The sequence below is a fragment of the Lissotriton helveticus genome, chromosome 8 (assembly GCF_964261635.1).
Source record: "Lissotriton helveticus chromosome 8, aLisHel1.1, whole genome shotgun sequence".
NCBI classification, from domain to species: domain Eukaryota; kingdom Metazoa; phylum Chordata; class Amphibia; order Caudata; family Salamandridae; genus Lissotriton; species Lissotriton helveticus.
The window spans coordinates 1253434831-1254011546 of NC_136069.1; the positions used below are offsets into that span (position 1 = coordinate 1253434831).

The following is a 576716-nucleotide window of genomic DNA, read 5'->3' on the forward strand; positions in this document are numbered from 1 at the left end:
CCACACACCCTACTATGCACAACAGTCATCTGAGAGAGAAAGTTTTTAAAGGACGGGCAGTTCGTCCACACGCCCTACTATGCACACCCTTCATAAGAGAGAGAGGTCTCAAAGGAGAGAACAATCCATGCACACACTCTATTTGCTCACACCTGTCATTTGAGAGAGAGATCTAAAAAGGAGACCCCAGTCCATCGACATACTATACTATGCACACCTGTCATTTGAAAGAGAGGTCTCAAAGGAGAGGCCAGTCCCTCCCCACTGACTACTACACATACCCATCATCTGAGAGAGCGGTCTCGTAGGAGAGACAAGTGGCTCCCCATACACCCAACTATGCACATCCATCATCTGAACGTGAGGTCTCAAAGGAGATGGCAGTCAATCCACACACCCTACTACGTACTCCCATCATTACAAGGAGATGTGTCAGCAGAACGGCCTGTCCATCCCCACACCCGCCTATGAACACCTGTCATCTGAGAGAGAGGTTTCAAACACACATTCTCTTAGACACACCAGTCATTTGAGAGATAGAGCTGTAAGGAGATGCCAGTCCAACCACATACCCTATTATGCATACCTGTCATTTGAGAGAGGTCTCATAGGAGAGGCCAGTGGTTCCCCATAAACCCTACTATGCGAGAGAGAGGTCTCCAAGGAGAGGCCTGTCCATCCACACACCCTACAATGAACACCTGTCATCTGAGAGAGAGGTCTCAAAGGAGAGGGCAGTCAATCGTCACACCCTAATTTGCACACCTATTATTACAAAGAGAGGTGTCAGCAGAGAGGCCAATCCTGCGACACACGCTACTATGCACACCCTTCATCTGAGGGAGAGGTCTAAAAGGAGAGGCTATTCGATCCCCACATCCTACTATGTACACCTGTCATATGAGAGAGTGGTTTGAAAGGAGAGGGCAGTCCCTCCCCACACCTTACTACGCACACCCATCATCTGGGAGAGGGACCTTGAAGGAGATGCCAGTCCATCCACACACCCTACTATGAATATCTGTCATCTGAGAGAGAACTATGAAAGGAGAGGGCAGTCGCTTCTCACACCGTTGTGTGGAACCCCATTATATAGGAGAGGGTTCTCTATAGAGAGGCTAGTCCCTTCTTGTTAGGCCTGACAGCCTTAGGGTGGTCTTCCACAGACCTTGTGCCGGCTTACCAGTTACCTCCACTTTTTGCTGCATTCCTTTTCATTGCCTTAGGACCCTGAGCATGTTCTTCTCCCCTAAACATGGTTTTGTTGACTTATTCACAATTGGTATATTTAATTTATCTGTAAAACCCCAGTAGAGTGCACTACCTGTGCCCAGGGCCTGTAGATTAAATGCTACTAGTGGGCATGCAGACTGTTTGTGCCACCCACACAGATAGCACTTTAAACATGTCTCAGGCCTGCCACTGTAGCGTCTGGCTGCAATTTACAACGCCATTTTAATTTGGCATTTAATACCCCTTGCCAAGCCTTAAAATCCTCTTTTGTTACGTATAAGCCACCCCAAAGCAGACCCTAGGTAGCCCACGGGGCAGGGTGCTGTGTAATTGAAAAGTAGGACATGGACATTTATGTTTTGCATGTCCTAGTAGCACCTACATTTGTTTTTACTACTGGGAGACCTACCCCTTTTATAGGCTAACATTGGGAAAACTGTATTATACTTTTAAGCTGCAATTGAGAATAAGTAGCTCTGACGCCTACAAAAACGCCACCCGCACACACCACCAACTGATCCGGACTGCCAAGAAAGCTGCACTTAAAGACCGTCTAGACAACAACGCCCACAACAGCAAGGAATTATTCAACATCGTCAAAGAATTTACCAACCCCTCAGCCAACTCCAACGACATCACTCCCTCTCAAACCCTCTGCGACTCCCTAGCCTCGTTCTTCCACAACAAAATTGCAGACATCCACAACAGCTTCGACAACCAACACGAAGACCAACCCACCCAACCTTCTGCCGTACCCTCACCCCCCTTGAACTTCCTTACTGACTGGAACCCAATCTCCACTGAGGACACCATCCGCCTGATGAACTCCATCCACTCAGGATCCCCCACAGACCCATGCCCTCACCATATCTTCAAAAAAACTGACTCCATCATAGCACCACACCTCCGAGACGTCATCAACTGCTCCCTCAACTCTGCCACCTTCCCGGAAAGCTGGAAACACGCCGAACTCAGCGCCCTTCTGAAAAAACCCACAGCTGACCCCACCGAACTCAAAAACTACCGCCCCATCTCGCTCCTACCATTCCCGGCCAAAGTCATCGAGAAAGCCGTCAACAGCCAGCTCGCCGCCTTCCTCGAAACCAACAAATCCCTCGACTCCTCACAGTCCGGCTTCCGAGCAAAACACAGCACTGAGACTGCACTCATCGCAGCAACAGACGACATTCGAACCCTACTGGACAATGGAGACACAGTCGCCCTCATCCTCCTTGACCTCTCTGCAACCTTCGACACAGTCTGTCATAACACCCTCCTACAACGCCTCAGAAACATCGGAATCCAAGGAAAAGCACTGGATTGGATCACCTCGTTCCTTACCGGAAGAACTCAGAGAGTCCGCCTTCCACCATTCAAGTCAGAAGCCACTGAAGTCATTTGCGGCGTGCCACAAGGATCTTCACTCAGCCCCACTCTCTTCAACGTATACATGAGCCCCCTCGCGACCATCGCACGCCAACACAACCTCAACATCATCTCCTACGCTGATGACACTCAACTGATCCTCTCACTCACCAAAGACCCGAACACCGCCAAAACCAACCTACATGAAGGAATGAAAGAAGTAGCCGAGTGGATGAAGCACAGCCGTCTGAAACTGAACTCAGACAAAACAGAAGTCCTTATCTTAGGCACCTCCCCTTCCGCCTGGGATGACTCTTGGTGGCCAGAGGCCCTTGGAAAAGCACCCATCCCGACGGACCACGCACGGAACCTGGGCATCATCCTGGACTCCTCACTCTCGATGAACAGACAAGTCAACGCCGTTTCATCATCGTGCTTCAACATTCTTCGCATGCTCAAAAAAACATTTCGCTGGATCCCCACCGAAACTAGAAAAACGGTCACCCACGCACTGGTCACGAGCCGCCTGGACTACGGTAACACCCTATACGCCGGTACCACCGCAAAACTTCAGAAAAAACTCCAACGCATCCAGAACGCTTCAGCCAGACTCATACTAGACATCCCGCGTAAAGACCACATTTCTAGTCACCTGAAAAACCTCCACTGGCTCCCCGTCAATAAGAGAATAACATTCCGCCTCTTAACCCACGCACACAAGGCACTTTACGAACTCGGACCCGAATGCCTCAACAGACGACTTTCCTTCTACACCCCCTCCCGCCAGCTACGCTCCTCCAACCAAGCCCTTGCTGCCGTACCCCGCATCAACAAAACCACCATGGGAGGAAGATCCTTCTCCTACCTGGCAGCTAAAACCTGGAACTCACTCCCCACTCACCTTCGCCTCACTTAGAACCACCTAGCATTCAGAAAGCAACTTAAAACTTGGATATTCGACAAGTAATTCCCCACCCTTCCTCAAGCGCCTTGAGACCCTATGGGTATGTAGCGCGCTATATAAATTATTTGACTTGACTTGACATGTTTAATATCATTGTAATGGTAATGATAAATCCTCTTTGCTGGCAAAGTTTTATTTAACATTACTATTTTTGAAATGCCACTTTTAGAAACGTGGTGTTTCTCTGCTCTTAAAGCTCTGTATGCCTGCAGCATGTCTACCACACACGTTTGGGGTGTGTAACAGCTGAACTTTGGGCATTCCATCTAGACAGCCACACACAAAGGAAGGGTATGTGTGACTGAGGGTCTATTTGCATCCCGATGGCTCATCCTGAGCAGGATGAGAGGGAGGAGTTGACACTTACACCTGAATGGGTAGTGTCCTATCCCCACACAAAGGGTTGATTACCCCCTGTATGGAGTATGGAGCAAGGACTGGGAAGGGGGGCCTCTATGCACTTCAAAGCCCCTCTTTGAAGTCACCGCCACTTCAAATGCACAACTGGGTTTTAGTACTGGGTCTTTGACCCCACTAAATAAGACACTTCTGGACCTGTCGATAAACTCTGCCAGGAAGAAGGACTTGCTGTTACAGAGACTGTCATTCTGCTGGACTGCTGCTCTGGAAGAACTGCTTTTCTGCTGTGTTGTGCTGCACTACTGCCCTCTGCCCTACTGAGGAGGCTGGACTTTTTCTTGAACCCAAAGTGATCCCCAGGAGCATGCTGTCTTGCCTCCCGTTTTGAGACTCAGGGATATCATAGCCTCACTCCTGCTCCTGTGCCTCGTCCATTGGAAGTGGATCCAGGTGCTTGCTCCAGTGGAACTGACACATCCTGTGCTGCATGAAGCAGAATCAACACATCAATGCTGTTGCAGGAAAAGACCAGCATTGCACACAGAACCAGCGCATCGCAGCAGCTGCAGTGTGAGAAGATTGATGTATACCCTCGACTTGGTGGAGAAACCCAGCACATCGCCATTGTTTATTAGAGAAAATCAGGACATCACCTCAACTGAAGCCAAGTGATGCGTCAAAGTTTAAAAATTCATATCTCCAGGTCTACTTATTGGATTTTTGTTGTTTTGGTGTTGTTTTATTTATTCAAATTAAGTCTGCTTTTCTAAATTGGTTTGGGGGTTTTCTTGTGCTGTGTTTCTACTTTATTACTGTTTGAGTACTGTGTAAATACTATACACATTGCCACTAAGTTAAGCCTGTCTGCTCTATGCCACAGCTACCAAGGATTTGACCTCACATTAATTTAGTTACTTTGGTGGTTCACCCTGATAAGGGCTGTGATTATTATTTGAAGTCGGTTTTTTTCACCCCTTCAACTAATACCACAGTTTCTTAAATATATTGATTCTACTACTTCACATCACAAGGCAAGTTTTATGGGTGAAAAAAACAGTAGATATGGTTAAGTAATACAAAAATAATATACTCACAATGACCATGTAGTTTACTGAATATAATCGTAGTTGATATTATTGGTCTCAAGATAGTGTCATATAACTGCAGTTGGTCTTCCTTGCTCCAGAACCACAACTTAAGCCCTGGTTCAGGGTCTTGTAAAAATAACCCATTGCTGCAGTCATACAGTTATTTTAGTAAGTGCAGCAACAGGTCACTGGCAACAACCACGATGACTGTAAGTACAAAGCTGGAGAAAATGCCAGTCTATACATGCCAGTACTAGTACTACCCGCTAACCATCACACTTGTTTATAAATGTGACAATTTAGACTATTCCAGGCCATCCAAAGCTGTAAGAATGGAGAGGACACACATACTGGTATTATTATTTGTTTTATATAAAATTGTTGTTACACAGTCTGGTAATGTGCTGTGACAGAGAAGGCCACCAAGTTGTGTTGTGGATTGTCATAAATAAGTGTCAGTGTTAATAAATAAGTGCCAGTGGTTAGCAAACACGGGCACAAATTGACAATTTTGCTTCACCCAATTATTTCAAAGTACTTTATTGTGTACTTTAGTTTATATAAAGATGGACCTCCTCCCTAGTTTGATGGAAGAGGGCTGTTATTTTCACGTGTGCCCAATTTACATTCCTGACGAAGACCCTCATATTGTCTTTTGGGGCTGAAACATCATCGATTTGAGTAGTTTAGTGCTGTGGACCACTTATCAGTATTTTCAGCAGTATATTGGGATATATTGAATTCTTCAGTCCATACACCTGGCATTCTATGGATCGATCTGACAAAACTGAGAATCCTGCTGGGTGCATTTTTCACATTCAGAATTGACATCTTCACATTGTAATCACCTGAAGACTGCACCATCCCTATTCTTTGTGACACTCGTGCATGTAAATGCATTTAATTGCACAAATTGAATGAATGCTTGACCCCATACATAAAACAGGCAAGCAAACTAATATATTATTGCATGTATGTTTTTTAAATATTACTTGTGACACATGAAAAATGTGCCATGCCAATCATGTAATTCTTCTTTAATAGTGAATAATCCTACAGATAGCCTAGCATTATTTAAAAATAATTTTAAATAATTGGAAATTCTCCATAATCTATTCATATGGAACTCCTTTTTTCCTATGATTTAATTACTCATATTTTCTTTGTATACAGGTTAGCACCATGACATGGGCAGCATTTAATGCAATGCTATTCATGTGTGATCACCGAAAGTTGCAGCCTTACTCATGGCCTAACTTGCTTGATATCCATTAGTTTGTCATGATTTAGTTCACACGTATAAGTCACTGAGTGCTATGATCCTGTTACATGAGGATTATATAGTGTGCATCAGAGCCCAAAGCAGCCCTGACAAATGTTATCAGACCACCCCCCATACTGTGTACAGAGAGTGACTGCAGCTTGCGAACATTACCCTTGCAAAGGGGGTTAGGGGGTCTCCAAAACTGACACCACCACTTCCGGTGACAGAAACTGAAAATCGGCCCAGAGGGGACCCAGCCTCCCAGGGGTTTGCCCGCTTGCCCGGCCGGCCAGTCTAGCCGTGGTGTGCATAGTCATATGCTAAATCGAATGAACATGCAGCCTGATTCATGTACGGGCCGTTTTGCGTGTCCCTAATAGCGATAAATAGCGACTCGCTATTGAGGAAACGCAAAACGGCATTCATGTACTTTTCGGGGAAAAAATAGCGACTCGCACGCGGGCGCTAAAGCCGTTAGCGACCGACAAAAAACGCAGAAAAATCGCTTTTTCCGGCTACCTGCGATCGGGATAGCGACTCGCAATCCCGATCGCACGGGATAGCGACTCGCAATCCCGATCGCACAGGATAGCGACTCGCAATCCCGTGCGATCGGGAATGCGAGTCGGAATCTCGCGGGATCGGGAAAACGGGAAGACGCATTACGAGCACCGTGATGACATCACAACCAGGAAGCAGCCAAATCCCACCCCCAAACAACACAGTGACGCTATCAGTCGAGTGTTGAAGACCGAAAGCTGCCGCTAAACCGCCGTTAGCGACTCACAACCCCGCCGAAATAGCGACCGACATGTCGGACGAACCCCAGCCAGGCCCCAGCAACAGCGCTGGCCGCAAGCGCAAACTGAAATTCTCCGAACAGGAGCTGGAGAACCTCATCGAAGGGGTGGTGGCCAACCACGACCAGCTGTTTGGTGCCAACTCCCGGAGGGTCCCAGAGCAGGAGAAGAGGAGGATATGGGTGGGGATTGCCTCCAGTGTGAACTCTGTGGGCGTTGCGGACAGGTCTCTGGAGGAGCTTAAAAAGCGGTGGTACGACCTCCGGGGGCGTGCCAAGGAGAGGGTGGCGGAGCGCCTTGGTGAGGCATCAGGCACCGGAGGTGGTGGACCGACTGTCCCACCCAACACCCCCCTGGAGGACCAGGTAGAGGACACCTTGGAGAGGGAGGCGTGTGTTGGCGTGACCCCTCTGGACTCCTCCCGCCCCACCCAAGACACCCAAGGTAAGTGGCATGCGACTGCGACCCTGTCCCCTATGACCGCCCCTGACCAAATAGGCTCACTCATTGGCCCTTAGTCATGCCTATGTTGTGCATCAGGAAATGCCCTGAAGCATTGTGGGAGACGTAGTATGTCCACAATGTAGTAGTACCACAATGCGCCCAGAAAGGTTCCAAAGTGCGCAAATACACAGCCACCCAGGGAATGACACCCAGCATGCATGTAACATCTGCACGTCTGACAGTCACATGCACCTAATGAGTATCCACTTACCCTCACAGGTGCGGGTGACAGCAGTGACAGTGAGAGGCTGCTGATCGATGAGGAGGCCCAGGAGGAGGAATCCCTACCTGATACACAGCCACCAGCCCCTGCAGCAGCGACAACACCAGCAGCCAGGCCCCCCGCCTCTGCTGCTACAACACCTGCAGGCCCACCGTCTGCCAAGGCCAGGCCCCCCGCCTCTGCTGCTTCAACACCTGCAGGCCCACCGTCTGCCAAGGCCAGGCCCCCCGCCTCTGCTGCTACAACACCTGCAGGCCCACCGTCTGCCAAGGCCAGGCCCCCCGCCTCTGCTGCTTCAACACCTGCAGGCCCACCGTCTGCCAGAGCCAGGCACCCCACCAATGTGCCTCCAGTGGCTGCCGCACCTGCAACACCAGCTGCTACAACACCTGCAGCACGTCCAATAAGATCTGGGCCAGCCACATCCGCTACACAGCGGCCCAACAGCAGGCGGGGCAATGGGCATCTCCATGCCTGCATGAGCATGGAGCGGCGCATGCTCCGCATACACCAGCGGCAGTCCCAGCAGCAAGGAGCAATCCAGCTCCAGCTTCATAAGATAGGCCGCAATGTGGCTGGAGACGGGGAGAGGATGGACCGCATGACGGCGGCCATGGACCGCATGACGGCGGCTATGGAAGACAACACTGCAGCGCTGGTGAAGCAACGCAGTGTTGCAAGCAGGCGCCACCACCAGTTGCTGAGCCGGCTGTCCACCTATAGCCGCTCCAATTATGTCTCGGCAAATGCCACCACCCTGCTTGCGCGGCGCTCGTTGACCCAGCAGCACCAACTGGTCCAGTGCTGCGAGGATATTACCCTGGTGCTGGAGCATTTGACCACCGCCGTCACCGCACTGCACGCACCTGTGCTACCGGCAATTGTGGGGGGTGATGATGCTAGTGAGGGTGCCTCCAGTGTCAGCAGCCACTCTGCCACGCCGGCCCCCCCACCTAGGCGCAGCACAAGGGCTACGCCTGCTCCAGCTGCCCAGGATGAGGAAGAGCCTCACAGGCGCCTGGGGATTGTGCGCCGGAGGCACCAATGACATTGTGTCAGGGACACAGGCGCAGGCTGAACTTAAGCCTGCCATGGACCGTCTCATGCAGTATGCATGAATACTGCATTTTGTAAATAGTTGTTACCAAGACCCTTTTTTTTTGTGATTATAACAAATACATTTATTTTGGTGCACACATACGCCTTGTGTAATCATTACAGTTTGCATGCAATTATGATATGTGGGGTGGGGGAAGGGGGTGGGCTAGAAATTGTTAGCTGTGATGTGGTTGCGACGTCTGTGGCCTTCAGCTGGGTTCTCCCCGCGTGCATGGTGCGCATGTGCTGGTGGCCGGTCGTCCCCCTCAGATTCACTGCCTGAGATGTCAACTGGTATCCGGCGCTTGGTTGCAATGTTATGAAGCATTGCACAGACAGCCACAATGCGGCAGCACGCTGCAGGACTGTAATACATGGCCCCACCTGTCTTGTGCAGTATACGGAACCTGCTCTTGAGCAGGCCAAATGTCCTTTCAATACAGTTCCTTGTCCGGATGTGCGCAACATTGTAGCGGCGTTGCTGAGGTGTGGCAGGGTTGAGGTAAGGGGTCAGGAGGTATTCCCGTAGGGCGTAGCCACTGTCACCTGTATGAGAGGAGCAGATGTTGATTGCCTGTGCAGCGCAGTTACTTCATAGCAATGTGACATTGTCGACAAAGTGTACTTACCAAGTAGGTGTCCTTCCCCAAACTCTCCCCTGATCAGTCGTGTGTGGAGTCCGCTGTGCCTGAAGATGAAGGAGTCATGGGTACTCCCTGGGTACTGGGCCACAATGTCAGTGATGATGGTCTTGACATTGCAGACCATCTGTATGTTGAGGGAGTGGTACGACTTCCTGTTGCGGTACATATACTCCGTGCCAGCTGGTGGGCAGATGGCGACGTGGGTACAGTCTATGCAGCCAAGGACACGGGGAAAATGGGCAACATTATAAAATTGTAGTTTTGTGAGGTCCAAATCCTGTTGGCTCGTGGGAAATGTGATGTGCCGGTGGAGCTGGGTGAGCATGGCGTCAACAAAAGTGTGGAGGCAGCGTGACATGGTGGGCTGGGATATCCCCCCAGCAGCGGCTACTATGCCCTGGAAACTGCCGGATGCCAGGAGGTGCAGGCTGCACAATACCTGCACATGTGTGGGCACAGAATTGTTTCGCCTTGTTGGGTGCTGCATGATGGGGTCGAGTTCTTGTATCAGCCAGGTGATCATTTCCCCATTCAGCCTGTATTTAGCATAAATCTGTTCTCTGGTTTGCCCCAGCAAGGTGACCCGCTGCCGGTAAATCCTTGCCTGCCTCATGCGTCTCCTCCGTGCTGCTCGCTGTAGCCTTCGCCGCCTCACCACCATGTACATCCCAGGCATTGTGGAACGCCTATTGCTGCTGCTGAATGTCCTTATGTGTGATTGGTCAGGCCTGGACCTGTTGGTGATTGGCTAACAGTTTTTCTAATTTTGGTTAATCATGGCTTTTATGGTTACCACCTGCTTTGAGTTGTCCTTAAATTGCGCCGCGCAAATGTGCGATTTAGCGCTTTTTCGCTAATGTATTTCTTTCATGAATGCCGATTGAGACAATATTGCGTTTCGCTATTCAATTCGCAGATTCCGTGGTTGGTCGCTATTTCATTATCGCTAATGCTCGACTTCCCGGAGTCTGCGACTTTTACAGCGTTATCGCTATTCCGCTCGCTATTATTTTTTAGCGATTTCGCTATTTCGTACTTGAATGCCGATTCCGTGTTTTGCACCCGCAATTGCGTTTTCGCAGCCATTGCGGGCGCTATTTCGCTTCATGAATCAGGCTGTTGGTTTGCTAAATATTTATTTAAAGCCACGTGATGGTGTAAGGCTATAAGACACACAACGAGTTTTGTGGAACAGCTTTTGTTTATCTAAGTGCCAGGAAAGTGTCTAATTAGCTCAGGAGAAGTTGCCAAAATGGGCGTGCGGGAAAACATTTCACTGTCATAGGCAATATTGTGCTAGCAGAAGGGCCTTGTGTCACAATCTTCTCCTTTGACAGACAATTACACAAAATGATTATAATTAGCTAGGAACTCCCTCAACAAAGATGTTGGGGGTTGGAGGTAGACAAAAAAATCCTCGGTTACAACTGTAGGCAGATAGTTTGGCACGGTATTTAGTATTACTTTCACTATTTTTAACTTTTTTTATCTGTTGATGTAAATTTGGTGTTAGTAAAAAATGTAGATACTTAACGATTCCCTCAGTGGATTCGTCTGCTGTCTAAATGATGTCATATGCTTCACTCTCGTCCCCTCCACCAACTGAAATGCAAATGGCATCGAGCAGAAAAATATTCACTTACTATAATTTTAGTTTTCAGTGTTTTTTTTAAAATGAGTAATGCTCAACATGTCAGTCTCTGAATTACAAAAACAAGCATTACCATCAATTTATTAACCGAAATCAATCAGCGCTTGTTTATATTGAATACATCAAGCTTTCATGTAGATATTAACAAGTATGAATTATAGCGTACATAAAAAAATAAATCAAGAGACTGAAAAGAAAATAAGAACGTATTAAATTAGCCACTTGCAATAAAAAGAAGGGCAGAAAGCATTCATTTGAATAAAGGACAATTTGATATGACAAATGGAGGGACTGACGCCTGCTTCTGCCAGATCATGTGGGGTTGTTACAGCAATGCAATGCGCTTTCATTAAATACATCTTACTCAGAATCTTCCTCTTTTCTCTCCGCTCAACCTTATAACAAACAAATTGCATGTGAAGTTCCTTCAACATGTAAGTAGCTGAAAAATGTATACTTGCAGATAGTTTATTTAATATTTTTCTTTATGTAGCGGTCATACAGAGCTTACATTGGAGTCTGTTTGGGTGGGGGTGCGACGTTGTCCTTTAGGACCCCTTACGCAGCAGTACTCAATTGAAGGTAAGTTAAAATAGTTCACTTTCTAGGCGCTCCCTAAATTGCGACTAATTGGGTTTGGATTTCCGACTTCTTTTGCAGGAGTGGCCTGTACAGATAAGAGAGTTGGGGTGGGGCATGGCCGGGGCTAGGTGGGGCGGGGGGGGTCGTTGACATACAACGAGATAGGGAAAATAAAATAAACAAATAAATAAAACCACTTACCTTGCGCTCACTGCATCGTCAACTCAACAATATGGCGAACGCAAGGTAAGTGGTTTTATTTACCTATTATCTTTTCCCTATCCCGTTGTATGTTGACTCCCCTCCTGCTGACGCCCTGCCCCGCCACTCATACCTGTACCGGCCACACTTGTTCTTTTGAAGGCGTTCAAAAGTTTTGATTCGCCCCATATTGCCTGCTGTTTCACGATCTAGGAGCCATTTGAACGCTGGTGAAAGATCAATCCATGAATCCATAATTTGCCAGGTCCAGTGTTGGAGATGTGTGCTACTTCTGAGGCAGAGATGGTGTTTACAACAGCCTAACATTAAGGCCAAATGATGAACTTTTTTTTAAATTCAAATATGAAGACATTATCTTTCTGTAAGATAAATGAATGAATGGCACTCACAGCTTGCACAATTCAAGATTACTCTTCCAATACAATTAGACACTTCCATTATTTGGTGCCAGTGAATCGAGCCAAGCTGATAGCTTCATTGCATCCCCTGTTGAAATAGGGCAAGGTGTCAAAAGATTCCTAAAGTACACTTTGATGAAGGCTGATGAATCCTACTGTCAGCCTTGATTGATACTGTAACCTTGATAGGATTTGAGGTGTCAAATATTAATTACTTTTACATACTAGGTTGGTTGTGGTGCATGGGGCCATCCCTTAATGGCTACATATATACTTATGTCATGCGGTATAAAATTACTGGATATTTTCCTAGACCTCACATATGTTAAAGGTGTGCCTCACAGGCAGCTCCAAGTTCTGCTCTCCTAACTTAAAATGACCAGTGACCAGTAAACCCTGAAATTAATGAGGCTTCAATAGAACCTTCTGGGCCAAAATTCTCGAATCTGGAATCAGATATCAATTATCTCTTGCAGGTAAGTATTAATGAGTGTCATGCATTTTCTATTCATTTTCACCAAGGGGCATTACTCCCTTAATTTCACCTCTCAGTTGAAGAGAGATTTAAGAATAGAAATATGCAGTGGTATAGCAAGGATGCATTTGACCCTAATGTGATCACAGAGAATTGACACCATCCCTTGGTTTACTAGTAAAGACAGACATAATTCCGGAGCAGAAGGACATTCGTGCCCCATAGGTCTGAAGCTGCTGCCTCATCCGCACTGTCGATAGCTATGCCCCTGAAATGATGCCGCCCTCAACCAAGTGCCTCACTCAGATTCAAAGGAGATCATAATAAAGGGATTAAGTGGGATAAGAGTTCATTGGTGGAGCCTGAGACATCTAATTAGGTATCAACATAAACTGGCAGACTCCCCTTCTGTCCACAGGACATCCTCTGAGCACTGTGACTGCGAACTCCAAGAAGCTTTGGGCATTACTTAGGTATGAAAATCCATTCTAGTTCAAGGTGGCAGCCAATTTGGAAAGAGTCCTCTTGGTGGCAGCAGAGCTATAGCAACTTTCTGTCCAGTTTGCCATATTTTTTAATTCAACTGCTATCCTCAAGTTTTAGTGGAGACAGTTGCTATTCATAAGAACACTAGTATTTAGCAATATTTAGGGTCATTGCAAAAAATATTTCCAAAGTTACTTTCAAGGAGCTTGAAATAGGACAGAAATGAGACTTAGCCCCGTGCTTGTCTCGGACGGCACCCGGCCGGCCGACGTCACAGTGGACGTGTGCAGAGGATGGCAGGCGGCCGTCTGAACCCCACCCACTCATTATTTCACCAGCACCGCGGCGGAATTTGCGCCGCGGTCAAATGGTTAAAGGGTCATTGATCAATCTCATGTTCTACTGGGGGAACTAAAGTCCTTGTAAAAATGTTATAGTACTTGAAATATTAGCAACATTTATGAATTCTGCATTGTGTAAAATGTGTGAAATTCACAAAAGTTTACAAGGTACAATTTGCATTCTTTTTGTATGCAGGTATGAGCAGAAAATACCTTTTTCCAAGAGACTTTCTGCTTAAATCAGTCTCCTGTCAAAATTGTGAATGACTATGTGATGTTGGCCCTTTTCTGAAAATTTATGTGACATACCGGCAAGCCACATTTTGTCTAATTTCATGGAACGATTTTTGGAATATCATGAGAGCCTGTGCAAGAAAATATCTGATTTGGCATACCCTGAAACCGAATTCCCTCTTTGTATTGCAATCACTTTCCCTTTGGGGCCATGATCTATTTGTGTGCATCACATTTTAGTATCATACAAGGATATTGTTATTGGAATATCGTCTGAAATAAATACAATTTCCTAAATATTTACAAAAATATTACCTCTTTGAGGTTAACAATATAATATCTACACTCAATGCGGTGATATTTTTGTGATATTTTTGTAAACAATATTTAGAACACAATCCTCATATGAGACAAACTCTCTACATGCCATACTCTGACATCCCATCTTGAATTCCATTGAGTCATACACCTGCTTTCCTTCATAACCTTTAAAGTTTTAAAGAGACCTAATCTGGTTCGTCCTCCCTCTATTGGCTCCCCCTAGTTGTGTCTTACCAGTACCTAAGACCGGGAGACTCCTTTTAGGAGCAGGTGTTTTGTCCCTTAATGAAACTATTAATTCATTGAAAGCTAAGATAAAAACCTAGTTGGATGAGGGTAGAATGACCTATTAATATGTTAATCCGTGTCAGTCCATCTCTATAACTTTCAGAAAAAGGTTTCAGAGAAATCATGATGGCCAATTGAATACAAAATCACATCTTATATACCTTTCCTTGAAATGGACAGCTCAATCACATCTTTACAGTTGACAACTTTTCAATGAAAACTTTATTTATCATCAATGAAATGTTCCCCTTCATTCTTAATATGATTTGAAGTTTTCTAAAATGATTTTATTTTCTAAGAAATATGCTCAAGCCGTACTACTTTTTTTCTCTACGCTTACCCTTTGACCTAGCCCAAAGCCTAACTGTAATCTAACCTCTGCTTTGCTCAAAGCTAGGCCCAAATGTCATGTTAACTCTAAACATCACCTTGACAACCTAGCATTCATCAGAGCACTCCACTTGATGCTTAGCCATTAGCTTCCGTTAGTACCAGCCTTATCTTAACCATGGCAGTTTACCTACCCGGCATCTTTACCCTAACTCTAAACATGAATATAGCTGTAGTGGTTGCATGTTTCTTTAATGAGCAATGGAATTGTACTATGTATATATTACTAACCCAATTTGTTTTGCAGGTTTTACTTAAAAGAGTTATATGTTCCACTACTCGCGTTGTAGAAATATCAGGAAAGGCAGAAGCACTAATGGGAACAGGTCATTTTTACTTGCGGCAGAAGTCTCGTGAAGCATCAGTTTAATATTGGGCCACTTTGTAAACTGTGTTTGAAAGAAGTTCCTTATGAATATATAATTCGTACCCATTTTACATGAGACATTCTTCAGTTAGTGGTTGCTTTCATTTCTCAACGAATACTAGAATTGTTTGGTATATTTGGTTTTCCTTTATATGAAAACATTATTCACGAAGTGGTTTGTTCAAATTTATATGAAAATATTATTCACTAAGTGGTTTATTCGAATTTCAATTGTTGCTTCACGAAGACATCGAGCAGGAAGTAATGTTTCAAATAACTGTCTAGTTAGTGTGCTAGACATCAGTCACGAAGGAGTCATTTCTAATAACTAACCAGTTTTCTTTCAGGTATTTGTTTTCTGTAAAACAATCAATTATGTCTCTGACTGCTAAGTGTTTAGAATGTGGTTTCATTGGTCACTTGTCATGGGTTTGTAATCGCAAGTCCAAACAAAAACCGAAAAGCAAGATAGCTTGCGTTCAAGAAGATAGTGATAACAATTTATCTTCATTGGAGAATGAGTCTCATGTTAACCTTATAAACAGAAAAGATGTTGTAGTGAACATTACAGGTTCTTCTTCATCTAAACCTTTGTGCCTAGTTTCAGTGGGAGGTATTGTCATCCAGGTTGCTGCGGATTCGGGGTCCCCTTACACAATTGTTTCACAAGATGTTTGGAGGGATCAGCTTGTTGACAAATTAGGTCCTTGGTTAGAAACCAATGACGTTTCCGCTGAAAGTTACACTGGAAATTACATTGATTTCTTAGGTTTTAGAACCTTAATTTTTCGCTTTAAAGAAAGAAAAGCAATTGGAAAACTGTATGTGGCAAGAGTTGGTCCATCTGTCTTAGGGTGGAAGGACCAAAAATCCCTAGATATCATTCTGAATCCCAACAGCAAGGAAAAAGTCTTGTTTTCCTATGAGTTTGAGGATACAAAGAAGTGGGCACTTAAGGAACTTCCTGAGGTATTTTCGGAGCGTATGGGAACACTGAAGGGTTTTACTCATAGAATTCATTTGATTGGCCTTTCTAAACAAGTTTGGCAGAAGGAATACCATGATGACACAATTTTGCATGCAGTCAAGGATAAAATCGGTAATGGATGGTCAAATGAAGCTAAGGTTGATCCAAAATTGAGGCCATTTTGGGAGGTGCGAGACGATTTGAGTGTGGAAATGGATTTTGTTTGCAAGGGAGGAAGGATTGTACCTCCTTCAAGCATAAGAGACAAGATTATTGATGTAGGTCATGAAGGGCACCCAGGAATCTCTCGTACCAAGAGAAACATAAAGGTCTTGTATTGGTGGCCGAAGATTGACATTGATATAGAGAGAAGAATTTGTGAATGTTTCAGTTGTGAAAGTGCAGACATAACCCAGAAGACCTTAAATCCTCCGTGGTCGTTAGTGAAGAAATGTGAAATTGCTCTAAGCTACAATGATTTAACTTCTGACTGGGTAGTTGAGCATACCAGAAACAGGTCTTTACGGGACAAGTTATGGGTTAATTGTTTTAGAGACTCCATTACCTTTGTTGAAAAGACAGGATTATCTAATCCGTGTTCCAAAGCTATGTTATCGCAAGGTAACAAGACGTCAGGAGAAGCGGTAAGAAAAGGGGTAGAAGAGGGAACGGAATATAGGAGTCTTGGAACCGATATGTTTGAGGAAGTGAAAACTGATTTCCATGTTAGAAGAAGATTTAGGAGTAGTGGGGAAGGGGAGTTTAGCAACTTAATTTGTATTAGATGTGGTGATTATGCTCATGCAGTTTCCTTTGAAAAATGTCCTGCTAGTTCTACCAAGTGCTGGGAGTGCGGATTGAGTGGACACTTTTCGCGAATGTGCAACAGAAAGAACAAGAAAATAGTAAACAAAAAAGAGGTGCATATTCGGCATAAGGGTGATTTTTCTACATCAAGTTGGGACAAAGTGAATTTAGGTGCCTCTAATTTCTCATCATTTAATCCATTTTGTGATATTTCTTTGGGTGGAATTATATTACGATTGACGGTAGATTCGGGTTCACCATTTACTGTGGTGCCACTAGAGATGTGGAAAAGTCACTTTGTGGACAAAATAGGAGGGTGGTTAGTAACCGATGATGTTAATGCCGAATGTTTTACAGGAGGGAGTGTTAATGCCGAAAGTTTTACAGGAGGGAGCGTTGATATTCTAGGGTTTAGAACCCTTGTGTTTCGTTGTAAGGGAAAGCGTGCTAAGGGAAAATTGTATGTTGCAAGAAATGGTCCACCGGTATTAGGGTGGAAAGACCTAAAGTTATTGAACATCAGCCGCTGAAATTTCTCAGAGGTTAAGGTCGAATTTATCTTCAAATATTCTGGTGATGGGCATGGATACATTCGGCTATATATTCCTTTAAGGGAAGTTTTGTCTGTTTCTCGTGGTTTGGTTGCTTTCTTTGCCGCTTTAGGGAATTATCCAGGAACCAAAGCATATTTAGTGTGTTGAAATTTTCCAGGAACCAAAGCATATTTAGTGTGTTGAAGCAGTATTTGAAGATACTATGCTTGTTTGAACTTTTATGCAGATGTTATATATTATGTATAGTTTCTAGCAAATGTCTGTAAAAAAAAAAAAGAAGGCCTAAGCATCGCATAGGTTATGAAGAATACTGTTCTTAGCTTAAATTGTATAGCTAGAGTAGAGGCTAATTTTGATTCAGAAGTTATGGAATATAATGGTAGAGAGTTATAATGATTATTTGTTCTTGTTTTCAAAATTTAAGGAAGGGGATGTGCAAGGTTTTGCAGTTAGCCTGGTCTATGTATCCTTTCTTTTAGTTTGGTCTATATATCCTTTCTTTTAGTTCCACGCATGTTTCAGAAGACAAACTCAAGCAGTTCAGCGTTTGTAAATATTTATTGTTTATTTGTTTTATCTAGTTTTATAAAGAAGGGGGATGTGTAGTGGTTGCATGTTTCTTTAATGAGCAATGGAATTGTACTATGTAATAGAACCTTGTTGGGAAAGTATTCTGGGATTGTAGAATGTCATCTGTCATATGACTGTTACCTGTATGATCTGCTGCATGCACTTTTACCTCCTGAAGTACGAGACAATAAATACTTAATTCAACTACCTGGATGTCGTCTTATTGGTGAAGAGGTCACTACAATAGCATATTTTTAATCAACGCCCTGAAAATAACCTTCACTTTATTACCCTACGTTCCAATAAATATATTTGTTAGATTTTTCAAAGCACCTACTTTGTTAATGAAATATGTTAATTAACCTGTGGTTTCTCTCAAGTGCACAGTGATGAAATGACAGGCGACTCCTGAATAAAACACACAGGTTTGTGGTCGGCAAAGGGGGTGTCTAGGACAGCGGTTTACAAAAACTTTGCAACGATAGGAGGAACATCATTCTGTTCATGTGACCCTACCACCAGATATGGCTTAGACCCCAGTGGTGATTTGCGCTATATAAAAATAAAATAACATAACATAACATACTCAAGATAACAGCATCAGCAGATACATTTTTAGACCAAATAGTTTAAAATATTTACAGCAGTAGCAGCCACAATGTTTTACCCAAATATTTTAAGCTGAGTAGAACTTAAATTGACAATTTGAGAATAACTTTTGTTTAAACCCTTATCATTTTTAATCTCTATGTTACTAAGGCTTCTGAAAGTACTGCCTAAACATCTTATTTGCTATGTGGAAATTACAACAACAAGAAGGGCTTGAACTGCATGTGTTCTTAGATTGAGATAACCAACATTTAGACACTATTGGCATTTACTTCTGCAGCCACTTGCTTTCTCTGTAACTGTAATTTTACTTTCATTTCTTATCTGAGTCAAAGCTGAATTTGCATTCACTATAATAAATCAAAAATTTGCATTTATAAATCTTTCAACTGAATAAATGCATTCTGGTATTGCCTTGTTTCACATTATTTCGAATTATTACACATGTTAATGTTTTGAATAAAAAGTAGCAAAAACCTATCCAACACCTTAATGATCGAAAATTGTGAAAGGTGGGATGGTGGCTTTAGCTGAATGGTCAACAGTCTCGCTAGATCATACAATTTATTGTTATGTAAAAGCTGACAGAAAGTATAATTAAGATGAAACAAGTGTTGCTGAATTCTACTTGTTATTAAGGGCTACAGCATATTCTAGTATGTTGCTCAGCATAGCATGCAATATTTCCCTCCAATGCCGAAACCCACATGCAAAATGAACTTAATTTCCTTAGATCATTTTTCATCCTGCATATTTTTTTTCTGCCCTTTTCATTAGTGTGGGTGATTTATTTTGTATTGAGTTTAGCAGTGAGTTGAAAAATATTTTGCCATTTTCCAATAGTTGCAAATAAAGTACTTTTAAAGAGCAACATAAATGTAACAGTGAGAAACTTTACCAAAACAGTTTAAACAATATACATAAAAATATTTATACAAATATACATAATCATGCTTCAGTAGTTGTTTGGAATGGGATTCATGGTTGGCGGAGGTGTGCACTCAAGCCAGGCAGGAACAACCACTCTAGTCAAGGTAAGCTAGATACACACTAAAAGATAACCTGTGCTCATCCTCTGGCAGTATTTGTGAAGCGCACACACAGAGAGTAACACAATGAATACACCACAAAAAGACTCCACTTACTTGAGTTCACAAGAGGCTGCTACAAATACAAAGTTCAGGCCAGCCACGATAGAGAGCTGGCCTGCTACAAGATCCACGCAGGACCCACTGAGAAAGTACCTTGGATGGAACAAAGCATTGATGCTGAGGGCACGGTGCATCAAATGTTTTCATGCAGCCAGGTTACTGCATTGTCGTCGAGCTTCATAAAATTCGGGTCACACCAGCTGTAGAACTGCGTTGGCCGATAGCCTCTGCATCGATGGGCCATGCATTGGCTCCAACCAACTCAGTGGTGACAATATGTCGGTGTTGTAGCAAAACAGCTGTAGAACCAACTTCTGAGGCCCAGAGCTTGGAGAAGGCCCCTCAGACAAGGGTAGGACTGAAGGCATAGTCAAGCAGCACCAGCAGAATTGCTGGAAGTCTTTGGTGTCCTTGAGACTTTAAAAAACAAGAGGCAAGCCAACAAACCCTTGGACTTCACTTGGAGGGAAGGCAGAGCCCAGCTCTTCTTCAGCAGAATCAAGGAGCAGCAGACAGCGGAGAAACAATCAGAAAATCAGTCCTTCCATAAAACCTGTGTAGTTGAGTCCTTTAAGCAGCATAGCGGTCCTTCAGTTCAGAGGTTCAGTTAAAGATCCAGAAGTGTCTGATTTGACGTTGTCAAATGCCAAGGACATATACCCTATAGTACCTTTGATGTAGGGGGTGATTTCAAAGCAGCTCTTTGAAGGGCACAACGATCCCTTTCAACCCAACCCTGTATGCCAGTCTATTTGTGGAGGGTAATCAGTCCTTTGTGTGGGGTCAGGCCTCTCACCTTTGAAGTGTAAGTGTCAGCCTCTCCTATTACTCCCTCCCCAGGAAGGCCCATCAGAATGCTGATGAGTGCTCAGAATGCAGATGAGCCTCATCTTCCTGTGTTTGTGTGTGTCTAGAGGGAGGGCACAAAGTGTTGCTGTCACCCAGCCCAGACGTGTATTGGAAACAGGCTGGAAAGCACACAGAGTTATAAGCACAGAGAAATTTTACCACTTTCTAAAAGTGGCATTTCTAAAACATTAATGTAAATTCCAAATATATGAAACATGAAAAAGCTACTCTTCTCTGATCAGGAATAACAGCGTAATAGTGTGTTAAGGAATTCCCAGTGCTAGCCTATGAGAGGAGTAGGCCTCACAGTTGTGAAAAATGAAATAGGCTGTTTGTCGCTACCAGGACATGCAAACCATATCAGTACATTTCCTACCTTTCATTTACGCAGCACTTTGCCCTTCGAGCTACCTAAGGCCTACCTTAGAGGTGAGAGGTGTGATAATGGGGAAGTTTTAAGCTTGACACTTAGTTTTAAATGTCAAGTCGAAGTGGCAGTAAGCTGCATAGACACAGGCACTGCAGTGGCAGGCCTGAGACAGGTTTGAAAGGCTACTTCTGTGGGTGGCACAATCAGTGATGCAGGCCCTCTGTATATGGTATACCACTTTACAAGGAATATACAAGTAAATCAAATATGCCAAAAGGGTGTAAACCAAATGTACCATGTTTAGAGGAGACAGCACATGCACTTCAACACTGGTCAGCAGTGGTAAAGTGCCCAGAGTCCTAAAGCCACCAAAACGGTCAGAAGAAGAGGAGTAAGAAAGCTAGAGGTGACCCTTCAGAGAGGGTCATTTTCCAACAGGGGGCTAGATGAAGCACATTTTTGCTCAAGATAGCTACGAGATTGATAGTGTATTAAAATGATTTTTCAGTGATAGCTAACATATGTTAAAGTAAAACAATCTTGTTCTGTTGTTAGAATGATTATGCTACATAAAAGGTTGAGTATATTCAATACCATTCAATAATAATAATGTTATCTATAGTGTAGGGGTAACTCTCCACAATACATGGTATGATTGTTTTAGATGGGGCAACCCATACGGACAAGCCATTGCAAGGTAAGCGAGCTACCAAGTATAAAGAACTAAAAATCTGAAATGTGCCATCGAATCGTAACCTGATCATTTATCATACCCTGCCTGGATTAAAGAGATGCCCTGTCTACTGGTGTCTCGAAATCGACCTAGCAGCTCTTGCTAAACACAAAAAGAAAAGCACACCAGGTCTCACCATTCTCTAATGGCCTCCCATAGAGACCAGCTGCTTATTGAAAATCGCCTACATTACTTAAAATGCCTGAATCTTATCTCCGAGAATATAAGAGATTCAGGAGGAAGTGCATCTTAAAACAGCGCGTTTCAGAAACAGAAGGGTCATTGAGAAACCATGTGGTGATGTGGGGAATCGCCATCGCAAACCCAACGACCATTGTTTGAAATCTATGAGAACATATAACAAGAAACTTTATATCTAAAATATCATATTTATAGGGATCTTAAAGGGCCATCCTATGAGTGATGTCAAGGTAGATCTTTAAACTCCATCAGACGTTACCAAAGCAGCATTCTAGAATGCTTTGTGTTGGTGATTGATTTTTAGTGATGCAGAACTAGGTAAAGAGGATGTTTGTTTTCATTACTGTATGACTTGTTTATTAGGAGTGGCTTCATTGATGCATTTACTTTTTGTGCTCAACATCCTAGTTCTCAATCCTCAGTCACTTTTCTATTTTTTAAGCTTTTAATAACTTCTCTACTCACTTCCTTCTTTCTGTTTCCCATTCAAATATTTAATCATCAGCTTCACTTTTTCATTCAGCAGATACGTTTTTTTGGTTCTGTTATAACCTCTGCTCTGCATTTGCTCCAAGCGTGAAACATCTCAATTTATTTCAAATCCGTGTAATCTGGGCAGTTTTAATCTTCTCGAACAAGCCCTTTCATCCCCAGCATGTCATTAAACTCTGATTCATCCTTGCAGCCTGCATATTGCACTGTTCTCACTTTTTTATTATTGTCTCACCTTCAAAGGGAAGAGTAACTAACACTCCCTCGACACCCTCTACCTCGCCATTTTTCGGCCGCGCCTCATCTTCTAGACACATAAAAGTGGCAGATTTCAAAGGAAATTGCAAGGTCACAACCGAAAGATCCTGGTGTAGATATATTCAGCTTCCTAGCGTGAGATCTGGCAATTGTTCACAGTTCAATTTAAACTCCCTGCTTGCACTAAGCTTGCTCGATCTGGTCGCATCCCTTTAAGCTCAAACGTGGAGATGTAAAGTGAATTTACCCTTCGTTTGGAAGACTGAGCATAGAGCAAAAACATAACTGTCAATTTTAGGAGTATTTGATACAGCTTACAGAGTCAAACATTTCAAAGCAGCCACACACGATTTAAGTTGATGTTTATCACACCCAATGATATTGCTTCCTGGATAATCATTGTGTGTAAAAAATGAAATGAAACATTGACACTGAACAAGAAAATAGCACATGAAACCATGCCTTTTTGTATTTTTGTCTGCGGAGATTAGTACTGATAAGGCAAAATATTGTTTACAGTGTTTGAGGTAAGTGGTAAAAAATATGTTTGACAAATTAGGTAATCGCCCCATACCGCTGAAAAAAAAATCTTGTTGAAAAACAAAATTGTCAATTTAGTCTTTCAGCAGCAGGCCTCTTACTGCTTGACAATGTGACCAATGCCTCATGTTCGTGTTTTTTGAAAATACAGCACAGCTATAAATGTGAAGCCATTGTATGTTTTCTTGATTAATATAGTGTTTTATTGAAAATCCTACTTGGGCTGCACTGGCAGCCATTTTTGTCTGTGGCTATCATAACAGTACATAATGCAATGATTATAGATGCAGTGAGAACACTACCTCATCCACCAGTCATTGACTACCAAGGATTTCTGTTTCCCTTGGTCAATATTGCTAATGTTAACTGGTCCCTTTCATTGTTTCAGCCTGAAAAAGGATCTAATTACAACCATTTCGAGGGTCATGGGAAACACATGCCTATTGCACTCAAATCACTCGTAATGATACTAGTAAAAGGGAGGGGCAGAGAAGGGTGGAGTCTAGAAAAGGTTTATTTCAGTCTAGTAAAATATTTTTAATTGGTGCTAGCTGTAGGTAAAGCCCCTGACGGCTTAGACCTCCTTTACCACACCATAGAAACAAAGGAAACTCCTAATTGCTCCTTCTTACCATGGGTATCAGTTTGTCGCTCTGAAGAAGGCTCTTCAGCATCTAGAACGACACATCAAAATTGTCATTTAAGACACACGGCAGAGAGCATATGTCCCCTGTGAATAGGCAACTTAACTGATTGCCAATTCAGCAATGAGTTAGGTTTAAGAGTCTTAGGCGCTCATTATAATTTAAGGGCTGAATTAGATGGATCACTGACATAATATCGAATTCACAAATATAGAATTACCAAAATATCGAAGGAAAAATATAGAATGCAAAAATATCGAATTCCTATATACAAACAGGTAAGAACAAAAATATCGAATCAAAAATATAGTTTTAAAAAATATAGTTAGTAAAAATATCGATTTTTTTCAAATGTCTTAAAAGTAATTTAAAATTAATGAAATATTAAATATAACATTTACTATTACCACTCCAGAGAGTGCAACAGTAGGGAAAGCGTTGGATAGCGTAGGGGTAAAAATTACTTTTCCCACTCCAGAGAGTGCAACAGTAGGGAAAGCGTTGGGTAGCGTAGGGGTAAAAATTACTATTCCCACTCCAGAGAGTACAACAGTAGGGAAAGCGTTGGATAGCGCAGGGGTAAAAATTACTATTCGATATTAAATTACTTACCTTCCCTTCAATATTGTTCACACCTATATTCTGTCCAGTCGATATTTTGTCTATTCTATATTTTGACTTCGATATTTTGGTAATTCTATATTTTGAATTCTATATTTTGTCTTTTTACCATGTAGATAGAGTTTAAACAGGGGTTGGAATTATGAGCTGTGTGAAAATTAGCACACCCTTTCAGTTTTCCCTGATAAACTCCAGCTGATCAAACCTGCCGGAGTGTATTAGGGGTAAAAGCCCACAAAAAAACAAAACATACAGAATATATCTCTACGTTATGCATCATTCTAAAAGTTCAAATCGTGGAACAGGAAATATTTGCCACATGTGGGAAATATCTCAACCGTGGGGAGTGGTATTTACCAAGTGGAGTAAATACCCCACAACATCCATCCAACTTGGTTAAAAGGGCCTTATTATTGTATCCACTTCTCTATCAACACATTCCAAGAATATGAAACCGCATGAATAACTATGCTTCACAAGCCTCCTCCTCATGATAGTGTGCTCAAGTCTGAAGACCCAGGCTGGAACCTGGGCTTTGAAATGCAAGCTGCTCAGACATGCATACGTCTCCCAAGTCATATAAGTACATTAAATGACCATTGCAATTCCAGAAGTTCCCTTATATCTTGGCTTTTTACATAATCTTTTAGGCACTGTAACTACAGGTCAACTCGAACCAGGAATTCCTCAGGTGCATTTGTACCATTGGTTCACACCCAATTGTTTCAAACCAGACTGAGGAAGAAACTGGTGATTCCTTGATTCTATAAGTCCCTCCCACTGTAGCAACGACTTCCTTTGGCCAAAAAGGAACTGCTATCTGACACATCAACACTCAAAGGCAGGCAAGAGCAGGAGCTTTCAACTCTGTGGATCCCAAGATAACTGTCATAGGATTAAATTCCCGTATTTCTCCATAGCAAATATTCACCATCAATCCATTAGTTACTGGCTATAAATTCGGGTTTTTTCAAGAAATATTTTGCCTTTCTAAGTCTGTGCTTTTACTCCTCCCTTCAGTAACTGCACAAAATGGGATTGCTTATAAACAGTTTGGTCTTAGAGTATGTTTTTCATGCATTTATTTTAAATGCTATTTAAATGCTAACGATTTCTGTAAATGCTGTTTGTGTCTAAGTATAAGCAGTGATATTGGCCTTAATCATACAAATGTATTTTAGTCGATATTTTTTCCACAATACCTTCTTACATAATTTCCCAAAAAATAAAAGGATTGAAAAACTGCAAAGTAAACAATCAATTTGATATGATTATTTACCAAACTGTCAAAATACACGCAGTTTCAGGATTTACATCATCATTTTGAGAAGCAGAAGGGCCATTACACAAGAGCATGGAAATGAACATTTCAACAGTTTTCACTTCTGCACCATATTGCATAGGAAAAATACAAATGATCAGTTTTTCAAACGTCGACATCAACAATATTGATGTTTTATGAAATGGACAGAAAGTTGTGATATATGCTCAGTGCACAATTATCGATGGGATTAATCCTGCTAAGTATGTCTCTGCACTTTTAGGGGCCGATTAGGATGGCGGTGAATCCGCATCCTCCGGGCCGGCGGAAGCCACCGCCTGTCTGGAGGATGCGGATTCACCGCCGCGGACATTGGTAATACCCACCGCCACATTAGGATGGCGGTGGGATCAGCAGTGGATGGCAAGTCCGTCCGCCGCTGATCCGCGGTGTATGCAGGCACATATGGTGGCGGTGTCTGCAAGACACCGCCAGCCATATTAGGATGCAGGCTGAAACATGCTTTTCCACGGCAGCTTTTCCGCCGTGGAAAAGCATGTGGTCTTTTGTGTTTGGGGGCCAGTTGCGGGCCCCCAGGGTGTCGGGGGGTGGGGGGGTGCACATGGGGGGAACCTATGGTACCCCCCAGCATTTACATGCACAAAGCGGCAGGCACCGCGCGGTGCCTGCCGCTTTGTGCATGTAAATGCAAAGAATGCATTTTTAAACTTGCGGCGAGTGCTGCTTCAAGCAGCACCTGCCGCAAGGTTAAAGATACGGGATGTGACCGCCAGGGTGGCGGTCACATGTTAATTGGTATGGAGGGACCGCCGCTGCCCCTGCGGACAGTCCCTCCACCTCGGGGGTGGCGGACGGACGCAGGTCCGTTGCCATCCTAATAGGCCTCTTAATTGGAAAAGTCAGCACAGAGCGTGTTCTCATCAGTGCTACTGTGGGCATATGTGATAAACTTTGGTGCTTTAGGAGAGAGCACATCCAGGGTCTGAGTAATATCACATATATATTTAGATTGAACAATTGTGTTTTCATTAGTTATATTTGGCAACTTTACATAAGATTGGGCCTCTGATTTATTTATATGATCTAGTTCTTCATTGCTCTCTGTACTCTTCTTTGCTTTTTGTATCTATTATAGAAATAAAATATTTGGAGCAAAAAAAAGTTTGTCATATGTGCAATTATTGTTATGAATATCTCCTCTACTTTCAATAATAAATACATTGATAAACAATCACTACAAAAGTCATTTCTTTGGGGTTAAGTTTGCAGAACAGAAACACAACAAAAAAGACAATTCTGTTTTCCACTATTTCTGCAGCTTGTGTGTAGTTAATGAGGCACAGATTTTGCTCCAGCCAAATAAATATATTGTAAAATAATTAAACAAGGCAAAAAGGATCACATTCAGATATCTGCTTATTAAAAATAAAGAGCCCTTATTTTGTATCGAGCTTAATCTTGTTGCCCTTATTATACATACACCCAGCGAACAGCGGTGCAAAAGAAGTTTGCTTCATTTTTGGCTTGCTACAAATATTTCAATGTAATGCGGTCTAGATTATAATCCATTTTCTCAGTTCTCCATCAGGCAACCAGCGAACTAGGAGCATAACCGAATTGCTCTATTTTGTCATCAGTACAAAAATGTACTAATCTGGCCCCTTGTCACGCAGATAGCTGGGCTAGCACTATTGAATGAAACAGATGTTCAGTAAATCATGTTTCCCAATAATCACAAAATTGGATCAAACGTTAACAGACTGTCAGTAAAAGCAAAGTGGCCAGATAAAATAAAACATTTGTTAGTGATAATATATGGGTGCTGTTTGCTTTTGTATTTGCAGCCCTCATCATTGGGACAAAACTCTGTTGTAACTGGTGATGCTTGGGTGCTTCTTTAACTATTGAATATTTTTAAATTACAGATTTGCGTCACATTTATTGTGCCTGAGAATCACCAGGAAAGGAAGTTGTCATTCGTTAGATTATAAATATGAAAAGATATTCACTGAGAAAACCAAAGGTCAGGTCATAGGGACAAGCCCGTCATTATTCACAAATTATTCGGGGCAGTAGGTTTACACATTTGGATTTCATTTAATTTCTCAAAAACTACTGAGGGGATTTACACCAAATAACTGAAAGTGAGATCTGCAAACCAAAAGGGACATTTGTGCCAAATTATGTGTAATTCTGTCCACCTTTATACTTTGTAATTGCAGCCACGGCCCGTGGAGGGAGTTGCGGTTGGGTAGAAAGGTGGGGCGGGGGGTGCTAAAAACCGGAATATGGATAATTGGAGGTAAGTTAACAATTTAATAAATGAAACGAATTTTGTAGCGTGCCCTGCATTGCAAAATGCGATGCAGGGCGCGGTACGAAATTCATTTTATTAATTACATTGTTTACTTACCTCCAATTATCCATATTCCGGTTTTTAGCACCCCCACCCTGCCCCTCCCCCGCCCCGCCTTTCTGCCCCACCGCAACTCCCTCCACGGGCCGCGGCTGTGTAACTGTGTTAGGGTTACCCAGAGATAGGTACTCATCAGATTTTTGTCCCTTAAAAGCTTTTCACCCGTTTGACAAATGTCTGTATCTGCACCCGTTATATTGTTGGAGGACTGAAAGTTTTGGGTCGTTTGGTCAAGGGGTTGCAAGCACAAAAGGGGAGTCCCAAAACACTTGAAATCCAATGCATTTTACATATACATTTGTATTTTATGTAGTGCAAAAATAGTTGGTGGGATTTGGATGAAATTCCGTTGGATTGAAGATTTTGGTGTGCAGGTTATACATTTTGTGGTTGCGTCTGAAAAGGGTCAGTAACTTTAGAGTAATTAGCATTTTAAATTTAGCGGCATCTGTTAGCATGGTACTACAATGGTACAAAGCAATGGCAAGTCATTTTCTGTTTGGATAATGACTTTTTACAAAAACTGCAGCCAGCCATGTTGTTTAAGGCCACTTTGATGGTGTTCTAGCTTAGGGCCTTAAATATAGGTAAGCGATAGGTTTGATAGGTTAGGTTTGATTAGGTTCGAGAAGTTTATCCTACCTAGAACCACATGATTTTAGTTGTAATAAGTAGGGACATAGGAAACAGTCAGAACAATGCAGGCAGAGCCACACGCTTCCCAAAAATACAAGTACTACCTCCTTTGCCTTAACCACGCATATGCCTTAACCACACGTGGTTAAGGTCATGTGCGGTCTAGCTGCTGGAATGTGCGGTAGCAGGAAGGATCAGGAGAGGACATGGTGAGGTAAGTGGGGCTGAGGAAGATCTTAGGGCTCAGAGGAGAGGGTTGGTTTTTAGGTGGGAGAGGTAGTTTTAAGTCTGAGGGCAAGGGCTTGGGTGGGCGTTTTAGGGCTTAGGGCGGGGAGCAGGGAACAGGATACTTTTTAGGGCTGGGTAGAGAAATAAAAATCTGACCAAGCAATAAATACCATAAAAATCATCCAAGGAAACTTGTGTTAGTTCTAGTAATGCAGACATTACTAATTTATCCCTGCAAATCACCACAATGAATAATTTTTCAACTCCTCTGCTTTGATCAGAAAGCTTCTAGGGGAGCAGCTCACAGTTAACGCTACCTAGATTGCACTCAGCACACACCAAATGAAGACCAAGCATGGGGGTTTAGAAATACAATCACATCAGACCTGAAGTTTTTCTCCCCCCATTGCACAACCTCTACCATAAACTCTTATCCATGTTTAGGTAGTACATGCGCATTCCATTATTTGAAAGAACCTACTGCCCTCAGATGTAGCATCACAGCAGTCTGTTGGGCAATGCTGATTAAAAAAACAAATTAACATTTTAGTTATATAACTGGAACTGTGCATGGATGTTTAAAGAGCAACCCCCTTTATACTGGTGTTTAATTCAGAGGATTGTCCATCTTACGATACCTTAGTATATGGAGCATAAATAGATGCTAGGATATGGAATGCACCAATAGCATGTTTGCTTTAGCCCAAAGGCCTTCAAATAATATTGGATTAGCACTACCTTGTAACATTAACTAAATAAATGGAAATACACTTAATAGTTAAATAACTAGAAAAATACGAAAAGGTTGTCACTTTGGTCCTGTTTTTTTAGTAAAATTTTGAATGTTGAGATTTTTTAGACATGTTACACGATAGATATATGCTGTGATTGACATGGTTGGTTGCGTAAGCACAGGTGGAATGGTATCTGTTTTTTTAGGGACCTGAATTACCTTCGATATATGAAATTAGTGGGGTGAAATTTGTCAGACCTAATGTACATACAGAAGTCATATGTATTGTAAATACTTACTCTTCCTGATCTCAGACAGTGGGGTGTGGTTCAGAGTAACTGATGTGTTACAGCAGTCTGGGGAATTAAAGCTGTGCATCCGAGCACCACTGAGACATCAACTTGTCTACTATTTCACTTTAATCCTTCATTCATAATTTGAGATTGCTTTTATAAAGGAAGCATATTTATTATTTATTCAATTGGTAGACATTCCAAAAAATATACCAATGATCACTTTTTAAATCAATTTTACACTAAGGGTCCCAGGCAAATACATCAACTTTTTTGAAGCAACACATGATTGTATACTACCCAGTGGATTTCTGGCCAAGACATTCTCAGGGGGAAATTATTCAACTGTAAATTGAAGCAGAAAAATACCAAAATTATAAAACATTATTGGACCTAAAGTAAGACTCAGAGATGTACTAATACTATCACCTACTAGTTACCAAACTGAGCATTATGCGACATTCCAAACAAGTTGGATGTTTTGGACTCCCCAGACTGCACTTCCAGGTACTGCATAATTACAGATAGGGGTAATGGGCTAAAGGCAAACTACAACTGTCCAACTTCTTTTCTACGATATTTAGCAACAAAGAACACATTAAATAGGGTGTGCTATAACAAGAAGGAGGTCCTAATTTCCTGCTTTATGACAGAGTAGCAGATGGACATTCAGCATGTGTAGGAGAGACTGATGGAGAAACATTACTGTCGATGAAAATACAGTTGTTTTATTTTCAATTTTTTAATTATTTGTGGTTTTTACATAACATAGATTTTGCAGAGGGCAGCGGACTGTTTTAAACTTAACGTATTAGGGCAATAGCATATAACACATTAGCTCTTTACCTATAATATGTTAGAGAACAACGTGATAGAAGATAGCATTTGTTTGATCACATACGACATGCTGAAAAGATTAAGTGGATAGGTATTATTTGGTGAAGTACACTTGGAAGGGTTGTTTTTTAAGAACTTTATGGCATTCCAGTTGAGCTGGATTTAATCTGAAGGGGTGAGGAAAAAAGATCCATAGTCTTGAAGCAAGGCATTAAAAGGCATGTTTAGATGTGTTTTTTCCTATTTGGGATCATTTCCCTCTCATAGTTGGGTGCTAAGGGCAATGAGGTATTGCCTAAAAAGGGGTAGCGGGGTAAACCCTACCTTTATTTAGACCAGCCTTTTCCAGGGAAGATATTGCCATTGGTGATCGAATTTAATATTAGGCCTAATTGGCTGGAGCAATCCACTTGTTCCCCTTCTGGAAGTAACAGATTTTTGTCCACAGTCTTCTCCTGCACAGACTTTTCTTTCTTCTTTTTATATAAAAATATGTATGAAGATGGCTTCCATTTGGACAGTCCCTAACTCAAGGTACCACACCCCTCCCATCACTATGCTACAAGGCAAAGGCAGGGTTACCTCCAATCAGATCCCAATACTTCCGCCTCCACTCATGCCACCACCTCACCAAACTTCCACCGTATAAGAATCGAGCGTCATATTCAATGTCTGAGTTTTTGGGAGAAGCATCATTAAAAATGATTCAGACTTAATAATGAACGATAGCAGATGTCTTCTTGGAATCCACAATTATTCAAGCTGATAGACCAATAAAACGACTTAAAGGTTTTAGAAAAGACTCTTTGTACATAAAATAAATAACTTCCATAGCAAAAGAATCCAAACCTAAACATTGAAGAGGCACCTATGCCCCTCTGGCACGAACCTACTAATTACACACAAATCCAGTTCTAAGAAAAGAGGGCATGCCTGAGGATATTTACTAGGGTAACAAATGTTTACAAAATACCAGGACTTGCAATTTAGATGGAGCAAACAATAAAATCCACTTGTTATCCTTCATTTAGTGGGCAAAACTTGTAATAGCAATAACTATCACAAACAATAAATTCCAAATACCCGGGTGTTGGATTTTCTCGTGTGCAATAAATAACGCAAACGTAAAGGGGGCACGAGTAATGAGGCCCTCAGGGAATGCTCTCACTCTACTGAAGAAAGACCTCGCAAGGATGAAATAAGTAGGTGAGTGCTGTCTTTATAGAATGCTCCCAAACCATTCCTTATCCTGCAGTAGCACTCAAACGTCTATCAGGATTTTCTTCCAGCGGGAGGCAACTTCATTCAGTAACATTTGTAGTCAATTCCATGATGACAGCAGAAATAAATATCTATGGAGCTGATTCATGGGGGAAGATTTTCAAGAAATACACACAACCCAATGCAGCACCCAAAGAGGTTGCACTGCATTTTGTGAGAGGGAGGGAGCAGGACAGCGACATAGCTTCAGAGATATGGCACTCTCCTCCACTCTACTCAGCGCCGGCGCTGATTTCAGCTATTGAGCGCCATGCACATACCTTAGCGCCATAGCCTTAGGGGGTGTTAGTGAGTCTAGCATATGACCAATGGGAGATTTTAAACATTGCTAGCTCCTTTGTTGCAGCTGTCAGACTAAGGGAAAAACGTCTCCCTATGCTATCCAGTGTGTATTTGTAAAGGCTATTTTATTATTCATTTTTAAACACTTGCCTTTTTATACTGATTTATTTACAGTATGACGCCCTGTTTTAACTGTTTTATTTACAGTCTAGATTTTTAACCTCATGAATTCTAATTTATAGCCTCCAGAACTGTATTTTGTCGCCCTCATCCTTGATGATTTAGATATGATATTTTATTGTGTGTTATATGTGACTTATGTATCGTTTTTTTATGGTACTTTTATTGTTTTTAATAACCGATTAAGGTGGTTTGATGATGATGATGATGATGATGAGTCTAGCATATGTTTTGCACGGGAAGGGTAACCTCCCTGTGCAAAATACCATGCCTAAACAAGTTTAAAAGCATTTTCCACATTGTGTGTATACTGCACAGAGCAGCACGAATGCATAGTCAGAAAAGAAAGGAGAAACAAAAACATTTCTCCTGTTTGCGCCTCCTTTGAAGTGGTGTAAAACCCTGTCTACAATTCTTTGTGGATAGGGTTTTGCATCAAAGGCATACATAGTTGCATAGTAACACCCATGTACCACCCATGCAATGCCCACTGGCGCTAAGCATTGCAACGCAGTGCGTTGTGCTGATTTGCGCTACATTTAGGGTACTTTGCACTGGAAAGTAAATTCCCCAAAAATCATTTTGTGCTGGTCAGCAATACATTTACGAGGCTAGCCCAGCAAAAAATGTTTGAAAATCTACCTCAGACATAACTCCTTCATGAGATGGCTATCCTGTGTGCCTTCTTTCAATGACACCTATAATAAGGTGGATAGGATATTCATCACGTCTGTTAAGGAGTAACCCATTAATTAAACTCCAAATCAGGACTTTTACTGAATGCATATGCGTATAAATATATATGTTAAACTAAATATACCAAACGCGAGGCGTCTGCTCCAAATAAAGAGAGTTTTGCATTAAAAAAAGTATGTTAGAAGATAGAATATGTGACTGTCAAGAGAGTTGTAAAAACACATTTGGGCATACGCTGTAATGCCTAAAGCTAAAACAATATTGTTGAAACAGTTACTTTTGTTTGCAGAAATGTGTAATTTAATTAGAGTGTAATGCAATTTAATTACAAGAAAATGATTTAAAAGTTAATCAAGCTGTAACCTCATTAAGCCTATACCAGAAAACATAATTGTTTACGTGCAAAAAATGGACTTTAGCCAACTTTTATGAAATCAGGCTTTGCAGTAAGTATGCTCGTGTAATTAAAATTAATTTTAGTTATTGTAATATTGTAGCTATGATTTTGAAAGGAAGTTGTAAGTAGAAAATGAATAGTTAAAATATGGTCATTTATGTCAAAATGTTTTTAATTATTATATCACAAGTTTTGACTGAATAATAATAAATTGATGACAAAAAAATGACTCAATAATAGTGAGGACGAATAGTTATTTCCAGAGGCACTGGGAAGGGTCATAGTTAAAAAGCATGTTCACCGTGTGGATTTGACTCTTGGGAGTTGTCCATTTACATATTGTTAGTAGTCATGCACAGCACTGCCCCCCACCTTTCTCAAATTGTATTACATCATTGTGCCTTGGAATATAAGATGGTTTATCATTATCGTAAATGGCTACTCAGTGATGCATGCTGCTCACTGAAAAATGAATGTTTAAATTATGAAGTTCAAAACCTCAACACGCATAGATATCACACTCAAAAGCAAACTTTGTCTGGCGGGCTACATAGTTTGCAAAGAAGAAACACACAACTTCTCTGCATCCCACTGTTCAAGTACACTGCATTGATCTTTCTTGGGCATTGCCCTTAGAATATGGAAGGCCCTGCCTTTCCATTTCAGAAATGCACCAATCTATATGATGCAGAGTTTTGTGTTCTCAGAAAATGTCCCAATAAAAATATATTTTTTTAAATGTCCCTTCTTTCCTGTGTTGAAAATATTTCTAATAAAATAAGATCCTTAAGAAAACAAATCACCCTTTCAGCTCATTATTAATATTCTCCCATTTATGGTTTTTCTTTTATAAGCAAATTCCAGATACCAACGTCTCACACTCTAAGCATCCCCCTTTTTGCCCTCTAATCCACTCCTCATATTTACCAAGTTATCTCTTTTCCATATACCTTTGCTTCTGGTACTGCTCATTTGGTTCTCTCTCATGCTTTCTCCATACCCCCAGCACTTTTGTACCATAGAAGACTAATTTCAATACCCTCTCTTTGGATCCCTCATGATGCTTAAATGTATTTCAGTTCCATCTCATTATAGTCGTCTTCAATTGTTAGTTACCTGAACCCTATAAAATCATTGTATGTGCAAATGTACTTCTACACTGTACTCCTTTGCTGTAGTGATTAGTTTATGTCTACTTCTGATTTTTTGAGTGGCTTAGTGTTACTGAACATGTTAATGTCATTAGCCCCCACTAGGCATCTTTCATGATGTATAAATATAAACCATCTTGACCCATCTATAGGTCCTTCGTAAAGCCTTTTTCTCACAGCAAAACACAGTGTTTTTATGCCACTTCTCTTTAATTATATATCCTCTTCAAGTTGTTATCCTTTCCGTTTTAATAGAATTCATGGTTTAACATATGATACAGCATTACATACTCAAGTGGGGTTTATTACTTGTTTATGAACAACTGTGAATTCCTGAACTCTCCGATTGATTAGCCTGCCCTGCTGGTGTGGTACCTCGTGATAATATTGACATGTATATTTCTTTTTTGAAGAATATTCAAAACCAACCTGCTTTTGAATAAGGGCCTTGTGTAGAGTTTTGTGTACAGGGTACTCCGCCCCCAAAGAAATGATTACCCTGCTGACAAACCCTTGCCCCTCCTGCCACATTTATAGATGGGCAGGCCTTAAGTATTCCATCTAGAGAGCCCCCATTGCGTCCATTGATGGAATGCTTCATCTAACAGCCCAACTGAGTATGGACTGACAGAGGAGGGACATTCCGCTGCACGCCCTATATATGTGGACAGGGTAATTTTTTGTTCTTGTCTGTCGTGACCATGAAAACCCTGGAGGCGAGGGTTAGGAAAAAGCTATAATGAGCCGCACACTCAGGGAGAAAACTCCATTAGCTTTATAGTGTATTATTATTATTTCTTAATAATTAATTGTTTATTAATTATTTATTTATTTGTTAACTCCTTTAATTTCATTAGCATTTTTTGTTGTTTTTGAAAAGCAAAAAAAAAAAGTCACGCAATTGATAGACGGCTGTCAACACCAACAGCAGCTGTCCACTGAACGTTTAGTACATTGAAAGCAACCACCATTCCCGTCAATGTACTTTCTAAATTTGGTGAGCCGTAGTCCGTGAGGGTAGCAGAGGCAATGTCCTCCCCAACCTTCAAGGACTGTGCTCCAGCAGGTAAACCAGAGGTCAGGCCCCAAATGCTATTTGATGCGCTGTGCAGCACTCTGAAAGCTGGCTGGCTGGGTGCAGTTTGCAATATATAAAAAACACTTACAATTCATAAATAATAAGAATGTATGAATAATACAAGTTTTTTTTCCAACATTTCCCAGATAATTTTTTTAGAGCCATCACTTTTGTCAGCACTGAATATCTAATGGGCATTGAGTTCGCAAACAGAGCGGCAGCCTTCTGTGATTTTGGGGGTGGGGACAGAACCTTAGTCTAGGCTCTGCTTCTGTGATAGCCATCTCCATAATTGAATCAACCATGCACATAACTGAATAAAAGGAAAATGGGTCCAGATACCGATGCCAAAAATGTACATCTTCATTTTCACGGACAGTAAAGCAATAAAGAACAAAAGAGGACACACTTAGCTCAGCATTTCAAAGCAAAATGCGAGCTGGACTGAAAAGATGACATATTGTCGGAAACAACATCTCCATGTACAGGATACAACGCAAAGCTACTTTCATCGGTGTCCTAAAAAAAGTCTACATTAACAATCCAAGTTTGAAAAAAAAACACTTAAGTATTGACATTTGGAACTTAAAGGAACAGGTAATGGACCTTTCAAACAGGAAGCAGAGTTAAAGAAAGCATCCAAAACCATTGTGAAAGCATATTTGTAGAGGTTCACCTGTGTTCGACTTGAAAGTGTTTAGAAACTCATAAGCATTTGCATTTGATTACGGCAGTTTACAGTTCCTATGTTGTGATGTTTACGTCTGTACAGTAACATTTAATACAGGTGCCTCCATGGGAGATGCAGAGTACTCTCAAAATGTTCAGAAAATTTTAATTCATAGCAGATGAACGGAAATCGATTCCACAATTATCGTGTGATCAAAAATCAATAATTTAATTTTAAACTATGGGACTCCACTCGCATTCTATTCCCATTACATTTCATTTCGACTCAATTAGACCGCTGCTCAAAAAGTACACAGTACACATGGCAGAATACCCCCTCAAAATAAATGAGTCTATTTTACGCCCGGAGTCCAGACAAAACCCAACGTTTAAATAATTCTCACATAGGTGGTCACATGCCTCACAGTCTCACGCATATGGCGTGTTATTAAAGACACTCTACAGAATACTGCAAATCCATTTGTAGTGCATTCGGTTTGTTTGAAATTCATGCAGACAAAAGACTCTGGCACAGCATATTGTAACAAACTGCAAAGAACAACCATACATTACTTCTCATCAAAATATCTGCATTTCTGTCAAAATCAATCCTTCAGTAAACACATCTGTCTATACAATATAATGTCTACACGAAGACCCGGGTGGAAGACATAAATATGGATCATTGTAATAAACTGCAAACACATTGTAAGAAACTGCAAAGAACAACCATACATTACCTCTCAGTAAAATATCAGCATTTTTGTCAAAATCAATACTACAGTAAACACATCAGTCTATACAATATTATGTCTACACGAAGACACAGGTGGAAGACCTAAATGTGGATCATTGTAATAAACTGCAAACACACTGTAATAAACTGCAACGAAACAACCATACATTACCTCTCAGTAAAATATCAGCATTTCTGTCAAAATCAATCCTAAAGTAAACACATCTGTCTATACAATATAAATTATATTATATAATGTATACACGAAGACCAGGTGGAATATTTAAATGGGATCAATGTAACAAAATGCACAACACATTGTAATAAACTGCAAAGAACAACAATGCATTACCTCTAAGAAAAATATCAGCATTTCTGTCAAAATCAATCCTAAAGTAAACACATCTGTTTATACAATATAAATTATATTGTATAATGTCTACACGAAGACCAGGTGGAATACTTAAATGTGGATCATTGTAATAAACTGCACAACACATTGTAATAAACTGCAAAGAACAACCATGCATTGCTCCTCAGCAAAATATCAACATTTCTGTCAAAATCAATCCCAAAGGAATCAGACCTGGCTATGCAATATAATGTCTACTCGAAGATCGAGGTGGAATACTTAAACATGGATCATTACAGCACATCATGGAAAAAACACTACCCTAAACGCAGACATGCCATCAAATTGCACACTTATCCAATATGTCACTTTTGAGAAAGCAAATCTAATGCTATCTATGGATATCACCAGCAGGGTGTCTATCAACAACACATCAATAGAAGAAGTAGATAGACAAGCTGTAAACATCCTCACAGAATGCCATCAGATGCCAAAAAACATACACAGGGCACATTTCATTTCCCAATCATCAGCTGGGAAATTAGCACTGGTGCTGAAATCATTAAAAAACAATCCGCAGTCACTTACCATGTTTATGGAGGACACTGGTCCGATGCTGTTTACGTATATGTCAACGTCAATGACGGTCGGCTTAACTGTGAAAAAAAGCACAAAAATAAACTTTAAATGCAACTTTCAGGCACAGTCTATAACATTCTCCAGAAGTAGAAATAACAGGTAGATAACTTTTTAATGCTTGTGCTTTATTGCCCTCTCGTAGAAGTGCTATTAATTGCCATTATTGGCCGAGGGCGAGGATGAGTAATGATCTGAAAGGACTATTAACAGCTGCTCACTTCCCCTCCAGGCTGTGAGGATATTAGCGCCAATTTGATCTATCTCTCTTCTTCTTCACATGCAGGGATGCTGTTCCTTGTCGCTTCATTTTCCTGCTCCACAGTTTCCTTGAATATAGAAGGCATGCCATTTGTATTCAATACCTGCTTTCTAAGACTTCTGATTGGCTGAGCTAATAGCAGCATTTTAAATTGGGTGCTTATAAAGAGAACCACTATGATTGTGCTGGAAAATGGCTGGGTAATCTCCCCTTAGAAATACTAATACCCAGTGGCGGGTCCTCGAGGGAGTGCTGCAGGGCGGTGGGGCGGGGGAGGGGCAGTAAACTCTGGAATGTGGCCGAACAGAGATGAGTAAATAAATAAAACTAATTACCGCCGATTTCGCGTTGCAGCGCACGCAATGTAATTCATTGTATTTATTTATTTATATACACACTCCGTTCGCCGAATTCCGGAGATTACTACCCCCCAGCCTGCCCCTCCCCCGCCCCGCCTCACCACCGCGCAGCACTCCCTCGTGGAGCCGCCACTGCTAATACCTTAGGCAGCAGTAACTCCACGGACTGGAATTACTCCTGATTAAAACTTTTTAGGGAAAACATGCGTTTCTGAATCAATTTTCACATGTTTTGATCAGTAGTTCATGCAAACAGTTTACCTACTTTCAGAAATGTTCATGTGAGAAAAATTGCTACCCACAGTGTTCTTTTGTGACCTGTAATCTCCATGGGGGAGGTAACACTCATGAAATTCCTTGTAGAAAAATTTTCAGAAAAGTTTTTTCTTCCAAGTTAGTTCAGTTTGTTATAGATTATACCCAATATTTTAATGAAATGGAAGTCAGAAAATTATCAACAGCACATATCTCGTACATACATTCGGAAATACACATTAGTGTTGAAAATTCAAAGACTTTGGAGTGTTTCTGCTACTTTTGGCTCAGGCTTTTTCCTGAGGGCACACGCAAAAGCTGCATGCATGCATGTTCACATAAGGGTATAAGAACTGTTTTGTTGAGACGAGTCCACTCACATACACAGAATAATATATTGTTTCTATGTAATTAAAACATAAATTTATTAGACAAGACGGTCAAGCGTTTTCAAACACAAATGCAGGAAGCACTGTCCTGAGGTAACTAGTTTTATGAAATTTGCATACTTTGAGAGAAATGAAGCAGACAATTGTCAAAAAGTCACAGGTTAAAATCAAGCAACGCCAAGTTGCAGTATCTGAGATGTGCAAAAATCACAAAGATACCATTTCCAGTAATTTGTTAAGATTGAAAAATATATTTGTGTGAAAATTGTAAAAGTTGTTGGGGCATATTCTCGAGAACGTGTGATAACCATTGCAAAAGTAACAACGCAACTCTCAACATCACAGACTATCGCTGGAAAATTAAGTCATGTTAAATAAGTATTCACAACTTGGCGGTACCATGCGATAGTCTCCAGATAACGCGTCAAATGACTGTGTTAAAATCAACACCACGCCACAAAAATGCAAAACACGAACAGAAAAAACGTGCGATGAGGCCACTCGCGATACAAAAAGCTGCGAAAACCAGCGGCAGGCCTGCAAATCCCATGTGTCTGGTGGGAAAATGCACTATAAAAGCTGCAAACACAATACACCAAAAACAATCCAAAGTGCGTAGCAACATGGATGCGCCCTGACCGAGTGCAGAGGCCAATACGAACCTCACAAGCCCCACAGACCACCAGCAAGGAACAACAGGGTCGGGGAATGCCAAGGAGAAGAGGGAGAGGAAGATGGGGTGCAGTCCGCAGGAAAACCAGATCAGCGTCACGGAGGTGACAGAACACTACCATCAACATACTCACAATTAGACTACCATGAATGCAGTGAGAGTGTCGAGGAGGCCAACTGAGGAGGCCAAGAGGCGCTGGCATGATATGAAAATCTGAACCAGGCACAAAGCCACTGCCAATAGGAAGGCAACAACGACGACAGGGGGTGGGAGTCCTGCGCCACAGGAGGAGATGGAGGAAATGGAGGCCACAGTCATCAGTGTGGAGACGGTGCAAGGAGTCGGAAATACGGACATAGCTCGGGGGGACCTGACGCAACATCAACAGTGTGAGTAACGACCAAGGACTGGGGGGACGGGGAGAGATGGGCACCATGGCACACATGCACAATGATGTGTAGGAGACTGCACACTCAAAATGACCCTGGATCATGTCCCTGATCCTCATGGTACACTGCAGCACACAGACATAGCAGTAACAGCACATCCACATTGACAGCAATGTGGTACAATGTGCAACCCCGACACTGCAGAACAGAGGACACAATTGGCTCTGCACACATGCAGAAACAGGCCTACTACATCTGACAGAACTGGAAACTGTGAAATGGAAATGTACGCGTACAACCTCACATTCGTCATGTAGTCCAAATGTCCACTATCTCGCATCTAAATCCAGCACCTCCAAAATAGTCACAATGTCCATTGTCATACAGTCTGCATGTAAACAAAAACAAAGCACCAACATACATGTCAGCACAATGTCAACATGTATCTCCCCTTCATATTGCAGCGGGACACACAACACCTCCAGCGGAGCAGAGAAGACCACTCATCAGTGATGCGGGAGAGGGAAATCACACCTTCGACACCGACGCCCTACAACAGCCCATGGGCATCCCACACAATCCACCATCAGGACCAGGGCAGCCAAGCTACATAGAGGAGAGCACAACCTCTGCAACAGGCCACAGAGCAGGAAGCCCCCGCAAGCACTGCTGGGTCCCAACATTTCACCGACCCACACAAGGCTTCCCAATGCCAGGTGTCAGAACGACAAGGAGGTAGCCGAACATTTCCGGGTGGGGTCAAAAGCCATGGAAGCTGAACGAGATCACATAGATGGGTGTCTAATACCCTTCAGGGACCACCTACACCCCGCAAAGGAAACACACACTGCCAAAGAGACACATGCAGATGCACATTCCCAGTACCGAACCACGCCCAGCGGCACGCAAATATCCAAATATCAGTCACACACCCACGTTGGCTCTGCGTACGATGGCCCAGTCCTCTCCTCTTACGTATTGAGTGGGTGATGACAAAGCTACATGTCCAAGGTGACATGTCTGCGTCCACTGTACACAGCACAATGAAATGTCATAGGGCCCAGGGCCCTCATACATACAAGACCACAGGGACACACGCAGATAGTATGTGGAACTGGCTATGGGCATATGCGCCCGGCCCCTTTATTGGCAGTGCCACATGTACAGTGATGCCTGTGCTGGATGTGTGTGTGAGGTGAATGTAAGCCAGCCGCACTGAGTGGTTGGTGCGGGCAACAACTTGAACAGTGCACACCATTGAAACGGAAACAGAAAACAACAGCAATACAGACTCAACTGCTGAGCAACATGGAGGGAGCCGGAGCAAGTACAGAGGTCACCTAACATTCAAACAGAAGTGTCAGTGAGTTTCAGTGCACTGAGGTTGGGGTACTAGAGCTGAGTGCGCTCATGTGAAGAAAATCTCTAGGATTGTGTCCCTTTGGGATAGTCCTGATGCAGATGCAGTGGGGTGTGTTAGACCTGCATCATCTTCCTCATCAAGGTCCCCGGTCTCCCACGCTGCCTGAGGTGACATTTCTGCGCAACCTCTCCACAGCACAAAACTCAATCAGTAACAGTCCATGGGTTGCGGTGCACTGAGTCAGTGGCACCTGAAGTGATGAGCAGGGTATCAGGCAGATTATAGCATCCACGACAGGTGTGAGCAACTCCGTCCGTCTGCCAGTACCACTGTTTCGACTCTGGCAGATGGTGGTTGGAGGTGGTCCTGACGATGGTGGCATGTGCCTCCTGCGGTGATGCCACATCCGGGCCGGTCAGGACTCGATTGGATGTGTGAGCCCTGGTGGACCACAGTTGAGGCCGTGGGCAGTGGACAGCGCAGGGCCACAGACACATGGCGTTGACGACCCCAAGGCCATCGTCTCAGAGCCATAAAATATTAAATCAAACAGGGTCCCTGACTTGAGCTGCACAGAGTTAGTGGCCCTGGATGCACAGCGGGCGGCACTGGCACACCCGCCATGTGACGGTGACTTGCGGTCCACTGAGGTAGGGACACGCAGACTGAGTGGGTCCTTGAGGATGTCCACGGGGACTGTGGCGGAGGATCACAGGGGACAGTGGAAGGTGTCCTCCAGGGAATGATGCAGAGGGCAGTTGCCACCTGGAAGCAGAAAATGGAGGGGTGAAATGCTACAGCCTCGTTGCCACCACCAATTCAGTACCAGCTACATGAGGATGAAAACTACCCCCAGTCCATAGAATCAGACGCCACCAAAGTTCGACCAGAGAGTGTCCATGAATGTTAGGGAACAGACTTAGTGGCACTGGGGCTGAGAGGGTATGCAATCTGCGAGGATGCTGGTACACTGATATAAACTCCGCCATTGCTAAATCAAGACTCTGTGACCTACTGGACCACAGTGTAGGCCAGAGGCAGCGGTCAGCAGTGGCGCACAGTCACATGTCGTAGGCTCACGATGCACAGAGTTAGTGACACCAGGGCAGTTATTGGAAGTGTTTGATCACCTCCATAACGATGATCCTTTTTTCCTCCCAACTGCAACGCGTCATCCTATTATGTCTCTACTTGCGTGCAATTATATGTACTCTGCCTTTGAAAAATCGATGCTCAGTTCCAGTTGTGTGACCTACTCGAGCGCAGTGTTGGCCGAGGGCAGTAGTCCACGTGGGCCTACATGCACAAGTGGTTGTGATGCTATACACAGACTTGGTGTCACCACATCAAAGGGAGTATAGTGACAGAAACTCAGCCATAATTAATGTTCTCTGCCATGGTGTAATCAAGACTCTTTTCCAAATGTGTGACCAACTTCTCTGCTATGTCTGTTGGTAGAGAACGTCAATGAGAAAGGAGTAGTGCGGGCCTGTGTTGCGGAGGCCGTGATGGTTTGAGGAGGCTGCAAGGTTGCGGGCCTCGACCTTGGAGCTTGCACTGGCATGCGGTGGGCCCGCTTTGACACACCCGGGGTCGACAGGTGGGCATTGAAGCCTGGGTGCGCAGGGACGGTCAGGGCTGGTTCGGGGACAAGTATCCTGGGGTGCAGCAGGTGCACAGGATCACAGGCAACACCGCTCATGGCATCAACCTTGTGGCAGGGTGAGAGGCGCCATCCTGGCAGAGATGTTGGGCATTCCAGAAGAGGACCACACCCAGAGTTACATGCAATTTATTCTCACCCCTACACTGGCCTGGTGTACGCCGGGCCAGCCCATTCTGCTCACGCTTACAGGGGGGAACATAACAAGCTAGATTTCTGTGTTCTTCCCCACTGGCTGGGGTGACATGGTTGTGGCCACTGTCCACTACACTCCAAACACCAGTAGTGTGTGTCGACATGGATATGTGTGCGGTCTGCATACTACTGTCTGGCCCTCACATCCACGCCACACTTGGCATTGTGCACATTCTTATTCATTGGTCACTGGCCTCCTTCGCACATGCCTGGTCCGCACCTATTCCCACATTCTGCTATCGTGTGGCTGAGGTGCCATGCCGTTGATGGCTGATATACATGGCTGGCCCAGGTTCTCACAGTAAGTTGTGCTGTTGTGTCTGGTGGGAGTGCATGTTGTTCAGCATGTTGTATGTGAGCTTGTGACGTGTTCATTTCCAGTGTTGTGAGTTGCATGATTGTGGAGTTGAGGTGTGTGGTGTGTTTATTTGGTATTTGCCAATGAGCAGTGCATTTCCGTGGATGCCATCCTGGAAGCGCAGGTTGATGATGGACTTTTGGAAGGTGTAGGGATCATGCACACTGCCTGGGTGGTTGGTGACGACGTTGGTGGAGATTCCCCTGTGGTCCAATATTACCTGGACATTGGTGGGATACGTGCAATTGCTGTTGCGCTTATTGTGTGCAGTGTTGCCAGGGGCACAAGTAGGACATGTGTGCAGTCAATTGCCCCCTGACACGTGTGGGAAGCCAGCTGTGGCATAGACGCCTTGCTTGGTCTCCGGCTGTTCCTGCGCAGTGTGGGGGAAGTATAGATAGTGGGGTACCAAGCTGATGGTGTCATCCATGACCATTGTGAGGGACTTGGAATGGGCTGGCTGTGCGACTCCTCCGTCTCATGCAGTTGTTGGTTGGAGGGTACCAGAGGCCGACAAGTTCAGGACGGCCACAAGCTTTGTCTGAGGTGGGATGTTGGTTGTCGGCTGTGTTGGTACCGTCACCCTGTGGACAATGGTGGTCAGGATGCAGAGGATTGTTGTTCCTTTGTGCATGTAGTGGGCAATGACATTCTCTGGTGTTGGATCTGTGAGGTTGGTGCATTTTCTGAGGGCTGCAGTGTTTGTCTGCGCTGCCTCAGTGTTGGTCCGGGGAGGCCTGGGTGTGGTGGCGATGGGCGTTGTGGCCTTCTTTGGGCTCCGCACTGCATGATCGTTAGCTCCATGGCATCTGTTGCCCTTCAGGAGTGGCTCTGGCCTGGGCTCCCTTTTGTGGTGCAGGCTGTCGTCCGACTTTACACCAGGTCAAAGCAGGTGTTAATTTCCTGCTGCTAACGTGCCTTATCACCTGTTTTGGGATCTTATCCCCGATCTAGCTGGTGGTTGAGAATTTTGCGTAGTGGTTTTGTCGCAGTTTTTTGCAGGGGAATGCCTACTCTGCATCTCTTTGCGATAGTTGGAGAGGTCATCTACGGCAATGTGTTTTGCGGCTGCTATTGCAGTTAAACTGGTGATTTGGGCTGTTAACACCAGCTTGTGAATGGGGCGATAAATTTATCGCCACTTTACTGTGATATTAACTCACCGATAAGTCCTTGAGAATATGCCCCGTTGTTTTTTAAAGTCAATGAATAAGAGAAGTAAAGATCACCAACCCTATTGAAATCTTTTTGTAGCTGGCACACTGATATACCTACAAATATACTCATCAAAATACATTTTCTATTGCAGTGTCTTAACACCTCCAACCACTCATGCACATCTGGGTACACAGATGACTAAATCCAAAGACAAATAAACTATGACAGTCACATAACTACATTCAGCAAACACAATGCACATGCAGATTGTGCGAAATCCAGGTTGAGAGATACAGAGGAAATCAGAAGGTACTAGACTCCAGTTATGTCAACTCAGTTCATTCGCTTCTGGTGTGTTGAATGTTTCATACGGCAGACACTCATACTGGGAGCAAGCAGACCATTTAAGACGTTTCTCTCAGTTTAGTGTGGTAGAGCAGTCCTGGGCTGACTCGTGAAGGTGAACTCAACAAAACAACAAATAAAACCCAATATATCATTGACCAGCCAGTGCGTTCTCTTGTTAAAAGGAAATGTGTTTTAATGCAAACAGAACTAAATACTATGCAAATACTTACAAATAGTTACAAAATAGAGGGTAGAAAAAAACAAAGGAAACCCCACTCAAATGAGGCTCATAATATTAAACCCTGGCCTATTGTCTTTGGCACACACACTTAGTGTAATTTGTTACATTCATTACAGACCAGCCAAGTGTGGATATAATAAACAGAGATTGCTTTTGTCCTTCATTGAAAGAGAGCCAGATAAATTTACTTTGAAGGTGTGCATGAACAATCAAAATGATTGGGGCACCAAAGTTTGGAGATCAGATTATCAATTCATTAAACAATTGGGTAACCAAAATATTATAATGGCAATTCACCTTTCACCATCACAAAGACAGTTATTTTGTCTTTAGCAACATTTCAAGAAAACATTACACATGAATGAATTTTTCAGTGAACAGTCATAGTTAGGCTTTTACAACAGGTTGTGGTTATGTTATTAGAAGGTTGCCTAGTCACCTCTTAGAAACTTAACCACAGGGGCACTAACTCTCTCAGGACATCATACCAGCTTCACTACTATGAGCATCTTCAATTTAGATCTGCCTTCTCCTGGAGTTACCACTTTCTCCCAGGAGACCGATAGCTTTCTTCTTGCACATAGGAACATTCGGAGACACACAGTGCCCCTGACACCAACCAAACATTGTAGGGTCTCTCTGTCTCAAAGGCCAAAAGGCAACTTTTTCAATGGCCATGTGGTCAATGTGGTGCCCTTTAGCCTCAAATGCTTCCCTTTACTGAGGGTTGATAGATAATTTCCTTTTCTGTATACAAATCCTCTCAGTCCTTGTGGGACACCCAGTGCACTCCAGGGAGGATCTATGGCGTTGACACAGCATTCTGATGTCTTTCTCTCTCCCTCTCCATTTGGTACTCTGTCCATAGTACCACACATTGAAAATGCTGCCTTCCACTTTTCCCGCACACTGTCTCCATAACGTGATGAGCAATGAGAAGTGACTGTAGTTCTCACCCAGTGCCAGAAGTCCCTTGCTCCACAGGGCCAGAAGTTCCACAAGTGCAGATGTCACTAGTGCAATTTCATACCTTTAAGAAATGGATGGTTTTGGAACATAGCACAGTTGCACTTCTGATACCCTAGGGAACCAATCTGCTAAGTTCTGCCAGGGGACGTTTACAATCCTGCTTGGGATTTTGCAAGTAAAGGAGGTCGCCCAGATCATGGGCAATCACTGCATTGCTGATCCTTCTTTTTGCAGGAATTCGGGCCCCATTGAGCGATTTTCACGGGGCTTTCCATGCTTTGTTCCTACTGAATAAATCCAGCTCTGGTGGTATCTTGCCCTGGGGTAATATGGGCAGCAGCACCCCATAGCCCTCCACAGTAAATCAATCTCCCTGCCTGCATTCCCCAAGCAGACATGCCTTCAGCCCATTGCAGTCTCTCGCAGGAGGTCTCTGTGTATTCAGCATGTAGCATTAATTCCTGGGGTTATCTATAAGATGCAGAAATCCACCCTCTTCAGTTCCAGAAGAAAGGTGAGGAGCTTGAGCCTCTAACCCTTGAGTCTGCAAAAGTGCAGCATCATTAATTCATTGTCGTGCCTTCTACACTGAATATAGGGGATCTCCGGTATGGCTGATTTATCACTGTCTCCTGCTCTTTTTCTTCTCAACTTTTCTTTCCTCACTCCCGTCTTCTCCGGGAGTGAGGACGCGAGCCTCGCAAAACGAAGGTAGACCACGATTGAACAGATGTGGCTACAAGATATCGAATGAGGTTGTCTCATCCCATGACATCCTTCGATTCACAAATCAGCACCCTGTGGGACCATCACGAGTAGAAAGTTGGACCTACAGCACAAACTGAACACCATACTGCCCCACTGAGAGAAACTCGCACTGCCTTAAAGTACAACCCAATTGTGGCCTGCTATAAACACCTGGATGTGACTGGATTCAAATTTCGCACTAGACAAGAGTAACATGCTGCCAAAAAAAAAGTAAGAACATTCTGGAAAAAGCAAACACTCATAGGGAATGCAAGATTAAACAAAGTATGTGAAATTGTAAGCAGGAACAACATGGTTACCTTAACGCTTTTACACTCATTAATCAGAAATCAGTGAGTTTTTTTTCCTGAAAGGTTATGGGCAGGGAGGGACTGGTTTTAATTTCCATTGCTCATATCTTTGCAAAACGTAAGCAGAATGGTTTAAAAACACCACATACATGAACACAGAGCCGGGGTACACATTTGGTTTTCCAATTCACTCATCAGTCAGGCATTGCAGTACCTCCAGGATTGATGCACTTCCCCACCAGGGGAAAAGAATGCTGTACAAATAAAGACAAGAAAATAAAAGCAGCGCTTCACTGGCAAACACTGTCAAGTGATGCTGATGAGTTTGAATGTGCATAACATCAATCTGGCCACTTTGCGACCACCCTTTCTTGCTTTATTTAGTTATTTATTTATTTTTCATATTTTGAACCTTTTATTCCTGAGGCTGCACTTTGGAATAGAAAAATTTCAAAAAACACGAAATTTCCAGCAAAAAGTTTTTTTTCTTTTTTGGATCCATTTCACAGGGGAACAAATAAACGAAAGGAGGAAAGAGAGGTACCTAACCATTTCTTGAAGCCACGGTTCTCAGTAGGTGAGGAGGAATAAGACAGAAAGAAAGAGGGAGGAGGGAGAAGGAGGGTTGCAGTTGCCAGCAGCAGACCAGAAGTGGGCACTGTCCAAGCCTTCTCAGGGCAAGAAGGAAGAGGCAGAGTTCTTTTCCTTCTCTACCCACCCGTCCATCCCTGAACGGCCACGAATGCCGAGCCTTATCTACAGGCCTTAGCTATTTCTGACTCCCAGGAATGCATGTTCAAAATAAAAAATTAGGTGGACAGAATCTATTGGATTAAAGAAGTAGGGGCACGCTGTGCCCTGCTGATCCTGCACAATTCAACCACTGCTTGTAACTTCACCTGAGTATTGCGTGGGAGTCGATGGGGTTGTCTCTGCTTTTGTAGTTGCTGAGGTTCAGTGTTTCCATATGCAAGCTAATCTGTGATCTATTTTGCATTGTTGCCGATGCGGCAAAGGAAGGCCTATCTTCCCTAGTATACAATTAAATGAAACAAATTTTGTTTTTCACACTTTTAATCCGTTCTTGCTTGAAATACTGCCCAAAAAGAAATATTCAGTATTTTTTAGCTGAATTTTAGAGTCAAGTGATTTTCAATCAATGGACATTTCAGGGCAATGTCAGTTTCTAAGTAACTTCAGGACAAACGTGCAAGGTCATTCTTTAATACAATGTGCATTTGTGCTTTTGCAGGATCTGGTTGGGAATGTGCTAACATGAGAATGAAAGACCCTTAAACTGATACTAGTGACCTAGAGGAATTGATTTGTTTTAATGACAGGAAACGCAGATTCTCAGTGCAGGTGGCCACAGAGGTATGCCCTAGGGGAAACCAATTATGGTGCTCACAATCACTGGATACACTTATTCCTCACTCAGGGAAACTAGACCTGGATTCATGTGTGGTAAATGGATGGGCGGGGGGCATTGCTCTCAAATGTGGTGTGGGTGGCTGGAGTTTGGGGGTCTGTATAAGAGCCAGTTAAAAGGTGAGAGGTGGGAGAGAGTGGTCAAGCAAGACCTGACATCACCAGCAGCTCTAGGTTCAGCTCTGGTTCCAGCATCTCCAGACCCAGGAATATTAGGACTGGTATTTGCAGACCTAGTTATTCTGGACCCAGGGACATCGGATAAGCTGTCATTGTCAGAGCCGTATCACTTGGGACCCATAAAGGACATTGTCATCAAACGTATTACTTATAGTAAAAAGAGAGAAAGTAAGCTGGAGGTTAATTAGGAAGGCTGATAACATTGATTTATATTTTATTACTTTAGTTTTACTTAAATTCTGCTGTAACTAAATAAAAAATTTCCATTGAGAAAAAAATAACATTTTCAAAAGGAAAGGGTTAGCATCACTGAGGGAAGGTGCAAATGTGAGCACTCTTTACAGAAACACTAATATGAAGTAATGTATGCGGAAATTGGGTAGGAGCTTTACAGCAATAATACCCTTTGGGACTAATTATTAAAGTTGAATTCCTAGAAATAGAATATTACAAACGATATTTGTTTAGTCATTGCAATTTGTTGATAATGAGCAATTTGTTGATAATGAGCGCGACAGGGGCCACAACAGTTTGCTTGGGGAATTAAGGCAGGCACCATTCCAACCATAGAGAGCTGGAGTCAGTTAGACCGCAGATGGCCAGATTAAAAAAAGAGTCACATTGTAGAATCAGCATCCCTCTATCCAGCAGCAACAAAGACCAGGTTGAACGCTTCAAAGCAATGCGCCAACCCTTTTATGTTTTCATAGCTGGGAGGTAGTTGAAACTTGACTAACATGGTGTTTATTCTGTGCTCTCTCTTTATTTTAGACATTGTGGGGTATATATATGAAAAAATCACGTAATGCAGCAAGTCACCTTTGCTGCACTGCCCTGCATATTAGGGAAAGTGCAGGAATGCACCGTATTTAACATAATGTGGTGCCTTCCTTTCTTTTCCCTGTACTGGTGGACAATGCACTCCCTCACGCCAACACAGGCAACCTTGCACCATTTCAAGGGTGCCTCCATTGAAAGCAGGATTTTTTTTATCCAGAAAGGGACACCTTCCTGCACAAAAACAATCCCCTGAACCATTTAGCTTTTGCTCTGTGTGCTGCAGAAGACAGCACACATGGAAAGAGGAAGTAACAAGGAGAAATAAAGACATTTCTCCTTGTTATGCCTCATCTGGGAGGAATAGCATTTTGACGCATTCCCAGCTCTACCAGTAATGTTAAATCTGGAACTGCGGCAAATTCCACGGGTGGATGCGTGGGAACACCCACGCTCCACCCATGGAAAGCCTCCCTGAGGTGGCCTTGCGTGGCTTGATAAATCTAATTTAAGATTTGTGTCTCTCTTGCGCCCCGTTGCATGGCTCAAGAGCAACATAACTCTTTAATAAGTATGACCCTGTATTTTTTCATTCATTTTCTTAGTTGGAAGATATCTAGGCTTGTGCTATATTTTTCTTTGCAAAATCAAGTTTGCTGATTTTGTTTCTAGTATTGTTAAAGCTATAAAACCCTTAGAAAGGTTGTGAAGTTGTGAAAGGTAATTGAAGTTGACAAAGGAAAATCTTCGCTGGTTTTCACATCCCTACTGATGTCACAGTTGTTAGTATGACATAAAAAATGGATTACAATAATAAACATATTCCGCAAGCAAATTAATATTTTATCACCATGTATCACAATCCTACAATATCTTTTTACAAGAGCCAAAACATATGAAGTTTCAGAATATTGACCTTGATGTAGTTTGGCGTTTCCAACTTTCCTTTTGTCTATGCCAAAACATTTTTTTCTGTACGTGTCTTGGGTAAACTTTTTCATAGAGCTGGCACAAAAGTCAAGCGCGTAAATTATTCCCAATTAAACTCACTTACTGAATCTGAATAATTGGATGTACGTAATATTCTGAAATTCCAGAGTTCTACTGGAAAACTCGCCCCAATAGATTTTCAAAACCTTCGTTTATTTCTGGTAGTTCCATCAGAAATAGCAAACTACGAGTGAAAAAAACATAAAACAAAAAAACGACATCTTTGCACGTCTTTTTGTAATCCAGCACCATCATTTATCACAGTGATTACAAGACCATTTTATTTGTGGGACTCACTATTACTGAACAACATATGAAAAATGTCTAACAACATTGTAATTTAGTTGTTCTTTATATAGTACTTTCGGAATAACATAGGTTTGCTCAGTACTCGACCCTTTCTTTCTAGCTTCAGTGACACTGGGTCAGGGAGACCTTGTCACTTGAAGTGGCAGAACCAAGATTGGCCCTGCTGACATTGGGGTAATGAACTAGTGATGCTGATATTGGAGAACACAGAAGAGTACACAGTAAGCAGGGGGACATGGAGACATGGGCATGGTCTCTTAGGAAGGGTAGCATGGGCCCTGTGTGGGGAAGCATGTTTAAAGTCTGCACTATGCTCAATTTGCATCCTTAGTTAAGTGGAATCCTTTACTTTGATGCCGCTTTACATAGTTTGTGCCTCTTCAACAGCTCTGGCTGAGATACATAAATGTCTTAAAGTTATTGTGAAGAATTGTGAATAAATAACAATGAAAGTTCCAAAAGATATTATCCTGTTAAAAGGAGATTTGTAGACCCAAACGAGTGCTTCAACAAACGAGGAGACTTAACCAGAAACAGAGACTACTTTTGCTAATCACCCTTACTTAGACAAAATAATTCACTCGAAAACGTGGGAAGAGGCTTTTAATACTATTTTCTAAAATAATACTTTTGATAGTGGATTAGTTATGCCTTTTAGGTATTCATGTACACTAGTGTAACGTAAAACCAAGTAGTCCCCCTGTAGGATTGTGATATGGGGCCCCTGAGACTCCCATTTCTTACATATAGCAATATCCCCTGAAGGGCGCTGCCTCCCCTGTATCACAGGGGTTGCAAAAGCAAGTGTTACTCCCCCAGTCATAAGTAGAGTATTTCTCATTTAGGTGTGAATCTTCAAATACTTCCACATTGTCAGAAATTTCAGGCTTAAATACTATTGAGAAAATGACCAATGAGCTCAGATTTAAACATTTCTAGGTAAATAGGATAAGGGTAGTTGTGAGTTCAAAGGATATGAAAAATCAATGCACTGGGAGCAACAGACAATTCCAGCAGTATATACTTAATCCTAATAGCTACAGAGAAACTGAAACTCTCAAATTAGTCTATATCGCCAGTTTTTTGGGAGGCGTTCAGCATGAATAACTTTGGGCCTAAGTACGGAAACAGAATTCCTACAACACAATATAGGTAATGATATTTGTTTGCTCGCGTAGTTTACTGATAATGTGCTGAATAGACCTAAGCCATTAAGAGATAAAAAAAATCCATTTGAAACAGAGAATGGGAGCGCAGTAAACAATCAAAGATTAGACGCATGATTAAAGCCTCCGGGAATGCAAACATCAGGGGCCAGATGTAGGTAATTCTTATTTACCACTTCTTAAATACCGAATTTTACCGATTCGGTATTTAAGAAGTGGTAAATATGAAGGGGGGAGATGTAGGTATTTCCAGATGTAGAAATACTGAATCGTTAAGATTCAGTATTTACCGAATCTGGAAATACCGAATCGGTATTTCCTATTGATTCCTATGGGCTGTGAAGCCAATAGGAATCAATGGGCAATACCGATTCTGTAATTACAGAATCGGTAAATACCGATTTTAGCAAGGGTGCAGGGGTTGTCACTTTGACACCCTCTGGCACCCCAAAAATTGACATATGCGCCATGTGGCACACAGACATGCCCTAAGGGCATGTCTGTCTGTCACATGGCTAGGTGTGCATGCACACCTGAATTCGGTATTTTAACACCCAATTGGATTGGGTGTTAAAATACCGAATTTGTAGGGTCTTTGGGACTCTGAAGAGTCCCACCTACATATGGATTTACAGAATCGGTATATTTACCGATTCGGTAAAATACCGAAGTGGTAAATTTACCGATTCGGTAAATATACCGATTCTGTAAATTCAGAACCACCTACATCTCAAAAGCCAAATACCGGTCGGTAACGGCCGAATTCGGCCGTTACCGACCGGTATTTGGCTACCTACATCTGGCCCTAGATGAATTAGGGCCAGATGTAGGAAGGCAAATACCGGTCGGTAACGGCCGATTTCGGCCGTTACCGACCGGTATTTGGAGTTTGGGCTGTAGGGGCATGTTAAAATACAGATTCGGTAATTTTACTGAATCGGTAAAATACCGAATCGGTATAATTATTACCGAATCTGTATTTTGACATGTAGGTAGCACTGTAATCAGTGCTACAGGGGTTTAAGAATTCTTAATTTACCACCAACTAGTAGTTGGTGGTAAATTATGAAAACCCTTTAAAAAGCATTAGCCTTATGTCTGTGACAAACATTGAAACTGTTTAGAGACACATGGCAACAGAGACAGTGAGAAATAGCAACTAAAGACCTGAGTTAGATCTCGGCAGAGGGGTTGCTCCGTCAGTCACAGCGGTTATGGATAGCCTGTCCGTCGAATTATAAATCCCATAGAATGTATGGGTTTGATATTTAGGCAGATGGGATATCCGTCACCATTGTGACAGAGTAACAGGCACGGCCAGCACAGGTAACAGCAGCGTGCGGGGACGGGGACGGGTGTATGGGAAGTGGACAGTTGACGAGATAGGGAAACCAGTCCGCAGAGATCTAAATCAGGCCCATGTCCAGCAAGCATTGAGGGTAAAGCACAGAGACACAAACTGAGGCACAAAGACACAGGCTGGTAGATGCAGACATCAAAGGAAGGAGGCAGACACTATGGGTGGTATGGAAACAAAGGAAAGAAATTAACTACATGGAAGGGGACAGGGTTTAGTAATACAGAGTTCTTTTATATATATTTATCCCCAGGTTATTAGATAGACAAATGGTTACAGTCACTGTAAAATAGTATTTTCTACTGCCCTCTTTGGACCCTTAGTGATTTAAGAGTTGAGATATTTAAATGGATTTTATATTTCAAATGCATTATATTCATTAGTATGCTTTTTTTAATGTTTGGAATGTGGGAATCATGGCATATTTTTGCAGATATAGGTTTCGTTTTTAAATAATGAAGATATATGTACTTTTTTACAGTGGATATGTTGTAAATTAAGTTATATTGACTGACTGACAGACACTAGGGGACTGATTATGATCTTGGCAGACAGGATTACTCCGTCTCAAATGGGACGGATATCTCGTCCACTTGATTACAATTCCATTATTACCTATGGAACTTGTAATACAGCGGATGGGATATTCGTCATGCTTGTGACAGAGTATCCCATCTGCCAAGATTGTAATCAGGCCCTAGATCAGGAAAGCAAGCATACTGGTATTGTAAACTTGAAGCCGAGGAAAGAAGAGCTTGCTAGTAGACAGAAGTCAGATATACTAGAGTTTGAATTCCCTAAGGGTCACAACTGGTATCCGTAGAACCCAAGTGCATTTAGCGAATTCCACAATACAGACTCTATGTGGGCAGACATCAGAGAATATTACAGACACACCACTGGTGGCCGGGGAGATGAAGGAAAGTGTAGCCACAGAGGAATACAGAACGTTACTTCTGAGGGAAGGTGGGAAGAAAAAGAAAACAATGATCTTCCAGGTCAGTAAGAATGAGGAAGATTTAAATATCAATCACAGGATTAGACCTTGCGAGTTTGTATTGTATTGTGCATTCACTTCAGACACTCACACAAAGAGAGATGAGGTGTGCTCTGCATATCCTGATGGGTCTTCCTGAGCTAGAGTGGTGGGAGGAGCTGTCACTGACACTTGAACAGGGCTGCGTCTGCCTTTCACAATGCTGTCTCCACTCCCTGTAGTGTTGCTGGACCAATGAGGACAGAAGTTGTTCTTGTAAGCAAGAGAGACTTTCTTTGAAACACTTCAAAGGCTGAAAGTAGTATAAATAGTGGGGCCCAGATGCAAGAACTTTAGAACTCTTCTGGACTAAGAGGACCCTGACAGGAGAAGAGCTAAAGATCTGCCAGGAGGTGTACTGCTGCTTTGCTGTGTATTGATTTGCTGGGCTGGTCTGCAGTTGCTGCTTCTGTCTGTGGGCAGTGGAAGGGACTGAACATTTTTACTTTGCTTTGGTATCCTGCTTAAGAAGATTCTCCAAGGGCTTGATGTACAGCTTGCCTCCTGTTAAGAATTCTCAGGGACAGAAAGACTACACCTGCAGCATCCTAGAACTCCACTCCTGGGAGTTGTGACCTGCCTTGTGGTGTCAACTCCAGTTCTGGGCCCTTGGAGGTTGTTTTGCTGGTCTTGTTGCTGAAATTCCACGCATCGCCCTTCCAGCACTGTATTTCCTTCTGTAAATTGGCATGCAGTAGAAAAACATGCGCACTGCGGCAGAAAATATTGCCTCAGTGCCTGTCAGCAGCCAAAGAAACCGCCCCAACCCGAGCACAGACTCTCCAAAATCTGAAACTCCCTCCCCATCCCGACATCACATGTCTGCGACTGCAGAAATCGAAGCAGCGACTGGATCGCTGCTGCATCGACCTGTAGTGCCTGGATTTTTTCATGCCTCGTACTTTCATGCATCATACTTTTCCTTTGCGGAAGCAACGTCAGAAGGATGTTCTTAAACGCCCCTGGCATAAACTTGATCTCAGCCAATTCCACAACCTTCTCTCCAGAAATGCATTCAGCATGCCAGACGACCCTGATGCTGCTGACAAAGCACTCTCAGACTGGATTTGCAGTCTTTTGATGCACTCATTCTGGCAAAGTGGTCAGTTAATCGTAATGCCAAATTCAACCCATGGTATAACAACAATCTTGCCACTTTGTGTAAAACCAGCAAAAGGCTGCAATGGGTATGGAGACAGGAGTATGACCCTACTCAGAAGTAGTGTTAGCAGGCAGCAATGAAAAGCTATCACATGGGCATTCACACAGCGCGTGCAGCTTATCTCACTGGGGAAATCAGGAGCAGTGGCAATCCTTCCAAAATTATCTTTTCCATACTGAAAAGTTTGAAACAGCCTGGGGTCCCGGTAGTGCCTCCTATATCCTCCAATAATCAGTGTGATGCTCTTGCCACCTTTTTCGTTGAAAAAGTGGAGAACATTTACTTGTCCTTTACTCACACCATTATGAGTTCTGACCCGATCCCGGGTCCACCCCCAACTCACACACTGGCTGCATTTCCACTGGTCTCCTTGGAGGAGCTACGGTTGTTTTGCACCAAGATTAAATCCGGCTCCCCTTCTGACCCCCTCAAACCTGACCAGTTCATGAGATCACTACCTGCACTCTTGTCACCTCTGAGCCAGGTGATTAATAAATATTTGTCCAGTGCGATTGTTCATAACACTTGGAATCAAGCAAGGGTGGTTCCTCTGCTTAAGAAGCCTACCCTGGATGCTGCCAAATTGGAAACTATTGCCCGATCTCCCTTCTCCTTGGATCGCTAAGATCACTGAGACTCACATCAACTCCATCTTCGCCAGATTTTTGGAAGTGAACAACTGCCTGGACATCTCTCAGAAAAGCTTTCGCTCAGGCGGAAAGGCCCTCCCTTTACTTTGGTCTGACCACTTCTTGGTCAGCTTGAAAGTGGTGATTGATTCACGGCTGAGCTGTCCTCTTCCTTCTGTATCTGATCCTAGGTACAGAAACTGTGAGAAATTAGATATTGATTCTCTCAATCTCCATCTTGCTAGTAATATTCCAGAGATTTCTTCCATAAGAATCTCGGATGTAGATACTATCCTCACTTGGATCACATCATCTGTGGATGCCTGCCTCCCAATATCGTGCAAGGAATTAAATAATCCTGCTCCTTGGTTTACAGAAAAGCTGAAAGTTGAAAAAAACAAATGCAAGGCCTTGGAAAGATATTGCCGGAAAGACTACGCTCCAGATTCCAAGCTGAACTATAAACTTGCTAAGAGAGAATACAACCCTCTGTGTAAAGCCTCTCATGCTGAACATGTGAGCAATACTATTGGACTGAAACATAATAAATCCAAAGTATTGTTCAAAATAGTTAAGGAGCTTATGGGTGCATCCTCTCAACCGACGCCCCCAAAATTTAATGAAACACACTGTGAAAATGTGGCAAAGTTCTTTACTGAGAAAGTTGAGAAAATGTATGCTGACTTGCGTACAACCACACCTAACACCGAACAGCCATTACCTGATGTCCTGCCTTCGTTTGACAGTATTACGCCACATACGTCCCCTGATTCTGCGTCTAGTCTCAGTATCACTAATTAGCAGCCATTAAACTCTCTGTCTTTTAAATCCATTTTAAATAATATTAAATCTGGCTCCCCTAATGACCCGCTCCCTGTCCATGTTTTTCAAAAATTGGAACCCACTTTTTTGGACCTTATTATGGATTTATTGAATGTATCACTGAGAGAGACCATCCTACCATCCGAGTGGAAACACGCGATGGTTCTTCCACTGTTGAAAAAACCAAATGCCGACCCGCCGGAACTGTCTAACTTCTGTCCAATGTCCTTGCTACCCGTTTTTTCTAAAACTTTAGAAAAACATGTGAATCAACAACTTTCGCAGTATGTGGAAACTCATACACTTTACATGTGTCTCAATCTGGCTTTAGGGCTGGGTATTCCACAGAGTCAACACTCCTAGGAGTTACAGAAAAACTTCGACAGCATGTGGACAAAGGGGAAACAATGGCACTCATTTTACTGTATTAGAGTGCCGCTTTTGATACGGTATCCCACTTAGTTCTTTTAAAGTCACTCCAGTCCATGGTGTAAGTGGCCCAGCTTTGGAATGGATTAATAATTTTCTCATTGGAAGAACCTTTCAGGTTTTTTCGCCGACCACCAGATCCAAGACCTATACTTTTTTGTATGGCGTACCACAGGGCTCAATCATTAGCCCAATGTTATTCAATCTTTATGTCAGTCCTCTAGCTAGTATTGCGGAAGAAGCTGGGCTCTCTATCTTCTCTAATGCAGACGATACCCAGCTTCTCTTTTTGCTTTCATACAAACTGGCTTAAGTTGAACCCTGAAAAGACAGAGGTTTTTGGTGCCCCACTTCATTGGCCGCCAAAAATGGGCACACTACCCCAACCAGTGCAAGCTGCACGCAATTTAGGCGTGATGCTTGACGATCAGCTGTCTATGAGACAGCAAGTAGTCAAAACTGCATCTACTTGCTTTACCATCTTAAAATGGCTCCATAAAATACTGTGGATGTTGCCTGGTCCCACCCAAAAAAACATAATTCAAGACTTGATTATGTCTAGGCTGGACTATGGTAACGTCCTGTACCTTGGACCCAACAAAGAGACAGTTCGCAAGCTACAAGTGGTCCAGAACTTGGAGGCCAGAGTGCTTTCCCATGTGCCTAGACCATCATTCATTTCAGGTGCTCCCCGGGATCTTCACTGGCTTAAGATTGAGAACTGGACCAAATTTAAGGCGGTATGCTATAGGAATAAAATTAAACAAGGAACAGCACCCATGTATCTATGCTCCATAGCCCAGTCTTATTGCCTGACTCGTGTACTTCGCTCCTTATCGCAAGCCAAATTTCAAGTCCTAAGGTTAAAACTTTCACGCATGGATGGACGTTCCTTCTCCTTTCTGACGGCAGTATTGTGGAACTCGCTACCCTCATTTCTTCGGCATGAAATTAGTCACAAGATTTTTCGTAAAGGCCTAATAACCTGGTTATTTGATCAATAGACATGGTTCCCTCAGGGCTCCGCGTTGAGCCCCATGCTTTTTAATCTTTATGTCCAAACTTTGGGGGTCCTGGCAAGGAGCAGAGGGTTTACCATTGTATCATATGCTGATAATACACAGCTGGTGGTTGCTCTCTGTGACAACACCGGGGGTGCAGCTTCTAAGTTTCAGGATGATCTTATTGCTGTCACAGAGTGGATGACTGACAATTGTCTCCAACTGAACTCCAGCAATTCAGGGATCCTGCTGGTGGGAAATCATCAAGAGCTGTGTAGGGATTGGTGGTGGCTGGCCATATTGGGCTGTGCACCTACTCCTAAGCAGGTGGTGAAAGATATTGGTGTCTACGTCGACTCGGAACTCAGCTTTCAGTTTCAATCAAGAAAGTTGCAGGGACCTGGATTGGCATGCTTCCGGGGCTTAAACCGTTGCTAAGGTTTTTTGACCCATTCGTCAAGCAAATGATCATTCTGGCCTCCATTTTATATAGCCTGGCTTATGCCAATGCACTGTACTTAGGAGTAAACAAGACCGAAACCCTGAGGTTACAGCAAGTCAAAAATGTGGCTGCTAGAACCCTGCTGGGACTCCAGAGAATCTGCCCCACCTTTAGGGCAATACGTCGGTTGCATTGGCTGTCTGTTGTTAACCGAGTAGAATTTAAGGTCCTCTGCACTGCATTCAAAATCTTGAAATCTTCCTTTCCGGCCATCTTGTCCAATCTGTCGTCACCTTACTCCCCTACGTGCCAACTTCGCTCAACGGGACAAAATCTGGCGACTGTGCCCCGTATAAGGAGGGCACGGTCGGGTGGGCACTCTTTCCGTCTACTGGCTGCTAAGCTTTGGAATGCTCTGCCATTTTCCATTTGTGCCACGGAGAACTACATGGCCTTTTGCAGAGCTATTAAAACTCATCTTTTCCCCACAGCCTAGTGCCTTCTTCTGATTCCAGCCTCTATGTTCTACTTCAGCGCTGGGACGCCTCTTTGCTGAGGCAGCTGTGCACTATATAAAACATGCTAACAATAACAATGTGCACCAAATCTACATTGACGCTGTGCTTTCAGTATGAAACTGATACATCACCTCTTCTCCAGTAAGGAACCAACGCATCGCCTCCCCTGCATGGCTGTAAGGAACCGACACATCACTTTCCCTGGAGAAAGGAAATTATGCATCTCCTTCCCTGGGATTAAGGAACTGATGCATCACAATACCTGCGCACGTTTTTGTCATGTAATTTTGACACATCCAAGGTACATTGTGCTAAAAGTAATGCATACATAGTTTTATAAGGTTTTGGTCTTGTTTGATTTATCTAAAGATACTTTATTTTACTAAATTGGTGTGGTGTCCATTTGTAGTGTTTTCACTGTGTTACTGTGTGTTATCTACAAATGCTTTCACATTGCCTCTGAGATAAGCCTGAATGCTTGTGCCAAGCTACCAAGGGGGTGAGTAGGGGTTATTTTAGGTGTGCAATTCCCTTATACTAAATAGAAGGAATGGTCCTTAGTTGGACATGGTACAAACCTGCCAACTAGAGACCCCAATTTCTTACATTGGGGTCAGCGGTGAGGATAGACTTGCATTTGTACTTGACCTACAGTAATTGTGTGCACGACTACTGAGTGCAGGACAATACTCTACTACAAGCTGTTTTCTATTTTTCTCTTTTTCAAATCCTGAGATCGATAGTCTACAAATGATGCCTGACTCTGGGGAGCCATTAGGTTTGCCTGCAGATTTTGAGTTTGAATAGGAGAGGCTGGAGTCCTACACAGTGCCTCAACTTTAATGTATTTGCAAAGGTTTCAATGTTCCATTAGAGGTCTCATGAGAAAAGAAGAGCTGTAAAAGACACTGAACCCCTGGTTGACAGCCAGGGAAGCTGATGATCACTCAGAGGATGAGATGTGGAGGAGGAGGAACAAAGTCTGCACCTGGGATGGCTGGGGGAGCCAGCATCGCCTGCTGGTCGGGGGCCAGCTTGAATGGTAAAAGAGCTCCCTCCAGAGCAGGCAGCAGTGTGTCCCTCTTCAGGTCTGTCCCCAGAGGAGCTGGAGGACAGGCAGAAAGAAAGCAAGTTCCTAGCCTCAAAATGGAGGAGAGAAAAATGCTTTTTTCTCATAAACCTGGAGAGAGATGGAGCTGGAGCTACAAGCTTGGAAGGCTCAGTCCAACTCAGATGATGTTAGCGGAAATGTTATGTCCAGTCCAGAGGAAGAAGTGCATATACCGAGAGACTTGGTGTTCAACTTGAAGGAAGTGGATGACATAGACCAAGAAATTCAGGTTTATGAGGAAGCTCCAGAGATGCTCAGGGTCCCTGAGGTGGATTGGGGAACTGGCACAGGGAGTCATATTCCTAGTGGTGGGAGGGATACTCTACTGGCTGTAGGTGTGAGTGACAGGGAGAGGTGTTTCCCCAAGGTAGAAGCCCTGGTATTGAAGTATGGAGATACCCCAGAAGAGTGGGGGTTGAGTTGCAGGGACAGTCCGATACTGTCTCATCAGTCATAGAAGGGTGATGTGGGGTACTTTTTCAAGGCACTGAATGGTGAGGTGGGGGGTAGTTTGCTTAACACATTTAAGGGCTGTATGATTTGATTGTTTGGGAGCATATGGTCAGTCCCTGTTTTCCAGAGCTATGCCAGCACCTGGTGGAGTGTGAATTCTCTGATTCCAGGGAGCTTGCTCTTGAGGCAGACCTTTTGATGGATTCCAGAGGGTCTGAGGAGGTTTTTTGGAGTGGTCCTGAAGGGGGTGACTCAGGTTTTCCCCAACCTTGGGAGGTGGGGAAGTATAGTAAAAGCCAGATAGGTCCCAGTGTAATGGGATGGGTGAATGGTCCAATATCCTGTCTCAGAGAAGATGAAGTGGGGTGCCCGAAACCCAGTCCCAGAGCCTGGTTGGTTCAATGAGTGAGCACCAGGAGGGGAGCCTAGTCTGTACCAGGAGGCCATCCGCTGAGATGGATCCCATAGTGTCAGGAGAACTTGGAGAGGTGGCAGTGACAAACATTGCACCAGTTCTGGTGACTGGCAGTGCCACTCCAGGCGCGAGTGTGGAGAAGTCCGGAGAAAGGGTTGAAGGGGGAAAGTCCCCAGTAAGAGAACCAATGGGTCAGGGGTTGCCAGGGGTCTTCATGCACTGTCAGATAGATAGGAGGCCTGTTGCAGGTAGACTCTCACACAACACCTTCCCCCCCCTGAAGTACTGACTTGCCAGGCACAGAACTAATCTAAGTGCGCAGACACTGGTTTGAAGGGTCAGGTTCAGGGTGTCACCCCTGACCTGGAGGGAGGGGGGACTGAGAGCTGTCCCTACTGTTTTGTCTTCTGGGGGTAACACTCCGGGTTTGAGGGTGCAGACACCCAGGAGTGGGGGGAGGGAATCCTCACCCATTACTCCTATCCGGCCTAAGGGTAAATACCCTAGACTGTGAAACTAGTTGCAGGATAGCACCCCTGAACTGATGAAAGAATTGTGCATGACACTTGCCACAGGCGCACTGACAGTTCTTGAGTCAGGGGTACCTATCCACAGTGGAGGACAGGGTGTGGGAGAGCCCACCCCAGTCTCCTGCCCAGCCTCAGGGTACAGACCCTCGGCTGGTGGGCCACTGTCAGGATGCCATCCCTGCACTGGCCAGAGGGAGAGTGGACAAAAGGTGCCAAGCTCCTGGGGCTTCTGCGCCCACTCGCAGAAGCCGCAGGGGTAGAGATCCATAAGAGGCCTGGGTCCTGGCTCTCGTCAATGACAGCTGTCAGTGGCCATTGTGGCTTGCTGTCCTGGTAGACAGAGTTGCCCCTGGGGTGGGGGGAAAGGAGTTACATCTATGGAGTGAACTGGGCTAGACCACTGTGTTGGCCATGGTTGTACTTTTTGCCCACTGGGATACATATGTGAGCAAGGTATGGTTAGGTGCTCTAAAGATGGTATCTACAGATGAGGAGAATGGTTCCCCATGGGTTAGCTTAGGGTTGCCGCCATCTTGGGGGTAGTTCACGGGTTGTGGTCTAGTAAATTGGCCCCTCCCACACTCACCTGCATGAAATGGCCATTACCATCCGGCCGCGCAGCGGACGAGCGCAGCGGGTGCGCCAAAGGCGTGCCAAAGGCGCGCCTAAGGCATGCCCATCTGCGCCCATCCGCGCCAGTCAGGGACCAGGGGCCACGTCCCCTGGCCAAAACTCAGTGAGAGGTTTTACCTACTCTTCTTCCCAACTTCATTCCTTGCAACCCAAAGTCAACCTGGACTGCAGCATTCTATATGTGGGTTCCAAGGGCCCCAGTTACTGCAGCCATTGTACCTTCTCTCTGGACTCTGCCCAGCCATGTCGTTGCCAAGCTCTCAGTAGTAAGTCCTCCCCCGTTTCAAGTTCCTCAGTTTAAATTGTCGGTCACTACCAAAGCACAAGCGGGAGATCTACGATCTATTATCAGACGAAGTACCCGACGCATTGTTTATCACCAAGACATGGCTCCACGACAGCTCAGGTCCGGACATTGCTGAAGCCCTGCCTTCCAACTATGCCATAGTCAAGGTCAACAGACCAAACAAAATTGGGGGGGGGCATCGCTATAATCTTCAAATGCAACTTCCAGTGCATGCTTGAACCCATTGCTTTGAAGAAATGTGAGGCTGCTCTTTTTAAACTAGCCCTCCATCCTAATTTTACCCTTACTGGCCTTTTGGTCTCTCGTCCTCCCAGTCCTGCAAACGTATGGGAGACCCAATTCTCAGACACTATAGCTTCTCTACTTATGAACTCCAGCAACTTCCTGATTCTGGGTGACCTTAATATACATTTTGATGACCCGCGAAACACAGTTGGGAACAATCTCATTGCCGATCTTGCGGCAATGAACATCAGACTACATAACTGTGGTCCCACACATAGAGGGGGCCACCTTCTGGACCCCATTCTTTCGAATCTCCCCCATATACTCTGCACCCCTGATTTACCCCTCCATTGGTCTGACCACTTGTTATCTAAATTTAATCTCATCCACTCTGCTGCCCTGATTCCCGCAAGCCTGACAGCAAATATTCGCAAAAGAGAATGGAAAAAACTTGATGTCGACTCCCTCAAACACGTCCTTGCGACTCATCTTCCCTCAGATTTCAGTGATACAGACGATGTGGAAGTTGCTTCCACCAAGATTAACACCTGGCTCACTGAGGCCATTGACATTTGTCTTCCCTTGTCCTACAAAAAATGGAAAGTTCACAAACCATCAGCACCCTGGTTTAACGATTTACTAAAATCCAAGAAAGCCAAATGCAAAAAGTTGGAGCGCTCCTGGAGAAAGGATTACTCCCCCGAAGCCTGTGTTACTTACAGGAAAGAATTGAAAATCTACCATAAGTCCTGTGCCCTGACGAGGGCCAGATATGTTGCAAGGTCCATTGCTGAGGCAACAAATAAATCCCAAACACTTTTGGGCCTAGTGAAAGATTTAGCAGGCTCCCAGACCACAGTCATACCTCCCCCCTTGAACAACTACCAATGTGACGAGTTAGCGCAATTTTTCACAGACAAAATTGAAAACATTTATCAGGACATAGAGAAACGCAATGGCAACAATTCCCCATTGCCGCATGACATCATTCCCGAAGGCATACATCACTGCTCTACCGACTACCCGCCTCTTACTTATGAGCCTTTAACCTCCTGGGCAGGCTCTTGGCGGAGATTCTGGGCAAAGTAAAATCAGGCTCACCAGCAGACCCTCTTCCCATTGCAATACTTAAATTACTGGACACCCCTCAGCTCTCCATAATCTGTAAAGCTCTCAAACTTTTCATGAGTAGTGCCTCTGTCCCGGCAAGCTGGAAACATGCCATGGTAACTCCCCTTCTGAAGAAGCCCACTGCTGACCCTAAAGTTCTCTCCAATTTTTGCCCCATCTCTTTGCTGCCGGCCTTCTCCAAATGCTTGGAGAAACATATTCATTCCCATCTCGCTCAATTCGTCGCGGCTAATAATTTACTCCATTCTTCTCAATCCGGCTTCTGCCCGGGTTTTCCCCTGAAACAACTTTGCTAGGAGTCACGGAAAACCTTCGGCATCTCTTAGATAGAGGAGATACAGCCACGCTGATCTTGCTCGATCTCAGCGCAGCTTTTGATTCCATGTCCCATACCATACATATAAAATCCCTTTCTGCCATGGGTATCGGTGGCCTGGCCCTGGGCTGGCTGACATCCTTTCTTGGCCACCGGACTTTCCAAATTTTTTCCAACACTGCCACATCTAATATTCATGCTTCCCCTTACGGTGTCACCCAGGGCTCTATTCTTAGTGCCCTTCTATTTAATCTATATGTCACACCTTTAGCCTATATTGCGGAACAAGACGGTCTAAACTTATTTACATACGCCGATGACTCCCAGATTGTCTTTTCCCTATCCCATTCGGATCCAGCCTCCATCTCCCTTCTCCAATCTGGCTTAAAGAACATATCAAATTGGATGAACAAAAATCTGCTCAAACTGAACCGAAGTCTTAGTCCTCGGTAAACAACATGACCTTTGGAGCTCTAAGCATTGGCCTTCAGAGATGGGCGCCCTCCCTCCCCCATCCGAACACGTTCGTAACCTGGGGGTTATCATTAACAATGGCCTTACCATGCAGTGTCAAGTAAACAAGGTGGCAGTCACCTGTTTTACCATTCTGCGTTGGTTAAAAAAGATTATCTGGATGCTGCCGCCCGACACCCAAAAGTCCGTTGTCAATGCACTGATAACCTCTAGGTTGGATTACGGAAATGACCTCTATCTAGGGGCTACCAAGGCAGTCATCAGATGCCTTCAACTTGTCCAAAATGCCGCTGTGAGATTACTTTGCAATAGCTGCAGATTCGACCACATCACTGGGCACCTGCGTGATCTTCACTGGCTGAGAGTGGAGAGCCGGGTCAAGTTCAAAACACTGAGCTACATGCATAAAATAAAGTGGGGGACTTCCCCCCTTTACCTTCAAACTCTGGTCCACTCTTACATCCCTGCCCGCTGACTCCGATCTTCATCTCAAGGACTTTTTTATATGCCCAAGTACAGACTTGCCAGATTGGGCGGAAGGTTCTTTTCCTTTTTAGGCCCGAAACTATGGAACTCCCTCCCATGCAACATCCGTTCTAAGACTAGCTACTTCCGTTTCCGTAGGGCCATCAAGACGTGGCTCTTTAACCAATAAAGCCCCAGCACATGGTATTTTCGTGTCATTTGCACCTTGTCTTTCAGCGCCGGGAAACCCTTCTTGGGTAGCTGTCGCGCTCTACAAATGCAACAAATAAATAAATAAACAAATGCATTGCCCTTCCAGCGCCGATCCAACTGGGTTCAGAAAAGCGTAGAATTAGAACGTGCCCCTGCTGCTGTGGGCCAGGGTCCTTGTCCTATTGCCCCAATCAGGGAAGTCCATCATGGTATTATTTGGTCTCCCCTGGCTTTAGGCTAGTGGGAAGTTATTGTGGACATGGCCCTTTTTGCAGGTTTATACCCTGACCTTTTGCATTTTGCCTCTTATTTTTCTGACCCTCTTTATGTTGGCTTTAGGACTCTGGGCACTTTTCCTCTGCTACTCAGTGCTAAATTGCATATGCTCTCTGTGTAAATTGTAATTCTGATTGGTTAGCCATGATTGACATATTTGATTTGCTGGTAAGCCCCTAGTAAAGTGCACTTGGTGTGCCCAGGGCCTGTAAATCAAATGCTACTAGTGGGCCTGCAGCAACTGGTCATGAGGGCCCTTTTCCTTATTGGTACCTGTATACAACTTCTTCATGTACCTGGGTTTCTCTTCTCCAGAATACCTGCTTTAAACAAGGGCTATGATACTTGTGCCCAAACACTTGTAGACAGTTGTAATATAGTAGCCGGGATAGTACATCTTCCTTGTATGCCAACAATGTCTGACTCTGAGAAATCTTTTTCTTTAACACTGTACAGCTCTGTGATATGTGCTTCCTAAGTATCTTCATCCCCAGCGCTTGCCAGCATCTTGTCATTTGTTCCAAGGGCTTTCCCTAGAAGATTCTAAAAATGTTTGCACCATTGCTCACATAATGCAATGATAACCTCTAACTATTATTTCTTTTCTATCCAACCTATTCTTCTAACTTCAGACCTATAACGTTTCTTATACTGCTTCCTCTTAGGGCTCCTCAATGACCTATCCAGTATCAGAGGATCCCTGACAGTCCTATTTAATCTTGCTGCATCTATTGCACTGTGAGGTCATGCTGCATTTAATTTTGCCATGATCTTAGTTGTGTTTACCCTTAATCTTAGGACTTCTACACGTTTTAATAATCTGATATTGTGTCCTCAGATTTATAGGCATTATTTGCAAATAAAAAGTCAATGAACCAGAAGATCCTTCAATTGTTTTTAAAACAAACATGTAGCCCAATTTTCTCAATTATTGGTGTGATAATGTAGCATCAATTCTATGGGTCTATGGCCACTCTCTATTTGATCTCCCACCAACATATCATCCCCCGCACAAATTCGGATGTATGACGGTACCACGCGTACTTTTACAACGCGTACCGTTACAACGCTACTTTTACCACGCAAGTCGGTACAACGTCTTGCGTGGTGGGGCGCTGGATAGTAAATTTTTTAATTTACTATTCCAACTCCAGTCCCCGTGGACTCTAGGGAAAGGAGTTGGATAGTAAATTAAACTATTTACTATCCTGGAGCGCCCCCAAGCGCAAGTCGTGGTAACGACTTGCGTGGTAAAAGTAGCGTGGTAACGGTACCGCGTTGTAAAAAATGCGTGGTTACCGTTGTATACCACAAATTCTACTACAGAAGAATGGACCAGGCGAAACAGTGTAATACCTCCAAATATTTTCAACCTGAAGTCTTTGAGCCTGATTCCCAAACACTTTTATGAGTATGGGAAGTTGCACTACAGGAGTATTCTTTGACATACTCTTACATGCATTTGTGAACTGCCCTCAAAACATCTAAAGCAATAATCAAAATGTAATATTCAGGAAATATTCATATTCAAGTAGTACACCTTGAAAGGACTGAGCCCTCTTTGCACTTTTACAACAAAGGAGTTATGGATTTCGGGACAGATTCAGAAAGGTGTAAAAGAGTTCACAAATGATTACTATTGTTAGACTACTCCCTGTACACATGAATGCTTTTGTAACCTGGCCACCAATCGTTTATTCAAAATCCTTCAGCACAGGCTTCATATGGCCAAAGTTGGATACAAACGTGTGATGATTCTCACTTCCACTGACAGTACTGTGAACAAATTATGTCATGCAATAGTCACACTATCTATGGCACATTTCTAAACTATAGAAACGTATGGGCCTTTTCTATAGACTACATTTTGTAGTACATTTAGTAGTACTACAGTAGTGCTGAAATCTCTGCTTCCACTTTTCCTATCTGTTCAATGCAATCCTCTCCACCACATGGGGCACTGATTTACTTGTAGGGATTAGCGTGAGAGGAACAGAGAAGTAACTGGAAAATGAGGAATACTACACCTAACTGGGAGGGATTTAGGGACGAGTAAGGAGAGGTTTAGGTTGAGTCATGTAAAAACAATTCACACACCCACTCAAGAGTAAGCCAATTGCTATTAACAAACTGCGCTTCTAAAGTTACACTAGCCAAAACGGCCCTAAAACAGGTGTAACAGTACTTCAACCTTTGAGTAAGGCTATGCACAGGTACTGCATTACACTATCATAGAAAACATTGGTTAAGGTTCTTAATATAGCACCCCATAAGAAAGATGTTAAAATAAGTAAATAAAATAATTTCGATTTTTAAAACAAATATATATTTGTTTAACTTGAGATGCAATTAGATTAAGTATTTAAAATTATTCTAAACATACATTTAAATATTTTATAACATAGTGAATAAATATAAATATTTTACTGTATGTTGGATTTGTATTAAATTATCCTACATGGATATTATTTTTAAATTAAACAATTATTTTAAATAAGTAACTTTTGAATACATATTAAATGTATTGTGCTGTATCATTTCGTTTTCTTAATTTTAGATTTAATATAAGTATATCCAATTATTTAACATTATAGTTTAGAAATATTTTTTCATTATGTAAAAAAAAATGATATAACCTTTCATAAAATTTCCTATACTGAATATAAAGAGATCACCACTACTTGGCAGAACCCTTCATCAGCATGTGCAAGTAACGAGCAATAACTTTACGCTTATAAATTCTGTTTTAGAAGCACCACAAAGTGGGGTGCACGTAAGTATAGACTGAGGAGTAACTTTACATTCGGAAATGTTGAATAGCAAATAAAGTGTAAAGTTGCTCCTAGGTGCAGAAGGAGAGTTACAGGTTAGTAAATATATGTGTGTTTATTAACCTTAATGAACGAGGCTGATAGTCTCTTGGCCAGAGGCGTTAATATCCTCATTTCCAATATGCGTTAATGCTTAGAGGAGGTCCATGAATTAGAGTGAGTTTGATTAAATGTTTAGGATTTAAATACTCATCTCTAGATTTGAAAAACAGGCCTGCGCAGAATAAACCAAACTAAAACTTGGCACCCCACCCGATTTTGTTGTGTTTTAAGGTTTGATGAATTCTCAAACTTTTTGCTGGATGAGGATTTGAGTCTTGAGGTCAGGTCCCTATTATATTTTATTATATATTTCAAATTGATGTAGCATGATAATGAATGTCTAACTGTGTGCTACATTTCAACAGGTAAAACCAAGTTTAGTAGTAACTATAACTGTGGAAGGAGTAGGAGAAATAGGATGCGTGGCAGGTTTTATATGCCAGAAAAAGCTGGGAAATATACTTTCAGTTGTCATTTGAATGATATAAGCAAAGGTTTGGACATTAGACTCAAGGGCAATGTGTTTCATGATGTGCTGTAACTCCACAAAACTACTGTTGCCAAATATGGGCCTGTCTGATTCTCAATGCTTCAAGTAATAGTGTGGTCTTACTTCTAAGTTCTCTTTGTCCTGCTGAGCTGTTCAGAAAGTTGATCTGTGTATTCTGGTGCAGGGCTTTACGTGCTGAGTTGAAATTTCACTGCTGCATCAATTGGAAGCCAGTGAAAGTTGGGGATATGGGTTAAGTATCTGAATTTACTAGTTGATGAAAGAAGTATGTCTATGGAATGAAGAATGGATTCAGGAGGATTCAGTAAGGGTTGAGACACTTAAACAAGGACGGTGGTGCCATACTCCAAACATGAGATTATTAGTGCAGGGGCTGCAGTTCTTACATAAGTGAACATCCACAATGTATTCATTTTTTGAGGGTTAGGTTGTGCACATAGGTGGCTTTACTGACTGTTTATGTGTGGACACATCAAATGGGAGAGGTCATGTATGAAGCATATGAATTCACTTTGGGACATAATAAAGACGTCTATAAATTTGAGCTGTTTGAAGAGCATCATATTTAATCTGTTCCAAAGTTTTGGTGGAAAGAGAAAACACTTGCTTTTCTGGCATGTACGCTTTAGAACGTAATGAGCCATCAAAGGTTGCAGTTTAGAAAGACTATTATGCAAACTGAGGATATTATTTAGGAAGATCTGTTTAAGTAGAGCTGGGTGTCATCCACATACTGGCGAGGCCCTACAAACCTTTCCATGGCAAACTCATTGGCTTGCGATACAGGTTGAGTTGCATGTGGACTAAGACAGAGCAATGAGGAACAGCACTGGGTTGGGTTGGATAGAAAAGAGGCGAACCAGCTCAGGACAGAGCCACAAAACCTCTTGTGGTGTTCAAGATAGAGATGTACCATATATGATCAACTGAGTCAGACGTAGCTGTGAAATTGAACACAAGAAGGAGGGTACCTCCCATCCAGTAACTGATTAATATTGTCTAAGACATTCCCTTTTTCCTATGACGCACATCTTGTAGATATCTGTCTTTTTTTTTAGATCTGGTAAGGCTACAGTCTGTAGACAGTGGAGTAAATCATGCTGACTGGCTAGTTATGTAAAAAGAACGGTGGGTGAACAGAATGCTGAACAATGTAAAACTTTCACCCCAGTACAGAGATCTAGGCCTAAATCCATCTTTTTGTGTCTCAATATCTTTCCAGTTTAAACCCAGCCATAGGCAAATCAGTTTTGACCCTGGCCCCCATGGAAACAGTCCAGCTCGAACTGCCAGGCGAGGTCATCGCTGGAGCAGAAACAAGCATCCTGGGACCAGTTTTGGGGTATCACCTCTCATCTGCCAAGCTAGCTTGACTCTAGTGGCATGGAGAGCACGGGGCACGTGTCTGGGCATACTCACCCCACTCAGGGTGACAAATGCAAAAAGAACAATGGATGGAACATCATTTGTGTGTTTTTTGCTTTGGCTAATTATGGAGGCTGCCCTGACAACAAGTGATTCCGGTTAGTTGGTGGGTGGCTGTGCTTGTATCAGGGAAATTCGGGTTTTGCATGAAAAGCCTTTCTTTCTCCCAGATTTCCTGTGAACATGTGGGTTATTGGTTCACTTTCTCTACTTTCACACACTTACTGTACTTGCTGTAGTAGCATACTATAGTTGTTTAAATTTCTCTCCGAAATTAGCAACACATGATTAAATATTCAAACTTCACATACCCCTGGGCAGTCTCACATAGAGATTCAAGGATCTTGCAAGATAAGAAAAAGAAAAGTGGGACCCAATTGTCTTTCTGTATACACACAGGGATGGCAGATGTCAGCATGCACTCAGCAGCAACACATCTGTTGTTTTCTGCATCTCTGTTCCTTATTTAATTGTTCTCTCAGTGATGGACTACTACTGGTTCCTCAACAAGTCAAATTTGACCTGTGGGTCATAATATGACATACTCCAGCTGAAGAAATTAAAGGAGTTTAGATACCTTTTATTATGTATTTATACTGAGGACCTAGGGCCAGATGTAGGTAATTACGATTTACCTACTCTTAAATACCGAATCATACCGATTCGGTATTTAAGAGTAGGTAAATTGGAAGTGGGCAGATGTAGGTAATTTTAATTTCACAATTACCGATTCTGTAAGATTCGGTATTTACCGATTCTGTAAATACCAAATCGGTATTTCCCATTGATCCCTATGGGCCTTGAAGCCCATAGGAATCAATGGGAAATACCGATTCTGTATTTACAGAATCGGTAAATACCGAATCCTGGCAGGGGGAATGGGGTGTCACTTTCACACCCTGTAGCACCCCAATTGCGGGCATGTGTGCCATGTGGCACACATACATGCCCTAAGGGCATGTCTGTGTGCCACATGGCATAGGTGTACATGCACAGATGTGCATGTACACTGGAATTCGGTATTTTACCACCCAATAGGATTGGGTGGTAAATTAAGAATTCCTAAGGGCCTGTGGCACTGCAAACTGTGCCACCTACATATGGATTTACAGATTCGGTATATTTACCGATTTGGAAAAATACCGAAGCGGTAAATTTACCGAATCGGTAAATATAACGATTCTGTAAATTCCAAGCCACCTACATCTCAAAAACCAATTACCGGTCGGTAACGGCCGAAATCGGCCGTTACCGACCGGTAATTGGCGACCTACATCTGGCCCCAAGTGTCTGAGTGTTGTACATGGTAAAGCATTTGTAGTGCCTACCAGAAAAATATATATTGACTTACAGCATTTGCACACAGGATCTGACAAGAAAATAATATCAGCCCTGGCAAACATTTTCAAAGCTGCCCACACTGCAAGAGGCCACCACTACAATGCGGTCATTGGGTCTTGAGGTTGCTGTATAGCAGCTGATTAAGCTCTGAAAGTAGATCCTTGGCCGGAAGCCCAATAGAAAAATGGCAGAGGGTCAGAATGGCTGGTCCTGTTCTATATTAAAAGGGCATAAGAAAATGTGCCCGAAGTCGGATGTGGGTAGGTGCAGCACATTATAAAAAAGTAATGATTCAAAATACTTTCTTAATGTTAAGTTATGGTTACCTTTACATAGCTGAAATTGACTCAGCAAGGTGTTTAGCAAAACACAATTAACACAACTTCAAACACTAAAAAACGCTGAAGGTCCTGCTTATTGTAAGCTGAGCAAACCATAGCTCACCCTCTTATGCACTGCTTCTGATCTCATAGGTGACATCATTGATGACATCTTAAAGGCCCTATTCAATTCTACCACTGATGCCTCGCCAATTTTTGGCCGGTGCCACCATTTCAACCAGCGCTTTCCTTAATAGGAAAAGAACACAATTGTCATCCATGCAAATCTCCTAGTCCATGATATATGTGAGTTATGTTGTTTATAAACATGGACCACTTTTTGAGTACTGTTTTTGAAAATATTGTAAATGACATCTTCAATATGCAGGCATGGCATGGTGGACCTGCAGCCCCCTTTTCCCCTGAAGTAAAGTGTCATTGATGCAGGGGGCACTTGGGGGAAATATCACCTTAACCAGCGAAGTCGTGACTCCACGCAGTCGTGACTCCACGCAAACACAACATCAACATCATCTCCTACGCCGATGACACCCAGCTGACACTCTCCCTCACCAAAGACCCAACGATCGCCAAAACCAACCTCCAGGAAGGTATGAAAGACGTCGCAAAATGGATGAAACTCAGTCGCCTGAAGTTAAACTCAGACAAAACGGAGGTCCTCATCCTCGGACAATCCCCCTCCACCTGGGACAACTCCTGGTGGCTCACAGCACTGGGCTCTGCCCCAACACCCGCGGACCACGGTGCACAGTCAAAATATCGAGTTAACAATGTTGATTTGCACTAATATCGAGTGTGAAACATCGAAGGTAAGAAATATCGATGTTCTAAATATCGTTGTTAAAAATATCGACAGGAATGTATAGTCAATAATATCGAGATAAGTAATATCGATGATAGAAATATCGACATATATAATGTCGAAATGTCAAAATATCGACATTTTAAAATATATGTGTTTAATATATTATTAATAAAAAAATTTATATAAATTTGCTATGATGTTTAATTATAATATAAAATGTTTATATAAAGTATTATAAATTTTAGGAGCGGGATGTTGGGTTTATAGGGGACAAGCGTGGGGAGTGTCATAAAAATATAAATATTAAAAATATTAATGTAAAAAAATATTTTATAGAATTTAGAATGCGAAATTAAATATTAGAAATTTGAAATATGAAATTAGAAATAATATAACATTCTTAGGAGCGGGATGTTGGGTTTATAGGGGATAAGGGTGGGGAGTGTATGAAAAATATAAATTTAAATATTATTATTTTGCAATTAAATTTATATAAAATAGTTTTCGAAATTTTAAATTTGAAATATGACATTATAAATTTTAAATATGAAATATGAAAATAGAAAATATATGAAATTTTTAGGAGCGGGATGTTGGGTTTATAGGGGATAAGGGTGGGGAGTGTATGAAATATATAAATTAAATATTATTTTTAAGCAATTTTTTTTATATAAAATAGATTTCGAAATGTAAAATTTGAAATATGAAATTATAAATTTGAAATATGAAATATGAAAAAAGAAAATATATAAAAAATTTAGGAGCGGGATGTTGGGTTTATAGGGGATAAGGGTGGGGAGTGTATGAAAAATATAAATTAAATAAAAAACTTTTTGCAAAAAAGATTTATATAAAATAGATTTCGAATATTTTAAATTTGAAATATGTAATTATAATTTAGAAATATGAAATTTGAAAATAGAAAATTTATAAAATGTTTAGGAGCGGGATGTTGGGTTTGTAGGGGATAAGGGTGGGGAGTGTATGAAAAATATAAAATAAAAAATTTTTTTAATCAAATTTTTTTATACAAAATAGATTTCTAAAATTTAAATTTTGAATATAAAAATTTAAATTTTAAATATGAAATTTGAATTTTGAAAATCAATAAAAAATTTAGGAGCGGGATGTTGGCTTTATAGGGGATAAGGGTGGGGAGTGTATTAGATATATAAATTAAGAAATTTAAAAATAACTATATATATTTTTATAAATAATTATTCGAAATTCAAATTTTATTTTATAAATAGGAAATTTGAAATTTGAAAATCTATTTATTTTTGGAGCTGGATGTTGGGTTTATAGGGCATGAGGGTAGTGAGTGTATTAAAAAGTATTACATAAAGAAAATATATTTAGTAAATTAGTTTAATGGAATTCAAAAAGCAAATTTATATTTGGAAAAATGATTTTAGAAAATAGAATTTTTTTACAATTTGTTGGAGCGGGAGGTTGAGTTTATAGGGGATAAGGGTGGTGTTTGAAAAAAATATGTATAACAAATATTTTTAAAAAGGAAATTACAAATACAAATTATGAATGTCGAAATTAATTCTTTGAATTACAAATTAAAATTAAAATTTTTTTATTTGTAAAGTATTAAATAAATATATAAATTTCACAGTGGATTATTGTGTTAAATGGGATAAGGTTGGGGAGTGGTTACAATATTAATATAGAGATGTTAATATTTAGTTAAATAATAATATAGAAATATGAATATACATTTAAAAATTAGATTAATATTTGTGAAATTTTAATTTACATTTACTTATAACTGTTTATGAGTGGAATTTTTGTTTTATAGGTGATATGGGTGGGGACTTAATAACACAAATCTACAAAGTTCACTGCACTTACCCTAAATAGATGTAGATTAGAGTTGGAATAGTAAATTAAATATGTTCATTGTCCAGCTAATATCCTAATTAAATGTAGATTGGAGTTGGAATAGTAAATTCTATAGGTTCAGTATCCAGCACCTACTCTAATTAAATGTAGATTGGAGTTGGAATATTTAATTAAATAGGTTCAGTGTCCAGCACCTACCCTAATTAAATGTAGATTGGAGTTGGAATAGTAATTTAAATAGGTTCAGTGTCCAGCACCTACCCTAATTAAATGTAGATTGGAGTTGGAATATTAAATTAAATAGGTTCAGTGTTTAGCACCTGCCCTAATTAAATGTAGATTGGTGTTGGAATAATACATTAAATAGGTTCAGTGTCCAGCACCTACCCTAATTAAATGTAGATTGGAGTTGGAATAGTAAATTAAATAGGTTCAGTGTCCAGCACCTGCCCTAATTAAATGTAGATTGGAGTTGGATTAGTAAAATAAATAGGTTCAGTGTCCAGCACCTACTCTAATTAAATGTAGATTGGAGTTGGAATAGTAAATTAAATAGGTTCAGTGTCCAGCACCTACCCTAATTAAATGTAGATTGGAGTTGGAATAGTAAATTAAATAGGTTTAGTGTCCAGCACCTGCCCTAATTAAATGTAGATTTGAGTTGGAATAGTAAATTAAATAGGTTCAGTGTCCAGCACCTACTCTAATTAAATGTAGATTGGAGTTGGAATATTTAATTAAATAGGTTCAGTGTCCAGCACCTACCCTAATTAAATGTAGATTGGAGTTGGAATAGTAATTTAAATGGGTTCAGTGTCCAGCACCTACCCTAATTAAATGTAGATTGGAGTTGGAATAGTAAATTAAATTGGTTCAGTGTCTATCACCTGCCCTAATTAAATGTAGATTGGTGTTGGAATAATAAATTAAATAGGTTCAGTGTCCAGCACCTACTCTAATTAAATGTAGATTGGAGTTGAAATAGTAAATTAAATAGGTTCAGTGTCCAGCACCTACCCTAATTAAATGTAGATTGGAGTTGGAATAGTAAATTAAATAGGTTCAGTGTCCAGCACCTACCCTAATTAAATGTAGATTGGAGTTGGAATAGTAAATTAAATAGGTTCAGTGTCCAGCACCTGCCCTAATTAAATGTAGATAGGAGTTGGAATAGTAAATTAAATAGGTTCAGTGTCCAGCACCTACCCTAATTAAATGTAGATTGGAGTTGGAATAGTAAATTAAATAGGTTCAGTGTCCAGCACCTACCCTAATTAAATGTAGATTGGAGTTGGAATAGTAAATTAAATAGGTTCAGTGTTTAGCACCTGCCCTAATTAAATGTAGATTGGAGTTGGAATAGTAAATAAATAGGTTCAGTGTCCAGCATCTACCCTAATTAAATGTAGATTGGAGTTGGAATAGTAAATTAAATAGGTTCAGTGTCCAGCACCTGCCCTAATTAAATGCAGATTGGAGTTGGAATAGTAAATTAAATAGGTTCAGTGTCCAGCACCTACTCTAATTAAATGTAGATTGGATTTGGAATAGTAAATAAATAGGTTCAGTGTCCAGCACCTACCCTAATTAAATGTAGATTGGAGTTGGAATAGTAAATTAATTAGGTTCAGTGTCCAGCACCTACCCTAATTAAATGTAGATTGGAGTTGGAATAGTAAATTAAATAGGTTCAGTGTCCAGCACCTGCCCTAATTAAATGTAGATTGGAGTTTGAATTGTAAATTAAATGGGTTCAGTGTCCAGCACCTGCCCTAATTAAATGTAGATTGGAGTTGGAATAGTTAATTAAATAGGTTCAGTGTCCAGCAACTACCCTAATTACATGTAGATTGGAGTTGGAATAGCACATTAAATAGGTTCAGTGTCCAGCAACTACCCTAATTAAATGTAGATTGGAGTTGGAATAGTAAATTAAATAGGTTCAGTGTCCAGCAACTACCCTAATTAAATGTAGATTGGAGTTGGAATAGTAAATTAAATAGGTTCAGTGTCCAGCACCTGCCCTAATTAAATGTAGATTGGAGTTGGAATAGTAAATTAAATAGGTTCAGTGTCCAGCACCTACCCTAATTACATGTAGATTGGAGTTGGAATAGTACATTAAATAGGTTCAGTGTCCAGCACCTACTCTAATTAAATGTAGATTGGAGTTGGAATAGTAATTTAAATAGGTACAGTGTCCAGCACCTACTCTAATTAAATGTAGATTGAATATGGAATAGTAAGTTAAATAGGTTAAGTGTCCAGCACCTACTCTAATTAAATGTAGATTGGAGTTGGAATAGTAAATTAAATAGGTTCAGTGTCCAGCACCTGCCCTAATTAAATGTAGATTGGAGTTGGAATAGTAAATTAAATAGGTTCAGTGTCCAGCACCTACCCTAATTAAATGTAGATTGGAGTTGGAATAGTAAATTAAATAGGTTCAGTGTCCAGCACCTGCCCTAATTAAATGTATATTGGAGTTGGAATAGTAAATTAAATAGGTTCAGTGTCCAGCACCTGCCCTAATTAAATGTAGATTGGAGTTGGAATAGTAAATTAAATAGGTTCAGTGTCCTGCACCTACCCTAATTAAATGTAGATTGGAGTTGGAATAGTAAATTAAATAGGTTCAGTGTCCAGCACCTGCCCTAATTAAATGTAGATTGGAGTTGGAATAATAAATTAAATAGGTTCAGTGTCCAGCACCTACTCTAATTAAATGTAGATTGGAGTTGGAATAGTAAATTAAATAGGTTCAGTGTCCAGCACCTTCCTTAATTACATGTAGATTGGAGTTGGAATAGTAAATTAAATAGGTTCAGTGTCCAGCACCTACCCTAATTAAATGTAGATTGGAGTTGGAACAGTAAATTCAATAGGTTCTGTGTCCAGCACCTGCCCTAATTAAATGTAGATTTGAGTTGGAATAGTAAATTAAATAGGTTCATTGTCCAGCACCTACTCTAATTAAATGTAGATTGGAGTTGGAATAGTAAATTAAATAAGTTCAGTGTCCAGCACCTGCCCTAATTAAATGTAGATTGGAGTTGGAATAGTACATTTAATAGGTTAAGTGTTTAGTATTAATAAAAAAAAATTATATTGGATTTGGATAAGTAAATGTTTCATGTTTAGTGTCCAGTATCCAATTAAATAAATTGTATATTGGTGTGTGAATAGTAAATTGATAGTAATAGTTAATTATATATGTAAAATAAAAATAAATATATATATATATATTGTAAAAAAATTTACATTTTCATATATTGGTAGTAATTCTTTAATAATGGGTAGTAGACCAAAATGACACCGTTTTAAACACATTTTTTATTTATTTGTTCATATTGTAATTAAAGCAAATAATACATGTTTAAAAAATGATTTTATACAATTTAAACACAAAAATAAATATAATTTGTCACCAATGTCTTTTTAATTTCGATACCTTTGCAGTAAATTACATTTGTGGTATATGTAAATTATATAGTAAATGAGAAAACATTGAACAATATACTATATAGAGTATATACATTTTAAGAGAAATTACAATACATCACAATAGTTAATAAATGATATAGTAATATATTTGTTACATATAAATGTAAACTTCAATATATGTTATATATGTAGATATATTTTCAAATAACAACATAGATAATATTTATAGTTCATATAATACAATGTATATTTTACAAACATTTTAAATTATAATATCTGTTATATATTTTTAATTTATTAATATTAATTTTATAATATTAATATTAGTACATTAAACATATTAGTCACAATTTGTATATAAATAATGAAAATTAACACTGTTATTTTCACTAATTGAAACACAATATGTTTTGTTTTTTTATAACATTAAATATTAAAATATATTAATAATTAATGTAATAATAAAAAAAGTATATCAAATTAATATTTTTCTTGAAAAATAATAATACATTGGATAAATACAGCAAAAATAATTATACAGTTTTAACAAATTTCTATTAGTAAAACAAATTTATTTGACATTTATTTAACTATTTTTAGGATAATACTATCATTTGGGTGTTTTATTTTGTAACCGCTCTTAGTCTTTTTGGGTCGTTTTGGAAGATTCAAGCTCGCGGTTGGAAGCTACTTCACGTCTGAGAAGGTAAGATTGCTATTTGTTATATTTTAACTAATTTAAAGGAATTTTTAAGGTAGTACTTTGTTATGTGTTGTTTGTGGACTACTATGTTAGGGTTAACTTCGTATGTAGTTGGTTATTAACGTTTTTACCTTTTCTTAGCGTTTTCTCAGTAACAGCCCTGGAGTTATTGTGTTTGTGGCTTTTTATTAATTTTTTGTTAGATATATGTATGTTCTAGTTATTAATAATGTATTAATCTAAGTTTTATGTAGGTGGGAATGTTTTTTTTATCTGGTACGTTTTTGGAAACAGCCATTTCAGTTTCCGAGCTGTTACGTTTTTTTTTTTTTAAGAAGTGCATTTCAGTTGCTGTAACTGCTATGTGTTTTACAAATCGATGATTCATTTGGGTTTCTGGAGCGTTTCAAAAATTCTATAGCCTTTTTCGTGTTTTTGAGGGATTCAGATTTATCTAATATTTTCGGATGTATTTCGAACAGTTGTATTTTTGCATTGTATTGGGCCACTTTGTTTTTTATGCTGTGTATTTATTACTGCGTGGATTGTTATGGACCATTGGATTTGCTAATTACGTTGTTGTGAAAAGGTAAATGCATTTATATTATTAAATGTTGTGGGTTGGGAAATGTTCAATTAAAAAAATTATTCTGTTGAGTTAGATATTTTTTTGGGCTAGAAATTAATATATATTTATAATTTTTAGAAAAAAAATAATATCTTATAATTTGTGAATAAGATGGTTTGGTTACATTTAAGCCATTTTTTAAATGTCCAGAAATGTTTTGTGTAATTATTTTCAGTTTAGTGTTTTGGCTATCATTTTTAAGTATTCTAGTCCTCTTGTTGTGGGGTAAAGTTGTACTTGTTGTTGTAAATATTGGTACATTTGGGCTGTTTGTCTTGATAGTTTGGGTTTTAATTGTAGAATGGATTGCTCCATTCTTAACTCTTGCAAACTTTGTTCTTTTTGTATTGCTGTTAGTAGTTTGTGTAGTGTAGGAGTTGTTTGGCCAGTTGAAGATAGAAAGGCATTATGCCAACCCTCCACTGCGTTGTTTGTTTTGACCTCTTTATTTAGGGTTGATAGATATACATTCCACCAAGGAATTAGGAATTTAGGCTGTCGTCTGTGGCCTGACCGGTGTAGTCTCCCCACCCAGGTATCCTCAAAATAATCCAAAAGTGGAGCCAATTTTTGTTCATTTTGTGTATAGAAAGGACTTTCTATTAAAAGATTATAGTGTTCAGCCGCATCGGTTATTGGCATGTATGCTAGGGCAATGAGGTGTTTTATTTGGTATGCAAATGTAATATTTGTTGCATATTCAACACTAAGGGGTCCATTAGGATGGCGGGCTGACTTTTTCCGCCCGCCACCCTAACGGAGCTCGGGACCACCCGCCATAAGGGCGGGGGTCCCGTTGTGGGTATTAGGATGTGCCCGCCACAGTGGCGGGCACATCCCATATGTCTTACATTGTGGCGGGCGGTGCTCTCTGCACCGCCCGCCACCATGCAAAACATAAGTTGCAGCATTCAGACATGCAATGTGGCAGGCACCGCGCGGTGCCTGCCGCTTAGCATATGTACATGTGGGGGGGTACCATAGGTACCCCCCATGTGCCCCCACGACAGTGGCACCAACCTGGGGGCCCTGCAGGGGGCCCCCGCAGCAATCACCGCATGCCTTTCCATGGCGGCATTGCCGCCGCGGAAAGGCCCCTAATTTCAGGCATCATAATATGGCTGGCGGTGTCCATTGGACACCGCCACCATATTATTCCATCACCGCCGCGGTCGTGGCGGACGGTCTTTCCGCCCGCCTCTGTGCCCTCCGCCATCCTAATCTGGCGGAGGGGAAAAAGAGAGTGCTTGTCGGGCAGATTGCCTCCGCCAGGGTGGCGGTGGCCACCGCCACCCTTGCGGAGGCAATCCGCCCAACATACTAATGGACCCCCAAGTGTTAATTTTTGCAAATTTCTCCATATACATTGGTTAAAATGGAAGTAACATCCTTGTATGGATGTGTGTGGATATATTTTAAGGATAGAATTTATCATTGCTTGTTCAAAGTCAATTATAATTTTTAGGGGAAAGAAGTCTCTTGTTTCTTCTTTGATTTTGGTTAATATTTCTGTGTATGTTGAAGTTTGTTTGTTTGGTAACAAACACTAGATGAATGGTATGCAGGTGTTGTGGAATTGCCCATGTATAGTATATAGTTGATAGAATGGTTTAGGGCATATGCTAAAAGTGCCATCCATCATCCATGTTTGACTATCTGTTAATTTTTTTAGGTTGGTGTTTGTTGCAAACATTATTATCCTTTTATCTTTGTTGTTGTTGTCGTAGAAGATAAAAGGTTCATCACTATGAGTTATGGTAAACTCAGGTGGAATTATAACCTCTTCAAAAGTTTTAGGTGTTGCTATTGTTGGTCTACTAGATTTTTTGGTTCTAGCAATAGTTCTTTTTATAGCAGCTATAGTTGGTAACTGACCTCTTGCCTCTCTAAGTACTCTAGGTATTAATTCCTTAAGTATTACACTAGTTGGTAAGTCAGTGGTTTTGCTTAATTCCTTAATATTGTCTAGAGTAGATCTAACCTCTATTTCAGAGATGTTAGGTGGATGGTTATGTTCAGTAGTATTAATCACACTTGTTTCTCTGGTTGTTGCACGACCATAGCATTTGTTAGAATAATACTTAGTACATTTCCAGTTAACTTTAAGGTCTTTTTGTTTTTCCTGAGTATAAGTATACCCCATATAGCATAACAAAAATGTCCCTTTCTGAGATAAGATAAATCTTGCATCTTCTGTCATTGTTGGTTTCTTAAATCTAGAAAAGGTGTATTAAATATTATTAGAAATAGTCATTTTATTAGAAGAGAAAAAAAATAAGTATGTAACATTTGTGGGTAATTACCTATTCAAAAGTAGTAGATTTTCAAAGGAGATCTTTTTGTTGATTGATGCTTTAATAGATTGTAGTGGTCTGTGGAAAGAAAATGAAGCATATTTCAGTGAATGTTTATATGTGTATTTTTATAACACATTTGTTAAGGTACTATGTTTTAATATGAAAACGTTTGCAACATTTAATCTGATGTATATATCATTAAAAATAATACCTGTTTTAAATATACAAACCGTTAAATATAAACATTGTGAGTCTTTAAAAAACCAAATATTAGTACTTGGGCATGTTTTCTATGCTTACCTAGTTTTAATTTTTAGTTGTTGATGGTAGAATGTTTGTTGTTATGTTGCAGCTTTAATTAATAGAGGTATATGTGGAAAAAAGTGATGGTATGATGAATCTTTAGTTTAGTTTTTATAATAGAAGTAACATTTTTTTAAACAAGCATTTCACATTTTAACTCTTTGAAAACTGTGTTTAATAAAAAACAATAATCAGACATCTAAGTAGGAATTTATGAGTTAGTTATAATATTTTTACTGTTGATTTAGCATTTATTTAGTGTTTAAAGAGGAATGTTAGTAAACTTACTTTTCAACTTTGTTGTTGTACTTTCTAGACAATGTTAATCTGTTTGTTAACCTTGAATCTGTTTAGGAAATATGTAGAGATAGATAGAAAAGCAGTTTTAGATATTTACAATGAACTGCAGGTTGCAGATAATGTAACATGTTATACAGAAACATAACATTACTTACTTTTAGTTGATTTGTAGTATATTCGTTGGAGAACAATCTTTAGGGTAGTAGAAATAAGTGCAGTTTTCCTTGAAGCTGAATACTTTCTGCTGGTTTTTGAGTCTTAATTGTAGCTCTTTATATAGGGTATGTTTAATTAGTGTTAGTTTGTGATTGGTTAGAAACCTAGAAAACAGTTCCTATTGGTTAGTTTGAACTTTTTTCATTTAAATAGTTTAGTTTGCTGAATGTGAAATGTTTATTCAGAGAGTTTGTGTATTAGTAAGTATTTTAAATATAATAATTGTTACATAGATTTAGTAATTTTACCAGAACTTCGTTTTCTCCGCTTTCACTCATTTTTCGGCATAGAAAAACGAAACGGACCCAAAGAGGTGGAATTTGCTTAATTTATTTCACCGTGTGCACCACTCCATCCGCCATGACGCGTTTCGGGCCCTGGAGCCCTTGATCACGATTTAGTAATTTATTAATATTTTTTAGAGAGATATAATTATTTAATAGTCTTTATTATGTAAATACCTAGTTATATGGGTATAATGTTAATTTATTTAATGTGTATAATGTTTCTAGAAACTGTAAGAATAATTTAGAAAAGTCGATATTTAGGTAATGTCGATATTATTGATGTCTATAATTTGGTAATCGATGTTTTTGTATTGTGGTATATATATTATTGACTGTCGATATTTTGTATTTCGATATAAGTGTGATCGATATTAGTTTACTCGAAATTTTTGTATATCGATATAGTGAGATCGATGTTTTAGTAAATTTATAAATAAGTATAGGGTGTCGATGTAATTGTAATCTATATTTAAGACACGATATTTGTGTAGGTCGATTTTAGTGAAATAGAAATTTTGTCAGTGATTCGCGGACCACGCACGCAATCTGGGATTCATCATGGACACATCCCTCACGATGACCAAGCAAGTCAACGCCGTCTCAGCCTCCTGTTTCAACAGCCTGCGCATGCTCCAAAAGATCTTCCGGTGGCTCCCCACCAAAACCAGAAAGACCGTCACCCAGGCCCTCGTCACCAGCCGACTGGACTACGGAAACGCCCTATACGCAGGAACCACCGCCAAACTTCAAAACCGACTACAACGCATACAAAACGCCTCCGCACGACTCATCCTTGACATCCCTCGCCACAGCCACATATCCGCCCACCTGAGAAACCTGCACTGGCTCCCCGTCAACAAGAGGATCACGTTCAGACTCCTCACCCATGCACACAAAGCACTCCACGACATAGGACCCGAATACCTCAATATCCGCCTCTCATTCTACACTCCCACCCGCCAACTCCACTCCTCCAGCCTCGCCCTCGCCAGCATCCCACGGTTTTGCAGACCCACCACCGGAGGAAAATCATTCTCCTACCTAGCAGCCAAAACATGGAACTCCCTCCCGACACACCTACGAACGACCCAGGACCATCTCACCGTCAGGAAACACCTCAAGACCTGGCTCTTCGAGCAGTAGCAGCAGCAAGACCTGGCTCTCGAACAGTGGCAGCATCCCCCCCCCCCTCTTCAGCGCCTTGAGACCCTCACGGGTGAGTAGCGCGCTCTACAAATGCTTTTGATTTTTTGATTGATGACTCCATTCTGCAAAAGAAGTAACACAGTTCTTTAAAGGGCTAAAGGGACCACTAGTCTTCAGGATAGCTTAACTCTGTTCCTTCACGATCATGCAGTTGAATTGGAATTGTGAGCATAACACAGTGATCTGTATGGCAAAGCAACTTTCATGGTAAAGTGTATGGCGTTGCCTTGAGACCAGTCCTTCAAGAATGCAAAACTGAATTGCAGCACTCTTAGAACAGGTCCTGGTCTGCAACCTATGGCTAAGCAAATGAACATTCAAAGCATAAGAAATATAGGAATAGGTTCTGATTAAAAAAGAAGCAATAATCGAAAATCTGCCAAACAAGATTATTTATTGTTACTAGAGTAATCAGGAGCAATTTCGAGTCTGGCCTATCGGCAGTGGATACACTTCCTCCTCCATCTAGTGGTTATTCCTTGAAATTGCATAACCAACCCGTGTCCTTTATTATTTAACTATTGAAAAATCTGAAAAGGAAGTCATATTTGGTTTAAATACTGATCAAATTAGGACAGCGTTGGCATTTACATTTCCAAAAATATCTACACTTTTGTTTTTAACTTATCTTTGCTGGCTTTTTTTCATTGTAACCTGTGCTGTAAAGTATGCTGATTGTGTCAGATTCAAGTTGTGGCAGCTATTTCTAGGCCAGATATGGGTTCCCGCCAACCCATGGAAATTTACTGAATGTTTTCTGATGTCATTTTCCAATAACAGATATAATTCAGGATTGCCTGCATATTAACCACATCCCATGTGGTGCAGCAACCTGCAGGCAGTGAGGGAGCTTTCTTATTTCACTTCCAGCCAGACACAAATAAAGGGTCATCAGACATAAATATGAGATAAACAAGCCTTGTTTGGGCCTTTTTAAAAAACAAAAATATTAAATTATCATCATAGCTGGGAGCCATCGGGAGCTTAACACCTAGATGCGAATGCAACAGAAGGAAACAAAGGTGCACGCTTATCACTTCACACGTACTTTAGAAAAGCTATGACTTGGAGCAGGTTTTTGACTTTGGTTAAAACCACTCTCCCATATAAGACATGTGTCTCACAATAAGAATGCAATATTTATCTGTGGAAATTAGTAATTAGACTAATAATGATTTAAATGGCACCTACTAAAGTATTTGTTGTTTAATTCTGTTATAGAGTTACTAATCTCAGCGTAGGGTGTTCAAGCACACAGAGACATAATAAATCATAAGAGTGTGAATCAATCTACAGGAAATGTTATTTAACACAATGAGGGTTGTAAGGTGCAGGAATCACATAGTGCCCATACTTATAGATATTATGTACTAGGAGTGAACGGTCTGAAAAAAAAACCAAAGTCATTGATTGGGTTGTCTGTACTAACCAGACTTTAATAATTCCTATAGAAGCCGTTCTGGGCATAGCAAAAGATTGAGAAAAAAGTCAAATAGAATCTAAACCCATGACTTACAGTTTGCATGCAGCTCCTTGATGCAGGTTAGTAGATCACTGCGCTATATTAGAAGGACTGTGACTTATGAACTCGAAGTTACAAAATGATCTCAGTGTCAACAGCAGGAACCCACACCTATCTACATAAAATACAAATCTGTGATCTGAATGTTACACAATGTGCTTTACAGCAGGCACATTACCTCCCTCTATGCTACTTTATGAGTCAAAGCGTTAATTGAACAAAACACAGAACTCTTCCAGAACTATATTAACCACCAGAGTTATATTACCACTATTATAATCTCCACAAATGTGATACTTTAAAATGCAACATCTGTGTTACCAATTAAGTAAACCGGTCAAATCTGCAGTCATATTTGTCTTTGTTGCAAATTTCTTTGCAGCAGATTTTTTTAAATACATCTATAAGTCAACTATCAGACTCTGCTTTTCATGCTCTGTCTCTTGTGACTCTACCTCAATTCCAGCACTGAATATAATTCAAAAAAATATATTGTTTATAAACTGTAATACATATTTGTGTAAATGTTGGAGTTCCATAATTAAATATTTTCATTCATATACAGTAATGCAAGCAACAATGAATACGAACATAATAAAAAGATTTATAAAAATTGAGAGCTATAAAAAACAATTTTTTTCTGTATTGAGTGAGAAGAGCCTTAGTTAGAGATGCATTTGGTGTTCAAATGTGTATAACAAACAGGAATATAGAAATCTGTTTATTAGGCAATGTTTATTTCACTGGGGCTTAACACCTACCTGGTAGCCTTAAAACCAGTACTACAGCTCTGCTACCACCCAAACAAACGTACCTGTCCCTAGAAATAAAATTAAATTAATACATTAAGAACATATAGGGCCCTATTACAGGTTTGAAGGAAATCTTGATTCGGCTTATTAAGGAGTGGCCAATGGAATTGGACTTCCTTCAAAATCTTCCTCTGGCACATTTCGCTTTAAAAGCAGGCAGACATTGTTCAGAGGTAAGGATCCACATTGTGGGAAAGGAGTATTGAAACTGCTGCAGAATCCTCAATTTCCTCTGTGTTTCCTTTTCCTGGCACCAAAAGTAGTAATGGTGCTGTAAGGTCACTTGCGGTAATTCTTGCAGTCTGCAGCATTAGTGCAGCAGTGTTCCACAGTGTCGTATAGTGAATGCATGGTATAATTTCAAAGATACTCTTTTAAGGAGTTGCTTTGTCAAGGACGTCAGCTGTCAAACACAAGGGATCTGAATGCTGTCAAAGAAACCACTGCACAGTATCTAGATGTGTTCAGCAATTACAATTTTTTCAAAGCAAGAAGATACAGATGCATTTTCTTAGGAAGCGTAGCAGTCTTGAAGCTAGCACATGAATACTCCCTAGTCGCTATAAGTTCACGGCTCTTTGAGCAGTAGGTGTGTATTTTATTCAATGTCTTTAAAAAGCAATATGTGGCTGCCGACAGTCTTTTAACTGTGGCAGAATTTTGATAAGCATGGTGCATCAGCATGCATTTTCTGCTTGTGACAGAGGTGGGGAATTCATCGAGACAATGTTGGGCTGGGCTTCTTGACAACAAGCTGCTGGTGCGATGAATATCAACTTGTAATTGTGCTGTCAGTGCTTAGAAGGTATCCGAATCAGGGTTGGCTGCTCAAGCAACAGAGAACGGTGACAGAAAAAGAGAGATTAAGCCCCTGCAGCTCAAACCGTCTACTCAAATTTAAATCAGACCGCTCCATTGAGCACCTCTGCAGAGGCAGATCTCATTTAAGGGGCGAAGGCCAAAGCAAATAGCGAAACGTGCGACCACTGTATCCCTTTCCTCGAAAGGCTGATAAAGGTGTTATTGGGGCAGTTGCAGGAAGCCATTTTGCAGTTGCAAATGACTTAGCATGGAGAATCCTGATGTATCAAACATAATTACCGAATCGCAATTTGGGTTTGAGACCAAATACTGATTCAGTATTTGGAAGGAGCGTGTTGGACGTCCCTTCCAAATATCAAATTGTAGTTGAATGTATTCATGTTTCATGACCGAAATGCGGTCAAAAAACATTAATATTTGCCCAACACCTCAAAGGAGGTGGCAAGCTGTTTACAAATGGAATGGGGTCCCGTAAGCGCCCATTCCCGTTTGTGATTGTTGAAAAAAAAAATTAAGAGTAGGAATGAACCATTACCACCTCTCTTAAATAAAAATGACACTTTAATTTTTGTTGTTTAAACACATCCCATTTTACTTTAAGGAAACTGGGTTGAATAATGCTTTATGTAAAAGCAATCACAGTTATGGTGGTCTACTCCACTCAGAAGGACACCATCCCTGTGATGGCTGTGATTCCTAGTCTTGCGACCTACTTCATTAATATTCATGAGGTAGATCAAATTGCACTCCACTACAAATCAGTAATTTGCAAACCGACCTATTACAACATGGTTTGTTTCGTGAATTACCACACTGGTTGCAAAATTACTGGTTGCAAATTGCAACCAGTATTTTGTGACCAGTCGTACATTCATCTGGCCCAAGATGAGATGGCAGGACTCTTCTTTACATGCATAAAGTGATGAAGACAGTTGCAAAATTCACTTGGATATTTTGCCAGAAACAAAAAAAAATATGATTTTACCTGTTTCCTTGGTGAAGGACTGCTCAACCACTTTCTGCAAGGCTAATTTCATATCCACCCAGCAATCTCCCTTTGCTCCTTGATTTCTCCAAAAAGGGAATATTTTAAGAACCTGGGCAGAAAAGGTCAGCTTTTGTCTTATCTGGGTATTCCCAGGGCAGGCCCAAGAGGCACTTGCGTGGGCTCAAAAGCCTGAACACTGCAACCCAGCTCCCCTTGTATCTGCTTGTGTTCCTCACCCTTACTAATCCTAAATTTCACAGCCGCCTAACCCCACATTTAGTGGTCACAATTGAGCAGGCTTTAGAAAAGATTGATAGTGAGAGACGATGAACAGTTGTTTTAAAAATGAGCTTGATGTGGATTTGAAGCTGACATGATGACCTCTGTCTTCTAGCTTTAACCCAAGGTTCATGACATGTTGGTGTCTTCATTTGCTGGGAGGTCTTTATTGACCTCAATGATTACAGAGTTACCCTGTTACTTGGCATTATTTTGACAACTTTATTGGCATGCTGCAGTGAAGACAACTGCACATGAACTTGATAATTTATCAATGAAGTTCTATACAATTTGTCATTTGTGAATTGTATGTATCAAAGTGATTGTGCACATCTAAAGTATGCAATGTTCCTTCTCAAACTCATGTTTCGGGAATAAAAGAAGTTTCTTCTACGTTAGAATTCAGCTAAGATCCTGTCTTCTCTTTGCAGCTTGGATTGTATGTGAATGGATTAAGTGCAATGCCAAAGTCCTTCAAAATTCTAACTTGATATATTTTGCATACATCCATATTGATGCAATAGGAAGCCAGGTGCCCTTGATAAAAAATGTAATGCACTTAGCACATCTGCTTGAGCAGGTTTTGCATGCTGACAGTTTTTTCACATTGCAACTAAGTCAATACATTGTATTCACAAAGAAAATATTTTGACTAGTTTTATGTCTGCCAGGAATCTATTAACAGAGCCCTGACAAACCTAAATACATTTACTAATGTGGATTTCTCATCCATGAGTGCGGAGAAACCAGCAGTAGTAATTCCCACTAAAGAAGTAGGAAGTAGGCATTCCAAGGCCTTTTTTTTCTTAAAATGTTGGAACCACCCAAAACCATTACTGTTGGTGTGCATTCCTACACTCCTCTCCCACCCCTTTCCATCCTGGAAATGGTTGGTGATTCACACTAAACACAGAAAAGGTGAAGGGAGAAATGCTTGCAATAAGTCTAATCTTTTGAGATAGTAGTTATGCCCACCTCCAAAATGAATAACGCCATTTCTGACCCATGCCATCTCTCTTTTCACTACTTTCCTATCTGTCAGAGCCACTTCAGCACTTGACTCTAGTTGTAATGTGATTGAAGCAGTCCCTCAATGGGGGAGCTAGATACAGGGAGTGAACACAGGTTCCCAAATCAAAATATATGCAGCAGCAGCAATAAGCAATTGTCCAGTTAAATAGTCACTTTAATGAAAAAAGAAAAGTATTTTTGTTTTATCGCTAACAACACAAAGGTAAACACAACATTCATACACAACAACACAGTCCCCTGAGGTCAAGGCTCTGATGTTTCATAGTAAGTTCCCTGTGACCCACTCCCTCCTCTCTCTAATGATCGTGGTTATTTCCCATTCACTTTAGGCAACATCCAGGATAAACCTCACTACTAGTAGTCTGAGTGTCAAGAGACCACTCCAGCTCTATTGTAAAGTTGAAAGTGTTCCAGCGTCAAAGCGCTATTTAGCAAGCATGTTCCTCCACAATCAGGGGGGATTATAAGTGTGCTACTCACCCGTGAGGGTCTCAAGGAGGAATGCTTCACCTGAATTCAGTCTTACCCTTGCCTGCAGGATCGGTGCATCTGGAGTTTCTGAGCTAGCCCCCTCTGCAAAACCATGGGCAGCAGCAACTGGTTCAGATGATTTTAATGCACATGGCCCAGTTGGGCTTTACTCAATGATCCCCAAGATCCTCACCTATGGTCTTGCACCTGCAGCAAAAAAGGGCACCTCATGGATCCTCCTTGCAGGGTAAGTATTTGGTATGTCCGACAGTGGGGGGAGTTATGCAAAGTTCCTCATGCAGAATCCCCATCCCGGTATAGATTTGCAGTGGTTCCCACGATGGCCTCACTTATTTGATGATGTTTCAGGTCAAGTCACATTTCTAACTAGTCCCAGTTATCCCCTCTGGCATACAGAGTCACTGTATCTCCACTGTACACAGGCACCAACAAGATCAGCACAGCAGATGCATGCATAGCAGGCTTCCTGGCATTCAGGGTTGCCAGTCCTTTTTTACTGTACATGTTTCGACCCGAATGGCACAGCGATAGTTAAAGCTCACTTTCTGGCCTGTCCCTCCAGGCATATGGAGTCGCGGATGCCTCAGTGCAAACGGGCTCTAACCCAATTGGCACAGCAATATCCATGACTCACTTCACTGTGGCCCTCTCGTGGCATTCAGGGGTCACAGACTTTGTCCTGTACAAAGGAATGGACTCCATCTGTGCAGCAGCTGTTTCTTCACAGCACACTCAGGGAATCCACTCAACAGAATTCCCCACTGGACCTCAATGCCCCAACACTTTCCTCTTCCTGACAGGACACAATGGTCTTCAAATGTGGCACGGGCTGGTGCTCCAGGCTTCAGGGCAGGTGGTCTTGGAATCCCTGGGTGATGTCCTCTCACCCAGGTGGAAGACTGGCAGGACTTGGATTCCACTCCTGATCACAGCCAGAAGTCTGCCGAGCTTCTTCTCACACAGCCTGGCTGGCTGCTTGACAGTTGAAAATGTTTACTGTTGACAATTTTTGCAGTCTACAGCTCCACTTCTTATGGTACATTTCCAGACACCAAATGTGATTGAGGGTTTGAGAATTTGAAGTTTATTTTGAGACTCCTCTTTCCTCTCTTCCTCTTGAAAGCAGCCTGTCACATCAGGAGTGATGTAAACGCTGATAGCGCCACAACACGGGCCAGGGAAGTCACTAGAGTTCACATCTGGATGTCGGCCACAGTGATAGGTATATTAAAAGGTTACCCTGTGGCTTCACCTTCTCTTCATGATTCCCTTATGAGCCCCATCTCCTTCCTGAGATGTGCCCATGCCCCAGCTTTGTGACTTCTTTCTGAATCAAAGAGCACCCTTTGAAGTGTATGCGGAAAGCTTGTCTCTCCCTTCTCCAGTGTATCCCACCCAGCTTACAGGAATGTGGCAATACACAAACCTGTCTGAGTGGAATTCCTCGACCTCCTCTCCATGTTTCACCATACAACAGCCCTCGGTCTCCCAAAATAGAACCCATGGTATTTCATACATTGCGCCATTCGTAGGCATGCATTATTGCACATGGATTTAACCTACAGCCAAAGTATAGCATTATACTCTTCATGTACTGTATGACTTACAGGTGCAAATATACCCAGCACGTGCATGTAACACACAAGCAATGCACAGCACTAATGCACTGTACCACTTACAGACACAAATAGAGATTCAACATGCCGCACTGCACAGTTGATTTAACCCAGACCTCTTGACTGGAGGTGAATGTTTGATTTGCTCTGCATTCTGTCCATCATCTGTGTGCCTTTTGCTTTCTCACCCTAAGTGCACCGGGTATGCCCAGACATGGGTCTCGGGCTCCCTGTGCCACTGGATTCAAGCTAGCCTGGCTGATGAGGGGTAATGCCCCGAAACTGATTCCAGGAAGCTTGTTTCTGGTCCAGGGAGGACCTGGATTGTCAGTTCAGGCTGGACTGTTCCCATGAGGCACAGGGTCAAGACTGATTTGCATATGTCTGGGTCTAAACTGGGTTGGCATGGTGAGCAAAAGAATAATGGATTTAACCCAGATCCCTTGACTGGGGGTGAATGTTTGATTTTCTCTGCATTCCACCCATCATCTGTGTGTCTTTTGCACTACATGGTACAGCATTTTCCCTGTATTGTCTATTCTGCCTGAGTACTATTGAGTTAAGTAACATGTGCACCTGCAAATGGTGCAACGCATGAAAAACCATGGGTTCTATTTTGGGAGACCGAGGGCTGCATGGTTAAACATTGAGAGGAGGTAGAGGAATTGCGCTTTACAAATGCACCTGTTACACACACTCAGTGATTGTACAATACTCATGCACTATGCAGCACTTCACCACAACCCGATGTAGGCCGTGGGGTGAGTTAAGCTCACAGCAGAAGAACTATGAATGAGTGAGCCTGTAGGCCTCACTCCAGTGGCACAGGTTTAAAAAAAACATGTTCACTCCTATTGATCACTACACAGTATGCTGCCACTACTGCACTCGTGGTGCTTAACCCCTGGGAAAAACAATGGTCTTTCACCACTATGAGGTTAGCACTTAGGGTGCCCCTCCCTGTCCACCAATATTGTAATTTGTGAGACAGCTATTTCGTGGCACACACCCATGATCCTTGGTTGCCTATGACAACATAAATCAACATTAGGGATCCAGACATCAGAGAAGTGGGGGCACTCAGGGCAGGGGTGCATGTCAGTTACCATGAAGAGGACTTTTCCATCCCCACACTATCTTTCTTTCCCTTCTACTTTCTCTCTTTTATGCCTTTCTCTCTCTTGCTCTGTGCCAAAGTCTGATGATGAAAATTAGTACTGTTTCCCACAAATAAGTGCCGCTGCCCACAACCAGAAACCACCGCCACAAATTAAACATTGTCACAGTTCTTGCAGAAAGTAAGGACTCCGCTCTTTAGAAAACACCTTGTCCATAAATATCCACATCTAGTGTGCTACCTCTCAGACACACTTGAAGAACGACAGTGGTACCTGCATGAAGTACTTGCCACTCACTCTTGTATCCAACCAACAATACATCATTACATCCTCACCAAAGTTTTTGTGAACTGTAAAAAAGTTTAGATTTGCAGAGCAACTAAGCAAAACAGCAAATGATAGATATTTCCATTTGCCGAATCTTGATAAATGCTCAGGGAATTACTCATGTTCCTGTGCCCTTTTCATTTGAAACGGTCAGCTATAAATGATGATTTGTGTCAAATTAAAGAACTCACAACCTCCATCAGCTAAAGAGTTCCTGCCATTCATAGAGTATGTATGTGTTTGCATAGGAAGGATGACTTGATGTATCCGGTATCCTGAGTTATTATTTTAAACTTCTTTCCTACCTTTTCAAAGGATGCTTTGCTGCTTTTAACAAAGTACGATTATTTTTAGATATTGAGCCAGCGCTGGTGGTTTAATGCACTATTCTGTGTTTTTATTGCAACCAGCATCTCTGATTGTTGAATATCAATAGTGAAGTAGATTTTCCAGGAAATCAAATGGTATAAATCGACTGAATATGGCCTTAAAATATTGTTAATAAAAGAAAAGCACAACTCAGGGAATACGAAATGTGTTGCGCACATTGCAATCTTTTATTAATGTTCAGACGTAAGGAATATTTATTGCCTATCATACTTTTTGGAAGATGAATGGCGAGGTTTAAAGTCTCAAGGGAGATCTTTCAAAACAAAATAAAAGATTCACAAGGATTGGAATAAACCCGTTCAGAGGCCCAGGGTTTTAGGTAGTGTGGAGAGGCATTGAAAAAACACTGAATAACGAAACAACAAACTGCAATTTATATGTCACTTGCATATGTTACTGACTTGCCTTCTATCTCAGTATTCACCACAAAGGCAATTATGCAGTCAGCCGAAAACTATTGATCATATACAACACCATTAAAAACTAGAAAAAACAAGCATAATGGATTGATGACGAATCTCTCACAACATAAAAATGCAAGTTCCTAATACGGACCTATAGTGAGGAGTTTTCGCTCCATACTGACGTCACTCATCTATAACGCAGGCAAACCCCGGCCTTGTATGCTCATAGCTTTGGTCCGAGGCATGCGTAATAGCACCAGATGTTTTACCTACACATCTGACCTTTTCTGGAAAGAACGGAAGACTATGCGGGCTCGAGCAGGAAGACAAGGCTCATTCCAACATATAGTCAGGTCGCGCTGGGCTTAAATACTTATAGAAAAAAGAAATGGTCTCATATTGGGTGACTATGGCATATCTTTAATTGATACCTGGCCTTATATAACTAAATATTTAGCAAAAGGGAAAAGTGTCAAACCTTTTCAAGAGTTAACGCTCTTGCAAAGCTGTACCATAGGGAAATGCCTTGGGAGAAGAAATGGGTTTCATTCTATTTGTATTTCAGGTAGGGGATCTGGCCAGTGCATCATTGTAATCTGCCCCTGTCCAAATTGTATGTGTACCTGATATAAGTTATTGCCTTACTTTATGATTTGTAGTGAGTAAACGTGGAATACTTTTTTTTTAATGAGATGTATTTGTTTTAGAAAACCTTATAATTAATAATCCTTTTAGTACTCAAAGTCAAAGAATGCTTTATTCGGTATGTATGAATACAACCATATAGCAACACGTAAAAATAATAAAGCATATTCATTATAATACATCAAACTCTAATTTCAAATACTAGCAATACAATAGGATATTCGTAAAAAGCATATTGAGACATTTACCTAATAAAATATGTGCAATAACTAACAATAATAAAGTGCATTTGGCATATACTGTTATATAATGCAGTATGAAGTTCTTATTTTCCAGCGTATGTGCAAATTAGCAGAGGTAAATGTGTGTTAATGCAGCGTCCAATAATGCATGTGCAAACTAGCAATAATGGAATACATAGATATATCTGGGCCATATCTTGTGGTCATACAGTTATTAAGGCATATTCATCTGCTGCACATGTGCAAATTAGCAGAGATAAATGTATGTTAGTGCAACATCCAATAATGCATGTGCAAACTAACAATAATTGCATACATAAATATATCTAAAAAATCATACAATTATTGAGACATGTTCATCATTATATTACATCTGACTCTAATTCAAGTGCTAGCAGTACTGTATAAAATAATCATTCTACTGCACATGTGCAAATAAGCATATTAAAGTGCATACTGGTACATTCACCTAATAGTACATGTGCAAGCTGGCAATAATAAAGTGCATTTAGTATGTGCTATTATATAGTGCAGAATGAAATCTCAATTTCCAGCGCATGTGCAAAATGGCAAAGATAAAGTGCATGTTAATACAGCATCTGGTAGTACGTGTGCAAACTAGCATCAACGAGTGTATGTATAACTGGGCCATATGTCGAATTCATACAATTATTGATTTACGTGCAAAGATGCATTTTAAAATATATGTAGCCACATAAAAACATATGTCTGGGCTCTCTAAATTGAACATCAATTGCATCGCTGTTTTGGTACTGCGCGTATCATATTTTAAAAAGATGGGTTTCAGGTAAAACTTTCTATAAAACGTATAAAATGTGCAAAACAGCATAAAATGACAGCTACTCTGCTTGGATGTACCATCACAGGGGCATAAGCATATTCCAGGTTTCTTAGTTAGAGGGAATGCCACTAGATGGTGCACAATTCCTAATCGTAGACGTGACAATACAAAACGGTGGGAGTTTTTAGTAACAGTAGTGAGGTATGATTGAAAACCTTCATTGGGACTATATTCTATGTAAGAAGTAAACGTGCTTTGTTCTACGTATTTGATCATTCTGGAACTTCTTACGTGACTCAGGAAAGTGACTTTAAGTTCCTTTTTTGATAGTCCTGACCCCGCTATTGGTTCATCAAAAATATCACATTCATAAAGTGTCTTATACCATGTTTGAATGTGGCATAACCATGGTATATTTGAGCGGCGATCAAGCTTTAAACAGTCATTAATCACTTCTGAGTAAATTTCGTTTCATCTTTGGACCAGATTGAACGCCACAATGCCAGTGGGCGTAGGGCAATTAAGTCCTTAACATAATTTAAGCCCACTTCCCTGTGTATTATCTCATTTGAGGCCGCGGCCGGGACACAAAGCAATCGTTTCAGGAAGGCATTCTCCTCATATTGTATTTGATTGCCACTCTGATTATGATAACCCCATATCCCTGCCCCGTACAGGGCTGATGTTATGCACCTAGTATTGGACACCATCTCTCGAATTATTCGACCCCCTAGTTTTGCTGCGAATCTAAAAACACCATTAATGTTCCTTACCATTTTAAAACGGACACTTTCTTGTTCATTAGCCCACCTTCCATCTCCTGAAAATGTGATACCCAGATAACAAAATTTCCTTACGGTTTCTAATTTCTCTCCATCTAGGTAGAAGGTCCTACTCTTTCTTATTTTCCTGCCACAAAACATAGTAAAGGTTTTTCCTTTGTTAATAATTAACTTTCTGCTTTCGATAAAAGTAGCAAACTTATCGATTAAGCATTGCAGGCCGTTTTGTGTCCGGGATAGGAGAACCGCGTCATCCGCGTGTAATAGGATTGGGATAGGATTACCATTTATAATAGGGGCATCTGCCTGGAATGTTCTTAGGGTTTGGTCTACCTGATTTATAAATAAAGAGAATATTTGAGGGGCGAGGACACATCCTTGACGGATGCCTCTATTGATACTAAATAAAGGTGTACATTCTCCAGCGGGTCCGAATCTAACTTTGCATAACAGACTTTCATATAATCTGGCAAGGAAGTGGATAATTTCGGTCGGGGCACCCATTTCTAGCAAGACAGTCCATAGGAGAGAGTGCTCAACCAGGTCGAATGCCGAACTTAAATCAGCAAAACACAGGAACAAGTTACCCTCTTTAGCTCTCGTGTACTTGCTGATAATAAGTTCCAGGTTCACACACTGCTCCATTGTGCCAATCCCCTTTCTAAACCCGTACTGCACTGGGGATAAGATGTTCTTTTCCTCGACCCAGGCTTCCAATCTCTCTAAAAGGACTCGACTAAGAATTTTAATTGACGAGTCCAAAAGAGAGATTGGGCGGTAATTACGCGCCTCTGACCTAGAACCTTTCTTGTAAAGGGGTACAATAATGGACTGTCCCCATGTTTGTGGAAGCCTATCTTCAATAGCAGCATTAAAGTATCGTGTCAGTATTGGTGCCCATAGATTCATTTCATGTTTATAAAAATCCATGGGCACCCCATCTGGACCTGGGGCTTTACCCCCTTTGCTATTTCTTATTGCCTCTGTAACCTCAATTAAGGTCACGGATAGCTGCATTTTTTGCCATTTAGAACTGCGCGCTATATCTACACTTAAAAATGGCCCATCTGAGTTAAGATCAGAGTTAAAAATCCCAGTAAAGTGGGCAATCCAAGCGCGACAACTCACGTGGGAGGTAATTCCGGGGATATTATCATTCTTTAAAAGTGGGCTATTTACAGTTTCCCAGAATAACTTGTGATTTTTTGTTTCTGCGGCCATGTCTAAATTAAACCAGGCCTCGTTTTGGAGTTCTTTTTTCCTGGTTGCCAGAGAGGTTTTATAGTTTTGACGCTCCATTCTAATTTTAGCTATGTTTCTGGGTTTGGTGTCAAGAGCTAATTTTAGTTTATTTAATGACTGGGCACAGCGTTTGTCAAACCACACCACTTGAATTTTCCTCAGCTTTTGGCTCCTGGCTGTAAGTGAGTCATCAATCGCTTTGGTTATTTTTGTAAAGTTAGCAAGAATGTTATTTGGGGTCACTATAGGTGCCAGACAGTAGCTTATTTCCCCACTGCATTTTGAGAGTACATCCGTCGTAAAGTGGGCAGGGTTAATTCTAATCCACTTTATTCTCATGCCATTTGGTCTTTCAGCTATGATCCCTTGGACCGGTCTCCCATATGCATTAGTTTTTGGCCCCCAGCCAGATAATATAAGCGATATGCTGTTATGATCGCTCACTGGTTGCTCAACTACCCATACATTGGAGTAGGCTGTGCCGTTGGACACCAAGATGTGATCGATGTTAGAGTGGGCATCCCTCCCTCTAAATGACGGGCACTCTTTATTATCTTTGTTCTTTGTACAATCTAGCAGCTCAAGATCTAATTTGGCTACTAGGTTATTAAGGGTACTTCCGTAATTAGTGTGCGGGAAATGATTGTAAACAGTGCTACCTCCGCTATGGTATTCCCATTGATGGCCGCAAATCCCCTTCTGTGCATGGCAGCACGCTTGGATGTTAAAATCCCATGCCCAAATTATTACTGGGGGATCACTTGATAATTCTAATACTCCCTCTATTGCCTGCACTATATCTGAGACGATCAGGCCCCGGTTGGATCCAGTGGTGTTGTTGTAGAAATTTACTATAACTAAGTCTCTACCCTTGCTATGTACTAAACGCAGGATTGATGCATACGGGGCCACCTCCACATATCCACCAGGGCTAAACTCAGTAAGAGTAGTTGATACCAGGGTCAATAGTCCGCCTTTTACTCTTCCTGCTGATGATGCCATTGCATCCACCCGATATGTAGTGTATCCCTCAACTTGCAACTGGGCTCTATGCCATGTCTCCTGGAGACAGATTATATCGTATCCGAGTGTAATAAAACTGTTCCAGAAGGGCGTGGATATTTTAGCAGCAATACCCGCTATGTTCCAAGTGGTGACCTTGAGACCTTCAACTGTGTTGTCAAATGTGATGTCATAGAGATCAACCGGTTTGGGTCTTGGTTGATTATTATTCAAGGTTATATCTAAAACAGGGATTACATCTTGCAGGGCTATTTTGTCGATTTTATGTTGGTCATTACTTACTGGTCTTACTGTAATCTCCTCTGCTACCCTGTTAGTACCCTGCAGCCCTTGATTAATTTCAACCATTCCCTTAGATACAATTACTTCAGGATGGGGAGTGATGGTTTGTTCCCTCAGTCAGTCATTCTCCTCTAGTGATCCAAACACTTGGAATCTATTATAAGTCGGGATTGCAAAATTGGCCCATGGATTACAAAGTGGAATGGGGTCATGAACTGTGTTATGATAATTAGGATGGAAAGCTCTATGTTGATCAGCAACCCGAACTGTAGCATATTTTCCTGATTGGCCCCTATAGAAATAATGTAAAGGGAGCAGAGTTGTATTGTATTCCTGATTAGACGGTACGGGTGCATTCAAGATGGAATCTCTGGCCCAGTCTGGGTTCCTAAAATTTATGACTATGCAGTCCCCGTCTATCCCCTTTTTACTGGGTCCCAACCAACCTACTCTCTGTGTTGAGGTGATCTGATTTGCCCCGCGCATTGGGAACCCGCAATTTTGAGCTAACCAGTGCAGTGTTTTATTCTTGAGGGTTTGTTGGTTTTCGAATTGGGTATGCCTAAGCTTTGGAACATTAGCGAGTATAGCTACATGAGCATTGCTCTCCGGTGGTAAATTTATCACAGCAGGTATGATGTTATTGATGTTCCTGGCGGACACTGCTCTATCTTTGCTGTTGGATGCTAAGCTCCCTTTGCCCCTTTGCCCCGCTACCGTTTTCTGCCCAACGGTTATATTAGGAGTATTAATAGGTAATTTAGTCGGGGCAGTGGTTGCATTTGCGATGGCCGGGGGACTGGCTACTCTCATTTCCCTCCTAGTCAAGGTGATGTTTGGTTTATCCTTAGGGGCATTGGTTGTGGGCTGCCTAATTTGTGTGCTTAGTTGTTCCAGCAGATCTAAGTTGGCTATTCCCAGCTTTTCTAGATTGTCTACCTTGTCCGTTAGTGTCCTCAAACTTTCTACCAATGGTGAAGTGTGGGATTTTACCAAATGCTCTAACTGTGATATAAGGTCCTTCATGCTAATAGGGAGTGAAGCTTGTTGAGCAGTGGCATGAATTTCATTTGGTTGTAAATTTCTGCTCTGCTGGAATGTGTTTCCCCTCCCCGCTTGTGTCAGGGTAGTTTGAACTAGACACTTCTTTTTTCTCTTATATATCCTCCCATGTTTGTTTACAGTTACCAATTTCCTGCTGGGTGCTGTTTTATATTTGGGCCGACCAGATCCATAATCACTCGCACTGTGTGGTGAACTCGTGTTGACTATCTCATCTATTAGGTTGATGTCATTGTTATCACAGTCATCTAACTCCACTCGGACATTTGAGGCATCAATCACTATAGGGGGAGGGGTCTCATTAGGCTGTAAATTAGGTGTAACTGACAGCCTACTTTCCCAGGCGGCAAATACAGTAGGTGGTGACAGTTGTAATACATCGTCATGATTCAAGCCATTACCCGGTAAGTCCGCATAAGAGTGTGGTAGAATTGAGTCCTGTGACATAGCTGTTATTATAGATGTATTTACAGGTGCATTAGCTCCCTGTGTAGGATGGGATATCAAACACATACTAGGTGGTAATGATAGGCGTCTTTCGGTATTTTCTATAGTGGTGACAACAACCCCAATAGTTTGTTGCAACATTTTGTCAATAGCAGTTAAAGTTGGAAGTGGGGTTGTTGCCTGTGCTAGTTTCCTTGTCGTAGATCGAGTAGACATTGGCGCCTTTTTGACCATGATTCCACTTGGTTACTTCTATGTTAGGCTGTGGGCAACTCACACACAGTACAAGAATAATATTATATTGCTTTACCTTGCACGATGCCCTACTGCAAAGACAAGGGACGGGCCCAGACCAGACTCCTCAGGCCTCTGAGGGCCTAAGAGGGCCCGCCCTTTGCCCGGGCTTTGCCCGGCTCGTCCCGCACGCGTCCTCGCGGGACGAGGAAGCACACTCTGCTTTATGCGCCTCCTAGCGCTGGCTGATGATGGGGGGGGGGGCGGCGTCCCAGGACCAAGGCTGCTGGGGGTTGGAGTCCTGACCGGCGGAGCCAAGCCCGGCCAGTCAGGAAGTGGAACGATGTTGTCGCCGCTCGGTGGAGCAACCCCGGCCGCCACCCACAGGCAAGAGGGTGCTGGTGTGCCTCAGCGGAGCCCAAGTATGCTCGGCCGGCGTGGATTTCCCTTTAGAACCACCACAGGGTCCTCGGATGCACACGTTGCTTTATGCACCTCCTAGCGCTGGCTGATGACGGGGGGCGGCGTCCCAGGACCAAGGCTGTTGGGGGTTGGAGTCCTGACTGGCGGAGCCAAGCCCGGCCATTCAGGAAGTGGAACGATGTCGTCGCCGCTCGGCGGAGCAAGCCCGGCCGCCACCCACAGGCAAGAGGTTGCTGGTACGCCTCAGCGGAGCCCAAGTATGCTCGGCCGGCGTGGATTTCCCTTTAGAACCACCACTGGGTCCTCGGATGCACACGTTGCTTTATGCGCCTCCTAGCGCTGGCTGATGACGGGGGGGTGGCGTCCCAGGACCAAGGCTGCTGGGGGTTGGGGTCCTGTCCGGCGGAGCCAATCCCAGCCAGTCAGGAAGTCGAACGATGACGTGGCTGCTCGGCGGAGCAAGCCCGGCCGCCACCCACAGGCAAGAGGTTGCTGGTACGCCTCAGCGGAGCCCAAGTATGCTCGGCCGGCGTGGATTTCCCTTTAGAACCACCACAGGGTCCTCGGATGCACACGTTGCTTTATGTGCCTCCTAGCGCTGGCTGATGATGGGGTGGGCGGCGTCCCAGGACCAAGGCTGCTGGGGGTTGGAGTCCTGACCGGCGGAGCCAAGCCCGGCCAGTCTGGAAGTGGAACGATGTCGTTGCCGCTCGGCAGAGCAAGCCCGGCCGCCACCCACAGGCAAGAGGTTGCTGGTACGCCTCAGCGGAGCCCAAGTATGCTCGGCCGGCGTGGATTTCCCTTTAGAACCACCACAGGGTCCTCGGATGCACACGTTGCTTTATGCGCCTCCTAGAGCTGGCTGATGGCGGGGGGGCGGCGTCCCAGGACCAAGGCTGCTGGGGGTTGGAGTCCTGACCGGCGGAGCCAAGCCCAGCCAGTCAGGAAGTGGAACGATGTCGTCGTCGCTCGGCGGAGCAAGCCCGGCCACCACCCACAGGCAAGAGGTTGCTGGTACGCCTCAGCGGAGCCCAAGTATGCTCGGCCGGCGTGGATTTCCCTTTAGAACCACTATTCCCTTTTAGTACTCTATTGTGAAGTAAGGTGAGCTGTTTATTTTTAGACTTTAGGATGATTCGATTAAATTCTTTAAGAACTAAATTATAAAATAAAATGTAATAAAGAATCAAATGTTGACATTAATCCGTCCCAGTATCCCAGCAAAGTACCTCTTTATACTCGAATATGCCAATCTCTTCTACATATGGTCTGACCCCTTCAGCCACATATCAATATAGCTGGCTCTCATCTCTAGTGTTTACTCTTTCCTGACCTTTCTGTCGACTCTTAAGTCTTCTTCACATGTGCTTCAAAGAGGCTGTTGCTCTACATCTATTAAAGAAGCCCATATTTTTCCAATCTCTCAATTGCTATTCCTCTCCAAAATGTTTGAACACCTCGAGGCCTATTCACAAAAAAACATTTTTCTTTCTATTCATAGGTATTCCCCTTAGTAAACAGGGATATATATGTTGGCGCAAGTGCTTGGTGTACTACTCTGAGAGAATTTTACATATTTATATTTTTGTGCATCATTAACAACGTGCAGAATGCATTTTTACATTCACGTTCACATCTATACACTGATATAGTACTGTTGCTTTTAAAACAATGTTTCTATGGTGTGTAATAGTGTGCTTTTCTGATATATGTTAATTAGGACACAAATTGGGTGCAAACACCATCTTTTCCGATATGGAAGTCATCCCTGTCAGTCATGCACCCCCACAACACCCTACCCTTCTCTCCTCACAAACTCTGCAGCACACAACCAAGTTATGATGTAATGTTTTATTTCCACTGTTACGGGTATTCTGCTCTTCATGAACTTCCAGTCACAAGTTGAAACGTTTCCAAGGTGATTCTGATGGTTTACTGTAGCGATTCATTCATATCACACATTATTGTTCATTTATCTACTTTTGTTCTTGCATCTCCACACAACATTAGCTTAGAGTGGGCTGAATAAATATTTATGTAGTGAGATAGTGTTTAGGTGTTAAGGTAGTATGTTATTTATTTTTCATGTGCTCTGATTTGCTGATGAAATGTTACAGTTGCTCACACCGGAGTGAGTCTGCAGATTCTGTAATTCCATATGTGCAAATAATATATAAAAACCCTCGATTTTGTGGGTGAGCCAGAAGACGTTTCTCTTCTAAGTGTGCCATCCGTTACACTCCTGGTTTTGCTGCTCATTTGGGACTTAAAATCATTTCTGATTTTTGCTTTCTCTGTATAACATATATTGAGAGCCTTTGTGGTATTGACTCTGTGCCACTTTATTCTTAAATCTGCAATAAAACCCTTTCACTTTTCAATTGATGCTGCTATGGTAGGTGCTTTAATGTGAGGATACATTGCATCATGAAATTTAGGTTTAACACAGTCTCTGATTGACTAAAATGTGGGAAGTCTGATTGGGTTAAATTTGGGGGGTTTCTAAATTTCAGAGTACATGAAACACGTAAAAGCTAATAGGAAAGAATGCTTGCAATTTGTCTAGCTACTGGCAATCGCTCAGACTAGCATCCCAATACCCAACCGACCATTTGTTTTCTCACCATAGCACCTCAGTTTGGACCCAGCCACATGCAAAGCAGTCTTGACCCTGCTCTAATAGGAACGGACCAGTCCGAGCTGCCAGGCAAGGTCTTTATTGAGCCAGAACACAAGCAACCTAGGACTGGTTTTGCCCTGATAAGGGCTCATAAGCCAAGTATAGCTTAGTTCCACCCACATCTGGGAATGCCCTTACCACTTCAATTTGTACGTGAAACACACAAAAGGTGATGGGAGGAATGCGTGCTATTTGTCTAACCGCTAGCAATCACCTGGGGTAGCAGCCCAACCCATCATTCTTTTGCTCACTATGCCACCTCAGTTTGGGCCCAGCCAAATGCAAGCCAGTCTTGACCCTGCTCCTCATGGGAATCGTCAAGCCCAACCTGCCAGGCCACTTCATCACTGAACCAGAACACAAGTGACCTAGGAGTGGTTTTGCCATGAGAAGGGCTTAACAGCTAGGTATAGCTTGGGTCCAGGGGCATCATGAGCAGGACCTGCGCCTGGGCATATCCTTGCAACTTAGGGTGCACATGAAACACACAAAAGGTAATGGGAGGAATAGTTACAATTTTTCTAACCACTGGCGATCACTCAAAGTAGCATCCCAACCCTTTGTTCTTTTGCTCACCATGCCACTTCAGTTTGAAGGATGGGTTGGAATGCTACCCCAAGTGATTGCCAATGGTTAGTGCTCAGTTCTCCTTTTCTCTCCAGGAAAAAGAATGAATCCAGTCCTTTGCTAGAGTAACTTTATGACTGTTTCCAGGGAAGGAAAGGATAAGAGTTTGAAAATGTCCTGAAAAGTACATTTGAGGGTGCTGATACACACAGAAGGCTAACCACTTTTTTGAATGTCTCTGCCCATCCATTCGTGGTGGAGACATTAACAGTAGCAAATCCATTTAAGACTGCCAGGAATCATTTTGTGATACATTTTTTACAATATAAAATAAAGCCTCCGTGAACATTTCCTCTCACATTGACCAATCTTACATGCTACCTCGTTAAACGCATGTTACTTGACCTGCTCTAGTCCCTATCCTGTGCCCTTCACTATACTGAGACCTTCCTCACTCATTTGTCAAACTTTATCACCTCCTGTTGCCAAATCCGCTTCTCTTCTATTCTGACCCTGCTTGTTCTCCCTGTAGCATTTGATGCAGTTGGCTATATACCATTTGTAACATTCATCTTATTTGGTTTAATTGAAACAGTGACTGGCCATCTCTTACTGTATCCCTCTATCCAATTATTGTTTTCTCCAAATGCTCTTCCTGCTCTACACTGACCCCAATTCGTGCCAGTGTCATCTGGAGGTCACTTATCTCCTCTCTGTAAACACCATTATTCCAAGATTGTTGCCAAAATGCACACATGGAGCTCTTTCCTCATTTATACTCAATCTCCATCCTTATGCATCATTCCATGTGCTCACTTCATACTCAATTCCCATCTCCCTACTCCAAACCCAAGCTCAGGGTTATGCTGGTCCTGGTCCTCTCTGTAGGGTCCCTTCAAAACGTTTTGCCTTTTCCCCTCCATTTTTTGCTGAATTCATTTTTGTTGGCCATAGGCCTGTGTGCACTTCACCCCTGCTAACCAGTGCTAACGTATTTGTGCTCTCTCCTCTAAGCATGGTTTGATTGGCTTACACCTGTAAGTCCCTTGTAGAGTGGTATACTGTATACCCAGGGCCTGAAAATTAAATGCTACTGATGGGCCTGCAGCAGTTATTGTGCCACCCACTTAAGTAGCACTTTATATGTCAAAGGCCTGTCATAAAAGCATGATGCAGTTTTAAACTGCGAAATCGACTCGGCAAAATAATCCCCTTGCCAAACCTTAAACTCTCCTTTTATTGCATATAAATCACCTTTAAGGTAGACCCTAGGTAGCCCGTAGGGCAGAGTCATTGTAATTAAAAGGTTGGGCAAGTACTTTGAAGTTTTACATGCCCTGGTAGTGATAAACTCTTACATTCATTTTTTCACCACTGCAATGCCGACTTGTCCCGTAGTATAACATTGCGTTGCCTTATTACAAGTGCTAACTTTTGATTGGGACCAGGTATCCAGTTACTGTTGGGTATCTATGACATTGTAATGAGAAGTCCTCTTAAATGGTAAAGTTGAAGTTTTAATTACAATTTTTAAAATGCCACTTTTAGAAAGTTGGTATTTTCCTGTCCTTAGTATTTTGTTTCTGCAGCCTTTCTTGGGTCGCATGACTAGAAGTCACTGATAGTTAGACTTTGTGAATTCCTCCGTGACAGTAACATGATACAGGGATTAGGTGTGCTTAAATGGGCCATCTGCTGACAGGAAGGTGAGGTGGAGCTGAGCACAGCTCCACATGCACCTGAGAAGGGTTTATTTTGCCTTCACACAAGGGCCTAAACACCTTCACATTGTTACTGCAGCCAACTTAGAATAAGGGGAGGCAGAAATGTCCATGCACTTCAAAGAACCTTTCTAGAAGCTTTTCCCACTTCTCAGATGATGGACATCAGGGTTTATAAAATAGAACCTTCTAACCAGGACTCTCAAAGGATTGCCTGCTGCTGTGACTTGTTGTGCAGTCTGCAAGACTGCCTTGCTGTACCTAGAAGGACTGCTTTGCTGCCTTGAGCTTTCAGAGGCCAGCCCTGCTGTTGAGCCTGCATTTTCACCTGAACCCAGGACTACCAGAGTGACTCCAGGGGCTAAATTGCTGGCCTCCTGTTAAGAACCATAGGGGCACAAAAGGCTCCCACCATCTTGAATCCACACCTGGACCCCACTTGAGTGAGTCCTGAACCCCCAAAAGGTGTCCCACCAGTCCTGGAACCTTGGTTTAGGTGGAAAATGTGCCCATATGGCCAAATTCGAAAACGGAGGACTTGGAACTTGTTTGGCCAAAAACTACTCTTATAACCAGGAGGAGACAGGGGCCAACCTGCTCACCTATCCGCCCGAGGTGCATCGTCAGTCGAATCAGCTTTGCTGCTTCTCCCACGACGATCTTCTCCACAGCAACAAATACTTTTCAGTGGTCCTTACCAAAGGGGTATCCCGCCTTATGGAACTGTCTTCTGCTACAACCCTCTTCCTGATCCCGCTGGAGATTTTTGACTTCCGTTTCAGATACTAAGTCTGAACATAGAAATGTTCACTGTGGCTTCGACCCATGGCTATCTGACAATGGCACTCCCTCCTTAGACACCTCCTGAAGCCTTGCCATAATGAAGTTTAATTTCTCTGAACACTTTTCTCTGAAATGTGTCTAATTTCTAAGGTAAGTGATGGGCAAGCCCAATCCACTTCTTGTATCTAAACCATGCTCCATTGCGGGGAGCTATATTTTTCAACTTTGATTCAGTGTAGCACAACTAGATGTCTGCAGTTGACACTTTCATCTTGTACCTTCTTACATGTGCCTCTCCTACAACTCCTTAATTGGACCTTTCGTGCTTTTACACTTGTGCTTCCTCTCCTCTCCATTTATTACCCTCCTGTGCACCCTTAATCATTCTCTCCTGTAATTCCCTGCCTGTGCCCTTCGAAGTACAAGCCAATGCATGAATCTCACTTTACTTTCCTATACCCTGGGAATCCTTTACTGCACCATCATATCCTGCATTCTCTGCCATCATTGTAGTAAATTTATTTATTTATTTATTTATTTAGGGGATTTGTAGAGCGCGTAGTCACCCAGTGGGTATCCCAGCGCTAAAACCATTTTACTCACGAGGGGGTGTAGTCCGGGAAAGTGACAGTTTTAGGGGAAGAGAAGAGTTTTGAGGGCTTTTCTGAACCGGAGGAGGTTAGGTTCTGTTCTGAGGCTCAGAGGGAGTGCATTCCACTTGTTTCCAGTGTTTACTGAGAAGCGGAGGCCACCTATGCGGGCCTTTTTCACCTTAGGGATCGTAATAAGGTTTCCGTGCTCCGAGCGAAGCGCTCTAGTGGGTCTATAGGGGGTGATCCAGTTGTTTAGTATAGGAGGGCCGGTGTTATGAAGAGTCTTGTGAGCAAGGCAGAGGGCCTTGAAAATGACCCTTTCCCTAATCGGGAGCCAGTGCAGCTTCCTGAGAGCGGGCTTGGCAGATGATCTGGCCGGGGTGTTTGTGAGGAGTTGGGCGGCGGCATATTGAGCCTTCTGAAGAGTTTGAAGGGTGGATTCTGGGGCGCCCAGGTAGATAGCATTGCTGTAATCCAGCCTAGATAGAATTAAGCCCTGGATCAGCATGAGACGCGACTGAAAAGGTAGAAGTGGAATTACCTTCCTGCAAGATTTAAGTAAACCGTAGCAGGTGCCGGCCGTCTTTCTAGCCTGGGTCCTGAAGGTGAGGTCGGTCTCCAGCCACACTCCAAGACTTTTGACCTCCTTCTTGGGAGTGCGGGGTTCGCCCATGCAGGCGGGCCAGATGTAAGAGGGGAGGTTCGTGGTTTTTTGTCCAAGGAGCAGGATCTCTGTTTTGGAGCCATTTAGCTTCAAAGCAGAGTCACTCATCCACTGATATACGTTGGTAAGGCAGTCGTGGAGATTGGAGGGCTCAAGCTTGGGGTGGGAGAGTGTCACCACCAGTTGTGTATCGTCGGCGTAGCTGACGATAGTGACTCCGAAGGGTGAGACGAGTTCCTCCAGTGGGGCCATGTAAACGTTAAACAACGTAGGGCTCAGGGAGGAGCCCTGAGGCACGCCGCACTGGAGGGGGATGGAGGGGGAGCGGCATTCGCCTTCCCAAACTTGGTAGGAGCGTCGGGAGAGAAAGGACGCAAGCCACTTCAGAGCTCTGCCTTTAACCCCAACAGTCCCGAGACGATGGATTAGGACCTGGTGACTGACCGTGTCAAAGGCCGCACTAAGGTCTAGGAGGACCACTGCCACTGATCCTCCTGTATCGATGATTTCCCTGGTTCTTTCTACTGCCACGAGGAGGGCAGTGTCCGTGCCCTGACCTGGTCTAAAGCCTGTCTGTGAGTCGTTGAGAAGATGGTTTGACTCGAGGTAGTGTGACAGCTTTTTATTTACCAGTTTTTCGGCGACTTTACCTATCCAAGGTAGAAGTGAGATAGGTCTATAGTTGGAGAGGTCTGTGGGGTCAAGCGACGGTTTTTTGAGCAGCGCTTTGACGACAGCTTCCTTCCAGTTAGATGGAACCTCTCCCTGTTCCAGTGAGATATTGATCAGGGCTGTCAGTTGGGGCACTATAGTATGCGGGATGTTTTTAGCGAAACGTATGGGAACTAGGTCGCTAGGGGCACCGCTCTTGGTTGAGGTAAGTATGACTCTTACTTCTTCTTCTGAGACTGGGCCAAGTGACTCCAGGGAGGGTTTGTCGGCGGGGGGTATCTGCTCTTTGGCTCTCACGAGGAGTCAGAGTTAGAAGGTGGGAGGGAGGTGAGAATTTTTTTTATTTTGTCGTCAAAGAAGGTGGCCAGCTTGACGCATTTTTCCTCGGCTTCTTTGGGATCCATAGGTTTCTGTGGGGGTTCCGGGACGTGGAGGAGTTCTTTGAGAATGGAGAAAGTCTCCTTGGATGAGCAGGCGGAAATTTTTATCTTTTCCTCATAATAAGTCCTTTTGGCATCGTGTAAAGCTAGTTTGTAGGCTTTCATGGAGCGGTGGTAGGCGCTTTTCTCTTCTGTTGACTTATTTTTCCTCCACGAACGTTCTGTCTTTTTACATTGTTTTTTAAGGGCTGTAAGGGCAGGTGTGTACCAAGGGGAGGGGCCGATTCTTTTCACGTGTTTTAGCGTACTGGTCAGTGGAATGGAGCTATCTAGGGGTCGGACTAGCCAATTCATGAATTCTCTGTCTGCGCTGTTTGGGTCCGTGGACAAGGGGGCGATGGTATCGCGTAGTTTGGCCTCCCATTCCTCTGGTGCTAACTTGTGCCATCGTCTGGCTTGTACCCTTGTTTTTTTTTTGGGCGCTGGTGTCGTGCCTCAGTACTCATTTTCTTTCCTGCTTCATGCCACTTTGACCTTATATCCCCTTACATTTCCCAGCCGCTTCTTTACCTCACCTCCCTGCCTCCCACCCCATGTCTTAATTAATATATCCCATTTCCTCTCTCCTGTTTTCCCTATGTGATCCTCCAGTGCTTCAATTGTTAATCTGATTTTCTGTATTCTCCTTACCATGCCCCCCTGCACTTCCTACCTGTATTCCTGTAAAAAAAGCTTCAGTCATGTTGGAGTATGAGTAGGTTGCCCCAGATTGCTGCTAAGGCGGGTGGCTCTTCTGCTGCCCTCCAGTTGTTGATGTGGTGTTTCTCCTCAGTTGAAGTCAGCCTAAATTTGCTTCCTCTTGGGCCAGCTTTGCCCCAATCCCTTTATTTCCAGAGCCTGTCACTTTCCCTACATTGCTGTTGGACTTCCATTTCTGTCACCTTGTATGTTCATTGCTTATCCTTTTGGTATTGCTTTCATTGAAAGGGTTTTGCATTACATTTGATGATCCACTGGGTCTAGCATTGGGGCCTCCTCATTGGGGCATAATTTTTTATCCAGCTCATTCCTTGACTATTCATGTACTGATGTGTGTGGAGTATGCTGCGCAGAGATTTAAGCAGGCTTACGGGTTGGCTGCTCTGAGGAGAGGCTGCAGCTGACTTCATTGATCCAACTATATCTCTTTCTCTCGTTTTGAATGCCTTCCTCATTTTCTTATGAATTACTTATTTGTTCCCTGTCATAAGGATTTATAATAACCCTCTCCCACCTACTTCTCATATTGGCTTTTCTCTGAAGGCCCCCACCAGCCTTCTTTCTTTGGAGGTAGTCATAATGGTTGATCACCCACACTGTTGTTGCCATAACTTTCTGAAACACATCATAGAGTTACAAAAAGAGAAGTGCTATTTGTACGTAGTCTAAATTTAGTAGTAAAAAGTTAACTCAACCCTTGGTGCTATCATGGCACTGCATGACTCAACATCACAAAATAAAATGAAATGATGGATGAAGTGTTGAAAGTTTTCAAACAATCACCCCCAGTTATTTTGTGAGACTGCAAGACTTAAACCATATAGGATATCAAGGTATTGCTGCCTCCACAAAATATAAAGATAATTGCCCTACCATGATACCATGCTGTCCAGTTGGAACACCACTCTAAGGAAAGTTCTAGCATTAATGTGACTTCTAGTTTACATTCCTTCCTGAGTTTGTCTCTAGAGACTGATCTCCTACTAGAAGGAATCAAGTCCGGATCTCCAATGGACCCTTACCCCCTGAAAGTACTAAAAAGTGCAAACGGTGCTATCTTACCACATCTTACCACTGTTCTAAACTTAGCCATCTCGAAGGGGCAATATCCCCTGGCCTAGAAGGTGGCAGTAGTTAGGCCACTTTTGAAAAAGCCTTCTCTGGATCTGCGTCCACTTCACCTTCAGAAGAACGACGATCCACCACCACCAGCAACAGGTTGCTCGAAGAAGCTGGAACAAGATCACAGCCGACCAGCTCGCCGCTTCCCTGAGCCAGCACCCTCCTGCCAGCTCAGCGATCCCCAGCCAGGCCGCCGACAACCTCACGAAGTGGATCAGCAACTGCGCGGACGAACTCGCCCCACTGAGGACCCCGTCCAGCAGACCCGGCAGCAAGAAGGCCCCATGGTTCACCGACGAACTCAAGAGCTCCAAGAAGAACTGCCGAGCCCTCGAGAAAGCCTGGAGAAGGGAACCAACACCGGACAACATGACCACCCTCAAGCTTGCCACCCGGAAGCACCACCAACTGATCCGCGCCACCAAGAAAACTGCATTCAAGGACCGGCTGGACAACAACGCACACAACTGCAAGGAACTCTTCAACATCGTGACAGAGCTCTCCAACCCCAACGCCGGAAACAACGACATTACCCCATCGCAAGACCTCTGCAACTCCCTCGCCTCCTACTTCCACAACAAGATCGCGGACATACACAACAGCTTCAGCACTCAACCGACGCACGCCACGACCGCAACAACGCCCCCCACCACCACCCTCCGCGCCTGGACCCAGATCAACACAGAAGACACCATCAGCACGATGAACTCTATCCACTCCGGATCTCCGACCGACCCCTGCCCTCACCACGTCTTCAACAAGGCCGACGCTGTCATCGCACCCCACCTGCGGGACATCATCAACACCTCCTTCGATACCGCCACCTTCCCGGAGAGCTGGAAGCACGCCGAACTCAGCGCTCTACTAAAGAAACCATCAGCGGACCCCACCGAACTCAAGAATTACCGCCCCATCTCGCTCCTCCCGTTTCCAGCCAAAGTCATCGAGAAGACCGTCAACAGACAGCTGGCCGCCTTCCTCGAGACGAATGGATCCCTCGACCCCTCACAGTCGGGCTTCCGAGCCAACCACAGCACAGAGACCGCCCTCATCGCTGCCACCGACGACATCCGAGCCCTGATGGACAACGGAGAAACAGCGGCCCTCATCCTCCTAGACCTCTCCGCGGCATTCGACACTGTCTGCCACCGCACCCTAGTGCAGCGCCTCAGCAACGTCGGAATCCAGGAGAAGGCACTGGAATGGATCATCTCCTTCCTCGACGGAAGAACACAGAGAGTCCGCCTACCACCGTACAAGTCAGAGGCCACCGGAATCATCTGCGGCGTCCCTCAAGGATCCTCGCTGAGCCCCACCCTCTTCAACGTCTACATGAGCCCCCTCGCGGCCATCGCACGCCAACACAACCTCAACATCATCTCCTACGCCGACGACACCCAGCTGATCCTCTCCCTGACCAACGACCCCGCCGCCGCCAGAGCCAACCTGCACGAAGGGATGAAAGACGTAGCCGAGTGGATGACGACCAGCCGCCTGAAACTGAACTCGGACAAGACGGAAGTCCTCATCCTGGGCTCCTCGCCCTCCGCCTGGGACGACTCCTGGTGGCCCCCCGCCCTGGGCACCGCACCCAAACCGACAGACCACGCACGCAACCTGGGCTTCATCCTGGACTCCTCCCTCTCCATGACCAGACAGGTCAACGCCGTCTCCTCGTCGTGCTTCAACATCCTGCGCATGCTACGGAAGATCTTCCGGTGGATCCCCACCGAGACCAGGAAGACGGTCACCCAAGCCCTCGTCACCAGCCGACTGGACTACGGCAACGCCCTCTACGCCGGAACCACCGCCAAGCTCCAGAAGAGACTCCAGCGGATCCAGAACGCCTCGGCCAGACTCATCCTCGACATCCCACGACACAGCCACATCTCCGGACATCTGAGAAACCTGCACTGGCTCCCCGTCAACAAAAGAATCACCTTCCGTCTCCTCACCCACGCACACAAAGCCCTACACGATCAAGGCCCAAGCTACCTCAACAACCGCATCAACTTCTACGCTCCCAAACGCCACCTCCGATCAGCCAGTCATGCCCTCGCCGCAGTCCCCCGCATCCGAAGAACGACAACAGGAGGAAGGTCCTTCTCCTACCTGGCCGCCAAGACCTGGAACTCCCTCCCGACCGACCTGCGCCTGACCCAAGACCACCTCTCCTTCAGGAAGAAGCTCAAGACCTGGCTGTTCGAGCAGTAGCAGCAACCCCCTCCCCCCCCCCCAAGCGCCTTGAGACCCTCCGGGTAAGTAGTGCGCTCTATAAATGTCATTGATTGATTGATTGGATCCGTTGGATTTGAAAAGCTATCATCCTATCTCCCTCTTGCTGGTTCCAGCAAAGATTTTAGAATCTTACCTAAATTCTCCTCTGAGTGCCTACTTGAGGGACCATCAAATTCTAGATGGCTCTCAACATGGGTTCAGAAGCAGTCATAGTACTGAAACTTGGCTCACTGTAGTGTTCGATAACATCCGTATACAGGTGGATGCAGGCCATACCACCTTACTAGTTTTACTCGATCTCACCGCAGCCTTTGATGCCTTATCCCCACTGAGACTCGTGGAACAGCTCAGGGAGATAGGTGTCAGGGGCTCGGCTTTAGGGCTTCTTGCCTCTTTCCTCAGTGAGCGGACCCAAACAGTAAAATTGGGCAATTTCTACGCAGATCCTACTCCCCTTCTATGCGGTGGGCCTCAGGGCTCTTCTCTGAGCCCTACATTGTTTAATATCTACGTCGCCCCGCTAGCAAAGGTGGTAAAATCTGTTGGTCTGGAGGTGTTGTTTTATGCGGACAACACGCAGATCATGGTGTCCATAACTCATAACATCAGTGACATTGCTTGCAATTTTAAAAGCTGTATGAAAGCAGTCTCATCATGGATGGTGCAAAACTATCTGAAACTGAACGGCGAGAAGACGGATGTTCTAATTTTTGGGGACAAGGTTGACATCTGGTCTGGAGAGTGGTGGCCTGACACTCTGGGCACTTGCCCAAGCCTCGTCTCCCAGGGAAAACATTTGGGAGTCTTGGTGGACAATTCTTTATCCCTGAATCTTCAGATTAGCAGGACGGTGGCTACCTGTTTTGGGCTAATAAGGCTCATAAGGAAGATCTCGCAGTTTCTGTCACTCGAGGCACGCAAACAGGTTGTCGTTGCTCTAACCTTATCCAGACTGGAATATTGTAATGCCCTTTATCTGGGCATAAACAAGGGACAGCTGCGGAACCTGCAACTGGTGCAAAATGCTGCTGCTAGGTTGGTGTTTGACTTGCCTAAACACCATTCTGTCTCTGCCTCTCTTTTTTCTATGCACTGGCTTCCTATGAACCGCAGGATCATGTTTAAAACCCTTTGCCTCACCCATAATGCCTACTATGGTCTTAGCCCTGACGGCATTAAAGCCCTTTTTCACCATTAGTCCCCACTAGGAATCTCAGGTCAGCAAGTAAGCACCTTCTCAGTGTTCCTAGGTTTAAAAGGATGAGATGGGGCTGGAGATCCTTCTCAATTGCTGAAGCCAAATTGTGGAACTCTCTCCCTGATGCAATTTCTAGACAATGCTCTCGCGCTCTTTTTTGCAAGGTGTTAAAGACTTGGTTGTTCCCTTCGAAGTCTGTATGAGTGTGCCTACCTGTCTGTATGTTGCTCTGTAGTTAGCGCCTTGATGGCCGTGGGCTGTTAGCGCTTTATAAATGTTATATTCATTCATTCATTCATTCATGTCCTTTAGGCTAGTCCTGTCATGTATACCCCTATTTACATACATTTGTCCCATCCACTTGACAATAATGATTCTAAACAGCTTGCACCTGTCTCTTCGATACCAGGCTCTTAGTATTCTATAATAATCACTGTACCTGACGTACATAAACATGTCCCCAGGCACAGCAGATTTATTCTGTATAAGTGCACCACTGTTTTCATCCTTGGCCAACAGCCAGCTGTGCATGATCACATTTGTTTAGAAAAGCATTGGTAATTGTTTTCAAAACATTTATGATTGTTTTCAAAGCATCCATGATTGTTTTGAAAACATATCGATTCTAGAGAAAACCCTGAAGTGACCACTTTGGCATAAAAGACCCTCACTCCCCCTACAAATTAGAGGAGAATTCCTTCCAAGCTGACACTAGGTCCTGAATGCTGAATCTTCGACACACAGCGGTCTGACATCCCTTGTGGGGTGTCATACTCGAAGCAGAGACGGGGTCCTTCATTCCCAACCATCAGGTAAGGGGGTTGGTTCCTCCCTAGGGGTTTCTTGGCTACAGATGCACATAGCTACACCTATATACATGCTACACATACAGATCTAGGCTAGGTACATTTAGGTAAATTACTTAGGGCTCATTTTAGGAATATGCAAGTGCTACTATTTTTATCTAAGCTGCTTATGTTCATCTTATCAGCACTATGGTAGACATTTATCTACTATTTACTATATTGATACTTGCAATGTCTTCTGTATGCTTCTGTCTACTGATTGTCGCAGCACACATGTTTTACACCAAATTGTCGCAGGATCAATAAATACTTATTGAGATGTCCTAATCACCAACCTGTTTATTTTCTGAGAGTAAGTAAGCACGAGTGTCTGAGTGAAACGTACTGTACTGTTTTCCACGATCCCTGAGGAACCGGGATTGTCATGTTCAGTGGTTGCCAGAGACTACCTACACCACTGTAGAAAACAGGGGTGGTAGTGGCACTGTAGGGCTAGCTGGTCTAACGGCTGACATATCCTGTGGGGGTGTTCACAAGCGATTGAGACACCAAGCCCTCAGTTTAGGTCATGCAAAATGCACAGGTCCTGGGGGACCCCTAGTAACTACACGACAAGGCCTAGAAGGGCGTGGATTGTCTGGTGGAGTAGGCATGCTATGCTAAGATGAACAGAGTTGGGAAACTGCACTGCTCTGCATTGCAGCCTTAGTACCTCATAGACCCTTGATCTGTCCTTGTTTTCCAGCTCGCTCTTATTATAGATTTCCAATCCCATCTGGCAATAGTAGGGTCTGATACAGAGATTGGTGGATGGAATACTCAGTCGCAAGTGTGACAGATTTCCTGTCTGCCGTATTACAAATGCTAGAGGATGTAATGTAACTGTACAACAATGGATTGGATAGCCGTCACATTTGCGATGAAGCATCTCATCCGTTAAAGTAAAGTCAGGCCCATCATATACATTTTGGACTATTGGAGTTTAAGAACTGTGACACACTCATGCCGGGTTGCCCATGTATGCTATTTTACAAGTATAGGAATTCATGCTTGGCAAGAAAATATGAAATGAATGATAAAGTGGTCCAGAATTTAAAGGTATATAGGGCAAAGGTGTTTTTTTTCACCCTCTACTGTTCAGAAATGTGGTGATATGTCTACTGTAACTGTTTGATTAGGTCAGAGGTGAAGTCCTTTAAAACACGTCTGGGCTTCTCCTGTAGAACAAACACCCACTATATGCTTGAAGATGGAACTGCCTGTGCCAGTAATAAATGGGTATGATGGCTGTAGCCCAATTCAGATCTATCTAATGGTGTGGTATTATATACTGGGAGTTGATTAACAACGTTATTAAGATGTAAAGATAATAGTTTTGTGGGTGAGTATGGTTAACTAAATGCCGTATAAGTAATATTTAGGCTAGTATAGAAAAATCAACCTCTCCAGTGAGAAATCATCTTCGTTGGAATACTGGAAATGGGTGAATGGAAAAACGTGGGCATTTCTCTAACGAGTAGTATGACTATCACGTGCTACAACTGTAAGGCGATACACGTTGCCAAAATTATCTGAATATCTCCCTTTTTTAACAAAGGCGCTGAATGGCTATTCAAGAAAATGTGCCTCTTGTCAGATAGTTGGATAAAAGAAGATCAGGAGTTTGCCAAGCACATCTACTAAGTTCTACCTGTGCCTTTTTCATTAAATTATGTATATTTTTTATTCTATTTTTAATATGTATAGCTATCATCATTTAAAATACTTTATCGTGTTTTTTTGGAATGAGATTTTGAAATATACCTTGATAGCTGACTGACTGACGAACAACTATAATATGACTTTCTCAAACAGAGCACTCTGCACACGACCCTGACAACCTCATACACTCAACAATTTTTATCGCTGGCCGCAATTTTGCCACACGAAATCAACAGAAATTTTAGATGAATTTGGTTAAAGTTAGGGTACACAAACCACACCCTCGCCTTCCACAGTGATTTCTAGCCATACAGTTATGTGGTGATGCCTTGCTAGAAAAATATTCACACAGGCACTGGACAATTGACCACGCAGCTGAAGGAAATCACGGGGCAGATTTACAAGCCCCTTATGCCACATTTGTGCCGCCGTTGTGTTACTTTTGTGGGTATTTACAGCGTGACGCATCTAGGGAGAAGCGTTATGTTTTTAAAGCCCTGCGCCACATGTGGGCGTGCCAGCACGGGGGGGGGGGGGCGTTCCTGCGCAGGAACGCCTCGCAAAAGTGGCGAGTGAAATCTACAAGATTTCAGTCAGTCACTTTTACGGCCATGCTGCATCAAAACCCTGCACCTGCTTGAAGCAGGCGTAAGGATTGATGCAGCATGTTAGGGATAGGGACACCCGAGTCTTGCTGGAGCTGCGTCTCAACTCCAACAATGCGCCACCTTTTCGCCAGGGGATGCGACACGAATCTGCCCATCCGTGCGCCATGGTACGCTGCATTGTAAATGCGCCATCTCAGTGGTGGCACACGGGCGGGCCAATGCGTCACAACTCATCTGGCGAATCCCTCCTGATTAGCAGAGATGCGCCAGACGTAGTAAATCTGCCCCCACATGTTTACCACACCACAAAGATCCTCATCTGGATAGAAATCACTTTCCTTTCAGATTAATCAACAAAAAACGGTTAATAAACCATAGCTAACAAAACACAACCTAATACAACTAAACAAAGATAACCTATTAGTGGTAAACCCAAAAACCCATATAAATAGGGCGTCCAGATCAAGAACCCTATTGCCATATTAATGTAATTAAACATTACATTACTCCTAAAACGATATAACATGACATATGACGTAGGTAATCTTCTTGAAATCATCTGCCTACAGTGGGCTTACGTTTGTCACATGTACTTGGCATCATTCGATTGCACTACACAGACTACCCTGGTGTGCACAAGTCGTCAGAGTGCCACAATATTCAGTCATTCAACAAAATAGGCATTAAATATAGGACTATAAGGAACTTGGAGAGCATGTGAAGAGCAAAGAGCAGATGGGGTTTGAAGATACCCTCCATCAAAGGCCCCATCAAAGCAACTTTATGTATAATTAATAAAGATCACAGGCGTTCAATATTAGAAATTCTCTTAGGTTTGTACAGAAGAAGCTGCTGATCATTAGACTTTCATCCTTGGGAGGAATGATTTTCTTGATTTCCAAAAGGTCTTGTGCTAGATCAACAGCCTGCTCTATCAGGTTTTGTGGGACTCACCAGAAAGAGTTCTAGTATATTTCCTGTAAAAGAGTCCCTCCATGACCAAATAATTGCAGCTTTCTCCACTTCTCTAGCTCGCACATTCTATGAGCACTGAATTCCAAACCGGAACACAGACTTGTCAGTGGTGTGACTGGGTGCAAGGCTACTTCATGATTAATAGCTTTGTCTTAGAAAAAAAATATTGGTTGACCCTGGGTTTCAGAACACATTTATTTGAATTATTCTACGAAGTAGATATTGCGTGTAGATTCTGAATTAGGAAGATTCGCCTTGTCTGATATTAAATGTCGGTAAGAAATCTTACATATTTCTTCTACCTATGCCTTCGAGAATCAAAGGCGGTAAAAACATGACTCCCCGATAATAAAAAAAATCCTCTTCTGTGCTTATCGTTTTATAATAATGTTACACTAATTTTCTTTGCTGGGTCACACTTCGAAAAAGGTGTCCTCCTTTATAAAAAGCGAAACATGACAAAATGAGCTCATAATGCTTTATAAACTAGCTGTATTTGGTCCTCACAACCACAAATATTTTTTTCTTCTAAGCTAAAGTAGAAACCTACTACCGGCATCTTTCAGTCAAATAAACACATCTGTTATATATGGAAACGATAAATGTATATGATCCCTTTTTATGGATGGCCTATGTTCCAAACGGAATTTTAAAGCAAACAGCAGACAAAACTCTACATTATCAGTGAGAAGCAATCTACGAGCTGGCACTCGACCCTACCTTTCACATTATATTTGTGTTCCGCATCCTCTTATGAAGTATTTCTTTCCTTGAAGTGAGAGCATAGCTTTTACATCAATACACCATCTATTCATAGAGATAGCTCTTATTGACTACAAGAACCACTTTTATCTCTGTGCTATCCATTTGCAGAGATGTACAAAGATGTTACTGTGACAAATATGTTTTCTTCAGAAGCTCAGCCTGATACATAATGGAATTACCAGCACATACAATTCCTTTTTTCCCATATTCCCATCAGAAACTGCTTTTATCACGTTTCTTCAGACCAACACTTGAACTAACATCATCCTCACAAGTCTAATCTTTATCTTACTGTGGTAGCACGACATCACCACAAAGCACTCAGTGTATTCAGGGAGAGCTGTATTCATTCAAGTTCATCCGTTGCAGCACCAGGACATTACTGTCCCCTTAGTTTGAACAACAACATTCTATCCCAGAACTTAGAATGTTATACTCTCTTGCATCACTCAATGCACTGCACAAGGCAGGCTAACTGAAGGGGAAACATCCTTTACGACGCACCTTTTACCACGCAGTACCTTTACAACGCAGGATTTACAACGCAAGTCATTACAACGACTTGCGCTGGAGGGCGCTGTAGGATAGGTAATAGTTTAATTTACTATCCAAAACCTTCCCTACTATCCACGGGGACTGGAATTGGAATAGTAAATTAAACTATTCACTATCCAGCGCCCCCCAATGCAAGTCGTTGTAACGACTTGCGTTGTAAAACCTGTGTTTAAAGGCATGCGTGGTAAAAGCATGTGTTGTAACGACATACATCCAACTGAAGAGCATACCATGAACACAGATCACCACAACATCTTCCCCTTTATAATCAGTACATAAATTAACTTTCAATACACTATTGAATTATTAGAAAATAAAATAAACTTAAAACCATAAAATAAAAATGTAATAATTAAACATTTTGAATGAATTGGAACATACAACAATCGGCCAACACATAATATGCTTCTCAACAAACGAAAAAGAGTTGGTTGCTCATGTGATGCAAAGAAATATTTCAACATGTATTACCAAATGTATGCATAATACATTTGTCCTGAAAATAGACTGGACCAGACAGATGGATCTAATCTCGAAACCTCACTGGTTTCCTGATTTCTGTTTTAACTCAGGTCTGAGTTTGAACATATTTCATATTCTCACCATGAACTGGAACATTTTCTAAGTTTTCATTTGGTAAAGTTTCCTCTGTATTTTGCCTGGAATATTTGTTATTAACTCTCACCACTCACCATTCATGCTTTAACATTCTGATCATGCGACCACCCACAACTTCAACCTTTGCAGGTTTCCTGAATCAGGATTGTCCTTGTAGGAAAGTGCTCCTTTTTGTATTGTCATCCCCTAATTTTTGCTACAAGTGCTGATGGTTATGAATCTGATAGTACACTGGAGTCTGCTGCCTAGACCCCAGTGCCTGATCTCTCTCTCAAAACTGTTATGTTCAATTTGGTAATCCCAAGCTGGCAAATACTTTACCCCTTATAGGTCCCTAGTTTATGGTACCAGGGGTACCCAGTGTATAGGTGTTGAAGAAGCTCCCAGGGGTGCAGCACCATTTTGTGCCACCCTGGATGACCCAAGCACACTACTGTCAGCAGGCCTGCCATTGCAGACTGCAGGAGCAGTGCAAACTGCTAGAACTCGACTGTGCCCTCACCATGTCAATGCACTCTATTTTAAATATGTCAGGCACCCTAAGGAAAATCTCCTCAGCCCCGGGGGCACTAAACAAAAGGAGTGGACATTTAAGCCCTATAGTGGCATTCCCCTTTGGAAACTTCTATATGTTTTAGCGGTCCATAGGATAACATGGGCTGCCAACCTGGCACTTTTGAGATTGGTAGTTCCATTATAGTACCACTAAAATATGCCATGTTTGGTATCAACCAACATGCCTTCTCATCCCTGACATGATTCGTGTGCCCTGGGTGATGTGGCATGCACCCATGTGGCTCCTTAGAGTTGCCCCAGCTTCACTTTGCTCTGGCTGACCAGCCCACGCTTTATCCAAATGCTGCACCAAGTCAGGATTCTGACCTCTTCTCAGGCAATGTGATCACTCCCAGGAGTCAGAAATAAAGGCTTGGGCAGGAAGGAGGCCACACCTTCCTCCTCTCAAGCAGGCTAGTGAATTGACACAGCAAGGTGGTGAGTTTCAAAGTCTGCACCACCGCTGATATGCATCTGGACTGTCCCACCCAGGCAAGGCAGGAAACTACAATTGCAGGAGGTGTACACCTCCAGGAAGGTTGGTCACACCTCTAGGGTGGGAAGCTGGATCTGTACACCTAAAATATGATTCTGCCATCTTCAGGTGGGCAGCAATAGTTGGTTCTGGGAAGAAAAGGTGACCTACACCACCAGATGTGGTCATCTCAGGGGTGGAATAGCTGAAGGAACTAGCTACCCATTGGCTACTAGTTCCCACGCCACTATATTGCCTAAAACTAGGACTTAATGGACCCTCCTGAAACCTGAACCTCAGATCTGAACAACTTACTTCAAAGAATGACCAAGAGGAGACCTGGCTCGCCAACTACAGAACTTTGCCACAGCACCAACGCAAAAGAGGGATACTTTGTCCCTTATCAACAGATTTGGAACTGAGTGAATGACCCTCTTTGGATAAAACTAGATACTCCCGAGGGGCGGGGCCCTTGTAGAAACCAGAAGTACCCTCAGTCTCCCCTGGACTAGTGGCCCTAATCCCCTGCAAACTGCAGGTTAAAACACTCGCTGAATCCACATAATGGCCAGCCATCAGACCCTCTTTAAGATGGCCAAAGTCCAGGGTGCATTGTGGGAGTTGTAGTCTCACCTGCAGCGAAGTTTCAGGCCTCTACTTTGCTCCTCTTGAGCTAGTGAAGTTCCAGAAGCTTTTTGCCGTGCTTACTGCTGCCAAGGCTTGTTGATAACCAATACAGCAACCAACCACCACACTCGATGCTTAATCTGCAGGAAACACCGTGCAACCACCATCCGATGTCAGCAGCTGAGAATCTTGTTGTGTTTTTGCACTATGATTCTTGCAGCACCATGTAAGCTGTAAAAACAGCACCACCCGCAGCTCTCATTCAGCACCAAGGACAGTCAGGACAACTGTGCACCCGGACTCCATGGGCTAGGTAAATTTGATCTGACTGTTGTGGCCTGGTCCTGGAGCCCGCATGACCTTCACCTGCAAGGTTCCACATAACTTGACCTGCAAGTGGTGGTTTGTGACTAGTGCTTTTTGTCTTTCACAATGATGTTATTTTGTCTATGTATTTTACTGCACTGATTTAACATTGCCTAAAGATCTTTGCTATACTGTTCTTTATGGTTTCTAAACTAAGATAAAAATGCACTATGTTTTTCTAATTTGATGTCGGATTTCTCTTTAGTTGTCTCAATTACTTATCGTCCATGTTGATACTCTGAAATGCTTAATACATGTTACTCTAGTAAAGCCTGACTGCTATTTGCCACTCTACCAGAACTGAGCTAAGGATTCATCAGTGTGAACCCCAGGACCATCTTTAGGATATTGTGATAATATTGCATGGTAAGGCTACCCAGCCATACCACATAATACTCCACTTTGGTTCTTTGATGGAAACCCAATCACCAATTTGTTTTTTGCCTTCATGAATACCCACACGATGTTTGGTATCAAACCATAGTTTAATTTTCCTTTGATCCACCTGAACATTGGGACAGCGTTAGATATTGGGTCTCTAGTTGGAAGAGGTATGTATCCCGTTCAATTTGGGAATACCGTCTTTGTCTAGGTAAGCTAGATACACACCAAAAGATAACGTGTGCTCACCCTTTGGTAGCATGGCACAGAGCACTTAGGCTTATCCAAAGAGGCATTGTGAAAAGTATTTGTGTAATACACATAGACACAGTAACATAATGAAAACACAACAAAAATACTCCACATAGGTTTAGAAAAATAGAGAATATTTTTATGAATAAAACAAGACAAATACGACACAAATCCAATTAGTAGAACCAGAATTATGAATTTTTAAAGACTAAACCAAAAATAGTGCTTAGAAGTCAATGAGACTAAGGGATTATTATTTTTTTTATATTTCTTTTTATTAAAGTGAAAAACATGAACATAAAAGAAAAAACAGCACAAGGCAGTACATTCATAAATGTGTCACATCAATTCGAGGATAGGGACATACAAATGCAATACAATCGACAGAATCACTGGAGAGGCAGGGGAGAGGAATCTGAAACAGGAGAAATGCTTAAATGGTTGCGGAGGAAACATCAGGTTGGGAGGGAAGCAGTTCAGTGTCTAAGTCCGCTTGGGGGGGGAGCACATATCTCACCACGGTACGAGTTGCATTGGTTCCAAACCTTCCCCCATTTACGAGGTCTGCCACGGGCAACGTACACCATCTTCTCTCTGAACATGCACCAATTCATGTTTTGTTTCCATGCCAGAACCGCAGGCGGCCTCTGGGCACCCCATAATTGGGCTATGTCTCTCTTGGCAATCATATTGCCCAGGGTTACCCATTGAAGCTGCACCACATTGTAATCATTTAGCTCCCACACGTTCAACAAGCACCGCCTAGCCTCAGGCATTGACGTCACACCCGTGACCTCACTCATAACTTCATGCACACGAGTCCAATAGCGCGCCACCGCAGGAGATTCCCAGATGATATGGAGAAAGGTACCCACGAGGCCACAACCACGCCTAGACAGCCCATCCTGAGAAAATCCCATGTGCACCAGACGCGGCCCAGTAACATAGACCCTGTGAAGAATTTTGAGTTGAACAAACCGAAGGCGCGCCGGTATTGCCACCTCCTATGGGGAAGACACTGCCGCCTGCCAATCCTCATCGTCTAGCTCCAAGCCGTCACTAGTCCAAGCCTCTCGGAGGCGACATAGGAGGTCAACCCTGTTATTTATCAACTTTTTATATATTAGCGAAATCGTGATGTCCGGGACATACTCGTCCAGTATACGGTCTTCAAGCGGGGATGGCTCCGGAATATCCACACCCACTGGAAAAACAGATAACAACGCATGTCGAATTTGCGCGTAACGAAAAAATTCCCTAGCATTCAAATCATACTCTACCTTCAGTTCCTCAAACGTCTTGACCCTACCTTTGGTCCACACATCAGTCACCCTGCAGATACCAATTACGTCCCACTTATCGAATCCCTTCGTTTTCCAAAGGGACCCCAGTCTCTCAGACGCATACAGCGGGGTCGCTCGAGTCAATTTATCTGTCCAACCCAGGGCGGCCGTGGCGCGATACCATACCTGTACTGCTATCCTGGTGGGGCCCGTGAGTGCCCTCCGCACGGATCTTGCGTACAGAACCCTGTTGTAGTCCCCGCCGGGCAACAACCACTTATCCATCTCAAACGCCGGATTTGGCGCGGGACCATAAGTACAGTGGTTAATCGCCCCCATCTGAGAGGCCCAGTAATAACGACGAATGTCAGGAAGCGCGATTCCACCATCATACCACGGGAGTGTCATCTTCGCGAGGGCAATACGGGGACGACCCCCCCCATAGCAATTGCCTCTGTAGACTTTCAACCTCCCTAAATTAGCTAGCAGGCACAGTGTCGAAAGTATTCTGCAACGCATATAAGAACCGGGGCAGCGACATCATCTTGAACAATGCCACCCGTCCTAGAGGGGATAGAGGGAGCCTACGCCAGGCGGCAACGTCAGACCTGAGGCGCTGAAGTGGAGGCAACAAATTACGCTCATAACGGAGTACGGGGTCCAAGGTGATAAAGATCCCCAAATACTTGAATCCCTCCCTCACCACCTGTATAGGACATCCACGAGGCAAAAGGGAAACGTCGCCCGAGAGAACATAGATACAAGACTTAGACCAGTTAATGACAAGACCGGAATTTTTACGGAAAGAGTTCAAGACGTCGAACAGGACTATCAACGACTTCCGAGGTGACGTGAGATACAACAGGAGATCGTCCGCGTACAAGGACACACGGCCTTCAAAGTCTGAAGTCCATCGAATGCCCTTCAAAGACGGCTCCCACCTCAGCCAGGCCGCCAGGGGTTCCAAGGCGAGAGCAAAAAGAAGTGGGGACAAAGGGCAACCCTGGCGCGTCCCTCTGCCAAGGGCAAATGGAGCGGAAACTCGGCCGTTTACTACCACTTGCGCTCAAGGATCAGTGTAGAGCAACTTCACCCAGCTAATAAATACTGGGCCGAAACTGAACTTCGCGAGGGCTGCCCAAAGATATGGCCATTCCAGCATATCAAACGCCATTGTGGCGTCCAAAGAAGCCAAAATGGCCGGCTCACTTAACGTCGCCGCCCTCGCGTGGGCGCCGTGGAGGTGCCCGAGGTTCAGTGCCATGTTGTGATGTGGTATAAAACCGGATTGATCAGGGTGAACCACGTCGCCGATGACGGTTATTAAGCCATTAGCAAGCAGTTTGGCCAGGATCTTTGGCTCCGCATTTAAAAGAGATATGGGTCTATATGAGGTGCCGCGGTCGCGCGGCCTCCCCTCCTTATGTATTACAACAATAGAAGCCAGTCATTGATCAGGAGGGAGGGAACCCGTTTCCAACGATTCCAAAAACATCGACCTGAGATAAGGGGCTATCATATCCGGGCGAAGCTTGTAGAGCTCAATGGGGAGTCCATTTGGACCCATGGCCTTCCCCGACCGAACCGCACGGATGGCATTCGCCACCTCCTCGACAGTAGGTGTGGCATCGAGGAGTTCCCTTTCAGGGTCTGACAAACAAGGCAACGCGATATCCCGCAAAAGTAGCCGAGAGTCCTGCTCAGGTCTATCTGACACAGGGGAATAGACATCCCGGAAATACTCCGCAAAACACTCCACTATCTCAGCAGGGCCAGTTATTCTCGCTCCATTCGCACTCTCAAGCACCGGAACCACACGACTAGCACACTCCTTCTTATCCAACCACGCAAGTAATTTCCCCGCTTTGTCACCCACATCATACAGACATCCTTGCTGCTCTCTGCTCATTACTTTTGCAGCATCAGTAACCAGTGCTCTATAATCGAGTTGCTTAAGACCAAGGAGGTGCAGCCTATCCTGGGTAACCTGAGGTTCCGTGAAAATCGTTACGGTGTTTCGGGCATTGCCGAATATGGACGAGTTTGGTATCTATGAACCGTAAATGGCGAGTTCGGTAAATGTACGCGTTTTCACTACACTACCTGACTTGGTTCGCCTTATTTACGTGTTTCTACATCTGAACCCTTGGGTTCCATTTTAGATACGGCATCCATTTTGTTTCTTGCCCTCACGTAGTCAGTGAACAGGCAACTGCCCGCATCGTGACCCTCTGTTCCCAAGCTTTACGGTGGAAGTATATTCCTTTCATGCGTCTTTTATGAGTAGGGGGAGGACACTGCTAAAGCAGTTGCCTCCGCCCGGAGGTGATCCTGGCGTGCCGGTCTATTGTTTCAGCCTTGCACGTGCTGGGATCAAGCCCTTTTAAGCCACGATTACGCATCCAATATTATCCTCACACTCTCTCCTCCCTGTTGTCTGATTTTCCCTGCAGCTGTTCTTGTCTCTTTCTCTTGCTTATTTACAACTCAAGTGGAATGTACCTAATGGTGGGAAGATGTGCTTTTACAGTTGGAACTGGTGATGTTAATGTAATTATGTTCCGGAGCTCTGAATACATGAAAGCGATCCTTTGAATTTTACTGTGGGAACTGAGCTGTAACCTTTTGCTTACATATTGTGCAATGACAAGATCTTGTATAAAAGAGAGCGACACACAAATGCAATTCGAAGCAGACTCTTGGAACCTACACTCTGTTGTACTTCTCATGACTTTTGCATCCCTGCAGTAATAAACACTGATCTTTGACGCCGAAGGAAGTCTCCCGTGTCTCTGTCTTTAGTGCGCCAGAACAGGCATCCCACGAAGGTTTTAGGTGTTGTTCCCTGGCACCGCTGGGCCTTAAATAGCCCAGTCCTTCAGTTGGCGCCGGTTGACCCCAGAGAGAATTGCAGCGATTACCCGAATGACTGTGCCAAAAACTCAGAGAGATGTACGTGCCTTTCTAGGTATCACGTCATACTGCAGACAATGGATCCCAAATTTTTCACTATTGGCGAAACCATTGTTAGCTCTCACCTGCAAGGATGTTCCGACTCCTTTGCCATGGACTGAAGAGTGTCAAAAAGGTTTTTCTGAATTACGTGATGCGTTGTGTTCGGCTCCTGTGTTAGGTACTCCTGATTACAGTAAGCCGTTTAGACTGTACGTTCACGAGAGGGATGGTTGTGCGTTGAGTGTTCTGGCGCAACAATTTGGTGACAAACAGCGTCCCTGCGCATATTTTTCTTCGACCTTAGACCCAGTAGCTAGAGCTTTGCCGAGTTGTTTAAGAGCAACAGCGGCAGCTGCGGCGTCCAATCGACAGTCCGCAGGTCTGGTCATGGATAGTATGCTCACGGTGATGGTTCCGCATGCAGTTGACACTCTCTTGAACCGAACGAAAACTCAACATTTGACGAGCGCAAGGTTGTCTGGGTATGAGCTGACGTTACTGGCTAGTCATATACGGATAAAAAGGTGTAATGTGTTGAATCCAGCAACATTATTGCCGATCAACACGGAGTCAAGTGATGTAGCATCACATGACTGTTATCTAAGAACTGAGGAAGAAACGAAGGGTCGTATCGACCTAAAAGATACTCCATTGGTAGATCCCGATGGTACTTTGTATGTTGACGGTTCCTGTTTTAAGTTACCGAATGGTGATGTGACGACTGCGTATGCTGTAGTGACGTTGAGTACGATTGTGGAAACTGCGAGATTGAGTCAGAACTCGGCCCAGGCAGCTGAGTTGGTCGCCTTGACAAGAGCGTGTGTGTTGTCCAGAGGAAAGCGGGTGAATGTGTTTACAGACAGTCAGTATGCTTTTGGTGTGGCACACAGTTTTGGGCGATTGTGGAAAGAAAGAGGATTCTTAACGTCGCATGGCACGAAGATTCAGCATGGACAGCTTGTGAATGACCTTTTAGGTACACTCACATTGCCTAAGCAGGAGCCATAATTAAATGTAGTGCGCATCGAAAAGTGACGGATGATGTTGGTCGTGGTAATGCGTTTGCAGACGAAACTGCTAAAGAGACAGCTAGAGATCTGACAAATCGAATGTACGTTGCGAATTCAGTAAGATGGCCAGAAGAAACTAGCATGTGTGAGGACACAGTGGAGAGTGTGAAGGAAATACAGAATGAGGCCACTGAAATGGAAAAGACTAAGTGGAAAGAAAGCACGGGAAAGTTAGACGAGAATGGATGTTGGGTTGACTTGTCAGAGAAACAGAGATGGATGTTACCGGATGCATATGTGCTTGCTGTTGTTACAATGGCCCATGGCACAGCACATATTAGCTCGAAGGGCATATGCAAGTTATTGTCTCCTGTATGGAAGAATGATGGGATTACTAAATGTGCAGAGAGAGTGGTTAAGAATTGCATGGTATGTTTGATGCATAATCCCGGTAAGCGCACCCCCACTCCACCTGGTCATTTTGCCCCTCCTACATGTCCCTTCGAAGTTATCCAATTGGACTTCATCCATATGGAGAGATGCAACAATTTGAAGTATGTGTTGGTCGTAGTATGCGCATTCTCCAGGTGGATTGAAGCTTACCCTCTTAAGGATAATACTGCTCTATCCACAGCTAAAATTCTGCTCAAAGAGTATTTCCCCAGGTACGGCATGCCTCGGATTGTATGGTCAGACAACGGAAGTGAGTTTGTGGGAAGTGTGATGAAGAGTGTGTGTCGTGGTTTAGGAATATCCCAAAAATGTCATAGTGCTAATCATCCTCAGTCAGCAGGTTTGGTGGAAGGATATAATGGCACCCTGAAATTGAAGCTTGCTAAAATCCAGGCAACGACTGGTTTATCATGGCCCGACGCTTTGCCTCTAGCTCTCTTATCGACCAGGGCTACTGTACACTCTCGAGTAGGGCTTAGCCCATATGAGATTGTGTTCGGCCGTCCTGCGAACATTTGGGGGGTTCCAAGGCCTAAAGAATTGAACAGACTTGAATATCCGATGTTAATCGATTATCTATATGATCTGACTGCTAAATTGAGTTTGATTCATCAACAGGTCTTTGAGGCTCTGCCGTCACAAACAGAGGGTCCTGGTCATCGGCTCCAACCAGGGGACTGGGTCCTCACCCGTAATTTCGGACGAAAACGTCACCTTGAGCCGAGATTTGTGGGACCCTTCCAGGTGCTACTGGCCACGAGGACGGCGGTTCGGCTGGAGGGACGGAAACACTGGGTGCATGCCACCCACACCAAGAAGGTTCCGCTTCCTCTGCCGGCAGACACATGGATGCGTAAAGGTTTTTCCTCGTCTGAAACTGACGTTCCCCAACGCTTTGTCCCATTTAGCGAAGCTCAGACCATAGGGAACACTTCAGTGTTATCTGACACCCCTGTTGATTCCCCTCAAACAATTTCCCTTCCTTCAACATTGGGAAATACAAGTACTGAACAATTGCCTGGACCATCGAACACTTGTTCGCCATCCAATCCACTGTTTGAAGATCAGACTCAACCCGGGGAAGTCGATACTTTCTTCGACCGCGCGTTAAGGACAAATAAAAGAGTTCTGTTTTTTATTCCCTTTTTGAAATTTACAGTACCCCTTACCGTTGTCATGAACATTGTGGACATTTTATATTGTGTTTACCTTTTCTTTTCATGCAGCTAAGAGACTATTATTGAATTGATTCTAATTCATTTAACCTATCATCTGGGTTGGCCGTAGGGCCGTGCGGGTACTTCCTTCTGTTTAGCAGCTATCGACACTAGGTCGGTTTCTTTTGTCGATTTCTGGGAACTCCTGGGAATTGGCAATCGCTACTCAGAACGAAGTGCGTCAAGAACGTTGCGGACGGTTGTTAGAGGATGGAGTTCTCCAAGCTGTCGAAGCTAGAGGAAAAGGCGGCGCAAAGATCTAAATTGTACAGCACATTTAGAACAAAATGTTTTTTATTACAGGTTTTCATGTTGTTCCTAACTGTTTCTATGCTGCTGGTGGGTGGAGTATATTTTGGTTTTCAATCATTACTGCCTTCTGCCTTACCTACCTCTCCTTCTCACGATCTAAATTTCGTCTCTACTGTTTCTCCACATTCTTTTCACCTACTGCCCCAACATGAGCAAGTCAGACATGCGGAATTTAGAAACAATTCCTTTGTGCAACTTTTGCATCAGCATCAGTTGGTGGTAAATACTACAAATTGTTGGGTGTGTGGGCTAATGCCACATACCATGGACAGGGGTATCCCATATTTGGTTCTTCCGTACAGCCCCCAAGGGTCAGCTCGGGCATTCCAAATCATGTTCCGTAGTGCACTAGATTCTTACCCCCATCGAGAGCCACGCTCAGCAAGCTTTGGTCCTGGCCCGTACCATAAGTCTCTGGCGATAGCGATGGCTGATCTAGATAGAGACATTTTTGATGCTTCGCTCATCCCAGAGGAGGAAGTGCAGGCCTATAAGTACCTTAGTGAGGCTGAGTATAGTATATCATTTACAACAAGGGGTGGTGATGGACAGAGTCTCTGAATTAAGCAGAGTACTCTCACCCAGTCAAGAGATCAGGGCTATATCTAACACCGTTTTTTAGCTCATTGCACCATCCCAGTTTCAGAACCTGGCTGTATGCAAATTAGTCTGTCCCTGGCCCAGTGCATCATGGGAACAGGGCAGACCAGACTACAAAAGCCAATTCTTACACTGGGAAGGAAACAAGCTTCCGCGGACCGGTTTCTGCCATTTCAGGCGTCTTCGGCCCGGCTTGCTTGAATCCTGATGGTGCAATGAGCAAGGGACTCACATCTGAGTATACCCTTCCACGCTTAGGGTGGACAAAATTATTTACAACAAGGGGTGGTGATGGACAGAGTCTCTGAATTAAGCAGAGTACTCTCACCCAGTCAAGAGATCAGGGCTAGATCCAACACCGTTTTTTAGCTCATTGCACCATCCCAGTTTCAGAACCTGGCTGTATGCAAATTAGTCTGTCCCTGGCCCAGTGCATCATGGGAACAGGGCAGACCAGACTACAAAAGCCAAATTCTTACACTGGGAAGGAAACAAGCTTCCGGGGACCGGTTTCTGCCATTTCAGGCGTCTTCGGCCCGGCTTGCTTGAATCCTGATGGTGCAATGAGCAAGGGACTCACATCTGAGTATACCCTTCCACGCTTAGGGTGGACAAAATTATTTACAACAAGGGGTGGTGATGGACAGAGTCTCTGAATTAAGCAGAGTACTCTCACCCAGTCAAGAGATCAGGGCTAGATCCAACACCGTTTTTTAGCTCATTGCACCATCCCAGTTTCAGAACCTGGCTGTATGCAAATTAGTCTGTCCCTGGCCCAGTGCATCATGGGAACAGGGCAGACCAGACTACAAAAGCCAATTCTTACACTGGGAAGGAAACAAGCTTCCGGGGACCGGTTTCTGCCATTTCAGGCGTCTTCGGCCCGGCTTGCTTGAATCCTGATGGTGCAATGAGAAAGGGACTCACATCTGAGTATACCCTTCCACGCTTAGGGTGGACAAAATTATTTACAACAAGGGGTGGTGATGGACAGAGTCTCTGAATTAAGCAGAGTACTCTCACCCAGTCAAGAGATCAGGGCTAGATCCAACACCGTTTTTTAGCTCATTGCACCATCCCAGTTTCAGAACCTGGCTGTATGCAAATTAGTCTGTCCCTGGCCCAGTGCATCATGGGAACAGGGCAGACCAGACTACAAAAGCCAATTCTTACACTGGGAAGGAAACAAGCTTCCGGGGACCGGTTTCTGCCATTTCAGGCGTCTTCGGCCCGGCTTGCTTGAATCCTGATGGTGCAATGAGCAAGGGACTCACATCTGAGTATACCCTTCCACGCTTAGGGTGGACAAAATTATTTACAACAAGGGGTGGTGATGGACAGAGTCTCTGAATTAAGCAGAGTACTCTCACCCAGTCAAGAGATCAGGGCTAGATCCAACACCGTTTTTTAGCTCATTGCACCATCCCAGTTTCAGAACCTGGCTGTATGCAAATTAGTCTGTCCCTGGCCCAGTGCATCATGGGAACAGGGCAGACCAGACTACAAAAGCCAATTCTTACACTGGGAAGGAAACAAGCTTCCGGGGACCGGTTTCTGCCATTTCAGGCGTCTTCGGCCCGGCTTGCTTGAATCCTGATGGTGCAATGAGCAAGGGACTCACATCTGAGTATACCCTTCCACGCTTAGGGTGGACAAAATTATTTACAACAAGGGGTGGTGATGGACAGAGTCTCTGAATTAAGCAGAGTACTCTCACCCAGTCAAGAGATCAGGGCTAGATCCAACACCGTTTTTTAGCTCATTGCACCATCCCAGTTTCAGAACCTGGCTGTATGCAAATTAGTCTGTCCCTGGCCCAGTGCATCATGGGAACAGGGCAGACCAGACTACAAAAGCCAATTCTTACACTGGGAAGGAAACAAGCTTCCGGGGACCGGTTTCTGCCATTTCAGGCGTCTTCGGCCCGGCTTGCTTGAATCCTGATGGTGCAATGAGCAAGGGACTCACATCTGAGTATACCCTTCCACGCTTAGGGTGGACAAAATTATTTACAACAAGGGGTGGTGATGGACAGAGTCTCTGAATTAAGCAGAGTACTCTCACCCAGTCAAGAGATCAGGGCTAGATCCAACACCGTTTTTTAGCTCATTGCACCATCCCAGTTTCAGAACCTGGCTGTATGCAAATTAGTCTGTCCCTGGCCCAGTGCATCATGGGAACAGGGCAGACCAGACTACAAAAGCCAATTCTTACACTGGGAAGGAAACAAGCTTCCGGGGACCGGTTTCTGCCATTTCAGGCGTCTTCGGCCCGGCTTGCTTGAATCCTGATGGTGCAATGAGCAAGGGACTCACATCTGAGTATACCCTTCCACGCTTAGGGTGGACAAAATTATTTACAACAAGGGGTGGTGATGGACAGAGTCTCTGAATTAAGCAGAGTACTCTCACCCAGTCAAGAGATCAGGGCTAGATCCAACACCGTTTTTTAGCTCATTGCACCATCCCAGTTTCAGAACCTGGCTGTATGCAAATTAGTCTGTCCCTGGCCCAGTGCATCATGGGAACAGGGCAGACCAGACTACAAAAGCCAATTCTTACACTGGGAAGGAAACAAGCTTCCGGGGACCGGTTTCTGCCATTTCAGGCGTCTTCGGCCCGGCTTGCTTGAATCCTGATGGTGCAATGAGCAAGGGACTCACATCTGAGTATACCCTTCCACGCTTAGGGTGGACAAAATTATTTACAACAAGGGGTGGTGATGGACAGAGTCTCTGAATTAAGCAGAGTACTCTCACCCAGTCAAGAGATCAGGGCTAGATCCAACACCGTTTTTTAGCTCATTGCACCATCCCAGTTTCAGAACCTGGCTGTATGCAAATTAGTCTGTCCCTGGCCCAGTGCATCATGGGAACAGGGCAGACCAGACTACAAAAGCCAATTCTTACACTGGGAAGGAAACAAGCTTCCGGGGACCGGTTTCTGCCATTTCAGGCGTCTTCGGCCCGGCTTGCTTGAATCCTGATGGTGCAATGAGCAAGGGACTCACATCTGAGTATACCCTTCCACGCTTAGGGTGGACAAAATTATTTACAACAAGGGGTGGTGATGGACAGAGTCTCTGAATTAAGCAGAGTACTCTCACCCAGTCAAGAGATCAGGGCTAGATCCAACACCGTTTTTTAGCTCATTGCACCATCCCAGTTTCAGAACCTGGCTGTATGCAAATTAGTCTGTCCCTGGCCCAGTGCATCATGGGAACAGGGCAGACCAGACTACAAAAGCCAATTCTTACACTGGGAAGGAAACAAGCTTCCGGGGACCGGTTTCTGCCATTTCAGGCGTCTTCGGCCCGGCTTGCTTGAATCCTGATGGTGCAATGAGCAAGGGACTCACATCTGAGTATACCCTTCCACGCTTAGGGTGGACAAAATTATTTACAACAAGGGGTGGTGATGGACAGAGTCCCTGAATTAAGCAGAGTACTCTCACCCAGTCAAGAGATCAGGGCTAGATCCAACACCGTTTTTTAGCTCATTGCACCATCCCAGTTTCAGAACCTGGCTGTATGCAAATTAGTCTGTCCCTGGCCCAGTGCATCATGGGAACAGGGCAGACCAGACTACAAAAGCCAAATCTTACACTGGGAAGGAAACAAGCTTCCGGGGACCGGTTTCTGCCATTTCAGGCGTCTTCGGCCCGGCTTGCTTGAATCCTGATGGTGCAATGAGCAAGGGACTCACATCTGAGTATACCCTTCCACGCTTAGGGTGGACAAAATTATTTACAACAAGGGGTGGTGATGGACAGAGTCTCTGAATTAAGCAGAGTACTCTCACCCAGTCAAGAGATCAGGGCTAGATCCAACACCGTTTTTTAGCTCATTGCACCATCCCAGTTTCAGAACCTGGCTGTATGCAAATTAGTCTGTCCCTGGCCCAGTGCATCATGGGAACAGGGCAGACCAGACTACAAAAGCCAAATCTTACACTGGGAAGGAAACAAGCTTCCGGGGACCGGTTTCTGCCATTTCAGGCGTCTTCGGCCCGGCTTGCTTGAATCCTGATGGTGCAATGAGCAAGGGACTCACATCTGAGTATACCCTTCCACGCTTAGGGTGGACAAAATTATTTACAACAAGGGGTGGTGATGGACAGAGTCTCTGAATTAAGCAGAGTACTCTCACCCAGTCAAGAGATCAGGGCTAGATCCAACACCGTTTTTTAGCTCATTGCACCATCCCAGTTTCAGAACCTGGCTGTATGCAAATTAGATAAATAACGGTGATGGATCAAGCCCTGATCTTTGGACTGGGTAAGAGTGGTCTGCTTAATTCAGACACTCTGTTCATCACCACCCCCCTTTTCTGTATCGAGTATAGTATATCAGTAGGTGATAGGCAGCTTAAAAGCTCATCTCCGATCTGGATTGTACCTCACCTAGGCCACTTTTGTCTGCAAGGTCGTGGCCGAAATCCAAGAGCCCAGCTTGGGAAGAGTGCTTGTGTGGATACTTACGTTCTACCGATGCTCTTCTCCCCTGTCTTTCTGACTGCCAAGGGTACCTATTTTGTTTGTTATGACCGAGCATATACGTGGTTACCTCATGACTTCTCAGGTACCTGCTATATTGCAAATCTCTTGCCCCCGACTTTCACTGTTGCTGCCGACTATCACAAAACCAGAGTTGTGAGAGGTGTCATTAGTAAAGAGGATACTTCCGGTCAAGAAGCAGGAGACTTCTTCAAGGGTTTTCTACCATTTTGGTGCCCTATGGTCAATAGCAGAAACCTGAGACAGTTAACTCGTGTAGTAGAGTCAACCGCTAACATAACTGCAAGCGCCCTTGGTAATCTGACAGCAGAGCTTCAAGCGGATAGGCTTATGACGTTACAGAACCGTATGGTTCTAGACATTGTTCTAGCAGATAGAGGAGGTGTGTGTAAGGTCATCCATTCGAGCTGCTGCATATTCATACCTGATAACGCTCCAACGGTTTATCAAGCCATCTCCAAGTTGCACAAAATCTCGGAGTCCATACACGTGGACGAGGGAGATTGGACGCTTCTAGGATGGTTTTGGGGCCTAATGTCGACCTGGGGTTGGAAGATTCTGATGATTATAGGGGTTGTTGTGACGTTCCTGTTCACGTGTTGTCTTTGTGTACAGTGTGGTCCTGCCTTATGTGGCCTTTGTGCTACAACGTGTATAAGAAGGCCATCTGTTTCCAGAGAGGCATTGATGGATAGAATAATGTTCCAGCAACACCTGAATGATCTGATGAATATCGAGGTCGACTCTGATTTCGACTAGTGCTTGCCTACATGAGGGCAAAAGGAGCGTCTGAGGTTCCGTGAAAATCGTTACGGTGTTTCGGGCATTGCCGAATATGGACGAGTTTGGTATCTATGAACCGTAAATGGCGAGTTCGGTAAATTTACGCGTTTTCACTACACTACCTGACTTGGTTCGCCTTATTTACGTGTTTCTACATCTGAACCCTTGGGTTCCATTTTAGATACGGCATCCATTTTGTTTCTTGCCCTCACGTAGTCAGTGAACAGGCAACTGCCCACATCGTGACCCTCTGTTCCCAAGCTTTGCGGTGGAAGTATATTCCTTTCATGCGTCTTTTATGAGTAGGGGGAGGACACTGCTAAAGCAGTTGCCTCCGCCCGGAGGTGATCCTGGCGTGCCGGTCTATTGTTTCAGCCTTGCACGTGCTGGGATCAAGCCCTTTTAAGCCACGATTACGCATCCAATATTATCCTCACACTCTCTCCTCCCTGTTGTCTGATTTTCCCTGCAGCTGTTCTTGTCTCTTTCTCTTGCTTATTTACAACTCAAGTGGAATGTACCTAATGGTGGGAAGATGTGCTTTTACAGTTGGAACTGGTGATGTTAATGTAATTATGTTCCGGAGCTCTGAATACATGAAAGCGATCCTTTGAATTTTACTGTGGGAACTGAGCTGTAACCTTTTGCTTACATATTGTGCAATGACAAGATCTTGTATAAAAGAGAGCGACACACAAATGCAATTCGAAGCAGACTCTTGGAACCTACACTCTGTTGTACTTCTCATGACTTTTGCATCCCTGCAGTAATAAACACTGATCTTTGACGCCGAAGGAAGTCTCCCGTGTCTCTGTCTTTAGTGCGCCAGAACAGGTATCCCACGAAGGTTTTAGTTGTTGTTCCCTGGCACCGCTGGGCCTTAAATAGCCCAGTCCATCAAACCCCCGAATCCAACTCCCCTTCCAAAGCAATTATTTCATTTTCAATTAGAACAACCGCCTCCTGTTTACGTTTCTTAACATTGCTAACTAAGGAAAGGGCCTGGCCCCGAATGACAGTCTTGTACGCTTCCCACAGTGAGACAGAGGAGGACACAGAACCCACATTCTCCGCAAAGTAATGATCTAGCGCTTTAATCAGTTCCGCCCGCACCTTAGGGTCCCGGAGGTACCAGGGGTTAATCGGAGCCACCCGACCCTCCGTCCCCAGCTTCGTGTCCATGACCAACCATAATGGGGAGTGATCCGAAACACCCCTGGCCAGATGTTTAATCTCCCTGATAGAGGAGGCCTGCGGAGAGGGCACCAGCACATAGTCTAGTCTTGAGAGACTACCGTGGGCACCGGAATGGAACGTGTATTGCAACTGCCCCGGGTGGAGCAATCTCCAGCAATCGACCAGTCCCAGAGTGTCCAAGAAGCCACCCAACCAGGATTGAGACTTCACAGTTTCCCTAGGAGGGTAGCGATCGCACATCCCGGACACCACTGAATTAAAATCTCCACCCACCACCAGCTGACCCTCTGGAACTCCCAGGATCACTTTCCCCAAATCGGCAAAAGTAGTAGTCTGCAGACCAGGCGGAACATAGACAGAGAGGCGAGTGATGACCCTCCCCTCCCAGCGCCCAACAATGGCGGCATACCGCCCTCTATCATCGAGGATAATATCGTCCACCTGAAGAGGGAGGGAGTTCCTGACTAGAATAACAACCCCCTGAGAGCCAGAGGTGAATCCGGAGTGCGCTAAGAGACGATAACCAGGCCTGTTCATAGCATGGCACGTATTGCCTATTAAGTGCGTCTCCTGTAGCAACACCACATCAGGGGATAAACGACGCAGCAGTTGTAGTACCACTCCCCGTTTTATCCTATCTCCCAACCCATTGACGTTCCAACACAATAACCTTAATCCCCTACCCCCATCCCAGAAACCAACCCCATCCCCATCCCACAACAGATGCAACACAGAACTACAGGAGATCATCAGTATATTGCCTTGAGAGAAACAAAAGAACAGTAACTTCGCCCCTCCTTCCCCCCAACAGACCCCCAACATCATACCCCCCACCCTGCACCCCTGCGTGAGACTCAAAAGCCACCCCAACTTGAAGTGTGCCTGTCGCCCTAACACACAACTAATCTACGAAAAGAACCCTAGAGGAGGAAAGACTCACCCACCCCCCGCCCATACCCCCGATAGACAGTACAGTAGCAAACAAATTTGCATAGCATCAAACCACTGCTGAAAGTCAATATGGTGATCCGGGAGCCGATCTCGCCCCCTATTCCTGCTCCACCGGACTGCCCTCAGCCCCTCCGGAATAATCAGAGTGTTCTTGTCGCATGGGCAGTGTGTCAAGCCAGTCTCCTGCAGCCTCAGGATGGTTAAAGAAGAATGTCCGATCTTCGTACACCACACGTAACCGGGCCGGGAAGAGCATAGCATACTTCATGTCCCTGTCTCTCAATCTCTTTTTCACCCCTTGGAACCCCAGTCGCTGTTTCTGTACCTGCTGGGTGAAGTCCGGGTAAAAACTCACTGTAGTGTTTTCAAAGGCAGTGGGACCACTCTGGCGCGACGCTTGCAGGATCGCGTCTCTGTCCCGAAAGTTGAAAATCCTAGCAATAATGGGTCGTGGGGTGGCCCCCTGCTTGGGCATTCCTCCCGGTATCCTATGAGCCCGTTCCACAGCGAAGAACTTACTGAGACCCTTGGGAGCGAGGTGGTTCACAACAAGGTCCTCCACAAGCAGGTCAACCGAAGGGGCATCCGTTTTTTCAGGGACACCGACCACACAAATGTTGTTCCGTCGTGCACAGCTTTCAAAATCTTCCAGGCGTCGGGAGAAAAAGTCGTGCGAGGATCGCAGGGTACTGACCTCCGCCTGTAGATCAGAGACGTCGGTGGTGAGACTGGAGGTCTTCAAATCGAGAGATTTGACCTTTTCATTAGTCTTAGCTAAATCTGCCCTGATCAGAGTGACATCAATAGCAACTGTGTCCAATTTGTGGGCCAGGGCATCATACTGTTGACCCAGCGAGGCCTTCATGCCAGCAATGGCGCCCATGACTTCCCGCAGCGTCAGGTCCTCACCCGTCAAGGAATCATCTCCGACGTTGCTCTGGGGTTTATTCGGTCCCCCCGGAGAGCCCTTGGAGAGAGTGTATCTGTCCATGACGTTTGACTATACGGAGCTCCCACGGAGAGCCGGCTTGGTCTTGCACTTCTCACCATCGGGCTTGGTGGCCATCTTGGGTACAGCGCTCCAGAGGGGAGCCTTGGACCTGGTGAAAATGGCTACACTCGATGCGACCAAAACGGGTCCTTAGGATAAAGTGGGCACTTCACACCACACAATGAACCACAGTAGGCCAGCGCAGCGCTCGAGGTGAAGCAAGAGAGCAGAATGTGACCAGGGCAGGTCAGGGCAAACCAGAGTCGGAGAGGTCTCAAAGCCAAAAATGAAACCGAAAGTGAATGGCAGAGCAAGGAGACTCGGGCAAGCCCTTGTTGTTCGATTACTGCCCGGCTGGCAGAGAAATCGAGCCCGGGCCAGCACCAAGGAGCAGGCCAGAAAAGTTCAGGAGCCCGTAACTTCGGCTCCCAAAATCCAAATCGGAATCTGGAAACAGTTAGTAGGTCAGCCAGGTTGTGCCAATAACAACCCGTCGTCGTGGCCAGGATAAGATGGGGGATAAGCGGCGGAGGCGGCGAAGGTCCGGGAGCCGTGTGCTCACACGACCTTTCCGGTTGCGCGCGAAGCTCCTCCTCCCTAAGGGATTATTTGAGGTCGCACGAGACCAGACTAAATTCAAATTTCAGGGCAACCGCGATGGAGGGCAGGCCAGCTACAGCACTCAGGTAGGTCCCACTAACAAAGCAACTTGCATGGAGCAAGTGTCGGTGTTGAAGACTAGCTGAGAGTGGTTGCCGCATCGTCATCGACTCCATGAGTGGAAGTGAAATGTCAGTTCCAATCCACTCAGTCAATAAAGACTTCGGTGTCGCACCACTTTACGTAGCAAGCACTGTGTTGATGTCAAGTCGCACTGTCCTTCGGCATCGAACCACACCGTCCATCAAGGCGATGTTGTCCATCGACTCTTGTGACGGTGTCAAAGGGCAAGGTGTTGGTTTTGATTGGCGCAAAGTCATAACTGTGTCAATTTAGATGCGGAAACTGCTGCAAAACCCACTGCTGAGGCCCCGGACTGGATTTGCACCACAGACAAGGGAGGACTTACAGATGACAGAGTTCAGCAGCAGAGTTTGTTGGAAGTCTTTGATGGTCCCGAGACTTCAGACACAGGAGGCAAGCCAACAAGCCCTTGGAGTCACTCTGTGCTCAAGTGAAATGGTCCTTGTTCTCAGCAGGGCAGAGATCAGCAGGAAGCAGGGCATCTCACCACAGAAGTGCAGCAGCTCCTTAAGAAAAGTCAGTCAAGCAGAGTTGCAATCCTTGTGTCATAGCAATCCTTACTCCTGGTAAAGTTCTTCACAGGCTCAGTAGTGCACTGTCTTGGTAGGATTAGAGCCCCAGTACTTATACCCAAATGTGCCTTTGAACTGGGGGTGACTTTGAAGGAAGCCCTTGAAGTGCACAGGTCCCCTTTCATCCATGCCATGTCTATGAGGGTATTTGTAGGGAGTTATCAGCCCACACAGGACACAGGACACTGCCTATTCAAATGTAAGAGTCAGCTCCCTCTCCCTCTTTCTGCCCTGGAAGAGCTATCAAAATGTAGATGAATGCAGACGAGTATTCCGTCACATCCTACCTTCCTGTGTTTGTGGCTGTCTATAGGGAATGCACATAGTGCAGCTATCACCCACCAAAGACATGTATTGGAGACAGGCTGCAAAGCACACAGAGCAGTAAGAGCAGAGAAATGTCCACTTTCTCAAAGTAGCCTTTCTAAAAAAGTAATATTACATCTAGCTTTACACTAAAGAGAAGTTATCATTACCGTTTTGTTTTTTAAATATAGCTTTTTTGGCATTTTAACCTCATGGCAGTACATCAAAGGTCAAGACAGTGGTATAATGTAACAGCCATATTGGTCATATAAGCTTACACAATAGCAAAAATCACAACCGAGAAAATTAAAGTATGAGTAGGCTGTCCGGAATTCGGTTTAAACCGAATGTGCTTGAGAGTACCCTACCGACTAAAAATCAGCTGACCCGGTTGAAACCAAGTCTCACTGATTTTTTACATTCTTATACTGTTTGGCCACTTGAGGGAGCCAAAGCAGTACAACGCTTAACTGTACTGAAAAGATTGCTCGTTTAGAACAACGGAAACCTCCCAGCTGCCTGCACTGGCTCTTTTGAGAGTTATCCATTGTTTGTTTCCCTGTGTTGCTCGATAAATGTTGCTGATTGGGCTAGGGTGCACGGTTGGTCTGTTTATGTGCAGGAGCTCGGTGGTGTTTAAAGGGCTGGAGCGGCCTCTTTTTTTTATTATCTGGGGAGAAAAGCTTCTTTGTCTTAGCCCGCAGGGGTCTCCCCCCCCTTTTGGAGAATTCTCTAGTGCGCAATGTCCATAGGTCTCAAAGGGCTTTAATGTCCTCGCCCCCTCTCCACTCCCCCCCACCAGGTCCCCCTGCCTGGCTCACTTCAGGGGAGAGGAGCTGTTGTGCTCTGCTGTCTCACTGTGGCCAGCCGCACCCGAGTACTTCACAGGTCTTTAAAAAGACCATTTGCTTAACGAGTCTTTGTTTTTCATTTGGCGCTTCTTAGAGCCCCTGCAGCTACACTGTCTCTGGCTCTGCCCATGACTGTGCCCCGCTCTCAGCCGCTGAGGGCACCCGTCGCGGCTGGATCCAATCAACCAGCCACTGCACTGCTATTTAAAATAGTAACATGAATAGCTGCTCCCCGGCATATAATCTGCACTTCAAGTCCTGGCAGGAGTAGATGGAATCAGGTGTGGCAGCATGACGGCCGTGGGGGGGGAGTGGGGGAGTGAAGCAGTGACCAGCAGTTGCAGCTGTCAACATGTCAAAGGTTTGAGGGGTCGGGCAGCTTAAACGCTCCTATGTCGCATCCTATGCGGTTGTCTGTCTAGCAGCAACTCAAAATCCCTCGCCCCCTTTATCCCCCATTCTCACAGTAAAACGCGATGGTTTGAAGTATAAAGCCTAAATTGAATGTGGATGCATACTAAAAACTGTCAGACTGAGGTGACTATCAGATGAACAGAAGAGTGTTCAGAGAAAAATATGAAGACACTTTTGTGAAAAAAAAGGTCTGGCGTAAGCTCATGCACATAGCAATTGGAATGTTGTACGTGAAACCCAAAATGCTCAAGAATGAATTTAACTCGACTGGTCTATTCCAGCCTGCGGGTTGATGCACAAGCCCAGCTTTTAGACCTCCCTCTCTAAAATAATCATGACAGATTGGATTGTGGATTTCTGCTTGAGATCGAAATCGGCCATTTCCTGTGTCTTCTCCTCATTCCCCCCCACCTGCCCAGTGCAGTCGACCTCACCCCTGATTTATGGTGCATGGCCACGCCTCTCTGGTTAATTCAGGGACAGGAGGGCAAGAGCCTTGCTTCCCGTCTTTCAACTGATTGGAAACATTAGCTGCAAACATCTGCCGCCCTGATGCGTCCTGATTAACATTGCAGTCCACACTGAGATCACATGTAATGGACGCATCTCCAGAATAGGTGAAGTTTTCAGTTTGTCCGCTGCGCCAGGATTTCTTTAGCTCAAATTGTTCAACTGCGCAGGAACAGCTCTAAAAACAGCTTTTTTTAATGGTCGCCATACATAGAATAAGGTAATACGAAGCTAAGCATAGTCAGACATTACAGTGAGGGGTGGTTAAAGAATTAAAATGCCCTGCCAAATCCTGCAGATTCGTTCAGTAGCACAAGTCAGTGCAGTTCAAGGTAGACCCGAGGTTGCTTTCCTGATTATCATTTCCAAGGGTCGCAGACGTGTAGGAGAAGGTAAGGGTAGCAAAAATAAGAGGAAAGGAAAAAATTCATGCTTAACATTATATTCACCACATCACAATGGCTAATTTAAAGTACATTCACTGTCATTTTCAGCATACAAAGTTAAGTCAATGTATCATATTGTACTGCAACCTTGTTGAACACATTTCTTGACTCTCTCACTTTGGATGGAGCTGCCTGAGCAGCACATTCAGGAAGATTCAATCGGCACAGGCACCTCGCAGAAGTAAGAAATCCACAGCGCTGGGGTCTGGTTCGGAGGAGCGCATATACGCCCGTTCTACACAGCTGCCATCTTGCCTGTTCCCTGGCCCGCCAACAGTCTATGGTTGGCCAGACGGTCTTAATGACTTTCATTCAGGCATTTGCATTGAACATGTGTTTGCCACTGCTTATGTGGGTACTGCTTTACGGTCTATTTAGAGCATGTGTATCTACAGCCACACATGCTACAAAGGAAAATGTCACCCAGAACGCATCTGAAGATTCACATGGGATCTTTCCTAACATGTGGGAAAAGGCCAGTTCAATGCATATGTTGCAGAACCTGTCCCAGAGAATGCCAACCTTCAGGTGCACTTGTATTGGCATGGAAAGCTACATCAGTGGCCAGAGTGGGCAAATTGTGTACTGGCTGTTTTGGCGTTTCCAGTCAAGTGCCAATGTCGACAGGGCCTTTTCACAAATAAAAGTTTACATGGGAAGGAAAGAGAGAGGGCGAATGACCAAAGATTAACTGAAGAAATATTGTATGGTGTACTACAGTAAGTTTGTCTTGTAAAAATGTATTTGGACCTCATATACACTGTGCATACACTGTCTATATACCATACATCAATGAAGAAAGCAAGCAATAATAAAAGCAAAGCGTTCCATAAACACCGGTAAAACACGGTTTCAGTTGTTTTTTATGGCGCGAAAATGAGTAACAACTGAAAAGCACTGTTTTTTTGAGGTATTGAAATCACTGGAAAACACTGAAAAAACACCACCAGAATTTACCGAAAATAGAACCTGAAAACAGGAAAGCCTAAGTATGAGGCATCACTAAGGAACATTTGTATGGAATAATGTCCTGAAGACCCATACATTTATTTCAGCCCCTGTGGAAGGGAGGGTAAAAATATCACATTACACTCTGTGTAAAGGTGCCAGCAGTTTGAGCTTATTTGACAATAATGACCAATAAAGTGTAAAATTCAAAACAAACCGCAATAATCTGAGCAATAGGGGGCAATCATAATGAACCTGGGAAATTGTTTGAGTAGGGCCCACGAGGGGGGAGACAGCAGGGGCATCATGAGCTGGCATTGCGTGAGATGACCAACTCCTGCCCATCTGGCTACAGAGCAGTAGAAGAAGAAAAAAGGGGGGATTGTCACATATGTCATGTATGTATGGGAAATAACAAGTTCCACTCCTGGACCCTCTAAAAGTCCTTTGGCTGTCAGTTCATGGAGAGTAGGGATCCAAAGTTATATTGAAATTTAGAAATGATGATGTGGAGGCTACCAACTTACCTTGTAGCTTCAGAACATAAGTATCCCAGAGGGTTGCAGCCCCAGCCCCACCCCCACCCGTGCCTCCCTTGCCATAACATCAGCCTCAGCCAACACCCAGAACCAGCAATCTATTGAAGGTGGCTGCATGGCTTTCCATGACATAGCTATGTGGTGCTTAAAGAGGCCTATGGAAGGACAGGCTAGTTTTAAGTGATATTTAGTGCAATTTGTGCGTTTTGTGATACCTAATAAACAAATTAGGGGAAGAGTCAGTAACTGCATAATGATCTTGGAAATATGGGCCATGACGTGTCCCCACGTCTGCAGCAATGGGAGGCATTCCCACATCATGTGGATAAAAGTTACATCCTGGTGACCACATCCAGGGCACACTGGAGTCACTCTCATGAACATTCTGTGGAGACGGCGTGGGGTGAGGTCACCTTGATGCAAGTGATTAAACTGGGTGAACCTCAAACAAGTATTACAGGAAACCCATTTCACCTGTTCAAGTGCCATCCTCAACTGCTTAGGAGTCAGCACAGTGCCCAAACATGCGCCCCATCTGCGCTTGTAGACCAGCACCCAATCTGCATCCGCCCCTTGCAGCACTGTATAGAGTGTTTTAACAGCTGTGCAACCCAATCCATGCATCAGTATATAATTTTAATCGATTATGAATGGGGGGGACGCGGAATATGCTGCCCCCAGGTTTCAGAATGGACTGAAGGCGGTGGCTACCTGGCTGACAGGGAAGCTATCTCAGCGGGGACGCGGAATATGATACCCCCAGGTTTCAGAATGGACTGAAGGTGGTGGCTACCTGGCTGACAGGGAACTGTCTCCAGCTTAATGCCACCAAGACCGAGGTGATGATCATCGGAAACAGAGTGGAACTATGGGGCGACCAATGGTGGCCAGCTGAGTTGGGACCTCTGCCTACTCCTGTATCGGAATTGAAAAATTTGGGAGTTTGGCTGGATGCCGGTCTCACGTTTGTGGGCCACACTAAGAAAACAGCAGCATGCTGTTTTGGACTTCTTAGGGGTTTAAGACCTGCCCTTAAGTTTTTTGACGCCCCAACCAGGCAGCTGGTAATCCAGGCTACTATCATCTCGCGCCTGGATTATGCCAGTTCTCTCCTGGTAGGAGCTAACCTGGCCGAAATTACCCGCCTACAACGGGTACAAAATGCTGCGGGCCGGAGCAATTGTAGGCTTGCCCAGATTTTGCTCTGTGTCAAACGTTCTCAGCTCCTTACACTGGCTGCCAGTGAGGAAGCAAATGCATTTTAAAATTCTGTGTCTGGCTTTTAAAATTTTGAAAGGCATAGGCCCCCAAATTATGTCTAGTTTTCTGTCTTTTTATGTACCCACACGTACTCTTCGGTCTCAAGGTCAGGCTCTAGCCGTAGTTCCCAGATTCAGGCTCTGTCGGGCGGGTGGACGCTCTTTTTGTGTTAAGGCTGCAACCCTTTGGAACTCCCTCCCGGATGAAATCCGCCTGTTGGAGGACCTTATGCTTTTCCGGAAAGCTATTAAGACTTTCTTGTTTTAAAATGCTCCTCTGGGGTCTCAATTATTAGTTTCTGTTATGTTATGTCCTACCTTGTCACTGCGCCAGGACGCTCCTTCGCTGGAGCAGCTGTGCGCACAATAAAAATCAATAACATAACATGGAAGGGGCCTCCTGTTCCACTGTCCAGACATTCCTTATCTCGCGTATCAGGGCATCTGGGGGTCGATTCCGATCCGGTAAAAAGCGCTCCAAATTGCTGTTCGGAGCGTTTTTCCCGTACGAATCGTACCCTGCAACGTCCCCCGTACGTACGACGAAGTATGATTCGTACCAGGAGCTGGACTCCGTACGAATCGTACAGGGACCGTACAAATCAAATCCTCGTACGAATCTCCTTCGGAACCCGTGGTACGCGACGTGTACGGTTCGCGGCTGCATTTTCCGATCCGGCAAGTACGATTCGTGTTGGGTACGCACAGTACGACCCTTTTTCTACGGGAGCTGAAAACAGCCGTAAAAGCAGAGTTCGCCCCGAAACAGGTACGGAACGCCCCCCCGGGTACGGTGCGTACACCCCATGATCGCAGGGATGTACGCACCGTACCCCGCAATCTTGGGGTGTAGGCACCATACCCCATGTCCGCTGGGTATACGGTGCATACCCCATGTCCGCTGGGTGTACGGTGCGTACCCCCCATGATCGCAGGGGTATGGTGCCTATGTGAATGTGCGCTTTTCCATACGATTCGCCCTTACCTGACGTGGACCGTACGAATCGCGTTCTGATACCCCGGTCCGGATCATACTTGTCGAGTCGTACGGTGTGTTTACGAGTCGTATGGAGACGGCTCCGGATGCGAATCGTACGGACGAGAATTTTACCGGATCGGAATCAGCCCCTATATGTTAAGTATTTGCCGGTTCCCAACATAGCACTATCCTGCAGCTTCTGTAAGGAGAGCAGGTCTCCATCAGTAATTCACTGAGGCAAGTCAATCCCACTTCCCACCAAGGCGCAGGGTCATAGGCGTATACCAGGGCCCTCATCTCAGGCATGTTCCACAGGGGCAACTGAGGGGTGTATGGCAGTGTGCACCTAGCATTGTAAACACTGTGCGTATCACTGCTTAGCAGACCTCCGTCAGTAACATGCCAGTAATATGAAATGCGCCGTCAATAAAGCTCCAATTGTTTAGTAACTACTGTGCGTGTCACTGATCGGTAGATCACTGGCAGTAACACACCGGAGAATGAACTTGCCCAAAATTGCACATTGGTAAAAGAAATTGAAAATTGCTCAAAGAAAGATGGTGCCTACGTTGCATGAATATCATTATGACGAGATGTGTGCAGACGAGATACAACAGAATCAATTTCAGTGGTCGTGCAACATTCAAATTCATGACAAAGGGAATGTGCGAGAGCAAGCACGTGGAGTCTGAAGCGCAAGGAGGCATTAACAATGGTGAGCACAGCCTTCACATGTATATGTGCAAGGGCAAATGCAAGAGCTTACGAGTGAATGTAACAGCAGTCTAAGTTTTCTGATCAGCAAGAACATGCTCTAATGGGCCGGATTACAATATCGGTCAGAAAGGCTCTGAACAGCATTCGGTTCTTCTGACTCCAATTCAGAAGCCTTGTTTCCGACCAACTTGACAACATTTGCGACCGAACGATTACGATGGTCAGAAACCATTTAGACTCGGTTCCGACTCGCATCGAAACGGCATTCGGAGACACCCAGTCAGTCGGAGCTGACTCGTACGTCTCTAATGGCCACGTTTCTGACCGAGCGATTACAATGTTGGATTCAGACAGCCTTTCTGAATCGGTCTGCCTATGTGACCGAATTTCAGAGCAATCAGACCAACACATCATCTTAATCTGTGAACTGTATAAAAAGGAACGAGTAAGATACTTATTACCGGTTCTGAGACAGCATAATTTCAGGCAATGTAGAGTGGCTCTTAGCTATCGTAAAAAACTTGGCGATCCTTTTATTAGCTATGAAATGGCAAACTTTCTCTGGCCTTGTACAAGCTAATTAAAAAAATATTGAGACATATCTGTAATCGGAAGGTATTTATTAGCATATTTGATTACATTTATTCTTGCTATTACTTTTTGTGCTTTTATGATCTTTGTTTGTATTCAAGATCGAACAAAGCTTTATGAATGAATGAATTAATTAATTAATCAGTCTGTCCGACATGGATCAGCTGTCGGAATCCAAATGGGGGGCCTGTATCAGGACCAACTTCACCAAGAGGCCTCCGATTGGGGCCTGTGGGGTTACCCATGGGTCCTTCTTTCCAACCATGCACAGTGTGGCTGGCACCATGGGGTGCCCGCTACAGGGTGCAATGTTTTCCGCGCCCACCCCTTTTTTCAATGAGAGCCTGTGTGGTCGGTGAGAACATAGGCTCCTATTGAAGTCAATGGGAGTCCAACCGAATGATGTTCAGAAACATCGTAATCGTTCAGTCAGACTTCCTGAACCCAAGTCGGTTGTAAACCATTCAGCCACTGAGTCGGTTGGAATGCTTTCCGATGGACATCATAATCGGCCGCTAAGTATTACTTTGAAATTCACACTCGTACCTGGAATGCACGTATGTGCATGGGATCAGCTAGTCTCTCTGCAATTAAGAGGCACTGATTCAGTTTAAATGGTTGCGTTTTATCTTATCACCATTAATTGTTAACATTAATTGGAAACCTGTCATGGTCTTTGTCGTCATCTGGGCATGTTTTTGTCTTCAAGAAGAGCTTGACAAATTTGTGGTAGTACACAATCACTACCCACGAGGCACACAGTGTATTCTCTCCCAGAACTTAGAATGTTATACTCTCACACATCACTCAATACACTGCATGATAAAAGCAACCTGCATAGCATAACAAGTTAACTGTGAGGGCAAGGAGAGCACTGGAGAGAGTAACGTCCAGTGGGTATGTATTGGTGACTAAATCCCTGTAGCGAGGTATAGGAAGATGGCTGATGGGTAAATTGCTGCATGCATGGAAAAGTCAGAGATCCATGTTGTATGCCAGAGGTGTTTTTCTGTGAAGTGAGCTGTCACTGTTGCTGTACCTAATGGGTCATCAACCGTGAGCAGGTACCTAGACAGTGATACCGTATGCCAGATGGGAGCACTGTTAAATTTACTGCTGTGCTGACCGGTCCATAGCCCATGTGTGGTACCAAGTCAGATACCCTTATGCCAAGTGGTGCTACCATAAAGATTGCTGCTGTGCCGATCTATCAGGCTGCAGCCAGTGGGCAGAGGAGGAGGCATGACCCGATATGGAAGGGGGGGCCACGGGGACTAGGCAAGGTGTGTGGTCTGGTTGAGACCCTCTACGAAGGAAGGAGGGGGCTGTGGAGACTTGAGGGTGGAAGGAGGGGCCCAAGCCATGACTAGGGATCAGCACCAGGACTGTCACACCCCCACGCGTGGGGAGGATCCCAAGAAACTTACTAAGCATTGGAGGAGCATCAAGAAACCCTGACTGCTGCAGAACTGCATGTGAGGAACTCAAGGACACCTGACCACAGCCCTTACGGTGTGAAAGAATTACCAGAGGTAGTCAATCCAGCTTCAGCACCGGCAAAGAGGGTGCACCTGGAGAATCCAGAGGTTCAGATTCTGCTGATGTGGGTAAGATACATTTTTGGGCAAGACTGCCTTAGGGGTACTTGCCTGCCAGAAAGCGCTTTAACACTGGATCACTTTTGATTTTACTAAAGAGTCAGAGCAGGTTACTAGGAGACTTGGTCTAGTAGTGGTGCTTAATCTGATTGCCCTCTATAATAAATGGAGAAAAAAACATTACTACTAGTGAGAGGGAAGTGGGACTTAGGGACTCGCCTATGAAAAACTAGAGCCCTCACTTCAGAAGCCTGTGTATATGGTTTGTGATGTCATATTTTACATAGTGTACGTACATAAATGCTCCTTTTTTCATAAAAGCAAGTATTGGACAGAACAATCAATAATTGCTGCAGCTTCGCCTATTTTTGATTTGGAAGCCTGGGCTTACCCACCTGTCTGTACCCCCCCCCAACCCCCAATGAAGGCTAGGGCTGCTCGACCTGCGCTACCACTGAGAGTCAAGTGCTAAAGGGGTACTTGACCCAGCAGCTCAGAATCCATACTAGGTTGAGCCACAGGGCATCAAGAGTAAAAATGCCTTAATCCCACTGCTGGACCTTGTAGCACCTGTGTGCCTCTGCTCTCTGAATGATGTTCAGATACTGATGTAATTGTTTGTTTTAACTCTGTCCACTTGGACTCTGATATCAGGCACCAATGCAAGTGGCCTGACCCCTTAAACATGTTGAAATTGGCTGGCATATATGACTTACACATAAGTGCCTAGTATGTGGTACAAAGTGTACCCAAGTCTGTAAGTTACTTGTCCCTAGTGGACTATAGCACACATTGGCAGAGCAAAACATGACTGGAGGTCTACAAATGTATTCTGCCTGTATAGTTTCAAAACTGTAAATTTGATGTAGCAAATGACCCCATTTGATAGGGCTAAACATTCCTATCAAATATTAATTGCCCTTAATACTCAATAATGCAGGGTGCATGGTATTTAAAAGTAGGGCATCTAAAAGGCGAATGTTAAACACGTCCTTACAGTGACAAGGCCCTATAAACCATTTGCATGAACTTCCAACTGTCCCCAGGAGCTGAACAGCTCCTTGATGAGGTGTGAACCTGCTCCCTGAGATGAGACAAAGGCCTTGGATGTGGGGTGGTATTCTGGACCAATGACAGGGTGACCATCTGGGCTGTGCCAATGAACTTAACTAATTTTAAAGAGGCCTACCCTGACACAGGCAGATGTAGCATAATGCCTGACCCATCCTCCTTCCCCGTAGTCAGCCAACTGCCAATCCCATTAGGAAAACTCAAAGAACCAGTTTTGAGCTACCTCATAGATGGTCATCATTTCCCTGGCCACAACTCTAGGGGGCACAGAAGCTATGTACAGAGGAAGCAAGGTTCTGCCATGATTGATTTAGGTAGAGAGGGACACTGTCGGAATGTTTGCAGTAGAGGTCACAGGAACTGCTGCAAAAGTGGGTTGGGTTACCTTTGGAAACTCTTCCCTATTGGTTAGGGAGGGGCCAGGAGTCACCTCCACACACAGGCTAGTGCCAGGCATACATGTGGCACACATAGGCACACTCCTCAGAACACCACTGGACCTATGAAAGACAGAAGAAGGACTGCCCCTGCTGTTGAGATCTGTGAAGAGACCTGAAAGGCTGGACCTGCTCCCACTTGTATGCACGACAAGATAGTGGGCTCTGAGGGTCAGTTAGCTGAACTCCTGTTAAGCTACAGGGACACAAAGGGTGCAAGAAATACACCCAGGTGGCCAGATTCAACTAGACCTGTCCTGATCCTTGCTTGTGGCTTCTGTTGGGCTAAATCCTGACTTCCAAAGTGCTGTTTCTAAGGTACTTGAGCCCTTGCCCCTTGGCTGATGTCAGAGTTTGCTATGTTCAGCCAATCCACCCAGTGGGCATCACAGGAGGGCTTGACTGTGCCACAGCTCCCACTAGGTCCTCCTTCAAAACATCAAACACATTTCAGGTGGATTGACCTTAACTGTCATCTGACAATGCTGAACCCTCCTCAGCTACAGCCTTGCCCTGCTAAGAAAAGAAAGCCTCACTGAGCCCGCCTCTGAGCAGCATTTGATCTATGTCGATGATTTCCTAGGTGCAAACTTTAGATTATTCCCACTCAGTGGTTTTCCCGCCTTCGTTGATGGCTTTTCTGAGACCTGACCCCTAAATACTGTTCCCAAGATCACGGGCCCTTGGCTGTGATCAGAGTGTACTCCTCACTGCTTATCTGAAAGCTTCGACAGGCTCAATGCAGATCATCTACACCGATAACCTTTGTTATCTGCTTCACTGGATTCGACACAGAGCACCGCTCAATCAATATCGTCCCCAGACTCGATGCCGAGCAGCACCTGATCAACGGCTTCACTGGACTTGATGCCAAACAACATCTGAACAACGCTGATTGCCTTTAACAAAGGCTTCAACAGGCGTGATGCTGAGCAGGCTCCAATTGACTACAAGACCCCATGCAGAGGCTCTCCATCATCATCAAGCACTTCTACAGATCTGTTCAGCTATCTAACCCTTCTAAATACTTTCTATCACTATAAAAGTTTCTAAGCGAGAAAGTATCTTTGTGACCAGGATGAATCTGGTTCATGTATTCGACACATGCTTCATTGTGGTGCACCTTAAATCTTACCATTATCCCAGTACATTGTGCTCATTTCCCCGAGGGGTGCTTTAGAAGGTTTTTGGCAGTAGTTTTAAATACAAAAGGTAAAAATGTATAAGTCTGGTTCTACAATTGGATTTTTGTCATTTTGGTGTTATTCTATTTAGTGCAATATTCTCAATTTTTCTAAATTGGTTTTAGAATTATCTTGTGTTTTGTTTTCACTTTAATACTATATGAGTACTGCATAACAACCTTACATGTTGCTGCTAAGTTAAGCCTGGTTGTTCTGTGCCATAGGTACCAAGGTGTTTAGCACATGTTTGTTTAGAGACTTTTGTGATTTCCCCTGACAAGGATTGTTAATATTATTTGAGGTAGGTTTTTACCCTCCCCCCATTGAACTAATTCTCAAATGTCTTGCACACCCTAACTAATAATCCAATTTCTCACACAAATTCTTAAAGCAACCTTGCCTTTCTCCATCAAAGGAATATTAGTATCATTCCTCTGCCTTGAATAACATAACATATCCGGGTATTTTGGTATGTTTATCAGAGGAGGGACCAAAGCATTGGAGTTTGATAGGCAAACCTAATTCTGAAGTGTAAAGGAGGAACAACTCTTATATTCAGTTCTCGAAGGGTCTACCAACTACTCACTACAATAACCCTCACTGCAAATTCTCACAGACTCACCTGCCATCTCATCATGTTTTTCAGTTTACTTTGTAGACTGAAATGGCACCTGAATCTGCCATGCTTAATAATCCTGGAATACAGTTGGAAATCCATGCACATATACGTGCATCCGCAGACTTATGATTATTTTATGTAACCTCTGTCTCACATAGCAGGTTTTATTCAGGTCAGCTTGGTTACTTTTTATTTGTCTACCATATCCATCACCAAGATATTATGTACTACTATCATAGTCTAGGCAATAGAACGCGGTGCACAGTCTAAATATCGACTTTTTCATATCGACCTACAAAAATATCGAGTTGGAAATATCGAAGGTATAGAATGTCGAGGTCAAGAATACCGTTGGACAGAATATCGACTCTAAGGTAAGTAATATCAATTTTTTTATATCGATGTAAGTGATATCGAAGTTAGTAATATCGATATTTGTATTATTGTTATGTATTTTATTATGTATGTGTAATATGTTTTTGTTAAGTATTTTTTTTAAATTATATGTGTACTATTTTTATATATTGATAATGTTATTTTTAAGTAAATTTTATGTTTTAGTACCGGAGCAAGTTGTGGGTTTATAGGGGAATAGGGTGGGAAGTAATTTAAATATACTAAATTAATTATTCATTTTTAGGAATTATAAATTCATTTAAATAAATTTTTGTTTTTATTTCTGTAGCGGGTTGTGGGTTTATAGGGGAATTGGGTGGGAAGTAATTTAATTGTAAATAATTAATTATTTATATTTATTTATTGGCATGGATAATTATTTTATATATAATTAATTGTGAATTGGCAATTAATTATTTTAATTGATAATTATTTTTTTTAATTGAAAAATAATGTTTTTAATTGTTAATTAATTTTTGTAATTGGTAATTAATGTTTTAATTGGTAATTACATTTTTTAATTGGTAATTAATTTTTTAATTGGTAAATCATTTTTTTAATTGGCAATTATTATTTTAATTGGTAATTCATTTTTATTAGTTGGAAATTAGTTTTAATTAATTTGTAATCAATGTTTCATAAAAAGTAATATTTGGTATGCAAAATAATTGTATTGTTTAATAATTTTTAATTGTGAATTAATTTTAAATAATTATTTTTTGTAATGAAAAATATTTTACTATTTAATATTTATTTGGTGAGTAATATTTATTAATTAATATTTATTGGTATTTATTGTTGATTTATTGTTAATTAATTGTACATTTGTAATTGCTTTTAATAATTATGAATTGTTTTTGAATGATGTAGATTTTTAAAACAAATTAATTATTCCTTATTTTAAATACAAAAATTGTTTATACGTATGTTATATTCAAATTCCACACTATCTAACGTTTTCTTTACTTTCACTCCCTGGAGTTGGAATAGTAATTTTTACCCGTATGCTATCCAACGCTTTCCCTACTGTAGCACCCTCTGGAGTTGGAATAACATTTTTTACCCCTACGCTATCCAACGCTTTCCCTACTGTTACACCCTCTGGAGTTGGATTAGTAACTTTTACCCCTACGCTTTCCAACGCTTTCCCTAATGTTACACCTTCTGGAGTTGGAATAGTAATTTTTACCCCTAACCTATCCAATGCTTTCCCTACAGTTGCCTCCTCTGAAGTTGGAATAGTAATTTTTACCTCTACACTATCCAACGCTTTCCCTACTGTTACACCCTCTGGAGTTGGAATAATAGTTTTTACCCCTATGCTATCCAACTCTTTTCCTACTGTTACACCCTCTGGAGTTGGAATAGTAATTTTTTCCCTACGCTATCCAACGCTTTCCCTACTGTTGCCCCCTCTGGAGTTGGAATAATAATGTTTACCTCTACGCTATCCAATGCTTTCCCTACTGTTACATCCTCTGGAGTTGGAATACAATTTTTAACCCCTACGCTATCCAACGCTTTCCTTACTATTCCACCCTCTGGAGTTGGAATAGTAATTTTTACCCCTACGCTATCCAACGCTTTTCCTACTGTTACACCGACTGGAGTTGGAATAGTAATTTTTACCTCTATGCTATCCAACGCTTTCCCTACTGTAGCAACCTCTGGAGTTGGAATAGTAATTTTTACCCCTACGCTATCCAAAGCTTTCCCTACTGTAGCGCCCTCTGGAGTTGGAATAGTAATTTTTACTCCTACGCTATCCAACGTTTTCCCTACTGTAGCCCCCTCTGGAGTTGGAATAGTAATTTTTACCTCTACGCTATCCAACGTTTTCCCCACTGTTGCCCCCTCTGGAGTTCGAATAGTAATTTTAACCTCTATCCTATCCAACGCTTACCCTACTGTAGCACCCAATGTTATCATTACTGTAGTTTTTTGGGGACATTGAATAGCATTTTTATTTATTTAGCTATTTAATATTTTTATTATTATTTTTGATAATGTTGTATAATAATAATTTTAAAAATATTAAAAGTATATTTAATTTTTTTATTGTATTAAATACAATTATTTACTTATTATTTATGTTATTGTTTGATGTTTAGATGTATTTGTAATTTATACATTTTTTTATTAATTTGTGAGTTATTAAAATAATTATTAAAACGTATTATTAAGCAAGTATATAGTATATATTTTATGCAAAAGAGAAGGAGAGAACTCTGGGTAGTTCTCAAGTTTAGGTGGAAAGCAGCCCCTGTAAGAGCACTCTCAACACCAGCGACACTCTAGATCTGCTCACCTCAAATGTCTGTTTTTCTATCAAAGTTTTTAAGCATAGGATTAGCACAGTGCTATCCACGCCGAGATAGAAAATGACAAAGTCTTTAGCAATTTGCACAGCAAAGTTTTTAAGCATAGGCCTAGTACAGTGCTGTCCTTGACGAGCTGTAAAATTACAAAAGCCATTTATCACTCCAGGCACAATATTACTGCTTTGAATTAGTGAAATACCAACTCAAGCCAACCTGAAATAAGTAAAAGCAACCCCTGACACAGTGTTTCGCTCTAATTATAGCTCTTCAGAGAGATATAGCTTTGTCCAGACACAACACATAATTTATGCGTCACTCTATGCCTGAAAGGGTTTTGTTTTGAGTATATATTTTATGTATATGTTTAATTAATGTTATATTATTGTTTATGTATTATATATTTTTGTACTTGTAGATAGGATGTCGATATTCTTGCCTTCGATATTCCAGCGTCGATTTTTCAGTAGGTCGATATTTTGTCCGTCAATATTCTGTCAGTGATCCATTTGCAAGCCCAATGCATCTCCGGTGCATCACTTTTCTGATGCACCGGCGGAGCAAAGGGCTTGCCATATTTACAAGGCCACAAACAGTCACACAACATGACTTTTCATGGCCTTGTAAATATGGGCCTATAAATGTATCACTGTGTGTGCACCATAGGAATGGTGCACCGAGACGAAATATTTTTATTTCTCCTGTTTTTTTTCTCTTTCTAAGCGTGCTGCAAAAAGAAGAGAATCTAATTAATTATTGTTTTTGTGTAGGAAGGTGTCCCTTCCTGCACAAAAACATTCATCCCTGCAGCGCAGCCACCCTTGCAAAATTATGCAAGGGTGCCTGATCTGGCATATGGCAGCCAATTGTGAGCCAGCGCAGCAGAAAGCAGAGGGTTGTGTCGTATTGTTGGTAATACGACACATTTCTGTGCTTTTAAAATGACACAGCTCAGTGCAGCTAAATGGCTTGCGGTGCTGCGCTGCATCATTTTCTTGTGGATAAGGCCCAAAACTGTCTTAACTCCATGATGTAGCTCTGCTGTGCTGGGAATAGGTCTAGTTCTTCAACATACTAAGATGGGGTTGCCTTATAATTTGTAAAATGAAACAATTGCATTTGCATAAGGAACTATTTTAAGAGCAATTGAGTGGGTCATTTAGGAGCAGGAGAGAGGGCAATAAATGTGATTCTATTTTGAACCATTACTGCTGATTTTCTAGGGACAATGGTTTGAATCCTTAGAAAACAAAGAGGTTCTTTCCAAGTTAAGAGGAAATATTGGTTCCTTTTGTAATTCTTGCTACTGGCCATATCAGGATTCCAAATCCAGTGATTTTGACACAAACCTTGGTGTGATTTTCAGTTAGGAAACAGGCAAATAATGGGGAATTACTTTGGGAATCTGGTGCCTAATCCTGATACCTTTTTTAATTCCCCTTTTCTAAGGAAATACTCAGGGTATGACTTGAATCGGTTGATACTAAATTACAGATACCCACAATAGTGGTGATTGTGAGTGCACAATTAGGGGATGATTCTGATTTGGGAAAAAAAACGTCCATACGATTTGTAGCCGGAGCCCTCTCCGTACGAATCGTACCCGTCCGTCCGAGTCCCGTAGTACGATCCATAATCCGTGAATCCGTCCGAATCGTCGAGGTCCATACTTATTGCAAGGCTGAAAACGTGAACCGTACGACTCGTACACATGCCGTACGACTCGTACATATGACGCGATTCGTACGGTCCACGTCAGGTAAGGGCGAGTCGTACGGAAAAGCACACAAACACATACACACCGTACGGTCCATACACCCCATGATCGCAGGGGTACGGTGCATTGGGGTGTACGCACCGTACCCCATGTACGCTGGGTGTACGCACCGTACCCCATGTACGCTGGGTGTACGGTGCGTACACCCAGCGTACATGGGGTATGGTGCGTACCCCTGTGATCATGGGGTACGGTGCATACCCCTGCGATCATGGGGTACGGTGCATACCCCTGCGATCATGGGGGGTACGCACCGTACCCGGGGGGGGCGTTCCGTACCTGTTTCGGCACAAACTCTGCTTTTACGGCTGTTTTCAGCTCCCGTAGAAAAAAGGGTTGTACGGTGCATACCCGACACGTATCGTACTTGCTGGGTCGTAAAAACCAACTGCAAACCGTACAGATGTCGCGTGCCGAGGGAGATTCGGACAGGGATTTGATTTGTACGGTCTCTGTACGACTCGTACGGAGTACGGCTCCTGGTACGAATCGTACTTCGTCGTAAGTACGGGGGACGTTGCAGGGTACGATTCGTATGGGAAAAACGCTCCGAACGGCTATTCGGAGCGTTTTTTCCCGAATCGGAATCGGCCCCTTAGTAATGCAGGAATTCTCCATAACAGAAAATAAAGCCATAAAGGTGGAGCTACAAAAAACAGAAACCACTGTGGCCCTCATTGTGGCAGCAAGATAAACATCAAAGAGACTACGGAGAGGGGACAGGGTAAAACTGTAAGGGGTGCGGGAGCTAAGAGGTGTGTTCTCTGGAGAAAAGACTTCAGGTTCTTGTAGAAGTGTAGCTGGGGAGAGTATCTGTGGGATCCGAACTGGAATGTTGCACATAATCTCAGAGTGTAGAACAAGAAGGCTTGCTCTCTGATCTTGTGATCTGCTTCTTCTAGGACAAATATCACTGGCGAATCCACCTAATTTGGGGATCAATCTACAAATGTATTTCGGAGTATGTAAAACATATTCCTAAAGTACTCTTGTATGGACTCTTATGTTCCTGTTTAAATTGTCCCAAAAACATGTAAGATTAGAATAGAAAGGGAATATTCAAGGGATATTCAAGAACAATTAGTAAAAATAAAAAGGACTGTGACCTCTTTGCATCAGTGGCGAGTTTTGCCAAAAGTATTTCAGCCAACACAGCAGGAGCCCTTTTGATAAAAATAAATAATGCCAAGGTAGCATGATAGAATAGTCAAGATTTTTTCTGGAAAAAACCAAGTCATGAAAACTCTCAGATTATTTTCCCAGTAGTTGGATAAGATTTGTACGCATTTTATTCCTAGGAGTGCCATGGCACAACTGGCAAACCTGGCCTAAAAAAAAGTTAACAGGATTGACGTCAGAGGGGCAAACCTAAATAAGACAGTCCTCCCAATAATGGTATCACCAGAGATGATTTATCAAAATTGTTTTACTGATATCATCGCTGGAGTAAAAGCACCAAACTGCTTTGATGAGGAGATAAGTGACCTGCATAGGGACAGAGGCTATCTGCTGGAGGGAGCTCTGCAGCTGCAGAGATATGTCCGGGAAGGGGGCTTGGTAAACAAACTGGGCTTCAAAGAGTGTAGGACAGTAGGGAATGCCAGCCAGGCCTATCTCCTCTTCCTGTACTCCCCAGCCATTTGGGAGACCCATTAATGGGTTTGGCAGGAGGTCTGGAAAGGGAGTGTTAAGGAAAATGAGCCACACCAGTAGCTTGGCTTAGCTAGCTCTTACTCCTAAGGAGAGAAGTTCTCCATTTTTAATTTTAAAGTACAGTGCTTTGTGGGACAAGAAGATGCCACACTTTGGAGAAAGTTGTCGTACTTTTGGGTAGCCCCCTCAGAGGTGCAGCTTAACGGGTGGTGCTAGGGGTGTTATACCCTCTAATCAATTAATTTTCTGATAAACAGTTGCATATAGATGCTCTCAGTTTGGTATTGACCCATGTTAGTCAAATTTCACCAAGGATGTTTACATGCATGCAAACAAAAATTCACACACATTCTCTATGTTGACAGTCCTCAAAATATTGGTAATTATACAACATATTGAATTTTCTATTTTAGTACTTTTAGAAATCCACATTCCTTTCTTTATTAATTGCTCCTCTGGCTCCTCGCATGTACCCTTCTTGTCGTATAATATATGGAAAGATTATGTGCAATCCTGATTGCCAGAAAATCTGAATTCCCCCCCCAATCTTACTGATCAAGCTACAGCCCTATGCCCCCTGTACACCATTGGTCAGGGGTGCCCCCTACCTATTGCCCCAGAACATTGGTAAAATATGTGAGAGCTGCATGGCAACTCAGCTCTGCTGCTTGAAACTATAAGGAGAAGAAGGTCTGCCCTGCTAGAACCCTGGTCTGCACCCCAAAGCATTGCACTCCAAGGGACGGCTCCTGCTGCACACTGGGAACGACAACCCAGAGGACTTTGTCTTACTTTAAAAAGGATTAAGGAGGGGACTACCTGAAAGCACCAGGTTAACAGAGCTCACCTGCACATCTCCGCCAAGACATCCCCAGCCTCGAGTGCGTCCACTGTACTTTTAAGTATGTGGCCATGTGCATTGTGGGAATTGTAGTCCCAAACTTTGAACCCTCAGGGGGAACTTCAGGAAGAAGTTCCAGATGTTTGATGAAGTATAGAGCAACTTTTGGAAAACGCTCCATAAGGTGACCGACCCGTCGACGAAAGTCAAGCTGCCAGCATCGAACCACGACCACAGAAAGCTCCGGAGCTCAAGATTTCGGGGATTTTACCGAGGCCTCACGCTGAGCCAAGCTCCCATCATTAACTCAAAACACGGCCTGATGTGATGACGAGAGGAATACTCGAGAAAATGTTCTAAGTGCAAAGATAAAATTCTGACCATGGCTCCCCGCTGGGTGTATCCAACCAGGACTCCATCGCAGGTGACCTCAAACTTTGACGTTGTCCAGGTTAAGCATAACCAGATTTCCCAAGTTGGAGGTATATGTTTTTAAGCACTAGAACGTGTTTATTCTTTCAAAAATCATATCTCTGGTTCCCTAAATTATATTTGTGTAGTTTTGGTGTCATTTCAATCGTAAACATATTTCCAATGTTAATAAATTAGTTGTGGTTTTGTATTATGTGTTTTGTCTTACTTATTTAATGTATTGGTGTTTTTAAATGCTTTACACACTTGTCTCCTAAGTTAAGCCTTTCTGCTCGTTCCCAGATGCTAAGGGTTGAGTTATGGAATAAATTATTGGGCCCTTGTTTGGACCTTATATTGTATTAGTGGCCTTATTGTTACTGGTAGGTGCAAACCGACCCCTACTAATAATCCACCTCTCAACACATCGGTAAACTAAATATCTCTTTAACATAACATTGTCTGACTGTATCTTTTGATGTACTCAAGATGTAGAGTTAACCGATATGACATATACAATAACTCAAAAAGCATAACGGTGTTTACAGTTAGAGGGGAAAAAAATAAAGGGAAATTATGTAAAATGACTTTAACCCGTTCAATAGGAGTCAACTGTTGTATCCAGTAAGATGGATGTCTCTGGAAATCAACAAGGCACTAAGGCGACAGTTACAAAGTGAGATGTTTGTTAGGTTATGTACATTCAGGTGTAATGGAAGTAAATAGGAGTAGGACACCTACAAGCATATGGTTGTATAATGCTTGGAGGGGGGTTGCCTCACTCAAAGAACTAACTTCTGAGTTAGACAATTTAAGTGAGATTGCTAGTATTCAGTGGTGCCGTTCTTGAAGATGAATATGACAAGGGCTACACAGTGCGAGATAGGTGATGTGGTTGATTGATCTGTTGGGAGATTGCAGCAATAAAAATAATTGTGTGTGTCTTTAAGGACTTGTGATGACCAGGAATTTTCCCAAAAGATGTTGGCTCATCATCTCAACACTCCTGTGGATCACGTGAAGTTGTTCAGGGTAACGCTTTAATTCTGATGATGTTACAAGTTGTAGCTCAGAATATCACAAACAATACCATTGTCTGACACAAATAGTGTGACCTAAACATGGTCTACATTGGATGTAGATTTTCTATTATTAATTCCAATATGGTGACATTTTTGTAAAACTAAGGGGCATATTACCAACAACTATCGATAATTATCGCTATGTTGGTTTAGCGGCAACATTATTATCGCCGAGCTCCGCCGATTTTTATCGCTTAGGAGCCTTGCTTTTATCAAGGTTTATCTCCTAAGCGATAAAAATCGTCCGAAATGCATGAATATCGCTGTAAAGTCAGCAATATTCATGCATTACCGAGCAAATGCTCTTAGTCATGTAATCCACCTACCATTGGATTACATGGCTAAGAACAGCTCTGGGCAGGCGTTACCTTTTGGAGATAATCGCGCTTAGCGCGATTATTTCCAAAAGTTGGTAATAGGAGATAGAGATGTTAGCGACTGTTTCCAGTCGCTAACATCTCGGCACGCCCACTTTGCATGTCATTAGCGATAATTATCGCTGACATGCAAAGTGGGCACCTAAATGCCCGCTATCTCCCACTAGCTGTCGCTAACTGGTGTTAGCGACAGCTAGGTAATAGGGCGATACAATTATCGCCGCATTAGCGGGAAAAAGTCCCGCTAATGCGGCGATAATGGCCCTTGGTGATATGCCCCCAGATTCAGGACATTATATTTTTCGCAGACGATATTTAGACCACAATATTCTGGACTATACCGATGTTGAGCAAGTCTTGATGTCGTGCAAGTCTTTGAAAACAGCTCATAGTAATTCCAAGAACTGTGCATTTCTATGCATTGTATGCACAAAGAAGGCATCAAGCGCATTTTTGTATGAACCTATGATTATATTTTATGTTATGCCATCTCTATGCACTGATAATCGCTTTGATGAAAAAAGTTTCGACTTACAACCCTTGTTCACGAAAATATTCCTCAATAAGTGCCTTCACAAAATCAATCATTTTTCATTCCCCTTCTCCTATAGTTCTGTTCTTTGTTGAATAAATCATACAGTATTTTGCATCTTTTAAATTAAAAAGTATGTGCTCCCTTTAGAACTAGGAGTTTCTGTTCACAACCATTCAAGATTACTAATATATTGCAAATAACATATGAATCATTGGTGGTAGCAGGAGTGACGAATTCTATTTCTCACTCGGAGATAATAATTCTTTGACGTGACCGAGCTTCAGTACAATCCTTGGGCACATTTTCTTTCAGCCATTCAGATCATGAAAGCACTTTAGAGCAGAGGAGATGAGTTGTTGGGAACTAATGAATCTTGTGCATCTAAACGTGGATAGAGAGGTGGGGAGCAAGAGTCTACTTCTGAAAACAGGACAGTAAGGCTATTACAACGTCATCATGAAGCTGAGGGTGTTAATTCACCAGATGAAGGAACATAAACAGCCTGAAACCACAGGAAGTCGACAATAGACATGTAGTTGAAAGCCTTTGCTTCTATTTGTCACAGAACACTTTTTTAGAACAGAAGCCGACTCCTCCTAACAGGATGGGCACATCAATGGGCTTTCTGCACATGATTTTGGAATAAAAGTGGATGTATTAAATGTGAGGCCTCAGTAATCTATCTCACCTGTGCATGAAATGAAATGAAATGAAATGAAAAATTGCATTTGTATAGCGCATAACTGCCCTGAGGCCTCGCAGCGCTTTCATGCAGGTTCACACCATTTTCTCTGTGTGCCTAATCTCCATTTTGAAATCCACGAAACTCTTCAAATAAATAAAGAAATATGTGATTCTAATGTTGTCCTCAGAATTTTCAAAATATGCCTTATTAACACATTGGGCTACTCACCCTGTTGTCATCAGTTCTCTTTTTTACGTCTGAATTGACTGTGCTACTAGCAAATAGACGTTTTAGTTCCTATTAGAGTAGATATTTTTTTTTCTTGCCTTACATGCGAGTTACAGCTGAGTATGGAAGCCTAATTAACAAAGCATTTTCTATGAGTAGATTCCAGAAGTAAAGCATACTCACTGAAAGAGACAATCAGTACTTTTTTTTAATCAGAAATGTATGAATACATACTCGTAAATCTCGACCTTTTCACAGGTAACGCTTTGTGAACCAGGCCTAGATATTTAGATGTGACACATGTCTAATAGTAAAGCTTTGTGAACCAGGCCCAATGTGTGAAGAATTAAAACATACACAGCTGCTTTACCAAACTCAGTTCATCTGCACACATATGAATACAACAATATTTTTTCATTTTGCTTTTCAGGCTGCTTGCTGAGCCAAATGCGTAACCACCTCGAAATGGTAATAGATTAGAAGGAAACGTCACTCTAAAACATTGTGTACTAGCTCGCCCACTTTTGCAAACATGAAGAAATTTAAGGTCAGGTGTAATAATGCCTTTTTTTAGGTGAAAAACGGTCTGGTTCTGTGAATCGGGCAGTTTGCAATCGGAAAAAGGCATTTTTATATGTACCAAACACTTTGTTGTGATTGGGTAACCTATTACGGAATCGCAAAATGGGTTTGCGATTCAGTATTAGGAAGAGGCGTGTTTAGGGTATCCCTTTTTAATAGCAACTCGCAGTGGTATGTGTGAATGTTTTGTGACCAAAATGCAGTCGCAAAACATTTGCATTTTGCCGTCTACTTCATATAGGTGGTAACCCATTCGCAAATGGGAAGGTTCTAAAATGTTTTTAAAGAGCAGGCAGTGGTCCCACGGACCCTTACCTACTCTTGAAAAATAAAAAGAAAACTTTTCAAGTTTTTTTTAAACACATCCCATTTTCCTTCAAGGAAAAATGGCTGCATTTAAAGAAAATAATTGCTTTATTTAAAAGCAATCATAGACATGGCGGCTGCTAACCCCAGCAGGCCACCATCCCTGTGATTTTAGCGATTCTCATTAGGTCGCAAATTGTGACCTACCTCATGAATATTAATGATGTATGTTAATTTGCAACCCACTGGGAATCACAAACATTGTAAAACCCACTGTAGTACATGGCTGTTTGCGATTACCTAACAGAGAATTGCAAACATTTGCTATTGGGTAATTGCAAACACAAATTTATGTACATCTGACCCTTAATTTGTAAGCATTACCGCGATTTGGTATTGGCTGGAACACAAGTGTTGTGACAGTTGACGCTATTTGAAAAGCAGTGTAACTAGGCCAGTAAGTTTTACAATTTTAAATAGTCTGACCGTGACAAAAGTATAGCAAGCGAAATTGCAGAATAGCACGAATTTCACTACTCATGATAAAACGATATGAGGATGGGCTGTAATCCTGTCTGGTAATGTGCTATTCAGAATATCTGGTCATTTTCCATTCCAGAACTGAGCAAAGAACAAATTAAATTACTTGATCTACTTTATTGACAAAAAACAGGATAAAATCATTCAAAGTGGCAGTAGAATGTAGCAGAGAATTTTTGCTCAATAATGCAGTGCGTTATCTCGTTTACATTCGGGAGATATGAAAAATTCATATTGTTTGCAAATAGCACGCTAGCAGCAAAACATTATGTTTGCCATCTGTGCTCATACAATTCTATTTGAAAAATAGAATCTTTACACATAGGTCCTGATGAAGAGTAAACCGATAATTATTGCATCCGATAAAAATGTGACACTGAGGCCCGAATTTAATAGGACCTGTAGATTTTGGTGCAGTATGCACCAAAATCCTCATGTCATTCCCCAAAAACGTAGTAATAGGTAATAATTATCTCATCCGATAAATTCCGAATGGTTCACATGCAGATTTTGGCAATTAGGGCGCCAAAATCCACATCTATATGTATTCACTGGATATTTTCTCCAGGAAATATGCCGTAGGTTTCACCAGTAAAAGATTTGTGAGGCATTGGTAACAACCACAAAACTCACAGGGTATATTTACAAGGGGATTGCGCCACCAGAACATTACTTTTGCTGATGTCCTGGTGGCACACTGTCCTGCTTCATATTTACGAAGTGCTGTTGTGCCACTATTTGTAGCTTAAAGCTGCCTTGTAAATATGGCACTCTTTCACACAGTTTCTGCGTGAAAGGGGTTTGCAAAGTGTGCTGCTGTGGGCGTTCCACCCCAAAACACATTGATTTTTCACGCTGTCCCAGATTTACAAGGTTGTGTAACTGAGGCAGCACCCAAAACACCATTAAAAAGCAGGTATTAGAGTGGTGCAATGGGGAGAAATACTTTTATTTCTCCTTGTTTTTGCTTTTTCTAGGTGTGCTGCATTCTGCAGCACACATAGAAATAGCAAAACACCATTAATGATGGTTCATGTGCAGGAAGGGACACCTTTCTTCACACAAACAATCATCCCTGCAACACAGGCACCTTTGCACTATTGTGTAAGGGTGTCTATGTTGGCGCTAGGCAGCTATTTAGCGCACCAGTGCTTGGGGAAATGCCGGGATGCACTGTATCCTTGTAAATACAATGTATCCCTCTGTTTTTTTAAATTGTGCAGTGCTGTGCTGCAAAATTTGGTGCAGCACCACGGTGAACCATTTCCTTGGAAATATGCTGCATAATTCCGCTTTGTAAAAGGATCGAAGAAGAACTGGCCACCTGTAATCAGGGCGGAAAAGTACAGTCTTTATCAGGCTTAGTAAACATCGCAACACTTGTATTTGCAAATTCTATGCTCACAGATTCAATCTAACATGCCACTCCTAATGAGACCCAAAGACCCTTATTTATTGTTTGGCAGATGCAGGACTTCCACCAAAAAGTGGCAGATGTCCAGTCCGTCGTATTATGCATATGTTTGTCAATAGCAGTGTAAATACTTAGAGGGAACATCTGTTACTTTTAGCCTGATGCCCTGGGCCACACAACTCTAAATAAAGCCATTTATCCTTGCAACAGACATTGGGCAAGATGTACAACCATACCAATTTGTTAGTCACAAATTGCGTTGTTTTGCGACTCGCAAATTGAAATGTACAACAGTGTCTCAGACACTGTTTGCGATTCCTATGGGGTCGCAAATTGTATGCCTCATTAATATTCATGAGGCAGGAGCAATTTGCAACCCCATTAGGAATGGCAAGCACTCCCATGGATGGTAGCCTGCTGGGGTCAGCAGACCACCATGTCTGTGACTGCTTTTTCAAATAAAGCATTTTTTTTTAAATGCAGCCAATTTTCCTTACAGGAAAATGGGATGCATTTAAAAAAGAAAAAAGAAACATTTCTTAAATTTTTTGAGGGCAGGCAGTGAGCCCTGGGACCACAGCATGCTCTTAAAAAATATTTTTGCATCCATTCACAAAGGGGAATCTGTGAGTGGCTTACCACCTACTTGAAGTAGCTGGTAAACTGAGAGGGTTTTGTGGCCGCAAATGTGGTTGCAAAACAATGGTACATTCCATTGTGACTAGCTATTAGGAAGGGACGCCCCCTTCCTAATAACGAGAGTCGCAAACGCTATTTTGCGAGTCACCGACTGGCAAAATTGCGTTTGTACATGCCAGGACTATTTTTTGTGATCACAAACGGGCCGATTTCTCGTTTGCGACTGCAAAAAACAGTCGTACATCTGGCCCTTCATCTCTTCTTTTTTTAGCAATTTTTTTTTTTAAATGTGCAATTATTTATACAATCAATCTTAAAAAATAGAATATTGTTCCGTTATGTAAGCAAATGCATTATGACTTCCGCTGTAAACAGTTCTTTATCCATGTACATGAGGATTATGCCTTCCGCTGCACACATACATGGTTAGGTATATACTCAGTATGTCTAGAAATTATCTCTCGATATCAATCTTCCTGTATTTTTCACCATCAGCGACGTGGTCTGAGTTTGTCAAACAATACACACAAGAACTCACTTCCAATGTCAGGCCGCAGCTTTTTGTCATATTCCCTCATCAGCTTGTTTAGAATTAAGGTTGCGTCTGTGTCTTGAGTTTTTGGGGCCAGCACCCATTTTTGGTTAAACGCAAAATCTTCATATTCATCATCCTCGATTTTTCTTGAGCTGCAATGAAAAAATACATTGATGCCCAGTTATTTTGTGCACTCATTTATTTCCTGACAGTCAGTGTAAACATATTTGAATATAAACTGAAAAGAAGTCTTATAGGGTTTGTATGGGATTAGTGATGTCACGGTGGGTGAGGTGAAGGAGACAGACAACGGACAGATCTGCGCAGCATGAATCAAAATACACATGTTTTAATTTCACATAGCTTACTCTGTTCTTTTTTCCCCCCTCTTTCTGACATCCCACATCAAGCAACATCTTCTGTGTTGCAGTTTTTTTTTCTCTCCATCTCTCAGAATGGCATCAACCGCCAGTATCTTCTACCCTACTGGGAATGACTGCCACAAGAACAGCTTCTAGATAATACCGGATTTAGGAGTTGGCATCATCGTTTAACGAAATCTGCTTTAAAACTGTGATAAGCTGGCTTACAGGGAAAGCAAATTAATTATTTAACTGGCCAAAGAAAATAATTGAATTTCCTCTCGCTGTGCAGTACACGTGTACTTGTAGGCACACAGCAAGCAGCTTTGGTTTGTTCGATTGATTTTGATATGAATTTGGATTCTGTCTATTGATGAAATGCCAAAGACTAGAATCACCTCTGATATCAAAAGCAGCTCTTTCTTTATGTAAGGTGATTCCAAGAGTGCCTAACCAGCATGAGTGGTCTGCAAGATGAAGTACATTTATCTGTTCAAATGAGTGTTAATGAAGAAATAGCAGAATTTGAAATGCTGTCTAAATGTCCCATTTTTCTATAATTTGACCTGAAATCGAAAAGCTGATCCTGAGATAGGTGCATGTGCAGAGGAGTCCCTGGCTCCCTGCCACACGCTACTGGACCAGTTAAAGGTGAGTCATTTCTCGGTTATAGGGAGTTGAAGTTTCCAAGAGGCATACGTGTTGAACCGGGCAGTTGAATAGAAACACAAGGTGTGAGAAGTAGTATGTGTTATTGAACACTGACACACTAGAAACAAATATGTTTGAGGTAGTTCACTCAAGTTCACTCAAAGAAGAAGGAGAGGGGCCCTCCACCTGAATAGAGGTAAACCAAATCCTAAAACCAAGACTTAAAACAACATTATGTGCACAATGCACTTTCCCTTTCAACCTCCTTAGGTAAAAAAAATCGAAATTGACTGTACCAACATCATGATCCACATCTACACTCTGCAGAAAACTTTGCTGCCCTTTGGTTTCCCAGTCATCCCTACTTCAAGATGCTTACTGTGATACTGTCAAAATGCAGATCTCACATGGGGTGACCCTTCATTATTCTATAGTATGATACCATAATGTATATCTCTCCTCTAGACCTTGTGACAAAACCAATCTATAAATAGATCTACTTCTCGATGCTACTCGCCTCCACCTGCACAGAATCATTAAACTCTCTCTAACCTTAGTTGACGGCTCACCATCCATCCATGTCATAGATTATTCTTTACTTACAGGGCATCCCTGATCTATCAGGGACAGTACCCTGGAAACTACCAGGCCATATTGAGCCTAATGTACATGACTACTGGAACAAGCTGCCATCCTTCATTTCCCCAAGTTTATTAGAGAAATTCATATAAATCCATGTAAGTCTAGATGCTGTCCTTTCCACAACAACAAAGCATTGGTTCAGGAGATACTTTAATAATAAATGAGAGATGGAAAACAGCAACATTGAAGGGATTTTTTCTGCACCTATCCATGAACTTCAAATGTATGGACTGTTCCATCCCCGAGAAATGCTGGAACACTACAGTGCTCTCACTGTGCCACTGGATCAAAGCTACACCAGACAGAAGAGCCTCAACCAGGGCAACATTTGTCTTGGGTTGCTTATGTTTTGGTTCAGGGAGGACCCTGCCTGGCAGTTTGAGCTGGATTGTTCCTATTGGAGCAGGTTCTAGACTGAATTGAATAATGCTGTCTCCAACTGAGGTGGAATAGTGAGCAAAATAATAATAGACTGGGAGGCGGCTTCGAGTAATTATCAGTGATCGAGATTACTTCAAGCATTCCTTCCATCACCTTTTTGTATACTTCAGTGCGATGCCCTGAGTGTGACAGGTATTACGCCCAGACATGGGTCCCATATTTACCGTAACACTGGAGCAATGCTACACCCCATTGAAGAGCACCAATCAGGCAAAACTGGTCATGGGCTATTTGTGTTATGGTTAAGGGAGGACATGGACTGGCAGTTTGGGCTGGACTATTTCTATTGGAGCAGGGTCATGACTGATTTTAGTATGGCTGCGTCCAAACTAAGGTGACAGATTCTGGACAGCTTTGGTACAGAGTGAACTTTCTACCAGCAAGATGCAATATGTTGGCTTTACATCATGTTTGCATTCTTGGCATGTTGTACACCCTTTAGGTATTATTGTGATCAACACTAAAATAATGATAGCCCCAGCATATTGTGGGTCTCTCTTGGCATGAATGCATTGCTTATTTCTTTGGAGAAAATGATTCCTCAATACATGTTGGTGACTGTTAAATCTCGTATTATTGTACCAGAAGTATCCAGCTAACTCTTGTTATCTCAGGGTCACCCCAAAGCTTTGTTCTTTGGTAAAGTCAACCAAGAGAATGTATTTTCTCTAATCAGTAAAATAAAACCTACTGACAATAACCTACTGACTAGGCTGTCCATCAACCTCCTTTCCACAGGTCTTTCAATCATGTATTAATACTGTTTTCGAATACCCCTCCCCAAGAGATAACTTTGCACTGGGTGTGCCAACAGGCAACCATAACTACCTAATTTAAAAAGCTAATTTCAACAGCTTGCATCCCAGCAGTTATGAACCTCCTGCTGCACAATCAACAAGGATCATCTGAAAGATGATAGTTTTCAAATTTCAAATGTAAATAACCCAGAACAATGTGCCAATCTCTCAAAAAAAGCTTCAGTCCTAACCATAGTTTGGAGACAGCTCTTTACCATGTAACTGGCAAAATCTTTAAAAAACGTTTGAACTGTCTAGATCTCTCCAAGACCTTTGATATCAATGATCATTATAGCCTGCTTAGCAGGTTTTCCCAAGGGAAATGGAAGGGATTCAGGGGCTTAGGTGAGCCTCCTCATTTTCCAGTAAAATGAACTTTAGAACTTAACAGGGTCCTTTCTTTTTCCTGCCGATGACAATTGTGAAGTACTTTAGGAATCCCCCCTTGCCTCAAATTTTCAATATTTACAGCCATCTCCTTTTGACATCTTGTAGTTAATTCAAGACTCATTGGCCACAACAATTTAAGTAACAGAACCTATCTCTTTGCATTCGATAAGGAGATGGACAATTTCATGCTACCAATTCTCAGAAGAGCTATTGTTGGGCTCCATTGGTATCAGCGAAGGATAACCTATACAAGACTCTGGTAATAACCAAACATCTTGTCAAGATGTTGCAGATAACATACAATATGAGGAGTATGCTAGCAGTAAGACAGAGCTAGTATGATGAAGTTTCCAAAGACAGAAGTATCTTCACCAGCTAAAAATGGAAAATAGATTTCAATAAAAAAATCCATGTATCCTACACTAATAGGTTTATGGTTCTAGACTCCAATATCTGACAGAAAACTGCCTCCTAACTCCTAAGATTGAACAATAAAAAGTATTGTACCAGGGGCTCTTTCATTCAACTTTCTTCCATTTTACCAACATGAGAAGCCTCATGTTCAATTACCTTTTTTCAATGTTGACAATGCAAAGCATGAAAGCATACTAAGAAATTACAATATCAATACATTATGAGTAAAACAATGTTACATAATTAGGTTAAAAAAATAGTTAAAACAAGAGATTATATCGTCAAGTCCGTTTTACACACAGAGGGGGAAATCCTCTCAACACAGCAGCTTTGTTCAAAATTGCCAGATTTTCCTTAGCTTAATCACAGACCCCAAGTAATTGAATATTGTGCAACAATCTGTGAAGTGGTCATAGTTGCAAGAACAGGGAAGCAAGATGAAATTTTTTTTAAACTTTAAATCATGTAAAATAGAAATAAAGAGGACATTTTAAAAAACAACTATAAAAGCAGTCCATTTATTCTTGTATAAAAAGTAATGCATCATGGCATACAGTCAACTAGCAGTGCATAATGATGAGCCATTGTATGAATACATCACTATTAGCCTGTAAATGTAAAGTGCAATCCTGTATTCGCTTGTTGTATTGTACAACCAGAGACCATAAAAAGGCAACCTAAAAGGCTAAAATGAGATGAGGTGTGAGAGGTTTTGACTGTAAAAAATATAAATGTATTCTTGTATGAGAGCCGAGGCATTGCAGCATACACAGAAATACAAACTTTAATTTTGCTCATCATAAAAAAAAGTCTGTTTAAAGTTCAAAGTTGGATATGCGAGTAAGCTTTGTGTATTGAACTTGTGTATGTTTTTTCAATTTCTTTCAGATTGTTACTTGTCAAGCTGGATTGCTTATCCAATTCAATAAATAGAACTCGACCAGAAGTAAGAGGCATATGGATAAGAATGTTCATAAATTCCAAACAAAACATTATGATTTTGAAATCTGGCCATTACATTTCCATGTGACTCATTAGAAAGGAGTTTATGGAGGTTTGCTCAATTTTTCCAACTCCGTAGGTGCGAGGGCCAAAAGGCTCATTGCCTTGCAAGCTAGTTGGACTGGAACCCCTTCCAATAGCTTAATTACATCTGGTCGACACGATCCTACATGTAGCAGTCTTAAAGATGGATGAAGGAGTTTCTTCCTGAGTGACAATAAGGCCAGACGGATACACAACAAATGAAGCAATGTTTTTGACACTCCATGGTTGGCTAAGACTGTTTCCATGCAGGGTTAAGTCTTTTGATGGAAACACACCCAGCCTAATTAGAATCAGGTCGTGCTTCTTAGACTTGGAAAAATGTGCGGTCAGGTATGGCTGAGGGTCCCATACTGTGTATGAGGGCAAACCAACCACGCTTGGCGTTCACTCACCAAAGTGCCTTTAACTGAGAAGAATTATTGACGCTTGGCTGCTTTATTAACCCCTTCCATGCTGATGACGGCCCCCAGCCGTCATGCATCACGGTGCTCATGTGCTGATGACGGCTGGGGGCCGTCATGAACCCACCCACTTTTAAAAAACGGCCGCACAGGCGCAGAATCGCGCCCGCGCCCAAGGGGTTAATTACTCGTTTGAAAACAGAATATTCCACTGACGTGCACCAAGCCTCTTCTAATTACAGTTCTGCTATTTCCTGTTGTAGTAGGGGAACACAGATTTATTAGCAAGAGCCTGCTTTTCTATTTCAAGCCGGAACTCATGGACTAAAGTATTTTCATGTGCTGCCCTCATCCTCCAGTAAATTTTATGAGGGTGCCATGTCTAACCAGGCCCTGGTGTTTCTGGCCAAACTCAAGCCTGATTTGAGCTTGCAGAACATGTCTTGGGATTGCAAACAAATTTAAAAAAAGGCTTGATTACCTTTGCCTTTCAGTAATTCCGAGCCGTACGCAAAGAAGGGGATGAATTTCACTCCCACAACCTGCAAAAGGTGGTTTGTGGATCAGTTTCTTATCTTTTGTTGCAGGGTTTTGAATGCAAACGTCAATTTGTTTGCTGTTACACGCCTAGATAACAAATGCTGTTTAAAATTCAAGTGACAATCTAGATACACTCCCAGGTATTTATAGGTTGTAATCAATTCTAGGGCATTTCCATTTGCCCACCAAGTAAATTTGGGCTGTTTGTTGTCACGTGGGCTCTTCAAATATAGAACTTTCGTTTTACTGTAGTTAAGTCTCAGACACAGATTTGTAGTATAGCCCAGTACTTGGTCAATCAACCGCTGCAGGCATATTTGGATTTTGCTGAGTAGAACAATATCATTAGCATATTAAAAGCTTCTGATTTGTTCTTTACTCAGCCTAGGTGAATCTCCGTGCACTAAGGATAGGTGGTTGTCCAAATCGGCTGTATAGATGTTAAAAAGGCAGTATGCAAGAACGCATCCTTGTTTTAAGCCAAGATTAGTGGTAATGCTTTGGCCATCTCCTAGCTTTATTTGTACCCATGTGTTTGAGTAAAGATTAATGACTGCCTCCAAAGGTTTCATTGGCACGCCCCATTGTGCCATCTTTATCCATACCCTGGCCCATGGGACTTTGTCAAAGGCAGTTTTTAAGTCAATGAAACAAGCGTAGTGTTTTTTTGTTTAATGATTCCTTGCTTGGCTAAAAGAGTAACATTTGATAAATGAGTTAAGGTACCCATTCCTGCTCTGAAACCTGTCTGGGGTTTGGGGACTATGTTTGTACAAGTTACCCAGTCTTCTAATTCAAGCAACATATTTGAGGCATAAATCTTGGTTTCAACATCAATTCATGCAGTTCATCTATAATTATTAGGGTTTGAACGCTTCTCTGATTTACATAGTGGATGGAAAATGCTGCCTCATCAAGATTTCCAAATAATACCTGTTTCCAGAGCATAGTTGAACAGGGGGTTATATATGATGACCAAAAACTGAAATCCTTTTCGAATAGAGCATTTGGGATTGCCATTTGGCCCTGTTGCCCCCACAGGACTGAGCCTTTTCATGATATGAACCATCTGCTTTTGATCAATTTTTAAGTGGCCCACCTCAGACATTTTCGAAGTTGGTTGAATCCCACAAGGCTCTGCGGATGTAAAACTGACCTGATCTGCGTGATTATAAGCGGTGGCAATATGGGTTGTCCATACAGCTTCTATCATGTCAGTATTATAATGCTGATTACTGCTGTTGTCCAATTTGTTCATTTCTACCCAAAAGTGTTTGTGATTCTTTTGCTGACTTGCGTGTAGCAATGTGATCCAAATGCACCTGCTATCCTTGGCTTTTGACACCCTGATCTCTTTATTGTAAGCATGTTTCATTCTGACAGTGTTGGTGATTGTGTGTTGACTTGCTTGATTTCCACACAAACATGCACTTCTGAGCTCCCTATTAAAGCTTTCGCATGGACCTTTGTTTTGACGTGAACCATTCTTTCCTATACTGGCCTATGACTAGTTTGGTTGGGGGCTTGATCGAAAATGTCATGTTAAGGGTCTCTGTGAGAACCTCCCAAGCTTGTATTCCGGGTCGTCCTGTCTTTGAGGATTGGTGATTCCTGACTGAGGTGAGTGGTAATGAAGTCCATGTTTTCCTCTATCATCACTCCCTTCCATTTAAGGTGCCTTAGATTGACAATTTGCAACTGAGAGAATCGCTCAGACTTCTAAAACATGAACACCAAGGTGAAGATTTGGGTGAAGTGGTCACTGTCTGATTTTCCTTTTATATTGAAATTCGTGATTCCCCTGAACAAGTCGAGGTCTACCAAGGTGAAACCCATTGTAGAGCATGCCCTTTTGGTCACTCCTGTGAAGGAAGCTGGATGATCCATTGATCAATTGGACAGGATCCTTTAAGTGTAAAAAGGCCCAAAGCTTCGAGCACAGAAATTCATTTTTTGCCAGGCAAGTCATGCCTTGTTTGATTACCAAGCTTGTCCTGGAATTGGCCTAGGAAATTTACTTCAGAACCCTGTAGTAAGTTCATATTGAAATTGCACGACAATATTATTCTAGCCTGTGGATATGTGGACTTTAAGGATTTGAGTGTCCTCATCACGGGCTGTTTTTTTTCCACTTTGTGCTTCTTAGCTGGATGCATATAAAGATTCAGGAAAATCAGTGTGAAGTGGGGGGCTGCTTCAAGCCTAACACACTATATCCATGACATGTCAAATTTCACCTCCTAGTGGATCCATAATATGTCAGTTGAAATATAGATTGACAGGCCCCTTTCTGCTCTGCTGGTCCTTGCCTCTTTGATTGCTGTATTGTGATATTCCTTACATCCCACCATAGATGTATGTGACAACTGCCAGGTTTCTTGTAATAACAGAACCTCATGTTCTTGAAGAAAATGTGAAAAAAATCATCCTCACCCACCTTACTGCTTGGGCCACTCACATTACAAGAACTTATTTTACAAGGATAGGCCTGTGGTAGTGAGCTTAAAGGCCTCCCTCATGCCTCTCTGTTGCATTTACTACTGAAGAGCCCATCTTGCCAGTACTCCCTAAAGGTGGCTGTCTGGTGGATTGCTTTACAGCTGATATATGCCTGGTTATATGGTATCCTTCCTTAACTACTATGGGGTGATATGGGCCAATCTAATTGATGCTGTCTCTTTAAACTTTACCGCGAGGTAGATCACATGACCGCTTAGAGGAGCGTATTTAAAATCGAGTCAGGCCCAGGGTTGGTGTTGTCGATTTTATCCGCCAAGAGGACGCCGACAGCCATCTTCTGTCCGGGCTCTTGTTAACCTGACTAATGACCGCATCTTGGTAAGTGATTTGTAGCGTAGGGCACCGACTTAACTTACTAGATCTAGATATAGAAACGGTCGGAATCTAAACTGACTACTATTTATGTCGTTATTCCTCTTTGTGTACATAGACTCGCATAACTCGAGCCTGCGCCACAGCGGCCGACTATGAAATAGGAAGTCGCGCTTGAATATACATCTGTGTTTGATCCGTATGAAGTATTCCAAATTTACTACGACCACCTTGGGGATTATAATGCAACCCCCTATGGTGAGTACAGACTGCATTGATATCACTAAGTAACTAAAAGGTAGCCGTTGTTTATATTAGACACACGCAACTAAGTACCTTTATGCGTTTGTGTCGTTGTTTTTAGATATCTCAGGTCAAGGAGTTCCAAACGAGTTATTTGAAACAAGTGCTACCGACTATCTTTCGATTGCACATGATTTTAATTTAAGGAACACATAAAAAGAAATAAACCATCGTGAGGACAATTGTAATGATTAAGAAGGTAAACTTATTAAGTATTTCTCTTGAATTTAGCCCTCTAGCTGCAATTAGTTTACGACTTGAAAGACTTCAATATTTATTTGTATGCCTTTTAGATACAACAGTGGTAATAGGTAAAAACCTCACCTCGATGAAAATACATCAGCAAACCGCTGTCGCTTCGTTCCCGTGAAGGACCATATTTTTAAAGACATTATGACTGGCAAGTCCTAATTGGTGAGTGAAGTGTAATAGCCTTATTCCTGTGAATATCAAGTCGCTGTACAGGATGTTTAGAACTTTTTTAATTTAAAAAAAAATCCCCACCCTTTTTTCTATAAATAAAGAAATATAATAATTGCCTTTATTTTTCCATTAATTACAATTAGGTGCAGACTGTGATATCTCCAACAAGGCCGTCTCGTATTCATAAATAAAATCAGGCCATCGTTATCACAATATTGAATATTGATCATTGAAAACAACATCTACCATTTTTTAAGTAAGTCTTTAATGGTGGTTGTAAATATTCTTTAATAAGCCAAGACCTTGTGACATAACATCGTTATTTTTATATAAAAAGGTGTCTCGTAAGATGGGTCTCATCGTTTTGTTTGGCATCATTTATCTTAGCTTTATGTGGAGTAAGGCTACACCCACCTCTCCTCTAAATTTCCAAAATTATGAATAAGTATTGCTAATACACCCGAATTGGTTACATTGACAATTGGTGTAACTAGAGGATAAGGGTCCCTCAGGTTCTACTAAATGCAACTGCTAGTATTTTTTACTAACTTTTATAATTAAACTTATGTATACCATGTCTGTTATATATAGAGGGAAAAAGGTTGCCGTGTTATGGGATGAGAACATGTATTTGGGAAAAAAAGAGTTTTATGAATGGTTTTAAACTTATAAAATAGTTTTTTGTAGAAAGAAAAATAGTTATATTTATTTATGTTTTTTTCCAGCAATATCTATGCCTCCTGAAAAAGGCGCTTTTCCAACGCCGAAACGCGCGTCGACACTAATGATTGCCACTGTTTGATTTTAAACTGACTATTCTGATAAGTTGTATATGATTTTATGTAATTAATTGTTTATTATTGTAATTGTCAATTATGAATTGTATTTTTTATTACACGTATGCTTAATTAAAGATAATAGAGCTTTTAAAAGATTTTGCCATAATTGTTCTCTTCTATTGCAATCTCGGTTCCCTCAATGTTGTTCTAAATGCCTAGGTTTGATATACACATTAACCAATCGCCTCTTTCAGCATTGGTTTTAGCTGTAGCAGCTGACGTGGCTAGTGTATTGGTTCAACCTTCTTCATTTCAATAACCCCTGCTACAAAAGTACCCCTATGCTGTCATTCTTGGGCTGTGATGGTTTCAGCTGACCAGGTAGTGATTGGTATATCATTCCCTGGGCGTTCGAGATTTGGTCTAAATTCGATTGTTTCTATATTTCTGGACCCTTCAGTTTAAAATGTCATGAACACCCCTCGATTTATGATATGGGATCAACTCAATCTTTACGCCTTCCTGTATTATGGAGCCCTGCACCTGTCTCCCATGCCCCTTTGTGTCACTGCTGATGCCTCTGTCAGCCATGCATTCACTTTTGTAGCATGTGTGGTTGACTCAGAAGGAGAGCGGAGAGTTCTTTGGAGGTCTGTGTGGGGCTTCCCCAATGTCCCTTCTTGGTGATTTTCTTCCCCCAACCAATGGGCATTGTCATTCAATGGTTCAGGCCTCTCGGTGGGGAGAGGCCTTTTGGCATAGTGGTGATCCTCGATTGCTGAGATCTGACGAGGAAACCACTCAAATGCGTTGCTGATTGCTTACCTGTGTGAGCAGAAGCCTCCTGAGGGGGTAGTTGAGGTGCATGCAGACTGTGGGTTATATGCTTGACCGGTTCTGTGGGTGGTTCTATGGCAGGTTTCTTGTAACTATTGATGCTATGGACTTGCGTTTGTACAGGTACGATGTGTTCAACCAGTTGTATGACAGGCTTCTTTTCGCTAATATTGGCTTGTATTTGCATGGGTATAGTCTTGGTGCACAGTTTTTTCCCTTGCTTTTCCTGGCTTTCCTCAAGCGTTTATGTTCCCTCTTTGTGAGGGAAACTTGTAGACTTGTGCTTGGTGAGACTTCTGCTGTTTTTTCTCTTGGAACTAACTGTGTTAACAAAATATTTGCTGGACAATTCAGTTGTATCATCTCTATTTGGGAGGCTGAATCTATTTCTGACTCAATCTGCTAGGCAATAGGAGTATGAGCTCCTATTAGCTTACTCTTGCAATAGCACTGTATGCTGTCAATTTGTTGATTGCCAGGGTAGGTCTGTTTAAAGATTCCTTCACTTCCCCCAATAGTTCTGTCGGAAAAGGCGAACAGTGAAAAATGTATAATGTATCCATCATCGTGGAGCAATGACTTGTGGTAGGTGATGACTGGGTCCAGTTGAACTTTTGTTATAGTGTTCAATGCCTGCAGTTTATGTTCAATTCCTTGAACTTGGACTGCAAGTGCATTTAATAAGTCCGCTTGCATATCCAATTCATAATATATATATATATATATATATATATATATATATAGTCATGTAATCATGATAAGATGAAGAAATACATGTGCTGTTACACATATAAGACTAATAGGCCACATTGTTTGAGCTGAAAAATAATCGGATTTATCCGGAAATTATATTGTATGGACGTTGCAGCAACTTGAGCAGTCTTGGATTTATCCAAAGAGAATCTTAAAATGAATTATATTTATTATTTTATGAAGATTATGACATTTAAGCACTTTACATGTTTTTAAATGATGTTTTAAACATGTGTATATATATATATCAAGTGTGTCATAAAATATATTATTCTGCCTATTTGGTTTTAAACTACAAAACGATTTTTTGTGGTTACCTCAGTCTGTTGTTTATGCCCATTAACATGTGACCTATGATGTCAGAAAGTGGGAGTGGGAGTATTCACTTTAAATAGTAGATGGTGTTTTTTCCACTTTGACACGTAAACAAGGGCTTACGGGCTTGAAACGCGTTGTGTTGGGTCACTCGAAATAAACCATATTCTTGCCCACAAACCTCGGAGGTCTGTGTCTCTTTCCACGCCTAATCCGCCGTTGGCGGAATCAGGAAGTGGTTCGAGTTTCCACGATATATATATATATATATATATATATATATATATATATATATATATATTCAACGCTGAATCCTGACCGCCAAACGTGACGGAAACAACAGGCGCGGACCTCGTTTTCAATCCAAAGTGTTTAGTTGAATCGTAAACACGAACAAAGCCACATTACGAAGGTAAATGTAAGCAATCCATTTTAATTGCAGTTCAAGTGTAAGAGCAAGTGCCCTCCCTGACGCGTTTCGCTCCGCAAGCGGAGCTTGATCACATGACGCGTCAGGAGTAGGACGTGCATTACATTGAAATTAAAAGCCCAAGCGCCTAAAGAAACAGGACGCAAGGGTAACCACAAAGCAAATAGGCATATAATTCACCATTAAAGTAATCATACCACTCAGAATTTGTTTGCATGAATGGAAACAGGGGAGTACAAAATAACAGCATAGTGCTCAAAAAATCATGTCAAGAATTGGTACAAATCAATATAGCAAATAATCATGCAGAATCAAAACCAATTGTGAATTCGACACAACTACCTAAGGACTTGAACAATAAAGAAAAACAGAAAGTGTATACCACAACTGAAACATCAAGGATGACAATAAATCAGTATGTATGAACAGTTAATTGCAAGTGCATTCATAACAATCTATTTTTCCTCAGTCGCAAAGGTGTTGAATATGTTCTTGCTGAACCAAATTCATGACAATCCCTTGTCCTAAATGCCATGTCAATTGAGTGATGATAAGAAGTGCCTAAGTGCTAAAGTGCAAATGCTTAAAATTCATTGCCTGATACAATGAAATACATGGTACTGACTGCGGAAGAGCTAATATGAAAACTACAAGTATTCGCATGAAAAATGCAACAAACAAATTCATTACAACTCATGGAAAAATGCCAAAAAATGAAATTTTACATGTTCAATGTAAGGTCACATGAGAGATATATAGCTCAAAGAAAATGGTGTAATTCATCAAAAGCATTAAGGCCATTAGGGGCCCGAGTGTCGAATAACAGAATGAAAAATGCCTCTTTTTGACGCAGTAATTTCTCACGATCCCCACCTCTGCCTGGGTTAGCTACGGAACACAACAAAGTATATTTCAAATCTTTTAATTTCTTGTCGTGTACTGCTTTAAAATGGCGAGCCACCGGGTAATTCATATCCGAGTTAACAATAGCTCGGATGTGCTGCAGAATGCGCTGATGTGCAGGGAGTTTAGTGCTCCCAATATATGACAAGGAACATGTGCAGGTTAGTTGGTATACTACATATTCACTGCGACATGTCAGATGTTCTTTTATGGGGATCAACCTGTCATTGAAAGCCGATGTATAATGGGTTCCATTCACCGCAAATGTGCAAGCACGGCACGAAGTGCATCTGAAAAAAACAGATTTCTTTAACCAATTAGTATTAGGAGGCAATTCCGGTTGGGTTCTGTCTAATGCATCTTTCATAGAAGGGGCCCTCCTAAAAGTTATGGCTGGTAATTTAGGTAGAAATGGAGCTAGGATAACGTCAGTTAATACAATGGGCCACTCAGATCGGATGATGTTACTGATCTTAGATATCTGAGAACAAAAAGTGGTTATAAAACGAACAGAGCCCTGTTCTGTAGGATCCCTAATCTCCTTGTTTTTAGGAGTGAGGAGGTCATCTCGTGAACGAGCACGCACTTTGGACATTGCCTGATCGAGAATGGCTCTACTGTAACCCCGGCTAAGAAATCTAATCCTAGATTCAGTTAAACAATGTTCTAAACTTTCAGGGCTGCTGCAGATTCGTTTGATCCTGATGAATTCACCCAAAGGTATGCTATTGATGGTGTGAAGTGGGTGAGCACTGCGGGCATGCAAGATGGAATTGCCCGCAGTGCTTTTTCTATGGAGTTTGGTCTGAATGGTATCCTGATCAATGTAAAGCTGGACATCCAAGAATTCAGCCATATCGGATGTAATACTGGCCGTAAACTTAAGATTCCTGTCATTGACATTGATGTCCCTAACAAATGACGCTGCCTGGTCTTCGGTGCCTCGCCATATGATGAAAATATCATCAATAAAGCGCCAGTAATGCACCAAATGAGGAAGCCAATGTGCGTGAGTGACCCCGAGAACATGCCTCTCCCACCAGCCAACGTGGAGACAGGAGTAGCTGGGGGAGAAGCATGAACCCATGGCCACCCCGCGTTCCTGATGATAGAATTCCTTGCCAAATTGGAAATAGTTATTGAACAGGCATAACCGTATCATTTCCACAAGCATAAGGTTGTGATTTCTGAAACCTGCCTCTCGGCCATCCCAAAAATATTTTACTGCCTCAAGGCCCTGCTCGTGGTTGATGCTAGTATAAAGTGCCTCAATATCCATCACCAGAAAACAAAAATCAGGATACCAAGTGATATGACTGACCTTAACCAAAAAATCTGTAGTGTCTTTCAAAAATGAGGGAAGAGAAAACATATGTGATTGCAGAAAAAAATCAACATATTTGGAGATGTTCTCATTCATGCTACCCTGAGCTGAAATAATAGGACGGCCTGGAACAGGAACGGTGCATTTATGAATTTTGGGCAACAGATAAAACAAGGGAGTGATGGGATGTGAAACATTTAAGAACTTGGTTTCCTCTTTGGTTAGTAAGCCATTTCTGAACCAAAGATTGATGTTTTTTCTCGTATTTTCATGACTTTTTAGCATCATAAATTTGGTACACTTAGTGTAACACAAAAGATCACCAAGTTGCCTGTTTGCTTCAACAATATAATCTGTTTTGGCCCATAACACTGTGTTGCCCCCCTTGTCGGAACTTTTCACGATAACTTGATCATTGCCCTGAATTCTCTTTACAAGTTTGGTGTATTGCGTGTTGTTAAAATCAACCTGTCTTTTCATTTTCAGCACCTTTCTGTTCAGGGATTTAAATTCTGTTATAATCCTATCACTAAAGACATCTATAGCGTCTTTAGGCATCAAGGGTAAGAAAGTAGATTTGCCACGGAAAGTGGTGGGGGGAGAACAATTAACTTTGATAACTTGGCTTACTGTCAAATCAGTTTGTGTGTTGTTTTCTTGATCAAGAGACAATAATGACTGTAAACCCTGCAGGTGTTTCACTTGAAAAGACTCGACATTGGATGTCGCCACATCAGAAACAGCACGTGGTGTTGCATTATCAGGATGTAACAAAAAATACTTTTGCAATTTAATTTTCCTAATAAATTTAAAAACATCAATCCGTGCTTGGACATAGGAAAAGTCATTAGATGGACAGTACGACAATCCTAGAGAGAGGAGTTGTTCCTCCGCCTTAGACAAAGTCAAATCAGTCAAGTTAATCACAGTGTTATCATGCTCGCTCGTTAGTTGTTCCAATTCTTGCGAGTTTTGCCTCGTCTGCCACCTCTTTTTGGTGCTGCGTTTCCTGCAGCGTCGCTTTTGGCTGACACTTTGTCTGCTTGGGGAGGAATGTTCCGTGAGTGCAGAGAGTACCTCCGGTCCTCGCTGACAAAATTTAATTCATCAACCATAGAGAATTTAGTTAAGTCAATTGAACTTGCCGTTGATCGTGGAAAACTGTCTTCAGAGCCACTAAAGGACGCTACTGATAAATTGTCTTGATTGGTTGAGGTAGGGTCTATATTTGACCCAGCATCAGCAGTGGTGGTTGTTTGGTTTGTTTGTATGTATATATTTGTATATATATATATAAAATATTTGGCTTTGGCTGAGGCACAAGGTTGTGAAACGTATTGTCAGTTAGCTCGCATGTAATACCTTCATTAAAAAAAAAATTATGACGGTGTTAAATTGTATATATTCATAAGAACATTTTCACCCTTCTTCTTTAACTGTTTTTTGTAGCTTGTTTCAGGCAAGTCAACTCAGAGATTCAAAGCACCAAGATACATAAAAATGTAGGTTGCGTCATGTAACTGTTTTTTTGTTGTCCTCGCTTCTTCTTTCACTCACGTTGTTGCTCAATAGTCAATTATTCCATTATACACACAATACCACAAAATAGTGATTTTCCTTCTTTCACAGAGCAAGAAATATGGAATAGTATGATATATGTGCACCTACATTTAATATGTGCTAAAACAATTATGAATAAGGGCCATTAAGGTAAACTTGGTCAAATTGCTTAAATCATATCAAGGGGTCATAAAAACAAACTTTGCTAATCATATTATGCAGAGGAATACAACCACTTTATTAGCTAAGAATTAGGCAAAGGTCTGAAAAACCAACTTATGAACGTGTTTATAAATGACTGATGCCCATGAAACTGCTACTTTGACAACTCTTGTACTTATTTGTGATTTTGTAGAGTGCTTCATTTCGCCTTTCAGGAATTTCAGAGTGCTGCAACATTTTGAGGATCTGAATTAAGCTTTGAAGTGAGCTCTGAATTAACACAATAACCATTAGGGACCATCTTACAAAAAGTACCCTGGAAGTGCAATGGGCAGGTGTGATATTACAGAAGGATCCACCTGTAATACATATAGTGTTGGTGTACATGTAGTGCTGGCTCTATCCTAAAGGGAAATTCCATCATTTGCACAGAGAAGTGGACCTCTGTGCACCACAAAGAAAAGACACACAGTCAGTGCTGTGTACCTCCTGACTGTGCCCCTCCTGTGTACCATGACCTCCACAGACACCTCCTGCAGGGAAGTGGAGTCAGTTATCGAGCCTGTGTAGAGGGTTATCAGTGTTCCCCATAAAAGGGCAGGGTAGGTGCCACCTTCCCTGTGAAAGGCAGATCAGTTGTTTAAATCAACCAGTCTGTCTTTCACTAATGCGCTACCCCCAGGGCTAGTGCCCCGTTGCCTACGGGGTCAACAAAATATCAGTAACCGGGACCACTCCCTCTTTGCGTCCAGTGACCAACTTAAAGGTGCACCACAGCACAAACATGGGATAGTGTACCTTTACAGTAACACAGCCCCAGGTAGTTGCCAAGGTTTGCAGTAACCCATGTCCAGACATGTTAAAAGAATGACAACTCTTAAATAATTTGTTGGTTGCAAAGAGCATTAATGGATCACTGTCTTTTTTTGTGTTTTCAAGTGCATTTTTTGGTATTCACTGCAGTGCAGTTTACAAATCCCCATGACAGAAACCCACTAAAGTAGAACTCTTTTACACAGAAAGATTTTTTTGACTTGGAGGAAGAAACAGCTGAAGCGATAAAGAGGCAGAAACATCAACATATACGACGAATAGAGATGTGAACTCAGGCAGATTTGTACCACCCATTGGTAATAGTTTAGAAACCAATGCATATAAATCTTACAAAAAAATGAAACCACAACAGGGAATCTCTTTCCACTTTTTGTCGCCCCATTTCAAACTCATCTAAGTAATAGCCCAATGAAACTGCGGCCGAAAGGCCTCTGAATTTCTTTAACACATTTTTATGCACAAACGCGAAAGTGCAAACTAACTATGAATTAGTGTGCTGTGTTAATTGTCAAGTGATCTGCAATAGGTGTTGTACAAGGCCATTTGCTTTTACTACTGTGGTATTAAAAGTCAGCTTTTAAGTTTTAATCTTGTTTGTTTGTTATCAATCTAATGCTAAAGAAGATTTGATGAGTTTATATATCTTATTCAACGAGTCAGCTAACTAACAAATGTGCATTAGTGAACCTCATACAAAACAATTGCCCTCAGTTCACCTGAGGCAGCATTTTAACCCATTCCTCTACAGGCATATAGAAATAAGGCCTTATTTAGAGTTTGGCAGATGGAATACTCCGACACGCACATGAAAGATATCCCATCTGCTGTATTACATCTGCATTATAGGCTATTGCACTTGTAATGAGATGGATAGGCTATCTGTGCCCGATTTGAGGAAGTATACAGGGTCGAACTGAGACAGAAAATAGGTCCTGGCAACAAAGTCAAAGTGGCTTCCATTAGCAAATCAGGTAGCTAAATAAATTGGCCCACTTTTGCAAATAGGGCATTTATGGACTTGTAAAAACACACTTTATAGGTGTTGTTAAAGGTCTAAGAGACTGCATGTATTTGTACTTGCTACAGGCAATGTTTGTGGCAATATAGCAGGGAAGTCAGCAGTATAAACCGTTCCACCAGACAATAAAACTGTCCTATAAACTTTCAAAAAGCAGACCTACACATCGACTTAATGGACTAGCCCTTCGGGCTTGTTTCTGTGACCTTGAGCTAAATGTTCGCCATGAACACTCCACATTAACACAAAATACACTTCTTTCAAGCACAATCTTTGTGCCGTTTCAATGGTATGAACAATTAAATCACAGCTACTCTTGGTGTTTATGTAGCTGAACCCTTTTCTGTATTCTAAATCCTCATTAAATATAACTGGTATGTTCTTCACTTGAAGACCCCAAGGGGTAGCACCAACTTGCAAGTGCTCTAGTAGGAAATGACCCTGGAGCTTAGTTCGAATATGCTTTTTATGCAATCGAGTCAATTTTTCAGCCTCGCTATGTTTTTGGGCTGGAGTACTTAACGCCACTAGAGAGATATCAGGATATTACATTTACATTTACCATGAGTAAGACAAAACTGAAGTTTTTAATCATTGAAGTGGCACCTAATGAAAAAAAGTTAACAAATACTTTGCATAGAAAGGCAACTGATACAAATACCATCCTTCACCATACTCATCATCCTAGAAGCTTGAAAGAAAATCTTCTGTATGGACAACTATTAAGAATACGTCACAACTGTTCATCAAAATCAGATTTTGAACACCATGTGGCGCTATTTAACCCGTTAACAGCGGCCATTTTTTCATGGCAGTGCGGCCGTTTTAAAGAACGGGCGGGGCTGCGGCGGCCGTTGAACGTGCGCAGCACCAGCCAGGTAGTGCTCAGAACGTTCAATGGCCGACAGCAGCACTTAACGGGTTAAAGGACAGATAATCCTTAGTGGGTACCCCAAAAAGCTCTTGAAGCACTCAATAAAGAAAGCGTGGTACACGCCTCGGGAAGATTATTTACAAAAGAAGGAGAAACCACCAATGGAACGTATGATTTGTGCGGCCACTTTTGGTCAGGATACAAATTGCTACTTGCTTGAAAAATTAGAATGCGGCTTTCCAAAACCCCTGTTCGAAATGAGAAAAAAACAAGAGAACAACTAGCACGAGCAGACATCTTTCCTATTCAAAATAAACAGTCTTTAAGATAGCAATGGCAATTAAATCCTGTTGAGGGCCATCATAAATGTGGAATGTGTGCAGCTTGCGATTCAACCATTGAAGGTGTTGAATTTTCCCATAATGGTACCAAATGGGGCCATTCAGAATTCACTAATTGTAAATCAAAAAACATAGTGTATGCAATTGTCTGCCCGTGTGCCTTATTATATATTGGAAAAACAAATCAACAAATAAATCAAAGGATCATGCAGCACCGCTCCAGGATTAAACAGAAAGTGTTGACTTCCCCCATGGTGCAACACTTTATTGACAATTCCCATACTGAGAAGCATTTCAAATGGATGGTTTTGTCTAGCTTTGAAACAAGTAAACTCTATTTTGACATTGATGCTGCATTATTGAGAAAGGAAGTTTATCTCATTTTAAAATTTGATAGTGCCTCCACGGGATTGAATGGTATGACTGAATTATCCAGAGTGTAGTGTGTATACTACAAATCCCAAAATGCAATTCTTGAGCATTTGCAAAAAGAAGGACTTTAGACATTTCGAATGAGCAAAATCCCTTTTCCCATGAACAGTAGCTCTACAAACAGGAATTGCTCTTGTTTGAGATGCCGAGTTGAGGCACAACCAGCATGGTGCACAAGTTGAATATTCCTTCTCGTTTTTGAGTGAAAAGTAAGTCACTGTTTTGCCCCTGTGTTTGTTTGGTTAAAAATTACAATACTAAAAAACATACGACCTTATGCTTAAATGCGCTTACGTTTGTACTTCTTTTAGATAATAACCTTGAGGGAAAGCACGTCTGTATTTGAGCAAAAGGATAGTCAATTTCATCCAGCGTTTTGAATTGGTGAAAATGCGGTAAAGTAGGTCCGCTTGTTAATAGTGTTTTATAGTGTTTCATGCATTTTGTCTGTTTGGATACATTGTTAAATGAGGACAATATCGTTTTTTCACTTTTCATTGATATGAAGCCCTGCTGATAGTCCCAGTACTATTCAACTGGGTCTTGAAATGTGTTGGCATTTTGGGAGGCATTTAGTTAATTCTGAATGTGGCGAGTGTTGAAGGAAACTATTGGATACAGGATTGATACACTATTTAGATACTCCTTTGATGCTGGCGCTGGTATAACATATGTGGTTCATAACATTGGATACGTTCATGTTTATTACTAAATTTTGTTTATGATGTCAATTTTTCTAAAAATATGTTTTGCATCAGATTAATGTATGAATTAAATTGCTGATTTTGTCATGTTGCAAGCTGTTGCTAATATTTTTTTCACAGTTTCTAAGTCCATTTTTGTCTTTAGGTGTAAGTTATTGTGAATTTTATATGCATGTAAGTTCATGTGTAAATTTGATAAGTCTATGTTTCTTTTCCAGTCCCCAAAAATTTTTGGATTAAATTTTAAAGAAACAGGAATGGTCTAATAAAAATTCCATTCTTATAGATAAAAGAGTTGACTGTTCGTTACTCCATGAGTAGTAGGAGTGTACGGTAGTACGGAGCTGGGTTCATTGTTTTGTGTTCTGAATTTTTTATAAATTGGACATTTTTCTACACTTTTGTGCCTCTAGCCTTATTTGGGTCACATGACTGGGTGTAACGATCAGTTAGACTTTGTGAATTCCTCAAAAACAGTCACACAATACAGTGATTAGGTGTGCCTGAAGCTGCTATCTGCTGGCAGGATGGGGGTGGTACTTAGCACAGCCCCACTTACACCTGAATAGCTTGTGCTCTGCTTTCACACAAAGGGCCTAACGCCCTCCATTGTCACCTCAGCCAGCTTGGAGCCAGGGCAAGGGAGGCAGGAAATTCCATGAACTTCAGACACTGTCTAGAAGCTTCCCCCTCCTTCCAAAACAAGGACACCAGGGTATATAAGCAGGACCTCAAGCACTCACTCTTCAGTATACTTCTGGACCTTTGGATAAACTGCCTGGAAGAACTGCTGCGCTACTCCAGGGACTGCAATCTGCTGGGCTGCCGCTTTAAGGGAACTGCTGCCCTGCTGTGCTGACCTGCTGCCATCTTGCCTGGGGTAGAAGAACTGGACCTGCAACTTCATCTTGAACCCAGCACCCCCGATTGACTCAAAGGGCTAGTTCTGCTGGCCTCCTGATCTGAGGATAAGAGGCTCACTAACTGCTCTTGTACCTGCCTTCAGCAAGTTCCTGACCCCTATGTTGTGCCTCTCAGGTCCTGGACTCTTGAGTGGCTCTCAAGCTCTTGAATTCAAACTTTAGGCTCTTTGCGAATGGGCCAATTCGCACCTGGACTGGCCCGCATGCACTGAAAATTAGCATAAGTGGCTGTCATCCCATTTCTTCACACAGCAGCATTGAAAGCCCGTGGGGGACTGCGAAAGCAAATCTCCAGCCTGCCCGTCCATGACATCTAGCCTACTCTTCGCACCAAACTGACCACAGCCAAAATGCTCTCCTTGCTCCTGGCGACGCTCTCCAACATTAATGGGACTCCTAGCACAAAACCTGCAAAGGAAAAACTTCAGCGGGACAAATCTGGGACTGTATATGACCCACACTCCATCACGGTGCGCCAGAACAGCGTGACTAGATAGCTGAGGTTGACACTTCATGCTGTTAGGCGCTATACAGCACTTTATTCTTTAAAAATTCATAACTACAGTATTACTGATTAGATTTCTGTCATTTCGTTGTTGAATATATTATTAAAATGCACTCTATTTTTCTAAATTAGTTTGGGTTTTTTCTTGTGTTATGTTTTTACTTTATTACTGTCTGTATGCTGCATAAATACTTTACACATTGCCTCTAAGTTGAGCCTGACTGATTTTTGTGCCAAGCTACCCAGGATTAAGCGCAGGTTAATTTAGTGACTTTTTGTGGTTCACCCTGCAAGTGATTGTGGCTGTTGCTTGACCAGGACTCACAACTCAGTCAACCAACAACCCAATTTGTTACACACACCCGGTAACATTGCTTACAGATATAAAGACTTCAGCTGAGCTGTCTGTTTGTGCGATGTGGTGAGATGCAATTTTATTTAAAGGCCAACTTATTTCCTCTTGTAGGTAGATTTTTTATGAGATTTAGATTCAACCAGATTCCATTTGGTGAAAACCTGTGGATCAAGAAGGATGGATTACCCCGCCATCCATGCTGTAAATATTGTGGAAGCGTGAAACAGGATTTGAACCATGTCTTATGTTTTTTGGCGAGGTCTTTTTTATCTGCAGCAAAGAGATTTTGATGTATTCTACAGTAATGCACGAAGAAGCACTTTATTTATTTTTGAAGCCCCGACTATGAATATTTGTTATTGTTTGAGGAGGTTTTTTGTATCATTTCTTGAAGTAAACTGATTCATCTGTTTGCATTATACTGTGTTATGCTTATTTTAATCTTGTTTGTATACTTTATGTACTTTTTAATGTATTGCATTTATATATTATTGCTTGTGGTTTTAAGTGCATTCTATGGATACACTTAAAAGATTAAGCAAACAGCAAATGGAAATGAGGCTTGTGGCCTACCTGTTTGTCACCTTTGTACCATGCAAGGAGGATGTATTTATTAATTGGATTTCAGTAGGCCAAAGGGGGTAATCTAGTGTCATATATGGAATTGGATGCTTTACGATTGCCGAGACTCTAAAGTTCTACAAGCCGCCTACAGAGGGGTTTCTAATTATGCCAATAGTAGGTAAGCTCTCCACGATAACTGGTAGGCAAAGTCTAGCCGGGTGGGTTTGTATATATACTTTTGACAGCTTGACATGTAGATGGTTACTGCCCCAAATAAAGAGTTCTGGTGCATTTGCCTACTTGTTGTAGGGTGGATCGGAGTATGATTAGTGGCATCATTCCCTGGACACAATTGAAATGGGGCACAGTAAGCCTTTTCACCTCTTGTACTCTCCACCCACAGGAACAAATATAAATATTTATGAAAGTCAAATTGCATTGTGTGTATCAGTGGGTCTAAATTATTGCTCACCATGTTTTGTAGCTGTATGTATACATAAAGCTGTAGGTTGCTCAGTAAGGGCAAGGCATTCTATCAAAACATGAGTTGTTGATCTTGACATTGTCATGCCAATATAGATTCTCTGGTGTATGTTTTACCCTAAAAACATTGCAAATCTGTCAATGAGTCCACAAAGTGCTGGTAGGGATGAATGGGGGACTGTAGGAGTCAAACATATGTCATTAGCAAACAAGAGTGATTTGTTACCCATGGGGGTGGTTAAGTATTTTATGGAAGAAGTCTGTTGAAGTGCCCTTGAAAAGGGTTCCACAGCCATTATATAAAGAAGAAGAGAAAGGGTAGACCCCTGGTAAGTATGCCTCTTGGCCAGAAAGGAATAGCATAGGAAGCCTCCACAGTTAGTCTGTGTTTCTGGACTTGAGGGAAGCCAAAGAACTTTGTACATAAAGCTGCCCAGGCCAAATCAGTGTCCCGAATAAGCATTCCAGTTAACTCAGTCTAACATTTTCTCAGCATTGAACGAGAGCATGATGACTTTATCTATAATATCCCTAGAAAGTCATAGCAGGTGGGAAGTGTCTAAAGATGGTTCCTTGATGAATGCCCAGGAACAACACCAATTTGTGTTGAATGAAGCACTGAGGGGGTGACTTTCTTCTGCCGGTTTGTTAATATCCTAACTAAAATCTTCTTGATTTCTAGATTCAGTAGTGACATTGGGTGATAGTTTTCCCAATTCAGATTATTCTTCCCTGGCGTTGGTGTCAGTAATATCATAGATTTCTTGGAGAAGTAGTATAAGGTGCCAGTTGTTTCAGCTTCTATGAATACTACCTGGAGCAACTTAGTTATCTCTGTTTACACATCCTTTAACAATTATTAGGGAAATTGTCTTCCTCTTACATAATACTCTATGGCAAATGTGAGATCACCTCTGCCATTTCACTCTTTGTTAGTTCACCTTCTAATGATTTCCTTCCATCTTTCGACAATGATGTTAGATGCAGATTATTCATGAAGTGAGATTTTGCTCTCAAAGTGTCTCTTTGGTCCAAGTTTTAGCGATTCTTCAGTTGACAGGGAGGTGGGGTGGACGTGTTGGGAAAGGTAGAGAAAAGTCTAGATAAATCATAGTGCAGAGTGGGTAGAACTCCGCAAACTCCATCGGAGGAGCAGAGGTTGCTGCCCACCCCTAGTGAAATATGTCATATTAAACTGGAGTACACCACCAAACCGAATTATACATAGATGCTAAAATAGAGAGAGTCAGGAGTATAAATGAATGGAAAGAGATTCAAACTTTTTTAGATTCACATGAAATAAAAAAAAACTGTTTTTCTTAAATAGAAATATTCAATATATAGAGCAATTGTGATAGTCCATCACAGAAAGCAAAGACAAGTCCTACAAACAAGTACATTTTTTTCTGGTTCAAAATCAGATGAAAGACACAGCCTTGCAGCCAACATGTGTTTCATCTTTAAGAAGACTTCCTCAGGGCTTCTGGTCATAATGCAAACACAAGGAGATGATGAATGGAGCGCTGAAACTTTTCAGACACTCACCCCCAGTCACAGATTGAATCCATCATCATTTTTCATCTCACTTCGCCACCTCAGTTGAGACCCAGCTATATGCAAATCAGTCTTGACCCTATGCCTCATGGGAACAGTCCAGCCCAAATTGCCATGCTAGGTCTTCCCTGAACCGAAAACAAGCATCCTGGGACCGGTTTCTGGGTAACACCCTTCATCTGTCTGGAAAGTTTAAGCGCTCGGTCCATCATCTCCTTGTGTTTGCTTTGTTCACCCTAAGTTGGCAGGATATGCCAAGACGTGGGTCCTTTGCTCACTTTGCCACTGGATTCAAGCTAGCCTGGCTGATGAGGGCTGTTAGCCCGAAAGCAGTCCCAGGATGCTTGTTTCCGGTCCAGGGAAGGCATGGCTTGGCAGTTTGGGCTGGATTGTTCCCATGAGAAACAGGGTCAAGACTGATTTGCATATAGCTGTGTCTGAACTGGGGTGGCAAAGTGAGCTAAAGAACGATGATGGATTCAACCCAGATCTGTGACAGAGGGTGAGTGTCTGAAAAGTTTCAGCGCTCCGTCTATCATCTCTTTGTGTTTGCTTCTGGTCATAATAACATTAGAGGTGGGTGGAATTTTTTATTCTGCTGGTGGAATTGGTGGAATTTAGTTATTCTGCGTTATGCTTGTAACACAGAATTACTAATAGATTCTGCTGCTCCGCCGGCAGAATTAATCATCACTAGTGCTTTTCAAAGTTTGCTGAACTCTAAATGTTCTTTAGGCATCCATGCTTTATTTACCTGAAGCACCTCCTAAGTTACAGCTCCCTCTGTCATCTGTACCCTTGGAATCTCAGCCTGCTAGCATCGTCAGCTCTGACCACTGCAGCACAGGAAGTACCATTAAGATGGTGGCACTGTTCCGAATACATGTGTCTGTTTTTACTTCCTAAAGCCCTTGCAGTGGCGGCTCGTCCGTTACGGCGGAGGAGCGTCACACCCCCCAACTGCTGAAAGTCAGCAGATGCAAGGACATAAATAAAATGACAATAGAACATTTTATTTTGTGTCCTGCAGGCTTGCTGCCGGCTAAGTCGAGGAAGGGGCGGGGACAGCCACAGTGATGCTGCAGCACCAGGGAGGGGGGAGGGAGTGGTGAGCACTACCAGACAAATCATCATGCACACTTAGCCATTCTCCACCTAGCTGTGTTGTACGGCTGGGTGGAGAAACCAACAGAGGCTTATAGTCTATGTCTGAGTGCCAAACCGAGGTGCTCAGACCAATCCCAGTGCTGCCCACATGCTGGATTGGGAGCTGGGAGCCTGGCAAGGATGCGAGGATTGGGTAGAAGCCAGCGGCTGTCAAAGCAGGTTAGTGAAATGTTATTTATTCTCTCATGTATTTTTTGCGTTCTCCCCTCCTCCCGCCCCACCACTTCATAGTACGAGCCACTCCTCATCCCCTGCACAAGTGTCTGGTCCTGTGGTGTTGTACTTCTAGAAAAGGCGGCTGTGGCAATTATTTAACATTGGGTATCATGAGTACGGTGTCCACTGATACCGTGGTGACTGTACCGGCTGGAGTTGGTGGTGCAATTGCTGTCAACCCTGGAGGCTTACAGAGAAAAATGTGAAGGCCCAAGTGGTGAGTGATTTGTGGCTGGTGGAAATCCATAGCATTGGGAGTAGATGGAGTCCCCAAGTTACTGTAAAAACTTGGACTGTGTGCTGAGTACTACTAAAGTTCTCACAGCAGTTGTTCCTAATTCTAACACACAAATGATACCATTGTTAAATATATATACATGGTCAATTATACCGGCGGTTACCAGTGTGTACACCCACAGTATCGCGTGTTAATGCTCCAGCATGCTGCTGCATCAGGGCACAAGTCCTAAATAAAGAAGTGGGGGGACGCTCACAGACAGGAAGTGACGTCACGACCGGAAGTGACGTCACGAAAGGCAAAAACCTAGAAGTGGGGGGACGCTCAAATACGTGAAGTGACGGTACGACCGGAAGTGACGTCACGAAAAGGAAAAAAAACCGTTAAAATAGGTATGTGTTTAATAGTTGGTGTAGCGCTTTTGCGCAGGGGGGACGGCGTCCATCCATTGGTTGAAGATCTCGGCGTCTATTGGGTACCCTGGCAACGGCGAACCTGGTAGGTGACCGGCGTGGTGTCCTGCGGCAGTCCGAGAAACTTCCGATTTCAAAATGGTGGAAGGCGTTTTGATTAAGCAGGGTGGACGGCGTCCACCCTGGAAAACCCTCGAAAATAAGTGGGGGGATGCCGTCCACCCGCGTGGTACCCCGACTCGTGCCCTGTGCTGCATACAGGTGAGCCCAAAGTGGACAACTTGTGTGAAAACTTTCCACAAAAAAGAAGGATGCAAATGTTAAGAATACGAATAAGTGTTAAAATGTTGTTAAACTGTGAGTGGTGTGATGCATGAGTGTTCGGTTAAAATACAGGCTGTCCAAATAAGGCCCCAAGGTATTTCTGATAAGAGCAGTTATATTACAGGGGGACAGATACAGAAGATGGCATGTTCCACAAGGGATTCCCCCTGAAGCAGCTGTTGACTGCCCATGAGATCCCGGAATCTCTGCCCTTGATTTACACAATGCAGCAAGGTGGAAAGCCCTTGATGTCTAGCTATACTGTCGCAGACGAGAGAAGAAAGAGCATTCGCCTGTGAATGTCAAGTGCTGGATCTGTCCACCCTCGCACATAAAATATACATAGAAGTTCATAGGGTTTTTCTTCAGTTAGTGCTTGTGTATGACATATCACCGCAAACCTCCCACTCAGTAGATCGCACAGATTATATAAAGAAATGAGTGACAGAAATAAAAATAGGGGGGGCTGAAAGGAGGTGGGGCTTCGAGTAACAGTTTAATTCAATGATTCTTCACTGACATGACACACAGGTTTTTGGGTGCTGCCAAAGCTTACTCGTACTTGAGTAAGGCAAGTTTTGCACGTAAGCTTTTAAAGTCTGTGGTGGGGTCTAAAAAGCGAACCAGTATTATTGTTATTATTTTTGCCAAACATGTTTTTTCTTTTCAAGAAGTAAACGTATCTAGCTTATATGCATCTTTCTAGGCTAACCATTTTATCCAGAACCCACGATTTAACCAGATTGTGCAAAGCCAGACGCCACAAATTAAACCGGTTTAGATCCTCATCAGGGATAGTGAGTGCTACATAAATGCAATACTGCACCAAAAATACCCATAGCCCACGTTTTTTATCACTAATAATTGAGTTGTAGGCCCTTTTAAATGTAAAAGTCCCTTATTTAATGCCTCTTATTTGAATGGTGGTCATTTGCATTTTAAATGTCTGCTATTTGAGGGGCGCTGTAACTTGATGCCAGCATCTGGTAAACGCCTCTCGCGGTGAGCCAATAATGTGGCTTAAGGGGGTGTCTAGCTATGTGCGATGTGCGATTGGACAAATCTCCTCTTAAGAAGGTTTGGGTCGAAACAATATAGACACAATTACAGTTTCAGCTTCTCACTGGAAACAAAGCACCTTCTCATTTGACAAAAACTACTGTTGGAGGTGGGAAAGCTATTAGGCCTCTCCCTGATGACAACCGCCTTGGCGTGAAAGGCTGCGCGAAACTTCACAGCGCACCTTATCTGCCCCTCAGCCGGGGTCACCAAAGAGCGGAAAACCTCAAACACTGCTTTCAAATCTGAAGGACCACAATGCCATGACAGCAGAAGGAGTTTCTTGGAAGACTGCCTCTATGCTGCTTCTAAGTAAAAGTCCCAATTTCCAATACAAAGTCTAGATAAATATGAAGTTTTACATTCACGTTATTAAAGAATGTGCCTCAATTCTCTGATTTATGATAGCAAGACCAAGCCGCATTTTTACCAGGGGTCGGAACTCCACCGATCCAAAGACTTACGCCGAATCTCGCAGAGTTTTTCAGTAACTCTGCGAAATTATGCAGAGTGAAATTTAGCGAGCTCTGCCCAGGCACAAAAGGTGCATGTATTAGTGTAAGTATGCATGTATTATCTCTAGCCTTGATTCACAAAGAGCCTCTGCACTTGGGGCGGAGGCTCTTCAGTCACAGTGGGATCTCAGCACTGATAGTTGGATCTCTGCACTGTAGTTTCCCATTCATCAGAGTATGGAGGTTCTTTGAGAATCAGGGCTTAAGTGCTCAAATGATATCGTCCATTGAGAAAAGGATATATTTTGAGCCCTATATGTCTAAGGGTTACTGCACCCTCTGTCACAGGAGCAGTTACAAAAGATCATCATTGCCACGATCCGCACAACGGCAAGTCTAAATGAAACAGGTGTTATGTTATGTTATATTATGTTATGTTATGTTGATTTGTAAAGTGGACTAATCAAGCAAGAATGTATCCAGGTGCTTGAGCAGGTGGGTAGGGTTGTGGTCCCCAAGGTACTTATACGAAGATCCAGGTCTCCAGCTTCTTGCAGAACTCAAGAAGTGAGGATGAGGCTCTGATTTATTGAGGGACATTGTCCCATGTCTCAGGTGCAATGTAGGAGATTGAGCGACCTCCAGTTTTGCTTTTGCAGATGCAGGGAATGTATGCGAGTAAGAGTGAGGCAGAGTGTAAGTGTCTAGGGGGTTGGTGAAATGACTTCCAACAGAAAGTGTGTGCGTCTGTTCAGGTATTCTGTTCCTCTGTTGTGTAGGTCTTTGTATGTGTGCATGAGAAGTTTGAATTGCCTGCGCTTGTGAATGGGGAGTCAGTGAAGCTTCTTGAGATGTGGTGGTGTGGGCACAGCGTTGGAGGTTGAGTATGAGTTTTGCAGCAGTGTTCTGAATGGTTTGGAGTCTGTGTAGGAGTTCTTTGGAGATTTTGTCTTAGTGAGTGTTGCCATAGTCCAGTCTGCTGGTGATGAGTGCTTGCATGAAGGTCAGTCTGGTGGTCTCCGGTAACCATTTGAAGATTTTTTACAGCATGCATAGGATGTGGAAGCAGGAGGTGCACACTGTGTTGACTTGAGCCGTCATCTTGAGCTTGTCATCTAGGATGATCCCTAGATTTCTTGTGTGGTCTCTGGGTGTTGGTTCAAGCTCCAACAGTCACCAGGTGGAGTCTGATGGGAAGGTCTTGGTGCCAAAGATAAGTACTTCCGTCTTGTCAGAGTTGAGCTGCAGCAGTTGGTTCGCATCCAGTCTGCTACCATGGTCATGCAGCTAGCAAAGGTGGTCTTGGCGATGGTTGTTTTGTCCATCAGGAAGAGGATGAGTTGAGTGTCATCAGATTAGGAGATGACAGGATGATGTTGGTGAGCTCTGTCATGTATATGTTTAAAAGGGTGGCAGTGATGGACATTCACGGTGGGACTCCGCATATTAAGTTTTTTGGCCTCTGATGTGAAGAGTGGCAGCCTGACCATTTGACCTCTTCTTATGAGGAGAGAATATATCCATTTGAGGGCAGATTCCTATATACTAATCTCATGGAGTCTTCTGATGAGGGCAGTGTGTAGGCCACAGAGAAATTGAGGACGATAAGAGCCACGGTTTCTCCTCAGTCCAGGATGATTCAAATGTCATCAGTGACCGGATGAGTGCTGTTTCAGTATTGTTGGCTGAACCATTTCTTATGGTGGGTATTGCTAAATAACGTTCCTTTTGCTCACTTACATTACCAACATTCAGGCAGCCTTGTCGCCTCTCTTGTATTGTTGTTGCCTTAGGTACATGACAGAATAGTCTTCACTTTTATTAATAAAAAATAGTCTAGTGTAGATTTATATTTCTCCAGTTCTAAAGGCAATGGTGTTCTAGATTTTGGATTATAACTGTCCTTATTTATATTACAGCTGTGTTTGCTCATTTCAATATTGTTTATTTTTTTTGCTGAATCCCTCATTAGTTTCTCTTCTAATTATTATTTTGGTCGTCCCCCAGAGGATCGGCATCGATGATTTAGAGTGTTTGTTTTCCTTCAAGTAAGGCTAACGGTCAGATCACTCGGCCTTCTTCTCTTCTGGCAAGGAATAGTTCCAGATGTTCATTCTGTATAATTTTTGTGAGGGTTTGCTTAATTATATATATATTGACACTGGGGCATGATCCAAGATCGCCCCTTCTGAGACCTTGTAGGCTGTGATTTTAGGTAGTGTTGATCTGGGAAGTAGAAAGTAATCTTTACAAAGCTAGGGTGTCATACATAACATAAACGTGAATTCTCATTCAGTTGGGTGAGTCAGCCTCCACCTATCTATAATATTGTCATCTTGAGTAATATATTTAAGTATAGCTCTATCCATTTCATTCTCCCTGACCTGTTTAATTGAGGAATCCATTACAACACCGTGCCAAATTGATTATGAAGTTGCACCCAAATTCTGTAAGGAGTGTGGTTAATTTTTGTAGGAAGATAATTTATGATTGGCTGTGGCCATAAACTAACCCTACTACAAAGGTGGAGGTTGCTTTTGTTGATTTTATTAAAACATATCTGCCTTCTGTATCAGTCCATATTTGCAAAATCATTCAAGGAGCAGAGCCTGTAGTAGTATAAAGTATGTAGTACTGAACTGAACTGGTTGCCGACATTGACTCTCTATGGGATAATTGTTCTGACTGCTGCTGAACACTCTCCTTACACAGTCTCTCTTCAACTTGCTGTATTCAAATTTGGAGATTCCGCTTTCCTGTAGGAGGGCTATATTTGTATGTTTAGGTATAGTAGTATGTTCTTCCTTCTAATGACATGATGAATCCATGACGCTAAGGTAGCGTTCTTTCTTCAAGGTTGAATGGATTTTGGGAGGTAGTTGAGGTAAACAATAATGCATCCAGGCTTCAGGCAATCAGTGTTTTGGAGAGAGCATCGAGGAAGCAGGGAAGAAGTGTAGGAAAAGAGGTAGTAGTGACTGGGGTGATATGATGACAGTGAGAGCAAAAGGGAAGACGTGGCTTGCCCTTTACTCCTCTTTCTGTGATACAGGCAGTAAACCGGTGGGTATGCATGAAAGAGGGACGATGTTCGGTCTAGGAGCATCTAACTCTCAAATCACTGACAAAATATCAAAAACAAAAATATCACGTGGCCAAAATATCAATTAAAAAATATCAAGGACCACATTATCAAAAGGGTAAGTGCAAATAGATACACTATTTGATATGGGGCTCAGCCATTTGTGGGAGGACCCAGAAGGGAACCCGCTCCCAGCCAAAAATGATTTTAAAGCTCAATATTCAATTCAATTCAATTCAAAAAAATTATATAGCGCGCTACATACCCAGAGGGTCTCAAGGCGCTTGGAGAAGGGTGGGGAGTTATTTGTCGAATATCCAGGTTTTAAGTTGCTTTCTGAAAGCTAGGTGGTTCTGAGTGAGGCGAAGGTGAGTGGGGAGTGAGTTCCAGGTTTTAGCCGCCAGGTAGGAGAAGGATCTTCCACCCATGGTGGTTTTGTTGATGCGGGGTACAGCAGCAAGGGCTTGGTTGGAGGAGCGTAGCTGGCGGGAGGGGGTGTAGAAGGAAAGTCGTGTATTCAGGCATTCGGGTCCAAGTTCGTAAAGTGCTTTGTGTGCGTGGGTTAGGAGGCGGAATGTTATCCTCTTATTGACGGGGAGCCAGTGGAGGTTTTTCAGGTGGACAGAAATGTGTTCATTACGCGGGATGTCTAGTATGAGTCTGGCTGAAGCGTTCTGGATGCGTTGGAGTTTTTTCTGAATTTTTGCGGTGGTGCCGGCGTATAGGGTGTTTCCGTAGTCCAGTCGGCTAGTGACCAGTGCGTGGGTGACCGTTTTTCTAGTTTCGGTGGGGATCCAGCGAAAAGTTTTTTTGAGCATGCGAAGAATGTTGAAACAAGAAGATGAAACGGCGTTGACTTGTTTGGTCTGTCAAAAGTCATTGTCATTGGTAAATAGTGCATCCCTAACAGGCCTCTCTTTAGAACATGAGTACGAATATAGGCTGAAGGCCTATTGGGATTTTATTACGAGACCTGGTGACAGGAAACTCTATCACCAATTTAGAGTAGGTACCCTTCCCTTAAAATCTTTTACGACAAAGTGGGATGATGACCAAGACACAAAATGCCACATGTGTCAATCCCAGGAAGCGTCTTTAACACATGTATAGTTTGTGTGCCCTGCATACAAGGGCCCACGTTATAAATGGCTCAAGCCGATCTGTTTAAAAATTGGCACAAGATCATGCCAATCGGCATTGCGCATTCTAAAGACAGACACAAGGGAAGTCGTGGTTATAGCTATGGCAAAATTCATGAGCTGGACATGAGCCCTCAGAAGGAATAGTTTGGATGCAAATGCAGGCTCTGCATTGCATTAAGTAACCTGTCTATTTTGTGATGCGCTTCTCCTGTTGTCAACCATGGGTAGGTTGTATTTAAACAAAAAAGGAAAATAACCTAACCTTGCTTCGCTATGGATTTAAACAATTTTTTAATTATGATTCTTTATTCCTTTCCTTTAAATAATCAATTTTATTATTAAGTATTGTTATGGTGCGGAATTTTTTTTTATTAGAATTTTTTATCCAACCCTAATCTCTATGACACTGTTCTTTAAAAACATTTTATGTCATTTTACTACATTGTATGTATTTCATATGTGTCTTTTATGATTAAAAATGATCGAATAAAGACTACTTTGACATTTGCAAATAGGTAAGTACTGATTTACTATTCTTAACTTCACATATATGTACCTTGATGATATATGTATAGGCAGTGTACATATATGTGGAGCTAAATATAGTAAACTTTGCTTACCTATAAAAACGTACCTTCGCAATATTCTTGTCCTCAATATTCTTGACACAATACTTTGTCCTCACAATATTTTTTCCTGGTTTTTTGTCTAAACACCCTAACGCTCAGGTGGGTGAGTTGTACTTAAGACGGACAGGCCCTGCCATGATGGGTTCTTTACCTGACTGAGCCATCTTCTGGGATATCAGAGAACCTGCACACTCCTGAAGTCTCATTATTCAAGGATATGTCAAGAATTTCAAGCAAACTCCTCTCTTAAAGTGTCACATTTGGAGCCTTACCACCCAAAAGAATCATGAACAAAACCTCTTCCTAGAGTCTCACTACTTAAGTGAATGTCAGGATTATGAAGGAAATTAACCCATTGTAAGCCTTGCCACTCATCTAAATGCCAACATATTCAGACAATTGACCATGTGAATTTTGTAAACTCATAGGACTGCCAATGAAAAGACAGCACCCATTAGCACTATTTGAATTTACCTACACTTGGACATTAAGGACCCATCAACCTCTGGGACTCTGGCTGCTAAAGCATGCAGAGTAAAACTGACCTTTATTGATGTTTCATTCTAAAAGGGAATCTCTGCATTATCAAGTGAGCCTCCTTACAGAATCTTGCTACTTGAGGAAATCAGAGTGCTACTTTTGCAGAACATTGAAATTTTGCACTGCACTGACAGTTTATTTTAATGTATAGAAAATAGATGCTAGGTCTTAAGTGATGTTGTGCCAGACGAGTGCCCACACACATCTTTAGTAAATATACAGCCAAACATTTTCTGACTTCAAGAGGTGGAGCCTACAAACCATCCTATCTTATAATGATTACTTACACTTGCTGAGGAGTTGGGAAAGAGAATTACTAAACCACCATCCTTATGTAGATCATCTTGGGAAAACTATATAAACAAGATCCTTGCTTCCCCCTTCTCAGGTACACAGTTTGGTTTGGTTTTCATATTAATCAATCTGCTCCTGAAATTTAACTATTTATTCTAGTGCTGCATTCAGATTCAGGGTTTTGCGTTGTCTTTGTGCCACCCAAGGGGGCACAAGGGAGATGCAAAACCTAAGTAGGATTTATCAAGACACGCAAGCCCACCTTGCGTGACCCTGACCCTGAGTGGCATGATAAATCCAAAGTAATGCAATGCAGGGCTAATAGCTGAGTTGTGTTACTCTGCTCAGGGAAGGCATTCCGTGGGTGGACCATGGGTGTTCCCACGTATGCACCCATGAATTCTGAAGCATTCTCGGATTAACCAATACTGGTAGACCTAGGAATGCGTCCGAATGCTACGCCTTCCCAGGTGAGGTGTAATGAGGAAAAATATCTGTATTTCTCCTTGTTACTTCCTCTTTCTATGTAGGCAGCATTCTGCAGCACACATAGCAAGAGGAAAATACCTCACTAGATTCTTTTTCTGCAGGAAGATGTCCCTTCCTGCACGAAAACAATCATGCTTACAACACAGACACCCTCGCACCATAGCAAGGGTGCCTGTATTGGCGGTAGGCAGCACATTGTGCGTCAATGCTGAGGAAACACAGGAATTCAGTGTATTATGTCCACTATGGCACATTCGTGCTCTTTCCCTGTAATGCAGTGCAGCAAGGTCTCTTGCTGTGCTGCATGACTTTTTAATAAATGTGTCCCGCTATATTTTGTGCACAGCTGGCGCCCTGTATTCACAGATTCCAAGACAAAAGCTATAAATATGGCATGTCGAGTTCCATTGCATTTAAGCTTTTTATTGTTCACTAAATAACAAGTCGGTATTCCTCATGTGTTTTCCTTACCACAGCCTGTCTTTTTCTGATTACAAAATGAACAAAGAACACTGGCAGTGATGAAGTCGATGCTATATATCATAACTTTCAAAAATTAGGAATATGGAGCAGAAAAGTAGAAATTTATCAGAATTTATATTTATGGGTGCACATTACAGATGATGAATTTTTTTTATATTGTAGCATTTTAAACTTTGTGGGAACAAACTTGTGATGTTCTATAGTTTTAAAGTATGTCTTTTATATCATCTTGCTAACTCAAAAGCTGGGCATAATGTAGCTATATCTGTATACAGCTGTGTGAGGGTTTGGGGGTATTGTATAGTATGTTTGTTAACCTTACCCTGTAACACACTCACCAAAACCTTCTTGGTTTCAGTCAGGCTCGTTTGTAAAACCTTAAGCTCAACCCAGGGTAGTTGTGGCTTCAAGTAGCAAGGCTTACACAAAGAAACTATTGTAAAGCATTAAACAGCATCAAACAACAAATTAAGAAAGACGCACAACATGAAAGAAATCCGAAACCAATTTATACATTTATAAATTATTATATTTTATATTAAATTTTAAAATCCAATACGAACAAAGTCCACAGGAGGGTTCCAGAGATACAGATTTTTAAAGAAAACTTAAATCTCAGTGTAACCACAAACAGTCAATGGTAAGCGTAAAGTTGGTAAACTTTTGAAAAGATTGTAAGAGATTTGTTCAGCTTCTCCGTACCTACTGGGGCAGCCAAATCCAACAGTTAGTAGGCCAGGGGGGCTCTATGGAGTACTTGGACAGTTACCCGGCCACGAAGCGTACTGCAGCCAACTTCTGAACTTTACAGCATGACAGACTTAGAGTCAAATGCAGTGATCCTGATGCTGCGGATGAGGGAGGTGGAGGATGCTCAAGGATGCTCTGAGTGCTGTGCGGTCAATGGAGGGGTGCGTTTGCGGTTACTCCTCGATCCACGGGTCAGGTGGGTGACTTTGGTCACAGAGGTAGGGGTCCCTCTATGTCCTCTTTGGGCCAGTAGAAGGACAGCTGCTACTTGGCTACCGGTCTCTGTCCACAAAGGTCGCAGCGATATCCTTTGGTGGAGACTGGTGTCTCTCTTTGGTGACCAAACAGGACTCAGAGACACTCCGGTGTCTGGCAGACTCGGGTGCAACTTTTAGTCATTGAGGATCAGTCTCTTGGGGTGCCCAGCAGGAGTCAGTGGTGATACCTCTGAAGTGGCTACAGGCTTGCATCATTGGGTTACATCAGCTTTGTTGGCCCTGATTGTGGTTCCAGTGGATCAGTAGACCAACCCTTGAAGTCACTTCTTTGGCCTGGGGCCTTGGGAGCAACATTTCCTCTAGAAGGAGCCACAGGCACAGTCTTCTCTTCTCTTCTCTAGCCTTAAGTGTGGCAGGAGCAGTACACAGGATTTGCAGACTCTCTTTGTCAAGTCCAGTGGTCAGCAGGGACTTCTTCAGTCCTTTCTCTAGTTATGGAGTGATCTGAGGTTTTGCCAGGGGTGCCAAATGTATGCCAAGAAAGTGCACTGGGCGGATGTTGCGGTCACTAGCCATTTGGCTACCAGGTCCCTTCCCGCTCTGTGACAACTTTCCTATCTATGTGTGGTATCTAGCAATCCTAGATTGCATTAGTCTACCCATTCTCAAGATATCTGAACCCTTCCTCAGGATTGTTAGAAGCTTGGTAACCCACTGTAGAGGTGGGGCTACCTGTTGGCTATACAATCACAAGAAAACCAGTTTGGGCATTGGTATCCACTCTCTTTTCTCATTGCATGCCTAGCTACGTCGAATCGGTCAATTCTAAGTTGGGAAGATTAGACAACTTGCATCTTTCTTTATATGGCCGCTGCAATGTCCTTAAAATGCTGGTCCTCCCAAAGTTCTTGTATCTATTTAGGACTATCCCACTGGAGCTGTCGCAACAAACTCTAGCTAGGGCCGAAAGGATCTGTTATAGATTTCTCTGGGGATACCGCCATCCACGCAGGGCAGCCAAGTGGATGTGCCTCTCTAGAGATGGTGGTGGTTGGTCGGTCCCGAATCTTTTACTATACTATTGGTCCGCCATGCTTCAACATTTTGGGCTGCCATTGCTTGGTGACAGCACTGATGTTCCAATTTCTAGTAGACCCACTATTTACGCACTGGGATTGGGGGAGGCATCCAAGGGGGTTTTGATGCGGAATCTGGAGCCGGGATTACTTTAAGAAAACTAGGTTCAAGGTTATTGGGGCCATGTTCTCAGTCATGCGTGAAATTTGACGTAAACGGTCAATTTCAAATATTAATTTCTATACTCCCTTCACAGCTGCTCGACTCTTGCCTGCCATTTTTCAAGATCAGGTTACCTTTAGGTGGCAGTTATTGGGGTTGAAAGTCATTGGTGACCTAGGTACTGGCGGACAAATGGCCTCCTTCTCCTTTCTAACTGATAAGTTTCATCTCAATATTCATGACTTCTTCAAATATTTGCAGATCAGAAGTTTCATAGATAAAACCCAGCATCAAACCTCCAATCTGTTTTGATAAGGTGATCTTATTGGAACTAATTCAAAGACGGGCTAGAATTGGGACATTGTATCAGCATCTGCTATCTATTCTCCCTGATGATCTAGCATTACAGAACGCCAAGTGGGAGGGCAAATTGGGTAAGACTGTTGTGGATATAAGCCCGACATTAGATTTAGCAAGCTATGTCCTAGTTTCTGGGAGTTTACATACTCAAAGTTATATGGCACTATTCGATATATATTACACACCTGCAATAATTGCAAAATGGGCGGGTCGCAAGGGTGACCGCTGTGCTAGATGTGGGCTTCAAGCAGCTAATGCTTTACACATGTTCTATTATTGCCCAAAACGGGGGGGTTTTCTATCTGATGTTGAGCGCTTTAGAAATTCCACGCTCAATATCGTGCTTAACATCTCTCCAGAGATGGTGATAATGGGGCACAAGGGTACTGCTTCGGTCGAAAGAGTGAGACATGCCTCTGCTTTCTTGTTCATAACAATGTCTTTGATGCGGCTTTGTATTACGTCACAATGGCTTAGTCCCGAAGCCCCCACTTTCTTTAATTGGAGAGCCCGGATTTTTGTTCTCTATAATTTGGAGTCTTCAGTCTATCCCAGGCGGGGCAGAAGGAGGCAGGAGTTAGGCCGTAAGATTTGGGCTCCGCTGGAGGAGTGGCTTAAGCAATGAAAAGAAAAGCATTTTTGTTGCTACGCTCCCTCTTGAGCTGAGTTGTATAATTAATCTTTTAATGCCTTGCTCTTTGTTTTTTTCTCCAATGTATATGATTGGTCATGTATTGATATTTGCTTTTTCCTAATGTCTGTTTTGTGCCGCATTCTGTGTTAAGTATGACTGCCACGACTTTTTTCTTTTTTTTCTGTTTTCTTGTTAAGCATCAAAATAAAAAGTTAAAACAAAAAAAAAAGCAAGCCTAGCTACCTGAAGAAAAGTCAGCTCGCCAGGACTGTGATCGCCATTTCCCCACCAAAGGCAGCTTAGCCTTTGAAGTTCACGTTTGTGCTAACACTCTGAGTGGATTCCTGCGAAGGGGAAGTAACACCTCACCCTGTAGGAGGCTGCTATTGTTCCCAAGCCTGGGAGTCATTCTCTCTACTCCCCGTGAGAGCAGAAAGCTGTCTTGTGCCCAGTGACCAAGTGAGACCATTGGACAACCTAGGTCACAGAGTGGCAACTTTTTAGAATTTCAGTTCCATAAAAGTGACATTAAATTCAACGTCAGACTTAATGCCACAATTAATTTGATACCTTGAAGTACTCATTTTAGTAGACCCATTCAGAAGTTAGCCAACTGAATCGTAAGCCAGTAACTCTGTGCTAGCCAATTGGGCAGTAACTCTTCCAGAGCAAAAACGACAATTTGGAAGTTTTGCTGTTAGGACATCTATAAAAATAAATACATGGCCACCTAATATTATAAAGCTTCCTGCTTTAGGGGTTGATAGGCCTTTCTTAGGGGAGGCTTACAAATACTGTTAAGGGGGAGCATTTTCATTGGTTTGAATGGCAAAGTCGAACTAGCAGTGTTAACTCTTCTCTTCCAGCCTGCAGTGGCAGACTGGGAGCCAATTTGTACTTTGTCACACAAAGAGTGGCACAATCAGTGCTGCATCCCTGGGTGGACATTCTGCCTTAAATGCCCTGGGTACCATATTCTAGGGACTTATAAGTAAGCCAGTCTCTGACAATTGGGGCTAGCCAATTCGAAGTACACTTGTTAATGGGCTAGAAAACTGGCCATGGGGTCTGGTAAGTAGGCCTCAGTGCACTATCAAAGTTTAAATACCAGAGGCATCAGTCCAGAAAAGTGGGGGTAAACATGCAGAGAGAGGCATTTCCTTACAAGCTAGCACTTACTTTCACATTGTTACAATATTCTGACTCTATTCAAAATGGTTGTGTATTCGCACAGTTTCTATAACGACGTGACTTAGAGGGAGTAGGAATTCCCTTCAGAAAGGTCTGTAGGGAGCCATATATAGTGTGAATGATCAAGAATAATGCATACTTTTGAACACATGTAATAGTATACGTTTTAGTCTATTTTTAACATGTAATACCATTGAATGTGTTTGGCATTAGAACGAATAAATATAAAATTAAATGGGAAATTGCAAACTGAAAATGAGGTAGCCAAATGTTTTAAAAGATTTGAAATGGTGGGGTAGCTGCATGTTCATCTGGATTTCTTCAATTGACAACATGTCAACATGAACCAATTTAAAAAATTTCAATTTTAAATATTTCAACATGAACCAATTTACTGCACATAATATATGGTGCTATTCCCTTTGGGCAGCAGAAGTACACAGATAAAAAACACAGCGTGAGCTGCATTTAAGAAATGGGAATTTATGTTGACAGGGCTTTGATCCTGCTGCTGAAAAGTGGCACCAGAGGCTATCAAATGCTAAACCTCAGTCTTAAATGTGATTCATATTGCGAATTTTGGGCTCAGAGGCTTCCTGAAAATATGTACAGAGAACTTGCACCTGGGACAGTACAAAGTAAGAAATGTTACAGTTTTTCCTACATTCACAAAAGTGCATTTTCAAATAGGAGAGGAGTACCCGCTCGAAGCAAAAATTTATACAATCATCAGCAATTGTTACCGCAGATTTTGCTATGTAAAAATACTGATTTTACTCAAGTTGGAAATGCATTTCTTTTCTGAGATGAAAAGCAAAATTAAATCTTGTGCTTGTGTTTAAAGAAAACACAAACCTACTTTGGATTTTCACTTTTGTGGGTGCAAATCATTCTGTACATTTCCCATCTTTAGACATCCCTTGAGCATTCCCTAGGTTTTATACCTTTGGTCATGCTCATGAGTAAGGAGGAATTCTTTGCTGAGATTCTAGAGGCCATTCTTACTATTTGGCTGAAATGCCACAGGGAATCCCCAATATTTTAAGTTAACCCTTTATGCTGCTGGGGTGTTTCCGCACTTCTGGGCCAGAGCAAAATGTATATATTTTTTAATCAGCATTAGGATATTCAAGTAGAGGAACGTCTTTGGTCTCTTTGTGCACCCATAAAACTACATGTATTTGGCACAAGTAGCGCTATGTACTTAACAGTGATGTTTTAATCTAATGAAGTCGATCTTTTCCTTGCCCTTACACTAGTTTTCTTTTCTTTGTGTTCATTATTTTTTTGACAGGAATCTGCCTCTGATTTGATATAGTAGTAGAGAATGAAGGTTGCTTTATTAGACTGTTTTGTTAATCTTGTTTTTACCAACAGTGATCTTTATTTTATATTATTGTTGTGTGAATAATACTTTCACAGTACTACATGGAAAATGCAATGTTGTATTTTACAAAAGTACATAATTGATTGTATTTAAGAAATGTTTTACATTTATTGCATTGATAAACATTGTTTGGTAGTATCCATGATGTTGCTAATAAAAAGTATAACAACTTAGTTATATATTTTTGCAAACCATGCAATAATCTTTCATTGCTGCCCGATGATATGATGAAAACTGTGGTTATATTTTAATTTTAAACACATTTGCTTAACGTTTCTTTGCATTTCTCAACTGGACAAACTTAAGTTCCAGAGGGCTAACCATGGAATGTTGCCCTGAATGTCTAAAGTCTGACAATACCAAAAATGGGTGGGTTTTCCAGGCAATGTATTGTGCCCAATCGATTAAGTAATATTAATACAGTTTGCAGACATCACTGTTTGTGGCGCACAATTTATTTAAATATCAAACTCAGGACGGTTTGGAAAGTATAAAAACTATGGGATCTATTCACAAGCTATATTTTGTAATAAGCTTAGTAGTACTACTGTAGTATGGCTAAAGTACTATAAAATGCTATTTACACACCTACCAGTGTAAATCCCCACCTCTCCTCTATTTTCTATGGTCAGATCCACACACATATGAAGTTGAATACCTTGGGGCCGACTCCAATCCCGTTTGGAAGGGCTCCGAATCAGATTCGGGTTTGCTGAATCCTACACGGAGCCCTTGTTTCTGACTGAAACAATTAGGGCTGACCAAATCTGTTCTGAAAGGCATTTGTACAGGTCGAGCCTTTCAGAGCCGATTCGTACAGCTCTATGGACAGTTTCCAAAAGACAGATTTTGATTTTAACTTAAATTAAATTCTATTACTTAAAACAGTTGACCATAGAAATGATTTTTAAAAATCTAAAAATAAAACATATCCATTATTTAATTATGAAATATTTTAACAATGTTTTTACAATTTATTCATAATGTAACATTGTGTGAGTAAAATATAATTAAATAATTCTTATTTAAATATATGCATCTCTTTTAAAAATTATTAATGCATAATAAAATAATTTGAGTGGGACGTCATATTTTGATGAAATCTTCAGAAAAACAATGACCATTGTGTCCGAAACGTGTCAGAGACAAGCACTGTTGATATTCACTGCTAATAAAGAAACCGGCACCAGCTATATAGTGTGTCCGTGTTCCTGTTTTGTGCATAACCGCACTTGGGAGTTACGCTTTGGATATATATATATATATATATATAAAAAAATCGCACGAGAACCTTCCGCCACAAAGGAACCACGAACCCCCAAATTGCAGGCAAATCAACTTTTTATTGCTAATTTATATGTATACATGGGGATTACGGTGACCAGAGAATGCAGCAAGATCATAAGGCATTGCCCACTGGAGGGTAAGAATTGCGGGACAGACAGCGCACTACATAAACCAGCATGCTCTAATCCTGTGGCACCCTTTTGAGAAAGGTCAAATATCACCGAAATGCATCAGGAACGCCAGCGCTGCTAAAATTAAATCCTTCAGTTTACCGTAATGTGTGGGTCTCATTGCTGTCTTTGTTAGAGCGGCTCCTTGTGATGTTACACGGCTTGGTCCTGCCATGAGCGACGCAGCGCCAAATCCGCACGAAATTGGACCTTATGTGGAGAATGTGAAAACATGTAGGGCAGTGGCAGCCGCCAGGGAATGAACCTTGGATGAATCCCAACAACTTGAAAGTGATTTGCATGGGGATTACGGTGACCAGAGAACGCAGCAAGATCATAAGGCATCGACCACTGGAGGGCAAAATTTGCAGGACTGACAGTGCAGTACATAAACCAGCATGCTCTAATCACTTAGCCCATCGCAGCGCCCACCAGGGGGCAAACTTTTATAAAAGGAGCAAATGGTTTGAGTTCTTTGTTTAGCCTCAAGATGCCTGCGGCTCCCCTTTGAGAAAGGTCAAAATGTGACCAAAATGCATCAGGAATGCCAGCTCTGCCAAAATGAAACCCTTCACAGTACCGTAATGTGTGCGGCTCATTCCTGTCTTTGTTAGAGTGGCTCCTTGTAATATACGAGCGCAGCAGTGAACTTGATTAAATGCTGGCTGAATCTCATCCGGGCTCAATGGAGGGCCACAACACTGAGTCCCAAAGTATGTGCAGCGGACGGAACCCACCGGAGGGTAAGAAAGGGCGTTACCAAGAACTACGAATCCCAGCGTGCATTACAAGAACTAATGCTAGTGAGCAGGCGCACCAGAAGCCAATTTAATAATCAAGCACGCAGGGGACGCATGGTTCAGCCATTAACGACTTTCGCTGTCACGGCCTCTGATGAGAAGCGATAACGGCTTTGAAACGCGTCAGGCCAGGGACTTGAAATAGGATGTGAAACTGTCAGCATGTTCTTAATAAAGGTTGTTTGCCTATCTGCTACGGTGTGCGGCCTCAAGCCTCTGGGCAAATTTGGGAACATTTTATGCGGCAGTCCGGGCCGCAGAGGGATCGCACCACTCCCAGTCAATGGAGTGTCCATGAGGAGAGCAACATCCCTTCTTGTACGAGCGCAGCAGTGAACTTGATTAAATGCTGGCTGAATCTCATCCGGGCTCAATGGAGGGCCACAACACTGAGTCCCAAAGTATGTTCAGCGGACGGAACCCACCGGAGGGTAAGAAAGGGCGTTACCAAGAACTACGAATCCCAGCATGCATTACAAGAACTAATGCTAGTGAGCAGGCGCACCAGAAGCCAATTTAATAATCAAGCACGCAGGGGACGCATGGTTCAGCCATTAACGACTTTCGCTGTCACGGCCTCTGATCAGAAGCGATAACGGCTTTGAAACGCGTCAGGCCAGGGACTTGAAATAGGATGTGAAACTGTCAGCATGTTCTTAATAAAGGTTGTTTGCCTATCTGCTACGGTGTGCGGCCTCAAGCCTCTGGGCAAATTTGGGAACATTTTATGCGGCAGTCCGGGCCGCAGAGGGATCGCACCACTCCCAGTCAATGGAGTGTCCATGAGGAGAGCAACATCCCTTCTTGTACGAGCGCAGCAGTGAACTTGATTAAATGCTGGCTGAATCTCATCCGGGCTCAATGGAGGGCCACAACACTGAGTCCCAAAGTATGTGCAGCGGACGGAACCCACCGGAGGGTAAGAAAGGGCGTTACCAAGAACTACGAATCCCAGCGTGCATTACAAGAACTAATGCTAGTGAGCAGGCGCACCAGAAGCCAATTTAATAATCAAGCACGCAGGGGACGTATGGTTCAGCCATTAACGACTTTCGCTGTCACGGCCTCTGATGAGAAGCGATAACGGCTTTGAAACGCGTCAGGCCAGGGACTTGGAATAGGATGTGAAACTGTCAGCATGTTCTTAATAAAGGTTGTTTGCCTATCTGCTACGGTGTGCGGCCTCAAGCCTCTGGGCAAATTTGGGAACATTTTATGCGGCAGTCCGGGCCGCAGAGGGATCGCACCACTCCCAGTCAATGGAGTGTCCATGAGGAGAGCAACATCCCTTCTTGTACGAGCGCAGCAGTGAACTTGATTAAATGCTGGCTGAATCTCATCCGGGCTCAATGGAGGGCCACAACACTGAGTCCCAAAGTATGTGCAGCGGACGGAACCCACCGGAGGGTAAGAAAGGGCGTTACCAAGAACTACGAATCCCAGCGTGCATTACAAGAACTAATGCTAGTGAGCAGGCGCACCAGAAGCCAATTTAATAATCAAGCACGCAGGGGACGCATGGTTCAGCCATTAACGACTTTCGCTGTCACGGCCTCTGATGAGAAGCGATAACGGCTTTGAAACGCGTCAGGCCAGGGACTTGAAATAGGATGTGAAACTGTCAGCATGTTCTTAATAAAGGTTGTTTGCCTATCTGCTACGGTGTGCGGCCTCAAGCCTCTGGGCAAATTTGGGAACATTTTATGCGGCAGTCCGGGCCGCAGAGGGATCGCACCACTCCCAGTCAATGGAGTGTCCATGAGGAGAGCAACATCCCTTCTTGTACGAGCGCAGCAGTGAACTTGATTAAATGCTGGCTGAATCTCATCCGGGCTCAATGGAGGGCCACAACACTGAGTCCCAAAGTATGTGCAGCGGACGGAATCCAACGGAGGGTAAGAAAGGGCGTTACCAAGAACTACGAATCCCAGCGTGCATTACAAGAACTAATGCTAGTGAGCAGGCGCACCAGAAGCCAATTTAATAATCAAGCACGCAGGGGACGCATGGTTCAGCCATTAACGACTTTCGCTGTCACTGCCTCTGATGAGAAGCGATAACGGCTTTGAAACGCGTCAGGCCAGGGACTTGAAATAGGATGTGAAACTGTCAGCATGTTCTTAATAAAGGTTGTTTGCCTATCTGCTACGGTGTGCGGCCTCAAGCCTCTGGGCAAATTTGGGAACATTTTATGCGGCAGTCCGGGCCGCAGAGGGATCGCACCACTCCCAGTCAATGGAGTGTCCATGAGGAGAGCAACATCCCTTCTTGTACGAGCGCAGCAGTGAACTTGATTAAATGCTGGCTGAATCTCATCCGGGCTCAATGGAGGGCCACAACACTGAGTCCCAAAGTATGTGCAGCGGACGGAACCCACCGGAGGGTAAGAAAGGGCGTTACCAAGAACTACGAATCCCAGCGTGCATTACAAGAACTAATGCTAGTGAGCAGGCGCACCAGAAGCCAATTTAATAATCAAGCACGCAGGGGACGCATGGTTCAGCCATTAACGACTTTCGCTGTCACGGCCTCTGATGAGAAGCGATAACGGCTTTGAAACGCGTCAGGCCAGGGACTTGAAATAGGATGTGAAACTGTCAGCATGTTCTTAATAAAGGTTGTTTGCCTATCTGCTACGGTGTGCGGCCTCAAGCCTCTGGGCAAATTTGGGAACATTTTATGCGGCAGTCCGGGCCGCAGAGGGATCGCACCACTCCCAGTCAATGGAGTGTCCATGAGGAGAGCAAAATCCCTTCTTGTACGAGCGCAGCAGTGAACTTGATTAAATGCTGGCTGAATCTCATCCGGGCTCAATGGAGGGCCACAACACTGAGTCCCAAAGTATGTGCAGCGGACGGAACCCACCGGAGGGTAAGAAAGGGCGTTACCAAGAACTACGAATCCCAGCGTGCATTACAAGAACTAATGCTAGTGAGCAGGCGCACCAGAAGCCAATTTAATAATCAAGCACGCAGGGGACGCATGGTTCAGCCATTAACGACTTTCGCTGTCACAGCCTCTGATGAGAAGCGATAACGGCTTTGAAACGCGTCAGGCCAGGGACTTGAAATAGGATGTGAAACTGTCAGCATGTTCTTAATAAAGGTTGTTTGCCTATCTGCTACGGTGTGCGGCCTCAAGCCTCTGGGCAAATTTGGGAACATATATATATATATATATATATATATTACCTACTGGCGGTAGGTATATATATTTAGGATTTTTTTGAATAGGGATTTCTGAAAATTCTATGTTGAATAACTTTGGCGTTGATGGACGGAATTGGCTGAAATTTTCAGGAAAATGGCACATTTTGTTTCTGAGCGTCCCCTGAAAGTTTGGAGGGGTTTCTTCAAGCGGGGGCCGAGAAAACAGGGGGTCCCAAAACGTGTTTTTAACATTGAGTTTTCCATAGGGCGGTTGGACTCACTTTTAGCTCGAACGGCTGAATGGATTTCCACCAAACTTGGCACAAATTGTAGGGACTGGTAGCCCGATGTGCCTTTGCTATGTCTCAAGATATATGCTCCAGTGGTTTTTACGAAAATTTACTTTGAAAAATATATATTGGGCTACATTGGGCTATATATATGTTAGAGCCCAAATGTAGCCCAATGTAGCCCAATGTAGCCCAAAGATGGCTACCAGAGACAAAAAAAAACAAATGTAGCCCAGATATCAGCCAGATGTAGCCCAACTATAGCCCAGTGACAGAATGTCCCAGAGTGTTCTAAAGAACAACTAGAGCGCTAACAGTCTTACTTATGACAAAAGTATGGCACACCTGAAGTCATCTTGATTGGAATAAAGTGCTAACACTTAAAACATTTAATTTGCAAAGGAACAAAATGAGGGGTTTCATTTTGCAATAGAAATGTTATATATATATATATAATATTGTGCCTGGAGTGATAAATGGCTTTTGTTATTTGACAGCTTGGCAAGGACTGCATTGTACTAGTCCTATGCTTAAAGACTTTGCTGTTTAAATGGCGAAAGACTTTGTCATTTTCTATCTCGGCATGGATAGCACTGTCTAATCCTATGCTTAAAAACTTTGATAGAAAAACAGACATTTGAGGTGAGCAGATCTAGAGTGTCGCTGGTGTTGAGAGTGCTCTAACAGGAGCTGCTTTCCACCTAAACTGAGACCTACCCAGAGTTCTCTCCTTCTTTTTTGCATAATTTATGCGTCACTCTATGCCTGAAAGGGTTTTGTTTTTTATATATATATATATATATATATATATATATATATATATATATATATATATATATATATATATATATATATATATATATATATATATATATATATATATATATATATATATATATTACCTACTGGCGGTCGCCAGTAGGTATATATAGTTAGGATTTTTTCTCTATGGGATTTTTGAAAATTCTATGTCTAATAACTTCGGCGTTTGTGGACGGAATTGGCTGAAATTTTCAGGAAAATGGAACATTTTGTTTCTGAGCAGCTCCTGAAAATTTGGGGGGGGGGTTCGTCAAGGGGGGGCCGAGAAAAAAGGGGGGTCCCAAAACGCGTTTTTCCCATGTTAATTTCCATAGGGCGGTTGGCCTCACTTTTAGCCCGAACGGCTGAATGGATTTGCACGAAACTTGGCAAAATTGTAGGGACTGGTAGCCGGATGTGCCTTTGCTAGGTCTCAATATATGTGCTCCAGTGAATTTTGATAAATTAACATTCCCAAAAATATATATATCTGTAACAGTGCTCCGGGTAGCGCTCCGGTTCGCGTACTTGACGCGTAACGGAACTTCGCGAAGCGAAGCTGATTGGCTCTCCGGTGTCTGTCAACATTCTAAACAGTCCAGAGCGGCCGCCATCTTGTCTCTCGGTAGGATCGAGAGACAAGAGGAGGCCAAAACAAAGGGGGAAATGACCATAAGGGGGCATAGTAGATCCTCCCTGACCCCCTAGGTTTGATGTGGAGGCTTTAAAAGGGCCCCGCGGGGCAAAAAAAATAAAAAAATAAAAAATAAATTCCGGACGCCATCTTGTCTCTCGGTAGGATCGAGAGACAAGAGGAGGCCAAAACAAAGGGGGAAATGACCATAAGGGGGCATAGTAGATCTTCCCTGACCCCCTAGGTTTGGTGTGGAGGCTTTAAAAGGGCCCAGCGGGGCAAAAAAACCCCAAAAAACCGTTTTTTTAACGTGGGGAGCGCCCGGTATGCTTTTGTGCAATGGGCGGTGGTAATCTAAATGATGAGGGGGGGGGCAGCGTTCAAAGCACATCAGAGTGCATAAACACGAAAATGTTTTTATCTACCACGTACTTGACTTATCTCTCTGAGATGCATTCCCTTGTGTCTCGGCAATGGTAGTCTGTTCATTACATAGATCGCTCGAGGGCGGTAGTACAGACCGCGCGTAGGAAAGGGTCAAAAGCCAGGGGTATAGGAGTATGTAACAAGCGAGCCATTTAATTGAAAAAACTAAACGTGACAAACGGTTGCAGGATCAGTGAAGGTTGATTTTATAATTGAAAGTATAACAGGATCAGTTACAATAAAATCGTCCATACGCACACCATGGGCGAGTATCATGGGTAACATTACTTCGAAGCTTTAATAATACAATAATCAATAATGAAAAATCGACATCAATAGGGTTGTCCGTATGCCCAGTCAGTACCTTTCCCCAGACGCCATGTGCACAAAGACCGCATACATCCCCCATAACGTCAAGGCTAAGTAACTAGAACGTCATAAGGAGTTGCAAGTCGCTCCCATACTGGCGCCATTTTGGTCAAGGCCAGGCAGGTCCAGAGTATAGTTCAATGTCTCCAATAAGTAGCGGCAGGACCAGAATCCCTTTCGGCAGTTCAAAAAGTTCGTTAGCGCCAACAGAAAGAACAGGCAGCATGAACCATGACTCAAAGGCGAGGGAGGCAAAATCTTCCCTACCGGGTCACGCTGAGGTCCCACCGGAGCTGATCAAGTTGACAGTCTACAGTGTCTCTTAGTAATTCGGACAAAAACTGGCGTCAGCATGAGAGCACTACCATCCTGTGACAATGTTGTGGCCACTTCCGGAGAGCGGGACAGCAGGCGTATCCCTCCGCCGATGCACTGAATCAGCCTCCCTCACGGCACCAGATGTGGATAAGGCGGCGGACACCCGTGGCAGCGGTATATCCATGGGGGATAGTCGAGCAACAGTGGTGGTTGCCCCCATCGGAAGCCCCCATCGGAGCGGGTGAAACTCAGCTGGCCGAGCGAGGCACTGTGCCGCAAGAGGGGGCGCAACTCAGCTGGCCGAGTGAAGCGCTGGGGTGCAGCTGAGGAACCTCAACCTGGGGAGGTGGGGGAGGCTCGTTCGCGCCGCCTCTCCCTCCCAGTGCATCCCACGCCGTCTCCTGGCGCAGGTATATGTGATGGTCGGACCAGGCAATAAGAGGGGGGGGTCATCAGGAAGGCATTCACCCCCCCAAAAGCTTCAATTAAGTTGAATGGCTGCAAGAGCTCCGATTACACCAGCAGCCCTGTTAATATGCCGATCTTGGGAAAAGTTCCTCTGTTGGATTGCAATGGCTGCAGTGATGGTCTTGGGAAACTGCTTCCGAAAACTCTAAAGGCCACGAAAGCTTGCTATGCTGTTCCTTTGGAAATGCGGTGCTGGGTGATGGAAGTTATTGAAGAGTTGGCAGTGGTGTTTTTTGTGGATTTTGGACGCTCTGCCACAGTCCATTTGAGTTCCAGGGTAGACCAGAGTCGTTCTAGTGGACCAGGCCCAAATCCGGGGAGTCGGCCGCCATTTTGAGCGTTCCGCAGCAACAGCCGCTCTTCACCCCGGCCACCGGAGCGGGTCCCCGGCCATCCAACCGAGTGGAACGCCAATGGCAGTCATGGTGTAGCTGACCGGGGAGTGAAACGCTAAGGCTCGCCCTGCTGCAGCTGACCGCGGGGACGGGCCTTTGCGCGTGGTGTCGCCCCCGGGCTATTTGCACAACGGTACTCCACCCCTAGGCCGCCGCCTATGCTACCTCGACAGGAACAGCGTCATGCATTTGGTTCGATGTTGCAGCAGGCTGCTATGTAAATAGTTATTTAATAAAAAGTTTTACCGTGTTATTTGCTGGTGTGTTGTATATATTTATAATATTTGCATAGGGTTTGTCGTTATTTTGGGTGGGGTGGGCGGCGGAGCCGAGCTAACTTCTCTTATTTAGTCAGCACATAAATTTACTTACTGGTGCGCATTATTTTGGGTGTACATTTGGGATATCGGTTGGGGTCGGGTTCGTCGTACTGAAATAACCCTTCAAGTTTCTGGTGTAGGCTACTCTCCCATTCACTAGCTCCAGAGAGAGTCGTTCCTAAGTAAGGAAAGTGCTATATTTTTTTTCGTCCTTCACATGCGGATACCATGTTCGGGCTTATTTTTCTCATTCCATTAACCGTTCGATCAACGCCTCAGTCATACAAAAAGCATTTTTTTATTGACCCAGTCGTGCGCCATACATACTCATTCAAACCGTACAAATCAGGGCCCATGCGCACATTCATACCATACAATCTTTCACGCTCCCAGTGATGGTCTGCACTCCATGCAATATCTCACAGCGCTTGTCTATGTCTTTCCCTACATGGAGCACGGTGCGGTCCATGTTCACTCCATTCTTCAGTCGGAACTCCGATGTAACCTACAGAGGAGAAAAGAAAGGGGGGGATACAGCATTCAGAGCATGTCAGCGCGCGCAAACACGAAAAAGGTTTTACTTATGTATCAGACTAGCTGCAGGAACGTGTGATACAACAGATCTTGGCTGTCCCTTTCGCATTATTTTTCTGTGTAACATATCCTCCCCTTCTTATGATGCAAAAAAATGTTTCATTTTGTTTGTCTCTAAATTCGAGTTCCCTCTTCGTGTATTTGTTTCTCAATTAGTCGTATTTTATGGGACAAAATACCACACCTTACATTCGGCAGATACCTTAAGCTACGGTCGACCATTTTCTAATAATTCTGGAAAAAGGGCAGGTGTGACGGATACAAATTTCAATCAATCCAAAATTCAGGTTTTCTATTGTTTGGGAATAACAGCCACTATTCAAAAACCCAACCAACCTAGACGATTGTTATGACGCTGATTCCATACTTTCTTCGAAAATTGTTTATTGCAAAAATGTCAGTATACAAATACGGGCCTACAACCACGTGGGCCGGCCACGGAGCAAACTGGAATCGTATATGATGAGGGGACATTTACACTGTAGAAAACGTAACGGGCGGGCCATTAGGTTGCAGGAATTAAGGTGTCTAACAGTTGCGGAATCGGTGGACGTTATTTTATAATCAAAGTACGACAGGACCAGTTACAATGAAATTATCTAGATATACATTTCCGGGCAAGTACCATGAGTAACGTTAATTCGAATTTTTAATAGTACAGTAATCAATAATACATCAGAACTTAATATCAATATGGATGTCCAAATGTTCAATCAGTACCCGTCCCCGCCCGCCATGTGCTCCAAAACTGCATACATATCTCGTGATATCAAGGCTGAGCAACCAGTACACATCAAGGAGTTGCCAACATGTGGGATACATATTATCCAAATAAAAGCAGTTACCTCGAGAATGTTTGTCTGTATGAGGTTCTACAAAATTTCATATTCAAGAGGAACATCAAAGAAGATATTGATAAAGGAGTGTATGCTGTAATTGGAAGTGAGGGATGTCTGGTCATTTTGGGCGAGGCCGGGCAGGTCCAGAATATAGTCAAAATGTCTCCACCAAGCAGGGGTCGGACCAGAACCCCTTTGAGTAGTCCAAAAAGTTCCGTTAAATGACAATAGAAGGGACAGGCAACAAGAACCATCAGTCAAAGAGGGGAGGGCAAGTTCTTCCCTACCGGGTCACGTTGGGGCTCCACCTGAACTGATTGAATTGGTAGTCTACAGTGTTTCTGGATGTTTCAGACTGAAGCTGGCGTCAGCATGAGAGCACCACCATTCCGTGGCTACGTCGTGGCTATTCCGCGAGCAATCATGGCAGTCACTCCCCACCGGAAGCCTGCGGGAGTCGGGGGCCCCGGTGACTCTTGTAGAATCTTCAAGGCTGAGGGGACGCTTTTGGGAAGGGGGCCCATGCCCTAGCAGTCAAGCGTCCGAGTTCCAGGGTTGCCCAGGCCAGGCCCAAGTCTGTGGAGCCGACCGCCATTTCGTGAGCTCCGTGGCAGCCGCCTGTCGCTGTACCGCAAGAGTGGGTGCAATTCAGCCGGATGGCGGGTAAGACGCTATAATAGCAAGAGCAGGCACAACTCAGCTGGCCGAGCGAGGCACTGTGCCGCAAGAGTGGGCATAACTCAGCTGCCGAGTGAAGCGCTGGGGTGCAGCTGAGAAACCTCCACCTGGGGAGGTGGGGGAGGCTCGTTCGCGCCGCCTCTCCCTTCCAGTGCACCCCACGCCGTCTCCAGGCGCAGGTATATGTGATGGTCGGACCAGGGCACCGCAGGACGTGTCTTCAGGTCAATCGGATTGTGGGACAAGGTCCAGAATGGAAGAGTCACCAAAAGGCTAAAAGTTCCGCCGGACCCCGGGAGCCGGCCGCCTATGTCGGGGGCGATCTCAGGCCACACCAGGGGAACACGACTTGGGGAAGGGGCAGGAGCCAAGCAGCCCCTCCGAGTCCGCGCCACCACACCGCCCTTCGGGGGCCTCCGTCAAGCGGCTCAGGGAGGCACCGCAGGCAGCGGTACTTCAGATCAGTGGCTCTCACCGGCAAGGCTCCCCTCCGTCAGCAGCGATCGTTGGTGCTGTGGTTGCGGCCGGAGGCCCCGCCTAGTCAACGCCCCGGCCTCTCCATCTCGTAGGCCGCAGAGTAGTCGGGGAGAAATCCCGGGAACGGCGGCATGCATTTGGATCGATGTTGCAGCAGGCTGCCATGTAAATAGTTATTTAATAAAACGTTTTACCCTGTTACTTTGCTGGTGTGTTGTATATATTTATAATATTTGCATAGGGTTTGCCGTTATTTTGGGCGGGGTGGGCGGCGGAGCCGAGCTGTCTTGCAGCCCTCATGGCGTCGAGCTCGGTTCCTCTCACTAGTTTCATATTTCTCATGAGGGGTTGTTCCTAAGGTTTCTATTTTAGCGAGGTCAAAAAGAGATCCCATTAGTGGCCTACTGATTTTGCTTGATTCCTTTTGTTTTTTCTAACGATTTTTCACTATCTGCAAAGACTAAACAGAGTATTGCGACTCTGTGCTTGTTTGTAAATAGAGAATGAACCAAAGAGAACCAATTCCTAAACAGTAAATGCTTGGATAACAATCAATCAAATGGAGAGGGAAGCAGGCACGACGGATTACAACGGGGGCAAAGGCCTGCGTTACCTACCCTTCACTATCTGCAAAGAGAGAATACTCCTAAAAGAAAAGAGGGGGGGGGGGGCAGCGTTCAAAACACATCAGCGTGCATAAACACGAAAATGTTTTTACCTACCACGTACTTGACATTTTAAAGCTTTTGATATTTGCTATTAAAAAACCATTGAAATTCACTGAAAAAACCATAGGTTTCAGGCCTTATATAGTTAGGAATTAGCATTTAAAAAACCTTGCAAATTCACTAAAAAAACTATACGTTTTAGGGGTGTTTTAGTTAGCTGGACATTTCACTCATACAAAACCATTGAAATTGCTCCTATATAGTTAGTTGTACTAACTATATTTCGCGCACCCGCAATCCATTGCTGATGATGTCACATATTACATCATTCATGACATGGTCAGTGACATCACTGATGACATCTCAAATGACATCACTGATGACATCACTGATGACATCATCCACGTGACAATCACATACACCTTTTCATACACTAGTAAAATCTTTCATCACTCTTTGTAAAATACAGAGTATCATATTTGAATCCATTGACACAGCAATACAAGTATCTAAAAGCCCACTTAGTGATTCCTAGATGTATACACACATGTAATCACTTACCTGTAGATTCACTCATACATGCTGTCAATGAACAATAGAACACTATCAAAAATACTTATACACCTATATCGACATTACACACCAGCACACAACCTATTCACATATGAAGTGATCCTACTCACTTATGCAAACAATGGATCATACTTACATACTTACTTAGCTACACACTTATACAAACACCACTTCATATATGCATTTAGATAGTAAATCATACTTAGTGTATTATAAAATCATTATTACAAGCATACAGTTATCCATATAGTCACTTACACAATCATTGAGTCTTATGTATACTTATTTATATACAACAACTGACACATACGCTGCCTTTTATTTTTCTAGTTTGTTGGACATGTACCATTGAGAAATATATTTGCTCATCACCACACCCATAAAGATATTCACTCACCCAAACAACTGTTAGAACATGTAGTTTTAACTTCATATATCTACTGAATCAACTATTCACACATCTTTGGGCAGTCACACGCCCCCCACTGAACAACACACACATTCACTCTCCCATACAAATACTCAGTTAACTAATTATTAACTAATATAGACTTTCACATAGCTAGTAACCAACTGAAGAACCAGTTTACACAACAACTTAGAAAGTGATGCAGATATTCACACAGTTTAGTCACTATCCACTATATTTAGTGAGACACTATACATTGTTAAAGTAAACAGTCAATTACACTGCTACTAAATCCTCCATCCAAATATTTATTTTTATATATCCACTCATTCTTCAATGCAAATTGCTATATATAAAATGCATATTTAAATAACGAAGCAAACCACATTCACTGGATGATGTCATCAGTGATGTCATCAGTGATGTCATTTGAGATGTCATCAGTGATGTCACTGACCATGTCATGAATTATGTAATATGTGACATCATCAGCAGTGGATTGCGGGTGCGCAAAATATAGTTAGTACAACTAACTATATAGGAGCAATTTCAATGGTTTTGTATGAGTGAAATGTCCAGCTAACTAAAACACCCCTAAAACTTATCGTTTTTTGAGTGAATTTCAAAGGTTTTTTAAATGCTAATTCCTAACTATATAAGGCCTGAAACCTATGGTTTTTTCAGTGAATATATATATATATATATATATATATTTTTTTTTTTTGGGAATAAACTTATGATTCTGGAAGTGCGCTGTTGAGATTGCATTATTGAGTCTCTCAGGGGGAGTGCAGGACCGTAGCTTCGCTACGTTTGTGAACCTGAATATTTACAGGGTTTCCTTTGCCCCTGAGCTGCACCGCTGTCTCGGTGTCCCGGCGCTGCGGAGGGTGTGAACCTGAATATATATATATATATATATATATATATATATATATATATATATATGTATGTATGTATATATATATTCACTGAAAAAACCATAGGTTATAGACCATATATAGTTAGGAATTAGCATTTACAAAACCTTGAAAATTCACTGAAAAAACCATAGGTTATAGACCATATATAGTTAGGGATTAGCATTTACAAAACCTTATTTTACTCACACAAAACCATTGAAATTCCATATATAGTTAGTTGTACTAACTATATATCGCGCACCCGCAATCCACTGCTGATCATGTCACATATTACATCATTCATGACATGGTCAGTGACATCACTGATGACATCACTGATGACATCTCAAATGACATCATGACATCTCAATGACATGACTGATGACATCACTGATGACATCTCAAATGACATCACTGATGACATCTCAAATGACATCACTGATGACATCACTGATGACATCTCAAATGACATCACTGATGACATCTCAAATGACATGACTGATGACATCACTGATGACATCTCATTTGACATTACTGATGACATCACTGATGACATCATTCATGTGATAATACGATGAACTTCTTCAGACTCTAAAATAACCTTAGATACACTCAGTGTAAACAGACACTCACAGACTGTCACTCATCCATGGAGTTACTCACACACCTACTCAGTCATGCAAAGAATCAATTACACCTCCATTTCCTCAACTATACAGTTATACATACCTTACTTATTCAAACATATACTAACACATATTTACTCTCTTTTACAATCCCTGATACAAGTTCACAATGATCAATACAGCCACTCACACATTCACTGGCTCGTATGCACAGTTATTTATATATGTCAACTCTCACATGTACTGTGTTTTACATATGTTCTTACTTTGACATGTAGCACTCAGATATCCATTCACTCACCAATGCACTCAGTCAACCGCCCATACACCTGTTTCCACATGCACTTTTGAATCCATATATCTAGTGAATCAACTGCTTACACATCTATGCACAGAGTCATACACCTCCCAGCCACCCACACACACACTCAGTCTCCCATACAAATACTTGGGCAACCAATCAATAACCCATATACTTACTCATATAGCTACTGATCAACACATGCACCAGTTTACAGAACAACAGACATAATGATGCACAAATTAAGACAGTTTACTCACTAACCCATGCACTCAGTGACACACATTTAATCACTCACTCATACAGTCAGTCACGCACCTACTAAATCCTTCATCCAGACACTTATACATCCACTCATTCTTCAATATGTAAGACATTTGAGATGTCATCAGTGATGTCATTTGAGATGTCATCAGTGATGTCATCAGTCATGTCATTGAGATGTCATCAGTGATGTCATCAGTGATGTCATTTGAGATGTCATCAGTGATGTCATCAGTGATGTCACTGACCATGTCATGAATGATGTAATATGTGACATGATCAGCAGTGGATTGCGGGTGCGCGATATATAGTTAGTACAACTAACTATATATGGAATTTCAATGGTTTTGTGTGAGTAAAATAAGGTTTTGTAAATGCTAATCCCTAACTATATATGGTCTATAACCTATGTTTTTTTCAGTGAATTTCAATGGTTTTTTAATAGCAAATATCAAATCCTTTACAATGTATTCTTCTTTAAATCGAAAAATATTTTTTACATGTTTTTAATACAATTTTTTTGTAATTATTTTTATTGTTTCGCTCCCGGTACGCGAACCGGTTAGCTTCCCGTTAGCTCAATTCGGAGCCGCGACCCGGTCCGCGAACCGGTAAACGTTCCGTTTGCGCAACTGTCGCGTTAGAAAACAACATCGTGACGCGTCGCGTCAGCATGACGTTTCGCGTTTTCGCGTGACACGTCATATGACGTGCTACGTTAGCGTACCCGGAAGCGCACCGGTACGCGAACCGGAAGCGATCCGCGGCGCGGCGCGGACCGCGTAACGTAAACACAGCAGGTCATGTGACTCGGTAATAACACTTTTCATTGGTTCATTTCACTTTTGGTTTCCTAATGATGTAATACTAGGTCATGTGATCTAAAATTAACACTTTTCATTGGTTTAGAACTTTTGCTTCTCCCAAATGATGAAAACCCCTCCTTCTTTCCTCACTCTGACTTTCATCTTGGTGAGAGAAAGACCCTTTATTTACATTGTGACATGGCTTCATTAGTAGCTTCAGCTGGTTCTAACCCACCACCTCCACCAAATCCAAAGAAGAGAGGACCACCTGCTGAAGTAATTTTACAACAAGAAGAGGAAGAACAGGAAGAGGAGGAAGAGGAGGAAGAGCCAAGGTTTTTGCCAGAGGAGCCCAGGAGGTTTAATCGAAAAGAGAACTACATTTGGCAATTCTTTAAATTTCCTGAGGGGCAAAAAAAAGTAAATGCACGCTACGTGTTTTGCCGTATATGCGGTGATAGACTGTCAAGGGGGACTGAAAAAAAATACAGTTACGGCAATTTCACTATGCATCGGCATATGAGTAGGTGGCATCCTAATAATTATAGTGCTGCCCAGCTACGTGATGAGCAACAAAATCCCCCTGCGATGGCAAGAAGATCGGTTGTTCCAGAAGTGTCGGGACCAGAGGCGAGGGAGATGATCCCAAACATTCAAATGTTGTTTGGGGAAGTGAAGCAAGTGTGCGTGCACTGCAACCAATTCATTTGCTACAGGGAAAGTAGCATCATTTTGATTATGAGAGCTATTGAAAATCATGTTTGCCCGAAACGCCCCAAAAAATAAATTCTTTTTTTTTTGTTGCTCCTGTTGAGCCCTTTACAATGGATCGTTTTCGTTTCCCCCCCCCCAAAAAAAACCAAAAAAAATATAAAAACGTTCAGAAAATACAAAAAAAGTAAAAAACATGTTCAAAAAATAGTAAAAAAAATATAAAACAACAAAAAAATTAAAAAAAAAGTTCTTTTCAGAACTACCTCCCCGTTATAAAAAAATTGGTAGAATATTTGGAACTCTGCCAAACTCTATTTCTTTTAGTTCGCTCCCCGGAGCGCTACCCGGTACGCGAACCGGAAGCTAACCAAAAAAATTATTTTTTAAAAAAAGAACAGTAAGTATAAGGGAAGGAAACAGACAGTTATTTGAAAAGAAAGACAGCTCTAGGGAGTAAACAAGAGATACTGTTACCCACAATCCACTGCTGATGATGTCACATATTACATCATTCATGACATGGTCAGTAACATCATCAGCAGTGGATTGCGGGTAACAGTATCCTTAGTTTACTCCCTATAGCTGTCTTTCTTTTAACATAACTGTCTGTTTCCTTCCCTTATAGTTACTGTTCTTTTAAAAAAAAAAAAATTTTGATCAGTCAGAAACAGTGACATTAATAGAAACAGAGAGAGTGAACAAGAGTGAAGAACTATGGTCCTCCTCAGCCACCCTCAGAATACCAAGGGGGTCAAGATACATCTACCGTGCCCCCTTCTACCCATTCTGAACATTATTTGCCCTCCATCTTGTATCTTGATTCGACCGAAACACAAAATGGTGGACTCCCGTAACGCTGCTGGTTTGCGAACCGGGCCGCTTCCCGGGAAGCGGTCCAAAAAAAAAGGTGGGAAAGTAATTCACAGACACTAAGAGTAATAGAGACGGAGTGAGTGAACAAGACTGAGGAACTATGAGAAGAGAGGGACTGAGAAAAAGAGTGGAAGGAGTTGAGTAAGTAGGTAATAGAGAAAGGAATGAGGAAAGTAGCAAAGGCAGGAAACTGAGGGTTAAAGAAATGAAGCAGTGGAACTAATAGTAGGTGAATGTGATAGAAATGTAACGAAAAGAGTACAAAATATTTACCTTATAATTGCCGTTAAATTACTCACTTTTTGTTTTTATACTTTCAATCTGTGAAAGAGAGAACCAACATTTGAAAAATATTAAAACATGTATTTAAAAATTACAAAAGACAAGGGAAAAGATTGAAGGACAAATAGTTTTTCAACAACTTTGACACTGACAGAAGCTTCTGCTTCTCCAGGCCCCCTACACAGTCCTAAAGATATACATTTTAAACTAACAGTATCTTGATGCAGATGAAGTGAGGCCTATCTTAAAACATGGTGCATCTTTTGCATTGCTCTTGTTTCAGAAAAGTGTCGCTTCAGGCTGCCAATAACATGTCTCCTATCCAGAGGTTTGTTTGAGGTGAGGCCTACTCAGAGTTCAAGATGAGATTTACACTTGTTGAAGTGTACAGAGGAGATAATATCTGTGAAAGTCTACCAATGAAGTGAGTCATGTCCACTGCACTCTTCAACAAAGTACAAACCTCCTATGTTTCCCTGGACAGACCTAAACTTGATCTGCACAATGTGATTCGTAATGATAGGAAACACAGGTGATGTAATTGAAATACGTGCAATTTATTTTGCTCATTTCACAATCACATCACTTGTGTTTCCTTTGCTTAGGTATCTCATTGTGCAGATGTAGTCTCGCAGAAGTGCAGCACTGTATGCAACACCTTTGACACTTACAGAAGCCTCACCTTCTCCATGCCTCCTACACAGTTCTACATGTACATCATAAATGCAAACAGTACAGAATTAATTATACATGTTAAATGGTTTATTTTTGCTGTTCTCAGAATGTATCAAATTTCACTAAAAACAGTGACTTGAAGGTATTCATCATGTAACAGCGGGGAAAAAAAAACACAATCAAAATGATTGTGTTTAAAAAACCCATACAACATCAGAAATCAAAATTCAGAACTCCTTAAAGTTAACTTACTTTCCATGACGTCCAAGGATGTCCTATGAACAGCTTACACTCTTTTGTGCTGTTATTACTTTCAGCCCGCCACTTTCTGAAAGAAAATCTCCATCGTTTTTAAAAACACGTTACATGCAATAAATGACTTCTTGCTCTCTACCACAATTTTCCACAAGGCCAAATCTGGTCAGAGCCATTTATAACTCTTGGATTTCCTGTAAGCCAATCCCGTCATTTGGCATTTCCGCAACTTTCAGAATTAAAATGTTGAAGATCATTTTCACAATCCTGGAATAGTAATATCTTCCCCTTCTTGCTCAGTCATGTTCTACATTTCCTATGACACTGATACTGCTTACTATGAAGCAGACTTACACTACCTCTATGACTACTACAATTATTTAATTCTCTACATCACTTTTAATCACAAAGCAATGTAAAACAGTAGACAGCATTGCAGACTTACATTCCCTCTACTCCATGTTTTGATTGGCTGCTTCAATTAGCTTATAAAAAGAAACAGTTTTTCTGAACTCATTGAAAGTGCACGTATTTCTTCATGACGTCCAGTCCTATGGTTAGAAGTTATGTCTCTGAACTACACTTATCCTCAAGGCCAAATTGTGTAGGAGCCATTAGAACTTCTTGAAATTCCACAGAGCACATCCCGAGATTATTTCCCTAAAATTTTGGTTTTAAAAACACCAGGTAAGAGTTTTTAAGGTCATACGGCAATTTTTTTTTGAAAATTAAAACAGAATCATTGCAGAATGACCAGCCATTTCTAGACTTTAAATAAGCTGTGTAATGTCCTGATGTTATTGAAGGGCCGTCATGATATATAATTGCTGCAGTTACAAAAGTCCTTCCTGATATTGACAACTGCGAAGCTACAAAATTTTTAATTAAAGTTGTCAATTTTGTTCCATCAGGCCTACATCGTTGGAACATTAAAATGACATACTGGCCATATGTTCGTATAAATAATGTGGACATCATTTCAGATTTACATTGGCTACACTCCATGTTGTGATCAGCTGCTTTTACTAGCTTATTAAAGGAGACTGATTTACTGTCTGGCAAAGTTAAATATATAAATCTTTCTGAGTCTACACTAGTAGTACTTGATACCATACAGTTCTCGCAGTCATGCTGCCATTGATAAGAAAGCCCAAACAGCTGATCTACATCTACACCTTCAGCATGCAATACATCAAGCATATACATTAAAAACTCCTGACAATCTTGCTAAATATTTTGAGAGAATTGTGTTTGGCCTGAACATCTGTCTAACAGATTTCGAATTTCAGACACACTTTCTATTTTTGTTCTATCAGTGCTACATTTCTCTAACACAGAATTTAACAAACTGCAAAATCTGTGATCCGAATTGACCACAATCTCTTCTTTTACATTTTGTAGAGAAAACAAAATATTAACCACCACATTAGCATAGCAGTTGACACCAGAACTGTTTTCAAATTGAAAATACAGCTTAAGGTTCGCGTACCGGGGCGCTCACCGGTTCGCGTACCGGGTCGCTCCCTGGGAAGCGCACCATCAAAAAAGGTGGGAAAGTAGTTCACAGAAAAGCCACTGGAGACAATTTCACCAAATATAGATTAGCTCATACTACATACCAATCCCTACCATTTTCACAAATTTGATTGGAATTCCATTTAGTCATTTAGCCTGTAGACCTCTCTAAATACCCTGAGGTAAATTACTTCACAAAACACATCTGAAGTGTTGGAATTGACAACCAATTAAAATGTTACTTTCATTTTCTATTTTTTTTACCTGACATTTCATTGGTTATATACCTGAATATATATAAAGGAAGAGAAGAAAACACAGCCATTTTGACTACTACTTCTTGCTGTACATTTCAATAGTATTTTCACTAATTCCTTCAACTTTTTTCTAAAGGTAAGTTTTTATTTTTAAAACTGAAGTATATTGTGCACTATAAGTTAATATGGTAAACTTTTTCTGATAGATATATACTATCCCTCTGTAGTAGTTATAGATTTAGAGAGACTTCTCTGTTATAGTTATGAATGGAGTTAGGCTTCTCTTGTATAATTATGAATTTACTTACGTTAAATCACATACACTTTTTTATATTCCTACTTCCACTCTGATACTATACACTGCCCAAAGATAAATTCACTGATAAAAAATGCCTATCTAAAATTATTCCCAACATTGCCCTATCTCTACTAATATATATTTTTTTAATCCAAATTTCAGGCAAAATGGAAGGCGAAAACCAAGTTTCTTTTGAAATGGACCTGCAAGAGAGCAGCCAAGAATTGATTGATACAATTGATCAAATTGACATTGAATTTTTCGATGAAACTTGGGACAATGAACTACTGCAATGTGTACAAGCAGTAGATAACCTCCTTGCAAATGAGGACATTTTACACCCTCAGAGACTACAATGTATATTCCATGATAATTATGAAATTTCTGACAATGAAATGTTAGAAAGTTTAATAAATTATGAAACACAATCACATTAAAAAAATGCTTAAAAAATAAAGAAAATAAAAAATAATCAACAAAAACAACAATCAATTAACATACAGCATTTGAAAAGTCTATCATTCATTTTTCATTGCAGTACGCTGCCCAGAACGCTTCCCGGTTCGCGGACCGGGCGCTCCTGAGTAGGCCTCACCTTAAACAAACCTTTGGATAGGCCACACCTTATTGTCATCCTGGATTAATCATTTAAAATGCTAGGGACAGATTTATGATAGTTGTATGCCTCTTTTGTGCCACTGTGCGTCACTTTTATGATGCAGCGGCGGTGCTAATTTGCAATTAGCAATTTGCTCATTGCAAATTAGAAATGGTAAAGAATTGCTATTTATTCCTTAAAATTTGCTATTTAGGAAATGCAAAATAGTTTGATGGTACATATGGTGGTTCATCTGTAACAAGATAAGAAGCTTAGGGATACATTTATGATGACTGGCGCAATAAAGTGCACATTACTTACTTCATTGGTAGGCCTTTACATGTATTATCTCCTCTGTATTCTTCATCAAGCGTAACTTTAATCTGCAATCCTGAGTAGGCCTCACCTTAAACAAACCTTTGGATAGGCCACACCTTATTGTCATCCTGGATTAATCATTTAAAATGCTAGGGACAGATTTATGATAGTTGTATGCCTCTTTTGTGCCACTGTGCGTCACTTTTATGATGCAGCGGCGGTGCTAATTTGCAATTAGCAATTTGCTCATTGCAAATTAGGAATGGTAAAGAATTGCTATTTATTCCTTAAAATTCGCTATTTAGGAAATGCAAAATAGTTTCATGCTACATATGGCAGTTCATCTGTAACAAGATAAGAAGCTTAGGGATAGATTTATGATGACTGGTGCATCACCAGGGATGTGTCAGTCATCCTGCGCCGCTGTTCCCCCACCCATGGTGTGCTGCATTTAGAATGCGGGGCATCATGGGGCAAAAATGGCACAGATGCGTGACGTATCTGTGCTGTAAAGGTAGTGATTGCTGGAGTTGTATCGCAAGTGCGATGCAGCTCAAGCAAGGCTCAGGGGTGCCCCATCTCCACAATGTTGCGTCAAGACCTATGCCTGCTTAAAGCAGGCGAAGGGTTTTGACGAAGCTTTCTCCTATCTGATTGTAAATACGGCACACCATGGGTGGCAGAGTAGTGGTGCACGTTAACTGGTGCATGCCTGGGGATGTGCCATTTAACATAAATCTGCCCCTTTACATTTAAGTATGTGCAGGACACACAGAGTCGGTGAGGCTTATCCAAGGTTAAGAAGAGATGAGTCTTGTTCACTGAAAATTTAGACATAGTCTTCACCTGCTCAGCATTGCTGGACATGGCTAAATAATAGCTGCAAAATATTACTCTTGTTAAACAATTTTACTATTATAATCTCTGAGATTTGTCTCTTACTCTGCAACATCTCATTGTTGTTATCTTTCTTTAAAGATAAAGACAACCTCAACATGAGCGACAATCTGCAATCAGTTGATTTTGACCTCATCATTGAACTTGTAATTGAAACATCAGTGGATGTTGATCCCTTGGATGATTTAAATCCTGAGGATGAAGAAGAGCGTGATGAGGATGCAGATTTGTCCGAATTATATGACATAGGATGGGAAGCTGACCTGCTTGAGCCTATGGAAATATAAACATTTATTTTTAAAATTTATAATTAATAAAAAGTAAAAAGGTAAACCGTTTAATTTAAAAATAAAGACACCTTCAAAAGCAGGTTATGTGTAGTGTCTTCAATAAAATATTAAAATATGCTCATAAAATTAGATCAGATTCACATATAAAATAGCACAGGTAACATAAATATAAATGTCATTTCTTTTCTGCTATTTCTGTATTGTAAATTTGCAAGGACTAAAAAATCTTCTATTTAAAATGTCAAGTAGTGTGTTAAGTTTTTGATCACTGTTATTGTTTTACTGTTTGGTAATAATGGTTAATAACATTTTTTATTATATTTTACCACAGATTCAACTGCAGATCATTTCAAGATTTCACCATGCCAACAATAGAAAGACAGAGAAAGGCTGCAAAACGTCAAAGAAAGCAGGTGAAACAAAATAAGCAGCAGTCCTCTAACAAAAAGATTTGTCAAGTCACGAAGAATGCACCGGGTAAGAGCACAAAATATTTCATAAGAAATATGTGTAGTAAAAAAAATATTACTACAGAAAATGTTTCAGTCCATAAAACGAGAAGGAATTCAAATGGAAAGGAAAGGCCAATGAAAAATGTTACTGCTAGAGCAAGAGATAACTCTGTGCATGATAGTAGAAGGAAACAACAGTTTAGGGAGATTCGTAAACGAATGTTCCGCAACAGGATAATTGGCAATTTGTTAAAAAATATTAAGAAAGGTCAACAGAAACTGGTTTTTTATAAGAGAAAAAAAAAAGTTGAGAAAGTTATTGATCAGGCATTTGAAATTAAACGTAAGTTATTTATTTTGATAATCAATAGAATTAGGAAGCTAAACAAGGCAATTTATGATTTCAAAAGAAATAGTAGATGGAAGAGAATAGTTAATCGTAGTAATTTTTGTGAAGTTTTTTCTGGAGAATGGATGCATAGTTCAAGCTGTGAGGCATTTTTTAATGAGGAGCGTTATTTCCAGGATAATGATTTGGTGCATGCAGTTGACACCAGTGGTCGTGCTTATGAAGTGAAAGATGGTTGTCCAGTTGAAAAAGAAAAACTTGTGACAACAGAGGCAGAAGAGGTGTTAGGTAATGAGGTTTTAGGAAGACGTGCTAAGGGTCCTGTGTACACCTGGAAGTGTAGTAGTATTTGCAGTGTGCGACAGGATTCCATCAATTTGCTTTGTGATTTTGTACGGTCATTTAATAAGAAAAGTTTGATGCAGAAAATGATGTTGTTGCAAGAATTAGATCCTTGCAGAGTGAGAGAAGTGACAGGTTTGCATGGTCATTCACTGGCTTGTCTTTCCAGGAGAGTATGCCAGAGTGTTTTTCATCATTTCAGGATGCTAGCAGTGCATCATAATAAAGTGAGGAAATTAGTTAGAATGTTGTATTATGCTAAGAGTCCAGCAATTATGCTTAAACAATTATGCGCTGCTCTTTTGCATGGTTCTGAAATAGATGTGAAGAATATATGTGAAGAAATTGAGTTTTGTTACTTTGGAAGTAAAGAGGAGAATGTTGAAATTGACCAAGAAGAAGCGGGTAATGTGGAAGATAGTGTACAGGTTTCCAGTACAGATAATGTCCAGAGGGAAATTGCGACGTTTCAGGTCAAATCAAGTGAGAGGCCAAATTTCACTTGTGTGTGTTGTCGACGCACTTATTATAAGAATCAGACTAAGTTAGTGGATTTATATGCAAAAAGTGAAAGGGAAAATAATAGTGAATGGAAGGATTTCGCAACATACTTGATGGTAGAAAATTGTTTTGATTTGGGATTGGATCAACGTGTGTGTACTTATTGTTGTAACAAATTAAATCAAAACCAGATGCCTGCTAGAGCAGTTCATAATAATCTGGAATTGATTGAGATTCCTTCTGAATTGAAGGATTTAAATACTTATGAATCTATTTTGATTCAAAGTATCCATCCCTTTCAGGCTATTGTAAGAATGGAGCCAAAGACAGGGAAATTGCCTCCATCAGATTTACAGAGAGGATTAAAGGGAAGAGTTGTTTATTTGCCTCTAGATTTGAAGAAAAATATTAACACAATTGGAGTAGAAAAAGTGGAAGAGGAACCTCTGGTTATCTTAGTTAATGGGGTTCCGACAAAGAATAAGAAAATATGGCAAGATTTAGTAGATGTTAGGAAAGTTAAAAAGGCAACATTGTATTTGAAAAAAAATAATAAATACTATAAGAATGTATATGTTGCAGAAGAGGAAGTAAGTGAGGAAGAGGATAGCGATTTGTGTGCTGGTCAAATTGAGAAAGTAGAACCCTCTACTAGTGAAGAAATATATGAACATTATAGTGTTCATCCTTTGCATTCCAAGGAAGTCATGGGGAATGCTATTGAGTTGTTTCAAATGAAACAAGCCAAAGGGAGTCCCATTAGTGTTTGGGAGGAAAGTTTGGAAGCTCGGTGTTTCCCACAGCTTTTTCCAACAGGTCAGGGAGGAAGATATGATGAGCGACCTCATCAAATTCCTGCTTCTGAATACCGGACTTTGCGATTGTATGCAGGAGATGCTAGGTTTTGACAATGCATTCCCTATTTGTTTCATCTCCTGTTTGAAAGCGATCTGTCTGGACTGTCATATGCAGTGAACCACATCTTGAAAAGTGGTATACACATGCAAAACATCTCGGCAAGTGACTTTATGGATAAAGTCAATGTCCAAGACAGTATTTTGGATTCTCACCTGATTAATCTCATGGCGTGTCAGCGTGGTACTAATGAGTACTGGTACCGTCGTCATGGTGATTTAAAATGTATGTTGAGGAACTTAGGTACTCCCACATGGTTCCTCACTCTGAGCTGTGCCGAGTATGGCTGGGAAGACTTACTTGAATTTCTACGAGAGGCAAATGCTAACGTAGATAACATCGAATTCAAGACACCCGGAGAACTGTGCTCTTTGGATCCAGTCAATGTATGTAGGTACTTCAATCATAGATTTGAAGCTATGATGTCTTTCATCATGAATAAGAAGAATCCACCTCTTGGAGAGGTGTTGGATTTCTTCTGGAGAAAGGAGTACCAAGCAAGAGGTGCTCCTCATATACATATGTTGCTGTGGATCAAGGATGCACCTAAATTTGGAACGGATCCAGAAGACTCAGTGATGAGTTTCATCCAACAGTATTCTACGTGTGCTGTTCCAAACGCAAAGGAGAAGAAAAGCCTAAGAGAAAAAGTTCTGCGTTTCCAAAGCCATCGATGTGGAAAGTACTGCCGTCGTAAATTCCGAAACAAGGACAAGTTCTACACTAAATGTCGTTTCGGCTTTCCACGACTGGTGATTTCTAAAGGAAGAGTAAACAGTTTGATGTCTTCGCTGCGACACAATGTCATGAAGAAATCACCTAAAAACACTCACAATTTGAAGAGGAACGAAGAGTCCAAGTACATCAACGACTACAACCCGGTGATTTTGTCCATGTGGAATGCTAACATGGATATTCAGTTTGTGGCTGATAACTGTATGGCTGTGGCTCGGTATGTGACGTCTTACATCACCAAAAAAGAGAAGACAGAATTGAAGGATATGTGGGAGGACATTTCCCATGAAAAGAGCCTCAGCAAGAAGTTGTACAGTTTCAGTCTGAAGATGTTGTCGCATCGAGAAATCGGAGCGTACGAATGTTCTGACCGGTTGTCTTCAGCAAGTCTCTATGCCAAGTCCAGGAGTATCGTTTGGGCGAGTCTTGGTCTTGCAGCAACGCGTAATCGAGTTCTCAAACCTGTGCGGGAAATTGAGTATTTGGCGGAAAAGGAGCCAAACAGTACCGACATTTTGAAGACAAACATGTTGGATACATATTATCCAAATCGAAGCAGTCACCTCGAGAATGTTTGTCTGTATGAGGTTCTGCAAAATTACATATTCAAGAGGAACATCAAAGAAGATACTGAGAAAGGAGTGTATGCTGTAATAGGAAGTGAGGGATGTCTGGTCAAGCAAAGAAAATGCCACTTGGTAAACCATCGAAAATTGAGTGGCGAATCTCCTGAAAAAAAGGAGTTTTTCTATTTAGCACTTTTGCAACTTTTCAAGCCTTGGCGTGCAGAAGAGGAACTGCTTGGAGATTTCCTCTGTTACGAAGACTCTTTCAATGCCGCCAAGGAGACCATAGAATGTCCTGCTTTTCCCAAATATGTAGAAATGTTGAATGCGGAAATTGAGCAGGAAGCAACGATTGCAGCCGAGATTGCCAGAGACAGTTCTCAGGACAGTCAGAGTTCTGCTTCATTGAGTCAGGATCCACTAGGAGGACCTGTTATTGAAAATGAAGCTGCCACTGCTATGAATGAAGTGGAAAGAGCCATGGCACATGCTCAAGAGGATGCGGTTAACTTAGAAGAGTTGGAAAGACAACTCAACGTTGAGCAGAGGAAAATATATGACGAAGTTACCATGCAAATTGATCATGGATTAAGTCATGATAAGAAAGAGTGCTCATGTACGTCGTTGAAGCCTGTCCGACTGTACGTGAGTGGAGAAGCGGGAACTGGAAAAAGTTTCCTCATTAAAGCAATTTCATGCTATTTGCAGGAAAGGACAGAGTCATCGCTGTCTTGTGTTGTCACTGCTCCAACTGGACTGGCAGCACATAATATTAAAGGGATTACTTTACATCGTTTACTGATGCTGCCAGTGGAGCATGACAACAAATTACAATATCACAAGCTATCTGGAGATGCTTGTTTTGAAGTTTCAAGAATCTTGAGGAAAATGAAACTTCTTATCATTGACGAAGTAAGCATGGTTTCCAATGTCATGCTTGCCTTTGTGCATTTGAGGATGCAAGAAGTTCTCAAAACAGAGTATGATGTGTTATTTGGTGGCAAACACATCATTGTTTTCGGAGATCTTCTGCAGCTGACACCAGTGAAAGGGCAACCTGTGTTCAAAATGCTCATGCATGAAGATACCAGGAAGTGCCTAGGCAGCATTGGCAACGTCAATATATGGTTAAACTTCAATTATGCTGAACTGCATGAAAATATGCGTCAGGCGAAGGATGAAGTTTACAAGACTATTCTACAAGATGTTAGAATTGGAAAAGTGACCGAGCATGGGAAAGAAGCTTTACATGCACGATTACTGTCAAATTTATATCCAGAACAAGATGTTGTGCCTGAGAATATTTTTCAGAAAATTACTGAGAAGAAATCTGGAATATGTTTGATGCCAACTCTTGCAGAATGTGCCAAATTTAACAACAAAATGTTGCATTTAGAAAAGCAAGAGATTGTGAAACTGGAAGCTATTGATAGAGTAGAGCATATGGGATCAACAATTATTTTGTCTGAGAATCTGAAAACAAAATTGGATTCATTAGAGAAGAGTATATCTAAAACTGCAGGTTTTGAAAAGACTCTGAATGTGTGCTTGAACTGCCGTATAATTTTAAGAAGGAATTTACATGTTGAAAGAGGTCTGGTAAATGGATCAATGGGTAATGTTGTTGATTTTGTGAAATACAGAAATAGAGATGGAATTGAATTTTTAAAAATTAAATTTGATGGCATTGAGGAAGTACAGCTAATTGCTCGTTGTTCTGCTAGATTTTTGCTTGTAAAAGACTTATATGTTCGCCGTAAGCAGTTTCCTGTTTGCTTGGCATATGCGGTGACAATTCATAAATCGCAAGGTTTAAGTGTAGACAGTGCATTGGTGAATATTGGCAGTTCTGTGTTCAAGGAGGGTATGGCATATGTGGCATTGTCACGAGTTAGAACTTTATCGGGATTGTACTTGATTGAGTGTGATGTCACAAACATTTGTGCGGATCTAGATTGTGTTAAGGAATACAATAGGTTAAGAAGAGAGTATGCGCCACATTTGCCTCAGTATCCTTTGTTTGAGAAACGTGTGGTAGGCCGGAAACGAAGAAATGAGAACAATACTGGGGAGGTTGTAGCAAAAAGACAAAAAGTCAATGAACCTAAAATTACAAGCAGAAACAAAAAGGATTCTGTTGAAGATGTTGTTGGTTTTCAGTTTGAAAACAGTTCTGGTGTCAACTGCTATGCTAATGTAGTGGTTAATGTTTTGTTTTCTCTAAAAAATGTAAAAGAAGAGATTGTGGTCAATTCTGATCAAAGATTTTGCAGTTTGTTAAATTCTGTGTTAGAGAAATGTACCACTGATAGAAGAAACATAGAAAGTGTGTCTGAAATTCGTATTCTGTTAGACAGATGTTCAGGCCAAACACAATTCTCTCAAAATATTCAGCAAGATTGTCAGGAGTTTTTAATGTATATGCTTGATGTATTACATGCTGAAGGTGTAGATGTAGATCAGCTGTTTGGGCTTTCTTATCAATGGCAGCATGACTGCGAGAACTGTATGGTATCAAGTACTACTAGTGTAGACTCAGAAAGATTTATATATTTAACTTTGCCAGACAGTAAATCAGTTTCCTTTAATAAGCTAGTAAAAGCAGCTGATCACAACATGGAGTGTAGCCAATGTAAATCTGAAATGATGTCCACATTATTTATACGAACATATGGCCAGTATGTCATTTTAATGTTCCAACGATGTAGGCCTGATGGAACAAAATTGACAACTTTAATTAAAAATGTTGTAGCTTCGCAGTTGTCAATATCAGGAAGGACTTTTGTAACTGCAGCAATTATATATCATGATGGCCCTTCAATAACATCAGGACATTACACAGCTTATTTAAAGTCTAGAAATGGCTGGTCATTCTGCAATGATTCTGTTTTAATTTTCAAAAAAAGAATTGCCGTATGACCTTAAAAACTCTTACCTGGTGTTTTTAAAACCAAAATTTTAGGGAAATAATCTCGGGATGTGCTCTGTGGAATTTCAAGAAGTTCTAATGGCTCCTACACAATTTGGCCTTGAGGATAAGTGTATTTCAGAGACATAACTTCTAACCATAGGACTGGACATCATGGAGAAATATGTGCACTTTGAATGAGTTCAGAAAAACTGTTTCTTTTTATAAGCTAATTGAAGCAGCCAATCAAAACATGGAGTAGAGGGAATGTAAGTCTGCAATGCTGTCTACTGTTTTACATTGCTTTGTGATTAAAAGTGATGTAGAGAATTAAATAATTGTAGTAGTCATAGAGGTAGTGTAAGTCTGCTTCATAGTAAGCAGTATCAGTGTCATAGGAAATGTAGAACATGACTGAGCAAGAAGGGGAAGATATTACTATTCCAGGATTGTGAAAATGATCTTCAACATTTTAATTCTGAAAGTTGCGGAAATGCCAAATGACGGGATTGGCTTACAAGAAATCCAAGAGTTATAAATGGCTCTGACCAGATTTGGCCTTGTGGAAACTTGTGGTAGAGAGCAAGAAGTCATTTATTGCATGTAACGTGTTTTTAAAAACGATGGAGATTTTCTTTCAGAAAGTGGCGGGCTGAAAGTAATAACAGCACAAAAGAGTGTAAGCTGTTCATAGGACATCCTTGGACGTCATGGAAAGTAAGTTAACTTTAAGGAGTTCTGAATTTTCATTTCTTATGTTGTATGGGTTTTTTAAACACAATCATTTTGATTGTGGGTTTTTTTCCCCGCTGTTATATGATGAATACCTTCAAGTCACTGTTTTTAGTGAATTTTGATACATTCTGAGAACAGCAAAAATAAACCATTTAACATGTATAATTAATTCTGTACTGTTTGCATTTATGATGTATATGTAGAACTGTGTAGGAGGCATGGAGAAGCTGAGGCTTCTGTAAGTGTCAAAGTTGTTGCATGCAGTGCTGCACTTCTGCGTACTCTTTCATATGATAGACTACATCTGCACAATGAGATACCTAAGCAAAGGAAACACAAGTGATGTGATTGTGAAATGAGCAAAATAAATTGCACGTATTTCATTTACATCACCTGTGTTTCCTATCATTACGAATCACATTGTGCAGATCAAGTTTAGGTCTGTCCAGGGAAACATAGGAGGTTTGAACTTTGTTGAAGAGTGCAGTGGACATGACTCACTTCATTGGTAGACCTTCACATGTATTATCTCCTCTGTACTCTTCAACAAGTGTAAATGGCTGATAACTGTATGGCTGTGGCTCGGTATGTGACGTCTTACATCACCAAAAAAGAGAAGACAGAATTGAAGGATATGTGGGAGGACATTTCCCATGAAAAGAGCCTCAGCAAGAAGTTGTACAGTTTCAGTCTGAAGATGTTGTCGCATCGAGAAATCGGAGCGTACGAATGTTCTGACCGGTTGTCTTCAGCAAGTCTCTATGCCAAGTCCAGGAGTATCGTTTGGGCGAGTCTTGGTCTTGCAGCAACGCGTAATCGAGTTCTCAAACCTGTGCGGGAAATTGAGTATTTGGCGGAAAAGGAGCCAAACAGTACCGACATTTTGAAGACAAACATGTTGGATACATATTATCCAAATCGAAGCAGTCACCTCGAGAATGTTTGTCTGTATGAGGTTCTGCAAAATTACATATTCAAGAGGAACATCAAAGAAGATACTGAGAAAGGAGTGTATGCTGTAATAGGAAGTGAGGGATGTCTGGTCAAGCAAAGAAACTGCCACTTGGTAAACCATCGAAAATTGAGTGGCGAATCTCCTGAAAAAAAGGAGTTTTTCTATTTAGCACTTTTGCAACTTTTCAAGCCTTGGCGTGCAGAAGAGGAACTGCTTGGAGATTTCCTCTGTTACGAAGACTCTTTCAATGCCGCCAAGGAGACCATAGAATGTCCTGCTTTTCCCAAATATGTAGAAATGTTGAATGCGGAAATTGAGCAGGAAGCAACGATTGCAGCCGAGATTGCCAGAGACAGTTCTCAGGACAGTCAGAGTTCTGCTTCATTGAGTCAGGATCCACTAGGAGGACCTGTTATTGAAAATGAAGCTGCCACTGCTATGAATGAAGTGGAAAGAGCCATGGCACATGCTCAAGAGGATGCGGTTAACTTAGAAGAGTTGGAAAGACAACTCAACGTTGAGCAGAGGAAAATATATGACGAAGTTACCATGCAAATTGATCATGGATTAAGTCATGATAAGAAAGAGTGCTCATGTACGTCGTTGAAGCCTGTCCGACTGTACGTGAGTGGAGAAGCGGGAACTGGAAAAAGTTTCCTCATTAAAGCAATTTCATGCTATTTGCAGGAAAGGACAGAGTCATCGCTGTCTTGTGTTGTCACTGCTCCAACTGGACTGGCAGCACATAATATTAAAGGGATTACTTTACATCGTTTACTGATGCTGCCAGTGGAGCATGACAACAAATTACAATATCACAAGCTATCTGGAGATGCTTGTTTTGAAGTTTCAAGAATCTTGAGGAAAATGAAACTTCTTATCATTGACGAAGTAAGCATGGTTTCCAATGTCATGCTTGCCTTTGTGCATTTGAGGATGCAAGAAGTTCTCAAAACAGAGTATGATGTGTTATTTGGTGGCAAACACATCATTGTTTTCGGAGATCTTCTGCAGCTGACACCAGTGAAAGGGCAACCTGTGTTCAAAATGCTCATGCATGAAGATACCAGGAAGTGCCTAGGCAGCATTGGCAACGTCAATATATGGTTAAACTTCAATTATGCTGAACTGCATGAAAATATGCGTCAGGCGAAGGATGAAGTTTACAAGACTATTCTACAAGATGTTAGAATTGGAAAAGTGACCGAGCATGGGAAAGAAGCTTTACATGCACGATTACTGTCAAATTTATATCCAGAACAAGATGTTGTGCCTGAGAATATTTTTCAGAAAATTACTGAGAAGAAATCTGGAATATGTTTGATGCCAACTCTTGCAGAATGTGCCAAATTTAACAACAAAATGTTGCATTTAGAAAAGCAAGAGATTGTGAAACTGGAAGCTATTGATAGAGTAGAGCATATGGGATCAACAATTATTTTGTCTGAGAATCTGAAAACAAAATTGGATTCATTAGAGAAGAGTATATCTAAAACTGCAGGTTTTGAAAAGACTCTGAATGTGTGCTTGAACTGCCGTATAATTTTAAGAAGGAATTTACATGTTGAAAGAGGTCTGGTAAATGGATCAATGGGTAATGTTGTTGATTTTGTGAAATACAGAAATAGAGATGGAATTGAATTTTTAAAAATTAAATTTGATGGCATTGAGGAAGTACAGCTAATTGCTCGTTGTTCTGCTAGATTTTTGCTTGTAAAAGACTTATATGTTCGCCGTAAGCAGTTTCCTGTTTGCTTGGCATATGCGGTGACAATTCATAAATCGCAAGGTTTAAGTGTAGACAGTGCATTGGTGAATATTGGCAGTTCTGTGTTCAAGGAGGGTATGGCATATGTGGCATTGTCACGAGTTAGAACTTTATCGGGATTGTACTTGATTGAGTGTGATGTCACAAACATTTGTGCGGATCTAGATTGTGTTAAGGAATACAATAGGTTAAGAAGAGAGTATGCGCCACATTTGCCTCAGTATCCTTTGTTTGAGAAACGTGTGGTAGGCCGGAAACGAAGAAATGAGAACAATACTGGGGAGGTTGTAGCAAAAAGACAAAAAGTCAATGAACCTAAAATTACAAGCAGAAACAAAAAGGATTCTGTTGAAGATGTTGTTGGTTTTCAGTTTGAAAACAGTTCTGGTGTCAACTGCTATGCTAATGTAGTGGTTAATGTTTTGTTTTCTCTAAAAAATGTAAAAGAAGAGATTGTGGTCAATTCTGATCAAAGATTTTGCAGTTTGTTAAATTCTGTGTTAGAGAAATGTACCACTGATAGAAGAAACATAGAAAGTGTGTCTGAAATTCGTATTCTGTTAGACAGATGTTCAGGCCAAACACAATTCTCTCAAAATATTCAGCAAGATTGTCAGGAGTTTTTAATGTATATGCTTGATGTATTACATGCTGAAGGTGTAGATGTAGATCAGCTGTTTGGGCTTTCTTATCAATGGCAGCATGACTGCGAGAACTGTATGGTATCAAGTACTACTAGTGTAGACTCAGAAAGATTTATATATTTAACTTTGCCAGACAGTAAATCAGTTTCCTTTAATAAGCTAGTAAAAGCAGCTGATCACAACATGGAGTGTAGCCAATGTAAATCTGAAATGATGTCCACATTATTTATACGAACATATGGCCAGTATGTCATTTTAATGTTCCAACGATGTAGGCCTGATGGAACAAAATTGACAACTTTAATTAAAAATTTTGTAGCTTCGCAGTTGTCAATATCAGGAAGGACTTTTGTAACTGCAGCAATTATATATCATGATGGCCCTTCAATAACATCAGGACATTACACAGCTTATTTAAAGTCTAGAAATGGCTGGTCATTCTGCAATGATTCTGTTTTAATTTTCAAAAAAAGAATTGCCGTATGACCTTAAAAACTCTTACCTGGTGTTTTTAAAACCAAAATTTTAGGGAAATAATCTCGGGATGTGCTCTGTGGAATTTCAAGAAGTTCTAATGGCTCCTACACAATTTGGCCTTGAGGATAAGTGTATTTCAGAGACATAACTTCTAACCATAGGACTGGACATCATGGAGAAATATGTGCACTTTGAATGAGTTCAGAAAAACTGTTTCTTTTTATAAGCTAATTGAAGCAGCCAATCAAAACATGGAGTAGAGGGAATGTAAGTCTGCAATGCTGTCTACTGTTTTACATTGCTTTGTGATTAAAAGTGATGTAGAGAATTAAATAATTGTAGTAGTCATAGAGGTAGTGTAAGTCTGCTTCATAGTAAGCAGTATCAGTGTCATAGGAAATGTAGAACATGACTGAGCAAGAAGGGGAAGATATTACTATTCCAGGATTGTGAAAATGATCTTCAACATTTTAATTCTGAAAGTTGCGGAAATGCCAAATGACGGGATTGGCTTACAAGAAATCCAAGAGTTATAAATGGCTCTGACCAGATTTGGCCTTGTGGAAACTTGTGGTAGAGAGCAAGAAGTCATTTATTGCATGTAACGTGTTTTTAAAAACGATGGAGATTTTCTTTCAGAAAGTGGCGGGCTGAAAGTAATAACAGCACAAAAGAGTGTAAGCTGTTCATAGGACATCCTTGGACGTCATGGAAAGTAAGTTAACTTTAAGGAGTTCTGAATTTTCATTTCTTATGTTGTATGGGTTTTTTAAACACAATCATTTTGATTGTGGTTTTTTTTCCCCGCTGTTATATGATGAATACCTTCAAGTCACTGTTTTTAGTGAATTTTGATACATTCTGAGAACAGCAAAAATAAACCATTTAACATGTATAATTAATTCTGTACTGTTTGCATTTATGATGTATATGTAGAACTGTGTAGGAGGCATGGAGAAGCTGAGGCTTCTGTAAGTGTCAAAGTTGTTGCATGCAGTGCTGCACTTCTGCGTACTCTTTCATATGATAGACTACATCTGCACAATGAGATACCTAAGCAAAGGAAACACAAGTGATGTGATTGTGAAATGAGCAAAATAAATTGCACGTATTTCATTTACATCACCTGTGTTTCCTATCATTACGAATCACATTGTGCAGATCAAGTTTAGGTCTGTCCAGGGAAACATAGGAGGTTTGAACTTTGTTGAAGAGTGCAGTGGACATGACTCACTTCATTGGTAGACCTTCACATGTATTATCTCCTCTGTACTCTTCAACAAGTGTAAATCTCATCTGCAACCCTGAGTAGGCCTCACCTGAAACAAACCTCTGGATAGTAGACATCTTATTGGCATCCTGAAGCAATTATTTAAAATTTTAGTGTCTTGCGACACTTTTCTGAAACAACAGCAATGCAAAAGATGCACCATGTTTTAAGATAGGCCTCACTTCATCTGCATCAAGATACTGTTAGTTTAAAATGTATATCTTTAGGACTGTGTAGGGGCCTGGAGAAGCAGAAGCTTCTGTAAGTGTCAAAGTTGTTGAAAAACTGTTTGTCCTTCAATCTTTTCCCTTGTCTTTTCTAATTTTTAAATACATGTTTTAATATTTTTCAAATGTTTGTTCTCTCTTTCACAGATTGAAAGTATAAAAACAAAAAGTGAGTAAGTTAATGACAATTATAAGGTAAATGTTTTGTACTCTTTTCGTTACATTTCTATCACATTCACCTACTAGTAGTTTGACAGCTTCATTTCTTTAACCCTCAGTTTCCTGCCTTTGCTACTTCCCTCATTCCTTTCTCTATTACCTACTTACTCAACTCCTTCCACTCTTTTTCTCAGTCCCTCTCTTCTCATAGTTCCTCACTCTTGTTCACTCACTGCGTCTCTATTACTCTTAGTGTCTTTGACTGATCACTCTATCACTACTTGTTCATAATGCTTTCTCTGTGTAGTTGAAGCACACTAAGGGGAATATTATGAACACAGCCAATAAAATTATTGCTCTTTTTATTGGCAGAAAACTGGTGCAAAAGTGGTTTTAGTGGCAGTTTTCTGCCACAAAAGCAGCTTTAGCGACACATTTCTGCCAATAAAAGCTGCAAAACTGTTATTGCCTATGTTGATGATATGGCTCTATGTTACTTACATTTCTTTGCTGTTTCAATTAATCTTTTTCTGTTATTTTTTGTTTTCTGTTTTCTATTTTTTCTCTCTGTTATTCCTCATGTTTTAATCTTATTTTGAACATTCACTCACATTCTCCAAGAAACTCTTCTTTGTTAATGTTATACTCTCTTTTTTTTTCTTTCACTTCGTTATCTATTTTGTTTTTCACAATTATACCCTCTTCTGTCTTTTCTTCGGTAAATAGATCTATTAAACAGTATCTCTTCTTTACTCCCTATAGCTGTCTTTCTTTTAACATCACTCTCTGTTTCCTTTCCTTATACTTACACTTTTTTTATTTTTTTTATTTTTTGGGTTAGCTCCCGGTCCGCGTACCGGGAAGCTAACCCGGAAGCGAACCAAAAGAAATAGAGCTTGCCAGAGTGCTAAACATTCTAGCAATTTTTTTGGAAAGGGAAGGTAGTTCTGAAAAGAACTTTTTTTTAAATATTTTTGTTGTTTTATATTTTTTTTTAATTTTTTTTTTTTTTTTTTTTTTTTGTATTTTTTGAACGATTTTATATTTTTTTGGGTTTTTTTTGGGGGGGGGAAACAACAAAAAACAGGCGTTGAAAAGGGCTCAACAGGAGCAAAAAAAATTACTGGGGGCGGTTAGGGCAATCATGGTGTTCATACGCCAGGTTGAGTGCATTGATGCTCATGTTGCCACAAACTAATAATGCACGACAGTGCATACATAAGTGAATCATGTGCCCAAAATGTTCTTGAATATTTGGCACAGTTTCCCGTGCCTCTTCTGGTGTTAAAGAAACCGGTATTGTTGGTCTGGCCACAGGAGTTGGTCTTGGATTGTCGTGCATATCCCTTAATTCCGCCCGGCTGTAATTTAGGGGATGTTTCCTCATCATGTGCCTGTGCATTGTATGATTTCCAAAGCTATATTTTTTGTCCGTCCCTCTGGACAATTGTTCCTTGCATATCAGGCAGGTGACATACCTCGCGTTGACTTTTTTTTGGCCACGAGGTATTGAAAAAAACTGCCAGATGAAACTAGCTTTCTTTCTGGAAACCCGGGGCAACTCTTCTAAAAATTGTGGTTCTTCTCCCTCCTCATCCATTTCTTCCTCTTCCTCCTCAGTGTTGGTCAGGACCTGGGGAGGTGGTCCTCTCTTCCCATGAGGAGGTGGTGGTGGTGGTGGGGGTCCACCAGCTGAAGCTACCAATGAAGCCATTTTCCAACAAGCAAAATAGGTCTTCCTCTCACAATGATGAAAGTCAGAGTGAGGAAAGAAGGAGGGGTTTTCATCATTTGGGAAAAAACAATACTTCTCAACCAATGAAAAGTGTTATTTTTAAGTCACCTGACCTAGCCTTCCATCATTATGAAACCAAAAGTGAAATGAACCAATGAAAAGTTTTATTAACAAGTCACATGACCTCTCACGCTCATGTTACGCGCTGCGGAACGCTCCCCGGTTAGCTTCCGGGTCGCTAAGCTTCGCGCCCCGGTCCGCGCCCCGGGACACTTCCGGGTGCGCTAACGCGATACGTCACAAGACGCATTTCGCGGCAACGCGATACGTCGCGCTTTCGCGCCGCGGATCGCTTCCGGGGAGCTGCGTTTCGCGCCTCGGTCCACGCCCCGGGGCACTTCCGGGTGCGCTAACGCAGTACGTCATAAGACGCATTACGCGGCAACGCGATACCGTCACTATGTTGATTTCTTACCGGTTCGCGGACCGGGTCGCGGAATTAAATTGAGCTAACGGGAAGCTTCCCGGTTCGCGGACCGGGAGCGAAACAAAAAAAATATTTAAAAAAAATTATTAATAAACATATAAAATATATTTTTGGATTTAAAGAAGAATACATTTTACAGCTATAGATATTAGCTTTTAAAAAACCAATGAAATTCACTGAAAAAACCCAAGGTTATAGACCATATATAGTTAGGAATTAGCATTTACAAAACCTTGAAAATTCACTGAAAAAACCATAGGTTATAGACCATATATAGTTAGGAATTAGCATTTAAAAAACCTTATTTTACTCACACAAAACCATTGAAATTCCATATATAGTTAGTTGTACTAACTATATATCGCGCACCCGCAATCCACTGCTGATCATGTCACATATTACATCATTCATGACATGGTCAGTGACATCACTGATGACATCACTGATGACATCTCAAATGACATCACTGATGACATCACTGATGACATCTCAAATGACATCACTGATGACATCACTGATGACATCTCAAATGACATCACTGATGACATCTCAAATGACATCACTGATGACATCACTGATGACATCTCATTTGACATTACTGATCACATCACTGATGACATCATTCATGTGATAATACGATGAACCTCTTCAGACTCTAATATAACCTTAGATACAATCAGTGTAAACAGACACTCATAGACTGTCACTCATCCATGGAGTTACTCAGACACTTAGTCAGTCATACAAAGAATCAATCACACCTCCATTTCCTCAACTATACAGTTATACACACCTTACTTATTCAAACATATACTAAAACATATTTACTCACTTATACAATCCTGGATACAAGTTCACAATGATCCATACAGCCACTCACACATTCACTGGCTCTTATGCACAGTTATTTATATATGTCAACTCTCACATGTACTGTATTTTACATATGTACTTACTTTAACATGTAGCAGTGAGATATCCATTCACTCACCAATACACTCATGCACACAGTCAACTGCCCATACAGCTGTTTCCACATGCACTTTTGAACCCATACATCTAGTCAATCAACTGCTCACACATCTATGCAGAGAGTCATACACCTCCCAGCCACCCACACACACACTCAGTCTCCCATACAAATGCTTGGGCAACCAATCAATAACCCATATAGTTAATCATATAGCTACTGATCAACACATGCAGCAGTTTACAGAACAACAGACATAATTATGCACAAATTAAGACAGTTTAGTCACTAACCCATGCACTCAGTGAGACACATTTAATCAGTCACTCATACAGTCAGTCATGCCCCTACTAAATCCTTCATCCAGACACTTATACATCCACTCAAGACATATTTTAACTTTACAGAAAAATACAGTCACTGGATGTTGTCATCAGTGATGTCATCAGTGATGTCATTTGAGATGTCATCAGTGATGTCATCAGTGATGTCACTGACCATGTCATGAATGATGTAATATGTGACATGATCAGCAGTGGATTGCGGGTGCGCGATATATAGTTAGTACAACTAAGTATATATGGAATTTCAATGGTTTTGTGTGAGTAAAATAAGGTTTTTTAAATGCTAAATCCTAACTATATATGGTCTATAACCTATGGTTTTTTCAGTGAATTTTCAAGGTTTTGTCAATGCTAATTCCTAACTATATATGGTCTATAACCTATGGTTTTTTCAGTGAATATATATATATATATATATACACGTCATGTGATCAAGGCTCTTCGAGAGCCGAAACGCGTCGTGGCAAACTGGTGTTGGGCATAATAAATCTCTGAGAAAACACCAACAATTGGGTCTCGTCTCGTCTGTTACAGATATTGGCTGTTGGCGCTACATACCGCATATATATATATATATATATATTTACTGAAAAAACCATAGGTTATAGACCATATATAGTTAGGAATTAGCATTTACAAAACCTTGAAAATTCACTGAAAAAACCATAGGTAATAGACCATATATAGTTAGGGATTAGCATTTACAAAACCTTATTTTACTCGCACAAAACCATTGAAATTTGCATATATAGTTAGTTGCACTAACTATATATCGCGCACCCGCAATCCACTGCTGATCATGTCACATATTACATCATTCATGACATGGTCAGTGACATCACTGATGACAAATCAAATGACATCACTGATGACATCACTGATGACATCTCAAATGACATCACTGATGACATCACTGATGACATCTCAAATGACATCACTGATGACATCACTGATGACATCTCATTTGACATTACTGATCACATCACTGATGACATCATTCATGTGATAATACGATGAACCTCTTCAGACTCTAATATAACCTTAGATACACTCAGTGTAAACAGACACTCACAGACTGTCACTCATCCATGGAGTTACTCACACACCTAGTCAGTCATGCAAAGAATCAATCACACCTCCATTTCCTCAACTATACAGTTATACACACCTTACTTATTCAAACATATACTAACACATATTTACTCTCTTATACAATCCCTGATACAAGTTCACAATGATCCATAAAGCCACTCACACATTCACTGGCTCTTATGCACAGTTATTTATATATGTCAACTCTCACATGTACTGTGTTTTACATATGTACTTACTTTGACATGTAGCACTGAGATATCCATTCACTCACCAATACACTCATGCACACAGTCAATCGCCCATACAGCTGTTTTTTCAGTGAAATTTCAAAGGTTTTTTAAATGCTAATTCCTAACTATATAAGGCCTGAAACCTATGGATTTTTCAGTGAATTTCAATGGTTTTTTAAATGCTAATTCCTACCTATATCAGGCCTGAAACCTATGTTTTTTTCATTGAATTTCGAAGGTTTTTTAAATGACAATTTTTAAATGTATTAATTGTTATTTTTTTTATACTGATTTACTACATTTTTGCAGGCAGGTGTTCAGAGGGCACGCCCCCTTTTTACAACACTCTGCAGCGCAGCTCCATGGCGCTTACTGGAGATACCTGTTGGAATAGTTCCCTCTAGGGGACCTCTGGATTGAACAGGAATTAATTCCCTAACTTAAACTGTGCAAACGCACTCTGTAGAGTTTTCTAAATTGGGGGATTAAGTTACCTTGCATACTAGGGGTCCCTGGGGACCAACTAGTCCACCTGAAACCTCTAGTATGCGCCAGGGGGCTGCATTGCAGAGAGGTGTAATGAGGCCACACCCTTTTTTACACCTCTCTGCAACGCAGCCCCCAGGCGTGTTTGCAGAGGGGGAACTAATTCCCCTTGCATACTGGGGGTCCCTGTGGGCCAACTAGCCCACCAGGAGCCTCCAGTATGCACCAAGGGGCTGCGTGGGGGGATAGGGGACCCCCCCACACTTCTTTATCACTATGCCCCAGTGATTTGGTCCCTCCGGGGGGTAATTTAAAAAAAAAAAACAGACCGGATTTAAAAATAAATATTTTGGGCCTTTTTTTTCCTTGTGGGACCACTTGGGCAGGCCTAGGGGGTCAGGGTGTGTCTACCCTGCCCCCTTTTTGTGTTCTTCACGTTTGTTGTTCTGCTTTCTTGTGGTCGGGCTACCGAGCACAAGATGGATGCCAACACTTCCTGGTTAGAAGTGTTAACAGCCAATGAGCATGCAGCTTTCTCGGGAAGGCATGCTGATTGGCTGCCACTGTCTGTAGACACTAGCACAAGATGGATGCCAACACTTCCTGGTTAGAAGTGTTGACAGCCAATGAGCATGCAGCTTTCTCGGGAAGGCATGCTGATTGACTGCCACTGTCTGTCAACACTCCAAACCAGGAAGTGTTGGTAGCCATCTTGTGCCTTGGTAGAACCAAGGCACTAGAAAGCAGTGAAACAAAGGAGGAAAACACACAAAGGGGGCAGGGTAGAAGCACCCTGACCCCCTAGGCCTGCTCAGGGGCCCCACAAGGACCCCCAAGGCCCCCCCAAATTCATTTTTTTTTATTTACGGCGTGCACGCACCGTACGCGTACCTATGCGAGGTACGCCTACGGTGCGCATACCCCGCGATTTAAAAAAAATAATAATAATTTTTGGGCCTTGGGGTCCTTGTGGGACCCCCTGAGCAGGCCTAGGGGGTCAGGGTGCTTCTACCCTGCCCCCTTTTTGAGTTCTACACGTTTGTTTTTCTGCTTTCTTGTGCCTCAGTCTACGGAGGCACAAGATGGCTGCCAACAATTTCTGTTTTGGAGTGTTGACAGACAGTGGCAGCCAATCAGCATGCAGCTCGTGCACGCAAAGGTACGCGCACGTGCGCGCACGGTACGCGCACGGTACGTGGACCCGTGCGTGTAAGTTGCGCGCTTATAGATATATTCATTTTAAGTTCCTGCATAACTAAGTATGTGTTTCTATAAGTGATCGTTTAAGAGAGTCAGTATGTGTATGTTTGTGTGTATAGCTGTATATGCAAGTAAATGGATGTTTGATAGTTTATTTGCATGTGTTAGTATGTGTGTAAGTAACTCTATGGATGACTATCGGAGCTTACCCCCAGCATTGTTCCTTTGGGTCTCTTAAGTGTTAAGATACCAGATATGTATATTTTTTTCAATTGCTGCTCACTTGATTTTCAATTGGTTTAGGATACCCACAGATGATACATTTTGTGCAGTGCATTTGTGAAATATGGAAAGTAACAGACAGCACTCCTTTGGTTTAGGCTGCCTGTTCTTTGATAATAGGTACTACCCCTGAGCCATATATAATCATACCATAAATATTTAGCATCTGTACATTCTGTGCTTTCTATAAATGGATGCCAGCAGTCCCTCACCCTAATTGACTGGTGGTGATCATAGTGTACATGACCTTTGTCAGATATTTAGCATTTTTCCAAAACATGCTAATTCCCTCCAATCTCTGTCATGCCGAAACATATCCTTGTGAAGGCTTGACTCACAGCTTTGTTTCTTTGAGGCCCCTGAGTGCCAGGTACCAGACATGCATGTGTTCTTTACAGGCTAATGGTCTCCACAGGCAATAAACTGATTGTAGTGTATTTTGGAGATTTTAGCGGCTGCAAGTCAAATTCTAATTTAAGATACCTAGGGGCATATTACCAAGCAATAGCGATAATTATCGCTATTGCTTGGTTAGAGACAAAATTTTACCGCTTAGCTGCGGGGATTTTTATCGCAGATAAACCTTGGTATTACCAAGGTTTATCGCAAATGCGATAAAAAACGGCCGCAATGCATGAATATCGCTGAAAAGTCCGCGATATTCATGCATTACCGAGCTAATGCTCTTAGCCATGTTATCCACCTCCCATTGGATAACATGGCTAAGAACTGCTCAGGGCAGGTGTTAGCTTTTGGAGTTATTCGCGCTTAGCACGAATATCTCCAAAAGTTGGTAATAGGAGATAGCGATGTTAGAGACTGTTTCCAGTCGCTAACATCTTGGCACGCCCACTTTGCATATCATTAGTGATAAATATCACTGACATGCAAAGTGGGGCCCAAGATGGTCGCTATCTCCTAACTGGTGTTAGCGACAGCTAGGTAATAGGGAGATAATTTTATCTCCGCTTTCTTGGCTTTTAAAGCCAAAAAAGCGGAGATAAACCCCCTTGATAATATGCCCCCTAGTTTTTTGGTCACAGATGTCACTCCTGGGCTGTATGAAAGCATAGCAAACCATATATTTTTAACGTCTACACATTCTGCAGTTTCTTTTACTGGATGCCAGACCTCTATTAACCGACTTAGTGGATAGGAGATCACACTGAACAAAACATTTCAAATGTGTTGGTTTTATTTTTTCACAGAACATGGTAATTCCTTTAAGTCTCCCTTATGGAAGAGCATAACCCTGCCATGAATTGACCTCAATCTTTGTTCCTCTGGGAGTCCTGAGTGTGAATGTAGCAGACATGTATGGATGTTCTTTGGGTTCAGGGTGCCCACAGGGAACAGAGAGTGCAGTTCATTTTGAAAATGTAGATAGCAGCTGCAAGCTAAATACAGCCTTCAAGTACCCAACTTTGGTCATGGGTGTCACTCTTTGACTATATGGAAGCATATACCTGCCACATACTTTTAATATCTTGTCTTGATTGGTTGGTTAGAACAATGTGCTGAACAAGGTATGTGTCAGATGTTCAACATTATCCCCGAAAACATGTTAGTTTCCTTCAATCTTCCTCACACAGAAACATGTCACTCTGAAAATGTAACCCAAATCTGTGTTTCCCTCTGTCTACTTAGTGCAGGGTGATCAAACATGAGTGGGTATCCATGAATTTGAGCAAGTATCCCCAGACTAGAGATCAGGAAATATTGGGAAAGATACCATGAGAGATGTCTGCAACATTTGTGTAGATGGTCGGCTGGCACTCAGGGAGTGCCTACCAACCACAGAAATTTCTGAAATCTGAAGCCATGTAAAAATCCACAGTGATGTAGCCTGCATGAATCTCAACATGTTTTATTATCCAGAATAACAAGCATAAGTCAAAGTAAGGGTAAAATAAATCACAATTCTTCCATTTTAGTGACAGAAATCTCCAGAATATCAGGCCAATGGCAAAAGTCCAACCATCCAGTGTCCCTACTCTTCTTATAAATATAACAATGCCATGGGTGAGTGAACTTTGCCTTTTGTTTAATTATGTGAAAGTACAGCAAAATTATGTGAAAGTATGCTTAATTATGTGAAATGGAAATCAGTCATTTTCCCTTATATTTCTGAACGACGCGAGTCCCCAAGTCAATTTTTGTGTGTAAGGATGCATTTACAAAAACATTTGTTGGAAGGTGGTTTATTAGTAAGTGAAGGTAGGTATCTACCACTAGTAATAAGGCCACAATCACTGTATAAGGTCCAGTCAAGTCCTCAATAAATTATTTGCTTGCTCAACCCTTGGTAGCTAGCTACGAGCAGGCAGGTTAACTTTGAAGACATGTATGTAAACCATTTAAAAACACCAATGCATTAAGTAAGACACAAACCTCAATAAAAATCCCACACCAATTTATAAAAATGGGAATTATTAATATGATTAAAATGCCACCAAATTGACAAAGATCCAATGTAGGGAAGCAGAGATATGATTTTTTTAAAGATTAAAAGTAAAACTAGAACTTAGAAGCAAATAGCACTCACAGAGGTAAAAAAAGGTTGTGCTGGTCCAGAACAAAGTCGAGTTCAGGCCACCCACGATGTAATACTTATATACTTACCTCAGAAGAGTTTCTTGATGCAGGAAAGGTGTCCACAGCTTCAGCCAAGGGTACAGAAGCAATGGATTGCCCCTTGGGTTCTGGGATTACAACTCCCACAATGCACTTCGTATATCCAAGTAAAATCCAGGTGAAGCTTGTCAGCTTAAGTTGTCCTCATTGCTGATGTTGCAGGTAGCTCTGCAAGCACTTTTTTACCTGTTGCTGATCAGGGAGACCAATCCTCATCTTTTAAGACAGGCAAAGTCCTTTTGTTGGGAAGCCTGTGTGTGCAGCGGATGAGGTCCTTATGAGTGCAATCATCTCTTGTGCAGTCCAAGGGTCCAACAGGGCAGCCCTTCTTCTCCAGATGTTTTTGGGGGTCTATAAGGGTCTAAAACACCAATCCAAGGTTCCAGAATCTCTGAGTTGCTCCTTGGGAAGTTGGGACTACAAGACCCATAATGCATCTGCCCAAATCTTTAAAAGTCCACCCAATGCTGTCCTGCTGGCTTCTTTTTGGTCGAGATAATGCAGGTGGAACTCTTTTAACATGCTGCTTTCAGGGTATCTACTCCTTCAACTTTCAGAGCAAGACAAAGTCCTTTTTAGATTGAAGACCAAATGTGCAGCAGGTGCAGGCTTTATGAGTGCAGTCCACTCTTGTGCAGTCCAAGGGTCCAACAGGGCAGTCCTTCTTCTTCTTGTAATTTCAAGGCAAGGATCTGAGTTGCTGGCCAGCGCTCCCATATTTATCCAGTGTTCTTGGGTGACAAGCGGGGGGCCCCTGCCTCAGGCACAACAACTTCCTCCAAAGTGTGGCATGTTCTTTATTCAGAAAGCACTATTCTTTAAAATCCAAAATGGCAAAACTCTCCCCTGGAGTTTAAGATCTGGCTAAGCCATCCCACTGGTGTGGCTAACTTTCCCTAGCACTCCCCTTCCAGCCCCTCTGATTATTCAATTACTGGCGCTCCAGTCTGGCTGAGGTACCTGTAGAGGGGGTGAATCTGTGTCCTGTCCTAACTGTCAGCCCCTCTTTGAAGACCAATTTGGTTACTCCATCCCATCCAGCTGCAAACCTCCTACCATCAGATGTTCTTTGTCTCTTTGCAAGGGCACTTCACACCTCATCACAGCAGTTTTGCTCAGCCTGTCAAAGGCTGGTCAAGCAGGAGAGACTTCTAGAAGGCTGGATTTTGACACATCAAAAAAGAAAGTTCTATAACTTTTTTTCTGTAATAGTTATGGTAAATTCAAACTTGGCATGTTGTTGGATTTATTCTAACTACCATTCTAATCCTTTGAAGTATATTATTTGCTCATATCTGTCAATAGTCATACATTATTAACGAACTCCCATGTTAGCCTACAGAGCCAATGTGGTACAATGAGGAAAAATTAAATTGGCAGTTTTTCCCTCACTAGGACATATAAAACATATTTTATAATGTCTCTGCTTATTTTAACATTGCACCCTACCCTTGGGGCACCTAGGGCGGACCTTAAGTGTGACTTATATGTAGAAATAAGGTTGCTTAAGAATTTGGAAGTACCTTTAATTCCAAAGTCTAATTTGCATATAATTTTATTTTAAAATCAGCCTGCAAATTAGGGCTGCCTTTAAAATGACAGCAGGCAACAGAGCAGTTCACATTTAAGTGCATTTAATCTATCCTAGGGACTTACAGGTAGGTTGTTTGGACCAATTGGAATTATACCTAATTACCATGTACTTTTAATCAGAGCACAGGTCCTGAGTTAAGTAAGCAGAGCCCAGGGCACCATCAGAGTCAGAAAATCAGCATTTAGGGCAATAAGGTAGGGGGGCACTGCAAAAAGCCCTAGTTTCTCACAACATCGTTAACAACAGCTGCTCAATTTGTGGTTCCTATGCATTCACTGAAAATGTTTACTGCTAATTCTGTGCTCTTGGTAAAGTTTTACTGAGAATTGCACATAATTATGCAAAGTGGTGTAATGGCATAATTTTGGTCATTTTGTGTAACAAGACTGATGCAAATTTCCCAAAATGAGTTGAATTAGGTCAGCGTAATTTAAATTTCACCTAGAGGGGCTAACAAGCAGGCTGTGTCTGACAAAATATCTTCTATGTCCGATACGCATTGAGCGAAATATGGCTGTAGCTGTTCGTTTTGGCGTGAAAAGTCAGATTTCACACCTATGGAGGTACTCTTGTCAGTCAAATACTTTTAGCACCTTCACCCAGTCAAGGTTTCTACCTTGTCCATGGTCCCCCTTCCACTTCAGAATTTGTGGGAGCGAAAAGCATCCAGATAGTACTAATAGACTCAAGTAGGCAAGTGCTGGGGTGAAACCCATGTAGAAAGTAATTGCAAAGACAATAGGCATGTTTTTTAATAAGTGGAAGAATTTCCTCATTAAGTGTATTATTCAGTACAGCAATGTATGTAGACAGTGTAGATATCAGGGTTCCTAACGATTAAAGGTCTCAAGGGCAGTATTTGCATCTATGGCATCAGACAGTAATATGCTTCAACAGCCACATTCAACAATGTTATTAACGTCCCCAGACAATAAAGTGAACATTCTCAACAGACTTTCAGAACATTAATGGTTCCATGATGTAAGGGGTATTAGTGGCCCCATACAGTATGTGCATCAATGTGCCCAGTAATGCAATGGTGACCGCAAAGTAAATGTATTACCAAACTTATACGGCTCATACTGTGCATTAGTGGCCTTACATAGTACATGCATCCAAGTAACTTGTAATGAGCAGGGGTGGCTCCTCCGTGTGGGCAGAGGAGCGTCGCCCCACTGCTTTCTCGCAGTGCGAGAAGCAGAAACATAAAATGATATTATGAATACTGTTTCATGTTTCTACTTTTTGCACTGCGAGAAAGCAGCGCAGAAGGGTTTGGTTGGGGGCGTATGGGTGGTCGGACCTGCTCAAGGCATGGGAGGAGTGGCTTGCTCACTTTTGGGCACTGACTGTTTGGTCAGCCCCAGGGCCGACCAAACCAGTCATGCACAGTCTATGCTTTCTCCATGTAGGCTACCCCCTCACCCACAAGTCATGCCGGCTGCGACTGGTAATGAGCAATAGTGGACCTACTCTCTACATGATTTATTTGGCCTAGTGAAGAGACAGAGATGCGTCAGAAGGTGCATGCATCCACGGCCCAAGTAACAAGCATCAGTGATTCTACATAGCTCATGAATCAATGATTGTGATGCCTAGCCTCTTTAGCCCACACTCATTACAGTCAGCATTAGCTCCACCCAGTGCACACATCACAGTGCACACTTAGTAACAAGATTTACTGGAACCAGCCAAACATGAGCCAAAAGGCCTAGTAACTAGCATCAGCAACCTCACAGTTTGTGCATCAATGAGCCTAGTAAGGTGAATCAGTGGCTTTGTGTAACACAATTATTAATGTGCCTACTAAAACATAAGTATGATGGACATTGGTGCACAACCAGCGGCGTCCCGCAACATTACAACATTACAATATGGTGGGGTACGATGACCAAAACACCCACCATATATGCTGGACCTCCTGGCCACAGGCTCCGGATGTGTCTCCTTTGTCCTCCTGGCGCTCTCCTCTGAACTGATGCGGACAGAAAGGGAATAACTTCCTTCCTTGTACAAACGCGAAACCAACCAACCCTGGAGCTGCACCACAGCTCCAGGATTTGTTGGAGCAGGCCAACCCAGTGCTCATTTTGAGACTGTGGGACTGCGACTGCAATCTTTTGGCTGTTTCTCATCCCTGGGATTGCAGGTTCTGAAGTGTGCTTGTCAGATTGGCCGGCTGCATTAATAGTGCAACTGCAATAATCAGCCCCGCCCCCTGCCATCGCGCTGTAACAGCACGAGCCTGGGACACATAAAGAAAATGACATTTACTACGATTTTATTAATGTGTGTGCCTGCTGTACTCTCAGCAGGCGGTTTGATGCTCCTCCACCATAATGGAGGAGCTGCCGCTGTGCACAACATCAGTAATGCACAGCACTGCCACATTGCACTTTCTGTACGACATTCCACAGCTAAAGCTGAAAGTGGCAGAGGTCAGGAGAAATTATGACGTGGGAATGAAAAGGACATATTGGGAAGGGAAGATTCAGAGTGGTGAAATAACGCCCCTCATTGGTTTCAGCACCTCCGAGAATCATTCAGGAGAGTAGAGCATAATTTGGCCCAACTTTCCAGAGTAAATATTAGATCACTGAAAGAGCTGCCGTTTAAACACATTAACAGAAACCATTCTAAAGTGAAGTTGAGAGGAGAAGAAGATGCTGTTCTTACATAAATATAACATGTATTTGTTACGAGCACATTCACCTGTGGGCATCTTGGCACTGAATAACAGATGTTTATTATTACCCAGTGGTACTCGTTTTATCGACCTCAGAAATATGAGAGGCAGAGTGGACCCCCAAGAATTTGTGATCTCAAGCACAGGCCCAAACAGTGAACACTTTAGCCCACTAAGCATGTTAAACTAAGGCTCAAAATTAATTATCATGTTGTGATAGCAAAACTACTTCTAATACTTGCACTTGGTGATAACATGGACATTTTTGGATTGATCATCAGGTAGGCATTTGCTAGGGAAAAGATAAAGAGGTTGGTGTGCTCCCTGTGAGCCTGGATCACACTTATGTCATTGTGTGTGCTGTGCTCCCTTCATATCCTTCCCCTAGCACGAGGGCTGTGGGGAGTGTTCATATGAACTGCCTTGGCGCCAACATACACTTCCAGTAGACAGCCATCAAACAGATGAATGATTCACTTGCATGCAGAAGGGAATATTTTTTGTTAGTGCACGACTCAAAATTGGTCACCCCCGCAAAAGGCCTTTTGACTCCATACATGGTTCTAACAGCAGTAGTTATAAATCTCAGTATTCCATCTATCAAATTCTTTGCCACAGATCAGGGAACTATTTCTATTTCAAAGATCTGTTGCTGTGATAATTTTTGAGTTACTCTTTTGGTCTTACTTAGGAATATCTTATTTCTTTTCACAGAGATAGAAGGCATCAACCACAGTTTATTTCTCACCAAGTCCTCCGAGTAAAAAACAGGTTCTGCATTTGCCTGCAGCTTGCTGTCTGCGCACATAGGAGAGGATGTGGCCTAATGGCTAGATCGGTCCATCTCGATGTTGTCGATCTAGATTCGAGTCTCGACATGGACGCTCAGCATCCTGTGATTCTGGGCAAATCACTTAATCTCCCTGTGCCTACCAAAAAATTAACCTTTCCGTTTGTAACAGAACTGGTGCTCATGTAAAGCGCGCTTATAGTTTGGGCTGGAGTTCGCGCTATAAAAAACTCCCCATGGGAAAAAAAACTACTAGTGGCAATGCCGACGTTGTTTCTGCTAGAGCTGTGGCTTACTTGGTGGCTCATGAGCTTCCTCTTTTGAACTGGCAGTGGCGTGGCACACCTTTTCTAAACAGTGAGTGCTTGATTCAAGTAGAATTCATATGTGCTGTAATCAGTGCTTTAAATAGGCCGGTACTGCCACTTTATTTTGAGAGCGGGAGGAGTACCAGCACCTCTCAGCAGAGATGCAGTACTTTTAATTTTAGATGTGTTCACATCTAACATGGGCTTCGATTGGCATTCATAGAGCATATTATCAAGGCCATTATCGCCGCTTTATCAGCAGTTTCCTGCCGATAAAAGCGGCGATAATGTATCACCTGTCCTTGATAATATGCCCCTAAAGGTGTTGTTAAAAGTGGAGAACGCAGAAATAATTATTGCCACCTCTCGCATTTCCAAATCTCGGGGCATATTATCAAGGGATTTATCTCCTCTATTTTGGCTTTAAAAGCCAAGAAAGCGGAGAAAAAATGATCTCCCTATCAGCAACAGGGTGCTAACACGCAAATTCGCATGTTAGCACCCTTTTTCTCTACGCTTCCCCTTGCATCTCTAATGAGATGCAAAGGGGGCGTTCCAGAGAAAAATAATAGGAGAAATGTTGTTAAGCGACATTTCTCCTATTATCAAGGATTTCGCTAACCCTGTTAGTGATAAAAAAGCAGCACTAACCACGGTTACTAGTGCTTTTTTTACACCTGGTATTTTCCTGACTTAGCCATGATATCCTATGGAAGGTGGATATCATGGCTAAGTTTGTGAGCCCCTATCATCAAGCTAACTCCAAACTTCGAGAGATTATCGTTGGTTTTCCAGCGATAATCTCTCCTTTGGCAGTTAGTGCGAGGATTTTTATCACTTCTGAGATAAACCTCGCTAATAGCAAGTTATCTCTGCAAAAATTTCTGGCGATGCTTAGCGTTAAAAAAATCGTTGCTAAGCCTCGTTAGCGATAAATATCGCTAATCGTTGGTAATATGCCCCCTCATTTCTGAAGTGTGTATTTAACATTCTAATAACATGTTTTTCTTACAGCCTGATTGATTTCAAGGCCAGATGTTCAAGTTCTCCCACATTATATGTGAGAATTGAATGCTGAGGTGTACTACACAATAAATGTGAGGTGGAACAAAGGCTTTCAAATTATTTTCAGGCAAAAATGAACAATTTGGTAGCAGAGATTTAAAAACCTAATTTCCAGTCACGAAAGGTACACTTGATAGATATTCAAAGCTGATTCCTCTCTTTACGAGATAATTACATTGGTGCTCAAACTGAACAGCCTTTCTTTTATCTTTACAAGAGGAATCGTGCTAAATATATAAAAGCAAAGATTCATTAACTGACAAAGGCATCATTACAAATTTGGGGACAATTCACACAATGCAGCAACCAAAGTTGCTGCTCTGTGTTCCGTGAAAGGGGGAGAGAGGGACAGAGCTACATCTATGAGATGATACTGTTGCTATCTCCTCCAGCACTGGCACACTTTAGGCTGCCTTGTACCCCATACAAACCCTTGAACAATACTGCAAGGGTGCCTGCATGATGTCTAGCATAGATTTTGTACTGGAATGGTACACTTTCAGCATAAAAAAGTTTGCTTAGACATAGTTTGAAACTTTTACAACTTTATATGTGTGATGTACATTACAACACACACGGGCATATTTACAAGCCCCTATCCCCACATGGGCGCCACTTTTTATGATGTTTCTGTGGCGATAAACCCTTCACCTTATTTAAAAGGCAACATTAAGCCACTTAAAATGACTTAGTACTGCTTTGTAAATAAGGCCCCATTTCACTCTACACTTAGTGTGAAAAGGGCGTGCAATTGGTGTTGCGGTGGGTGTGAAGACTAGGGAAAACCTAGTTTTAACATGGTGAAAAGAAGAGAAATGCTTAATTTCTCGTTTTTGCTGTTTCTATCTGTGCTGCACTGTGCAGCACACATGGAAACACCAATTTGCCATGAATGATTGTTCGTGTGCAGGAAGGTGTCCCTTCCTGCACATAAACAATCATTTTAAAAAAATGACAATTTACAACTTCTATGTGTGCTGGACAATGCAACACACATAGAAGTTACCGCTCGCCATTCTGGATTGTTTATATGCAGGAAGGGACACCTTCCTGCACACAAACAATCATTCCGCAAATGCAGACACATGCCTGCGTTGGCGCTAGGCAGCTAGATTAAACCCCAGTGCTTGGGCAAATGCAGGAGTGTGCTGCATTCTTGTGAATACAGCACATCCCTGCATTTTCAGAATGGCAGAGGGTGGTGGTAGCAACGTTTGTTTAACACCACGCTTCACAATTGCATTGTAAAAATGCCCCACAAAGTTTGAAAAGTTTGGAGAAAAAAAGCTTTTCTCCAACTTTATATCTGCCTCAAGAAGGAGTAAACTTTTGGCACAAAGCTCTGTCTACAAAGGTTAGTAGACAGAGCTTTGTGGCAAAATCCACGGATGGTTGCATAGGAATGCCCATGTACCATCCTTGGGGCGCCCACTTGATGCAAAACAGGACAAAACAGCACATAGTACTATTTTGCATTACTTTAGAGAACCTTTCAAACCCAAAGCAAATATTGTACTGGAAAGCAAATCCCAAACCAAAACGTTGAGCCAGTGTGTGTCACTTTTGATGACACTGCCATGCCACAAAGTTTAAGTAAATCTGAACTAGAGCCTTAGAAGCTCTCCCCAGTGAGTGCTGCAGGGGCTGCAAGCTTACCACTCGTCTCCAGTACATTAAGGACATCGATTGTTGTATTTTAAACCTTTTTAATTTCGCCAGGAAATTTGCTCATAACTTTTTAAATAATCATTGTTGGGGGGCTTTTCATTGTAGAATTAAATGGGAATGTAGTCGAGGCACTCTAACACCCTACACAAGCTTCTTGCTCTTAATACTACCGTTCTAGACCATTTCAGGCGTCTGGTGGCGGTGGGCGCCATCTTGGGAGTAGCGGGGTCAGCACTCTAGTCGCGCCGGACTCCCGCCCTCCTCATTCTATAATATGTGTGTCATGGCCAGACGGCGCAGCGGGCTGGCGCAGCGGGCGTGCCGGGCGCGCGACGAAGCCGCGCCAAAGCCAAGCCCGTTTGCGCCCGTTCGAGCCTTGACCGAGCCCAGGGCCACCCCCCCCTGCACCTTTTTCAAGGTTGGTTTATTCATGTAATGATTTATATTCCCTAAACAACACCTTACACAAGGTACATGACCCGCCGGCACATATCTATACTGATCCTATCGGAGGTCCGTTCACCTGTACTTTATGTAAAAATATCACTCAGGATATACTGACACCTCACAAATTAATACAGGCAGCACTTGTGAACGTGCGTTCGCTTCCTTGCCATAATATCGACATACTAGAGCTGCTTCATAGTCATGCTATCGATCTCCTGTTTCTGACAGAAACTTGGGGAGACGAAGCATCAGGACCTGACTTCAAAGCTGCTATGCCAGAAGACTATTGTGTACACAGGCAGGACCGCATAGCAACCACAAAAGGTGGTGGCATCGCTATAATATACCGCAACAGCTTGTGAGTAAAAGCCATCGATCTAAAACATGCGAGCTGTGAGGCTCCTGCCTTTACTGTTACGCTTACCACCAATCAAACATTCACGGGTACTCTTGTATACCGACCCCCAGGCTCTCGCAAGGCATTTTTGTCTCAACTTCATCAACTGAGTGAACTAGCTGCTGAGCACAAATATTTTACCATATTAGGCGATTTTAACTTTCACTTAGAATCGTTGACAGATAATGACACGATCCAGCTTAATACGGATCTATCTGCGGTAGACCTTGGACAACTGATAATGGATCCAACACACAAGGCAGGACACACGTGCGAGGGTATTTTTACCAACAATCCTCACATTACCGTGAATAAAACACTACCCCTCACATGGTCTGACCACTCTGCTATCTTATTTGACATCAAGATCAAAACTTGGGCATGTAAAGATACATCACAAAATCCCTTTCAAACCACCAGAGATTGGAGAAATATAGATTACATTCATCTAGATCAGATTCTCACTGATGCTTTCACGGACACAGACAGGGAAATGGACCCAAACACGGCTGCCACCACATATACTTCCATCCTGGAAGGGACATTTCAAATACTGGCGCCCCCCAGAAGATCTAAACGTAATAGAAAAACTCCATCGGCCCCTTGGTTTACTGAACAACTCAGGCTACAGCGTCAACATTGCCGCAATCTAGAACATCATTGGCGCAAACATTACAATCCATCAGATAAAACAATATACAAAGCTGCACTCCTAGACTATAAGCAGAAAATAGCCATAGGAAAAAACATCTTCTATACCACCCAAATAAACCAGGCAAAATGCAGCACGAAAAAACTGTTTGAAGTTGTCAACCACCTTGCAGAACCCACAAATCCACCGATTGAATCATCACAAACTCTATGCAACACATTAGCTGAGTTTTTTTCTGACAAGGTGACAGCCATATTCAACGATTTCACTCCCAACCTTCATGGCATTTCATCCACGAACATGCAATCAAACCCGAATTCATCAACACTTACGGAATTCACCAAGGTACATCCTCAACGTATTCACAAGCTTATCCCAGCAATCAAGTCGGGCTCCCCTCTGGACCCTTGCCACCCTTCCATACTACACACCGTCCCAGATACCATTACTGTACCATTGACACACATCTGTAACATCATGTTTTCAACTGGGACTTATCCCAATATCTGGAAGAACATCATAATCAAACCACTCCTAAAGAAATCATCGCTTGATCCATCCATGCCCTCCAGCTACCGTCCTATTGCATCATTGCCATTCCCAGCTAAGATCTTTGAATCTGTCATGAACGAACAACTGTCTGACTATATTCAAAACAACGACCTATTAGATGATACACAGTTCGGTTTCCGACAAGGACATGGGACCGAAACTGCACTGATTAAGGCCGCTGATGAAATAGGAACAATAATGGACAATGATGGACAGGCTGTCCTGATTCTGCTGGACCTATCGGCGGCTTTCGACACGGTCGATCACTCTACTCTGATCGGCCGTGTCGAGGCCATTGGTATCAAACACAAGGCCAAGGACCTCATTGCATCCTTCCTGGCCGACCGCAAACAGGCAGTTAAGTTGGGCTCATTCACCTCTCCGACGTTTACCCTCCCCTGTGGTGTCCCACAGGGTTCCTCGCTAAGTCCGACCCTCTTTAATATCTATGTTTCGGACTTGGCGAGGGTAATAAAAGCATACAACATCAACTTAACTACATATGCTGACGATACACAGTTGGTACTATCCATACATAAAAATGGTTCCACCATAGCGGCAAACTTCAAGGATGGCATGCGGGCCATCAGCAGTTGGATGGCCTCCAATTGTCTTAAACTGAACTCTTCAAAAACCGAAGTAATGTTGTTCGGTAAGGTTCAGCCTATTTGGTCTCTCTTATGGTGGCCAGAGGAAATGGGCACTCCACCTGAACCGGTCAGCAAAGTTAGAAACTTAGGAGTAATATTCGACGACAAACTCCTTTTTCATCACCATGTGAACTCCGTAGTTTCATCATCTTTTAACATTTTACGAAAAATTAAGAAACTTCTGCCTTATCTTCCCACCACTACAGGCAAAACCCTAATTTCAACGTTGGTGTTTTCTCGCACCGACTATTGTAATGCCCTCCTCCTTAATGCGCAAGAGAAGGTTATTTCAAAACTTCAAATGATTCAGAACGCCTCGGCAAGAATACTATTGGGCATTCCAAAATTCACCTCTGTTTCCAAACACCTGGCTCAACTGCACTGGCTCCCGGTTAGGAGTCGAACCAAGTTTAAGTCCTTATGCATTGTTTATAAGGCAGTAAATAACATAGGACCAAAATTTCTTAGTGACTCCCTCAAGCCTCTTCCAACCCCCAGAACTTTACGTTCGAATACTGCTCACCTGATTCAAATCCCCAGAACAAGGAAAGTTAACTGGGGAGACAGACGTTTCATCATTGCAGCTGCAAAGCTATGGAATTCTCTCCCTCTTAAAATAAAAACCAGTCCTACACTGATCATCTTCAGAAAACAACTAAAGACATGGTTGTTTTCTCAGTGACTCATTAGCTACGGCTAACATAAAATTACTGCATCAATATCTTTAAAATACTGGGACTAGACTTAGCTCACAGCGCCGAGACACCCATGGGTAATTGCAGCGCTTTAAAAATTGCACAAATAAATAAATAAATAAATAAAATAAACTATAGGTATATAATCCTAAACTTTGTGGATGTATAGCAAATGCTACAAATCTTCAAACAACCGAGAGATTATGCATCAATACTCATATAATCTGATCCTTTATGGGAAACTGTTGACAATAAAGAGCACAGGTGATATTTAAATGCACATTTTACTTCTCCACTGCATTATGAAACTAAAAACCTTCAATATGGAACCACACGTACACCATCTATGATAAACAGGCCTAAATAAACCTGATTAAATTCGTGTCTGCAAAGTCTTATTGCCAAGTGGGCAAGTGAGAGAAATTTTACTAGAGAATGAATAAAAGCACTGCAAAATTATTACAATGGAGAACGGAAACACGGAGCTGCATTTCTGAATATAAGTATTCATTATACATGAACAACATTGCGTCTCAAATTTATAGACCATTGTTATCTTTCAAAATGTATCAAAACCTACAAGGATCACTTTTTATTATTTTTTCTTCTAAACATGCAAAATATCGCACATGCTGAGATTACTGCCAGCTGCACTTAAAAGGAAAACAAACAATAAAAAATGTTTTATTTTTGCTGAAGAATAAAAGAAGAACTTTTCCTTTCCTTAATGTAACTGTCATGGCATGTATTTCATGCTCTCTGCTGTAGTTTGTTTTAAGCATTTTATCAATCTGCATACATTTTTATATCGCGCCACAATTTTCCACATAATGTTGATTTACACTGCCAATTTCGATGAGTTAGTATGTCTTGCTACAGTGATTACAAGAAGGCAAGCTCAAAATATTCCTTTATTCTGCTCTCCTCTCAATAAATCAGGTAGGCGTTTTGAAACCGATTTCAGCCCTCCTTCCAATCTAGCATATTAGCTTCTATTAATATGTTTGTTTTCTCAAAGATACGTCCAAAAAGTGATGGATGTAATCCAATCCATCATTTTTCTGCTCCTTGTGGCTTCCACAAACAAGATCCAATCATATGCAAATCATCCTTGGGTATGCCACAGTTAGAATAATCTAGAAAAAACCTTCTATGCCTTGTTTCCTCTACGTTGACCACAAGGGGCGTAGCTTCAGGGGGGGGGGTGTTTGGGGTGTTACACCCCCCAACAAATGTATTCTGTAGTAAATTACGGGGTACAAGGGCTTTTAGTTGTGTATCGTGAGGTGTTTGTCGGATTTCACTTGGGATTTTTACAAACACCTGCTGACACACTTGTCTCTGCTGTAAATGTCTTAAAAAATGATTATTTTACAAACTATTAAGATTTATGTACCCCTCAGAATCAAAAGTTCTCTCCCTTCCTGCTGCTCCTTAAGACCCCTCTTGCGCTGTTTCTCATAGAATGTATTACAACCAGCGAGTTGTTGGGAAATGTGAAGCTCACATACCCCTAATCTAATTGACCAATCTACCCCCCTGACCACAAACTCCCCAGACATGTTTTTGTCTTGGTGGATCTCATCAGTGAGATGTAGGCTGAGGCCTATCGCATAGTGGACTATGAAACCCATAGCTGTCCTTGACTCTCACATGTAGGGCATCTCAGTGAGAAAAAAAACAGGTGATGTATGTAATGCTTCCATTATTCTCATGCACTGGTAATGGATCTGAACCACACGTCAGACTATCTTATTTAGCTTTGTGTGGTCCAATCCACAAAAAAAACTGGTTTGTTATTATATACAGTGCATGTGCAACACCATCCCTTTCTGCATTTATGAATCCACAATTTCATTATATAAAAAATACAGTTCCAAATGTACCTGTGGAAAACCATTTATACCACACCACACCCAGTGAGATTGAATACAACTGTTTTTACGAACCTGATCATGTGTATGATGAACTTACAAATGCAAAGTTAATTGGTCATGATGCTCTAGGTGTGTAGAAATGTATATTTGTCACCCACGCTTAATAAAAGTAAGATAAGAAACCGCAAAAAAAAATCATTATAGTACAGAAGTGAAAAACGTCACTAAAATGTACAGTTACACACCCAGCCTATAGTCACCAGTTGTGGTCACACTCTGTAGGCCTCCCCCTCCTCTGCTGCACTGTATCGCCACAAATATCATCAACGATGGACACATGAATTGTGAAGAGAAGTAGACATTTCGCTGAGCAGGAAGTAAACACAGTGGGTCGCTTTTTTAGGAGAGCTTTAATCATACTATTTTGTATTCCTGCCAACAATATATTTTATAGAAACAATCATTAAAACCGATACAACATCTGTTTTAATGAACTGACCCAGAACACGACAATAGAGAATGGAAAACAATTCTATAAACTTTAAGAGACTGATTTGCAGAGGTACTTACATGTATTAGAACATTGGAATGTGGAGCACTCCATTGAAGACAATGGAGTGCTCCGGGCTTCTACAGGTGGTTGGAAGCCTGTAGAGCAACATTCCAATGTTGTTTTTGTCCACAGCTGCTGCTGTGAACAAAGGCCTCTCGGAGCCCGAGGTGATTTAAAGCCCCTCGGGCACCGAGAGGCCTTTGTTTTTAGTAATTAAAACATTCTGCCCTCTAGGGGCAGAATGTTCTGATAGCGGTAGAGTATTTTGACGTGTACAGAAAAAGGCTCGGATGAGCATATCTGAGACATGAGAAGTAAAGAAATGCATAAACATCTCACATGTGAACAGAACATTCAACAATGAATGAAGCTTTCCTAAATCTGCTCGAGTTCCTCATTTACTTTTGCTAAAAATGGAGTAACTTTGTATTATCAATTGGAACGATCCCATTCTAAAGCTGTGCACCGGGTGCAGCAGTGAAACTTCGCTACTGTTACCTGGCTTATTTACGAAGGCGTGAGATGAGGGTAGATCACGCAGCCCGGCAGCACGCTAACAAGACCAAAGAGGGTTTATTGAATTTACGTGGAAGAATTTGGTGTGCACTGTAAAACTTTCTACATGGATCAAGAAAAGAGAGGCATAATGGCTTTTCAGGGGACTTGTTATCGATGTGGCAAATTTGGTCACAAAGCCAATGCAAGGGAATGCCCTGCTCTTGAAGTAATGTGTAGCTATGGTGGGAGAAGGGACTGTCGTTTTCGGGGTAATTCCAACAGTAAGAATGAAGTAAGAGAAGTCTCTTTTCTAATGAATGAGTGTGGTGTGGAACATCCTACTGAGTGGGGCAAGGTGGGGATGTAAGGATTAAAATTACATTTGATTCATGTTCACACCTTACATTTATTTCTAAGGAAGAATTTGAGAAAACTTCTACAAAAAAGTCAAATTGTTAAAATCAGATGTTAAACGAACAGGTTATGGGAGTACTCCGATAAAAATGTTGGGATATTTTTGTGCAATTGGAGCTTTACTGATGCAAAAGTATATGTGGCAGAGAAAGGAGATAATTTGTTGAGTTGGACTCATCAAGCACGCCTGGGTATCATCCTCAATCCTAATAGTAACCCCCATGTACAAGTACAGTCGATTGAAAATGTTGAAAACAAATTTTTAAAGAACTTTGAAGGATTTTTTAGAGACTCTTTAGGTTGTTCAAAAAGATATAACCATCAAATTAAACTCAAGCTTGGTGCTAAACAAATTGAAGCCAAAGTAAGAAGAATTCCTATCAATGTGCAAGAGGCAGTTCAAACAGAGTTAGACCGGCTACTGAGTATTGCTGTGATAGAACCAGTGGAGGCTATAGAGTGGTTGGCACCCATAGTTGTAGCAAGAAAGACCAACAATGAGATTCGTCTATGTGTAGATCATCGTGCTCTCAATAAGGAGGTTGTGGTGGACAGGTTTCTGCTCCCTAATATTGATGAAATGGTTTAGACATTAGAAGGCGTATGTTATTTTAGTACTTTAGACCTGGCATCGACATATCACCAGGTACCTCTCAACAAAAATTCACAGGATATGACTGTGTTCATAACTCCAATGGGGGCATTTACAGTTTTAGGGATGCCTTTTGGGTTAGTGTCAGCCGCATTTGTTTTTCAGAGAATTATGAATGTTGTCATCAAAGGGATTCCTTGTGTTAGATGTGTCAACATGATCTCTTGATATATGGGAAAAACATCGAAGAGCATGATTGCAGAGTTGTAAAGGTGCTGGAGAGATTACTCAAAGCAGGGCTGACTATAAGTCGAGACAAGTGTAAATTTGGTGTAACTGAAGTTGATTATCTTCGGCACCACATTTCTGGGGGAGGTGTCAGACCAAAAAAAAGAGTTGGTTGAGACCATAGAGAATTTGAAAGTAATGTGGAGGAACTTTCCTCTTTTTTAGGCATGGCCGAGTTTTATAGTAAATTCATTAGACATTTTGCTGATAAAACTAATCATCTCTGAAGGTTACTGTGCAAAAATGCAGAATTTGTGTGGGATGAAGTGTGTAAGGAAGAGTTTTCAGGAGTTAAAATGGATCTTAAGAATGCTCCTAATTTACAGGCATTTAAACCAGGTGATGCAACTTTCATCATGACTGATGCTAGCAAAAAAGGTTTGGGTGCTTTCCTGTTCCAGTTGAGAAATGGTCAAGAGCAATTGGTTGCATGTGCTTTGAGATGTCTTAAGAGTGCTGAGCTTAATTACTCAGCCATTGAAAAAGAGACACTTGCCATTTTTTGGGGGCTCAATAAATTTAGGAAATTTGATTGGAGTACCTCTTTTATTGTCAGGCCGGATCATTAGCCTCTTAAAGAAGTTTTTGAAAAAAAGGTCATTACTCTATCTCCTCTAGGATCAGGAGGTGGGTTATTTCTTTACGGGAGTATAATTTTGTATTCGAATATATTCCTGGGAGTACGAATGTGTCGGCTGACTGCCACTTGCGTTTATTTGAAGAGTGTGGATTCAAATGGTCCGCATTGTGAGGAAGGATTGAAGAATGGTTTGAGATTAAAGTGTGTGACATCACTTTAGGTGTGATTAAAGAAGATGAGTGGAAGGAGGAGTGGAAGAATGATTCAGAATTGGTGGGTGTGATGGAGCTATTGTCACAAGAAAAGGAAAACAGACTTGAGAAGCCCTGGTCGTTAGTGTCTAATGAATTAGCTATCGTGGATGGTATTTTATCTAGAAGCACCAGATTAGTTCCACCCTAGAGTTTAAGGAAAAATATTATTCAGATTGCAGACGAAGAACACATGGGAATTTCTAAAACCAAAGAAAGAATCAGACATGATTATTGGTGGCCAGGATTAGATCTCATTGTCGAACGGGCAGTACGTTATTTTGTTCCTTGCTCTTTGAGTGACAAAATTCTAAAACCCAGACATCCTCTTATGGTTTGTAGGAGATTACCCATGTGTCCTTGGGCTGAAGTAGCCATTGATATTGTTGGTCCTCTGAATGGTGAACATCAAACTCATGTTTGATTGTTTTGTTAGACTTTTTTTCTCGGTGGCATGAAGTGAGCTCTGTGAGAGACATAACAACCTTATGTATAATCACATTTTTGGATTCCATTTTCAAGCGTGAAAGCTTTCCTTGTTCTTTACAATTGGACAATGGGCCACAACTTTGTTCACGTGAAATGGAGGGAAATTTATTGAAGTGTGGAATTGAACGCAAGAAGATTTCAATGTATCATCCTGAGACTAATGGCTCCATTGAGAGGCTGAACAAAACATTGAAAGAGAGTATACAACTGGCGAGAGCTAACTGTTTAAACTGGAAGGATGAGGTACAATGTCCAATTTCTGCTTACAGATTTACACCACATTCTACAACTGGAAAGACACCTTTTGAGTTGTTTAAACGAAGGTCTACGAACACCATTTTGTTCCCAGGGTGGATGACTCTGAACAAAGGTTTAAAAGACAATGGTATTGGTGAATGGAGAGAAAAGGAATTAAATCTACAAAGGAAAAGTATGATTTATGTTGACACTTATAAGGCGGGTAAGATTGTTAAGTTCAAGGTTGGTGACAGTGTCAAAGTCAAGGCTCCAGAAGGCTGTCAAAATTGGTCCAAATTCACTTGTATAAAAAGTGTGGTGAAACTGTTCAAGAACGCTGTTAAAACTAATGATGGTCATATCTAGAATCATAGTCGTGCTGTTCCAGTTAGTCCAGGCAATGGTGTATCTTCCCATTTGGAATGTATGCCTATCCATAAGAGTATTATGGTTTGCAAACGCCCAAGTTATCTTTACGATTTTGTGAGATGTTAACTATGCTTTTACTGTGAATGAATATCATTGTCATTCTTCTGAACTTTGATGACTCACTGTTTCTTATCTTATTTATTCTTTTAAGAAATTAAGGGTCATATTTTGGGTTGTATAGTTGTTATTGTCAAAAGATGCATTTCAATTGTAAGAAGGAAGAAATGTGATAATGGTCTGGGTCCATGTTCTATGTTCTTACGTGGAACCAGGACTTCGTAGTGTTCTGGGTTGGACAGTTGGTTCAGCTCATCGATGGATTGGGTTATTAATTAAAGCCTCTCACTTATATTACATACAAAAGGCTTTCTTAACTTTATTTCAAAGATACATTTCAGTTCTCCAGTGCAGAGATTTCACCAGAGCGGTGAGATTCTGCTACTAGTACAGATACTCTGTACTCGTAACTTTACTAAACGTAAATACCATTAAGAATCAGGCCCTATATGTGCGTAACCAATATTGGGAACACCAAGTGGTTCAAACACAAAATAATTTCGTATTATTACTCAATTACTCTGATCGGGTAAGGGATTGTGGAAACAATAGGGGCTGTGGAAGAATTTTTTTGTATGAATATAATTTCTCCCTTGAAATCTTCCACAAAGCACCTTCAGTAGTAAACTAAATTGGAATCAACTAGGTGTAATCTTGTTTCTGTCCGTGTCTGTAAAGTCTTATTGGCAAGTGGGCGTGGGAAAGCAACTGTGCTAGAGTATTGTAGAATAAGGAACTTTAAACTAATTGAAACAAAGAGAGGACGGGCCATTTCATCTGTAAATATCACCCTATTGTCAAATGTTATTAAAATGTCAAATGATCGAGGATGGTAGAATATCGAGGATGGTAGACAGATTATACCACCTCTAATGCTTACTCCCCTCAAGAAATGGTCATCAAGAGCTCTATCCAGCTGAATGCCCTGGTACTAGATCATAACTTATGGGCTCTTAACGGCCGGACAAAGTCAGACCGTGAGGGCGCTATGACCTTCAACAGGCTGGGTTGCCCCTCCCGTATCGACTACATCCTTCTTGATACACAATCATGGCCTGACGTTATTGATATGGAGGTCAGACAGTCTTCCGATAGTGATCATAACCCCCTATGTATGGAACTCCATTGGGTAAGAAGGTGTGATACTAGTGGGAAAATAGAGTTGATCACTAAAGAGGTTATCCCTTCAAATGACAATCGGAAGCTAAAATGGAATATGGTCAAATGTGATGAGGAGAAGCTCCAAAATATTAAAGAGCTGGTTTTAGAAGGAATAAGCAGTTTGACTGCTCTAGCTCCAGCACTGGCTAATTTAGCAGAATCTAGCCTGTTGGACTCCTATAATGAATTAATACTTAAAATAGGAGCTCACTTCCGTAAGAACCACAGGGCGAAATCTTGTCGGACCAGTATCCATTCTAAGAGCAAGCCTTGGTATACATCACATTGTAGATCTAAAAGGAAAGCAATTACCATAGCAATAAAAAGTAAGGATCCTGTGACCGTACGGCTGGCCAGGTTGGAATATTCAAATAGTATAAAAACAGCAAAGAGAGACTGGGAGGAAGAACACTGGCAGCAGCTAAAGGTAGCAGCTCGTGGTAAAAACTCTGTTATTTTCTGGAAACTAATAAGTGTTTTGGATAGAAGGGGTGCAGGGCCCATTTTAAACCATATAACCGAACAGGAGTGGTATTCCCATTTTTTAAAATTATATTATCAGGACAGCTTGGAATGTTTGCCATTATCATCTCCTAAAGTCGCTCAAAGTACGTCCTATGGAAATTCAATTGCTAGGGCAGATCTATTCTCCCAGCGTGAAGTTCAAGGCGCTATTCTCAAATTGTTGCCGGGGAAGGCCCCCGGTCCTGATGGCCTCCCGGGGGATTTGTTAAAGCACGACTCTGAAACCTGGGCGGAGTACATAGCATGTCTGTTGAACCTGATACAATATGGTTACCCTGTTCCAGATTCCTGGAAGGGTGCTGAGGTTATAACCATATATAAAAAGGGTGCAAGAGATGATCCTGCCAACTACAGACCGATAAGTCTGATAGACTCCATCCAAAAGGTAGTTGGCAGGGTCATCATAAATCGTACAGAAGCATGGCTCGTGGATAAAGGTATCCTGACCCACTTTCAGGCCGGGTTTAGATGTAATGTGGGTGCAATAGATCAGGTTTTTCGTTTTTGTGCTGTCTGCTGGAAGTCAGTGTTAATAGCCAAGGGCAGTTTATATCTGGCTTTCATAGATTTAAAGACAGCATTCGATGTTATCCCACGGGCCAAGCTCTGGTTAGTCCTATCTGATATGGGATTTCCCAGCTATCTATTGCAACTCATTATTAAACATCATGAGGGAAATTATGCCAGGATTCGCTGGGGAAGCCAGGGTCAATTGACTGAGAAGATACCGGTTAATAGGGGTGTGAGACGGGGATGTGTGATGGCTCCAACCCTATTCTCCCTCTTTATAAATGGGGTGGTGGACCATTTGAGGGAGGACCCAGCCGATGCCCCTGTCCTTGCAGGAGAGAAAACACCTACCCTCCTCTTTGCCGACGATACTCTTCTCATGTCAAAATCCCTTATGGGGTTGCAAAAATTGCTTGATCGTTTTTGCACCTTTTGTAAAGATAGGGGACTGACAATAAACACCACTAAAACAAAGTTAATGGTGCTGACCGGCAAAAAGAAATATAGGAAGGTTAACCTATTGTTGAATGGCACTCCACTTGAGGTGGTGGATGAATTTGATTACCTTGGAGTAAGACTTAGTAATGATTTGAGATGGTCTTCCCATATTGCTAAAATGGTTTTAAACCTCAAAAGGGTATCAGGAGTAATACTTAAGAACCAGCGGCTATCTACTAGTAGACCCATAGCTCCTACTTTGGCGGTTTACGAAGGGAAAGCGTTGGCAGCGGCAGTTTATGGCTCAGAATTGTGGTGTGCGGAAAACATTAAAGCACTGGTAGTGGCTGAAAATAAATTCATTAGAAATATAGTTTCTCTGCCTGTCTCAACCCCCCTGAAACCATTATTTTTAGATTGGGGTAAAAGATCAATTTCTGACCTGATCCAAATTCGCCCCTTGTTATTTTGGGTCCGGCTTAGAAGGACCCCTGAACTTTTTCATTATGCTAGGGTTCTGGATGAACTGATTACTTTGAATGTAGCTAATAAAATTAAATGGCTCAATAATCTAAAGAGACTGGTGACATCTATAGGTCTGGAGGACAGCTGGATATCTCAAATGCCACCACCAAAACTAGTTGTTAAAAAACTCTATTGGGATTGGATTGTGGCTAAAGAACTTAGGAGCAAAAAGGAGAAGACCTCTAAGAACCTATATTTCTTTTTAATAGAGTAAATCCAAACTATTTAGAACACAGATGCCATATAGAAACAAGATTTAGATTATTTTTCAAACATATAAGTTTATTTAGATATTTTTATCGTTTTTTTCTCAATATTTTTTTAAGATATATTTATACAATTGTACATAACATTGTCCATGTTGCAAAGAGTGCCCTCTATTGACAATGGGTAACAGTTAGTCTTACTAATCAGACATACTACCTTTCATACTTCCTTACATACTTATCTTATCAATTTATTAAAAGAGGGGAAGAGAGCATACTAAACAAAATGAACACTACAACGAAAACAATTTTTACAAAAAACAGACTAATACAAGTGGCAACTCAGAGGTGTACTTATTAGGATACTTATAATAATGTGGATGGTAACATTCAGCTAGTTAAGGTGGAAATAACCAGTTCGTATCCAAGACTATGGATGTTGGGCCGACGTACGTTTCGGTGAGTGTCACCTTCCTCAGGACACTCTGAGTTGCCACTTGTATTAGTCTGTTTTTTGTAAAAATTGTTTTCGTTGTAGTGTTCATTTTGTTTAGTATGCTCTCTTCCCCTCTTTTAATAAATTGATAAGATAAGTATGTAAGGAAGTATGAAAGGTAGTATGTCTGATTAGTAAGACTAACTGTTACCCATTGTCAATAGAGGGCACTCTTTGCAACATGGACAATGTTATGTACAATTGTATAAATATATCTTAAAAAAATATTGAGAAAAAAACGATAAAAATATCTAAATAAACTTATATGTTTGAAAAATAATCTAAATCTTGTTTCTATATGGCATCTGTGTTCTAAATAGTTTGGATTTACTCTATTAAAAAGAAATATAGGTTCTTAGAGGTCTTCTCCTTTTTGCTTGGTTTACTATCTCCCTCCTCTGGACCTAAAAGTACCTGGGAGAACTCTTTCTTTGCATTAAAGAACTTAGGAGTCCAAATTGGGGCCCTCTTACTAATTCCTTCCTTGACCACAAGCCGCTCAGGAAAATAGAGCCATTCATGGACTTTATCCAGGCACCCCGCGACAGATCGCTATTTTTGAAATTTATATATGGTACATTACCCCTCAATTCATTTAAGGAAGGATGGAAGGGACGTAGAGGAACTGATTTAAAATGCCCTAGTTGTCCCTGCCCGAAAGAATCGTTGGGCCACTTCCTGTTTGCCTGTGCTGCTTATAAACAATCAAGAGCAAAATGGCTGAAACCCATTTGTAGGGACCTTGGGGTGAGAGACCACAGAATAGCTATGAGAGTCATTTCAACTAATGCCTCTTCAATGTATATTGTTTGTGGGGTGGCCAAATATGTGGCAAATGCATGGTTTATCAGGTCAAAATTCTTACCCGATGATTGATATTGCTTTTGTATAGTAGGAATAGTTATTTTGTTTTATCATCAGTGAAATGCCAAGTTGTAATGTATTTCATATGTTGAATTTTTGTACTTTTATGAAATATTTTTTCGAATAAAGTATTACAGCTTTTTTTTAAAAAAATGTCAAATGCTTCTTGCGTGCCCAGCAAACACCTATCTGCAGTTCTGAACAAAATGTACCCTATAAAATTGAGCCATATTCGAACATAAGGATGTTGATGTTTTAATCATTTTATACACTGTCAAAACACCACTTTGAGTTTAGCTTATTTGCTTTTGTTCTTTGAGATTCTTTTGAAAGAAAAGCTACAATTTGCAAGTTAATTATAAGGAACATCTCATGAAAAATCCATGCGTTCAGAAGTAATTTGTCTTAGGCACATTAAGTAAAACATACTGTGTATTAGCTACAAAAGAACAGTACAGTTGTTCTATGTATCATCTCCTTTTTTTAAAGTAAGGGGTAAAGAATGTCTTAAATGCTCCCTTATTTTTGCATTTCACCAGAAGCTGCATGTTAAACCTGCCATCCCTGGCATGGGTTCCCCAAACCTTTTGCCTTCACTCCTGTTTTAATGAAATCGCTTTTGTTGTCATTGGGAGTCTGTGCACTTTACAGATGCTAACCAGTGCTAAAGTGCTTGTGCTCTCTCCTTCACACATGGTATAATAGGAATTCATTTAATTGGCACATTTCATTTACCTGTAAGCACATGGTAAATGGTACCACACGTACCCAGGGCCTGAAAGTTGAATGCTACAAATGCGGATTCAGCACTGATTGTGCCACCAATTAAATAGTATTTTAAACATGTCTCAGAAGTTCCTCTACAGCTTGTGGTGCAGTTGAAACTGCCTTCACAACCTGGCAAAATAAACCTTTTGCCAGACCTAAATTTTCCTTTTTTTAAAAAAAAAAAGAAAACTGTTTTATTGCTTTTACAATTTCTATCACAGTGAGCTTAGCACCAAGAAAAATGAATTCCACATACATTACAATACTACAGATAGGCATGAAGGGAAAGAAAGACCACACATTGCAAGACACTTCTAGGCCACTAGCCCTCCATCTCCCCTATCATTGACCCCCATTCACCCAGGGCCATGCTGTGCAAGGCTCTAGCTGTATCCCTCTATGCTCTGCCCAGTCCTTCCAAATCTTATAATGTTTCTAGGGGACCCCTTCATGAGTATATTGGATGTTCCAGTCCCATGCAGTGATCTATGCCCTTGGCCCAGATGGCCACCAGAGGTGCCTCCTCCATCTTCTGCGCCCCGGTAATGTCCCTATTTGGTACTACAATACCCAGGCAAAGTAGTACCCTCTAGTAGCAGGTGCCCCCTAGATCATCAGTTATGTGCAGAAGAATAAGTTTGTGATCTCAGAGAATCTTTCAACCGATCACCCCTTCGAGGAGGCTCAGCACCCCCCGCCACCCCAGAAGTGGGACAGTCCCGGGCAGTGCCAGAACATTTGAGGCAAGTCTCCCCCCGGGTTATCGCACCTCAGACAGTTCACAGTGGGGATCAGGCCCATGCACATAATCTAACCCTAGAAAGATCACCACTTCCCTGGGTGTCTCCACAACTCTCTCCAGTTGTCATCTGCCAAGTCCCCCAATTCAAGTAGACGTGGATCTGAAAGGCCATTGGATGCTGCCACAGGTGGTTCAAGGGCTTCCCAGAACTCAGTGGAGAACTCCATATACAAATCTGTGCAGCAAATGTCGAAATATTGCAACCAAAATGTGTCCTTTGTGTTGACAGTGCAGGGAAAACCTACATATGAGTGGCAGCATCAGAGTAAAGTACCTCTAAAGCCTTGGTATAGAAGAATATTGCCCTGCGGAATAAGGAGGAGAAGTTATTTGCTTGAAAATGGGTGAAGTGTAGTCCCTTCTGCTATCAGCTCTAACCAGGAGAAGTGTTCTTCCTCCCCAGGATAGTGCTTGTCATGGCTTTTTATCAATTACTTTGAACTATAACTAATTTGCAGAGTAAGTGGAAGGGTCACTCTCATTTTCACCAACCTTGAACAGAACTGACTTCACCTAATCCGATCCTCGTTATGTTCAAACAACCCATTAAGGGGTGGCTGGCATCTACGGGGAGGTGGACCGGGCACGTACAAGAGGAAATACGTTTTTAAATATAAATACAATTAAAGACTTCCCGAGTCCTCAGCACCGGACCTCTTATTTCTTCAACTAAGGCCTTGCCCCCAGGAAACTCCTTTGGCCAATTCTGGCACTACTCTTAAGCTGTTAACCAGCATGACAATGGTGCCCTGATTGGAGGGAGCGGCCTCACTTAGCACTTCACAGCCCTCTGGAGGGCTGCCCTTAAACCCAGCTGTCTTAAGACAGCTGGGTTAGAGATGTTTAAAGTGTGAATGTGTGCCTGTCCATTGCAAGACGGCCTACCAAAAATGCATGCGTACTTTAACCAGTGCTCATACAGCCCACCCCTGCTCCCCGCTGCAGTCAATCAGCATATCCTGCCCCGTCCTGACACTCTATTCAGGGCGGGAGATGGGGCTTTGGGTGTAATTTAAGTGGGGCGACGCTCCTCCACTCCAAAAGAAGAGCCGCTCCTAACCCTATTGCAGTTGTGACTGGTACCACATGAGTGTGGGATTAGGGAATGGGAAATAGGAAATCGAGCTATGTTCTGTGTCTTGGCCTTCTCTTCTCACAGGAGGATAGACGTTTGGACTAGCTCTGCATGTTCTTCTTTAACCTTCATGTGCTATTAAGAATGCCTTCAGCCTATGGGTGCTAATTACTGTTGTGTATTTTAAATTGTCACCTTTCCCTACCTCTTGTAATGCAGCGCCTTGGAACAATTAGTGCATTCATCCTTTGATCCTCCTTCGCTTTGTTTGGCTGGGAGTTTTTCCCTTCCTGGGCCAATACCCTTACTGGGGTTTATGAGAACAGCTGCATGAAAACATTGCATACTTATTTAAGGAAAATGTTAAAACTCTATAAGCCCCTTTCTTTCTGATAGCTCCTGTTGCCTCAAAAAACCCAACCTGAATGTCCCCTGACTTCCAGAAATATCACTACAATTCATAATCGAGAACCTTCAGTGTCCGAGTTACTAACAACACTGCTGCCTCACTCAGAAAACATGGCACCTAGCTCCTAGACTACTACCTGAAGGAGTAATACCTCACACAGGAAGCCAGGATGCCTTGTATCCTACACTACCATCCTCTGAAAACTACTGTTTTTAACTCCCAGGCTAGAGCCTGGAAATTCAACAATTCATGCAGGTGATTAAACTACTTTTTAGTAGTGCTTGTGATATTATTGTTTGTTATGGAAATATAATAGGGGTATTGCCTTTTTAGTGGATAAGACCGGGAAACAACCTTTACAATGCAACTTTTACAACGCACTACCATTACAACGAAACTTTTACAACGCAACATCCATTACATCGCATGCCATTACAATGCAACCATTACAACGCATGACACTACAACGCATACCACTACAACGCATGTCATTACAACGCAGTCATTACAAAGCATACCATTACAACGCATAACAATACCATCCAACACTTACCCTACTGTTGCAACCCCTGGAGTTAGAATAGTAATGTTTACCCCTACACTATCCAACACTTACCCTACTGTTGCACCCCCTGAAGTTAGAATAGTAATTTTTACCCCTACACTATCTAACACTTACCCTACTGTTGCACCCCCTGGAGTTTGAATATTAATGTTTACCCCTACACTATCCAATACTTACCATACATGCAATGTAATGTTATGCGTTGTAATGTTATGCGTTGTAAAGGTAGTATGCGTTGTAATGGAATGCGTTGTAAAGATAGTTTTTAAAAATTCGTTGTAATGGCATGCGTTTTAATGGAATGCGTTGTAATGGATGTTGCGTTGTAAAAAATGTGTTGTAAAGTTATGCATTGTAAAAGTATGCGTTGTAACGTCATACATCCGATAAGACCTGCCGGTGCACAAATGGCTATATGTACTTCATTGCTAACTGCTCTAGTTTAGATTGAGGGGTTTCGTTGCATACTGTTAACTTTCTTTAAGCACGTTTCAAGGCCACTTAAGAGGAATTCCAGTTAATTTTATCATTTTATGTGTAGTATTTAGTGGTTAGGTAGTATTTAGGATGTGTATTACTAAAGATTAATAACTGTAAAATGACTTCTTGAGTGTTATTTTTTGCATTGCTGAATTCTTCGTTTCTAGCTCAAAGCTCCTCTCTGAGTCTTGGTTTCTCTGCCTCTGTAAATTGGAAGTCAAGAGGTAAAAATTGTATTAGGTCATCAGTTTGTTTTAGAGTCCCAGGTTTAGTGGCCACAAGCCACCAGTAGCCAAAGACTGAAGTTGATATAAAATCTATAACTCCTGATTGCCCAGAGACTAACACCCAAACCAGATTTTCACAGTAACTCACTGAAAAAAAAAAGTTGGAATGTTATAATTAATCCCCGCCACAGGTAATTGCTCTGAGATTCATTTCAGTCTAACATCATTTGCATAATGTAGAACAAATTCATAAACAACATTTTGAGCCATCAATCTGCAGGTGTAGCGATATAGCTCTGCATGGGCGAAAACCTACATACGTCAACAGATTTTTGTCCTCTCAATTTGTGAGTGAGGTGTGTGTGTCTGTTTATATGAGCATAAACCCATGCAGGCATACATTTACGTATGGAAATATTTTGCAGTATTCCACGTGTAGGTTCTGAGCATGTACATAGGAACTGATGGGCTCTTCTATTGGGCTAGGAAAAGTCCCTTTCTCTTCTGAAATGTTTACCTGATGGTACAGATAAAGCTTGAAAAAGATTTCCCAAAGTAATTGATCTATTTTAATTCCCTTGGCAGAGGGACCTGACAACAGGGAGTGCGATGGTGGTAATAAATAGCTTATGCTTATTCGACTGCCTATATGAAGGCTATTTAGTAAGCCCTTGAATGAAATTGGGTTATTAGTTGAGAGGGGTGAGTGCTCCTCTGATGTAATATTCACAATCCTTGTCAAGCTGAACCACAAAAGCCACTAAATAAATCTCTGCTTGTGGACGTGGTCACATGAGCCAAGAAGGCGGACCCATGACCGCATGGCTCTGCCACCCATGGCCATTTATCTTTCCACTATTGCCCTGCCTGGGCAACCATGGAACCAATACACGGCCTGCCCAGATACTGGACTCCCTCCTGCATCATCCCTTGTGTGGGACATTTGGAGTCAGACAGGGATCCCACTGGCTCAGGATGCTGTTTGTTGATGATCCTTGTTGGAGGGCAACTCCTAGAGTTGGAGTCCTTTAGACCGACTGCCGGCCCTTGCCTTGGGTGCCCCTGATCGCTGATGTCCACTGGACATCATTGGTGCATCACTGGGAGAGGCACTGTGCAAGGCATCTCGGCTGCCTCACCTGACGACAGGGCCACAAGGCATGCTCCAGCTTCCCTCCCAGCTCCAAGGAGGGCATCAACATAGACACACTGAAGGGTAGTGGATACCCTGTCCTAGACTGGATTGTGGGGCCTGACAAGCCTTCCCCCTTACCTGAGCAGCGGAGAGGTAAAGGATGGATGCCCACTCCCTTCCAGCCTGGAAGTGGGCCTCTGAATGAGGATTCCCACCTAGCGGCATACCAGGCTAGTCTGCATAGGAGGACGTCGCAAAGACCAGGTCAGTTCTTCTCTGTAATGCCGCTCCAAGTGCCTTGCTGCCTACTGAGCCCCCAACCTTCCCAACGGCTGGAACCTGAGGGGCCCTAGCTGGTTGCCTTTGCATCACTTTCCACATCCCCAGAGGAACTTCACAGGCTTTTGAACTCTCCTTTGGCTATCTCTTGGACTACCTGGGCAATGTGATTCCACATTCCCCTCACTATTCAGATGGAGGAGACCAGCTGGAGACAGCACTGGGGAGTGAGTGGCCTCTGCTCTTGTGGCTCCTGCTTGGACTCTTGTGCTGCCCTCACTGTAAACCATGGGACCCTTACTTCTGTGGTGCATTGGTGCCTTCACATCTGCTGGGAGCCGCCTTCGTGTGTTGGTGGATTGTGCTAGCTGCAAGTGTCTTTTGCTCCTTCCCCCTCATTCTCCTGGGGTGTGGTGTGGGCTCCCACAAGGGGGCTTGTGGACTGAAAACACAGCCTGACACCTCATCGCTGGGACACTACATGGATCATCGCGCGCTGAACTTCATCATGGGCAACTCATGAGCTTGGGTATCTGCCCACGTGGCCACTCTCTCCATGCCTCGACCATGTGACCCCCTTTGCCCTTTCTTATCACATCCTGACCCAAGGATGACTCGGCCAAGCTCGACTCCATCCTGACTGCAAAGTGGGGACCCACTTCGTTCTGGAAGCCAAAATTGACATGCTATCTGTCAAACTCACACTACTCTGCCGCAATCACAGTATATTGGCTGATTGTGTTTTCCACATAGAGTCAATGCTCTCAGACCTCAAGCCTCCCCTGACAGCAGCCAACTTTTCCCTTATGGACAGAGTGTGGACACTGGAGGGCAGGATGTAGGAAGCAGAGGGCTGCACCCGTAGGAGTTACCTCAGCATTGTGAAACGTCCAGAGTGTGCAGAAGTTAAAGACCCTGTCACCTACCTTGAAACCTGGATCAAAATATTTATGTCTCCACATAACTTAACCCCCTCTTCATTATTGAGAGGGCACACAGGGTGCCCACGTACCAACCTCAGCCTTGGCAGGCACATCGCCCAATGATTGCTAAGATTCTTAATTTCAAAGACTCATTGCACTTCTGAAAGTAGATAACCACTATATTCTGCTGTTTCCTAACTACATGCTAGCAGTACAACATCAGCCCTCTTGCTTCCTCAACATCAAACACAAGCTTCGTTGGGACTGCAGTACTCCTTATTGTTCCAGGCCAAGCTCAAGGTCATTGATAACGACACCACTGTTTCTTTGAAAACCCTGTGGAGACTTGGGACAAGGGACAAGGGACAAGGTAAAGCAGATAATGTTACCCTTAAATGGGGAATGGCAATGGTGGAGAGGGGTCAGCACCTGCCACAGGCATGCCGACAACATCCTTGTCACAGCACTGCTCACCCTCTCGGCCATATCAGCCTTCAACTGCCATCACCTCACTTTTGGGTGACTCCTGTGGACTCATCCAACTAGGAGGACTCCCCATGTCACTCTGCTCAGGTAACCACTGTTTTCCAACCATTGCTGCAAGCCTGGGGTTCCCCCTACCCCCGTTACAGCCATGCTCCCTTGCCTCTCCAGATGGACCCAATGCTAGTTGAGTTGTCTTCATGGCTGGCTATTGGATCCACACCCCGTGGCCTTCGTCTTTACTATAGGGCCCTAGGCATCCACCCTTGCTGCTATCTATTAATTAGCTTCCCCCAGAATTGATGGTGCCTGGCAGTATGTAGTCTGGACAGGGAGCCTTACTTCCTGCCCTCTTTTATAAGATTGTTCATGTTTTCATTTCGCTCTGAGGTGATGCATGGCTGTTCGCTACTTGTATCAATGAAAAGGTGCAGGACAGTGCTATTTCCCTTGCAAAGCAGCTTCTCTAACCCCTGCAAGCCATGATGTCCTCTAGCCATCATCTGGGCATAGGGGGTTGTGCTTGCCAATCAAGGTCAATACACTCACATGGAATGGCTGGGCATGCAATAAACGTTATGCTGTCTATGCCTATCTTCTGCATCAAAACACCCAGTCAGTCAATGATACTTTTATTTGATTTTGTAAACAAAATTGTAAAAGATTGTAAAAACACGTTATACCCAGTAATTAAAACAATGATTTAAAAGATGCAAAGAGGTAAAAAAAAAAAGAACAAAACACTGTTGTCATGACGCAATCCCCGTTAAAATTACAAATAAGAAATGTTATGTTTTTAGTCGGAGCGGTATTTAAATGGTAGGATACTTCGTTTTGGAAACGATCAAAAATTAGTGCATCAAAAGGTGAGGTCCAGTTAGTCTGTCTTGTGAGGGCCACTCACGTTAATTCTTGTAATTTATCTAGGGTCAGATGTAGGAGCCCTAATACCGGTCGGAAACGGACGATTTCGGACGCTTCCGACCGGTATTAGGGTTTTCAGATGTAGGGGGCAGAAGATGACAGAATCGGTATATTTACCGATTCGGTAAAATTACCGATTCGGTAAATTACCGAATCGGTAAATATACCGATTCTGTAATTACAACTGTAGGTGGCACACTTTACAGTGCCACAGGCCCTTAAGAGTCGGTATTTTACCACACAATCCTATTGTGTGGTAAAATACCAAATTCATGTGTGCATGCACATCTGTGCATGCACACCTGTGCAATGTGACACACAGACATGCCCTTAGGGCATGTATGTGTGCCACATGTCACACAAGCCTGTACTTGGGGTGCTAGAGGGTGTCAAAGTGACACCCCCTGCACCCTTGCAGGATTCGGTATTTACCGATTCTGTAAATACAGAATCGGTACTTCCCATTGATTTCTATGGGCTTCGAATCAATGGGAAATACCGATTCTGTATTTACGGAATCGGTAAATACCGAATTTTACAGATTCGGTAATTCAGATTTTAATATTACCTAAATCTGCCCCCTTCCCATTTACAGACTCTTAAATACCGAATCGGTAAAATTCGGTATTTAAGAGTCTGTATATGGGAATTACCTACATCTAGCCCCTAGTTCTTTGGCTGCCATTTCCAAGAACGTGATAGCTTTGCAGGACCGTTGCACTGACAGGCCTCCCAGGCTTTCTATGACAGCAACTCTGCATGTCCCTAATTGTTTTTTCCTAAAAAACTCTCGAAGGCTGATTTTCCGGCTTTTTAAAAGCGAAGGGCAGATGCATAGGCGGTGAAGTAGTGTCTCATCTCCCTGTCCACACAGTCTGCATTCTTTAGTCAGCCATGTGCGTTTCTGGGTCAGATCCTTCATGGGGAAGTACCCCAACCGTAGCATCGTCAGATAGTGCTTTTTGTGGTGTGAGAAGTGTTCTGACAAGTATTGTTGTGGTTTCAGCATCTGATACGATTGAATCACTGCCCATGCATTTTTTTTATGGCAAATGCCGTTTTATCCATTAACAAAGACCGTTGTTTCGCAGCTGTGTTCGCCACTTTTTTGAACACCGAATAAGAGGTGATTGTATTTCAGGCCTCTTCAAGGTGTAGGTCTGCAAGTGATTCTTTTAATATGCTGACGATGGAATTATTTTGTTTCGCTTGCTGTTCAATTTCTGCCCAGCAAGAGTGGGCTAAAGTGTTTCCTTCTGCTTGCCTCATCCACCAGTAATATTTGACCACCACTCCTTGTCGGGCTGGTTTTTGGTTTTTGAGGCCGTATTCCAATCGAATCTGAGGCTGAGAGGTGTATCGTGGAATGGAAAATAGATTCTTAAAAAGACTCGACTGGGCTTGGTTTAAGGCGGCTGCATCTTTTGTATTTATCTGTTCTGGGCCATATGAAATAGTTGGAATGAATTTTGTTGCAATTACCTTTAACAGGTGACCCGTTGAGCAGCCTTTTAACTTCCTCTTTAGAATTTTAAAGGCGTAATGGAGATTTTTTGCCTTCGTTTTTCCTTCGTTTAGCTGGTTGTTAAAGTGGAGGTTGTGTTCAAGTTGAAACCCTAGGTATTTGTAGAAATTCACCTGGGATATTGGTTTGCCATCTAGATTCCAGATGAATTTACCTTTTGACCCTGTTTTCCGATGTTTGGAAAAACATAGCACTTTTGTTTTCTTGTGCTTTATTGTTAGTTGGGCTGTGATCATGTATGCTCCTAGTTGGGCCATTGATCGCTGCATTCCTATAGGTGTTTGAGAAAGGAGCACAATGTTGTCTGCATATTAAAGTCTAGTGATTGGCGTGTTGCCCAATTTTGGGGGGTCGGTTCGAACTTGTTGGAGATGTTTCTCAAGGTCAGCAGTATAGATGTTAAAAAGACAGGGGGCCAACACACACCCCTGTTTTAGTCCATTTTTTGTTGGAATCTTACTTGTTATACTGCGTCCGTCTTCTTTCTTTACTTGTACCCATGTTTTTGTATAAAGGTTCATTATCGCCGACAGAAGTTTCGTTGGTAACCCCCAATTTTGCATTTTGGCCCATAATCTTGCTCTTGGTACTTTATCGAACGCTGCTTTAAGGTCGATAAAGCAAGCGTGCAGAGTCCGTGAATTTGCGTGTGCTTGTTTCGCTAGCAGAGTAACCGCTGATATGTTTGTGAGGGTGCACATTCCAGCCCGAAATCTGATTTGTGTATTTGGCATTAGATTTGTACGGCTCACCCATTCTTCTAGATCTACCAACAGGTTTGAAGCATAGATCTTCGCCTCAACGTCAATTAGTGCAATCATTCTATAATTGCCGGGGTCCGAGCGTGTGCCTGATTTATATATAGGATTGAAGATGCTTCCTCGCCAGGAGTCAGGATTAGTGCCTGAAGTGAGCGCGAGTGAGAAGAGCGGAGTGAGAATACCTGACCAGAATGGGGGGTTGTGCCGGAATAAAGCATTGGGCAAACCGTTGCGCCCTGGAGCTCCTTCAGGCCTTAGATTTTTTGTGATGTTTAGGACCTGCTCTTGTGCGATCTCCAGGGAAAAATCAGGGTGTTCTGTCTTTGCTTTGTCATGGGATATTCCTACATTAGAGACTCCGTAGTTTGCAATATCAGAGGGTGGATTGACCTTGTATGTATGTCCGATGTGTGCTCTCCAGGCATCCTCCATTATTTCTGAGTTGAAATGGCGATTCTTGCCGTTTGATATATGGTTAATGATATCCCAGAAGCGCTTGGAGTCTTTGTTTGGTGGCTTGATGGAGTTTTGCCCAGAGCTGTTCCCTATAGTTTTTTTTAGCCACCTTGATGTCCCTTTTTAAGTTTTTCCTTAATTTTAATATTAGGGCGAGAGTGCCCTGTGAAGGGTCTGAACCTCGAGTTCGTAGTTGTCTTAATTGTTTTTCAGTTGTTTTTTTTGTTTCCTTAAGTTATTATCAAACCACGCCGACTCCGCTGACCTTTCTACTTTGTGGCCGATGTCCTTTCGTGTGAATTCCTTTTTTTTTTTTTTTTGTTTTTTATTTTATTAGCGACACAGGAGACAAAAAAAATAAACAGACAAATCAAGACAAGCAGCATGAGGAAAGAGACAATGAATATAAGAAAATGAATAGTTTAATCAAATTCAGAATTGACACTGGATCATTTGACATATTCTGTTTATATCCAGGCAAAATAAATACAAATGTCATTGCTGGTTAAAAAAAAAAAAAAAAAAAATTTTTTTAAAAAAAAACAGCAATTAACTAAGTGAAGAAATAATTTTCACCTAAAATAGGAAAGACCTCCAGATCTTATCAAATTTAGCTAGAGATTTAGTGCCCCTGAGCCTGGCCAGCGCTAGTTCCATACTATGAATCTCATTAAGTAATGACCACCATTCCATAATATGTGGGGAATTAGGGGAGATCCAAGCGCGTGCGATTATAAGTTTGGCACATGACACCGAAATGGTGACTAAAGATCTTTGTGAAGTACTCCTGCCATTACTATCTAACAAAACAAGAGCAGGATCTAAAGAAAAAAAGACCCCTAATTTCAATGACATTATGGTCTCAAATGAAGCCCAAAATTCTGATATCTTGAGGCAAGTGTATAGCATGTGCACAAGATCTGCTGCAGCTAACGCACATTTAGGGCATTTGGTTCGTTCACTATAAATACTGTTAGAAACCCATTTAGATATTCTTTCTGGAGTGTGGTAAAGCATACATGTTGTTTTAAATTGCAGCAATCTTAAACTTGACGAAGAAACCACATTGTTAATATTGCGTAGCGATGAGTTAATCAAAGCCGGAGTAATATTACTCCATAACATCCTACTCCACTTCTCTGCAAGAGTACTGCAGTCTGTATTCTTGTAAGTATTGAAACACTTATAACAGGTACTAATTAATGACTTATGTTTCTGCGAATAAAAGCAATCCCATATACTAGAATCAGTAATATTCTTTAGTTTCATCTTACGAATAAAGAAGTCATATATCTGCTGGTACTTAAACCTCATAGAGTCAGGAATATTGTAGAGTGTCCTAAGTGTTTCAAAACTCATGAAACCTTGTGCACCATACAGATCCCTGAGACTTTTTATTCCATGCGTCGACCATATATTAGTTAATCCATCACTAAAGATACCCGGTAGACCGAGATTTCCCCATAAAGTCACTTTGGGATGGAAAAAGGTCACCTTACAAAAAGCCTGAATATTACGCCAGATCTTAACTAAGTCTCTAGCTATCTTAAAGCGCACCATTTTGTAGTAATTGGGATCATTAATCCTCCACAAAAACATATTCACATCAGACTTAAACATACAAGTAAGATAATAAGGTCGATTATCTACATCCTCAGAATTAATTAAATATCGTAAACGCCCCACAAATGTTGCCAAAAAATATAGCTTAAAATCTGGGAAATTCAGCCCTCCTGAGTCGGAGGCCCCTTTTAACAGAGTGATAGATATACGAACTTTACGATACCCCCAAAAAAAACTACTAAAAACCCCATCCAATTTTTTAAAGAAAGAATTACATAATACCAAGGGGATAGAGCGAAAAAGATAAAGAAATTTAGGTAAAATTATCATACGAATCAAATTAATTCTACCAATAATATTTAAGGGGAGTTTGTGCCACTTTTTTAACAGAGTTATAGTGTTTTTAACTAATTCATCATAATTTATTTTAATTAAATCCTTAATATTTGCAGATAGCTTTACCCCTAGATATGAGGCTGATTGACAAAATCCAACGAGGACCCCAGGTTTATAATTCGCAATTATTTGTGTTTTGTTTAAATTTAATTTGTTGCCAGAGACGTCCCCGAATCTACTAGCTTCTACTGTAATGCCCTGCATCGCATTAATAATATCAGTTGAGAAAATAGCGATATCGTCAGCATATGCTGTGAACTTCAGTAAATAAGGACCAGGTTTAAAAGGAGAAATGGCAGGTTGTAATTGTAGTGCGTGCAGAAATGGTTCTATTGATAATGCAAATAAAAGAGGTGAGAGAGGGCACCCCTGGCGAGTTCCTCGGGCTATGGTAAAAGAGGTGGAAAGTTGACCAGCATAACTGAATTTGGCCACGGGGTTATCGTATAATGACTGTATCCAATTCAAAAAGTTTTCCTTAAAACCCAGGCCAATCATAACTCGCCACAAGTAATACCACCCCTTTCGGTCAAAAGCTTTTTCTGCGTCAAGCATGATCATACCGAGTGGGGTGGATTCCTTTTCTGCAATGTCAAAGGCTGTCGCAGCCATGTTAATATGTGCTGTGGTATCCCTACCTATTACGAACCCATATTGATTTGGGCTAACTATTTTCGGTATAATAGGTGATAAGCGGTTAGGTATTACTTTTGCAAATATTTTAGCATCCGCATTAATTAGCGAGATGGGGCGGTAAGAACTGCACTCATCAGGTGATTTGCCCTTCTTCAAAAGAAAGACCAATTTAACCTTATTCCAAGACCTCGGAGCTTCCTTGCTTTCTCCAACAAATTTAATGACCTGATAAAGGAGAGGTGTAAGCTCATCAGTACATAACTTATATATTTCTAACGGGATCGCATCTTCTCCCGATGCTTTCCCTGATGGCAAGAGGGAGATTGCCTCCTTAATTTCAGATATGCTAATAGAATCAGATAGTTGTTCCATCTCTGGCAGGTCAGGCTTTTCTAGAAAATTATCTAGATAATTCTGGATTGCCGCTACTGTAGGATAATTTTCTGGGGTGCATAATTTTTTGTAAAATGCAACAAAGTGTTCTAGAATTTGAGTTGGTTGGTCAATTATAGTATTATTAGGGCCCCTTAAATTTTTAATCAGAGTATTAGCTCGATCATCGGCTATTTTATAAGCTAATAGTTTTCCAACTTTATCTCCACTCTCATACTGTGTCACTTGGAATTTATGTAATTTTATACTACTCTTGTCCCAAAAGGTAGTTTTTAGGGCAGACTTCAAGCGTCCTAATTGTAATTCCAATTCTATTGTATTCGTGGCCTGTCGACCCAAAGCCTCTGCCAATAGTAATTCAGCTGAGAGTATATTATTAACCAAGGCTTTCTTTTTTCTACGAAGTTCAGAATTTTGGTGATACAGAAATTGTTGGGTAAAGCCCCGAATACTAGCTTTCCAAGAATCCCATACCATAAGGCATGTCGTAGAATTAAGGTTAAGCTTGATGAAGTCTACAATGTGTAACTTAAGTTGTGAAATAAATAATGTGTTGGTAAATAAATACCTGGGAAAAGAAAAAATACGAGGTGTTATATGATTCTTTTCGGTATTGAAAGTTAATAATATGCGATTATGATCGGAATTGATTCTAGGGCAGAGTTCAATAGTACTAATGCTGATTACCCTATCAGATGCCCAAACCATATTGATACGTGAACAAAGCCTATGAGGGGCAGAGTAATATGTGTAGCCAGGCGTAGTGGGAAAAATGGATCGCCAAACATCTTTAATATTGTGAATACGCCCTAACTCTGAAATGGCTGCCCTAGTTCTCCGCATTCGAAGAAGGGCGTTTCTCCTCGTAGTATCAATCTTGTAGTCCATTATGCAATTGAAGTCACCCATTATAATTAATTCACCTACCCATTGCAACAATTCTACATTCAACTCATCAGAAATATAAGCATAATCAAAATTAGATCCATAAACTACACAAAAAACTTTACTCTTTTCGATCAATAATTGAATAACCCACCTCCCTTTCTTATCGCATTTGCTCTTTCCAACTTCAACCTTAAAACATGTATCTTTTAGAATGGCAACCCCCCTTATTGATGCATTAAATGTTGAGCAGATTATTACCTCATACCCCAGGTGGGCCAAGATTTTCCTGTGAATTCCATATTTAGAGCATGTGTGAAGGATTCCCAGGCCATTATAAGTGATGGTTCGACTTTAAAGTTTTCCAGAAGGGCAGTGCATGTGGCCATGATATCACCTATATTTTCCCTTTTCCAGGTGAGGCGTTTCAGGTTGTAACATTGTGTTTGTTGGGACATTGCTTTGTCTGGTATTGGAATTGCCGTGCTTGTGTGCACGGAAAAGGTTTGAGGGTAATGGTCACTTTCTGTCCTTTCTATTATTTGGAAATTTGAGATGTGTGAGAGGATGTCGTGATCTGTTAATGTATAATCAATGATAGATCCTGTTTTTGCGTGACTCTGGTGTATGCTGGGAGACACCCCGGCGGGACTTGTCCGTTTAATATGCACATAGACTGTTCCTCCAGCAGGGATGCGCATCTAAAACACCCATATTGCAAAGCTTCAGGAGGCGCACTTTATCAATTCTGAAGTACAGAGACTGCCGCAGCTCCAGTGGGGTTAGGTGATACTAGCTATTAGGTCTTCTTTCCCGGAGCCCTGATCTGAGCATGGACAGGAACCTGGTTCTGCCCACAAGACTCCCTCCCTGACCCATAGGGTCACTACATGCTAGTTTGTGACAACTTGGACGGGACTGTGATCTTATTGGGATGCATCTATGCTCCCAAAAAAAAGGAATTCAGGTTTCTGGATGCGCTTTCTGCCTGTCTGGCACATTGGGCTGACATCTCATGGGCCCTGGGGAGATTACAATTGTATATTGGATGTATCCCTTTACCATTCTCCTCCATCCCGCCACAGGCCACAGCGGTGCATACTGTTAAATACTTTACTTACTGACTACAACACTGGGCTCTCCAGAATGTTTAGTGCCAGCGCAATCTGCAAGATAAAACCTACTCTTTCTATTCTATATCACACAAACTCCATATTTGCCTTAACCGAATTCCATCTTCCACATCCCTCTGCGCAGCATTTGCATTTTTACAAACTTATCGTTGCCTGGCTTCAAACCACAACCCCCTTCTGGTCAGCCTTGGTCACTGCATGTCTCCTCATTTTGTCGCAACTTGGAGCATGCAACCTTCAATCCTTGAGGACTCCCCTTCTGTTCCTTGCTACACACAGCTGTGGAGGATTATTTGGCAATGAACACTCAGACAGCATCCTCCAACTCTATGCAATGTGAAGCATTCACACTAGCAATATGGGTCCACTTTATCAATGATGTAATAGGCATGTGCAAGACAATTGCTGCAGAGCTGCAAAACCTCAAAGGTTACTGGCTATGCCTTAAGACTGCAATGACCGATGTGGATGGTGATGTCCTGGCCCTTGCCACCACCCACGCATGCCAGTGCTGAACTGCTCGATGGACTCTGTTGATTAGACGAAGCATGATGTGAAAGTCTACTCTGACCAAAATAAACCTGAGACTTTACTGGCACAACTGATCAAACTCCATCACCTCCATCTGCACTCCCCCGACTATTTTACTTACACTCAGAGTGACATTCACGATACCTTCACTGTCCATTACCATGCACCTAATGCCCCTACATGGCTATGCTCCTGGGGGATATCGATTCACTGTTGAAGGACCTCACCTTGCCCCACATTTCACAAGAGCAATGACTGGTGCTTGATGCTCCAATCACACAAGAGGAAATATAGGGAGCCTAACTTGGATAATATTTCCAACTCTATGTTTAGCTCAGGCATCTATCTGTCCCAATGGAAAAGGGCTTCTATCCTCCCAATGCTGAAAAAACCTAATTTGGACCCAGGAGATAATAACAATTATCGACCGATTGCGCATCTCTCTTTGCCTGCTAAACTTGCTAAATATTATGAACAATCAATTGGCCCTATACATTTATGAGAATAAGCTGTTGGATGAAACACAGTTCGGCTTTAGGAAAGGCCACAGTACAGAGACCGCACTCAACAAAGCTATTGATAAGATTAGGTTTGTGTTAGACAAAGGTGGTGCAGCCGTCCTTGTGCTACTGGACTTATCTGTTCAACCATCTCTACGTTCTACTTACTATTTCTTCTTGTCTTCTATATCTTTTACTACTGTTTTACAGGCTTACTTTCTCTCAGGCATGTAAAAGTTACGTCCTGATGATGATCCCAGTATTGTTTTAACGGGATCGAAACGTCGCTGACCTTACACACACCGTAAAGACAATTGAAAAATTGCTGGTGTGCAACGGTGTTACTACTTAATGTCTGCTTGATGCATTTCTATATATAATTTACAAGCATTTTCTGTCCTGCCTGAGCCTTTCTAGGAATTTCTGTTCATTTATGTTTTCTGTTATATGTGTTGCGTTGGACACATGATTTTGTCTCACTTTATTTTTGTTTTTGTGATTTGGAACATCATTAAAATCTCCTGTCCGGGGAGGAGCCTAGCGCGGGACCAAGATGGCCACGTGATCGTGTAGCTCCGTGAGACCCGCTCCGCCGCTCGTCTATCCTGTCATATATCCTGTTACCCGACGACAACGTTCGATGGGTGATTGATGTGGCTACGTTCTGGTGCAATTGTGGCCCGCGGGATCCATTCCTACCCCCTCGAATCGTCGTCTGAAATTTTGGGCCTACCCGTCGCCGGCGCAGCGGACTCTGGTGTCATTGGTGGCCGGGACTTAATGCGACAACAGTGGCATGACTCACCGGAAGTGGTGACCCCACCTCGGCTCGCCCTTTGAATTGACTATTGGTGCTGGGCACATCGGAGGGGGTTCCCACATTCCCGCTTGACGACTCGCGATTGGGCTCCCGGGCGTCTTTGAGTCTCATTCTTTATATCGCTGGCTTTATCCTTGGAGTCCCCGGAGATCGCCCCGTCATGGCTGCCAGAGCGGACTCGGAGAAACCTCTCACTAAGGGTGGCAGGACTCAGAGGACCGTCCAATCTAATAAACTGGACAAATATACTGTGCCTAGGGGGTCTCCGGCTGACCAATCACCGGTCATTGAGGCCACCTCGCCGAAGGTCGGCACAGAGCCTTCTTTGCAGGACATTATGGATGTGGTCACCAGAATTGAAACCTCTATGGCGACTAGAATGGATGCACTTGATCACAAGCTGGACTCGGTTAAGATTGACTTTAACCTCTTGCGCACGGATCACGCCAAGACGAGCGAAAAAGTGAAGTCCCTCGACATCCTGACTTCGAGCCTGGTTGATGATACTGCTGAGCTGCAGAGAGAAGTCCGAGCTCTTCAGGCTGCCCGTGACGAAACCAGGAGGCTTCTCGATGATTATGAGGGGCGCAATCGTCTAAATAATGTCCGCATTTTGGCTGTTCCTGAAAACGCGGAGTCACGTACGCCGGACCTATTTGTTGAGGACCTGATCCTTAACCACCTGAAACCAAAGGGCCTCAGTAAGTTTTTTACAGTGGAAAGGGCTCATAGAGTGCCAGGGGGTCCGCCGAAAGTGGGTGTGCAACCACATCCCATGATCGCTAGGGTGCTGAACTTTCGGGACCGAGATGCTATTCTGCAGGCCTCGCGGACGGACGGCCCTCTGCGCTATGAGAACGTCACAGTCTCCTTTTTCCCGGACTTTACCCAGGCGGTGCAGAAGATGAGACAGAGCTTCCTCCACGTTAAGCGGAGGTTGAGAGACAAGGGGATCAGGTACTCTATGTTATATCCTGCCAAACTGCGAGTTGAAGCGAACGATCGAACTTGGTTTTTTTATGAGGCAGAGGTGGCCTCGGACTGGTTGGACACTGTTAGACCGGATGACGCTGGGGATTATCGGCCTGGCACGGAGGATACTCAGCAAGGCTCGGAATAAGGACTTTATGTTTGATTATTCTTCACTACTGAAGTGGGGGGTTGAGGAGTGACCTTTTGGTGCGTTATATTTGTAACATGTTGGGCCATATTACTTGTCTCCTGGGATGTATATTCTTGGGGTTGGGTTGCGGACTACATGGCAGGCGCCTCCTCTTTCTACTTTTAGTAACCATTGTTGGGTGGGGCGACAGGCACACTGCTAGTTGGGTTTGGGGCGTAGTCCTGATGCAGGGGTGCAGGGAGGGGGGCGGTCTTCCGAGTTGGGGAGGCGGGTTGTTCTGGGGATTTTGTTTACAGTTTCGTTTCACATTGCATTGCGTTTCGAATGATGTGCGCGTGCGTGATGGAGTTGGGTAAATGTCTGGTTCTACAGTGGGACTGGGGATTCGGGTGTTGAGTTGGAACGTAAATGGCTTGGGAGACAAGATCAAACGGGGCATGGTTAGCCAGTTTATCAGGCGCCACTCGCCTGATGTCGTGCTTCTCCAGGAAACTCATCTTGTTGGCAATTGTTGTATGGCACTTCATAGAGGGGGGTATCGATTGATAGCGCATGCTGGGTTCACAAGTGGCTCCCGGGGATTTGGGATTTTGGTGAAGAAGGCTCTTCCTTTTGAGGTGCACGCTACATGGTCTGATCAGAGGGGCAGATATGTAGGGGTGTCGGGGAGATTGGGGGGTAAGTTGGTGACTTTCCTTTCTGTTTATGTTCCCCCTGCCCTGCAATCCGACACTTTCAAAGACCTTGCACATGTATTTCTTACACTCCCGCTGGGCCTCCTGCTTTTGGGTGGGGACTTTAATACTGTTTTAGATGGTGATCTTGATCGTGTCCCGCCGAGGTCGCTGCCCCCGGCGCGCCGGTGGCTGGGTGAGTTCTTAGATTCTCTGAGTTTGGTTGATGCTTGGCGCCTTTTGAATCCTACACTTAGGAGCGATACTCATCTATCGGCTGCCCATGAGTCCATGTCACGGCTTGACCATGTCATTTTACCTGCTGCAATGGCTGATGGTGTGCGGGAAGCGCGCCACCTGGGTAGAGGTATATCCGATCATTCCCCAGTTTGGGTCCGTATTGAGATGGGACGGCCCATGGTTGGCAGGGTTGCACCCATCAATGCCTGGCATCTTCGTGACCCCGCTATTAAGAAGGAATTGTGTGGCGCCTCGGAACGTTACTTTCAGCATAATCAGGGGACGGTAGACTCGGCACGGACACAGTGGGAAGCATACAAAACTGTTCTCCGTGGTGAGGCGCTGTCTCTCATTGCTGGTAAGAAGAAGAGGCATCTGGCAGATATAACAGCGGCGGAGGCGGAGGTCATACGTTTAGAGAGGGAAACCGCGACTTCGGCGACGGCTGAGGTTTGCCATCACTTGCGTCTTAAACAAGATGAATATCATGAGTTGTCTAGGGAGTCGGCGGTGACACAGCATAATGACGTCCAAAGTAGAATTTCCGAACACGGAGACGGAGCCGGTAAGCTTATAGCCCGGTTGGAGCGGGGAGATCGCGCGTCCCGATTGGTCCCTGAGCTTGAGGGTGATGGTCCTGAGACCGTGACGGATCTGCAGTCGATAGCTGACTCATTTGGTTCTTATTATAGGAACATCTATTCTTCTTCGAATGTGCACGATTGCTCGGAACACGCGGATTTGCTCCGTGACATTATTATGCCTGTACTATCGGAAGACAATCGGAAGTATCTGGAGTCCCCGCTCACGGATGATGAAATTGGGGGAGCCGTTAGGAGTATTAACTCGGGTAAGGCGACAGGTCCTAATGGCATCCCTATTGAGTTATACAAACTGAATGCGCATAAAATAGCGCCGCACCTGCGTGCTATGTTTCTGGAAAGCCGAGCAGTCGGGGTTCTCCCCTATGACCAACGCATTGCTAATATTGTCGTGATTCCCAAACTGGGTAAGCCCCGTGCTTCTCCCTCCTCCTATCGTGCTATTTCCCTGCTGAACGCAGAGCCTAAAATACTAGCTAAGTTGCTGGCAATCAGGTCAGTCAATGTGATTTCCACTTTGGTGCATCCAGACCAGTCGGGCTTTATGCCACGCCGTAGTACCGCCCTTAATCTGAGACGCCTCCATGGCGTCCTAGGTAGGGCTCGTACATTGTCGCAACCTGCGGCACTGGTGTCACTTGATGCCACCATGGCCTTTGACCGGATTGAATGGCGCTATCTCTTTGCTGTACTCGAAAAGCTGGGTTTCGGTCCTGAATTTATCGGATGGGTACGTTTATTCTATGCTGCTCCCTTGGCCCGCGTGGTGCTGAACAACTGTCAATCTTGCGATTTTGAGTTGGAGAGGGGCACAAGACAGGGTTGTCCATTGTCGCCCCTTCTGTTTGCATTAGCTTTGGAACCCTTGGCTGCTTGGATTCGGTGGGAAAGGATGATACACGGTTTGCGGTGGTCCCCGGAGTGGGAGGATAAGGTCTCTTTATATGCTGATGATGTGCTTCTTTATTTATCTACACCTCGCTCCTCCCTGGATGTCTTCCTTGACATTCTTAGGGTGTTCGGTGAATTTTCGGTATTCACAATCAACTGGTCAAAATCTGTAATGTTGATGTTATCGGGCGCTCCACCAGTGATCCAGCAGAATTGTCCGCTTCAGGTGACTACTTCCGGTTTTGTATATTTGGGTATTTATATTTCCCTTGACGCCAAGGCGAGATACGCAAATAACTTGCAACCTCCCTTGGTTAGATTGCGCGCAGAGGTAGAGCATTGGCGGTCATTACCCTTGTCTCTCTTAGGTAGAGCGGTGCTTTTTAAGATGTTGGCCCTTCCACGCTTCTTGTACGTTCTCCAAAATACCATGGACTTGGTGCCTGCCAGATACTTCCGGGAGGTTGAGGCACTCCAGAGGGCCCTCCTTTGGGGTGGCAGGTCTCGCATTGCTTACGCTAAACTCACCCTTGCCTGGTATGATGATGGTATTGGTCTCCCCGATCTGCGGAAGTACTATTGGGCTTCCCAACTTGCAGCTATCAACCACATAGTTTATGGCCTTCCTGATGATCCTGGCTATGCTATGGATCCTAGCCTGTCCCCTGGGGGAAATTTGCTCCGAACGTTATATAATCGGCCGGGGCGCTTCTCCCTCACGGGCCCTACTTTGCACGCAGTGAGAGTCTGGCACGCGGCCACTAAATCCCTAGGCTGGGAGGGAAGGTTGACCCTAGCAACCCCTCTTTTCGACTCGGCTAAATTAGGTAACTTATGGACCACCAAGGGATTTGACAAGTGGGAATTGATCGGACTCAGCCACATAAAGGATGTTTGGGAGAGGGGGGAGTTATTGACCTTTGAAGCGCTGCAGGACCGTCACCACCTCCACGCTAGGGAACACTTTCGCTATCTGCAGGTCAGACATGCTCTTTTATCCCATGTTCCCTTGGGAGACTCCCTTCTGGATGCCTCCCCTCTCGAGGATCGTATCTTGGATGGCCACAGTCCTGTTAAGACGATCTCCCTGGTCTACCGCAAACTTATTAACCACATGGGTGATCCGCTACATTCTCTCCGGGAGGCTTGGATGGCTGATGGGCTGGAAATGGATGATGAAGACTGGGTTGAGGCGGTTTCTTCCCCACGAGTCGTAGCGGTACAGATGAGGCTACGTTTGGTGCAGTTGAAGGTTTTACATAGATCTTATGTGACCGGTCCTAGATTGGTGAGAATGGGGTGTACTACGAGTTGTGACTGCAAGCGGGGATGTGGGGAGGTTGCTACATTTCTCCACATCCTGTGGCATTGTAATTCCATCCAGACTTATTGGCGAGATATACACGAGGTCATGAGGTCTGTATTGGGTTATGACATAGGATTGGAGGTGCGTAGATGCCTTTTGAACATCTGGGAGCCAACAGACCTTAATCAATACCTGAAGCAATGGGTCACGCTAGCCTGTATGGTCGCAAAACGCAATATAGCGCAACTGTGGGGGGCCACTCAACCACCTCAGCGTGCAAAGTGGTCTCAGGATCTTGATTGGTGAATGTTTAGGGAGCGGGCGGTGTATGTGGCGAGAGGCTGCCCTGAGAAATGGACAAAGATATGGGGACCGTGGAACACCTATCGGGGAGATATTTGTGTTCCTCCGGCCAGGCGACCTGACTCTGACGCCCTGGATTCCCCTTGATCCCCGGATTTTCGTATTCTGCTTTTATCCTGTACCAGATGTCCCTTGCTCCTAACACTTTGTAATACTGGCGATTTGTTTCCAATGCAATGTTATGTTTATTTCATGTTTATTGTTAATAAAAAGAAATATAAAAAAAAAAAATCTCCTGCACAGCCTTAATATAGCACTGATTTCAGGCCTATATTCATTGTTCTTTTTGTGAATCTCCCTTGTCTGGGACCACTTTGTAATTAAAACAAACGCCTACCCAAGGTTCCTGACCATTACAATTGGGTCCCCTTGTTACTCAAAACACTGGACTTATCAGCAGCATTTGACACGGTTGATCATGCCTTGCTGATCAACCATGTCTCTGCACTAGGCATTGGCAACAAGGCAAAATCTCTTTTGACCTTGTTTTTATCAAAATGTACCCAGCTAGTTAGCCTGGGCGATTTTGACTCTCCAGTTTTTTCACTTCCATGCGAATAAATCCGACGCTGTTCAACATTTACGTCACTGCCTTAGCACGAGTGATCAAATCTTTTGAATTAGCTCTCATGTCTATGCAGATGACACCCATTTAGTGCTCGCCCTTCATAAGAATGGGGACACTGTATCGGCTAGCTACCATGATGGCATGTTAGCCGTCAATACCTTGATGTCAAGATACTGCCTTAAATTATATTCATCCAAGATAGAGGTAATGGTCTTTGGAAATGTATCTCCTGGGTGGTCCTGGGTGGTCTTTGGGCTGTTGGCTGGATAGACTGGGATCGCCTCCGGTCCAGTTCACTAAAGCCAAGAACCTGGGTGTCATTCTTGACAATAAGCTGTCTTTTAAATATCATGCCAATGCAGTGGTCTCCTCATCCTTTTATGTACTAAACATGGTGAAGAAACTGCTTCCGTTTATCCCGATCGATGCCAGGAGAAAGATAATATCCGCTTTGGTTATGTCCAAAGTTGATTACTTTAACAGTCTATTGATTAGTGCATAGAAAATGGTTCTGAGTAAGCTGCAGTTGGTGCAGAATGCGGCTGCTAGGATACTGTTGGGCACCCCGAAATTTAAGTCTATATCTATGGTGATTAGACAGCTTCACTGGCTATTCACAACATAGGGCTGGAATTTTTGAAGAATTCATTCCAGTTTTACACTCCCATCCGATCCCTGCGTTCAGTAGGTGCTAATATTCTTGTCATCCCAAGAACCAATATATCCATCTCAGGCAATAGAAGTTTCGTAGTTGCCACGACTAAGCTGTCTAACTCTCTTCCCTCACAGATTAAAGCCAGTCCTACACTATTGTCATTCAGGAAACAAATAAAAACATGGGTCTTCAATTAATAATTTATTTTCATCCAGGCCTTTCCTTCTTTAGCACTTAGCGCCGAGACACCTATGGATATTTGCATGCTTTATAAGATGTTTTAACATAACATAACCTAAACAGCCTTGCTAGGCCTATTGATGGGTAAAACTCCGGGATTCAATGGCATGCCCCTCAAGTTTTATCAAGTGCACTCCGACCTCCTGATCCCGATGCTGGTTCAGTTATAAACACTAACCTTCGAGATGGGCATCCTCACCCCCTGCTACACAAGATGCTTTTGGTATCAATACCGAGGTCTGGTAAAGATCCCATTGATCTTTTCTCATACTAGCCCCTCACCACACTCCCTACTGATTATAAGCTCATCAACAAAATGCTGCTGGATCAGCTCCTTCCTATGCCCCCGCAACTAATCCACACAGACCAGAACGGTTTTGTACAAGGTAGAACTACCTCTTCAAACCTTCACTGTCTTTATCAGATTTTGGAGTTTCCACCTCGCATTTACCCTCAAGTGGTCTATATGGTGAGGGACCTCAAAAAGGCCATTGTTTCCATTGACTGGCAGTACATGTTTGAGATATTCAGCAGATCTGGCCTGAGGGCTCGTGCACTGCGTTGGATCTGGCTCCTCTATACCAACTCCCTAGCTAGGGTATAGACAAGGCACCTTATATCTACCCCCATGGCCATCCAATGTGGCACCTGGTTGGGATGCCCCCTCTGTACCTTCATTTTTGCCTTAGCAATGGAGCCAATAGCCATCAGGCTGCACCATAGTGGGGAACCTTGGGAAAACTCTCTGGCTGATGGCCTTCATGCTGTTTCCCTCTTTGCAGACAACATGCTGCTTTACGTTTCAGATGTCCACGCTGATTTTGCAGAAATAGTTCAGATCCTGAGTGAATTTCAGCAGGTATCCAGGAGAGTGAACAGACACAAGTGCTGCGTGTTTCCCCTCTCGCCGCATCAGCCTGAATTTGTAGTGGACTGCGGGGAGGGTTTTCTCCCTTGGCAGGGTTTTATGTTTCACAGGGATAAGGATGGGAACATCACTAGAGAGGGCACAGCACTTGAGGCCTTTTGGAGATCTCTTCCTCTTTGTGTTATTGGCAGAGTCGCAATTTCAAAAATGGTGATGCTCTTGTATTATTTTGCAAACTTAACTCTTTTCCTTCCTCATTCCTTCTTCCACACCCTACACAGATTGTTGGTTGACCTCATCTGGGGCACAGGCTGCTGCTGAGAGTCACTAGCACAATTATGGTGACAGATCAACGTACAAAGGCAGTTTAGGAGCCCTGAACTCTGAACATAGGTGGGTTTTGGCAGGGCGCTCTCAGACAAGAAATGGCACCAGATATTGATATACCCTGCTCAAGTAATTTGAATGCTCGATTTAAACTTATTCAATTTGTTCTTCTCTTGTACAGAAGGCCTACCTTAACCCTGCCTAATTAAAAAAAATATTCACAGAAGTATGCTGCTGTCACTGCAATGCACATACAGCTGATCAGCCCCACATGATGTGGTCCTGCCTCTATCTTGCATTGCATTGCATGTGGTCACCTCTCACCTTGCCTGCCTCACAGGCATTACCACAATATGAAGCTTGGAGGCCTGCATGCTCTGGATCTTCTGCAGGTCCCAGAAATACAGGCTTACGACTAGATTCATAGACCTTGTCCTCATACTAGAGAAGCATCAAGTGTCTAATCACTGGAAGTCAGAATTACTGCTCCTGATAGTCAGCGGGTAATGATTGGTACCTATATGGGCCAGAGCTGAAAATACCCCACTGCCGTGGTAAGAAACCAGGGGTCTGTGGAAATACCCCATGCACAGGGAACGGACACGCTGTTCACAGCCTTCCAAGATCTTACTAGGCATGACATACTTTCGACCTGATCCCCAAATGCAGAAAGCTCTACTGCACCCAGACAATGCTCGCCGGTACAGTGTATACCTTATTGGGACAATTTTATGTTATGTTATGTTAATAACCATTTGTAGAGCGCACGTACACCCGTAGGTTTCATGGCGCTGTTGTGGAGAGACATAACCAATCCCTAAGCGTATGCTTGCTCAAACAACCACGTCTTCAGGGACTTCCTAAAGTCCAAGAGATTGTCACAGTTCCTTAGCGACAAGGGAAGTGAGATCCAGAAAGAAGCAGCTAGATAGGAGAAGAAGCTTCCTCCTTGCCTTTTTCGTTTGAACGCCGGGATAGTAACCAAACAAAGGTGGGCGGAGCGTAGGTCGCACTGGGGTTTGTGGTTGTTGATAATGTTTCTTACAGATTTAGTGCCATTGCCGTGTAGTGCCGTGAAAGCAGTACAACCTCTCTTAAAGGCAATCCTTTGGGCCATCGGTAACCAGTGTAGTTTAAACATACCTGGTCTAGATGACTGCCATTTGGGTTGTTTCCAGATAAGTCTTGCAGCCTGACTTTGGACCATCTGCAGACGTTTTAACAGGCCCACTTGCAGGCCAAGTTAAAGGGTGTTCGAAAAATCCAAACGCGAGAGTACCAGGGCTATCACTACCTGTATAAGTGCAGAGTGCGTCAGCAGATGAGCGATTTTCCTAATCTTCCGAAGTTGGAAGAAGCTAGAGGAAACCACAGCTCCCACCTGTCCTTTACGTGAAAGGTCAGAGCTGATGATGACCCCTAAGCTCTTTACCGAAAGGGGAGCAGTAGGTGGAGAACCCATATCAGTCAGCCAAAAATGTGGGCCCCAGCTGAGCTCACTCTTCCCGGGCAGTACTAGCTCTGTCTTGCCCGGATTGAGTTTTAGATGGTTCAAGTCCATCCATCTCCGTATGTGGGACATTGTTGCCCAGAACTCTGCGGCTGAGTCTGGGGAATTCAGGGGCATTATCAGCTGCAGGTCATCGGCGTAATTAAAAACGGTAATCTTGCAATTTTTTTAGAGAGTGTATCAAGGGTCTAAGATAAAGATTGACCAAGAGTGGTGACAGTGATGATCCCTGAGGGACCCCACAGAGGGAAGATCGTCTCTGTGCTAAAAATGATCCAAGTCTTACTGATTGCGTCTGCTTGGTAATGAAGGAGGCTATTCATCTGAGAGCGGGTTCCCTGATGCCAGCCTGATCGAAACGGTTCAATAGTATGTTATGGTCGACCGTGTCGAACGCGGCCGACAGATCAAGGCCTGGTGGTTGCCCTTGTCCGCATTGACTCTCAGAGTATCCTGGACTGGGAGGATTACTGCTTCCGTAGAATGTGACTGGCGGAAGCCGGCTTGATTTGGTTCTACATAGTCCAAGTGTTCGATAAAGTTCGAAAGACATCTAGCCACATGAGCTTCAAGTATTTTAGTCATGAAAGGGAGAAAGGAGATGGGCCGGTAATTGGATGGGTCTGTGGGGTCTGCCCCGAGTTTTTTTATGAATGGGACGACCATTGCGTTTTTAAAAGTGCACGGGACCTTGGCCTGTGAGAGAGATTCATTAAGGAAGGGGAGAATGCTCTGAGGTAGAGCCGAGCAGACCTCTTTCAGAATATGTGGTGGGCAACTGTCATTAGGCGACCCAGAGTTGACCCTGGACAGAAGCTCCGAAAATGTTTTCGGGTCAATGGGAGGGAGGGCTTCGAGATTATGGTGATTGTTACATATATCGTCCAGTGGTTCCTGGCTCAGCGGATTAGGGATGCTCTTCTTTATAGCAGAGATTTTGTCTATAACAAACTTAGTTAGCGAGTTGCAGAGCTCCTGGGTGAGGGTCTGGGTGGGTGCCGTTCTCTCGCTGTTACATAAATCATTCACTATTTTAAAAATATCTTTTGATTTATTTTGGGAGTCTAACGTTTTTGTAGAGAAATAAGCAGCTTTGCTATTTAGGATAGTTTTCTTGTATTCCCTGTGGGCTGTAGAAAGTTCCTATTTCACTTGCAAGGTATATTTTGCTCTCCATTTCCTTTCTTTCTGACGTAATTCAAGTTTTAATTTTTTTAGGTCAGAGGTAAACCATTTGTGGGCATCCATACATTGTGTGTTGGAGAATTTAACAGGGGGGGGCATGAGTGTCGCTGGCTGCTAATAATCACTCCGTAATTTTTCCTTCCATCATGTCGACATCCGAACAGAGCGTGGGTAAGGTGGATTTCAGAGTGTCGACGAAGGCCGCTGTATTTACAGATTTCCATTTTCTAGTTACCCCCCCGGCCCGGGGCAGAGATTTAGTATATCCATTAATGGTGGTTGTGAACTGGATTAAATGGTGGTCAGACCATATACATGGCGTGATGGATGGAGTTGAGAGTGATAAGTTATGTGACCATACTTGGTCAAGAATATGACCTTTTTCATGAGTGGGGGAGTCTATGTGCTGTACCAAGTTCAGGTTTAGAAGGAGCTTCGAGAGTTCAGCCACCTCGTGGCCGCCTGCGGTATCGTTAAACCAATAATTCAGGTCCCCGATTAGGAGAACTTTGGCAAAATTCACCACTAGGGAGACCCTCTGCTCTCCCAGAGATGTCGGGAATGTGAACATTGCTTGAGGGGGACGGTATATCAACACGAGTGACAACGAACCAGTGTCTGTGTCGAGTTTGATGACTAAGTTCTCAACCTCCGGTAGAACAAGAGGAGATAGAGCAACAAACTTGTAATTTTTGTGAATAATAGCAGCCACACCCCCACCCAGTTTGCCCAAAGGGCAATTGGCTGATAAGATGTAGTAATCTGAGGGGAGTGATGCTAGAATATCAGGCAGTGAATCCTGTGTTAACCATGTTTCCGTGATTAGTAGAATATCAGGTTTTTCAATGGCAAGCAGCAGGAAGATGTCAAGTTGGTGTTTTACCAAAGAGCGTGTGTTGAGATATACACAACGAATATCTAGTTGAGAATTAGCGGTGAGGTTAGTTATAACGGGGGTATCATGACTAGGTTCCACAAAAGGATGATCTGATATAGGCCTAGAAATGCCATTGATGGAAATACGGCGGAGTGTATTAAGATCCAAAGAGGGACAGAAGTGTATGGGGGGTCTTAATGTTTTTAGGTCCCTAATAGAATAGGTTAAGTTTTGGCCATAATCTATGGCCCCTGGACCCGGCCGGGCGCGGACGGGTGCTGACGGGCTTGCCTTCGGCATGCCCGCTGCGCGCATCCGCTGCTCGTTAGCGTCATAGTGTGATTTATATGGCACGTAGCTGATGGAGCAATAGAGCGCATCACTGCCACAATGGGCACTCTAATGTGCTCAACCAGGAAGTGAACCTAGAGGGCCTCCCTCCACACAAACAGCATGAGATTGCTGCGGTGGACCGGGGAAAGCAACAGAACAAGCGAGAGCCAAAGGTAAAAACAATTGGGTTTCAGCAAAATTTTAAAAACACAGTACAGTTACAATTTGATTCACAGGAGCAGGAGCTAGCGCGAGGGGATAGTACTTACTGCCCTTGAGCGCGTCGGCCCGAACTGAGATTTAATACCCTGCAACTGATGGAGCACTAGAGCGCCACCCTGCCACAATGGCCGCTCTAATGTGCTCAACCAGGAAGTGAACCTAGAGTGCCTCCCTCCACACAAACAGCACAAGATTGCTGCGGTGGACCAGGGAAAACAACAGAACAAGCGAGAGCCAACGGTAAAAACAATTGGGTTTCAGCGAAATTTTAAAAACACAGTACAGTGACAATTTGATGGGATTGTACTTACTGCCCTCGAGCACGTCGGCCCTGAACTGAGATTTAATACCCTGCAACTGATGAAGCACTAGAGCGCCACCCTGCCACAAGGGCCGCTCTAATGTGCTCAACCAGGAAGTGAAGCTAGAGTGCCTCCCTCCACACAAACAGCGAGAGATTGCTGCGGTGGACCGGGGAAAGCACAGGAACAAGCTAGAGCCAAAGGTAAAAACAATTGGGTTTCAAAGAAATTTTAAGAACACAGTACAGTGACAATTTGATTCACAGGAGCAATGTTCACTCCCAGTCACTGGCTGCCCTACCCTCATCAACAAAGTTGTGAATAGTTGCATGTGCATAACTGACATGCTGTGTAAGAGCGCGCTATGCCTTGAGCTTGATGTGTGTGTATCTTCACTGCTTCCCCTCCCTCTAGACCTCCTCTACGTAGCCACAATCATTCCACCTTCGCCCCAGCCTTCGTGCCCTTTGCGTATTCTATGTTTCTGTTACTTGTTTCTGTCACTTAATTTTCTAACCAGAGTGTAAAAGTCACTACTGCTGGTCTTATGAATACCTGCATACCCCAGCGACTCAATGGAATGGGACAGTTTCCCAACAGCATCGCGGACCCCTGCGCTTCTCGCACAGGCTGAATATCTTGTCACCACTTTTGAATATGCAATGTTTAGTGTTGCACAATATGCTGTGATTTTAACCTGCATGTTTAAAAATAAAAATTAAATAATGAAAAAAAAAAATAACCCTTGCATAAACCTCTGGTAGTTTGCCACAAAGCTTTCAGGTTTAACTTAAAGGCAATTTGTAAATTATTTATGCAGCACTCAAACAGTAACAAAGTGCAAACACAACACAAGACCAATCCCAAACATATTTGAACAAATAGAAATGACTTTAATAAATACATTGACACCAAAAGTACAAAAATCCAATCAGTAGAACTAGAGTTATGAGTTTGCAAAGTTTCAGGAAAAGTAGCACCAAATGGAGTAAAGCGTCAACTGTGGGTATCTGGCTGTTCTAGATCGGGAAAACAAGGGGGGTTGGGAGTGCACACCTCTCAAAGAGTAATCAAATATTTATAACAAATAAACAATCTTAACACAAGGGCACAGCAGTGTAGCCCTCGCTGTCTAACAAGGGTCAATGTACAAAAGTGTAAATTGCTACCAAGGCGGTCGCAACACTGCGCACTGTCCACAAATGGTCACAAGGTGACCCTCTAGGTCATTGAATGCAGTTTAGAGATCCTATCTCAAAAATAAATCACATAAAGGCAAATGTACTTGTAAATGTTAATCTTTACACGTAATTGATGCAATCAAAAGAATATGCAGTAGTATCAATATTTAGTTGTATGAATATGTGGAACAAAAATAGATTCTTTGAACATATATCTTCAAAACATTTGCATATATACAAGTAATCAATTCTTTACGATGAATTTTGTGTGGGCCCTTCGGTAACGTTATTCAAGCATCTCACGAGGTAGAAACTAGAACCGTTTCTACTCTAAGAAGACCCCCAGACCGTTGCTTCTCCTCGCTCATAGAACTGGGAGCCCGTTCTAATCCATCCATTTCGAAGTAGAGTGGCGACTGCTTGTTTTTACTCGTATCAACTGAAAGGTGCCGATATTTATTACATTTTGGTATCTCCATTGACTGCCCTCCAGAGGCTATACAGGTCTACGTACAGGACAGACAGATTGGCCCCTGAAGAAGGGACTTTCAGGTCCCGAAATGCATCGGGCTCACACAAAATTCATCGTAAAGAATTGATTACTTGTATATATGCAAATGTTTTGAAGATATATGTTCAAAGAATCTATTTTTGTTCCACATATTCATACAACTAAATAATGATACTACTACATATTCTTTTGTTTGCATCAATTACGTGTAAAGATTAACATTTACAAGTACATTTGCCTTTATGTGATTTATTTTTGAGATAGGATCTCTAAACTGCATTCAATGACCTAGAGGGTCACCTTGTTCTAGATTGGGACAGAGTCAAAAGTTCAGGAAGGATCAGGAACAGGACCTGACTTGGTCCGCTGGGAGTTATACCTTTTTTCCTTGGTGGGGTAGATGTGCAGTGCTGGGATGCAAGGCTTTGCATTATGTTGCTTTGGGTCCACCCAGGCACCGATCAAGAGTATGCCTGGGTGGTGAACTCTACTCCATTCGCGGAGTTTGCAGAGTTTCTGCACTCCACATTCTGCAGAGCTTGTGGAGTGCGGAAAACTCTGCTCTGCGTAGTGCAGCAGAGTTTTTTCCTCACTTTTGATCGCCAATGTTAAGTTGGTAAGCACAAGCTGCCCTCAGGTAGAATTTCTAATGGAGCGGCAGGAAGATCAACGCGAACGACACTTCACACCACACTCTGCCACTTATGGAACTCCACAGAGTTTTTTTTGTCACTTTGAACTTCGTGAACTCTGCTCAGGCCTATAACTGCATAGTGCTGCAATGAGAATCTCTGTGTCACTCTGCATCTGATCCAGTGATGCCACAGATCAGGGGCTGAGTGGTGTTGTGATGCTAGGCCCTGTATGGTCCTCTGATGTTTGTGTCAGATCCGGTGAAGCGACCTATCAGGAACTACCAGTTGCTGTGATGTGAGGCCCTGTGTCGTTCTGCTCTGCACCTCATCAGACCAGGTGAAGCCTTCAGTTGAGCAGGTATGAGTACACTCTGACTCCAACCAAGCCTCCAGGACCTTGAGGACAACACTTGGGATATCAGGGTTCACTCCCATGGAGGCCAGCAGAGGAGACCAGGTCAGGTCCAATTGAGCCTAGTCAGCTGAAAAGCTGGAGAGATCTCTGGAAGCTTGTTGTGTCACTGTAGCTCAAACAGAAGGTCAGCCAACTGACTCTTCGAGCCACTTCTGTGGCACTGGTATCAAGGCAAGCAGGTTCAATCTTTCAACTTCAGATAGCAGAGCAATCCTTCTTTTGGATCTTCTCAGGTTCAGAAGTGTCCTGATTTCAAGTTTTGAAGGTGGCACTTTTATACCCAGCACTAGCCTGTGGGGTGGGAGGCACCCTTTGGTCTAGTCATATACGTAGTTCTGGTTAGTTCTTCCCCTTTCCCTGGGTTTGACTCTAGTCTTTTTAGTGAAACAAATGGCACCCAGGCCCAGGTGTGAGCTGCATTTGTCAGTGACAAGATATCATCTTCTGAAGTCAGGAAGGGATGCATACAGCCCTTAGGCTACCCTTTGAAGCTCATGAAGGGGTTGGGTACATCCCCCCAGGCGATCTTGCTCAGGAGAGGAAAGCCCTTCCTCGTACCCAAGGCCATTTTGTTCACTGTCTGGAAAGGATACACTTCACACCACAGGAGACCCATTAACAGTCAGGTGACCCTCAACACTGGCAGAAAGGCATATTTGGTTCAGGCAGAAAAATGATGTGTCTAAAATTGGAATTTTCCAAAAAGTTAATTTAAAACATCCTTCTAAATTGTACTTTAACATTTTGAGTCCAGGACAGAAATTGTGCACACTTCCTGATATTTTGATACATGATGTGGCCAGGTAAACTTACTACTAGCCATCACACTCATATTAAAAATGTAAATTTTTGTCTAAGTGAAGAAATAAAAAATAATGTTTCCCGGTCTTTTTGAGTTAGAGAACCGGACAATATATGTAGACATTTATACAAAACTGTTCTATGTATTGATTATTTGTGGTCGTTTTTTTGTTGCATTAGCAATAAAAGTAATACATAATATTCAATGAACATTTAAAAAAAAGAAATGATGTAATGCTAGCTTTATCTTCTTTTTCCTGTGGGCAGTGTGCCATTTCAACAAAATCCTAGGTGGAGCAGATGTGACACCATTGACCTCTAACCTCCAGTTAAATTACATGAGGTGACCTTGTGTGACTCCTGACCACAGTGAGGGCCCATTGCATTTATAAACATGCTTAATTTAAATGGCGGCATTAAATTAATAAGTAGTTATTTATAACGAGCACAAACAATGAGCAACTAAAAGACACAAATTTCATTTTGAAAGATAAATGGCAGTAATTCTGCATTATGCATAATGTGGGCTCTAAGGCAGCCCATATGGACTGCGGGCAACAACAGAGGCGTAGCAATTAATGCCACAATAAGGCCTTGCACATAATTGATTCACCTGGGCTTGAAAGGAACACGTTGTACATCTGCAAGCTGCAAGCTCAACAATCAATTTATATTAAAAAAACAAGTATATTTGGCAATAAACACCTTGTTCAGACTCATATTTTCACTAATGATACAGACCTTTTGTGCAATCTTATGGTTTGTTGAGGCCCTAGCCTAGACATCTTTCAGGTCCTCTGTTCAGAAAACTCAGTCAGCTAATTCAAGTCCTCATGAAGCCAAATAACAAATGATTTATTGATCAAAGTTTCAGTAATAGAGACATGCAAAACTAGTCACGTGTTCAACTTCCGGGCGTCCTCCAGTCACATAATACCAAACAAAAGTTTTAACAAGCATTGATACACCCTATTTATGTGCTTGACTCTAGTGAAGTAGAAAGAATGGTAAAAAGAGGTGTGGTCGGATATGGCAAGAGATAGGAGAGAAGAGAAAGAAAGGTAGGTATAAAGGTAGAGAGTGGTGAGGGAGGCATTGATAGAGATAAACAGTGGGGTATATTCACCAGAACGTGTGCTAAACATCACAAAAAAATGCTAACACAACTCTACACATCGCAGCCTATTGCGGGAAAATAACCCCATGTCATTGTGGAATTCACAACAAGGCTGTACCATGCGATATTCTGCCGAAACCACGGCCAATGTCTGCGATACAACCACCTTGACGGAGATAAAAACACAAACCTCAACGCAAAAAAACATACGATGGGCCAAAGCACGATGGGGAAATCAGCGATAAGCAGCACCAGGCTTGCAATACACACATGGCAGGCAGGAAAAATCACTATAAAAGTCAAAAAAACAGTCAAACACAAACAAACCAACACCCAAGCACCCTGGAGGCAGCCGGAGCAGGAACAGAGGATGAGCGCAACCCCACAAGCACCCCGGACGACCAGCCTGGGACCTCGAGGACAGGGAAGGGCAAGGACAAGAAGAAGAGGAAGACGAAGTTCAGTCCGCAGGATAACGGAGGTGATGGAACACCATCAACAACTGTTCGTCACCTCCAACGTGTCATTGGACATTAAATATGGGATATGGCGGGACAACGTGGGCAAGGTGAATGCCGTCGGAGTGCACAAGAGGTCAATGGACGAGGCCAAGAGGTGATGGATCAACATCAAGCACAAGACCAAGGAGAAACTCGCAGCCAACCAGAAGGCATCAATGCAGACTGGAGGTGGGAGCCCAGCGCCACAGCTCGTGCTGAATGACATAGAAGAGCTGGTGTCAACAGTTATCAGTGTGGAGACTGTGGCCAGAGTCGGGGGATCGGACACTGCTCGACAGGACACAACACAACTACAACAGAGTGAGTGACCACCAGGTACTGGGGGGACGGGTGGAGATGGCCACAATGGCACACATGCACAATCAAGCAAGCAGAGCACAGTGCACACCCACAATGACTCTGGGTCATGGCCCTGATCTACATCTGATATTTTTATATACTGCCCAAGATCCATAAAGTGACCAGACCAGTACCAGGGAGACCGATCGTCTCAGGGATAGACTCCGTTTTGGAGCCACTCTCCCAATTCTGTGACCATTTCCTACAACCCCTTGTGAAAAGCATTCCCTCATACATCCAAGACACTACGGATGTACTACGAATCCTGGACACTATACAGGACATAGGAGAGGTGGATTTTTTGATTACCCTAGATGTTGAAGCCCTCTACACCAACATCCCCCAGAGGGCCACTCTAGAGGTAATTGAGGAGAAACTGGGCCTAGAAACGTGGAACTCCAACACCCCACAGACCTTCATAATGGAATGTGCCACCCTAGCTCTTACCGAAAATTATTTCGAGTACAGTGGCAAGTACTACCACCAGACCCAAGGTACATCCATGGGCAGTACTTTTGCCCCTTCGGTGGCCTGTCTGTATATGGCTAAATTTGAGGGACTACACATACACCATGAGTCTAACCCTTTCCAGGACAACATTAAAATGTGGCGACGTTTTATAGACGACATCCTAATCCTGTGGAAGGGCACTTCTACCTCTCATGCAGCATTCCTTGAATGGATCAACACACTGAACCCTCACTTACATTTCACCATGGCCTCCTCACCCAATGAGATTGCCTTCCTTGATTTAACAATTAAACTGGAAGGAGGGGCTGTGAGTACTACAATGTATAGAAAACCCACAGACCGCAACAGCCTCCTACACTATCAGAGCCACCATCCCAGGGCCTTACGCACCAACTTGCCCTTTGGCCAATTTCTGCGGATAAGGTGCAACTGTAGTGATGTATCGGACTACAAGAAGGAGTCCTCAGTCCTCTCGAGGAATCTACTGGATAGGGGGTACCCTAAAAGTGATGTTCTGAAAGCGAGAAAACGGGCCAGGAATAACAATCGAGAAGCACTTCTTGATCGTCAGGAAAGAGTCCCGGTTGAGAATCAACCGATCACCTGTGTGACCACTTTCACCCCACTATCCAATAAAATCAGGAATACGATTAAACACCACTGGGGGATTCTCAACACTGGAGATATGACCCTGGATGAACCAAGGTTTGCCTTCAAGAGGTCGCAAAACCTAAAGGATATCCTAATTAACACCAGGCCCAAAATTGTTAGGAAAGAGACTCAGCGAACCTTGTGGCATCTACCCCCCGTGACGGGCCACTACCCGTGCGGCATGTGTGCGGTATGCAAATACACCATGACACTTAAGACCATACAACTTTCTGCGACATTCAAATGGGAGCTCAGGCACCACACCAATTGCAACACATCACACTGCATCTACATGCTAACGTGCCCATGTGGTTTGCAGTATATCGGGATGACGACCCGCCCAGTCAAGACCCGGATCATCGAACATCGCAGTAATTTTCGCTGCAAGAAGACCCACACAAAAATGTGTAAACACTATGTTGATTCCGACAACAATGAAGACTCTATGAAGTGGGTGGTTTTGGAATCCAGCCCACATTGCCCGAAAAATGCCCTCTTCCGCAAAGAGCAGAGATGGGTACACCGATTATCTACAGATAAGCAGGGCCTTAACGAAGACATTCCCTGGCACTCACTTTAAACCATCCAGTGGGCATTCAGTGGCTATGGGCCACTCCCCATCACCCCTTGCTCTTGCCTGCATATATCCCATAAGGTCACACATTGAGTGCAATAGTGACACCCTGCATGACTACAATATATCACTCCTCTCTGGCCCAAACTCACGCTATGCGTCCTGTTTCCTTCGACCACAATACCAGGGGTCCGCACAACTGGCTACACACCACTGTCGCCGCTGTCTGCTTACCACGAGCGACTTGACCGTGCTCATCACACTACTCCTGCCGCCACTTGCCCACTACATCATGGCCGCTAAAATTTGGACGTCAACAGGGTCGGCTGGAAGTCCAGTTACACAAACAGGAAAACGCAGGGTACACTATTTCGACTCACACGGGGGGTTTCCTTTGTTTTTCCCCCCTCTCATGTCTGCTTGCTTCCGAAGCTCTCATACATTGAGGCCCTTGAAATATAAACCTATGGTGCTTGATAGCCCTAGCAAACAGCGCACGTTCACCACTATAAGATGGCCGCCTCAATACCGGCCATTATTACGTGATCAGGTTGAGTGGGCGGCGCCACGTCCCTGCACGCCGGGCCAGTGACCATGTTTAAATACACCGACCACCGAACTCACACATCTACTCGAGCTCGGCGGTGAAGGGTAGGTCTCCCCACGCGGACACTGGCGATTAGAGGTGAGTGACAGCGCTCCAGGAGGGAGTAGGGAAGCTAAAGCCTTGATCGACGAACACTCCAGTGTTCGTACTTCTAAACCCTAAAGGCGCCACTTTGTGTTTCCCTCTAGCTACTATGGGCTCATCCCTGATGTTTTGCCCCGCCGACCCCTCATGTGGCAATTAGTCTTTGACCTTTAGGTAAGAAGGGCACGTATGCTGTACCTCTGCAGCGCATATTGAATGTGAGTGAGTTGAATGCCTGCCTGTTCGTTGCTAAGCCACAATATAGTTAAAGTTTTATAGGTGCCTCCACCACAAGCACTGCTCATTTAAATAACAATGGATGAGCGGTACATCGCTCCAAGTATGCTGCGGTTTTAACCTTGGTTTTAATTTCACCCCTTCACGCCACAGATCTGTTCACATTTATAGTGGTTGTGTGCACCCAACTATGCACGTTGCTCACTCCACTTCCCAGGCATGCAGTGGTTGTGCAAAATAGTTCACAACAACGCCAGCATGCCACTACTTTTTTCAAACCCTGGCAATAACGTGACCTTTTTGTTTTTGGTTTAATGAACTTATGTCTTAACCATTGTGTTCTTATCTCTTCTCTCTATATATAGGCATAGGAGAATCCACTGAGGTAACATACACTACACATGACACTAGCATGTTGTTGTTGTTTTTAAGTCTCTCCCTCTTCTCACTTTTGTAAAGGTCCTGATGAATCGCGGGTGATTTTCCCCTCTGCGAGAAACATGTCGACCACCTCCACTTCTAGTCTCCTCTAGGATCACTTGAATTAGCCTGTTGACACCTAGCGAGCTAGCCCCACCTTTTAGTTGCAGCCAGGGGACCCCCAGAATAAAGTTAATTCCGGTACCCCTTGCTACATTTTAACTGCCCTATCATAATCACCATACCACCTTGCCCACACACCCCCACCTCACCATAAGGCTGTTGGACAAAAAGATCTCCGCCAAAGAGCCCCTCTTTGAGGTGAGCCCGTCGGGGGTTGCACCGCCTCCCCGACGAGGAGCAAACGCCGATGATGAAGCATGACACCCTTCTGGGTGTGTGAGGCAAACACATCCAACAAAATGGATGCCCTGAGGTGTCACATTAACACCTCTGGTCACGCCAGCTAACAATTTCCCTTTCTCTCTATGAGGAACAGTTCAGCAACCCCCCTTTTTTGCTTGTCCTGATCTACAGACTGTCACAATGTACAATGCCATGCTGTCTGAATGTCAACATGTACCATGCGGCTACATACATGTGGACACATTGTAATACACCATCTCCCCTTTACATTGCAGAGGCAGCATCAACATCTTCTGCACAGCAGTCCCAGCCACTCTTCACTGATGATGAAGAGGACACCCCCAGCATCGACACCCAAGCCCTCCAACACATCATTAACATCTCCGCAACTCAACTCCAGGATCAGGGCAACCCAGCTGCATCGAGGAGACCCCACCCACTACCCAAACCACACAGTAGGAGGCACCCACAGACCCAGCAGTCTCCCAAGACCCCCTGAAACAACCCATGGCCTTCCAACGCCATCTGCTGGAGGGCCGGAGGGAAATGGCTGAGCAGGTGCGGGTGGGGTTCGACCTCATGGCTACCAAACTGGACGCCATCCATGGGAGTCTAGGTCCCATCAGGGACCAGCTCCAGTCCCTAACGGACACCCATGGCCCGCTCCATGGTCTCCAACGAGCCCTGACTGACATCGCTGGAGTCATGATGCGGAGAGAAGAACACCTGTCCGCTCAGACTGTCTCCAGCGATACCAGCAGTGAACTGACACACATGCGGAGGCTCATGAAGGACATGGTGTGGATGGAGGTGGAAAGGAAAGCAGCCACCGCTGCACATCTGCGAAATGCAGCTGGGATCTACCATGCCCTGCAGATCCTCATCATGGCATTGCTGCCACAAGGCATGGCGCTGATGAATGCTGCTGCCCCCACACAATCCTCATCTCCGCTTCCTGGTGTGTCAGCTCACAGTGCGGCAGGCGTATCCACTCTGGCACCTGATGTGTCACTGCCATACAATGCGGCTGACAATCCTCCTCCAGCCTCTGATGTTTCAGTGGCACACAGTGCAGCAGCCGGTACTGCAACACCCACAGGTGGGGCAGAGCACACATCCGAGAATGTGGATGGGATTGTGTTCAGAACTAGCATTCATTTCCACCACCTGGCCTGTTTCTGCTTGGTGCCACACATGGCCCCATGACCTTCCACTGACCCCGATACACTCTGCTGTACTCACCTTGGACCATGACATGGATTGCCATATCCTCCTTGATGACCAATGACTAGGCGACCAGACTGCGGACTGTACCCTTCCTCTTACGCAGTACTTGTCATCCCCGGATGGACTCTGGCTGGCCCTCCACGGGCCCATATTGTATAGTGTGCTTGGCATGGCCCAGTACCGCTCCAGCTGCAAAACTCCACTGGATGTGCAATAAACATCCAGTAACGCAATACTGTGTCATGTCTTTCATCATTCATGTAGGAATGTGCGGATGAAGGAAGGGACAGTAATTTCCCTTACGTCAATGATGCTCATCTAGTGGGATGCCAGTCACAGTGTGCTACATTGCCTATTGTGTTCCAGGTGCCATGGACACTACAACAGGGACACACACATTTGTCACTTCCTTGTCCGGGCATGGACTGAACCACGCCCAGAGCCCCGAGTCTTTGTTGCAAGCCCTGCGCAGGTCCGGCGTACGCCAACCCAGACCACTCTGCTTACGCTCCGAGGGGGGGGCCACATAGCTACCTGTCGCAGGCGTACTCTCTGGTGGTGTGCAGGTCACTGGTCTAGTTGTCAGCATGTCACAGCCACTCTCTGAGGGCAGGTTTGCACACACACCATACCCATCCAGCACAGGCGTCACAGGCCATGTGACCCCGCAAATATAAGGAGCCAACAACGTCACATTCCTCTCTGCCGGTGGTGACTGGGTGACGGACACTTCACCGTTCTCAAACATAAAGGACCCATGAGTTGTTGCGCACAGGGTTTGTGGCACCCGAATCCTTGCGGCCGGCACGGACCAACCACCAAGTGGCGCTGACTGGAGTTGCCCAGGGTTAGTGGCACCCAAAGCCTTGCAGCCGTCATGGGCCTACCACCACTTGGGGCTGACTGGTGTTGCACAGGGTTAGTGGCACCCGAAGCCTTGCGGCCATCACAGGACTACCACCACATGGCGCTGACTGGTGTTGTAGTTCAATCAGCAGGGAGGGTTGAGGAATCTATATGCCCTTTTCTTTCCCCAGGGTAAGTGCAGAAGTAATCAAAAGTGAAAAAGGACACTTGTAACACTTTTCAACCATTGGTTGCAGGAAAAGTGATTAGAATACCCTCAAAGACTCAATGTTATTAGGAGTGCGGTATATATGTTTCATCCACCCCACATTGAAATCATGGCAGTTATCATCAGGTGTTCCAATTTGTGATGGTTGCCGGCCTCAGCCAGAGGCTCCTCTGGTCTCAAGTGCAGTGTCAGAGATAGAGGATTTTTTCCCACAAAATGGTGTCAAAAAAACAAATTTTATGAAAAAAGGAAAAAATTGTTAAAAGTGAGGAAGAAACACCCAAACTATTTTAATGGGGGGTGAGTTCCCACTAGTATAAAATATATTAATACTAAAGGAGATCGAGTTACTGGATCTGGTGGTATTGTAAAAAAATTGTCGACATGTTTCAGCTCCTTAGGCCCGAGGGGTCTGTGAAGCTTTCGTCAGGACTAACATACATATATTGATACTCACACGATTTGTGCAGTACTTTTCAAATGGTCATTCTTTAACAATCGTTGTAAAAGAGGTCAGCGCTCATAAATTTCTGTATTTGCAGAGCGTGCTTCTTCATCAGGGGTTCCGCTAATTATAGCACAGAGCCTCGTGGAGTCTTCTCCTCCGACTGGTGCTGACTCTGCCCCCGGATACCCTCACTGACTGGTGTTGCACAGGGTTAGTGGCCCCATAATAGCTGAGCGGGTGTGCAACCTGCGTTGATGACGTGTGCACTGATGTGGTCTCCGCCATTGATGACTCAGGACTCAGCGTCATGTGTGGGACCTACTGGGCCTCGGGCGGGCCCGCATGATTGTGGACCATGCTATGGTGGCGGGACCGGGCCTGGAGCTTGCACAGGCATGTGGTGTGCCTACTTGTGGACACACTGGTGGCAGCAGGTAAACAGTGTGGCATGTGCACGCAGGGGCGGTGGTGTTTCCCTCTCTCTCCCTTCCTTTCCTTTCTCTCTCTCACTGTCTCCCTTCCCTCTCTCGCTCTAGCTCTCTCTCTCTCTCCCTTCCTTTCCTTCTCTCTCTCTCTCTCTCTCTCTCTCCCCCCTTCCTTTCCTTTCCTTCCCTCTCTTTCTCTCTCTGGCTTACTTTCCTTCTCTGTTTTCTCTGTGTTTCGCTCCTTTGATGTGCGCATGACACACGTTCTGATTTTTTGCTTTATTTTCCAGGCTGTGACGTCGAGATTGTCCCGGATGGACCCGACAGGAATCTTCCGCATTGGTGCTTTGTGTTGTATTTCAATAAAGTTTTTGGTTGCTACTTCAGTGCTGTGTGACTGTTTCTCGTTCTTCTGGCCACACGTGTGTATTTATTTTGGCAATGTGCGTCATCATGCGTTGTTTGTGGCTCTTGTGTTGTGCACGGTATGTGTAGGTCCGGTGGTGGCGGGACATGTTGTGGCCCTCATGGGTATCGGAGCTGCATGATCATTGTCTCCTTGGCATTTGTGGGTCTTCAGGTATGGCTCTTGGCTGGGCTCCCTTTCATGCTGTGGGTAGTCATCCTGCTTAGCACCAGCAAAATGCAGGTGTTAAATCACTGGTGCTATTGCGGTTGATCGCCTATTTTTGTTGGGCTTTGCAGATCTAGCAATTCGTTGTGAAAGGGGTGTTGTGGTTTTTTAGTTTGTTTTTGCACAGGAACGCTTACTCTGCATCTTATTAGTGTTAGTTGGTGGTGTCCACCGTGGGTATACATTTTGGGGCAGTTATCGCAGGAATAATCGCAATGTCTGCAGTTTGCACCAGCTTGTGAATGGGGTGTTAAATCCATCTCCACTTTGATGCGTTAAGGTGGAGATAAATCACAGATAAGACCTTGTGAATATCTCCCAGAGTCAGCTGTAGACAGAGGAAGAAAGATTGAGGTTGAGTAAGAGACAAAGGAGAGATAAATATCACTGGAACAGAGGGCTACTCTGAATATTGAGTAATAGCAGTGCAAGATTATCTCAAATACAGAAACGAGCAGAGTACATGTACATGTAGGGAAGGTGCACAGTTTTCACATTTGGTTTATTCTGAAAGGAATGGTCTAGTAGATTGCCAGCACTGCCTCATTGAAGGGGAATACTTTCCGGATGCTGTCCCAATGGGCTCCTTGAGCCCGTCAGACAAGCATTGGTCGGTCCATCTGCCCCCACTTCTCATCGCCACATCATAATGCGTAAGTCGGACTGTATAGCTAGATGTCGGTCAGACCGCAATCGAAAGGCCGTGGTCCAACTGACATCGTAATTAGTGCCTTAATGTATACCTTTCAATGTTTGACAAACATGTATTTTTGTTGGTGAATATATAATGTGCTAAGATTTAAAATGTATATCCATGCACCAGTTGGGACTAATATGTATTTTACATGACAAGCATTGTAAGGACATAAAAACATATTTTAAATTGTGCTTTTCTTTTGTGTTACTACTGTAGACTAAACATGGGTAAATATAATGTACCATGGGACAATGTATGTAACTTTTTGCTGGAAGGGTTCTGCTTTTACAATTTTTATTTTTACACTCTGGGATGATTTTATAGAACATGATTGTATTTAGGATTGTCCTGCGAGGGCGAGCTTGCCATGTGTTATTATTATTACTCTACAAGCAGCAGTGTGTTCGTAAAGACAATTTATCACCAATGGAATTAGGAAGAAATGCTGTGTTAACCACTGAATTAACTTTTTTATTTGTTTATGAAAGCTGTATCTCATTCAAATAAAACAACCCCAAGAATGACATGAAAACTTTCATACGAAAGACCTTTTCTTTTGTGAAATGCAAGCTTTGAAACTATTAGCAAACATTTTTTAAAAAGGGATTCAAAATAATGGTAATCGGAATTGTAGAACCAAAATAGTGGTGGTATACCTATTTGTTCAGTCACTCCACATGTGAACGCTAGAAACATACACTACTGCAAACATGTGACATTTCAGATTCTTTTGCTGCACTAACTTACTGCGCTCTTATTTAAAAGTCAAATAAACCAACAAAGGCGTAGCCAATTGGACTTATTAATTTTGGGACAGAGTACAAGCACTATGAGACTAAATGATAGTCTCCGAGGCCTGATTCACAGAACTAACGTAAGACAAAATCCTAAACTTACTACCATTTTGGTATTCACAGAAGACACTTACTCATTTCGGTATTCACAGAAGTTAGGAGTCCTAACTTTATGACTCCTAAATGCCTTCTGTGAATGCTGAAAGTCTTAAAGTTGGGATTTTTCTCCGTTTAGGAGTCCTAAAGTAAGTAGTACTAACTTTAGGACTCCTACATGCCTTCTGTGAACATGAAAGTCTTACAGTTAGGATTTTTCTCACTTTAGGAGTCCTAAAGTTAAGAGAGCTAACTTTACTATGCCTAAACTGAGAAAAATCCTAGCTTTAAGACTTTTGGTATTCACAGAAGGTATTTAGGAGTCCTAAAGTTAGGAGTCCTAACTTTACTACGCCTAAACTGAGAAAAATCCTAAATTTAAGACTTGCGGTATTCACAGAAGGCATTTAGGAGTCCTACGGTTAGGAGTCCTAACTTTACTACTCCTAAACTGTGAAGAATCCTAACTTTAAGACTTTCGGTATTCACGGAAGGCATTTAGGAGTCCTAAAGTTAGGAGTCCTAACTTTACTATGCCTAAACTGAGAAAAATCCTAATCATAAGACTTTCGGTATTCACAGAAGGCATTTAGGAGTCCTAAAGTTAGGAGTCCTAACTTTACTACTCCTAAACTGAGAAAAATCCTAACTTTAAGACTTTCAGTATTCACAGAAGGCAATTAGGAGTCCTAAAGTTAGGAGTCCTAACTTCACTACACCTAAACCAAGAATAATCCTAACTTTCAGACTTTCGGTATTCACAGAAGGCATTTAGGAGTTCTAAAGTTAGTACCCCTAACTTCTGTGAATACCAAAACGAGTAAGTGCCTTCTGTGAATACCAAAATGAGTAAGTGCCTTCTGTGAACACCAAAATGGTAGTACGTTTAGGATCTTGTCTTAAGTTAGTTCTGTGAAACGGCCCCATAGTGCCTAGAGAAAAAATGGCAGCAAAATAATACAAAAAAGAAAACGAAGCCCAGGGAATACATAGAAATGTAAGATTACTACCCTCTATTTCTGCACAACAGGCAAGTCATTGCCAAAGTTCAGACTTGGATGGATGTGCAATATAACATTTGCAGTACCATACATTCTTTATAGTACATATTTGAACACTGTCAAAAGAAAAAAATGGAAAACCATCAACAATAAAAAACATTACTATCCTTTTTTCAGAAAATGTCCTAGTCAAGCCCATTAGCAAAAGTGCAGGCTCGGCTTGATAAAACATATAACTTTTACAACGCAATAAACTCCCTTTAATAGTACATATCTGAACACTGTCATAAGAAGGAATTTTTACTACATCTTCTCAGTGAGTACCAACTTTAACACAGTTTGCTTGCTGGTAGTGGAAATACTGAAAGACAGAGTTAATTCAATGTCATGGATTTTGGGTAGGTGAATACACAAAGGTGATATCAAACTATACTTTGCATATTACGTATGAAATAGTAGGTCACTTTCTGTCTTGTGTATATGATAGACCTGTGCACACATTACCATTTTTAGAATGGAAATACATATCTGGAAATGTCAATGAGGCAAAAACTACGATTCTGCTAATAATTTTAAAAGTCCAGAAATCTTACATTATGTCAAATTGTACATGAGAAAAAGCAAAACACTCTTGGTGTAAATAAAATGCAAATGGTTACTCCTTAGTTACTATAATAACTAGAGTAAACAATTATTGCTCACCCCATAATTTAAACAAATCGTTGCATTACAGTATGGGTCCGTTTTAAAAATAGGGATCACTCTCCCTCTCTGTGCCAATTTGCAGCTTTAATGGTGAGTGCCAGGTGGTGACAGGGAGAAAGTAAGTGTCATATCACCAGTGCATTAAATGGGCCGGTACTCACCGGTACTGAGTACCAGCACTTCTTAGATTCATCACTCTGAGAACCAGCACTTCTCCACTGCCGAGGAGAGTACTGGTACTCATGAAAAAGTAGGCTCATTGGCTGTGAGTACTGGTGAGCAGGAGTGCAACGTGTGTCTGGCAGCTAAGGAGCCACTTCTGTAGCCCCGATCTCAGCCCCCGCTGAGCTATTCAGTAGGGCTCATTTGAATAATGTCCGGGTGCTCACCATCACGATGTGTTTAACAGAGCAGGTTCCATTCAGGCCCTGTGCTGTCAATCACATTCACACTGTGCATTTGTACAAACACAGTCATCTTGACAGTCCCCTGACAGTGCCAGTTAAAAAAGCCATGGTAGGTGAAGAGTATAAAATGGCTTTTATCATACCTGACTCTTTTGTGTGTCAGCTTATGTTTGTGTGTTTGCCTGCAACAGTATGTCTGTTTTTGTAAGAGAAAAAGTGTGAGAAAGAGAGAGAGAATCAAGACACTCTCCGGAGGTATTTTGAACAAAATGGGTGGCACTTTGTGTGTACATATCTGCTTGTCAAAGGTTCATAATTACCGTAAAAGGGAGGGTTGGTGGGTGGGTGTGTGAAAGGCTGGATGGATGGATGAGTGAAAGGGTGGATTTATAGATGGAGGGAAGAATGGATGAGTGAAAGAGGGTGGATGATTGGATGAAAGGGCAGGTGATGGGTGGATAAGTGAAAGATTGGATGGAGGAATTAAAGGGAAGGAGGGAGGATGGATGAAAGGGTGGATGATGGATGAGTGAAAGGAGGAATGGAGTGACAGGGTGGATGGAATGAAAGGGTGGATGGAATAAAGGACTGAAAGAGTAGATGCATAGATGAGTAAAAGGATTGATGGAGGAGTGAAAGGGTGGATAAAGAGATGGATGAGTGAAACAACGGATGGATAGGTTTGGAGATGGATGGATAGGTTTGGATATGGAAGAGTGGATAGACAGATTGGTGAAAAACAGAATGATGGATGAAAGACTGAATAGATGATAGACTGTAAAGGTTAAATAGTGGACATCAGCAGGTAAATGGTAGGATGAAAGAATGAATGGATAGATCGATGGAAGAGACAAGAGATATCTTCTGGGGAGGGTCTTGATAAGTTGCTTCATTTGCTTGGTGCCATAAGAGCTTTGGTTCGAAGTGGGGGTATTTTCAGTTTCTTCCTACTCATGTACTCAAAAAGATATAGTGTTGTGCCAAACAACATCAATTAACAGTATGGCATTCAGAAAGTTCATCTATTGCAAAAAAAAGGAAATGGCAACATATTATCGTGTTTGTCTTTCATTTTGTGCAATGAGTTAACCTGCTTTATTTATATAAACACATTTCTCATGTGTTTTAGTAGGTGCTGCAACTATTATAGAAGTCGTTAAGTACCATCATGTCTTACCCCTAGCCCCATCCCTAGCCCCACCCACTCACTACACCTCTAGCTCATTTTAATGAGTACATGCACTTATTTTTCTCCATTTAAAAACTGCATATAACAGTCAATGCTTTGTTCTAAGTGTGCCTGACACTGGGACCAGCACATTAGGAAAGCTGGGCCACCAGTCTGAAGACCCTGGTCTGCTTTGTACTGAGGCAACAGACCCAACCTTATATTTAAAAGGGGGCAAATATCGCCCTGCCGTCACATACAGTGAGTGACAGTATCCACTTACAGGAATATGGTGGGATTGTCCCCGGGACCCTTGTGCCACCCGTCTTTAGATCGTATTTGAGGAGCGCGCTGGCTGCTCCTGGTCTATGAAATACACAGTAATGAACTTGCGCTGCCCTGGGGGCAGTGCATTCAGGTGAAAAACAAAGCAGCTGCGTTGAAGCCTCTCCATGTTACACTGTTCAGGAGGCAACCTGCCTGCACTTTCAATGGGAATTAGGGATCCCCTTGCAAGGGGATATCTGGGAAGTTCATGAGACTCCCTTTTCCCCCCTCCAGAGGGCTGCCATCAAGGGGAGCACTGACAGTGCACCCCCTGAGGCTTCTTTGCACCCACGCCTTTAATGTGGCATGGGCACAAAGGCAAAGGGGTTCCCTCATATGCATGGGGCCACCCCACATCCAAATGAGGGAATGCCCTCTGATGATACCGCTGGCGCTTTATGTGTACCAACAATATAAATATTACTGAAGGGATGCACAAGCATAATACCAAAATACCCCCGGGGCACGCAAAGCGGGAGCAAATGCCCTTGCAACCTCGGGGCACTCTGGTAAAACGGTCCCTGGGTCCTCTCTTCCTCGACAGCTGCATCTGTAATAAGGTGTGGACCGATTGGCCTAAGTTTCCCTGATTTGCATGGGGCTATACTCACATGCCAGTGTGAGTAATTGGTATTGCACCAGCACTAAATGTGCTCCAGTGCAATTCATGTTACAGAAAGGGACGCCCAAATGTCTGAGATCACTTCTACAGTAATAAGGTGTTCAGGGTGCGCAAAAAGCAGGTCCAGAGGCATGTTGCACCCATTGGGTTGTTTGTATAATTCAGTCCTAAATGTTTGCAAACAAGCCTAATTCTCAAGTTTTCAACTATATATATAGAACTTAGATTCTCCTTGGAGGACAAAATGTTAGACAATTCACTTTGCTAACCATGTATAAAATGATATGTGCATCCTATGAGAATGTTCACATTTGTAAATGAATTGGCATTTGAGCGCTCCCTTCAACTGCATGACTGACACATCTTTTCAGGAGTACTCATGGAATTTTTGGGGAGAATGCAGAAAAATTTGAAAATCTTCACCAAATGTAGGTATAAAACTATGGGTTTATATTCATGGATGGTTCTGCAATACAAGTACAGTTAAACAATATTCCTTAGTGTCTAACTGTTCTAAAATTATTACAATTGTGTCATACTTAACACTGATTGTATTTGTCTATTTGTAACGCCCACTGTATGAGCAGAAACTCCCTTTGTTTTATTGGGACTAGAGAGCATTGTCTTGTAATAACGGGGGGCTTTTAAGAATTCTATGGTTTACCTGGTGTTGTGGGAATTAATTATGTTGTCTTCCATTACAGGTTCTGAACGGGAGAGCCAATTATGACCTTATCGCCATTGAAGAAGACATGGCGTCGGGCTTTTATGTTTTGGTGGTGTGAGGCACGAGTTCTGTAGAGCATACTCAGGGGCATATTTGCAATGTCCCTGCAGCACTTTTATGCTGCCTTAGCGTCACTTTTGAGACGTTCTGGAGGCGCAGTGTGCCGGCCCATATTTACATGGCCATGCAAAACCACCCTGCGTGGCTTTTCATTTCCTTGTAAATATGGAGCAAAGCAATGCCTTACTCTGCATCGAAGGGTGTTCCATGGGTGTTGCTGTGGGTGTTCCCATGCAACACCCATGGTTTTTTACACTGCCCCAGATTTACAACATAGCGTGAATCTGAGGCAGCACCAAAACTAACGCCTGCTTAAAGCTGGTGTAAGGAGGAGACATGTTTACATTTCTCCTGTTGTTTCCTCTTCCACGTGTGCTGAAGCACACATAAAACGGGGAAGGTGTCCCTTCCTGTCAAGAACAATCATGCCAACAACACAGACACTCTTGCACAAAGGTACAAAGGTGCTTGCGCTGGCTCTTGGCTGCAGTTTGTGCGCCGGAGCTGGGAGAAAGGACAGGAATGCACCGTATCTTGAATATATGGCACGTTCCTGCTCTTTTCTTTGGACGTAGGGTGCTGCAGCTAGAAGGCGTGCACTACACCAAAATATTGTAAATATGCCCCTCTGTTTCTTGGGGAGCTAATGTTTGACTTGTGATGGTGTTTCAGTTAATTAGAGCTAACTATGCAGTTTTGTACCTCATTTAGTTTCGAGAAGGCTTTGTCTGGCGGACTAACTTTGACCTGTCATTGATTTAATGAGGGACTAAAACTGTTTTGTGAGTTTCCCCCTTCGTGTCCTTTATTACAGGTTCTAATGAGAGCATATGTCCTACCCACATTTAACTTTTTTTTTAATGTAATTTGGTGTAAACTAGCTGGTGAGAGAACTTTCTGTATTTGGGGTCAGCCAGTGATGCTATTGAGGGTGGAGTAAAGGAGAGAGACTGGATGTGATTGATACAATTTAAGAATACAAGTTAGAAAAAGGGATCAGACAAAAGGAATTCTGAAAGCCATCAATGTATCAGGTGGCTTTGCTCAGTATTATTTTTTCCTCTTTTGGGTTCAGGTTAATTTTGGTGGACTAAATATGTTTTCCTGCCTAATTACTCACATCCACATCCTTTAGGAAATCAATCAATTCCTTTTTCTCTAATAATTGTCCATGAGATGTGCTATACACATTTTACCTTCCTACAATCACTTACAATTAATAATCAGGAGAATCCAGTGGTCCTAAAGCTCATTGTATGTGTTTATACTAGTAAATATAATTATTTTCATCTCCAGAATACTTTGTACTTACTAGAAACAGTGCAAAATTAATTAAGTTCACCTTCTGAACTACAATTGATTTGATCTTCAGCCTCTTGTCGCTTCTCAATTAATTTATCAAAGCAATTATAATTTGCGCAGTTTAATTAATTCCATCCTTCCAGTGCTTGTTTTCAAATAGTTCAATTTGTTGATAAAGTTAAGACACTTCTGTGCCATCCTTTTTAAACCTCTTCACCTCCTCCTCCAAAACACACAATCTCACCTCTCCAAATATCGATTTTTGGACAATATCTAGCACTAACCTGCATGCAAACCATAGATATCAAATAAGCGTAATAAATTTACTGGGAGTGGTGAATGGATTAAACAATGATCCAATAGAACATTGAGGGGCATATTCACAAGGAGCTATCGCCGAATTAACTGCACTTTATCGCAGCCAAAGTCATGATAAATTTACCCCACCATTCCCAAGCAGGTGCTAACAGCCCACGGCACCAGTATTCCCGCGATAGCAGCCGCAAAAAAATCACCACAGAGGACCCCCGCATCTATCGCTAATGAGACGCAGAGTAGGCGTACCCGTGCACAAAGCCGCAACAACACCACACCTCAACATTCACAATGACCAGACAGATCGGCAATAAGAACACAAAACACGCAATAAGGCACGTTAGCAGCAGGAAATTAACATCTGCTCTGACCTGTTGTAAAGTCAGATGGCAGCCTGCACCACAATAGGGAGCCCAGCCCAGGGCGTCATCGGAAGGGCAACAGATGCCATGGAGCAACTGAACATGCAGCCCGGACACCCAAAAGGGCCACACCTCCACCCGGCAACCCCCACCCCCCGGACCGCCACAGAGGCAGTGCAATCAAAGACAGCGCCCCCCCCCAGGAAAATCACCTGCCTCACAGGCACAACATCTGACAATGTCACTGTCCACCACAGGCTGAAAGGGACAACCATCCTATGCATCCTGGCTGTCATCGCCCAACAGGCCAACTGCACCAACACAGTGGACAACCAACATCCCACTCCACACCAAGCTGCTGCCCGTGCTGCACCTGTTGGCCCCTGGCACACCCCAACCAACACCCGCCAGAGTCGGCCGAGTCTCTGTCCTGTACATCACCATCACCCTGGCACCCCAGGCCCCGTATGGCCAACACAATGCACAGGAACTGCTGGAGACCAAGCAAGGACCATACGCCATAGTTGGATGCAGGCACGTGTTGGGGGCAATCCACTGCACACATGTCCCACCTGTGCCCCCCCATGAAACAGCACACAATCAGCACAACAGGAAGCACACATCAAAGATCTATGTGCAGGCAACATCAGAACACCGTGGGACCTTCACCAATGTCGCCACAAAATACACAGCCAGGGTGCATGATCCATTCACCCTCCGAAAGTCCAACAGCAACCAGCCTTCCCAGGATGGCACCAAGGGAAATGCACAGCCCCTTGGCAAGTTCCCAATTAACGCCCCACTCACCTCATCTCCACAACCATGCAATCCACAACTCTGGCAATGCACATGTCACAAATTCACAACCAACATGCACAACAACATGCCGACCCACCAGACACAGTAAAACAACTTACAATGGTAACCTTGGCAAGCCGTGAACATGAGCAATCAACGGTATGGCACCTCAGCCACACAATAGACGAATGTGGGGAGAGGTGGCAACCAGGCATGTGTGAAGGATGCAGTAGAACCATGATTGGGAAAGTAGTGGTGGCGAAGTGCTGGACAGACCGCAGTATGCAGAACACACCCATATCCACGCCGACATACACCTCTGGTGTACAGAGTGTAGTGGATAGTGGACGCAACCATGTCACCCCAGCCAGTGTGGGTCCTCACGTAAATGTTTCCTGTTACTCCCCCCCCCCGTAAGCGTGAGCAGAGTGGGATAGGCTGGCGTATGCCAGGCCAGCGTAGGGGTGTAAATAAAAAGCACGTAGCCCTGGGCATGGTCTTCTTCCGGAAAGCCCAGCGTCTCTTCCACGGTGGCGCCTCCCACCCTGCCAAGAGGCTGACGCCGTCCTCGTTAGCAGAGTTGCCTGAGATCCTGTGCGCCTGCCATACCCCGGCCCGCTGGAGCACGAACCCGTCAGGCCCGAGCCTACATAGCCAGTCCACACTGATCTGCATCCGACACTGGTGTGTGTCATGGAGGGCCCACCACATGCCAGTGTAAGCTCCAAGTCCAAGGCCCACGACCCGGCCAGCCTTTCAGACCACCGCTGCCCCCGACATTGGCCCACATTACTCCTTCCTCGTTGACATATTCTACCGGCGTCCTTTGCGGCCCAGTGGATCCCATATGTGAAACTTTGTCCTGGCACATGAATGGCAATGACCCCAAATCCGTGCCAGCGGCCACAGCACCAGACCCCCCCTCCCGATAAGTGACGCATTGTTCCATATGGGCATTTTGCGACACGTGGTGCCATTAACCCTTTTCAACGCCATCCGGCGACACGTGCTGCCACAAACCCTGTTCAACGCCGCCGGCGACACGTGCTGCCAAAAAACCCTGTTCAACGCCAGCCGCTACACGTGCTGCCACAAACGCTGTTCAACGCCATCTGGTGACACATACTGCCACAAACCCAGTTCAACGCAAGCCGGCAAAACATGGCTGTGGGCCACTGCTGACCACTGCCTCCAGCCTACACTGCGGTCCAGTAGGTCACAGAGTCATAATTCAGCAATGGCGGAGTTCATATCAGTATACTGGCATCATCGCAGACTGCATCCCCACTCAGCCCCGGTGCCCCTAAGTCTGTCCCCTGACATTCATGGACACTCTCTGGTCGAACTTTGGTGACGACTGAGTCTATGGGCTAGGGGGCAGTTTTCATCCTCATGTAGCTGATACCGAATTGGTGATGGCAACGAGGCTGTCGCATTCCACTCCTCCATTTGCTGCTTCCGGATAAAATCAAACCTTTCTGCATCTTGCCCTGGAGGACACCTCCACTGTCCCCCAAAACCCTCCACAACATTCACCTCAGACATTGATGGTGACCCGCTCAGGTCGCACGGCCCATCTGACTGCACTGCCAGTCACCGTCCTGTGGCTGGGTGCCAGTGCCGGCCCCAGTGCATCCGGGACCACTAACTCTGTACTGGTCAACCCCTTCTCTGAAGACATTGGATGGGCCCTGAAGTGTAGGCCTTGAGGTCATCAACGCCATTTCTCTATGGCTTTGCGCTGTATGCAGCCTCCGGGCCTGAAAGCGTCCCACCAGGGCTCAGACACCAAAGCGAGACCAGACCGGCCCGGACGACGCATCACCGTAGGAGGCACATGCCACCACCGCAAGGACCTCCGCCAACTGCCAGAGTTGAAACAGTGGTCCTGACAGACTTACGAAGCTGCTCAGGCCTGTCGTGGATGCCATCATCGGCCTGATGCCCTGATCAGCACTCCAGGTGCCATTGACTCAGTGCACTGCAGGCCATTGTCCGTTGCTGATTGTGTTTGATGCAGTGGAGCGGTTGCGCAGGTATGTCACCTCAAACAGTGTGGGGGCCCTGAGACGTTGATGGGGAAGATGATGCAGGTCTAGCACACCCCACTGCATCTGCATCAGTTGACTCTGTATTGCATGTGTTTTCTGTATCTGTTGCACTTATGTCCAATATTCAAGTGTTTGCCAACACTAGACATTCTGTGCGGGATGGCTTACACTCACCCCACACACATCCAGCACAGGCGTCACCGTACATGTGGCCCTGCCAATAAAGGGGCCAAGCGCATGTGCCCGTAGCCAGTTCAACATGATATCTGTGTGTGTCCCTGTGGTCTTGTAGTATGCATGTGGGCCCTATGACATTACATTGTGCTGTGTACATCAGATGCAGATATATTACCGCAGGCAGCGGTTTTGAGCTTGGACATGTAACATTGTCGTCACCCACTCAATTCGTAAGGGAAGTGGCCAGGGCTGTCGAACGCACAGCCAACATGGGTGTGTGACTGCTATTTGACTGCCCCTGGGCGTGATTCTGTGCTGTGCATGTGCATCTGCATGTGTCTCTATGGCAGTGTGGGTCTCCTTAGTGGGGTGTGGGTGGGCCCTGAAGGGTGATAGACCCCTATGTATGTGTCCTTGTTCGCATTCCATGGGCTCGGCTCCCACCCACACCTGTTGGGCTACCTCCTTTTGGTGTGCAGACACATGGCATTGGGGTGCCATGTGTGGTTGGGTGAAGTGTCATGAGCCAGCTGTGCTTGCAGGTGCTTCCTGCTGTGTGGTCTGTTGCAGGCTTGGTGTTCTCCTCTGAGTATCTTGGCTGGCTGGGTCCTGGCGGGGGATTGCGTGGGATATCCATGGGCTGTTGTAGGGGGTCGGTGTCGACGGTGTGGTGGTCCAGTCCGGCATCACCGATGTGTTGTGTTCTGTGCTCTGCTGAAGGTGTTGTGTGCCCCTCTGTGATGTGAAGGAGAGGTGCGTGTTGACTTTGTGTTGACATATATGTTGGTGCATTGTGCTGGTTTGCATGCAGGCTGTATAGCAATGTACATTGTGACTGTTTGGGGGGTGCTGGATTCTCCTGCGGGTAAGTGTACATTTGGACTACATGACGGATGTGAGGTAGTAATTGTACATTTCCATTTCACTGTTTCCAGCTCTGTCAGAAGTAGTGGGCATGTTTCTGTGCATGTGCCGAGCTAGTTGTGCCCTCTGTACTGCAGTGTGTGATATGCGCGTTGTGCCAAGTTGTCATCAATGTGGGTGTGCTGTTCATGCTATGTGTGTGTGCTGCAGTGTGCCAAGGTGATCTGTGACATGATACAGAGTGTTTGTGGGTGTGCAATGTGCTACTCCTGGTTGTGCCTGTATGCCATTGTATCCATCTCCCCCGCCCCCCCAGCCCCTGTTCGTTGCACTACCTGTTGATGATGTGTCAGGTCCTCTCGAGCTGTGTCCATACTCCCTACTCCTTGCACCATCTCCACACTGATGACTGTGGCCTGGGTCCAATTCCTCCAGTGGCCGTGGACTGCCACCTCCTGTCATCATTGCTGCCTTCCTGTTGGCAGCGGGTTGGTGCCTGGTTTAGGTAGTCATGTCATGCCGTTACCTATAGCCTCCTGGAATGGCCTCCTTGGTACTCCGACTGTAATCCAGGAGGTCTGCTAATGGGTCAGTTGCTGGTAGTGTTCTGTCACCTCCATGACACTGATCTTGTTTTCCTGCGGTTTGCACCCTGTCTTCCTCTCCCTCTTCTCCTTGGCCTTCCCCAACCCTGTTGTTCCTTGCTGGTGGTCTATGGGGGTTGTGAGGTTCGAGTTAGCCTCTGCGCTGGTTCAGGGTGCATCCATGTTGCTACGTGCTTTGTCTTGTTTCTGGTGTATATTTTCTGTGGTTTTTATGGTGCATTGTCCCGCCAGACATGTGGGATTTGCAGGCCTGTGGCTGATTTTCACAACTTTTTGTACCGCGTTTGGCTTCATTGCATGTTTTATAGTGTTCGCGTATCGCATTTTTCCAGCGTGGAGTTGATTTTCACGCTGACATTTGCCGCGTTATCTGGTGTGTATCACATGCTACCGCTGCGTTGTGAATTCCATGTCAACACTGGGTTATTTTCCGGCGATAGGCTGAAAGTTGAAAGTTGCGTTACGCTACACTTGTGGTAGTTATCACACGTTCTTGTGAATATACCCCTTGGTCTTTTTTAGTCACATTATTTGTGTTTGTCTAAAACCTATGTGTTACATATAATTCCCTCTGTCTTTGTAACACATAGTCAACCTCTCCATACATTTTAAGTCACTCAGACACCCTTTCAATTTCAGTGAATATAAGCACTTCTTAAATTACAAGGATATATAAACTGGCAGGAACACAAAATAGAATAATTATCCAAATATTAGAACATTAGTTCCTGTAGCTTTGGCAATCGGACAGCTATTATTCTACTGAACCACTGATGGAATTCCTTTTTATGTTGATTTGTATTATTTCAGTGTAGATATTTCCTATGTCACAATATACATTGTTACTATTTTGTCTTCCCTAAAAAAACTTTGAAAAGGCATTCTATGTAATGGTATTTATATTTCTGTAATGTTGACTAACATTGTTGTAACATTGTAGTACATTCTATCATCATGGGCCCTTCTGTGTGATTCAGGGAAGTCCATCCATGAAAAAGTATTTTGTCTATTGATGTTTCTTAATGAGAGGTTAACAGATAGTTTGCACACAGTTTAGTTTAGAACGTGCTGGCCTGGCCCTCTCTGTATAGTACTATCAAACTTGTTACCTTCACCTCTCCTGGTTGCTTAATTAGTGTTTTTGGGCTTTAGGATTATATGCACTTCAAGACTGCAAAACAGTGCTAAGTTGCTTGTGCTCTCTCCTTCAAACATGGTAAAATTGGCCTACACCTAATTGGCATATTTAATTTACTGGTGAGTCCCTAGTAAATGGTACCTCGTGTACTCAAGGCCTGTAAATTAAATTCTACTCATAGGTCTGCAGCATTCATTGTGCTATCCACTAACATAGCACTTTAAAACCTGTCTCAGGCCTCCCTCTAATGCCTGTGGTGCAGTATTAAACTGCCATTTCGGCCTGACAATACAAGACTTTAGCCAGGCCTACACCTGTTTTTTATTATTATAAGTCACCCTTAATGTAGTCCTTAACGGCTCCTAGGGCTGGGTGCATGGCATTTAAAAGTAGGACATGTGGGTTTATGTTTTACATGTGCTAACAGTCAGAAACTCATATAGTTGTTTTTTACTGTTACCAGACTACCTCTCCCATTGCCTCTCATTGGGGTCCCTTGTTGCATTTCATCAAGTATAACTTTCAGATCGAGAGCAGGTAGGAGAATACTTCTTGGACTCTTTTGAATTGTAACTTAAAATCCCCTTTAATAGTAAAGTTTAATTTTATATCACAATTCTAGAATTTTCACTTTTAGAAAGTTGGCATTTCTGTGCCCAAACCTACAGTGCCTTTCTGCCAGTAAACAAGGTAACATGACTGTGACTGTCTCTTTTGTGATGGGTTGTGTATTCCTCCCAGAAATGTGGAGAAAAAAGACTTAGGTGCGAGGGTATGGGTGATTCAGGCAGGATGACTGGGGAGGACTTGTGTCCAGCACTGATTTACCCTTAAAGACCTTGCCTGCATTACATACAAAGGACCCTTATACAAGAGTATAACCCAGACATTTGGGAGCTAAACCCAGAAAGGGAAGGGTACTGGTCAGAACTAGTTTGGGAGTGGACCAGGGTTGCCCACCACCCAAAGTCAGGCCCTTGGGATGAAAGACGGCACTCTAAAGCCCCAAATCAGACTTCTGGACCTCTGGAAGACTTAGAAGAAGGACTTCCCTGCTGCGGGAAGCACTGCCCTGCCTGCTGCCCTGTTGCCTTGCTGCCTGAGGAAAAAAGACTAGGCCTGCTCCTTGGACCAGGACCCTTTAGAGTGACTCCAAGGGCTAGATGGCTTGCCTCCTTTGGAATTACTGGGACACCGTAAACTCTAGAGACCGTGCGGTGTTTGGACAAAATATTGAGTTGTAAATAACGGATGCAGAAATATCAGTGAAAAAGTATTTTGATACAACAATATCATGTTGCAGGAATATTGTTCTCTAGAATATTGATTTTTTTTGGCAAGTAAGAGCATTTTCAAGAATCTCGTATTCAATAATATGGTTGTAAAATAAATATTTTGTAATCATCATTATGAGTGTTTGTTCATATATTAATCTCTGAGGTAATTATTGTTTGTATAATTTGTTATAATATTTTTTCACATAGTTTGCAATGTTAAGTGATATACAGTTTTTAATTTAATTATAATAGTAATTTATATTCTTGTTGAGAGTTGCTAGGTTTGTAGGGTGGGAAGTTGATTAAGTATGATTAGTTCATAATAAATTATCATTTTAGTATGAATTATTTTATTTATTACTAGTTATGTAAATTGTGTAATAATTATATTTTTAAAGTTATTTGTTAGGTGTGGATTGCTAGATTTGTAGGGTTATAGGGTGGGAAGGTAACTAAGTAATAATTACCAATTTATTACCATTTATTTTGTTGATTATTAATTAGGTACATTCTGTAATAACTAAAATGTTTGTTATTTGTTAGGTGGGGGTTGGTAGGTTTTGTGGGGGATAGGGTGGGAAGTTTATTATTAATTAATTAATTAGTTAATGATTATTTATTCATTGATTAAGTAGTAATGAATACATAAATATGTAATATATAATTGATAATGTATTCATTAATATTTAATTACATATTAATTGTGATAATTGTTTTACATGTATTTTTTTAGTTATATTGTAAGTGTGGGCTGCTAGCTTTGTGGGGGTATAGTTTGGTAAGGTAATTAAGTAATAAATAATGGCAACCTTTTCATTGGTGATTAATTATTATATTGGTTAATAATTATGTTAATTGTTTAATTGTTTTTTCATACATATCATTTGATGGGGGTTAATTAATAAAGTTTACAATAAGAGTTTTCTATTTTAATTACATTAATAGGGTTATGTTACAAATTTGTGTTTGAAGTGAAGTACTTTCCGTGCTGTTGCGTAGACTGGAGTGGGAATAGTACATTTTACCCTTCTGAAGTCCTACACTTTCCCTACTGTTGCAGAGACTGGATTGGAAATAGTAAATGTTACCCCTTCGAGGTCCAGTGCTTTCCCTACTGCTGCACAGACTGGAGTGGGAATAGTCAATGTTACCTCTACAGAGTCCAACACTTTCCCTACCGATTCACACTGGAGTGGGAATACTAAATTTTGCTCCTATGAATTCCAACACTTTCTCTACTGTTGCACAGACTTGAGTGGGAATAGTAAATGTAACTCCTAAGGAGTCCAACACTTTCCCTCCTGTTGCACAGACTGGAGTCGGAATAGTAAATGTGACCCCTCCGAAATCCAATGCTTTCCCTTTTGTTGCAGAAACTGGAATAGAAATAGTAAAAGTTACCCCTCCAGAGTCCAACGCTTCCTCTAATGTTGCACAGTCTGGAGTGGGAATAGTAAATGTCACTCCTCTGGAATCCAACGCTTTCCTTACTGTTGCACACACTGGAGTGGGAATAGCACATTCTACCCCTCTGGAGTCCAACACTTTCCCTACTGTTGCACAGACTGAAGTAAAAATAGTAAATATTTTCTTTCTGAAGTCCAATGCTTTCCCTACTGTTACACAGACTGGTGTAGGAAGAGTAAATTTTACTCCTCTGGAGTACAACACTTTCTCTACTGTTGCACAGACTGGAGTGGGAATAGTAAATGTTACCCCTCCAGAGTCCAATGCTTTCCCTACTGTTGCAAAGACTGGTGTGGGAATAGTAAAAAAAAAAAATTCTGAAGTCAAACGCTTTCCCTACTGTTTCACAGACAGGAGTGGAAAATAGTAAATGTTACCGCTCTGGAGTCCAACACTTTCCCCACTGAATATTACATTTTGCCCCTCTGAAGTACAATGCTTTCCCTACTGTTGCAAAGACTGGAGAGTGAATCGTAAATTGTACCCCTCTGTAATGCACTGCATTTCCTACTGTCGTACTGACTGGAGTGGGAATAGTAAAGTCCAACGTTTTCCCTATTGTTTCATAGACTGAAGTGGAAATATGATATCTACTATCCTGAGACTTAAATACTTTATTGTTTGTTTATTTTTGCACTGTTTATATATATTTTGTGTATCATTTAAAAAAGAAATGTTAGTAAATGTCTTTTTTTGTTTTGCTTTAATGTAAATATTTTGGTAATTTATTACATGGTTTGCATTTGATTTCTTAACTTTTTATGATATATGCACACACACCCACACACACACACACACACACATATATATATATATATAAAATGCTTTTTTAGTATTGAATTTAAAAAAAACACAAATAATATATGCAATGTAAAATATTTTTTATTAACATTGTTCTATTCTATATTTTTTTTTTTTTCACTGAAAAAAACATAGGTTTCAGATATGTTATAGTTAGGAATTAGCATTTAAAAAACCTTAGAAATTCACTGAAAAAAACATAGGTTTCAGGGGCGGTATAATTAGCTGGACATTCCACTCATACAAAACCATTGAAATTCCCACGTTATAGTTAGTTCAGCTAACTATAACTCGCGCGCCCGCAATGCACTGCTGATGACGTCACATATTACATCAGTCATGACATGGTCAGTGACATCACTCATGACATCACTAATGACATCATCCAGTGAATGTGTGTCTTTCTGAAAATTAAATAATTTTTATATATGAATATCTCAAGGTTGATGTAAAAATAAGTGGGAATGTAAGTGTCTAAATGGATGATTTTCTTTCAGTAAAATTGATTGTATAACGGACTGATTAACTGTATCTTAGTGAATACATTGGTTAGTGGGTAATGTTTAAATATGTAAATATCTGTATCAGTCTCTCACTTTGTGTATAAGTGGCTGCATGGGTTGGTGAGTAGCTACATGAGTGTCTAGATAGGTTATTAGTTGGTTTTTCGAGTATCAGTATGAGTGTCTGTATGGTTCAGTGGGGGTATTACTTAGTGCATAGATGCATGAATGAGTGTGTCACTGTTTGTATGTGTTGAGACAGTATGTGTGCAGGACTGTATAGGTTGATGAGTGTGTGTATGGGTGTGTTAGTGAGTGAATGACTGCCTCAATAGTGTCTTTATAAGTAACTACATATGTTTTAAACTAGTATATGTGAGTTTTGGTTTCTATAAGTGATTATATGTGAGAGTGAGAGATTGGAGGAGTTCCTGCATAAATTAGCCTGTGTTTCTATAAGTGATTGCTTAAGAGAGTAAGTACGTGTAAGTTTCTGTACCAGTAAGTGTGGTGGTGCGTGTATAACTGTATATGCAATTTATTGGATGTTTGATACTTTGTTTACATGTGTGACGATGTGTGTGAGTAATGCTATGGATGAGTGTCATTGTGTAACAGGATGTATAGGTGTATGAGTACATATGATGAGTGAGTACATGTATGAGTGTTTGTATAGGACTGTTAGTGAATGAGTGGATGTGTATGTAGATCTTGGAATTACTGAATAGGTTGTTGTAACTGGTATTGGTATGTCAATTTTTTTTTTTTTAATTGTAGTTTCTATTTTTGAATGTGTGTATCAAAGGTTATATTAGGAGAGAGGAGGTCTGCCACTCTATCACAAGGATGATGTCATCAGTGATGTCCTTTGCGATGTCATCAGTGATGCCATTAGTGATGTCACTGACCATGTCATGAGTGATGTAATTTGTGACATCATCAGCAGTGCATTGCGGCCACGCAAGTTATAGTTAGTTGAACAAACTACAACGGGGGAATTTCAAAGGTTTTTTACGAGTGAAATGTCCAGCTAACTATAATGCCCCTGAAACCTATGTTTTTTTCAGTGAATTTCTAAGGTTTTTTAAATGCTAATTCCTAACTATAACATGTCTGAAACCTATGGTTTTTTCTGTGAATTTCAAAGGTTTTTTAATGCTAATTTATAACTTTAACGTAACTGAAACCTATGGTTTTTTATGTGCATTTCAAAGCTTTTTTAAATGCTAGTTACTATCTATGCCTACAGAGGTAGGACGTGTGGAGAAAGAAGAAAAAACACACAGAAACAAGAAAAAGAAATGCAGAAAGAAGCAACAGAAGTCCTCAAAGACGAAGAAAAGTGCTGGAAGAAGGAAGACATGCAGAAAGAGCAAACAGAGGAGCAGAAAGAAGCTTTGTTGCAAAGTCATCCTGTACCCTCCACTTTTTCAGATGGGTTCTGGTGGTAACTGACTCTGACTAACCAGTCCTAGAGCCAGTGCTATGCTAAAAGACACTTAGAATACAGTTAAAACACCTACATACACTAGGGAACACTATGCGTTGGGGTGGCCCTATTATTAGCATGACCTCCTATGTAAGCCCCTAGTATATAATAGGGCAGGGGGGATTAATACTACCTCTTAAAATGCGCCACATGGCATGTTTGCACACTGATGAACGGAGGGGGGCTGAGCTGACGTGTGCAAACACGCCTTGTGGCCGTTTTATTTTGGGGGATAAAGTCCCCTTGAATCCTGAGTGTCCCTTGGGTACAACTAGCCCACCATGTATCTCCAGTTAGCACCACAGAGCTGCGTTGCAGAGAGGTGTTAAAATGGACACGGCCTGGACCACCTCTCTGCAACGCAGCACAGTGGCACTTACTGGAAGCACCTTGTGGACTAGTTGGCCCCCATGGGCCCTCGGGATTGAAGGGGAATTATTTCCCCAACTTAAAACGCGCCATAGGGCGTGTTTGCACATGTCACCTCAGGCCCCATCCCCTCCCTTCCCCACTGTGTAAACACACCCTGTGGCCGTTTTAAGTTGGGAGATTAACTCCCCTTGAATCCTGAGGGTTCCTAGGTGCAAATTAGCCCACTAGGTATGTCAAGTAAGCACCATTGCAGAGAGGTGTGAAAAGGGGCGCAGCCTGCACCACCTCTCTGCAACGCAGCGCAGTGGTGCTTACTGGAAGCACCTGGTGGGCTAGTTGGCCACCAGGGTCCCTCAGGGTTGAAGGGGAATTATTTCCCCAACTAAAAACGTGCCACGGGGTGTGTTTGCACACGTCACTTCAGGCCCTGTCTCCTCCCTTCACCACTGTGCAAACGCGCCCTTAGCCCGTTCTGAGTTGAGAGATTAAGTCCCCTTGAATCCTAATGGTCCCTAGGGTCAAACTAGCCCACTATGTACCTCCAGTAAGCGCCACAGAGCTGCGTTCCAGAGAGGTGTAAAAAGGGGAGTGCCATCTGAACACCTGTCTGCAACGCAGCTCCCTGGCGCATACTGGAGATAACTGTTGGGCTAGTTGGCCCTCAGGGACCTTCAGTATTAAAAGAGAGTTAATCCCCCAACTTAAAACACGCCACGGGTTGCGTTTGCAGAGTGGTGAAGGAAGGGTGCGTGGCCTGAAGTGATATGTCTGCAAACACACCCTTTGGCTCGGTTTAAGTTGGGGAATTAATTCCTCCTCAATCCTGAGGGTTCCTGGGAGCCAACTAGCCCACCAGATACCACCTGCATGCTCCAGAGAGCTACGTTGCAGAGAGGTGTTCAGAGGCCTCGCCCCTTTTTACTACACTCTGCAGCGCAGCTCTGTGGTGCTTACTGGAGGTACCTGGTGGGCTAGTTAGCCCCCAGGGGACCTCAGGATTGCAGAGGAATTAATTCCCCAACTTAAACCACGCCACAGGGTGTGTTTGCACACATGTCAACTCAGGCCCCGCCCCCTCTCTTCACCACTGTGCAAACACGCCCTGTGGCGTGTTTTAAGTTGGGTTATTAACTCCCCTTGAATACTGATGGTCCAAGGGGTGCAATTAGCCCACCAGCTACCTCCATTAAGCACCACAGAGCTAACATGCAGAGAGTTGTAAAAAAGGGGCGTGACCTCAGAACACCTCTCTGCAACGCAGCGCCCTGGTGCATACTGGAGGTTCCTGGTGGGCTAGCTGGCCCCCAGGGACCCCCAGTATCCAAGGGGAATTCGCTCCCCATCTGCAAACGTGCCAGGGGGTGCGTTTGCAGAGTGCTCAAAGGTGGTGGTCCCCGGGGCTAATTTAAATATTTAGAGCCCCGGGGAGGTGGCGGTCCCTGGGGTGTGTGGGGGGCTTGAGCCCCCCACGCAGGGTATTTCTTATTTTCAAAAGTCCGGGGGGGGTCCCTGGGGAAGCGGGGGCCCGTGAGTCCCCCGCCATTCTTTTCTTAAGGCCCTGGGGGTGGCAGTCCCCCGGGCTTGGGGGCCTTTGAGCCTCCCACCATATATTTATAAGCCCCTGGGGTGGCGGTCCCCAGGGCTGGGAGGGCTGTAAGCCTCCACACATACTTTCAAAAAGCCCCGGGTGTGGGGGGGCCTTCGAGCCCCTCCAACCATTAGTTTTCCAAGCCCCGGGGGTGGCAGTCCCCAGGGCTGCGGGGGCCTGAGAGCCCCCTTGCACATAATTAAAAAAGCCCCGGGGGGAGGCTGTCCCAGGGGCAGGGGGGGCCTGAGAGCCCCCCTACACATAATTGAAAAAATCCCAGGGGCGGTGGTCCCTCTGGGACCCCCTTTACATAAACAGTATTGCCCCGGAATTTGGCCCCCCAGGGCTAATTACCAAGGAACCGTGGGAGCCCGTGCTTTTTATTTTTTTATCTGCAGTATCCGCACACCCTGCACGGATTTTGATGATTTTAACAAAAAAAAATATATATATATATTTATTTATTTTTTCGTGGTCCTGGGGGTCCTTGTGGGACCCCCAAGCAGGCCTATGGTGTCAGGGTGTTTCTACCCTGCCCCCTTTTTACGTTTTTCGTGTTTTTTTCTGCCAAGTTTCCTGGTTTGGAGTGTTGACAGCCAATTAGCATACAGCTTGTCATCGGGAGGGTGCACGGATCCTGCGTGGCCATAGATATATATATGATTTTATATTTGATTTTCTCAGGAACTACTGAACGGATTTACACCATCGGCTAAAGGTTCCTATGGGAAATTGCATGGGGAAACACGTTTTGGGACCCCCTTCTTTCTCGGCCCCCGCTTGACGAATCACCCCCACACTTTCAGGACAGGAGCAGACCAGAGTGCTCCACAAATTTTATAAATTTTGCAAAGATTCATCAACCGGTGCCAAAGTTATTGGGAATAGAATGTTGCGGATTTCCTATGGAAAATAGGTCCTAACTATAACTACCTATTGGTGACCGCCTGTAGGTAACATATATATATATATAATAGAATGCATAGAAGATATATAAACATGGATGCACATAGATATTTATATATATATATAGTATATAGTATTAAATGTTGCTTAAATGTATTTCATTTACATTAAATTATTATATTTACCAATTTAAGATTTACGATTTTAAACTATATATATATTGTTGACGATTTTTTTTAATGATATCACTGTGAAACAATATTTATGTAGTGTAATCAATATTTTTGACACAATACTTATTGTTGTAGTCAATATTATGTCAATAGTCCGACCCTGTTATCTACTTGACTGCTGCTGCTGGTCCCTGCTGGAGTGAGGTCTAGCCCCTCGCGTTCTCTACCCTTGGTGTGGTGCTAAAGTGGCTTCTTCCTACCAAAATCCAAAACATGGGACTTAAAAAATACTTCAGCAAAAACTGCTTTGGGAACTGAGACTGGGAGCTTCCTGCAAGCTGATCTGACAGCGGTGCATTGCCAGTCAGAATGACTTTGTCGCAGCTCCCATTTTCTTTTTCTCCTCAGCAGCAAATCCTTATTAGCAGAACCTTTCGATGAAGGTATCTGGCCCTGTTGAGTGCTCTTCAGCTACAGCCTGTTGCCTTGTCCCAGTAGATCATCTGAGCTCCAGAAAAACATATAAGACCTATGGAATAAATCTTGACTGGGCTCGACGACAACCAGTGCCCCTTCAATGACAATGACCTCTTTGTCCTGAATATCCAGCTTTTCCCACTAAGATCTTTTCTTCCATCATCGACGGCTTCACTGAGGCTCCATCCAGTGGCTCCCTATTGTGGACAATCTCTTCTCAGCTACCGCCTGCTGCTTGGTCCCACTAAGGATTCTACCTTTTCCAGCAAATATTCAGAATTTCTATATACTCTATTGTTCTAAATTGTAGTGGGATTTTTCTTGTATTGTGTTTTCACTTTATTACTGTTTGCGTGCTGCATAAACACATCCTACATTGCCTCCGAGTTAAACCTGACTACTTTTGTGCTAAGCTATCAGAGGGTTAAGCACATGTTTATTTTGTGACCTTTTGTGGTTCACCCTGACAAGGATTGTGGTTGCTGATTGAGTGGGGCTTACACCCCTTTCAAACATAACCAAATTTCTTACAGAACTCGTTTGTGTTGATTAGAGTGAAGGTATGCTCTGTTCAATCCAAAGAGATATTTGTATTGTCTTACGTGTATAAATGGATGTGAACCAAGACTTTTACACTTTGCCACCAGATAGGGTGTTTAGTTGTCCATTGATTAGCCAGAGTAAACTCTTCTCTACCTATGCATCATAATTCTTCTAGGCAATTATGATGTGATGTTGAGTACTTGAAGGAGCTCTATGTTTAAACTAACTTTATCTGAGTTGTTCTTTGATGTATCTAGGTGTGATGTGAGGGACTACTGTTGAGTTGGCAGTGCTTTGTCATATATGACTTTGGTGCAATGAGGGTATCAGGGATTACCTAGTATGTTTTATTTGAGATTGGCAAATTATGTGTGTGTTAGAAAATGTGCTAGGTTTTTTGTACTGCTGGGTGGATATGGTGAGTGCTGTTGAGTATAGCAATAATCTAACAAACAGAAATTCATGGACCATCTATGCTGTGTTGGATGTGTGTTATGCATTCTGTACAATGATTCTTTTGTATGTTAGCGCATAAGATGTCATGTTGGATTTTAGTTTGTGATAAATGCGCTAGCCAACTATGTAGCATACATGCCTGTTGGTTTAATGAAAGGGGGTCTGTTTAATATATTCTGTTGAAAGTTTATGTCTGTGTTGCCACTGGTGGTGTTGCAAAATCACAGTTGATGGACAGAATGTAGAACAATGTCATACATTCACCCCAGTACGAGGATCTGGGCCTAAATCCATCGTTTTTTTGCACTCCACACCACCCTGGGTTAGACACTGGCTATATGCAAATCAGCTCTGACACTGTGCCTCATGGGAACAGTCCAGTCCGAACTACCAAGCCATGTCTTACCCAGACTGGAATCAAGCATACAAGGACCGGTTTCTTGCTATCAGCCTTCATTCAGCCTGGATAGCTTGACTCCAGTGGTGTGGAGAGCCTGGGACTCACGTCTGAGCATACCCAGCCCACTCGGGGTGAAAATTGCAAAAAACACAGTTGATGGACAGAATGTAGAACAATGTCATACCTTCACCCCAGTACAAGGATCTGGGCCTAAATCCATCGTTTTTTTGCACTCCACACCACCCTGGGTTAGACACTGGCTATATGCAAATCAGCTCTGCCCTGTGCCTCATGGGAACAGTCCAGTCCGAACTACCAAGACATGTCTTTCCCAGACCGGAATCAAGCATCAAAGGACCGGTTTCTGGCTATCAGCCTTCACTCAGCCTGGATAGCTTGACTCCAGTCCATCACCACCCCCTTTTGTACCGCTTTTGGCCGCCATAAGTGTGGCAGGGTATGCTCAGACGTGAGTCCCTTGCTCACTTTGCCACTGGATTCAAGCAAGCCGGGCTGAAGACGGCTGGAATGCCAGAAACCGGTCCTCGGAAGCTTGTTTCCGGTCCAGGGAAGACATGGCTTGGCAGTTCGGGCTGGACTGTTCCCATGAGGCACAGGGTCAGACTGATTTGCATATAGCCATGTCTGAACTGGGGTGGCAGAGTGGGCTAAAGAACGGTGATAGATTAAACCCGGATCTTTTGACTGGGTGTGAGTGTTTGATTGATTCAGATGCTCCGTCCATCACCACCCCCTTTTGTACCGCTTTTGGCCGCCATAAGTGTGGCAGGGTATGCTCAGACGTGAGTCCCTTGCTCACTTTGCCACTGGATTCAAGCAAGCCGGGCTGAAGATGGCTGGAATGCCAGAAACCAGTCCTCGGAAGCTAGTTTACGGTCCAGGGAAGACATGGCTTGGCAGTACGGGCTGGACTGTTCCCATGAGGCACAGGGTCAGATGATTTGCATATAGCCATGTCTGAACTGGGGTGGCAGAGTGGGCTAAAGAACGGTGATGGATTAAACCCAGATCTTTTGACTGGGTGTGAGTGTTTGATTGATTCAGATGCTCCTTCCATCACCACCCCCACCCCCTTTTGTACCGCCACTGGTGTTGTAGCATATCCTTACTGCTTGGTGAAAGGTCTTCAATTTATTACATGCATTACATGCTCATTGCTGCAGCAGCTCATTCTTAAAGGTGGATGGGCCACACTCCAACACATTTTGGACATAAAGAGTGTCTGTGAGGCTGAGCCAATGTCAGCCTGAGACACTTTTTATTTTCAGGTCAGGCAGCCAGTACCGAGACATGCGCAGGCTCCTGGCTCATGGAGCTGAACTTTTCTGGGCTGATGATGTTACAGCTCCTGTGGCTGTGACCTACTGTGCATGTACATATGAATGTATGTGTATTGTGAGTGAGTGTTGTAAAAGGGTGTGTGTGTGTGCATGTCTGCATGTAACCACATGGGTGTATGGGAGTCTGCATGTGTGTGTTGGTACCCCCTCCCCTTTCTAAGTTGTTATTACTGGCCGTCACTGGCTTATAGTCATCTACACAGCACCAGCTTAACAAGAGAGTGTTATCCTCTAAGAAGAATAATCACAGAGGGATCAGTAGTCCAGTTGCGAATATGAATAGAGGCAACGCAACCTATTTCTGGGAGGGATACTGGCAAATGACATGCTATATTAACAAAATACCAGATGGAGCAGCATTCATAGTTCATTAGCTGTGCATCTTTTTAAAGACACAGACAGTGATTGCTGTTGTGCATATACACCAAATAAGCGTGATAATTGAAATCCCAATCAAATTTAATGACTTGATCACAGCTATACAACACTTTGGAAGACTCATGTTTGCCTTATTCCACCAGGGGAAAGGCTGCCCCCACAGCTAATGGAGTATTATCTCCAGTTGGACAAGCCATAGGGTTTTGACTCAAACTTTAACCAGACGAGCACTCATTTTAGGGTAGCACATGAAGCACTTGGTAAATGGCTGCCTGAAACAGACAAGACTAATTAAGCTTGCCGCATCCCTCCATACATGCCCAAATCTTTATTTTGGATCCCAGAAATCATCGCTGCTTCTTTTTCAGATGTGAAGGGATCCTCGTGCCCTGCTACGATTTCATCTCAGGGAGTTTCACTTTCAGTTTTAATATGAAGAATGACACAATCAGCAAAGGCCAAGCATAACTTTGGAGAAAGCTTAACTTGTTTCCATTTGTTTGGCATTAGCTGCCATGGTATAGAAATGGCTGAGTTCAATATTCATTATTAGCATAGCTATTCTTTAACCTGCTAGACTTCCAAGGGAGAGTGTTTAAATACAAAGAAATAGTGGTCATCCGAGCTACCTCTGCATCAGTTACTAAACTTGAAATGCCAGATCTCCCACTTTTTCCCCCGACTCCCAAATAACGTCTTCTCAACCTTGTTAAATCCTTTTAATCCAGATACTAGTAGCCAAGTGATACTGCTTAGGTGTCAGTCTGTGTCACAGACTCCTTCTGCTTCAGCATCTCTGAAGGCATTAGGTCACTGCAGCTCATATCTCGCCAGGGCGAAGAAACCTTTGATTACAGGCCACAAACTGATACCTATTTTCTTGTGAGTGTTTCTGCTATTGTCGTATGGATCCTACTAATTCAATAAGACTGTGCGTTTGGGAAACATAAGTGTCAAAACTGTGGGATCTATGTCTGCTCATACCATCAGAATATGTTGACCTTGTTCCTGGCTAGCTCACAGTGCGGCATATATGTGTGTGTGTGTGTGTGCACATGTGTGTGTGTGTGACTGTGTGTGCGTGTGTTTGTGTGTGTGTGTCTAGATATTTATATATGTGTAGGTGTTTACAATTTTTTTGTAAATGTATATATAACAAAAACATACATGAAATTAGATAAACATTACAATAAAAACAAAATATCAAAATATAAAATAAACAATAACAATATATTTCATTTTATAAGTATCTTTAAAAATATTTTTAAAAAACAATTAGCAATAGTAGGTAAAGTGTTGGACTTTAGAAGGGTAAGAATTACTATTCCCAGTCCAATCAGAGAATCAGTAGGGTAAGTTTTGGATTTTGCGAGGTCAGACTGTTCCCACTCCTAAAATTTGGAAATAAAACAGGTAACTATATATCGAAAATTTTAATGTTTAAATACCTTGAAAATAATATACATATCCACTAGAAATACAACTAAAGAATAAATAAAATGTAATTTTAATAAGGATAAATGTTATACCCCAAATATAACAATTATCTTAAAAACATAAAAAATATTTTCAAGTTAAAAACGTTCCACCTTTCTACTCGGCAAAATAAACACTGACAAACAATTACAATTAATGAAAAAGTAATATACAAAATGATACATTATTGATGTTACATTACACATCAAATAAAACTATTAAAATGAATACAATTATTAAATATTTAAAAATTAACATGCTCGAAAAATAAATGAATTGATTTACCAATTAAAAATTAATTACAAAATGGACAACAAAAATAACTCTCAATAAATCAAATGGTTTACATAATGTATTGTCCCTTAAATAAGTTCAATAAAATATTAATGATGCATCAAAAATAATAGTTTACATATTTAAAAATCTTCTCACTCTAATGCTCTACAAACACAACATTCTGAAACTAATTTCTTTTTTAAATATTAGATTTTTAAAAATTACACTTCATGTGACAATTCACAAAATATATTACAACTAATTAAACACAAATGTCATTGCAATACTAATACGTTATAATAGTAAAATAACTACAATTTATTAAACTAATGAGTGAAACGATATTTTATATAACTTTATTTCGAAAAAACACTATTCTGGCTACTATATTTATGATCCACTAAATTTTTGATTTGATATTTTAGTCAAAGACCAGCAGAAGGATAGTCTTCAAAGCTTGACAATACTCTTGGATATTACTTCATAAAAGGCTTCCATGACTCAAAAAAGTGCTTTAAGTCATGAGTCTCAGCAAACCCGATAATATAGTAAAGGGAATTTTTGAAATACCACCGCCATTAATTTCACTTGTCTTTTAATGAGACACAAAATATTCTCTACGATCATTCTCTCATGACATTAAAGGCATATTACATAAAAAGAGCTGTCATTAATCTTGTGATGAGCTGGCAAATGCATCATGTGTTCCCCATGGGTTTGGAACTTTAGATATTAAGAAGGCAGCACCTTCCATAACACAGATTGTGAATGTTTTGTTGTTGTCCAGTCCCATTCACTTGGAAATACTGTCTTATTTGCATGAGGTTTTCCATACAAGTGATGGAATTATTAGCATACCAACAGCATGTACTATAACAGCCCATGCACTGTGGACAGCACCTCACTCGAGGAACATACTACGGGTGGGTGTAACTCACATCATTTCGTGTAGTGTAACCACACAGAATTGTCCAAAGATTCTGTGAAATTGCTCTGAATTATGCAAGAAGAGTAACTTTACATTTAGCACTTGTTTTTTAGAACAAAATGTACCTTTGCTTCCAAAATCTATGTGAGGATGCATTTTGTGCTAGGAAAATATCGCTAAATGCAACAGAAAATAAACAAAAGTACAAGTAGCCGCTCGCGATCACTAAATGTACTCTCAGGTGAGGTTCTTCCCCCAAATAATTCTAAATTACACGACCTGGCATAATCGCTAGGCCTGGGCAAAGTTTCAATTACACCGGAGTAGTCAGAGTAATTTCAGTAATCACGTATTAGTCTTGTGATGCTTGAGGATCTTTGCACTCGAGAAATTTGGAACTCAGGCATGGGGAAACAGGGCCTTAATAAACCATTAAATCTGTCAACAAACCTGATGTCTAACATAACAGATGAAAACAGCTTATTACAAAGAGGTCATGCATGGACAGTAATTAATTTATATGGCACCAGAAAACCGCAGGTTTATTTATCAGCACATTTTCTCAACAATTTTGAAAAAAACAATTCACAAATTTACGCTTTGGTATGTGGGAAACAAAGGGTCTGATCCCCTCCTGGAAGGACCAGCACCAAAAGCAAGCCTGCAAATTGTGCAATTGCAAACATGAATCCCTATCACATATTCTATGTGCAAATCCAAAGTTATTAAAAGAAAGAAAGATACTTTTGAAAGAAATATTCATTAATATGAAAACACAAACATGCAGAGAAGCTGTAGCCACCTGGTTAGGTGGGTCTTCGATTCCTCTGGTCTGCAGGGGGGGTTAAATTCATACATTTGTATCTAAAGCAATTAGGAAGATTTGCAGAAGAAAATCAAACAACCTATTATACAGTTTTCTGATTAAGATGTTTTTTATGATGAGGGCGATGTTAGGGATGCAGCACTTTATGGACAATATAATTGGGTCTTGATTTTATTATGTGTAGAACAATGAACAAAGATTTTTATTCTTTTTACTAACTCTTTTTATAGGACGCTTTAAGAAACGTAAATGAAATTATAAGCTGTAATGGTTTTAAAAGACTGAACATTTGAATAAACTTGACTTTGACTTTAGTCTTGTGATGCTACATTGCGCAAGTATGCCAGATTGAATTCTTAAGAGTAATTTGGGGCAAAAATACTACCACTGAAGCACAGGAACAACGATTTAAGAGAGAGTGAGTGGCTGCTGGCTACTGCTGTTCAAATCCTCTAGCGTGTAGTTCTATTTTCTTAGCACAAAATGCTTCCTCTTGGCCATTTGGGGTGCGAGGGTGCATTTTGCACTAAGAAGATAGTGCTAAATGCTGGAGCACACTTCTCACATAATTAAGCATAATTATGAATAATCTTGCTGTAATTATGAGTAATTACACTAAAGAGAATTAAGCTAGTTACGCCCATCTCTAGTAATCACATTATTATTGGTGATTCCTCGTAAAAGAGTAATGTGGAATTACCGAAATTACTCTGATTACTCTGGTGTAATGAAATTCCGCCAAGGCCTAGAATATATTCTCTAGGGAATTTCAGGAGATCTTATTTGTTGTGATTTTTTGGGCAGCCCCTCAGATAAGTAGCACTGACATGAAGGGTCATCTGCTGTATGCTTGAGCATTAGTGCTCTTAATGTCTAACCTCTGCAGGATGCACAGAGAGTCGTGCACAGCAGGTGCATCATGAAAATGCAGTGGTTCTGCCTCAGAGGCGAAACAGAGGAATGACTACATCATCTAAGTGTCAATCCAACACGCCTGACTGAGATGCAGGCAAGAATGCACCTCAGTCAGAAGCCAACAAGCAAATGACTGAGCAGGTGCAAACGTACCAACATGGATACTCTTTGTCATGAAACATATTATGCAATGGTGTTTCAGACTCTTCACTGCATAGGAGTTTTAACCTTCCTCCGAGCATAATCTAGGTCCTGTGCAGATTTACTTGAGTGTTTTATGATACAAAACCTCAAATAGGTTATGCTTTGAGTGCAAATGTTAAAATAGTTTTTGGTGATCTTTGGCAGCACGTCTCAAAACAATTGTGTTTGGGAAGCTTGACAAATTTTGATTACTATGTCTGACTTGATTGGAGGCTGCAAATAAAATATGAGATGCACTGCTGTTCTGTACTTCTAATTTCCTTGTCCTTATTGCACTATAGAATAAAGAAAACAAATGTTTAGCTATGTCTTGTAGAGATAACATTTACTTCTTCCTTCTCTTACTCCTCAATCCTGACCCGACCTCTTGCTACTAACAATGCATGTCCTATATCCTCTCCTTAAAGGCATGCATTTACAACTCACCACTTTATCTCCCCTGCAATTGTCTCCACCACAATCCACCATCATGTCAAACCCATGAAATCATTCCTCTTCTTGCTGAAGTGTTTTGTGCCATCCACATCTCCTCTGTTGCCATACTGGTAACATTAACCGTGAGTTTCACCCTTTCTTCTATGCAGCTCACCTCCTTCCTCTACACATCATCTGCTGACATCCCAACGAATATGATCATATTGTTCTCTTCCCTCAAGGGACAACCCAACCTTGTTGCCTTCTCCCTTTGTCTTCACATCCTCTACTGCCATCACAGTGAGAGGTATCATCAATTGTTCTTTTTCTTTTGGGAGTTCTTCGGATTTCTTTCTCCCCTACAGCTATGGATTTGTTATCCTTGTTCATGCCAAATGTATTAAACAAGAAGAGCCTGCAAATCTAAAACATTAAGACTGATTGCCACCTGGAGCCACTTTCCATCACTGAACTGTGGCTGGCAGATAACGATGTGCCCTCATTACAGAAGTCCATCATTCAGGTTTACTTAAGGACCATGAGAAACTCCTGGCTATGAAGGCAGCATTATTCTAGAATTCAAGAATGACTCCTACTCATCTGCTGCTTAACGTCTCCTACCTTCTATGCCTCTTTCCTACTGTCTCCTGGGATTAAGCTCATTCTTCTAATGGCGCAGTAAGTTAGAGGGAGGGAATGGACCACTGGATACTATAGAACAACTTGATACTCATTTCTTCAGAAATAGAAATAGTAAGTTTTGGACCACGGCCTAAGGGGTTTCAAGGACCCACAGCTATCTAAATCGAAGTAAAGAACATTGTTGTGATCACTGACTCCAATCTCTCTCTCCAAACTCAGGTTTAACCAATTGATCCCAGTTGTTTTGCACCTTTATGCTGTATTTTATTTTCTTTAGCTGGATCTCCTTACAGGGTACAGGCCTCATCAGTTCAGGTGCTGTCATAGCTTGCCTATGTCAATGGGCTGTATGTTCTACTCTCTAAGCACGTATTCAGCTGACTACAATGAATTCAGATTACTACTGCCAGACAAGTTCTAAGACTGATCTAACAGGGACACATTACTTCTTCTCTCAAGGCCCTGTACTCGCTATGGGATACATGAAAAATCTCTTTCAAAAGCTTCTGCATTGCTCATTGGGTGGTCAATCAGACAGGGCCAATTGTTCTACAATCTAAACTCAGATTCTGCAGTCAAAGCAGAAACCTCAGCTCAAGCATTGCCCCTCTCTCTACCATCCCATCATTCAAAGAGCCTTCATTGATGAAGCTCTTTTTTGTAAAAACATTCAACAGCCTCAGAGAAAGCATATTTCAAATCGGCAATTACTTAGACCTCAGAAAAGCAATTTTAAAAAAATCCCTGTTTATCCCCTAATACATGACAACACGTGATTTCAGGCTACATGATGCATTGGTTTGCACACAACAATTGTAATTCTGTCTCTTGCAGTCTTTCTCATCTCTGTCTCATATCTCTTTGGCAGGGCATATTAAAGGAGACACCAGGTGAATGTTGTCACAGAAGATCTCAAAACTCCAACGCACATCATCTAACAAATATTAGAACATAGGAATGTTGAGCACGCCATTGAAGATACATGAGTGCTCCGGACTTCTAAAGGCTGAGGGAAGCCCGGAGCATCAACATTCCAATGTTTGTTCACAGCAACAGCTGAGAATGAAGACCTCACGGAGCCCTGGGGGATTCCAACCCCCTTCTGCTCTGTGAGGCCTTTGTTTTCCAAATTAGAGCATCCTGCCCTCTGGGGGCGGAATGTTCTATTAGCCTTTTTTTTTATTTTATTTTATTATGTTTTGGCACTCCAAAGAGGGCCACATAAAACAAAATACAACAAATACAAATACACATTTCTCTAAATACAAATGACGACTACAACATTTTCCACTAAACAAGAAAATCAGCGTCACAGGCCTCCATATTTCATCAATAAATAGCTAAAAACATTTTAAAAAGTTAAAAATATTGAAGCAAAACATTTCATTAGGAGGAGTATATAAGGCATGTAAAAAAGAATTCATATTAAGGATACCCAATTGTAGGCATATTGGCTTTAACCACTTCAACCGAAGTGGGCGCAATGCATGACATGTAAACAATATATGGGAACGATCCTGAACAGATATATTACAAAAGTTAAATGTGGGAGAGGACCCATACCATTTTGCCAAAAGAATGTTCAGGGACAACAAGTCCTGCCTTAAAAGGAACCAGAATCTCCGAATACCATGAGGTAAATTCCAGGCGACATAGGGTTGGGCAAGCTTCATAAGATATGAGTTAGAAAGGAGATCACCTCCCCTCTTTACTTGCATAGACTTCTTATCCAACGTGAAACATAAATCCCATGACGCCTGTTTCAAAAGGGATTTTAACTGGGTAGGAGAGATAGTAAAAAGAGTACTCTCTTCCAATTCAAGAAGTGCCACAGCCTTTCTAAAGTTCTTAACAAATTGGGAGTACTCTTTTAAATTACCCAACAATTCCCCTTTAAGGAGGAATCTCAAAGACCCCGTTTATCCTCTAGCTAGGCTAACAACCCATCGCACTAGCGCTGATAGGCCCTGCGCCCAACTGCTGCGGAGACCGAATTCCAGTCTGCAGGCGGCCACAGTACAAGCCGGATTAAGGGATGTTATAGACCTTAATAATTTTCCTTCTACCGTCTGCAAAAAGCCCCAATGCTTTATATCAACCAGTTCCATTCCGTACAGGAGAGTTGGAGGAATTTTTGCCCTAAAAACCTCCAGTAAACAAGCAAAATGTCTTCTCCCTGTGGCGGAGTAAAGGGCACTCAGACTTTTTCCTTGGGATCTGGCTTTACGGGAATTATTCTCAATATGAGGCTTCTCACTCAAGTTGGCGGAAATTATTTTTCCTAAAAAGGTATATGTCTTAACCACCTCCAGTTTCTGACCACCTACTGCCCAACCAAAATTCTCAGATTTAGATTTTTTCTTCCCTGTAATGCACATGATTTTACTTTTAGAGGCATTTATCCTCATATAGTGGGACTCTGCAAAAAGATGTAAAGCCTGCAGACGATTGGCCAATCCCTTGGGCGTTAAATCTAGGATAAGAATGTCGTCTGCATATAGCAAGCAGGAGATAGAATATCCCCCACTACCGGGGCTATGCCAACACAAGATGAAAGGGTAGCAGGAAGATCAGCAATGTACAGGGAGAAAAGTAAAGGTGCAAGAAGACAACCTTGTTTTAATCCATTAATGGAGGGGATAACCCGCGATAAACCCCTTTCTCCCCCCTGTAAAACTCGGCACCAGGTGTCCGTATGTAGAGATCGCACCAGATCTAATAAGAGAGGGGGCATGCCCAAATCGAACAACTTTCTCCACAGCAAGGGAGGGTCAACTTTGTCGAATGCTGTGGAGAAATCAATAAAAGCCGCATACACTCCTCCCCCCCGAACTCTTATATATTTGTCCGAAATAACCTGAAGGGCTGTGAGGTTATCCAATGTACCATGTCCCTTACGGAAACCAGTTTGTTCAATGGGTAATATCTGATTCACATCAACCCAATCCGTAATTAAAGAAAGGAGACATTTGGCAAAGACTTTTCCAATGGCATCAAGGAGAGCTATCTGGCGATAATTCATTGGCTTATCCCTATCGCCCTTTTTAAATAGAGGGACCAATATGCTTCCCTTCCAAGAAGAGGGTACAGTTTTGCTAATGAAGCAAGATCTAAATAAGAGAAAAAGAATCTTACTCCATGAGATAGGATCCTGTTTCAATACTGAGATGGGAAGTTCATCAGGCCCCATTGCTCCGGAGGAGCGCATATCCCTAATGGCCAATTCAATAGTTTTCTCCGAAGGGGAGTCAATAGATAACTCATCTTCTTTAATAGTCTCCTTACATTCTGTCATTGCAATATTCCCAGCATACAAGTTAGAAATGTAAATGACCCATGACAATTCAGCAATGGGAATAGGGAGGGAGCGAACTCTTGCTCCACAACCCTCACCAATGAGGGACCAGAATTGTCTAACTTTGCCATAAACAGTGGCGTCCCGAAGACTTATCCAAAGTGAGTCTTCTTTATCTTTTCTAAGTTTCTTCCTAATTCTGCTTCTCCTTCTTTTTAGCAGGTATATTTTCTTGTTTGTTTCAATAGTTCTACACAAAAATTGCTCCCGCACTAATTTATTTATTTCCTTATTTAGGAGGGTAATTGATCTAGGAACATAAATCTTTTTTACAGAGGAGCTGGACCTTTTGGCAACAGAGATAACCTCCTTCATAAAATTCTCAAAATACCTTATTTCGGAACCCTGCCAAACATTCAGTTCTAGTATTGTTTTACCAAGTATACCCTCCAGGCCCTTCTTGGCTTTAAAGTTCCAGAAGCATCTACCAGAATCCTTATGGAAGTTAACTATATCACTGTTAAGGGACCATGAATCGGATTTAGGAGGTTGAAATAAGAGGCTTATAGTAATCACATTGTGGTCACTAAATAGTGTCGACGTGACCACCAAATCCTTCACTAGGGAAAAAGTACAATAGTCAGTGATTACATAGTCCAAAATTGACTCACTTTGGGGGGATCTATGAGTATATTTTGCAGGGACATCAGAAGGGAGCCTACCGTTCACTATTAACCCTTCCGCCGCTGAAAGTTCTTCTAGTAACAGCTTCCCTCTCTTATTAGTTTTAATTTTACTAGGGAAGAGGGCTTGGGGGATAAGAAGGGCTTCTTCTTTAAATTTGTTTCTAAATAGCTCTAAGCTAGAATTAGAAACGTTGCAATTAAAGTCACCTACTAACAAAACATATGGGGAAATTCTACATCTTTAATCTGTTTAATGTATGAAAACATTTGCTTCAATAGAATGTTAAAACATTCGTCGGGGGGGTGTAGGCATTTATTATTACCAGGGAATTATAATTTCCCTTACTGGTTAAGCTAGAGAGGGACACAGCCTGAAATAGGTTGCTTGGATCAACATAATGTGTGAAATTCCACTTTAATCTATTGGACAGAAGGCACGCAATTCCCCCTTTTGCATGCCCTTTCTTCGAAGAAGCAGCCACAGCCTCAAGAACAAAATAATCTCTCCCTGCACACAATCTACTAGCACACCAGGTCTCTTGGATGCAAATCACACTAGCGTTCAGAGAGAACAAATACTGTAGTTTCTCAGGACTACTATTTATCCCGGTGGCATTCCAAGAGATAACTTTCAAATTATTACTAAAGATGTTGAAAAAGTTTATGATTGTCTGTAGTTTTACTAGACAAAGCACCGGGCAGCCAATTCCACCGCTGGTTTTCTTCTATTGGAAGACTGTTCTGAATTAATGGGGCGGGCATTACATGTGTCACCAGACGAGAGTTTTTCGATACCCTTATTTTTAAATCATCATAAGAGGTAGTGGGACCATCATTACCAGTGCCCTGCTGAGGGAGTCTGTTGTAAGGGAAACTATCTCTTCGAGAAGAAAAAACAGGTAGTACATCAATTCCCCTACACTGGAAATTCTCAGCCTGTTGCAGTATAAGATTTACTATGAATTTGGAATAAAACTTTACCCTAGCATAAGGCGCGGCAGCTGTTCCAGATAAGAAAACTAGGTCAATATCATTTGTTTGAATTAACTTTAAACTCTCTATGCTTTTGAAACATTTGAGTAACCATGCTCTATTTAAGGGCTGATCAAAATCAAATAACGATAGAAAATCCAAAGTCAATGTATCAACAAAAACTTCTGGTGCTTTTGTAGGCAAATGGTGAGGCCATACCGCGCCGTCACCTGTAGCATGAAAAGCGGGGGCAAACGGATTAAGAGCCGCAGGTAAAATAGGACCTAATTCCATCATTTCTGCTGCGGGGGGAGAGATCGTCAATCCTCCTACATCTAAGGAGGGGTCTCCCACAGGAAGGATAGTGCAATTAGGAAAAGTTTTAATACCTGATGCAGAGGGATTCAAATTGTCAGAAGAATGAATGGCAACTTCCTGACTCAGGGACCCATTCACAAGCTCTTGAGTGATAGGTTCATTGATATCAGGAACATGAGAATCCTCAAAAATTATTTGTCTCTGCTTTTTTTTCCTATATCTGCGAATTGGTTTTCTCTTTTTTACCTTATTTTTTCTGTGATTTCCAGATTTTACTTTTTCAACACCCCCTAACACCTTACTTTCAGGCACAAAAATTGGGAATAGCTCTTTTTCAGATTTTGGAGCGGTAATATCAACATTTTCTTCTTCAATTTTGAGAGCAGAATTTCTTACACAGTTAAATGCAGAAAATGTGGGTACTGGAGATGGCTCATTTTTTCCCCCATGTTTATTTTGGACTGGATTAACATTTCCGGCTAAGTGGTCACTGCTCAACTCAGACCCATGCAATCCAGCCTTAGGATCTGGGTCACGACCCTTTTCCGGGAGCTTTAACAGTAAGACATTTAATATCTGAGTAACCGATTCCAAAATACAATCAGAGCTACCCACAAATTTACCCAGTAACAGTAAAATGGATGCCAACAAATGTTCCAATGCAATCATAGATTCAGAAATTGGTTTTTCCAATTTATCAGAGCCTGAGGGACCAATGGGACCAATGCCAGACATATTAAGCAATGGGCTCTTCGAGATGTTAAACTGTGAAGACATATCTTGCGATTTTATGGAGGGGGTACTACTATAAAGCAAAAGACCAGATGGAGTAGCACCAATAGGGGACTTATTCGCTTCTGATGATTTCAAGGTAACATCAGCTAGGTATCGACCACATAGCTCCATGTCAATACTCGACAAATGAGAGTCCCCCTTAACTTCCACCTTTAGCGGTGAATCTCCTATAAGAACATTGGATAACAACACTTTATGGTTTGAGGCTACATTATTTTGTTTGCCGCCCTCAGAACTGGAAACAGAGGACTTAATGACACCAGTTAATTCAGAAGAGACTGGACAGGGCTCCTCAGTAGTCAAGGAGCTCAAATGTTCTTCATTCACCAGAAAAGGGACCTTCTTAACCACTGCAGGGGCTATGCCGAATGGGGAAGCTATATCAGAAGCTTTGTTTGCGGCGTTTAACAAATCCTTGTCCTGGGGTTTTTCCCACAATTGCAACAGCTGGCATTGTCCCTTTAATAACAGATTATTGGAAGCCTTATTTCTAAGGGGGTTGGATCTTGTTTTCATGCAGGACCTTCCCCCCAATAATCTCCCTGATCGTAACTTTTTAGCCGTCATCCTTGTACGTGTAGAAAAAGGGGGGACCGTAGCCCCGAAAAATGTAAATAATACCAATTAGTCAATAAAAGTTTAAATAATTGGAGGTGAGTCACGATGAGTTCCTGCGCAGACGGATAATGTCTTTATTGACATATTATGCCATGTAGTACTAGACAAAGAAAATATTTTCCATTAAAATAGATAATAATGTAAATAAGTAGGCCCAGCCCAGCCTACTTCAGCCACTGAGGGCCACAGAGGGCCCGCCCTTTGTCCGGGCTTAGTCCGGCGCGTCCCGCGCGCGTCCTCGCGGGACGAGGGACCTGCCGGTGCTTTATGCGCCGCCTGGCGCGCTGGTTACGGCGTCGTCGCTGGCCCCCTAGGATGCTGGGGGATGTGGTCCGGCCGGCGGAGCCAAGCCCGGCCGGTCGGTTGCTGCAGTAAATCTGGCGGAGCCAAGCCCGGCCGCTGTGCAGGAGGGTCGAGAATCTCAGTTCTGACAGCAAGCGTAGAGAAATGAAAGATCATTCTATTAGCCTTAGAGACCTCCGTAGTGGCCTCTACCAGTCATTAAAGGCCCGCTCCCGTGTTAAAGGCTCTCGTCTTCGGCTTGGGCCTTTAACGCTGGAGTGGGTCTTCAATGGCCAGTAGAACCCTCTATGTCAGGCACTAAGGCTATACTCTAGAATGCCTACTATTGATGATTCTTAAAGATATGGGACTGGGTGTGAATCTAGTATCACACATGAAGATGTGTTTGCTTGTATGTGAGTGTGTTTTGCATTGCCTACTACACTGCACACCCATTTTCTGAACTGATGGTAAAGAGACACATGAGACCTTTCAATCATCAGAAGAAGAAAAAATCCCTAGAGTGAACCCTATATAAATCCCAATTAGATGTCTCCATACTTAAAACTTGCAAAAGCTCACGCCTCCATTAGTATGCCTCATTACTTACTGATTCCCACTTGAACCATTCCCTGAATGGGAAATTGCTGAGCTGAAGAGATTCATAATGCGCTTGCGGTTGCTTTTAACTTTATCTGAGACCCTTTTGTGCAAGAAGCTGCCAGGGCCACTTCTTGCCCCTCTTGCTTCACTTTGCTTCCTCCTACAATATTTACTGGCTCATCCCGTGTAACATACGCTCCCAGCTTGCACGTGCTAGTCGCAACTCCTTAAAACACAGGCTAGGGCTAAACATAGTTCCTTCTGCCTTTATGACCGACATGAATGAATGGGTGTATTTAAGCGGCCCCTGGCAAAAATGTCCATTACGCCAACATTATCCCACATAATTTTGTGTTACGTTTATTACGTAAATATAATTAAATGACACCATTACAAAATGTGGAGCGCAGTAACAATGTAAACAGGCTTAATGCGAGCAGCTGTTGTTTGCGACACTTATGATTTCCTACTCTATATTTTATATGCAAAATGTGTTCTTGGTCCATTGTGGAAGCAAGGACAACTTTTATGCTAAAATATAGCTCTAAATTGCCAATTCTGCATTTTGCTGAATTTTGCGGAATATTTTTAGAATTTTGGGTAATGATGCAAAATAAATTGTATGAATATCACACACCCCTAGATCAAGGTAACCTCACTGAAAATGCACTGCCATTGTTATGTTAATGGATAATTGCTATTGTGCAGCGACCCACCCCCAAACGGGCATCTCCGCGCTTGGGTAACAGACAGGTCAGGAAGCATCTATTAAAACAGCCAGGTTTTGAGATGTCTTTTGAAGTCTGAAAACTCTGTGCATGCCCTAATTTAAAGGGGGAGCTCATTCCAGTGATGGGGAGCAAGATACGAGAAGGACTGACAGGCATATTTTAATGTTCGAATACGTTGGGGGCAGAGAAGGAGCAGGTCCTTGATCTGAGATTTATTTGGGTGAGATAGGGAACCAGTTTTTCCTGGAGATATTTAGGTACTTTGCCTGCCAAAGCTTTATAGGTCAGACAGAGAAGTTTAAACATTTTTCTTTTCTTTACTGTGACCCATTGAAGGACTTTGAGCGGGGGCTGAAGGTGTGCCCGGTGGCTGTTAATTACCCAGTCGGGCAGCAGTATCTTGTACCACCTGCAATTTCAATTGGAGGTATCGGATATATGCTGCGAGCAGTGCATTTCCATAATCCAGACGGCTGATTATTAGAGCCCGGATGAAGGTCTTCCAAGAGGTCAGCGGGAGGCACTAGAATACCTTCTTGAGGAGGCATATTACCCCAAAGAACGTGCCACAGGTAGCTGCCAGCTGATCTTTAGATAATTTGTCACACACTGCTTAGGATCATCAGTCCAGCTTCTTGCTAAATCTGCTCATTTTCCTGTATGTTTATAAAAAACTGCCCTTCTTTGTTCGTAAATGATAGGTGGATGCAACTGGTTGCCCCAGCTAAATCAAAACATATAAATCTCTAGGCGTTAGCCATTGGGAGTGCCACTTTACTCGACAGCATAGTTTCGCTTGCCCTATGGGATACATTATAACTAAGGCTCCCTGTTTTCCGTTTTTACTGATTTTTACAGATAAATACAGACAGAAAGCCATTTATTTTCCTGTCTGTGTTTATTTTTAAATGTGGATAAAATGGAAATTGGGCTGTTTTTTAATGATTCTGAATGCTGTCAATCATGACTTGCATGCCAAAAGCTGTGCGAAATTCACTGGCAAGGGGTTAAACAAATAAAGGAATTTTAGTAAAGAGCCTTAAACAGAAGAAGATTTGCATAACATTGATACTAAAATGTGCAAGTTTTCTTATTAGTGTGTAGTTTATCATTTGAGTGTGTGTAATCATTGAAACCTGTCAGGTGTTCAGGCACGAGTGTACATTAACTGGTTAAATAAATGCAGAAATATACACATTTCAGCTTCATTGTTCCACAAAACCTAAAATAAATATGGATAAATACAGGTATAGTTGGCAAAAAATAAATATGTATAAATACAGACGGAAAAGACAAAATCATAAATATCATAAAACCGGGAACCCTAATTATAACTATGGGACTTTTCAATGTTTCTCCTTTTCTAGAGTTTTTACAGTCATCATCAGTGTTGTAATGATTCCTTGTGCACGGAAGACAAATAATCTCCTAAACCACTATTTGGACAGAACATTATAAGCATAACGGGTGTAGTGGCATTCCCATGCTCCGGGGCATGGTGCCGCTACACCTGCCGCACCACTGATACTCCCCTGCCACCCATGATAAATTCTGGCTAAAAACACACTCATGTCGGGTGCATCTGATAGCCAGTCGGATGCCTTTGCTCTGCCTTGCAAGCACTCTGTTTTACAATGAGGCCCCGGGAGTACGGCGTCCCTTGGGGCTTCCACTGGCTTGTTGCAGTCACCCCAACGTTCCGTGTTAGTGAGTTGTCAGATGTTGTAGATACAGTCGAAAGGATGTCTCTGCCCAAATGTTACTTAGGATAATTTATTCTCAAATTAGTACTTTAGTGAGTTGTACTTCCCTAATGTCTGCCTCCCCCCAGCCCTTAATAAAAATATGCTTTTGAACATCTGCCTGGTCTGGTAAGTTTTATTTTTAGCCTTCGCCATGAACAGCTGCATTCTTGCTTGGTCACAAAATGAACGCTTCAAGTGTAACTCCTGTTACTTCCTGGTGGGATCATTGGGTTGATGAATTGTCTCTCTTCTCTCTCCATGATTCCTGATCTCAGCACAGTGTGAGGGTTACATGTTGGCAAGCTGTCGCAGGCCCGCGGTTTCAAAACCAAACTTGTTCCATGCAGTGATTTGTAGTGCCGGGTTGATCAGCCGCCTGATGGGGGAAATGTGGAATCCAGAGAGAGGTGGACAGAGAGACAGAGAAGGGAAGAGAGGGAAGGATCGTAGGAAAAAGGGGATGAAGGGGGGAGACGCGCAAAGAAAATTGAAAGGAAAGGGGAGAGATAGAGGGAGCGAGCTGGAGAGAGGTGATTCGAGACCTAGAAAGACTCCGAGAAGGACAGAAATGTGGTGGGAGGAGAGCGAGTGAGAGAGAGACAGGGAGAGAGTGTGTGTGTGTGAGCGAGAGAGAGTGAGAGAGAGAGAGAGAGAGAGAGAGCGAGAGAGAGAGAGAGAGAGAGAGAAAAAGATAGAGATTGTAATTAAAACCTAGGGGATATGTGTTCGATGTGCTCCGCCATTTACTGTTTAAGACCAAGGGGGAACTCTTATGTTTTTTGAGCAGTACCCACTGTGCCACTGACAGAAAAAAAGTGCAATACCCGAAAACTCAGCCAGTGCAACCGGTTCCACCATTCCTATTCTGGCCACAGCTCAGAGCTTTTAGCTCAACTATGAATGAAAACTGGTCTTCAAACAATCGGATATACCTAGTCTTAAATTAGGATAAACGACGAATAAAATAAGAGGAATAAAACGCCACTTTTCGAGGCCGACTGAGATACCAAGAGACTGCCACCTTTTATGGCAAAGGGCAAAGCATTTGCAGAAAATGGAAAGGCGAATGAGACCAGGATGAAAGGAGAGGCGCCAGAGGTGCCCAGGGGTGCCCAGAGACCAGCTATCAGTTGTTACGATGCTACTCCCACCTGGCCTGTCTGCTAACGAGGCTGAGGTTTGTTTGGGAAGCAAGAGAAAGAAAGAAGGTGGCGTCTGGGTGGCAAACTGTCCAGTGCTTTCAGCAGCTGCTGAGTTTTGTTCCATATGGGAGATCAGCGCACCGGTAAAAATATGTGTTTTTTGGACATTTGCAGATGGGAAAGTGGACGCCAATCCACGACCCAGGTCTGACTGGGAATAAACGCAATGTGTTAATGCCAGCCCCTTGCTTCACCGCACGAGACTGGACGAGGGCAGCAAAACAGAGTGAGGAGAGCCAGTTTGCTCCTCTCCAAAAGAGTTAGGGGACTCCCTGCCCTCGCATTTATTTTTTCAAAAGCGGAAGTGAAGCCCTTCATTTACTGCACGCTTTATCAAACATATTGGGGGAAACACATTCTAAAGGCAGGTCTGTGGGCGAAGGCTTTAATTGTTATGCACGTCGGGGTCTAGCGCAATAACCGGAAGCATTATGGGCCCTTAAGAGAAAAAAATATGTTAATGCCTGCAATAAACTGGGCGCTGCTGCCTCGGAGCGTGGATCCCGGCTTAGCCCCCCAACCCCACTATCTTTTGCCCCATGCAGTCTGAGCCTGCCCATCCTCACTGAAATCGAGGCGAACACATTTAGCGACGTTAAAAGAGCAGATGGAGAAACCTCATGAAAAAAAAACATCCAGTCTGCATCACGTCTATCACTGCTCGACAAGCCGATGTTTCCCGGAGGCCCTTTGTGGACTCCCCGCTGGGTCGCCTTACTTTACCCTCCTCGGGCAATCAATGGAGTCCACAGGGACGGAAGATCCGCCCCTGCGTGAGGCTAAACTGCGAGTTTCCATAAACTACACTGATGGTTGCAGACTTGCAGTGTCGTGTACATTTCCCCGTTAGAGTGTGCGTGGGCTGTCTTAATCCACGTGCACATGATGATGCTTTTGGCTGCGCTGCCCGCATCCCTTGTTAGGAATCCGTGTTCTGCTGCGTGCTCAGTGCTCTCGCGAGGCTCAGCGCGCACTGAAGGGCACCACGGGCTCTCCTCGCCATCACCGCCTGGCATGATGGTCAGGCAGTAGCCGGCGTTAACAACCGGGTGACTTTACAGGCACTGCCAGGTCGTGCATCTAAGGATGGAAAGAGTAGTACAGAAGAATTCACTTTAATAAACTACCAGGGCACAAGTCCTATAAAAAGAATTGGGGGGAGGGGTGGGGGTGGGGGGGGGGGGGACTGGCGATATGCAAATGACCTAATGACGTCACGTGCTGAACGTGTCCCGGTGTCTGGAAATTACACCTGGACACGTTCAGCATATTTCTGTGGGGCCCAACTTCTTGGCAGGGGGGACGGCGTCCACCCTGTAAAAAGAGTGGGGGTACGCCGTGTACCTGCGTGTACCCCCGACTCGAGCCCTGTAAAATAAAACTACCACGTTTACTTCGACTCACGGTGAAGATTTTTAGGTGCAGTTGAGTGGCACGGGTCATGGTCCCCACTCAAGAAGAAAAAACTAACCTCCTACCTCTGGTTTTAGCTACAGACAGCCACAAATGCCAGTACCTGCTGTGCTTATGACAGCTACGTCCCTAAACGTTTGATTTAATGTCCACACTCAGCTTGATTGATGCGGTTCCCCTGCTCATTTTCAAATACCTTTCTGCCACGTGTGATCCTCGACCAATAAAGAGAAACACGCGCTCAGTGTCTTGCTGCATGTGTGTAGTTTTCCTGCGGGGCACTCTTTGATGTTGGTTGCCCTTATGGTAAATGGTTCTCGCGTCATTGGTGCATTTGTGCATATTTATCAAAAATTAATTAGCAACACTACCCTGCGTGAGGGGAAAGGGTTCAGATGAATATGCGTGTCAAAGTTGTAAAGGCCGACTGGGCAGGGAAGGGTACCGAAGATACAGAAGCGTCCGTGCCTGTGACACCTGTTGCGTCGGTGACACGGGAGGCTGCCGGAAAAGTTGCACTGTGCCCAGATAGAAGCGGTGTGTCACCTTCCCTCTAAAGGACGGTGGGGGGTGGGGCGGTGCTGTCACTAGCACAATGTTACCGCTGTCACTGTAAACAACGTGTTCACACACCCGATGCGCTCCATCCCTCTCTGCGCAGATGTTCCGTCAATAGTACAAGACAGTATGAACACAGAGCCGTTCGTCGCCGCCATCCATTGGTGCAGCAGGTGCAGTGGCACCGAGGTGCAGTAGAGGTGGGAGGGGGGGGGAGTATTTCCTTCCTAGCACTAGGGCTCGTGACACACTGGGTGCTCTAATGAGTGTGCACGCATGTGTATTCCACCTCAACCATGAGCGTAGTGGAACAGGTGTGTGGCCACTGTGACCCATAAGTGTGAGAGGTCGACACTACTCAACCAGGAGGCAGGGGGCAAATGTACCTCTTTTGCCCCGGGACTCACTGCACCCTTGCTACTCCAATGCACCTCTCCTACGCAATACGCATGGGTAGTAACATATATCAATAAGTGGGGTACAGAGGGCCCAACACAACACGTGGCCCCCGCTCCGTGACACACTGATGCACTAATGATGGCGCCTCTGTCGCTGGGCATGAAGATTAAATAAATAGCTAGATCGCCTTTAGTAGAGCCATGTAGAAGCGACGGGAATGGGGGGGGGGGGATTGGGGCAGATTTTCAGTGCCAATCCAAACGCATTTGACAACCCCCTGTAACCAGGCGGCCGCAAAGGGACTTTGATGGGGCCATACTGTTCTGGGAGAACCGTGTTAATGATGATAGTGAACTGCACAGCGCTGCCTGTGCCGCTATAAAGACGTGAAGGGCAGCGATGACGTCTACCTCCCAATGCCAGCAGTGGTACATCCAGAAGGACTGGCATCGAGTCCGTCATCACACTGGCTCAAGGCGCTCCAACTCTCACGGCTGCCACCAGTCCCCCTTCGCCGCCTTACTCATTCTGTCACCCCTGTTCTGTGAAACAAACTGTAGCGGCTGGATGGGCACGCGCCCGCTTAAGCGGCGTCTCCCTGGTTCTACGGAGAGTAGCGCCTTGGCGCTATGTGTGTCAAGGGGCACGTGTGAAAAGACAAGCAGCGAGTGAACTTAGTTTCCCAAATACTCTTGAAGTAAGTTTTGGGAAAGTGCCGACCGTTCTCTCTAACCAGGGTCACACAGGTTCCACAGTGGTAAATACGACAAACAATAGCCGGAATAGCCAGGCACCCTGAAGATGGCTTGCACGTGCACAATGCATCCTTTTCCATAGAGGGAACATTGAATGACAATTAATAATACGTCTAAAGACTCAAATTTAATCCCCCTGAATGTGTGTGCATTGATTACGTTCATTTCACAGCCTGCACTTGCGGTAAAACCAGAAAGCAAGCAGCGAGATGAGCGCGCATCGCCCAAAGGTTTTGGAAAGACTTACCAGGCTTTGAGTACTGACAGTAAGAAGAAGGCAAACAGGAGCTTAGCTGACATGATGAGAGCAGAGATAACCAGGCAAAGGGCAGGCGGCGGCGCTCTGATGGGCCAATCAATGCAATCCCAACATTTGGAGAAAGTCTCCCCTTTCTTCCTTATAAATATAATCCCAGTTCCATGTCGAGGAAACTGTGCCTTGCGCACGGAAAGCAGTCGACGTCCCCAGCTCCAAACCATGCAGCAGGTATCCAGGTTCTTACAGGTGTTCCCGCCGGAGGGTCTCTCCTACTTTCACCAACTCGCACTCAATTGATTGGAAGGAAACGCGAGGCGTCCGTGCCGGCTCCCCCCATTGGCATCCCCCCCTGGCCCGTGGGAGGGCATGGCTTGGGTGCATGTGGCGATCCGCTGCGCAGCCAAGGGTCAGCGACTGCTCAAATTAAACATCGGTTCCAGGTGAGGGAGCAGCGCTCCGAGGACGCTGACGCAGCGCATCCGTGTTTCCAGAGCGTGGCAGGCTCCAGCCTTCCGGACACCAGCGCTCACCAGCGACCAGTGCTGCGGTCGAGCGTCGGAAACAGCATCATCCGAGCGGGGTACCCTTCAATGCGCAGCCGAGCTGCTGCGCTGCCGCCGCTGGATGCACCTGTGCGCAGCCGGTTAGCTCAGCGCCAGAAGACGCAGGCAGGCCAGCCCCAGCACACCCCCCTCGTCCGCCTTCCCTCCCTGCGCGCTCTAGCTCAGGGGCCTCCGAGGCTGGCACAGAGGCATGTGTCCCCGCCGGCGGAGTCTCGGGGTTCCTGCTGCTGGGGAATAATCAGCTGTACTTGCTGCGGATGGTGGTATTGTCCTTTCTGCTAGGGGGCTCGTGGGTGGGAGTAAAGAACTGTGGGAGGACTGCCGAGTGAATGTGTCTGTCCGAGTGGGGCTGCCATAGAACCAAAAACAACAAACTGTGGGGGAGAGGAGCCAGCGGAAGTGGCGCTAAACCCGTGAAGTTGTTTTGCTGGTGTAGCGTTGGGTTCTTAGAACTTTGTGTGTGCGTTGGGGTTGTTAAACGACATTTTGTCAGGGCTAGGTGAACATTATTGTTGGGGCTGATGAGGGGAGGGGGGGGGGATATATTCTCGGCCTGAGTGGGGTTTTTCCTGACGGGTAGGTTCAGCATATTCCAATCCACAGGTGTTTCCGTTGGAAAGCTACGAACGTTGCCGGGGGGGAGCACCCGGTTTGCGGTTAATTGGTCACCAGGTCTTATTTTCGCCACTTGTACTGCCCCGGGGACCTCCCGCGATATTTTCCCTGTGGTCTTGTCTCAGCTGTCAAAATCCATTGTCAACCGGAAGCACAGTTTGTGAGTTCTTTAGTGACCCATTAAGGCACGAATTGTATACTATTCCGGTCTCTTTCTCTGCAAATAAGAAGGGTTCTCTGTATCAAATTAAACATTTTTGTGTGTGTGTTGTCACCAGTCACCAATAACAACTATGGAAACGTTTCCCATATGGCCCAGGGAAGAAAATGGCAGTACCAACAAGGTGGTGAATGGCATGTTTGAATTAATTTCAGCTACAGGCGCTCCCTCTGGCCTGCATTGGAGTCCATCATTTTTGCCAATTATGGCACTCTAGACGTAGGCCCGATTTATGCAAATCAGCAGTCATCTTCTGCTAATGGGTGCAGCCCATCCCGAACTACCAGGGGAGGACTACCTCCAGAGGGGGCCAGGAGCAGGATCAAGGCTGGCTTGAACATGACTGGGTCCGATTTGAGGTGGTGTGATACAGTGGCGTAAGAAAATGTAAGTGTCCCCCCTGGAAGATATGATGAAGGGGCCCCTCACACTCTCATCAATAGGGGCTGATGATCTGAGATGTGGCCTGAGTAATTACCGGTGGCAGAGAATACCTCAAGCATCTCATCACCGATTTTTGTTTATGTCAGGCTAGGCCATAAGTGGGATGGATATGTCCCAGACGTAGGTCCAATGCTCACTGGAAGACCACAAACAGATGCACTGGTGTTCAAAAGATGAATTATTTTTCACCAACATTGCAGCAACCTGATCAACTGAACAATGCAGTTTAGATTAGATAAGGAAGCCTCACCCACAATATTATGGCATACTTAATTATAGGCAACATCATTCCACCCTCTTAAAATGATACCTCTATGAGAGGGTGTTCTTGATAAGAAATACTGGATAGTTTGTAGAGCCAGGTTGTTAGGTGTAGAAATACCTCAAGGTAAGCCAAATGAGAATTCCATTAATGGTGGATACCATGGGCATGACTTAAAAGAAAAGGCATATGATTATCATTACACCACAAAAAAACCATTCCTTAGTGAGAGAATGGTGTAAATTGATTACTGAATTAAATTGCATCCCAACTCTAGTAGACTCTGCGAAATCTCTCGGAATCACATTGGATGAGAACCTTGATATGAAAACACATATTAAATCCATGGCAAAAAACTCCCGCTTCCATTTGAACTATCTAAGGAAGATGAAATCCTTTTTAACGGAGACAGACTTGAAACTAGCTGTGCAATCTCTGGTTGTCTCTAGGATAGAATATGGATGTACTACACTTGCTGGCCTTCCAAAAATCTCAACAGCTCCACTAAAAGCTTGCCTCAATTCAGCAGCAAGGCTTATTACAGGATCTAGGAAATTTGATCATATCTCGCCTCACCTGAAGGCCTTAAACTGGCTACCGTACGAAGCTAGAGTACAGATGAAAATGGCATGTATCACTCATAAAGCGATTCATCACAACACACCTAAATATCTAGCCCACAAAATAGAAATATCAGGAAGAAACAGACTTGTCAGGAGCGCCAATTATCTACTCCTGAAACCTCCTATCTTTAAAAAGAAAAAAACTTATGAGAGAACTTTCTCAGGCGTAGCTCCCAAAATATGGAACGCCCTTCCGGCAAATATCAGAAAAATAACAAACACGATAACATTCAAGAAGGAAATCAAGAACCATCTTATGAGCAAGTTCCTCCCATAACAAGACAAACTCTACCGAAGACGTGCCGCTGATTATTACATTATCCCTATATGGAAGCAGGATGTGACTGACCGATCCGCAAAGAAATACTACCTCAGCTCATTGTAACTCAAATCTTAATTAAGTCCATCCAGTTATCGTTTTCCACTTACAGACTTGGACGATCCTATTGTATTATATATATTGTTTGTAACCCCGACTGTTTCATGTGAAGCGCTCTGATACCCACGGGTCATGTTCGTGCTATAGAAAACTGTAAAATAGATAATAAATAAATAAATGGTGAATCATCCTTAGTTGTCAACATATTTCAGCTTGTCCTGTTCCCAAAAATGGTCAAGGGTCTTCATCAGGGCGAACGGAATCCCTACCATCAAATCAACCATAGTCATTTATTTGTGGGTAAGAAACTTTCCTAACATAAAAGTAGAACTTTCATGACTAAAGGGTTAAAAGAAAGAACAGATGCTTCACAGTGTAATTAATAACAGAAGCATGCACATTGTGCTGCAAAAGACACTGGTCAAGTGATAGGAATTATGGATTCCTTATTGATTCATAATCATAAGAAATGAAATGAGTAAGCCACAATGGAAACTCAGATGAACTCACAGACGAATCACCAACGCAACAACTGTTAAGCAATTCCAGTTGGCTCATATAATGACAGCCTCATGTTGTTTCAGGGATTTTGTTGGTGGTAGTAGAGCTGCTTAATTTTATTCAGTAACCATGATATTAAGTTTGGCAAGTGTCCTATGTATACAGAATGTCAGTACGTTGATGGAAGTACAGACATGCAGCTTCCTAGAGTATAAATACCCATACAGACATACATTTAACCAACCGAAAAAAAAACCACACAAGACTTGAGCCCATTCAATGTCATCGTTAAGACCACCGGTATATGTCCTTAACCGGTAAATCCAACGTTGTTCAAAATATAGGAAGGAAAATGTCACATCATTTGTGGCAAGGGAATAGCCTTTCAATTATGTACCAATGAATTTCATTCTCTGTATGTTTACAAAAAATGTTTAATCAATGTGTCATGGTGTTTTTGCACTTAATAGTACTCCAGCGCTCACTAATGTGAACATGCATTTTCCTTGCGGTGATCCCCACATAACTAAATCCGCCTACGACATAAATCATATTGTTTGAATTGCAATTCATGTGTTGCTTCAGTGACCTGGGCTTTGGTTAACCCAAGTATTTTTCTGTGACCTTTTTTGGTTAGGCTGAATACATTGCACTTGCCACAAGGGAAGTGGCCTGTGGCAGGTGGTAAATTACAGAGTGTTCTACGACCACTAATTGATTGTGGATCATTTGGTCTGGTGAGCTCTAGAATGCTTCTCAAACGTTCCCTCTCTTGAAAGAAACATTGTAAAATCGAGTTTCAGATTCCTGGAGGTGAGGATGTACCTTTGCTGTTAACAACTTTCTTGATGGTATCAACCTGCAAACAAGTTTCTCATATCCTTAACAAGAGCACGTGCGTCAGCTGATCAAACTGGGAGCGGTTTAGTTCCTATATGACCTTTGGTGCTCCTCAAGTGGACCTTGCTCTATTTGTTGTGATCTCAAATCAATAGTAGGATGTGTGGCATTCTCAGTTAGAATGACAGACACAGGTAAAAATTGCCAGGAGTATATAGTAAAAAGAATTGAGCAAAATACATAAACAATATTATTAGTATAGTTGACAACAAAGAATACCGATCATAAGAATAAAGAATTTAGTTAAATTTGACAGAAAATTCAGTATAGATTCACCTCATAATTAAAGCTGAGAGTAGGGGTCATGGTTACAGAAGGAAGAAATGTCTACATTACTAGACGGGAACATGGTTCTTAGAATGCGCACCAATGATGAACTAGCAAGAAGAAACATTTTACTTCAGAATACATTCAAAGATTTATACATTCATACTAATGCATTGAATTCAGCAGCTCTCACATATTATTCAAGAACAATAAATGCTAGCTGGAGACAGTTGAGATGCCCTTAGTTAGGTACAGCATTACGAGGCGCCTCTGGGAATGCTCACTGTCTCTTAGTGAAAAGCTTACAATTTTTTTATTTAGATCCAAGTAGCAAAAAAATGATCACGTGGTGTGCTCCAACATCATTTCAAGGTTGAAGAAAGCATAAGCTTGATTCATGTTAGCGCAAAGTCAGGCTCCAATACATTCTTAGCTAAAAGTGTAAACAGCCCCCACAATAATGTATGAGTGAGTACTAAACATGGTTGCACAACTTGGTTGGTTGGCTTTGCACAGCAACAATTGCATCCACGTGTAATATAATGCCAGTTTTTTGGCTTGTTTGATGATTCGTTCAGGGAGTTCAATTTCACACAGTATTAGTGTCAATCTGTTAGGATGGTTATTATGGCCAATTAGGCCTGTAGATTTTGTTTGAGTCACAAGAAATGGTCAATAGTAGATTTTCCTAGACAGATTTGGGGGGGAAGCTACAGAATTTAAGCAGATTGATGCTGTCCATGACTTATAAGAGACCTCAGGCCTCATTTTTGAGGCTATGCGTCAGTTTTGCGCTTGCGATGTGTTTGTGACGCATCGGCAGCATAAAGCATGCCTCCTGTTGCGCACTATTTACAAAGAGACGCATCTAAGCAGATGCGTCACTTTGTTAACCCCTGCGCTACATTATACCTGCGTTAGGTATAATGTATGCAGGGGGGGGGGCGTTCCCCGCAAAAAGCCTAGTAGAAGTGACGCAGTGAAATCTATGAGATTTCACTGCATCACTTCTAGGACGCCATTGCGTCAAAATCTTGCGCCTGCCTCACAACAGGCGTAAGACTGACGCAGGCCCTTTCACATGGTGCTTACCTCATGTGAAAGGACGCATTGCTGGAGTTGCGTCACTTTTGTTACACACTCTAGCAATGCGTCACTTTTGCGCTTACAGATACGTCAGAAATACTGCGTGTCTGTAACTCCTTGCGACATGATGCATCATACATTAAATATGACGCATCAGGTATGTCGCAAGGAGGGCGCACTGAGAAGTGATGCATCGCTGCTTTCACGCAGCGATGCGTCATTTCTCATAAATGAGGCCCCCTGGATTTAAGGGTATTCACCTACACAAATATCCTCAGAACAAGGAAGGCTAGTCGGTTATTGCTCATTGTAACAGCTCATTTCAGTTAATGAATAAACTCCTTGAAGCCATTCTGCAAATTCCATGGCTTTAGTCTCAGTGCAGTGCCAGATTAAGAGAATGTCACAAATGCACCTCTTCCAGACACAAATGTGTTCAGTCAAGAGGTGATTAGTGTTGTATATGTATTTAGCTGCAAAATCACCTACATACAAGCAAGTCAACCTGGGTGCAAATTGTCGTGTTCCCATACCCAGGAGAATACGCAGGACACCACGGTATTATACAGGTATGCCTTTATTGTTTCATTCTTCACAGCATATGCATGTCACGACCTCATGCTTCGAGGTCCAGCCTTAGAGTGTCCTCTCCCCACCCCTTGACCGGATGTGGTGTCCGGTGTCCCCTCGCCCCTGCGCTGCCCCAGGGTCCTAGTGCCCTTGTCCTGAACAGGACATCTCCCCCCTGTTGCAAACAAACATTTTGAGAAAGGAAAAAGAGAGAGAGAGAGAGAGAGAGAGAGAGAGAGAGAGAGAGAGAGAGAGAGAGAGAGAGAGAGAGAGAGAGAGAGAGAGAGAGAGAGAGAGAGAGAGAGAGAGAGATGTTGTTCGATGGCCCAGAGGCCTCTTCTTTTACACCTCTTCAATTAGTCTCTTTCGTTCCATGTGCTTCCTTCTTGATCACTGTTTTCTGATATCCTCTTGAGCTTCTTCCTTTTGTGTGCCTTTCTATAGTTCTTGCTTTGACCTTTCCGCTTCTCTTGCGTCTGCCTTGCTGACATGCGAAAGGTGCCCTGTGACGTGACACTGGCCAAACTGCCGCCTTTGCCATCCGTTCTTTTGCTTTTGTCATCTTCAATTTGTCTCCGGTGATCTCGTTGCTCCATTTCCTCGTTTGTCCTTCTTTGACCGTCACAGTGCCTCCTTTCTTTCTTTTCCTTTTCTTCGCATGTCTTCCTTTTTTCTCCTGAGCCTCTGTTGTTGCGTTCGCTGTTTGAGCTCTTACAGCAGTGTCTTCTTGTTCCACGCTTTTTTCTTTCTTGTGTGTGATAGTCTCACTCTTCTTCATTCTCTCATTTCCACCACCTGTCTTCGGTAATTTTGTTCTTTGTTGACGTTGTGTCGCCTTTGCTACCAGTTCTATTTCGTTGCCACCTGAATTTGGCTTTCTGCTCTGTCCCCGGTCAGCATGTGCTGCGTCGTACTCGGCCGTCATAGCAACTCTTGTCTCTTTCAATTCTTTGTGGTGTTCTTCTGTCCACGTGACACGTTTTCCTTTGTTTGTTAGCCCCTTCGGTGCGGTGCTTGTGACGTTGCTCAACAGGCACGGCGCTTTTTTTTCTGTTAACTTTCCTCGCTCCGGTGGGGTGCTTGTGATGGCATCATCTTCTTCCAGTCTTTCGGTTGCCATAAGACCCATCATCTGCATTGTGACGTTGCTCAACAGGCACGGCACTGTTTCTTCTATGACCTTTCCTTGCTCCAGTTCTTTTGCGTCTGCTGTCGCTCTAGCCTCCGCTCTTGCTGGGGCCAGGATGTTTTCTAGTGATGTTGGTGCTTTTAGTATCTTTGCACGGACGCTCCTGTCACGGCATCCTTCTATTATTCGCAATCTTATTGCTTGTGTGTTGTCAAATTTGTCAAATTCACAATGTGTTACAAGTTTCCTCAGCCTGGTCGCAAAGTCATCTGGTGTTTCGCCTATTTGTTGAGACGCAGTTGCGAAATTGTATCTTTCACGGTCAATATTTCTTTGCCGGTCAAATTTCATTGTTAAACATTTCTTTAGTTTTTTATAAGTTGTTGTTTCCTTTGTTGGTAGCGTCACTAGGAGGTCCCCAATGTCATCGCCTGCATAATTTAGTAATAGATCCAGTTTCTTTGCCTCTGTCACATCCGTCTCCTCCATGTATCTCTCCAGATGTCTGATCCAATTCTCCCACCTTATTCCTACTTGTTGCTCCGACAAGTTAAATGGTGGTAGTTTTCTGTATTGTGCACTTTGTCTTTCTGGCTTGGGGTCTGTCATTTCTTCTTTTCTATGGTATTCTTTTGTTGTTTCCCGTGCTCTTTCTGGCACTCTTCTGTTTCCTGTGCTCCTCTTGTCACTCTTCTCTTCTCCGTGCTCGTCCTGGCACTCTTTTTGTTTTTATTTCTTCTATTGTCTTTTCTTTTGTTGTTTCCCGTGCTCTTTCTGGCACCCTTCTGTTTCCTGTGCTCTTCCTGGCACTCTTCTATTCTCCGTGCTCTTTCTGGCACCCCTTTTTCTGTTATGTCTTCTATTGTCTTTTCTTTTGTTGTTTCTATTGTCTTTTCTTTTGTTGTTTCCCGTGCTCTTTTTGGCACTCTTCTGTTTCCTGTGCTCTTCTTGGCACACTTCTATTCTCTGTGCTCTTCTTGGCACACTTCTATTCTCCGTGCTCTTCCTGGCACTCCCTTTTTTTTTCTATTGTCTTTTCTTTTGTTGTTTCTCGTGCTCTTTCTGGCACCCTTCTGTTTCCTGTGCTCTTCCTGGCACTCTTCTATTCTCCGTGCTCTTTCTGGCACCCCTTTTTTCTGTTATGTCTTCTATTGTCTTTCTTTTGTTGTTTTTATTGTCTTTTCTTTTGTTGTTTCCCGTGCTCTTTTTTTTTGGCACTCTTCTGTTTCCTGTGCTCTTCTTGGCACACTTCTATTCTCCGTGCTCTTCCTGGCACTCCCTTTTTTTTTCTATTGTCTTTTCTTTTGTTGTTTCTCGTGCTCTTTCTGGCACCCTTCTGTTTCCTGTGCTCTTCCTGGCACTCTTCTATTCTCCGTGCTCTTTCTGGCACCCCTTTTTTCTGTTATGTCTTCTATTGTCTTTTCTTTTGTTGTTTCCCGTGCTCTTTTTTGGCACTCTTTTTGTTTTTATTTCTTCTATTGTCTTTTCTTTTGTTGTTTCTCGTGGTGCTTTTTGGCCAGTGTCACGTCACAGGGCACCTTTCGCATGTCAGCAAGGCAGACGCAAGAGAAGCGGAAAGGTCAAAGCAAGAACTATAGAAAGGCACACAAAAGGAAGAAGCTCAAGAGGATATCAGAAAACAGTGATCAAGAAGGAAGCACATGGAACGAAAGAGACTAATTGAAGAGGTGTAAAAGAAGAGGCCTCTGGGCCATCGAACAACATCTCTCTCTCTCTCTCTCTCTCTCTCTCTCTCTCTCTCTCTCTCTCTCTCTCTCTCTCTCTCTCTCTCTTTTTCTTTTATTTATTTATTTGTTTATTTTTCTTGTATGGCCCTCATGTTAATTGTCTTTTACTTTGACCACCCTTTGTGGTCTTCTTTCCTCTTTTCCGGTGCCTTTGTCCCTTATTTCTGTATTTTTGGCTCTTTTTCGCGCTTCGCCTGTCTTCAAAATGGCCGCCGCACTCGGTCTTGGCTCCTATTGGTTTATATGCCTGTCTTCAAGATGGCCGCCGTGCTCTCGCGGGACTTCACGTCCAATTGCGGCGCTGCCTGACTCCAAAATGGCCGCCGCGCTCTTTGCAGTTTCTATTGGCTCCCGCGCCTGACCCCAAAATGGCCGCCGAGACTCTCGTGGGTCACGAGAGCTCGCGCTGCTTTCCTATTTCAATTGGATTTCGCGCTCTTTGCTAGGCGCTTACCGGAGGGGTCGTTTTTTTGTTCCTTTCCTCGTGCAGCGGTCGGGGTGGGCTCCCGCGTCGCTGCTGCTCAGTCACAGTTGCTGCACTCCTCCTTCTGGTCACGACGCGATCCAGGGTGGGCTCCTGGTTAAAATCGCGATTTCTCCACGTCGGATGATTCCGATCCCGCCTCGTCGCCAGATGTCGTGTTCCCAGACCCAGGAGAATACGCAGGACACCAGGGTATTATACAGGTATGCCTTTATTGTTTCATTCTTCACAGCATATGCATGTCACGACCTCATGCTTCGAGGTCCAGCCTTAGAGTGTCCTCTCCCCACCCCTTGACCGGATGTGGTGTCCGGTGTCCCCTCGCCCCTGCGCTGCCCCAGGGTCCTAGTGCCCTTGTCCTGAACAGGACACAAATGTACTACTCCTGGCTGTCCCACAGGTCTGAAGGATAAACTCCCCCTCAAACTCAAAATAATTTAGAGTCATAGCCATGTACACACAGCCCAGCACAAACACATGTGGCGTTATGTGGTCCCATGGTAATTTTGACGAGAGAGAATCAATCACAAGAGACCAAGAGTCTCCTTCTGGAGAATGCCCCATACTTATCAGAAGTTTGTTTGATGGGTCAAAGTTAATGCACTTAAGGATATTCAGTATATCTTTTGTTTCTTCAAGAAATCACTGCATGTTTTCAACTAGGTGTCTTAAAGTCCAGGTGCAAAAGTGTGAGAGGGATTCCAGTGCTGAGTCTATCTCAGAGACTATGAATCTCACATGAGAGGGTGTCCACTTTTGTACAACTTAGGCAGGATGTAAAAATAGCTAGTGTCTGGCTGTTTAGCTAGGTTTGGTGATCCAGTTATTGTCAATGGCTGTGCCCACTAGGAATGTAATCTCATCCACATCCTCAGAGATGGTGTCTTTAGTTAGTTTATTATAATTTCTTTCATCATTCAGTCGTTTCTTGTGCTCATCCCTCTACATATCAACTGGTAAAAGTATAATTGCACCACCCTTAGCGGGAAGCTTGTTAATAATAGACTCACCCTGCAAAAATTCTCAGGTAGGCTGTCTTTCCTCTTTTGTAATGTTTTAATAGGGGGAACTTTTGTGAGCATTGAGTTCTCCTATGTCTTCAGTGACTGCCTGCCCAAACACAGGCACATATCATGAGATAAAGGAATGAATGTAGATTTAAGTCTTAAACATATGTTCTTATCCATGTCAATATGTTTTTGGGTGGTAGCAAATTATACCCCAAATCTTATTTTACAGCAAGCCTAGAAAGAGGATTGCCCAAATCACTCTGTGGGAACCCGAGCAGCTAAATAGTTATTACAAATGGTTCTCTTTAGAGATTGATAATATTCTCAATTGCAATTGTACTATAGAGACTTACTTTACTATTGGAGACTCAAGCTTTGCAACTTGAATTTGCTTTGTTTTAATATTTCATTGCCACGCCCTAACCATATATTCATTGGACATTGCACATAAATCTGGACAACACATAAATAAATAGATCATTAACATTTAATGATACAGTTCTGATTTCAATCTTATGATCCATGTGTGTTTTATTTATATGAGTTACTCGAAATCAATTTGTTGAACTGAGTCTACTCTTATGATAGTCCCCAAAAGGTCTGTATCTTGACCCATTACACTTTTTGAGTCTATATATCGCTCTCGGATATTCCATAAAAAGTCCATAGGTTTAAAATATTTTTACAAATTCACAAATTTGATTAATTCAAGCTTCCCACCCATCATTTTTTGTTTACTTCAGTGCAATGCCCTAAGTTGGGCAGGTATGGCCAAGTATGTGTTCAGTGCTCATTTTGCCACTGGAACCAAGCTGCACCCAACTGATGTGGTCCAACTCGGGTGAAACCAGTCTTGATTTGTTTATGTTCTGGATCAGAGAAGACCTTGCTTGGCAGTTCAGGCTGGACTGTTCCAGTTGGAGCAGGATCTTGACTGATTTGCAAATGGTTGGGTCCAGACTGAGTTGGCATTTTGGGAAAACAAAGGGCGAAGAAGCTGTTCAATGCCAGTCACCCCATGCATTTTTCTTTAAAAAGTCTCTCACACCAAAGCAATTGGCACTATGAAAAAAGAGACAGTAAAGCAATGATGCCTTACGTAATTGATTACAAGTGGACTGAAGTTTAAGATAACGTTTAAGGGTGTGCAAAAATTGCACAGTTTGCTTCAGGACAATTATCCGAAATTATGGGGAAAATATACAAACATACACATAGAAACGCAAATGGTAAATCAGTAATTTTGTGTTATATTTTAGTGAAAAATGCATCTTTGCCTCAATTTTTGGTGAAAGCATGCATTTCAACAAAAGCTTCACTGTGAGAAATCGGGTCATTGGTTGACTGGGTTTTGAGCCATGATCAAGAAGTAACGACAATCCTTGTCAGGATGAGGCACAAACCAACCATATATTAACCTGTTCTCAACCCTCTGGTAGCTTGCCACAGAGCAGGCAGGCTTAACTTAAAGCCAATTTGTAGAGTATCTGCGCAACACTTCAAACAGTAATAAAGTGAAAACACCATACAACAAACATTTGCAATGCAATAGGTCTCGCATTAGGAAAGTTTTAGCTATTGGTCTTGTAAATGCCCAATTTTTTATTTATGTGCTTGTTTCGAAAATTGCGAAATTAATAGCTTTGTTATTTACAATGCCAATACGTTTAAATTTTGAAAATGTGACACCTATAGCATTTGTAATGCAAAATTCTTTGTATTTACGTGACTTAGATGTATTGATATTACACATAACAATATGTATATATTTTTAAAATAATTAATACTTAAATAAATGTTATTGTAATGTATTATGGCAATAGCTTAAGCTTTTGTAATTAACTTTTGTGAAGATTATGTTCAGTGTATTTTACTGTGAGGAAAATCTAAAAACAGAAGTGTAATATTAACATCTTTTTGTGACATTTGTAATAAAGTTTGAAACATTGAGAGAACATATTTGAACCAGTTGTTGTTGAATGGTTGCACAGATTGATGCTGTTGTGGCGCTTAGTGATGTTGGGGATGGCAACGAGAGATGCTGTGTCGTTCAGTGAAGCTGTGGTAGCGCATAGTGATGTTGTGGTGCCCCTGAGTGATGCTGTGGTGGTGCTGAGTGATGCTGTGGTGATGCGATAGATAGCTAGAGGAATGGTGATAGATAGATAGAGGGAGGGCGGTAGATAGAGGGAGCGTAAAAGATAGTTAGAGGGAGGGCAATAGATAGATAGAGTGAGGGCGATAGATAGATAGAGTGAGGGTGATAGATAGATAGATAGATAGAGGGAGGGCGATAGATAGATAGAGGGAGGGCGACATTTAGATAGATAGAGTGAGGGCGATAGATAGATAGAGGGCGATAGATAGATAGATAGATAGATAGATAGATAGATAGATAGATAGATAGATAGATAGATAGATAGAGGGCAATAGATATAGTGAGGGCGATAGATAGATAGGCAGGTCGAGGCCTAAAAACTACATAGCCCATAAACATGAGAATGAGTCATCACATTATCCACCAATCACATGGCAATAATTCCCCAACTGCACAAATATTTCATAAAAACATATGAGCAGTTAGGAAAGCGCAAATAAAACACTTTTTTGTAATTTTGAAATGCGATGGAAACAAAAAATGTCAGTAGGATCAAAGCAAATCAAGAAACTATACTTGGTGATGTGCAAATGATAAATATTTGCTGAAACTTAATTTCCCCACATAGTTGTTTGTGTGCAATACAGTTTTATCAGTAAACCTACATGTCAATGTGAATTTTGTCACCATTTCAAAGGAATATGTGCTCTCTTTAAATGACAGTGTCTTACCACACCATGCTGTCGTAATATATTTGTGAGTATGCTTCAAAATGCACGACTTGCTACATACCACACCCTTACTACCCTCCTGTTGAACTGATGTCACTTATTTGCTGCTTGTGTTCTTTGTGTGGTGCCTGGATTTTTCACAATCCATGACACTTCATTGGTGTAAGATTGATGGCAGCACCCCACTCCAAAAATAGTTCATGCACCACTGTGCCCATAGTGTGCTTTAATGTCAAAACTCACACTCAGTGTGCTTAAAAGACTAAAACTAAAACTTATTTGGGCACTGCAGCTATGGCTGTTGTTACCCGTGATGAGGCATTTTTTGACAGTACGTCTGATGCACTAAGATCCCAGCTACTGGTAATCTTTCAAAAGGTTTTCACTAACTAATGTTTTCCTGTCTGATGTGGTCACATTTTTACAACAACAATCTTTGTTAGTAGCTCAGGACTACTTTTATTGAACATAGCAGCTCTTATTACACTAAAAGTTGAAGAGCCCTGCTCTAGACCCTCACACATTGCTGAGAATTTGCAGCTTGAACCGCCAAGCTTCAAAAGAGAAAGATTTATGGTGCGATCGATCTCAGGTTATGCGACTATGAAGTCCTTTGAGCCCAATGGGCGTTGCGCGCCTGTACGCTTTTAAAGAATCACATAAATAAATAAATGAATAGCCTGATTCTGGGAAATCCCCTGTGCATCAAAAATGTGTAACTTCCGCTTCTCTAGTATTAGCGCTCTAATGACCTCGGCCAAGTTCACGCTCTGGAACACTGCCAAACAATAGCCCATTTTCAGTGAAGAATTTAAGGCGATAAAAAATATTGCGAAAAAATGTGCATGGTGTTAGGGGACTGCCGCCGACACATGAGACCCGGTTGAGCACATATTCCTGCAACTCGTCAAAACCAGGAGGCAGACAAGAGGTGTCTGCGGAGTGCTCCGCCGTGCTCTGAAAACGATAGACAGAGGGACTGTGAGCATCCATTGCTAGGACCCCGCACTCGCCTCTGCCCGGGGTGGAACTATCCCTGCATTCCTATCGTGTGCAGTGTACAGGAAGTGAGTCACGTCCACCCAGCCTCCGCCCCGCCCCCTCCTCCAGCCGCCCTTCCCAGAATTCTAAGGCCTGACCTCAGCACCTTTGTTGTGGAGCAAGAACTTCTGGGGCAGGGGGCGCATTGGCCGAGCTAGGGAAGGACAGTCACAGAGCAACCACGAGAGTGGAGATGCAGAGCAAACGTGTGCTAGAAGCTAGGTAGCTGAGCTGGAGCAGGGAGAGCTAGCCTTTAGCTGGATTACCGAGGGTGCAGAGCCCAGCTATACCAGGAGCCTGGCTCAGTTGAACTGGCGTAGGGGAAGGCGCGCCCAGCTGCACCTTGAGCCAAGCATTCATTCATTCATTCACTGTTCCTGTTGGAGGAGGGAGAGTGTGCACAGGCTTAAACTACTAGGCTCAGCTCCCACTGGAGTATGGGGAGTGTGCACACCAGGAGTAAGGCGCGGGTGTAGTTTGGAGTGCGTGTACAGAATGGAGCAGCGAGGACACGCACAGCCCAGTTCTGCCATAAGCCAGGTACAACTGCTGGAGCAAGAAGGGTGGGGGGAGCTCAGTCCTAACGGGAGCCTGACACCGCGCCGTTTGGAGAGTGTACACTGCCCGGCATTATCACGGGTAGGCACAGAAGGCGTGCCGGGGGGGCGGGGGGAGGAGGAGGCACACCCGTAGCAAATATGACGTGCTCAACTCAGCTGTATCAGTGGAGCCCTGTCTCCATCACCGAGGGTGTGCAGAGCCAGATAGCTCTATCAGGAGCAGGCACAGCCTCTACTGGAACAAGGAAAGCGGAGACAATCGGATTTTACGGTCTTCTGGTGGGATGCGCAAGGTAAGATCGGCACTTTCTGTGTGCTCATGTGTGTGTGCGTGCGGGGGGGTGGCGGCGTGTGTCTGTGTGTGTGTGTGTGTGTGTGTGTGTGCCCGCGTGTGTGTCTGTCTGAGTGCGCGCTCCATTGTGACGGGGATCAGCCTGCTGGAATCGGAGTGCGTGTTCACGCGCGCGACCTGATCCGATTCCGGCAGGCTGCGTGCGCGTGCCAGTCTCTTGTCTCCAAGTCCTGCTAGTCCTTGAAAGCTGAAACGATTGCAATAGGTTCGATTTGCGACAGCAGGTGCTTCGCCCCTGCAATCGCAGGCGCGAGACCTAAAAATGATCCTACACCAAAGTAAGAAAAATAGAGCAACATTTTGTAAATTAATCAAGTTCAAAATGACAAAAATCCAATCAGTAGAACCAGTGATATGAATTTATAAAGAATTTAGTAAATATAGCTCAAAAAGCACATAGTGCCTGCTCTGGAACTTTGCGGTGGTGGTCCCCGAGATTGGTCAAATTTAGGGTGCGAGAGCCAGGCTGATGGAGCTTTGTGCTGGATCACAGTGCAAGCGGTGAAATCTTGGCACAAATGGGCCAATTGCAGTTGTGAAGAGCCCAAATGCTTGATTTCAGCTCACTGAGCCACACCAAGGGTCTAGGACATGAGGGGCGCCTATTGAAGGTCAGGAAGTCACTGTAGCTGGGTCTAGGAGCTGGTGCAGGTTTTTGGGGGGCAGAGTCCTTTGTCCTTGAAGCTCGAATCAGTTAGCCAGCAGACTAGCCCCCAGAGTCACTTTGAGAGCCCTGGGTTCAACATAAGTTGCAGGCCCAGATTTTCCTCCCCAGGCAACAGGGTGGTAGGTAGCAGCTCAGTGCAGTGGGGTAGCAGTTCCTTCAGAGCAGCAGCCAATTAGAGTATGCAGTCCTTTCAGCAGCACAACAGTCCCTTTTACTTGCAGAGTATCCATAGCTCCATAATTGTAGTGAAGAGTTGGTGTCTGAGGTTCAATATTTATACCTGGTATCCTTCAGTGAGGGAAGCTTCTAGAAAATTGTTTTGAAGTCCCCAGGCATCCTGCCTTTCCTGTCCTGGCTCCAGACTAACTACAGGGGGTATGTAGACCTTTGTGTGGAGGTAAGACACAGCCTATTCAAGTGAAAGTGGGGCTGTGCCCAGCTTCTCCCTCCAATCCTGCCAGTGATGGCCTATCCAGGCATACCTAAGCTCCCTATTGTGTGTAGCTACATAGGAGGAATACCCAAAGCTCAATTGTCAGCTACACTCAGTCATGTGACCCAGGTGCAGGCTACAAGAACTAAAGGGCTAAAGCAGGAAAATGTCACATTTCTAAAAGTGGCTTTTTCAAAATTGAAATTTAAAATCCGACTTCAACATAAGTTAGGATTTGAAATTACAAAACCATAGACACCAAACATGAAGGCTTCACCTGTTCCCATTTGGAAATTAATTACACTTTTAAAATGTAATAAGGTAACTCCAGTGTTAATCTATTGGAGAACTAGGCTGTTCAGTAGTGGAAAATGAATGTAACAGTTTTACAGTACCTGGACATGTAAAACATAAGAATACATGTCCTATTTTTTGAATACATTGCATCCTACCTTCTGGGCTGTCCAGAGCCTCCCCTAGGGGTGACTTATGTGCTGGGCCACTGGAATTATGCTTTCGGAGAGGGCTAAATTATGCTTCAGAGTGTGAGAAAGTTATGCAGCAATACATCCCAAAAATGCGGCATAATGCAGCACATTTTTCAAAAGTAGTACTTCATTATTTTTTTACTTTTTACACTTGCTAACTCTGTCTGGGAATTAGGTACACCTCATTAGTACCAGCTTAATACCCAAGTACAGCAGTGAGAAACAGAAGGGTGACCAGTCAACCTTTGCAAAAGACCCTTCACTCCGTGGTAACATGTGACGCTGCATTTCTAGTAACTTGTCAACCGGTCCAGCTGCAAACTATTTTTTGGGTTCAAATCTGTAGATTATGCATCATATGATGGATTATGTGGCAAATACGGCAAATCTATAATTATGTGAAAATCCCCGTGGCCGCACAATCGCATAATTCCAGTGGCCCTTCATGGATTAAAAAGGAAGGTTTGAGCCTGGCAAAAGGTTAAATTTGCCAGGTCAAAATGGCAGTTTAAAAAGTGCACACACAGGCTGCTATAGCAGGCCTAAGAGATGTTTAAAGTGCTACTAAAGTGGGTGGCACAACCAGAGCTGCAGGCCCACTACTAGCATTTAATTTAAAGGCCCTGGGCATAGATAATACCACTTTACTACGGACTTACTAATAAATGAAATATGCCTAATGGGTATAAGCTAACTCTACCATACTTTAAGGAGAGATCACAAGTGCTTTAGCACTGGTTAGCAGTGTTAAAGCATGCAAAGTCCTACAAGCCAGCAAAATCGGGTTCAGAAAATAGGAGGATGAAGGCAAAATGTTTGAGGATGACCCTGCAGAAAGGGACAAGTCCAACAACCACAAACAACAGTTGCTCGCATTTTATTGTTCCCATGCTGTAAGTATGTACTGTGAATTATGCATTCACTGTACATTTTTTACTGTAATGGTGCATAATTCCAAGAATTAACATAATGGCGGAATTTCACCTAAAAGCATTACATAATATTCCTGGTGCAATTTAAATTTCATCTAGGTCTAATAACTTTGTGGGCAATGCACATGCTGGAGACACCTGTGTGCTGTTGCAGGGTATGAAAATAACACAGAAAAATAACATAGGTACTGACCTGGGTTGGGGGGGTCCCACAGGTTCGCTGGTAGATCATGACACTGCCTTATGATAGAGGTGGCTTTGGTGTTCCAAATCTTCAGCCCTAATATTTTGTTGCACAATGTAGCTATGCGCACTCCTGGTTCCATCCTGATGCAAGGATTCTTTATTTACGACCAGGAGCTGATTTAGTCCTGCCTGGTGCACTGAAAGTTGTCTTACCAGAGGCATACCAAGGGACCCGAATGATATCCAAACAGTACCCACGACCAGCTGGGCTTGGAAAAAGCTACTTTGGATCATGGGATCTCCCCTGTTATACTCGTCAGTCCTTCCGATCATAAATAATCTTTGGGTTCCAATTATGGGCGAGAGACTGGTACAGTGTGCACTCACTACTTACAATATATGCAACGTGGGAGATCTATTTCCTGATAGGCATGTGTTCTCAGTTACGGAAGAGGAGAGGTTTACCACAGCATCATTTATGGATACTGTTAGATCTGGGGGTCTCTAGTTGGCAGAGGGAGGTACCACTGTCCAAATAGGGACCCTTGCTTCTAGTCAGGGCAAGGAGATAACCCTCTGAGATAACCCCTGCTCACCCTCTAGGTAGCTTGGCACGAGCAGTCTAGGCTAACCAGAGGCAATGCGTAAAGTATTTGTACCAACACTCACAGTAACACAGTGAAAACACCACAAACTGACTCCACAACAGTTTAGAAAAATAAAGGTATTTTTAATCTAAACTACACAAGACCAAAACGACAAAAATCCAACATACACAGTTCAAGAATATGGTTTCAAAAAGAGTTCTTAAGGTTGCGTTAAAGTTCTTCAAGTTGCGGTAAAATAAACCACAGATGCGTGAAAAGTTCACAGTTGCGTCACGTTTACTCACAGTACCTTTAGTTGCAACAAAGTTCCAAAAGCAGAAGCTGGTGCGGTGGAAAACAAGCGATGCGTTGCTCCTGAGACCCTGGGGAGGCGATGCGACAGCCCCGCTGCAGCAGCGGGCGTGTTGCGACGAATCCGGTCTGTATGGGGAGGAAGGCCACTTGTATGGATTCCGGTGCGTAGGTTCCGTAGGAAGTCTGTTCTCGCAAAGGCACGATGCGACGATCTCGTAGGGGCTGCGACGATCTCCGGGGCGACGATGCGCGGTCCAGCGGGGATCCTCTCTCTCGCAGCTCCTCGATGCGTTGATTCTGCGACGATGCTCGCAGTGACGTGATGCGGTCCGCAAGCAAGCGGTGCGGCGATCTCACCCAGCGACGACAGGCTCTGTGACGATACTCGCAGCGATGTTCGATTCTCCCGCACCGGTCTGGTGCGTCCCGCAAACGAAGGATGCGACGTCTCTGGCAGCGGTGTCAGGCGCTGCGACGATCTCGACCTCCGTAGCGGCGGGAAACTTCTCGCACTGTCGGGGATGCGCTTCGCAAGCGAGAGATGCGACACTTTTCAAGTTCAAAAGTCATCAAAGCTCAGTTTCAAGCTTCCCAGCTCAGGTACAACTTCCAGAGGCCCCACAACTGGATCAAGCACTCTAGGAAGGACAGAACTCTCTCAGCAGAGTTCAGGGAAGCAGGGGGTGAAGTCCTTTTGTTCATGGGACTTCAAAACAGGGAGCCAGCTCTTCTCAGGCCCTTGGAGATTCCTTCAAGACAGGGGACACAGCTCAGCAGCAAAGTCCTTCCCCTCTCCTTGGCAGCAAAGCAACAGGTCAGTCCAGCAGAGCAACAGCAGGACAATCTTCCTTCTTCAGTTTCAGCTTTCTCCTTGGCAGAGGTTCCTTCTTCATTTCCAGGATGATCTAATTTTATGTTGTCAGGGGTCCTGTACTTATACCCCTAAAGTCTTTGTTCTCTCTGTGCATGTGGGCCCTGAGCCCGGTCTGAACCAGTTCTGGGTGTTTCCTGAGTACTTTGTTTTGCTGGCTTCTGACTTCCTTTCAGAGTGAGGGGCAGGGTCCTTAGCCGCCCAGCAGGGGGGTGGAGCCAGCATTGTGGAAGGCAGGCACAGCCCTATTCAGCCCAGGTGCTAACTCCTCCCACTACTCCAGTTGCAAATGCAGTCATTCAGCCTAGTGCTGACTCATCCAGGGGAATTCCCTCCTGGGGAATTCCCCAGCCCCTGTCACTCTCAAACCAGACAGTCAATACACAAACAGGCCCAGGCACACAGAAGGGTCAGACAAGAGAACAGCAACTTTCTAAAACTGCTGTTCTCAAATACAGGATTTAAAAACAACCTTTCCCAAAAGATGTGTTATTAAATTCTGAGTTCAGGGATACTAGATACTTATGTCCTATCTTGTTCCTATGGGAAGAAATGCTGTTAACTACTGTAGCCAGCATCCCCCATGTTAACCTATGGAGCAAGATAGCCTTATAGTAGTGAAAAACCAAAATGGCTGCCATTCACTACCAGAGCATGTCACCTGCACTAGTACATGCTCTACCTTTTACATACACTGCACCCTGCCCAGGGGGGTACCTTGGGCCTTCCATAGGGGTGACTGATGTGCACAAAAAGGGAAGGGTTAGGCCTGGTCAGTGGGGACACTGACCAGGAGGACATGGCAGTTCTAAACTGCCCATAGGCACTGCAGTGGCAGGCCTGAGACACCATTTTAGAGCTACTCCTGTGGGTGGCACAATCAGTGGTGCAGGCCCACTAGTAGCATTTGTCATCACCAGCCCTGGCACACCCAGTGCACTTTACTAGGGACTTCATGGTGATACAAATATGCCAAACATGTATATCCAATCAGAATAACAATTTAAACAGAGAGCATATGCACTTTAGCACTGATCAGCAGTGGTAAAGTGCGCAGAGTCCTATTGCCAACAGCCACGGGTCAGGAAAAATAAGGGAGGAAGAAGCAAAAAGTTTGAAGATGACCCTGCAAGAAGGGCCAGTTCCAACACAACTGCAAGCCTAAAGCCAGGGTAGACCAAACGATACCTCGATGGGATTCCCTGCTTAAGGCGATAGAACAAGGAAACTGGCCCACACAGCAGGGCAGTCCTGTTCTACGCCATCCTAAACCCAGTTGGATCACTCTATCCATACTCTCAGGGTCCACAATGCCAATCCATTTGTAAACCTTCTCCTCACCTGTGGACACCACCTGTGCAGCACCTAACTTTAATTTCCTCACAGGTGTGTCCCAACAGACCGACAGCAAGCCACAGTGACCACCAACAGTGATCAGGGATGAGACCCAGGCCTCATGCCTCTCAGGGTGCTCAAAACGCTGTGGCATCAGTGGGTGGGGGGCAGTAGCCCCAGGTGCTTGGCACCCTTTGTCCACTCCCTCTCTTGTCAGGTCAGGTCTGACACTCTGGCACTGACCCACCAGTCCTGGACCTGTATCCAGCAGCTGGACAGGAGGCTGAGGTGGGCTTCTCCACACCCGGTCCTACTCTTCCTTGGGGCTCTGTACCCTCCAACCTGGAGCGGTACCCCCTTCTAGAATAGTCAGGGCACCTGTGGCAGTTGTCCTGCACCATTCACCCACCAGTTCAGGGGTTCTATCCTGCAACTGGTATTCCAGGTCAGGGGGGACACCCGGGACCTGGCCCTCAAACCTAGGCTCCAAAGCCTCCAGGTCAGACAACACCTGAACCTGGCATCCCCACCCAGGGACCAACCCCTGCGGTGGAACACTCGCCTGGCGCACCAGGACTTCCCTCTCGGATGTGCCCACACTAGTAGACAGTACCCACCTGGCCAACACAACGGTGTGGCCCAGTCCACCCCCATGGTGAGACTCTTGCCCTCCTTCCAGGGGCAACCCTGTCCACCAAGACAACCAAGAACACAACTTTCCTCCCAGTTCAGGACCTCCCTCCAGCAACTGGTCTCCCAACCTAGGGTTTAACCCCTCAGGTTGTACCGGGGTCAGAGGCGAGGACTCCCTCCCTCTGCACCCCCTTCCAGAGCGCTGCACCCTCCCTACTGGAGGGGTACCCCCGGGAACCATATTGGTCAGGACACAGGTTACAGATGTCCTTCCTTCCAGGTCAGGCAAATCCTGAACCTGGTCTCCCAACCCAGGGACCAAAATCTGCGGTTGTGCATTTGCCTGGCATGCCAGGACTTCTGGGGACTCTCATGGTACCCCCTTGAGGGTGACACACAACTCATGTGTCCTGTGACAGTCTGCCTGGTGCAGATCTCCCGACCCCTGTCCACCTGACAGTGCGGGAAGATCCCCCAGGACAGAAGTGAGGTCACCATGGTCACTCACTGGGGACTCAGCCCTTCTGACTGGTCCCTGACCCACTGGTTCTCCCACTGGGGACTCCTTCCCCCTCTCACCCCTCAGTCTGGACTTCTGTATCCTCCCAAATGGAGCGGAACTGCCAGACACCAGAACTGATGGAGGCCTGGTTACAGGCACTCCCCGTTCAACAGACACTAGGAGATCCTCCTCAAATGGCCTACAAGTACAGTCTAGGCCCCCAACCTGGTGTTCCCTCAAGGAACCCTCCAGGCCCTGAGACTGGGTTTCGGGCACCGTGAGACACACCGTCCCACACTCATTCCTTCTCCACTGAGACCGGACATGAGCCCCTACACCCTTCCCACTACACTGGGACCTAACCGGGCTAAACTGAACCTCTTCCACCTCACAGGTCTGGAAGATATTTAAGCCACTCCTTTTGGGATCATTCCCCAATGCCTCCTCAGACTCTCTGGAATCCACCCAGAGGTCTGCCTCCAACGCAAGCTCTCTGGGATCAGAGAACTCACACTCCACCGGGTGTTGGCATAGCTCTGGAAAACAGGGACTTAAAATATGCTCTTCAACAAATGAATCACACAGCCCCCCACAGTTGTTAACCAAGCTACCCTTTGCCTCACCCTCCAGTGCCACACACAAGTACCCCACACCACTCTCCTGAGACTGGCAAGACAGTATCTGACTGCCTCTGTCACACAACCCACACTCTTCTGGCTGGTCTTCACACACACACACTAAGGTTTCTACCACGGGGGAACCCCTCTCCCTGTACCTCTCATCTAGAGTCAGTAGAGTGTCCCTCCCACCACTAGGAATATGGTCCCCTGTGCCAGTCCCCCAATCTACTTCAGGGACACTGCACTCCACTGGAACTACATCATAAACCTGAACCCCCTGGTGTATGTCGACCCCCTCCCTCAAGTCAGGCGCCACATCTCTGGGTGTTTGTACCTTTCTCTCAGCACTAGATATCATAAACATGCTGCCACCATCTGAGCTGGACTCCACCTCCAACTCAGCAAAGCTCCTTCCTTGAGCATCCCATTTTTCTTTCTGGGCTAAGGCCAACCGGATCATACCTTCCTTGTTTAGCCGGTCTAATTCTCTGCACCTTTGCTCAGCAGCAAGGAGCCACTCATCTTTCTCTTCCTCACTGTCAGAGAAGTCCTCCTCCTCAGAATCATCTGCTAATGTTGCTTCCCAAATTCTGACCTCATGGGAATACAGGCATGCCTCAAGATCCCTCCTTGTGGAACCTTTCTCCACAGGCAGCCCCCTCTTCTTGCAAAAGGCTTTTATCTCCTCTTCTGTGTAGATGCACAGGTGGAAAAAGTTGACTTCCATTTTGGCAGGATTTTACAGGTGCAACACTAGCCAGAGTCTCAATATCCAAAAAATACTTTCAGGAGGACACCGGAAAAAACAAACAGTATGTGGTGGCGTAGTGGTCTGCACTCACTAGTGATGTACACCAATTACTGTGGGTCAAGTAAACAATACAAGTTCAAATCCCACCGCCTGACCACCAATGTTAGATCTGGGGGTCTCTAGTTGGCAGAGGGAGGTACCACTGTCCAAATAGGGACCCTTGCTTCTAGTCAGGGCAAGGAGATAACCCTCTGAGATAACTCCTGCTCAACCTCTAGGTAGCTTTGCACGAGCAGTCTAGGCTAGCCAGAGGCAATGCGTAAAGTATTTGTACCAACACTCACAGTAACACAGTGAAAACACCACAAACTGACTCCACAACAGTTTACAAAAATAAAGGTATTTTTAATCTAAACTACACAAGACCAAAACGACAAAAATCCAACATACATAGTTCAAGAATATGGTTTCAAAAAGAGTTCTTAAGGTTGCGTTAAAGTTCTTCAAGTTGCGGTAAAATAAACCACAGATGCGTGAAAAGTTCACAGTTGCGTCACGTTTACTCACAGTACCTTTAGTTGCAACAAAGTTCCAAAAGCAGAAGCTGGTGCGGTGGAAAACAAGCGATGCGTTGCTCCTGAGACCCTGGGGAGGCGATGCGACAGCCCCGCTGCAGCAGCGGGCGTGTTGCGACGAATCCGGTCTGTATGGGGAGGAAGGCCACTTGTATGGATTCCGGTGCGTAGGTTCCGTAGGAAGTCTGTTCTCGCAAAGGCACGATGCGACGATCTCGTAGGGGCTGCAACGATCTCCGGGGCGACGATGCGCTGTCCAGCGGGGATCCTCTCTCTCGCAGCTCCTCGATGCGTTGATTCTGCGACGATGCTCGCAGCGACGTGATGCGGTCCGCAAGCAAACGGTGCGGCGATCTCACCCAGCGACGACAGGCTCTGCGACGATACTCGCAGCGATGTACGATTCTCCCGCACCGGTCTGGTGCGTCCCGCAAAAGAAGGATGCGACGTCTCTGGCAGCGGTGTCAGGCGCTGCGACGATCTCGACCTTCGTAGCGGCGGGAAACTTCTCGCACTGTCGGGGATGCGCTTCGCAAGCGAGCGATGCGACACTTTTCAAGTTCAAAAGTCACTCAAGCTCAGTTTCAAGCTTCCCAGCTCAGGTACAACTTCCAGAGGCCCCACAACTGGATCAAGCACTCTAGGAAGGACAGAACTCTCTCAGCAGAGTTCAGGGAAGCTGGGGGTGAAGTCCTTTTGTTCCTGGGACTTCAAAACAGGGAGCCAGCTCTTCTCAGGCCCTTGGAGATTCCTTCAAGACAGGGGACACAGCTCAGCAGCAAAGTCCTTCCCCTCTCCTTGGCAGCAAAGCAACAGGTCAGTCCAGCAGAGCAACAGCAGGACAATCTTCCTTCTTCAGTTTCAGCTTTCTCCTTGGCAGAGGTTCCTTCTTCATTTCCAGGATGATCTAATTTTATGTTGTCAGGGGTCCTGTACTTATACCCCTAAAGTCTTTGTTCTCTCTGTGCATGTGGGCCCTGAGCCCGGTCTGAACCAGTTCTGGGTGTTTCCTGAGTACTTTGTTTTGCTGGCTTCTGACTTCCTTTCAGAGTGAGGGGCAGGGTCCTCAGCCGCCCAGCAGGGGGGTGGAGCCAGCATTGTGGAAGGCAGGCACAGCCCTATTCAGCCCAGGTGCTAACTCCTCCCACTACTCCAGTTGCAAATGCAGTCATTCAGCCTAGTGCTGACTCATCCAGGGGAATTCCCTCCTGGGGAATTCCCCAGCCCCTGTCACTCTCAAACCAGACAGTCAATACACAAACAGGCCCAGGCACACAGAAGGGTCAGACAAGAGAACAGAAACTTTCTAAAAGTGCTGTTCTCAAATACAGGATTTAAAAACAACCTTTCCCAAAAGATGTGTTATTAAATTCTGAGTTCAGGGATACTAGATACTTATGTCCTATCTTGTTCCTATGGGAAGAAATGCTGTTAACCACTGTAGCCAGCATCCCCCATGTTAACCTATGGAGCAAGATAGCCTTACAGTAGTGAAAAACGAATATGGCTGCCATTCACTACCAGAGCATGTCACCTGCACTAGTACATGCTCTACCTTTTACATACACTGCACCCTGCCCAGGGGGGTACCTTGGGCCTTCCATAGGGGTGACTGATGTGCACAAAAAGGGAAGGGTTAGGCCTGTTCAGTGGGGACACTGACCAGGAGGACATGGCAGTTCTAAACTGCCCATAGGCACTGCAGTGGCAGGCCTGAGACACCATTTTAGAGCTACTCCTGTGGGTGGCACAATCAGTGCTGCAGGCCCACTAGTAGCATTTGTCATCACCAGCCCTGGCACACCCAGTGCACTTTACTAGGGACTTCATGGTGATACAAATATGCCAAACATGTATATCCAATCAGAATAACAATTTAAACAGAGAGCATATGCACTTTAGCACTGATCAGCAGTGGTAAAGTGCGCAGAGTCCTATTGCCAACAGCCACGGGTCAGGAAAAATAAGGGAGGAAGAAGCAAAAAGTTTGAGGATGACCCTGCAAGAAGGGCCAGTTCCAACACATACGTTTGTCCTTAACCGGGTTCGTTCGGCATTGAGGGCATCTATACCAGACTTTCCCTAAGAACCTGTATCGTTCGCCCCACTTACCATGATTATTGAGAGCACAGGGGGGGAACACCTCATTGCCAATCTATACAGAGCATGCACGGTGATAATACCCGTTGATGATACCAAACTCCGAGAACTGGGAGGCTGACCTAGGACATTCCATCCTGAAGAGCAATGGGCTGTGTACTGCTCACAGATTAAGGACATCTCCTTGAATAGTTGTCACAAATTGATTCACTTTAAATTTATTTGACGTAGTTATATCTCTCCTGATAAAACACATAGGGCTCCATTAGGATGTCGGGCGGATTGCCTCCGCCAGGGTGGCGGTGGCCACCGCCACCCTGGCGGAGGCAATCCGCCCGACAACCACTCTCGATTTCCCCTCCGCCTGATTAGGATGGCGGAGGGGACCGCAGCGGTCGGAAACACCGCCCGCCTGTTTTCCGCCCCGGTCGCCTGGCGGCCGGGGCGGAGAAGTGATAACATGGTGGCGGTGTCTATCAGACACCGCCAGCCATATTAGAATAGGCATCCGACAATGCCTTTCCGTGGCGGCAATGCCGCCACGGAAAGGCAGGCGGACTTCACTCTGGGGGCCCCCTGCGGGCCCCCAGAGTGCAGCACAGTAGGGGGGTGCACACAGGGGGGTACCTATGGTACCCCCCTGCATTTGCATAATGAAAGCGGCAGGCACCGCGCGGTGCCTGCCGCTTTCGTCATGCAAATGCTGCAATGCATTTTCAGCATTGTGGCGGGCGGTGCAGAGTGCACCGCCCGCCACAATGATGGGAATACAGGATGCGCCCGCCACTGTGGCGGGCGCATCCTAATGCTGCCAACGGGACCCCCGCCCTCATGGCGGCCGGTCCCTAGTACCGTGAGGATGGCGGGCGGGCAAAGTCCGCCCGCCATCCTAATGGGGCCCATAGAATCGACCCAAACAGGCCCCACAGTCGCCTAAAATGCGGGGCGCCACACGCAGACTTCGTACACCTCTCCTGGACATGTTTTAAAATTCAGAACTATTGGGCAGCAGTATTTCGGACGCTGGGGGAAATGGTGGACCTGGAGTTCACACCCATGCCAGAGGTAGCTTTAATGGGCTATGTGACAAACTTCCCCAAGGGGTCCAGAAATTCATTGCCATTGGCCTGATTCTAGCAGAGAGAGAGATCACCATTAAATGGGGATGTAAGACAGCTCCTACATTGCCGAACTGCTTAAGTAGCTTAACGTATTGCAATACAACCAGCGCTTTGTACACCAGCACTTTACCACAATCTTCATGCCCGACGGACATCTGGGGGCCCCTTAAACATATGCAGCTACATCACGTTCACCTTCCACCTCGCAATTGGAAGAGGAATAGTCCCTGCAGGAGTCGTATAAACAGCAAACAATTTGTTTAATGGGCTGGTTGAAAAATGACTTGGTCCAAACTCCATGAAGCTTAGTTTCAAGGTAGTGCCTGAATTTGGAAGAGACTTCAATGGGGCGGGTGGGGGCGGGCTGGGGCGGGCGGGCAAATAGGTATTGGCATCTTTTAGGCCTCTGAATAATGGTTACATATATGCCATGCTGTTATAATCCTATGTATCTGGCTGCTTTTTTGTTGGTCTAGTTTTTTTACTTGTTTACTTGATATGTACAAGACAGTGTGCTATCATAATCCTCAGTTTTGTATATTTTAAATGGTAAATAAAGTAAAAAAAAAATAACAGGTAGATAAGGCGGATAAGGCAGGTGGTTAAGGCACTTACTGTAGAGATATGAATGTAATCTCTGGTCATTGATCTGAATCATTATATAGCTAACTGGGTTGACATGTCTGTTACAGAGAATTACAAGTAATGTGTTGGTGAAATTTTTCTATGTGAGCTAGATGAATGAATTAATACGTTTGATGCAGAGATCATTATGTAGCCTAAAGGCCACCAGTTAATTGAGTAACAATGATTACAGAGTTATGTACCCTCTACAAACATCTGCATGTAACCCTCAAGGTATAATTTTTGAATCCTTGAAGTTTTCTGTGGTATTTAAGGTAGATAAAACGAGTTATGTTGGGTAGTGATAAATAAATGTTATTCTTGAAAGCAATACATTTGTATTGTGTTCTAGGTAAATTATTTCTAGTTCAATTACACAAATCAACAGACATACCTGACATTCCTACAAAGCATTCATTCTAATCAATACAGGGCATTAGTCAAAACACTTTTATTCCCACTTTATCTCTTAGAAACTTGTGAAGAAAAAGTTGAGTATGCCATTATTTGGTGCTGAATTTTGAGGAAAAAGTCTAGCTGTGCTAGCAGGACTCCTGTACAAACAAAAGTAATTAGGTCTTTTCAGGCAAATTGAGTCATTTATTTCTGGGTTGATAGGTTTTGCTTATAAGTGGGCTCCAGCTTCACATGGGAGCAGGGAACTCACAGGGCACACACCTCCTGTTTCAGCACACTGCGTCAGTACTAGGGGCGGGCAGCACTGACAGAATTTGACTCAGCGGAATTCTGCTGAGTTATATAAAAACTCTGCAATATTCCATTGAGTCCCTCCAACCGGTGTAAATAGGCACATCATGCTACTCATGGTGTGATTTAGTGCCGGTACCGGCACCATATGGTGCACTATAGGGGGAAGCTACTCGTGTTGATTTTCTGCTTGAGCAGCCGCTTTCTGATCTCAAATCGCCGTGACCGCCTACATTAGAAAAATTTTGCTGGATGTTCCCAAGCGACCGAAAATCACGCTTGTGAACACCAAATGTCGCTCATGCTGACCAACTTCCCTTTCAAGGGCCACATGTGCAAAAAACTATCACCACAAGGTGATTGGCTGAATTTAGCCAGAATTCTGCATTACAAGAGTAATGCAGAGTCATCAAAATTTCGAAAATTCGGTGGACGGAACAGAATATTTGCACATCTGTAATCAAGACACATTTGGAAAGGCTCAGTGGTTTGTTTCCAGATCCCATTTCTGACTCAGGAATAGCTGCCAGAACTGTAATTCAGCTAGTTAACCTCTTGCATGCGTTGGACGCCCCCGGCTATCTGACGTCACGGTGGGTGTGTACGTCGGATGGCTGGGGCCATCCGATTTGCGCACACGTGTAATTCCCCTGCACAGTGGGGAAATGTGCACCGCATAGTAGCGATTAAAGTTGTTCCTACTCTATCCTAGCACTCAGTGTGTGGTGAAATGGATTATAATGTTGTGATGTGGTGTTAGGGTGATGCATTTTCAGACTGATAAGGGGAACGAATGATGTGAGTTAATCAATTATTTTAGCAAAAAGCACTTAGTAAGGAAAAGCTGGCAATGTAAAGCATTAGGTCATGCTTTACTGGGTCCTAGGTATAATTTCAGGCTGACTGTGATGAAATGGAGGTCAGCTACACTAATGGGTCAGACTGATTAAAGTTTTTATCTTGGACCTTAGATTACTTTTCCAAACTCACAGTCTTCCAGTGGGACAAGGCCCAAAGCTGAAGCCAACAAGCGTTCATTGAGGTTGCACATGTTCTGCTTGAGTTCAAGCTGAAGCCAAACTCTCTGATAGAGACAATGCTGGATTTCATAGCCACTGAGGTCACTTCACTGCTGGGATAGATTTGCTGCCTCGCCCTGCGCTGTAGGGGTGGCTCCTCCACTAAGGCAGAGAAGCCGTCCCACTGAGAAATTAAAAATAGAAAAATAAAATGATAATAACTTAGCATTATTATCATTTTATTTAAGCGTACTGGCTCAGTTGGAGGGTGAGGCTGGGCTGTTTAGAGGCTGCAGGAGGAGTGGTAGGCACTTCCTAAGTGCACATGACATTTGGCTGGCCATTAGCACATTGCATGTTCTCCACTCAGGCTTCATTACAGCCTGTGTGGATGACATGCCCAACCTCCCAGCCCCTGTCTGACTGCCAAACTGCAGCGCTCAGACCAATCACACTGCTGCTGTTAAGATAGCGGTGTGATTGGTCAAGGGAGTCCGGGAGGCTGCCTGCTTCCTGCTTCCCCGGGAGAAAGAAAGAGGACAGAGCAGAGACGGCGTCCAGCAGGCTGCATCCAGGTAAGCGTTGTTTTTTAAATTACCTCCCCCTTCCGCTCCGCAAACCTAATCACTTTTTTGGTTCTGAAATTCCACCAGCAGGGTAAGGCTGGCAGTTGTAGCCAGCTAGAGCACAATGAGACTGAACACTTTACTGTGAGGTCCAGCGGAATCAGCTCTAGATGTAGTAAAATGGGATGAACCTGTTTTTGTGGCTTACCGATAGTGCACACTCCATATGAAAGCCTCAGTACCTTAACCCTGTCTTCCAGATGTCACACAAATAGCAAAGTCCTACTTTTCACAACTGGTATGAAAGTTACTTCTAGTCACATCTGCAGCTCTTGGTACATCGTTGTAGGCTGCTCCGCTCCAGGTCTCGCTCCATCCAGGGATCATGTAGAATCCAGTCTTCAGTGGTCAGCTGGGCCCTCAACTGGCAGAGAGGAGTCCTTTAAAAATAATTATTATTGTGCGCAAGAGAAGTTATAGTAATTATGAATTGATTTCAACATACAACAATCTGAGAGACAAGGGAAGGAAAAAAAACACCTTCTATTCATATATTTTAACTAACAAAAAGGAAAACAAAGGTCCGATAACCAATTCATCATATCAGTATAACCCATAACAAATAGCACATGATTGTGTTGCCCAGATCAAAATTCACCATTGTTATTATTATGGAAGCTCAGAGAGTCAGCCTGGAAGTAATAAGCAATTTCTTAAACCATTAAAGCAGACATTACCATATAAAATTAAGGTTGCACAACTTTTGATATTAACTGAGCCAGACCTGTAACCATTCCTCTAGAGGGGCCCTTATTTTCTTCCGCTTCTTCCTGGCCTTCCAACCCGTAAGAATATATAGGCGGCTCTCTAGATGAAACATTGAGAGCAGTCTAAAATAGGACTGATGAAATGTGGGGGGGTCTGAATCCAGCCAGACTGTGGCGCTGCTGATGCAGGCTACCGCCATTGCAGGAAACAAAATGAATTTCCCCTCACTCCCCCTGCATTGTCATATTCTCTGACGAACATTAACTGGGGTGTTCATAGCACTTCTGTGTGCCAGATAGTCTGCAAACAATGGGACATCTCTGTTATATCCTACATATTTATATAATATGTACTCTAGCCCTGCTGCCTCTAGCTGCTCTGCCAGAGTATGTCTTGGTATTAGAATGTTGGTGTGCCTGTGATGCGTGGAATGCCTGGGTGATTGAGTGGGGTGAATGTGGCAGTTGGAGACAGGCTGAGCAGCTGGGGAGGCTGCTCCTGGTGGGGCTGAATCCACACTAGGCTGGCTGGAGTCATCTAAGATGTAACCTGATTTGAAGACTGAATAAACTAGTCTTGAATATTCATCCTGGTATCTTTCCACTAAGGATACAACATAATTTTGGTGACGAGGACAGTCTTGAACCCCAGTGACTCTTGGTACAGCTAAGCAACTAAGTAACTAAGAAACCTAACAACTAAGAGAGTAACCAAGAGATCCTTTAATAGATTTCAAGAAAAGAAAGAAGGTATTTCCAGGCAAGCCAGCGCCAGCCCCACCAGTGTCCTTCCTTTGGACAGCCCCAACGAGCAGTTTCACCACCAACTGACACTTCAGCCTGGGAATACATCTACAACTGTGAGCTGGTGGAGTAGTGCAACTACAACCGATTTTGGGTGGTCCAGCCACAGTGGTGAACAGTGAGTTGGTTGAGTAGTTCAACTACAGCCTCATCTGGAGTTCCAGCCACGTGGTAATGTATAATATTGACTGTGAGTTGGATGGGTAGCGTCTCTACAACCAGGTGTTGGTGTACCAGCCACATCACACTAATGTGTGAAGAGTGCCTTTCATTAAAGTGACAGAATAATGGTCATGGCACAGTTTTGGGTTGACAGTTGCTGCATTTACACAGATGTTTAGTTGCCAGTACTTTACTGACTTTCACTGCGTGCTAAGAAGTAATTTGCTATGAGAACTTTTAACATGTAGTGCCAACACTGTGAGAATATTTTTCAAAATTGGTTCATCATCAGTTTTGTGGCCTCACTGCTAAGGTATCTGCTTTGAACGAACTTTGTTGGATGTTGAACCTGCTGGGACACTACAGAAGAAGCACTTAGCGCCACATTGTTTGACAGTTTAGACTCCCAGTCTTTGCGGTTGAAGGACTGGACTATTTAAGGCCCAGTGGTGCCAGGGAACAACACCTAAAACCTTCGTGGGTTACCTGTTCTGTCGCACTAAAGACAGAGACACGGGAGACTTCCTTCGGCGTCAAAGATCAGCGTTTATTACTGCAGGGAGGCAAAAGTCACAAGAAGTACAACAGAGTGTAGGTTCTGAGAGTCTGCTTCAAATTGTAAATGTGGATCGCTCCTTTTTATACACTGGTTCGTCTTTGTACAGCATACGAACAAACGGTTACAACGTAGTTCCCATAATAAACTTCAAAAGGGCTTTCTGAAACCCGGAACATAATTACAGTAACATTGCCGGTTCCCAACTGTAAAAGCACATCTTCTTACCATTAGGCGCATTCCACTCTAGTTGTAAACAAGCAAGAGAAAGAGAAGAACAGCTGCAAGGAAGACAGACAACAGTAGAGAAAAAGAGTGTGAGGGTAATATCGGAAGCATGATCACAGGATCAAAGGATTCGATCCTAGCATATGCACGGCTGAAACAATAGACCGGCACGGCAAGATTACCCTCAAGCGGAGCCATCTGCCTTTGCAGTGTCATTCCCCTGATCATAAAAGATGCATGAAGGGAAAATGCGTCTTCCGTGAAGCTTGAGAACTAAGGGTCATGATGCGGACATTTGCCTGTTCGCTGACTACGTGAGGGCAAGAAACAAAATGGATGCCGTATCTAAAATGGAACCCGAGGGTTCGGATGTAGAAACACGTAAATAAGGCGAACCCTGCCAAGTAGTGTAGCGAAAAACGCGTACACTCACTAAACTCGTCATTTACGGTTCATAGATACCAAACTTGCCCATATTCGTTCATGTCCAGAACATCATAACGATTCTCACGGAACCTCAGACGCTCCTTTTGCCCTCATGTAGGCAAGCACTAGTCGAAATCAGAATCGATCTCAATATTCATCAGATCATTCAGGTGTTGCTGGAACATTATCTTATCCATCAATGCCTCTTTGGTAACAGATGGTCTTCTTATACACGTAGTAGCACAAAGGCCACATAAGGCAGGACCACACTGCACACAAAGACAACACGTGAACAGAAACATCACAACAATCCCTATAATCATCAGAATCTTCCAACCCCAGGTCGACATCAGGCCCCAAAACCATCCTAGAAGCGTCCAATCTCCCTCGTCCACGTGTATGGACTCTGAGATTTTATGCAACTTTGAGATGGCTTGATAGACAGTTGGAGCATTATCTGGTATAAAAATGCAACAACTCGAATGGATGACCTTACACATACCACCTCTATCTGCTAGTACAACGTCTAGAACCATACGGTTCTGTAACGTCATAAGCCTATCCGCTTGAAGCTCTGCTGTCAGGTTACCAAGGGCACTTGCAGTTATGTTGGCAGTCGACTCTACCACGCGAGTTAACTGTCTCAGATTCCTGCTATTAACCATAGGGCCCCAAAACGGGAGGAAACCCTTAAAGAAGTCTCCTGCTTCTTGACCGGAACTATCTTCTTTATTAACAACGCCTCTCACAACTCTAGTCTTGTGATAATCTGAGGCAACAGTAAAAGTCGGAGGTAAAAGATTCGCGATATAACATGTACCCGAAAAGTCATGGGGTAACCAAGTATATGCGCGATCATAACACACAAAATAGGTACCCTTGGCAGTCAGGAAGACAGGGGAAGAGAGCATTGGTAGTACGTAAGTATCAACACAAGCGCTCTTCCCGAGCTGAGCTCTCGGATTTTGGCCACAACCTTGCAGACAAAAGCGGCCTAGGTGAGGTACGATCCAGATTGGAGATGAGCTCTTAAGCTGTCTATCACCCACTGATACACTATACTCAGCCTCACTAAGGTGTTTGTAGGCTTGCACTTCCTCCTCTGGGATAAGCGATGCATCAAAAATGTCTCTATCTAAATCAGAAATCGCTGTCGCCAGAGACTTGTGGTACGGGCCAGGACCAAAGCTTGCTGAGCGTGGCTCTCGATGGGGGTAGGAATCTAGTGCACTACGGAACATGGTTTGGAATGCTCGTGCTGACCCTTGGGAGCTGTAAGGTAGAACCAAATATGGAATACCCCTATCCATGGTATGTGGCATTAACCCACACACCCAACAGTTGGTAGTATTTACCACCAACTGATGCTGATGCAGAAGTTGAACGAAGGAATTGTTCCTAAATTCCGCACGTCTGACTTGTTCATGTTGGGGCAAAAGATGAAAGGAATGTGGAGAAACAGTGGAGGCGAAATTCAGACTATGGGAAGGAGGAGTAGGTGGAATGGACGGCAATAATAATTGAATCCCAAAGTACACTCCACCCACCAGTAGCATAGACACAGTTAGGAACAACATAAAAATCTGAAATAAAAAACATTTTGTGCGAAACACCTTTGATCTTTGCGCCGGCATTTCCTCTCTTTCCGACAGCTTTGAAAAGTCCATCCTCTAAAGACCGTCCGTGACGTTCTTGACGCACTTTGTTCTGAGTAGCGATTATCAATTCCCAGGAGTTCCCAGAAATCAACAAAAGAAATCGACCTAGTGTCAATAACTGCTAAACAGAAGGAAGTACCCGCACGACCCTACGGCCAACCCAGATGATAGGTTTTAAATGAATTGAGTATTCAATTTAATATATGTCTTTTGGCTGCACGAAAAGAAAAAGGTACACACAATATAAAATGTCCACAATGTTCATGGCAACAGTAAGGGGTACTGTAAATTCAAAGGGAAATAAAAACAGGACTTTTTTATTAATGGTTATCACGCGGCCGAAGAAAATATCGACTTCTCCCAGGTTGAGTCTGCTCTTCAAACAAGTGTTCTGATGGCAAAGCAGTGTTCGAGTGCTTGGGTAACAGTTCAGAGCTGGAATTCTCCGATGCTGATGACGAGGACAAAGTTTCTGATAATCTAACAGGAATGTCTGATTGCACTGATTTGTTCTTCATAAATTGAGCATCGCTCAATGGCACAAACCGCAGAGGAACATCAGTCTGAGACGAGGCAATTCCTTTCTTCACCCATGTATCAGCTGGCAAGGGAAGCGGAATCTTCTTGGTGTGGGTGGCATGCACCCAATGCTTCCTGCCTTCCAGCCGAACTGCTGTCCTCGTCGCTAGTAGCACCTGATGGGGGCCCACGAACCTTGGCTCAAGATTCCGTTTCCGTCCGAAATTGCGGGTAAGTACCAAGTCACCTGGTTGGAGCCGATGACCAGGACCCTCTGTTTGTGCCGGTAGTGCCTCAAAGACCTGTTGATGAATCAAACTCAATTTAGCAGTCAGATCGTAAAGATAGTCAATCAACATTGGATATTCAATTCTATCAAACTCTTTAGGCCTCGGAACCCCCCAAATATTAGCAGGACGGCCAAACACAATTTCATATGGGCTAAGCCCTACTCGAGAGTGCACAGTCGCCCTAGTTGATAAGAGAGCTAGAGGCAAAGCGTCAGGCCATGATAAACCAGTTGTTGCCTGTATTTTGGCAAGTTTTAGTTTCAGGGTACCATTGTATCCTTCCACCAAACCCGCTGATTGTGGATGATTAGCACTGTGAAATTTCGGACATATCCCAAGACCACGACAAACACTCTTCATCACACTTCCCACAAACTCACTTCCGTTGTCTGACCATACGACCCGAGGCATTCCATACCTAGGGAAATACTCTTTGAGCAGAACTTTTGCTGTGGACAGGGCAGTATTATCCTTAAGAGCGTAGGCTTCAATCCATCTGGAGAACGCACAAACCACAACTAAAACATATTTCAGATTATTGCATCTCTCCATGTGGATGAAGTCCAATTGGATAACTTCAAAGGGACATGTAGGGGGAGCAAAGTGACCAGGTGGAGTGGGAGTGCCCTTACCAGGATTATACATCAAACACACCATACAATTCTTAACCACTCTCTCCGCACACTTAGTAATCCCATCATTCTTCCATACAGGAGACAACAACTTGCATATGCCTTTCGAGCTAATATGTGCTGTGTCATGGGCCATTGTAACAACGGCAAGCACATATGCATCCGGCAACATCCATCTCTGCTTTTCTGACAAATCAACCCAACATCCATTCTCGTCTAACTTCCCAGTGCTTTCTTTCCACTGAATCTTTTCCATATCAGTAGCCTCATTCTGTATCTCCTTCACACTCTCAACTGTGTCCTCACAAATACTAGTTTCTGCCGGCCATCTTACTGAACTCGCAACATACATTCGATTTGTCAGATCTCTATCTGTCTCCTTAGCAGTCTCATCTGCAAACGCATTACCACGACCAACATCATCTGTCACTTTCCGATGCGCACTGCATTTAATTATGGCCACCTGCTTAGGCAATGTAAGTGCATCTAAAAGGTCATTCACAAGCTGTCCATGCTGAATCTTCGTGCCATGCGACGTAAAGAATCCTCTTTCTCTCCACAATCGACCAAAACTATGCGCTACTCCACACGCATACTGGCTATCGGTAAACACATTCACCCGCTTTCCTCTAGATAACACACACGCTCTCGTCAATGCAATTAACTCGGCCGCTTGGGCCGAATTCTGACTCAATCTCGCAGTCTCCACAACCGTACTCAATGTCACTACAGCATACACAGTCGTTACATCACCATTCGGCAACTTAAAGCATGAACCATCCACATACAAAGTACCATCGGGATCTACCAATGGAGTGTTTTTCAGGTCAATACGACCCTTCGTCTCTTCTTCAGTTCTCAAGTAGCAATCATGTGGTGCTACATCACCCAATTCCATGTTGATTGGCAACAATGTTGCTGGATTCAACACATTGCAACGTTTTATCCGAATATGACTTGCCAAGAGCGTCAGCTCATAGCCAGACAACCTTGCACTCGTCAGGTGCTGAGTTTTTGTCCGGTTCAAGAGAGTATCGACTGCATGTGGGACCATTACCGTAAGCATATTATCCATGACTAGACCTGCGGACTGTCGAATAGACACCGCAGCTGCCGCTGTTGCTCTTAAACAACTCGGCAAATCTCTAGCCACTGGATCTAAGGTTGATGAGAAATATGCACATGGACGTTGTTTGTCGCCAAATTGTTGCGTCAAAACACTCAACGCACAACCATCCCTCTCGTGAACGTATAGTGTAAACGGCTTACTGTAGTCAGGAGTACCTAACACAGGAGCCGAACACAACGCATCACGTAATTCAGAAAAACCTTTCTGACACTCTTCAGTCCAAGGCAAAGGAGTCGGAACATCCTTGCACGTAAGAGCTAACAATGGTTTCGCCAATAATGAAAAATTCGGAATCCATTGTCTGCAGTATGATGTAATACCTAGAAAGGCACGTACATCTCTCTGAGTTTTTGGCACAGTCATTCGAGCAATCGCTGCTATTCTTTCTGGGGTCAACCTTCTCCCTTCTTTTGACAATAAGTGACCTAAGTAGGTTACTTCTTGACAACAATATTGCAGCTTAGAAGGTGACACTTTATGATGTAAGTCACACAAATGGTGTAACAATGAAACGGTAGCAGTTCTGCAAATAATCCCAGTATCAGCAGCTACTAATAGATCATCAACGTACTGAATCAAAGCCGCACCTGTCGGTAACACAAATGCATCAAGCTGACTTTTAAGGGCTTGACTGTAGATCGACGGACTCTCACAATAGCCCTGTGGTGCGCGTTTCAGTCTAAAACTGCGACCACCTAATGTGAATCCGAATAGGTCTCTGCTTTCCTCAGCGATCGGGATACTAAAGAAAGCATTCTTTAGATCGATCACCGTGAACCAGGAGGCAGAAGCTGGAATCAGGGTCAACAAGGCCGTGATGTCAGGGACCACGGGAAACTGTGGAATCACGATTTTATTCACTTCTCTCAAATCGATTATAAAACGGTACACAGGAGGTTTAGATGGATCTGTTCGTTTTAAAATGGGTAACACAGGACTATTACACACATTTCCCCGAGTTTCTTCAATGACATCCTTTTGAATCAGGTCGTGGATGATCGCTAATAGCGCTCGCTCACCATCAAGAGAGATACGATACTGAGGTATACGTGGTAATCGCACATTTGGTTTCAGTTTGATCACATAAGGTGGGATGTCCAATAGACCCACATCATTGGGACCTGTGGCCCATAGAGACGCAGGAAGAGAACTCAATTCCGGTGGGAACTTATCGATCGACAAATACATAGGAGAGATTAGTCTCCGCCCTAATGTAAGCTCCACTCCTTCAGGAGAGCAATACAAAGTCGCATATAACCGTTTTAACAAATCCAGACCCAAAAGATTCTCTCCACAACCAGTAGATAGAATCAATGGAGCCTCTAGCTCGCGAGGACCAATCGTAAGGGGCAAAGGGCTAGAGACAGGATTGCTAACCGGGGCGCCAGAGAATCCAATAGAAACATTTGTTAAGCCAGCAAAGGTGCGCCAGGGAGTTTTGAATGCATGATGGAACTTTTTGCTGCACCAGTGTCCAACAGAAAAGGCTCAACTACGCCAGATGTGGCAACCGCGACGTAAGGCCCTCTCTGATCAACCGGAACTGACACTACTCCCTCTCTTTGTCGATGGCTATCCTAGTAACGGTCGTCTGCCACGATCTCATGTTCAGTGTAATAGTCGTCCACATAGTACTGTGCTGATCTATCGGACCTCGCATTTGGCTGGTCAAAACAATTATTCGCGTTCGATGAAACAGTAGAGCGCTCATTATTTTGAACAAACCCTCGACCTCTACCTCGAGAGGCCTGTTGAGGACCACCACGACCTCCCCGAGCCAAAACAATATTATAACGATCACGTAAAGCGGGGCAATCGAATTTGATATGGCCCTCTCTTCTACAATATGCACACTGATTATACCCAATCGTGGATCTAAAGTCAGAGGAGTCAGAGCGCGACTGCATCCTAGTGGACTGGGCTCGTGGTCGATACTGCTGTTGCGACTCATCTTGATTTGAGCGTGGAGGATACGCTTGCTGCAACAAAACCTTCATTTTGAGCTCCTTCGTTTTCTTATCTGCACGATCACTTTCTTCCTTTTCCCTATTCTCATAATATTGAGCCGTCGCTAATATCTGTGCAGTGGTTGAAACAGCCCATGCACTTTCTGAATTCTTCAATTTGTTGCATAGTTCAGGCAACAAATTCAGCACGAACTTATCAACAAATAACCGCTGACCTCCCTCAGTGCTCATATCCTGACCACTATGGTCGACAAACGCTTTCTCAAACCTAGTAAAGAAATCCGAGACACTCTCGTCTTTCTTTTGCTTACAGGCCGATAATTTATCCCAGTTCACCCTCATCGCTGGCATGAGAGTTTTCATAAGTGTAATGATTTTCTGAGGTAGATCCAAAATTAACGGCTCAGGCTTAGCTCCACCAACTTGTAGCCCATCAGCCGCTATCAGTGCAGCCCAGTCACCACCTAACTCATTCGCATGATTCGCTTGGCGAATTTTCGCCCAAATTGGTTGCGGTACGACATTACCAAACAACATGTCGATGTCAGCAAGGTTCATAATAGAAGCCTCCACCAATTGCGATAACTCCTTATAATAACCTGCCGGATTCTTATGCGGATCAGGCAAAGATTGTTTCACCTGCAAAACTTCTGATCGCTTCCATGGGAGGTGTATCCAAACACGTTGGAAATGTGGAAGAATCGGAGGATTAGCAGCAGGAGCACCTGGCATCCATACAGGCGGAACCTCTCTCATAGGATACTGACCAGAGTTCGTTTTCATATTGTCAGTGTCATCATTAAAAGACACACGAGAAGGCACTGTGGATCTAAAGGCTAACAATCGCTCTAGTGCACGTCGTACATCTCCACCTACTATCATACCGCTCGAAAATTGACTCTGAAGTTCAGTCATGTCGGACGGTACATTATCTAAATCATCATTATACCATTCTTCCCTCAAAAAGTTACACATTTCTTCAAACACGAATCTCTGCGTAGGCTCATTAAACTGAGAAAACGTGTCGAAAACCATGCGTGGAGTGTAGTTAGCAGGGTGTCTTATCCACCTATGTGCCATAGTCACTAACGTCTCTTTTTCCCTTCCACTAGGGATCTGACTCCGTCTTTGAGGAGTTTCAGAAACATCGGATGGAAATAACTGTCCAGAAAGCGGTGAATAAAGGGTAGCAACAGCGTTAGGGATACGATTACGAACAGAAGGAGAAGAAGAAATAAGAACAGGAGCAACAACATTAGAAGTGAAGGTAGGCACAGCAGAAGCAGGCAAGATAGTCGGGGTAGCAAGGACACGGGGCTGAGGAGGTACAGGCAAGGGAGCAGTTGGAGGGACAAATACAGGACCAACAACAGGCTGACCAGCAGCCGCCGGAACAACAGGAGGGAGAACAGGAGGAACTACAGGAGGAACTACAGGGGCTGTAGCACCCTGTGCATACGGAGGTGGCGATTTCATCAAATACGCTAACAGGGGATCCTCCTTTGAATCCTCTTCATTCTTATCAAGACTCGTTGGTAAAACCGGATAACATTTGTCTATCCTCATGTGATGTAGTCTAGTAGAAACTTCTATGTCTTTTTCTTGTTTATCTCGCTAACACTGTTGTACAACTTGCATTATCGGGACGATACCTTCTCTTCGATTCTTTTTAAGCTGTTTGATTTCTTTCTGCTTGGCCTCTTTACGCCACAACCGAAAGGAGTCAAACATAGCTGGCCTAGCTTTCTTTTTAAACAATTTAGCTTCAAGATTATCTAAAATCGTAAGGTCTAAACTTCCATGTGGTGGCCAACTAAGGACACCATCTTTTTTCGTATAACGGACCCAATATTCATTATATATAATAGGGCCCACACCATGTCGACTATAGAGCTCATATATCGGAGTTCCAACTGGAGGTATCAGACACGAGTCCTCCAACCGGGAACCCATATTGCAACATTTGAAGAAACCAAGAAAACCACTATGGCTAGGCATCGTGCACACTAACCTAGTATCAAACTTCAAGGGTTACCGAAGTGCTAAATCTTCGTGAAAGACAAAAACCCTCGGTTTTTGGCAATTGCAACTGTCAAATAACAACTAAGAACCAACAACTAAGAACCACAAATGCAATGGAACCATGCAAACAACTAAGCACCAACAACTAAGGACTGGGAGCGACCCACAAATACTTAACTGAGAGCACAATGGCGTCACCAGGAAGGCCCGTCTATCGTCTCGCCGTACGAAAGGACTACGCCAGGCGCCGAAAACAGGTCGACAGTCAGGGCATCAGCCCGTCGCAGCCGTCAGGAGGCGGGAATCTTCGCGGAAAAACTCTTCGGACCACTTATTTCGACAACACGATCGATGAAGCGGGGTGCACCTTTTCCTCGGAGATTTCACACGAAGTTCCTCACAATCGTCAGGCTTTGGACCGGTACCACTGATGTCGCCCCACGTTGGGCACCAACTGAAGGACTGGACTATTTAAGGCCCAGTGGTGCCAGGGAACAACACCTAAAACCTTCGTGGGTTACCTGTTCTGGCGCACTAAAGACAGAGACACGGGAGACTTCCTTCGGCGTCAAAGATCAGCGCTTATTACTGCAGGGAGGCAAAAGTCACAAGAAGTACAACAGAGTGTAGGTTCTGAGAGTCTGCTTCAAATTGTAAATGTGGATCGCTCCTTTTTATACACTGGTTCGTTTTTGTACAGCATACGAACAAACGGTTACAACGTAGTTCCAATAATAAACTTCAAAAGTGCTTTCTGAAACCCGGAACATAATTACAGTAACATTGCCGGTTCCCAACTGTAAAAGCACATCTTCTTACCATTAGGCGCATTCCACTCTAGTTGTAAACAAACAAGAGAAAGAGAAGAACAGCTGCAAGGAAGACAGACAACAGTAGAGAAAAAGAGTGTGAGGGTAATATCGGAAGCATGATCACAGGATCAAAGGATTCGATCCTAGCATATGCACGGCTGAAACAATAGACCGGCACGGCAAGATTACCCTCAAGCGGAGCCATCTGCCTTTGCAGTGTCATTCCCCTGATCATAAAAGATGCATGAAGGGAAAATGCGTCTTCCGTGAAGCTTGAGAACTAAGGGTCATGATGCGGACATTTGCCTGTTCGCTGACTATGTGAGGGCAAGAAACAAAATGGATGCCGTATCTAAAATGGAACCCGAGGGTTCGGATGTAGGAACACGTAAATAAGGCGAACCCTGCCAAGTAGTGTAGTGAAAAACACGTACACTCACTAAACTCGTCATTTACGGTTCATAGATACCAAACTTGCCCATATTCGTTCATGTCCAGAACATCATAACGATTCTCACGGAACCTCACGGTGACCACTGCGGAGTTTTGCGGGCCACTTTAAAGGTTTTTACATGCGCAGCTGTTATTGAAGCCTTGCACTTGACAATCAGCGCAGTTCACACTTTGTGTTCTTTGTCGGTTTCAAATGTTTTTTTTGTCTAAAACTTAATATTAAAATGGTTCTGGGCAGCCCCGCTGGACAGGTGACAGTTTAACTGCTTTCTGGATGTTTGAAATCATGGGCGCGTTCTGCTTATACAGCGCGCGCTTACCTTTTCTTTGCCAGGATTCCTTGTGCTTCCGTCGGCTACGAGCTACTGCGGCTTAGGTCCGCTGTGGAGCATCTACGTGCTGAGAACCTCCTGGTGCTGCGTAAAAAACGTGCGCCATTTTTGGTATTGTCCTTTCTGAGTGCTAACCACGGTGCACTGTCAAAATTGTTTCAACAAAGTTGTGGTGGTAAAAGTATTGTTTCACACAGTTTTCACCTATGAGTGACTCATAACAGCTTCGAAGTGGAGGTATGAAGTCTAGGTTCAATGCGGAGTCTCAACGCTGTGGTTTTCACGTCTTGTTTTTTTTTTGCTATCGTTTTTGGGAAAGATTATTTTGAAAACCTTGCTTCATGTTTGTCAGAGGGAAAGTTCTTTGGGCATGTTTTCATTTTCGAACATCTGGTGGGAATTCTTCGACCAGATCCTCCGTGTCAAGTATATTGGAGACCACGTGACGCCCGGACTGGGAGCATCAATTAGCTGCACAGGTCTTGGTGTGGTGATCCTTTGTTTCAAGTATGTCGAAGGATATTTTCTTTCGTTTTCTTTCCTGGATTGTACATTTTTCTTCACTCGGAGAGCTTGTCATCTGTAAGCGCTGTTAGAAACACAAGTCATGTATGTACAAGAACTATGAGTAATTACAGATCGCACTGTTAGGTAATATTTTGGGTGTACGTTTATTTTCATGACATTTTAGTTTACTCTGCAATGTGTCTTGGGCTTTTATTGTAGTGTAACTTCTTACTGGCGTGTAAGAGAAATATCTAGCAATATTTGCTTTGTGCTGTGTTATTTCTTTTTACTGCAGGGAAAGTGTTTTGCTACAACTCGGGTGAGAGATCGCTCACCGGCGTGTTCCAGTGTGTCTATTGTAAGGTGTCCTATTGCTCTAGTATATATATTTATTCACTGAAAAAACCATAGGTTTCACACCAGTTATAGTTAGGAATTAGCATTTAAAAAACCTATTAAATTCACTGAAAAAACCATAGGTTTGACACCAGTTATAGTTAGCTGGAAATTTTACTCGCATAAAACCAATGAAATTCCCACGTTATAGTTAGTTGGACTCACTATAACTTGCGCGTGCAATGCACTGCTGATGACGTCACATATTACATCACTCACGACATGGTCAGTGACATAACTTATGGCATCACTGATGACACCATCCTTGTGACAGAGTGACAGACCTCCTTTCACTGTAATGTAACCCTGGAAACACATATTTAAAAATAGAAACTAAAATTTTCAAAAAAATGGAGATACCCATACCAGTTACAACAACCAATTCAATAATTCCACCATCTATATACACATCCACTCATTGACCAACAGTTCTATATAGTCACTGATACATACACTCACTCATCATATCTAGTGATACACTTATACATCCTGTTACACACCGACAGTCATCCAAAAGATACTCTCACACATACTCACACATGCAAATAAACTATTGAACATCCATTTATTTGCATATACAGCTATACACACACTACCACCTTACTTCTAAGGAAACTTACAAGTTATAGTGAGTCCAACTAACTATATAGTGGGAATTGTATTGGTTTTATGCGAGTAAAATTTCCAGCTAACTATAACTGGTGTCAAACCTATGGTTTTTTCAGTGAATTTAATAGGTTTTTTAAATGCTAATTCCTAACTATAACTGGTGTGAAACCTATGGTTTTTTCAGTGAATTTCATAGGCTTTGTAAATGTTAATTCCTAACTCTATATAGGGCCTCAAACCTAAGTTTTTTTGAGTGAATTTCATGTTTTTAATAGCTAATATCTATAGCTATGATATATAATAATTTTTTATAATAAATCCTATATTGTATATTTATATAATACTTTTTTAATGAAAATTTTCCCTTTTTAAAAAAAATGTTTTGCCTTGGTGCGCTCCCGGGGCGCGTACCGAAGCGCTCACCGGTAAGCACAGCGTTACGCGTCCCGTTGCGCGTACCGGTGAGCGTCCCGTTAGCGCTATTGCCGCAAACGAAAACAACATCGTGACGTATTGCGTAGCGGGTCATGTGACCTGAAAATAACACTTTTCATTGGTTAAGATCAGTTTTGGTTTCCAAATTATGAAAGCCCGGATCATGTGACTTGAAAATAACACTTTTCATTGGTTCAGAACAGTTTTGTTTTCCAAATGATGAAAGCCCCCACCTTTTTTCCTCATTCTCACTTTGTTCTTTGAGTGAGGAAGACCTGCTTTTTCCTTACAGATATGGCTACAGTACTATCAGCAGCTAGAGCATCTGCCCCACCACCACCACCACCACCACAAGGACCACCAGAACATCACATTGGTGGTCAAGAAGAGGAGGAGGAGTAGGAGGAAGAGGAGGAAGAGAGAAGGCAGTTCCTGCCTGAAGACACAACCCCATACAAACCTAGGGATCACTTCATATGGGAGTTTTATAAAATCCCAAGGGGTTCCAAAAAAGTGAACGCTGCGAAGGTAACCTGTCTGATCTGTGGTGCTGTGCTATCCAGGGGGAACCCTGCAAAAAAATATTCCTTTGGGAATCATACAATGATTCGGCACATGCAGCGTTTGCACCCAAATAACTATTCTGCAGCAGAGGCGAGAGAACTCTGCAGAAACCTACCCCAATCATCTTCCTGAACCTCAACAACCTAAGAACCCACTCCATCGGGTCCAGAGGCAAGTCAGATGATTCCAAATATACAAACAAAGTTTGGGGGATAAAAAGTTGTTTGTATATATTGTAACAAAACAATTAGTTATGGTGAGCAAAGCATTACCCTAATCAATGTTGCTGGTGATAACCACAAATGCCCCAAGAAACCTTAATTTTTCCTGATTTTTTTTTGCTCCAGTTGAGCCGTTTTCAATTCCCTGTTTTTTGTTTCTCCCCATAAAAAATACAAAAAAATATAAAACTGTTCAGAAAAGCCAAAAAAAGTAAAAAAAATTCAAAAAAACAATACAAAAAATATAAAACAACAAAAAGAATAAAAAAAGAGTTCTTTTTAGAACTACCTCTAATTTATAAAAAAAACAACATTTTAAAAAAACTCTGTCATTCTTTTTTCTCCACGGTACGCGTAACGGTACGCTCCCCGGTACGCGTACCGGGGCACGCACAAAGAAATAAAAAAGAATGAAGGAGTGAGCATGAGGGAAAGGGACAGAGAGAGTGATGTTAAGAGAAAGAGGGCTAGAGGGAGCAACACAAAGGGACTGTGTATTAGATAGTAAAACAGTGAAGGAGGATTAGAAAAGAGCAGAGACTCTAAGTAAAGAGGGGTGAAAGAGGGTGGATAAAAGTGAATAAGGGTAAGACATGGGGAGTGACAGAGAGAAAGGTGAGAGAGAGTAAAGGAAGGAGTGACTGAAATGGATTAGGTGAAGCAGCAAAGAAAGGTAAGTGAAGGAGTGTGGGTGAGTTGTAGGGAGTGAGCATGATGAAAGAGTATTGACAGAATGAGGGGACAGAGACAGCGACGGTAAGAGAGACAGACTGAGGGAACGGAAGTGAGGAACTGTGAGGACAGACGGACTGAAGTAAATGATTAAGGGAAAGGGAATGAGTGAGGGAGCAAAGGAAGGGAACAGAGGGTAAGGGAAGTAAAGCAGGGGGACTGTAAGAAGTTGAATGTGGAAGGGGAGTTAGGGAAAGGGGAGGAAACATGGTGGATAAGAATAAGTGAGGGAAGCAGAGTAAGGAAACAGGAGTGAGGTAGGGTGAGAGAATAATAGTGAGGTTAAAGCAAAGGGTGATGACAAACTACATTTTTTAGTCACACTTACCATATAATTAATGTAACTTTAATTACATTTTTTTACTACACTTTGTATCTGTGAAAGAGAGAAGAAAAAATAAGTTATAATTAGTTAAATATATATTTTAAAATAAAAGATACAAATGAAGAGGTTAAAAATCATAACAGTGTATTAAGAAATAAAGTACGAGTGAAAGACACAGAAAGGGAAATAAAGTAATGTAGAAGGACAAAAAGAGGGTAAAAGAAATAGAAGAAGAGCAAATTACTAAGAGTAAGGCATATAGATTCACTGACAGAGAGGAAGATAAGAAGAGAGAAATGAACTGAAGGTAAGAAATATACTAAAATAATGTGAGTTAGCAAAACTAAATCAGGAAACATGAGTAAGTAAAAAGACAATGACTGAGAGGGAAAGGAGTCTAATTAAGGATGCATTTAGAAGAATGTAAAGTAAAGAGAAGGACACTGAATAATAGGAAATGAGAAGTAGTAATGGAACCGGAGTAAAAAAATAAGGAGATGAAGAACTATGAGAGAGGAGCAGGGAATTTGTATTAAGAGAAATGATAGACGCTAGATAAACATAAGTGAGCATAACACAAGGAGAGTCAGGGACTGAGGACATAGAGGTAGTGAAGGAAAGAGAAAGAGAAGAGGACAAAAGAAAAGAGCATAGAAAGATAAGTCAGGGAGAGTGGGTGAGTTATAGTGACCGACTACGACAAAAGAGCTGAATGAGTAAAGAGGAATTACTAAAACAGGAAAGAAGGAAAACACGGAAAAGGGAAATAAAACAGAGAGACTGAAAGTTGAAAACTGATGCAAGGGAGAGAGGGGATGCAGACAGTTGAAATGGGAATAAGGAGTTGTGAAAGAAGTGGAGTAAAGTAACAGGGGTGAAACAGAGTGAGAGAAAGACATTATAAGTGAGTAAAAAGAGCTGAAAGAGGGTGCAAAAAGGAAATTGAGTGTGAGACAATGGGAATAAAATTTAAATTACACAATACAAACTATAGAATAACTTGTACAACATGTTACATAGTTTATTTTTGCTGTTCTCAGAATATATTGAATTTCACTTAAAACAGTGAGTTCAAACTACTCATCATATGACAGTGGGAAAAAAAACCACAATCAAAAAGATTGTGTTTTAAAAAAATATATATAAACTTAAAAATCACAAATGTACACTAATCTTTGATTCACTTACTTTTCCTTTAGGCAACATAGTACATCATGAAGGTCCTTTTTGTTGGAAAGTACTCTGCTGTTCACTAAAAAATCCATTTCATCGACTTTCTAGAAGAAAAGCTCCAAGAACATCTGAAATATGTTTCAATATTTTCATATACTCCTTTTTTTCAGTCATGACTCTTTGCTCATTCCTTTACTTTTCCTTAAGGTCAAATAGTGTCAGATGTATCAGTATATTTTCAAATTGCTTAAAACAAACTCTGAAATTACCGTTTTCCCGACGTTCTGAAAGAAAGGCTTATACAACATTTTCACAATATTTAAATATTCATAATTCCATCTCTGGCTCACTCATGTTCAACATTTCGTATGATACTAATATCACTTACTATGAGATCCACTTATAGTACCTATATGACAACTCAATTTTTTATATTATCTTGATCAATTTTACTCAGAATATAATTTTAAACAATAAACTAACTTTTATTAACTGCTCCCGTCTTCATAGGCCAATTACCTTTACTTAAACTTTGGTTCTAAAAACACTAGGTATGAGTTTTTTAAGTCAAAAGGCAAACGTTGTTTGAAAGTCAAATGAGTATCATTACACAACTTCCACCCTTTTTGACATTTTAAATAGCATGTGTAACGCCCTGATCTTGTCGATGGACCGTCATGATAAATAATAGCTACAGTTGCAAAGGTTCTTCCTGAAATTGATAACTGAGAAGCCACAAAATTTTTAATAGAAGTTGTCAATTTCGTTCCATCAGGTCTACATCGTTGGAACATTAAAATGACATAGTGACCATAACTTTGAAGAAATAATGTGGACAGCATTGCAGACTTACATTGGGTACATACCATATTGTGATCATCTGCTTTCACTAGATTATTGAAAGACACTGATTTGCAGTCTGGTAAAGTCAAATGTATAAATCTTTCAGTGTCTATTCTAGTACTACTTGATAAACTACAATTGTCACATTCATGCTGCCATTGATAAGAAAGGCCAAATAGATTTTCTACATCTACACCTTCATCTTCTAATACATCAAACATATACATTAAAAATTCCTGACAATCCTGCTGAATATTCTGTGAAAATTGATTTTGACCAGAACATATGTCTAAAAGGGTATGCAGACAAAATATCGAAATTAAAATATCGATATACAATAATATCGATGTTTTATTTTCGATAGTATAGAATATCGATGTTCAAAATATCGACAGACAGAATATCGTTTTTTTAAGGTATGTATGTTACTAATATCGAATTTTACTAATATCGAAATTTTGTTTAGTGTTATGTATTTTATTATGTTGTTTATATGTTTGTTAAACATGTTTTGTAATGTATGTTTGAAAATGTGTAAATTTGTTTACATTTCGCGTTTTAGTATCAGAGCGGGTTGTGGGTTTATAGGGGAATAGGGTGGGAAGTAATTTAATAATAATTAATTAATTAATATATGTTTGTAAATATTTTTTATTAATAATTAATTGCTAATTAATTATTATTAATTAGTTAATTAATTCATATAATTTTTAACATATTTTTAATTAATAAATAATTGATTCGTTAATTACTATTATAGTTAATTAATTATTATAATTTTTTACATATTTGTAATTAATAATTAATTGGTAATTAATAAATATTAATTAGTTAATTAATATAACTTTTTACATATTTTTAATTAATAATTAATTGGTAATTAATTATTATTAATTAGTTAATTAATTAATATAATTGTTTACATATTTTTTATTAATAATTAATTGGTAATTAATTAATATTAATTAGTTAATTACATTAATTAGCGTATGTTTTTATATATATCATTTTTTGTTATTGTTAATTAATTAATTGGGAACAAATATTATTAATTAGTAAATTAAATTAATTACAGCTAATGTGCTAATATATTTACTTTATTGTTATTGTTAATTAATATTTAATTGGTAATTAAATAATATTAATTAATTTCGGGTAAAGGAGTATTTTTAGGGTTCAGGGTGAGTTTTGTTTTTTTGGGTAAAGGGGTATTTTTAGGGTTCAGGGTCAGTTTTGGGTTTTTGGGTAAAGGGGTATTTTTAGGGTTCAGGGTCAGTTTTCAGTTCTTTGGTAAAGGGGTATTTTTAGGGTTCAGGGTCAGTTTTCAGTTTTTGGGTAAAGGGGTATTTTTAGGGTTCAGGGTCAGTTTTCAATTCTTGGGTAAAGGGGTATTTTTAGGGTTCAGGGTCAGTTTTCAGTTATTGGGTAAAGGGGTATTTTTAGGGTTCAGGGTCAGTTTTCAGTTCTTGGGTAAAGGGGTATTTTTTGGGTTCAGGGTCAGTTTTTAGTTTTTGGGTAAAGGGGTATTTTTAGGGTTCAGGGTCAGTTTTGGGTTTTTGGGTAAAGGGGTATTTTTAGGGTTCAGGGTCAGTTTGGGGTTTTTGGGTAGAGGGGTATTTTTAGGGTTCAGGGTCAGTTTTCAGTTCTTGGGTAAAGGGGTATTTTTTGGGTTCAGGGTCAGTTTTCAGTTTTTGGGTAAAGGGGTATTTTTAGGGTTCAGGGTCAGTTTGGGGTTTTTGGGAAAAGGGGTATTTTTAGGGTTCAAGGTCAGTTTTGGGTTTTTGGGTAAAGGGGTATTTTTAGGGTTCAGGGTCAGTTTTGGGTTTTTGAGGTACAGGGGTATTTTTAGGGTTCAGGGTCAGTTTTGGGTTTTTGGGGTACAGGCGTACAGGGTAAAAATAAAATAAATCTAAATTAAATCAATTAAATGAAATTAAAAAATATAAAATTACATTAAATTATTACGTTTTTAATTTTAAATGTATATGTATTAGTTTTAATTATTTAATTATGTTTTAATGTTTTTATTTAATATTTGTAAAATTATATGTATTTTAAAATTATTTTTACATTATTATTAATACATTTAAAAAAACGATATTTTTAATTTCAATATTTTTGTACTACGATATTAATTTTTCGATATTTTTGTACTTACCTTTATGCAGATATGAATATTTTTGATTTCGATATTTTTGTGTCGATATTTTTGTATGTAGATATTCTGTCTGTCGATATTATGTCATACATTCGTCTAAAAGATTTTGAATTTCTGAAACACTTTCTATTTTTGCTCTATCACTGTTACATTTCTCAAACACAGAATTCAATAAACAGCAGAAGGTTTGATCTCGATTTTCAACAATCTGTTCTTATAGATTTTGAAGAAAAAAACAATATTAACCACTACATTAGCATAGCAGTTGACACCAGAACTGTTTTTAAATTGAAATCCAACAACATCTTCAACAGAATCCTTTTTCTTTCTGCTTACAATTACAGTTTCATCTACTTTTTGTCTTTTTGCTAGCACCTAACTGCAATTATTCTCATTTCTTCTTTTTCGCCCTACCACACGTTTTTCAAACAGAGGATATTGAGGCAAATGTGGAGCATACTCTCTTCTTAACCTATTGTATTCTTTAACACAATCTAGATCTTCACAAATCTTTGTCTCATCACACTCAACCAAGTACAATCCAGATAAAGTTTTGACTCGTGATAATGCCACTTATGCCATACCCTCTTTAAACACAGAACTTCCAATGTTCACCAAAGCACTATCTATACTTAAACCTTGAGATTTATGAATTGTCATCGCATATGCCAAACAAACAGGAAACGGTTTTCAGAGAACATATAAGTCTTTTACAAGCAAAAATCTAGCAGAACAACGACTGATTTGTTGTACTTCCTCAATTTTATTTTTAAAAATTCAATTCCATCTCTATTTCTGTAATTCACAAAATCAACAACATGACCCATTGCTCCATTTACCAGACCTCTTTCAATATTTAAATCCCTTCTCAAAATGATACGACAATTTAAACATACATTTAGAGTCTTTTCAAAACCAGCAGTTTTAGATATACTCTTCTCTGATGAATCCAATTTTGATTTCAAATTTTCAGACAAAATAATTGTTGCTCCCATATGCTCTATTTTATCTGTAGCTTCCAGTTTCACAATCTCTTCATTTTCTAACTTTAACATGTTGTTGTTGAACATGGAACATTCTTTCACAGTTGGCATCAAACATATCCCAGATTTGTTGTCAGTAATTTTCTAAAAAATATCCTCCGGAAGAATGTTTTCATCTGGATACAAGTTTGAAATTAATCGTGCATGTAAAGCTTCCTTCCCATGCTCACTTAGTTTTCCGATTCTTACATCTTGTAGAAAATTTTTATAATCTTCATCCTTTGCCTGTCGCATATTTTGAAGCAGTTCTGCATATTTGAAGTTTAACCATATATTAACGTTTCCAATGCTTCCTAGGCACTTCCTGGTATCTTCATGCGTGAGCAATTTAAACACAGGTTGTCCTTTCACTGGAGTCAACTGCAGTAGATCTCCAAAAACAATAATGTGTTTTCCTCCAAATAACACATCATAGTCTGTTCTAAGAATTTCTTGCATTCTCAAATGCACAAAAGAAAGCATTAGATTTGAGACCATGATTACTTCATCAATGATAAGAAGTTTCATTTTCTTCAGGATTCTCGAAACTTCAGAACACGCATCTCCAGATAACTTGTGGTATTGCAATTTATTATCATGCTCAACTGGTAGCATCAGTAAACGATGTAAAGTAATCCCTTTAATGTTATGTGCTGCCAGCCCAGTTGGAGCGGTTACAACACAAGACAGCGGTAATTCAGTCCTTTTCTGCAAATAAGTTGCAATTACTTTAATCAGAAAACTTTTTCCAGTTCCCGCTTCTCCCCTCACATACAGTCGGACAGGCTTAAATGATGTACATGAGCACTCTTTTCAATTGTAAATAATGATGTGCTCCACACCCCTGGGTTAGGGGGTAAAAAATTATGCTAAAAATCTAATAAAAATATAAAAAAAAGAGAACTGTCTCTAGCAATCTCTGAAGCAATTGTTGCTTCTTGCTCTATTTCTTCGATCAACATTTGCAGATAATTTGGAAAAACAGGACATTCTATGGTATCCTTGGTTGCATTAAAAGAATCTTCGTAACAGAGAAAATCTCCAAGTAGTTCCTCTTCTGTACGCCATGGTTTAAAGAGTTGCAAAAGAGCCAAATAGTAAAATTCCCTTTTGTCTGGATTTTCGCAACTCAATTTTCGATGATTAATCAAATGACCTTTTCTCTGTTTCACTAGACATCCTTCACATCCAATGACAGCATATATTCCATTATTGATACCTTCTCTGATGTTCCTCTTATAAATATAGCTTTGCAGAACTTCATAGAAACAAGCGTTCTCAAGGTGAGGACTTCTATTTGGATAGTATGTATCCAACATGTTTGTCTTCAAAATATCTGTACTTTCTGGTTCTTTCTCCGCCAAATACTCTATTTCTTGTACAGATTTCAAAACTCGGTTTCGTGTTGCAGCAAGACCTAGACTCACCCAAATAATGGTTCTAGATTTGGCATATAGACTTACTGATGACAATCGATCAGAACATTCATATGCTCCAATTTCTCGATGTGACAACATCTTCAGACTGTAACTGTATAATTTCTTGCTTAGACTCTTTTCATGTGAAATATCCTCCCACATTTCCTTCAGTTCTGTCTTTTCTTTTTTTGTGATGTAAGACGTCACATATCAAGCCACAGCAATAGAGTTGTCAGCAACAAATTGAATATCCATGTTAGCATTCCACATGGACAAAATCACTGGGTTGTAGTCGTTGATGTACTTGGATTCTTCGTTTCTTTTTAAATTGTATGTATTTTTTGGTGATTTCCTCGTCACAGTATGTCGTAGAGAAGACATCAAATTATTTACTCTTCCTTTAGAAATCACTGGTCGTGGAAAGCCGAAACGACATTTTGTGTAGAGCTTTTCCTTGTTTTTGAATTTTCGACGACAATACTTCCCACAACGATGGGATTGAAAGCGTAAAACTTGTTGCCTTAAACTGTTTTCCTCGGTAGTTTTCGGAACAGCACATGTTGAATACTCTTCAATGAAACTCATCACTGTTTCATCCGAATCTGTTCCAAATTTGGATGCATCTTTAATCCGCAACAACATATGTATGTGAGGAGCACCTCTCGCTTGATACTCCTTTCTCCAAAAGAAATCCAAAACCTCTCCAAGGGGAGGATTTTTTTTGTTGGTAATAAAAGACATCATAGCTTCAAATCTATGATTAAAATATCTGCATACATTCACTGGATCCAAAGAACACAGTTCTCCAGGTGTTTTGAATTCTATATTTTGTATATTTGCGTATAAATTGAAGTAAGTCGTCCCATGCATACTTAGCACAGCTAAGAGTGAGGAACCATGTAGGAGTTCCTAAGTTTCTTAGCATACATTTCAACTCCCCATGATGACGGTACCAATACTCGTTTGTACCACGCTGACATGCCATGAGATTGATTAGATGAGATTCCAAAATATTATCTTGCAGATTCACTTTCTCCATAAAGTCCCTCGCCGAAACATTTTGCAGATGTGCTCCACTTTTCAGTATATGATTTACTGCATAAGAAAGCCCAGACAAGTCACTTTCATACAGTAGATGAAACAAATACGGAATGCATTCACGAAACCTTGGATCTTCAGCATATAATCTTAAAGTCCGGTATTCAGATGCAGGAATTTGAAGTGGTCGATCGTCATATCGTCCACCTCAACCTGTTAGAAATAGCTGTGGAAAAGAACGAGCTTCTAAACTTTCTTCCCATACACTAATGGGACTTCCTTTTGCTGCTTTCATTTGAAACAATTCAATTGCATTCCCCATTACTTCTTTGGAATGCAAAGGATGAAGAATATAATGTTCATATATTTCTTCACTTCTAGACACATCAACTTTTTCAATTTGGCCGGCTGAACAATCACTGTCTTCTTCTGCAGCTATTTCCTCTGCTCCAACACATACATGTTTGTAGTACTCATTGTTTTTGACTAAATACAACGTTGCCTTTTTGACTTTCCTAACATCCACTAAATCTTGCCAAATTTTCTTACTCTTTGTCGGAACCCCATTAACTAGAATAACTAAAGGTTCCTCTTCCACTTTTTCTACACCAATTGTATCAATATTTTTCTTGAAATCTAGAGGCAAATAAACAACTCTTGCCTTTAATCCTCTCTGTAAATCTGAAGGAGGCAATTTCCCTATCTTAGGCTCCATGCGAACAATAGCCTGAAAAGGATGGACACATTGAATCAAAATAGATTCATATGTATTTAAATCCATCGATTCAGCAGGAATGTCTACCAACTCAAGATTATTATGAACAGCTCTAGCAGGCATTCTGTTTTCATTTAATATATTATAACAATATTTACAAATACGCTGTTCAAAACTCAAATCAAAAGAATTCTCCACCAACAAATAAGTTGCAAAATTCTTCCATTCACTATTATTTTCCATTTCACTTTTTGCATATAAATCAACTAACCTAGTCTGAATCTTATAATGAGTCCGTCGACAACACACACAAGTAAAATTAGGCCTTTCACTTGATTTCACCTTAAACTTGGTAATTTCCTGGTCAAACCTTTCTGTACTTGAAATCTGTACATTATCTTCCACATTACCTTGTATTACTGTGTCAATTTCTACACTGTCCTCTTTTTCACAAAAATAACAAATCTCAATTTCTTCACAAATATTCTTCACATCTAATTCAGTTCCATGCAAAAGAGCACTATTTAACTGTTTAAGCTTAAGTGCTAGACTTTTTGCATAATACAACCTTCTCACTAATTTCCTCATTTTGTTATGATGCACTGCTAACATCCTAAAATGATGAAAAACACTTTGACATACTCTTCTTGAAAGACAAGCCAGTGAATGTCCATGCAAACCTGTGTTTTCTCTCACTCTACAAGGATCTAAGTCTTGCAACATCTTCATTTTCTGTTTTAGACTTTTCTTACTATATGTACATAAGAAATTACGAAGCACATTGATTGAATCCTTCGCACACTACAAATACTACTACACTTCCAAGTGTACACTGGACCCTTAGTACGTCTCCCTAAAACTTCATCAGCTAACACCACTTCTGCATCTCTAGACACAAGTTTCTCTTTTTCAATCGGACAACCATCTTTCACCTCATATGCTCGACCACTGGTGTCAACTGCATGCACCAAATCATTCTCCTGGAAGTAACTCTCCTCATTAAAAAATGGCTCACAACTTGAACTATGCATCCATTCTCCAGAAAAAACTTTACAAAAATTAGTTCGATTAATTACTCTTTTGCATCTACTGTTTGATTTGAAAACATCAACTGTCTTGTTAAGTGTCCTAATTCTATTAATTACTAAAATAAATAATTTTTTCTTAACTTCAAAAGCCTGATCAACAATCTTCTCTACATTTTTCTTTTTCTTGTAAAAAGCAGCTCTCTGTTTACCTTTCTTAACATTTTTTAACAAATTTAAAACTACCCTATTGTGAAACATTCGCTTATGAATGTCCCTAAATTGATTTTGCCTTCTATTCCTATATATATTATTGTCTCCTGCTGCAGTAGTAACATTTTTGGGGGGCCTCTCCTTCCTATTCAAATTTGCTCTCTCCTTCTGTAAATTCACATGTATAGTATAATTTTTTTTATCTACATATGTTCCGAAAAAAAGACTTAGTTGTCTTACCAGGAGCTTTTTTCGCGTTTTTTGAAGTATTTGTTGTAGGAGACTGCTTTAATTCCGTTGCTGTTTTTGTTTTTTTCCGCTTAGTATCTTTCCTTCTCCTCTGCCTTGAGGGCATATTTCCTTACTATCGAAATCTTGATTTCAATCTGTGGTAAACAAAAAAAACAACACATTATAGACCACTATTACCAAACAACAAAGCAATGACAATAAGTAAACAATATAAACACTATAATGCTTATACATATGACCTTATCCCTGTTTTTAAATTTCTTATTTAAAAAAAATATTTCGGGCACATGAATTGGTTTTACATTATTGACAAGGATTAGATAATATCTGCATGATTAAAAATATATATTAGCACATTTCAAAATCATATCACCTGTGTTTCCTCAGATTAGTAAGCAGATTGTACACACGAGGTAAGGCCTGTCCTGGGGAGCATAGCTGGTGAGGCCGGTGACTAAGAGTGCACTGGTCTGCACTTCATGAAGCCTATCCCCCACTGCACTCTTAGACACAGCCCTCACCTCCTTTCCACCCCTGGAAAGACCTCTCTTCCACTACACTCTTCAACACAGGCATCACCTCCTATGCACCCCTGGACAATCCGCACCTCATCTGCAACCCTGAATAGACCTCAACTCATCTGCACCCTTAGACAGGCCTCAGTTCATCTACACCACTGGACACGCCTCATCTCATCTGCATCATGTTACCATCAATTATACTCAATTTATTGAGGCCTGTCCAAGGGGCACAGATTAGATAATGCTTGTCTAAGGGTCAGAGGAGGTAAGTCCTCTCCATTGCACTCATGGACACAGGCCTCAACTCCTTTGCACCCCTGGACATGTCTCACCTCATCTGCACAATCCACTTCCTAATTTGAGGAAACACAGGTAACATACATTTCCTCTCTCTTGCAAACATTCCTACCAAGCATTACCAAAAAAATGACACAAACCAACAGCAAAGAAGCTCAGTGTCCTTCCTAATCTGAGGTAAAACAGGTGACATGATTTGAAAGGTTCAAATATTTTTATTTAACCATGCACACACTATTTATTCCTTCTCAAAAATGTAAAAGCCATTGATTTGCCCTAAAATCGTTTTTTGAATAACATTTTAGAAACAGAGCGCAGGTCCTATGTACAAGCATACCATTTCACTACTGAAACCTCACTATTTTACAAGATACATTTCCTCTCTCTTGCAAACATTCCTACCAAGCATTACCAAAAAAAATTACACACACCAACAGCAAAGAAGGTCAGTGTGCTTCCTAATCTGAGGTAACACAGGTGACATGATTGTGAAAGGTTCAAATATTTTTATGTAATCATGCACACACTATTTATCCCTTCTCAAAAATGTAAAAGCCATTGATTTGCCCCAAAATTGTTTTTTTAATAACATTTTATAAACAGAGCACAGGTTCTATGTACAAGCATTCAATTTCACTATTGAAACCCCACTATTTCACAAAATACAAATCCTCTATCTTGCAAATGTAGATACCAAGCATTATCAAAAAACATGACAGAAACCAACAAGAAAGAATTTCAATCTGCTTCCTAATCTGAGGTAACACAGGTGACATCATTGTGAAAGGTTCATAAATATTTATTTAATCATGCAAACACTATTTATTCCTTCTCAAAAACTATAAAAACCATTGATTTACCCCAAAATCGTTTTTTAAATAACATTTTAGAAACAGAGCACATGTCCTATGGACAAGCATTCCATTTCAGTACTGAAAACTCACTATTTTACAAAATAAATTTCCTCTCTCTTGCAAACATTCCTACCAAGCATTACCAAAAAAATGACACAAACCAACAGCAAAGAAGCTCAGTGTGCTTCCTAATCTGAGGTAACACAGGTGACATGATTGTGAAAGGTTCAAATATTTTATTTAATCATGCACACACTATTTATTCCTTCTCAAAAATTTAAAAACCATTGATTTGCCCTAAAATCGTTTTTTAAATAACATTTTAGAAACAGAGCACAGGTCCTATGTACAAGCATTTAATTTCACTACTGAAACCTCACTATTTTACAAAGTACATTTCCTCTCTCTTGCAAACATTCCTACCAAGCATTACCAAAAAAATGACACAAACCAACAGCAAAGAAGGTCAGTGTGCTTCCTAATCTGAGGTAACACAGTTGACATGATTGTGAAAGGTTCAAATATTTTTATGTAATCATGCACACACTATTTATTCCTTCTCAAAAATGTAAAAGCCATTGATTTTCCATAAAATCGTATTTTTAAATAACATTTTAGAAACAGAGCGCAGATCCTATACACAAGCATTCAATTTCACTACTGAAACCCATTGATTTGCCCTAAAATCGTTTTTTAAATAACATTTTAGAAACAGAGCGCAGGTCCTATGTACAAGCATTCAATTTCACTACTGAAACCCATTGATTTGCCCTAAAATCGTTTTTTAAATAACATTTTAGAAACAGAGCGCAGGTCCTATTTACAAGCATTCCATTTCACTACTAAAACCTCACTATTTCACAAAATACAAATCCTCTATCTTGCAAATATTGATACCATGCATTTTCAAAAAGCATGACACAAACCAACAGCAAAGAAGCTCAATGTGCTTCTTAATCTGAACTCTCTATCTATATTAAATTAATCATAACTCACCTTTACAAATGCTTTGGGAGATTGAGAACAGTGTCAGATACACACACCAATATTTCTTTAGCAGAGCAAAAGGTATGGACTCCAGACACTGCAACCATGAATGGCACAGAAAACCTCTAATTCTACACACATATCCCTCATGTTAACCAATCAAAACTCTACCCTCTCTATTTTCAAACCAACACCCTTCCCCCCCTCAGCCCTTTCTACCTGTTACCATAGCAACTCCCTCCTCACTGAGCTCTCAGGGTTAAAAGTTTATTCTACAATGTTGCAAATGAACTCAGCAAGGATGTTTGACCTCTCAATACACCAGCTTACCAGGTGCAATGTTTCTTTAAATGACTTTTTCTTAACCATTCAAATTACTTCTTTCACAGGACAGAACCATGCACCCTAACTTTCAGTTTTCAACTATCTGAATCCACCAATCTTTGCTTGTGATTCAAGAGCACGGAAACTCCACAGTTTTTCTTGTGCAAACTCCTACTGTTCCAACTGCCATTTTATTCCTACACTTCATCTGACTGCACCAGAACCTCCTCTCACCTTGTATTCTGTCTGGAGTATTGGACATAGCTACATCCACTGGGCTCAAAGGTATGCAGCTCTCAGAAATTTTCACAACCTTGATTTAGCAAATGTGCACATCAAGTGGATTGGCCAAAGAGGATTGAGATGTCATCAATTGATACCATTGGTGAAAACCTTTCACCATCTGCCACAACCTGACCTTATAATTTTGCACTGTGGTGGAAATGACCTAGGCACTTTGACTGGGGTAGGTATGGAAATGGTTTCAAAGGACACCTTTGGGCAATTGATGACACTTTTTCCACAAACTGCCTAGGTATATTCCAATATATGCCAAAGACAGAAATGGAAGTGGTCCAACCAATTTTGTCCACAATTTGAGAAAGCACGGAAACATGTGAATAAATCTGTTTCTGCTTACATGAGAGACTATGGAATGGGTTCTATATACAACAATAACTTGCGTTACAACATGCAAGATATCTATAGAGGAGATGGTGTCCACTTCTCAGATGAGGGGAATAGAATATTCCTCCTGAATTTACGACTGTGCATCGGAACCTACTTGTAGGTACCTAAATCAGCTACAGAACCGAAAAGCTCTTTTCAGGGCTACCCTACCTCTGATCACTCAAAATGATTACTTTACTCTAACTTTTTTCACTGTTTTTCACCAAAGTACGCTCCCCGGTACGCTTCCCGGTGCGCGTACCGGGCGCCCCCCCTGCGAAAATTAGGGGGTCAGGGGGTATCTACCGTGCCCCTTTTTACCCATTCCCAACGTTGTTTGTCCTCCATCTTGTCTCTCAATTCTTCCGAAACACAAGATGGAGGACTTCCGTAGCGCTACCGGGGCGCTCACCGGTAAGCGCTCCCAAAATGTTTTAAAAGTTAATTTACATAAAAACCTCTGTAGAGATGTTCACCAAATATAGAATAGGCCATACTACATACCAGTCCCTACCATTTTCCCAAATTTGATGGAATTCCATTGAGCCATTTGGCCTGTAGCCTTGCCTAAATATCCTGAGGTAAATTACATGACAAAAACACATATGAAGTGTTAGAATTTACAACCAATTAAAATGTTACTTTCATTTTCTACTAATATTTCCTGACATTTGATTGGTTATGTACATGAATATAAAAGAAAAAAGAGGGAAACACAGCCATTTTGACTACAACTACCTGAGGTACATCTTGAAAGGATTTTTGCATTTTTTCTTCTTCACCTCTCTGTAAAGTAAGTTGTTAATTTGTAAGGGGCACTTTAAGTTAATTTGTAAAAATGTTTTCTGATAGTTATTTACTGTCCCTCTGTTATACTTATAGATTGAGATAGGCTCCTCTGTTATATTTATGGATTGACTTAGGCTTCTCTGCTATAATTATGAATTTACTTACGCTTCTTCACAGGCACTTTTTTATATTTCTACTTCCTGCCTGATACCATACACTGCCCAAAGTTAACTTCACTGTTAAAAAAGCAGAACTACCTGTCTGAACTTAAACCCAACAGTGCCCTAACTCTATTGATATAGTTATTTGTTATGCAATTTACAGCAAGAAAATGGAAAGGGAACAAGAAAACATCAATGTTTCTTTCGAGATTACAAATGAGGAGATTCTTAATGAAGATTTTGTTGACGAGGATTTTATGGATGAGTCTTTGGACCAACAATTTATTGACTGTTTACAAGATATTGAATCATGCAATTTTGAGGAGATTCCAGATGAACTAATGCTGGAAGTTTTATTAAACTATGAACATTCTAACCAATACATTTTTATTTCCTAATTAAAAATTGTTTCAGACATTATTCATTGTTATATGTAATTCATGAAGTACTACCAAAATGATTATATTTATATTATAATATAAAGTGAAACTTACAGTATACTGTGCAATTTTAAAACATCATAAGGGAGCAGGGTAGACTACCCATGATCCCCTAGGTCTTCTCAGGGAGTGCTTAAAGGATCTGTTTCTGCTTTCCTGACAGACTATGGTATAGATTCCATATACCACAATAACTTATGTAACAACATGCAAGATATCTACACAAAAAAAAGGTGTACATTGAATTTAAGACTCTGCATTGGTACCTACATGTTGGTACTTAAATCACCCACACAACACAACAACTCTATTCAGAGCTACCCTACCTCTAAGCACTTTAAATTATTATTTTACAGTTTCAATATGTTTTCCCCATGGTACGCTCCCCGGTATGCTCCCCGGTGCGCGTACAGGGCGTTCCCGCCGCGAAAATCGGATTTTTTTTTTCTTGCCCCACGGGGCCCTTTTATGGCCCCCACATCAAACCTAGGGGGTCAGGGGGGTCTACCCTACCCCCTTTTAGTCATTTCCCCCTTTGTTTTTGCCACCTCTTGTGTCTCGATCCTACCGAGACACAAGATGGCGGCCGCTCTGGACTGTTTGGAATGTTGACAAGACACCCGAGAGCCAATCAGCTTTCCACTCGCGTAGTGTGCTGGTACGCGCCCCGGTACTCGCACCGGGGCGCGCTTATAGATATATATATTTTTTTAACCTAAATTACTCAAACCCCACTGGAGCACATATCTTGAGACATAGCAAAGGCACATCGGGCTACCAGTCCCTACAATTTTGCCAAGTTTGGTGAAAATCCATTCAGCCGTTCGGGCTAAAAGTGAGTCCAACCGCCCTATGGAAATTAACATGGGGAAAACACGTTTTGGGGCCCCCCTTTTATCTCGGCCCCCGCTTGACGAATCCCCCCCAAACTTTCAGGGAGGGAGCAGAGCGGAGCGGGCCATCTTCTTTGAGAAATTCGCGAAGATTCGTCCACCGGCGCCAAAGTTATTCCCAATAGAATGTTGCAGATTTCCTATGGAAAGTAGATCCTAACTATAACTACCTACTGGCGACCGCCAGTAAGTAATTAGAGTGTAAGGTGTTTCTTGTACAGCCTTTTTTCAGCAGTGATGCCACAGGTTAAAGTTAGTCTAAGGATGGGCTTAATTAGTTTAGTTTCCAAAGGGTGGTTTTCACAGTTCCCTTTCCTGAGGGATGGTCACAGTTCCCTTTCCTGAGGGATGGTCACAGTTCCCTTTCCTGAGGGATGGTTGTAGGTTCATTTTCTCCTACATAAGTGTCTGGATCCTCTTCAAGGGGTTCAGTACATGGGTCAGTGTGTTACTCCTACTCGGGGTTGGTTGTGGGCTCATGTCTCAGTTCCCATTACTATGCACCTTGGTGATCCCCTACGCAGGGTTGGAGGAGGGTTTTATTCCCTGTTACAGTTGCGCGCAGTACATCAGTACGTACCGTAATGGTTGGTCATATGGGTGACGAGCCATTTGTTCGTGTTTCCCTGCACATGGGTTTGAGTTGCAGGTTATTTTACCTTTAGCACTATTCTTTGTATGCTTTTAGGTCATTGTGCTTTACGTTACAGTGTATATGGAACATAATGCTATGTTTTGATATTTGTTATAATAAATTCTCTTTTTAAGGGGGATGGGGGATTTAGCTTTTAAATTGTTTTTATCTTAACCATCTTTCCTTTACAGAATGCTTTTCTCTTGTGTTGTTTTGTTGTCAGTTCTGCATCCAAGAGATTGGAGATTGATACCATTATTGATTTTCTCCTGATTTAATCTTTTTTTGTTGCTTTGTTCATTTGTTGTATTTTTGAGATTTGTAATGTAATTAAATTGGACATTGTCCTCAATTTTCTTTTGTTTTTGTTTAAAAAAAAGAGGTAATGTTATATCCTACATATTTATATAATATGTACTCTAGCCCTGCTGCCTCTAGCTGCTCAGCCAGAGTGTGTCTTGGTATTAGAATGTTGGTGTGCCTGTGATGCGTGGAATGCCTGGGTGACTGAGTGGGGTGAATGTGGCAGTTGGATATGGGCTGAGCAGCTAGGGAGGCTGCTCCTGGTGGGGCCGGTACCACACTAGGCTGGCTGGAGTCATCTAAGATGTAACCTGATTTGAAGACTGAATAAACTAGTCTTGAATATTCATCCTGGCTCCTGGTATCTTTCCACTAAGGATACAACATAATTTTAGATAGGAGTTACTAGAGCTGGATTACAGTTGTACTTGCAAGATCCCTGTTTGATGTTGCTAGACATGGATTATTAAAGAAGACTTGAAGAAACCTACATCTTGACAACAAGTGTCTTGTTATACAAAGTACAACAATCTCATTTTCTGAAGTCCGAGGCCAGACAGCTGAAAAACATAAGGCATAAGTCTGTCTCCAAGATCTGACATTGCGGGCAAGAGATGCCAGTATCCCTCCCACAAGCCACTATTTTATCAGGAGTGTAGGACAACTTGAAGTTTTTAAAAATGTTGTGCCTACAGCCCGCAGATAACAGAGGCAATTGTCCAAGTTCTAGAAACTCCGGAAAACTGCCACCCGTATCCTCTATCCTTCTAAGCCAATTGGCTGACTGCTTTTCCAAATCATCTGGCATCGAACCCTACCACTACTCATAAATCTGAGATATCTTACCCCCCCCAGTGTTGCAGAGTAGTCCGAGTAATGTTTCCTTCCTGAACCCAATATCTCCACCAAACCTTCTAGACAAAAAAATCCCTGAACTGTAAATATTTTTAAAAGTCTCTCTTATTGAGGTCAAACTCCAACTGCAGCTTCTCAAAGGACATAATTTGATTGTTATCCAAAGGGTTACCTATTTTCTGTTTATCTCTTTGGCTTCCTATCTAGCACGGTAGGGATCATGGCAGATTGTCAGTAAGAGCAGAGACCACCACATGGGAGTATAAAAATTGAATCTGTCGATACTGAACTTCTTCCTAACCACCCCCTTATCTTAAAGAGTGCCTGAAGGGTCTTGAATTTCACATTCTTATAGTAGCTAGGTTCTAGTATTTTCAGGAAAAGGGCCTTAGCACCCTCCACTAATAATAATCATACGGGGAAGATGTCACTTCCATGGCATAGTAATCAGTCTACTGGCCCCAACTAAGATATTCATATTTTGTAAGGTGAGGGCTGACTGGTAAAACTTAGAATTGAGCACATCACAGCCTCCTGTATTGATGAGCAGCATCATGTACTTCAAAGGGCCTCCTCGCTTTAGCATAAGACCAGATAAAACTGCTCGATAAATCCTTAATTTTTTGTGAACCAGTGCTTTTCAAACTCTAGAGGTACAGTACTAAAAAAGAAAGAACCCAAGGCAGGAGAAGCTTTTTAATAACATTGCAACACCCAATGATTGTGATAAAATGTTTTGTTTGTTATTTGTACACTGCATGAGCCACAATCCTATTGGCCTTAAATTGTACCCAATCATTCACTACCAGCTGTGTCTTATTCGGGTTCAACAGATAGACCAAGACCATATCAAAGGTGGAATCCTCTCTTTCTAAATGCTAAATCACCCCCTCGGGTCAGATGTCACAACTGCAATATTATCTGCATAAAGGAGTATTTTTGTATTGATCCCCTGACTCTTAATTGGTTTAATTACCACATTGGCTTCTAGTTTCCTTATTAGAGGATCAATATACAAAGTGAATAATAAGGATGAACATGGGCACCCTTGCCTTGTACCACTACTTATTTTCAAAGGGTAGGACTCCCCACCCATGATTTGGAGCTGTGCTGGTGTATACTTGTACTTCGCTTGAATTACCCTCAAGAACTCCGGCCCAAACTGATTCCATTTCAGCAGTGCCCAGAGGTAATCCCAGGCCACCCAATCAAAGGCCTTTTTGCTGTCCAAAAGCACCTCCCTCAAACCTGCTTGTTTTCACTTCCAACTGCCTAATTACAGTCTAGGTGGTTGAAAGTGAACATGGCCGATCATTCCGACAAGATTCTGACGGGCTCAAGGAGCCCATCGGCCAGTCGTAGACCAGCACATAATCCCAATGGACAGGGACTCCGACGTTGGGATTGCGATGCTTAGTGTCCAACAGGTTTACCATGCTGGGCTTTCTGACAATGAAAGCCTGTCAGAAAGTGAGTTTGGGGACCCTAGCAGGGCCCCCTTCTCCCTGTGGCCTCCTTTTGGGGGCCTGTTAATTCCTGCACTGGATTAACAGGGTTTAAAACTGTTAATCCCTGCAGGGATTAACAGAATCTTCCATTAATCAATGGAAGCTTTGCTACGGCCAGTTTACGGCTGCAGCACAAGCTCCCATTGAGAAATAGGAAGTCACATTGTGATTTTGGTGTCGGGACCGCTGACGAGAGGTGAGTCGGTCCATAGACTGCAACGGTGTTGGTTGGATGCAACTCCGACTAACATCTTAATTGAACCCATACTAGTTGGATGATGGGTTATAGGGGAAAATGTTGGGAGTAATTTAAAATGTTGGATCGTTTTTCAAATACTTTTAAATTAGATTTAAAATTAACAAACACATTAGTAATGTGATGTACAGTTATAGGTTAAGTGGTGGGGAATTATCTTGTTTTTATAATTGTTATAAGAAATACTGAAAATTTAGAAATAGAAAAAAATATTTGTGGGATGTATATTTATAGGGGGAAAGGGTAGGGTGCAGTGTAAGAAAATAAAAAAAACATAATTCTTTCAGTAAAATATATTATATTTATTTAAATTAATTGAGTTGTGGTATGTATTGTTATAATGGAAAATGTTGGGGGTATTTTAGATTTTTTCTAAAAAAAATTATTGTAGTTGGGTGGGTTAATTTATGTTGGGAAATATAAGTAATAGAATAATAACTTTTTTTCTCATTTGAAATTCATTTAAAAAAGAAACCCCGCCCCCCCCAAAAAAATGTAAGTAATTTCTGTATGTTCATGTTATAGTTCCAGGGAAGAATATTTGGTATTATTAATACATGTAATATTAATTTGGGAAATTACATTTTTATTTAAAATATGAATAAATAGGAAATTTGAAAGATAAAGCTATTGAAATGTTTAGGGCATGATTACGACATTGGGCAGACTCATGTCCACCCGGCACCGTTGCAGTCTCAGTACCACATGTCAGTCGGCGGTCCCGACACTGCAATTGCAATACTCCCATTTCCCTATGGGATCTTGTGTTAATCCCTGCACCATGTGGCAGGCACCCACACAGTGCAGGGATTTACAGTGGGCAGCATAGGGACCCCCAAGTCCCCAACCGGAGGGCCGGGGGGGGGAGGAGCTCTGCTAGGGGCCCACAAAGGCACTTTCCAACAGTAAATCCATATCAGAGAGGCAGACAAGGATTTGCTCTTAGAAAGTGCCATCATAATCACGAAGGTGGAAACACCTTCAACACGAGATTATGCGATCCTTTCAAATGACTGACAGGCTCCTCAAGCCCATCAGAAGTCAGCCAGATTGACCAGCTGGTTAGAATTCTGACCCCGTAATACAGCAGTGGGAAGTCAAACCAAGGATATCGGTCGGAAAGTCTCCGACCAGCAGTCAAAGGTTTTCCGTCCGATATCCTAATTAGCCCCATAGTGTTTTGATGATTATGAAACATTTTTGAAACATTTTTAACTGTTTTAAAAACTGTTATATTTAGTTTCTTTACATAAAAGATGAATGTTTGGGATTTGGTGTTTTATTTGTATGTTTAAATTATTATTAGATTTTTCAAAAATAATGTATAATATTTTATCATTTTAATTATATGTATTTTGTGAAGTATTTTACAATTTATAGTTATATTTGAATAGTTCAATGTAATTTATATATAAATAATTGTTTATATTTCTGACATATATTTCAATATTTTTTTAATTATTTAAAAAGAAATGATTTATTATACGTTTTTTTAATAAGGTGTACAATAAATATATAGTAACAAATATTGAAGTATGTTTAAACTATTATTCGTTTTTTCCAAAATAATTTATATTATTTTATAATTTTCAGTATATGTATTTTGTGAAGTATTTGGAAATGTTTACTTATATTTGAATAGTTCAATGTAATTTATATATACATCATTGTTTATATTTATTAAATATATATATTTTTCTTAATCATTTAAAAAATATATAATTTATTATAAGTTTACATTTTTTTAAAATGTCTACAATTAATATATAGTAAAAAAGTACAAAATATTGAAATAATGGAAATATTTTTATAATAAAGAATATGGCCCTCATTATGATGTCGGGCAGAAAGCTCATCGGCGGCTTTCCACCCTACATCATAGGTTTCTGTCCGACCACAGTATTATGATACTGTCGGTCAGAGAGAAACCCTTGGGGGAATTCCGTTCTGCTTCCAATGGGCTCACAGAGCCCGGAATTGCAATCCCAAAATGGCAGCGGAACAAGCCTGGGCTCCACCTTCTGGATTGCAATGTTGCTTTCTGCCTGTTCTTTCATGGTGGTCCGTCCGTCATAAAAAGGCAGACGGAAAGTGACTTTGGCGGCCCCTAGCAGGGTCTCCACCCCCGGCGGCCCTCCGCTATGGGGCCTGGGTTCACATGTGGTGCCCCCCTAAACATCCCTCCACCATGTAGCAGGCACTGCATGGTGCTTGCCACATTGTCCAGGGATGTTTGAAAACATACATTTTTCTATTGAAGTTTGTGCTGCGACCCTTTTCTGGCTGCAATAGAAATATGGATGTTTCCAACCCCCCCATAGGGCAGTCGCATCCTGATATTGCAGGTGAAACCACTGACTAATAGTCGGGGGTATTCCATCCCGCTCCGGTGTCGGTCGGACGCTCGTCCGACCAACATCATGAGAGGGCCCTGTGTTTTTAAAACAATTTATATTAAGTATTTATTTTTTAGGTGAAATTATACATATTTATTAATGTTATGATAAATATGTTAACATTTGTGATCTAGTGTGATGTGTTTAGTTTAAGTGATGTTGCCTTTTATTTGTAAAAGTTAAAGTTTAGTGTGCAGCACTTTCCCTAAATTAATTAAAATATTTGTGGGAATAGTATATGTTGGATGTTAAGTGTGCAGCACCTACAACTGATAAAGTTATATTGGAGTGAGAATAGTTAATTTTGTATGTTAAGTGTCCAGCACCTTCCCTGAATTAAGGTAAATTGGAGTGAGAATAGTTACTTTTGTATGTTTATTGTCCAGTAGCAACCTTGATTAAGTTATAATAGAGTGGAAAAGTTAATATTGTATGTTTATAGTCTAGCACAATCCATGAATTCATTTATATTGGGGTGGGAATAGTTAATTGTGTATGTTAAGTGTCCAACATCAACCTTGATTTAAGTTATGTTGGAGTGGGAATAGTTCATTTTGTATGTTTAGTGTCCAGCACCATTCCTGAATTAATTTATATTATAGTGGGAACAGCTATTTCTGTATGTTTAGTGCCCTACACCTTCCCTGATTTAAGTTATATTGGAGTGGGAATAGTTACTTTCCAAGTAATGGGCCTGATTCTGATGTGGTTAGAAAAGCATTCCCACCTAGGGCCTGATTCTGATGTGGTTAGGAAGGCCACATCAGAATCAGGCCTCAGAATCAGTCATTTGCTCCTTCCAAATCTGATCGGAAACGTGTCTTCCTGACCCAGGGCTGAATTATGATGCAGTGAGGAGCATATGCTCCCATTGAAGTCAATGGGACTCCAACCAAATAGTATCTGGAAGCATCCGGATGCATCGCACTCCGTCGGTCGGACTCTCCCGATCCGAGTGGGTCGGAAACCATTTCCAAACCGATTTGGTCAGGAAGCTTTCCAACCCGCATCAGAATCAGGCCCTTAGTGTCCATTACCCTCCCAGAATTAAGTTACACTGGAGTGGAAATAGTAAGTTTTGTATGTTTAGTGTCCAGCACCTTCCCTGAGTTTATTTATATTGGATTGTCAATAGTTAATTTAGAGCATTTACTGTTTAGCAGAGTTTTTTAATAACAATATTTTGCTATGGGTTTAGTTAATGGTGAATAAATATACATTGTATAGTGTGTTTCCTGAGTTCAGTAGTGGCTGCTCCCGGACAAAGGTGGTGGTGGTGGGGATTAAGAAAAACAAAAACACTTACCTCGGTATGGCTGGATGCCACCCCTCCTGCTTCCTCTTTCTTCTTCCTTTCTCCAGTCCGGCTGGCAGCAGGAAGCACACAGGCACACAGGCTCCCCTGAGCCAATCAGAATGCTGCAATGCAGTGCTGTGATTAGTCTGAGCGCCATGATTCAGCACTCAGATGGGAACAGGAAGCCTGTGCATGTTCCCCACAAGGCTGTGCATTACAGCCTGGTGGGGGGAAATGCAAAGTGTGCATGAACTGTTTGGCTGGCCCAAGAGGGGAGGAGTGCAAACCACTCCTCCCCTGCTCTGGCCAGCCCCACCCTGCCCCACGTTGAACAAGGCACTGACTGCATGCAATAGGAAAAAAATGATAATAACGCTACATTATTGTCATTTTCTTTTTTCTTTTTGCACAGTGGGGCGACGCTCCTCAGCCTTAGCAGAGAAAGCACCACTACCTGAGTTATGTTGTTTTGTGGTCGGAATAGTAATTTCTTTTATTTTGATGTATGGTGTTTTCTATTTTAAGAATTAATTACTAAGGTATTGTTGCAGTGTATTTAGTTTTGCATCATATTTAGACCTTTATTTATGCATACATTGTTGAAAAGAGACAGATATATGTTGTAATCATTTTTATTGAAGAGAAATAAGTATTTTATGGAAATTTGTAAACACTGCAAAAAATGTTTATGAATGATAAAACATTGGTTTTATTTACAAATATACTGCATTATACATCATTTTGAATTTATTGAATACGTTTAGGGCCCAATTGCAATGTGAAGCGTAAAGCCTCCGACCAGCTTTAGGAGGCTTTCTGCACGATATGTAGGTTTACCTCAACCACCGTATTAGGATGACCGTGGTCGGTGTGAAATCTGTGGGGGATTCATATGCACTTCTGGGGGCTCAAGGAGCCTGTCAGAGCATCGGAAGCCACCATAATCCTCTAATGACGGTGGAGCCAGGAGCTGCTCCGCCATCATTATTATGATGGTGCTTTCTGACAGCCTTTTCATGTTGGCCTTAACGACATGGGGGAAAGGCTGTCGGAAAGTGTGTTTGGGGGACCTTAGCGGGGCCCCCTTACCCTTAGCCCTCCGTCATGGGGGTTGTGGGGGGCACCAACATCCCTGCACCGCGTGCCTGCCACATGGTGCAGGGATGTTTAAAAACATAAATTTTACAATGGCAACTTGTGCTCACGGACTTTTTCTGCCCCCACACAAGCTGCCATTATAAAATGGATGTTTCCAACTGCCCATACAGTGGTCACATTCTAATACTGAGGTCAGAACCGCTGACCTAAGGTCGGGCTGATCTAAGGTCAGGCTGATCTAGAGCACTACGACATCCCCCACTTATTTAGTAGTATATTTTAACATTTTTTCCTTTATCATTGATATATATAGTAGTTATAGGTAATACATAATTGGAAATACACATTCATAAATATTAAAAAAAATTGTAAGTGACATATATTGCTGTACCATTTATTAAATATTATGGTATTTTTCATACTATTTTTTAATGTAGTATTTGTTGGAAACATTTATTATTTGTATACAGATACATATATTTCCTTATGTATCGTTTCGCAAACATATTTGTTGCTATTTTAAGGTAACATATTTTTAACAAATAATGAAACATGTTTTGTATTCAACATTTTTTACTGTTGTTTAAGTATTTTAGGGCCTCATTACGATGCCAGTCGGACAAGCGTGCAATCGGCATCCTGTCGGAAACAGGACCATCTGACAAGGAATCAGTGGTCCCGCTTCCCTAATTAGGATGTGACCACCTTCACTGAGGTTGAAAAGTGCCTATTTCCTATTGCAGGTTGTGTTGTGGGCTGCATCACAAGCTGCAATAGGAAAATGACACTTTTTAAACATCCAAGCACCGTGTGGCAGGCACCACGTGGGCCCCCCAGACCTCATAGGGAGGCTGCAGGGGACGGGGGCCCTGCTAGGGGCCCCCAAAGTCCATTCCTGACAGCCTTTCTATGGTGGGCAGATCGCCATGGAAAGGCTGTAGGAAACGTTCTTTGTAAACCCATGTCTGAGCAGGCACCACCTCCATTTTGGTGATTACGTTTTGCCCTCTGCCCAAAGGGCTCATTAAACCTGCCAGATGTGGAGCAAATAACCCCACAGGCATAGGTCAGATCGCCTGTATCCTAATATGGCGTGCTGATGCCTCTGATATCGGATGGAAAGCCAGTGACGAGCTGTCGAATGGCCTTTCCGCCTGACATCATAATGGAGACTATAGTTTTAATGTATAATAAATACATTTATAGGTAATATAATATTATCTAATAGATATTTTAAATTTGTTACAAAATTAATTTTGTACAGGTATGCATGTATGACATTTATACATATATGAAATAATATTATATCATTATTAATGTTATTTAATATTTTATTACATTTTCAAACCATAATAAAACAATAGAAACGTAAATTTTTAGTATAAAATTTTTTAATTACTATACATTGGTATATTGTTTATGTCATGTATTATTTTGTAAAAATTCTTTAGAGAATGTTAAACATATTTTTTATTTGTAATTAATAATATATATTTTTATATATGGTAAATAATATTATATATAATCATATTTTTATTTTATATTTTACAATTTTTGCAATACATTTCACACATATACTTTCCATGTTGTATATGTTTTCATTTTGAAAAAACATACTAATGTAGCAGCTGGAACAGCCAACTCATACTTGGGTGGATCTTTTCCACTACGGTGTCGATCAGACGTTCATCCGACTGATATCGTAATAAGGCCCATATTGCTGTACTTTATTAGTTATGTGTATTTGAATATGTCACGTGTAGTAGTTGGAGTTGTTGAATTGTTTATAGTATGATATGGAAATATATATGTTTATGTGGGACAGTTTTGTCTTTCTTTTTACAGTTGATTTTGTTCCCAATTTACAGCCCGATTCGGATCTCATCCGGAAGGCCTTCCCAGAGCCATCCATAGCCTTATCCTCCAAGTGACTCGTCCCATGAGCTGGACCATCCAAAACGACAAAGTACGAGCGGCAAAATTCTCAAATTTCCAAATGACTCATACGCTCTGAATCCGGCTCCATTTTCCTTATGAGCAGGTTCCATAAACGCTGAATGGAGACATCCGGAGGCATTTCCCAATCAATTTCCAGCCAGCCAAGTACGATGCACACTTCCTGTGCGCCTGCACCGAACAGGTCGCCATCTCCAGCACGTCAGAGCATCCAGAAGATGCTCTGACCACCTCCCACCCTTGTCCAACCCATAGGGAGGTGGATGCCCATCACTCCCAGCGTTGTTCACCCTATAGGGGGATGGATGCCTAACATGACCAGCATTGTCCACCCCGTAGGGGGTGGATGCCTAACAATCCCACTTTTGTGCACCCCATAGGGGTGGATGCCTAACACTTCATCCGTTTTCCACCCCATGGGGGGGTGGATGCCCATCACTCCCACCATTGTCCACCCCATTGGGGGATGGATGCCCATCACTTCCACCATTGTCTACCCCATAGGGGGGTGGATGCCCAACACTCCCACGGTTGTCTACCCCATAGGGGGATGGATGCCTAACATGACCAGCGTTGTCCACCCCATAGGGGGGTGGATGCCCACCACTTCCAGTGTTCTCTTCCCCATAGGGGGATGAATACCCATCACTCCCACTGTTGTCCTCCCCATAGGGGAGGTGGATGCCCAACACTCCCACCATTGTCCTCCCCATAGGGGATGGATGCCCGTCACTCCCACCCCATAGGATGATGGATTTCCAACACTCCCACCGTTATCAACCCTATTGGTGAATGGATGCCTAAGACGACCAGCGTTCTCCACCCCATAGGGGGGTGGAGGCCTAACACTCCCACCATTGTCCCCCCAATAGGGGGGGTGATGTCCAACACTCCCACCGTTGTCCACCCCATAGGGGAGTGGATGCCTAACACTACCAGCATTGTCATGCCAAATTGGGGTTTCGAGTGCAAACACCCAGCAATGTTTACCCATAATGTGGTATGGCAGCCAACCCATCCAGCACTGTTGAGATAAGAAGGGACTTGTAGGACTGAAGCCCCCAGCATGGTTAAGCAATTGTTGAAAACACTCACAATGCTGTGCAGGGCAGAGAGCAGCCAGGGCTTCTCCCGGGAAGTGCATGTCAGGAGTAGAGGAGTGATGTGGCATCTTTTGATTGAGCAGGAACACTCAACTTTTAGATTGCTCCACCTCCAACAACCAATTCACAAGGGAAAGACTTAAAGTTAAGAGGGAGCTACAAACAAGGAAGGATGGACCAATGTGCTGATGATTGCCTGCTTAGAGAGTACTCCGGTAGGCTATTCTTTCCTTGGACTCTGTGAGCGCTGCCTCCAGGGCCTGTATTGGTGGCCTCCACACTCATTATGGGGGACAGCGGATCGTGATCTTGCTGGGCATCCTGGTGGAGAGGGTTGACTTGGATGCTTGTGAACCAGTTCTGAATGGAGGTGCCCTGGGAAGGGGTACTGCAGACTCCTGCACTAATATCCACGGGATGATGCAGCTGAAAGACTATGGGATAACCTACTGCTAGGATCTGGGGAAAGACTGCAGGTCCCTGAGGCTGTTCATGAATGGATGAAGGGTTGTGTATGATAAAGCTCAAGGAATTCTGAAAGGCAATTTAAAAACCCAATACAGAGCACAGCAATGTTTTAGAAGCTAGTAGGTCCTGTTTGGATGCTTTTGGTGGGTGAGAAAGCCAACAGGGCAAAATAACCTACAGTTTTAAAGATTGAACAGATTACTTGTCTGTGTCCTCGTAATTACACTCAGGATTTCTGTGTGGCTCTGTAGGGCCACCCACTTAGAATCATCTTGACCCCATTCAGCAGTTGAATTGATTTACCCCCTGGAAACCCCAGCAATGGAATATCCACCAGGGCAGCAGCATTGCCCAAAAGTGCTATGCTTTTAAAACATAAATACCTCTTTTAATGGCAGAATTACATATTGAACTTCCCTGCACAGGAAGCCCCAGGGCACCGGAGAAAAATGTCATTAAGACAAGGGTTTTCCCTAAGCACTTAGCAACTAGGTCAGCCAAATATTTCAAGCTAACCACTTCTTTTTAAGTTTTTTAAAACAAACCTGTTTATTTTACTTTATTTTCTTGCATGCACCTGTATTTTAAGCTGGTTGGGGGACTTGTAAACAACAATTTTACTTCGTGCCGTAACTGCCTTCTCTGAAAGGTACAAAGGGGTTGTAATTTGAGATTAGCACCATCGGGTCCTAACTGGAAAGTTTTAGTGCCTTCAGCGTATGTTCCCTGGTCCACCACAGCGTTTGCTGATTGAGTGTAGGGAGCCCAACGCAATATTTTTCCCACTTCCGGTGGGATAGTTGCGGCCGCCATTTTGGAGTAAGAGACGGTCTAGTCTCTGATATAAAAGGCGGAACCTGCACTGACGCGTGTCTAGCAACACTGTCAGCCAAATATTTCAATCTAAGCACTTCTTTTTAAGCTTTTTAAAACGCACCTGTTTATTTTACTTTATTTTCTTGCACTGTGTCTGAATTTTAAGCTGGTTAGGGGGCTTGTAAACAGCAATTGTACTTCGTGCCGTAACTGCCTTCTCTGAAAGGTACAAAGGGGTTGTAATTTGAGATTAGCACCATCGGGTCCTAACTGGAAAGTTTTAGTGCCTTCAGCGTATGTTCCCTGATCCACTGCAGCGTTTGCTGATTGAGTGTAGGGAGCCCAACGCAATATTTGTCCCACTTCCGGTGGGATAGTTGCGGCCACCATTTTGGAGTAAGAGACGGACTAGTCTCTGATATAAAAGGCGGAACCTGCGCTGACGCGCGTCTAGCAACCCTGTCAGCTAAATATTTCAAGCTAAGCACTTCTTTTTAAGCATTTTGAAACACACCTGTTTATTTTACTTTATAGTCTTGCACTGTGCCTGAATTTTCAGCTGTTTGAGGGGCTTGTAAACAACAATTGTACTTCGTGCCGTAACTGCCTTCTCTGAAAGGTACAAAGGGGTTGTAATTTTAGACTAGCACCATCGGGTCCTACCTGGAAAGTTTTAGTGCCTTCAGCGTATGCTCCCAGGTCCACCACAGCGTTTGCTGATTGAGTGGAGGGAGCGCAACACAATATTTTTCCCACTTCCGGTGGGACAGTCGCGGCCGCCATTTTGGAGTAAGAGACGGTCTAGTCTATGTACAGGAATTTATATAGCGCAAATCACCAAGCGGTTTCTAAGCGCTTGCTTAGGGAACCCGTCCTGGTATTCCCCTGTGAGATAACCCCGGCAGGGTATCCACAAGGTGAAAGCCAGGCATCCCGCCGCGAGGGGCCGTTGTGGAGATTAAGCAAGCTATTGCCCAGAGTCGCAGAGTGTGAACCCGTGAATCGAGTCGGCACCGGAGCAAGAATTGTAGAGTCCATGGACATTTTAGGACTCAAGACCCCGCCGAGCCGGGAATTGAACCCTGGTCCCGGACTGACCTCTGCTTCCAGGTCTGCCTCCTCTAACCAGTGAGCCACACTTCTCCTCTATAATTTTACTCGTTATAAATGGAGGGATGGACACGGAAGCGCGCAGCAGGCGCGCCAAAGGCAAGCCCGTCTGCACCCGTCCGCGCCCGAGACGCGACCAGCGCCAGTCGCCCTGCCCATTTAAAGTCAGGTAGGACGTTCTCAGCTAGGCACCTATTAGATCTAAATTTTAAGAATGACTGTGAACACCACATGGACGAGGACAGAATCATGGGCCCGTTATCATGCTACAAATGTAAGACTCAGATACCTTTCTGGGCTAAGGAGAAGAGAACTGATGAAGTAAAGGGAGATGGCCATCAGAGGTACATTAGGGGAGGTTTGATAAACACACGATCATTAGGCCTACATGCCCTAGAGGTCAAGGAGCTGATTATGGATAATGACCTAGACTTCTTATGTGTAACTGTATCCTGGCTAAAAGAGGACTCTAATCCGGACATTGCAGTTGCCTTGCCACCAGATTTTATAATATGCAGGGTGGATAGAGAAAGTGGGAGAGGGGGAGGGGTAGCCATCCTACATAAGAAGACTTTTCGCTTCCGGGTCTTAGCGGAGCTGAACATATGGGTTTATGCTGTACCGTTAATAATACCTTCTCCTTTTCGGGGCACTGGTGTATCGTCCTCCAGGTAACAGTAAGGCTTTCCTGGACTCACTTGACGATGCACTTAGTGAGGCTATGCTCAGGTATGCTTACTTTACGCTACTTGGCGATGTTAATCTTCACTTGGAATGTAGTGGTAGCCCAGAGGTCTCATCTTTTGTGGAGACGATTCATTTGCTGGGTATGGAGCAAATGGTTCAGGGGTCAACTCATAGGGCAGGGCATACACTGGATGTGGTTTGCACTAACCTCAGTACACTCCAGATAGGAAAGCCATCCCCACAGACCTGGTCTGACCACAGTTTTATCCCAATAAATATTCTGATCCATGTCAAGGATCACAGAAAAAGGAAGACAGTGGTAGGGCCCCCTAGGAAGGAATGGCAGTGCCTACTCACAAATAACTCGTTGCAAACAGTGGCACACGATAAGGTTCCAACTCTCACAGGGGAGGACACTCGTCGGTTCCACGACTGGATGTCATCGATAGGGGAGGAATTGCTTCCATCTGGTCGCCCGGTTGAATTAAGTAAAAGGAAACCCCATAGGGACCCCTGGTTCTCTAAAGAACTAGAAGGACTTCACCTGCAATCCAAACAGTTGGAACGCAGATGGAGAAGGGGTTATGATGAATCTAATTGTCTGATTTTTTTTAAAATTAGGAAAAGATACCACACAGCTATTAAATCAGCAAAAAAGTCATATTTCCATAATCAATTAACTATGGCAAAACATAATCAAAAAGAGATTTTTACAATTGTAAAATCTTTCTCTGATCCCAAGGGGGTACACGTAGAAATTCCTCCCTCCCAAAAGTTATGTGAAGACATCGCAATCTATTTTGATGAAAATATTAAGGCCATACAAAAGAACTTTGTGACCCAAGACCGTTTGGAGCCTTTTGGGGCACAGGGGTCTACAAATAATGATGGTAGTTCTTGCCTCCAAGCCTTTGAACCAGCTACTCTCTTCCAGACTGAGGAGGCGATCTTGGCTTGTAAATCGGGATCTCCTCTGGATACTTGTCCACCGATTCTTCTACATCATATCATATCGTTAATCCGGTGATTAATGATATTGTGAACTCCTCACTAGCTACGGGGACGGTGCCAGACGAATGGAAATTTGCCATAGTAAAACCCTTACAGAAGAAGCCGAATATCGACTTCTCAAATGGCGCAAATTATAGGCCCATATCTTTGTTACCCATTTTGGGTAAAATCACAGAGAAAATCGTGTATAAGGAGCTCTCTAATTACCTAGAGTCAGTACAGGTACTTCATCCCCGTCAATCCGGTTTTCGACCAAAATATTCAACTGAGTCGGCGCTCCTCGAAATATCAGCTACTATTACATTGATTCTGGATGAGGGCAAGAGGGCAGTCTTGATTCTTTTAGACTTGTCAGTAGAGTTTGATTCCATCTCACACAAAATCCTGCTAGCCAGATTGAGATTGTGTGGTATATCAGATCATGCTTTGACATGGATCACATCCTTTTTGACAAATAGGACACAATCGATCTCGCTGGGACCGTTTCTGTCATCAGTACAAGTCATTACCACAGGGGTGCCGCAGGGGGCTTCTTTAAGTCCTCTGCTGTTCAACATATATATGGCCCCTCTTGTCTCATTGATCTCTAATTATGGGATCAAAATTACGTCGTACGCCGATGATACCCAATTGATACTCTCCTTGGATAAGACTACTACCAATGCAGAGGGAAACTTTAAAATCTGTCTTACAGCGATATTGGAATGGATGAGGGAAAATCACCTTTGTTGCAATACCAACAAAAGAGAAATCTTACCAATTGGTAAAGATAATCCTTTTCATCCAAAGGAATGGTGGCCAGACAACACCACAGCGCCACCATCAACGGTGGAAGTGGCTAAGAATTTAGGCGTGTAGTCTGACTCTACCCTTTCATTTAAGCCCCATGTTCTGAAATTGACCGAGACCTGCTTTGGGCTTATAAAAACGTTGAGAAATTTTTTAATTTGATCCCTCTGGCAGCCAAGAAGACAGTAGCAGTGGCCCCTATATTATTGAGGCTGGACAATTGCAATAGTCTCCTTGCAGGAATTAACAAAACTATCCTGAGGAGACCACAGGTGGTCCGGCACGCAGTGGCCAGATTGGTTTTAGGATTACCACATAGGGCATTGGCCTCGGCTGCATTGATGGCCCTTCACTGGCTCCTGGTCCACAAAAGAGTTTTGTTCAAATTCTTATTGACAACTTTTGGAGCCCATCGTCATCTGGGCTCAGGATATCTTTCAGCAAGATTCAGGCCTCATACCACTGTAAGAACACTAAGGTCCACCACTGCAAATTTGCTCAGGGTTCCAGCAATTAAATTATCCACCAGAGGCGGAAGATCAGCCACTGTGTTGGGAGCAAAAGCCTGGAACAGTATGCCTTAGGAGCTCAGAGCTATCGAACAGGAGGGGCAGTTTAGAAAACTGTTGAAGACGTGGATATTCGGATTATCAGATGCTTGCTGCCTAAAGCTAATTTAGGTTTATGTTACATTCCTGATCTGTTGTTGTTTATAGCGCCAGGAGACTCCGTTAGGAGTGGCAGTTCGCGCTCTATAAAATCACCTTTCATTCATTTCATTTCATTTAATTAATTCCTTAACATGGCATCATACATCCTCCTGCTTTACTCCCATGCTTCTTGTCGTGTCCTTTAGGCTAGTCCTGTCATGTGTATCCCCATTACATACATTTGTCCCATCCATACGACAATAATGAGTCTAAACAGGAGACCTCTTCCAAGTAGCTTGCTCCTAGCTCTTCGACACCAAGCTCTTGGTACTCTTTTGTAATCCCTGTACCTGACATACATCAACATGTCCTCAGACACTGCAGAATTATTCTGTATAAAGGTCACCACTTTTTTAATCTTTGGCCAACAGCATTGGTGATTGTTTTCAAAACATTTATGATTGTTTTCTAAGCATCCATGATTGGTTTCAAAACATTCCAATGCTAGGAAAAACCTTGGAGTGACTACTTTAGTATAAAAGACCCTCACTCCCCCCTACAAATCAAATTAGAGGAGAATTCCTTCCAAGCTGAGACAGGGTACTGCATGCCGAATCTTCAACTCACAGTGGTCAGACATTCCTTCTGGAGTGTCATCCTCGAAGCAGAGACGGGGTCCTTCATTCTCTACCATCAGGTGAGGGGGTTGAAGCTTCCCTATGGGTTTCTTGGCTACATACACATATGCAAATATACATGCTACACCTACAGATTTAGGCTAGGTACATTTAAGCAAATTACTTATGGCGTGCATTTTAGGAATTTGCAAGTGCTACTGTTTTTATCTGAACTACTTATCTTCATGTTATCAGCACTATGGTAGAAATGTATCTAATATTTACTATATTGGTACTAGCAATCTCTTTTGTATGCTTCTGTCTCCTGATTGTCGCAGCACATATGTTTTACACAAGGCTGTCGCTGGACCATTAAACACTTATTGAAATGTCCTAATCGCCATTCTCTATATTTACTGAGAACGCAAGCATGAGTGTCTGCTCGAAATGCACTGTATTGTTTTCCACGAACCCTGAGGAATCAGGGTTGTCATGTTCAGTGGTTGCTAGAGACTACCTACATCACTGTAGAATACAGGGAGGTGGTAGTTGCACTGTAGAGCTAGCTGGTTTAGTGGCTGACATATCCTGTGGGGGTGTCCAGAAACAGCTGGGACACCAAGCCCTTAGTTTAGGTCATCCTAAGGAACTACACTACATTCTGAAGTGATGAAGTGGTAGCCAAAGTGAAGCAGGAGTACGAAAGAAAGCAGGGCAGTGCTAAACAGCTAGATCCTCTCTTGACAACTGAGCAAGTGTGCCAGGAGTGGAGCAGAGCTGACCACGACCACACAGGTGTGGAAACCTGTGCACTCCAGCAATAATTGTGTATGGGTGCCCAATGAGGGCAGAGGCATCGATTGGCGACAAAGAATACCAACACCACGCAAGTGCTTTCAAAGGCTAAAGAAAAAATCAAAACTATTTCCATCAGCGGTATTGAAGAACCAAGTGTGAGATAAGGGCGTGCCTTTACAAATTTGAATATTTGACCCATGGTGGCCCAGGTGGACAGGGGCTCTATAAAAAGTGTAAGTTTGTATGAAGCGGCCATGTAGTAGTAGCAGTGGGCCAGGAAGGCGAGTCACATTTAGGGTGAAGTTTGTCATCCTAAATCTCTTGGATCAGGAAAGAGTGACCCAGGGAGCTGTTGCAACCATTTCCATGCACTACTGGAGATGGGGGGTTTACTGTGTCATGCATGAACCTTTGTTGTTTGGTCCTCTGAAATTGTAAGATAACTGTGTTAATGTAAATAGATGTCTCTGACACAATATCATCACTGCTTTAATGTTTTAGGGAATGCTCCGTAAAGAAATGAAAGTAGGATTCTGTGCATAGTTATTGAAATAACAGATGCATTATTTCAAATTGAAATACATTAAATTTGAAGGGCTTACGTTCTGTAGTTGATTGATAGGGTAAAACCTTGATAAAGTTGGCCTGGTGGTTCCTTAATGAACTCCTCATATTGTGTTAGATGTTTAGAGCTGATGGGCTTTATATGTTCCTAAGGACTAGGGGAAGCTGGTGCACAGATAATTGCAGGTGACTCCAGCGTATGGTGTTCGTGATATATTTCAGTAGTTACCTAATTGATCTGACCTTTCTAAATTGTGTGACTCTTGCAGGTTGATATCCCCTATAGAAAATGTCCCCATAGACATGCATTTGCACATACAAGTCAGTGTTTATGCATTCATTTGTGAATAACATTACGTTTTGCATGTCATGAGGTTCCTTTCTTCCATGAAAAAAAACATTGACTGGACAACAAGATACTGTGTTCTTTGTCACACTGATGATTTCTGAGTGTCTAGCCAGTGCTAGAGCGAGGATTTTTTCAATTAAACTTTTGGTTTACCATCATCAGGGATAATGCCCGCTGTATTAGGGCCAATAAATCTTAGCCATTGTTTTAGAGAAGATCAGGAGCTGCACATCACATTAAATTGTCATACTCTGTATCTAAGTCAGACATTAAGGAGAGCTTGGTATGAGTTAAAGGGTTTCATATTCAACTTTTTAGCAGGACATCTTCTTTAAGGAGACAAGTTAATTTCATCAGTCTCAGTTTTGAGAATCTCATCAGAAATCAGTAATCAATTAATCAAAATAAACATGCATTATGCTTGCTCCATAAAGGAAAGACAATCCGTATTCTAAACGAGAGAAGGAAAAGGTGTCAGTCTCAGAAACCCTTAAAGAATTTTGATATTGTGAGAAGTCTCAAAGCACAAAGCTTCAGAATAACAGTCAGCTCAATAATTCAATAATCGATCAAGCAGAACTTCCCATAAAAAAGGGTCAAGAAACTCAGTAGAGTCTCCGAGCAGCGTGGAATGGGTATGGATGTGGATTAAGAAGGATGTGTGCTGTGGAGAAGGTTGCCTGTGTCTACTCTATTTAAATCAAACAAAACTATTGTTCTGAACTTCATGATGCTTCTTTGATCAACCAATCAATTTGTAAGTATGCAACTATGTTTTATCCTTTCGAAGCTTCCCATGAAACATTCCCCCATTTAAGACTACTTTCCCATGTGTGGAAATACATTTCTAACCTTCTAATATAGCACATTTATTCATTAGCTAACAATGGTCTCTGTAGAAGTTAGAACATCTGCATAATGAAAAGAAAACATTTTGGACAGCAACCATTCATTGGAGAAGAACAAGTATGTTAAAAAGGTCAAGATCAAGTTTAAATGCTTAGGGGGTCATTAGGATGTAGGGCAGATCACCACCGCCCGCATGGCGGTGGCAATCAGCCCTACATCCTTCCCGCTCGCCACCCGTTTACCCCGTCATATTAGTATGGTGGAGGTACCGGATGGTTTAATATGGTGGCGGTGTCTGCTTGACACCACCATCCATATTAGTATGGGGACGAAACATGCCTTTCCGTGGCGGCATTGCCGGCATGGAAAGGCATGCGGATTCTGCTTCCGGGGGCCCATTGCGAGCCCCCAGGGTATTGGTAGGGTGGAGGGTGCCCATGGGGGTAACTATGGTACCCTCCTGTATTGTCATGGACATGGTGGCAGGCACCTCACGGTGCCTGTCACCTTGTGCTTGACAATGCACGCAGTGCATTCACAGCATTGTGGTGGGCGGTGGTGTGAGCACCGCCGCCCACAATGCTGGGAACTGAGGATGCCACCGCCATAATGGCAGTGGCATCCTAATCGCCGGGGCGGGACCGCCGCATCACTGGCGGCCGGTCCCAGCATGGCCATCCTAATGGGCCCCTAAATTTATAATTTCTTAGCTCTTGTTAACGTTAATATGGCAGTGTATCAGTGTATTCAGCCTGTCTCCTGTCTGATTTAAGTTTGGGGTAGATGTTTTTCTTTCTGAATTTATCTTCTTCTTTCTTCCCAAAACATTTTCAAAATTTCTTCCCCTTTTGTTTTTACGATGTACGTGTGACTTTCTTTCCTCTAATGGCATGATAAATGTCTTCCCTATTTGTCTCATTAAATAGGTCAAATTGTTCTCATATGCCTTAACAGTGTCTATAGACATGGATGGTCTGAAATAATACCGAGTGGCCTCCATTTATTTTGCTTGTGGACAAAGGTTCATGCTTGTCTGTATGGGAATTTTTTAAAGAATCATGTCATCGTTTGAGTATTACTATTCAAAGTGTTATTGCCTATCACTAAGCTAAGCAAAATACTACATGTGATTGCGAATGTGTTGGTATGTCACCGCCTCTGTAGCTGATGAAGGTAAGTGTACAAAAACACAGCAGTCATTAGCTTCTAATAACTGTGTTTGTTCTTCAACTAACAACCTAGAGTAAACATTGGTTGTGTAATCTTCTTTCATGTAATTCACAAATGAAGCCTTTAAATTTGTCTCATCTACTGTGTGTGCAAATGAAGTAGTTTCAGGTGTACACATGCCTTTCTAACTCTGGTGTATAATAAATTGCTATTAATGTTGTCATGACGGCTAACACTACTGCTAAAAATGTAATACCTATAATGATCTTGCATCTATTCTCGGAAACAAATATTTGTAGTTAAATCGTTAAGCTAACATGTAGCAGCAATAAATCAACAGTTTGTCTTTAGATTTTTCTTAAATTGGCTTTTTAGATTTTTCTTTTGCAATTAGTTTTTGCATGGGTAATTACAATACCCCAATTTAGTCATCCCTAACTTTACTCTGTCTTTTTCTAAGTGTGTTATCCCTACTCTTCTCCTGCAACCTTGGGCCTGGGGAATCTTCATTCTTTAAAAATAAAAATAAATATTTCAATCATTTTCACTTTCTCATTCAATAGTCTTTCAAACTTTTGTTTCATTTCAGAAATCATTTTCTAGTAGATATCAAATTCTACACTGACATATTTAACACTTGATTTGTGTAGTGGGTCCATTCATGTGCAAAATACCTTTGATAAGGCACTCTCACTCTTTTTGACCGTTTTAGTGTCTGTTGATCTTCTTCTGTCATATTTATACCGCTTGACTCGGTGTCCTCGGCAATAGTCTGCAGTATGCGGTCAAATGACACGATTGAACTCAATTTCTTCCAAGCATAGTTTCAGGGCCATTCAGCATCATGTCCTCTTGAACTGGTACTTTTTCCTTCACCTGAATCATTTACTTGTTCCTCTGATGTCTCAATGACCATTTTGTGTTGACCTCTCCTTTCTTCTTCTTCAGGAGCTTTGACTTCACTTTGTGATATGACAGGAACTTCGACTGGTGAAGGGGCCTGAGTTTCTTCACCTCTCTCTGCACCTTGTAGTGACATTCTATGCAGTGGTGCTGTCATAGGTTCTCTTTGTTACGGTTCATAGAATATAATTTGTTCATTAGGATGCCTTACATTCTGTGTTTGTGATTCATGCACCCAATTCAGTACTCCAGCACATTTACCAGCAATGTTTGTGATTAAGATGACCTGGAACATATTGGTTTCAGGCACAATTTTCTCACATGTTTCTTTATCAACATCCACTCACCAGGACTTAGGTTGTGCCACTGTCCCTGATGTGGATTTGATGTAGCAGCTTCAACCTGGTGAGAGACAGAACGCACCACATGAGCCAATCCTTTGCAGTGGTTCACTGATAGAATATCGACACCCAAAATATCCCCAAACACAAATATCGAGTCATAAATATCGATGTCAAAAATATTGACATCCTATATTTATAATGGTAAGTATAAAAATCTAAAAAAAAATCGATGTACAAAATACAGTTTTATATATAAATATAAAAATAATGTCAAATATATTAAATTTAAAGAAGTAACTTAAAAAATTATTTTGATTTCATATACATTTTAACAAATATAAGAAATATGTTTAATTTAAGAAATCAAACATACATATATAAAATGTAATACATATATATATATATATATATATATATATATATATATATATATATATATATATATATATATATATATATATATAGAAAAACGCCATTCGTCATGTTCCCGTTGCACAATGGAAACCAAAATAACGTCAGAGCGAAACCACAGTTAAGTGCTCATTTCTTCAGTGTTTTATTCGTGCCAAATACTGCTAGCAATCTATATTTAATTCCAAACAATTAATAAGCTATTAATTTTAATTTATTTTTACATTTTATAAATATATGAAGATGTACAAATAAATATATATATGTGTACATACACCTATAACATAAAATCTAACTGCAAAGGGGTAAAAATAACTATTCCCACTCAAGTAAGTGCAACAGTAGGGAAAATGATGGATAGCGAAGGGGTAAAACATACTATTTCCACTCCAGTGAGTGCAACAGTAGGGAAAGTGTTGGCTAGTGGAGGGGTAAAAATGATTATTCCCACTCCAGTGAGTCCAACAGTAGGGAAAGTGTTGGTTAGGGAAGGGGTAAAATTTATTATTCCAGCTCCAGTGAATGCAAAAGTAGGGAAAGTGTTGGATAGTGGAGGGGTAAAAATTACTATTCCCACTCCAGTGAGTGCAACAGTAGGGAACATGTTGGATAGTGGATGGGTGAAAATTACTATTCCCACTCCAGTGAGTGCAACATTAGGGAAAGTGTTGGATAGCGTAGGGGTAAAAATTACAAATCCCACTTCAGTGAGTGCAACAGTAGGGAAAGAGTTGGATATCAGAGGGGTAAAAATTAATATCCCCATTGGAGTCAGTTCAAAATTAAAAACAAACAAAGGAGTCCATTATGATGGCGGGTGGACTTAGCCTGCCGCCACCATAACGGTACTCGGGATCGACTACCAGAGGTGCGGCGGTCCTGCCATGGCAATCATGATGCCACCGCCATGGTGGCGGTGGCATCCCGCATATATTGCATTGGGGCAGACGGTGCTGTAAGCAGCACCAGTCACAATGCAATATATGCATGTTGTGCATAGGCATGCACAACGTGACAGACACCGTGCGGTGAAATACACCTTGTGTATGCCAATGTTGAGGGTACCATGGGTAACCCCCAAGTGCAGCCCCCCACTCCCCCAACCCACCGGGGGCCTGCAATGGCCCCCACAATACACACTGCATCCCTTTCCATGGCGGAGTCTCCGCCATGGAAAGGCATTGAACCGCCAACATCATAATATTGATGGTGGTGCTGGCAAGGCACCGCCACCATATTTCAGGCCTTTTCCGCCCAGTAGGCAATCGTGATGATTGCCTACCGGTGAAAAACTGGCGGACGGTCTTTCCGTCTGTCGTGGTCCCCCTCCATGCTAATGTGATGGGGCAATAGTCAATCCGGGGGGGGTGTTTTGGCAAGTGGATCGCCACTGCCGGTCAGGAGACCATGCTAATGGGCCCCAAAATATCAACTACAACACAAAAGATTTTAAAAAGCATAAAAGAAAACATATATTAAAATATTAAAAATGTTCAAAAGATGGAAAATTATTATAATGTTAAAAAGATCTAACAAATACCTAAAAAGATATTTTTTAAACAAATTAAGTCTATTTCACAAACATAACATTTGGTAATAGAAATAATTTATAATAAAAACAATATTCTTTACATAAATTTAATGTTTTGTATTTCCTACCCTATAACACCTGACAATTCACTACACACATCTAAATAAACAAATTCTCCTCCATAATTAACATAATTATCAATCGAAGAAATATTATTAATTACAATCAAATTTAACAGAAAACGTTACCCCTATAAAACCAAAAATCCACACATAAATTTAAAATAATCAATTACCATGAATATTTTTGAATTGATGAATTAATATTACTGATCAAATAATTATTAATAAATCAAACATAAATTACTTTCCACCCTCTACCCCAATAAACACCCTGACTCACACCTTAAAATCATTAGACAATTTCCATAACTAATTTTACATCAATACATTAATATCAATTAAAAATTACTTAATAATTAGTTTAAAAGAATTTACATCCCACCCTTTACCACTATAAACCCCACAACTTACATCTTAAATTAATTACACAATTGCCATATTTAATGATTTAATTAGCATTAATTACCAAATAATTATTAATTAATTATCAATAAATTACTTCCCACTCTATTCCCCTATTAACACCACCATCTGCTCCTAAAACATAATACAATTAACATAATTAATAACCTATTATTTCATTAATAATAATTAACAAGAAATTAATAAATAATAATAAATTAATTCCCAAAAGTAATACTCAAAAAGATAAATTAAATAAATACTAACAAATAAAAAATATAATTAATTTATTCTAATGAAGTACTTCCCACCCTATTCCCCTACAAACCCAACCCATTCCTAAAAGAATGACACAATTAACATCTTTACCAATTAATTAAATAATAATAATTAACAACCAAGTAATACATAATTAATAATACATTCATTCCCACAACTAACACTATAAAATGTTAATTAAATAATATTAATAAATACAACATTATAATAAATGTATTATAATTAAATTACTTCCCACCCTATTCCCCTATAAATCCACAATGTGCTCCTTAAGAAAAAGGACACAATTAACATAATTACTAATTAATTAATCAATCATAATTAACAACCAATTAAAAATTAATTAACAATACATTAATTCCCACAATAAACAATATCAAATCTAAATAAAATAAATACTAATAACTAAAAATGATAATAATTTATTATAATTACATTTCTTCCCAACGTATTTCCCTATAAAGCCACAACTTGCTCCTAAAAAAAGTACACAATTAACATAATTACCAAATAATTAATTCATAATAATTAACAACCAATTAATAATGAATTAATAAGAAATTAATTCCCACAATTAACAATATCAAATCTAAATAAAATAAATACTAATAAATAAATAAATCATGTATTATAATTAAATTACTTCCCAACCTATTCTCCTATAAACCTACACTCCGCTACAGAACTAAAAAAAGCATAATTTAATTAAAATAAAATTAATAACTACTAAAAATGGAACACATATATTAAAACATAAAAGGAATACTTATACAAAAAAAGTTCACATTCTTTTAAAAATACATGTTAAAGTACATAACACTAATTAAAACATCGATATTTAACAACTATATTTTTGCTAACAATGTTAATGACTTTTCAAAAATGATATTTCTTACCTACAAGTCGATATTCTTTACCGCGATACTCTTGCTATCGATATTTCTGCAGCACGATATTTCCAACTCAATATTTGGGTATGCAGACATTAAGGGTCCGATTCCGATTTGGGTCGGAAATCGGCACGACAAGACTCGTACCCGGAACGGAGTGTGACCGACACCTACCGGCACCCTACGACCCATGCAGTACGATGCTAAGCCTGTGATCTACAACCGAGCTGTACGGAAACCAAGCCGTCCGACCGAGACGTACAAAATTCAGCCATCCGTCCGGAAAATGGACACAAGCCGCACCGACCGAACCGAACCCAGAATGAAGACCCCGACCGATACGTACCCGCGACGTCCGAGCCGCACAGTACGATGCCAAACACATTAAATCAGACCGAATCGCACAGAGCCCAAGCTGCACGACCGACCCGGACCGAAAACTTACCTGAAGTGAGAGAGACCATGGCGATAGACTCGCATGCAACACAGAACACAATCAGCGTGAAAGACATGGAGCAGCCCGCACAAGCCAACATGAGACTCCGACTTGGTCAGAAGAATGTCTCCTACATGCCCACCAAAAACAATGCCAAAAACACAAACAAAAGACCAGTCAAGCCATGACAAAGTCAATAAATACACAAAAAAATAAAAAAACACAAAGACACACCCACAACTCCACCTATAAAAAGGCAAAACTACACTACCATGATCCTTTGCAAATACAACAGGACAGCCAGCACAGAACAACTTGAGACACCAACCACAGACACACACACAACTCACCCATCACACTAACCACACACCATCAGCACTCCTCCAAAAGCTCTCACACATACACCCAACAAAACAGACACCCACCCACGTCACTCCTCACCACCACCCATCACCATGCCGCCTAAGTAGAATCAACAGTACACAGACACTGAGTTAGTAATATTGGTAGATGATATCCTCAGTGGAGCCACATTTGTTTGGCACATTGGTACAAAGGACCCCCATGTCACAGAAAACCAAGATGTGGGACAGAATCGTGGACAAGGTGAACGCACAAGCATCAGCCTATCGCACTAAGACCGACATCCCGAACATGTGGTATGACGTGCTCAGGAGGGTCAAGAAGCTCCTCGAGAAGGAACACGCCTTATTTAGGGATTTGTAGAGCGCGTAGTCACCCAGTGGGTATCCCAGCGCTAAAACCATTTTACTCACGAGGGGGTGTAGTCCGGGAAAGTGACAGTTTTAGGGGAAGAGAAGAGTTTTGAGGGCTTTTCTGAACCGGATTGAGTCAGCGCACTGGTGGTGGCCCTCCTGCCAAACCAGTCTACTTCAGATCCTAGGAGGAAAAGGTGCAGGACATCCTACCACCAGAGTGCATCCATGGCCTACCTGACATACCAGAGTCTGGTGAGTACACAACCAATATGCCCAATATTGTGTTGCAATACACACAGCACCGTTAAGGGGACTGTGAAACCATGCACTGACAGCAAAGGCATAGGAAACAAAAGTCAATCAGCCCAAGAAGTCTATGCTAGTCAGACAAACACAATAATGGCCACATCATAGTGAATTGTAACTGTGTCATGACATGTACAAACCTGCCAACTAATAGGGCAAGGCAGTGGCACTAATCTGAGTTAACACTGTCAGACATCCCTGCCACCACAACCAATAGCTCACAGTGAAGCTGAGTGACAGGAAGGAATAGTGGGTATGCTTGCGAAGTGAGTGTATACCAAAGCATGATGGTGTTGTTGTCACAGATAATGCACCCCCTCGCAATTGCACCATCAATACCTCTCTGAACAATGCTCACCTCACAGGGGCATAGAAATGGGCTGGCACGTACTCTGGGACTGGGCTCTGTTGTGGGGAGCACAAGGCCCTGCTGGGATTTGGCCACCACCAAACACCAGAACTCCACTGTCAGCCATCTTGTCAGCACAGGCACACCGCCTCACAGGGAAGCAGAGTCCAAAGGAGGGAAATGAGGTCATGCTGGGAAAGGGGGTGTAGCCCAGTGCATGGTGGGACTTGCAATTACTAACAAACCTCAGCCACCTACATGGCCCAGCAAGCTCACACTGCACCATGCTCACCTCACAGGGGTGAAATGGGCTGGCAGGTACCCTGGGACTGGGCTCTGTTGTGGGGAGCACAAGGCCCTGCTGGGACTTGGCTACCACCAAACACCAGAACTCCACTGTCAGCCATCTTGTCAGCACAGGCACACCCCCTCACAGGGAAGCAGAGTCCAAAGGAGGAAAATGAGGGCATGTTGTGAAGGGGCTGTAGCCCAGAGCATGGTTTGACTTGCAGTCACTCACAAATCTCAGCCACCTTCATGGCCCAGCAAGTCCACACCGCACTATGCTCACCTCACAGTGGGTGACAATGGGCTAGCAGGTACCCTGGGACTGGGCTCTGTTGTGGGGAGCACAAGGCCCTGCTGGGACTTGGCCACCACCAAACACCAGAACTCCACTGTCAGCCATCTTGTCAGCACAGGCACACCTCCCTCACAGGGAAGCAGAGTCCAAAGGAGGGAAATGAGGGCGGCATGTTGTGAAGGGGGCTGTAGCCCAGAGCATGGTTTGACTTGCAGTCACTCACAAACCTCAGCCACCTACATGGCCCAGCAAGACCACACTGCGCTATGCTCACCTCACAGGAAGTGACAATGGGCTAGCAGGTACCCTGGGACTGGGCTCTGTTGTGGGGAGCACAAGGCCCTGCTGGGACTCGGCCACCACCAAACACCAGAACTCCACTGTCAGCCATCTTGTCAGCACAGGCACACCCCCTCACAGGGAAGCAGTGTCCAAAGCAGGGAAATGAGGGCATGCTGGGAAGGGGGGTGTAGCCCAGAGCTTTGTAGGACTTGCAGTCACTCACAAACATTAGCCACCTACATGGCCCAGCAAGCCCACACTGCACCATGCTCACCTCACAGGGGGTGAAAATGGGTTAGCAGGTACCCTGGGACTGGGCTCTGTTGTGGGGAACACAAGGCCCTGCTGGGACTTGGTCACCACCAAACACCAGAACTCCAGTGCAAGTCATCTTGTCAGCACAGACACACACCCTCACAGGGAAGCAGAGTCCAAAGGAGGTAAATGAGGGCATGCTGGGAAGGGGGGTGTAGCCCAGAGCATGGTGGGAGTTGCAGTCAATCACAATTCTCAGCCACCTACATGGCCCAGCAAGCCCACACTGCACCATGCTCACTTTACAGGGGTGAAAATGGACTGACAAGATGTCTGACACTGGGCTCTGTTGTGGGGAGCACAAGGCCCTGCTGGGAACTGTGCACCAACAAACACCAGGACTCTACTGTCAGTCATCTTGTCAGCACAGGCACACACCCTCACAGGGACGTAGGCTTCAAATGTGAACAGGGATCACACTCCTGTGTCAGCCACCTGATGGCCCTTGAGTAACAACTTCCATGTACATGGAAATCCATACATGAGCTGGGTATGTGCACACATCAACAGGCACATTGAACGGCTCCATGTTGGCAGGACAATGTTCTACCACAACATCAGACTCTGTCTGTGACAACTGAAGACAATGCAGTGTTCAGTCATGCATCCTGAAGTCACTTTGCAAATGTCATGTACGTAAAACATTGTTACGAAGCTCAAGGAGGGGTGAATGGTCTACTCCTCCTGTGCAACCTGGTTCATAACCAATTGCGTTGCCTCCATTGAAAGCCATGCATATGTACACATGCCTAGTGCGTGACATCATGTTTTTCTGCATCAGTGTACTGTAGCAGCAGCATCATTGGCTCCCCCTTGTTGCAAATATGCTGTGCCTCCAGCTGGAGGTAACTTGGTTGGTTCCCCAGTAGTGCCCAGAGGAGAAAACTGAGAGTGTGTGTTTGTGCTCAAGTCTGTGAGTCAAAAACACACACAACACCCAAAGGCAAAGGAAAAATGTTGAACATTGTGATGTATGAAGTTACAAACAAAGGTGTTGTGTGTGGATCCAGCTACTCATCCACCACATCAGGGTTGGCCACTGTGTCAACATGTAGCAGCCCCATGTGATCCAAGACCTAATATCTCCTCTGGACACTACTGGGAAAGCAGCCAGTCTACCTCCAGGTGGAGGCACATCATATTTGCAGTAAAGGTGAACCAAAGTAAATGCAGCTACAGTACACTGAGGCGGCAATCCAAGTAGCACGGCCCCATTCCTGTATACGTATAGGAGGGAATTTACTAAGGAATGAAATCATGTACATATCATGGCTGCACAGGATTTGTGATCCACTGCCCCCTCCTTCATTGTTAGTATTACCCATTGCAAGATGAATATATCAGTACCTCTTCCCCCCTCCCTGTTGCAATATATATAGGTCAACCATTGATGTCTGTAGTAACATAACTTACAATGTTTGTCTCTTCCAAACACAGGTGCCACTGGGGATTCAGCAGCAAGTGAAGATGAGTCCCTGGCCTAGACTCTGGTGGAGGATGAGCTCTCTGGTGTTGATCTGGCTCTGTCCCCTTCGGATGTCAACGATCAACTTGGCACCTCCGGTTTGAGTCATCAGGCAGCCCCACCATCACAAACACCAGCACCCCCTGCAGACATGTCAACACCATCTGGCCACAGACCTAACTCCCCCGCCAACAGGGACAGACCTAGGAGACCAAGTTCAAACTGCACAAGGGCCCCGGACACCCAGGATGCTACCAACAATGACACCAGAGGCAACAGCCAAGGGGGCCCCAGGTCAATTGCGCCTGCCACCACAGGTACAGCCCGTGTGTCTAGGGCTGGTGGGAGTGGTGTTAGGCAGAGGTCACGGTCTGCAGAGGAGCCTGGACTGCCTGATGACCCCCAACTGGTACGCATCATTGATGCGTACCAGGATAGCACCGGAGGATTCAGCCAGGTAGTGGGGGTCCTCAAGGACATGCAACAGGAACAGGCTGCCCATCATGCCCGCATGGAAGCCAAGTGGGACAAACTTACTGCAGTGCATATGGACATATTGACCTGTCTCCACCAGATCAGCACAAATATGTCCACACCTCCCTGTGTGCCCACAACATCTCTTGCAACAACATCTGCAAATGCCACAGGGAGGGAGGATGAATGTGGTGGAGAGCCTGATGCATCGTCGGCGCCTGCTCCTGAGGATCCACCCCAGAAGAAGAGGAGGGGTCGTCCGTTAGAAGGACTAGTGAGCCACAGTTGTCCCTGCACACGCCCCAGGAACCCAGAACCTGTTTTGTATGTTGGTCTTTGTATGCAAGGGGTTCACCTTGTTGCACATGACACAAGTCCCCAACATGACATGGAGGTTCCATGTTGTACCAATGATCTCCAGGAATACTGAGGAAGTATTCCTGGAGATCCTCCCTAAAGTAAAATCGGGTTCTCCGGCAGACATCTGTCCGGCACGAATTCTGCAACAAATCTATTCCTTCTGTCCCGAACCCTCCATCACTTTCCTCAATAGCTCCCTAACCCATGGAGTCGTGATCCCTGCACTCAAATCAGCCACCATAGTGCCCATCCTAAAGAAGCCTGGCGCTGACCCGTCCATCTCAGCCAATTATCGCCCCATTTCCCTGCTGCCCTATTTGGGCAAGGTGCTGAAGCGCCATGTCACCGCGGTACTCAGTGCCCATGTAGAGGTAAATGGGGGTTTGGCTTCCCGCCAGGCCGGCTTTCGCCCCAGGCACTCGACCGAATCAGTTGTGGTATCAGTCCTAGATAACCTCAGGAAGGGAATGGATCACAACCAATACCAGGCGCTGGTGCTCCTCGATCTTTCCGCCGCCTTTGACACGGTGGACCACACCATCTTATTGTCCCGTGTCAGGGCGGCTGGAATTGAGGGATCAGCCCTGGTCTGGGTTTCCTCCTTCCTGAGGGGCCGCACCCAGGCGGTTCGGCTAGGAGACTTCACGACCACCTCACTCCCCGTCACCTGTGGTGTCCCCCAGGGTTCCTCTCTTTCCCCCCTACTGTTCAACCTTTACATCTTTCCTCTTATTTTCGCTCTTCAGCAGCTGGAGGTCACCGTATTCAATTATGCAGATGACCTCCAGCTCATCTTTGACCTATCCTCCTCCTCTCTCTCTGTCTCTAACTTCCAGTCCATTATGATTTTTATCAGGGACTGGATGAACCACAACCACCTCAAATTGAACCCGGATAAAACCGAGTTGGTTCTCACTGGTGGTTCGTCCAGTCCCTGGAACTCCCTTTTCTGGCCCCCCACTCTCGGTCCCGCTCCCACACCATCAACCACGGTTAAAACACTGGGAGTCAAAATGAACAACCATCTTACCCTTCATTCACAAATTAGCTCTGTAGTCTCCTCTTGCTTCTTTTCCCCCCAGGCACTCAAATTGATCATGGCCGCACTAGTAATTTCGCGGCTGGATTATGCCAATGCCCTCTACAACGGCATCCCGGCATACAGCCTGCGGAGGCTCCAGATGGTACAGAACCAGGCGGCCCGGCTAGTCTATGGTCTCCCACGCTATCATCACTCCACACCCCTCCTTAGGGAGCTCCATTGGCTTCCTGTCAGGGAACGCTCCCTTTTTAAAACTGGCTGCATGACCTTCCAGGCCCGCCAAGGCACTGCCCCTGCCTTCATCTCTTCGCTGATAAGCGAATACGTTCCCACCAGAGAGCTTCGTTCCTCTTCCAAGTCTCTTCTTCAAATCCCACGTTTTAAGCGCAAAAAGTGGGGTGGAGCCAATTTCTCTATCTTGGCTCCCACATTCTGGAACTCCCTTCCCGACCACCTACGCTTTGCCACTCATTATGTCTCTTTTCGGAAAGACCTAAAAACGTTCCTTTTCAGACAGGCCTTTTCCGCGTAAACTGGCTCACTCCTGTCTTACGACTGGTTATTTTGCTTCAGTTGCCGGACCTTTCATTAGCGCCAAGAAACCGTACGGTGAACGCTGCGCTCTATAAATGTTTTAAATTGGAAATTGGAAGATGAATGTCGACTGCACTCTGGACATTTCATCTACCAATACTTCAAACTCATGTGTGAACTTTGGATTCTAAACCTCATTTACAGCACTATCTTCACAAATGTATGTAAATAAAATCACTTTTACACTATACTTGCCTATGTTGTGATTCAAACTTGGTATGTGTCATGGAGATGAAGAAATGCTGAAGCACACAGTGCATGACGACTACTACAGCAATGTTATTACCGTTATGTGACTCATGTTGATGTGACACCTATGAGGGAGACACACCAATTGGGCTCCACAACACATACTCACCATGTACATGTGACACATTGCCTACAAATATGGTTGCCAGATATACGGTGGAATGCACAGACACCGCACCTTTCCACAATCACTGCCAACAAGCCCATAGGTGAGGTAACCAAATGTCAGTCAGATGTGTGAAGTCAGACAACACACATAACTAAGCGATGCACAGGTTCATTACAAATCAGAAACAAGTTTATTACACAACAATATCAAGGTGAATCCACATGACAGTGGGCACATGGTCATCAAGTGTCGTCAAATGGCGCTTTAAGGGTGGAATCTGGATGTCAATGTCAGACTTGCGCCAGCAACTGGCAAAGTACCTTGGGAAGGACAGAAATGAGTAACTATGGGCGGAAAATCTGTTCCGCACGTGGAATTTGCAGATTTTCGGCAATTTCGCGATCCGCGAATCTCGCAAATTTTCCGAAAAATCCGCAAATCCACTCGCAGGCGGATTTCAGTTAAGGCAGGTGCTCAAGTTGAAGAAAGCTAACTTTGTAACCATTTTAGAATGGCGCCGGCAAGCTGCCAGAGTTGCAACTTGCAAGTAAGCAACTCTGGCAGCTTGCCGGCGCAATTCTAAAATGGTTACAAAGTCAGCTTCAACTCGGGCACCTGCCTTAACTCTGTAAGTGCTTTCTGTGGGCTAAAAATTAAACCTCAACAGGAAGCACTTAAAGATATAAATAAAGCAGCAGCCCGAGTTGAAGCTCAAATTCAGTAACGTTTTAATCAGCCCAAAACATTAGTGAGCACGGTCGAGGCTGGGCAAGTGTGCTTTAACCCCATATCTGCCGTCAAAAATTAGCTGTAATACCCGAGGGAGGTCTTTGCATCCCTGAGTTTCTCGAGCGCAATCCCTGTGTAGTTCCTGTGACCAGGAGGCTGCTTTCTCCTCACCTGCTGCCCTGCTCGCTCTCTGACCCTTTATACACAAGAGGCATGTTGACACGCATAGAAGCCCCGCACCACACACTAGCGGTATCAAACGTCTTCCCGCCCTTTCCCAACTACGATGGACAGCTTACTCAAGGGACCTCGGCGCCTTTTGGTGTGGTGGCAAAGTTACAGGCACACATGGTCAGTGGAGACAAATCTTCTGGCCCTATGCAGCTGCAGTGTAGGAAAAGCACTATCATTTACCCAATGAGGTAGCACTTACTGGATTAGTCAGTAGAAAGTACTCCAGTTGAGTAGAGGTATAGCACAAAACGGTGGCATCTTCGTGGATAACTATGCAGGGCAGGATTCATTCTGGCACGAGGCTCCTGTCACAAAAATTAAACCTCAACAGGAAGCACTTATAGATATAAATAAAGCAGGTGCCTGAGTTGAAGCTCAAATTCAGTAACGTTTTAATCAGCCGAAAACATTAGTGAGCACGGTCGAGGCTGGGCAAGTGTACTTTAACCCCATATCTGCCATCGAAAATTAGCTGTAATACTCGAGGGAGGTCTTTGAATCCATGAGTTTCTCGAGCACCATCCCCGTGTAGTTCCTGTGACCAGGAGGCTGCTTTCTCCTCACCTGTTGCCCTGCTTGCTCTCTGACCCTTTATACACAAGAGGCATGTAGATGACACGCATAGAAGCCCCGAACCACACACTAGCGGTATCAAACGACTTCCCACCCTTTCCCAACTATGATGGACAGCTCACTCAAGGGACCCCCTTTTGTACCGCTTTTGGCCGCCATAAGTGTGGCAGGGTATGCTCAGACGTGAGCCCTTGCTCACTTTGCCACTGGATCCAAGCAAGTTGGGCTGAAGACGGCTGGAATGCCAGAAACCTGTCCTCGGAAGCTTGTTTCCGGTCCAGGGAAGACATGGCTTGGCAGTTCGGGCTGGACTGTTCCCATGAGGCACAGGGTCAGACTGATTTGCATATAGCCATGTCTGAACTGGGGTGGCAGAGTGGGCTGAAGAACGGTGATGGATTAAACCCAGATCTTTTGACTGAGGGTGAGTGTTTGATTGATTCAGATGCTCCGTCTATCACCACCCCCTTTTGTACCACTCAAGGGACCTCGGCGCCTTTTGGCACGGTGGCAAAGTTACAGGCACACATGGTCAGTGGAGACAAATCTTCTGGCCCTTTACGCAGCTGCAGTGTAGGAAAATCACTATACATTTACCCAACGAGGTAGCACTTACTGATTAGCCACTAGTCAGTAAAAGTACTCCAGTTGAGTAGAGGTATTGCACAAAACGGTGGCATCTTCATGGATAACTATGCTGGGCAGGATTCATTCTGGCACAAGGCTCCTGTCACAAAAATTAAACCTCAACAGGAAGCACTTACAGATATAAATAAAGCAGGTGCCTGAGTTGAAGCTCAAATTCAGTAACGTTTTAATCAGCCCAAAACAGTAGTGAGCACGGTCGAGGCGGGGCAAGTGTGCTTTAACCCCATATCTGCCGTCGAAAATTTGCTGTAATACTGCAGGGAGGTCTTTGAATCCATGAGTTTCTCGAGCGCAATCCCCGTGTAGTTCCTGTGACCAGGAGGCTGCTTTCTCCTCACCTGCTGCCCTGCTCGCTCTCTGACCCTTTATACATAAGAGGCATGTTGACACGCATAGAAGCCCCGCACCACACACTAGCGGTATCAAACGTCTTCCAGCCCTTTCCCAACTATGAGGGACAGCTCACTCAAGGGACCTCGGCGCCTTTTGGCATGGTGGCAAAGTTACAGGCACACATGGTCAGTGGAGACAAATCTTCTGGCCCTTTACGCAGCTGCAGTGTAGGAAAAGCACTATACATTTACCCAATGAGGTAGCACTTGCTGGTTAGCCAGTAGAAAGTACTCCAGTTGAGTAGATGGAAATCGCAAAAAAATCTGCAAGTTCGGGGCAAAATCTGCGAATTCGCTGACTTTTTTGCGATTTCGCGGACCGCAGATCCGCAAAATTCACCCATTCATATGCGTACCCCTACATTTCTGCCGTGTGTGTGCCTCGTATCACTATTGCAATGGTGCCATACGCGAGCGTACACAACGTACTGTACCCATACATTCCCGGCGTGTGTGCGCATCGTATCACTATTGTAATGGTGCCATACGCGAGCGTGTGCAACGCACCGTACCCCTACATTCCTGGCATGTGTGTGCATCGTATCACTATTGTAATGGTGACATACGCGAGCGCACCGTACCCCTACATTCCTGGCGTGTGTGTGCCTCGTATCACTATTGTGATGGTGCCATACGTGACCGTGTTAGACACACCGTACAAACACACTTCCGTTGTTGCGGTACGTTGTTCTCACAGTATGCGCCGTCGTTGGTTTCTGTGCACCAGGTCGTAGGCGTACAGGACTGAGATGACACAGACGATGGGGTTCATGGAGTGTACGCCACGTACCGGGGATGCGGTTCGAGTTGAACTCTGCTTTTACGGACGTTTTGAGCTCCTGTAGAAAAAGGGTCATACGGAGTGTCGCAGAGATGAATCATACTTGCTGGTCCGGAAACTGGTGCTTATTTACGTACGAACGTCACGTAATGCGTGTTCCGGATACAATTTGCACTTATTTTTTGTCATATGGTGTTTAGTACGATTCGTGCGGACATCTGCTTTGGATCCAAATCGTACTTCATCGTACGTACAAGGACGTTTATGGGTACTATTTGTACGGAAAATATGCTCCGTATGGCTATTTGTAAGGGATTTTACCAAATCGGAATCGGCCCCATGTTGTGCACTTTACTAGGGACTTATAAGAAAATTAAATATGTCAATTGTGGATAAGCCAATATTACCGTGTTTTAAGCAGAAAGCACATGCACTTTAGCACTGGTTAGCAGTGGTAAAGTGCTCAAAGTCCTAAATCCAACAAAAACGAACAAAAAAGGGAAGGAAGGCAAACATATTTGGGGTGACCTTTCATAAAGGCCCATTTCCCCAAAAAATCGTTTACAAAATTATCCTCCGTTTGGCGTAAATTTGCTGTTATTAAATTCAGTAGGGCTATGATTTTTTTAATATTATTAATGACACAATACTAATGCAGGATGATATTCTTTCTGACTACAATATTTCAGTATCACAGTGAAGGAGGGTATAGAGACTTTTGTATATGCAAACCTGCTGGGGAAAAATAACTTTTAAGGTAAAGGTACGAAACTGAAACCTTAATAAAAGAGCTAAAAATGATAAGTTCGAAAATGTATGAAGCCAAACCATTTTTAGAGAATTTGAAAAAAGTTTGAAAAATCATACATAGAAGAAAAAGTTAGAAAAAGGGATTATGATAGAACAATAGAAATTAGTAGGATTAAGGTTACAGAAAAGTAAGGGCTAGGGAAAGAGAAAGAGTAAGGGACAGGCTAAGGTATATCATTAGAGTCAGAGTGTGGGTTTATAGAAATGATAAAGGATAGGGTGCCAGTGTAACAGGGTTAAAGTTTCTGCTGAAGTTTATAAAAAGAACTAATGCAAAATTCATAGACTGCTTTACAATCTGAATGAAATGTTTAAATACATTTTTTTTTCAAATTTCAAAATCAAACTTTCGGGGTTGTGGCTTGGTGCCTGACGAGTATTGCGACGTCCTTCTGAGGCTCCTCAGACTGGCGCGGAGGTTTTGCGCATATCCACCTTTATACTCGAAACCACACAATGCATCATCTGTCGGAAGACCTACAGAGCATTGGAAGACTCTGTGGGCATTAATGAAACCTGACAGAACATTGGAATTTCCAAGTAGGCTCCTTCACAAGATGCGGAGAAACTGTGGCCGCCATTTTGTTTCACAGAACTATCTGAGACATGCAGATTGTTCACGTGAAGTAAATTGTTTTTTTTTTCAGCTAGCTGTACCCATAAATAAGCGATTATGGCTCTTCCTCTCTTTTTACTTGAATGGTGGTCCTCCAGCCCAGTTTCATTTTGGTAATTTTAGAATCCCAGAGATGATGTGGCTACGACCGGCATTTTAAATAATGGAGATGAGCTAGGAGCGCATGAAGTAAGCCGCTTGTTCAGATGTGCACTGTTAAAATGCCACAGTGATCCATAAAACTAACTCTTCAATGGGCTAATTTACATTATTTTAGTACATTACTTGCTGAGGCCGCGCAGTACTGTTTAAGCTTGATTCTCTCCCCAGATTTTCTTCTGCTCTGTGCGTGGTTATTTACTTCTTCAGGACTGCCTCGATCTTCTTTCAAAACTCCTCTTTTCACTGTTGATACGAAGATTGAAAGCATCACTTCAAACAGTCTAAAAAAGGATCCACCTTCACCACCCAAGTCAGCCTCGCCGGTTTCAATGGAACTGTTACTACAAGAAAAAAGAGCCCTTAGACCCTTTGTTGAGGAAACCAATTCAAAATTGCAGTTCCTCTCAGACAGTTGGTCTCAACTTGATACAAGACTTGCAGTAGTAGAGCAAAATGTCTCTTCCATCAAAGACGCCACCGGTAATGTTCATCTTCTCCAGTCGCAAGTATTGGTACTTCAAAAGCAGGTTGAAGACCTCGAAAACCGAAACAGGAGAAATAATGTGCGTATTTTTTGCTTGGTGAAAGGGGCAGAAGCTTCAGAACCCCTTGGTTTCTTTAAGTCCTTACTTCCCAGAATTCTACATATGCCTGAGGACATATGTAGAATTCGGAACTTAACATACAACGAGCACTTAGGCTGGGACGCTTCTCTTCCACTACTTCACCCTCGCAGAGACCAAGAGGAGTCATCCTTCATTTTCTAGAATGCACCGATTTGCTAAAAGTTCTGGCACCGGTCAAAGCTACTCAAAGGATATCCTGGTCAAGCTTAACTTTGTTTTTTGCACAAGACTATGCCAAAGCTACTGCAGCCAGACATAAAGCCTTCCTAAATATAAGATCGGATCTACCCTCAATGGAAGCTAGATATGGTCTTTTTCATCCTTGTTTATTTAAAGTCACTTACAATAACAGAACAACAACTTATGAAGATCCCATACATCTACAAAGCTTCATTAATGCAAATAAGACTGACCTAATTAATTCTTTGAGATCTTCTCTCTCATCTGTTACTTGACTTTTCTGACTTCTTATTATGAGCTTTCTACATTCTCTTTAATGCAGGTTACATGATGTTTTTCTTATGCATTTAATGTTTTTTCTTCCTTTTACAGGTCTAATATTTAATGACATTCTTTATAAGTTCCTGTTTGCTGTATGCTATTAGAATTTTCCCTTGTTCTTCGTTTAACTCACAACTCAGCGTTAAACATGTTATTTTTCGCCTTCACAGCTAACTATACGTTTTGGCGTAATCCTCCCCTGGTATCCGTTCAGTCATTTTTGGACGTCTCGTCTGCTCCATGTGGGTCCATCCCTCCCCACATCTATGTTCTGTTTATGTAGGTTTGTTATTTGTATTGTCTTTTCTTTCTTTATGTCTCTTCTTGCATGTTCTTACGTTCTTCTTTTCTCGTGTCTCCAATATTTCCACTTTTTCTTATTTGTCTCTCTTTGCAAATATTGCTGTCATTACATACAAAATAGTCCTTTTTCCTTCTTTCACCCACACTATGTCTGCCATGTTAACTCTTCTAAACACTTTCCCACATTGTCCTTTTCTTCGTCCTAAAGTACGTGTTTCTTTTCCTTTCCTTCATTTCATGTTTGGCCTGTTCACTTATTTGTTATTTTTGCACAGCTACACTTTTTGTTGCTATTTAAATTAATAGGATTCTGCTTTAATATGTTTATTCTTCCTTATTCTTTTTGATATTTACTGCAATTGAAGCTAATTTCTTGGAACGTTAGGGGTTTAAATTCTCCTATCAAACAACAGAGAGTCTTGACTCATCTAGCTAAGTGGGATGCTGATATTGTATTCCTCCAAGGAACCCATCTTACCGATATTGAGTCGTTAAAACTGAAAAAGGGTTGGGTGGGGAAAGTATACTTTTCTCAGGGTGATGGTAAACGTAATGGTGTAATGATACTCTGCCGCAAATCACTTCCAGCTAAATTCATATCACAAGAGTCAGATGCTGATGGCCGTTGGCTTAATGTTAGACTATTATTGAAAGATGTTTCAGTCTCCTTGCTCAATGTTTATGCTCCCACTGGTGGTGATTCTTCGTTTTGGCCTGCATTCGCTAAACAAATTACTCTTTGTAGCGAAGGTAACTTTATATTAGCAGGTGATTGTAACCAGATCTTGGATCTGTTTATAGATAGAAATTCCAAAGTCTCATTTATTCCTAATAAACCCCACAAGACTTTTGTCCATACTATTACCCAACATAAACTCTTTGACGCTTGGAGACTATGCAATCCCATGACTAAGGAATACACTTTTTACTCCTCAACTCATCACACTCAATCACGAATAGACTATTTTTTGTATCTCATGATATCTCGCAAGCCCTTACAAAAGCAGAGATCGGTCCTATTTTGTTGTCTGACCATGACCCTGTTTCAATTAATCTCGACATAATACCCAAGGTAAACGCTCCTAGAAGATGGTATTTACCTCTTCCTTTACCACTTTTTTTTAAAGATTTCTTTATGTTAAACCAAAATGAGTCCTTGTCCCTTTAAACTGTGTGGGATGCTTTCAAGGCTTCGGCAAGAGATTTCATTATTGGATATGTGGCCAAAAAAACGCAAAACTGCACGTACACAAGCTAACAACATTCTTCACGACATTAAAATATTAGAGCACTTATATGATACTTCGCACTCGAAAGATTGCCTTAGAGCTCTCATAGATGCTAAATTCCAATTCAATAAAAATTCGACAGATAATGCTTCTCTTTACCTATTAAAATCTAGTGCGAAATTCTACGGAGGTAAAAATAAAGCAGGGAACATTCTTGCCAACTACTTAAAAATAAGGCACAACAAACTAAATATTGAATCAATCTTCAATGACCACTCTATTCAAAATACAAAGATGATGGGATACTGAATGCATGTTCTCTTTTTTACAAATCGTTGTATACTTCCGAAACACAGGCTTCTGATCATTCCTTATCTCAATTTTTCTCCAATATCCACGCACCTCAACAAGGCCTTCCTGATCTGTCTTCTTTAGAGTCGGATCTCACACAGGAAGAACTCCTAGGTGCTCTCCAACATATTAAAAAAGATAAGGCACCAGGTCCTGATGGTTTCAGTGTTGAGTTTTTTCTTCATTTTTCAAATTTGTATTACCTAAATTACATTCTTTTTTGCATTCTTTTTGCTCCAAAAATTGATCTATTTGTTATTCTACAGAAGCACACATATGCCTCATCCCCAAAGATGGTAAAGACCCATACTATTGTAAAAATTACAGAGCCATTTCCCTTGTTAACATTGATTATAAAACCTTTTCCAAAGCACTCGCCCTTCGTTTGGATTCTTATCTACCAAATGTATTAGATAAAGAACAATCTGGTTTTGTTAAGGGGTGACTTATAACAGGTAACACACAACTCTTTTTTAATGTTTTATCAAAATCTTCCCATTTCAAACAATCCCTGGCAGCAATAGCACTAATCGCAGAAAAGGTGTTTGATAAGGTGGAGTGGCCTTATTTATTCTGCACCCTTAAATGGTTTGGAATTGGTTCTAAATTCATCTCTTTAATATCTCTTCTTTACTCCAATCCCCACGCTGCAGTTTGCGCTAATGGTCTTAGTGCCACATTCTTTGATTTAGGAAGAGGTGTCCGTCATTGGTGACCATTACCACCTTTCCTTTATAATTTGGCTTTAGAACCATTTCTATCCAAATTACGTCAAAATCCTAATATGCACGGTTTCCATACAACAACTTCCCACTTTAAACTTGCAGCCTATGCTGATGACAATTTGCTTTTTATATCAAGACCAGTTGATTCAGTTCCGGCTTTCCTAGCAGATGTGCAGTCGTTTTCCCTTATTTCTGGATACAAACAATAATCCTAAATGCAAGGTTTTGCCCTTAACCAAATACACTTTTCAATCGGACTTTACCCAATCCAATTTTAAATGGAGCCCTAATCACATCAAATGTTTAGGCTTACACTTGACTTCTTCAATTTCGGACACTGTAACTGTATGTATGAACAATTGTATTCAAAGTATTTCAGAATTAGCAAACAAATGGCATCCTCTTTATTTATCCTGGTGAAGCAATTTAGACACTATAAAGATGATGCTTTCCCCTATAGTATTATATACAATCTCCAATATTCCAGTTCCTATTCCTGCTAAATTCTTTAAAAAGATTAATTCTGTTGTCTCTTTCTTTTTGTTGAATAATAAAAAACTCCGAATTTCTTCATCAAAATTGTTCCGACCTAAAAATGAAGGAGTAGTTAATTTTCTTAACTTTCCGGCATATCAACAAGCATTCCTACTATTTCAAGCTTAATTTTGGTTGCTTGACTCCATAGAAGATTTCCACTTATGGACCTCTATTGAACTTTCATATATATCTCCCTTTTCTTTTCATGAATATCTTTCCTTCTCACGCAAACCACAGTTACTTTCCACTCCCATAATTACATTTACTTCCAAGCTCTTAGATTCTAAATCTTTAGTACAGGGTAATTTGCATCCCCTTCTTAACTCAACAAGTTGGTATAACAAAAACTTGCGTATCCGTAACAAACCTTTCTAATGGAAGACCTGGAGGTAAAAGGGTCTAATTTGGGTTCACCAACTATTTTCACGATCAACATTTATATAATTTACTGCACTGAGTCAGTTATTTAGTTTGCCTACCACTTTTATTCATAAATATAACCTTCTTAAAAAATCTGTTAGATGCTTATACTCACACTAATACTGTACATGTCAATACAAGCACCTCTGATGTTTGTCACAGTCTCCATACTTTGCTACGTACTAGATCCAAAGCTTCTACCATTTGTAGCTACTTACAAGGTTCGGACATCATCAGACAGAAGTCCAAGACTGAGGAAGCGTGGGAACATGACCTCATGATCTCTTGGCCACCAAAATTCTGGAATAACATTTGGACTAAAATCCGAAAATCGTCCAGAGCAGCTAATACAACGCAAACATTGTTTTTTATATATAATAGTCTCTTAAACCCCACACACCTTAAGCAAAAGGTTTTCCACTGTATTGGATATTTGCTGGACATGTTCATCTCCACATGCCGATTTATTTCACATGCTTTTTTCTTGTTCACATGTATCTAATTTTTGGAAACTAGTATGGTCCCAAATTAATCTAATTTTTGGAACTACATTTCCTTTCTACTTCTTCCATATATTCTTAGGGAGTCTCTCGCGTATTTGGGAAAAGGTTACCACTAATGTACATTTTTTTTATCTGTTATTAGCGGTTGCTTTTCAGCAAATTACTATAAATTGGAAAGATTTTAATAAAATTTCCTACAAAGCATGGTGGTACGCTGTATGCCATAATCACAGGTTAGATACCTCCTTTGATTATCCTGTACATAAGACAATGAAACGCTTAGAATTATGGTTACCTGTTACTCTGTATTTTGATGCAAGTGGCAAAAAAAATTTTCAGTTACAACTAATACAACAAGAAATTTCTAAACCACCTTGAGCCCCCAAATGTTCCTAATGTTTATTCCCTTAAGGTGTATTTTGCATACTTTATAACCCTTCGCCTTATGTATTTTTATCAATCAGTCTAATTTATGTTAAAATGTTAAAGTAAAACTTTGATTGTATAATGACACCTCCTTTCTTTTCAATAAAACCTTTTTCAAAACTTAAAGAAAATCTAATTTTCAACATTGATTTAAAGTTAAAGCACTCTACCTATCTTATGTATCTCCCCTTGTCGATAGTAATGGTTAATAGCATGACAGCTAGATTGAAGGTTGATATTTGACATGGCAGGGCATTGCTGTGAATAATGATTAAGCAAGGCTTAGTAAATGCATACGGTTGTTTTCATGGTGATCTGCCATTTGTAAAGTCTGATTTACAGCCAATCATGCATGTGTCAATGCAAGTGAAGCATGTATTGAAAAGCCCTCCATGAACAGAGATAGGCTTGTCAAGTAATTTATCACAGGTTGAGGCAGAATGATGATTAATTTCTTACATACCATGATGACTGTGTGGATTGATGGGCAGGTCACTATGATATGCTAATTGACACACAAACAGGCAGTGTTGATACACGTAGTCCTTTGCTTTCATGGATGACATGATGAGCAGTGTTTTGGGAGGGGCTAAGATGATGGGGAGTCAAGTGACACAAGTGTTACTGACATCTGCCCAGTCAGGCCGATCAACTGTAGTGGGTTTGTGAAGCATTGTTTTGCCAAGGACTTTGCAGACAAATAATCTCCTGTTGTACCTGCGCACAACCGGTTTGTTTCATTGTCAAAATGCACAATCCAGAAGAATATTTCAGATAGGCACTTAAAGAATTATCACTTGTACACATGAGTGATAGAATTCATGACTTCCGAAGCATCCATCCCTGCATCGCGTGCGTCAGCGCGGCCGACAAGTGCTTTTAAATTTCTTCAGCTGACTTGGAGCTGTAGCTCTCTGGATTTTAATATTTTCGGTGCACTGAAGCTGACTACGAGCTTCAGCGCACGTGTACTATTCTCTGCACTGTTGCTCTGCGCTAAGGTTCACAGCGCTTGCACTCATGCTGTGACGCTCACTTTTTACTTTCTACTTACCCGCTCCTGACCCCGGTCCGCCCTGGCTGTGTGCCGTTTGTTGCGGAGGGTCCCTGCAAGAGCGCCACTTCCGGTTTCGCGGCACTTCCGCCCTGCCTCCAGACCGCGCAGGTGAGCGGTCTAGTGTCTCACGTCGCCCAGCATAAATGACCATTTGGAGGAAGCGCAGCGGACGATCGCAGCGGGAGCGCCGACTTCGCGCCGAAGTCGCGCACAAGTCAAGCCTGTCTGCGCCCGTCCGCGGCCGACCGAGGCCCGGGGCATGCATGCTGTGCAACGTCTTGTCTACTCTTCTCAAGCACTCCGTGTCCTATCCCATCCTGTCCCCCTTGCCCCCCATGTTATAGCCACTATTCTAGAAAATAATATTGTACCCTCTCCCTTGTCCACAATCCCTCTGCCCCCTTCCCCTCCTATTTCTCCCCTCTCCTCCGTAGCACCTTTGTTGTCTCAGTCCAGCCCTAGTGGCTGGGATCCCCTTTCACTACTCTATCTTAATACTCGTTCCCTCCCGAAACATCAATTAGACATATTCCAACTTCTAGAAGGAGGCTCCATTGACATCTTGCTCCTTACGGAAACTTGGCTAAATGCTGACTCTTATCCGGATATGCTGGCCGCCATTCCTGTGGGTTACTATATTCTCCATTCTAATAGAAACTCCGGCAGATCTGGCGGCGGAGTCGCCGCCATCATCCGCTCTCATTTACATTTCACTACTCTTACTACCCCACCCATAGCTAATTTGGACATTCTTACGCTGAAATTTACCTCTCCCAACTCCTCCTTTATTTGTATATTAGTTTATCGTCCCCCTGTCAATATGCCTCTCTTCCCATCCCTATTTAGTAATATGATTTCGCAAATAGCCATCAACTCTGCCAGGGTTTTAGTTGTAGGCGATTTCAATTATTGGCCGTTAGACCCCCAAGAATCCTCTCTCTCTCGTGATTTCACTGACTCATTACTTGGTTTGAATTTTTCCCAACATATTTCGGTTGCCACACACAATAAAGGTCACACCTTAGACCAGATCTGGTCCATTAATTCTGATATCTCCCCTCCCCTGGTTTATCCCTGTTCCTGGTCTGATCATTTCTTTATTTCCTTTTCCCTATACCTATTTCTGCCTACTTGCCATCCGGTCCCTCACGATTTCAGGGCTCGAAACTGGAAGCACGCCGACATTTCTCATCTTCATTCGATCCTTGCCTCCTCACTTCCCCCTGACCATTCTGATCTGAACTCGCAGGCAACCTCCCTTGATCAGTGGCTGTCCTCGGCCTGTGATGTCGTTGCTCCTATTAAAACCGTCAAGTCTAAACGTCCCCACGCCACGACGCTCAGCGCTGGTTCACCTCTACATTGAAGGCTGACAAACTTCGCCTTAGACAGGCTGAGCGCCGTTGGCGACGTAATTATGACCCTTCATCCAAGTCCAGCTATACTGATCTACTAAAAACCTATAAAAAATCGATTATTTTGGCCAAACTCTCCTACTTTTCCCAGAAAGTCCTGACTTCGGCATCCAAGACCAAAGAAATTTTCTCTATTGTCGCTGAACTTTCCCTCCCTGACCGGGTCACCCCCCAGCCTCTACCCTCACAAGCCCTGTGCAATTCCCTCAATTCTTTTTGTTCTGACAAGATTTCCATGATCAAAAACAATATTCCCTCTACTACTTTGTCTCACGATTCTGTTCTTCCTCCCTTGAACTCTCATTCTTTGCTTGAATTTCCCCCCATTTCTCTGGATACCTTTCTTTCATTACTTCAGGCTGTGAGCTCTGGCTCTCCTAATGATTGCTGTCCTCCATCTATTCTAAGAGATGCCTTTATGGCCTGCCCCGGCCCTCCTCTTGACCTTTTAAATCAGTCACTCTTGTCAGGTTCTGTCCCCAATGCTTTCAAAAGCGCCGTGGTGGTCCCCATTTAAAAAAAACCTGGGCTTGACCCTACCACGTTGGCCAACTATCGACCCATCTCCCTTCTCCCTTACCTGGGAAAGGTGTTGGAGACTTATGTCACCCGCTGCCTTAGTGCTTTTATCGAGGAAACACACTTCCTCGATGATCGACAGGCTGGCTTTAGACCTGCTCATTCCACCGAGGCAGTGGTGGTGGCAGTTATGGACACGCTGAAACAGGGGGCTGATAAGAACTTGGCCCAGGCCCTTGTACTCTTAGATCTCTCAGCCGCATTTGACACGGTCGACCATGGAATTTTGGTCGACCGTGTCAGAAATGCTGGCATCTCTGGGCTGGCCTTGTCATGGGTGGTATCCTTTCTCCAATCCCGCTCTCAATCTGTTCGCCTTTCTTCCTTCTCTGCCCCCTTACTTTCACTTTCTTGTGGTGTTCCCCAGGGCTCCGCTTTGTCCCCGCTTCTGTTCAATCTTTATATGCAGCCCCTTCTTTTTCTCTTCGTCAGTTTTCAGTTACTGCTTTCAATTATGCAGATGATCTGCAGCTTATTTTTCCTATCGACTCTTCTCCCTCCTCTTGTTCCAATTTCCAAAATGCTATGCTCTTCATTTATGAGTGGATGAATCTTAGCCAATTAAAGCTCAATCCTAGCAAAACGGAGCTGGTTGTGACTGGCGGCCTTCTCACTCCCTGGTCCTCCAACTTTTGGCCCACCGCTCTTGGCTCCCCTCCCTGCCCAGTGAATACCGTGAAGAGCTTAGGGGTTACCATCTCCAGCGACCTCTCGATGCGGCCACATATCAACACCGTCACTTTGGCCTGTTTTTATCATCTCCGCCGAATCGGGAAGATTCGCAGGTTCCTATCTCAAGAGGCCCTTATTCTTGTTATCCTGGCCCTCATCACCTCACGTCTAGACTATGCCAACTGTCTATACGTGGGGGTCCCTGCCTGTCATCTTTCCCGACTTCAACTGGTTCAAAATCAGGCAGCTAGATTAGTCTTTCAGCAGCCTAAACACCAGCATGTTACCCCACTGCTGAAGACTTTACACTGGCTCCCAGTTGCGCAACGGTGTGTCTTTAAAATGGCCTGCACCATCTTTAAATCCCCGTTCATTTGCGCCCCTGCCTTTATCTCTTCCTGTTTGCACGCCTATGTTCCTTCCCGTCACCTCAGATCTTCTGCCCACAATCTTTTGATCACCCCCAGGTTCAACCGCAAGAAACATGGGGGTGCCTGTTTCTCCTTTCTTGCTCCCTCCACTTGGAATTCCCTTCCTCTTTTTATTCGCCTGTCTACTGACTATCTCTACTTTCGTAATCTTTTGAAAACCCACCTGTTCCGTCTTGCTCACGGTTAGCTGCCCTGCCCCTGACTGTTCTTCTCCCACCTGGTCTTCAGCGCCAAGAAACCAATTGGTGTATGTGCGCGGTACCAAATTTCTTTTAATAATAATAATAATAATAAAATGTAGTCTGGTCATTTCAGATAGATTCTCAATTTATCATTCTGAAAAGGTCCTTCTAAATGTATATAATGTAAATATATTATACATGGTTGTGGTTACCACTGTCTAATTATATTTTGTTTAGAACTTCCATAAGAAGAGCGTTTTTGTTTTGCTAGTAACTGGTGCCTTATGACGAATATTCATGAAACTTTCCCCAAAAAGGAAATTTACCTCAGCTCGTCCCTGAAAAATTTAGGGGTTATCTGTCATGTTGGGGCCAAGATGCTAGATCCCAAAACACTGATTTCCCATCTTAATTCTTGCAGGAATTGTACACCAAAATTCGTCAAAAATGTAGAATTTTAATCACAAAGCTATTTGGTGTAAATCTGTTCAGCCATTCTTGAGAAATGTGTGTTTAATGTGGTGCTCGTAGTAGGCATCAAATGGTTACAAAAAAGATATATTTGGACAGTCAGGGGCTCATAAGGATAGCGGGCGGAAAATCACCCCGACCGCCATGGAGGCGGAAAACAACTGTCCGCCGGGACTGCGGATAAACCGGCAGTCAAATTAGGATCAACCACCAAAAAAAGACGGACCACGGCGGTAGCGAGCTAACAAAAAATGCCCAGCGCAGGCGGTGATGTCCTAAAACCAACCGCTGCTGTCGGAAACGCAGCGGAAAAGCTACACCCCGCCGCAAGCAAAGCGGAGACACCATACAGGAAATTAGGATTTCCCCGATGGTCCCGCGGTACGAACCGCTGTTTCCGTCTGCCGCGGTCACACACTGCAGTGAATGGGAGAGCCAGCGGAAAAGCTGCAGCATAGCCACCGCAGCGGAAGGAACATGAAAAACATGGCGGACGAAGCCAAAACAATGCAACAATGTCTAACTGAGCACAAATCAAAGTAGCCATGCCCCACAAATACACAAAACACATACCAATGATAAAACAAATGCAAAAAAATAAAATACAATTCCCAGGACAACACCCACAATACACCTCACAGCAAAGGCCCAACTGGACACACCCTCACACCTGAGTATAAAAACAGCCCCTTTACTGACCACAATCCTTTGCAACACTCCAGAAGAGAAGGCAAACACCACATCTGACAGGAGAGGCAAAACAACACAACACACACACCACCACCACCACCATCACTACCACCATCACACCAGCACCAACAATCCCCCAGCACACAACACACCTCACACCTCAACACTACACCCACCACACACACCCCTGCACCCACAAACACTGCAAACAACAACCACCATGGCAGCACAGAAAATGCCAAAATTCACAGAGGGTGAGTTGACATTCATGGTCAATGAGATAGTGAGAGTGGAACCACAACTGTTTGGCAGCCTGGTCCAACAGACACCATTAGCCGCAAGGACACAAATGTGGGAAAGGATAGTCCAAATGGTCAATGCAGTAGGGACCACCCCGTGATCCAAGAAGGAGATCATGAAGCGGTGGCATGATCTAAAGAGAGTTGTCAAGGAGAAGAGGAGCAAGAACTGGGAGCTGGCAAACCGGACTGGGAGTGGCCCTCCCATCCCACAGATATCATTCACACCATGGGAGGAGAAGGTGCTTGCCATACTGCATCCTGAGAGTCTCACAGGAGTAGCCAGGGGAACAGAGGCTGGTAAGTACAAACAAATGGCAACAAACACAGATAAGTACTTCCTTGCACAACCCAAACACCATTGCACTCTTCATCCTCACCTAACAGGTAGGCATCCATCTTTACTGGGAGACATGTTTGGGGGTGTGAGGCCTGCACTACCACTCCCACCATGCACCTTGTCCCACACCCCAGCAGCATGGAGGCCTCCCCCACCCAGGAGCATGTGTCAGTCATTGCACTGTTCACCCTCACCTAACAGGTAGGTAGCCATCTTGTTTGGCAGGGAGTTTGGGGAGTGTGGCCTGCACTCCTACTCCCACCATGCCTCCTGTTCCACACTCCAGCAGCAAGGAGGCCTCCCCGCCCAAGAGCATGTGTCAGTAATTGCAGTGTTCACCCTCACCTAACTGGCAGGCAACCATCTTGTATTGGAGGACTGTTTGGGGGTGGGAGGCCAGTCTCACGACTCCCACCATGCCCCCTGTTCCACACTCCAACAGCATGGAGGCCTCCCCCACCCAGGAGCATGTGTCAGCCATTGCACTGTTCACCCTCACCTAACAGGTAGGCAGCCATCTTGTATTAGAGGACTGTTTGGGGGTGGGAGGCCTGTATCACGACTCCCACCATGCCCCCTGTTCCACACTCCAGCAGCATGGAGTCCAGCATGGAGTCCTCCCCCACCCAGGAGCATGTGTCAGTCATTGCACTGCTCACCTTCACCTAACCGGTAGGTAGCCATCTTGCTTGGGAGGGAGTTTGGGAAGGGTGGCCTGCACTCCTACTCCCACTATGCCCCCTATTCCACACTCCAGCAGCATGGAGGCCTCCCGAAAGGAGCATGTGGCAAGGCAGCCATCTTGTATTGGAGGACAGTCTGGGGGTGGGAGGGCTGTACCACGACTCCCACCATGCACCTTGTGCCACACCTGAGCAGCATGGAGGCCTCCCCCACCCAGTAGCATGTGTCAGTCATTGCACTGTTCACCCTCACCTAACAGGTAGGGAGCCATGTTGTATTGGAGGACTGTCTGGAGGTGGAAGGCCTGTATCACAACTCCCACATTACCCCCTGTTCCACACTCGAGCAGCATGGAGGCCTCCCCCACCCAGGAGCATGTGTCAGTCATTGCACTGTTCACCCTCACCTAACAGGTAGGTAGCCATCCTGCTTGGGAGGGAGTTTAGGGAGGGTGGCCTGCACTCCTACTCCCACCATGCCTCCTGTTCCACACTCCAGCAGCATGGAGGCCCCCCCAGGAGCAGGTGTCAGTTCATTGCCCTGTTCACCCTCCCCAACAGGTAGGCAGGCACCTTGTATTGGAAGACTGTTTGGGGGTGGGAGGGCTGTACCACAACTCCTACCATGCACCTTGTCCCACACCCCAGCAGCATGGATGCCTCCCCCACCCAGGAGCATGTGTCAGTCATTGCACTGTCCACCCTCACCTAACAGGTAGGTAGCCATCTTGTATTGGAGGACTGTCTGGGGGTGGGAAGCCTGTCTCACGACTCCCACCATGCCCCCTGTTCTACCCCTGAGCAGCATGGAGGTCTCCCCCACCCAGGAGCATGTGTCAGTCATTGCAGTGTTCACCCTCACCTAACAGGTAGGTAGCCATCTCGTATTGGAGGACTGTCTGGGGGTGGGAGGCCTGTATTACGACTCCCACCATGCCCCCTGTTCCACACTCCAGCAGCATGGAGGCCTCCCCCACCCAGGAGCATGTGTCAGTCATTGCACTGTTCACCCTCACCTAACAGGTAGGCATACATCTTGCTTGGGAGGGAGTTTGGGGAGGGTGGCCTGCACTCCTACTCCCGCCATGCCCCCTGTTCCACACTCCAGCAGCATGGAGGCCTCCCCCCCAGGAGCATGTGTAAGTTCATTGCACTGTTCACCCTCCCCAACAGGTAGGCAGCCATCCTGTATTAGAACTCTGTTTGGGGGTGAAAGGGCTGTACTACGAAACCCACCATGCACCTTGTTCCACATCCCAGCAGCATGGATGCCTCCCCCACCCAGGAGCATGTGTCAGTCATTGGACTGTTCACCCTCACCTAACATGTAGGTAGCCATCTTGTAGTGGAGGACTGTCTGGGGGTGGGAGGCCTGTATCACTAATTCCCACCATGCCCCCTGTTCCACACCTGAGCAGCATGGAGGCCTCCCCCACCCAGGAGCATGTGTCAGTCATTGCACTGTTCACCCTCACCTAACAGGTAGGTAGCCATCTTGAATTGGAGGACTGTCTGGGGGTGGGAGGCCTGTATCACAATTCCCACCATGCACCCTGTTCCACACCTGAGCAGCATGGAAGCCTCCCCCACCCAGGAGCATGTGTCAGTCATTGCACTGTTCACCCTCACCTAACAGGTAGGTAGCCATCGTCACAGGTCTGGCTGTTTGTGGTTGTGAGACCTGCAACACTACACACGGCACCAATTGCATGCAATGCATCGACACAGGATGTGTTTTTGATTATTTGATGTTTCCATGCACCATGTAATAACAGCCAGTATTGCATGTAACAATAATACTAAAGTTGTCTCAATTGGGTAGTGTACAGACAGCAGATAACATGCAGCGAACAGAATACTTGCACATTGCACAACACTGACCATTTCCCATCTAATCCATAGGTGATGAAGATCTTGCTGCTGAGGACAACAACGACCAGCAGAGCCAGTCTCCACCCCCGGTACATGGACTCTCGGATGTTGACTCCCAGGACAGTTTGGACGATGAGCTCCGGTCCTGCCCATCTGGTGTGCCAAGGCTCAACCAGTCCCAGGACCCCATCCTCCCCACCACCACGTCTGCTGCACCAACAACTGCACAGCAGACCCCTGCAGTCAAGGCCTGTGCCTCCAGCGCTGCCACCTCGGCCACCACCACCACCACCAGCAGCGCACTCCCTGTCCCAGGGGACGACCAGGACACAGCACCAACTGTGGAGGGCAGGGAGAGTGTGTGAGGACCCACTGTGGTGAGGCAACAGGTCCGTGGCAGCAGGGCAGGTGGGAGGGCCAGGGTCCCCCCCAGACCTCAGGAGGTTGGCACACCATCCCTCTACGACTTCACCAGAGTCATCGGTGCATATGAACAGATCCAAGGACAAAGTGGCCGCCGGACGAACTATTACGTGAACTCATCCTGCTGATGAGGTCCGTCGACACACGCATTGGTCAAATGGTGGACCTCATGGCCCAGCAAGTGGCGTTGCTGAGGGACAGGCGGTCCCCAGTGGTCTTCAGCAACAGGATACTCCATGGAGTCGCAGTGCGCTTTACAAGTACACCCACATTTACATACATTTACAGGCCTGCATCAAAACCAAAACATCCTCCCCCTTATGTTGTACTGCAGGATGACAGTGCACCATATTCCCCTGCGCCAACAGAGAGGGGTGAGTCCTCAGACGCCGCTGGCCATTCAGCAGGCCCCCCGCCAAAAAGATCAAGGGGGCGTCCAAAGAAGAACCTGGGAGTCTCCGGAAGCAAAGCACCAGCCACACGCCAGTCACAGAGCCAGCCCTGATGGCAACCCTCTCCCGCACTGCATTGACGGTTTGGACAGTCCTTCCCCACACTGCCTTGGCAATGGCACTTATCTGTTGGACTGGGTCACCACTCACCACATCCATGTGGTGTCTACTCTTGCATCTCAACTATCATGACTGTCAACTCACTACTCCTTCACCACCTTCATCTAAATATTCCCGCACCCCTCACATATCCACTTTGCAAATAAAATACCTGACGCACCAGATTTTGTGCTGTATCATTTTTAGTGCAGTATTTACAGTTTAGAAAATGTCCATGATATGTCCAAATGGTGTACAGTATGTAGGGCTGGATTATTTTGAAGCACCTAGGGAGACACAACAGAACAACAGTCACTGGTGTCATTGTGGCATCACAGACATAACACTACACAAAACATACACATGAGTCTACATGCATACAAGACTATGTGAAGCAGGTGTCAACAAATAGAGTCCTGCATACGTCCACATATGAAACGTCAATGTCACCTTTCCTACACACAGGTGACTCAACATGTGCCTGTCTGTACCATCCGCCCATAGCCCTTCACAACAACAACAACCACAACAGACAATGTACAAGTCGTACATCTTCATACACCTCAAAGTGAAGTAGCGGTTGATGAGCGGTTGACGAATGTCAACTCCTTCCTCCTCTCCACTGGACTCAGCTCCTTGGGCAGCCGCAGGCCTTGGTTCCTCTTCGTCATCCAGGAGCAGGGGAATCCCCTTGTGAATGACCATGTTGTGCAGCATAAAACATGCCACAACGATCTTGCAGACCTTCCCAGGCGAGTATGCCAGTGCACCTCCAGTCCTGTCAAGGCAGCGGAATCTTGACTTGAGTAGGCCAAAAGTCCGCTCAATGACACGTCGGGTTCTGCCATGGGCCTCATTGTACCTGACGTCAGCCGGGGTCCTGGGATTTCTCAGTGGACTCAGCAGCCATGGACGACTGGGATATGCAGAGTCACCTAGGAATGACAAACACACATTGCAATGTTGCACAGGCAGAGGGCAGCAGGTCAAAAACACACAGCACGCCGTATCACTAGGCATACTCACCCACAATCCAAGCATGATCGGGATGCAGGTTAGCCATCATCCGGGACACCATGCTATTCCTCATGATGTATGAATCAGGGGAATCTTGCACACACATGTGAAATCGGCATGTCCACAAATCACACCACCTGCACATTTATTGAATGGTAATGTTTGCGATTCCTAAAAATGTGCTCAGTGGCCTGTGGTGCCACCAGACCGACATGGGCGCAATCGATGGCACCAACAACATGGAGGATGTGCCCAAGGGCATAGAAGTCACCCATCACACCGGGCAATTCTGCTCCCCTGGGGAAATGTATGTAACGATCCTTATATCTCATCATGGCTGCAAGAACATCCCTCAGCACCATGCTGAACATGGGTTGCGACATCCCTGCAGCACCGGCAACGGTCTCCTGGAAGGAACCAGTTGCAAAAAAGTGGAGGGCTGCCATCACTTTGTATGTGGGTGTGAAGGCTGTTGGGTAGTGGCGACGAGGCTGCAGGTGGGGCTTCAACAGATCACAAAGGGTCTTCATGGTCGCTCTGTCGAGGCAGAATTTTCAGATGATCGCTATATCCTCCATGTCCTCCAGCACTGTCAGGTGACGTATGAGATTTGTCCTCCTCGTAGTTGAGATGTACATGGACACGTCAATGACAACCATCATGAGGTGGACTCCGCACATACTGTTAAGCATGTCACGCAAAACCTTACAATTCCTTGGGAGATGCTTGGCACACAAGGTTACATGTGTTTAAATTTGAGACACTCAGAGGACACACGAATCCATTTTCAATACACAGGTGCCGCAAACAAAACAGAATGTCAATGCAAATGCACAGTTTCTGAACACCACATTCTACATGTGCACGCCTCATACCGTTCCATCCACAATAGTGTGTAAGATGACCATGAATGCCTCACACACATCTGCTGTACCTGTCACACCTCAATGCATCATGTGAAGCTGGCACACATCAAGAGCCCAATGATCACAGTAGATGGTAAACTTGTGTGCATGGGCTGATATGGTAGCACAAGTATGAAACAACACCATACAGTGAGACAAGCCTTGCCAAGGTCAGCACTGACCCACAACACATTGATTTGTCACACGTCATTGACAACAGCTTAACACTGTCAGGCATCATCAAATGCATCAGTGACATTGCAGGGACCACAGACCAATGTGCGTCACACATAACGTGCGACCACCTGTGCATTAAACCGACTAATGGCATTGTGTGCACAATGATGTGCCATTAAACATGTTGCTGCTGTGTACTGATGCCGAGTTCACGATGGAAGTTGCCATTGCATGCGACCAAATTCACGGTAGCTGCTGCCTGTCCACGGCGGTGTGACATCAGCACCACCTCCTTCACAAGTGCAGTCGACATTGGCATGGAGGCATGGGTTGCTGGCAGTGGGCATGCTGCGCCACACATATGGCGGTTACTACGGCCTGTCCACGGCGGTGTGACACCAGCACCACCCCCTACACAAGTGCGGTAGACATTGGCATGGGTTGCTGGTGGTGGGCATGCTGCGCCACACATATGGCGGTTGCAACCGCTTGTCCACAGCGGTGTAACACAAGCACCACCCCCTACACAAGTGCGGTAGACATTGGCATGGGTTTGCTGGCGGTGGGCATGCTGCGCCACACATATGCGGGTTGTTACAGCCTGTCCACGGCGTTGTGACACCAGCACTACCCCCTACACAAGTGCGGTAGACATTGGCATGGGTTTTTTGGCGGTGGGCATGCTGCATCACACATATGGCGGTTTTTACCGCCTGTCCACGGGGTGCTACGCCGCCATTGGGCATTGCCTACAGCGAATGGGAGCGATGATTGTGGTGGCATGATGCAGGTTTGAAAGTCGCAGAAGGCGTGCTCTGTCACCGCGGAGCCGGTTATTGGATGCTTTTGAACGCTGCACCATTGCGGTAGCGCACCCCGGGTCCCTGCGGTGCATCACCGCCATGAAGCATTGCCTACAGCCAATGGGAGCGATGATTACGGTGGTATGATGCAGGTTTGAAAATCGCGGAAGGCGTGCTCCGCCACTGCGGAGCCGGTCATTGTATGCTTTTGAACGATGCACCATCGCGGTAGCACACCCCGGGCCCCTGCAGTGCCTCACCGCCATGGAGCATTGCCTACAGCCAATGAGAGCGATGATTGCGGTGGCATGATACAGGTTTGAAAATCATGGAAGGCGTGCTCCGCCACCGCGGAGCCGGTCATTGGATGCTTTTGAATGAGGCAGTCCTGCACAACCAATAATTGCAGCTTTGCACCTCACAAGCGAGCCCAGGGGGCTATAAATCGGTGGGAGTGAGCACCACATTTCCACTGCTCAGAGAGCATGCTGCCTGGGACCCTCTCCTGCTGCTGACAGAAGTGCCTGCTGCCTGGGACCCTCTCCTGCTGCTGCCAGAAGTGCCTGCTGCCTGGGACCCTCTCCTGCTGCTACCTGGGACCCTCTCCTGCTGCTGCCTGAAGTGCCTGCTGCCTGGAACTCTCTCCTGCTGCTGCCTGGGACCCTCTCCTACTGCTGCCTGGAGTGCCTGCTGCCTGGGACTCCTCACCACTCACTTCAACCACAGGTGTTACATGTCCACAGGGCTGTCAAGAACTGAGAAGATCCGTGCCAGTCCATTCACAAGCGAGGAGCTGGTGGTGCTAGTGGACGAGGTGCTGGCACAGTACCCAAGGCTGTATGGTGGTCCCAAAGTAGTGATAAGTTATCATTGAGGGTGCTGTTGGGCAGGGGTGGTCAGGCATGCATGGGACTGGTGATGTGTGTGACCCACTGAGGGGTATCAGTGCAGTCATCCAGCATGTGTGTGTGATTGGCATGTAGCCTCTACACCCTCATGTATGCATGCTATAATATCTATTTGGCCCATGCAGAGTGCCCTTGTGAGGTGTTCCCCAGTTTGTGAATTAGGGGGATTACAATTGGTCCTGAGTCTGTGTATTGCCACTGTTGTGATAGATGTTGGTACATGACACTGTGTAACTGGTCATTTACCCTACTTTTTTCCCATACCTGCAGCTCAAGGTACACCAGTGTACAAGGTCGTGTGGAGGGCCATTGCTGCAAAGGTACGAGCCCTGGGAGTATCCAACAGACGACGCACCCACTGCAACAGGAGGTGGGACGACATCAGCCGGCTGGCAAAAAACATGGCCGAGATGACCTTGGGGCTGCAACCGCGCACTGGCCGTCTGGCAACTTAACACCACTGATGGTCCGCATATTGGCAGTGACTAATCCGGAGTTGAATGCATGCCTGAAGGAGCATCGCGAGCAAGGCAGGGGTGTGTATTTGGGGAGGGTGACTTTGCCTGGGAGCGGATGCATGTGTACACAGCCTGTGGCAGCGGTGAGCCATGTTATGTTTGTGGGGTGGTCCTGTGAGTGGCTGCAGGGATGTGTGGTAGTGTCAGGCATTGCGCCAAACAGCCCTTACAAGGCTGATCATCCCTGCTGTGCTTTATCATAGCCAGGTGTGTTCGGATCCACATGGTCATTCTGCATTGTGACGGTGTGGGAAATGTATTAGGGGGTTAACATAAGGGTCCACTATCTGAGTGTGAGTTCATGTATTCCTACTTTGCATGCACTATGATTGTTGAGGGCCACACGTCTGACAACAAGGTGCCCCAGATTACCACATGGTGCTTGGTATGGCCTACTTGGCATTGTGGACTGTCATGTCCTAATAGGGGTGTGTGTTCTCCCCTCAGGTTCCCTGAAGGCCTGTCAGTGGCAATAAGTGTTGGGACATGATAGGTGTGGGCATGGCAAGTTGTGTGTGGTACACTTCATCCACGGGCAAGGTGTTGTGCTGTGTGGCCTAAACATGGTGCAGTCATGGCAACTATTCAGTGTTGCAGGCCCTGTTGTGGTGTATGTAGTGTGTTGCTGCAATGTTTATGCAGGGTATGGTGGTCAGCATGTTGATTTTGGGCATCCCCTGTATGCATTGTTTGATTTGCTTTGTCCTGATGATGTCAATTATACAACCCTGCATCTCTCTCTCATGCAGAATCGCCAGTGGGCACGGAGGAACAGGAGCCGGAAACCAGGGGTGGCGAGAGTAGCACTACAGCTGCACCAGAGGCCAGTGACACAGAGATCACCAGCGCATCTGAAGGGGACAGGAGTATGCAGGAGGAATCATCGGATGCGAGTGGTGATGCATCCATGTTGTCAGGCACAGGGGATGGGGAGTCTGCTACATCATCTACCACTCAACGCCAGTGCCCAGCCTCCCATCCACTTACTCTGGTGCTGCACGTCCGTAAAAGGGGACGAGTTACATTCACACCTGGCATCGCTGAGCCTGCACCTGTCCCCCCTGTTGCCCTCAGTTCTGAGTCTGTTGAGCTCCTGCGCCAACTTTGTGTGGGCCAGACCACCCTGCTCAATGCCTTCAGCGACCATGACAAGAAATTAGGGCAGGTGGTTGCCTACATGGAGGGCATACACTCTAACATGGGTGGGCTCCACCGTACAGTACAAGCTTTGTTATCCGCAGTAACGTCTGCCCTTCAACAAGCACATGCTCCCATTCCTGCTCAGGTGCCTTTGTCCACTCCCCCGTCGGTGGCCACATCAGAGGACAGTGACCACTGTTCGCATGCGTCACAGACACGATACAGCACAAGGAGCACAAAGCAGACACAACCCAAGCGGTCCTGCCCACAGACACCATCCCCCCAGAAGAGCAGAGCCAGCCCAGAATGCAAAGACAAGAGCCCGTCAGGGAAGAGCAAGGTCGAAAAAGCAATGAGGCTGACATCAGCCTCACAAACCTCTGATGCATCACCAGCAAAGGACTCTCCTGTCCCAAATAACTTCACGCAGAGCTAGGCGTACAGTGTCTGTGCCCACTGAGGAGGTGTTGTATAGCAAGGGTACACCTAGAAGGGGCACAGGCCCACATCCCCCCACCACATCAACTCCAATTCCAAGGCCAGTGAAGCAGGTGGAGGAGGACACTGTAGGGGCCACCCCAGACAAAGAGGCAAAGGAGGGCACTGTAAGTGGGACACCTGGCAAGCAGGGTAAGGTGGTCCAGAGGCGTAGCCAGACAAAGCGCTCCGCAGGATCCAGCACATCACCAGAGGGAGTGCCAGTGTCTGAACCAGATGCGGAACAGTTGGTGTGTGTACCTGTTGTGTCATCACCAGTTCCCATTAACCCCAAGACAGGGAAGCCATTTCGTATTCCCAAAAAGTGGAAGGGCACCCCTCCAACCTCTCCCACTCACACTGTGTCACAGTTCTGCATGACTCCACCTCCACGTGTAACTATACCACCTGGTCCAAACAGCCCTCCAGCTTGCCAAACGACTGATAGCCCTACATCACCTGCTTCTCTGTCTCCCCAGTCGAGTGTTCCTGCTGACCCCGACACACAGCCAGCTCCAAGTCCACCTGACAGCCAAATGTGAGTGGCAGTCTCCCTCATACACCTGTCTCTCATAGAGGTGTGCTAGTCCTGACCATTGTTTGCCACCTGGGTGTGTTGCTGGCCATGGAAGGGTACAGTCAAACACACTCACTGTGGAGCTTCTCATGTCCTGACTGTGCACTTCTCCCCGGCCACTGGCCTTGTCGTTCACTGCTGTTCTCCCCTTGCCTGTGCAGCTTCTCATGTCCTAACTCTGCACTTCTGCCTGGCCACTGGCCTTGTCGTTCACTGCTGCTCTACCCTTGCCTGTGCAGCTTCTCATGTCCTGACTCTGCACTTCTCCCTGGCCACTGGCCTTGTCATTCACTGCTGCTCTCCCCTTCCCTGTGCAGCTTCTCATGTCCTGACTCTGTACTTCTCCCTTGCCACTGGCCTTGTCGTTCACTGCTGCTCTCCCCTACCCTGTGCAGCTTCTCATGTCCTGACTCTGCACTTCTCCCTGGCCACTGGCCTTGTCGTTCACTGCTGCTCTCCCCTTGCCTGTGCAGCCTCTCATGTACCTGTGTGCCACCTGCCTGGGACACTGGCCCCGTTGCTCTGCTGTGTTGGACTCTCACCTGTGCAGCCTCTCATGTACTTGCTGTGCCACCTGCCCTGGACACTGGCCCTGTTGCTCTGCTGTGTTGGAGTCTCCCCTGTGCCATGGACACTGGCCCTGTTGCTCTGCTGTGTTGGAGACTCCCCTGTGCCATGGACACTGGCCCTGTTGCGCTGCTGTGTTGTACTCTCACCTGTGCCATGGACACTGGCCCTGTTGCTCTGCTGTGTTGTACTCCCACCTGTGCAGCCTTTTGTGTACTTGCTGTGTCACCTGCCCTGGACATTGGCCCTGTTGCTCTGCTCTGTTGGAGTTTCCCCTGTGCCATGGACCAAGGCCCTGCTGTTCTGCTGTGTTGGAGTCTCCCCTGTGCCATGGCCACTGGCCCTGCTGTTCTGCTGTGTTGGAGTCTCCCCTGTGCCATGGACACTGGCCCTGTTGCTCTGCTGTGTTGGAGTCTCCCCTGTGCCATGGACACTGGCCCTGTTGCGCTGCGGTGTTGTACTCTCACCTGTGCCATGGACACTGGCCCTGTTGCTCTGCTGTGTTGTACTCTCACCTGTGCAGCCTCTCGTGTACTTGCTGTGTCACCTGCCCTGGACACTGGCCCTGTTTCTCTGCTGTGTTGGAGTTTCCCCTGTGCCATGGACCCAGGCCCTGTTGCTCTGCTGTGTTGGAGTCTCCCCTGTGCCATGGCCACTGGCCCTGCTGTTCTGCTGTGTTGGAGTCTCCCCTGTGCCATGGACACTGGCCCTGTTGCTCTGCTGTGTTGTACTCTCACCTGTGTAGCCTCTCATGTACTTGCTGTGCTACCTGCCCTGGTCACTGGCCCAGCTGCTCTGCTGTGTTGGAGTCTCCCCTGTGCCATGGACACTGACCCTGTTGCTCTGCTGTGTTGGAGTCTCCCCTGTGCCATGGACACTAGCCCTGCTGCTCTGCTGTGTTGGAGTCTCCCCTGTGCCATGCCCACTGGCCTTCCTGTTTACAGTTTGCTTGTGCAGGATATCTTGCATTTGATCAGCATTTTGTACCTTGATCTTGTGTACAGTTGTTCTACTGTCACATCTGTGCAATATGTGAATAAAGACAGTTACTCCTGTTGTCTGTTTTGTGAGTGTACTTGCTGATTAAAGTTCTTTTTGTGTGTGCATTAGGTTGCCTGTTTCCCATGCTCTATGTGTCACTTCAACATTGCCAAGCTCTTTGGCCGCATCACATTTTAAAACAAGGGTGGCAGGGTCTTCAGTCCATTCAGACACTGATACTTGTGTTATCTGTGTTGGCTCTTTTAGCTGTCATGCAGTTCTCTTTTGAGTGGTTTTCTGTTGTTGGCTACGTTGTTGTCTTGTCAAGTTAGGGTACACTGCCAGCACAGGGTGTTATGCTGTGCACAGGTTTGCATGCAACGATTCAGAAAAGGGGGTGGTGATGAACAGAGTGTCTGAATTAAGCAGACCACTCTTACCCAGTCCAAAGATCCGGGCTTGATCCATCACCGTTATTTATCTCACTGCCCCATCCCAGCTCAGAACCTGGCTATATGCAAATTAGTCTGTCCCTGGCCCAGTGCATCATGGGAACAGGGCAGACCAAACTACCAAGCCAATTCTTCACCAGAAAGGAGACAAGCTACCGGGGACCGGTTTCTGGCATTTCAGCCTCTTCGGCCAGGCTTGCTTGAATCCTGATGGAGCAGTGAGAAAGGGACTCATGTCTGAGTATACCCTGCCACACCTATAGTGGCCAAAAACGATTCAGAAAAGGGGGTGGTGATGAACAGAGTGTCTGAATTAAGCAGACCACTCTTACCCAGTCCAAAGATCAGGGCTTGATCCATCACCGTTATTTATCTCACTGCCCCATCCCAGCTCAGAACCTGGCTATATGCAAATTAGTCTGTCCCTGGCCCAGTGCATCATGGGAACAGGGCAGACCAAACTACCAAGCCAATTCTTCACCAGAAAGGAGACAAGCTACCGGGGACCGGTTTCTGGCATTTCAGCCTCTTCTGCCCGGCTTGCTTGAATCCTGATGGAGCAGTGAGAAAGGGACTCATGTCTGAGTATACCCTGCCACACCTATAGTGGCCAAAAACGATTCAGAAAAGGGGGTGGTGATGAACAGAGTGTCTGAATTAAGCAGACCACTCTTACCCAGTCCAAAGATCACGGCTTGATCCATCACCGTTATTTATCTCACTGCCCCATCCCAGCTCAGAACCTGGCTATATGCAAATTAGTCTGTCCCTGGCCCAGTGCATCATGGGAACAGGGCAGACCAAACTACCAAGCCAATTCTTCACCAGAAAGGAGACAAGCTACCGGGGACCGGTTTCTGGCATTTCAGCCTCTTCGGCCCGGCTTGCTTGAATCCTGATGGAGCAGTGAGAAAGGGACTCATGTCTGAGTATACCCTGCCACACCTATAGTGGCCAAAAACGATTCAGAAAAGGGGGTGGTGATGAACAGAGTGTCTGAATTAAGCAGACCACTCTTACCCAGTCCAAAGATCAGGGCTTGATCCATCACCGTTATTTATCTCACTGCCCCATCCCAGCTCAGAACCTGGCTATATGCAAATTAGTCTGTCCCTGGCCCAGTGCATCATGGGAACAGGGCAGACCAAACTATCAAGCCAATTCTTCACCAGAAAGGAGACAAGCTACCGGGGACCGGTTTCTGGCATTTCAGCCTCTTCGGCCCGGCTTGCTTGAATCCTGATGGAGCAGTGAGAAAGGGACTCATGTCTGAGTATACCCTGCCACACCTATAGTGGCCAAAAACGATTCAGAAAAGGGGGTGGTGATGAACAGAGTGTCTGAATTAAGCAGACCACTCTTACCCAGTCCAAAGATCAGGGCTTGATCCATCACCGTTATTTATCTCACTGCCCCATCCCAGCTCAGAACCTGGCTATATGCAAATTAGTCTGTCCCTGGCCCAGTGCATCATGGGAACAGGGCAGACCAAACTACCAAGCCAATTCTTCACCAGAAAGGAGACAAGCTACCGGGGACCGGTTTCTGGCATTTCAGCCTCTTCGGCCCAGCTTGCTTGAATCCTGATGGAGCAGTGAGAAAGGGACTCATGTCTGAGTATACCCTGCCACACCTATAGGGCACTGTCATTATGTATGTGTGTTATTCCTGTATATGTGCCCAGCTGTGTATGTGTATGGTCATCCTGTGTTGGCCCTTATTCCTGGTCCCCTGGTATACATGGGATGTGTGCTCTTGGGTGGTGAGGAGGTGTGCAGTGTGAAGGGTGTGACTTTGTAGTGGGTGTGGATGTGTGTGTGCCCCTGGATTGTGATAGCAACACATGTATCAGCCAGGAGTTGTGTGCCTGTTGTTTGGATTGTCCTGCCCTGTGTAAATGATTGTATGCACTTGTGTGAGTTGTCTGTTGTGCACCGTGCAGTGTGTTGGTGTGTCCATGCAGTTCTGTGTATGTATGTATGTATAGGCATTTATATAGCGCACTACTTACCCGTAGGGTCCCAAGGCGCTTCGACCGCTGCGAAACCCTTCCTGGCTTCCCTGAGAGATGGTCCCTTAATGGGTATCTCCAGGGTGAGACCAGGCATCCCCGGCGGTCTGGTGGGGCCGTTAGTGAAGATGAGGCAAGCTAATGCCCAGAGTTGCCGAGTGTGAACGCTGATCAGAGTGGGCACCGAGGCGAGAGAATTATCGAGTCCGCTGACCCTGGTCCAGAAACCTGCCGCGCCGGGAATCGAACCCTGGTCCCGGGCCGTCCTCTGCTCTCGGGTCTGCCGCCTCTAACCAGTGAGCCACACTACTTCACTACACACTACCTCCGTGTTGTTTTGGTCAATTATGAGTGTGCAAAGTGTGTGACTTGCACATCAGTGTTGTCTTTGTTTGATCATAAATGTGTGTTGTGTGTGTTTGTGTGGACTGTGTGGCCCTGCTGCTCCTCACTGGCATTGTTTGTGACTTTCTCTTGCATTGCAGGCACATGGTGCCTTTTCTCCTCCTGTATGGCATGGTGTGTGGTGTGATGCCATCCCATATGTGTGCCACTTGTGCATTGCCGTCGTGGGTCCACATTCCCTCTATTTGTGTATGGGACACACCTCACATGTCTAATACTGACATGCAAGTAAGTTGATTCGGATGTCAGCTGTCCCCTTTGTTTAAATGTGTATGTACCTCCCCATCCCTTCATTTGTGAGACTGCGCCTTGTGGTACAGTTTTTGGTGCTGTTCCACTCTGGACATGGCCACATTGGTTTATGTGTGATGTTCTTGTGATATTCATCAGTGTGGATTGCCCTTGTGCACTTGAGCTGTGTGTGCTACTCAGTGCTCTGGTGTAGCTGGTTGTGCTCTTGTATCCCAGAGTGGTGAATCCTGGTGTTGTTGTGTTGGGTGTCTGTGTGTTGGCTGTGGTGTAGCTTCACTTCCTGGGTGTGCTGTTGGTTTTGTGCTGTGCTGATTTGTGGTGTGTGTGTTGACGTTGTGTCAGTCATGTATGTGTGTACCTGTTGTCCTTGTTGTGCACACACTGCTTGTTGTGCATACAGTGCTGTGGGTATGTGGGCTTGGCATTGCCTGATGTGCATCCCCTGATGTCGTGTGGTGTTTGTTGATTTGTGCTTTCATGTGCATGTGTGGTTTGTTTGATGTGGCAGTGTAGTTCTGTGCAGGTCCAATTCTTGTGTGATTTGTGGTATGTTGTGTGTGTTTTGTTCGTGAGTGATGATGTTGTGCAGTGATGTTGTGTTTGTACTCCCATTGACTTTCCACAGTTTGGCTGGCAGGGTAGGTCTGCTGCTTCTGTTGGGGTTGTGTGTGTGTTCCTGTAGTTTTTGTGTGTAGTTTTGGGCAGGCATCTGTTCAGGCTAACCTGTGTGTGTGTTTTGTTTGTGGATACACCCAGGGTGTGTGTTTGTTTGTGTGTGTATGTGCTGGGAAGTATTGTCAGCCTTCAGTGTGTGAGGCACTGGTGTTGTGTGTTCCTTGTCAGCCACTCCTGCAGTGGCTGTCTCCCTGGTTGTCTGTTGTGTGGTGCAGGGCGTGTATTGTGTTTGCTTGTTCCTGTGCTTGTTGCTGTGCATGGGGGGGCCCAGGATGAGCACCTGGCCTGTGACTTGCTAGTGTGTGTTGATGTGTGGTTGGGGGTGGTGTGTCCCTGTGATCTCTGTTCCCCTCCCATGTCTTGTTGTGGCCCTGCCTTCTGCATTGTGCGCATGTGTTGTCCGCTGCAGTGACGTGACTCAGAGCGGGACGTTGCTGCTAGTCCAGGGTCGTTGTGTGTCCCAGATGCAGAGGGGTGACTTGTTGGCAGGTGGGCGATATAGGGGTGCCCTTGTGGATGTGTTGTGACCCCCAGCAGGGTGTCTGTGGTGGACTTGGACCCTGTGTCAGCCTGTGTGTTGTATTTGTGTATTAGCGTACCTGCGGCGTCATCCGCAGCGGCCCAGTTGATGGTAGTGCAGTAGAAGGTACATGACTGTATGCATATGTAGGGCTGGGTCCATGGCGTTCATGACCGGGTGGTGACGACAGGCTCTGTGCTATGGTGCTCCGGTATCGAGTTTCTGCCGTGTCTGGTTGGGTGATGTCTCCGCTGCGGTGCGTCTGCCTGTTTGGGTCATCCTAATTTGTGGAGCGGGGTGGACGTCATTCCGCACGGCGGTGAGTCTCCATTGGCTACCACCGCCGCGGTGGCAGGCGCACTTTGATGGCGGTGCGCGTCGCTCCGCGACGGACGGGAAATTACCTATGTTTTGCTATACTAATATGGCAGACGTGAGTTCCGCTGCTCGCGGGCGGAAAAAGGCGTTTTTTTCGCCCCGCCAGCACCGCGGTGGTGCCACCGCCCGACATCCTAATGGACCCCCTAGTGTCCAGATATGCTCTGATTATCCACTTTAAAGAGGACTAGTCCTTTCAGACTGGGTGACAACAACCTGAACCAAATCAACAGAGGTGGCGAAGAACTACCCTTCATTTTGCAACTGTTCCTGTCCATTTCTTTTTTTTTAAATAAATCTTTTTATTGAAATTAACATATTCAGGTAAGTACAGCCCTTTACAAATGTCATACAATTCACAGTATGACTCACAGCACTATGTCACACCATTAATGTATGGTATTTCCCCCATCAACCACCACTGGGGAGGTTACACTCGAGCTACCTTTGCTATTTCGCCTGTACAAAACCCCCCTCCCGATATCTGAGGGACAGGTGCAAATTCATCCCCTATGTGTATTCCATTTACTCCATATCTGGTCCCATTGCTTCGGGCACCATCTCATTAACTATAGAATTCATTCTGTTATCATACAGGAGTCCATACCTCTCTCCCAGTCCCGGAGTATCAGAGTATCCTGCACCCCCAGTGTTGTGCTATATTTCATTTTTTCGATCATCATGCCCAATGCAGCCATATCCGCTCTTTCCGGTTTAAGTCTGTCTCCTCCCAAATGTTAAGGAAACATAGCTTTGGTTGCATCTCTACACTTCTCCCACTGACTCTGGCCACTTCACTCATTACTTCCCCCCAATACTCATGAATAAGTGGGCAGTCCCACACTAAATGGTAAAAGCAACCCTCTTGTCCACATTTTCGTTGGCACTGAGTGGTCATTTCCCTCTCCATCTTAACAAGCATGGTTTTGCAGAGGTAAGCTCTATGTAAAATCTTAAGTTGGATTAGTCAAAATCTCGCTGTACTTGCAACCTCTCTGTGGGACCCAAGGGTCGCCTGCCAGTCTTCATCCTCGAGCTCACACACATCTCTCTGCCAATTAATCCAAAGTTTCCGGAGGGGGTCCGGGGAGTTGCACAGCACCTTTTGATAAGTTAAGGATATTGCCTTGCATTCCATATTGTCTCTAAGAAGCCTATTTTCTAATGAGAAGCTTCCGGGGGATTCCTCCCAAGCGGGAAGGCCATCCTTAGTGCATGCTTAACTTGCAGGTATCTGAAGGCTTCATTTGGTTCCATTGCGTACTTGGACTGCAACTCCTCAAAAGGTATGATTCCCCCCTGCTTCCCTATATCACAAACCTTCGAGATACCTATGAGGTCCAATCTGAGGAAACCTCGAGAGGTGTGGAGCCCTCCCAATTTCTCGCTGTCCCACAAAGGGGTATTTTGCGTCAGGGTGTTAGACCATCCCAGCTTTTTGTTTACCTTGTGCCAAAATGTGATCGTATGTGCGGTTTGTCCAGTCAGAGCACTGCCCTTTGGTTTTGTGTACAGTGCTCTGGTATAACACCCCTTCCTCATAACCTGTCCATTCTGTGTGCCAGTTCATCATGTGGTCGGTGGATGCATTGATTTATTACTGTCAACTGGGCTGCCCAATAATATATTTTGAGATGCGGTAGTGCGACGCCCCGGTCATACAATCCCTGAGTCTGTTTCAATGCTGCTATCCGCAGGGGTTTTCAATCCCATAATAAGTCTCGTGCCTCCCCTTCAACTGTTTGGAAGTATGTTTGGGAAATTAGGAATGGTGTGTTTTGTAACACGTGTAGGAAGCGAGGCAATGACATAATTTTATAAAGTGCTGCTTGGCCCAGCAATGATAATGGTAATTCTCTTCATAGTTGAACATCGCTCAAGAGGCGGGTCAGTGGGGCTTGCATATTCTGGGCATAAAATAGCTCAGGGTCTGAAGTCACAAATATGCCAAGGTACCGAAATCCATCTCTAATCATGGTCACTTAGCAGCCCTAATGTAAAGTCGGTATATATATGATGGATTTAGACCAATTCATTGAGTACCCTGATTGTTCACCTAAATTCTTAAGAATCAACATGATTCTGGCAATGGAGTGTTGTGGGGAGGCGACATACAATAGGTCATCATCCGCTTACAATGATATATACGATCTTCCCATCCTTCCACCCAGCGCAGACCCTGTATCAGATGGTCTCATCTAATCCACATCGCTAGTGGCTCAAGAACCAATGCAAACAGAAGCGGTGAGAAGGGGTAGCCCTACCGAGCAACCCTCCGCAGTGTAAACACAGCGGGAGTTCGCCCATTCACCGCCACTTGTGCCATAGGTCCCAAACACGATACCAAAGTGGATGATGGACGGCGCGCTTGAGCAAATCAAACACTCAGCTCCAGTCAGCTGATCTGGGTTTAAATGTAAATGTACATGTATTTATATAGCGCAAATCACCGACACGGTATCTAAGCGCTTGCTTAGGGAACCCGTCCTGGTATTCCCCTGTGAGATACCCCGGCAGGGTATCCACAAGGTGAAAGCCAGGCATCCCGCCGCGAGGGGCCGTAGTGGAGATTAAGCAAGCTATTGCCCAGAGTCGCAGAGTGTGACCCCGTGAGTCGAGTAGGCACCGGAGCGAGAATTATCGAGTCCGTGGAATTTTAGAGCCCGAGACCCGCTGAGGCGGGGAATCGAACCATGGTCCACGGCCGATCTCAGCTTCCGGGTCTGCCGCCTCTAACCACTGAGCCACACTTCTCCACTTCTCCACTCCACTCCACACTAATCCATCATCAATCTTTAGCTCACTCCACCACCCCAGTTCAGACATGGTCATATGCAAATCAGTCTGACCCTGTGCCTCATGGAAACAGTCCAGCCCGAACTTCCAAGCCATGTCTTCCCTGGACCGGAAACAAGCATCCTGGGACCGGTTTCGGGTTCATAACCCTCATCAGCCAGGCTATCTTAAATCCAGTGACAAAGTGAACAAGGGACCCACGTCTGGGCATACCCTGCCTACTTAGGGTGAACAAAGCAATCCCAAAGGGGATGATGGACGGAGCGCTTGAGCAAATCAAACACTCACCCAAAGTCAAGTGATCTGGGTTTAATCCATCATCATTCTTTAGCTCAATCCACCACCCCAGTTCAGACATGGCCATATGCAAACCAGTCTGACCCTGTGCCTCATGGGAACAGTCCAGCCCGAACTGCCAAGCCATGTCTTCCCTGGACAGGAAACAAGCATCCTGGGACCGGTTTCGGGTTCATAACCCTCATCAGCCAGGCTATCTTGAATCCAGTGGCAAAGTGAGCAAGGGACCTATGTCTGGGCATACCCTGCCAACTTAGGGCAAACACAGCAATACCAAAGGGGATGATGGACGTAGCGCTTGAGTAAATCCAACACTCACCCCCAGTCAACTGATCTAGCTCACTCCACCACCCAGGTTCAGACATGGCCATATGCAAATCAGTCTGACCCTGTGCCTCATGGGAACAGTCCAGCCCGAACAGCCAAGTCACGTCTACCCTGGACCGGAAACAAGCATCCTCGGACCGGTTTTGAGTTCATAACCCTTATCAGCCAGGCCACCTTGAATCCAGTGGCAAAGTGAGCAAGGGACCCTGGTCTGGGCATACCCTGCCAACTTAGGACAAACAAAGCGATATCAAAGGGAATGATGGACGGAGCACTTGAGCAAATGAAACACTCACCCCCAGTCAACTGATCTGGGTTTAATCCATCATCATTCTTTAGCTCACTCCACCACCCTAGTTCAGACATCGCCATATGCAAGTCAGTCTGACCCTGTGCCTCATGGTAACAGTGCAGCCCGAACTACCAAGCCATGTCATAGGTCCCAAATACAGCAGAGTATTCCATGCATTATACTTGTGGCCGAACCCCATCTTTTCCAACGCAGTGAATAGGTATGTCCACTCCACTGTGTCGACTGCCATGTTTGCGTCCAGGGACATGATCACCGCCTCTCCTCTGATCGTATTTTTCCCCCACAATTACCCCAAAAAAGCAGAGTACGTTTAGCGCCATATTTCTTTCCGGGTGGACCTGGTGAGAGACATGCTGACTAAGCCTACAAGCATGGATTTTTTACCAGTATTTTGATTTTACCATTAAGGAGTGAGAGGGGGCGGTACTGGGAACAGTGGTCTGCTGGTTTGCCTGGTTTGTGTATGACCAATATCGTGGAGAGTCACTGCTCTGGTGCTAGCTCCCCACCTGGCACGCTTTCTGAGTACATTTGCAGCAAGTATGGTGGTCCTTGGGATGCCAGAACTTTATACAGTTCAATTCTGATACCGTTCGGTCCCATAGCCTTTCCGGCCTGAATATCTCAGATGTCAGAGGATATTTCCTCAGTTGTGATGTCGTTATCTAATTCTGATTTGGCATCTGGGGTGAGGATCAGGAGTGGGAGATCCACCAGCATGGCTCTAGAGTCTCCCTTTGTGGCAGTTGGTATCTCTGTATAGATGTGAAAATTCATAATATTGAGAAAATTCATTTAATAGTATTGTGAAAATTCATCCGCAATTTCTTGCGAATCACTCAGAATCGCTTCTGAGTCAGTGGTGAGCATGTACCCACCTACTCAACCCCTCTCTTCTCCCAACTTTATTCCTGTGTTCATTTATTCTATCCCTAGATGCTTTTAGTTTGGCTCTTGTCCTTTCCATCGCCAGCTCTCGGTATTCCAGTCTTTTTAATTGGAAAGGTATGCTCCATCTCTTTGGAGGGACAATCAATCAGCTGTTTCTCCAACTGTAATATGTTTCTCTCAATCTCCTCTATGGCCGCAATTCCCCCTTTTTTATGCCCTACCATGAGAGTGAGTCCTTCCCCTTTTATAACCACTTCATATGCTTCCCACAGGACGCGTGCTGATTCCACAGAGCCCTCATTCTCTTCAAAATAGTGTTTGGTGGCTAGGGATAGCCCTTTTTGAATTTTGGTCACCTTTAAGCACTATGGTTACAAAGATATGCCACATTGGATACTGCGAATACCTGTCGAATAGCAAGACCAAAGGGGGGAGTGATCTGATATTCCTCTTGCCAACTGGTGTGCATCTCCAAAATTACAGACCCTGTCAGCGTGTGACTTGATAAGGTCAATGCGAAAGTGGCTATTATGTACTCCTAAGTAGTATGTGAACTTCTTATCTCATGGATTCTGCATATGCTTACATCCCCTAGGCCCATTGCTTCCACAAAGTCAGACAGTGTTGTGGGGTGCCTAGACTGCGTTCTGGGTGGAAGACTATCCTGAAGGTCGTCCATCCAAAGTCATATTGAAGTCTCCACCGAAGAGTAATTCACCATCAGGCAGTCTAGGGGGATATGCACTTAATTCTGGAAGAGCGATATTATGCAGTGCCAGAAGTATGTATACAGAAACTATATTAATCAATCTCCCCTCCCATCTGCCCATAGTGCAGCAAGTCTACCATGCTCATCTGTCACTTTCTTTTCCACCATGCTTCCTTATCAACACCCCTACCACTCTGGACACTATAGTAAATCTGACATGCCCAGCTAAAGTATATCCCCATCTATATAGTGGCCTGCATGTGTTACTAACTAGGTGTGATTCTTGTATGAGAGCCACATTTGGCAAATGGTGTTTAATTACGCTGAAGCACCAGGCCTCTTTTCAACTTATCCCCCAACTCATTAACGTTCCACGAGAGAAGCTTCAACTGGGGTGTGGTACTTTGTCAGTCAACCCTGTGTTTGTGATACAACTTATGTCCGGCCCTCCCCACTTTGTAGGCAGATAGTCCCAGAGGAGGTCAAACATTTATACTGCCATAACTTTTGGGGTACATTTATGTGTATCTGTCGCCTACATGAAGTGTCACTAGTTGTCTCAGTCTAAAGGGCCACTTGTGACATCGACTGCTGACAAACCTGAAATTCAACTTATCTTTTATTAGGATAATTTAAAACTAAATAATCCTCCATCCCTGCCTCCCTTTATTATGGGCTTAAAGATACCCATGTCTCCAACTCTCCTTCCCCGGCCCTAACTTGGGGGCAGTATCTCAGCCTCTCTCGATTCCCCCACCCTTCCTCCAATAGGAATAAAAAAAGATGGGCACAGCATTGCTTGATTAGGTCATAAATCTCTAGTGAGCCTTGTAGTACTTGGTACTGAGTGTCTATTTTCTTACTCGGCTCCGCTCGTCGAGTCTTGAGTTTCGGCATTTTGATTTCAAAGTGCACTTATTTATCATGTTCATATCCTTTATGAATTCCTGTCCTGCTGCTTCAGATGCCAGAATGTTCATAGAGGTTCTCAGGAGTTATCTGTATTTCCTTGCTCAGCTATAGATGAATTCCCTTTGCTGTGGGTTGCATCAGTTTTATTAAAGCCTTCCGGGTTCCATTGTTCTCCCTTGATGACTGTCTCTCTTCTCTTTAGCATTGGGGTCTCCAAACCTCTCCAGACTACTAGTCCCCTATGCTTCCTCTGGGTTACCAAAGAACCAGACATTCCCATCCGCTTCAAACCTTAGCTTTGCCGGAAAAAGCATTGTGTATTTTCGGTTCCTCTCCCTCAAGGCGTTCTTTACTTCCAGAAAGTTACGTCTCTGTTGCTGGACCTTTAGTGTCAAATCTGGGAAAAATGTGATTACACAATTCTCACTTCGCGCTGTTTAAAGGCTTACATCCAGGTCACAGAAATTGAAGACATGTGCCAGTGTCGGTCTCGGAGGTGCCCCAGGTCCAGGTCTTCCACTGGGAACTCGGTGAGCACATTTTTAAAAAAAATATTTGGAGATGATTTTCAGCGGAAACGATTTTAGGATTAAGATTTCAACAAATAGGTATGTTGCGGTCCCTCGGCTTGTTCTGGTAAGCCTATGATTCTGACGTTGTTGCATCTAGACTTCCCTTTGTAGTCGTCTAATTTGGCTTCCATTTCTTGGCTGCTTTCAGAGTTCCTTAACTTGTTGTTTAAGAATGGCCATGTCTGGATGTAAATCTACTGTCTTTTCCTCCACTTCTGTGACCCTCAAGCTCATTTTCCTGAGGTCTGCTCCAATCAGGGAGACCTCTGTGGTGACAGAGTCAATTCTGGATTCCAGCAAAGTCAGTACTCTGTTTAAAGTCATCATTATGTCTTGCAGTGTTATACTTTCCGTGAAGTACTGGTACTGAGGCACTATCTGCGGCCTCTGCACTTGTATTTGCTTCCATTTTGGTCTGCTTTGTCTAGGTGTATTTGTCCAGCTTGGCTTGATGAGAGTTTCGCAGTCCTCTTCTGCCTGATATGGTGACGAAGAAGCAGTTGTTCCTGAAGTCACAATGGGCACTGCTGCTCTGCCTCCTCTGTTTTCTTCCGCCGCCTACCCATTTGTGTCTTGGGGCACTACGCAGCCTATCGGGTGCCACCCGGTGGGAATGTGGTGGGGAGCCTTGGGGGCCTTTGGCCAACGCTCCAGTGTGGCCCTCTGTATCACTGCAAACTGATTCTCCGCATTTGGGAACTGCGGTTGTTGCCTTCCCGCTCACTTTAGCAGGCATCTCTTCATTTGGGGGGGGTGCTTTTGGCTCAACTATGTGTGCAGTGTTCAGCTGGGGAAGCAGAATTTCCCCTCTCTGCTTCTTATGGCTATGTGTGAATTGTTCATAATTTCTGCCTATCCAGAGGGCATGGTGCAACTCTTCAGCCTCTCCCACTGACCTTCTCTTTCCTGTCTCTTCCCCCCTTCAATGCTAACTTTCCTCGTGATGCACCTGCCTCTCTTTCCAGAGCTAATGGCTACTTTCTGTTTAGGTCTCCCAACCCACCTCGCACTTGATGGACCATCCTACCCTCCATGGTCTCATGCTGCAGTTGTTAGTGTGAGGCTCTGTCTCTCTAAAGTGTTCACATCTTTCTCCCTGGGCCCGGCTGAAATTTCTCTTGTTCAAGGTGCTGCGTCAGAGTGCACGTCTGTGCCCGGCCGTAGACTTGCACTTTTCTCTTCTACCAACTCGCAGGCCTTTGACCTCCCAATCAGCACCTCTAGGTCGCCTTGGTCTCGTGGGGGTCCGACAGCATCTCCTGTTTTGGGGGGAGGAGCCCGCGCCATCACTTTGTCTCCCGCTTCACTGGGGCACCGGGTCTCCAAACTCAAGTTCCCTGCTGATGGTCACCGATCAGGCCTCACCACAGATCTCTTCGCTCGCTCAACATAGAGGTCCACTTCCTCTGCCCCTGCAGTCCGGAATGGTCACACTTTCAGACCCGTCTCTTCTTGTGCGCCCAGCACAGATTTATGCTTGGATTTTTACACTTAGAGCGTTTGGGGAATGGGAGCTTCCCTAACTATCAGCCATCTTGCGTAGCTGCTGGCCGCAACCAATGAGCAGTTAACAATGGTTTGCTCTTTCTTGACTCAGAGGCAAACTATTGCCATCCGAGTCACAGTCTTTACCTCCCCCTAGTCAAGGATGTATATTCTAGTTCTGGAAGAGTGATGAGTTGCAGATACGGTTTAACACTAGTTATGTCTCAGTCAAATTAAAATACAGTTTTACCAAGTTACTTTTCCATTTTACTTGTCAAAAACTGTGTTCAGCATTTTCAAATGTGAAAATTAAGTAGGAAATAACTTAAAAGCATCTTTCTTGAATTTAACTGAGTGGAGAAAGGAAATTATTAATATAAGCCCATCTAGTTGTCTTCAGGGAAACAAGGCCTACCCAGTGAAATAGCTTTTGAGTAATATTTCACTGTGAGCTTTCATTAACACAAAAGGTAGCATGCCCTATTTTTACATATAAGTGACTCTACCATGTGGGGTTACAAGTTGTAATTTAGGAAAGACATAAATATATACAAATAGGCTTTTCCTACAAGGCAAAGACACTTTTCCCTGCTATGTATTACAGTGGTGCATTTAAATGTCAGCTCATTCAGACCATAATGGGACTTCTGACAGATATATCATTTTTGCCTCTATGTAGGTAGAGTAAATACATACTGCAATCCACATATGAAATTTAACCTTCTGGTATGGTACATTTTCTGCACCACCTACAAAGGCTGTACAGAATATTTATATAGATCAAATGGTTAGAGCCAATTTACTAATACTATTTTAGGGCCAGAACATACACAATATTGCATTCGTTAGCTGTGTCACAGAGCCAAAAGTTCTACTACCAGCAAAAATAGTGAACAATCTCGACTCATAATGCAGAAATTGTGAATTTGCTACACATGCAATTTATTAGCCTACATTCAGAATTGTTAAAAAGTAAAAGCAATAGAAGCAATAGAGAGTATGGTAAAGACAACATTTACCAGGGAGATAAACTTTAAAGTTCTGCATTTTCAATTCCTTTTGAATGAAGAAGATCAAGATTCAGTCTAATTTGTTCAAAAATTAAGTTTGATAGACTTGGTGCAATGCCTGAGTAAGATTTGTTTGAGGTTTTGCTTATTCTGATTCATGGGATTTGGGGAATTATTCAGTTTATGTTTCTGTCTCCTGATGATAAGGTAAGTGATTTTCCTGACTCCGTTATAACATAACTATTCGGGAAAAAGTCACTTTTCATTAGCTTTAGTGATTTAATTAATTCATGCACTGCACTAAGTTCATGTGGGGTAGTAATTGCTTGCTCAATTACATGAGCAATACCTTCTTTAAAGTGAAAACTCCACAACAACAGATTCTCCACCTAAACTACATCATATTTGAGATTTTGGATAGTGTTTGAAAGGTTTTGATTGTAAAGTAATTTGCCAGTCAATATTAGCTTCTAGCACCAAGATGATCCTATACAGATATGTAAAGCATCTTCTTTTTGTTGAGTTGGAAGTAGCTCAAAGTGTACCCTTTGCAATTCGAACAAAGCTCATTCAGAACAACTTCATGCTGGCACTTTAGGGAGAATTTTGAATGAGCACACTGCCTCAATCTCCAAAGATGACTGTTCAGGTGATTATTGTGTGGAAACATCATTATTAAATTGTTCCAATCAGAAAACAACCAGTGGAAAAAGTGTCTAAAATCTGCTGGTAAGCTGCAGGTGGTAAGTTGATTTGTTTGGTTGGTGGCCTTCTGAATTGTTAGCAATGGCCTTCAGTAGCACATGCTGGACCATAACTGATTTTTAATGATGAATCACTGCTATCATTTTGCCAAGGTGTATTATGCTATTCTCCTGACACTGAAATAATAATAATAAAGAGCTTATAGAGCGCTCAGTAACGCCATCACGGCGTGTCCCCGCGCTAAGCTACCAATGAAGTAGCATAGAAAATATTGAAAGTAATGTTTGGAATTGTGACATCCGTAGCTGGTATGAATCTAGAACCTGTTCAGGTCAAACATTGGGCATTAGGTGGCTATTAGTTTTGAACATTAACTAATCTGCTGGTTAATGATATGATTTTAGTCAACTTGCACTGACCCCTTCTGTTCTTCTCTTTCCTAATAACAGATCATAACAGGTTCTAGACTATGGTGGGAGTTTCCTTTGTTGGAAAAGCAACTTACAAATTAAGCATTCAGCTATGCAAAAATTCAGTGGTAAGCCAATGACTAGAAATTATATTGGGTATTAATTGATAGATGGTCCTCAAAACAGTAGAGCACATTATACAGCCAAGTTTAGAATTAATTATTTTACAGGTGGGGTCAATAATAGCGATTTCCTGGGAAGAAAAGGGGTGCGCAAATGTTTTCTCAAGAAATTCATGGAATAGTAAACTAATTGTCTGAGTCTATCATAGCTTCCTCTGAAATGATCTTTGTAGATATTTTTATGGAAGCAAGTTGACTTTTAGACATTTCCCACACAGTCTAATCACGGAATAGCACATGACACCATTTGGTACACTGTACAGTACACAAACACATTCTTAGACACTTGGGGTAGTTTCTAAAGGTCATTATTTCCAAGAGGGAGTGAAAGTAACTTGTAGATAACTTTTTCTGTGGTCAAAGTGATGACATAATTTCAACCCTTTGCAATATACACTTGATATTACTCCAAGTTTCAAATTCTAATGATAATTGCATAGACTATTTTTTGCTATGAGGTTAGAAGTGGCCAATGACTTGCAGGTCTGGGGGGAGATCTGAGATTCCATTCTTACCCCCACATGCATCAATCTAGGATTTTGCATTTCTTAAATAGCGAAAATTAAGGAATCGCTATTTAGGAAATGCAACATCCTATGCATCAAGAAATTCTAAAAGTTTTTAGGATTTCTTAATTTTCGGAAATTGCGATTCCTTAATTGCGAATAGCAATTAAGGAATGGCATTACATTGATTCCTATGGGCCTGGAGGCCCATAGGAATCAATGGCGTTTTGCATTTTTTTTTTTGCACTCGCAATTTGTTGATGCATTGCAAGGGTGCACCCCCCCTGCACCCCTGAAATGTATTTTCAAGTGCATGTTTCACACACACATGTCCTAAGGACATGTGTGTCTGTAACATGCAAGTTTAAAAAAAGCATTTTTTTGCTTTTTTAAAATTTTTCGCAAATTAACACATAGCTTTTTAGCCTATTAGTAAAGTTTTAAAATTATTTATGCATTGTTGTCCAGTGTATGGCAGTATTTGTTCCCTTCTTTTATGTATTTTCCCTGTGTATTTTTGTATTATTCTGCTTAGACTTATTACATATGCAATGAATCGTTTTTAGGCTGTTTCTGCTTGTATGATTTGTATTTTCCAAATCGAATAAAAGCTTATGAACTGAACTGAACACGAGGGTCAACCTCGTGTTAATTTGCACTTCCAATTTCAAAATTCACAATTTTAAAAAAAATGATGCATTGCATTTAAGGAATCGCACAAATGCGATTCCTTAATTGCATTTGCATTTTTAAGAAATGCAAAAAATAGCAAATTTTGTCACTCTGTTTGATGCATCCCAAAAACGTATTTAGGAAGTGCAAACGGCCGAACTTCCTAAATAGGTTGATGCATGTGGGGGTAAGTTTTTAAGGGATTTGACATTATTTCCTGTGATAGTCTACACAGACATGAGGTCTAGAGTGCTTTCACGGGGATTAGGCTGTGAGTGGGAGAGTTGGTAGGGATTTTTAAGCCTCGCCGTCAGTGAGTAGGGTGTTATGTATTTATTTATTTAGTTAGTTAGTTCGTTACTTATTAATGCTCTTCATGCAGCAAGTCAAGACTCTAGGCACACGGTGACAGAGTGGGTTACAGAGAATGGCTTCAAATTACAGGGAACAAGGAAACAATTATACCATAAAATATGAGTTGAACTCTTTCGAAATATATTGGTATCTTTATAGGACAGTTTGGGGAGCCCAGAAACAATACATTAGTATGGAATATATAAGAAATGTTGTTTGAGGTCCGCTTTAAAAGCAGAGATTGCCATGGCCTCTCAGACATCTGTTGGTATGTAGTTCAAGATATTGGATGCATCTCAGAGCATAATGGTTCCACATGGAAGACTTTATGAGCTTGAGTACCTCTTGGCTACTTTAAATATCTGTGTGTATCACAGAGCTAAATTGTTGCAATGAGTATCCGTATTTGTTCAAGTGAATCACCATGTAGGTGGTGCATTTGGTTTAAATGCAGAGGGATGGTCCTTGAGAAGCGAGCTTAATCATGCACATTTGGTATGATGATTTGTGATCTTTATGAACTGAAGATTTGATATGCTGTTGAAAATAGCACCACTTTGAGCGAAGTTCAGTGACATTCAAGTAGTCTGGTTAGTAACGTGTTTCGTAGTCTTTATGTGAAATGACCAGTGCTTGAATGGCACCTGATGGTCTTTTATGGGATGTAAGGCCCATGGCTACATGGAAGGTTTAGATGATATCTGGCAATTATGGCCCTTTTTTTGACATAAATCTAAAGGTGAACTGCCTTATCTAGACAAGAAGACCTGCAAACAACATATTTTCTCTTACCCACTCCATTACTCAATAATGGAGTTCATGTGATTTTACATTTCTTGCAGTATTTGCATTTTTAGTAGTAGGTTTCAACAACTGATTTGCGTTAGTAATTGGAGGCTCTAGTTGGCAGTGGTATGCACCCTGTCAAAGTAGGGGCCCTTCGTTTTAGTCAGGATAAGGGGATGAAACACCCAAGATAACCCATGTTCCCCCCTAGTAGCTTGGCATGAGCAGTCAGGCATACCTCAGAGGCAATGTGAGAAGTATTTGTTCATAATACACACAGTAACACAGTCAAGACACTACAAATGGACACCAAACCAGTTAGAAAAATAAAATTTGTGGGGCGTGGCTAGGCACCCGAGGAGTATGGCGGCGCTGGGGTGAAGCTCTCCATGGCGGTCGGTGAGCAATGCGATTTTCCTATGTCTTTTGACTGACAGGAGACGGACTCAGTTGTCTGATGACTGTGGGCACACTTTGAGGACCATAACACCTTCAGGACCGCTGCTACAAACGACTTCTGAACGGATGTAAGTCCGGTCGCGGCTCCAAATTTGCCACGACCGCCATTTTGTTCTAACGCGCGTCGCACGTCTCCTCCACAAAAGGTCGTCTACACTCTTCTTTTATGCAGTTAGCCTTGCCACTTTAATACAACATGCCCAGGACTGTTTTTTCAGCGTGTTTCAGCTTGAGTTGGCTAAGTTTGGAGTAATTCTGCATCTTCATTGTTTTTTGAGGTATTTCTTCACCTTTATGTGAGGCAGCCATTTTGAGACATGCTCATTGACACCACGATGTTTCCCCACACTACTTCCAGTCTGTCTGTTTTGATGCCTGTTCATTACTGCCTCATTTTTATCAGGGTTCAAAGGCTTGTGTCTTCTACGCTGGATTTCTCCTGTCAAATGCTGCATATTGATTGGGTTTTTTTCGCTCTTTCTCCTATTTTTTGTCTTCACATGCAGTTTGACTGTTCACATTACACTGTTTCAGTTTTTTCTGCATTTTCTCTGTGCCAGTACCTTTCACATATTTCAGCACATGCAACACCTGACATTTTTTTTATACATTGTGCTTGCTCAAGGTGACCCTTCAGTTGCTGTTTTTTTTTTCTTTTTCATGGCCACTCATTCTCTTTAACTGTTTTTATCTCACAAAATTGTTCCCTTATGTGCTTCATTGGATGATACTGTTGTGAGCGTGCCTTATGGGCAGAATTGAAATGGCGCATTCATCTACTAATAAACCAAAGCATATCTTTATTAAAAACTTGAAGATTTTCTCTGAGTTCTCCAAATTTGAAGACTCTCAGGCATTCTTTCTTCAGAATCCGCAGATCACAATGGAGTCCTCTTCTACAGCCTCAGGGAAAACAGACCTCAAAAGGCTAAAAAAAGATCCTCCTTCTCCACCCAAGTCAATGTCGCCGGTCTCTTTGTAGCTCCTGTTGGAGGAAATTAGGGCCCTACGCCCCTTCATGGAGGAAACTAACGTCAAATTGCAAATGTTGACTGATAATTGGTCTCAATTGGAGACGAGAGTCTCATCAGTGGAACAAAGTGTTTCATCCATTAAGGAAACAGATGCCACAGTTTCTCATTTGCATTCCCAGATTTCTTCTTTCCAGCGACAAGAGGAGTATCTTGAGAATCGTAACAGACGCAACAATCTCTGCATCTACGGCCTGGGAGAAGGCATTTAGGGGAATGACCCCATCACTTTTTTAAAATCCTTTCTCCCCAAACGATTACATCTGCCGGACGACAAGAGGCTTAATATTCAGCGTGCACATCGATTGAGTTGAGCTTCTTCTTCATCTTCAACTTCTTTGAGGCCAAGAGGTGTCATTTTAGAATATACGGATCTCCTGAAGGTGTTATCGGCTGCTAAAGCTTCTCCACGAATCACATGGTCTGGCTCATCTTTGTTCTTTGCGCAGGACTATGCCAAAGCCACAGCAAACCAGCGCAAAGCCTTCTTGGATCTGAGAGCTGATCTGCGGTCAATAGGGGCCCGTTATGGCCTCTTCCATCCATGTCTCTTCAAAGTTACGTACAATAACAAAACAACGACATGCGAAGATCCTGTGCGTCTCCAAAGCTTCATAAACTCTTGTAAACCAACCAATATGGATTCTTCTGGTCCTTCTTCTTTATCCCACGCTTGAGAACATTTTCTTTACAGATCTCTCAAGCTTTGGCTCTTCTTCATGTGGTTATTACTTCATGAAAACACAAGACCTATTGCACACCAGTTCAATGGAATATAGAATAAATGTCTCAATGGACATATATAAGTTCCAGTTTCACAATTGAAGACAAGAAGAACGATGGGTAGTACGATTCCTCTTTTATTAGAAGGATGTCCAGCCGACACGTGTTTCGTCGCCAAGCTGTAACAGCGCTTGCACGACTCCTCAGGGCTGGGGAGGATACAAAATACATGATGGAATTCATGGTTACATGGCAATGTATATTACGTTGCTATTGTGGTGATTTCCAGTGCTAGTGCAAGTTGTGGGTGGAAATCGTGGAAGTGAAAAATAACAATCACGTGGAAGCACACAACACCATACCGCCGTCCAGTATATATGACTATATATGTGGATTATAACATGGTCGTGATGCGTCAGGGTGTTTGTCGGTGCCGCCATTAAAAATAGTCGGATCATATGTGAAGGGAAATTGCTATCTAGTTGGCGGATAAATCTCGGTGGGAGGGAAAAGTGCCCAATTTATAAATATAGAATGCAAAACAGTGTACTTGGAAAAATAAAAGTGTGAGAAGGAGGTGCGCTTCCTACCTGTTGCGAGGGGATACCGAATAACAGGTCTGTAGCGTAACCAAAAAAGAGGGAACAGAAGGGGCAAAAGTAGTTAAGAATCAGGTCTTGGAAGGTATAAAAGACAAGGCAAATTAACACCAGTTTTCAAAAATGCGAACGAGTCAAAAAGCGGAGTAATAATATGAGAATGGTAAGGCTCACCGCTTAGCCGGTGATACTTCCGACCCGGCCCCGCTCGAGACCAGGTTACGCAGTTTTCAAAGACGTCTAGGTGAGTTATCCAGGGTCACCAGAAATTGTACGGTGATGTGCCTGGAAGTTGGTAATGAAAAATGATAATAAAAACAAAATTAAGAAAATAGAGAATAAAGGTCCCGATCAATGAACTGAATCTAGTTCACTAAACATAATTGCAACTAACTCATATTTGCCATTACTAGAGTATGAACGATTGGCCTCTCACCTTAAAAATAAGAAATTTGTGCTCTGGGTCCACTTTTGTTGCGCGGTACCACAGCAGGGTGGAAGAATCCACACGGTCAATTGAAGTACGTGTGAGGGCACATCTAAGTTGAGGCCAGAAGTTGGACGATTATCCATCCATCAAAGCTGTATGCATGGGCGAGAGGAGCCAAACCGTCAGAAGGACATCTCAAATGACCAAAAGACATTCACATAAGCATTTAAATTGAAGTGAACGGTAGATCGGAAAAAGACAAATATTTGTCTTCATAATTTCGACCACCTGTGTGGTTGATTCAGCGATAGAGTACTATCGTATCAGAAAAACAACGGTGCAACTAGTATAGCTTACCCGAGTAGCGAGAAAGAATCTGCAGGGAGGGTGCTCCTGCGAAGTTAGTTCCGGGTGCGGACACGTGATGTCGACCCGGAAGTGATTAAATAGCCCAGGAAGGGCCCGTATATAGAAGACTAGAACGTCAGATTCCAAGGGAGTCGGTGCGCATTCCCAGGAAGTAAAAATGGTATCATGTTACGTTGGGGGGAGCTGAAGGTGATGGAATAAATATTTTTTCAATATTGGACAAAAAAAACGCGCAATAGTCTTGTGAGGAAAAATAAAATAAAAAGCGAAGAAACGAAATGTGTAATCAAACCATGCAAGGGTGACTTGTCATGCATCCGATCTACATCATACAGTGGTGTCTAAATTGCGATCTAATATAAAAATGCATTATGCAAATAATCACAAGTAATTATCGATATTGTTATTGAGATTTACATATGAAAGTTAGCTAATATAACCATTCTAGCTCATGTAGTGTACATAACGTGAGTATAATACCATTCTCATTAAGACTGATCGATCATACATCATGATGATATGCATGGGAGGTCATTACATTTTTTCAAAGGAAATCCTCATGTACACCTCATAGAGGGTGTAATTGAAAATAAGGTTAGAAGTGGATACACAATTAGGACAATAAAAAAAGGGTTTAACTACTGCAGAAATTAACAAAAATGTTGTATATATCTCAAATCAGGTAGATAGTTATACATTTCATGTAAGTACATGCAGGAAGTGAAGGGGAAGTTGTGCATAATTAATCCCCTAAAAAGTATTGCATCTCTTGGTCAAAATTTAAACCATGATCCACGGTACGAAGGCGGAGAATCCACATTGCTTCCAAGCGTCTCAGTTTGAGTTCTCTGTTTCCACCTCGTACTCCAATTGGTATGGTGTCAATCCCAAAAAATGAAATTTGTTTATCCATAGATTGGTCATAGCATGCAGCTGCGTGCAAAGCAACCGGGTACCTTGGATCCTGTTTGTGAATAGCTCTGATATGTTCGGCTATTCTTTCTTTAAGGGGGCGGATGGTGCTACCCACATAGAATTTTTTACACATACACTCAATGATGTAAACCACGTAGCGAGTGGTACAGTTAATGTTAGTCTTGATGACATATTTCTCTCCATTTATGTCACGAAATTCAGTGGTCTTGTTTTTTGCCCACCGACACATAGAGCAAAACCCGCATTTATAGTAACCTATATTGCGTTTGGTTAACCAGTTTTCAGTCATCATACAACGCGGGATTGTAGGGCTCAACCTGTTCCTCAAGGTCCTACCCCTCCTATAGGTTATCTGTGGATGTTCACTTATAAAGTCTTGGATGACCTTGTCTGCCCTGAGGATGTTCCAATGTTTGGTGAAGGTTCTACGCAATGCTTGATGATGGCTATTGAAGTCAGTGATCATACGGATGTTCCCTGGTCCACTTTGCATGTCAGTGTGCTTTTTCTTAAGTGTATCTATTCTTTTGATTCTCATGAGTGGAGTGGTGTGGCTCACTGGTTAGAGGCGGCAGACCCGAGAGCAGAGAACGGGCTGGGACCAGGGTTCGATTCCCCACGTGGCAGGGTCTTGGACCAGGATCAGCGGACTTGATAATTCTCGCCTCGGTGCCTACTCTATCCGGGGACCACACTCGGTAACTCTGGGCATTAAGCTTGCCTCATCTCCACAACGGCCCCCCACAAACGCCAGGGATGCCTGGTTTCACCTTGGAAACCCCCAGGAGGGACTATCTCACAGGGAAAGCCAGGACGGGTTCCCCAGCGGTCTATAGCGCTACGAGGCCTGCGGTGCGGGTAGCAGTGCGCTTTACAAGACACACTTTACTTTACTTTACTTTACTATGACTCGAGTGGTGGCTGACTTAAGTAGGTCATCTGAATAGCCTCTTTTCTTGAAACGTTCCTGCATTTCTTTTAGTGTTTTTTTGAAATCATTGTCATTACTGCAGTTTCTGCGCGCTCTTAGAAATTCTCCAAATGGGATGGAGCTGATCTGATGAGCTGGGTGGGCACTGCTAGCGTGCAGAATCGTATTACAGGCAGTATTTTTTCTGAAAAGTCTACTGTTTAACTTGTTATCTGAGATATAAATTTCTAAGTCAAGGAATTCAATTCTATCGAGGCTAGCCTCCATGGTGAAACTCATGTCCCAAGTGTTGTGGTTCAAGTATTTGTGGAAGTCCATCAGACGTTCATGAGTACCAGACCAGATCAATAGACAAACGTCTATGTATCTTCCCCAAAATACTATAGAGTTTATAAATGTTGCTCCTTTTGTACCCCAGATGAGGTCATTTTCAAGTGCGCCCATGAACAAATTAGCAAACGACGGTGAAAATTTAGAGCCCATTGCGACCCCTTTTATTTGTCTGTACCATAAGTTATTAAACATGAACACATTATTCTTTAGGATGAGTTCCATCATGGAGACCAACATGTTGGTATGTTGCCACATGGTAGCAGGTCGGTTCTGTAAAGTTTTGGTTACAACTTCCAATCCTAATTCAGGTTTGATGCTAGTGTACAGAGCTACCACATCCATAGTGACTAGAAAATTGCCTGGCTGCCATTGTAGATCAGAAAGTATACTCAAAATGTGTTTTGTATCTTGAATAAAAGAAGGTAGGTTGCGTACCAGGGGCCCCAAGAATAAGTCCACGTATTCCGCTAGTCTTTCTGTTGGACCCCCTATACCAGGGATAATGGGTCGTCCAGGAGGGAAAGGAAGGTGTTTGTGTACCTTAGGCAGGGTGTAAAGCCAAGGATAAGAGGGTTTGAATATTTTCATGTAAAGGTATTCATCTTCATTGATAAGACCATTCTCTTTCCAGGTTGAAAGAAATCTATTAATGTTGATAGTGAGTGATGCTATGGGATTGTATTCAAGGCACTCATAACATGTAATGTCTTGTAGTTGACCTAGGATTTCATCTTGGTAGTCTGTTTTGTTCATAATAATTACGTTACCCCCCTTGTCTGCTTCCTTGATGATTATGTCATGGTCTTTTGTAAGGGTGTTCAGGGCTGCCTGTTCTCCTGTTGTTAGATTGTCCTTATATCTGAAGGTACGTGTGTTTCTTTTGTGGTCTATTTTATCAATGTCCTCCAATACTCTTTTATGAAAGTTGTCTATTGAGTTACCTCCTGGTAGAGTCAGAATCCATTTGGATTTGGATTTGAGCCCGCTCACAATACTGAAGTCTGACTCAATGTTGAGTTCTTCTAATAGAGTTTCCATGTCGTGAGGAGTTTGTTCCAGATCAGTTAAAGAAAGTAAAAGGTGTGTGGCATGAATATCATTGATAGTTAAAACACCAGATTCAAATTGGGTGGGAATGTTCGTAGAATTTTTATTAGACACATTTTTGCTGGAAAAGTGCTTTTTCAATTTTAAATTTCGTACAAATTTAAACAGATCAATTTTTAATCTACAGATGTCAGTATTAGCGAAGGGGTTAAAGTTAAGACCTTTACTTAGAAGGGAGATCATGTTGGGTGTCAAAGTTTTTGATGATAAATTGATGACCTGTACCTCCCCCTCCTGTGTATCAGTTATTGCTGGTTGTTCCCGGATCTGAGTTTCTTCCTGTAATCTTCTACATTTCCCCTTCCTACCCCTGCGAGTTTTGGATCTTGTATGCGAATACCTCTTCTGATCCGCTGTATCTCGCATAAAAAAGGTGTGGTCTCACTATCTGTTCTATTAGACTCGTCCTCACTGATACTAACAGTGCTGAGTGATGTGCTGCTTGAGGAGATCGAGCTTGCGTCGATTAGGTTGGGTTTGTCTCTTCCTTTTTGTGATGGTTTATTTATCATATAGTCGTATTTTCTATCATATGTAAAGATTCTACCCTCAGTGTAGTCAGCCTCATCTCTCTTTAACTGTCTGGCTTTACGGCTCTTTATCTCATTTTGGTGTTTGAGCAGGATCTCATCTAGTATTGTGTAATTTTTGATGGTAGATTCAGGACGATTTAAGTCTTTTATTTCCTGTTCTAAAATGGCAATTTCGGCTTGGAATTTAGAGACCTTACGGTCAGAACTCTCAATGAGGATGTCAATGAGGATATTGGAATTATTGGTGAGAGCCTCTTCCCATTTACCTAGAAGATCCGAGTCTAAGTTGTCATAAGTAGGGAAGATCTGTGCCCTTAGGCCTCTGGGTATCCGTTTTAGTCTAACATATTGTTTCAAAGTGGTGCCGTCCCACCACTTTGAATTTTCCAATTTTTTCAATTTCTCAAGTCTTATGAATTTGTCCCTAAGACCCTCTTGTTTGGTAGTGCTAGGGGCACTACTGGTTGTTGCTCTGTGTGTTGACATGCCTTTAGCAAGGTTGTCAAAAAGTTCTTCGGCAGCTTTGTCTCTATTCATGTTGAGGGATAGAAAAGTGCTAATCCCTGTATCAGTATATGGATGCGTGGCGGCTGCCCCCCTCTTCAATATAGTACAACCTGAAAAGAACTGGGGTTTTTTAGAGTGAGGGAAATACTGGGCGCTAGTATTTCCCTCACTCTAAAAAAACCCAGTTCTTTTCAGGTTGGTTATTACTTCATGTTCTAGCATTCTATGCTTTCAACTACTTGTTGTTTCTATTAGATTTATTAAGTTATAGATTCTTATAGTGCATTTGCATATCGCTACTGTTGTTAAAATGTTAATGCCTCCTTCAGTAATCTCTTTTAACCTCATTGTTTTTTATCTCCATAGATTATGTCTCCTTGTTTCGAGGTGTATCCCCAATCACACGTCTGGCTGACCATAGATGTCCTGCAAACTCCAAGTGGTCTCCTTCCCCCCTCCTGTTTGTGCTTTCTTGACTTACCCTTTTTGTAGGTATATTTTCCCTTTATTTGCTTCTCATATTCCTGTTCCTCATTGTCCTCCTACCTTCCTTTTCCTCTTCCCTTTCTAATAATTATTGGGTGTCACGTTCTTTATGGTTTCTTACAGTATTTCTTAATTTCCTATCTTCTTTGGCTTTCATATTTACATATGTTATTTTCCTTGTTTTCCTATCACCTTTCATCCTTTCCCTTTTCTTATCTGCCATTGTCTTCTACAGGATATGGGCCTTCTTCTTGATCTATTTTTTCATTTCTTTTTTGGATTGCTGTGTTTATAATGCCCCATGTCATTAAAAATTATTACTTGGAACGTTAAGGGTTTAAATTCCCCCATCAAGAGACAAAGAATCCTGTCTCACTTAGCCAAACTAAATCTTGATTTCTGTTAGACCTGGCACCTTAGCGTGAGTCCCCCTTCCACTTTTTGCTGATGTGCCTCAGATGTTTTGCTGGTGTTCGGTGCTCAGGGCACTGCGCCACGGCCAATCCGGGCCGCAGTGCAAGTGCTCCCAATATAAAGTATCTCTGTAATTGATTTCCATGATTGGCTTATTTGGTTTACTGTCAGTCCCCAGTAATGTGCACGAGGAGTGCCGGGGCCTGTAGATACAAATGCTGCTAGTGGGCCTGCAGCGCTGGCTGCGCCACCCACAGAAGCGGCCTCATAAGATATGTCTGGGGTCCGCCATTGCAGACCCTGCGTGCAGTCTGGTACTGTCACGCTGGCTGTGCAAGTGCCCACACTTGCCAGTCCCTAAACCTTCCCTAACCTTCAAATGAGTCACCCCTATGGTAGGCCTATGGGCAGGGTGCATTGTAAGAATAAGGTAGGACAAGCAGAAAGGGTGGCATGTCCTAGTAGTGAATTACCGCCCTTTTCGTTCTTCACTATTGAAGGGCTGCCTGTTCTCTTAGGCCAAGGTGAGCTGCCGGATTTATTACATGCTATGAATCCTGGTAGGCTGAGGGAACATGGTGGCACGTCGAGTTTAGTATGCCTGAACTCAGGATAATAAAATACTTCCTTTAGCAAGGTTTATTTTAATATCCTGTGTTTGCAAATGCTACTTTTAGAAAGTTAGCATTTGCTCGCCTAACGATTTCTGCCCGCCTCAGCCAGGATGTGTATCTGCTGTCTGGGCTTGTGTGAGTGACAGGGCTGGGGGATTCCCGGGGACATTCGGGGTTACCAGGTGGTGAATAGGGTACTTACACCAGGATCAGTTGGCGGAGTAGTCATTGAGTCTGAATAGGGTTGTGCTCCACCACCACAATGCTGGCTCCACCTCCTGAGGAGCGTCTGATGTCCCTGCCCTACACCCTGAAAGAAGATGGCAGCGTCCTGTCAACTGAGTGCTCCAAAACTGAGTTGAACCAGGCTTAGGCCCCCTGGCCAGCAAAGACAAAAGAAACGCAGTATAAATATAGGAGCTCCACTCCTTACAAATCAGATCCTGTTTCGACCATGACGAACCTCTGCCTGACTAGAACAACCAAGCGAAGCTCAAGGAAGGAAACCGGTCGCTGCCCTGAAGGACTGGCCTGCAGTGGTGCCTTGCTGAGAAAGGAGAGGAAAAGACCAGACAGGACTTTGAAGACTTGTGCCTGAAACAATCTCCAAGGGCTTGATCTTGAGCTTGCCCCCTGAACGGAACCCCAGGACCATTGGGTTCTATTCTGCTTCTGCCTGTCTGCTGTTGGGCCTTAGTTCTTATTCCCTCGCCGGAGTTGTGACTCGGGTTCCTTCGCCCCTCCCAAGGTCGTGACAGCTCAAAGCCTGGTCGCCCCGCCGCAGAGAGCCCCGCTCATCCCTGAGTCGCTCTTCGCTTCAGTGCCGGGCCGCCCGCTCTCCTGTCACCTTGCCTACTAATGGAGTGAGTTGTGCACCTCTCATCTTCTCCAGCCGGAATCTGCACGGAGCGCATTCCATAACCTCGGACGGTCCGTACGTCGTAACGTACCCGACTGTCTCGCTTTGCCCTCCTGCATACCAAGGCTCATGCCGCACCTCAAGAAAGGCCTCCCCGTACAGTGGTACCGGAAGCCTGGTGCTGCACCCGTCTGCCCGAGAATGCGACACCCCTCACAGATCCACGAGTACGACCTGGCGTGCTAAGAAGTAGTACGCCCCGCAGGCCTGAACGGCGCTTCGCCCCATGAGCTGCATCGACCCTGGATCGCCACAACCCTCCACAGCCCTGCTCACCCACCTCGCACCTCGAGGGGGCCCGAGCCAGAGAGATCCTATGGAGAACCGTCGGCCTCGTCCCGGGTCCGCCCTCACCAGTAGCCGCGCCTGAAATGCCTCGGACTCCCACAAGCAAGGTACACTCGAGTTCATATTGGATCCAGTGTCCGCAACATTCTGTTTTCCCTGTCATCGTACCTTGCTGAACAACAAACATTTAAAGACTAATTGCCTATATAAAATCTGGTGGCCTCAATTTGCTAAACGTTCTATGGTCTTGTGTTAATCCTGTATATGAGTATATCTTTTATATAAAGTCTACGTATTTTTGATACAACCTTACGACTGTTGTGCATTTGTGGTGGGTCAGAGGGTTTACTGTACGTGATCATAAATGCCCCCCTTTTCCAAAATCGGTTTTATCCACACTATGTGTGGGAGGGTATACTCAGACGTGAGTCCCTTGCTCATTGCACCATCAGGATTCAAGCAAACCGGGCCGAAGAAGGCTGTGATGCCAGAAACCGGTCCCCGGGAGCTTGTTTCCTTCCCAGTATAAGAATTGGCTTGGTAGTTTGGTTTGCCCTGTTCCCATCATGCACTGGGACAGGAACAGACTAATTTGCATATAGCCAGGTTCTGAGCTGGGATGGTGCAGTGAGCTAAAAAACGGTGATGGATTAAAACCATGATCTCTTGACTTGGTAAGAGTATTCTGCATCATTCAGAAACTCTGTCCATCACCACCCCCCTTTTCCAAAATCGGTTTTATCCACACTATGTGTGGGAGGGTATACTCAGACGTGAGTCCCTTGCTCATTGCACCATCAGGATTCAAGCAAACCGGGCCGAAGAAGGCTGTGATGCCAGAAACCGGTCCCCGGGAGCTTGTTTCCTTCCCAGTATAAGAATTGGCTTGGTAGTTTGGTTTGCCCTGTTCCCATCATGCACTGGGACAGGAACAGACTAATTTGCATATAGCCAGGTTCTGAGCTGGGATGGTGCAGTGAGCTAAAAACGGTGATGGATTAAAACCATGATCTCTTGACTTGGTAAGAGTATTCTGCATCATTCAGAAACTCTGTCCATCACCTCCCCCCTTTTCCAAAATCGTGATCATAAATGCTTAACTAACTATCGCCCTGAGGATTAGCCTTGTCTGCTTGCGCCACACTACCTAGAGGGTGAGCAGGGGTTATTCGAAGGAGTAGTTCCCTTGCCCTGACTGGAGGAGAGGGTCCCTGTTTGTCACAAGGTCATACCTGTGCCAACCAGAGATCCCCGATTCTAACATTTTTGCATTCCTTCAAGAAACTCATCTGTCCGATGTTGAGTCATTAAATTTGAAGAGAGGTTGGGTAGGTGATGTTTTTTATTCTCCAGGTGATGGCAAACGCAATGGAGTGATGATACTTTGTCATAAGTCTCTACAATATTCTATATTATCTCAAGAATCTGATACAAATGGCAGATGGCTTAATGGTAAAATGTCTCTCAAGGGTGTTCCAATCTCTCTTCTGAATTTGTACGCACCTACATGTGGTGACCCCTCTTTTTGGTCCACGTTCGCCAAAATTATCACTCAATCTATGTTTGATAATTTTGTTCTAGCAGGTGACTGTAATCACAGTTTTGTTCCTTTCATTAACAGAGTATCTAAAGTCACTTTCATTCCAAATAAATCACATAAGTCCTTTGTTCAGGCGATCTCGCAACATAAACTTATTAATGCCTGACGTCTGTGCAATCCAACTACCAAAGAATTCACTTTTTACTCCCCATCCCATCACTCTCAATCAAGGATTGACTATATTTTTGTCTCTCACTACATTGCACAAACCCTCACTAATGCTGAGATTGGTCCCATGCTTTTGTCAGATCACACCCCTGTCTCAATAAACATTGATATCCTACCTAAAGTCACTGGCCCTAAAAGATGGCGTTTTAACAATACTCTTCTTCTGGATTTGAAATTTACAGACGCCTTCACTAATTTCTTTGATGAGTTTTTTTAGATCAATCAAACTCAATTCATGCCTTCTTCCACTTTGTGGGATGCCTTTAAGGCTGCAGCAAGAAATTTCGTCATTAGCTTTGTAGAAAAAAAACGAAAAATTGCCCGCAAACTCACTAGTGACCTCCTTCAGAAAACTAAGAGATTGGAGCATTCTTATTAAACCTCTCATTCTAAGGACTGTCTAACAGCTCTCATTAATGCCAAAATGTAATTCAACAAAAAGTCTACAGAAGATGCCTCCTTATTTTTGTTAAAATCCAGTTCGAAATTTCATGGGGTAAAAATAAAGCGGGAAAAATCTTGGCTAACTATCTAAAGGTTAAACACAATAAGTTGAATATTGAGTCTGTTTATGATACGAATTCTGATTTGCAATGTAAAGATGCTGATATTTTGAATGAATTTTCTCTTTTTTACAAAACCTTGTATACCTCTGAAACTCAACCCACTGCCCAATCTCTATCCCCTTTTTTCTCCACTATTCACAAACCCCAACATTTGCCTCCTGATCTTTCTCCCTTGGAATAAAACCTAACACTGAAGGAACTACTTAAAGCCCTCCAATTACTTAAAAAAATAAGGCACCTGGACCGGATGGTTTCACGGTCACATTTTACCTTCACACATATGTCTTATACCCAAAGAAGGAAAGGACCCTAAGCACTGCAAAAATTATAGGCCCATCTCCTTGGTAAATATGTAATACAACATTTTTGCCAAAGCTTTAGCGATTCGAATGGACTCCTATTTACCAGACTTGCTGGGCAAAGAACAATCTGGGATTGTCAAAGGGCAATTTATAACGGATAACTCCTCTTTAACATTTTATCTAAAACCCCTTGTTTAAACTATTCTCTTGCTGCAATTGCTCTGGAGGCCGAAAAGGCGTTTGATAGAGTTGAATGGCTATATTTGTTTCATGCCCTTAAATGGCTTGGTTTCGGTCCTAAATTTATATCCTTAATTTCCCTTCTTTATTCTAGTCTTCGCGCAGCAGTATGCGCTAATGGCTTAGTGTCTCCATTTTTTTACTTAGGAAGAGGTGTGCGCCAAGGCTGCCCTTTATCCCCTTTTCTTTTTAACTTAGCTTTGGAACCTTTTCTTTCCAAATTACGTCAGAATCCTAACATAAACAGTTTCCACTCAATGCACTCTCATGTAAAACTTTCAGCATACGCTGATGACATTTTACTCTTTCTCTCCAATCCTGATGAGGCCATTCCTGCCTTCCTAGCTGAGGTACGTGAATACTCTTACATTTCAGGGTATAAATTGAATACCAACAAATGTGAGATTTTACCTTTAACTAAATACACTTTTAAACCAGATTTCAATGCTTCTAATTTCACTTGGAGTTCTACTCACATTAAATATTTGGGTTTGCACGTTACACTTTCCATTTCAGACACAGTGTAGCTATGCATGAATAAATGTATTCAAAAGATCTCGGATCTGACTGACAGGTGGAATCTTTTTTTTTTATCTTGGTGGGGACGCCTTGACACCATAAAGATGATGCTGTCTCCTGTAATCACATATACTATTGCTAATATCCCGGTTCTCATTCCCACAAAAATCTTTAAGAGGATTAACTCCATCCTTTCTTCCTTTTTATGGAATAATAAGAAGGCTCGAATGTCTCTTCTTAGATTAATGCGTCCTAAATCGGACGGCGGAGTTAATTTTCCAGAGTTTTCCGGCTTATCAGAAGGCATTTCTTCTACGTCAAGCCTCCCTTTGGTTACGAGATCCTGCAGACGACTGTCCTTTATGGACTACAGTTGAACGTCTCTTTCTATCTCCTTTTTCCTTCGCTGAATACCTTTCTTTTTCGAGTAAACCACAAGCATTAACCACACCCATAATCAAATTAACTTCTAAACTGCTTTTGTCTTCTGCCTCCCCTACTTATAATACTGAAGATGACTTTCTCAATTCCACCATTTGGCATAACAAAAGGTCACTCATCAAAAACAAACCTTTCTATTGGAGAACCTGGCGTCAGAGGGGGCTAATTTGGATACATCAATTATTCACACAGTCACAATGTTTATCTTTCTCATCACTCAGTCAACTATTCAATTTACCTACTTCCTTCCTTTACAAATACCTTCTACTTAAAGAAACGATTATGGCTATATATACCCAGCTGTCTACTACACCTATATCCCTTACTACTTCCAATTCTGCAACACAATTACATAATTTTCTGAAATCTACCTCCAAGGCTTCCATCATATATAGATATCTTCATAATACTAATGATGACACTGTTCGGCCAAAAACCAAAACAGAGGAGTTGTAGGAATGCGATCTGGCCACTTCCTGGTCAGTGTCCCTATGGAATAAAATATGGGTAAAAATTCGGAAATCATCAAGAGCAGCTAATATACCGCAGACATTGGTTTTTCTATACAATAGACTCATCCTCACTCCACATGATTTAAGAAAAAGATTTACTACAATACCAGACGTCTGTTGGACATGTTCCTCTCCGAATGCAGACTTGTTTCACATGTTATTTGTTTGTCCCCCTGTACACAAGTTCTGGAAACAAGTATTGTCCCAAATTAACTTAATTTTCCGAGCTCAACTTCCCTTTTCTTTTACTCATGTTTTTTTAGGAAGTCTCTCTTCTTGTTGAGAATATCCTACGCTTAATGTTAAAATCATTGACTTGCTAATAGCAGTTGCTTTCCAGCAAATTACAGCCAATTGTAAAGACTTTTCTAAGATCTCCTTTAGAGCTTGGTGGTATAATGTTTGCCATAATCATAGATTGGACACTTCCTTTGTATATCCTTTACACACGGCAACTAAACGACCAGATTTATGGTTGCCTGTTATGACATACCTTGATGTCTGTGCTAGTCGTTCTTTCCAACTGCAGCCCAGTCAGCAAGAAGTCTTAAAACCTCCTTGACTCGTTAAACTCATAAGCACTATGTCATCGGCATAGGCCAGATGGTTGAGCTGTAAATCACCTAGTTTCGGCGGATGAGCATTGCAACTATTCAATAGCCCCCGATAGATCCGAGATGAAGAGATTAAATAAATGAGGCGCGAGAACACATCCCTGTTTGAGACCAATCGTTGTAGGGACTTTTCTTGATAGCCGGGTGCCATCACCTATTTTCACTTGTGACCATGTATCCGAATAAAATAGGAGCAAACCCCTTAAAATACTTTCCGGAATGGCCCATGCTCTCAATTTCATCCACAATAAATTACGATCGACACTGTCAAACGCCGCCTGAAGATCGACGTAACACATGTTTAGTTCCTGCTTTTTACTCATACACTTCTCCGCAATCATGGTGATGGATAGGATGTTGCCAATAGTTCCAATCCCCTTCCTAAACCCCGTTTGATTAATGGGGATCAGCTCTTTTTCATTCGACCAAGTAACCAGATCGTTTAGAAGTAGTGTTGCAAAATATTTTGCCTCAACATCCTGCAACGCTATTAGACGATAGTTGTTCGGTTTAGATCTTTCACCACCTTTATAAATTGGCATGAATATTGATCCTTGCCAGCTTTCTGGGACTTGGTTTAAATTTTGGACATCTGAGTACAGTTCGGCCAAGCAAGGCCCCCAAAATTCCGGTGAATATTTGTACACAGCTTGTGGAATGCCATTCGGGCCTGGCGCCCCATTTGATTTTGCTCTTTTAATAATTTTAATTATCTCTTCCGCTGTGTATGGATTGGTCTGAGAGTCTGTGCTCAGTTCATTACCGTTTTTATTAGTCCTCGATTGGCTCACTTGATATTCTGCGGGGCATATTGTTTTTAAACTTTTTGGACAAAGTTCACTACAGTAGCTTTTCAACGTGGTATCCGTAAATTTTGAAGCAAGGAACGATGCCCACTCTGATTCCTGCACATTTGAAGTTAAGACGTTACGGGGTCTTGTTAATTGATTTATAGTTTGCCAAAATGTATTTGTGTTCTGTAATTTTGAACTATAAATTATTTTTGACCAAAAATTATCATTTGTTGACCTTTTAAGTTTCCAGATCATATTATTATATTCCTTTCGCTGAGCGCGGAAGCTGGCCCATTGGTTTGTACCATGGTCTGCCGACTTTAACTTCTTTTGGGCTTTTCGAAGTTGTTTTCTCAGATCTTGTTGCTCTTTCGGGAGCTTACTCCATGGACCTTCATTGCTGGATTTTATGACAGGCAACTTCATTTTTTGTTTTAATTTTGACAGAAAAAGAGACCATCCTTGGATCGCATTTGGGACATTCCCAATCTTTGACAATGTTTCCTTCATTGTTGAGTCCCACTCTTGTTCATTTGTTTTGGTCCAATTTATACGTTTCAAGTTAACAGAGTTCAACTGACCTTTCAATATATATGAGGATTGCAATCTTTCCTTGTTAAGGTTAAATATGATGTGTTGCATTGCATGGTCACTCAGCACTGTAAACTCGATTTGAAAGCTAGTTACCAAGGGAAAGATTGAAAGACTAACCATTGTAAAGTCCAAGGTGGATTGTGAGAAAGGACCAACGTATGTTTTACTGGGGGGTTGATCTTCCGGGAACCTCCCGTTCAATACACGCAGCCCAAGGAACTCTAACTCGGTCACTAATTGGATTGCTTGTTTGTCCTTTCGTGTTCCTACACTACTTTGTATCTGTTCGGGAACACCCCAGTATGTATTATCAATTGTTAGTTTATCATCCTCTACCGGAGTTAGGATCAGGTTGGAATTAAAGTCACCAGTGATTATTATATCAGCTAGTGGTTCAATCGAGCGTAAGTTCGTGATGACTTTGCACAATATCTCGTTCTTTAACTTTTTTTTCTTAATTTTCGGTTGTGTGTAATAATTTACAAGGACTATTGGATTGGTTTTATTGTAATCTGTTAGTTTGATTAGCTGAATACTTGAATCTGGTGACTGTAATTGTTCAGAATTAATCTTTAGGGATGAAGACACGTATACTGAAAGTCCACCTATGGCCCGGCCATAGATCTTACATTTTTCTGCTGCTACACTATGGTGTATGAACGAGGACAGGAATATTTGATTTTTTCTTGAATATGGGAGTCTCCGTGCTGTGTTCACCCACAATTTGCATTGTGTGTGGCACATTTGACTATGTGTGTGAGTCACTCATTTTACCCTTCTATCTCTCGAAGGTTCTGCCTGTTAATTTTTTGGATTTATTCATATATATATATATTTATATATATGTGTGTGTGTGTGTGTGTATATAAATATATATATATATATTCACTGAAAAAACCATAGGTTTCACACCAGTTATAGTTAGCTGAACATGTTACTCATACAAAATCATTGAAATTCCCACGTTATAGTTAGTTGGACTCACTATAACTCGCGCGCCCGCAATCCACTGCTGATGATGTCACATATTACATCATTCATGACATGGTCAGTGACATCACTGATGACATCTCAAATGACATCACTGATGACATCACTGATGACATCTCAAGTTACATCACTGATGACATCATCCAGTATCTGTGTGTTTCTGTAAAGTTAAAATATGTTTTACATATTGAAGAATGAGTGTATGTATGAGTGTCTGGATGAAGGATTTAGTAGGTGGGTGACTGACTGTATGAGTGAGTGATTTAATGTGTCTTACTGAATGCATGGGTTAGTGACTAAACTGTCTGAATGTGTGCATCATTATGTCTGTTGTTGTGTAAGCTGCTACATGTGTTGATTAGTAGCTATATGAGTGGCTATATGGGTTATTGATTGGTTGCCCAAGTATTTGTATGTGAGGGTGAGTGTGTGTGTGGGTGGCTGGGAGGTGTGTGACTCTGTGCATAGATGTGTGAGCAGTTGATTCACTTGGTGTATGGGTTCAAGAGTGCATGTGTAAACAGCTGTATGGGCGGTTGACTGTGTGCATGGGTGTGTTGGTGAGTGAATGGATATCTCAGTGCTACATGTCCAAGTAAGTACATATGTAAAACACAGTGCATGTGAGAGTTGGCATATATCAATGCCTATACATGAGAGCCTGTGATTGCGTAAGTGACTGTATGGATCAATGTGTACTTGTATCAGTGATTGTAAAAGAGAGTGAGTATGCGTTAGTATATGTTTGAATTAGGAAGGTTATGTGTGTATAACTGTATAGATGAGGAAATGGGAGTGTGATTGATTCTTTGCATGACCGACTAGGTGGGTGAGTAACTCCATGGATGAGTGGCAGTGTGTGAGTGTCTGTATAGGTGTATGAGTGCATATGAAAGTGTTGTATTGATGAGTGACTGTATGTATGAGTGATTGTATGGGTGAATGAGTGGATGTGTGTGTAGACTTAGGAATCAGTGAGTGCATATGTAGTAACTGGTATTGGTGTGTCAATGGTTTCTGGAATGGTTGTCTGTATTTACCACTGGATGTATCAAAGGTTAGATTAGTGTGTGAGGAGGTGCATTGTATTATCACATGAATGATGTCATCAGTGATGTCATTTGAGATGTCATCAGTGATGTCATCAGTGATGTCACCAGTGATGTCATCAGTGATGTCACTGACCATGTCATGAATGATGTAATATGTGACATCATCATCAGTGGATTGCGGGCGCGCGAGTTATAGTGAGTCCAACTAACTATAACGTGGGAATTTCAATTGTTTTGTATGAGTAAAATGTTCAGCTAACTATAACTGGTGTGAAACCTATGGTTTTTCAGTGAATTTCAAAGGTTTTTTTAAATGCTAATTTCTAACTATAACGTGTGTGAAACCTATGGTTTTTTCAGTGAATTTCAAAGGTTTTTTAAATGCTAATTCCTAACTATAACGAGTGTGAAACCTATGGTTTTTTCAGTGAATTTCAAACGTTTTCTAAACGCTAATTCCTTACTATAACGAGTTTGTAACCTACGATTTTTAAAGTGAATTATTAAGTATTTTTAAAAGCTGTTTTTTATAACTATTAATTATAATATTTTGTATAATTTTTTTTTGTTTTTTTTCCTAAAATTAATTTTTTAATGTATTTTTCCTTTTTTTTTTAAAATAATTTTACCTCGGAGCGCTCGGGGTACGCGCACCTGTAAACGCACCCGTACACATAGCGAGAGCGCTATACCGGCGTTTGAAAAAATATATAAGTATGTATTTAAAGTAAATAATAAGGCAAGACATTCAGTGGCATGCTTATAAAAGTAGTATTTTTGATTTTAAATAAACGTATTGTAACTCTAAACACATTTCCTAAAATCTAACAAAATGTTCTGCAGGCGCGTCGCGTAATCGACCCCGGAAGCGCCTACGTACATGCCGCGTAAGCACCCCCGGAAGTGCTCCGGTGCACGTAGCGTAAGCGTGTCAAGTCATGTGACCTTAAAATAACACTTTTCATTGGTTGTTAACAGTTTTTTTTACAACTAATGAAAACCCCACCCATTTCCTTCACTACCTCGTTCACTTTGGAGAGAGCAAGACCTGTTCCCTTTTTCCCCTCTTCAATTGTTTGGAAAGAATGCCTGCAAGAGCACCAAGCAGCAGTGACTCTGTTGAGTTTCTCCATGAGGACCCTCCTCAACCAAAAGTTAAGGAGCACTTCATCTGGAAGTTTTTCAGCATTCCAGAAGGAGAGAAGAAAGTAAATGATCCTAAGGTGAAATTAAAGATATGCAACACTATTCTTTCACGGGGTGACCCCAGAAAAAAATACAGCTTTGGGAACTCTACCATGATCAGAGATGTGCAAAGAAGGCACCCCCAGAACTATGCCAGGGAGAGTGTCAGGGACCTGGCACTGAATGCACTGAGAGATGGCCCCTTGACTTCCACCGGAGGAGAAACATCATCGTTAGAGGAAGAGCAGTCGAGTTGATACCAAATATTCAGCCTGTTTTTTCTGACATTACAATTAGGTGTAAGCAGTGTGACGAACTGCTTTGTTATGGGGAGCAGAGCATCCTACTAATTGTTCGAAAAAAGGAAGAACACCGCTGCGCCCCTCAGCCCTAATTTTTCCCCTTTTTGTTGCTCCTGTTGAGCAGTTTGGCATTCCCTAGTTTTGTTTTTGTTCTGAAAAAAATACCAAAAAAATTAAAAACGTTCGGAAAAAGTAAAAAAAAAAAAAACTAAAAAAGAAGAAAAAAAACAGTTCTTTTTAGAACTACCTCCAATTCTCCAAAAAGAGCTATATTCTTTACATATTCTAAAGGAGTGAGTGAAGTGGAGTACAGTGAGAGAGGAAAGGAAAATGAATGAGGGAGCAAAGGAAGGGACGAGAGGGGAAGGGAAGTGTAGTAGGGGGACTGAAAGAAGGTGAGTGTGGGAGGTGAGTGAGGGGAAGGGGAGTCAACATGGGGAATGAGGATAAGTGAGGAAAGCGGAGTAAGGGAATGGGGTAAGAAAGGGTAAGAGAAGAGCAGTGAGGTTGAGGAAAGAGTGGTGATAGAGGGTGGATAAAGGCAAGTGAGCGTGAGACAAGGGGAGTGAGGGAGTGAGGAGATAGAGGGAGTGAAGGAAAGAGTGACAGAAGAGGAATGAGTGAGGGAGCATAGAAAGATAAGTGAGGGAGTGCAGGTGAGTTATAGGGAGTAAGCATGATGGAAGAGGAGTGAGAGAGTGAGGGGACGGAGGTAGTGAAGCTAAGAGAGAGGAAGTGAGGGAAGGAGAATGAGGATATGACAGGACAGAGGTAGTGAGAGAAGGAGTGAGTGAAGTGGAGTAAGGTGAGTAAGGTAAGGGGAATGAGTGAGTGAGCGAAGGGAGGGATTAGAGGGGAAGAGGACTGAAGCATAGGTACTGAGAGAAGGTGAGTGGGGGATGAAAGTGAAGGGAAAAGGAGAGAAAGATAGGGAATGAGGGGTAGTGAGGGAACCACACTAGAAGAACGGGAGTGAAAGAACGGTAGAGAGCATGAGTAAAGAGGGATGAAAGAGGGTGGATAAAAGTGAGTGAGGGTAAGACAAAGGGAGTGAGGAAGTGAGGGGATAGAGGTACTGAAGGAAAGAGTGTCAGAAAGGGACTGAGTGAGGGAGCAAAGAAAGATAAGGGAGTGTGGCTGAGTTATAGGGAGTGAGCGTGACAGAAGAGGAGTGAGAGACTAAGAGGATGGAGAGAATGGGGGTAAGAGAGAGAGAGTGAGGGAAGGGGAGTGAGGAAGTAAGAGGACAGAGGGAGTGAGAGAAGGAGTTACTGAAGTGGAGTAAGGAGAGTAACAGAAGGGAAAAGAGTGAAGGAGCGAAGGAAGGGAAGAGAGAGGAAGGGAAGTAAAACAGGAGTTCTGAAAGAAGATGAGTGTGGGAGTGTGGCTGAGTTATAGGGAGTGAGCGTGACAGAAGAGGAGTGAGAGACTAAGAGGACGGAGAGAATGAGGCTAACAGAGAGAGAATGAGGGAAGGGGAGTGTAGAAGTAAGAGGACAGAGAGAGTAAGAGAAGGAGTTAGTGAAGTGGAGTAAGGAGAGTAAGGGAAGGGAAAAGAGTGAAGGAGCGAAGGAGCGAAGGAAGGGAAGAGAGAAGAAGTAAAGTAAAGGAGAAGGTCTGAAAGAAGGTGAGTGTGGGAAGGGAGTGAGGAAAAGGGAAATAAACATGGGGATTGAGAAAAAGTGAGGGAAGCGCAGTAAGGGAACGGGGGTGTGCGTGGGTGAGAGAAGAGTAGTGAGGTTAAGGAAAAGAGTGTTGAGAAAGTAAATTTTGTTTAATTGGTTCTACATTTCAACACTTTGAAGCTCACATAATATTCACCCATCCCCCCAGTGCTCAATTACCCTGTTACCATGGTAACTCCCACCTAACTCAGCACACAGTTGAAAAGTTCATCATACTATGTTGCAAAAGAATCTAGCAAGGGTGTGTGACCTCTCAATGTACTAGCTAATCATGTGCAATGTTTCTTTCAATGACTTTTTCTCAACCATTAAAATGACTTCTTTAAAAAAAAAAAGCATGCACCCTAATTTTCAGTGGTGAATTTTAAGAAACCACCAATCATTTCTTGTTTTTCAAGTGCACTGAATCTCAACCACTTTTTTCATAACTCCTACTTTCAAACTGCCATTTCATTTCCACAACTCATCTGAATACAAGCACATCTACCTTCAAGATGCCAAAAGTCTGGTTTGTGGGTCATAGCTTTGTCTACTGGAGTGAAAAATTTGCAAGTAACAGAGGTATTTACAACCTTGATTTACCAAATGTGGACATTGTGTGGATTGGACAGAGAGGATTGAGAAGTCACCAATTGATACCATTGGTAAAATCCTTTATGCATCTACTACACCATGACCGCATAATTGTGCACTGTGGTGGCAATGACCTGGGCACTGTGACTGGGGTAGGTCTGGAAATGCTTTTAAAGGACATCTTTGGGCAATTGATGTCACTTTTTCCAAAAACTGCCTTGGTATTTTCTAATATATGCCAAAAGCAAAAATGGAACTGGTCCAACCAATTTTGTCCACAGATTGAGAAAGCAATGAAACATGTGAATAAATCTGTTTCTGCTTTCCTCAGAGACTATGGTATGGGTTCCATATACCAAAACAACTTGCGTTACAACATGCAAGGCATCTATTGGAGCGAGGTGGTGTACATTTTACAGATGAGGGGAATAGAGTCTTCCTCTTGAATTTGAGACTATGCATTGGTACCTACTTGTAGGTACAAAAAACACCCACAAAACACAACAGCTCTTTTCAGAGCTACCCTACCTCTAAGCACTCTAATTTATTTTTTTACTCTAATTTTTTATACTGTTTTTCCCCGTGGTGCGCTCAGGGTGCGCGTACTGGGGAGCGTACATGGGAATGCACCCAGTGCTTACCCCGCGAAAATTTCAACAAAAAAAATAGTTGTTTTGCCCTTCAGGGTCCTTTTAGGCCCCCCTCAGAAAACCTAGGGGCTCAGGGGCTGTCTACCCTGCCCCTTTTAATCATTTCCCGCTTTTTATTTTCACCTCTTGTGTCTCGATTATACCGAGACACAAGATGGCGGACTCTACGGACTGTTTAGAATGTTGACAGACATCCAAGAGCCAATCAGTTTTCCGCTCGCGCACTCCCGTAGCGCGCTGGGTGCGCTCCCCGGTACGCGAACCGGTGAGCGCTCGGAGCGCGCCTATAGATATATATGTGTTTTTGAAGTTAATTTTCAAAAAAAACACTGGAGCAATTTTCACCAAATATAGCAAAGGCACATCTGCGTACCAGGAATTAGCATTTAAAAAACCTATTAAATTCAATGAAAAAACCATAGGTTTCACACCAGTTATAGTTAGCTGGAAATTTTACTTGCATAAAACCATTGACATTCCCACGTTATAGTTAGTTGGACTCACTATAACTTATGCGTGTAATGCACTGCTGATGACGTCACATATTACATCACTCATGACATGGTCAGTGACATCACTCATGACATCACTGATGACACCATCCAGAGAATGAGTGCCTTTCTGAAAAATAAATATATTTTATATATGTATATGTAAAAGTTGATGGAAGAATAAATGTTTAAATAAATGTCTAAATGGATGGGTTTTTTAAAAAAAATTGATTGGTTAACTGTCTTATTAAGTGTATCTTAGTGAATACATATATTAGTGAGTAATGTTTAAATATTTAAATATATGTATTAGTGTTTCACTTTGTGTATAAGTGGTTGCATGGGTTGGTGAGTAGCTACATGTGTATGTATATGGGTTATTAGATGTTTTTTTTAATATCAGTATGAGTGTGTATATCGTTTGGTGGGGGTCTTACTTAGCACATAGATGCATGAATGACTGACTCTCTGTTTCTATGTGCTTTGAAGACAGCATATGTGCAGGAGTGAATGGGTGAATGAGTGTGTATATGTGTGTGTTAGTGAGTGAATGACTGTCTCACTAGTGTCTTTATCAGTAACTACTTATGTTTTAATCTAGTATATGTGAATGTTGATGTATGTAATTGAGTATATGTGAGAGTAAGAGATTGTAAGAGTTCCTGTTTAAATAAGTATGTGTTTCTATAAGTGATTGTTTAAGAGAGTAAATATGTGTATGTTTCCTTAGAAGTAAGGTGGTAGTGTGTGTATAGCTGTATATGCAAATAAATGGATGTTCAATAGTTTATTTGCATGTGTGAGTATGTGTGTGAGTAACGTTTGGATGACTGTCGGTGTGTAACAGGATGTATAGGTGTATCACTACATATGATGAGTGAGCATATGCATGAGTGACTACATAGAACTGTTGGTGAATGAGTGGATGTGTATATAGATGGTGGAATTACTGAATTGGTTGTTGTAACTGATATGGGTATCTCCATTTTTTTGAAAATTTTAGTTTCTATTTTTGAATATGTGTTCAAGGGTTACATTACAGTGAAAGGAGGTCTGTCACTCTGTCACAAGGATGGTGTCATCAGTGATGTCTTGAGTGATGTCACTGACCATGTCATGAGTGATGTAATATGTGACGTCATCAGCAGTGCATTACACGCGTAAGTTATAGTGAGTCCAACTAACTATAACGTGGGAATGTCAATGGTTTTATGCGAGTAAAATTTCCAGCTAACTATAACTGGTGTGAAACCTATGTTTTTTTCAGTGAATTTAATAGGTTTTTTAAATGCTACTTCCTAACTATAACTGGTGTGAAACCTATGGTTTTTTCAGTGAATTTCAAAGGTTTTTTAATAGCAAATCTCTATAGATATATAAAGTAATATTTTTTATAACGAATTTTATATTGTATAATTATGTAATAGTATTATTTTATGTTTATTTATTTATTTATTTTTTTGCCCCGGAGCGCTCCCGGGGCGCGTACCGATGCGCTCACCGGTAAGCACAGCAATGCCGCGTCCCGTTGCGCGTACCGGTGAGCGTCCCATTAGCGCTATTGCCTCGAACGAAAACATCATCGTGACGAATCGCCTTTGCCGGGTGATGCGTCTTATGACGCACGGCGTAAACGCACCCGTAAGCGCCCGAGCGCATACGATCGCGCTACGTAAACGCCCCCGAGCGTGACCCGACGCGCTTACGCTACGCCCCCCCACGGGCGCGACCCGGGGCGCTTAGCGTAAGAGCGTCGGGTCATGTGACCTGAAAATAACACTTTTCATTGGTTCAGAACACTTTTGGTTACCAAATGATGAAAGCCCGGGTCATGTGACTTGAAAATAACACTTTTCATTGGTTCAGAACAGTTTTGTTTTCCAGATGATGAAAGCCCCCACCTTTTTTCCTCATTCTCACTTTGTTGTTTGAGTGAGGAAGACCTGCTTGTATTGTTACAGAAATGGCTACAGTAGCAGCAGCAGCTGGAGCATCTGCACCACCGCCACCACAAGGACCACCAGAACATCACATTGGTGGTCAAAAAGAAGAGGAGGAGGAGGAGGAGGAGGAGGAGAGAAGGCAGTTCCTGCCTGAAGACAATCCCCCATATAAACCTAGGGAGCATTTTATATGGGAGTTTTTTAAAATCCCAAGGGGTGCAAAAAAAGTGAACGCTGCGAAGGTAACCTGTCTGATCTGTGGTGCTGTGCTATCCAGGGGGAACCCTGCAAAAAATATTCCTTTGGGAATCATACAATGATTCGGCACATGCAACGTTTGCACCCCAATAACTATTCTGCAGCAGAGGTGAGAGAACTCTGCAGAAACCTACCCCAATCATCTGCCAGAACCTCAACAACCAAAGAACCCACTCCATCGGGTCCAGAGGCAAGTCAGATGATTCCAAATATACAACCAACGTTTGGGGGATACAAAATTGTTTGTGTACATTGTGGCAAAACAATTACTTATGGTGAGCAAAGCATTACACTCATCAACCTTGCTGGTGATAACCACAAATGCCCGAAGAAACCTTAATTTTTTCCTGATTTTTTTTTGCTCCAGTTGAGCCGTTTACAATTCCCTGTTTTTTGTTTCTCCCCTTAAAAAATAGAAAAAATATATAAAACTGTTCAGAAAAGCCAAAAAAAGTAAAAAATGTTTAAAAAAACAATAAAAAAAATATAAAACAACAAAAAGAACAAAAAAAACAGTTCTTTTTAGAACTACCTCTAATTTATCAAAATAAACCTATATTTAAAAAAAATCTCTGTCATTCTTTTTTCTCCAGGGTACGCGTACCGGGGCGCGCACCCAAAAAAAAATAAAGGAGTAAGCATGAGGGAAGGACACAGAGAGAGTGATGTTAAGAGAAAGAGAGCTAGAGGGAGCAACACAGAGGGACTGTGTACTAGATAGTAAGACAGAGAGAAGGTGTAATAGGGTGTGAGAAAAGGGAAATTAATAAGGGAGCGAAAGAAGGGAAGAGAGAGGAAGAAGACTAAAGTAGAAGTACTGGGAGAATGTGATTGGGTGTTGAAAGTAAAAGGAAGGACAGTAAAGGATGGGGAATTAGGGGTAGTGATGGAACCGGAATAAATAAACAACGGTGAGGGAGGGTGAGAGAAGAGCAGTGAGTGAAAGTAAAGAGGGGTGAAAGAGGGTGGCTAAAACTGAATTAGGGTAAGACATGGGGAGTGAGAGAGAGAAAGGACAGAGAGAGTAAAGGAAAGAATGACTGAAAGGGTCTGAGTGAAGCAGCAAAGAAAGGTAAGTAAGGGAGTGTGGGTGAGTTATAGGGAGTGAGCATGACGAAAGAGTAGTGACAGAGTGAGGGGACAGAGACAGCGACGGTAAGAGAGACAGAGTGAGGGAACGGAAGTGAGGAACTGTGAGGACAGACGGACTGAGAGAACGAGTGAGAGGAGTGAAGTAAATGAGCAAGGGAATGAGTGAGGGAGCAAAGGAAGGGAAGAGAGGGTAAGGGAAGTAAAGCAGGGGGACTGAAAGAAGTTGAATGTGGTAGGACAGTAGGGAAAGAGGAGTAAACATGGAGGATAAGAATAAGTGAGGGAAGCAGAGTAAGGAAACAGGAGTGAGGTATGGTGAGAGAATAGTAATGAGGTTAAAGCAAAGGGTGATGACAAATTACATTTTTATGTCATACTTACCATATAATTAATGTAAATTTAATTACATGTTTTAACTACACTTTGTATCTGTGAAAGAGAGAAAAAAAATAAGTTATGATTAGTAAAATATATATTTTAAAATAGAAGAGACAAGTCAAGAGGTTAAAAATCATAAAAGTGTACTAAGAAATAAAGTAAGAGTGAAAGACACAGAAAGGGAAATCAAGTAATGTAGAAGGACAAAAAGAGGGAAAAAGAAATAGAAGGAGAGCAAATTACTAAGAGTAAGGCAGATACGTTCAGTGACAAAGAAGAAGAGAGAAATGAACTGAAGGTAAGAAAGATACTAAAAGAATGTGAGTTAGCAAAACTAAATCAGGAAACAGGAGTAAGTAAAAAGGAAATAACTGAGAGAGAAACGAGTCTGATTGAGGATGCATTTACAAGAATGAGGAATGGAAGATGACTGAAAGTGAGTGAAGGGGAGTCACAGAGTGAAGGGATGAAGAGAGAGAGGATAATATAGAATGATTGAGGGAAAAGGAGTGAGGAAGTTAGTAGAAAGAGGGACTAAGGGAAGGACTGAGTTTAGTGGAATACGAGTGAGGAAAGGAAAATGAGTAAGGGAGCAAAAGAAGGAAAGAGAGGGCAAGAGGAGTAAAGCAATGGAACAGAGATAATGTGATTCGGTGATGAAAGTAAAGAGAAGGACACTGAATAATAGGAAATGAGAAGTAGTAATCGAACCGGAGTAAAAAAAAAGGAGATGAAGAACTATGAGAGAGGAGCAGTGAATTTGTTTTAAGAGAAATGATAGAAGGTAGATAAACATAAGTGAGCATAAGACAAGGAGAGTCAGGGACTGAGGACATAGAGGTAGTGAAGGAAAAACAAAGAGAAGAGGACAAAAGAAAAGAGCATAGAAAGATAAGTCAGGGAGAGTGGGTGAGTTATAGTGACAGACTACGACAAAAGAGCTGAATGAGTAAAGAGGAATTATAAAACAGGAAAGAAGGAAAACACGGAAAAGGGAAATAAAACAGAGAGACTGAAAGTTGAAAACTGATGCAAGGGAGAGAGGGGATGCAGACAGTTGAAATGGGAATAAGGGGTTGTGAAAGAAGTGGAGTAAAGGAACGGGGGTGAAACAGAGTGAGAGAAAGACATTATAAGTGAGTAAAGAGAGCTGAAAGAGGGTGGAAAAAGGAAAGTGAGTGTGAGACAATGGGAATACAATTTAAATTACACAATACAAACTATAGAATAACTTGTACAACATGTTACATAGTTTATTTTTGCTGTTCTCAGAATATATTGAATTTCACTTAAAACAGTGAGTTCAAACTACTCATCATATGACAGCGGGAAAAAAACACAATCTAACAGATTGTGTTTTAAAAAAACATATAAACTTAAAAATCACAAATGTACACTAATCTTTGATATACGTACTTTTCCTTTAGGCCAAATAGTACATCATGAAGGTCCTTTTCGTTGGAAAGGACTCTGCTGTTCACTAAAAAATCCATTTCATCGACTTTCTAGAAGAAAAGCTCCAAGAACATCTGAAATATGTTTCAATGTTTTCATATACTCCTTTTTTTCAGTTATGACTCTTTGCTCATTCCTTCACTTTTCCTTAAGGCCAAATAGTGTCAGATGTATCAGTATATTTTCAAATTACTTAAAACAAACTCTGAAATTACCGTTTTCCCGACGTTCTGAAAGAAAGGCTATACAACATTTTCACAATATTTAAATATTCATAATTCCATCTCTGGCTCACTCATGTTCAACATTTCGTATGATACTAATATCACTTACTATGAGATCCACTTACAGTACCTATATGACAACTCAATTTTTTATATTATCTTGATCAATTTTACTCAGAATATAATTTTAAACAATAAACTAACTTTTATTAACTGCTCCCGTCTTCCTAGGCCAATTACCTTTACTTAAATTTTGGTTCTAAAAACACTAGGTATGAGTTTTTTAAGTCAAAAGGCAAACGTTGTTTGAAAGTCAAATGAGTATCATTACACAACTTCCACCCTTTTTGACATTTTAAATAGCATGTGTAATGCCCTGATCTTGTCGATGGACCGTCATGATAAATAATAGCTACAGTTGCAAAGGTTCTTCCTGAAATTGATAACTGAGAAGCCACAACATTTTTAATAGAAGTTGTTAATTTCGTTCCATCAGGTCTACATCGTTGGAACATTAAAATGACATACTGACCATAACTTTGTAGAAATAATGTGGACAGCATTGCAGACTTACATTGGGTACATACCTTATTGTGATCAGCTGCTTTAACTAGATTATTGAAAGACACTGATTTGCAGTCTGGTAAAGTCAAATATATAAATCTTTCAGTGTCTATTCTAGTACTACTTGATAAACTACAATTGTCACAGTCATGCTGCCATTGATAAGAAAGGCCAAATAGATGTTCTACATCTACACCTTCATCTTCTAATACACCAAACATATACATTAAAAATTCCTGACAATCCTGCTGAATATTCTGTGAAAATTGATTTTGACCAGAACATATGTCTAAAAGATTTCGAATTTCTGAAACACTTTCTATTTTTGCTCTATCACTGTTACATTTCTCAAACACAGAATTCAATAAACAGCAGAATGTTTGATCTCGATTTTCAACAATCTGTTCTTGTAGAGTTTGAAGAAAAAAACAATATTAACCACTACATCAGCATAGCAGTTGACACCAGAACTGTTTTCAAATTGAAATCCAACAACATCTTCAACAGAATCCTTTTTCTTTCTGCTTACAATTACAGTTTCATCTACTTTTTGTCTTTTTGCTAGTACCTCACTGCAATTATTCTCATTTCTTCTTTTTCGGCCGTCCACACGTTTTTCAAACAGAGGATATTGAGGCAAATGTGGAGCATACTCTCTTCTTAACCTATTGTATTCTTTAACACAATCTAGATCTGCACAAATCTTTGTCTCATCACACTCAACCAAGTACAATCCTGATAAAGTTCTGACTCGTGATAATGCCACATATGCCATACCCTCTTTAAACACAGAACTTCCAATGTTCACCAAAGCACTATCTACACTTAAACCTTGAGATTTATGAATTGTCACCACATATGCCAAGCAAACAGGAAACTGTTTTCGGCGAACATATAAGTCTTTTACAAGCAAAAATCTAGCAGAACAATGACTGATTTGTTGTACTTCCTCAATGCCATCAAATTTAATTTTTAAAAATTCAATTCCATCTCTATTTCTGTAATTCACAAAATCAACAACATGACCCATTGCTCCATTTACCAGACCTCTTTCAACATTTAAATTCCTTCTCAAAATAATACGACAATTTAAACACACATTCAGAGTCTTTTCAAAACCAGTAGTTTTAGATATACTCTTCTCTAATGAATCCAATTTTGATTTCAAATTTTCAGACAAAATAATTGCTGCTCCCATATGCTCTATTTTATCTATAGCTTCCAGTTTCACAATCTCTTCATTTTCTAACTTTAACATTTTGTTGTTGAAGATGGAACATTCTTTCACAGTTGGCATCAAACATATCCCAGATTTGTTGTCAGTAATTTTCTTAAAAATATCCTCTGGAAGAATGTTTTCATCTGGATACAAGTTTGGAATTAATTGTGCATGTAAAGCTTCCTTCCCATGCTCACTTAGTTTTCCGATTCCTACATCTTGTAGAATATTTTTATAATCTTCATCCTTTGCCTGTCGCATATTTTGAAGCAGTTCTGCATATTTGAAGTTTAACCATATATTAACGTTTCCAATGCTTCCTAGGCACTTCCTGGGTTCTTCATGCGTGAGCATTTTAAACACAGGTTGTCTTTTCACTGGAGTCAACTGCAGTAGATCTCCAAAAACAATAATGTGTTTTCCTCCTAATAAGACATCATATTCTGTTCTAAGAATTTCTTGCATTCTCAAATGCACAAAAGCAAGCATTAGATTTGAGACCATGCTTACTTCATCAATGATAAGAAGTTTCATTTTCTTCAGGATTCTCGAAACTTCAGAACACGCATCTCCAGATAACTTGAGGTATTGCAATTTATTATCATGCTCAACTGGTAGCATCAGTAAACGATGTAAAGTAATCCCTTTAATGTTATGTGCTGCCAGCCCAGTTGGAGCGGTTACAACACAAGACAGCAGTGATTCAGTCCTCTTCTGCAAATAAGTTGCAATTGCTTTAATCAAAAAACTTTTTCCAGTTCCCGCTTCTCCACTCACGTACAGTCGGACAGGCTTAAATGATATACATGAGCACTCTTTTTTCTCATGACTGAATCCATGTTCAATCTGTTCTGTGACTTCGTCATATATCTGTTTCTGCTCAATGTTTAGTTGTTTCACCAAATCTTCTAAGTTAATTACATCCTCTTCAGCTTGTTCCATAGCTCTTTCCACCTCATCGATGGCAGTGGCAGCCTCATTTTGAATAATTGGTCCTCCTAGTGGATCCTGACTCAATGAAGTAGAACTCTGACTGTCTTGAGAACTGTCTCTAGCAATCTCTGCAGCAATTGTTGCTTCTTGCTCTATTTCTTCATTCAACATTTGCAGATAATTTGGAAAAACAGGACATTCTATGGTATCCTTGGTTGCATTAAAAGAATCTTCGTAACAGAGAAAATCTCCAAGTAGTTCCTCTTCTGTACGCCATGGTTTAAAGAGTTGCAAAAGAGCCAAATAGTAAAATTCCCTTTTGTCTGGATTTTCGCAACTCAATTTTCGATGATTAATCAAATGACCTTTTCTCTGTTTCACTAGACATCCTTCACATCCAATGACAGCATATATTCCATTATTGATATCTTCTCTGATGTTCCTCTTATAAATATAGCTTTGCAGAACTTCATAGAGACAAGCGTTCTCAAGGTGAGGACTTCTATTTGGATAGTATGTATCCAACATGTTTGTCTTCAAAATATCTGTACTTTCTGGTTCTTTTCCCGCCAAATACTCTATTTCTTGTACAGATTTCAAAACTCGGTTTCGTGTTGCAGCAAGACCTAGACTCACCCAAATGATGGTTCTAGATTTGGCATATAGACTTGCTGATGACAATCGATCAGAACATTCATATGCTCCAATTTCTCGATGTGACAACATCTTCAGACTGCAACTGTATCATTTCTTGCTTAGACTCTTTTCATGTGAAATATCCTCCCACATTTCCTTCAGTTCTGTCTTGTCTTTTTTTGTGCTGTAAGACGTCACATATCGAGCCACAGCAATAGAGTTGTCAGCAACAAATTGAATATCCATGTTAGCATTCCACATGGACAAAATCACTGTGTTGTAGTCGTTGATGTACTTGGACTCTTCGTTTCTTTTTAAATTGTATGTATTTTTTGGTGATTTCCTCGTCACAGTATGTCGTAGAGAAGACATCAAATTATTTACTCTTCCTTTAGAAATCACTGGCCGTGGAAAGCCGAAACGACATTTTGTGTAGAACCTTTCCTTGTTTTTGAATTTTCGACCACAATACTTCCCACAACGATGGGATTGAAAGCGTAAAACTTGTTGCCTTAAACTGTTTTCCTCGGTAGTTTTCGGAACAGCACATGTTGAATACTCTTCAATGAAACTCTTCACTGTTTCATCCGAATCTGTTCCAAATTTGGGTGCATCTTTAATCCACAACAACATATGAATATGAGGAGCACCTCTCGCTTGATACTCCTTTCTCCAAAAGAAATCCAAAACCTCTCCAAGGGGAGGATATTTTTTGTTGGTAATAAAAGACATCATAGCTTCAAATCTATGATTAAAATATCTGCATACATTCACTGGATCCAAAGAACACAGTTCTCCAGGTGTTTTGAATTCTATATTTTGTATATTTGCATTTGCCTCGCGTATAAATTGAAGTAAGTTGTCCCATGCATACTCGGCACAGCTAAGAGTGAGGAACCATGTAGGAGTTCCTAAGTTTCTTAGCATACATTTCAATTCCCCATGACGACGGTACCAATACTCGTTTGTACCACGCTGACATGCCATGAGATTGATTAGATGAGATTCCAAAATATTATCTTGCAGATTGACTTTCTCCATAAAGTCCCTCGCCGAAACATTTTGCAGATTTGCTCCACCTTTCAGTATATGATTTACTGCATAAGAAAGCCCAGACAAGTCACTTTCATACAGTAGATGAAACAAATATGGAATGCATTGACGAAACCTTGGATCTTCAGCATATAATCTTAAAGTCCGGTATTCAGATGCAGGCATTTGAATTGGTCGATCGTCATATCGTCCACCTCGACCTGTTGGAAATAGCTGTGGAAAAGAACGAGCTTCCAAACTTTCTTCCAATACACTAATGGGACTTCCTTTTGCTGCTTTCATTTGAAATAATTCAATTGCATTCCCCATTACTTCTTTGGAATGCAAAGGATGAACAGTATGATGTTCATATATTTCTTCACTTCTAGACACATCAACGTTTTCAATTTGGCCGGCTGAACAATCACTGTCTTCTTCTGCAGCTATTTCCTCTGCTTCAACACATACGTGTTTGTAGTACTCATTGTTTTTGACTAAATACAACGTTGCCTTTTTGACTTTCCTAACATCCACCAAATCTTTGCAGATTTTCTTACTCTTTCTCGGAACCCCATTAACTAGAATAACTAAAGGTTCCTCTTCCACTTTTTCTACACCAATTGCATCAATATTTTTCTTGAAATCTAGAGGCAAATAAACAACTCTTCCCTTTAATCCTCTCTGTAAATCTGAAGGAGGCAATTTCCCTATCTTAGGCTCCATGCGAACAGTAGCCTGAAAAGGATGGACACATTGAATCAAAATAGATGCATATATATTTAAATCCATCAATTCAGAAGGAATGTCTACCAACTCAAGATTATTATGAACAGCTCTAGCAGGCATTTTGTTTTCATTTAATTTATTATAACAATATTTACAAATACGCTGATCAGAACTCAAATCAAAAGAATTCTCCACCAACAAATAAGTTGCAAAATTCTTCCATTCACTATTATTTTCCATTTCACTTTTTGCATATAAATCAACTAACCTAGTCTGAATCTTATAATGAGTCCGTCGACAACACACACAAGTAAAATTAGGCCTTTCACTTGATTTCACCTTAAACTTGGTAATTTCCTGGTCCAACTTTTCTGTACTTGAAATCTGTACATTGTCTTCCACATTACCTTGTATTACTGTGTCAATTTCTACACTGTCCTCTTTTTCAAAAAAATAACAAATCTCAATTTCTTCACAAATCTTCTTCACATCTAATTCAGTTCCATGCAAAAGAGCACTATTTAACTGTTTAAGCGTGAGTGCTGGACTTTTTGCATAATACAACCTTCTCACTAATTTCCTCATTCTGTTATGATGCACTGCTAAAATCCTAAAATGATGAAAAACACTCTGACATACTTTTCTTGAAAAACAAGCCAGTGAATGTCCATGCAAACCTGTGTTTTCTCTCACTCTGCAAGGATCTAAGTCTTGCAACATCTTCATTTTCTGTTTTAGACTTTTCTTACTATATGTACGTAAGAAATTACGAAGCACATTGATTGAATCCTGTCGCACACTACAAATACTACTACACTTCCAAGTGTACACTGGACCCTTAGTACGTCTCCCTAAACCTTCATCAGCTAACACGTCTTCTGCATCTCTAGACACAAGTTTCTCTTTTTCAATCGGACAACCATCTTTCACCTCATATGCTCGACTACTGGTGTCAACTGCATGCACCAAATCATTCTCCTGGAAGTAACTCTCCTCATTAAAAAATGGCTCACAACTTGAACTATGCATCCATTCTCCAGAAAAAACTTTACAAAAATTAGTTCGATTAATTACTCTTTTGCATCTACTGTTTGATTTGAAAACATCACTTGTCTTGTTAAGTGTACTAATTCTATTAATTACTAAAATAAATTTTTTCTTAACTTCAAAAGCTTGATCAACAACCTTCTCTACATTTTTCTTTTTCTTGTAAAAAGCAGCTCTCTGTTTACCTTTTCTAAAGTTTTTTAACAAATTTAAAACTACCCTATTGCGAAACATTCGTTTACGAATGTCCCTAAATTGATTTTGCCTTCTATTCCTATACATATTATTGTCTCCTGCTGCAGTAGTAACATTTTTGGGGGGGCCTCTCCTTCCTCTTCAAATTTGCTCTCTCCTTCTGTAAATTCACATGTACATTATCATTTTTTTTTTATCTACATATGTTCCGAAAAAAAGATTTAGTTGTCTTACCAGGAGCTTTTTTCGCGTTTTTTGAAGTATTTGTTGTAGGAGACTGCTTTAATTCCGTTGCTGTTTTTGTTTTTTTCCGCTTAGCATCTTTCCTTCTCCTCTGCCTTGAGGGCATATTTCCTTACTATTGAAATCTTGATTTCAATCTGTGGTAAACAAAAAAAAACACATTATAGACCACTATTACCAAACAACAAAGCAATGACAATAAGTAAACAATATAAACACTATAATGCTTATACATATGACCTTATCTCTGCTTTTTAAATGTTATTCTAAAAAAATATTTCGGGCACATGAATTGGTTTTACATTATTGACAAGGATTAGATAGTATCTGCATGATTAAAAAAAAATATTAGCACATTTCACAATCATATCACCTGTGTTTAGATTAGTAAACAGATTGTGCACATGAGGTAAGGCCTGTCCTGGGGAGCATAGGTGGTGAGGCCGGTGTCTAAGAGTGCACTGGACTGGACTTCATGAAGCCTATCCCCCACTGCACTCTTAGACACAGCCCTCACCTCCTTTGCACCCCATGACAGACCGCTCTTGCAATACACTCTTCAACACAGGCATCACCTCCTCTGCACCCCTGGACAATCCTCACCTCATCTGCAACCCTGAATAGACCTCAACTCATCTGCACCATTAGACAGGCCTCAGTTCATCTACACCCCTGGACACGCCTCATCTCATCTGCACCCTGTTACCATCAATTATACCCAATATATTGAGGCCTGTCCAAGGGGCACAGATTAGATAAGGCTTGTCTAAGGGTCAGAGGAGGTGAGTCCTCTCCATTGCACTCATGGACACAGGCCTCAACTCCTTTGCACCCCTGGACATGCCTCACCTCATCTGCACAATCCACTTCCTAATTTGAGGAAACACAGGTGACATAATTGTGAAAGGTTCAAATATATTTTTTAATCATGCAGACACTATTTATTCCTTCTCAAAAATATAAAACCCATTCATTTCCCCCCAAATCGTTTTTTAAATAACATTTTATAAGCAGACCGCACGTCCTATGTACAAGCATTCAATTTCACTACTGAAACATTACTATTTCACAAAATACAATTCCTCTATCTTGCAAATGTTGATACCAAGCATTATCAAAAAACATGACACAAACCAACAGCAAAGAAGCTCAATGTGCTTCCTAATCTAAGGTAACACAGGTAACATGATTGTGAAAGGTTCAAATATACGTATTTAATCATGCAGACACTATTTATTCCTTCTCAAAAATATAAAAGCCATTGATTTGCCCCAAAATCGTTTTTTGAATAACATTTTACAAACAGAGCACAGGTCCTATGTATAGGCATTCGATTTCAGTACTGAAAACTCACTATTTTACAAAATACATTTCTTCTCTCTTGCAAACATTCCTACCAAGCATTACCAAAAAAATGACACAAACCAACAGCAAAGAAGCTCAGTGTGCTTCCTAATCTGAGGTAACACAGGTGACATGATTGTGAAAGGTTCAAATATTTTTATTTAATCATGCACACACTACTTATTCCTTCTCAAAAATGTAAAAGCCATTGATTTGCCCCAAGATCGTTTTTTGAATAACATTTTAGAAACAGAGCACAGGTCCTATGTACAAGCATTCCATTTCTGTACTGAAAACTCACTATTTTACAAAATACATTTCCTCTCTCTTGCAAACATTCGTACCAAGCATTACCAAAAAAAGACACAAACCAACAGCAAAGAAGCTCAATGTGCTTCCTAATCTGAGGTAACACAGGTGACATGATTGTGAAAGGTTCAAATATTTTTATTTAATCATGCACACACTATTTATTCCTTCTCAAAAATGTAAAAGCCATTGATTTGCCCCAAAATCGTTTTTCAATTAACATTTTAGAAACAGAGCGCATGTCTTATGTACAAGCATTCAATTTCACTACTGAAACCTCACTATTTCACAAAATACAAATCCTCTATCTTGCAAATGTAGATACCAAGCATTATCAAAAAACATGACACAAACCAACAAGAAAGAATTTCAATCTGCTTCCTAATCTGAGGTAACACAGGTGACATCATTGTGAAAGGTTCAAAAATATTTATTTAATCATACAAACACTATTTATTCCTTCTCAAAAATATAAAAAACATTGATTTGCCCCAAAATCGTTTTTTAAATAACATTTTAGAAACAGAGTGCAGGTCCTATGTACAAGCATTCAATTTCACCACTGAAACCCATTGATTTGCCCAAAAATCGTTTTTTAAATAACATTTTAGAAACAGAGCGCAGGTCCTATGTACAAGCATTCAATTTCACTACTGAAACCTCACTATTTCACAAAATACAAATCCTCTATCTTGCAAATGTTGATACCAAGCATTATCAAAAAGCATGACACAAACCAACAGCAAAGAAGCTCAATGTGCTTCCTAATCTGAAGTCTCTATCTATATTAAATTAATCATAGCTCACCTTTACAAATGCTTTGGGAGATTGAGAACAGTGTCAGATACACACACCAATATTTCTTTAGCAGAGCAAAAGGTATGGACTCCAAACACTGCAATCATGAATGGAACAGAAAACCTCTAATACTACACACATATCCCTCATGTTAAGCAATCAAAACTCTTCCCTCTCTATTTTCAAACCAACACCCTTCCCCCCCTCAGACCTTTCTACCTGTTACCATAGCAACTCCCTCCTCACTGAGCTCCCAGGTTTAAAAGTTTATTCTACAATGTTGCAAATAAACCCAGCAAGGATGTTTGACCTCTCAATACACCAGCTTATCAGGTGCAATGTTTCTTTAAATGACTTTTTCTTAACCATTCAAATTACTTCTTTCACAGAACAGAACCATGCACCCTAACTTTCGGTTTTCAACTATTTGAACCCACCAATCTTTGCTTGTGATTCAAGAGCACTGAAACTCCACAGTTTTTTTTGCAAACTCCTACTGTTCCAACTGCCATTTTATTCCTACACTTCATCTGACTGCACCAGAACCTCCTCTCACCATGTATTCTGTCTGGATTATTGGACATAGCTACATCCACTGGGCTCAAAGGTATGCAGCTCTCAGAAATGTTCACTACCTTGATTTACCAAATGTGCACATCAAGTGGATTGGCCAAAGAGGATTGAGATGTCATCAATTGATACCATTGGTGAAAACCTTTCACCATCTGCCACACCCTGACCTTATAATTTTGCACTGTGGTGGAAATGACCTAGGCACTTTGACAGGGGTAGGTCTGGAAACGGTTTTAAAGGACACCTTTGGGCAATTGATGACACTTTTTCCACAAACTGCCTTGGTATATTCCAATATATGCCAAAGACAGAAATGGAAGTGGTCCACCCAATTTTGTCCACAATTTGAGAAAGCACGGAAACATGTGAATAAATCTGTTTCTGCTTACATGAGAGACTATGGAATGGGTTCAATATACAACAATAACTTGTGTTACAACATGCAAGATATCTACAGAGGATATGGTGTGCACTTCTCAGATGAGGGGAATAGAATATTCCTCCTGAATTTAAGACTGTGCATCGGAGCCTACTTGTAGGTACCTAAATCAGCCACAGAACCCAAAAGCTCTTTTCAGGGCTACCCTACCTCTGATCACTCAAAATGATTACTTTACTCGAACTTTTTTCACTGTTTTTCACACAAAGTACGCTCCCCGGTACGCTCCCCGGCACGCGTACCGGGTGCTTCCCCCGCAAATCTTTTTTTAGGGCCTATATGGGCCTCCTAAGACCCCCTCAGAAAACCTTGGGGGTCAGGGGGTATCTACCATGCCCCCTTTTACCCATTCCCAACGTTGTTTGTCCTCCATCTTGTGTCTCAATTCTTCCAAAACACAAGATGGAGGACTGCCGTAGCGCTACCGGTACGCGTACCGGGGCGCTCACCGGTAAGCACTCCCAAAAAATGTTAAAAGTTAATTTACATAAAAACCTCTGTAGAGATGTTCACCAAATATAGAATAGGCCATACTACATACCAGTCCCTACCATTTTCCCAAATTTGGTGGAATTCCATTGAGCCATTTGGCCTGTAGCCCTGTCTAAATATCCTGAGGTAAATTACATGACAAAAACACATATGAAGTGTTAGAATTTACAACCAATTAAAATGTTACTTTCATTTTCTACTATTATTTCCTGACATTTGATTGGTTATGTACATGAATATAAATGAAAAAAGAGGGAAACACAGCCATTTTGACTACAACTACCTGAGGTACATCTTAAAAGGATTTTCGCATGTTTTCTTCTTCACCTCTCTGTAAAGTAAGTTGTTAATTTGTAAGGAGCATGTAATGAAGTTACCACACGGTTTGGTGGTTTGAAGTAGGTTATTTAATTAAATGTAATTTCGGGGAAATGCCTTCTTTACTAATAGTATGTCCCAAATAGTCAACAGACGACACACCAAATTTACATTTTTCTTTTGTGAGAGTGAGACCATTATCTTGCAACACACATAATACCTTATACAGTATTTCAGAATGATCAGATGGATTAGATGCAAAGATCAAAATGTCGTCCTGGAAGTATAAGACATTTTCAAAGTCTTTAAAAAGGTTATGCATTACTCTTTGAAAAACAGAATATGCTGATATTAGACCGAAAGGCATTCTTTTGTATCTGAAAGCACCCTCTGAAGTGATGAAAGACGTCAAATGCCTACTATCCTTGTGTAATGCAATTTGGTGGTAGGCATTCGACAGGTCTAATGTGGAAAAAATGGATGCCCCTTTCAATTTTGTGAACATTTCATTTATATTAGGCAATGGATGTCTATCCACCCACACATTCTCGTTTAAATCTCTCAAATCCACACAAAGTCTCACTTTGCCGTTGGACTTGTGAGCAACAACGACTGGGGATAACCAAACGGAAGATTCTATTTCCTCAATGACATCTAACTCACATAATCTCTTGAGTTCAGACTTTACAGCATCTCTTAAATGTAAGGGAACATTCCTTACTTTATGGACCTTTGGTACCGCATCATCCCTAAGAATAATTTTATGTTCAAAATCTTTTAAGAGTTCTAAAGCGGAAGTGGAAAACACAGAAGGAAACTTCATTTCACACTCATGACTAAGATCAGACTCTACATTCATGACCAGGTCTGAATAACCAAGCACTTGTTCGGGATGGTTAGGATCTAACTTTATCATTAAGTCTCTTTGCTGGGGCCACCCCAATAAACAAGAACCATCTTTCGCCACATAAACCTTGGAATTAATGGTTTTTCCTTTAAAACTTAAGTATGTTGCAAAAAAAACAAGAATTTCAATGGGTTTCTTCCCATACCCAAGCAACTTTATGTCAGGCGGAGATAATTTTAGACTTGGAAACTCTTTTATCCATTCTTCACCAATGAGAGTACGTTTTGCTCCAGAGTCTGCCATAACACTGATATTATTCCCTCCAATATCCACAGTTAATGTTAATGTTAATGTTAATGTTAATGTTAAGAGACATTTATTAAGCGCGCTGTCACCATAAGTTTCCTGGCGCTGATAGAATCCTGAGATTAGCCAGAAGGAATTTAGTGGCAATGGGAGAAGAGCAGTGTTTTTAGGGATTTCCTAAAAGAGAGAAGGGAACAAGAAGTCTTAAGTGAAAGTGGAAGAGAGTTCCACAGCTTAGGGGCCAGATGAGAGAAACTGCGACCACCAGATCTGGTGAGTTTGACACGGGGAACAACTAAGAGCTGGAGGTGGGTGGACCTCAGAGTGCGAGAGGGGCAGTAAGGAGTGATCAGGGATTTCAGGAAAGCAGGGGAGGGACCGGTGAGAGCCTTGAAGACCAGGCAGTCGACCTTAAAGGCTATTCTTTCACTGACTGGTAGCCAGTGAAGTTGATATAATAAAGTTTGGGCCGACTGCCATCTGGGGATTTTGAATGCGAGTCTAGCAGCCTGGTTCTGAACAATCTGTAGTTTGAAAAACAGGGGACCCCTACGCGAAAATATATTTGCTATAGGTAGGGCAAAAGCAGTTTTAAAAAGAAATTATAGCAAACATTTCATAAAAGAACGCCACAAACCTCTCATGCACACCCTCGTGTGTATAGCTACGACATTAACACAGTCTTATATTTTTAAGATCACAAAGAGATATATATTTTTTATGAATCTTTTATTTTTATTTTATAACAGTAGTTGTCTGATTATTTTTGGTGTCCTATATAGGCTCTTTAGATAGATAATTATACTTATAAAAATTAATAATTCATTTGATAAAGGTATATACAATTACACAAGAAACTTTGAAAAATATATAAACACATATCACAAAAACCAACAAAGACAAATCGGTCAGTAGTCTTATTGTAGTGGGCAAAAGCGGTGAATATTGACACTACGCGCGTTTCGGCATTCTGCCTTCATCAGGTGACCGTCATTCACGTATAGACTGTACAGGACAACAAAAACTATAAAGAAATACAAAAACATACATATAATTATATTAGGTAATTTAAAAAGTCGTAGCATACTAGTATTTACAATTTATAGATTGAGAGGTTATAGGTCACTATTTACACACACATATATACAGTATTTACATACAGTAGCTCATGACATGATTGGAATTCACTCTTCTATATGTTCCAATACAAGGCATTGTTGTGATCAATTTAAACATCTTATTCCAGTTGGGTCTGGTATATATATATACCCCGTCAATTCTAAGGGACCATATTTACATAGTGGATATAACACGATTTTATTGCGTCAATGAAAAACATCAGGCTATTGTTATCTATTTATGAATTCACTGGCCCTCCTATATTTGTTTCTCATGGTGTTGGCATAGATATATCCTATTTCATTTTTAAGGACGGTCACATAATGTCATAATTATCTCAGTTTTGCATGCAGCTCAGACAATATAGTTATAAAATACACATATGGGCATGTTGTCATTGGCACATGAGCATATTTATCTAAACTGATGGAAAATATCCCAGTATGCCTTGTAACTTAAACCATCTATATTCTGGTTTTTAGCCACATTTCATATCCGACCATTATATAGAACAGTGCTGACAGATATATTTCCCTATAGATGGCTGGATTAGATATCTGTATGGTGGGAGATAAAAGATTCTCATATTGGATATGTCTACTTCTATTCTAATAGTATAGATAGAGTCCTACAAGCGATGGCATAAATTTATGTAATACGATCACCAACCTTATCTTGGATAATACGATATCGCTATGTAGATAGTAGTGTGGTTCATATAACGATCCTCATAGATTATTACGTCTAAATAGGGAATAAATATGGCTATTAGTTATTGTTTTGGTCCAAAGTGCAAATAGAATAGAATCTAAGTATATATTTACCGTTTTAAAAGAATTTCGTTGTATTGAAAAATGTAACGTTTATCGGACACAATTTGTGGTCGAGGTGCTTGTTCCAATGTATTTTTCACTTTTTTTCTCTCTATTTTATTTCCCAAAGACCCAAGCTCAAAGGTCCCCGAGTTGGAACGTTATCTGTATCATTAAGGAATAGAAATGCACAGATGTAATATTTGTGTAGCTTAAGACGATATAGGTCTCTAGGTATCAAACGTGTAACCCAAAAAGCGGTACCTAATCATAGATGTGCTGAAAGTCTTGGATCGTCATAATTGGGAGACCGGCAGATATAGTTTATTCTCTCTTCTCTTGCTGTTAAAATATAAGAAAAAACGATATGTCTATGTATCAAATGAATTATTAATTTTTATAAGTATAATTATCTATCTAAAGAGCCTATATAGGACACCAAAAATAATCAGACAACTACTGTTATAAAATAAAAATAAAAGATTCATAAAAAATATATATCTCTTTGTGATCTTAAAAATATAAGACTGTGTTAATGTCGTAGCTATACACACGAGGGTGTGCATGAGAGGTTTGTGGCGTTCTTTTATGAAATGTTTGCTATAATTTCTTTTTAAATCTGAACAATCTGTAGCCTGGACAGCTGAGATTTGGGAAGGCCATGATATATCGAATTAGAGAAGTCCAGACGGGACATCACCAAGGCTATTAAGACTTGTAACAAGGCTTCGGGAGTCAGGAGGTGGGCAACTTTCCGTATCCTGTATAGCTGGAACATACAGGAGGATGTTACTGCACTCACCTGGGCCTTGAGAGTGAGCCCAGAGTCAATATTGACCCCGAGGCTCTTTACACAGCCAGCAGGAGAGGGAGGTGTGCCAAGCTCAATGGGCCAGTACTGGGGGCCCCAATAAGGGGCACTTCTCCCAGGGAGGAGAAGCTCAGTCTTGCCCGGGTTGAGTTTTAATTGATTTTGGTTCATCCAGTGCTGGATGTGTGTCATGGCCGTCTGAAAGTTGGTAACAGCGTCAGGGGAGGTGAGGGGGAAAATAATTTGCAAATCATCCGCGTAATTAAACATGGTGATGTCCCACCTGCCTAAAGAGTGAAGGAGGGGTTGAAGATACAAATTAAAAAGAAGGGGGGACAAGGAAGATCCCTGAGGGACCCCGCAAGATGACGAGATGCTGGTGGCGCTGAAAGGGCCCAAACTGACTGCCTGGGATCTCCCCTCTAGAAAAGATTTAACCCAGGACGAAGCAGGCCCACAGACTCCGGCGGACTCGACACGGTGGAGTAAGATGTTATGGTCCACCGTGTCGAATGCCGCCGATAAGTCAAGTAGAACTAATGCCTGGGGTAGTCCTCTGTCGGCATTACTTCTGAGGTTGTCCAAAACAGCAAGAATCACAGCCTCTGTAGAATGGGCTGGCCTGAAACCGGCCTGGTTATTTGCCAGGAAGTTGGACTCCTCGATGAATTGCGAGAGGCAAGTAGTGACATGTGCCTCCAAGATTTTAGACAGGAAAGGCAAGAGGGAGATGGGCCGATAGTTAGCGAGGACCGCTGGGTCCGCGCCGGGTTTCTTTAACAGGGGCACCAGTACGGCCTCCTTAAATGACCTGGGGACTATGCCAGAATTGAGGGAGGAATTAAGTAAGGGAAGGATGCATTGTGGAAGGGTGTGACAGATATCACGAAGCACAGAGGGGGGACAGCAGTCCTTGGGGGAGCCAGATTTCACACGGGTGGACAGCTTGGCAAGGGACTCCGGGTCGAGTGTAGGAAACCGGGACAGGGTAGAGGAATTGACGGGGGGAATACTGCTGTGGCTAGGGGGATGGAATGGGGAATAGAATTTTTAATTGTGGTAATCTTATCAATAAAAAAGGAATTTAAAGCATTGCAAGACTCTGCAGAGGGAGGCAAATTCGGGAGTGTCCTGGCGTCCGATGTTAATTCGCCGAGGACCTTGAAAATCAGTACAATATGGAGAATCTTTATCACACTCATTAACTTCATACACCGCAAAAAGAAATTCTTCCTCTAAACTATCGTCATCTATTTCATTAACATGTTCATTAGAACTCTTTTTTTGAACAAAACTCTTACTTTTAAATTTGTTCTTATTTTTACACATTTTACTAAAATGACCTTTCAATCTGCTATATCTGCAAAATTGTCCAATTGATGGACAATTTCTGTCATTTGCTAGGTGATCTGGACTACCACATTTGAAGCATGCATACTCTCTCCTCTCTTGGAATGGTTGGTTTTTGTTTCTAAAAGACTTTCTCTCCTCAAAATTAGATTTTTTAACAATGTTCACTTCAGCAAAAAAAAAATCCGTAATTTCTTTCACACCCAGATTCATGCTCTCAAAACGATGAGCGATGTCTAATGCTTTGTCTAAAGTTAGATCCTCTGTGTCCAAAAGTTTCCCTTGAAGCTTGACATCAGCAACTTTGTGGACCATTTGATCACGCAACATTTGATCATGAAAGGTTGAATAATTGCACTTAGATGCTAAAATCCTTAAGTCATTCATAAACGAGTCAATGGATTCACCAGGTAATTGACCTCTACTCAAGAATTTGTGACGCGAAACTACCACGTTAACTTTCTTTATATACTGTTTATCCAACTGTTTGATCGCTTCTTCAAAAACATCTATCACTTCTTCAGTAGATGTTACGTTGCGTGACTCCAACGGTAAATGACACAGGACATGCCTTCCTTCAGCACCTAAACAGTGTTTTAAGATAGCTAGTTTTCTTTTATCGGTGTAGTCTTCTCCACCAATTGCCTCAATGTAAGCACAAAAACCTTCTTTCCATCTTTTCCATTCTAGGATTGGTTCACCTGGACTTGGTAAGAAAGGTGGAGGAGCAGAGAAACCTTCCATTTTGAAAAATATGAGTTTAAATTAACTGTGGTTGAATTTAGCAATGAACAAATCAAAATTAAAATATATATATATATTTTTTTATCCGATGGTATTTGCCATGTTACTTTGTTTTTCAAAGATATTCTGTGACTTAAATTGGTGTTCGAGGCTTTATTCGCCGAGAATTGTTTGTTGGCACGTTTTCTGTTCGTTACTGCATATCCTCAATGAGAATTAATGTAATTCACCCCAAAAGATGGCCGCCGTGCGTCAAAATGCGTGTTGACACGCTGTGACGTCACGCGCGTGCGCACCAGCTCGCTATGGGGCCATAACTCTCGCGCATACATGCAGTCCGGAATGCTCAAAATGAACTAAATTAAATATTACAGTCATAGAAGGGCACACAACTGAGGGGTTTTCACCTTCGCGTCTCCGCTCCAGTCCGTGATATAGCGCTACCAGCCTTCAAAGAAACCGAAGACGATTCGTGATCCTCTGCTCAAAATCGACATTCAACGCTGCAGGTAGGGACTCCAGGCTCTGATGTATTTGTTCTTTGCCCAATCGTCGCCAGTGTAATGAAGTTATCACACGGTTTGGTGGTTTGAAGTAGGTTATTTATTTGAGAGATAGAAACATAGATCATATTATCAAGCCTGGGTTATAACCGTCTTCCCTGGAATCTGGAACCCAGCAGTGTTCCCGATTCCAGGCATGTCACGGCACACCACAGGGCACTTTAAGTTAATTTGTAGAAATGTTTTCTGATAGTTATTTACTGTCCCTCTGTTATAGTTATAGATTGAGATAGGCTTCTCTGTTATATTTATGGATTGAGTTAGGCTTCTCTGGTATAATTATGAATTTACTTAGGCTTCATCACATGCATTTTTTTATATTTATACTTCCTACCTGATACCATACACTGCCCAAAGATAAATTGAGTATTAAAAATTCAGAAATATCTGTCTGAACTTAAACCCAACAGTGCCCTAACTCTACTGATATAGTTATTTTTTATGCAATTTACAGCAAGAAAATGGAAGGAGAACAAGAAAACATCAATGTTTCTTTCGAAATTACAAATGAGGAGATTCTTCAAGAAGATTTTGTTGACAAGGATTTTATGGATGAGTCTTTGGACCAACAATTTATTGACTGTTTACAAGATATTGAATCATGCAATTTTGAGGAGATTCCAGATGATCTAATGCTGGAAGTTTTATTAACTATGAAAATTCTAACCAATAAATTTTTATTTAATAATTAAAAATAGTTTGAGACATTATTCATTTTTATATGTAATTCATGAAGGACAACCAAAATGATTATATTTATATTATAATATAAAGTGAAACTTACAGTATACTGTGCAATTTTAAAACATCATAAGGAAGCAGGGTAGACTACCCATGTTCCCCTAGGTCTTCTCAGGGAGTGCTTAAAGGATCTGTTTCTGCTTTCCTGACAGACTATGGTATGGATTCCATATACCACAATAACTTCTGTAACAACATGCAACATATCTACAGAGAAAAGGTGTACATTGAATTTAAGACTCTGCATTGGTACCTACATGTTGGTACTTACATCACCCACACAACACAACAACTCTATTCAGAGCTACCCTACCTCTAAGCACTTTAAATAATTATTTTACTGTTTCACTGGGTTTTCCCCTTGGTACGCTCCCCGGTACGCTACCCGGTGCGCGTACCGGGCGTTCCCCCCGCGAAAATCGAAGAAATTGTTGGTTTTTTTTGCCCCGTGGGGCCCTATTATGGCCCCCACATCAAACCAAGGGGGTCTGGGGGGGTCTACCCTACCCCCTTTTAGTCATTTCCCCCTTTGTTTTTCCCACCTCTTGTGTCTCGATCCTACCGAGACACAAGATGGCGGCCGCTCTAGACTGTTTGGAATGTTGACAAGACACCCGAGAGCCAATCAGCTTTCCGCTCGCGAACTCGCGTAGCGCACTGGTACGCGCCCCGGTGCGCGTACCGGGGCGCGCTTATAGATATATATATTTTTTGAACCTAAATTACTCAAAATCCACTGGAGCACATATCTTGAGACATAGCAAAGGCACATCGGGCTACCAGTCCCTACAATTTTGCCAAGTTTGGTGGAAATCCATTCAGCCGTTCGGGATAAAAGTGAGTCCAACCGCCCTATGGAAATTAACATGGGGAAAACACGTTTTGGGACCCCCTTTTATCTCGGCCCCCGCTTGACGAATCCCCCCGGAACTTTCAGGGAAGGAGCAGAGCGGAGCGGGCCATCTTCTTTGAGAAATTCGCGAAGATTCGTCCACCGGCGCCAAAGTTATTCCCAATAGAATGTTGCGGATTTCCTATAGAAAGTAGATCCTAACTATCACTACCTACTGGCGACCGCCAATAGGTAATATATATTTATGTCTCCAAATCGTTTCCGTTAAGAAAACGTTACACGCACTCCAGGGGTAAGCTGCAAAAGTTTTATTCAGCCCACAAACAAGTGTAATAGACGCGTTTTGGACAAAAGTCCTTCGTCAATGTTTACATTCTTGACCGCCTGACAACATTATATACACGTCATCCAGGTGTAACTGACAGCGGACCAATGCGAAAGTGCATGTGAATATGGCGGCCATTTTGAAGGAGGTTTGTTAATAAATATTTCACAATACCTCCCATGTCGTCTCGTATATGACGTTGCGTGTTTATGAATATTGCCGTGTATCGGCATGTCACCGGCATTTTACACATGCACCATCAATTGGCCCGCTGTATGATACAGTCAGTAGATGAGCACACACAATAATTTAACATATCTATGCAGACACAGACATCAATTACTAAAATATTGAAGATCTCAATTAAAATAAATTTTTCTATGCGTTATGTACTTGTGGACTAATTGCATAAAAAGAAAAGAATAATGCCGTGTATCGGCTATTTAGGAAAATATCAGCATATCTTAATCATCATCCTAAATAAAACATTAGGAAGTATAGAAATTCTTGTCTCCACTTCCTGCAGGGCTGGAGAGAGGAGAGGAAAAGGAAGGTTCACAGGATTCATTTCATTTCATAAAATATTGACATCTCACAAGTCATTATAGATTCGAGATCCAAGACATAACCATCCACATTATGTCAGTTCAAATCAAATAAACAGAAAGCATTTTCAGGAAATGAATTAGATCAACAACCATTACAATTTTCAGAAGTATATATTCCCATTTTGTAAATATGTTTCTTGTTATCTCCCTAGGTGAACAGTAAGTTCTTCTCCACTGTTAAGACCTTGTCTGCATGTCAATAATATAGCGGGACTCAAGTCTACGAAGACTCAGTAATCTATCTCCCCCTGTAGGATTTTGGGGTATGTGATCCAAGCCAAAGTATTGTAACAGATCCCTGTTACTTTGGTGTACCTTGGCAAAATGTCGAGCTACAGGGTATGCAATATCTTTATTCATGATTGCTCTCTGATGTGCTAAGATACGCATTTTCACATTTTTGATAGTACTCCCAATATATTTGAGTCCGCAAGGACAGGTAAGACAATAAACAACATAAGGGGTTGTGCATGTGATAAATTCCTTAATGGGCTTTAATTGGGACATTCCTGGAATCTTATATGAGAATACCCGTTTACTGTTTTCACAGGCACGGCATTTCCAACATGGGAAGAATCCCTTAATGTCCTTTAGTGTCCCACTCAATTTCGGTTTTACTGGTGACAGATGGCTGTGAACAATTTTGTCCTTAATGGATCTCAGTTTTCTGAAGGTTATTAGAGGTTTCAGGGGAACATCATTCCCAATTATGGGATCAGTACGGAGGATATGCCAGTTTTTTTAGAGTAGATTTCTTAGAATGTTCGCTTGATCTGAAAAAGTCGTAATCATACGAAACTTGTTGCTAATCTCAGATGATTAGTCTTTCTTATTCTTACTCTGTAATAGTTGTTTTCTGGGTATTCTAGCTACCTTCTTGTGGGTCTTCTCTAATTCAGCCTGATCATATCCCCTTATGCGAAATCTCATGACGCACTCTTCTGCCGCTTTTGCAAAATCAGAGTCTTGTGAACAATTGCGCCTCAACCTGAGAAGTTCGCCATAAGGTATACTTCGGATCAGGCTCGGGGGGTGGCTGCTTTTAGCATGGAGTATGCTATTCCCGGCTGTCGGTTTTCTATACAGGGCCGTCCTCAACCTCTCCTTATTCACAAAGACCCTTAGGTCTAGGTAGTGCACCTCCGAAGTGCTGATATCAGCAGTAAATTTTAAATTTAAGTTGTTGATATTCAGGTCCCTGATGAATGCTTCTGCATGTGCGGAGGAGCCCCTCCACACTAGGAAAAGATCGTCGATGTATCGACGCCATACCACGATGTGTTCTGCCCACTTGATGTTGGATCCCGCTAGGGCCACCTGCTCCTCCCACCAGCCAATGAAAAGATTCGCGTAGCTGGGGGTGAAGCAGGTTCCCATCGCAGTCCCTGAGATTTGCCTGAATAGCTCGTTCTCGAACAAGAATATATTGTTCCTAAGACAGAACTCTAGAAGCTCAGTCAATATGGTGCTGTGTTCCATGTACTTAGCGGGTCTTTTGTTCAGGAAATACCTGACTGCCTCTATCCCTTGTGTATGCTGGATACAAGTGTACAGACTTGTGATGTCTAATGTTATTAGCACATATGTGGTATCCCAAGTAATTAGTTCAAGCTGTTCTACAAAATGCTTAGAATCTTTTACATAGGACTTCAAATCAACAACAAATTTAGATAGAAAAGAATCAATATAGATAGATAAATTCTCAGTCAATCCTCCTTTCGAGGATACAATCGGTCTCCCCGGGGGACAATCAAGATCTTTGTGAACCTTGGGAAGCTGATAAAATGTCGGTGTAACAGGTTCAGGATTATGAAGCAACAAAAATTCATTGGTATCCAACATAAGTTTGTTGCGCCATTTAGTTAGCAAATCATGATAGGCTTGGATGCTAGATTGATATTCTGCTTTATTGCTTTTTAAGTAATCCTCCACATCTTCCAATTGTCTTAAAGACTCATGGCAGTATTGTTCCCTTGTCAAAAGCACAATTTTCCCCCCTTTGTCGTAGGGTTTTATAATAGTTCCTTCTTTTTCCGATATGTTGAAAAGTGCAATAAATTGTCCCTTGCTCAAGTTATTTTTCATCTTTGATTTTTAGTTTTTTGTTGTTGGTGTAGTCCTAAGTTTCATGAGATCTTGAGTAACAGCATCTGAGAGAGTGTCAATGGCGTCATACGGCATTTGGGGATTAAATTGCGAGGGCGCCTGAAAGCTTGTAATGGGAGATAGTTGTTCTATTCCTCTAAATTCACCGGTGGCAGATGACGACTGCGTCTGTTCGTCTCTCAAATTATCCAACATATTAGCCACATTAAGATCTCTGATTGTTAGTACATCCGTGGAGTGTACTCCTGTCTTTTTCGTGGTTTGCTTGGATTCTCCAGTCGTCGGTTTTAATTTCTGGAATTTGTGCAATTTTATATTTCTTATCAGTTTGAAGAGATCGATTCGGGTCTGAGTATACTCAATTCTATTGTTCGGGCAAAAAGTCAGTCCCAATTGCAGAGTTTCTTCTTCTGCCTTGGTAAGGATGTCTTTAGTCAGATTGATGATGGTTAGATTCTCACTTGTATCTACCATCTGTTGCCCCGCTTCTTGCGGGTGTTGTAATTGGATGTCTTGACCTTTCCTCTTCCTCTTCCAACCCCCTCTCCGGGTTCTTCGTCGCCCTCTGGTGGTTTGACCTTGCCCCCTCTGAGCCATGTTTTGCGGATGAGATCGAATTCCTGATGAAAAGGATTCTTCCGATTCTCATTGGTTGTAGTAGGCCTCTCACACCCTGATGGCTCTTCGTCTGTTACGCTTGATTCCGATGTAGCTGGTTCAGCAATGGGTATTGCATTCTTCTTCTTCTTCATAGCTGCTCTTGGGGCATCGAATTTCTTCGCAAAGGTCAGTATCCTGCCAAGAGCATAATCCCGCTCGTCGCCCTCAAATTTTTCTTGTTTTCTCTGTCTAATCTTAAGTTCGTATTTGACCATTCGTTTTCTCATTTCCTCTCGAAGGTGTTCTTGTTTGGTCACATCGGTTTCCTTGGTTATCTCTTTTTCAATGGAGGCGATTTCGTCTAATGCTTTCATCCGATCACTCCATGCAAATTTCACCAGTAAATCCAGCATAGCCTTGCATGAAGCCGTGAGTTTAGCCCATTGTTCCAACAGCCTGGGATCAGGACTTTCATAGGCTGGGACTGTATAGATTCTCAGTCCCCTTGGAACCCTGTCGACGTCAATGTAGTTTTGTAGGGAGGTGGCCTCCCACCATTTTCTTATTTCTCTCTCACCTCATCTCTCCAATTTTATGAATAAATTCACCAAGGAACCTTGTGGTGTCGTCTCCCCTCCGCCTGTATCAGGTGCGGTGGATGAAGTAGGTGCTCTTTTAAAAAAAAATATCCAATGCCGCCTCACGGCGGTCCTTCTCGTCACACATTATGTTTGTGGTTTGTTTGCTATACACGGGAACGTTCACCGTGTCAAGGCCAGCTTAACCCCCACGCTTTGCTCAGCAATAGAACAGTTCATAGATATTTGGCAGGGTAGAAAATAACGGAAACGGCTTACCGGTGACGAACGTCGTGTACCTCGCCTACCGGAAGCCGCAAATCCGTCTTCAAATCGTCCCTCCTCCTGTCCTTGCATCGCGGTGCCTCGATAAACGAAAAATCCAAGCTCCAAAGTCGCATCGGTAATCACGAGGCACTCGCAAGCAGGTGCAGTTACCCGCGCCGATACTCGCGGTAAATAATTATGGCTCCAAATCGTTTCCTTTAAGAAAACATTACACGCACTCCAGGGGTAAGCGGCAAAAGTTGTATTCAGCCCACAAACAAGTGTAACAGACACATTTCGGACAAAAGTCCTTCGTCAATGTTTACATTCTTGACCGCCTGACAACATCATATACACGTCATCCAGGTGTAACTGACAGAGGCCATCCAAAAAAAGACCCTGTCCAACGGACGACAAAACGTGTCAGTTACTGCAACAATAGCTCAGTCAGTGTGTACTGATATATATTGTGGTACCCTACAGCTTCTAAGGGGACACTTCACTGCACTGCGCCCAAATTCACGTTAAAAAAGGCCCTTCCGGCTTGACAGACACACAGAACAATGGGTACAAGACGTCTGACCACTCTAGGTCAATAACAGAGATCCCCACCCACAGTGTTGGACCAACTTCTACCTAGAAAAAATGTGCGAAAAGCAAGTGACAGCTCACGGAAACACCTCCAACGGGGTAACTGGTATGTAATTTCCAGACAAGCCCCTGTCTCATCATCGGTAGTCACTTGCTTCTCAAAGAAAGAAGCAAAAAGAGTGTCCAAAACAAACAACAAAAATTGTGTGACAAACAGTGGGAAGCAGAAAACATCCGCTAGTGACAAACGCACAACATAAAAAGTGCATAAAACACAGCATCCAGTTCTTTTAAACAATTTTATTCATAGGGAAGTGAGTCTATGCTGTATATAAAAAGGCTGGTAGCTAATCATGCATAACATTACCTATCGCCAATGCCGACATGTTTCACTGCCACATCAATTTAGGCAGTTTCATCAGCGCTGCTCTATGGGCTGCCACTCCACTCAAGCAAACAGGCACAAAGAACATAATTAAAAGCATGTAAACCCATCTACAGAAGCCATATATGTGGTGACTAAAGTAAACGTTTTTTTACCCAGAGCTGGCCTGATTATTCATACCGGCCGCCCAGGGGTTGAAAGGGATGCTGGAGTCCTCCAAACGTGAGTTCTCACTATCACGTAGCCTTTAGCATTCTGACGATATAAACACAATAAATAAAATTTGTCAATTGATAGCCTTATTTTAAGCCTATCTTTTTGCTCTTGGATCTCGAATCTATAATGACTTGTGAGATGTCAATATTTTATGAAATGAAATTAATCGTGTGAACCCTCCTTTCCTCTCCTCTCTCCAGCCCTGCAGGAAGTGGTGACAAGAATTTCTATACTTCCTAATGTTTTATTTAGGATGATGATTAGGATATGCTGATATTTTCTTAAATAGCCGATACACAGCATTATTCTTTTCTTTTTATGCAATTAGTCCACAAGTACATAACGCATAGAAAAATGTACTTTGATTGAGATCTTCAATATTTTAGTAATTGATGTCTGTGTCTGTTGCATAGATATGTTAAATTATTGTGTGTGCTCATCTACTGACTGTATCATACAGCGGGCCAATTGATGGTGCATGTGTAAAATGCCTGTGACATGCCGATACACGGCAATATTCATAAACACGCACCAGCAGGAGCGGCTCTTATGTCATATACGAGACGACATGGGAGGTATTGTGAAATATTTATTAACAAACCTCCTTCAAAATGGCCGCCATATTCACATGCACTTTCGCATTGGTCCTCTGTCAGTTACACCTGGATGACGTGTATATAATGTTGTCAGGCGGTCAAGAATGTAAACATTGACGAAGGACTTTTGTCCGAAACGCATCTGTTACACTTGTTTGCGGACTGAATAAAACTTTTGCCGCTTACCCCTGGAGTGCGGCACGCACACAGTGTTTTAAAATGGCCCGTGATCAAGGACTATGATGTTTGAAACGCGCTGGGCCTGCATTGATTATTTCTTACCTGGATTACTGCTTGACAGAATTAAATATGCTTGGAAGGAGAGTGTGTTTCCGTTTCTCTGTGGCAGAGTTGTGAATCCCAATTTGTTCGGTCGCCAGCCGGGAGACAGCACCATCGCAGAATGTAGCGACTACACGGGGCATGGAAATGAGCCTCTGGATGTATTCTTCAGCAATTCTGTCATTGAAGAGACAATTTGTGTAAATATGCCTATGGATTAAAGCACTATATTTTCTATTTTAGAATGACTGAAAGTGATATTTCTGCCGCAGGCTCGTGGTCCCAGAAGGCATCACGACGCTCACATGAGCAAGATATGCTAATGAAGGACTATAAAGCGCGGCACGCACACAGAGTTTTAAAATGGCCCGTGATCAAGGACTATGATGTTTGAAACGCGTTGGGCCTGCATTGAATATTTCTTACCCGGATTGCTGCTTGACAGAATTAAATATGCTTGGAAGGAGAGTGCGTTTCCGTTTCTCTGTGGCAGAGTTGTGAATCCCAATTTATTCGGTCGCCAGCCGGGAGACGGCACCATCGCAGAATGTAGCGACTATACGGGGCATGGAAATGAGCCTCTGGATATATTCTTCAGCAATTCTGTGATTGCAGAGACAATTTGTGTAAATATGTCTATGGACTAAAGCACTATATTTTTCTATTTTAGAATGATTGAAAGTGATATTTCTGCCGCAGACTCGTGGTCCCAGAAGGCATCACGACGCTCACATGAGCAAGATATGCTATTGAAAGACTATAAAGCGCGGCACGCACACAGTGTTTTAAAATGGCCCGTGATCAAGGACTATGATGTTTGAAACGCGTTGGGCACTGCATTGATTATTTCTTACCCGGATTGCAGCTTGACAGAATTAAATATGCTTTGAAGGAGAGTGCGTTTCCGTTTCTCTGTGGCAGAGTTGTGAATCCCAATATATATACATATATATACATACATATATATATATGTACCAAAAAATGCCCAGCATTTGAGGCCGCACAACACTGTGATGAAGGAAACATCCTTATTTAAAAGAAACAGGCAGCTTCCGATTCCGTGATACATCCTGTGGCCTGACGCGTTTCGATGGACTTTCACCCTCTCTTCAGAGGCCTCGTGAGCAGGAAACAATATGACGTGCATGACTCGCCGCCCATTATATTAATTGGCTTCCCGAATGCCGAGTTTGTTGCATTTTGGGCAGCGTAGTCCATTTGAGCACTATTTATCCCCTCCAGTGGGTAACATGCCCACGATTGATTGCAGGATAAATGTTTTTCAAACCCTCCATTAGGCTTCCGAATCGGACTTTGCCTGTTAAATTATGGATCACAGTACCATTTACAGGGGGGGCGTTCCCCCTGTCCGCATCCATGAAGTTCTTCGGATGGTGCGATCCCTCTACGGCCTGAAGCAGCCGTATAAACATGTACCAAAAAATACCCAGCATTTGAGGCCGCACAACACTGTGATGAAGGAAACATCCTTATTTAAAAGAAACAGGCAGCTTCCGATTCCGTGATACATCCTGTGGCCTGACGCGTTTCGATGGACTTTCACCATCTCTTCAGAGGCCTCGTGAGCAGGAAACAATATGACGTGCATGACTCGCCGCCCATTATATTAATTGGCTTCCCGAATGCCGAGTTTGTTGCATTTTGGGCAGCGTAGTCCATTTGAGCACTATTTATCCCCTCCATATATATATATATTTATATATATGTGTGTATATATATAAATGTGCGTGTATATATATGTGTGTGAGTATATATATATATATATATATATATATATATATATATACACATATATATATAGGAGCTGGGCTCCGAAACGCGTCGGGCAGGACTGCCGATTTATGACTAAATAAACTTCTTTTCACATGCAATACGGAGTATGGGCTTGGTTCTTTCGTTCACATTCACGAAGGAGTTTTGAGAAATATATATATATATATATATATTACGCTCCATGGGGTTGTCCAAGTAGCGGGTAGCACCCGAGCCTGCGTGCGCCTTCCCCAAAGCGTTAGTTGGTATGGGCAGTTGCGTGTTTGAAATAGGCCCGACGCGTTTCGGAAATTTATTTTCCTCATCAGGGGCCAGCAGTAAAGTGCATGACGTCTACCATCTCCCTGTGTGAAAACACATATTGTGCTTGTGGGAGATGTAGTCCATATATCCTGGATGGATGCACTCTCAAATTACTGCTCGTTCCAAGGCTCTAACATGAGCCCCAAACATCACTCCTGTCCTCATCCATCACGCAGCTCCACATACGAGACTCCTTGGATAGCGAGTCTCGTGGCCCCCGTTTCTTCGGGGTGGTGCAACCCAGCGGCAGGACTGCCGCTAATGTATTACGCTCCATGGGGTTGTCCAAGTAGCGGGTAGCACCCGAGCCTGCGTGCGCCTTCCCCAAAGCGTTAGTTGGTATGGGCAGTTGCGTGTTTGAAATAGGCCCGACGCGTTTCGGAAATTTATTTTCCTCATCAGGGGCCAGCAGTAAAGTGCATGACGTCTACCATCTCCCTGTATGAAAACACATATTGTGCTTGTGGGAGATGTAGTCCATATATCCTGGATGGATGCACTCTCAAATTACTGCTCGTTCCAAGGCTCTACCATGAGCCCCAAACATCACTCCTGTCCTCATCCATCACGCAGCTCCACATACGAGACTCCTTGGATAGCGAGTCTCGTGGCCCCCGTTTCTTCGGGGTGGTGCAACCCAGCGGCAGGACCGCCGCTAATGTATTACGCTCCATGGGGTTGTCCAAGTAGCGGGTAGCACCCGAGCCTGCGTGCGCCTTCCCCAAAGCGTTAGTTGGTATGGGCAGTTGCGTGTTTGAAATAGGCCCGACGCGTTTCGGAAATTTATTTTCCTCATCAGGGGCCAGCAGTAAAGTGCATGACGTCTACCATCTCCCTGTATGAAAACACATATTGTGCTTGTGGGAGATGTAGTCCATATATCCTGGATGGATGCACTCTCAAATTACTGCTCGTTCCAAGGCTCTACCATGAGCCCCAAACATCACTCCTGTCCTCATCCATCACGCAGCTCCACATACGAGACTCCTTGGATAGCGAGTCTCGTGGCCCCCGTTTCTTCGGGGTGGTGCAACCCAGCGGCAGGACCGCCGCTAATGTATTACGCTCCATGGGGTTGTCCAAGTAGCGGGTAGCACCCGAGCCTGCGTGCGCCTTCCCCAAAGCGTTAGTTGGTATGGGCAGTTGCGTGTTTGAAATAGGCCCGACGCGTTTCGGAAATTTATTTTCCTCATCAGGGGCCAGCAGTAAAGTGCATGACGTCTACCATCTCCCTGTATGAAAACACATATTGTGCTTGTGGGAGATGTAGTCCATATATCCTGGATGGATGCACTCTCAAATTACTGCTCGTTCCAAGGCTCTACCATGAGCCCCAAACATCACTCCTGTCCTCATCCATCACGCAGCTCCACATACGAGACTCCTTGGATAGCGAGTCTCGTGGCCCCCGTTTCTTCGGGGTGGTGCAACCCAGCGGCAGGACCGCCGCTAATGTATTACGCTCCATGGGGTTGTCCAAGTAGCGGGTAGCACCCGAGCCTGCGTGCGCCTTCCCCAAAGCGTTAGTTGGTATGGGCAGTTGCGTGTTTGAAATAGGCCCGACGCGTTTCGGAAATTTATTTTCCTCATCAGGGGCCAGCAGTAAAGTGCATGACGTCTACCATCTCCCTGTATGAAAACACATATTGTGCTTGTGGGAGATGTAGTCCATATATCCTGGATGGATGCACTCTCAAATTACTGCTCGTTCCAAGGCAATATGTGTTTTCACACAGGGAGATGGTAGACGTCATGCACTTTACTGCTGGCCCCTGATGAGGAAAATAAATTTCCGAAACGCGTCGGGCCTATTTCAAACACGCAACTGCCCATACCAACTAACGCTTTGGGGAAGGCGCACGCAGGCTCGGGTGCTACCCGCTACTTGGACAACCCCATGGAGCGTAATACATTAGCGGCAGTCCTGCCGCTGGGTTGCACCACCCCGAAGAAACGGGGGCCACGAGACTCGCTATCCAAGGAGTCTCGTATGTGGAGCTGCGTGATGGATGAGGACAGGAGTGATGTTTGGGGCTCATGTTAGAGCCTTGGAACGAGCAGTAATTTGAGAGTGCATCCATCCAGGATATATGGACTACATCTCCCACAAGCACAATATGTGTTTTCACACAGGGAGATGGTAGACGTCATGCACTTTACTGCTGGCCCCTGATGAGGAAAATAAATTTCCGAAACGCGTCGGGCCTATTTCAAACACGCAACTGCCCATACCAACTAACGCTTTGGGGAGGGCGCACGCAGGCTCGGGTGCTACCCGCTACTTGGACAACCCCATGGAGCGTAATACATTAGCGGCGGTCCTGCCGCTGGGTTGCACCACCCCGAAGAAACGGGGGCCACGAGACTCGCTATCCAAGGAGTCTCGTATGTGGAGCTGCGTGATGGATGAGGACAGGAGTGATGTTTGGGGCTCATGGTAGAGCCTTGGAACGAGCAGTAATTTGAGAGTGCATCCATCCAGGATATATGGACTACATCTCCCACAAGCACAATATGTGTTTTCATACAGGGAGATGGTAGACGTCATGCACTTTACTGCTGGCCCCTGATGAGGAAAATAAATTTCCGAAACGCGTCGGGCCTATTTCAAACACGCAACTGCCCATACCAACTAACGCTTTGGGGAAGGCGCACGCAGGCTCGGGTGCTACCCGCTACTTGGACAAATCCATGGAGCGTAATATATATATATATATATATATATATATATATATATATATATATATATATATATATATTACCTACTGGCGGTCGCCAGTAGGTATATATAGTTAGGATTTTTTCTCTATGGGATTTTTGAAAATTCTATGTCTAATAACTTTGGCGTTTGTGGACGGAATTGGCTGAAATTTTCAGGAAAATGGAACATTTTGTTTCTGAGCAGCCACTGAAAATTTGGGGGGGGTTCGTCAAGGGGGGGCCGAGAAAAAACCCACGGGAACAACGCGTTTTTCCCATGTTAATTTCCATAGGGCGGTTGGCCTCACTTTTAGCCCGAACGGCTGAATGGATTTGCACGAAACTTGGCAAAATTGTAGGGACTGTTAGCCCGATGTGCCTTTGCTAGGTCTCAATATATGTGCTCCAGTGGATTCTGAGAAATTAACATTCAAAAAAAGATATATATCTGTAACAGCGCTCCGGGTAGCGCTCCGGTTCGCGTACTTGACGCGTAACGGAACTTCGCGAAGCGAAGCTGATTGGCTCTCCGGTGTCTGTCAACATTCTAAACAGTCCGGAGCGGCCGCCATCTTGTCTCTCGGTAGGATCGAGAGACAAGAGGAGACCAAAACAAAGGGGGAAATGACCATAAGGGGGCATAGTAGATCCTCCCTGACCCCCTAGGTTTGATGTGGAGGCTTTAAAAGGGCCCCGCGGCGCCAAAAAAAATAAAATAATAAAATAGTTTTTTTTCGTAGGGTGCGCCCGGTACGCGTAACGGAAAGCGGACTGGGGAGCGTACTACAAGGAAACAAGAATGATTGACTTTTAACTTATTGTATGTTTATAGACTTTTTTTTTTTTTTTCTGCTGAGTGACGTCTCGGCCTATCTCCACGGGATGCAGTCCCTACCATCTCGGCGTTTAAGCCCAGGGGGACCGGTAGTGTGGGAGAGATAACGTCTGTTAACGTTCGATTCGAAGGAAATCAGGAAGTGTTGAAAAACATTGTCTGCGCCATCTTGCCTTTTTTCAAATGCCACACTTTTGTCGTGCACGGCAGCCATTTTAGATGCCTTGACCAGACCCACTCTCTGCACGCTGTCGATCCTTAGCATGGCTCCCCACCCTCGCAAGCATCTCCCCCAGGCACTGGTCACCCCCGCTCTCTGTCTTATGCATGGGCAATAAACCTCCCCCCATCTGCGCTGCTCTTCCTTGAGAATCACACCCTGTGCCCGCCCGACACCTCCCTTTCGCCCTATTCACTACCGCACCCTCTGACACTCCTCTTCCTCTGTGTCCGATTGTCCAGGCCGGTCCCAGGCTATCACCTAGCCTTGCAGATGTAGTTTATGGCCCCAGCTGTAAAGAATCACCCCTCTTCAAAGGAGTTACAGTAGATCAAGGCCCCCACCCGATGAGATCCGTCACACCACACGCGTTCCTACTATCTGAAAACCATCCTGTATTGTGATTGGGGAGGGGACCGAGCCTGAAGCGGAAGATTCCAGGGATGCCTCTTTGTACATCAAAGTTTTTACAATTATGTGTCACATTAAAAATATATTTTTTAGAAAGAAGGAGGTAGGTTCTTGAAGTATGGGACTGGCTGAACCCTATTATGAATACAAAAATATATATATGCCAACCCACTCAGTTCAGTATTACTCTAAATCATCAGCAACAGATCAAACTTAATTTTGATTTGTTCGGTATATTTATTTTTACCTTTTCTTTTAGATACACTCCATAGAAAAAATCAATTATTTCTATGTCAGAAAAAACAACACAACATATACAACAATTATACATATTAACTTATACATACCATTTATCAAAAAACACATTACTTACATACATATAAACATTCACTGTACACTATACACTAGGTTTTCGTTATATACAACCTCATTTATACACATCTGTTTTCAACTGTTCCTTTGGCAAATATCGGCTCTTTGCCTTTTAACAATCAATGAAATCAAATCAGAGGAACAATAGTAGACAAAGTCATAATTAGCCGGAGATAACCTTTGTTATCAATTCAATGAATCAGTACTTATTAATATTTTGAACAAATTGTATCTCCGTTTTGCCAAAGTCCCAAGGCAGCAGAACGCGCTGAGATGTGGATGGCACCCAGGTGATGTCCAGTAAGTTGCCGCACTGGTTTTGGTATCCTACAATGCTGCTCCGAATAACGGCGTGGGGCGCCCCGAGGGGGGGGGGGGTGAGGCGGCGTGAACGGGCCTCCCCAGGTGGAGGCTCGTCTGCTGTAGTGGGGCGCCCCTTTACCGTTTCAGTTGCCATTCCGCCCGCTTTTGGTACACTGTGCCAAAATCCGCCATTCAGCTGAGTTGCGCCCACTCTTGCGGTGCAGCGATAGGCGGCTGCCACAGGACTCTCAAAATGGCGGCAGGATCTTTCCTTTTTGGGCATGGTCCACTGAAATGGCCCTGGGACACCTTGGAACTCGGACGCTTGTCTGCTAGGTCTTGGACCCCATTCTCGAAAGCGTCCCCTCAGCCTTGAAGATTCTACAAAAGTCTTGGGGGCCCCCGACTCCTGCAGGCTTCCGGTGGGGAGCGGCTGCCATGATTGCTCGTGGAATGACCACGACGGAGCCACGAGATGGTGGTGCTTTCATGCTGACACCAGCTTCAGTCTGAAACATCCAGAAACAAGGTGGGGCTTTCATCGTTTGGGAAAAAAAAATGTTTTAATCCAATGAAAAGTGTTATTTTTAGGTCATATGATCAAGCCTTCCATCATTAGGAAACCAAAAGTAAAATGAACCAATGAAAAGTTTTATAAACAAGTCACATGACCTGTTATGCGGCATAGGGCTATAAAAAGCGTAGAAAATCCGTTGGCACGTGAGGCGGCGTCAGTAGCGGACCGATGTGCGAATAGGCCGAAGGCAGCACAACGCGCCAAGATCCGGATGGCACCGAGGTGGTGTCCAGCAAGTTGCTGCACTGGTGTGGCCATACTACAATGCTGCGCCGAAAGTCGGCGTGGGGCGCCCCGTTGGCCTGTGAGTTCGCGTCAGTCAGTGGGGGCTGTTTGAGGATCTGACTGTATTGGAAAGCAATGTGATGCTGTGCGTCGCCCCCAAGATGGAGGTTCCTCGGCTGCAGTGGGGCGCCCCTTGGTGTTTCACTCGCTATGCAGCTGAGTTGCGTGCGCACTTGCGGCGAATAGGCCGAAGGCAGCACAACGCGCCAAGATCCGGATGGCACCGAGGTGGTGTCCAGCAAGTTGCTGCACTGGTGTGGCCATCCTACAATGCTGCGCCGAAAGTCGGCGTGGGGCGCCCCGTTGGCCTGTGAGTTCGCGTCAGTCAGTGGGGGCTGTTTGAGGATCTGACTGCATTGGAAAGCAATGTGATGCTGTGCGTCGCCCCCAAGATGGAGGTTCCTCAGCTGCAGTGGGGCGCCCCTTGGTGTTTCACTCGCTATGCAGCTGAGTTGCGTGCGCACTTGCGGCGAATAGGCCGAAGGCAGCACAACGCGCCGAGATCTGGATGGCACCGAGGTGGTGTCCAGCAAGTTGCCGCACTGGTGTGGCCATCCTACAATGCTGCGCCGAAAGTCGGCGTGGGGTGCCCCGTTGGCCTGTGAGGTGGCGTCAGTAGCGGACCGATGTGTGAATAGGCCGGAACCAGCACAAGGCGCCAAGATCCGGATGGCACCGAGGTGGTGTCATAGTTGAGAGTTCTCAGCAGCGCTTGTAACACTGTCTGAAGCTTATTTGCACCTGCTGCAGCTTCACTATTGCCCTGGTGTGGCCTAAGATCGCCCATGACATAGGCGGCCGCCTCCCGGGGTCCGGCGGAACTTTTTTCCTTTTCCTTTGTGCATCTTGTCCCACAATCCGTTTGACCTGAAGACACAACCAGGTCCCTGAAAGTGTGCAGGGGGACGCTATTGATTGAATCAAAATGGCGGCTTCACACAAAGCTGACTCAAGCGTTGCTGCTGATGCTATACAGACAAAAACTGGTTTTCAGTTTGTACATTCTTCAGGATTTTTCCATCCAAGGCTGTTTGAGAGTTTGTAGAACAATGGCTTCAGATTTTCAACATACTACTCTTCAACATTCTTCCTAAATGTAACAATGTGAGACTCACTAGGAGAACGGTGTAGTGAGGGCCACAAACGGCTGTTTATCTTTCCTTTCAAAATGCTGCCAACAATATTTTCGGAATGGAAGACACCACAAGGCGCTGAGATTCGGTTGGCACCGAGGTGGTGTCCAGCAAGTTGCCGCACTGGTGTGGCCATCCTACAATGCTGCGCCGAAAGTCGGCGTGGGGTGCCCGAAGGGGGGGGGGGGAGGCGGCGCAAACGAGCCTCTCCCGCTTCTCCATGTGGAGGCACTTCATCTGCAGTGGGGCGCCGAGATCCGGATGGCACCGAGGTGGTGTCTAGCAAGTTGCCGCACTGGTGTGGCCATCCTACAATGCTGCGCCGAAAGACGGCGTGGGGTGCCCGAAGGGGGGGGGAGGCGGCGCAAACGAGCCTCTCCCGCCTCTCCAGGTTGAGGCACTTCATCTGCAGTGGAGCGCCGTCTAGCTGAGTTTCGCCCGCTCTTGCTGCTACAGCGACAGGCGGCTGCAACAGGACTCTCAAAATGGCGGCCTGTTCTTTGGATTTGGGCCTGGTCCACTAAAATGGACCTGGGACACCTTAGAACTCGGACGCTCGAATTTTTTTTCCTTTCCTCTACATGCAAAAAAGGTAAATGCCCGGTACGTTACCTGCCTCATCTGCCACGATGTACTCTCCAGAAGAACCGAAAAAAAATATAGTTATGGTAATTATACCATGCATCGTCATATGGAGAGGTGGCACCGATTAATTATAGTGCTGCACAAAAGAGGGATTTGGAGGACAACCCCCGACCTGCCAGTACATTCACCAAAGAAGTGGCACTGACAGCATCAGAGGCAAGGGAAACGGTCCCAAATATTCAGAAGAACTTTGGAAAGATTAAAATGACATGTTTAGATTGTGGCAAATTAATTTCATGTGGACAGATGAGTGTTACTCCTATAAATACAGCATATGAACATCATCATAGTCGATGGTTGGTGGAGACATTTTGACTATATCCTGGACCTGCTCGTCCTCGCCCAAAATGGCGCCGGAATAAATGGGACTCGTAACTCCTTGTTGTGTACTGGTTGCACAACCTTGATATCACGAGATACGTATGCAGTTTTGAAGCACATGGCGGGCGGGGACGAGAATTGATTGAATATTTCGGCATCCCTATTGATATTAAGTTCTGATGTGTTATTGATTACTGTACTATTGAAAGTTCGAATTAACGTCACCCATGGTACTTGCCCGCAAATGTATATCTAGATAATTTTATTGTAACTGGCCCTGTCGTATTTTAATTATAAAATGTACGTCCACCGATTCCGCAACTGTTAGACACCTTAGTTCTTGCAACCTAATGGCCCGCCCGTTACGTTCCTCTACAGTGTAAATGTCTCCTCATCATATACGATTACAGTTTGCTCCATGGCCGGCCCACGTGGTTATAGGCCCGTATTTGTATACTGACATTTTCACAATAAAGGTTTTTAAAAGAAAACATGGTAGTAGTATTTACATTGGTAAAGTTTTTAATAATAGTCACTGTTTTCGAATCAGTAAAAGGCAAGTGAAATAAAGCAGTCCAATTACATGAAGGGTAAAAGGTATAATACGCAGGAACACAGTAAAGATAAATGGTCAAGGGCTGTTGTGTTTTCTACTCCTGCAACATAAAGTGATCGATAAGAATCTGATATTCAGGCGTATCGGCGACTAAGACAGCAGGCCGAGCCTCTTTTGCTCAACGGCTCCGTCATGGGACGAAGAAACGCCCTTTTTCTCGAAAAAGGAATATATTTTACTTGCAGGACAGTTGTAAATTTTCCGGGAAAGTACATTAGCTTGGAACATTATAACATATATGTTTAAGAAAAAATAATGTTCGAAAGTAATAAAAAGTGTAATTTTTAGGTCATATGACCAAGCCTTTCATCATTAGAATAAGAAAAGTAAAATGAACCAATGAAAAGTTTTATTAACAAGTCACATGACCTGTTATGCTTACGTTACGCGCTGCGCGCCGCTCCCCGGGTCGCTTCCGGGAAGCTGCGCTTCGCGCACCGGAGCACTTCCGGATGCGCTAACGCGACGCGTCATATGACGCATTACGCGACAACGCAGGTCCAGAATATAGTCAAAATGTCTCCACCAACCAGCGGTCGGAACACAACCCCTTTCAGCAGGCTAAATAGTTCTGTTAAATGACAACAGAAGGGACAGGCAACAAGAACCATCAGTCAAAGAGGGGAGGGCAAGTTCTTCTCTACCGGGTCACGTTGGGGCGCTACCGGAACTGATCGAATTGGTAGTCTACAGTGTTTCTGGATGTTTCAGACTGAAGCTGGCGTCAGCATGAGAGCACCACCATCTCGTAGCTCCGTCGTGGCCATTCCACGAGCAATCATGGCAGCCGCTCCCCACCAGAAGCCTGCGGGAGTCGGGGGCCCCCAAGACTTTTGTAGAATCTTCAAGGCTGAGGGGACGCTTTCGAGAATGGAGCCCAAGCCCTAGCAGACAAGCGTCCGAGTTCCAAGGTGTCGCAGG

General features: G+C 43.0%; 1 protein-coding gene across 1 annotated transcript; it reads right to left on the reverse strand.

Annotated features, from left to right (window-relative positions):
- Positions 1-38394: 38394 nt before the first annotated feature.
- Positions 38395-368302, reverse strand: LOC144773876 (gamma-aminobutyric acid receptor subunit gamma-3-like). The gene is made up of 3 exons (XM_078658959.1): positions 368070-368302; positions 168973-169121; positions 38395-38567 (listed from the first exon to the last, which is right to left on the reverse strand). Exons 1-3 carry the CDS (start codon positions 368300-368302, stop codon positions 38395-38397), a joined length of 555 nt encoding a protein of 184 aa, XP_078515085.1.
- Positions 368303-576716: the final 208414 nt, after the last annotated feature.

Excerpts from the sequence above, each read along its gene's own strand:
- LOC144773876 (XM_078658959.1), bottom strand. The coding sequence starts at position 368,302 with ATGGTTTGGAGCTGGGGACGTCGACTGCTTTCCGTGCGCAAGGCACAG. Across the intron at positions 169,122-368,069 it reads CTGTCAGTACTCAAAGCCTG|CTCAAGAAAAATCGAGGATG; the intron begins GTAAGTCTTTCC and ends TTTTCATTGCAG. Across the intron at positions 38,568-168,972 it reads GCTGCGGCCTGACATTGGAA|TTAAGCCGACCGTCATTGAC; the intron begins GTGAGTTCTTGT and ends TTTTTTTCACAG.